The 576,716-nt window shown below is 42.4% G+C and overlaps 2 protein-coding genes across 2 annotated transcripts; one reads left to right on the top strand and one right to left on the bottom strand.

The window, feature by feature from the left end:
• The first annotated feature begins 278,455 nt into the window (after nt 1–278,455).
• Nucleotides 278,456–447,548, top strand: LOC126251765 (uncharacterized). Its single transcript, XM_049952385.1, has 6 exons — nt 278,456–279,366; nt 336,221–336,453; nt 352,889–353,178; nt 365,450–365,684; nt 379,619–379,827; nt 445,354–447,548. Exons 1-6 carry the CDS (start codon nt 278,655–278,657, stop codon nt 445,496–445,498), a joined length of 1,824 nt encoding a protein of 607 aa, XP_049808342.1. The 5' UTR covers nt 278,456–278,654; the 3' UTR covers nt 445,499–447,548.
• Nucleotides 447,549–458,690: 11,142 nt separating this feature from the next.
• LOC126251597 (uncharacterized) lies at nt 458,691–570,972 on the bottom strand. The gene is made up of 6 exons (XM_049952131.1): nt 570,899–570,972; nt 545,822–546,028; nt 522,005–522,300; nt 497,578–497,923; nt 485,537–485,638; nt 458,691–459,864 (listed from the first exon to the last, which is right to left on the bottom strand). Exons 2-6 carry the CDS (start codon nt 546,001–546,003, stop codon nt 459,732–459,734), a joined length of 1,059 nt encoding a protein of 352 aa, XP_049808088.1. The 5' UTR covers nt 546,004–546,028; nt 570,899–570,972; the 3' UTR covers nt 458,691–459,731.
• Between the last annotated feature and the right edge of the window lie 5,744 nt (nt 570,973–576,716).

Raw genomic sequence — 576,716 nt, 5'->3', positions numbered from 1 at the left:
AGGAAGCAGTATCCTGCATTGTGATCGAAAATTTTGCCAGGAACGCTATGTTATATCGCAGCAGAGGTAAACGGGAAACCATTAATAAATCAGAACGACATCCACTGAGTAGATGTGTCTTTTGTTATAAGATTGAAAAGTCCGTTATGTGGCGGCATCACGACTTTGTACGAAAAAATGTGTACAAGCTGCAAATACTGACGTTTTGCCATCAGATAATACACACATCGAAAAAAGTTTTGCATCACGTCGGTTTCGAGAGTTCTGGAACCTGTACAGAAAATTGGAATAGAGATCAACATCATTTCCGTCTTTTTTATTGCTCTTGAAAGCCACACATAGCATGTTGTACCACCATATAGCGAGGTCTTCATAGGTGAGAATGCTATATACATCGGTACCTCTAATACCCAGCAGCACGTCCTCTTGCATTGAAGCATACCTGTGTTCGTCGTGGCATACTATACACAAGTTCATCAAGGCATTGTTGGTCCACATTGTCCCATTCCTCAACGGCGATTCACCGTAGAGCCCTCAGAGTGATTGGTGGGTCACGCCGTCCACAAACAGGCCTTTCAATCTATCATAACACGACGTCCTGTGGCTGCACGAAAAGCATTATCCAGCATGGTGGCGTTGCTGTCAGTATTCCTCCGAGCCATAATTCTTAGGTAGCGGTCACCCACTGCAGTAGTAGTCCTTGGGCGGCCTGAGTGAGGCATGTCATCGACAATTCCTGTCTCTCGTTATCTCCTCCATGTCCGAACAACATCGCTTTGGTTCACTCCGAGACCCCTGGCCACTTCCCTTGTTGAGAGGCCTTTCTGGCACAAAGTAACATTGCGGACGCGATCGAACTGCGGTACTGACCGTCTAGGCATGGCTGAACTACAGACAACTCGAGCCATATACTCCTTCCTGGTGGAATGGCTTGAACTGATCAGGTGTCGGATCCCCTCCATTTAATAGGCACTGCTCAAGTATGGTTGTTTACATCTTTGGGTGGGTTTAGTGACATCTCTGAACAGTCAAAGGGATTGTGTCTGTTACACAATATCCTTAGTCAACGTCTATCTACAGGAGTTCTGCGAACCACGGTGATGCAAAACTTCTTTGAATGTGTGTAGTACTCGCGGATCAGTTCGTTCGCGTTTCGACAAAATAGACACATTCCCAATAGTGAACTTGGGCACCTTTAGAAGAGTTGAAACGTTCCTGTAGTATTTTCTACTCAGGAGACATCCAGTGACTAGTTCACATTCGAAGTCACTGAGCCCTCCTGTCCGATCCCTACCGCTGAAACTGCTTCTCTACAATTCTTCCTGTTTGCTGTCGTACTGACGGGTCCACCTCCCGTGACATCTAGTGATCAACCTACGGGAGTCACGAGACTTCTGATCAAACAGTTTGTATCATTAAGATGTGTTTGGTCTACTATAGGATGTCCTAAGAGTCATTGGGGGCATTTTGCCTTGTGTTTCGGCAGATATTTGCAATTTCGTTTTTACGTTGTGTAGCTGGAGTCATCCGAAACAAATAAGAGCATCACATCTTTCATGCGGCGTCTAGCGTCGACGAAAAGCATTCGCTTGTTTCCCATTACAAAGAAAATTATTTTTAAAGCGGATCTTTATGTGCCCATTCCGTATAGCAGTCCCAAATTGGTATTCGAAAACATAATCCCGCCACTTGACTGTAGAAAATGTGTTCATTTAACGATCTAGATTTCGTCCTCAGGCCATCTCAAGTGCTCCAGCGTCAAAAATCGTCCGACTTATGTGGAGCACAAGTTATCGTCCAAAAAGGTATTTTACGCAAGTCGCTCGATTTTTGACGTTGTAACACTTGAAAATAGGCTAATGCCGAAATCTACATAGCGAAATAAGTACACTTATTTTATGGACTATAAGACTGAACAGACTGTAAGACGCATCTTTATCATTAAACATTTAAAAAAAAATAACATTTTTAGTATTGTCATTATTATATTGCAAAGCCAGACTTAAAAAATTCGTAGTTTTTAAAACTGAACTGATGATTAAAATCCCTGAAAATAATCATCTAAACTTCCTTCTACTTCTTCTTCTTCTTCTTCGTCTTCTTGCTCTTGGTCGTCATCGTTGTCCTCTTCATATATAAGATAATCTTCACTGCCATCCAGAGCGTTACTCATATGCACATATTGAAAGATTTAACGATAGTGTCTTCTCTCATTCTAGACCATTACTATGTTATCCATTGACACACTAGTTTGACTCTGGGTCTTTTTAAAGATCCTACAGCGTGAATTCATGTTGGGTTTGATCCATCACCCATTTGTTCCATTTCTTTCTCATATATACTTTAAATGGTATATTTATCGAGACATAAAGAGGTTGCAGTTGTGAAGCAAGTCCTCCCGGAATAACAGAAAGCTTAGTATTTCACTGTCTCATTTTCTCTATCAGGGAATTTTTCAAATGACTACTAAACTGATCTAGCACAAGAAGAAAACTGTTCTTCACAAAGCACAATTTCTTCTCTCCCTCACTCTGTTAACCAATAATCCCATAGCAGCCTCCTCCATGCAGCCCTTCTCTTGTACATGAACAACAACAACTGGCGGTATTTCACAAGGTTTTGGGAGTGTTTCGCTCTTGAAAATGATCATTGGATTAAGTTTAATACCGTCAGCACAAGAAGACAGACCATCAGTGGAGTGCATTTTTTTGGGTCCACTTGTTTTTATAGTTACAATTTTAGCATCTTTCATGGCAACAGTTATGTTACTGGGAACATCAAATGTCAGAGGTGTTTCGTCCACATTCGCTGGTCGGCTTAGTTCTACACTGGTTCCCTTTTGATGTTGAATAATAAAGCGATGGGAAGATATATTTTCTCTTCATACTTTTGTGGTATTTTCTGAGAGATTTTGGTTTTGGTTCGCTTGCTAAGTCCATGACAGTGTGGTAAGTTCCATTGTAATGCTAGCTTACGAGCACCTATTTCAATCATTTTTGTATAAATTCCAGTGCCATTTACGGTGTCCTTGAATCCATTCCAATACATCATCTTCTAATTTTGGCCATTTTTCATTCAGTCTTCTATTTAGTCTTCCTCATCTTTTTTCAGTTCTTCTTTACTACACCACCAATTGCGAATGGTTTATTTCTGTTGGTAGAGGGCCGAAATACAGCACAGCTGCTCTCTTTCCATGTTCTTCTGCAAATGCTATTACTTTAAATTTATAACCCATGTTATAAACTAGCTACTAATAAAAATAATGTACTGTTACTGACAGCACAAATCATTTTCCATTCAAGGTCACCAGCACCCTACACTGCACTGATGCATCATAGGCTACACAATGTTCTGCGTTCGTGATGGAAAGGCGGGAGGCAGAGAGTGTTAGCAAGCTTGTGAATCCCCGCAACTCACATTCGTCGCATCGGTGCACTGCTGCTGCCAGTTGAATCCAGTGTTGCCAGATAGAGATAGGTTGCCCGCGGCATCGAATTTATGGCCATTTTTAAGATTGGAGGGAGTTTTAAATCAAACGCAGGACATTTTTATATTAATTTCGAATGTAAGACTCACCTCAATTTTTCGAAGGAGAAGTGCGTCTTATAGTCCGTGAAATACGGTACATACAGTCAAAGCGTAAGGCGGAAATAACATTTCGAAAATTTTACAAGACCGTCACCAAATTAGTCTACAGCGATATTTGTTTTCTCCGTATGTATTAACAGGGACGATAAAACACGACGAACGACGTATACTAGAAGAGCTACAGCATGACGGCAGCGGTCGTTGTGGGACAGGTAATTCTTCGTGTTTTACTCTTCCCGTTGATATATCCAGAGAGCCGGCCGCGGTGGTCTAGCGGTTCTAGGCGCTCAGTCCGGAACCGCGCGATTGCTACGGTCGCAGGTTCGAATCCTGCCTCCGGCATGGATGTATGTGATGTCCTTAGGTTAGTTAGGTTTAACTAGTTCTAAGTTCTAGGGGACTAATGACCTCACAAGTTGAGTCCCATAGTGCTCAGAGCCATTTGAACCATACATACAGAGAACACAAATATCGCACTAGACTAATTTTAGACCACTCTATGGAATGAGCACGTAAAATTCCGCCTTAAAAATAACTTTGATTGTAATGTGAAACAAACCGACTCTTTTTATCGACGCTGGAAGTTGCATGAAAGACGTGAAGGGCAGTATTTGTTTGGTCCGACTCCAGCTACACACTGCCAAATGAAAATTGCAAATATCTGCCGAGACGTCGGAGGAAGTACACCTGACGACTCTTAGACGGGACACCTGGTATAAAGGGTAATCCAGTCCCCTCACCTAAGGGTTTTATGCTACCAGCAACGCCTTCAAAAACCAAATGCGAGATTTTCATATTCTCTTTGTCGCTACATGCAAACTATTAGTCCAACAGAAAAGATGAACAGAGTACTGGGATACATTTTCGCTGGAGCCACAGCTTTCGAGTTATTCTAGAAAAACGCGTTTGAAGGCCACTTTTGTATGTTTTCCTTGAATAATTCAAAAAAATACGGCCTCTAGCGAAGATGTATCTCAGTACAATATTAAACTACATTAAATTTCCTACAAAAGATTATGTTCATTTTTTCTGTAGGATTAATAGTTTGCGCATAGTGACCAAGAGAATATGAAAATATTGCTTGTGGTATTAGAGGATGTTGCGGATTGCACAAAACCTACAGGTAGTTGCAGCTGAATCGCCCTGTATATACTCGTATATACCCATCTTCGTTGCCATTTAAGCAATCATGTCTTCACCAGACGCTGGTGGCCGAGCGGTTCTAGGCGCTTCAGTCTGGAACCGTGCGACCGCTACGGTCGCAGGTTCGAATCCTGCCTCGGGCATGGATGTGTGTGATGTCCTTAGGTCAGTTAGGTTTAAGTAGTTCTAAGTTCTAGGGGACTGATGACCTGAGATGTTAAGTCCCATAGTGCTCAGAGCCATTTGAACCAATCATGTCATCATACACTCCACACTTGTTTACCTCAATTCAATAATGTACTTATGGAAACTCAGCAAACGATGTGATATGTGTTTCAGGAGGCGGCCACCTAAGCAATTTGCTCTCCAGTCACGGGAGCAGTGAGAGCAGCAACCATTGCTGCCGAGAGAAACACGGAGACAGCGGCGAGAGTGAGAAGGGAGTACAAAACGCCCTGATGATGATAATGGGCACCTTGGTAATGGGGAAGATGATCATGCTGATGCCAATGATGTTACTGAAGTCCGCTTCCGAACTTCTTGAGTCATTGCTCTCTCTGGCGATGAAAGTGGTGGAGATGGCGCAGAAACTGCTGGAAGGAAATTCTGAGCGTCGGAGAGGCAGCCAGCACAACAGGGACGGAGGGGATGGAGGTAGAGGATCGGAGGCAACCCACAAGCAAGTCGTCGTGCTGCAGCTCCCAAAGGACCACCACGGTGAGGGCAGCCGCCATCCTGCAGGCAAAAAAGTTGAAATACGCCGCTCAAACCTATTTTCTGTCACACTTTGAAGCATTTTGTTCATTATAAAGCATGCAAATTTCTTTGTAACCTTGCCTTCCAGGGAAATGCTATTACCGACTAAGCTAGGCACCTACCAATCAAGACAATCTACCTCTTCCCTCCCCTCCCCCTCTACCCCCCCCCCCCTCCCGCCACCCGCCGCACATTCGCAGTTTTACTTGTGCCAGTCCCTATCTTCAACTTTTCAAACTTCACCTGACTACGACGCAAGACTAACATTCCTAGAAGAAAGGATGTTGCGGGAAGCAGCTTAGCCTCGATCCTGGTGCTTGTTTCCAGTGGATTGTACTGCTACAAGTGTAACGTGACTACTGCCTTGGTAGCTTAGACAGCAAGGGCAAGATTCCAGGCTCGAGTCCAGGCCCGGCGCACAATCTGCCAGGAAATTTCAAATTCGCTGCAGAGTGACACGTGCATTCTACGCTTCGTCACGTATCTACAAAGTGAAATATCCTTTCATCCATTGATGAATCATTAGCGACAAGAACTTCATACTCCATTTAGAGCTATCTTTCTTTATTGTCATCGCAACTTCAACATTTCTGTCACTCTGAAGGGCAATCAGTCAGTACTAGTAACCGGTGTAAATTAATGTTTTACCTGATGGTGTCAACTGAAACCACCACCGTAGTGTAAATGATCAGTTTAATAATTTTTGAAAGCAGTAAGACGTCATTTGCGATCACGACTGATTCTTTTCATTAAAACAGAACGTAATAAATTTCGTCGTGACGTAATGCCTTACGTTAATTTCATGCACTCCCAAGCTTCAACTTTTTTCGTTTGTGATGCAATAGTTAACTTTTTTGGTATTATTGTGGTATGAATGAACAACAGTGGACTCAATTAATTTACCTTTGTTTCTCATTCTCTTGCAAAAGTCAGTTCCTTTCATTCAATTCGTTATTGAATCCATTTTATTTTACGGTATAATAATTAAGTTTTATTCATATTGTTGTAGTATAAACTAACAACAGTGGCACCAAAGGGTATACTTTTGTTTCTATTCTCTTTCGAGAAACTGCGTTACAGCTGTGATAGGAGTTCAAGGTCGTAAAATATCAGAAACATTATTTACGTGAAGCTGAGAGAATTTCATATTTACAGTGAGTTCTGGAGGAGGAGTAGACGTAGCTTCCTTAATATTATGAGATTCTTGAAGTTCGTCGAGAAGTCTATACTTTCTGTACATTTACTGATTGATAAATTTGCATTTGTTTTGCTGCATGGGACAAATTCATAGAAAACTCCACAATGTGTTACAAACGTGGATCTGACGTAACGTCAGGCCAACAACTCCTCTCAAGTGAGACTGGGTCTCCGTTCACACACTTCGTGCCTTCGAAGCCCGACAAGTATGAAAAAATTCTGATTAGCTGTGGTTATTGATATTAAGAACACTCTCAATGGTTTCTTATGTTGGTAAGGATATCGCATGATCGCAAGACGAAAGGGTTTCTGATTATGCAGTGATGCGTCTTAAGTAACCACTTATATCCAAAGGCAGAAACTTCATTATAATTATTACTTTACTTCCCTCAACGTTGCCAACAAACTGAAAGAAGAATAGAAATACATCCTGCTCAAAAATTTTGAACTGATTATATTTTCTTAACAGTCTATCAAGGAAAGAAAGTAAAAAATGTACTAGTTCCCTTCATCCTAGTGTAAGCATAAACAAAAAACGGGGAAAACACTCCAGAAACTAGCCGGCCGAAGTGGCCGTGCGGTTAAAGGCGCTGCAGTCTAGAACCGCAAGACCGCTACGGTCGCAGGTTCGAATCCTGCCTCGGGCATGGATGTTTGTGATGTCCTTAGGTTAGTTAGGTTTAACTAGTTCTAAGTTCTAGGGGACTAATGACCTCAGCAGTTGAGTCCCATAGTGCTCAGAGCCACTCCAGAAACTGTAACATGGTAGACAAAACAGCCAGGCAGTATTCAGCCAAGGCCCCCACAACAAGATGGCAAATACATTCCTACTACAATACTCTTGACCTAGCAGGAATAAATGCGTGTGTAGTATTCGGGTCTGTTGCTGGCAAAAGATCAAAAGAAAACATGTCATTCACCGATTTGCAGAGGAATTACACCCTCGGTATGTGAAAAGGCGCTAACTTCACAGGACCACAGGTAATTAAGAAAAAAATGTAAATATAAATGAAGACGAAATAATACAGACACGTCTTAAATGTCAAGTTCTTAAAATCTGGATGTATACTAAAACTACTTCGAAGTGCACTGGTCGTAAGTAGATGATTTATGGAAAATACACAAAAAACTGCAAAACTGTCAATTGCGTAGAAGTATGGACTAGCTAAAATTGCTGTAAAAGCGAATAATTCCATTTTGATGCATTAAAACTAACTAAACCCTCTCACTTGCTTCCTATTGTTTGGGTCTTATGGCTTTCAGTGAATTTAATATACTTTTAATAACTGATGTTATTCTGTTGCATTTTATTTACAATTCTGTAGCTTAAATGACATATAAATCACATAAAAACATTAAAATATAATAGCTGTACACAATTTTGAAATGATAATTCAGAACATTGGGTCAGAATGACCCATCTGGCTATTAGAGATGGCACGAAAAGGTTGGGCGTCCTAGTGTTAAAAGCAGATTCATGATTGATTTTTCACTTTCCTCTCTGTCGATTGTGATATGTTGGTCTTCTCTTGAGATTCCTGGTTCTTTACAGAAAGGAGATCTCCACTTCGTTCTGCATTATTCAGACTTGTTTGACCGCACTGAAAGCTCGTGCACCACCTAAGCCTTTCGTCATATGATGGCTCATCCCGTCAACATGGCATGTATTGTTACAGCGCTGTTCTTACTTATGTGCAGAAACTGAATCACTGCACAGTTCTCCGCACTGCCAATGGGCTGTGTCGTTATGTTTTGGCCCATCTGGAGGCTCATACGGTACTGTGACGGCAGGATTTTTTGTGTACCAATATTTTGGACTTGTACCTGTAAGCATTCTCAGCCATGGAAACAGTAACTTCTTCAACAATTTATGGTGCGCTTAGTCGTCGATCCCTCCCAGGAGCAGTTCCGAAATCGGCACTTACTTCGAGCTTCCGAATCATGTTTTTCAACCCCGGTGTGGAAAGAAGATCTCTCCGTATTCCTTCATGCGTCGATACACGAGAAGAGCAGCACCCCTGTTGCTCTTGTTTTGATGAAACAGCTTTATGATTAAAGCGCTGCTTACCGTGTCAGGAACCAGGTTCACTATTTGCAACTCTAACCCACACTGGTTCTTGTGTTTCAACCCTACGTCACGATACAGGTAGCGGTGCCTATCTCTCAAGTGTTGACATTAACAGTAGTAACTACGCAAATCCACCATCAGACAGTCTGAACGTCATTCCTATAAAGTAGCCACCCGTATGGTAAATAATTTTTCGTTACATTGGCTCAAGTAGCCAATGTTGAATAATAAGTAGCCTGTACATGCACCGAAGTCTACATACTCTGTTCTTTCCTTGGCCTTCCTCGACAGATTTCAGCCACCACACATACCTTCACAACCAAGCCGAGTATTTCTTGCTGTCTTTGGATGTCTCCTCTCAGACACCCCGTATTTTAGTCAATTTGTCCCACCATTTTTTTGTTTCTCAAATCAGTTCAATACCCTTTGATTAGTTATTCAATCTACACATCCTCAGCACTCTTCTTTAACACAACATCTCAAAAGGTTTCATTCTTTTCTTTTCCGAAGTGCTTATCGTCTATGTTTTATTTCCGTGCCATGCTACACTCCAGACAAAAATTTTAAGAAAAGTCATGACATTTAAATGTGTTTCAGGAACTAACAATTTCCTCTTTTTCAGAGATGGTGTACTGCCACAGCCAGTCCACATTTTATACCCACTCTGCTTCGGGCATTATTTTGCTTGCCAAATACTCATCTACTACTTTTAATGCCTGATTCCCTCATTCGACAGAATACAGTTACACTCGTTTTACTTTTTCTGATTTTCAAATGGTTCAAATGGCTCTGAGCACTATGGGACTTCACTGCTGAGGTCATCAGTCCCCTATAACTTAGAACTACATAAACCTAACTAACCTAAGAACATCACACACATGCATGCCCGAGGCCGGATTCGAACCTGCGACCGCAGCGGTCGCGCGGTTCCAGACTGTAGCGCCTAGAACCGCTCGGCCACCAAGGCCGGCGCTGATGTACATTTTGTTATTTCTTTTTAAGGTACTGTCTTCGAAGTTCTTTGGCGTAACTGTCTGAATTACGATGTCGTCGGCAGACTTCAGACTTTTAATTTCTTCTCCCTGAAACTCTCTTTCCAAATTTTGGTTTCCTTTCCTGCTTGCTCAGTGCACAGACTGAATGACGTTCGGGATATTCTACAATCCCGTTCCAGTTACTTGTCAACCAGCGCTTCCCTGTCAAGTCCTACGCCTCTTAAAATAGCATTGTAGCTTTCGTAGAAGTTCAAGCAACCTTTTGCTACGTTCTACTTTTAAGCATATTTACTTATCATAAATTTACTTCTTTCATTGCCCAAATGCTCGAGTTGAGTGCTCGTTTTCTCGCACAGAGTCCTGGCTCAGCGACGATTCACCGCACGCCGTGGAGCACGACAGCTACGGCGGCGAGGCGCACCCCGGGCACGGCTGGAGCGAAGAGTACGCCCTGCACGCCAGCAGTTACCACCCCCTGGAGTGGTCGCCGCACGCGGGCGGTGGCGGCTGGCGGTCCCGGAACACGGAACAGCGCGAACTCGAGGAGCGCAGGCGGCGCGCGGGGGCGCCACAGCCTGTCCGCAGAGCCAGCGGCACCGGCACGGGTGGTCAAACGCTCGCGTATCGTTACTGGATCCCGCAAGCCAAACCTACAACCAAAGACTCTGCCCTGCTAATTGGCTGAATCGTCTGACTCTTGGGCAAAAAACAGACTCTGATGTTACTACGATGGTGGGCAGCTGGGAGGCTGAGGTGAAAAATGTCGTGCCACTAACCGTTACAGTATTATTACTTACTTCTGTTCAAAGTATACTTCTCTTCCTTTGCTGAACGTCGTTTCAAGTACAGATTTGCACCGGACTCCCGGTAGTATAGCCTAACTACAAAGTACGAGGTGTTACCTAAAATTTCAGACAAGGTGAATGTCGTGCCCGATCAGCGGTACGAACTTCCGCCTCTAGGTGCCTCTTGCCTGCTTCAGCTGTCAGTCTTCAAGGTGAAGTCATTGTGATTTCGTCGGCGTGATTTCTCTTCACCGTGTTCTGCTGTATCTGATAATTTAGGAGTGGGTGACTTGAAGGTGTGGCGCAGCAATCGATGGTAGTGATAAGTGGCTGGGTGTTGTGGGGGCGTAAATACCTCTTCAACATTATTTATTAATAACAAAACCCAGCTAATGTCTAAAGGCTGTAAAAGAATATTAATAAAAGAAAACGGCTGGGCACAAGCTCAAGACACCTAAATAAACATAAAGAGCAAAAGAAGGTATCCAAAAGCTGAGGCTAATTCTGCAAACCAAAACTAAAAGTAGCAATAAATAGTCTAAACAGCATATAAAGAACGTCCACACCATACTGAAATATGGGGAAAGGTAGACTACTTCGTTGAAGGCAAAAATACTAGGCCACAGACTAATTATGAGAAACGTTAACCAATTTAAATATAGACTAACAATAACATAAGAGCACGCCCCCAAGATCTAATTCCACATAGCACCTTCCATGACTGCAACTTGTTTCAGGCAAACGCCAATTCACTTTGCAGTGCCCAAGACAACACTTGAACTCTACAATTGCTAGCAGAACTTAAATGTGAATCACAGTCAGAGCAGAAGTGACTGCGGAACCCATATTCTCCTCGAGTGCCAACAGCACGACACGCTTCTTGTACACCGCCACGGGTAGTACTCACCAGTTTGCAACCAGTATAGTCTTCAGTGGAGACGCCAGGTACCGTCCGTCCAGTCGGACCAGAAGCTGTGCCTGCGTGTTGATAAACTGCCACTATCTGCCAGCTGTGGCCCTGACTCGACACCAAACTGCCCCACTCCTGGTCATGCACCGTCCATAGTGCTCACACTGCCGTCTCTGTTGCTCCTTATCGAGTCCTTTCACATTATCCCTCGACAGACTGACACTCTTCCAGCCACCTCCCCACCCTCCATACGTAAGGGGCCGCAGCCAACCGCCACTCGTGTCCCCAGACACACACCCTGCTACACTTTTCACAAGATAAGTCTCTGGTCTCGAACAGGCGTTCAGTGTTTCAATTGCATTTAGAAGTTTGTACCGCTGTCATTAGGGTGGTGGAAGCATTCCACTGCGTCACTCTTAGTTTCTCCACGATCACACTTTAAGGATCCTCAATAAAATGCATGAAACAAGTCCTAGACTTGCAATTGGCACATTTGGCGGAAACTGTATCTGGAGAATCAGAATCACATTCTTCAGCTGCACAATCAAATTCCACTTAAATCCCATCCTTGAATTCAGCAACATGTGCGAGAGTATTATACCAAGCCGCTTGCCACGAATATTGAACCATAGACTGATACATTGAAGCAGACAGCTGCTTATGAATGACAGAACGTATTTTCATTATTAAAATTCTGCTTCCTAATTTAGTGTCGAAGTCACTGGAGAAAGTCCTTATATAGTCTGTCATCCTTCTTGCGTATACATGGTGTTCCAAAATGAATATACGGGTTTGAAGGTTTTGTAGTATTGTTTTTTACGTTCACCATACAAATATAAATAATACATCTAATGAAAGAGCAACTCAAACAGTTTTGTTTGTATTCCTGTACGCAAAGCGAAGAGACTGGAACGACCAAGAGTGACTGAAGAATGTTCTGAACGAGTGACAGCCTTTCACGGGTAGCACCAAGATCGGATGGCTAGTCGTGATTGAGCAGTTCCAGTGATTTCTCTGTGGAGACCTTTAAGGAGACGCTTACAACTACGTCCTTGTCGTCTGCAGTTATTACAAGCTGTAAAAAGCCTATATTGAACGGATTATTAGTCAACTTCGCAAACGACTTGTTGCTGCATGACGATGAAGATATTCTGGATCGTGTCGTCTTCGGTGATTACTTGACATTTCACCTAAGTGAACACTTGTAACAAAAACTGTTTCAGCTGCTCTTTCGTATGATGAATTATTTATAAATGTATGTTGAATGTAATAAATGATACAAAGCCTTACAACCAGTACATTCATTTGGAAACGCCCTGTATTTTATACTACTGGAATGATCATGCATTCAGTGTCTTTATCAGCAAATCAATAATTTAATATTGTTGCGCTCTTGTGAACACTCTAAGAATCACAAAAAGTATGCGACGCCATTAACAACATTCACGAAAAAGATTTTAAATGGTCTTTTGAGATTTTCCCACTTTTTCTATTCTCCAAGTGTATGTTTGATGAAACATTATCTTCAATACCTTTTTTAACTTGCGCGTCGTAAGTTTTGTTGTTGTTAGATGTCCACTCACTGAAAGCCTAACATTTATTGTATCACTATGAGTTGCGAGTTGTATTGTATGCAGACTGGACCACGCCAACTCTCGATTTTTCCCTTTTTGGGATAGTGTCGCACCAAAAGCCAGCTCATAATTAAATACACTTCGATCAGTGTTCCAAATGCAGAGTGATTGTATCTGGAAACTTGAAGTTTTCTGCTTTATTTATTCGAGAAAATGGACACCAAATTGACGAAAATATTGGTCTTTCAGTACACAGCTGACTGTCATGAAAGCTGTAATGAGAATATGACACATTGCGCATTCTTTCCTGAAAAGTTCTGCAAAATCTGCAGAACATTTAAACTTTGTGTGGCCCAATTTCTCTTGGTTTTTGCGGTGGCAGAAACACATTTTCCTTTACTCCTTGCTATGTCTAATTGGGATAGAATGTGTTGTTTTATCTCTATTTCTTTGATTGCCGTGATTCCTCGAAATGGATGTTCGTTACTTTTTTATTTATTTTTTTTCACCACGTAATCATATATTATTTTGATGTCCGATGTGCTTTTTATAGATGGATATTTCTTCAATAACGAGCTGTGGGTCGAAACCTTACATGGAGATGCATGATATCATCTTAAATACGTTCAAGATGTTCCTCCGAAAATTTTGTTAACATACTAACAGTACTGGACATCGTTTCTGCTGAAAGTTCACAGTCGTCACCTCTTTGAGTTGTACTGTTTTCGCCATTGCCACTAGTACTACAACCTGGAAAACTGTTAATCGCATTGTAGTCTACAAAGTCGTTTTCTTTATCCACTGTCCTATCCACAGCAACTTCAGTTGAGCAATCAAATGAATATTTACGTTTCTGAATAATCAGATCCATCAAAAACATTTTTGAAGTGTCATTATCCTGTCCTACACCGTCTTCCGTTGAATAAAGCCTTCTTAACGTGGGTGTTACAATATTTAAAACGCTCCAAACATTGATAGATTCGGTCACTTTTTGCTATACATGTATGATCATATGAAACGCTTATACTAAACACACAAACTACATGCTGAGGTAACTGGTTGACTAATGTGTTAACCCTTTCACCCGCCTCCCTCCACTGAGACTGCAACCGCTACTGTGTACAAACCAAGAGCAACACAGTCACACACCGCGGCAGGTGTGGTTATAAATGTGATATGGGACTGTAGGTATGGGTAACATGGGAAATACAAATTCCAGTTGGAACCGAGAGACATCCTTTGTCAGCTCCGCTGCTACCGGACCAGCTGCCGGACCGCTACACAACAGTGGCCGTTCCAAGCTCATTTGACACGGGGCCGCTTGCCTGTAATGTCAGCTTGCTGCCCGTTATTCGCATTTCCAGACGTGCACTCCAGGATCAGGCGGTGTCTCTGGCAACTCCCAGAAGCATCCACTCCGGGACGAAGCCAACACCAGATGGCCCGTCGTCCGTGGAGCGACGCTGCTCTCCACATGTTGTCCTGTAACCGACTGATTACGACTTGAGGATGGCCGATATTGTTCACAGCACTGAAATATGAACTGTCTTGAAAGACTAAACAGTGTGATGGCCTAAGCTTTTGATTACTTAGTCTCAGTTAATAAACGGTGCTGTCCCGTCCTGCAACCTATTTAGAAACGTTTCAAGTTTTTGCAGTGTTTTTGGCCACGGAACGCCATGCTGAAACAGCCACTTGGGGGTTATGTGATATTTTGTAATTTATTTGCTAGTTTACGTGATACCCACAGCCATTTTTCTGTGGTCCATTGGTCTCCAAGAGACAGCAGCATCGTCATGACAACAAAGATCCTTCTCGACTGCATTACATCACCGGGTAAGCCAAATTTGCGATACAGAATTTATTGATCATCCTCCATCTTTATTGTTACATCGTGTGCAAAACAAAATTCGCACAAAATGAAGTCAACAAAGACGGGGTAACACTGTTAGCATTTCCTTCAGAAAATAATTCACATTAACCGTAGTAGATCACTTACATTTGCAATAACAAAACTCGCTCTCCCTTTCTCTTTCTCTCCCTCTCTCTCTCTCTCTCTCTCTCTCTCTCTGTCTCTGTCTCTCTCTCTCTCTCTCTCTCTCTCTCTAACACACACATACACACACACACACACACACACAGATAAAAAATTCTGTCATTGTATAAAGAACTGCCAAATGAAAATGATACAAATGCAACTCTTCACTTTGTACAGTGACAATTACACATCTCTACAACACTACAACACATATACACTGCTCAGATACACCAATGTTTGACTGAATCATTGCAATATAAATATATTATTCGCACACACCCATCAGTATTTGACTGGGACATCCTTCTCAACGGACGAGTAAGTTCCCTATCTCTCGGTTTCCGCCAAGGTCTTAGGAGGCGAATGGTGGCACTGGAATTCCCATTTATTCCCAATTGGGATCCCTCATCTGCCCCACAATCAGCTTGTCTGCGACTCTTCAATAGAGCGGATCTCGAACAGCCCGCTCCACCCTAAGGAGTGGAGAATGGAGCGATGTAGACGGTAAATGCCTTCGTGGAAAAATGTTTGGGGTTTTCAGGCAACCGTGCTTGTACCTAGCTGTGCACTTCGTCGTCAAAAGGAAGTCGCCAGCCACGAACGTCCTTATCCAGGGCTCCAAACATATGATAATCTCTTGGGGAGAGATGGAGACTGCACGGAGGATGTTTAAGGGCTTCTCTGGAAGACTTCCATGTTGTAGTCGAAACATCAGGCACGCCAGCTGCTCCGGGAAAGTCATGATGATCTTTGCCTTTGACTGCAATGGCCCGTTGTTGATTTTCTGGAACACCGCTTCGTAATTAACGTACAGAGGTGCGTGAGCACTTTGCTAAATCTGAAGTGCGCCATCAAGTCCAAACTTGTCCGTCGATTTGCCTCGCATGATGCGGTGCACGCCTTGGAACAAACATAGTGCCGTGAGCCACCACAAACATTTTTTCACGTAGGCACTGATTGTCTTGTCTCACAATGGGGTAAATGTAATAACAGTTACGGCGATTAGTTTTGAAATAATAAACAGTTAGCTAATTTTTTTTCCATCTGTCTCGTTTGCATTTGATTGCCCCTTAATGGAAAATAGCCGGAACTGTATTAATTTGGAGCTGGGATACATGCAAGAGCTTTTTGATATCAGGCACTTTGGTGCCCTCAGACAATATTAGTATTAATAGCAGAATTGTTTACATAATGGACAAATGTTCGCTGACAGTTACTGTCTGATTGGCACTCGCAAGTGCTTTCTGTAAGAGCCTGAGAGTGTTCCGAGATAAGTTGTCCGAAGCTCTTACGTACAGTGTGGTGCGAGTTTCTGTGAGAGCTGAGATATCACTCTCGCCGATTGTTTTCGGTCGTAATTCTGTGCGTAAAGGAAGAGTTTATGATGGGAGAGCATCAAGCTGCAGCAGCACATTTAATGTTTCTAGTGGCAAAATAAAAACGTCAACGACCATGTTCGCGTTGGATAAGGGAATTGATTAGGCGGTTTAATCATGTTTCAGCATGCAACAATCTCGCTGCAGAGCTTGTGATGGAAAACCAAAAAAATATCGAAATTTTACGAGAATGACAGCGACGGAAATGGAGGAAAATGCTCCTCATAACTGTATCCAAAACTGAAAAGCAAGACACTAATAAGTGTAAATCCATTACTATTAAAGAGAGATTGCTTGTGACACTAAGATTTCTAGCATCATTTACTTTTTATTCTTTTTAATATTAGGTAAAATAACAGTTACGACGAAATAATGTAAATTCCAGAAGGTCTTTTCTTTAACACACATAAAATCCAATGTCCCAGTTGACTGACTCACTGACTCATCATCGTCCAGTCCAAACCGCTAAGAACGGAAACTTTAAATTTGCAAATTGTGTAGATCTGGTACTGAAGGTGTCGTTGAAGATGGCATGTTTTGAAATTTCACTTCTGGTAGGGTGAAATATGCATTGGTAGGGTGAAATATGCATTTGGTTTTTTGAAAAATGTCGCTATTGAAACAATTTATAGCTACACCTACGAAAATTGGTATCTGTTTTCTCTGTGGAAATAAAGAAATACGTGTTTCAGCATTTACCCCCCCCCCCCCCCTTTGGAGGGGAAATATCTATGAAAATTGGTATTTGAGTTCTCGGTTTAAAAATTCTCGGTTGAAAATTCATCCCCTAAGAGGGTGAATTAAGGGATACAATGTTTTACGAAAATATTCTATTATGTAAGTATTTTTAAAGTTAAATCTAATAAAATTTGCATTTGGCTTCTCCATCAGAAATAAATAAATAAGCGTTTCACTGTTTTTGGAAATTCAACCCCTGTCATAGTGAAATAGGCCTTGAAAGTTTTAATGGAAATATTTCCTGATGCAAACATTTTTCAAGTTACGTCAATGAAAATTTGTATCTGGCTTCTCTGTTAGAAATAGAAAAAAATACGCATTTCAATGTTCTTATAAATTTAACCTTAAGGAGTGAAATAACGGCTGAAATGTTTTATGAAAAGTTTGTTGCTGAACTCTTTTTGAAGTTATTTGTTTGAAAATTGGTATTTGGCTTCTCGGTCAGAAATGAAAAAATACATGTTTCACTGTTTTTTTTTTTTTTTTTTTTTAATTCAGCCCCTAGGGGGGTGGGATAGGGCCAGACTGATTCACTGACTACTGATAGCACTAAACATCGACGGATAAAAACTTGATATTTGAAGAGGCTGTTGATCTTACATAGTAAGCATTGTTTAAGAAGGGATTGTCCGGAATTCCACCCTTAAAGGGCGAAACAGTGGACCAAAGTCGTTTTTAAAATATTTTGGTATGTTACACAGCGCAGTTCAGTGGTATGCACAGTCTGTCCGATATAGAACTGTCCATACCCACATGGTATTTTATATACTGCTGACGTTCTGAGGCCTACGTCGTCTTTCGCAGGCCTCAAGAGTTGAAAACTTTTTGCTGGAGCTCTGAAGACATGATCGGTTTTAGGAGCCGGCTTATCTTTCCTGTTATTGAGCCACAGAACGGTAAGATAGCAAACTTCTTCGAGTCCTCCTCGGAGTCTTTCTGTTTACGTATTTTCGGAAAGAGAGCTTGCCAAATCTAGCGGTTGTGTAGAACACGAGAGATGGTTTCATCTACGGTACCCAGAGAAATCAGTGGTAGAAGAGCATGCATTAGAAAACGGTCATCGTATTGCATTCGAACGAGACATCTATTATCACACGGACTAACAGTTTTTGGGATAGCATAATAAAAGAAGCGATTGAAATAAAAATTTGTGACAACACGCTCAATAAAGACGGCGGCCTGCAGTTTAGCACAGCATGGGACCCGGCCATCGGAAGGCTGAAGAGGGCGCGGCGGGCGCACAACGCAATCATCGCCATATACACTCCTGGAAATTGAAATAAGAACACCGTGAATTCATTGTCCCAGGAAGGGGAAACTTTATTGACACATTCCTGGGGTCAGATACATCACATGATCACACTGACAGAACCACAGGCACATAGACACAGGCAACAGAGCATGCACAATGTCGGCACTAGTACAGTGTATATCCACCTTTCGCAGCAATGCAGGCTGCTACTCTCCCATGGAGACGATCGTAGAGATGCTGGATGTAGTCCTGTGGAACGGCTTGCCATGCCATTTCCACCTGGCGCCTCAGTTGGACCAGCGTTCGTGCTGGACGTGCAGACCGCGTGAGACGACGCTTCATCCAGTCCCAAACATGCTCAATGGGGGACAGATCCGGAGATCTTGCTGGCCAGGGTAGTTGACTTACACCTTCTAGAGCACGTTGGGTGGCACGGGATACATGCGGACGTGCATTGTCCTGTAGGAACAGCAAGTTACCTTGCCGGTCTAGGAATGGTAGAACGATGGGTTCGATGACGGTTTGGATGTACCGTGCACTATTCAGTGTCCCCTCGACGATCACCAGTGGTGTACGGCCAGTGTAGGAGATCGCTCCCCACACCATGATGCCGGGTGTTGGCCCTGTGTGCCTCGGTCGTATGCAGTCCTGATTGTGGCGCTCACCTGCACGGCGCCAAACACGCATACGACCATCATTGCCACCAAGGCAGAAGCGACTCTCATCGCTGAAGACGACACGTCTCCATTCGTCCGTCCATTCACGCCTGTCGCGACACCACTGTAGGTGGGCTGCACGATGTTGGGGCGTGAGCGGAAGACGGCCTAACGGTGTGCGGGACCGTAGCCCAGCTTCATGGAGACGGTTGCGAATGGTCCTCGCCGATACCCCAGGAGCAACAGTGTCCCTAATTTGCTGGGAAGTGGCGGTGCGGTCCCCTACGGCACTGCGTAGGATACTACGGTCTTGGCGTGCATCCGTGCGTCGCTGCGGTCCGGTCCCAGGTCGACGGGCACGTGCACCTTCCGCCGACCACTGGCGACAACATCGATGTACTGTGGAGACCTCACGCCCCACGTGTTGAGCAATTCGGCGGTACGTCCACCCGGCCTCCCACATGCCCACTATACGCCCTCGCTCGAAGTCCGTCAACTGCACATACGGTTCATGTCCACGCTGTCGCGGCATGCTACCAGTGTTAAAGACTGCGATGGAGCTCCGTATGCCACGGCAAACTGGCTGACACTGACGGCGGCGGTGCACAAATGCTGCGCAGCTAGCGCCGTTCGACGGCCAACACCGCGGTTCCTGGTGTGTCCGCTGTGCCGTGAGTGTGATCATTGCTTGTACAGCCCTCTCGCAGTGTCCGGAGCAAGTATGGTGGGTCTGACACACCGGTGTCAATGTGTTCTTTTTTCCATTTCCAGGAGTGTATGATGCCGGAGAGGGTACCAATAACGTCACGGAAGGTAGCGCGGCTATATAAGGACGGCAGCAGCGACCAGAAGACAATCACCACTTGACAATGGGTGAGGAGTACTCGGCTGAAAGCTCGTGGATTTTAAACCACTTGACGCGGCTGGAAGCCCGATAAACTTTTTTTAATAATGATAATACTCTGAACAAGCCTAGGCCCAATCAGGCTGTTACAGATTCGTAGAAAACAAAAGTGCCTACCAAAAATAAGTTTATAATGTTAAACTAAATACGATATTGCAAGTGGATAGGCTATAATTTTTTAACACCATTAAATTCCCGGCCGACAGACAATCAGAATGTTTGAAAGAAGTGAGACTCCTCAAAATGTTAAACATACAAAGAGCACTGAATACTGTGGCGTCGGCAAATGCAGTAATATACCAAAAGCCACTTCCCGAAGGTGCTAGCAAAGATTTTCCCAAATAGCTTTAGCAAAAGGATTTGACATCAACAGCCGTTAACAATTAAGCTTAATATGAATCATTCAGATTATTAAAGAGTTGTAAAATTAACTATGAATACTACTAGCTAATACTACAATGAACACATGTCGCCGGCCGCGGTGGTCTCGCGGTTCTAGGCGCGCAGTCCGGAACCGTGCGACTACTACGGTCGCAGGTTCGAATCCTGCCTCGGGCATGGATGTGTGTGATGTCCTTAGGTTAGTTAGGTTTAAGTAGTTCTAAGTTCTAGGGGACTGATGACCACAGCAGTTGAGTCCCATAGTGCTCAGAGCCATTTGAACCATTTGATCACATGTCAACACCACAGTGAAATTAAAACAGAACCAGCTTGAGACAACTAAATCAAGTTAGTGCTCAATTAGAAGGATTAACAGTTAAAATTGTTAATGGCTGTCTATATGCGGTAACACAGAGACAAGAACGCAGCGTGATGATAGCGTAAGAGGAGAACACACTCGAAAGCAGTAGAACAGTGAACACTTTACAGTAAAGTACAGACATGAAATTAGCTTGCCAAAAAGACAAAAGATACCTCTGTCCTTTGGTGTACAAAGTACTGTCTTTACCCTTTTTTAGAGCTGTGAACATAGTTCCAATCGGAGGCACACAGAACAATACAGTAAGGACCATTTCTGTGGTCCCTCTTGAATTCAGTACAATAACAATTATGAAATGACCATTAGTTCCGCTGTAATACAGAAACTGCATTAATCCTAGTGCCACTGAAATAAGAAAACAATGCACCATTGATTGGGGAAAGATTGACGGGCACAAGAGATACAAACGCCAAGAAAGTTTTAGAGCAATTACTCGAGTTTGCAGCCCTCTAGACAATATAAAAACGGAGAACTTGCACAGACACTACCAAGCCACACTACTCAGCAGTATGCCAACAGAACGCCAAAACTGCCAATAGTAAATTTAATGATTTGACTATGTTCGCCTCAAATCAAATAGATGTAGCCCAGTACAAAATCAAACGAACACATAACACCCCACAGTATTTCAAGCTAGCCGCAGAAAAATCACTTCCGAGTTAGAAATGTAACCAGGATGCCCGGGACCGCAATATTTGTTTAGTAGGTTCAAAATTGCTGCCTTAAGCTGGACATGAGCGCTCACCCTAAAGTCCACAGCCCTGAGGTGAGGCTAATTCCCCAAGTCAACTATGCTTCCTTGAAATGGTCGAGTGGCTGAAAGTTCGAATTCCTATTGGTGTCTCGGTGCCTGCAACACACCCCCTAAATCAGGCTGCCGACTTCACGCAATGTTCAGCCCACGGAAGACTCCACAGGTTCCCGGCATCAGTGGACTCTTCTGCCGATAAGACAAGACTTCCCAAGTACGTCGCACACGTCCATATATGGCTTCTCGACGCCGCCTCCTCCCTGCCCCCTGGCGGGAGCGCATACTCCAGTTATCTAGCAACCGGTCACAGATATTCGCCTTGACTGAGTGCTGTCGGTATAAGTGAGCAGCCCCGATATGGAGGGCGCACGGCTCAAGATGTATTACTTGAAGTTAAGTGGTAGTTTTCCGAGTTCCAAAACGATTACTTTCAAACATAACTTCTCTTGTTTCTCTGAGTTAATTAGTGCCTTCTTCTTTAAATTGTGGATATTCTGGTACATTTCTTCTTTGGGGATGCTAAAAACTGTAATCAATTCAGCTAACAAATTTTGCTTCTTACCTCGGTTCCTGTAGTCCAGTAACTATACATTCCATAAAGCTGGCCCTTCCTCATACAAATCGATTAAAGGCACTATTTCTTCCTGACAACTACTTTCACCGAAACTTCCTCGCAGATTAAAACTGTGTGCCGGACCGAGACTCGAACTCGGGACCGTTGCCTTTCGCGAGCAAGTTTGGAAGGTATAAGACGAGGTACTGGCAGAATTGAAGCTGTGAGGACGGGTCGTGAGTCGTGCTTGGGTAGCTCACATGGTAGAGCACTTGCCCACGAAAGGCAAAGGTCCTGAGTTCGAGTCTCGGTCCGGCACACAGTTTTAATCTGCCAGAAAGTTTCAGATCAGCGAACACTCCGCTGCAGAGTGAAAATCTCATTCTGGCTAACTACCTTCACTACTTTTCATTTTGCTGACACATAGCTGACATTCACATCAGGTGATTATCCATTGTGGTAGTGCTATCAACTGTCCCGATACTGCGGTATACGTTTGTAGAGCGGTTAGTTGCAGTATATACTTGTATGTGTCACAATGGACAACGCGCTGATCTACCAATCACATTAATGTAGGATGGAGTCTTCTTGGCAAGAAAAAAATTATTTTTTCATTTATTAATTGTATATAACCTACCACGTTGTTATACGTTCTTTGCTGTAATACATTTCTTGAGTCCGGAACTTTGTAAGTAGCCTAGCTGCTCGTGCTGTTCACGTAGTATCTAAAACGGGCGATTTCTTCACTCAGAAACATTCAACGTCCACAAATTATGGCCCGAAACACGCAATTTCGACATTAGATTCATTTAATTTGTGCATGAGTACAGCAAAATACATTAACAAGATGTGATGTTTGAAAAATTGTTAAATACAGCACAAATTCAGGATGCAGTATGACAGCTCTCCCGAAAATACAGATATAGTTTTCAGGGTTCCGTACGTCAGACTGTGTAAATGGAACTCTTAGGATCACTTTGTTGCCCGTTTGTTTAATTATCTGTCCGACTGTTAAAAACCCATTTTATACCGAACGAGTAGATGTATCGAGTTGAAATTTATGTCATTTACTAAGGTCTTTGCTCTCTTGTTGGTGTAAAAGTTGAAGCTTCTAACTCAGTGAAATCACATGCAGAAACGGACTACGGCAGTAGGGCATACTATCAGTAATATTAATCAGCACTTACAAAAAGGATCAAAGAACGTTGTCATATGTGTGGGTCAACATGAGAAGTTTGAGTGGAACTGTGAGAAAACGAAACTAAACAGCCTAGAATTCAGAACACAGGGGTCTGTATACCCGTGTAAGCTTGAAGTTACATGTTATGAAAATAAGTTTACGGGATCTATATGAGATTCATTCTGCTTTTTGTTACTCACAACGTGAGTTTGGACTTACGGGTTATGACAACAGGCTAACGCGATACTGAGTACCTATTTCGGACAGATTCATTTTGCTTTTTGTTATATAACGTTGTTTTATGTTGGAACCTTTGAAAATGCCGAAACGAGTACTGTGGTGAAGCAAAATAGAATTATTTAATTCCACCCGAAACAATTTGTGGACAGGTTGAGGTAAAAACATGTCAGTACTTTGGAACGAGGATAAGACAACAGATGTGGCGTCTACTTTCAGAAATTTATGGGAAACTGTTGGTCCACAGAAAGTCAGTTTAGAAAACTATGCCATACTGACCAGTTCAGAATAACGAAATAAAGTTTACAGTGCTATAGAAGAAATTGACGAAAGCTGTTTAGGAGGTAGCGGGAGGACTTCTTTCGAAGAATGAATAAAGTATTATGAGGAAAATATGGTGTGTGAAATCAGACTTTCACAGTTATACTCCATCTGAAACACGATTGAATTACATGAATGCTTCCATGTGAAAGAATAATAGCGGTGGACGAAGAGGGCACTGTGGGAAGATCGAGGAATACCCAACAACAGAGGCAACAATGGATGAGTAGTAGAAGGAGAAGAGAGGGGAAGGGATCAAAGCCCGACCTGAATCGGAAACTACGAAATGCGTATGTGACGGTCCGCATTCTCACTAATTGATAGTGAGAGCCTACTATTGACCACTTGGCTTATTACGACACTAAAAACAGATGTGGTTGCATAATCTGAACCGTGAAGAGAAGACGTTATCAACTAACAGTTGCAAAAACACAGAGTGGAGAACGGAGAAAGAAGAGTGATGGCAACATACACTCCTGGAAATGGAAAAAAGAACACATTGACACCGGTGTGTCAGACCCACCATACTTGCTCCGGACACTGCGAGAGGGCTGTACAAGCAATGATCACACGCACGGCACAGCGGACACACCAGGAACCGCGGTGTTGGCCGTCGAATGGCACTAGCTGCGCAGCATTTGTGCACCGCCGCCGTCAGTGTCAGCCAGTTTGCCGTGGCATACGGAGCTCCATCGCAGTCTTTAACACTGGTAGCATGCCGCGACAGCGTGGACGTGAACCGTATGTGCAGTTGACGGACTTTGAGCGAGGGCGTATAGTGGGCATGCGGGAGGCCGGGTGGACGTACCGCCGAATTGCTCAACACGAGGGGCGTGAGGTCTCCACAGTACATCGATGTTGTCGCCAGTGGTCGGCGGAAGGTGCACGTGCCCGTCGACCTGGGACCGGACCGCAGCGACGCACGGATGCACGCCAAGACCGTAGGATCCTACGCAGTGCCGTAGGGGACCGCACCGCCACTTCCTAGCAAATTAGGGACACTGTTGCTCCTGGAGTATCGGCGAGGACCATTCGCAACCGTCTCCATGAAGCTGGGCTACGGTCCCGCACACCGTTAGGCCGTCTTCCGCTCACGCCCCAACATCGTGCAGCCCGCCTCCAGTGGTGTCGCGACAGGCGTGAATGGAGGGACGAATGGAAACGTGTCGTCTTCAGCGATGAGAGTCGCTTCTGCCTTGGTGGCAATGATGGTCGTATGCGTGTTTGGCGCCGTGCAGGTGAGCGCCACAATCAGGACTGCATACGACTGAGGCACACAGGGCCAACACCCGGCATCATGGTGTGGGGAGCGATCTCCTACACTGGCCGTACACCACTGGTGATCGTCGAGGGGACACTGAATAGTGCACGGTACATCCAAACCGTCATCGAACCCATCGTTCTACCATTCCTAGACCGGCAAGGGAACTTGCTGTTCCAACAGGACAATGCACGTCCGCATGTATCCCGTGCCACCCAACGTGCTCTAGAAGGTGTAAGTCAACTACCCTGGCCAGCAAGATCTCCGGATCTGTCCCCCATTGAGCATGTTTGGGACTGGATGAAGCGTCGTCTCAAGCGGTCTGCACGTCCGGCACGAACGCTGGTCCACCTGAGGCGCCAGTTGGAAATGGCATGGCAAGCCGTTCCACAGGACTACATCCAGCATCTCTACGATCGTCTCCATGGGAGAGTAGCAGCCTGCATTGCTGCGAAAGGTGGATATACACTGTACTAGTGCCGACATTGTGCATGCTCTGTTGCCTGTGTCTATGTGCCTGTGGTTCTGTCAGTGTGATCATGTGATGTATCTGACCCCAGGAATGTGTCAATAAAGTTTCCCCTTCCTGGGACAATGAATTCACGGTGTTCTTATTTCAATTTCCAGGAGTGTATATAGTCTTAATCTGGTCAAGGGCTGTAAGGAGGAACTGGAAATGGCAGAGAAGACACACCATCCAAATACACAGACTTAATGTGCATACTCTATACAGATGAAGCTAGCAACGGGAAGAGAGAGTTGAAACCAGCCGAGGTGATGTCTCTCTATTCAACAGGAAGTGAATTACCGATCTGGTGGAGCACACAAATATGGCAATAAACGCTATGACTCATGTCTGGCAGAGTCATTGCATATCAAAAGCTATAGAGGAAGGGAGAATGCAGACGAGTAAGATACACAGGTTACTAAACAAAATGAATTAATTTAAGTTCCTGGAGTTGTAGTGACGGAACAGATCAGGAAGGCGTTAGCTAGATGATCAATGAAATTGGAGTCACGAACGATGGCGATCGATATTAGGTTTGTTCTGTGCATCTGCGTAACAGCCAATGAGAGCACATTAGTATTCTAAGCGCTCTGCTGTGAGTTTCGTAGCCCATGCAATCATTAAACGTGATCGTAGAGAGTAATTTAGTGAATTTTTATTTCATTTATTGCGAGTTGTCATGACTGATCGTAGTGTTAAGTGACAAATCACACACAAGCAGTGGAGAGATATAGTCGGTGGGAAACACGTTTTCCTCAAGTACAAGGCACGTGTATGCACATACCGCAACTGATGCTTGGAACCGGCAATGATTCAATCCCCGTCCGTCATTCGACTAGCGCGAACCGCCTTTGTTCATGGATAGGACTGTAGACACAAAGAAAGTATAGGAGCGGAAGTTAAAAAAAAAGAGGAAATAATGAAGAAACATGTACATCATAAGGGAGATACCGAGGCATAAGAAACATGGGAGGAAGACTAAGAATTTTGGCACAAGGAGGAAGAGTATCACGAGGGTGAAATGAAGGAAGCGCTCGCTGAAAAGAGAAAGAAGGGTAATGAAGAGGAATATGAAGAGGATGCGAATGCCGAAAAGGAAGAGGACTTGGATGAGGTGGAAAAAGGGGAAGCAGAGGAAGAGCGGAGAGAAAAGAAACGAGTGGGTAGAGAGAGATGATGAAGAAGAAGGACTGAAAGAGGCCAGGAAGAATGGAGAGAAGAGGAGGAGGAAGAGGAAGTAGCAAACGAAAACCTCAGGAATATGAACCGAGTGAAGCAGGAGGTGACACACATGTTTATTGGGAGAGATAGAGTGTTATAAAAACGCCACAATTCAGAGCTGATCTGTATTTGTGAATTAACGTCGAGTGTTATGAATAAAGGAATAATAACTGTAGGTAGTACAGCACTCTGATTCGTTAACCTAAGAGAGAATTGCATGATAATGCACCAAAGGCAGCATGAAAGAAAGAGAGACAAAGAGAAACAAAACACCAGATAAACCAGATTAGACAGCAAACATGGACGGTCAGTCAAGACGATTTATCAGAAACGAATAGTTTTGTAAAGTTATTTTCAATTTGTCTTGATACTTCCCTCTACATGTACTGTAATAAATTAAATCATGTGATTCTGGAGCCTATACCGCAGTTACAATACTCCTAGGTGACAAAAATCATCGGGTACCTCCTTATATCGTGTCCGACCTCCTTTTGCACAGCGCAGTTCAGCAACTCGACGTGATATGGACACCAAAAATCGTTGGAAGTCCCCTGCAGAAATATTTAAGCATGGGGCCTCTAAAGCTACCTCACTCCTCACTATCCCAATCTGATGGAAAAGTAACAGGAAGTCCGTCTCCATGAGGTATTGGTCGCATGGCCGACGGTAGGTTAGGATAGATCAAGGACTACTTTTTCTTCTTGGGAAGACCATGTGTTAATGGAATTTGTTAATGGAATTGTCACACAAAAGCTACAATCATTCACATGGGTATAGCAAAATCCGTGGACGATCTTTCAAAAATCAGCCACGAATGAAGATCCGAGACACAAGATATTCAACACACATGAGGAACACAGAGCTTGCCCTGGTAGCCGATTTCACAGCCAAAGTACAGTCCGTACGCCTTCGTAGCATATGGTGTTCCTGGCTTGCTTTGCGATTTCAGTGTAGCATGTCCGCAAACGTGGCAAAAACTGTCATCTCCGTTTACGCATTTGCGAGGGCATATTGAATCATAGGAGTTACAACGATCACCCGCACTAACTACACTTCGGTAAGACGTTCTTCTAGCACGATATAACAGAGCTTTTAACAGACTGAAGCTACGCTTAAATAAAACATGCTCCTCTCCTCCCTTCCTCTTCTCTTTCCCCTAGTTGATACGAACCGGGGTAAAAATAGCGACAAAATACACACGGCTATTGTTGCCCGGAAGTTCAACACTGTCTACCATTTCGATGCCATTCTGGGAAGGAATTCATAATGAATGCTAAAAAAAGGTAATTATAATCAAATGAAGCCTCCCTTTAACTTGGAAACGACAACTAATTCGAGTTTTGCAGTGTCATTTTCGTTATCAGCGTGGTAGACATACAGTAGTTAGCATACATTTATTTCATCCCAGTAACATTTTCACTGTTGGTTGGTGTAATCGATTCTTACAATTGGTAAGGAGTGTGATGTAATGGACTCGTGCGACCGGATCTAGAACATTACTCGGGCGTGTGAGACCCGTACCAAATAGAAACGTACACAGAGAAGGACAGCACGAGTGGTCACAAGTTTGTTTGATCCGTGGGGAAAATATCACAGCGATACTGATGGAACTGAGTGGAAAACTATTGAAGATGGACGTTAACTATACCGAGAACGACTATAAACAAAGTTTCAAGAACTGTGTTTAAATGATGATTCTAGCAATGCACTGCAATGATTCCGTGGGGAATCTATCTCTCACATAGGGATCGTGAGGATAACGTTACGATAATTACTGCAAGCACAGAGGAATTCAAACATTCATTCTTCTCGCGTTCCATACTTGAATGAATCGCGAAGGAGCCCTAATAACTGGTACAAAGGGACATACCCTCTGTCATGCAACTCACGGTGGTTTTCAGAGTATAGATGCGGATGTAGATGTTTATTATACAACGAACTCCAAACAGTTTACTATTTCGTAGGAATATACGTATATGACGGAAAAAAATCGCAGCAGCAAGAAGAAGTTGCGCGACATAAACGATAGATGGCAGGCGTCTTTATACATCTGAACGATGATTTCTGTTCAAATTCCGCATCAGCCGCGTAAGTGGTGTTAGTAGTGCATCACTGAGGGTGTGAAAATCAAGTTTGCTTTAAATACACTCAGTAACGGTGGTGAGCCTTAGATATCTTTGAGACTGGACATAGTGAACTTATGGTCAAGAATGTCCTCAAGGTGACTCGAGACTGTCAAAGGAACCGTAGTACTTCCAGTTAATTTGGTCAGTTGCTGAGACCACTTTCTGTATTAACACATTAAGTACTCGTGGCATCATAGTGAATTCTTCCTATCGGAGAATTATAGACAGTGTGAGATGAGAATATCAGGATCAACTATACTTAGCGATTCCACTAAGAGGCATTGTTGTTTTAGGTCAGCTAATTCATGTGTAAATAAAATCTGTGTTAACTAAACCAGTAAAAGTGGGTTCGATTAGTCGGGAGAGTTGCATACGAGTAAGTTAGGACGGTTTTAAAGCAGCCTGACACTTACTTTACTTCCCACTTGGCATATGTGACCATTTCATCACACATGGTCCAATCACGTAAATGTCGAAATGCGGTAACATTTTTGCAAGCTGTTTTCATCAATAATTTTTATGTATCTATCACTTTGAGTCTGACGACAACGGAAATCGATATGAAAATGTTATTGATATTATAAACCACAATCACTGGCAGTAGACTGCCAGTCTTATTTTTAATGACTATCTTCATTAATCCGGTGAGAGTTTTTAGTGCATTACGAATACTTGTGGGGTGCGTGTGAATGTACAGTCGTGCTCAAAAGTATCCGAAAGACCAGAATTGCATTTCTCCTGATTCTCATGCAGCCCACATAACGCAGCTGTCTAGCAGGTCCTCTAATCGCTCTTTGGTACAGTCGTTTGACTATTGAAAATGCTTCCAACAAGTCACAGCTAGAAAACTTTGCTCTGTATCGAAATAACTCAAGATGTAAAGAAATACCACGATACTACAAATATCAGGGAACATCTTGTCACAGATAAGACTGTCCTTAAGGCTTGTAAGCTCACATTTATTAAAATAAATGACATAACTGAAATGTTACCACTCTCGTTATTACGTCAGATAGGTAATGCACGTAGTAAATTCGTCGTATCCATGATTTCCTCTTCAAAGTAACATACCGTACTTATTATTTAACACAAAGTGAGATTAAAAATTTAAGTTATTCACTAGCAGCTAGTTGAGAATATGTATGAACTTCAAATGACACGACGAACCGTCTCGTTCTGCATATGGATTCAAACCCAGGTCATGTAGACTAAGCAAAGATTTCGTGAATGACGGAAACTAACAGCCATTCCTGATTTGGCATACAGAGAGTGATATACCTCGATTTTAGACTGTATAAGTTAGCAAATATCAACTTTAAATCGCATAACGCAAACTTTTTAACGGACGCGAATTCCTACCCATCATCTATAGTCCCTGTTAACAAACTACGAGAGGTCTTAAATATTACTTCTTCACAGGTAACTCACTTGAATTGCCGTGAGGTAAAGCTTTGTGTTGGACTGGGATTCGAACCCTAATCGGATAGATATCGACGCACAATCAACTGTGACATTTCGGATTTTCTATGCAGTAGCTAGATGTTTTAACTGAAATGACGTGACGAAACATTAATTTTTTCCTTCCCAGGACTCCAACCCGGCACCTATCGCTGTTATATTCTAGAGAAAACGAATGTTAAATATGGGTTTGTTCCACCAGCAGCGACATGTGAGCATGTTTGAACTAGAAATAATATGATGAAGTGTTCAGTGCTGACTGGGAATAGAGCTCTACACATTTCGTTGTTGACTAAACACAATGAGACGTCAGCTACCGAATTTTTCTCCAGCTCGGAATAACATCTTGACCTTACAGTGATCTCGCAAATAGTTCTGTGTTTCACTGGGAGTCAAAAACGTCACATATCGTTAGTGTTGACAACGAATAAAAATACATTTTAAATCAAAATTATTATTCACCAGCAGATAGGTGTTCTAATGCTAGAGCTTGATAATACATAATGAAATCTATAGTGACGAGCCAGGATTCGAACCCATTCACGGACAATATGTGGAGATGTTGAGGTTCAAAATGGTTCAAATGCCTATGAGCACTATGGGACTTAACATCTATGGTCATCAGTCCCTTACAACGTAGAGCTACTTAAACCTAACTAACCTAAGGATAGCACACAACACCCAGTCATTACGAGGCAGAGACAATCCCTGACCCCGCCGCGAATCGAACCCGGGAACCCGGGCGTGGGAAGCGAGAACGCTACCGCACGACCGCGAGCTGCAGATTAAGATGTTGAGGAATTTGCAGTTTTGAACAAACAACAAATTGTAGCCGAGCTGTATTGTCACGAAGGGATCAAATTCCGCGTTAAGGACGGTCTGAGTTGCATTCCCAGTTCAGAACCAATTTTATCGACATACAGAAGCTCAGATAAAAGATGGAATAAGTGTCCTGTGAGCCTACATAGCGTTTGTTTCGTCCCTAGAAATAAATAACTAGTATAACAAAGATTACTGGTGATCGAGTTTCTACATGTCACCACTCCATACTTTATTGTGGTTTAACCTAACGTCTACTTGGTAGGGTAGGAATATCATTTTTAATGTTAGTTTCAGACCACAATGTCATTATATCTTTTTGACTTGGTGTAGCCAGAAGAGAATGGACTCTGTCTCTCCCTATCTAAAATCATTGACACGAGGAGGAATCGAACCTAGACCATAGATATACAAACATATCATCATTCCAAGAGACCACCAAACCATCTTCTCTGTGGCTCATTTCTCTATCGTAACGCCGTTGCGCCACATTTGTTGAGAATTCCTGACTCCCTGTAGTAATTTGCAGCTTGTTCAGTAATTTCATTTACTTGGTTGATCGAATCACCATGAACTAGCTGCCTCGGTTACCCAGTGCATACATTCGACTTTATTTTGTAATCACCGAAACAAAATCACGTAACTGCCACCTACATAGAACTACCGACAGTGTAGGATGCAGAAATTTAAATAGGAAGTGTTTCTTTCCACTTGAGCTACTCTATTACGCTATCTCTTCGTTGACAACGTCGTGCAGTGCAAATGTGGCATTTCAAAAATAAATTTTGTATTCCTAGAATCCCAAAATTTGCTTGTCAGCGGCGGGAAGAGGAGTTACCTGTTGTGCAGCATTGAAAGATTTTCACCATTGCACTATGAGCCGAAAGTATTTACTTGCGATTTCCTTATCGATGTTTGATCTGACTGCTTGTAGCTCTTTCACAGAAGGGATAAAAACCGAGCAGTCAGTGAGACTGGAACTGCGAACCATAACAGACGCTTTTTTACATGTCAGCACATTACCACGGAGCTGGCGAAGAAGTACGTTTCTTAACTTCCACCTACGGAATCAATAGTTGCTAGAACTCGTAAACCGCTATTTAAAGGAAGAGATTAGTTGCGATTTCCACGTGCAACGACATTCCTGGGCTGAAAACCGTAAATTTACAAGCTTTTGTTACACCTCAAGCGATAATAACTCAGATTATTCAACGGAAATGACAGGTAAAATCAAATGAACTTTGAGGCTTAATTCCGTGCACACCAGGAAGTAACTCGTCGATCACAGGGTTGCCAAACATACGTTGCCTTGTTGCCAAATCTCAGTTGCAGTACCATCAGGAAGAAGACGAACCGATGTGATCGCACAGCTGGCTGGGAAGTAACCATACCTGGTGTCTCCAAGTCGCGGCTGCTACGGCCTGGAATACGTGATGCGTCTGATTGGTATTTCTGAAACTAGGTTTAGGGACTGGAGCGTAGTTACTAATAATACTCAGAACTGACTGCAAAAAATAAATTAAAAATATAAGTGTGTGGTAGAGTGAGAGAGAGAGAGAGAGAGTGAGATAAAAATCAAAAAGAATGACAAAGAGAGAGAGTAAAAAATTGCTGTAAAGAAATTGAATCATGGTATGTAAAGAAATCTTTCATTAAAATGACACTTTCCATATCATTACGAAATATCGTATTCATGATCTATGAAACAAGAATTGATCTAATCTAATCTAATCATATCATATTGATGACTAGTCATGAAGAGTCATGAATCACCGAAATTTTTGTCAATAGCAGTAACCAAACCTAAACAAGAAAATAAAAGACGACAATTTTTGTAATAAACCCGGACTTCTATCAAGACCCTTTCGTCCCTGTTAACTAACCACGAAAGATGTCTGATATACCTCCATTTTGAAGTAACGAAGTGTGCATTCATTTAAAGATGAAATGCATGATGTGAAGTTCTGTGACGGAGATACAAAACCAACACGTAATCAGATTGTTAACTAAGTAAAATCAAATGTTACGTATCGGTTTTTCTTGCCAGCTGCTAGGTGTTTGAATCTAAAATAATGATACAAACTTTTGTGCCTAAGAAAAATTTCGAACTGCACACCTACTGTGCCTCCACCAATTTAGCTTAATTATTAGTTGCTTACTCAACATCCAGCCCGAGTGGCCGTGCGGTTCTAGGCGCTACAGTCTGGAGTCGAGCGACCGCTAAGGTCGCAGGTTCGAGTCCTGCCTCGGGCATGGATGTGTGTGATGTCCTTAGGTTAGTTAGGTTTAATTAGTTCTAAGTTTTAGGTGACTGATGACCTCAGAAGTTAGGTCGCATAGTGCTCAGAGCCATTTTGCTTACTCAACAACGGTAAGATGTGTGCGTGTTTGACCAGAAATGACGACACGTATTGCGATTGTCAGCAACACATGAACAGACATTAAAAATGCTCATTAATTTTCACTAGCAGGCCGGTGTGCACGTGACAGGGCTTGAAATGAAATTATGAATATTTTTGTACTGGATCAGGATTCGGACCCACATACTTCCCTTGGAGGAGACCTAGAGAAGATTGCAGTCTTGCGAAAAGGAACTAAATGATTGAACTATACTGTTCCGAGAGATTCAGATCCTCGAAAGACGAGGTACGAATTCGAATCACAGTCCAGCACCAAATTTTTCAACGTCTCTAGTTCAATCAAGTACAAGTAAAATAAAAGCCCTGTTCCTTTAAATGTCCATCGGTTCATCAAATAAAATAAAATTTTCTAATGTAAGTAAGTTTACTGGCGACTGTATTTCTGTTTACCATTACCTCCACCTATGTCATGTCCCAACGTGAACCGGCTCTGCCCAGTTGGTAATGAAGGAACGTGATGTTTAATGCGGATTCTGGATTATAACGAGCTTCTCTTGAGGTTACCAGAGGTAAAGTAAATCTGTTTGTGCCTCTTAAAAGTAAATACCTGAACCCACGCATTGCACCTGTGATAGTTCGTTCCAGCAGACCATTGTGGCCACATTTCCCAGCCTTAGGAGTGAGCTGTAATGGATGATGTTCTTAGCTTACAAAATTAGTCACGGTGGAAAAAACGCGAGTCTATTAAATGGTTAGGTAGAAGCAAGCTTCTGACGAGGAGATTATGCTGTTCACATGTCAGCAGGATGTAAAGACTCTTCTAGGCATCATAGGCTCGATGTGAAGCCATTCTGAAATTTTAACAAATTCAGCAAATTCCTTAGTTCGAGAAAATCCACTGGGAAGTATGTAGTTACCGGATAATTCGATTATTACCGTCATTATTTCTATCATTTTCTTCATACCGCTGCTGGAACACTGTACTTGAAGATCAGTTAAGCGTTTTGGTCACTATAGAAGTAGTTTCCTAAGAACAGGATCCTTCCCTGTCTACGGAATATTTTCATGTTAATATCAAACATCAGCAATTACTCGTTGATTACATTAAAACTAAAGTAATTGATGAAGACGTTACTTGATAACAAAAACGCGCTGCCTTTCTTCATTTACTTGCGCCCAGAAATGGCTGTCGAATACTGCCAAACCAAAAGCCAAGGGATCATACTGCTTTCCGATATACGTCACTGTCAGTTCTTCCATATGATTTGGTCGACGTGACCTGTTTCAAGTTGTGTATGACAGAGAATGTTTTAGAAAATCAATTGTTTTCCTTTGCAATAAACAGAAAGATTATCATTCTAAGCTATCCAAGTACAAAATTTTCGCAATATTACTTCAATTTAATATTCGCTTCTATAATGTAGGAAACTATTTCACAGTTGCAAAACTCGCATCCGACTCACTGACCTTACACTTAGTCGCTGACTATAAATTCTACCTCAGAGTGACACCAGATTAATTAACCTAATGCAGCGACGACTGTTTGTCAGTGCTCTTTCTCACCGGAAAATACGCAGTTGACTCTTTTGACTCCATAAGTACGCTGTAACCGTAATTTCTGTGTGTATGCAACGCATACGGATTGTAGAATTTAGTGGTGCTCTCTCTTCCCCTTCTGTATACAATATGACTGACCTAAACGGGCCTTTTATCGTTACAGGCCCTGTGCAGTGCTACGTCATACTGACAACAGTAATGTGCTTATACTGACAACCTGACTGTTCGTTTTACCTGATTTTGTAATAAATAAACCAATATGACTTTCCAATGGGAGACATTTCATCCCCCTTTTCCTTCTGTGAAATTTGTCAGTATGGTATTGGCCTTCCAACCAGCGAAATGCGGCACAGTACGGCAGGTAAAGGATTCACAAACCACGATTTAATGCCATTAAGACGATTTATTTAAACATCACAAGACTGCACATAGATGCAATCGATTTCGAGGTGCAAAGTTTTTGCTATCTTACTTTTGTGACAGATGGGCATAAGTGATTTCCAACGACTTTTTATCGTACTGAAATAATCTTTTGTCACAAAGTAACAAGGTAAGTGTTTTATTCGTATATATTTTGTAGGTAACTGAAATCGTGATGGAAGATTGTACACCTGAATGTTTGACACATGTGGTAGGAGAAAACGCTGCATGTTAACCAAACGCTGCGCCTCCATATCCTCCTATGACACGAGCACGAGATTCTCCTCGCATACCGCTACAGAGCATTTCCTAGCACACCTGAGAATTGGCAACATCGTCACAAACATTAGGCAACACTGTGACAGTGCAATCGCTTCCGCTGTAGTACTGTATTGACTCGCTAAATTCACTTGATGTTCCCTTTCCATTTGAATAACTCGTGCTATATAATGCTAATGTAAAATGAGACACTGAGACAGAAAATTCAATTTTTTGGCTAAAGAAATGCTTTTCTTCACATAAGTGACAACTTTTATTATCTTTCACGATGCGTTACGAGGCTGAGCGACCAATACCATGATGAGAGTGGCGTACAGGTAGCAGTGTGTCCGTAGCCCGGTGGTACCGCCCATGTCTCGTGTCAGAACGGCTCAATCAGTCGTCAGATCTAACTGTGGTAGGATCCATCGTGTGCGAGCTTTTTTTTCTGATATATTTTATGGAGCTGCAAATTTCCAGAAAAAATTCTGTATCGAAATCGGAACAAAACCTTTACACATCAAATCCTCTTGGTAGCTCGACTCAGTAAGTTGTGTTAATCGTCGTAGGTCTTGGTTTTCTGACTGCCAAGCTGCTTCGCAATACCAGCGTCTCTGAAGAAATTCGAATCGACCATCAGTGATACGAATTTCAATATTGTTCTTCACTTACGACTCACATGCCAGGGTGATAAGTATGAAGGAAATGAACCTCTTGATCACTGTAGGGCCTCTATGCTAAATTTCCACAGTAGCAATTAGGAACTGTCTGCAGACATTTGCTAACAGCGGCTCTAGCAACTTTATCTGGGTAGATAGCTTCAAATATCGGCAATTTTGTCGCCTTAAATCCAATTTAATATTTTAAATATCACTTGTGAACAGCGTTCGCTTCTCCATTAATTAATGTATGGACCTCAAAAATGGCTCTGAGCACTATGCAACTTAACTTCTGAGGTCATCAGTCGCCTAGAACTTAGAACTAATTAAACCAAACTAACCTAAGGACATCACACACATCCATGCCCAAGGCAGGATTCGAACCCGCGATCGTAGCGGTCTCTCGGCTCCAGACTGTAGCGCCTAGAACCGCACGGCCACTCCAGCCGGCGTATGGACCTCCAAACAAGCAATTTGCCTGAGTAGCTATAGAGCAGGTTCTGATAGGTATTGACACAATCTTTTGCATCAATTTACCATAGAGAATCAAAGAAAGAAACAAACACATTATATTGCATTTACTCTCTGTGCCTTGACTAACAGATATGAATCCATGACAATAATAAATTATTTGAAGAATTTCCTGTGAAAGGAAAAAGAACAGAATGTGACACTTTAATTATAGTGCACTGGATCAGAAACAATGAAATTAATTCTGTGTCACCTTGATGTATTGCATTCTAGTGTAATAAAATAATCATCAAATAAAAACGGTTTTGTGCCTCCTTTGCTATCAAGAGTGAAACACAAATCGTAGACAGATTTTATGGGTCACTACTCAACAACATTAAAGCATTTTACATGGTCGAGAGTGCGGAGTGGAGCAGATATTGTCGGCAGAAGGCGAGACAATGCAGTGCCTCAACCCCCGCTGGTAGGCAGTAAACGGGTCCCAGAGAACTCAGACACATGCGGTGTTCAGAGGCAGATGGTCGGCAAAGGAATCTTTCGCTAAAACATTGTTGAACAAAACTATTATTACCAGTGTGACAGAAGGCGAAATATATTGTAGATTAACTTGAATTACACTCATAGCTTCAGCACCGAGAGGAAAGGGGCGATAAAAATTTTGTCGATATGTGCTTTCGGTCGACAGACGTGACATTAGCTACTCTCGGGTTTTACCTCAAGGCTACGGTCTTAGTCAGGAATAATGTACTAAGATTGAACTCAAGACTTCCTCTGGGAAGTGCCACAGTCTACAATGTTGCCAGATCGAGCGTATTGCCGGACATAGGATTCTGAGAGGAGCACGAATGTATTGACCACCTTATGTGAACGACTCGGCGGTCAATTTTTTGCTCTAAGACTGTATCTAAAACACATATTGCACGCTGAAGACCCAGAGGAATTAAAAAAACAAAGTAGTTTATGAGAGCAACGTTAACTATAGCATTCGAAGTATTCATAGTAGCCGGCCGCGGTGGTCTCGCGGTTCTAGGCACGCAGTCCGGAACCGTGCGACTGCTACGGTCGCAGGTTCGAATCCTGCCTCGGGCATGGATGTGTGTCATGTCCTTAGGTTAGTTAGGTTTAAGTAGTTCGAAGTTCTCGGGGACTGATGACCACAGCAGTTGAGTCCCATAGTGCTCAGAGCCATTTGAACCATTTTTATTCATAGTATTGTATACGTGTGTGTAAAAGTCTTCCAATGCCCACTCAAGGAAGACAAGGATACAAAGTCTATTTTCAATATTATAAATTCGCCACAGTCTGCGGCTGAAATCAGACTTAGCCAGCCGGTGTGGCCGTGCGGTTCTAGGCGCTTCAGTCTGGACTTAACTTCTGAGGTCATCAGTCACCTGGAACTTAGAACTAATTAAACCTAACTAACCTAAGGACATCACACACATCCATCCCGAGGCAGGATTCGTACCTGCGACCTTAGCGGTCGCTCGGCTCCAGACTGTAGCGCCTAGAACCGCACGGCCACTCCGGCTGGATGTTGAGTAAGCAACTGATAATTAAGCTAAATTTGTGGAGGCACAGTAGGTGTGCAGTTCGAAATTTGTCTTACGCACAAAAGTTTGTATCATTATTTTAGATTCAAACACCTAGCAGCTGGTAAGAAAAACCGATACGTAACATTTGATTTTACTTAGTTAACAATCTGATTACGTGTTGGGTTTCTATCTTTCGTTACTTCAAAATGGAGGTATCTCAGACATCTTTCGTGGTTAGTTAACAGGGACGAAAGGGTCTTGATAGAAGTCCCGGTTTATTACAAAAATTGTCGTCTTTTATTTTCTTGTTTAGATTTGGTTACTGCTATTGACAAAAATTTCGGTAGTTCATGACTCTTCATGGCTAGTCATCAATATGATATGATTAGATTAGATCATATTACATTAGATCAATTCTTGTTTCATAGATCATGAATACGATATTTCGTAATGATGTGGAATGTGTCATTTTAATGAAAGATTTCTTTACATACCATGATTCAATTTCTTTACAACAATTTTTTATTCTCTCTCTTTCTCATTCTTTTTGATTTTTATCTCTCTCTCTCTCTCTCTCTCTCTCTCTCTCTCTCACTCTCTCTCTCTCTCTCTCTCTCTCACACACACACACACACACACACAATTTTTTATTTATTTTTATTTGTTTGGTGTGCTCGACTATCGGCGAGGCACGAAAACGTCTGTGAATGAGTTTCTTAGTTTTGAGTACACTTATTAAAGAGATATAAAAACAACTATGAGAGTGACTGATTTATGATGCTTAGTTTGCAGTCAGTTCTGAGTATTATTAGTAACTATGCTCCAGTCCCTAAACCTAGTTACAGAAATGCGAATCAGACGCATCACGTATTCCAGGCCGTAGCCGCCACGACTTGGAGACACCAGCTATGGTCACTTCCCAGCCCGCTGTGCGTTCACATCGGGTCGTCTTCTTCCTGCTGGTACTGTAACTGAGATTTGGCAACGAGGCAACGTATGTTTGGCAACTCTGTGATCGACGAGTTACTTCCTGGTGTGCACGGAATTAAGCCTCAAAGTTCACTGGATTTTACCTGTCATTTCCATTGAATAATCTAAGTTATTATCGCTTGAGGTGTAACAAAAGATTATAAATTTATGGTTTTCAGGTCAGGAAAGTTATTGCACGAGGAAATCGCAACTAATCTCTTCCTTTAAATAGCGGTTTACGAGTTCTAGCCACTATTGATGTCGTAAGAGGATACTAAGTCATGTGCTTCTTCGCCAACACTGTGGTAATGTGCTGGCCTGTGAAAAAGCGTCTGTTATGGTTCGCAGTTCCAGTCTCACTGACTGCTCGGTTTTTATCCCTTCTGTGAAAGAGCTACAAGCAGTCAGATCAAACATCGATAAGGAAATCGCAAGAAAATACTTTCGGCTCATAGTGCAATGGTGAAAATCTTTCAATGCTGCACAACAGGTAACTCCTCCTCCCGCCGCTGACAAGCAAATTTTGGGATTCTAGGAATACAAAATTTATTTTTGAAATGCCACATTTGCACTGCACCACGTTTTCAACAAAGAGATATCGCAATAGAGTAGCTCAAGTGGAAAGAAACACTTCCTATTTAAATTTCTGCATCCTACACTGTCGGCAGTTCTGTGTAGGTGGCAGTTACGTGATTTTATTTCGGTGATTACAAAATAAAGTCGAATGTATGCACTGGGTAGTCGAGGCAGCTAGTTCATGGTGATTCCGTCAACCAAGTAAATGAAATTACTGAACAAGCTGCAAATTACTACAGGGAGTCAGGAATTCTCAACAAGTGTGGCGCAACGGCGTTACGATAGAGAAATGAGCCACAGAGAAGATGGTTTGGTGGTCTGTTGAAATCGTGATATGTTTGTATATTTATGGTCTAGGTTCGATTTCACCTTCTGTCAATGATTTTAGATAGGGAGAGAAAGATTCCATTCTCTTCTGGCTACACCAAGTGAAGAAGATATAATGGCATTGTGGTATGAAATTAACGTTAAAAATGATATTCCTTCTCTACCAAGTAGACGTTGGGTTGAACCACAATAGAGTATAGACTGGCGACATGTAGAAACTCGACCACCAGTAACCCTTATTATACTAGTTATTTATTTCTAGTGACGAAACAAACGCTATGTAGGCTCACAGGACACTTATTCCATCTTTTATCTGAGCTTCTGTATGTCGATAAAATTGGTTCTGAACTGGGACTGCAACTCAGACCGTCCTTAACGCGGAATTTGATCCCTTCGTGACAATACAGCTCGGCTACAATTTGATGTTTGTTCAAAACTGCAGAATGCTCAACGTCTTCATCCGCAGCTCGTGGTCGTGCGGTAGCGTTCTCGCTTCCCACGCCCGGGTTCCCGGGTTCGATTCGCGGCGGGGTCAGGGATTTTCTCTGCCTTGTGATGACTGGGTGTTGTGTGCTATCCTTAGGTTAGTTAGGTTTAAGTAGTTCTAAGTTGTAGGGGACTGATGACCATAGATGTTACGTCCCATAGTGCTCAGAGCCATTTGAACTGTTTTGAACCTCAACATCTCCACATATTGCTCGTAAATGGGTTCGAATCCTGGCTCGGCACTATAGATTTCATTATGTACACTCCTGGAAATGGAAAAAAGAACACATTGACACCGGTGTGTCAGACCCACCATACTTGCTCCGGACACTGCGAGAGGGCTGTACAAGCAATGATCACACGCAGGGCACAGCGGACACACCAGGAACCGCGGTGTTGGCCGTCGAATGGCGCTAGCTGCGCAGCATTTGTGCACCGCCGCCGTCAGTGTCAGCCAGTTTGCCGTGGCATACGGAGCCCCATCGCAGTCTTTAACACCGGTAGCATGCCGCGACAGCGTGGACGTGAACCGTATGTGCAGTTGACGGACTTCGAGCGAGGGCGTATAGTGGGCATGCGGGAGGCCGGGTGGACGTACCGCCGAATTGCTCAACACGTGGGGCGTGAGGTCTCCACAGTACATCGATGTTGTCGCCAGTGGTCGGCGGAAGGTGCACGTGCCCGTCGACCTGGGACCGGACCGCAGCGACGCACGGATGCACGCCAAGACCGTAGGATCCTACGCAGTGCCGTAGGGGACCGCACCGCCACTTCCCAGCAAATTAGGGACACTGTTGCTCCTGGGGTATCGGCGAGGACCATTCGCAACCGTCTCCATGAAGCTGGGCTACGGTCCCGCACACCGTTAGGCCGTCTTCCGCTCACGCCCCAACATCGTGCAGCCCGCCTCCAGTGGTGTCGCGACAGGCGTGAATGGAGGGACGAATGGAGACGTGTCGTCTTCAGCGATGAGAGTCGCTTCTGCCTTGGTGCCAATGATGGTCGTATGCGTGTTTGGCGCCGTGCAGGTGAGCGCCACAATCAGGACTGCATACGACCGAGGCACACAGGGCCAACACCCGGCATCATGGTGTGGGGAGCGATCTCCTACACTGGCCGTACACCACTGGTGATCGTCGAGGGGACACTGAATAGTGCACGGTACATCCAAACCGTCATCGAACCCATCGTTCTACCATTCCTAGACCGGCAAGGGAACTTGCTGTTCCAACAGGACAATGCACGTCCGCATGTATCCCGTGCCACCCAACGTGCTCTAGAAGGTGTAAGTCAACTACCCTGGCCAGCAAGATCTCCGGATCGGTCCCCCATTGAGCATGTTTGGGACTGGATGAAGCGTCGTCTCACGCGGTCTGCACGTCCAGCACGAACGCTGGTCCAACTGAGGCGCCAGGTGGAAATGGCATGGCAAGCCGTTCCACAGGACTACATCCAGCATCTCTACGATCGTCTCCATGGGAGAATAGCAGCCTGCATTGCTGCGAAAGGTGGATATACACTGTACTAGTGCCGACATTGTGCATGCTCTGTTACCTGTGTCTATGTGCCTGTGGTTCTGTCAGTGTGATCATGTGATGTATCTGACCCCAGGAATGTGTCAATAAAGTTTCCCCTTCCTGGGACAATGAATTCACGGTGTTCTTATTTCAATTTCCAGGAGTGAATTATCAAGCTCTAGCATGAGAACACCTATCTGCCGGTGGATAATAATTTTGATTTAAAATGTATTTTCATTCGTTGTCAACACTAACGATATGTGACCCTTTTTATTCCCAGTGAGACACAGAACTATTTGCGAGATCACTGTAAGTTCAAGATGTTATTCCGAGCTGAAGAGAAATTCGTTAGCTGACGTCTCTTTGAGTGTAGTCAACAACGATATGTGTACAGCTCTATTCCCAGTCAGCACTGAACTCTTCATCATATTATTTCTAGTTCAAACATGCTCACATGTCGCTGCTGGTGCAACAAACCAATATTTAACGTCCGTTTTCTCTAGAATATAACAGCGATAGGTGCCAGGTTGGAGTCCTGGGAATGAAAAAATTAATGTTTCGTCTCATCATTTCAGTCAAAACATCTAGCTACTGCAGAGAAAATCCGAAATGTCACAGTTGATTGTGCGTCGATATCTATCCGATTAGGGTTCGAATCCCAGTCCAACACAAAGCTTTACCTCACTGCAATTCAAGTAAGTTTCTTGTGATGAAGTAATATTTAAGACCTCTCGTAGTTCGTTAACAGGGACAATAGATGCTGGGCAGGAATTCGCGTCCGTTAAAAATGTTTGCGTTATGCGATTTAAAGTTGATATTTGCTAACTTATACAGTCTAAAATCGAGGTATATCACTCTCTGTATGCCAAATCAGGAATGGCTGTTAGTTTCCGTCATTCACGAAATCTTTGCTTAGTCTACATGACCTGGGTTTGAATCCATATGCAGAACGAGACGGTTCGTCGTGTCATTTGAAGTTCATACATATTCTCAACTAGCTGCTCGTGAATAACTTAAATTTTTAATCTCACTTTGTGTTAAATAATAAGTACGGTATGTTACTTTGAAGAGGAAATCATGAATACGACGAACTTACTACGTGCATTACCTATCTGACGTAATAACATTTCAGTTATGTCATTTATTTTAATAAATGTGAGCTTACAAGCTTAGGCCCGTGAGATCACCGAAGTTAAGCGCTGTCGGGCGTGGCCGGCGCTTGGATGGGTCACCATCCCGCCGCCATGTGCTGTTGCCATTTTTCGGGGTGCACTCAGCCTCGTGATGCCAATTGAGGAGCTACTCGACCGATTAGTAGCGGCTTCGGTCAAAGAATACCGTCCTAACGGTCGGGAGTGCGGTGTGCTGACCACACGCCCCTCCTTATCCGCATCCTCCTCGGAAGATGACACGGCGGCCGGACGGTCCCGGAAGGGCCACTTGTGGCCTAAAGACGGAGCTTTTTTTTTTTTTACAAGCTTAGGACAGTCTTATCTGTGACAAGGTGTTCCCTGATATTTATAGTATCGTGGTATTTCTTTACATCTGGAGTTATTACGATACAGAGCAAAGTTTTCTAGTAGTGACTTGTTGGAACCATTTTCAATAGTCAAACGACTGTACCAAAGAGCGATTAGAGGATCTGCTAGACAGCTGCGTTATGTGGGTTGCATGAGAGTCAGGCGAAATGCAATTCAGTTCGTTTGGATACTTTTGAGCATGACTGTACATTACACTAGACGTGAGACAGGGAAATAGGAAACGCTTCGGCCTAGCAGGTCAGTGACTGGTGTGCGGGACCACGGCCTAGACGGCGTAATATTTTTGGAAGTGAGGTAGGTTCAGAGCCCACAGAGGGTGGCAGGCACTGTCTTCCCACACGACTGCCTGAAGCTTAGGTCCAGCCAGAGGGCAATATGGTGCCATGTGCAGGAACTGGTGGGTCCCTTTCCATGTTATCTGACTTCTTTTGAGTATAAGCATCTATCTCTTGTAGAATGCGAGGGCCACCCGAAACAAACTCTAGACCCATAGCAGCGCACTCTCACGCAGGCTTGGACAATAAAGAACGTGCACTTGCCGTAAAGATTTGTGACGTCAGACCGCAGCGACGAAGTGAATGCTTCGTGGTAGCAGGGGGGGAGAAGTAATTCTTATGATTGGGCCGCAGTGGTTCATAATTTTGCAATTGGCGACTGGCACCTTTCGGTGACTGGGAATACACAGGGTATAAGTTAGCGCCGTGAGGCAAGCAGGTTGGTGTAAGACGCACGAGTGTGTGCACTGAACTGGGTTTAGGACGCTATGGTGTCCTCATCGGCTTGGTGTAACGGCGGTAGAGGTTGCCATATATCTGAGTCTCGCAAAGGTGCTAACGACTCCACCTTCGGGAAGGGGCTAGCACATCTGCAGTGCACAGCTCGGCACCACAGTCATTCATACGGCGAGCTGACATTGAGGTGACAGAAGTCTGGGACAGCAATATGCACATACACAAATGGTGGTAGAAACGCATACTCAAACCACAAAGCGCAGTGCATTGACAGAGCTCTCATATGTATTCAGGTGATTCATGTGAAAAGCATTCCGATGTGAGCATGACCGCACGGCCGCACGGCAGGACTCTACAGACTTTGAACACGGAATGGTAATTAGAACTAGACCTATCTGACAGTCCATTTTGGAAATCGTTCGGGAATTCAATATTCCGCATTCCACAGTGTCAAGAGTGTGCCGAGAATATCAAATCTCGGGAATTACCTCTCACTGTGGACAACGCAATGGCCGACGGCCTTCACTCAACGACCGAGAGCATTGGCTAACAGACAAGCAACATTATGTGAAATTACTGAACACAACTACGTGGGACGTACGATGAACGTGTCCTTTAGGACAGTGCGGCGAAAGAGGCTTTAATGCGCTATGGCAGCAGACGACCAATGCGAGAGCCTCTGCTGACAGCACGACATCGCCCTCAGCGCCTCTACTGAGCTCGTGACAGTATCTGTTGGACCCTAGACGACTGGAAATACGTTGTCTAGTCAGATGTCCAGCTTTCAGTTGGTAAGAGCTAATTATATAGTTGGAGTTTGGCCCAGACCCCCACGAAACCATGGAACCAATTTATCAACAAGGCACTGTGCAAGATGTTGGTGGCTCCACAATGGTATGGGCTGTGTTTACATGGAATTGACTGGGTCCTCTGGTCCAACTTAATCGATTGATACCTGGAAATAGTTATATTAGACTACATGGAGACCATCTGCAGCAATTCATGGGCCTCATGTTCCCAAAACGATGGAATTTTTATGGATGACAATGTGCCATGCTACTGGGCCACAATAATGCTTGATTGTTTGAAAAACATTCTGGATCATTCGAGCAAATGATTTGCCCACACAGATCGCCCGACACGAATCCAATCTAACATTTATGGGACATAATCGAGAGTTCAGTTTACGCACAAAATCCTGCACCGGCAAAACTACCGCAATTATGGCTCTATAGGAGTCATGACACAGTATTTCTGCGGGGGATTTTGTAATGAATCTTGTCTTCTCAGAATTTAAGACGTCTATTGAAATGTTAGATTCCATATAAATTTTGGGCAGACTTGAGATAGTTTTCATTAAATAATATGATGAACTATGCACGTGGCCGTTTGCCGAAATGTTATGCCCGTTGGGCACTAGCATCATGCATTTCACCTGTGAACTGTTTCGAGATGAAGTACGACACGAGAATCTTAAGAACCATATCAGATTACTTGTTGTTACAGATTGATAACTGTTGTCATAATATACATGTTTTTGCATTTTCTAAGGCACAGAAATGTACATTTCTGAGCAGCTACAGAGAGTTTGAAATCTTTGAACTGTTTTGAAATCATATCAAGATCAGCCCGAAATTTTGTTCAGCTATTTTTATACTCAGTACTTCGTTACAAATAACTACATCATCTGTAAAATGAAGAGGTGATCATTAAGATTGTGAGCTAGGTCGATAGCATAGACGATGAGTAGCAAGGGTTTCTGGTTATACCTGAAGTTACTTTTACATCTGCAGATGACATCTCATTGAGAGTAAAATTTGGGAACAGTGTTATGTGTATGTGAGACGTGTTCAACCAGAATATGCACCACACCTGAGGCATGTTTACGATGTAAAGCCTTACCGTAGGCCTGATACCGTTTGGTTTGCATTGCACTGCGCCACGTTCCGTAATTAAGGACACCGCGCAGTGTTTTTAAAACTCTTACCTGCTGGGATATTTTGTTTGTGATAGCATGTACCCACTGCTACAGAATATCCGCCAATCATAAGACTCCTAAGTAAAGGTGAAACGCGTCATTGAGAAACAATACTAAAAACGGAACACTGCAAGTAAGACTTTGTTTGTTCGTAGCATCTAGCTGATACCTTGACACATGGACTTCATAATTTCCAAATGGTTCCAATGGCTCTGAGCACTATGGGACTTAACTTCGGAGGTCATCAGTCCACTAGAACTTAGAACTACTTAAACCTAACTAACATCACACACATCCATGCCCGAGGCAGGATTCGAACCTGCGATCGTAGCAGTCACGCGGTTCCAGACTGAAGCGCCTAGAACCGCTCGACCACCGCGGCCGGCCGTCATGAATTCATGTGGGCAGAGAGCTAGTTGGTTTTGAGCAAGACTATTGTTTTGAAATGCATGATGGTGGTACGGACGCCCTCAGTCTATTCCAGATAACACACTGTGTTCAAGCTCAGAATGTTCTAAGTTTGTTCAACGGATGAATATCAATGACATTTGACATTTTTGAGGCCTGTACTTACTTCCAGTTACTGTAGACAGTTCGAGTTATGTAAGGGTAATGTGGAAAAAGAAGGGGTCAACTCAGCCTCAATCTACACTACTGGCCATTAAAATTACTACACCACGAAGATGACGTGCTACAGACGCGAAATTTAACCGACAGGAAGAAGATGCTGTGATATGCAAATGATTAGCTTTTCAGAGCATTCACACAAAGTTGGCGCCGGTGGCGACACCTACAACATGCTAACATGAGGAAAGTTTCCAACCGATTTCTCATACACAAACAGCAATTGACCGGCCTTGCCTGGTGAAACGTTGTTGTGATGCCTCGTGTAAGGAGGAGAAATGCGTACCATCGCGTTTCCGACTTTGATAAAGGTCGGATTGTAGCCTATCGCGATTGCGGTTGATCGTATCGCGAAATTGCTGCTCGCATTGGTCGAGATCCAATGACTGTTAGCAGAATATGGAATCGGTGGGTTCAGGAGGGTAATACGGAACGCCGTGCTCGATCTCAATGGCGTCGTATCACTAACAGTCGAGATGACAGGCATCTTATCCGAATGGCTGTAACGGATCGTGCAGCCACATCTCGATCCCCGAGTCAACAGATGGAGACGTTTGCAAGAGAACAAACACCTTCACGAACAGTTCGAAGACGTTTGAAGCAGCATGGATTATCAGCTCAAAGACCATGGCTGCGGTTACCCTTGACGCTGCATCACAGACAGGAGCGCGTGCGATGGTGTACTCAACGACGAACCTGGGTGCACGAATGGCAAAACGTCATTTTTTCGGATGAATCCAGGTTCTGTTTACAGGATTATGATGGTCGCATCCGTGTTTGGCGACATCGGGGTCAACGCACATTGGAAGCGTGTATTCGTCATCGCCATAGTGGCGTATCACCCGGCGTGATGGTATGGGTGCCATTGGTTACACGTCTCGGTCACCTCTAGTTCGCGTTCACGGCACTTTCAACAGTGGACGTTACATTTCAGATGTGTTACGACCCGTGATTCTACCCTTCATTCGATCCCTGCGAAACCCTACATTTCAGCAGGATAATGCACGACCGCATGTTGCAGGTCCTGTACGGGCCTTTCAGGATACAGAAAATGTTTGACTGCTGCCCTGGCCAGCACATTCTCAAGATCTCTCACCAGTTGAAAATGGTCAATGGTGGCCTAGCAACTGGCTAGTCACAATACGCCAGTCACTACTCTTGATGAACTGTGGTATCGTGTTGAAGCTGCATGGGCAGCTGTACCTGTACACGCCATCCAAGCTCTGTTTGACTCAATGCCCAGGCGTATCAAAGGCAGTTATTACGGCCAGAGGTAGTTGTTCTGAGTACTGATTTCTCAGGATCTATGCACCCAAATTGCTTGAAAATGGAATCACATGTCAGTTCTAGTATAATGTATTTGTCCAATGAATGCCCGTTGGTGTAGCAATTTCAATGGCCAGTAGTGTAATATGGATTACTAGGGACAATGGAGGTGTCTTCAGTTTTAGCCATTGCAGCCGTTTCTCAACGCCGCAGCCACTTACCTACTTAACTTCAAATTTCCCTCCATTACACAGGACAATAATATCCGTATCGTGTTTGTACTACATTATACATTCTTTAATTTCTTGATTCTTAGAGAAAACTTTCTTTCAAAGTCGTCAGCAAAATTATATCGAGGGTATCGACCGAACAATAAGCATTTCCTTGTTTTTATACTTTTTCACTAATTTTGAAGCATTTCAAACCTAGTACTAGTTCTATAAGGTTGAATAACTCGTTCATCTAATATAGTCCGACTTATTTTTTAATGCAGTAGGATCCTCTTTATGATCAAAGATTTATGCAATCAGCGGATAACATGGATACAGCTACTAATAGTAAAGAACGTACCACAAAGCCGAACACAAGAATATTACTCTTGCAATTTATTACTTATTAGCGATTAACATTACTTTTAACTGTCTAAATTTCATGTTATGACTAGCATAATTTTACAGTCAGGCCCATACCATAAACCTTTTGCACGCTCTTGGCAGGACCTCGATTGTTAAATTTTTGTGGCTAAAGGCAGATCTTCGTCAACATACGCAGGGATTACATCAGTTTTGTTACGTAAGTTGATTTAATTCACAGTTTGAACAGTGATATCAGTAATTTTAAATTCAGAATGTTATAGGAAACTTGATAATGGATGCTTGCCATTTGAACCTGGTTGTCAAAATACTGTAAATATTACAACATAAACTAGCCCTAAAGGGTCAGCTTGATCGGAAAAATAGGAAAATACAATGAAAAGAAGTGGCCAGTCACTGGATTTTAAAACGGCAATGGTGACGAGACGTTAACGTTATCTACCTGAGAAGAATCTATAGACGCAATTGCTCATACACTGACTACAGTTTTACCTACGCGGAATGCGCCAGAAAGCATATTTTCATGGTTCAATAACAAGAGTAGCAAGTCCGCAAGAGGACACATAAACATGGTGTCCCAAAAGAACACTGACAAGCTTTAGGCTTTAGGGACAGGTTCCTTACATCAAAACAAGAAAAAAGTGCAGCAAACACTGGCTCGAAACTGCTTACCACACGATCTGTGACCACTTGTTCAATTTCGATATTATGAAATAGATCTCTTCTACATGAAGTTCTTTGCTTTCCATATTTTGAGAAGACGTAGTATGGATTGTTATCAGGAGCAACAAAATTGACATTCTACAGATCGGAGCGTAGAGTGTCAGATCCCTTAATCGGATAGGTAGGTTAGAAAATTTAAAAGGGAAATGGATAGGTTAAGAGTAGATATAGGGGGAATTAGTGAAGTTCGGTGGCAGGAGGAAAAATAGTTGTGGTCCGGTGAATACAGAACTATAAATATAAAATGAAGTAGGGGTAATACAGGAGTAGGTTTAATAATGAATAAAAAAATAGGAGCGCGGATAAGCTACTACGAACAGCACAGTGAACGCATTATAGTAGCCAAGATAGCCACGAAGCCCACGCCTACCAAAGCAGGCCATTATAGGAAAATTGAATATTACATCTACATCTACATCTACATTTATACTCCGCAAGCCACCCAACGGTGTGTGGCGGAGGGCACTTTACGTGCCACTGTCATTACCTCCCTTTCCTGTTCCAGTCGCGTATGGTTCGCGGGAAGAACGACTGTCTGAAAGCCTACGTGCGCGCTCTAATCTCTCTAATTTTACATTCGTGATCTCCTCTGGAGGTATAAGTAGGGGGAAGCAATATATTCGTTACCTCATCCAGAAACGCACCCTCTCGAAACCTGGCGAACAAGCTACACCGCGATGCAGAGCGCCTCTCTTGCAGAGTCTGCCACCTGAGTTTATTAAACATATCCGTAACGCTATCACGGTTACCAAGTAACCCTGTGACGAGACGCGCCGCTCTTCTTTGGATCTTCTCTATCTCCTCCGTCAACCCGATCTGGTACGGATCCCACACTGATGAGCAATAGTCAAGTACAGGTCGAACGAGTGTTTTGTAAGCCACCTCCTTTGTTGATGGACTACATTTTCTAAGCACTCTCCCAATGAATCTCAACCTGGTACCCGCCTTACCAACAATTAATTTTATATGATCATTCCACTTCAAATCGTTCCGCACGCATACTCCCAGATATTTTACAGAAGTAACTGCTACCAGTGTTTGTTCCGCTATCATATAATCATACAATAACGGATCCTTCTTTCTATGTATTCGCAATACATTACATTTGTCTATGTTAAGGGACAGTTGCCACTCCCTGCACCAAGTGCCTATCCGCTGCAGATCTTCCTGCATTTCGCTACAATTGTCTAATGCTGCAAGTTCTCTGTATACTACAGCATCATCCGCGAAAAGCCGCATGGAACTTCCGACACTATCTACTAGGTCATTGATATATATTGTGAAAAGCAATGGTCCCATAACACTCCCCTGGGGCACGCCAGAGGTTACTTTAACGTCTGTAGACGTCTCTCCATTGATAACAACATGCTGTGTTCTATTTGCTAAAAACTCTTCAATCCAGCCACACAGCTGGTCTGATATTCCGTAGGCTCTTACTTTGTTTATCAGGCGACAGTGCGGAACTGTATCGAACGCCTTCCGGAAGCAAAGAAAAATAGCATCTACCTGGGAGCCTGTATCTAATATTTTCTGGGTCTCATGAACAAATAAAGCGAGTTGGGTCTCACACGATCGCTGTTTCCGGAATCCATGTTGATTCCTACATAGTAGATTCTGGGTTTCTAAAAACGACATGATACTCGAGTAAAAAACATGTTCTAAAATTCTACAACAGATCGACGTCAGAGATATAGGTCTATAGTTCTGCGCATCTGCTGGACGACCCTTCTTGAAGACTGGGACTACCTGTGCTCTTTTCCAATCGTTTGGAACCCTCCGTTCCTCTAGAGACTTGCGGTACACGGCTGTTAGAAGGGGGGCAAGTTCTTTCGCGTACTTTGTGTAGAATCGAATTGGTATCCCGTCAGGTCCAGTGGACTTTCCTCTGTTGAGTGATTCCAGTTGCTGTTCTATTCCTTGGACACTTATTTCGATGTCAGCCATTTTTTCGTTTGTGCGAGGATTTAGAGAAGGAACTGCAGTGCGGTCTTCCTCTGTGAAACAGCTTTGGAAAAAGGTGTTTAGTATTTCAGCTTTACGCGTGTCATCCTCGATTTCAATGCAATCATCATCCCGGAGTGTCTGGATATGCTGTTTCGAGCCACTTACTGATTTAACGTAAGACCAGAACTTCCTAGGATTTTCCGTCAAGTCGGTACATAGAATTTTACTTTCGAATTCACTGAACGCTTCACGCATAGCGCTCCTTACGCTAACTTTGACATCGTTTAGCTTCTGTTTGTCTGAGATGTTTTGGCTGCGTTTAAACTTGGAGTGAAGCTCTCTTTGCTTTCGCAGTAGTTTCCTAACTTTGTTGTTGTACCACGGTGGGTTTTTCCCGTCTCTCACAGTTTTACTCGGCACGTACCTGTCTAAAACGCATTTTACGATTGCCTTCAACTTTTTCCATAAACACTCAACATTGTCAGTGTCGGAACAGAAATTTTCGTTTTGGTCTGTTAGGGAGTCTGAAATCTGCCTTCTATTATTCTTGCTAAACAGATAAACCTTCCTCCCCTTTATTATATTTCTATTACCTTCCATATTCAGGGATGCTGCAACGGCCTTATGATCACTGATTCCCTGTTCTGCACATACAGAGTCGAAAAGTTCGTGTCTGTTTGTTATCAGTAGGTCCAAGATGTTATCTCCACGAGTCGGTTCTCTGTTTAATTGCTCGAGGTAATTTTCGCATAGTGCACTCGGTATAATGTCACTCGATGCTCTGTCCCTACCACCCGTCCTAAACATCTGAGTGTCCCAGTCTATATCTGGTAAATTAAAATCTCCACCTAAGACTATAACATGCTGAGAAAATTTATGTGAAATGTATTCCAAATTTTCTCTCAGTTGTTCTGCCACTAATGCTGCTGAGTCGGGAGGTCGGTAAAAGGAGCCAATTATTAACCTAGCTCGGTTGTTGAGTGTAACCTCCACCCATAGTAATTCACAGGAACTATCCACTTCTACTTTACTACAGGATAAACTACTACTAACAGCGACAAACACTCCACCACCGGTTGCATGCAGTCTATCCTTTCTACACACCGTCTGTAACTTCGTAAAAATTTCGGCAGAATTTATCTCTGGCTTCAGCCAGCTTTCTGTACCTATAACGATTTCATCTTCGGTGCTTTCTATCAGCGCTTGAAGTTCCGGTACTTTACCAACGCAGCTTCGATAGTTGACAATTACAATACCGATTGCTACTTGGTCCCCACATGTCCTGACTTTGCCCCGCACCCGTTGAGGCTGTTGCCCTTTCTGTACTTTCCCAAGGCCATCTAACCTAAAAAACCGCCCAGCCCACGCCACACAACCCCTGCTACCCGTGTAGCCGCTTGTTGCGTGTAGTGGACTCCTGACCTATCCAGCGGAACCCGAAACCCCACCAAGTCGAGGAATCTGCAGCCCACATGGTCGCAGAACCGTCTCAGCCTCTGATTCATACCCTCCACTCGGCTCTGTAGCAAAGGTCCGCAGTCAGTCCTGTCGACGATGCTCCAGATGGTGAGCTCTGCTTTCATCCCGCTAGCGAGACTGGCAGTCTTCACCAAATCAGATAGCCGCCGGAAGCCAGAGAGGATTTCCTCCGATCCATAGCGACACACATAATTGGTGCCGACATGAGCGACCACCCGCAGATGTGTGCACCCTGTACCCTTCATGGCATCCGGAAGGACCCTTTCCACATCTGGAATTACTCCCCCCGGTATGCACACGGAGTGCACATTGGTTTTCTTCCCCTCTCTTGCTGCCATTTCCCTAAGGGCGCCTGACGTTGGAGCTCCCAACTACCAGTAAGCCCACCCTCTGCGACCGCCCGGATCTTGCAGACTGAGGGGCAACCTCTGGAACAGGACAAGCAGCCATGTCAAGCCGAAGATCAGTATCAGCCAGAGACAGAGCCTGAAACCGGTTCGTCAGACAAACTGGAGAGGCCTTCCGTTCAGCCCTCCGGAATGTCTTTCGCCCCCTGCCACACCTTGAGACAACCTCCCACTCTACCACAGGTGAGGGATCAGCCTCACTGCGGGCAGTATCCCGGGCAACCACAGTCGTAGTCCGATCGGGGGATGCGTGGGACGAGCTGGCCTTCCCCGACAAACCCCCATCCGGACCCCCACAGTTATGCCCATTGGCAACAGCCTCAAGCTGTGTGACTTAAGCCAACCCTGCCTGAAGCTGGGAGTGAAGGGATGCCAACTCAGCCTGCATCCGAACACAGCAGTTGCAGTCCCTATCCATCCTAAAAACTGTTGTGCAAAGAACGTCTGAACTAATCTACAGAGAGCGCAAACAAATCGACAAAATTTAAACAGTTATTAAAATACAAGATTGCCTAGTAAATGCAGTAATGCTGCTACTTGCGCACTACTGACACACTGCTCGGCAGCGGAAGGAGACTACGTGATTTTACGCTATTCAGGTACTAAAACGCGATGCTACAACTCTCACATACTATAATACGCCCGAAATTTATGAATTAAACAATGTAAGTACCAAAAACACGCAAAGAAATTAAGAATTAAACTATGTAACAAATGAGTGAGCTAGGAGTATACGACTTGCTGCTGCAGCTGCTTATCCAACGGCGGCATGGAGCAAATCTGGGTCAACTGGTCCTGACGAATCACAAAAAAGATTGAAACAAATTCATATTAACAATTCAGATAAGTGACTTAACTACGCCCATGCCAATAAAAACAATAAAATTGACCTCACAATACATGGCTATGAACTGCGCTGTACCAGAGATAGATTACAGCTGCCCTGTAGCAGTGAGAGACTGCAACTGCTAAGACTTCTCTGACCTGCAACTCTATTGCAGGCAAAGATATTTTCTGTCGCAGGCAGCGCGTGAACACATCGACATTGTATTTGCTCCAGCAAGGTGGTGAACCCCTTACACCTGTACCTGATGTAAAGCAAATCATAGATGGTTACAGCTAGCATTGAGAAAAAATAGAAATACGTGCGCTATCATCGGAAAAACTCGTGGAAGAGAGTAGAGAAGAATGATCTGAATTAAGTGTTGGAGGCAAATGTCGATAGGAAACTTCCTGGTGGTTCAGCAACTGGCCACTGATATATTAGGAATGGGCCTCCTGTGTGGTTACGGTGCATTACTTGAACTGGAATGAGGTAAAGGTATCGTTCAGAAAGGAGAAAAGATGCAGCTGCGATATAAAAATCAAGCAGTCCGGGTGCAGATTCCGGAAAGTTGTTTGTGAATATATGTGGACCATCAAAATAGGCAGCTCTAGAATACTTAGAGGGAGAATGAAGAGCGTGAGAGCAGAGGGCTTAGGAAGAACAAATGAGAAGAGAAATTTATCCTGCCATCCACAAACGTGTAAATCAAATCACGAACATAGGAGCAGAAGACAAAAGAACTGTGTACAATCCTACAAAAAAACCGCAAAATATTCCTGCCGAAAACAGACACTCCTTCAGAGTCAAAGGACGCCAAAAATTCTATGTAATTCCTTAGCTTCCGTTCAACCGTCTGACAAGTCAAGCTACACACGTCGGAAGTATTAGGCATTCCTTGTTTTCGCCCCAGTTACCAGTTTCGCCGGCTACTCTTTGGCCTGAAAATACACTCCTGGAAATTGAAATAAGAACACCGTGAATTCATTGTCCCAGGAAGGGGAAACTTTATTGACACATTCCTGGGGTCAGATACATCACATGATCACACTGACAGAACCACAGGCACATAGACACAGGCAACAGAGCATGCACAATGTCGGCACTAGTACAGTGTGTATCCACCTTTCGCAGCAATGCAGGCTGCTATTCTCCCATGGAGACGATCGTAGAGATGCTGGATGTAGTCCTGTGGAACGGCTTGCCATGCCATTTCCACCTGGCGCCTCAGTTGGACCAGCGTTCGTGCTGGACGTGCTCAATGGGGGACAGATCCGGAGAGCTTGCTGGCCAGGGTAGTTGACTTACACCTTCTAGAGCACGTTGGGTGGCACGGGATACATGCGGACGTGCATTGTCCTGTTGGAACAGCAAGTTCCCTTGCCGGTCTAGGAATGGTAGAACGATGGGTTCGATGACGGTTTGGATGTACCGTGCACTATTCAGTGTCCCCTCGACGATCACCAGTGGTGTACGGCCAGTGTAGGAGATCGCTCCCCACACCATGATGCCGGGTGTTGGCCCTGTGTGCCTCGGTCGTATGCAGTCCTGATTGTGGCGCTCACCTGCACGGCGCCAAACACAAATACGACCATCATTGGCACCAAGGCAGAAGCGACTCTCATCGCTGAAGACGACACGTCTCCATTCGTCCCTCCATTCACGCCTGTCGCGACACCACTGGAGGCGGGCTGCACGATGTTGGGGCGTGAGCGGAAGACGGCCTAACGGTGTGCGGGACCGTAGCCCAGCTTCATGGAGACGGTTGCGAATGGTCCTCGCCGATACCCCAGGAGCAACAGTGTCCCTAATTTGCTGGGAAGTGGTGGTGCGGTCCCCTGCGGCACTGCGTAGGATCCTACGGTCTTGGCGTGCATCCGTGCGTCGCTGCGGTCCGGTCCCAGGTCGACGGGCACGTGCACCTTCCGCCGACCACTGGCGACAACATCGATGTACTGTGGAGACCTCACGCCCCACGTGTTGAGCAATTCGGCGGTACGTCCACCCGGCCTCCCGCATGCCCACTATACGCCCTCGCTCAAAGTCCGTCAACTGCACATACGGTTCACGTCCACGCTGTAGCGGCATGCTACCGGTGTTAAAGACTGCGATGGAGCTCCGTATGCCACGGCAAACTGGCTGACACTGACGGCGGCGGTGCACAAATGCTGCACAGCTAGCGCCATTCGACGGCCAACACCGCGGTTCCTGGTGTGTCCGCTGTGCCGTGCGTGTGATCATTGCTTGTACAGCCCTCTCGCAGTGTCCGGAGCAAGTATGGTGGGTCTGACACACCGGTGTCAATGTGTTCTTTTTTCCATTTCCAGGAGTGTATATTTGTCCGCATTCATCCACGGACTTGAATGGACGCGATAACACCACAGTAAGGGAAGAGTTCACATGCTACGACAATGACATGTTAATCTCTAAGGGAAGTAGGGAGGAACATTGCAGAACCTTGACCGCATTGCTCACTACATTGAAGTATTATGGAATAACTGTCGACCTGGGTAAGTCTTGTTTCATCACATGGGAAGTTGAATTTTTTGGACACGTAATAGCTGAAGGGATCAAACTGAACCCAGAGAATCTAGAAGCTATTGCACAGTTTCTGGTCCCTTGTACCTGGAAGGACGTTTTCCTTAGTGGCATTTATTTCTACAAGAAATTTATTAAGATCGACACATTAGCAACCTCATGGCTCTGTGCACTGACAGACTAAAAGACGGCGTTGACCTAGGACGAACTAAGGAATGAATTACAAGCAATGAAGAGGGCATTAATATAAGCACATCCTGACCTGTTGGTCGATTTTGGCATGGCCACGGACAGCACAAAATCTAGAGGTGGGCTCGTGATCTTCAAAAATATTGAGGACAGAGCGACCACGTACTGATTATGACGAAAAGTGAATAAGAATTTTACTGGGGTCTTGAATACCAAACCTTTGTAATCTTTTGCAACGATCATCTCGTGCTTTATTCGTTCGTGTATCTCTCTAGACGAGTAGCTCTGCAGAAACGCTTCACAAAGTTCTTAGGAAGAGCCACACATTGCAGCAAATATGCACACGTTCTCCTTCGCCTTCCTTCTAAATGACCGCAGACAAAATCAAGTCTGTACTATAATGGCCAAGACAAAGGTAATGATACATCAAACTGGGAAATCCAAGTTTTGGGGTAGAGCTAATTCCCCTCGTGCTTGTACGTTTGGAAATTCCAAATACAGAAAATATCTGAAATCAAACGATACTTCTGATGTTACACTCGTCCGCGCGTTTGCCCCTGTATGACTTCTGAGCGCCTTCAGGGGCTCATCATTTGTTTGCTGAGCATAGGCTTGTAACTCTTTCATGTAACTGCTATTTTTCTCATTCTAAGGGCCTAAGCGATCAGGTATTCTGTGCCAATTTGGTACACCTTGTTTCAAAAGTGTAATATGTTTTTAAACTTGGCCAAGGTTTCTTTAAATTAGTATGAAAAGCAACTGCTGTTGTAAACTGCTTATTCTTTTGGTGTAGTAGCTTATTTAATATTCCGGACTCCCCACTCCCCATTTTCTTCAATGTCGAGAGCTGTAATCGAATTGGCTTTTGACACTTCGCGCTTGGCTTCACCACAGTTGACTGTATTTTGCGGTGCATAACTACAAACAGATTGTTTTTAGTTGTTCTTCATTTCATCAGATCGTCACCCTGTCAGGTTCTGTTTATTGTGTTTGATGGTACCAGTCAAATCTTGTAACAGGAAACGCGCGTAATCTGCACTGTGTGGCTTAGACCTTGTGTTTAAGGGATTTATCTCTGCCGAACATTCTGGCAGCACGTTGTTAACTGTGATCACTCTTGAGCGGTGTAGAGTTCCTTGATTCTGAACTTTTTTTTTTTAAAAAACAAAGAATGGGGTCTATCCCTCCGATTAGACCGCCAAGCCAAATATTAAATATGTTTTTCAGCTCATTGCATTCTAAGGTTAGCAACGGCGCCGGAATTTGTTTCTCACTGGAGATAGAGAGGCAGCGCCTAGTCCTGACATGCCATTCTTTTATTTTTTTAAATCTAAAATTCAGGCCTTTGTGCCTTAATTTCACGATTGTTTAAATTTGAATCAGCCCAGTAGGGCAAGTGTGTAACGTTCTTGGCAAAGGTTACGGAAAATTATTTTTGACTTATTTGTGCCCGTTTGTGTTCTCCCAAATTATGCCCTTAGTTAAAATATGTATAGTCTGCTGCTTAAATGATAATAATATTTGGTCGTAATTTGACATTAGAGTTTAAAGAAAGTAGTGGATGGTTTGGCTGGTCAAATAGTTACTTATTTGTTTATTTATTTATATTACCTACTGTTTAAAGTATTTTTTTCTGATCTCAAAAATTGTTCTCTTAGTAGATGCAGTGTTTTTTTAATGGTAGTAAAATTTGTCAAATGGTGAATGATGTGTACTTAAAACCCTGGCCGAATCCTTTCACATGTTTGATTTTGGTTACGTAGCATTATGAAAGGTTAGACTTCATTTACTGTTTTTATAACCGGTACCATTACTGCCTTATCATCAACAATTACCTCTCCTTTGATCAAATCTTCGTGGTCATCTCTTAATCGGTCTTTTGTTGTTGCGAAAACTTCGCCAGTGATATTCACATCGCAATTTTGCGGCCCCATTTCGTACGTTTCATGTCGGGCCACACCTGAAACTGCAGCCTGTTTTCGGACTGATAACCTTGTAAAAGCTTCTACTCGACCTGCTCTCTCCCAAGTATTTCATTCGTTCCCACGAGCGTTATGCTCATCTTCCTCCCGTTTGCGGTATCTCCGCTTCCCATTGCCTCTGTAACCACAGTCGCCTCGTCCGCTGCTACACCTCATTTCTCCGTTTCGTTTCGCGCCGCCCTTCTGCCTGTCATCCGGCGTTGTCGAAATTTTCTGTAAACGCTTCCCCTTGTCTTTCTTCTCTCACGTACTAAGCTGTTGCGCATATCTCTCGGTAATTTTTGCACCACCCATCGTAACTGCTCTCTCGTCGAACTTAAGTACTGGTTCCTTTCGAGTTCTTTTCCTAAACAATCGGCGTATGTTCCGCCCGATCTCCTGTTATACGGTCAGTTGCAAATATATATTAGTGTATCATCATGTTTGCTTTGCGATCTGCATTTATCCAGACACATTTTCTCATATTGTTGGTATGCCATACGTTTCTTTTCTAGGCTCGTACCCCAGTTATAGGCGTTGTCTTCCATCTGATTCAACATGTACACGATTTTCGTTTCATCATCCCAACTTGCAGGTAACGAGTCGTGTAAATTTCTTTTGAAAACTACGGGATGCCGTTTCGCCCTTCGATGAAATCTGCTGAATTTACAGCTTTAACGAACTCAATAGGTTGGTCATTTTTTACTAATCACACTTGTTTGTCCAACAAAAACTCCCAATTCTTGCTTTAATTTACTTTTCACTACCAGATCCATCCCTTCCTCCACAGTGTGTTGTACCTCTTGGACAGCTTCGTTTACTGTTTCTACCTTTTTCTCAACTTCTTGAACCCTTTTGGCTGCCTTCCCTTGACGTTGTGAGGAATCATTTACGAGAACTGAAACCGCTACCACACTACCCTCTAATACCGTTAGCTTTTCGCAAATTTCACCAATTTCAGCCTTGTGAAAATTGACCTGCCACGTTATTTCCTTATTCACCTCCGACTTTTCCTCTTTTACCTTTTCTATTTGTTCGTTTATATTCTTTTTCACTTATATTACTAAGTTGTTAATTGTTTGTTCATACGTTTCCAATTTTTCTTCTACTTTCTTATAATATTTCTTTGCTGCAACTGATGGCATTGATGACTACACTTCTTTAAAATTTTCCTTCATGAAGGCCATGATTTGTTTGCTAAAACGTTACTGATCTACTCTTCTTATTGGCGTTCCTCTCACTGTATTACACAGCCTTCTCGATTTTTAGATATTATTTCTTTTTCTACCCTGTTTCCTGTTAATGGTGTGTTCTGACTTTTTGCGCTTTTCATCTGCCGTGCTCCCATGTTCCCTTCGCTGTCCACTTCCACTTTGATTCCTACCATTAGTTTCGTAGAATTTCCTATTGGACTTTCCACTATTCTCACTGACGTTTTATCCTCCTGGATTTGACTTTCAGTTAATGATTTATTTAAAATACTTCCCCCTTCATAAAATCGACTTTACTCACCTACTTTTCCCTTTTTAGTGTTATCTACGGGAGTGTGCGGTTCTATTTAACCAAATGTTTGTTTCAAAAACGTTAAACGACTAAAGATAGACTTTCTGATATTACTGAAAATACTATCTTTGGTCAGACCCACTTTTCTTCACAGGCCTTCTTACTTCAGCGCTATTGTCAAACGCACTGGTTACTTCTTTTCCTATCCTTAGTTCTTTTCTTATGTTTCCAAAAGCTGTTTGTGGCCTAAGCATTTGCGACATTTACCTTTTATCCTCTGGCAGTCGGCTGCTGCTTGCTGTGGCTCTTCTTGTACCCACGGTCGGCTGCGTGAAGAGCCTTGGCATCTGCTTGCTATATCCATGTTGTTCGGCGTTTGTTTCACCAATCACTATATGTGTTGAAACGTTCATTCCTCCGAAGACAAGTACGACTTCGAAAGGTCTTTTAAGACGCCGCAACTATAAGATGCCTACTGTGTTATTCGTATCCATCACTGCCAAATTTCTCTCTAAAACATGCTGTGATGGTATAACCGCGGCGATCGGACTAATGTTTATGCAGCACAGCATGGAGTGGGTATCTTAACCCCAAGAAATATGCACCTTAAGACTAAAAAGGGGCCCTGTAGCTGCCTGTACATGCCTTTTCAAATTCACTACCCTTTCGATTAAAAATTTTCACACTTAGCTCTAATATAAATGAAAAGGATTCGAAAGGAGACGCTGACATCATAGAAATGAAAGGTTTATGGACTACAATACAAGGCACGGTACACGTTCCCAACGTTCCTACGCACATGTATTGACGTTCACTATTATTTCAGCTTGTTATTACTTTTGTGAGGCAACCATTGCTTCTACCGATCTTTGCTACCGACTCGCTTGTAATATTGATGAGTTCTCAATCCCGTACACCAACACTGCAACATTTAACGGATTTATCCAACTTCTCACAGCATGCCGCCATGTAGTATTCAACCACATCTGAGATACAGCCATGACACCCCATTACCACTTGCCTTCCGCGCCACCTGTAATGGTCGGCATCAAAATAAGCTTCTCGATCTCTGGAGATTCCCCTGGGCCGGCCGTTGATGGCCGAGCGGTTCTAGGAGCTTCAGTCTGGAACCGCGCGACCGCTCGGGCATGGATGTGTGTGATGTCCTTAGGTTAGTTTACCTAGTTCTAAGTTCTAGGGGAGTGATGACCACAGATGTTAAGTCCCATAGTGCTGAGAGCCATTTTTTTTATTCTCCTGGCAGCAGTGCTGTTGCACCAGGCCGCTACGTGTAAAGTACAGATATCGATATTCAAGGAGTAACTATATCTGTAACCTTACAATATTATCACGTGACTCTATGATAGTGCGAATTTTAACACTATTCCGTTCTAACTCATGCTGTGCCTTGCTCCGTGGTAGCATTCAAACTTTAATTAAGCCAACGCCCAATACATATATTAACGTACCTCTCCTATCACGCAAAGAAGAAAATTATCTGTTCCACACAATCTACGAACTACACTCAACATAATACAGGGTGTCCCACTCAAACCTCCCTGATTTCAAGGACCCAAGAGAGAAAAACCACAGTAGATACAACAATGAAAAATACATCATATTGTAGAGCATCTCAAAGAATTTATATTCCCGCGTCAGAAGTGCCAACTATCATCGCCAGAGTGCAGCATGGTCGCATGAAGTGAAAATGGCGACTCCACAGCAGCGCATGCAAGCAGTAGTGTGGTTTGCAGGAATAAAATCGCCGATTTCTGTGCAAAGAAATTATCATCGTGTTTATGAATATGATCCACCTGATGTGAAAACAGTTAAGGAATGGTATAGGACGTTTCTGGCAACAGGAAGCTGAAACATTCTGGTGGTGCTCGTTACGGAGTTTCAGAAGAGACAGTGGAGGACATCAGACAAGAGTTTTGCAGAAGCCCATGTAAGTCATTTCGTCAAGCATCTAGGCAACGTGATGTACCTCGATCAATATTGGATCGTGTAGTTCACTAGCGTCTTCGTATGTGTGCTTACAAAATGCAAATTCTACAACATCTGACGCCGAACGACAGACCACACCGATAACGATTTGCTGCGGATATGCTGCAGTGTATTGATATGGATGCCAGCTTCCTGGAAAGATGTTTATTCTCAGATGAGGCAACTTTTCATCTATGAGGAAGGGTTAACAGGCATAATGTTCGGATTTGGCGTTCTCAAAATCCGCAAGTTGTCATTGAACATGTTCATGATAGACCTAACTTAAAGTCTGGTGTGGGCTAATGCACGACATGATTGTTGGATCGTTCTTCTTTGTGGAACAAACAGCGAATGAGTCAGTGTATCTGGACATGTTGGACCAGTGTATGTACCTTCAGTTACAAGATTTGCAACCCAACATCATTTTTCAATAAGATGGAGCTCCACCGCATTGGCCAATGGCTGTTCGCAAGTTCCTGGATAGAAATTTCCCAATCGTTGGATCAGACACGGAGGACCCATTGCCTGCCCACCACATTCTCCCAAAATTACGCAGCTTTATTTCCTCATGTGGAGATTCGTGAAGGACCGAGTGTATGTGACTAAAGTGGACGATATTCCTACATTGTGACATCGTATCAATAATGTGATTGCAACAATAACAGAGGAAATTTTACAGAGAACTTGGCAATAAATTGAATATAGACTTGATATTCTTCGTGCTACAAATGGTTCACATGTAGAGGTGTACTGATGATAAATAAATAAATTCTTTGAGATGCTCTAAAATGTATGCAACTGAAAATGTAAGAGCCTACAAATTACGATAATACTATGATTCATGATACTGATTACTTTCCTGAGAAACTCAGTATTAAGTACAGCCTCACCAAATTACGTGAAACATAAATTAACATAACGTAAGTAGTCTAAACTAGATCCTGCCAGGGTCATCAGTTTCTGCAAAACTCCATTATGTCGAATTTACCTTAACCCTCCTAAACCAACCGTGGGCAGGCCACCTCTTTAAGAATTAATCTCCATACTTTTGCGTTCTAGGATAAATGGATACCGTGGAAGTTAAGGCCCTAGATGTAGCTCCTGAAGTGGGAAATTCGCACAAAATTTCACTCTAACGAACTCTATCTGGCTTGAGTAATGTGTTGCTTATGATTTTGAGCTGATTGCTATTATCTTCCAGGACACAGATGAAAAGCCTACAACTTAAATTAAGTGAAAGTGTTGAACAAATGGCATATAAAATCAATAAACAAAAACCTGTGACAGTTACAGGTATCAAAATTTGCAAGAAGATTACATGGAAAACAGTGTCGCCCTCTATCAGTTAAATTACTTCTTGCCCTCTCAAAGATTTACTCTCTCCCAAATTCAACAAGAACTCACAACTACTAAATCCTGTAATTTTAAATAGCAACAGTGATTGGAAGCTGGTCATTAGGACCCAGAAGTTCACTGCAGAAGGAGATGAGACCGCCAATAGTTGAACCACTCTTCTTGTGATGCGAATTGTGTTCACCCCAAGTGTGGCTGTGGCGCAGAGCTGTGCACTGCAGATGTGCTGGCCCATTCATGAAGATGGAGTCATCAGCACCTTCGCGGAACTCCAATATGTGGCAACCTCTACCGCGCTGCTACACGAAGTCGATCAGGACAGCATGGCATCCTAACCCGAATTTGAAGTGGCAACCGAACGCGAATTTGAAGCAGACACTCTCGCGTCCTACCTCGATTTGCTTCTCTCGTGTCACTCACTTAAGACCTGTCTATTCCTTCCAGCCCAAAGATGCCAGTCGACAATCGCAAAATTACGATCCACTGCAGTCCTATTACAAGACTTTCCTCCAACATGAGAACTCCAACAAAAATAGTGCGTCTTTTTTCAGCCTCCAGTGACAACATGAAACTCTGTCCTACTACCAAAAGGCATTCCTTTCAGCGCTAACGTCACATATCTTTACGCCAACCGCATGTTCTCCTGGCAATTTCCATAACCTCACAAACGTGTTCCTACAAGTAACAGATGCTTCCTACTAGTAACAAATGCTCGTCTTCAAAAGAAGTCAGAAAACATGGAAAGGCACTCCCAGAATACTGCACATGGCACCATATTGCTGTCCAGCTGGACATTAGGCGCAAGCAGTCGTGTGGGAGGACAATGCTTGCCGCTCCCTGTGGGTCCCGGGCCAACTGAACCACCCAAGAGACAGTCCTGTCCCCAGGTCATCGACCTGCTTAGTGGAAACGTTTCATATTACTCTGTCTCAGGATGAAAGCTGCACATTCACAGACACCCCAGAAACATCTACACTATGTGATCAAAAGTATACTGACACCCCCCCAAAAAAAAGGTTTTTAATATTACGTGCATTGTGCTGCCACCTACTGCCAGGTAATCCATATCAGCGACCTCAGTAGTCATTAGACATCGTAAGAGAGCAGAATGGGGCGCTCCGCGGGACTCACGGGCTTCGATCGTGGTCAGATGATTGGGTGTCAGTTGTGTCATACGTCTGTACGCGAGATTACCACGCTCCTAAACATCTGTATGTCCACAGTCTCCATTTTGATAGTAGAGTGGAAACGTGAAGGGACAGGTACAGCACAAAAGCGTTCAGCCCGACCTCATTTGTTGACTGACAGAGACCGCCGACTGTTCAAGAGGGTCGTAAAGTGTAATAGGCAGACATCTATCCAGACCATCACACAGGAATTCCAAACTGCATCAGGATCCACTGCAAGTAATATGACAGTTAGGCGGGAGGTGAGAAAAATTTGGATTTCATAGTCGAGCGGCTGCTCAGGAGCCACACATCATGACAGTAAATGCCAAATGACGTCCCCTCGGTGTAAAGAGCGTAAACATTGGACGATTGAACAGTGGAAAAACGTTGTGTGGAGTGACGAATCATGGTACACAATGTGGTGATCCGATGTCAAGTTGTGGATATGCCGAATGCCCGGTGAACGTCGTCTATCAGCGTGTGTAGTGCTAACAGCAAAATTCGGAGGCGGTGGTGTTATGGTGTGGTCGTGTTTTTCACGAAGTGGGCTTCCACCACTTGTTGGTTTGCAAGGCACTATCACAGCAATGGCCTACATGTATGTTTTAAGCACCTTCTTGCTTCCCACTGTTGAAGAGCAATTCGGGAATAGCGACTGCATCTTTCAACACGATCTAGCACCTGTTCCTTATGTACGGGCTGTGGCGAAGTGGTTACACGACAATAACAACCCTGTAATGGACTGGCCTGCACAGAGTCCTGACCTGAATCCTATAAAACATCTTTGGGATGTTTTGGAACGCGACTTTGTGCCAGGCCTCAGCTCCCGACAACAATACGTCTCCTCAGTGCAGCACTCCGTGAAGAATGGGCTGCCATTCCCCAAGGAATCTTCCAACACCTGACTGAACATATGCCTGCGAGCGTGGAAGCTGTCATCAAGGCTAAGGGTGGGCCAACACCATACGGAATTCCAGCATTAGCGATGGAGGGCGCCACGAACTTGTAAGTGATTTTCAGTCAGGTGTCCGGATACTTTTGGTCACATAGTGTATATAGGCTGCAGTTTTGTGATTTTTTTCATCGCGGCTCTTACATAACCTAGTTAAGCCTGAGTCCACTTACGAGTGAGGCAATACTACTTAAATAACCGTCTCGTAGTATTCACCCGAGGTCTAGGAGTACCGTCTTTGAATAGTAATCAAAACGTTCTCGGATAGGGACGTGAAACCCGGCCCCGTTTAAATTTTGAATAAAAATCGTCAGCATGACGGCCGAAAACTTCCGTCATAACTAGTCACCCTCATTCTGCCAACGGACTTGTTAAAGAGAGCAGAGGAGGAGACAGAGGTTCAGCGCACTCTCTTGTCCTTGAGGCGAGAAACTGCGCTAGAAGACGGAACCACCAAACAGGATGCAGAAGACAATGGAAACCACTGCATTAAAGACACTTGATGTGTACCCACAGGACATGTGGCCTGTAATCGAAGACGTGACATGATGTTCGTTGGCCAAGATTCCGTATTAGTCCCCCATTGGGATCTCTGGGAGGGGACTGCCGAGGGGGAGGTGATCATAAGAAACAGATGGAGTAACCAACGAAAGGATAACGTTCTAAGAGACAGAGCCTGGAGTTTCAGAAATCTGAACGTAGCAGGAAAGCTAGAAAATCTGAAAAGGTTGTCAATGAAGTGAAATGGAAGGAAGATTAGGATTTCTGGCCAGTCGAATATAGGGTAGTAACAACAGCAGAAAAATGGTGCAACGAGAATAATATTCGTTATGAATAGGATAGTAGGGCAGAGAGTGAGCTCCTGTGGATATTTCAATAATAGGGTTGTTCCCATTAGATTCGACAGCAAACCAGTGCTGACAACAGTAGTTCAGGCATACGAGCGGCGTTTGAAAGGTCCGTGCAAAGTCCGAGAGATGGCACCACCGGCGCGTATCGAGGTCATGTTTAGCTAGTAGCATCTTTGGAAAGAACGCATACTACGTTTCAGCCATATTGGTCTATTTCTTTGTGTTTGGCATTCGTGTGAATCAAGGAAGTCGAGTGATTATTAAAAAATGGACGAAGAAGAATTTCGAGTGGCGATTAGACATTACTTTATGAAAGGCAAAACGCCTCAGGAGACTGAAGAGAAGCTTGATAAACATTACTGTGACTCTGCACCTTCGATTAGAACAGTTTATAAGTGGTTTCAAAATTTTCGGAGTGGCCTTATGGGCACAAGGGATGCTGAACGTTCTGGACGCCCTGAGGACGTTGCAACTCCACAAATCATTGATAAAATCCATGATATGGTAATGGATGACAGAAGAGTCAAGGTGCGTGAGATTGCTAGTGCTGTGGGCATCTCAAATGAAGGGGTACTTCACATTTTGCATAAACATTTGGACATGAGAAAGCTATCCGCAAGATGGGTTCCGCGATTGCTCACGCTTGACGAAAAACGGAATCGTGTGAATTGTTGCAAGGATGGTTTGCAGCTGTTCAGGAAATATCCACAGGACTTTAAACGTCATTTCGTCACTGTGGATGAAACATGGATACATTACTATACTCCTGAGACCATACAACAACCTAAACAATGGGTTAACAAAGGGAATCTGCACCAAAAAAGGCAAAGACCAGTCCTTCGGCCGGAAAGGTTATGGCGACTGTCTTTTGGGATTCACAAGCGATAATCCTCATCGACTATCTGGAAAAGGATTAAACTATTACAGGTGCATATTACTCATCGTTACTGGACCGTTTGAAAACCGAGCTGCAAGAAAAACGTTGGCGATTGGACCGCAAAAAAATCCTTTTCCATCAGAATGTACCAGCACACACCTCAGCAGTTGTGGTCGCAAAATTAAGGGGCTCCGGAACGCCCTATACTTGCAATGTTAAAATAACGCTTATAAATTACATCTTTCCTCACAAAGTATTTGAGGTAGGAAGTTGAACTTTTTACGGATTATTTATTGGAATATGGGCTACAACTTAACACAGGGATTTTACAAAATTTTAGTTCAGTTATTAAAGATGATTTTTTTTTCAATTGTAATGAAAATTCACAACATTTTTTTGCAATTTTTTATTTATATATTCAAAAATATACAGTTTTTTGGAAAAAGGCTGTGTTAAATTATGCAGAAGATACTGTGTAACATTTACTGAAAGTTTGAAACAAATATGTTTGGAAGATCCTTAGAAAACATGTAATTAGTATGAGAAAATAAAAGTTTTGGGAATCGAGCGACAAAGATTGGATTAACTTTTTAGTGCATTCCAGGTCCATAGGATGGATTATCTTCATCCTCTGCAAACTCCTCCTCCAGCTTCCTCTTTTTCCTCCTCCTGTTTACTCTTGCTTGTATTTCTAGACTCTTTACAGCCCTGTCTGCAGCCCGAAGGCGTTCCTTGTCTAAAGCAAGCATCGCTCGTACCATGTTAGAACCTATCTTCATTCCCATATTTCTAAATACCTTGCACCTTACAATGTTGCCATCATTGAAAGTCGCAACAGCATCATACACACCAAAGTGAAGTGTTTCTATTCCAACAAATACAGTCTTGGGGATTCTCGACCATATAACACTATTTACACTTTCATTGGGGTTTTGAGTTTTTCCGTGAATACACTTTTTCAACAGTTCAGGTGCTGCTAAGTCTATGAAAATAGGTTTTATCACCTCCATTATTGCATGAGGCAGACTATGCTTATGAGTGTACACTTCACCAGTTAGCAATCCTTTGTTATATTTACACCAACTATCTTGTTCTTTGGGACACAAGCTATGTTGGGGATTTTCATCGTCTTTATTGTTTACAGTAATAACACATACCTTTGGCTTTCCAACATTTCTCCTTTTCTTAAAAGCCTTCAGAGGATTTCTAATAACTTTACTTTTACTCATTATTATACTTCAACAAAACAGAGACTCAAGAAACAGAATTAATTACGAATATTTTCGAGATAACGACAGGGTAAATAAACATGAAACAATCGACAATCACACCAGCGATATATATTGAACCATCATAGGTTAGCCACAACACATACTTTATCTCACATCACTAAAATGTACCTGATGAACACGGACGTTAATAATAACACCATTTGACAGCAGTTTAACAGCGCCACAGTAGGTCACGCCCATGTAGAACACATTTCAAAAAAAATTTAAAAATAGTTATAGTCTTCGGAATTGAATAAATTATATATCTATTAAAAGGTAATAGTCTGCAGATTCAGAAAACGCAAAAAAGTAAAAATTGAACTTTTCATGATTTTGAGCCTTTCCGGAGCCCCTTAATGGAAATAGGATTCCAACTCGTTTCACATCCCTCCTATTCTCCAGACTTGGTTCTCTTGGACAATTATTCCCCAATCTGAAGAAACAGCTGGCGGGACAAAGATTTTATTCAAACGAGGAGTTGATTGCAGCAACTAATAGCTATTATGCAGACTTGGACAATTCCTATTATTGAAAGAATCAACAAATTAGAACAGCGTTGGACGAAGTGTATAAGTCTAGTAGTAGACTATGTCGAAAAATATAAAAGGTTTACCCCAAACATGTAAGTAGTTTTTATTTTTGCAAGCACTTTTCAAACGCCCGTCGCACATGCTCGACTCGTATGCAGAAGATGATGAGACAAAGAAAGCATATGACGACAGTAAACAGGTTTTTGAGTTATGAGATGAACATCTAATAGTCATGTAAGAGTGGAACGCAGTTGTTGGGAAAGGATTAGAGAAACGGGTTACGGGAGTATATGGGCTAGGCACTAGGAATGATGGAAGAAAAGGAGTAATCGAGTTCTACAGTAAATTTTTACTGATGATACCGAATACTGTATTCAAGAATCACTCGAGGAGGAGATACACGTGGCAACAGGCTGGGAGATACAGGAAGTTTTCAGTTACATCATTGTCACGGACCATCATTGTCACGGATAGATTCTGATAATGGTTAGTAATCGTACTCAGGAGCAGATATAGACTCAGAGCACAACTTAACACTGAAGATGAGTTTAAGAGACTAGTCACGAAGAATCAATGGCACAGAATTGGGATATGAAAATATCAAGGAAAGAGGAGTTGAAGTTCTCTGAGGCCACTGATACTGCGACAATGAGTAGCTCAAAGGCAGTTCAGTTGAAGTCTAATGGACGTCTCTACAAAGTCAATGGCGGGAGTTGGAAAGACAAACATAGGTAGAAGGAAGGTAACTGTGAAGAAACCATGGGTAACACAAGAAATACTTCAGTTGCTGGACGAAAAAAGAAAGCATAACAATGTTCAGGGATATTCAGGAGTACAGAAATACAAATGTTTAGGACTAAAATAAGCAGGAAGTGCAGAGAAGCTAAGTCGAAATGACTAAGTGAAAAATCTGAAGAAATCGAAAAAGAAATGATTGTCGAAAGGACTGACTCATCGTACGGAAACGCCAAAACTATCATCGGTGGAATGAAAAGCTGAGGTGGTAACATGAAAAGTGCAATAGGAATTGCTCTGTTAAATGCACAGGAGAGAGCGGATAGGCGGAAAAAGTATATTGAAGGTCTCTATTAGGGGAGGACTTGTCTGATGGCGTGATAGAAGAAGAAACAGAGGTCGACAGGGAAGAGAAAGGGGATTCAATGTTATTTTATACATCGTGCTATTTCAAAAACTGGTATCCGTTAAAAGAAGATCTACAAACAGATGTAATGTTACGCTTGTTTCAATAACGCTACTTATTTCGTACGTTTTAGTAGCTCACACTACTAGTGGATCCCGCATGTAGAAGAATGTGTAAATTTTAAAAGAAGTCTCTTTCGTTGATCCACTTAGTCATTCATCGTAATATGAACACACTTTCATATAGAACGTTAAAAAATTGAAATAAAGTATTTGATAATTGATGATACGTTAATGAACAATTATTTTGCTGCATAGTCAATCAGCCTATCTCTTTTATCTGCCAACTTTTGAAGGAGGAGGGCTTTTGCATCAAATTAGTATTGAAATTTTTCCTCTGGTTCTACAGCCTCCCGTGAACGAATGTTGTGTTGGCTTGGAGAATGTATGTGTGTAAGACAAGCTCTCCGCTGATTCCATTCTTTTAGTGGTACTATTTCCATATCATGTGGTAGAGTGGTGAGTAATTTAAAACATGTGAGGTACGCTCGGTGAGCTCAACTCGTAATCTACTGCCCCTCTCCGTCCGAAGGAGAAGATGGGTGTTTAACGTCCCGTCGACAATGAGGTCATTATAGATGGAGCGCGACCTCAGATTAGGGAAGGATGGATCAGGAAAGCAGCCGTACCCTTTCGAAGGAACGACCCCGGGATTTGCGTGAAGCAACTTAGGGAAATCACGGAAAACTTAAATCAAGACGGGCGGCCGCGGGTTTGAATCGTCTTCCTGTCGAATGCGAGTCCAGTGTGCTAACCGCTGTGCTATCACGCTCACCATTCTCGTCCAGTCGGTAGCAATCTTGGCAGCTGCGCTATTGCCTATTAAAACTATACAACCAAGAAGAAAGATAATGAAACTTTACTTAGTGTGCATAGACGATATGGTAGGAAGAATACAGGATTAAATATGTTGTTGATTCGGGAGCATATTGGATGCGAAATTTAGTAGAAAAGCTGCAATCTCTAGCAGCTACAGTAGCTCAAAATCTGTTGGGCGTCGGGCAGAGCGGAGCTTGGATGACGTAAAGATACTGGTATGTGATCAAATTCTGCTACAATTCCGTGGCAGAGTTTATCATTGTGGCTGGCTAGCGGTGACATGCATCTCTCAAGAACCCATTACCCGATGTTTTCAGTCAGAGAGTGATATGGAGCGAAGCGGATGTGGCCATGTTGTGTACGTGATACTGTACGATATCAACAAGCCAAGTTCTGGGCCAATGTGATGACGAAAGCAATGTGGCAACGTTAGACCTCCTCGGAGGATCACCGTGCCGCTGGGTCGCGTCTGAAGAGACGACTTCACTCTATTCGTGTGTCCTGTGTTGTTTAGTGCATCACTGTCGATACACCCCTGTCTGTTGGGCCTTCAAGACGCAACAGTGGTCGTTGTGCTGTTAGTGTGTGGTGCACGTCAACGCACCTAGCGTGTCTTGCGAAAAATATGTCTGTCCTCTCGGGCGCTACTTTCGTGGAACCGCTGAGATCCAGCATGGCTTTCCCATATTAAGATGACAACCAAAATCTCGATCAACCACAATCTTCTCGCTTTCGAATTCCGACACGTGGTGGTACACGTTTCTCCTTCTTACACTGACATAATATGATCTTTTGACAAACAACCAACATACTAACATACTACAGTGAGAAACTAGCTGTGTTATCTTTACTATCCTTTCATAATGTAGATGATAATACGCCTATCTGTTTTCTGTGGTTGAGCAGAAATGCTAATCTTTTGAATATACGTGACTGTATTACACTTCACGCCAATCTGATGTTTGGTGCATTCTGCCTTCATGGAGTTGCGACTGTAATGGCCGGCAATGTATAATCGATACAGTTTAATTTTCACTATCCTTAGCTACATCTGTGTAGCATTCCATATGTTATGATAACGTTTCCAACACAGGGAAGAGCAAAACGTTGGATCCACAATCAGGTCGTGCCGCGACTACAGACACAGCGGCCCGCTACGACGCTATCGCGCAAGTGATGTTTATTGCCTACGGCGCCGTGACTCTGCGCCAGGTAATGCAGGCACGACACTGAACTCGCTCTTGACCTCCTGGTCCCGAGAGCTACACACTTGGCCGCATCTCCTACCCCACTCCCGCCTACACACACACACACACACACACACAATTCTTAAGCCTCCCACGGCCCGTCGAGTCATGCTGCGATCTCTCTCTCCTACTCCCACCCCGCTCTTCTCTCTTTGCCCATTTCCCTACCTTTCCTGCAAGCAGTACACATTTACGATGCTCTGTGGCAGGGGCCGATGCGTGCGAATTTTCTCGCCACCCGTACGGTCTGAACTAGGCTTGGGGAAAGAAAGAATTCACCTTCCAAATGCGCTAGAAAGTAACCGTTAGTGACTGAGTGGCGAATCAGCAAAATAACTGCTACTTTGCCTCCCCTCTCCACCTGACACTGATGCAAATAAAGCTGCGGACTCGCGGTTGCCGCCTCATATATCACCTCGTGCTTCGGCGACCGCCGACCATTAAGCGAGAGGATGGAGAGGCGTGTCCGTACGAGATGGTGGATGTCGGCGTTGGTCTCCTTCGTCTTAGCACCGTCCGGGTTGATCGCTGCTTTTCCAGCTAATGGAGACCTCACGTCGTCTTTCGATACGGCGCAAGCAGATGTTGACATAGTGGACGCGGGTCCCACGACTGCTGCAGCTCTGGCCGATGTCGTGACACAGTGCCTACCGCAGCTGTCTCTGGACTGCGCACAGTGGCGGATGGCGCGCCTCATCCGGTACCTGGACGCCATGCCACAGTTCCCGCTGCTGGAAGGGCTCGTGTACGTCGTACGTGTGGGAACCGACGCCACACAGCCGCGGCTGGCGTCCGCGTCAAGGGACGCAGACAGTGGCGGCGGCGGCGGCGGCGGCGGCGGCAGCAGCGGCGGTGCGGGATCCCGACACCTGGAGACAGCAGTTGCGGACTTCTTCGAACGACATGTACTGCGCCTCCAGCTGCCCATGTGGTTTGGAGACACAGTCAGACCGAAGACCGTCGACTTCGCTCTGAAACCCGATACAGATGCAGGTAAGTACACTATGACCCACAACAACTACAAGGAATTAAATGTTTGGCGTCTCTGAAATTTAACAGCAAGAACGAATAAAACGATGATATTTTGGAACACTCTAATACTAGCCTTTTTGTGCAAAAACCATATTGGCTCGCTTTTCAGAATTTTTTTAATGTGACACACATATTTTGGAACACTCTAATACTAGCCTTTTTGTGCAAAAACCATATTGGCTCGCTTTTCAGAACTTTTTTAATGTCACACACAGCTGGAATAATAATCTTTTATTACAAAAAAAAGTTCAATTGTGTGTGAAATCTTATGGGACTTAACTGCTAAGGTCATCAGTCCCTAAGCTTACACACTACTTAACCTAAATTACCCTAAGGACAAACACACACACCCATGCCCGAGGGAGGACTCGAACCTCCGCCGGGACCAGCCGCACAGTCCATGACTGCAGCGCCTTAAACAGCTCAGCTAATCCCGCTCGGCAATCTTTTATTACAACCAGTTTCGGTAATGTACCATGTAATCTACTCCCCACAGAGCTTCAGCTCAAGTAATGAAATGTTCGATACCATCTAAATTTTAGACAGAGTTGAGTTGACTTCATTACGTTATTTATTTATTTATTATCTATCAAAGCTGATGAATAACTCGAATACATAGTATAACTGTTCCACAATAATATTTATGTAATAGTTCGTTACGAACCACCTTTCGGCTTTTTAGGCCATTGTCGAATAACTCAATTTTAAAGACATAGTCCACACAGCTTCAGCGAGTATTCATAACTGTACAAGGATTGTTGTGCAAAGATATGTGACATTTTGTGACTATATCGACAAAAATCACAAGCATAACGTAATACCTAAAGAAATTCTGAATGAATGCAACTTATACTACAGTATATTTAGAAATGCACAGTGATAGCAAATGGGCCCCTATGTTATATGTTGGTAGGACTTCACAGGTTCTTGTTAGGAAACTAAACTCCAGAAAATATGTTCCAGAGTTTTTCACTAGGAATACTGGTGAATACCTTCTGTTGAACAGCAAAGACAAGATTCCTCTTTTAGAACAGAGTGGAATTCATAGAATTTCCTACAATCTGTGTTGCAAATTACATGTAAGTCAGTGAGAAAGGACTATCAGTACTAGACTGACTGAGCATGAAAGCAGCTGAGATGGAGAAAGAAAGATTCCACCTTTGTTGAACATGCTCCGAATGAATGTCATTCATATGATGTGAAATGTGATGTTCTCAATAGAGGAAATAAGGCAGAAAACTAACGTTACTCGAAATTCTGGTCATTAATAAACACCAATCAAAGAATCCTGAACTGTTCCTTAATGACCGAACACAGTTCCATTACTCACCCTTACTGAAGTAGCAGCAGCCAGTTACTATTTCTCTCACAATTAGATAATAAGCTTATAGTAACTGTTTCGTACTCGCATTCCACATGCTTTTTTCTCCCCCTCCCCCTCCTCTTTTTTTCGACCTGTTCATCAAATTCAGCAGTTCGTCCATATAACACAGTAGCTTGTGCCATTACTCACATGCACCACATTCACATAGTTTTAATATTCAAATATGCTGTAACAGAAGATTTTATTCACAGATTCTCTTTATGTACTACATTATGCTTGTGTTTTGTATCGATACAGTCATAAAGTGTCACATAGCTTTCTACAATAATCTTTGTACATAAATGAATTCTCGCTAATATAGCGTGGACTATCTGTTTAGTATAAAGTTATCTGACGATGGCCTAAGAGGCCGAAAGCCGGTTCATAACGAACTATTAAATAAATACATTTGTGCAACATTAATGCTGTGTATTCATGTTATTAACATGTCTGTGTCTCTCCAAGGACCGACGGGATATTCTATTAAAAAGTTTATGAAGTTTCCTAACTGTAAAATACAATTTTTTCGTAAATATATCGTTCTAATGGAATTTCGATATGTTATCAGGTAGCGATCTTCCACCATGACATTTATTAGCCAATTTACTAGTCATAATTTTAAAAGTTCATGATCTGAAAGCAAGTCTACGTTAGATACAATAATTTCTATTTTTTCAGTGTTAACTGCAAACAAAATATCTGCCTACATTCACAGTTTCATTAATTTTACTGTCGATAATGAAATCGATATGACAAAAAACAGGAAACTTCTACTTTTAATATTTTCAAAACATGCAACCTTTCTTATTAACCACTAAGCATATAAATCTTTACGTACATAATTACTTTCAGAAAACAGTTTATAAATCAAATCAGACTGGGATTACCATTTTGAGAGTTTGCTTCATGTTGCTCTCAGTTTTCAATGAAAGTGTTTGAATTGTATGAAAAAGATACGTTTCCCATGGGTTATATTTGAAGAAGTTCATGCAGTATTTGTGAAAATGTGGGTGCTCGAATAAGCAGATAAAAATAAGCAGCTGTGGCAAACTGAAATTGCTGTTTGTTCAAATATAGTTTATTTTCAACATCGAAGACTTCCTTTTATAGAACATTACGCAACATGAGAAGAGACACAGACACTGGAGCTATCTTAAAAAGATAAGTAACAGTTATTATTGAAGTGTGGTGAATCCTATTCTTAACGGAGGAAATAATTCCTACAACGTGTAAAAACATCACAGTGCAATGTTATTATGACGAATAATTGTGGAACGGTTAAGGGTAAGTTTATTACAACCATTAACCAGAACAGTGCAAAGAAACTGCAGTAAAATACGAAAATATATCATTTGCACGTAGGTGGTACATGAAGTAATACTTATGAAGACGTTAATGGTTTATTTTGCCAACCATTTTTAGTACTTACTCTGTAAAAAGTGTATACTACTCGGTGTTCTGATGTTATCTGCTATACTGATGGGTCACACGCTCGTTTCTCTTAAAACACATTATCTTTCTGTATGTGAGGAACTGTGTACGTTTAATTTGTATTATGCGGTTTTCGATGTCAAAAATTTATGTCGATGTCAGTAATATTATTCTTTCGTAAGTATTAATTCATATACCACTTACATGCAAATGATGTATCATCGTATTGTTCTGTAGTTGTTTTTGTTTTAGTCGATACACATAGCGAAACACGGTACATTACCGTAATTGGTTGTAATAAAAGAATATTAGCGAAGTTCTGCGTCACATACTTAACAAATTACATTACTGTTCTTGGAAGCCGCCTGCAAAAAATGTGCTCTATTTGAGAAAGTATTTCTTATCAAAATATCACTCGTGAAGTACAAGGTATCAGATGCGAACACAAACGTTTAATAAAACATTAGATGCTCTACGGAAAGCAGACCACATTCTCTAGAAGATACTGAATCCTTTTACTTACATTTATAGTCCCAAAAATGTTAATGTTTCAACGTCATAATGGAGCTTCCGTGCAGTTTGGAAGGTGTGGAGACAACCCTCTCGCTAGTAGAAGTTTAGGACCCATTTCTCATATGGCGAGCTAGAGCGTTGCTATGTCTCGATACGTCTGTGTGTGATACTGACATATATTCTACATCGGATGACCACCAAGTGCCGTGAAGAAAGCTCTCGTGTAAGGAAAATCGCTCTTTGAATGCTTGTTGAATATGTAAAATGTTGCGTCTGTAAAACAGCCATCGAGGGTAAGGAAAAACTCTTTATACGATTCGAAATTATTCTTCGAACTGGCAGATGCTACCAACAATGTCTACTTCCAGCGTGCCGACGTCTTCATCTCAAAACAGAAATTACATAGGCTCAATTATTATTTGGATGCTTTCCAGTTTCTTTATTCCCCTACTGTTATTCCGTCTACTGTTTCATATACTACGATGGATCTTATTCGGCTTTAATACACACATCAAAAAAAGTTCTGCATCACCCCGGTTTCCAGAACTCCTGAAGACAGAAATTGACTGTGGATATTGTATCACAGACACAGTCCGTTTGACTGCTCAGAGATGTAATTAAACCCGCCAAAAGATATAAGGAACCATGCATGAGCAGCGCCTATTAGACGGAGGGGGTCCGATACCCGATCAGTTACAGTCATTCCACCAGGAAGAAAGTACACAGCTCCTGTTGTCTGTAGTTCAACCATGCCTGGACGGTCAATACCGCAGTTCGATCGCTTCCGCGTTGTGCCAGGAAGGGCTCTCAACAAGGGAAGTGGCCAGGCATTTCGGAGTGAACCAAAGCGATGTTGTTCGGATATGGAGGAGATACAGAGAGACAGGAACTGTCGATGTCATGCCTCGCTCAGGCTGCGCAAAGGCTACTACTGTAGTGGATGACCACTACCTACGAATTATGGCTCGGAGGAACCCTGACAGCAACGTCACCATATTGAATAATGCTTTTCGTGCAGCCACAGGACGTCGTGTTACGACTCAAACTGTGCGCAATAGGCTGCATGATGTGCAACTTCACTCCCGACATCCAAGGCGGGGTCCATCTTTGCAACCATGACACCATGCAGCGCAGTACAGATTGGCCCAACAACATGTCGAATGGACCGCTCAGGATTGGCATCACGTCCTCTTCACCGATGAGTGTCGCATATGCCTTCAACCAGACAGTCGTCGGAGACGTGTTCGGAGGCAACCCGGTCAGGCTGAACGCATTAGACACACTATCCAGAGAGTGCAGCAAGGTAGAGGTTCCCTGCTGATTTGGGATGGCATTGTGTGGGGCCGACGTACGTCGCTGGTGGTCATGGAAGGAGCCGTAACGGCTGTACGATACATGAATGCCATCTTCCGACCGATAGTCCAACCATATCAGCAGCATATTGGCGATGCAGTCTTCACGGACAACAATTCGCGCCCCCATAGTGCACATATTTTGGATGACTGCCTTCAGGACAATGACATCGCTCCAGACATGAACACTATCGAACATGACTGGGATGGACTGAAAAAGGCTGTTAATGGACGATGTGACCCACCAACCAATCTGAGGGATCAATGCCGAATCGGCGTTGAGGAGTGAGACAGTCTGGACCAACAGTGCCTTGATGAACTTGTGGACAGTATGCCAGGACGAATAAAGGCATGCATCGATGCAAGAGGACGTGCTATTAGGTAGCAGAGGTACTGGTGTGTACAGACATCTGGACCACCACCTCTGAAGGTCTCGCTGTATGGTGGTACAACATGCAATTTGTGGTTTTCATAAGCAATAAAAAGAGCGGAAATGATGTTTATGTTGATCTCTATTCCAATTTTCTGTAAAGGTTCCAGAACTCTCGGAACCGAGGTGATGCAAAACTTTTTTTGATGTGTGTACATTCCTCTTTCTAGCCCCTTCTGCTAATCAGTATTTTCCATATATTTCTTTCCTCGTCACTTCTGCAGGGAACTTCTTCATAACTTTAGAGGTCAATTAATTTCCATCATTGTTCTGTATCTCAATCAAAGCATTTCCACTCTCCTCTTCCCGTTACAGCAGAGCCCATGGTAAGCTTCCGTACTCTGCTGTACTCCAGAAATATGCTCTCTGGATTTTATTCTTTTTTATTAATGCCCGTTTTGGATCCTACCAGCCTTGTTTTAGTGAAAAATGTTTCCTTTCGCAGTGTTAGGCTGCTTCTTATATCGTCCTTGCTTCGTTCAACATGTACTCAAAAATGGTTTAAATGGCTCTGAGCACTATGGGAATTAACATCGGAGGTCATCAGTCCCATAGAACTTAAAACTACTTAAACGTAACTAACCTAAGGACAGCACACACATCCATGCCCGAGGCAGGATTCGAACCTGTGACTGTAGCGGTCTCACGGTTCCAGACTGAAGTGCCTAGAACCGCTCGGCCACACCGGCCGGTCGACATGTACTAGTTTGCTTCCAAAGTAGCAGAATCCCATCAATTCCTCCTCTATATTGATATTCCGCTTATCTCATTTCTAGTACTCATAAATTTCATCTTTTTTGGTTAAGTCTCAATCAGTCTTCTGTTCTCATCGAATTCTTCTTTCCATTCAGCAGGTTAGTCATCTTCTATGTGACAGCAGTGTTGAACATTTTTGTTAATCCGAGAAATGCTATTCCATTGTCACTGTTCCTTTTGTACTCCTATATAAAGGACAGTCAAATGAAAGTCAAACACCCCCCACAACTCGATCATGGAATGGTTCCGTCCAGAAGCAATCACCACACGCGTTAAGATATTTATCCCACTGGAAGATGAGACCATCAATTCCTGTTTCGTAGATCGCGGTCGTCCGCTGACGTGTCCACAATCGATTCCAGTCTTGCACTACCTCGTCCGACTGAAACCGACGTCCAAGCAAGTCTTTCTCTAGGCCTCCAAAGGTGTGAAATTCAAGCGGTGAGTGATCCAGACATTTTGACTCAATGGTGCGTCTCCGTTTCTGCGAAGATCATAGGGCTGCGCATTGATTGTGGTTCTATGCCTGCGTTAGACAATAACATCCCAATGACCTCTTCTGAACTTGTGTGAACAGTTTTGAATTTGTTTTCCAGCTGAGACGTGGGATCTTTCCAACGTTTGCCCTCAGTCTGTCGGAATGCTGCCGGGTGGAATCATCCTGCTGCACAATAACACCCCCGCACTATCAATCGGACGAAGGCTGCGCTTCAGCTATTTGGTAGGGAAACATTACAACGTCCTCCGTATAGCCCGAATCTTTCACCGTGTGACTTTGTCTTCTTTGGCGACCTGAAGAAAGACTTATGAGGATGTCGGTTTGAGTCGGATGAGGAAGTGCAAGAGAGAGTGCGGTTGTGGGTCTGTCAACAGCCGACCGCGTTCAACGAAACAGGAATTGATCGTCTGGTCTCCCACTGTAATAAATGTCTTAACACGTGTGGTGATTACTTTGGAATGGAACCAATCCATGGTCCCGTCGTGGTGGGTTTTCGGTTTTCACTTCGCCGCCCCTCATATGTAACAGATACCATCCGCCTTTCACTATAGCTTTTCCTTCAATATAAAAAGTAACAACTTTTTATGAGGCAGGACCGTCACAAGTGCTCCATAAGTGCACCATCTCCCGCTAGGCGACCTTGGAGGGTTTGAGGCTGGACTTCCCTTAGGACAACGTTCTCAGATAGTTTGACTGCTTCGTATGCAACATATTGACATAAGATTCTGATTTGCAACATAACTACATATGACTGCTAGTAAGGCTGAATTTTTATTACTGTTAGCACTGTACACATCACTGTATAGACAATTATGCAGGTGTGTGTATTTGAGATAACGTAATACAAAAGCTGAGGTCACGAATAGCGACATTAATTGCTGTATAAGTGGATAACCTAAGGAAAAGACTCAGAAAAGTACCAACAAACACCAATTCTCTCGCCCAAGTTCATGCCTAGTGCAGCGTGCTGGCTAGCACACAAGAACAAAACTATGACTTGAACCAAATACCTTTACGTCCCCTCGTCAAGACGTACACAAATGAGACATGGTTATTACTGTACTGACACTCAGGTGCACAGGATTGCTACAGTAGCTGATAAGGTCAGCCCCGGCGTACATAACCAAGACTTAAGTGAAGGTATCTTTATTCTCTCCATGATGCCCTGCGACGAAGAAGTGCATTGTGCATTCTTTCATGCCCTAAGACCAAGTCTCTTTCTCTTCTCCTCCAAAAAATGTAGTTGGTTCTACCAGCGCCGGAACATCGGTAGCCATTCACAATATATATTCCCAGTTCCAATCAATGAGAAGTTTATAGCAATTGCAACAACTTCCTTACTCCTAACGAAACTACCATGGCTAACCAATTCCTCATCCGTTGAGCAAGTAGCCGATTTGTCGAAGGGTGAGTTGCCGGTCGTTAGGCGTTCCAACGCTGGGTGTGTAATGGAGCCCATGAGGCATATAGAGGACAGGTAGGGTGTAAAGGCCAGCGTGCACTCGGTATATTCATGAGACTGTTCCGTCCTAGATCTGGAGGAGGCTCTGCCAGTGGCTACTGAACACACAGGAAGCAAGGTGCTGCTATTAAGTAGCTCATGCCGCCATGACTGAGGCCATACTCGGTTCCTTTAGGTAACTGACTGAACTGGAGAAGGCATCTAGCATCAAGCTCGGGATGCAAGCATAGTTCAGTATTGGGAGCACCACACCCAGAGTCGATAGCAGTGCTCTGCTTTGGAGTCAAGGTACAAACCAGAGATTCAAACGACTCTGAAATAATCGTGGGTGCAAATTCCTCGACCTCCACTTCTGAGTGGAGAATTGTAGCCCCTCATCAAGACATCAAGCGTGACCTGTAAAAAGGAAGCACTATCCGATTTTTCTTACGTTAGATGAAGGCATCCCTCCACCCCTCTCCCTCCCTCCAGAGCCAGTGATTAATTACTTCATGAGTGGATAAAAATCCTACGTCAAGATCACAAACTTTTTTTTCACCGGTTATCGGTTTCGGCTCATTACTGAACCATCTTCTGATCAGTCAAAAAGGTTGTTGAGTGTGTGACAATGACTTCACATTGTAGTATTTTTTAGAGCTAAGTCGGCATAGTTACGTAAAAAAAACCTAAAATGAAAACCGTAGTTGCTTTTTTATTTAAGTAGCGCGACTTAGCTCTAAAACAATACGACGATATCTAATGAGTGTCACACACTGAACAACTTATTAGAGTGGCCTGAAAATGGCTTTGTAATGAGCCGAAACCGATAATCAGCAAAGAAAATTTTCAATCTTGATGTAGTATTTTTATTTACAAACGGTTTGAATCAACAGATTGCGTATCTCTCCACTGACAGTGCCAAAGAATAAGATTCATTACCTGTCGGAATCGAAAATAGATCAGCGCTGTTTCTCTCAGAGAACGGACCGTTTTGAATAAGGCTGTCTTTCAGCAGTCGTATGTATGTTTCAAGGGAGAAATAACACAGCTAACCAGCCGCAAATAATCGTTAAATACATTTACCTTATTTTCGACATTTCTAAGAATGTCTTCATCAGATTGAAAATTAAAAGCCGTAAAATTACTTTGCGAGAAGACAATAGTCAAAGTTTAGAGCAGACATATTCTCAGAGAACTTTTTTCCTTGCAGGTGAGAAAGATAAAATGTCAATGTGATATTAATAAATACAGAAACATGCGTGGGAAAATACAAGAATCATAACGCTTATCAATAAGAACTGAAAGCAGGTTTAAACCAGAATTGTATAGCAACGAAATTCCAAATTCAGACTGAAATGTGCACGTTGTTACCAACTGGTACCGACAACTTCGAGAGGTTGTAAAGGGTGTCGTAAAATGGTTCAAATGGCTCTGACCACTATGGGATTTAACATCTGAGGTCATCAGTCGCCTAGATTTAGAACTACTTAAACCTAACTAATCTAAGGACATCACACACATCCATGCCCGAGGCAGGATTCGAACCTGCAACCGTAGCAGCCGCGTGGTTCCGGACTGAAGCGCCTAGAACCACTCGGTCGCATGGGCCGGCTATCAAAGCGTGTTGTCCCAGTAGTGCCTCAAGGAATTTCGTTCCTATGGCTTATATATCACACTGGTCTTTTGTCTTAATGTCCACGTTTCACTGCCATATAGAAAAGCCGGCACTGCCAGCATATTGTATATCATCAGCTACTTCGGTCCGTGCTGTTTCCGGTGTTCTTCGAAAAGTGTCACACATTGCCTTGTATCTTCCTAATTTATTAATTAAATCTCTGTTCTAATCATACGAAATCTCACAATCTAAACAATTAAAATGTTGAGCCTCTTCTAAAATATTGTCATCGAAAATAATCGTTGCTCTTATTGTGTGTTTCCCTGGAATGGCATGGTTGCTATTTAGAAACAGAAATTTTTAAAGTGTCTTCCTCACAAATGTTATGTAGTAAATAAATATCTCTTTGAGAATTATCTTTCGTGTTTTACATAATCACTAAGTCATCAGCAAATGCTAGCACTTTTAAAGTGGTCCATGCTAAAATAATTCCAGGTGGTGCCTGATCCCTTCTTCTGTGTAGAATATCGTCTATACGAATACTGAAAAGTGTGGATGGTAATACACACCATTGTCTTTCTCCCTGAATAATACCTATATTTCTCTCACTATAATTGGGTGAACTAATTCTGAAGAGGCTACCATTATATAACTTTTTATACACCTTATTTTGTGTTGACGCCACTATATCCAAAACTCATCCCTGTTTGCCTTACAGACGGCCTTCTACAGACCTAAAAATGCTATGTATGTGAGCAACTTGTATTCCTGTCTTTTCTTTATTAGCTGTTTCATAGTGAATACACTGTCGATGCAAGCTCCCCCTTTACGAAAACCAGTCAGTTATTTCTGCAAGAGTGACTCAAGTACTGGCTTTACAGCGTACAGTTTATAGGCTGGCTGTCAACCATGTATCGCAGAACAACATTGTAAGCCAGCAAGTGTTTAATGGATGAAGTCGATGGAGTTTGTGTGAAAACTCTCCATTGTTCATAAGTTCAATATTTAAGCCCTCTGGTCAAGGTGACCTTTTATTATTTTGTTTCTTTATTACTGCCTCTAACTCTACTAACGTAAGCAATTCAATATTTTACTAATTTTCAGGTCCTATCTTCAGGATTAGTAGAAATGTCTACCTCAGTGTTAAACTAAATATTTTTATAATATTCAATCCACTCATCATGTGCCATCACATCTATTCGTGTGCTGTCTCTTTCTGATTAATTTAATTTTTTTAATAATTTATAGGCGTAGTCGCATCTCCCATATACATCTTGCTCCACGTCACTCAAGAATATTTCACAACTGTCTCCGTGTGCTCTCCTTGTTAGATATTTTGCAGTATTTCTAGCAGCCAACCAATAAATGTCTGTTAGCAAGTGCACGGACCGATTTAAAGCGAAACGACCATTTAAAATGTCTCGTAAATTAACTAGACGATTGTAAAAAAGAAATAAAATGACACGAATACTGTATCTTTGGTTTCTTTTTTACAGGGTCTGCACGGAAGAAAAAGGGAAAGGGTGACAAGAAGGGAATGAAGAAGATGATGATGATGATCTGCATGATGATGATGGGAAAGATGATGATGGTTATGCCGATGGTGCTAACAATAATCAAGTTGAAAGCAATTAAGGCGTTGCTGATAGGCTCGCTTGCGCTACTGATCAGCAAGATACAGCTCGTCAAGAAACTGCTGGGGTCCAAAGTCGGCGGCGGTGGGGGCGGCGCCAGCGACAAGCACGTCATCGTGCTACACGCAGACTCCCATGGTGGCGGTGAGTAACCCCGCAGTTTTCGTCAGTCGCAACGAGCTTACAAATGTCTTCCAGCCCTTTGCGGTATTTTCTCTCGTTAGATATGCTCCGGCACAATAATTTGACCACACTTATTTCGTAGTGCAATATGTATGCAGAAAAACTTATTGTGGATTTAAAATGAGGTCTTCATACACAGTGTCACAATCACTAATTTATTAAAAGACAATTCCTTTTTCCACTTTAGCTGTATTATAATGTAAATGATTGTGACAATAATACAGTTGAGGGGGAAAACAGGACTGCCTTTTGATTTCAAACTTGGTCCTGTATTACCTAAATATTGCTACATTGCTACATGTCACTTCCACAACGCCGAATTGAGGCAATGGAACCCTTTACTTAAACCAGCAGAACTGCTCTTAAACAAACGAAGTAATAGCACTGTTACTTCCGCAAGTAAGTTGCTAGTCTATGATCTATTAGAGCTAAATTAGTTAAATCATCTGAAACTGCACTGTCCGATCAGATGTAATGCGAACTCAGGACCAGAAGCGCACCAGCCAGTATGAAAGGTGGCGGGAAGTAGTAACAGTATCATGGGTTGGTCAGAAGAGCTCAGTGACTTCTAACGTGATTTGGTCACTGGATGTCACCTGAGCAACAGATCCATCAGGGATATTTCAATCGATCTAAAGCTGCTCAAGTCAAAATGGCTCTGAGCACTATGGGACTCAACTGCTGAGGTCATTAGTCCCCTAGAACTTAGAACTAGTTAAACCTAACTAACCTAAGGACATCACAAACATCCATGCCCGAGGCAGGATTCGAACCTGCGACCGTAGCGGTCTTGCGGTTCCAGACTGCAGCGCCTTTAACCGCACGGCCACTTCGGCCGGCCTGCTCAAGTCGACTGTTGGTGAAGTGACTGTGAAGTAGCAACTCGAAGGAACGACTATTGCTAAATCAGGACGAGACACGCCTCACGAACTAACGGACAGGGTCCATCGAGTACTGCGGTAGGGTTGTCAAAAGTCACTTGCTATCAGCAGAACTAAGGTCGAGAAGCTCCTCATTAGTCTCACAGTTCTAGAGTCAGTATTCAGCGACACTTGAGAAGGTGCAAAGAGCGACGGCACTGGACGATAGATGAACGGGGAAAGAGTGATTTGAAGTGAGAAATCACCTTAAACCCTGTGGCAATCCGATGGAGAACATTACGCACCATCGCTTGCAGCCCCAGCAGTAAACTACGGAGAATGTGGTGTTACGTTACGAAGACGTTTTTCATGGTTAGGGTGTGTTCCTCGTCTTGCGGTTAAGAAAACGCTAAATGAAGAAGGATTTTAAAATATTGTACAGCATTGCATACAGTAAAGAAACAGTTCGAAGACGACGATTGTTTGTACCAGCATTACAATGCACACTGCCATAAAGCAGCGTCGGTGAGGCAGCGGTTTCTGGAAAATAACGTTCCTGAAATGCGCTGGCTTGCCCAGAGTCGCTGTCTGAACCCATTGGAACACCTTTGAGATGAGTTAGATCATGAATTGAGAGTAAAGCGAAGAAAGACAAAAGTAATGAGCAGTAGCAGAAATGAAAGCAGCGATAAATTTAACATTAGGACTAATGGTCTCGAAGTACATCAAGCTGCGTAATTCTACTACCTAAGCAGCAAAATAACCAATGATGGACGGAGCAAGGAGGACATCAAAAACGGGCATCATCGAATAACTTCCAGGGTTCCAGGGTACTAGAGGGAACTGTAGATGGTAAAAAATGTAGACAAAGACAGAGACAGGAATACATCCAGAAAGTAATTGAGGATGTAGCTTTAAGTGCCACTCTTCATGATGAAGTTGACACAGGAGAGAAATTCGTGGTGGGCCGCAGTAAACAAAAAAAAATTCAATATCTCTACAGTAGAACCACGCTAAACCACTCCCTATGGGACCGGGAGCATAATATGAACGCAAAATAGGTCGGATTATCAGAGAAACACTTTCATGGTCCCTTAACATCACAATATGGTAGAGTAAAACTTACATTTTCAACTAGAAATACCGTGTGAAACATTATTACTTGTTAAAACCGTTGGTTCTTGCATTGTTTAATTGATAAATTTCGGGCGTATTATGGTATTTGAGAGTGTGCTCCCTGCCGCCGTTGGATAAGGAGCTGCAGCAGCAAGTCGTATACTCCTAGCTCACTCATTTGTTACATAGTTTAATTCTTAATTTCTTTGCGTGTTTTTGGTTCTTGCATTGTTTAATTGATAAATTTCGGGCGTGGTATAGTATTTGAGAGTTGTAGCATCGCGTTTTAGTACCTGAATAGTGTAAAATCGCGTAGTCTCCTTCCGCCACCGAGCAGTGTGTCTGCAGTGCGCAAGTAGCAGCATTACTGCATTTACTAGGCAATCTTGTATTTTAATAACCGTTTAAATTTTGTCGATTTGTTTGCGCTCTCTGTAGATTAGTTCGGACGTTCTTTGCACAACAGTTTTTAGCATGGATAGGGACTGCAACTGCTGTGTTCAGATGCAGGCTGAGTTGGCATCCCTTCGCTCCCAGCTTCAGGCAGTGTTGGCTTCGGTCACACAGCTTGAGGCTGTTGCCAATGGGCATAACTGTGGGGGTATGGATGGTGGTTTGTCGGGGCCGGCCAGCTCGTTCCACGCATCCCCCGATCAGACTACGACTGTGGTTGCCCGGGATACTGCCCGCATTGAGGCTGATCCCTCACCTGTGGTAGAGTGGGAGGTCGTCTCAAGGTGTGGCAGGGGGCGAAAGACATTCCGGAGGGGTGAACTGAAGGCCTCTCCAGTTTGTCTGACGAACCGGTTTCAGGCTCTGTCTCAGGCTGATACTGATCTTCGGCCTGACATGGCTGCTTGTCCTGTTCCAGAGGTTGCCCCTCAGTCTGCAAGATCCGGGCGGTCGCAGAGGGTGGGCGTACTGGTAGTTGGGAGCTCCAACGTCAGGCGCCCTTAGGGAAATGGCAGCAAGAGAGGGGAAGAAAACCAATGTGCACTCCGTGTGCATACCGGCGGGAGTCATTACAGATGTGGAAAGGGTCCTTCCGGATGCCATGAAGGGTACAGGGTGCACCCATCTGCAGGTGTTCGCTCATTTCGGCACCAATGATGTGTGTCGCGATGGATCGGAGGAAATTCTCTCTGGCTTCTGGCGGCTATCTGATTTGGTGAAGACTGCCAGTCTCGCTAGCGGGATGAAAGCAGAGCTCACCATTTGCAGCATCGTCGACAGGACTGACTGCGGAACTTTGATACAGAGCCGAGTGGAGGGTCTGAATCAGAAGCTGAGACGGTTCTGCGACCATGTGGACTGCAGATTCCTCGACTTGCGCCATAGGGTGGTGGGGTTTCGGGTTCCGCTGGATTGGTCAGGAGTCCACTACACGCAACAAGCAGCTACACGGGTAGCAGGGGTTGTGTGGCGTGGGCTGGGCGGTTTTTTAGGTTAGATGGCCTTGGGAAAGTACAGAAAGGGCAACAGCCTCAACGGGTGCGGGGCAAAGTCAGGACATGTGGGGACCAAGTAGCAATCGGTATTGTAATTGTCAACTATCGAAGCTGCGTTGGTAAAGTACCGGAACTTCAAGCGCTGAGAGAAAGCACCGAAGATGAAATCGTTATAGGTACAGAAAGCTGGCTGAAGCCAGAGATAAATTCTGCCGAAATTTTTACGAAGTTACAGACGGTGTGTAGAAAGGATAGATTGCATGCAACCGGTGGTGGAGTGTTTGTCGCTGTTAGTAGTAGTTTATCCTGTAGTAAAGTAGAAGTGGATAGTTCCTGTGAATTACTATGGGTGGAGGTTACACTCAACAACCGAGCTAGGTTAATAATTGGCTCCTTTTACCGACCTCCCGACTCAGCAGCATTAGTGGCAGAACAACTGAGAGAAAATTTGGAATACATTTCACATAAATTTTCTCAGCATGTTATAGTCTTAGGTGGAGATTTCAATTTACCAGATATAGACTGGGACACTCAGATGTTTAGGACGGGTGGTAGGGACAGAGCATCGAGTGACATTATACTGAGTGCACTATGCGAAAATTACCTTGAGCAATTAAACAGAGAACCGACTCGTGGAGATAACATCTTGGACCTACTGATAACAAACAGACCCGAACTTTTCGACTCTGTATGTGCAGAACAGGGAATCAGTGATCATAAGGCCGTTGCAGCATCCCTGAATATGGAAGTTAATAGGAATATAAAAAAAGGGAGAAAGGTTTATCTGTTTAGCAAGAGTAATAGAAGGCAGATTTCAGACTCCCTAACAGACCAAAACGAAAATTTCTGTTCCGACACTGACAATGTTGAGTGTTATGGAAAAAGTTGAAGGCAATCGTAAAATGCGTTTTAGACAGGTACGTGCCGAGTAAAACTGTGAGAGACGGGAAAAACCCACCGTGGTACAACAACAAAGTTAGGAAACTACTGCGAAAGCAAAGAGAGCTTCACTCCAAGTTTAAACGCAGCCAAAGCCTCTCAGACAAACAGAAGCTAAACGATGTCAAAGTTAGCGTAAGGAGCGCTATGCGTGAAGCGTTCAGTGAATTCGAAAGTAAAATTCTATGTACCGACTTGACAGAAAATCCTAGGAAGTTCTGGTCTTACATTAAATCAGTAAGTGGCTCGAAACAGCATATCCAGACACTCCGGGATGATGATGGCATTGAAACAGAGGATGACACGCATAAAGCTGAAATACTAAACACCTTTTTCCAAAGCTGTTTCACAGAGGAAGACCGCACTGCAGTTCCTTCTCTAAATCCTCGCACAAACGAAAAAATGGCTGACATCGAAATAAGTGTCCAAGCAATAGAAAACCAACTGGAATCACACAACAGAGGAAAGTCCACTGGACCTGACGGGATACCAATTCGATTCTACACAGAGTACGCGAAAGAACTTGCCCCCCTTCTAACAGCCGTGTACCGCAAGTCTCTAGAGGAACGGAGGGTTCCAAATGGTTGGAAAAGAGCACAGGTAGTCCCAGTCTTCAAGAAGGGTCGTCGAGCAGATGCACAAAACTATAGACCTATATCTCTGACGTCGATCTGTTGTAGAATTTTAGAACATGTTTTTTACTCGAGTATCATGTCGTTTTTAGAAACCCAGAATCTACTATGTAGGAATCAACATGGATTCCGGAAACAGCGATCGTGTGAGACCCAACTCGCTTTATTTGTTCATGAGACCCAGAAAATATTAGATACAGGCTCCCAGGTAGATGCTATTTTTCTTTGCTTCCGGAAGGCGTTCGATACAGTTCCGCACTGTCGCCTGATAAACAAAGTAAGAGCCTACGGAATATCAGACCAGCTGTGTGGCTGGATTGAAGAGTTTTTAGCAAATAGAACACAGCATGTTGTTATCAATGGAGAGACGTCTACAGACGTTAAAGTAACCTCTGGCGTGCCCCAGGGGAGTGTTATGGGACCATTGCTTTTCACAATATATATCAATGACCTAGTAGATAGTGTCGGAAGTTCCATGCGGCTTTTCGCGGATGATGCTGTAGTATACAGAGAACTTGCAGCATTAGACAATTGTAGCGAAATGCAGGAAGATCTGCAGCGGATAGGCACTTGGTGCAGGGAGTGGCAACTGTCCCTTAACATAGACAAATGTAATGTATTGCGAATACATAGAAAGAAGGATCCTTTATTGTATGATTATATGATAGCGGAACAAACACTGGTAGCTGTTACTTCTATAAAATATCTGGGAGTATGCGTGCGGAACGATTTGAAGTGGAATGATCATATAAAATTAATTGTTGGTAAGGCGGATACCAGGTTGAGATTCATTGGGAGAGTGCTTAGAAAATATAGTCCATCAACAAAGGAGGTGGCTTACAAAACACTCGTTCGACCTATACTTGAGTATTGCTCATCAGTGTGGGATCCGTACCAGATCCGGTTGACGGAGGAGATAGAGAAGATCCAAAGAAGAGCGGCGCGTTTCGTCACAGGGTTATTTGGTAACCATGATAGCGTTACGGAGATGTTTAGCAAACTCAAGTGGCAGACTCTGGAAGAGAGACGCTCTGCATCGCGGTGTAGCTTGCTCGCCAGGTTTCGAGAGGGTGCGTTTCTGGATGAGGTATCGAATATATTGCTTCCCCCTACTTATACCTCCCGAGGAGATCACGAATGTAAAATTAGAGAGATTAGAGCGCGCACGGAGGCTTTCAGACAGTCGTTCTTCCCGCGAACCATAAGCGACTGGAACAGGAAAGGGAGGTAATGACAGTGGCACGTAAAGTGCCCTCCACCACACACCGTTGGGTGGCTTGCGGAGTATAAATGTAGATGTAGATGTAGATGAACAAAACGAAAATAAAACGTGGACACATTAAAAAATCTTACACGAAAGTGTAATGTACAGTAGTTGCATTACTTTAAATACGTCTACATCGTGTTGTAATATACTGTTGCTGCGAATGAAAGTTTAACATCTGTACATACCTCATTACAGTACTGTATTGACACATAAGAGATCTGCCCTTGATTGTTTAAAACGTGAGAAATCACACGGTACAAAATGTCTGTTCTTAAGCAAGACGAAGAAAGTTCGTAATGTTCTTGTGCTTAAAAGACGATGAACTTGATGGTGTCGCGATGTTCTGCTATTTCCTATCCCACAAAATGTGTACTGGGGTACACGTAGAGCTCTGTTGTATATGTTAAAAGGCTATATCAAAAGCATTTTACCATCTGTATATGACACTGGGGCAGTAGGTTCATTGTCTTCGTTCTCGTCATCACATTTCTCGTTGTCACCGGTTGTTCAAGTTACAGCGTCGACGATCTGATAGTCAGTTAATTCTGCATTTGTTGCGCAGTCAACGTTACTTGTACTGGTCCACTCACTTATGTCACGTACTAAATATCCGGTCCGCCCCGATAGCTCAGTGGTCAGCGTGACGGATTGCCATCCTACGGGCACGGGTTCAATTCCCGGCTGTGGTTGGAGATTTTCTCCACTCAGGGACTGGGTGTTGTGCTGTCTTCATCATCATTTCGTCCCCATCCGGCCTGCAGGTCGCCCAATGTGGCGTCGAATGTAATAAGACCTGCACCAAGGTGGCCGGACCTGCCCCGCAAGGGGCCTCCCGACCAATGATCCCAAACGCTCATTTCCATTTCCATTAAATGTCCGGTTGTAAAGATAGCGTCACAGTTTTCGTTTAGTTGGTGCCACAATTTACTTTCATACACTCCAATATGTAAGAAGAGCACTGTCACTAATTTATAAAACAAATGCGTGCACATCAACAGATATTGATCGAGACAGGTACAAGTTATTTCATACTAAAACTGATTGATCTATCACACCTAGCAACGGTGAACTACCTAATGATACGTATCACAGATGTTGAGTCATCGACAAGTTCAGACCTGTCTGTAGCAGTGGCCCGTGTTCGTAAACAAACACTGGAGATGGGATGGCCGGACTAAGCGGGCAGTTGGACCACCCGCAGTCGGATTACCGAGATCCTATTGTACTTCAGTAAAATTGGACTGCCATTCCTCCAGAATCATTCAGATTCCTGTAAATACTCTTCTCGTATTTGCTGTTGGATCGTATTGTGTAAATCTTACAATATTTCGTCGACTCAACTGTCCGACGTCTCCAGGTGGTGATAGCCGAAAAAGTTTAATATCAGGTCAGCAGAAAGGAATGCCCTGCGAAATTTGAGAGCAGACAAGAGGAATGCCGCTGTCCTTCGCTCACGAAAAATGTCTCTGAGCACTATGGAACTTAACATCTGATGTCATCAGTCCCCTAGAACTTAGAACTACTTAAACCTAGCTAACCTAAGGACATTACACCATCCATGCCCGAGGCAGAATTCGACCCTGCGACTGTAGCGGTCGCGCGGTTCCAGACTGAAGCGCCTAGAACCGCTCGGCCACTGCGGCCGGCTTCGCACACGAGCTGAATACAACAATAAGATAAAGCGCTGCTCGACGATCCTGTTTATCGCAAGGTAAGAGAAGACGCGACCGGCGATTTTCAGCGAAAAACATTAGATCTTCTCTAGAAAAGTCATTACAGGCCAGCGTCAACAGGCTGTAGTTTCCCCCAGACTGTACGGCCTACCGAAGATAAATAAGGACGGGTCGCCTCTTCGGTCAATAGTGAGCAACATTGAAGGCCCCGCCTGTTTTCTCGATAAACATCTTACTTCGCTGTTGGGACCTCACGTAGGCAAATGTGACCATCATATCCGAAATTCGGAGCATATGAATCGTGGAGACCCTTAAGCTACAACCGTCAGATCTTTTAGTTAGCTTTGACGTTGTTGTTGTTGGTTTGATGGAAGAGACCAAACAGCGAGGTCATCGGTCTCGTCGGATTAAATAAGGATGGAGAAGGAAGTCAGCCGTGCTCTTTCAAAGGAACGTTCCCCGCATTTGGGTGAAGCTATTTAGGGCAATCACGGAAAACCTAAATCAGGAGCCGGCCGAAGTGGCCGTGCGGTTAAAGGCGCTGCAGTCTGGAACCGCAAGACCGCTACGGTCGCAGGTTCGAATCCTGCCTCGGGCATGGATGTTTGTGATGTCCTTAGGTTAGTTAGGTTTAACTAGTTCTGAGTTCTAGGGGACTAATGACCTCAGCAGTTGAGTCCCATAGTGCTCAGAGCCATTTTTGAGCCTAAATCAGGATGGCCGCGCCCGGGATTGAACGGTCATCCTCCCAAATGCGAGTCCAGTGAGCTAACCACCGCGCTCAGTTTTGACGTAGTATCTCTGTTCACGGACGTACCTCTGCAGGAGTTATTAGAGTTTATCATCAGCAAGTTTGAGAAAGATTTTGTGCCATTGTTCGAACATGTGCTTACCTCAGCTTATTTCTTATTCAGTAATCAGTATTTTGAAAAAGTGGACGGATTCGCCATGGTAAATCCTCTGCCATTCATGGTGGCAAAGTATTTTATGGGAGACTTTGAGGAGAAAGCATTGCAAATGGCAAGTCTCCAACCTTCCTGCTTCTCGCGGTATTAATGGTGTGATCACACGGAACAGATACATCACTCATATTTCTCTGTCATTTGAACTCGCTCCTTTCGAAAGTACAATTCATCATGGAAGTGGAAAAAGATGGTATCTTACCATTTCAGGATGTCATGAATAAAAGAAAAGGCGACTGTCTCTGGGACATAGTGTCTGCCGCAAACCAATTCACGCAGAGGTATATGTGCAGTCCACAAGCTGCACAACGTAATAGTATCTTACGCTCTTCGGTGCATAGATAGCGTCATTCTGCCAGGTGAGATACAATACCTCAGAACGACGTTCAAGCAGAACGGCTGTACGGATAGATACGCCATGCATTCCGTCCTAAGCAAGTTCAAAGAATGGACATGAATGAAGATGTGGGGGCACCCATTGCAGCGGCGGGGGAAGCCGCGCGGACCGTGACAAGGCGCCTGAGACCGCGCGGCTGCCCCGAGCGGCTAACAAAAATCTTAAGATTCTCTGAAAATAATATCAATAATAATAATAATAATAGAGATCCGCTGGAGGAAGAATTCTTTTTCTGAATCTCGGCGATGTCGATCCCGGGACTCAATAACTGCGGCGATCGACGATTTAGTATTGATGATTCTGCACCATCTCAACAGATCGGACGTAATAACACAAATACGTATTACATTCCAAATCAGATTCGAAGTAAACAATTGGCCATTACCAGCTTTAAACAAAAGTAAACGTTTCCACCGCGTTGACACTTTCACCACTTTCGCACACACGCCGTAAGACAAAGAATACAATGAAATATCAGATTCTCTCTACATGATACTACAGGCCGTAAGAAACATGGCATATATAAGATCCGATGCTCCAATATGGGATCCCATATTTCGCTGAAATGCCGAACCGTGCAAGAATGTTGTGCTGAACATCGTTATACGCGCCTGGAGCAACGTGATAAATCAGCGGCAGCGGAGCATTGAGTGGTCATGGGACATCGCATTCGAGAAGATCGAAGGTTTATCCTCAGCGTCGTCTCTGTGGGACTATGTTTTTAAGGAGGCCACACATATCCATACGGCAAATTTTACCAACACAGATGCAGGTATTAAGTAAAGCACCGCTTGGAATCCAGCAGTGGGTGACAGAAGAAAGAGAACTTTAGAATCATTACTAGACTTAGCGCACTTCTGAGGTTAAATTCAGGTGTTAAGCAGAGGAGCATCAGCAGCACAGTCATTGCCCACAGCACATGCGCGGAAGGCCTTTCTGTAGCTAACAGCGCCGTTTTTCCTATAACTGTGAGCGTCTTCACCTGCACACGTATTGCCTGCTCCCGGACTGATAAATTTCGACGCCACCGCGCGCCTATCATCAGTTGTAGCAGTGACAACAGCAGTTACCACCGTCTCTAGATGTTGGACAGTTGTAATGATGAAATATTGTTGGATTTACATCATATGATTCGATGGCAAACCCGAGAGGAGTATTTCAACAGATCCGTCGGGAAAATCTGAAAAGTTACATTCCGATTCCGCATTGAAAGTGTTCCCAGAGGAGTTCAAGCCATCATACAGTCGAGGTTTGGACAGACCTCGTGTCCACTAATAGGTGCCCGTATACTTTTGATAAAATAGTTATTCATGTTAAAAATAGCATACCTGACCAGATAATGACTGAAGCAATCACTGTTCACGAATGAAGTACATTAACATACGGAAAAAGTTTGTAATGCACTTGTGTCATTGCTTACATTTATGTGCATGCATTCAGAAAACTGGATTAAAACTACGGTAAATGCAATTAAAATGTATTGGTAGTGAATAGACACGATGAGGTACGATTGCTCTGCCTCAGTGACAACTACCATGACCATGGTGAATGGAGGCTTCTGGGTTTGTATCTGTCATCAAGAGAAGCAATCAGGCTTTCGTATACAAAATACAGGTTGAACTATTCCATTAAATTTAGCAGAACTTCGTGTAGACGTTATTTGATAAATAACAAATACGTCGACTGCTTTTCCGTTAAGGCGGCAATATTAGACATATGGCTAATAATTTGATGTTTGTACCACTTACAAAAATTATTCGAACGTAGCTACAAATTTTGTGTAGATCTGCATCTTTCGCATTTTTCTTGCTGCACAGGATAATAACTTGAGAGATTGAGTGAAAACAGTTGCCTCTTTATCGTCGATCGCTTATTTAATCGAATAACTGAAGTACATTACATTAAAATCCAACATAGTGAGTTATATCAGCTATAACATTTAGTTTGGTGAACGATACATCCACTTAATTGTTCCACAGTGAAGTAATCTTATTTATCTCTTAGTACAAAACTGTTATGCATTAGTTTGTGTAATAATAAGCGTTGCCTTTGTCCAATGAACTTGTGCCATTTAATTTTTCCTAAGCGTCAATAATGAAGATACAGTAGACGATTGTTTTCGGTCATAATTTAAGCAATTCCTTGGACAGAAGCTTCACCATTGTAACGCTCGCACGGCTGTAAACTCCGTTTGTTTACGACCAGTAAATCATATGAAACGGCTACAGTTAGTCGCGGAGTCATAAGCATCCTTTCTCCAGACATTACTTCCGGCAGTTCCTCATTAGACCTCGGGAGCTTGCCCAAGTTAAAGAGGGATACTTGTTCGGCTCTTCTTCACGAACTAACAGTCTCAGCTAACAAGAGGGAAGTCAGACTCCCCGTTGTGGACTCACTCTACGGCTGCTTGGTGATTTTCCTTGGTGGTGGTGGTGGTTAGTGTTTAACGTCCCGTCGACAACGAGGTCATTAGAGACGGAGCTCATGCTCGGGTTAGGGAAGGATTGGGAAGGAAATCGGCCGCGCCCTTTCAAAGGAACCATCCCGGCATTTGCCTGAAGCGATTTAGGGAAATCACGGAAAACCTACATCAGGATGGCTGGAGACGGGATTGAACCGTCGTCCTCCCGAATGCGAGTCCAGTGTGCTAACCACTGCGCCACCTCGCTCGGTTTTCCTTAGTAAATAGATGGTTGTAAGGATTAAGAGTATTTTGTAAGGTAGAGTAAGCCCAATGCTGAGGAACTAATGCAGATTAATTGCGCAGTACAAGTCACCAAACGCACCTCCCCTATCTATATAATTCATTCACCTTGTCGATAAAAATTTTTTTCAACAATAAGTTGTAGCGCAATATAATTGCCTTTAGCTCTTTGCCAGTTCAGTTTTACCAAGCAGCATTATTTAACTTCAGTCATTTCTGCAATGTCAATTTGCTTTACCACATTTTACAAATTTGATCAGTTATGCCTCGTGCGCTCACAGTATGCAGAACAACGGCCAAACCCAGTTTTTACTACAGTCCAGTCATGTCTAAATAAAACTAGTAACTGCTGTGAATTGCTTGAATGCATTAATTCTTCTTTATCGTGTGTACCTGGTGTTGCTTTCAGCATCCACCACACACTTCACTTTTTATGACGAATAAACAAGGAACTGTTTCATTGTTAGGAAAATGTATGTTACTCAAAAGCACCATAAAAATGTGCTACAGGAATTGTTATAGAATATTTAACACGATAAAATTAGTCCCGATCGACTGAAGTGGTCTCTAACGTAACATCATGAAGTGCATTGATTTTCTTTACTCTGGTAGTCACTTTTGTAACAATTACATCTGTAACAGTTTAACTGGAGGTATGAACTGCAAGTTATTCCAAATATCAACGATTTGAGACATTATTCGTATGGTTTAAATGCTTAAATTTCGCCTGTGTGCACCTTGGACTTCGCACTACGCGGCGCAATGTCCTCTTTGTCACGGATGCTTCTGTTATTCGGCGCTAGGCAGGAAGGGCTGTACAAACCGCCGTTGTAAACAGTTCTTCGTGCGGTAAAAATGAGTAACTTTAATACTTTTCTTTTTCAAAAAAAGTACGTGTAGAGCGACTTAGCAGCTACAATTTTGACACTGCATTTCTTTCCGTATACCCTTCCTCTGTGAAAAATTTCAGAGCAGGTTTCAACATGTCGGGTTGGGCCGTCCCCTTCTTAATGGGTTTATCAAACAGAAACTAAAACACCAAAAAACACGACTACGATGAGCGCTGGTAATGAATACTGTTGATATTGTTGTTAGGAGAGCGAAGGAGGATTAAGGTTGGGGCAATTCTCAAGAGTGGATTCCCAGTCGAAGCGGTGGCTAGAGAACCATTACAACTACGCGAACTCACAAAAACACTTGCTACGTGGTATCACAGATTTTATTATATGCTTTCAGGTTTTTAAGTTGTTGATTCCGTATTTATGCACTATATTTCATCGATCTCTCTAAGGTCTTTTTTCAGGTGAGGCGAGGTATAATACGTACTCGTTGCCTGGACTCCAACCTGACTGATAATTATTGCTCGCGTTGCGTTTATGTTTATAGCCGAGTACGACGTCATGCGGCCAGAGGTAATAAAACTCTGCCATACGGTGGCACGGATCCAACAGACTGGTTGGAGTCCGAGCAGTGAGTATTCAGCTCGCATCTCCTCGTGATGGTGCGACTGGTCGTCAACATATTGCGCATAAAAGTGGAATCAACAACTTGGTTATACACGCGGAAACATAACATTAAGTTCAAATGGTTCAAATGGCTCTGAGCACTATGGGACTCAACTGCTGTGGTCATAAGTCCCCTAGAACTTAGAACTACTTTAACCTAACTAACCTAAGGACATCACACACATCCATGCCCGAGGCAGGATTCGAGCCTGCGACCGTAGCAGTCGCACGGTTCCGGACTGCGCGCCTAGAACCGCGAGACCACCGCGGCCGGCCATAACATTAATTGTTTCAATGTCATTTATGTAAAAGCTTATACATTCTTATTATTGATGCTTCACCCACTGGCACATACTTCGCCCTCCAGAAAACGGTGTTTCAAACGCACATCTTCTGGTAAAACGGGACACTGTTGGTGGGTTTCCGAGACGTCAGTGATATTGAAAGCGTTTATGAACTGTCTTTATCAAGTTACATGAAATACAGTAGAGGGAAGTGAGGACAGGGTCGTACAGAGATTCAAAGATAAGTGCTAATTGGGATCTAGGCATGGGAACATAAAACAAAATTAAACACAGTTGAGTCTATCAAAAGCAATGTTCCGCCTTTTGGCCTCAGACGGGACAATCGAGACCGACCGACGTGCCAACAGCGCACGTCGCTCTCCCTGCCTTTGTCGGTTTTACAGTCCTGGGAGCTGCTACGTTTCATTCACGCAGTTCAAATGACTGTAACTGTTGCAACTTTGCGACCAGGTAATACTTCGTATCAGTTCGGCCTTCTTTTAAACAAGTATAAACTATGAATAGAGGAAATGCTATGGAAAGTAAAATTGCAAATAAGCAGATTTCATTTCACAAAACAGTAAAATTCGAAAAGAGAAACGCATGGACCAAAAAAGAATGTAAAAGAATTAATCGAAAATACGATTATATTGATGACTTGCCATTGGAAAAAAATGCCTACAGATGATTTCTTTCCAGCATGTTTTACAGGTCATTAATTTATAAAGGACATACAGTTTATTTACAAGAAGGTTATTGAATATTTTCAAAGCGTAATTAATTATCGTCTTTGTGATCTAATTTCATTATAAGTTCCGCAGGCTTACTTTACGTGGCAGCCTTATGTTACATTGTACTGCGTGGATATACTTATAATGAAAGTGCACGTACTCACGCAGGTCCACTGTGGACTGTAATTGTCGTATGACAGCGAAATTTGGTAGATATTGCGTGAGTGAACTAGTTCCAATTTTGGCCGCCACGTGCAAATCCGGCACTGTACAGCAGCTCGTCTCGTCGACGTTCCCGGTACTCATATTGAATAAACTGTGCAAGTGGCGATTAAAAATAAAATCGACATTGTACTTTTCTGACTTGTTGGACCTTTCCTGCCCATGTGCCGTTCCTAATCCATTAAATAGGAAAACATTTCTATTCATCTTTCTATACGTCATTCACAGCGCCGGATTTGCACTTGGTGGCCAAAATTGGAACTAACTTTTTTAGTCGTAAATCGCCTCCTCATTATCACATTAGAATATCTACCAAGTTTCACTGCAGTACAATTAATTTAGTCCTCAAGGGACCACTGCGAATAGCTGAATTTTAAATATAACCGCCTGGTACTTCTCCGCCCAACTGTGTTGGCTTAAGAAATTGCTATGAGCCATGCTGCCTCTATAGCTGTCCATAATCGCGGAAGAGCTGTCGGTGCTGCATTTGGCCTCTCGATTATGTCCCATAAATGATCGATGCTGTTCATACTGGGTGATGTAGGTCATCAGATCATTCGCTCAAATTGTCCAGAATGTTCTTCAAGCCAATCGTGACAATTGCGAACCGAAGATATGGCGGATTGTCATCCCTAAAACATGAATTCCATGAATGGCTGCAAATGGTTTCCAAGAAGCCGAACATAGCCACTTCCAGACTATTGTCGTTTCACTTGGACCAGAGGACTTGGACCAGAGGACCCAATCCACTCCATATAAAGACAGCCCACACCATTATGAAGCCACCACCAGTGCACAGTGCCTTGTTCACAACTTAGGTCCATGGCTTCATGTGGCCTGCACCAAACTCAAACTGTACCATCGGTTCTTACCCACTCATCTAACGAGGCCACGGTTTTCCGGTCGCCAGCCGATGTGTCCACGAGCCCAGGAGAGGTGGTGCAGGCGATGTCGTGCTGTTAGAAAAGGCTCTAGCGTCGGTACTCAGCTGCCATTGCCCATTATTACAAAATTTCCTCGCACTGTCCTAACGGATACGCTCGTCGTACGGTCACATTTATTTCTGCGGTTGTTTGTCTGTTAGCACTGACAACTCTACGAAAACGCCGCTGCTCTCAGTCGTTAAGTGAAGGCCGTCAGCCACTGAATTTTCCGAGGTCATTCCTTAAATTTGGTATCCTCGACACATCCTTGACACTGTGGATCTCGAAATATTGAATACCCTGACGATTACCGAAATGGAACGTCCCATGCTTCTAGCTCCAACTGCAACTCCACGGCGAGTGGCCACAAACACGTCGGAAACCTTTCACATGAAATACTTGAGCACAAATGACAGACCCGCTGACTGGACTGCTCTTTTAAACCTTGCGTACGTGATACTACCTACATCTGCGTATGTACATATCGGTATCCCGTGAATTTTGTCACTTTACTGTAAGTACAATGAACTGAAACTAATAGACAGGGTAACTCATTCTAACAGGCATCATCATTTGTTTCTTAATTCCAGGTGGTCATGGTGGAGGTGGTCCGTCTGGAGGCGGTGGCGACTGGAGCAGTGGGGGTGGTGGCGGAGGCGGCGGGGGCTGGATGAGCAGTGGTGGCGGAGGGGGAGGCGACTGGAGCAGTCGCGGAGCCGATTTCCGTTCCATCAATGACGCACACGAGCTGGCGTACAGAGGGCAGGTCGTGTCTTCCGGCTGGTCGGCTAGCCAGCCTGTCTCCCGTAGGTAGTCGGTCGCCACACCTGCTTGTGGCCGTATGCAGCCGAATCCGCTCCTGTTCTGTTTCCCACGTCCTCATTATACCTGACTACGAACAGCTACCCATGATGTCGTGGCGCTTCCCACAGCGGTATGCAAAAACAACGTTCATGATAAAGATTTACAGCGGGTCGCCATAAGTCCCATCTGGACTTCCGGTAAACTTCACCATTTTCTAGCGACAAATATCATTTCCTATTCTTTCTAGTCCGCTGCTAGCTGTGACACAATGATGATTTTCTTTGATTACTATTTTCATGTGAATCCGACTTTCAGGTTCATCGTTTGTCCACAAATATCAGCCTTAAGATATTTCACTTATGGAAAATCGCTTCCGATATTTTTACCGTAAAATTATTACTTACTGAATTTTGAGTTAGAAATAAGATCAGTGAATGTCAATTGAAGATCATTACTCAAGTGATGCTCTCTAGTTCCTCCGCAAAAAGATCGTTATTGGACATTTTTCTCAAGAGCGGTATGATCGTTTCGTAACATAAGGATGTTGCTCTTCCAAGATAGAATGACTTCGTCTGCAATACAGTTTTATTACGTGCTTATTGACTCCCTAAAACTACATTGTACACCCTGTTACATGTGATCGGAAATTAATGTAATTTTCAACATATTTGAGAACAGTTGAAAACAAGCTACGTACAATTTATTTATATATTAATTTATTAAATTTTTTATTTATTACTTATTTATTGAAAATTTTAAGATGTAGTAACGAATGAATGGCAAAAATAAATACATTTTAAAATGTATGTATACAATTTACTCTCCTTCAACTCCACAAATGATATTATTTAAAAATATATATTTTTTATCAGGACTTGGTACTCTACTCGTCTTTAACCAGAGATTACTAAACCCTCGTAAAATTTACGATTGCAGTAGGTTATGAAACGGGACGTTTTATACTGAAATTGTTGTGTAATATACCACTGGAGATCTACTATTGGTAATTACTTAATGCATAGCCTACAAATAATTACTTCGTTTGAATAAAATGTCCGATTCTAAGCTGTACGATGGTTTAGTAGTAATTTTATTTTTTCCCTCGTTGGTATTCTACGGTTAATACCTACATTTCATTATTTCTTTAGTAAATGGCAGCATTCCCATCTAACAGGTGCGACGAACATTTATTTAGGACTGCCACACCAGCATTCAGCGTTCGCTATCCTCTGAATCACAACGAAGTTCTTCCTCTGTGCTACACGAACGCTTATTGATAGGAATTGCATTTTTTTCAATCATTTTGTCTTGCAAAGAAGCTTCTTTCTTACCGTTTCACATACAAAGACTAACTCGTGAACTGCACACACTAGAAATTTGTAGGAATTTTTCTTTTACTGGTAACTCATCCCCTCTCAATTCGACGGAATCATTCATAAGATGCAAAATAAACTCAGCAAATTTAACACATTGCTATATGTTGCTATATGTTGCTATATGTTGACAGGGGTTGTATTGTTTTCGTTATTTGTAGAAGAACAGGTTGCCCTGATTCAACTAGATGAATAATTTTATGATAAGCATATTTTATAATGTTAACAAGTTCATTATTATTTGCAAGTTCATAGTATGACACTGACGACTACATCTCAATTTTAAGATAACTCACATATCACACAGAGTGCTTCAGCTAAGCTGTTCACCTCTGACATTCCTGAACCTTTTAGGATATCATAATTCTACTTTCACTCAGATCGATTGTGAGAAACTCCTCACTAAACGACGTATAGTCTCTTTTCATAGCTACGTTACAGGAATGTCGGTATTAACTATGTTCTTTTTCAAATGAAACTACAATAATTTCTGCTCTAGGTATCGTTATTATAAAAAAGACGAATTCAACAATGTTCCACTCTTCAAATTATGGTTAGTAGTTTCGGGGAAATTACAATTTTTAGAACTGAAGACTTTCCTGTTTTGTACTTATCGCTCTTTTATACGGAAGTTCGTGGTAAGTGGAACAGTCGCGCCAAGCTATGGTGGCACTCCAGCTAAGAAAGTACTGTATATAGGGGCTGTAATCAAAAAGTAACGGGAATTTTTGTTTTTCTTAAAGAATCGTTATTTATTGACCTACAACGGCGTCGTCCCCTTCAAAGTAATCCCGCCAGATATAACAAATGTGTGCCAGCACTTTTTCTAATCTTGGAAGCACTTCCGCAATTCCCTTTTTGCAGCACGTTCCACGATTCCTTTCTTTATCTCATCAGTGATGGCAAAACAACGTCCTTCAATGGTTCTCTCCAGCCTTGGGAATAGACAGAAGTGGCAGTGTGCCATGTCCGGCGAATACGGTGGCTGAGACAACATAACAGTTTTGGTTTGTGCCCCAACATCACGATAAAGCATTGAGGTGTGAGAGAAAGCATTATCGTCACGCAATTTTTATGGGTGGTGTTGCCACAATTCTGGTATTTAACACGAGTTGCTTCACGCAAACGGCACATAACTTCCAGGTAGTTTTCCTTACTGATCGTACGACTATAAGTCAGGAATTTCTGATCCACTATCGTACTGTAATCGTAGAGAACAGTGAGAAGAACAGTGATGGAACTTATCGAATTTTTTTCGTTCTTGGCTCTTCAGGTAGTTTCCATTGGGATGATTGGGCCTTGGTCTCGACGTCATACCCGTATACCCTTGTTTCGTTATCTGTTCTTTACAAATTCTGGATCACTGTCAACTTTATTCAACAACTCCTGGGAGACGTCTACGCGAAGTCGTTTTTTGTCGATGTTCAACAGTTTCAGAACAAACTTACTGCTACGTGTTTCATGCCCAAAACTACTTGGCATGAGGCAAATGATATGCCGATATCATCAGCAACTTTTCTGATGGTGATTTTCTCGACCCACTTTTAAACGTCTATAGCAGTTGTAAACTCTTGTCTTACTCATAGTAGATTCGCCATAACTTACAGTCAACATTTCGAACGCGGTGCTGCATGTTATTGCGTTTTTAAAGGAAAATTTAATGCAAATTCTTTGATCCATGTCTTTCGGAATAAAAACTCTCCAAGCACTCGAAAACACGTATAACCTTTTAGACTGTCAACAATAAACTAAATATTTAAAACAGCTGAAGACGCAAATATACATCAGGGACATATGACCAACAAGTTAAAAAATGAAAATCGGATGCTTAAAGCCTGCGAAATTAAAATATTCTTGTTACTTTTTGGTCACACGTTGTAAGCTGAATAGTGGAGAGAAATTAAATTTAAAATAGATAGTATACTTGGATAAATGTGACTGGACCGGAACAACAAGTAAAAAGGCCACGTGGCGTCTACAGGGGATTCACTCTTTAACTACGCGTAACAGATTTGCTATTCTTTCTACAGTAGCGATGTCAAAGCTTCAGTGCATTTGTACGAGTAACACTGGGAGCTGTGCTGCGAAGATTGTTTAAAATCAATTCTCGTCTTGAGTTTAAAGTCAAGATGAACACTGAAAAATTATATCAGCAACAAATGGAAATCTAAAAGGGATTGGGTAGTAAACACTTCCATAAAATTCCATTTATGTCATCAAGTGTTCTACACACCCACCGGCTACTAAACTACAGATCTTCAGTCTCTGGTGGAAGGGCGTCTGGAAAGACTGGATACGTTCCTTCGGTATCATCGCAAATGCGTCAACAATACGATGTTTTAAGTCCCCTTGGCTCGTTGGATGTTGCACATAGACTTCATCTTTGAATGAAAAATAGTACAATGAGGTCAAGGCCAACTGATAACACTTTGCACCGACCAGAAAGGAGTTGGGTGAGCGATTTCCTAGCCAGAACTGTACCGATAACACATGGGTAATTCCATGTCAGTTAAACGCAGAAAAGACTTCTTTCAAATTTGTCGCATCCAGTGATCCAGATAAATGATCGAAAACTACCAATCTCCAAAAGTATACGACAATTATGAAGAAAATTACAGGTCTGAAAAGTGAAGAAACTGTGAGAAATTTATATCTGTTTGTCTCAAAATAAATGAGTATTATTCTGGTATCAGTCTAGATACAGCAATTAAATTTGTATCACTAAAAAGCTAATGAGCAGAGCTTTCCGTTGATATGCAACGTGGCGGGCTTCTAAGAATTTTCGCATTCAAGGTCATTGACTTTGACCTTCCACCTCGAATATCTCAAAACGACCAAACTTCTGTTTTTTTTAAATGTACTCAATTGCTCCAGTATGCTAGTATAAACATGGTAAACGTCAAGATGGCACACCAAAGGTTTCAAGCCGAAAAGTTTTTTTTGTCAGCTTCCGTACTCTATCAAAATGCAGACGATAGCTAATTAATATGAAACACAAATTATTAAAAAGTACAGTTCATAAATAATATTGTGCAAGAATATGGTTTATATTATTGTAGTGTTATTACCAACCATTTGCTGTGTAGCTTCAATGGAAAATCCAATAAAAAGTGGTTACATTTTGTTTCACATGCCTTCAATGAAATCGTTAACGTTCACCAGATCTACTGCAGAGAGAGAGTATGTCCTGCTGGTTGGCGTCACTGGATCCAAAATTGTGAAAATTCCGTGTCTTCTGACTACACAAGTGTCTGGTATAGCAGGAAGCACGAATGATGGGTATGGTCCAGGTGGATGTAAGAAGCTGGCCTGTACTTCGTCTGTTTCTTCTTATGTTTTTAAGACTTACGCAACACACCAATGACTGCAATACGTACAGATAACAAATCCATGTATCAAATAACCTCCGGGAGTTCAGCCAGATAACACTTTCAGCGACCGCCTATATTTCGGCGGGAGAACACCCCTCCATCTCCATTTTCAAGGCAAACTGCAACGAACAGGCGACGTACATGCAAATTTAAAACCTCGGTTCTCGGACTGATGCGGGAAAGATAACACACACACTGAACACTAATGCCATTAAAGATGACCAAAGTCAGAGCTATCGATAGAGAGACTACGAATTCGCAAGAGAGGTAGCATTGACTCTGTCCCTCTGTTTTTTGACAAGGGAGGGAGCCGGGTTCCAAATAGAGTTTAATCAAAAACCTCCATCCCTGTTAACGAGGTTGCTCGCTAATTTAATCTCAACTGCCTCCTTAATAACACTGTCCCAATAGCTGGACGGGCATGCCAATATCTCATTGTTATTATATATCATGGAGTGACCAGTATCCAAGCAATGTTCGGCAGTAGCAGATCTACTTGGCTGCTGTGTTCTCCCGCCGAAATATCGGCGGTCGCTGAAAGTGTTAGCTGGCTGAATTCCCGGAGGTTATTTGAAGGTGTATACGCCAGGAGAAACTCAGGTCTCAAATCCATGTATGTCTTTTAACAGCATTTCCTTGCACATAACAATCACTGACTCTTCTCTGCTCACAAGAGAAGCAGAGTGTGTCTTTGTTTTTACTGTACGCTGCTAATTGGAATTACACACTGAAGCTTATGGGTACATAGAATCGCACTTTTATTCTTGAGTCGTTGCTTCAGCTTTGTTAAGTCTTTATCACGATGGGAAACCAATGTATAGTCAAAAACACGTGAAGGAATATTTCCTTTGCACCACTGAAACAACTGTCGTGGTTTTTTCATGAGGTCGCTTGAGGCTGACAAGTGTAGCTAATCTCTTTACGGCCCCTGCAACTATATAATGGGGTCCTTTACCATGTTTTTTAGCAGAAAACGTCATTCAAAACATTTCTGATTCTAGGGCATATTCACGAAATTCTTTCTGTGTTTGTATTGGACAGCACATCCATCTGAAAAGAGGTTAATGGGCTTTGGTGCGGGAAAGAGACATTTTCTGAAATTGACAAAGTTATGCTGGAAAGAATATGCACAAACAGTATCATGCTAGAGGCAATCAGATATTTCCGCATATGACACACGGTGTATTTCATTAGTATTTGCATCTCTGTAGTAATTTGCAAATTGTCTAATTGTAGCCTGTAAATTATTCCAGAGAGATCCCTATACTTCATCCTGAGGGGTGAAGGAACAGTTCTCTACAAAATCACAAACAACAATATATTCATTTACTTTGAGTTCTTTTTTAGTGATTTTGAAGATCTGTAACTGCCACTGAGTGATACGTGAGTGAGGTAGGCGCTACTGTAAACATGATGCAAACACTTCAGTGAAATCGTCTGCTGATTTTGTTTAGTGTCTAGAAGCACTCTGTCTGTGGTTAACAGAGAGTTCTGTGTAATTTTGTCAATGCAGTTCACATCTAACAGTTCAGATAACCAGTCAGTCTTGTCAAACTTTTACATTAGGGACATACACAATAGCAAGCCGCTGAAAGTTCAGGTTTGCATGAAACAAGCGCTACACTCTGCTTCTATGATGATAAAGTGGGTTCTTCACACTTCATCAGTTCTTTCAACCATTAACTTAAAATTCTGATGTGAGACACAAAAACAAACAGCATGAGACCCACTGGCATAGGCAAGACCGCGGTGCTTTGGCTGCATTCAAAAATCTTTGAGAAGTCAGTATTTACATTTGGGAACAAAAAAATGGTTAAAATGGCTCTGAGCACTATGGTACTTAACTTCTGAGGTCATCAGTCCCTTAGAACTTAGAACTACTTAAACCTAACTAACCTAAGGGCATCACACAAATCCATGCCCGAGGCAGGATTCGAACCTGCGACCGTAGCGGTCGCGCGGTTCCAGACTGTAGCGCCTAGAACCTCTCGGCCCCTACGGCCGGCTTGGGAACATATCCTTGAAATATACTTACAGTCTCTTAAAAAGATTGTGCGACCGTAGCCGTCTCTGCATATATATTATAATTCCATTTACACATTATGATCAAAGTAAAAATCTTGCTGAGTCTCAGCAGCCCAATAATGCGTATTTCTTGCATTCATCTTTCCATGATTTGTAAGGATATCTTCACCGATGAAGAGAAGTCTTTGAAGAAAGAATCTATTGTCATGAGGTCGATCACAACTAAACAACAGAATTAGATGATTTTCTACGGTCCCGCTCGTTAATCTGCTGGTGGAATGACACGTGATGCGGATGGAAGCAATTTGCCCACGAAATGCAAACAACGCCGAGCTGATTTATTCCAGAGGCACTCGAAATTTACTATAGATCGAACGTGCCAGAACATCTACGTAGCTCTCCCCGCTCGCTACAGGCCTTCCAATAACAATTTTTTTCCCGTTAGCTAAACTGTCATTCTTGTTGGAATCCGTTCGTCAGGATAACTTCGTGCGAACAACTTAACTGTTATCTTCGTCTTCATTCTACATTCAAGTAGCATTTTCAAATGTTCAAGTAGCGCATATAGTTTCTCTTAAGTTGTGAAAGAGGTTTATTTTTAAAAAGTTATCAGCACTCGACACACGTGAACGTCAAAGACGGAACGTCTGCCACACGTCGTGCGTGCACATTTTCTGTGTTTCCTCCTGATCCGATGTGTCGCGTTCATTATTTGTTTATGAAATCAAGAACTTTGACGCAAGGCAGCAATCAGTTGACAGCTGAGAATAGATAAATCCTAAGTAATAAACATTGCAATTACTCGCAGACTAGTAAACGGATTTTGAAAAATGAAGGGCTGGTTAGTCTCTTTTTCAGGTACGATACTGATAGCTAGAATTATTACAGTTTCACTTTAAAAAACGAAAATGATACAGATGTCTTTCGTGAAAACTTCCTCATAATTCATCTGAGTGAAAACAGAATTACACCTTAAACAGTTTCAGAAATATTTGCAATGAACAGCTTAGCAGAATCATCAGGTATACTACAACACAGATCTCTAGGAAGCTTCCCATTAATTTCGGTTATCCGTGAAGGCATACTTCGATATTTAGCCGCTCAGCTCTACATTGCGTAGATGGCTGCGCGCGGCTTACTCTCGGGCAGCCTGTCTTTTAATAGAAGAGCAGCACATTGTGTTTATAACTGGTAGCTCCTAACCGGCAAACCTGCTGAATTATAAATTGAAAAATAATGCTCTCTTCGTGAACAAAGATAACACATTTCCTTGTCATTTTGTAACGTAATTGTACCGCTAGATGACGCACTTCATGCTTACGTATTGTATTTAGTTCGGTTACGAGCCACTTAACGCTGTAAATCTAAGCTAAACCTTCCGTAGCTATCCATAGCACGACCCATTTCAGTTACACCCCGATGTCATGTGCAACATTTCATGTTGAAAAGTCAACGTACACTGCAGCCAAAGCATTCCCCATTCTTATGAAATATACACTCTGTATGTGAATCATCAGATGATGAACACGAAATACTTGAAAAAAGCTGTCCGACGTATGTAATTGGTTGCTACCTTTTTAATGTAATTTGAATTTCAGTATAATCAACGGATTCCTTTATCGGGTCCAGACAAACACAGCTATACTGATTTCATACTGAGCTGAGACAGCTCAGTACGGTACTGTCACTCTCAAATTGCTACAAATATCGCCTTAACCACAGTGCATATCTTGAGAAATTTCTTACATTTCTGAGTTGTTTGAAGTAAGAATAAATGATTGGAGGTTCGTTATAACAGACTACATTAACAAATACTGCCAAAAGAGTTGGCTGTTCACATCACGAAATTTTTCCAGCTTCACTTCTTTTAACAAATCGACTAGCCCCAGCTAGTCCTTCGTCTCTGACGATCTCCGCGCTGAGGAGATGCAAGGAGAAGAACTATAGAAAGTGTATAATTTTGATGCCTTCGAGATCGTACTTAACAGTATAACAGAAACAACCAGTCTAGAGCGGAACAGATGACTAAATAAATAAATGCTGTGATCCGGACTGACTGTTTCTGTATTTTAAAACAGGTGTCTTTCAACTGTATTGAGAACTACAACGCCATTCAAATTCACGGTAAGTAATTACAAAGCTATAATACGTCTATAGGGCTGCATAACGGGCTGGCGGGAGGGGCTGCGCAGTCCGCTGTCGGTGGCCAATTTGAACACACAGTTGTCTCGTTACTGGTCAGAATCCACATGCACTTCTTTTGTTCTTTAGTGTGTGCTACCACAGGTATTGCACAAGTGTCGTTGTGGAATCTTTTCAAAAGACTGTACCTCGTAAACGACCCGCACTAGAACCCCGCAATAAACACCACTGACATTCTGTTTCACCCTACTTTTAAATTATAATGTCAATAGGCATTGTTCCATTCCAAAAAGTGTATGTTTGCACAAAAAATACACTTTTAAGTATCGGCTGTGAGGACGCGGTGTGAGTCGTGCTTCGGTAGCTCATATGGTATAGCACTTGCCCGCGAAAAACAAAGGTCCCGAGTTCGAGTCTCGATCCGGCACACAGTTTTAATCTGCCAGGAAATTTCATATCAGCGCACACTCCGCTGCTGAGTGAAAATCTCATTCTGGAATCAATGCGAAATGCATATAATATGCTTATAATAGTTTCCACAACGAAACTTTGTCTCGAAACTCGGCAGAAGATCCAAAGAGATTCTGGTCGTATGTAAAGTATGCTACTGGAAAGACACAATTAGTGCCTTCTCTTGAATTTGCGGGTGCAGGGGCCTGACTGGCTAACTTCAATTCTAATGAATTCGGAAACAAAGCAAAAGACCGAATTTTTCTCTTTGAAAATTACTTCTCAGCGCAATCTACGCTGCAACGTCCTTAGAAGCTTTTCAGACTTGTCGAGATGGTATGCACAAATTATGGAGGAATAAGATCCCAGCAAGAGCTAGGCTTTTCTCTTTCATTTTGAGGAAGAAAACAGAAAAGGATGCGTCGCATTTAAGATGAGAGGAAAGTGGTTTTAGGCAAGAACGAACTTGTCTTGATAACATCCACTGTATCAAACAGTTATTGGGAAAAAATGTAAAAAATAAAAACAACAATGTATATTTTGGAGACCTGCAGAAAGCCTTTCTACATCTACATCCATACTCCGCAAGCCACCTGACGGTGTGTGGCGGAGGGTACCTTGAGTACCTCTGTCGGTTCACCCTACTATACCAGTCTCGTATTGTTCGTGGAAAGAAGGATTGTCGGTATGCTTCTGTGTGGGCTCTAATCTCTCTCATTTTATCCTCATGGTCTCTTCGAAAGACATACGTAAGAGGGAGCAATATACCGCTTGACTCTTCGGTGAAGGTATGTTCTCGAAACTTCAACAAAAGCCCGTACCGAGCTACTGAGCGTCTCTCCTGCAGAGTCTTCCACTGGAGTTTATCTATCATCTTCGTAACGCTTTCGCGATTACTAATTGATCCTGTAACGAAGAGCGCTGCTCTCCGTAGGATCTTCTCTATCTCTTCTATCAACCCTATCTGGTACGGATCCCAAACTGCTGAGCAGTATTCAAGCAGTGGGCGAACAAGCGTACTGTAACCATCTTCCTTTGTTTTCGGATTGCATTTCCTTAGGATTCTTCCAATGAATCTCAGTCTGGCATCTGCTTTGCCAACGATCAACTTTATATGATCATTCCATTTTAAATCACTCCTAATGCGTACTCCCAGATAATTTATGGAATTAACTGCTTCCAGTTGCTGACCTGCTATTTTGTAGCTAAATGATAAGGGATCTATCTTTCTATGTATTCGCAGCACATTACACTTGTCTACATTGAGATTCAATTGCCATTCCCTGCACCATGCGTCAATTCCTTGCAGATCCTCCTGCATTTCAGTACAATTTTCCATTGTTACAACCTCTCGACATACCACAGCATCATCCGCAAAAAGCCTCAGTGAACTTCCGATGTCATCCACAAGGTCATTTATGTATATTGTGAATACCAACGGTCCTACGACACTCCCCAGCGGCACACCTGAAATCACTCTTACTTCGGAATACTTCTCTCCATTGAGAATGACATGCTGCGTTCTGTTATCTAGGAACTCTTCGATCCAATCACACAGTTGGTCTGTTAGTCTATATGCTCTTACTTTGTTCATTAAACGACTGTGGGGAACTGTATCGAACGCCTTGCGAAAGTCAAGAAACATGGCATCTACCTGGGAACCCGTGTCTAAGGCCCTCTGAGTCTCGTGGACGAATAGCGCGAGCTGGGTTTCACACGACCGTCTTTTTCGAAACCCATGCTGATTCCTACAGAGTAGATTTCTAGTCTCCAAAAAAGTCATTATACTCGAACATAATACGTGTTCCCAAATTCTACAACTGATCGACGTTAGAGATATAGGTCTATAGTTCTGCACATCTGTTCGACGTCCCTTCTTGAAAACGGGGATGACCTGTGCCCTTTTCCAATCCTTTGGAACGCTACGCTCTTCTAGAGACCTACGGTACACCGCTGCAAGAAGGGGTGCAAGTTCCTTCGCGTACTCTGTGTAAAATCGAACTGGTATACCACCCATCAGGTCCAGCGGCCTTTCCTCTTTTGAGCGATTTTAATTGTTTCTCTATCCCTTTGTCGTCTATTTCGATATCTACCATTTTGTCATCTGTGCGACAATCTAGGGAAGGAACTACAGTGCAGTCTTCCTCTGTGAAACAGCTTTGGAAAAAGACATTTAGTATTTCGGACTTTAGTCTGTCATCCTCAATTTCAGTACCATTTTGGTCAGAGAGTGTCTCGACATTTTGTTTTGATCCACTTACCGCTTTGGCATAAGACCAAAATTTCTTAGGATTTTCTGCCAAGTCAGTACATAGAACTTTACTTTCGAATTCATTGAACACCTCTCGCATAGCCCTCCTCACACTACATTTCGCTTCGCGTAATTTTTGTTTGTCTGCAAGGCTTTGGCTATGTTTCTGTTTGCTGTGAAGTTCCCTTTGCTTCCGCAGCAGTTTTCTAACTCGGTTGTTGTACCACGGTGGCTCTTTTCCATCTCTTACGATCTTGCTTGGCACATACTCATCTAACGCATATTGTACGATGGTTTTGATATTTGTCCACTGATCCTCAACACTATCTGTACTTGAGACAAAACTTTTGTGTTGAGCCATCAGGTACTCTGTAATCTGCTTTTTGTCACTTTTTCTAAACAGGAAATTGTTCCTACCTTTCTTAATATCTCTATTTACGGCTGAAATCATCGATGCAGAAACCGCTTTATGATTGCTGATTCCCTGTTCTGCGTTAACTGTTTCAAATAGTTCGGGTCTGTTTGTCACCATGAAGTCTAATATGTTATCGCCACGAGTCGGTTCTCTGTTTAACTGCTCAAGATAGTTTTCAGATAAACCAATTAAAAAAATTTCACTGGATTCTTTGTTCCTGCCACCCGTTGTGAACGTTTGAGTCTCCCAGTCTATATCCGGCAAATTAAAATCTCCACCCGGATCTATAACATGGTGGGGAAATCTACTCGAAATATTTTCCAAATTATCCTTCAGGTGCTCACCCACAACAGCTGCTGAGTCAGGGGGCCTATAGAGACATCCAATTACCATGTCTGAGCCTGCTTTAACCGTGACCTTCACCCAAATTATTTCACATTTCGTATCTCCGTCAATTTCCTTCGATACTATTGCACCTCTTATCGCTATAAACACGCCTCCCCCTTCACTGTCCAGCCTGTCTCTGCGGTATACATTCCAATCTGAGTTTAAGATTTCATTACTGTTTACGTCTGGTTTCATCCAACTTTCTGTCCCTAGTACTATATGGGCATTGTGATCATGTCCCCACAATTATCAAAAGGGTTAATGTGAGAGAAAAATGCATTAGCATGGTTCAAAAGGTATACAATAATGCAAAATTTATGACTGAAATGGAACAATGGTAAACAAAGTATTTTCGTAGACAAAGGTGTAAAATATGATTGTGGAATGTCATCTGTTCCAATTTAACAGTTATCTGAATGGCTGAATGGTTGATACAGGAAGTCCTCAGGTAGGGGAATAATCCTTCATTCTATTTTAACTGCAGCCGACCAGGTCATTTCCTCTGAACATAAAGAGGATTCTGATTACATACTGAAAAGCTTAAAGACGAGTGTGGCAAGTGGGGTTGTGAATAAATCTGTAACAGACGGAATGTGGGTGTATGAGATATGATTTTGTGAAAATTTACAGATAGAAGGGAGAAATTAAATCCTGCAGAAACTAAGAATATTTAAGACGCTGAAAGATGACTCCGGTACCTATGACAAGGATGTTAGCTGCAGAACAGCAATGGGAAAGAGAGATACTAAAAATAAGCGTGGGATAATATGGAACAATAATATTCGGCAAGACACTAAGAAAAGAATATTCTGTAGTATGTTGGAGAACATAGTTTTATATGGAGTTGGGATGTGGTCTCAAACAGGGAAAGGAAGAGAGAAAATCGGAATAGTAGAAATGGACTATATGAGAAGATGTCTGCAGCTAACGGAGCAGGAAAGGATACGAAATGAGGACATATGGAGAAGAATGAAAATAGCGTGCTCCGTAACAAAAACTTCGGGAACAGAGCGCTTTAATGCTACGGGCACATACAGAGAATGCCTAAACGTAGGTGTCCTAGGAAAATTTTAAACTGGAAGCCACCCGGAAGATGAAGGAGAGGAAGGCCGGCACCAAGATGGGAAAACTAACTACAGGAAGCAATAGAAGACAGAAGTCTAAGATTAGAAAGAAAGAACCATGCGGGGGTCGAAAACGGCTAATTCCTAGTCGTAAATGCCGAAGAAGAAGGAAGTAGACACATAAACAGTGCTTCACTAAAGTTAGGAAGCGTACTGTAGACTGTGAGCGATTCTGATAATAATATTATAAAGAAAACAGCGTTCTCGTAATTATCTTTGCTTGAAACGTGTTACAGCCCTTTGGCAACCTTGGAGATAGTAATCCCTGCTGATGTTTCATATGCTATACGTAGCGCGACGGGTGCGTCCGTTGAGTGACAGGGCACGGACGTCAATATTTAGGTGGTGGTCAATCGTGCCTGAGTAGAACAAAGAACTTCGCACTCCGCTGCCTTTACCACGCGGCGAACTTTTTAACTGTACAATAAAGCAGATATATGAGAGAATCAGCCTTCAGATGCGACATTAATGTTACATGATAAAGAATTTACCACTGAGCTTGTTTTATAAACAAACGAAGATTGCTGCAAATCGTTAACTGTCTTGCATTCTGGTGGTGGTGGTGCTGGTGGCGAAAAGACGAACGTGTAATAGAGTACTAGCGCTAGGCGACGTATTATTATTGTGAAGGAGCACCTTTATCACTTCATGTAAAACAGGTGATTGCATCATACTTTTGTTATTTAATTGTCCATTGTACGAATCACGAACTTATTTAAATTCTATAGATCTACAATTTCAGCACCAACAAAGAGCAGAGACCGACCGGATATTTGCTGCTAAAAAGTAAACAACAAGAGAAGAGATAAAACTTTAATTAATGCAGAACAGGAGTCCTGAGGCCTCGACAGTAAGGAACGTTAATTGATGAAATCCAAACACGCAAGCTCAATGCGACCAGTATTTACATACATTATCTCATAGTATGGCCAGTTCCATTGCTAAGGAATAAATGTTCAGAAGTATCAAAGATCCGTTAGTAGATGTTGAAGAGATGACATTCATATCATTAATGGATTCTCTTCATGCTGAATAGGCATCAGACTTAGAGGTGTCTCTGCCCGACCATGTGAGTAATTCTGGTGACCAAACACTAAAGAACATTGATTTGGCTGTGTGTAGATGTATATGAAGAACAATTCTAGATCAGATGCGCCTGTGAAAAGTTAAAAATACGATATCTCTGTTACTATGTGTGTCAAATATATCCCTCCAACTATTAACATAGATGAAAAGTTCCTTGAGTGTGCCAATTACAGTGTTATGCATAAGTACCTCTGAGATTTAAGAAGACAATTGTACGTAAACTGAAGGACATATACACCAATTACACGTATCGATGGAGAGCGCATCTGTCCAAGTTTCGGTTCGTAGTACTCTGACAATGGCTGCACCACTAGAGGGGAGATGCAACAGAACTCATAGACAAATCATCTGCTCTGTTTTTTCGCACAGTATTAGTTCACTCTTGCAGATAGGCAACTCAATGAACAGTGTGGCAAAGCGGGTTGCTGTCGCTCTTTCCCTCACTTCCTATACAGGGTGGTCCATTGATAGTGATCGGGCCAAATGTCTCACGAAATAAGCATCAAATGAAAAAACTACAAAGATCGAAACTCGTCTCGCTTGAAGGAGGTAACCAGATGGCGCTACGGTTGGCCCGCTAGATATCCGTTTGACCTATGGCAGCGCCATCTAGTGGGCCAACCATAGTGCCATCTGTTTTCCCCCTTCAAGCTAGACAAGTTTCGTTCTTTGTAGTTTTTTCCTTTGAAGTTTATTGCCGGCCGAAGTGGCCGTGCGGTTCTAGGCGCTGCAGTGTGGAACCGCGAGACCGCTACGGTCGCAGGTTCGAATCATGCCTCGAGCATGGATGTGTGTGATGTCCGTAGGTTAGTTAGGTTTAACTAGTTCTAGGTTCTAGGGGACTAATGACCTCAGAAGTTGAGTCCCATAGTGTTCAGAGCCATTTTTTTGAAGCTTATTTCGTGAGATATTTTGCCCGGTCACAATCAATGGACCATCCTGTATATTCTTGACAAGGTCAGTCTGGGTGCGATCTGCAGTGTATGTAAATGAAGAAAGCTTCGCTAGCCAAGATTGTTGAAAAACCATTTTTTGTATGACTGGTTTCGTCGCAACTATGCTGTCATTATCAGATCTTATGCTCCTGATGGATAATATGTTGTAAAAACTCAAAAGCATAAGATCCGAAGGCTAATATGTTGTAAAAATTCAAAAGCATAAGATGCGATAATGACAGCATTGCTCTGTCAAAACAGTCATCCAATAAAATACTTTTTAGCTATCTTCTTTCGTGAAGTTTTCTTCACTTACCATTCCCTGACTTCGATGAACTGCTCACACATCCCCTTCGGCCTCTACTGACATTTTCCTCATCACAAATTGTGACCATACTGAACACCTATAATGTTAGTTTAAAACTTGTATAGGTCCTCTATCTACTGACACATTTTTTTAATATCTTACATTTTTGACGCAGTCGTTTTTTGAAAACCCAGAGAAACTCAGAATAACCCCGTATTACGCCCGCAAATATCAGTATTCCAAATTTTTTCATGACAGTTAAGTCTAACAGCTACCATTTTCTCTCTCCTCGAATGTGCTATGATAACCATTCTGTAAGCTGAAGCAGAATTCATCAGTGAGAAGCATATGCTCTCACTCATTTATCGCCCAGTGCTGGTGCTGCTGACTCCTCAATAAAAAGGCGCTACTCTATACTTCTGAGATCTGAACGCATGCCGCTAAACAATTTGTGAATAAATCCTCTGCTCTGGACCTCCAGCGCACTGTGGGAGAAGGAAGAGGAGGAGATTAGTTAACGTCAACAACAAGGTCACTAGAGACGGAGCACAAGTCCAGATTAACGAAGGATAGAGAACAAAGTGGTCGTTCTATTTCGAAGGAACCATCACGGCATTTTCCTTAAGTGATTTAGGGAAATCACGGGAAACCTAAGTCAAGAGGCCGGGCGCGGGTTTGAACCATCGTCATCCCGAATGCGAGTACAGTGTTCCAGGTCAGTGTTGTTCCGGTAGCTGTAACTCCTGTGACCGATGTAAGCTCTGTACACAGTCTTCGTGCAAACAGTTAAGGCTAGAGACTGGTCATGTAGTAGAAAAACTACTCTTGGTTGATTCTGTGCTGGTCTACGGACAAACGTTTCCAGTGACTTTGAATTGTACCAAATATCTTGAAATAACCTCTATATGCTTTCGAGACTGCTGACAGTCTTAAGGATGTCAAGATTTCTGTATCCTGTTTTAAACTCACTATCTTGAAAATTTTATCAGAATACTTAACTTTTCACACAACAAAAATATAAATTGTTCTGATGCAGTAATTTCGTTATTAAGATCCTATTCGAAGGAACCGTGATTTCGTTACTTGCCTTTGTTTTCTCTGGACAACACAATTCCGGCTAAGTGACTGAACACGTCTTTAACGGAATAGAGAAAAGGGAAAATGAAAAAGGAAACATTAGAAATGAAAAGAAAAGGTGTGTAACTTATGGACACTAGTGCAAGTAAGTGGATGTGTAAATACACAGATTCACGAAAAACAACATCGAAAGAAAAATAGAGGTATTTTACCTGGCTAATAGTTATGTACAAGCTGAGACGCCATTTCGTGTCAGAAGAAAACAGCACACGATCCAACACTTCGCACTTTAAAAAAAAAAAAAAAAAAAAAAAAAAAAAGTTGTGTGCATTGGACTGAAGCGTGTAGAAAACCCCTGGAGCGGCGTACCTTCAATTCTCTGCGGCTCATTCGGTCATATTAGCGATTACGTAACCAGCTTGCATTAGTAATGACAGCGGAAACTAGTTCCAAACCAGCACTCGACTGACTAACTTTGCTGCGAAATCACATGCCTGAAATTGGTAGCAAGACCTGTAAGAAGAGTTGTACGAAGAAACGGAATCGTCCACACCGTAATAAATGGAATGTAAATGGCGAAGTGTGGAGCAATCTCGCTACAGCAAGAGTCGGTTTCCTAGACAAGGTTTCCAGTCGAATTGCAACAGTGAATGTCAGAAATCAAAGCATAGTGTCAGTCAGAAACGCATACAGAATTTCAAGGTTGCAGTTGAGAGGCACCCACATGCCTTGCTCATACTGTGGCATCAAGCAATCAGGCCAGCAAGATGAGTGGTCTGCCAAGCGAGTGGATTCATTCTTATTTATCGAGTAACATGAACTCTCATACTCACAATTAAGTTACAAATTATCCTCCTGTATGAATAATACGCAACGGAAACGCACATCTGACTATCAGTAATTTACAGAACTCTGACTGTTCACTACGCAGTGGCAATACCACATTTTCTTTCTTTTTTTATTTAACGGCTTTTATCAACACGTGGCCATCGCACTGAATATGAGTGGCGCACACATTATAAATTCTGGATATCATGACAACATACAATTCGAAGGAAAAGGCCACCAATCTTTTTCTTTTCACTATCTTATTTATTCCGATAAATTCTATAACCTAAACATACAAATTCTATAACCTACAACAATAACACGTGAGAAATTCCGCCCAGTGGGCATGGCTTTACATTGGTGAATCTCTATCTTATGGTCTCGTAATTATTTAACGCTACAGTGCACTTTCTGGATAGGATAGTGGATCTTTTGCTATATCTCACACTTCGACTCTCACAACCATCATCACGAAACTTTCCTCCAGACCGAGCGGTACAAAAGGAACATGCATACCCACTACCTCTGAAACTACCTTGCTACTCTCCCATGCAAACCACACATACTTAAATTCATGACATACACCAAACTGCAAAATGAAATACAAGACAGGGAATAGTCACAACATTATCACTTTCAGCTTTCCCACTTCAATTAATATTTATCCCAGTTTCACACGACACTGCCCCACTTCGTAATTCTACTTTCCTACTATGAACTCTGGAGATATATGCACGTCTTCCTGTGCAATGCAAGCCAAGTGGCGTTGCTGGATAGACGGCTGACTCACCTTGCTTCTCTCTCAGAGTATTATAGTTTGAATCAAGCGTCACACGGAAGCATATCTCGCAAAGTAATATTAAGAACATATTCATCACACACACGAGTCCTCAACTGATACCATGGACGAGTACTTCTCTTTATCCTTTGTCTCATGCACAGATTGAGACTCACACAATACTCACCACGTGGAAGCACTCGTCTCTAATTTCAAGTCCTGCACACGCCATTTCTTAAATATTTCAACTTATAGTACACACGCTAGTAATGCAGCTTAACTTAAGCACACGGAAGTATTTCAACTTATTGCTACACGTGGTTTCATTGTGACCGTTGGTCACTTCCGAAGATTACTACGATCCCATTAATATTACCTGCCTGACATTTAATTCTCCCCACAAAAGTTCCTGAAATAGAGAAATTATTATTTCAAACTACTCTTAAATATTCCACATGCATACCATGTCTCCACTCTTTTGTCTTTACGGAGCACACCTAAGACAGGTCTTAACAGCACAAGATCCAGTGGCAGAGTGCCGAAACATGGCCGTTCTTCAGGTCCTCTCGTACCTCTGCCGAAGTGGGGGAGCACCTTGCTACCGTATTGGTCAGCCACATTTCAGGCGCTCAAAGCTCAGGTAAGTTTCATCTCTTTGGTCCCACCAAAGGTGGCCAAAGGATCGTTTCAAAGATGATCATCTATTCACATTCACTATCTGCGGTTAGCAGACGACCATACATTCATTCGTTTCACAGATCTCACCAAACTGGATGTAGGGATTTATTTTGTGGGAGTGCACATGTGATCAATTAAATAAATAAATTGTCATTCTTTCCCACTCTGGTATCCGGCTTCGCTGTATTAATTGAAATTGAGTTATTATTAGAAAAAATATGTTGTTCTGACAAGAATAACGAAGAATGTTGTAACTATTTTCAATGTCGGGCGGTACTGTACCCTTTCACAGTTAACTTACATCTTACACAAATGAGTGTAACTGTCAAAAAATTTTTGCTCAACACATAACAGCAAATTTCGAGAACTGCGATTCACACACAGGCGGAATTATAAGAATACTGGTATGGATATAACGTTGCCCTTTATTAGGCGATTACTCTTATTTGCAAAAATCTGACAATCAGTGCGTCACTATGCTTTAGATTCACATCTCCCATTTGGCATTTTTGTGTATTTGCTTGTGAAGTAGTATTCTGACGAGATTTTCACCAAACAACTGACTGCAGATATGTTTGATCACTTGTTATTTCCAATGCTCCTTCATTGTACTAATCAAATTTTCCGTAATTTAGATTCTGATTCGGCAGGTATTATTAAAAGGGAATGAAAAATATTATGCGCCAAACATCAATATAATCACGGCATTCTTTTTACTGCTGATATGTTAATACGTTACGGTAACATATAACAAACAGTATCTAGCAACTACTTGTTATCTGCAGTGAATCCATAGGAGACTTTTCCTTAGCAGTCCAATCCCTCTAGTACGACGGAAGCATAGACGAGGTTTTAGGAGCTCACCAGAGAAACCATTAGACACCCTCATAAGACGTCATACTGGCGGTGGGTAACACCACCTCTAGTTTGATCAAAGCCTCAGTTCGGCGATGAACACAGTCCACAGGTTTCTTCAGATGCGCCATCCAATGTTGAAGCCTCGCGTTAATGATAAGATCCTGCAGCGCTACCAAATTGCAGGAACACTGACTGCTACGTATCGTTCCAAAAACTTCCTGACATTTATACGGAATTAAGACAGGGTGATTTAGCGGGACAGTCGAGGGTCGATATGGTCCATGAGTGCTCGCAAACCACTTATGTGCGCATGCAGCCCTGTGAAGATTGTTGTTGCCATCTTGGAAGATACTATATACGTATGCACACCTCATGAAGACGTAAAAGAAAGGGCAACAACTGGTCACAGAAAATGTTCAGTGAAACATCCTGGTTCATGTTACAGTAGCCTGAATGAGTGAGACTAACTGATGACACAAAAAACCCACCCAAAACATCAGAAAAAATTCTTTGAGCTGAAATACATCCTTCACGCACCGCTGGTTAAACACCTAAATAGATCGTCGCGTCACGAGACCATCAGTTGTATGTGCTATACATCTTATGTGGAGCTACAAAGCGACAAGTTACTCACTTGAACGGGGAGAGGGAACTAATATTTTGTCTGGTGAGCTCATTATACAAGAGACGAACGGTAAGAACTTCATGAGAATTGTACGCACGACGTAATCTTACGAGGATATCTAGTCTGAAGTGTATAGGTAAATTATGCTCTTCTGCATATTTAGGACACTTTCAATTCTTCTTTACCTTCCCATTATCTTCCTCTCGTCTTAAATACAATGAGGTGATACAAGTCATGGGCTACCTCTTAATACGGCGCCGGACCTCCTTAACTCCAAATATCGTGTCGGATCTCCTTTTGCCCAGCGCAGTGCAGCAACTCCACCTGGCATCGTTGGAAGTTCCCTGCAGAAATACTGATCCATGCTGCCTCTGTGGCCTTTCACAATTGCGAAAACGTTGCCGGTGCATGATTTTCTACAAAAACTGACCTCTCGATTATGTGCGATAAATGATAGGTGGCAGTCACGTCGGACGATTTGGGTGGCCAAGATATTCGCTGGAAATGTCTAGAATGTTCTTCAAACCAGCCGCGATCAACTGTGGCCCGGTGACGTGGCACTTTGCATCCATAAAAATTTCATCGTTACATGGGCTATGAAGTCCATGAATAGCTGCAAATGGTTCAAATGGCTCTGAGCACTATGAGACTTAACTTCTGAGGTCATCAGTCCCCTAGAACTTAGAACTACTTAAACCTAACTAATTTAAGGACATCACACACATCCATGCCCGAGGCAGGATTCGAACCTGCGACCGTAGCGGTCGCGCGGTTCCAGACTGTAGCGCCTATAACCGCTCGGCCACACCGGCCGGCAGCTGCAAATGGTCTCCAGTTAGCCATACATAAACATTTCCATTCAATGATCAGTTCAGTTGGACCAGAGGACCCAGTCCATTCCATGTAAACACAACCCATAAAACTGTGGAGCCGTTACTAGCTTGCACACTGGCTTGTTGACAACTCAGGTCCATGGAGTCGTAGAGTCTGCGCCACACTCGAACCGTACCATCTTCTAGTACCAACTAAACTCGGGACTCATCTGACCAGGTCACTGTTTTCCAATCGTCTAGGGTCCAAACGATATGATGACGAGCCCAGCAGAGGCGTTGCAGGCGATATCGTACTGTTAGAATGGCACTCGCGTCAGCCGTCTGCTGACAGAGCTCATTAACGCCAAATTTTCCGCGCTCTCCTAACGGATACGTTCGTCGTACATCCCACACTGATTTCTACGGTTATCTCACGCAGTGCTGCTTGTCTGTTAGTACTGACAACTCTACGCAGACGCCGCTATTCTCGTGGTCGTCGGCCACTGCGTTGTCTTTGATGAGAGGTAACACCAGAAATTTGATATCCTCGGTACACTCTTGACGCTGTGGATCTCGGAATATTGAATTCCATAACGATTTCCGTAATGGAATGTGGCATGCTTCTAGCTCCGACTACCATTCCGCGTTCAAAGTCCCTTGATTCCCGTCGAGTGGCCACAGTCATGTCGGAAACCATTTCACATGAATCACCTAGCTCCACTAATGCACTGGCCTTTTATACCTTGGGTACTCGATATTGCCGCTATCTCTATACGGGGATACCGCTGATCCACTACTTTTGTCATCACAATGTAATTCAGTTGTTTTAATTTACTTTGTGAAAATATTACTGCTGTTTATGCTTGACACATTTCCATTAAATGTCAAGTAGTCTTGTGTATCATTCTGTATACACATCTTCTTACAACCAGGATTGCCATTGACACTAAAGTCTTTATACAGGGTGAAGAAAAATTCGTGCGCTCGGTCTTCGCAGTGCGATTCCTCACATACTAGCAATAAAAAAAAAGTCTCTCAAAATATTTCGTCCTGTGCATATTTCCGGCGGTAAATGGACGTTAAAGGTTGGCAATATGGCAACATTGTAATAACATGTACGGAACCTACCACTGTCAGCAAGTAGGAGTAGTGCTGTATAGATCGTGCAGCGGTTAGCGTTTTGGGTTAGCATACAGGAGGTCGAGGGTTCGGTTCTGGGTCGAGGCATATTTGTTTTTATTTGCCAATTTCACCCTCCCATACAACACTGTAGCATACACCATTTCTTAAGCCACATGTATCCGACATTTACACAGTACAGTGATTTGTAACGGTGAACATAATACAAACGTGGTGAGAGAAGTCGGAAATAGACAAATGAAACAACTGACCTGCCACAGGACAAAAAACTACAAAAACAATATCGGATTCGAGATGCTAAAGATGATTGCACAGTTAAATAGCTCAACATCTTCTAGTCATTTATAATACATGCAGTACGTTCGCTTAAATGTAACACACAAGCAGCCTGTGATAATAGTAATTTCCATATTAATGACCAAATGCCGTTTACAAATGAATATGTCATCCCCAGAGCAGATCTTAAAGCGACCCGTCTGCACGTCAAACATTGCGCGACCCGCAGATACAAGAGCAGCATGAACACACGCTATCAGTTCTTCCATATGCGTCGGCGGAGTGGAATGCACGTGCTCCTTTAAGTGTCCCCACAGTAAGAATTTAGAAGGATTTAGGGCAGGTGAAAGCGAAATCTATACAACTGGACCTCCCCGTTCCAGCCACTTCTCCGGAAATGTTCTGTCTAAACACCGTCCCACATTAATTCCAAATTCTGGAGGTGCACTATCGTTTTGGAACCATAACCTCTGTCGAACATGAAATGGAACATCTTCCATTGCATCAGGCAAATAGTTTGAGAAGAATGCATGATACCTTCCTGCAGTCAACCAGTAATCAACGAGCAGGAACCGAAACTCCTGTCCCCCAACATTCCGGTCCAGCCGTTGATTCCAAAGCAAACTTGATATCCTAGGTCGCGGTCACTGATGACATGCTGGTTAAAGTCACATTAATGGTAGGCATTGTGCATATGGAAGACACTCTCGCTGCTTCATCCGACCACATTACAGTGTTCATGAAGTCGTCGTCGGCTTCCTGTTGCTTTTGGAATCATTCACAGAATTGCATCCGGAGACGGTAGTCTGCATCATGCACGTTTCGCCTTAAGGAATAATGATTGGGATGCAGCCCATACTCGTGCAGCACGTCAACTACCATGTGTTGCAAGACACGCAGCTGCCTTGCTACGCTACGTGTACTTAGCTGGGGTTCTTGGTCTATGACCTCCAGAATGTCTTCCTCAGTAGCTGGAGTAAGGCGAGTCCTTGGACGACCTCTGTCACGCTATGATAGAGGGAGACAACCTGTCTCCCGAGGGCGAAGCTGCAGACGACGAAACACATTTTTATCTGGATGACGTCGACCAGAATATCTAGTAGCATATTCATGGGCGGCAACACCATCACGGTTATCAGAGGCACCAAGAACCAGAATCATATCCACATATACACCGTCTCTGTATGCCATACGTCTGCCACGCTATTTTAAAAAAACACAAGAGGAAAATACATGTGTGAATTACCTCGAAGGAAACGGTCTATTGACACACAGTCAACATTGGTTCAGAAAACATCGTTCCTGTGAAACACATCTAGCTCTTTATTCACATGAAGTGCTGAGTGCTATTGACAACGGATTTCAGATCGATTCCGTATTCCTGGATTTGCGGAAGGCTTTTGAAACTGTATCACACAAGCGGTTCGTAGTAAAATAGCGTGCGTATGGAATATCGTCCCGGTTACGTGACTGGATTTGCAATTTCCTGTCAGAGAGGTCACAGTTCGTAGTAATTGACGGAAAGTCATCGAGTAAAACAGAAGTGATTTAAGGCGTTCCCCGAGGTTGTGTTATAGGCCCTTTGCTGCTCCTTATCTATATAAACGATTTGAGAGACAATCTGAGCAGCCGTCTTCGGTTGTTTACAGATGACGCTGCGTTTATCGACTAATAAAGTCATCAAAAGATAAAAAAAAACTGAAAAACGATTTAGAAAAAATATCTAAACGGTGCGAAAAGTGGCAGTTGACCATAAATAACGAAAAGTGTGAGGTCATCCACATGAGTGCTAAAAGGAACTCGTTAAACTTCGGTTACAATAAATCAGTCTAATCTAAAAGCCGTAAATTCACCTAAATACGTAGGTATTTCAATTACGAACTACTTAATTTGGAAAGAAAGTATAGAAAACGTTGTGGGCAAGGCTAAACAAAAGCTGCGTTTAATTGGCAGGACACTTAATATATGTAACAGACCTACTAAGGATACTGCCTACACTACGCTTGTCCGTCCTCTTTTAGAATACTGTTGCACGGTGTGGGATCCTTACCAGATAGGACTGACTGAGTATATCGAAAATGTTCAAAGAAAGGCAGCACGCTTTGTATTATCGCGAAATATGGGAGAGAGTGTCTTAGAAATGATACAGGATTTGGGCTGGAAATCATTAAAAGAAAGGCGATTTTCGTGGCGAGGGAATTTTCTCACGAAACTCCAATCATCAACTTTCTTCTCCGAATGCGAAAATATTTTGTTGGCACCGACCTACATAAGGCGGAACGATCACCACGATAAAATAAGGGAAATCAGAGCTCGTACGGAAAGATATAGGTGTTCATTCTTTCCGCGCGCTTTACGAGATTGGAATAATAGAGAATTGTGAAGGTGGTTCGATGAACCCTCTGCCAGACACTTAAATGTGATTTGCAGAGTATCCATGCAGATGTAGACGTAGATGAATGTACACGTAGTCTGTCTCGGGTGCGTTACTCTGCTAGCAACTGGTGCCTCTCTGGGGAACAGCGCTTACAGTGTAAACACGCCATTTATCGCAGCCAGCTGTTCCGAATAACACACATGACCTCTCTTACAGCGTTTGTTCTACGTGATTCATCCCGACACTGCTAATTGTCAAATGTTCGTTTTCGAATTGCACTGTTTCCCTATTGGAATGGACGTGATGTTTCCACATTTCCATCGATAATAATAATAATAATAATAATAATAATAACAGTAACACACAGATATTAAACAACTTGCTTTTATAAGACTCAATGTTGAAAGGCATAATTAGCGGTTCTATGGTGATAATGCATACAAATGATAACCGAGTAGGAAAATTATTTGCAAAGCTCATAGCCAGCCAAGCTGGTAACGAAAGGTCCTAACGAAATGTAATGGACCTGAACGTGGAAAGAATAATAGTTGGTACTGATCGATGGGACCACTTGGAGACAGAAAACAGGTTTGCAATCTATTAATGCTGTGGTGCGAGACAACTCACGTCCACGACATGCAAGAGGCTTATTTAAAAAGCCGACTGTTCTTTCATTTCTTTGCTCGTAGTACGTAAGAGTAAATGTTTTGTAGATGAATCACTGTAATCGTTGTATGACGATTAAGTCAACAGACATCGTACCAGGCAAATTACATTTATAAAATAAAAACAAATATGCCTTGGCCCACAATCGAACCCTCCACCTCCTGCATGCTAATCCAAAACGCTATCTACAGGACCAACAGCATAACCCTTCTCCATTACTCGACAGAGTTAGTATATTTACAGTTTTGCAAGATCGCTAATCTTGAAAGTCCATTTACTGCCAGAAATAAGCGCAGGATGATATTTTATGAGACGCTTTTTATAACCACTATCTGAGGAATCACACCGCGAAGTCCAACCATGACTTATTAAGCTAATAGTTTCGTAATATTCTCACCGGTCAGCAGCTGCGTTCTTAGAATTCGAAATATTACATTATTCTTGAATTTCCCATCTGTAATGTTGTTAGAGAAAGTTTCTAAATGGCAGCAGTATTGAAAATAAAACAAGCATTACTGCTGAAGAAGAGAAAGAAACTACAGTCTTATGAATTCAACAGATACTAGAAATAGGTTAAAGTAGTCTGTAGAACAAGACCTAGAAGCTGAAAATCATAATGATTGTTAGTATGCAGAGGCAGAACGTCAGTGACGGCTACAGGTATCGTGTTCAGTGATGTCTGTCATTAAGGTCGTTGTTTGACAGTTAGTGTTCGCATTAACTTATTTGTTGGCATCCGAAACCGATAAACGAATTAAACTTCTTTCGTGTAAATGGTTGCTGATTATTTCAGCTATAGAAATACAGTTGCTGGAGATGGATGAAAAATGAAATAACTTCGTTGGGGAATGTTTCTCTCTGTACCAGAAATGTGAATTAACAGTGATCTGATTTAGCCGGCCGGGGTGGGCGAGCGGTTCTATGCGTTATAGTCTGGAACCGCGCGACCGCTACGTTCGCAGGTTCGAATCCTGCCTCGGGCATGGATGTGTGTGATGTCCTTAGGTTAGTTAGGTTTAAGTAGTTGTAAGTTCTAAGGGACTAATGACATCAGAAGTTAAGTCCCATAGTGCTCAGAGCCATTTGATTTTTGATCTGATTTTTGTATTCTGAATGGGGACGCGCGCATTCGTCTTCGACTTTATTCTATAATTTTACTACGCACGACACTGTTTGTATTTATGGAAGGTAACATTAGTGTAAAAACATCAATGTATTTATTGGTTCATATCTATGTCGACTCACTAGTTACTTTTCCCAAGACGTACGTTTCTCGATTAGTTCTGTTTGTTTTGTCTCTACTGGAGTACTGCGGTTAACGTACTCGCGGGTCTGTGTTCAGAAGGCCAGTTTATGTTGGTTCATGCAGCTTTTTCCCTCTACTCCTCCTTCGACGAGCTAGCTCTTGCTGAAGTCAGAAACTTGTCTCTTATTGTGATAAGTATTTCAGTGGTTGATTGCACTGCCTGTTCTTCCTTATACCTGTTCACTCATTATTTTGCGTTTCTTTTTATTAAATAACGCCTTTTCGTACCACTGATTTTCACATGGAAAGTGCAATGGTATCTAACGTCTGTACTCCACTCGGCTGTACTGCAAACGTTGCTTAAAAGTGTTAAAGAATATAGGTCTGTCAGCTATACGACTACTTTTGCTGTAAGCAGTTCCGAGCGAATCTGTACTTTCTAAGAGTCCCCTACTCGTTTTCACCAGTAGATGCCCATCATTAGCGAACGCGTTGAAATATTTAGTATTTCACGCAGAAGTCTTACCTGTAGAAAAAACTGTGGCTGTAAAGTACCGTACCCTCCACGGCGCTCCACTGACACAGCGAGGACCTTAATGGATTCTCAACGCAATCACGATGTCGTGAGAGAGCCCGACAAACCAGTAGTTATTAACACTTCTGCTGCCTGATCGTCACCCACTGACACTAAAAGATTTTGTTGAAACCCTATAAAAGGGAGGAGCTGTGTGGATCGTGGCATTTCTCGCGATGTGCCGTTGAACTGAGCAAGGCGTTTTACTGTGAGTGCGAAGTTTTTACGTGGAACTTGTCGGAAGAGTTCCGAGTTAAGGGAAATGTTTTCCTTGCTGTTTCTTCTGTGTCTGACGCCGCTCCGTTGTAGTGTGGCTAGGACGGTTACCGCAAGACAATGGACAACAGTTGAGAGGCGTCTCTCGAGTGACAGTGACGTGTTGCGATCGGCACACCTCCCAGGTGACGAAGTGGCGACAGTGGAGCGTGTAAGTAGTTCTGTGAACGTTAGTGGAGATTCTAGGTGGTCGGCAGTGCCCCGCCTCCTCATCCAGGCCGGAAGAGCCATCGTAAGAGACGTGTTTTACTCTGCCAATGTGTCCAACTCGACTGGCCGCAGAGTTGCCGCGGAGACGCTAACGGACTGCGTCTTGGGCCTGTCGCTTCCTTGCTTCGGTAGGAAATTCATTTTCTTTGTTGATCTAATAGACAAAAAGGACAGGATACGCTTGCTAGGAGACAGTGTGGTTTTGGTCAAGCGAGCACAATCACGAAGTCAGTACGGGGACACGGATGAGGACAACGAAGTAGCCACAAACGACGGCGACTCTGCACTGGAAGACCTGGTGGTGGAGCGGTTGGAGGACTTTGCCGAGAGCCGCGCTCTTCGGATAAGGATGCCTGCCTGGACTTCGGTCACAGTGTCGCCCGGTGGAGAAGAGGGTACCAGCAAAGAACTCGACTTCGTGCTTGACACGGAGGTCGAGGAGGAAGAAGAAGGTATTTTCACTAGTGAACGTTTCCAATAATATCGCTGTCCATTTCCCTCTATATTACACAAATAAAAACAGTTATTTGAGCAGCTACGTTGTAAACAGTCAAGCTATAAAACAGATTCCTACTTCGACTACACAACTCCTGCTTTTCTTTCCAATGAATCATTACCTGGATTTTTCTGCAGTCTTTAATTGATTTTAATATGTCTCGTCTTGTTAACATGATGTTCTGTTTTCACTTCGTCCTATTATGAGACCCACGTTTTTAATTTGTGGTAATGATTAGATATTGTTAATAAAAGAAACTAATTTCCGCTATAGGTCGCGATGGTCACGTATATTTTACGAATAAGACCATGTGGTTCGCTAAATAATATCTCTTAATTTATTATGTCGTTTCGGTATCTGTCATCATCAGTTATCAAAATATTTGAAATTGCGAAACCAGGTTCATTGTATAAATTTTATTATTGACAATGAAAATTGTTTCGCAAGTTCAAAGTTTTTTATGTCTGATATTTGAATATTCCCACGCGTCGTAATAAATAATCACATTTTATTTATTGGTTTAGACGCCTTTTATTCATAAAAAAATGTAAAATATTTAGCACACCTGATAAAAATTCAGTCACCTCCCATGAGCTATCACGTATATAGCTTTATAACATCACTTCTAAATTTGATTCGGCGAAAAAGGAGAGGGCATAAATTTCTTCAGGTAAGCAGCACCAACCTCAAGCCACTCATAGATGATTTGATCTAAAGAGCTATCGAATTGCGAAAATGATGACTGATACGTTTCTCCCACTGTCAAATATTTCTTTTGGGACTACTATCGGGTTACTTAGCGGGCCAATCAAGATGCTTTAGAGTAACTCAGAGTTCAAAAAACCATAAACGCGTGTGTGAAGCACTGCGTGCATGGCTGTTGTCGTCCTGAACGACGAGTGTGTTCACAGCAACCCCTCATGATGATGTAGCAGAAAGGGTGACACTTGATCACCGATAACGTACAACCACACATCCTGGTTCATGTTCACTGTAATCTGAATGAGTGGTCCAAATGAATCTTAAAAGAAACTTATCCAAAAATATCACAGAACCACCACTGACCTGGACAATACCCTCAACACACAGCGCGCTAAATGCCTGGCAGTGCGGTGGGTGCACCTGACATGTTGCATCATCTCAAAAGAGGCGAAATCGCAACTCACCAGCTCCCGCTACTCATCTTCAGTTACCTATTGTCCATTTTCGAGTTTGCAGACATGGAATTTCATGAACCACTGTGAGCAGTTGTCTTTTGCTAGCCATCCTGTACAAATGTCCAATTGCGTAATTCCATTTGCCATCGTTGCTGGTAAATTGATTGAAACGGACATAGATTCATTGACAGCCGCAATTCCTGTTGCATTTGAAACCGACTGTCATCGAGAACGCGTGTTACTCGTCTCTAGTCCCTGTCGACTAAGCTCTATGAAACTACGAGGGGCGTTCAGTAAATAATGCTTTTTTCCAGAAAGCAGGCCGGTTTTATTCAGGATTCCAGTACACTGTATTATGCCCCATTCTTTCGGCTACAAAACCCTGTTTTTCAACATAATCTCCTTTCAGAGGGACAGACTTACCCCAGCTTACTGGGAGGGCACGTATGACCGCATGGTACCACTCTACTGGCCAACGCCGGAGCCAACGCTTAGCTGCATCAATAAACTGCCTGTCATCCACGTACTGCTTCCCGCAGAGTGCATTCATTGTTGGGCTAAACACTTGGGAGTGGTAAGGTGAGAGATACGGGCTGTAGGGTGGATGAGGAAGAACGGTCCAATAGAGTTTTGTGAGTTTCTGTCGGGTGTGCAGACTTGTGTAAGGTCTTACGTTGTCACGGACGACGAGAGGTTCATTTGCATTTTTGTGGCGACGTACGCGCTGCTGTAATTTCTTCAGTTTCCTGAGGGCAGCACAATACATTTGAGAATTGATCGTTGCACCATGAGGGAGAACATAAACAGAGTAATCCCTTCAGAGTCCCAGAAAAACCTCGCCATGACTCTACCGGCTGAGGGTGTGGCTTTGAACTTCTCCTTCGGAGGAGAGTTGGTGCGGTATCACTCCACGCATTGCATGGATTTCCGCTTTGTTTCCGGTTCGGACTGATGAACCTATGCCGGCCGGGGTGGTCAAGCGGTTCTAGGCACTACAGTCTGAAACCGCGCGACCGCTATGGTTGCAGGTTCGAATCCTGCCTCGGGCATGGATATGTGTGATGTCCTTAGGTTAGTTAGGTTTAAGTAGTTCTAAGTTCTAGGGGACTGATGACCTCAGACGTTAAGTCCCATAGTGCTCAGAGCCATTTGAACCATTTTTTGATGAACCTATGTTTCATAGCCCGTGACGATTTTCGAGAAAAAATTGACACGATCACCCTCATAAGGCGCAAGCAGAACCGCAAAGAAGGTCCTTCGCTCCTCCTTGTGATCCTGAGTTAGTCGCTGAGCGGCTGGTCCCGGCGGAGGTTCGAGTCCTCCCTTGGGCATGGGTGTTTGTGTTTGTCCTTAGGATCATTTAGGTTAAGGACTGATGACCTTAGCAGTTAAGTCCCATAAGATTTCACATTTGAACATTTTTTGAGTTAGTCGGCGAGGAACTCAGAGAGCACACACCATTGACTACACCAACGGGTGAACGAGTGTGTCGGTACTACCAACAGAGACGTCCAGTTGAGCAGAGAGGTGTTTGAATGTGATCCATCGATCATCTCAAATATAAGTGTCCGCACGCTCCCACAACGCAGGAGTTAAAGCCTAATGCGGCCTGCCAGCACGTGGGAGATCGGGAAAATTTGCGCGACATTGTTGCGATGATGACAGACACCTCTACTAACGACTCACCGTGCTTTTATTCACTGCCAAGGCTCCGCAGACATTCTGCAAGCGCCTGTGAATATCTGATGTTCTGATTTTCCGCCAAATGAAACGCAATGACAGCTCTCAGCTTGGAATGCATGTCCGTTACAGACGCCATTTTGAAGGGTACGTATAGCACCGCCATCTATAGGAACTTCATGAAACTATAGGAGGTGAAGCGGGAATAGTCCCCGAAGTGCCAAAACAAATTCCGCATTTTTTCAACCGAAATTGGCTGTGAACTAAATGTGTTGCATTATTTCTTGAACACCTCTCGAACCACTGTTCTTACGCCGCGTTGTATGGCAGCGAGTGGAACACCATTCCTCGCAGAAGCCATGGACGGTTCGCACTGATTCGCCGACGAATCGGCTAACTTCATTCATAGTATGACAATCGACACGCTCAAACACGACAGCTTCCTTCTGACTTTTCTACCGTTTCCACGTCAACCCATCTTACCGCTCTAATTCCAAATGACCATCTAACACATACACTTTGTGATCAAAGGTATCCGGACACCACCACCTTCATTTTACTGCAAAGAAAAACCAGAAGAAGAAAAACGCCTATATAGCAGTAATACATCCAGAAGGTGTACAAAAAGTGTAGAAACTGTCAGAAATTCCAGCTTCTGGAACTGATGGTCTCGTCAAATTGCAATACAGGCTGTTGTTCTCAGCGGCTATGACGGTTTCCCAGCCTATTCCGCATCAAACAAGGAGTATTAAGTGCCCCATCCTGTGCCGATGCTTTGCAGGAAGTGTTGGAATCAGATGTGTCAATGAACGTTCCAGCAGTTTCGATCCGCATTCACCTCCGCTCCTCAGTCACATGGGGCACCAGTTATCAGTAACAGTTTTATTGCTCACTGAAAGGTTAGTGAAAACTGGGGTTAATCTTCTCCTTTCTATAGCCTTTACTATTATATTAGTCTGAGAGGCAGACTCCGATTTGAAGCCAGCACCTGCACGAGTCAGTTTCATAAAACCATTTTTATGATCGTCCATAATTTTTATTTACTCTTTGTATCACTCTACATATCATCTTCACGTATAATAACATTATTTAGATTAGTCTACTTGGCAACGTTTTCACTGGTGCACCAAAAAAGTAAAAGTCATATAGACTTAAGAAACTTATCTTCGTAAATTGTAATAATCATGTTCCACCTTTTCATGTACCGACCTTGTACGTAGAATGCCTTCAAAACGCACATGGCACTCATTTGTTCGATATAGATATCGATTCAGATCGTCTTCCCCTGCAGTTTTTACCTTCTACAGCTATCTCTATTACCATTGAGGTTATTCCCTGATGTTTTAAGCCATGTCCTACAATACTATCCCTTCTTTTCAGTTTTCTCCATACTTTTCTTTATTCATCGATTCCGAACAGGAACATCTCCTTCCTTATCTTACCAGTCCGCCTAATTTTCAACAGTATTGGTTCAAATGGCTCTGAGCACTATGGGACTTAACATCTATGGTCATCAGTCCCCCAGAACTTAGAACTACTTAAACCTAACTAACGTAAGGACATCACACACATCCATGCCCGAGGCAGGATTCGAACCTGCGACCGTAGCAGTCGCGCGGTTCCGGACTGAGCGCCTAGAACCGCTAGACCACCGCGGCCGGCCAACAGTATTCTGTTGCACCATATCACAAACGCTTCGTATCTCTTCCGTCCCAGTTTTACCACGTCCATGATTCGCATTACATTGCAAACAATTTTATGATATCTCAATATGATCAGAAAATATGAATTTGTGATAAACAAAACATTATCTACAAGCACCTCCTGGTGGTTTTGCAGTATGAATTTTTTCAAATACTTACGAGCTTCGGGCCACAATATGCACTACTATATATTTTCTGTAACTTCACGACATCCCCTGCACTAAATTTGACTTTCTTTCCAGTACCATTAGACATTACAAGCAGTCGGTATTTGGTAACTGCATGTCACATTTCTCAGAACCCCTCTTATTCTTAGCCCTGTCATCGGTTTTCTAATGGTGTCTTATTTTCACACAGGTCGGAAGAAAAAGAAGAAGCTAAAGAAGAAGTTACTTAAGATACTGAAGAAGGTGGCTATCGGACTGGCAGTGGTCTTGGCGGCCAAATTGCCTCTTGTCCTCTTAGCGATCAAGTTTATAGCCATCAAGGCGAAGATACTGAGTATAACAGCGCTGGCCTTGCTGCTGGTGCAGAAGCTGATGATGAGCGGAGGCGGCGGCGACGACTGCAGTAGCAGCTGCGACAGCGGCGGTGGAGGTGGCGGCGGCTACGGTTATGGGCCTTCAGGTGGCGGAGGTGGTGGCGGTGGCGGTTGCGGCTGCGGAGGCGGAGGCGGCGGCGGCGGCGGCGGCTGTGGATGTGGAGGCGGTGGAGGAGGCGGCAAACTAGGAGGTCTGGGAGGTCTGGGAGGTGGCCTGAGCAGCCTTACCAGTCTGTTCATGAAGGGTGGCGGAGGCGGTAAGGGAGGCTGTGGTGGAGGCTGCGGCGGAGGCGGCGGCGGAGGAGGCTGTGGAGGAGGTGGCGGTGGCTGTGGGCGCGGCTGCGGAGGCGGCGGCTGTGGAGGCGGAGCTCCTCCTCCACCGCCCCCTGCATACGGAGCGCCGTTTGGTGGAGGAGGAGGTGGGGGCAGTTATGCTTCTGCCCCCAGTTCCAGTTACGGTGCACCGCCCAGTTCGAGCTACGGGGCTCCTTTCGGCGGCGGGGGAGGTGCAGGTCTACTGACCACGGGTGGTGGCGGCGGTGGCGACAGCTACGGTGCCAACAGCCAGTGGGTCTCTGCGTGGTCTGAACGAAGTCTCGCACACCGTACCTGGCCTGTTCAAGCACCTGTAAACGACACCACCGCCGCGGAAGATTCTGTTGTGGCTGGCAGCATGTAGTGGCCACATGGTCACTAGATGTCAAAACATGAATGGCCCCTCGTGCTGCATAATTCACCGTTCCATAGATTTTATGTACATAATACGTCCAAATAATTTATTTCATTACAAAAAAGTGAAAAACTATTGTAATAAGGTTACGCCAACATATTTTAACACAAAGTGAAATCATTTCTCACCAACCTCTTATTATGTAAGTACTTATTTATTTAATTACGATTGTTCATTAAAATACACAAATGCAGTGTAATAATGTCAGTTGTTATTTAATCCTAGAAAACCCTTGGTACCCTTTTTACACCAGTTTTCAGAGGACATCTACGGACCTATGAAAATCACGTCAGCCGGAAACAAAATGCAGTGTCAACAGTACCTGAACTGTAGATATCTATTATTCCATCACGCCTTATGTACACTACAGCTGTGGAACATATAAACACATGGGCGGTTATGGGAAACAAAATAAAGACTTCTCATTATAATTTTAAAAATTAACTTCTATCCCATCACAGCGCTTTATACCTACACCAAATGTGAGTGCTGATTTGGATCTTAACATTGTTCGTTGTGTTAAATGTTTTATTGATCAGTGACAAAAAATATGTGCGTAAAAGCAATGGAAGCGATCCCAATTCTGTGCAGACTTGAGTTCTTCATAGATCGATGGTTTCTAGCGAGTAGATTAGTCTGGTCAAGTGCCTGTTGTCTTTTAGTTGTGTTAGAAACTGTTTAGTTCTCGTGTGGTGGAGTGTATTTGTACTGACGTTGTACTGCTGCATGTATTAGTTAGGTATTTGTAGTTCGTTTGTTGCACCAGTCAGAAAATATTTTATCTGGTCCTATCGCTAATAGTCATTCGTTACCTCTGTGACCTTATTCAACGTTTCAATAAAAAGGTTTCCGCTCCCGGTAGCTGAGTCGTCAGCGCGACAGAATGTCAATCCCAAGGGCCCGGGTTCGATTCCCGGCTGGGTTGGAGATTTTCTCCTCCAAGGGTGTGTGCTGTCCTAATCATCATCATTTCATCCTCATCGACTCGCAAGTCGCCGAAGTGGCGTCAAATCGGAAGACCCAGCGAACAATCTACCTGACGGGAAGCCTTCTCACACGACAATAAAAAGGTTGTAATGAAGATTTTCCCTCCCAATTGCGGAATAGACATTTCAGTCAGAACACTACACGAGTTTTCCCGCATAGCAAAACTATTGGAAATCAGGCTACTGTAAAATAAAACAAAATGAAGCTTCCTCTCACAAGAGACGATTCTTCACAAATTATGAAGTCTTTAACCAGTATCACTTTGTTAATGTGTATGTTATTCGGTCTTACACACAACAGCTTCATGCTAACGTTTTATTGATTCTTAGATGATTATGGTACATTTTCTATGCCAACATCATTCGAGTTGGAGTTATCGCGTTTTTACATCTATTCTTCATATATATATATATATATATATATATATATATATATATATATATATATATTATATATATATATATATATATATATATATATATATATATATATACTGCCAGCCACGGTACGCTCCATGGTGCAGGGTACCTTGTACCACTAGTAGTCATTTCCTTTCCTGTTCCACTCGCTAATAGAGCGGGGGAAAACTATTATCTATACGCCACAGTAAGAGCCCTTACTTCTCCCTCTTGTCTTCGTGGTCCTTAGGCAAAACGTACGTTGGCGGTAGGAGAATATTTCTGTAGTAAGCTTCAAATGTCGATTCTCTAAATTTTCTCAACAACGTTTCGCTAAAAGAACGTCGTCCCCGCTCCATATTGTCCCATTTGAGTTCATCAAGAGTCTCAGTAACACTTGCGCGACGATCGAAATTACCGGTAGCAAAACTAGCAGCACGCTTCTGAACTGGTTCGATATCTGTCTTTAATCCGACTTGTTCGGATCACAAGAACTCGAGCGGTATTCAAGAATGAGACGCGCTTGTGTTCCATACGCAGTCTCCTTCTGTAAAATTCTCTCAGATAACCGAAGTTGACCATTCGCCTCCCCTACTACCGTCCGTACGTGCTCGTTCCATTTCATATCGCTTTGCAGCACTACATCTAAATATTTATCCGAGGTCACTGTGTCACGCATCACGATACGTTACAGGATTTATTTCCTACAATTCTTCATTAATTTACATTTCTATATATTTAGAGCAAGCTGCCATTAATAATACCAACCAGAAAATTTCCTAAGTCATCTCGTATTCTCAGCGACAAGTCCTTCCCGTACACCACAGCATCATTAGCGAACAGCCGCACATTGCTACTCATATCACTTATGTAGCTATATAAAAAATAAGAGCAGTCCTGTCACACTTCCTTGGGGCACTCCTAACAACGTACTGGGATCTATTACTAAAGAAGTCTTTGAGACACTCAGATATCAGGGAACTTAATCCGTATGCTCGTACCTTCGTTAACAGTCTGCAGTGAGGCACTGTGTCAAACCCTTTTCGGAAACCGAGGAATAAGAAACCTGCAACTTGTTTTCTCAACTGACTTCCTTATCATTCCACTGGGATATGTGGTTGCCGAATCGATCTCGCTTTAGCTGTCGTTAATCTGTGTAGTTTTCAACGTGATAGAGCTTTCGCCTTAAGGTGATAGTCTAAGATTTATCATTTAGCTGAGCCTGCAGTTTCTTGGTAACTTTATGCAAATACCTGTTCGGAAACTTAATCCAGATTCTACGTATCTTCTAATCATCATGATTCTAATAATTTTGAGTAAGTATCATTTACGAAGTCTTCTAGGAACATTTTACATGTCTCACGTCATTTTCATTGTTTATCTCATATTTTTCTGAAGCGTTTAAGACGTCATTATTATGTTTTTACCCTGTTTAATTATCGAAAAGTTCGCATAAGCAGAAGACACTTCCCTTAAATTTATTCGCTTAGATATAAGCTTCAAGTAAGCTTTTTCAAATAGAACTACAGTAGCCGGCCGCGGTGGCCGTGCGGTTCTAGGCGCTTCAGTCCGGAACCGCGGGACTGCTACGGTCGCAGGTTCGAATCCTGCCTCGGGCATGGATGTGTGTACTGTCCTTAGGTTAGTTAGGTTTAAGTATTCTAAGTTCTAGGGGACTGATGACCTAAGATGTTAAGTCCCATAGTGCTCAGAGCCATTTTTTTTAACTATAGTAATGTTTGTTGCCAGTATCGTAGTTCTAAAACAGACTCACTCAATGGCGATTCACTTTTCAAAATCTGATGAGTTGTTTCGGACAAATTACAACATTTAGTATTTAGGAGTTATTTAAAACTGACACTAACCACACATAGCTACACATGCGTGGACGTCACATCAACTGGAAAGCAGAGGATGTGGCACGTAATGACGATCTGCCAGTTAACTACGACAACCCGCTTTTGTTTCTGCCAGAGCCTTGAAAGAAACGTGCCCATGAAAAAGTGAATGGATCTGTCAATCAAGGAATTGAGTTATAAACATTGTTAAATAATATCATCGAATCCTGAGTTCAATGTCAAGATAGCAACTTACATTTCAAAATTACATCAGCAACAACAGAAAATAAATAACAAAATTATGTGGTCATAAACCCTTACCTAAAATTCCATTCACATTATACACCGACCGTCTACTGCATTACATATCTGCTGCCGCTGGTTTAAGGGCTTGTGGACAGACTGATTCTTTCGACGTTATTTTGCATGCATCATGAATGCAATGTTTTTGATCCTCTTGGTTCGTCGGAACTTGAGCGTAGATTTTATCTTTGAGGAAAAATTCCAGTGGTGTGAAATCAGGCGAGCGTGAAGCAATAACGCCTCCTGTTTAGTGATCAGGTAAACGCCACAAAAAATGGCTCTGAGCACTATGGGACTTAACTTCTGTGGTCATCAGTCCCCTGGAACTTAGAACTACTTAAACCTAACTAACCTAAGGACATCACACACATCCATGCCCGAGGCAGGATTCGAACCTGCGACCGTAGCGGTCACGCCGTTCCAGATTGAAGCGTCTAGAACCGCACGGCCACACCGGCCGGCTAAACGCCACAAACTAGTATTGTTCTATGTATCTCTTTTACCCGTTAACGTTTCTTCAGTGTAGCATTCGCTAAACTTTCACTCTCCATTGCCTCCGATGTTCAACCTGCAGCAGCCAATGCGGTCAAATAATGTATATTCCGTACGTTCAACATTTGTAAAGGTCTCTCCAACGGTAAAGATAATTCTCTGAGCAAAGAACCTATTGTTCTGATGCCACATTAGAGCCGAGCACTAGAATAACATGCGTCTTCTGTAGTCCCGTTGGTTAATCTACAGGCGAAATGCACTGGATGAGGATGGAAACAGTTTGTGCGCAAAATGCGAACAACTCTTTGCTTCTTTGCTGACTTACTCCAGAGTCGTTCGTAAAATGTCTAGAGCTAACGTACCAGAAGATCTATTTCGTTCACTGCGCTCGTTACGGGTCCTTTTAATAGGTGTTTTTTTTCTGAATTGTCATTTTTGTTGGACACCGTTGGTCGGCACACGTTTGTGTCTACAACTCAGCTATTCTCTTCACGTCTTCACGCTCCCTCTGCATTCCTTATAAAGAAGTAGACAGCTAGCTTCTCTTGATTTGTGAAAGACGTACATTTTTATTCAGACTAAGCAGCACTCGATACATGGTAACGTCAGAGACTGAGTCAGAGCTACATTTCCTGTGTACCACCTTCACACCGGAGTCTCGGCGATGCAACACTCCGTATCCTCCTTATCCATTTGTCATGTATTTCGCTATTCTATGACTAGTTTAGCGCCCGCTGCTTCGCGTGCCTAACTGTATGGCCTGCAGAGATTTTTTTGTTTATATTTCATCGAATTTTTGTGTTGCTCACAAATTCCAAACCTTCTAAGCTTTTCACGCTAATTAAGGCTATGTAAGCATGGTCTCTTTCGAATAGGCTTCCGATCAAAAAGCGATTCTAGCAGCAGTAATCCAAAGTTCTAGTTAATTATACCTTTTGCATTGTTTTGGAGATATTTAAACAGTACCTTTCATCCCCTAACAAATATTTATTTACATCTAACCGAGAAGTGAAACACCAGTTTTCATAAATTTAGCTTTAAAATTGATTAACGTAAGGAAATATTTTCTTAAAAATTTCATTCCCTATTGAACTCCCTTAGGGGTTGGATTTCCAGAAATACTGAAACACGAATTTTTTTTTATTTATAACCGAGAAGTCGAATACCAATAGTCATAGATGCAGCATTCAAAATTATTCTTTTGTAGTTATTCTTTAGTAATTATTTATTTTAAAAAAGTTTCAGGCTCTATTTTACCCCGTTAGTGATTGAATTTCCAAAAATGCCGAAGCACATATCTTTTTATTTTATGACTGAGAAACCAAATACCAGTTTTCGTAATTCTAGCTTCAAAATTCCCTTAACAGCGACATACTTTCAACAAGCCTTTCATCCCCTTAGGAGTGACAATTCCGACAATCCCCTCTGAAACTATGCCTACACTATAAAATCCAAAAACTCTCCAAACTTCAGATTTCTACCCTTAGCGTTTTGGGCTGGGCTACGATGAGTTAGTGAATCACGACACTAATTCACACCCTTCGGGGTTTGAATTTCCAAAAACATGGCATGTGTACGTTTTATTTCCAACAGAGACGTCAAATACAAATTTTCATAGATTTAGCTTCAAAAATGCTAACACATTGAAATATTTCCATAAAAGCTTTCATCCCTCGTTTCATGCCATAGGTGTTGAATTTCCAAAAACAGTGAAACACGTAGTTTTTATTTCTATCTGCGAAGCCAAATTTAAATGTTCATAGATTTTGCTTTAAAAACGCTTACATAACAAAACATTTTCATAAAAAATGTCAGCCCCTATTTCACCGCCTTAGGGTTTCAGTTTCCAAAAACACTGAAGCATGTATTATTATGTTTCTAACCGAGAAGTTTAATAGCAATGTTCATAGATATAGCTTCAAAAATACTTTAGTAGTTCTTTAATAACGATAAATTTTCAAAAAAGCTTTCAACCATTACACAGTATCAGCCCCATAGGCTTAAATTTCCAGAAATCCTGAAACACTTATTTCTTTATTTCTGACCTAGAAACCAAATATCAATTTCTGTAGGTCTAGCTGAAATATTACCTTAATAGCGACATTTTTGAAAGAAACCATTCACCCTTATTTCACCCCTTAGGATTGGAATATCGAAAAACCCCTTCTTAAACGACATCAGCGGTATAAGAACCACACCTTCCCCAAATTTCAAGTTTCTGTCAGAGGTTTGGGCTGGGCGATAATGAGTCAGGCAGTCAGTGACTCAGGAAATTGTCTTTTATATATAGAGATGATACCTCGAACTTTCGCATAAGACACCAATTGGTTTCATATTCTAGAATGGTAAATCCTAAGTTCTAAACACTGTAATTACTTCGAAACTAGTAATAGGATTTTTAAGACTGAAACGGCGTTGAATTTGTCTCTTTTATAACCAGAAATTCGCAGGAGAAATTACTAAAATTCCTATTGAAAAACTATGAAAAGAGATCCCATTGATTTGGACACAAAGTTTTTCGTTATAGGTGCAACCATGTTTAGTTCATTATATGGTCTTCTATTGGTCGCTAAATTCTTGTTGTATTATTTATAAGGTGTTTCGCTTTATCAGCACATCATGAGCTAGATTCGTGGTCCAACGAACTAACATTAGAATTTATGGACAGACTTTTCTAAAATAACAATATTTATAGCACTTGCTGTGAAGCATAAGCTGAATTACATACCTTATGGCTGCGTACTATATAGTCGCAGTTACATCTTTCATAACATCAATTGACAAACTGACTCTCTTCGAGTGGAGAATTACAAGATAGATATAGCCTGACATCGGATGGCTGATATGAAGTGAATATGATTTCCTTTAATATTTTAATGTGAAACACTTATTCCCATCTTAAATATAATTTGAGACTCTACATATTACGTTATAAAACACATTTAAAGTACAATTTTTAAAAATAACTAAATTTGCACTTAATACATGAGTAACAGAAAACGTATTGCTGCAGAATTAATAATATGATCCATGACTAACGGTGTGACATAGATACAGGAGAAGGAAACTTTAGTTTGACCTAGACAGAGGAAATAATCCCTTTATATGACATCCTAAATAGAGGATCATATAAAAACAGTAATGATAGTAATAGCAGAAATAATATTGACAGTGTTGACAATGATGCACAGTGTGACACGGATCTAGGTATTGTCCTAACATTTTTTTGAAATTTGTGTACAGTAAACCAGTTTCTAATATTTGATACAAAAAAATGTATAACGTATGTAACTTTGTCCAGATCTACGACCAAAACATAAAAAAGCATCAATAGTATATGTGTTGCAGATGTGAGGCGTGCAATCCCAAGAATTGCAAGGCACAACAAAACCCACGAGACATTCAAGTCAGTTATTATCTGTACATGTAAATTAAATAAACCCCAAATAAAGCGACGCTGTATGAAAAGAGACTGTAAGTCTCTTAGTGAAAATTGTTTCATAATTAATTAGGCCGGTCATAGCGTTACGGTACCTTACACGTGTCAGGGAATTTCTCAAATGAACAAAGTAATGGGATGACACCGTATACATATTTCAAAAAAAGATAAAAGAGAAGGCTCAGATTAACGAAATTCTAATACGAGAAGTATACAGTAACGAGAAGGTAATCGTGAGTTCAATAAAACTATAGATCATGTACATATCACCAAGATAAACACAATTACAATAACAAAGAACACAATAACATGGTAGAAAGTGTTACAGTTGCCTGGTGGCAGCGCTGGAAAATGGAAACACAGATTCGCTTCAACAAGAGATCAGGTTTGGTGACGGAACAGAATATCCTATAAGTACTGATGTAATTCAAAGTCATAGAGCGCCACAACAGTTTATGATGTAAAAATACACTTTCGCGACGTATTTACTGTGTAATTGTGTCCTGCAGACGGCGTCGTAATATATCGCTCTAGCAAACTTTGTAAGTTTATAACAGGGCATATTTTACTTTTTAACTTGAGTTATAATAATTTATAGTCAGTTTCCAAAGAGCGACTGCAAATTAGCGTTTGCAACAGATGACAACTGACAGTTCTCCTTGCCGGTAATTAATATGATGCTAAAAATGTGCAACTCTTTCTGCTTAGTAGAAACTATATATCCTAGTCACTTGCTCTATTTCAGTATACAGACGACCTAATCAGGTGGTGATACAAATTTTTTTGAAGGCGAGGCTTATTGTTCGTAAAAGGCAAACTGAGTAATCTCTTTCGACTTGATGACAACGTTAGACTTGCTACAAGTAAGTAGTGAGAGAAGATAGTAAACCTTGTGTGCATCATAAATACAGTGCTGAATATTTGCGATTACACAACAGTCTGATTATATTTATGTTTAAATGTCCTCCAACGCGTGTTTTATCTAAATAGGATAATGGCTAAATCTACAAGGGATGCATGAGTGTTGAAATATACACATGTATCCGCAATTACAAGTTCCAGTTTCCAATCCTGTTGAAAGAGAACTACTGCTCAGAATGACGACAAATTTGAAGAGCACGGGAAAAAAAAACTAACAGAAATGTGTAAGCGTCGCGTCGTAATATGCGCAACAACAAACGCGCGGCGCACCATTGTTGATCAGTTTGCGTCTGAGACGCCCAACATGGGACTGTCTCCATGAAGGATGGATATATCTTTTTTACAAGAACGGTGACCGTGCGCAAGTAGCCCTGCAGAAATTCCGAACACTAGAGCGTATGAAAAAAATAATTGGTCCGATGTCTGCTAACGGTCTGGAGAAAAGGATTACAAAATCTGAAAAGACTGTTTCTAGATGCGCAGTGTCACTGAGGGAAGAAAACAGTTGATTCGACGTCTGTCGAAGATGTGGCCACAGCATTGCTGGACGGGTCGTGCGCTGGTATTCAAACATGCAATGTGAGGGGAATTGCCCAAACGTTTGCTATGCCTGCGAGCACGGTGAATAAAATCGTACGAAACACCCTGCATCGCTATCCACACAATATCACCCATGTTCAGGAGTTTCTTCCTGCTGATCTGCCTGGAAGAGAAATGTCCACTGTGGAATTTCGTGCTCACATAGAAGTGGAAAATGAATGACCATGAACATTCTGTGGACAGACGAAGTCCATTTCCATCACCAAGGACATATCAATATGTAGAACTGCAGAGTATGGGCAACGGAAAATCCGCACGCACATCAACCGGTACTATTCCATTCTGCAAATGTAAGTGGTGCCGACTGCGGCCATCGTTTGTATTTTACCGAGGAGATGAGTCCTGCGGGTTCTATTACTTGTACAGTCGCCGTCGAACGCTATGAGAGTCTATTGCACACCTACGTCTTTCCAACCCTTCAACAGCGTGGATGTGTGGTATAATCATTTCTACACAAGATGGCGCTCCGTATATTGCACAGCCAGAGAAGCGACTGTTCCATAGGCATTTCAAAATTGCTACAATTATCAGTCGTCACTTCCCTGCAGCCTGGCCGTCCAGATCACCTGACCTTAATCCGGTGTAACTTCTCGCTGTGGAGCTATCTGAATGACGTGTTCAGTGCTCCAATTATGAGCGTAGCTGCATTGAAGGCACGCATTGCGCAACGTATTCTCAACGTGATCCCGGAGACAACTGTTGTTTCTCGGTTTGTGGCAGAAAACGGTGGACACCATACTGAAGATGTCTTATGCCAGTCTCACGACGGTTAGGAACCGATGTCATGTTGCTTTTTATTTGGTTTCTAGCTCACTTAACAATACTGAACACTGAACAGCACTGATGGTGCAACTCAATATATAGCCGTCATGCTGCGATTCATCTGCCATTTGTAGCTGACTTCATTTACGATAAGAAGCTTACAGCGCCATCTGCCATTTATAGCTGACTCCATGTACGATAACAAGGTTACAGCGTCATTTATTGATAAAATTTTCGTTATTTTGTTTTTCATGACTGTTTTCCCTATGTCAATAATACGCTGTTCAAATCTAACGTCATTCTGAGCAGTGGTTGGTTCTCATTCTACAAAGTTTTGAAACTGTAACTTTAATTATAGATTTCTAGAAGAGGCAAAGAGACAGTCATTTTAACTTCGCTCTATTTGCGATTGGAACTGAAAAGAAATAACTATAATCCGATCGACGGAAGATGTTGGTTCGCGCAGTTCGAGTCGCTAACAGGGACTGCATTGTTGTCGGTTCCAAGAGACAGTTGCGGTACGCGCATACACGCACTTTGTGCTTGACAGATTGCCGCTTACCAACACCATCAGTGATGACAAGCCGCAGCAAATAGAATAAAAATTCACTAAATAATTCGCAGCAGTCACGTTTAATGTTCGCTTTGGCTACGAGATTCCGAACAGAGCGCTCAAAACACTACTTAATGCCAGTGCCGGTTTAAGAAGCACGGGAACCGTACCAAATTCTGACAAGGGACCCTTGGTTTGTTTAGGTCGTATTGTTTAGGACATAAAATAAAACAAGATTGTTACAAATAAAATTTTCTCAATTTAATTTCTGCAAATTTAGAAATAATCTAAGTTAGATCAAAGTCTCTGAGCAAATCGTATTCAGTGTTCATTATACTGAGGCCATTTAAACGTTCCTGTCCCATCGTATTTCTTAATTCATTTTTAATGCGCTTTAACATTGAAAATGGACGTCCTTCACTGCAGTTGGTGATCATTAAAAATACGAAACTGCGTAAGGCCATTTCTACATTTGGTAAACAGGATCCTAACGAATTTTCCATTAGAATTTGTAAATTTTTAGTTCCTAGGGTCCGTTCTTTTTTCAGTCAATTACAGTAGTGATATCCGTTTTCAGCAAAGCTGTACCAGTCCGTCACCCACCGACTCTTCTAAATCATCTGGGTAAGTATTCACGATATCAGGAGTTCTTTTCAACATCTCTTCTGCTGTAAGAGCTTTAAAGTCCCATAATACTCCAAAAACATTAGTCCGATGATGGTATTCTTCCACGCGATTAGCTACTGCACCCAGAACATTGTCAATTATTACAATAAACACCTGAAATTCAAAATGTTCTCCAAGTGTTTCATTTTCTACAACTTCATCGAGTGTAGTTGACTCACTAAAATGGTCGTACTTTGTATTTCGCTTGTGTAGTCGTGAAGTTTGTTGCTGACATTTTTCACAGCTAGTCAGGGATTTTGCCTCAATTTCTGAAAATGTGAACCACATTGCTTGGATATATTCATGCAAGGATTTATAAAGTGCATATCCGATGCTCAGATCTTGATCAGACGACTGCACCTAAACTCTACTCGCTTGCAAGCGTTCTAGGATTCTGTTCCATGCGACACACGTTATTTCCGTTTTCAACTTAGTCATTTTCAAAACCAGTCCGTGAGTCTTATTGAGGACTTCTACCTTTCGATGTATATTAGTAAATATGTCATTCAAAACTTGTATGAAAACCAAATAAAAGCAACTTCGTAGCATCAGCTCTAGCCGACCACCTAGTGACCGATAACCTTTTCAAAATCGGAATTTTAGCACTATCATTTTTCAGTGATTTCAAAAGAAGGCCCCTGTATAGGTAGAAGCGGAAAAAATGTATAGAGGCTTTCAAGCAAATCAAAGAAAATTGATGCTTCTGTACAACATTCTGCAGCTCACTTGGCGACCAAATTTAGCGAATGTGAAAAACAGGGAATATATTCCGTGTACTTATTTATACCTTTAATTCTTGCTTCTAAGTCGGTGTACCTGCCACTCATGTTACTGGCATTGCCATAGCTTTGCCCACGGCAATCTTTGATATTAATGCCTTTCTCTGTTAAAGAAGATAGTAAGCTTTGGGATAGTTGTTCAGCAACATGACCTTCCATATCCCTAAATTTCACAAATCTTCTCACTGGTACGGATATAGCGCACTATCAGAGTCAGTTGATCTACGTGAGATAAATCAGGAGCAGAATCCAGTTCGACTGAATAGTATTTGAATCTCTTAATTTCGCATATAAAATGATCCAGTATGGCTGATGAAATTAGATGGATAAATTCCTCGAACGTTGTTTTTGACAAATATGACGTATGTCGCTTTCCTTTATTTGCATAAATACGTATATGTTGGGCCATATCAAATTTGGATAGTAATTCTAATAAACCTAAATAATTTCTGTTGTGGGCTGAACCAACAATTTCATCACTACCTCGAAATGCTAGCCTTCGCTCAGCTAAAAAACTTATAGCTCCTACAATTCGTTCTAGGAGTGTTCGCCAATACTTTTGTTCGCTCTCAGTCTGGCTTACAACCTGAGAATCGACACGTGCATCCTTGTTTTTTATAACTAATTGGGAAATTATCGCTTTTCTATGCAAACTGCTTTCTTCACGTCTATCCAGCAAAGTATATGCATTCTTCCAGTCACCTAATACGTCTTTCGTAAGCCGTGGGGAGCCGTCATGATCTGACACTTTGCAAACAAAACAGAATAGCCACCCTTTGCTTTTTGAATAGCACAACCAGTCCCTCTTGTAAGTTTTACTCGTTAGTTTATGTTTATACGTGAAAAACACTTTCTAAAGAATCTTGTCTTATTTTCCTTCCATCTATTTTCATTGAAGACAAAAAACAACTTTTCGTATACTGAAATTCGCAACTTCCTTTTATAATCCAATAATCTGTGTCAAAGTTGTTTGACCACTCACCAATATCTTTAGAATGCATTTTACTACCACTTCGTGTTCCACTTGTATAAGATGCAGTAACATCAGAAGCCTGCAACACTTTTTCAACTTCTCTTCGTCTTGAAAACGAGGTCTCTGGTCCGATAGGACTTCCTATGCTTTTCAGTTCAGTTTGGCTTGAAGACGATATGGCTGAAATGGGAATACTTGTCGTCTGTGCAATTGCTGTACCACTTGTGGAAAACATAACTACATCGGAAAAAGTTGCATAATCTGATGAATCTTCTGTAGTATAACTATCATCCTTAGAATCAAGTACAGCTTTTGTATTTTATACTCGTATATTCGTCAAGATCATTCTGAAGATTAAAAAACTCAATTAACGTGTTTTAAATATAACACCATGTGTCATTCTCTCCTTTTCAGCTCTTTCTTTACGCTTTGCACTTCCAGAAGCGCAGTGGCGTCCAGTATCTCTCTGCTGCTCACGGTGGTTACATCAATCAGTGTAGAAGAGAAAATAAATTACAAAATAAAATAAAAACTACTGTTTAATAGGATTACGTAATGCTTAAGTATCATAAATAATACGCGTCCATTTTCTACTGAAGCTAGTGCCAAGCGACTGCGCAAATGCTAAGTTATATATGTGAGAGTTTTTACCAATAGCGCTTTCGCGAATGATAACGCGCCGTCTGAGCAGAAGCGAGAGTCTGCTCACTAAACCGACAGTCGCCTCCCAAGAGTTTAGACTACTACAGCTTCCCGCCTATCGAGATCTATTGAATCTCTGCCCAAAAACATTATGCAGGAAGAAGATGAAAACGAGTTGAGAGTGAGCTCTCAGCTGTTATTTACCCATCAATACAAACTCTGACACATCTTTAAATTATTCGTAGTTTGCGCTCTCAACAAAACACCATTCACTTGGCTTTATATTTTATATTTAATAAGGGAAGCACGCAAGTAAGATGTCAGCTCCCACAAACGACCTAGCTTGAGAATGTGGGTCATACAATGAATGTGTGCAGTTAAGACCTGAATATACTCGTGCGCACTTGTTGTTCGTCACTCACTTTGCGACACTGCAGCCATTTTAAGCCTAAGCGGGATGTACATACGGAACCTCGACTTACCGGCTACCCACTAGCTACATTGCAGCAGTCCCTGGATCTGAATGGACAGACGGTCAAATTGAAACCGTTGAATGCAATATAGCGAGAGCTACTGAAGACATGACTGACTAAAATCATTATTTTTCCGGCTGTTTCACATGCAAATGGAAGTGTATGGGCTTTTCTTTGCGCTCTTATTTATACGTTTCAGTTTCGTTGCAGAGATCATAGACAGCCTTCCAAATGAAGATGTAAACAATGGACTGACGTTCGATGCTTCTTTACAACCTCCAGTGGTGGTAAGGGCAATAGATGCTAAAATGAGGAAGTAAGTGATAATGAAGACTGTTCTGAAGATTTAAAATCATCAGTAATATCTCGAGAGTATACGAAACTGGCTGTCACTTTCTGGAAGACTACAAAGAAGAAAATTTTTCAGGGCTGTTGAGAAGATTTTTTAATTATAGCCGTGCGGGATTAGCCGAGCGGTCTCTGGTGCTGCAGTCATGCACTGTGCGGCTGGTCCCGGCGGAGGTTCGAGTGCTCCTTCGGGCATGGGTGTGTGTGTTTGTCCTTAGGATAATTTAGGTTAAGTAGTTTGTAAGCCTAGGGACTGATGACCTTATCAGTTAAGTCCCATAAGATTTCGCACACACATTTTAATTATTATAACAAAAACGATCTGTAAATTAACAGTAAATAGCGCAGAAAGCGATGTACGCGCGTGCAAATATTATCAAAGGTCAACATAATCGATCTACATAAATTTAATATCGTATGCTAGAATAACGTGACGGTACGCGACGTTAACATATTGAACAATGGGACGCTATACCCACAATACAAGTCGACACTTTTTTTAAAAATAATCTGTTACGTGGGTGTACGTATTCAATAAGAGTTCAGTTGTGGGGCGAAATGTAACCCATCTTACTACAACAAAACAACTAGGTATCGCTACAAAACATATTTACTGTGTGTGAAGAATTTTTCAACGACTTCCTAGTTACTATGCCTATGTGAGTTTTCGATAGACAGAATATGTATAAGCGTATTTTCATTTTAGAAATCAAGCATGGTCGTCTTCCTATCAAAAAGGGATGAAAGAGCCACACTCGTGCGGTCTGTGCGCCAGTAATACTACATAAAGCTAGACAACATGCCAACGGTATCTGCAGATCGACATTTGCTGTCGCCTCTGTTGCTACTTTTAATAGAAGCGACGAGCATACTAGGGGCACGAGATGAGCAAAGTTTGTTTTATGGGGATCATATTTTAGCAGGCAGGTCTTTTTATACACAAGGAATACTGACAGATGTCGCGAGAAGACGTGTTTTCTAAAATCGTACAAGGATACTGTAGATTAGTTTTAATTCCGTAGAAGTTTTCAGGTCACAAAACCTTGTTGATGAATGAACATGGAACTAAATGGTCTGCCGTTTTCGGAATGACGATAAAACGAGGTGGAAGAAGATTGTCTACTGGTGTAGAGCTGTCACAAATCTGGCTTTCTCCGGATTTGTCTTCGCACTGACCGCATCCAAGGCTGTCCATTGCGGGGAGGGACAAGTCCTCTTTCTGCTGTCGGAGAACTTAGTATGGTTGAAAAAAAAAACATGTTAATAAACACTCTTTGCTAAAAATTTACTAAATGGTGACAGTTGTGTGAGTAGTTTCGTTCAACGGGCATTAAGAAAAGGCAGTGCCACGCACATTTAACCAGTCTCATGTAGACGTCTTTTTTTCGCCACTTACCGCGGAATATAGTTTTGAGACTGTTCACGTGCTTTATTAGTCTGTAACTGGTGCCAGAGACATCTTTGCTTTGCATATTTTTATACTGCGACTAGCTTTAACCAGTGACTTCGTTCGCGCAACGGCGACGCTGAGGCGGCTCACAAAGTTTTGTTGTCCTGGGGGCACATTTGATTGTTTGCAACAAGCGACAATGTCCTATGGTGTGTAACAGCACATGCTTTTATGGAAAAACTGCGATAACTTTGATTCAACTTGGCGTGTCAAAATGAAAGCTGTATCACATTTTTAAGTTAGACTTGCAAAAATACAACTAAAAATCGCATCCAATTCCGTGCATTAGTTTTTGCGTTGTGCGCGTACAGACATACACACAAAAATTCTAAAAATAATTTTATTGTTTCGATAGCTGTTATAAAAAACACTGTTATATTCAGTTTTCTTAAATATGTCCTACATACAGACATCCTCAAGTTACAATTTCGTTATATGTGTAAATTCACAATGTAGTGGAAACTACTGAATCGTTCGAAGAGTACCAGCTTACATGCAGCAAAGCTATGTCCAATATTGAATGATTTTCGCTACCAATGTCTCGAGTAGCCGGGTGGACATCACTCCAGATCACCAACCTTTGAAAAATTGTTAGAGGTACCTATAAGGGAACACTTCCTTTGAACTGTAAAGCTGGCAATATTAATGTGAAGTACAGATTCAAGAGCTATACTATTCTTCAAAGCTAAGAATTTGTAAATTTAAAATTATTAACCTATTATTAAAATAATTGTTTAACCAATTAGCTGTGTTCGTGCTTCACACATTGCCATTAAGAGGATGCAGTGGGGTGGGGTACTGCAACGTGCTAATGCTTAAAATGTACATCACAGTTGGTCAAAGCTGCGCACTATCAAAATTATTGCGCAAATTTTGACGCGAAATCGCTTTCAAGGTTGTTTCTCCACCAGTGTTCTGTTTTCCGCTTTAAAATACGACTTCAAGTGGATGACGTTCCATTGTGGTATTAAAAACTCTCAAGTATATACAAGTACTAAGGATGATCAAATTCTGAGCGCTAAATAAATGTCTACTGCATTCGAAATCATCCAAATAAAGACTACAGTTTTTTATGAGGATATCAAACACAAATAGCTGATTCCTAAATAGTTACATACCGAGATCCAATATACTTTTTATTGTTTAAATTTCGGGGTATATATAAAAAAAACAAGGACCCTACCTTATGCTTCAGTGGTTCCCTCTTTTCAGTCAGCGACTTTGGAATCACTATATCAAATCGATGTCACCCACTTAATAATTTTCTACTTTGTAAAAGAAGTTGACGATTGGCCTCCAAGCACAGATTTTTAGAAGTCTATACCTCTCGGGCTTGTGCCGACTAGACTTGGCCACTGTTTCTATGTTTCGATACAGTGTATCGATACGTGGAACTGTTTCAGTATTTCGGAACGGCTGTGGTTCACTGTTTCGAAACAGTGGTGTTTCATTCCGCCCCTGTCTCGGACAACCGGACCAGATTCGATCTCGAGCCAGGCACAGAAACTGTATCATTGTTTCAAAATGAGGCTGTTTCAGTCCACCTGTGCTTGGAACGGACAAATTGTATCGAAACAGTGATGTTTCATTCCGCTCTGTGTCGGACGAGATTCGGGCTCGGCACAGGTACTGAAACACAACATACCACTTCGTGAAACACTTTCAAGAGTGTCGAAATCTTTTTGACATGCAATAGCATGAAGCTTAAGATATCCGAAAATAAAGCTTCGTTTCTATTTGACTGTCCTATTCCGAAATGGCGTAACATCTGCTTTATAAACACTAACCAAACAATAAAACAACGTATACTATTCACATTCAAAATAATAAATATGTGAAAATCATTCAGTTAAATTACACTTTTTTCATAACATACGTTTCTCTGGTCATCCACAGTAATCATATTAAGAAACGCAAGTAAGCCTACAACATTTTGAATAAAAAAGGGCGTAGAGTGACAGTTATTAGACACATACATAAATTTGATGTAGGTATAATTGCATGCAATCTGTTTGACATATCACTGATAGTGTAATGGTGAACGGGAAGGGCTGGGAAGCATGGTGAATTTATAGTAACGGTTCGAAACACTTTGAAAGACAATTTTTTTTGTTATATTTTGTTACTTATTCGAATTATTTGGCATTATTTGTGAGTCTATAGTCACTGCCTATTATCCACAATGATTCCCTTTGTGTGCATGGAAATTAGCAAGATGGGTATATTACCCATACTAACGGAATGTGGGAATCATAGTAGCAAATCCGTTGTTTCTGCAGTTTGCTCCCACCTCCAGTTCCGTTCGTGGTGGTTCTTCTGTGTTCAGCCATGGCTGTCCTCAGCCAATTGAAAAGTATGAAAGTCACACGACACGAAAGCAGCGCATTTGCTGAAGGAAATACGAAACTGCCAAGACGCCTAAGTGGTAGTTTCATACTTTCTACGATATGATTAGCGCTCTCGCACCTCATTTATGTTTATGTGGACATACTTATACAGTAGACATTCAAGATGATAAAATGTGTAGATTTATTAGATTACAAAACACAAACTGTTTTACTGTTTCGAAACAGCGTATCGAAACATTACATCGTACTGTTTCATTTGTTTCGAAACATTTACGTGTTTCAGTTTGCCCATCTCTAGTGCCGACTGCCCTTTTTGAATCGCAGTTGTCAACGTCAATACTCCCTCGCTTTTACATTTCTAATTGTTGAGCGATGTGGTGTTTGTTGCATGAAAGGTTTTCTTTGCATAAACTAGATGTCACTAAGAAGCTGTTGGTGGCCATCGAGGTTAACTCCGTCACACCGATTACCCTGTTCTTCATCATGTCGCCAGAAACTTTATTAATCAGTTGGCAGAATGTTGCGAACTTAACCAAATGGGTAGCTAATTCACCTTTTTCGCTAGTCTGCTAGCAACAATTAAATGCTATACTTGAGATGACTGTAAAAAATGGTCACGAAGTGATAAAATGACTGATGATAGCTTCTTATAGGTTTTGAAGTCAATCTCATCTGTAGTATTATGCATAATCTCCGGAAGTGCTGTCTTATGAGAGAAACACATTGGACGCTTTGATAAACACATTGGCCACTTTTCCCTACTAATAGTGTCGTCATTTTACCCGATCGGACTCCGTGTTGGCATTAGCGGTTTACAGAGGAAACTATCAGAGCGGGAGGAACACAATGAAATATATTCGTAAGCCAAAAAACGTTGTCTAAACATTTACTGTACGTGTAAGTGAGGTAGCAACAATATTATAAACGATTTACTTTATATAAGACGACCGAAAATCAGTTAAATTTTTCTAAAAAATAACGAAACAAGTTTCCTCTGTGACAACAATGATGGTATATATTAGATCCAGTGTGACTACTACTCGACAGGCAGCAGCACTGTTCATGACGAAAATTTGCAACGGTTGCTTTCCCGCCCTGGTCACTTTAACCCACCTTCCCCTACGTATTTTGTCCATGATATATATTGTTCTCTTTTTCGCCCCTCATACCTCAAACCCAGCGCTCCTGATTGTCTCATCATGAGTGTAATTCATCCGTGGAAAAAGTATTCCAAAATGGAGTAACACGAAATTGGCTGAGCTGATGTGTACAGTAGCCACCTGAGTAACAGTTCTGTTTGAGGGCATATAAGCCATAAAAGTGATATGAAAACTAAAAGCGTATTCTTAGAAAACAGGTGGACTGAGACTCTACATTTATTACTTTTAAAATACCGAAAAATTTATTCGTGTGATTACTACTTTCTGTCATTATTTTTCCAACGAGGACACACTCGAGACTTTTAATTGCTCTCCAAGAATGGAATACTCCAGCGCATGACGCACCTGACGCATTTGTTTCTCGTACGACGAAGTATGCGCTTGGATGGTGCTGCTACAGCGCGGCAAGTGGCTGAACTGTTGTCTTCTAACGGTACAATATACTCCCAGTAGGTGGCATCACGATGCAACTTGCGCACTGGAAGCTGCAAGCTTAAAAAGTTTGGTGTGCACAAAAATGTTACATGTTCACTTACTAAATACAACTGTTTTCTCTGTTTACATTTTTTCTGGGTCTAACAGGAGTCCTCAGTGCTGTTGTATGAGGAAATAAGAGAAAGTGCTATAAAATGACGAAGTTGCTTAAAATGTTCTTAATTTCTGCATCACTGTCATACCACAGTGGCACGAGAAAGAAAAGTAGCTAGCGGAAAACCGTAGATAGAAAATTTTTTCAAGAGGTAAGCGCTTGGTGTGTTTTAGAGGAAGTAAATAATCCTAAATGTGAAACTTCAACGGGTTTCGATTACGTCTGGCGAACAACAACCTGTGGCACAAGCCCATTGTTGTGTTTGGAAAATAACTGACACTTGATAAATTCGACATCCTTACACACGTTTATGTGAGGTAGACCTAAGAAGGTCTCCTTAAGCTCTTCTAAAACGTTATCCCTTCATAAACAAGTATAAATCATATGTAAGTCTACACCAACAATCTTTTCGTAAAACATGTTCTGCTTGAGTTCATTTCATTGCTTGGGTTCATTTCTACTCTGCATCTAAAATACTAGCTATATTAACCAATAATGGGAGAGAGAATCAGAAAACGCCATCATATTGACCGGATTTGTACAGATACGTGCGATCGATCACGTAAATTTTCTCTAGTTAATATAAAGTCTTTGAAACCTTTACTGATAGCTTGCTCGGTGACAACATGTATGTTATACAAGGAAGAATGTGAGTAAGGATCCAGTTGACGATTCATGGCGACCACGACAAACGTAAATCTGAACACCTTGGAAAGTTTCTGAACTCTGATTGCGAGTCCAATACATCATAACAATTACGCGAAGTAGCGGGTATGAAACGAAACGTCTTTTCTCTAATCGGCTAAATAATCGACTGTTGAAAATTGATGTCGTCAGCGGGTCGGATTCTTTGCGCAATGATATAATGGATAACAGACGTTTTTGATAACAGATTTTATTTCATAGTTTACGTGTGAAGCAGTTTACTTTTGAAGGGACAAATGAAATAAAATACGCAGTTATTATCGTTATCTCCAGTTGGAAGATTAGTTTGATACAGATCTCCAAAATTCTGGGCAATTCACTTCGTCTCTGCATAGCTACGGCAACCTGCATTAATTTGAACCTGTTCTTCTTGGTCTTTCTCCACAATGTTTGTTTCCCTCTATTACCAAAGTGACGAGTCCTCGATGCCTCAGGATGAATCCTGTCAACTGATCCCTTCTTTGATATAACAAACTACTGATATTTAGTGTCTTAACCTCGAACACATCTACTTTCTTTGCTGTTTGTGGACGTTACTGGAAGACATCATCGTGACAGGAGTATCCAATTTAAAGAGGTGCTTCTGCCAACAGAAAACCTTGGTGAAAGGTGAACATCGCTGTGGATCGGTCCCCTGCTATTCGAGGTCAGACGATGAAAGCGTTCAGTAACGGTAAGGGCGAACGTCGGCAAACAGTCCGGACAAGTGGCATTCGTGTCGGTACTGTGTGAACAGTCGCGGCCAACACAGCGGTCTCTCGCTACACGGAGGGTACAGAAAAGGTGTCACAAAAGTCAGAAAACAAGCAAATTTTAACGAATTCACTTACGAGGAATGAATAAACAACAAGAATACGAGACGTTTGTGTAAAATAATGTGTAATGCTGAAATTTCAGGAATGATTCCCGATATAAAATCTTTCGACAACTGGGCTACAGCCACAGTTAGGATGTGAATTGAGGGATATGTCGACAGTGGTCTGGTCTGAAGAACACACCATAAAATGTTTCTTAAATAGTTCAGAGGAACTTTGAAAAGTTTTGAATTATGTTCATCCTTCATGACAAGCGCTAGGATTTTCATGATAGTGCACACATTTTCAGTAAGACTGGCAATTTCTTAAATACATGTAAATGCTTGTTAATGAAAAACTAAATGAATTACTGTAAGTTCCTGAATCAGGTTTGGTCCTATTGGTAAGCAGTTGTGCTCAGAGAATGTATATACATCAAGTAATAGAGGGTACAACAATAAATCGCAAATAATGTTAATTGCATATCCAGATTTCGGTAAGTGTGTGGCCGTCTTCTCTGCAGTTAATATAAGTTAAAAGACTAAAACCACTAATATGCACATATGTGCACTATACTACCAAATTATACTTAAACAGTTTTTTCATTGTGAACTTAACCTTTGACATGAATTGTCCAGCTGGGACTATGTGCGTATATGTGGTTTTAAAATTTTAACTTACATTTACTGCACTGAAGATGGCCAAACAATATTGAAATCTAGATATGTGATAAATATCATTTGCGACAGATTGCTGTGCCCTTTACTACTTGATGTAATTTGTTAAGTAATATCTATACACATGTGACCACTCCTCTCCAATGGAGCGCAAGTACTGTCATATTCGATATATTTTTATTCTTTTAAAAACGAGCTGAAGAACTTTTCAAGTCCAATTTCTTTCTTCCGAGCTACATTTCTCAGAACTGAGAAACTAATTTTTTTCCTGGAAAATGATAAATATCTACCTCCCTTCTCAAGATGGAAATCATAAGGAGGAATAGACGGCTAATTAGAGATTTACATTTTAAGCAGAGAGCAGGAGTAAGAATAGGAGGTGTGATGAGTGAGGAAATTGAATTGGGAAGAGGTGTAAGACAAGGCTGTTGTAACTCTTCAGGCTTTCCCGGCGAGATCTTGACATGTGGAATAATCGGGTTACAGCCGAATGTTTGTGTCGCTCTGGCACAATATTTCGGCCACGTAACTCGTTGCCTTCTTCAGGTGCTACCTGAGACTGCCGTAATGGATTTTATCACAAAGGATGGGGCCCCTCCACGCTCACACCAACGTGGTGACCAAACCAAAAGTTCTACTGTCACCTCCGTATAACATGTTAGTTTTTGAATCAGGAGTCACAGGATGCGGGCTGTGATGTTATCCATGCGTCTGGGTAAGATTACTCATTAACATGGTCCATCAGGAAATAGAAAGTGGACGAAAGCGATCGAAGGGTAGCGGTTGTAAGGGCAGAGGAAAAAAAGTGCCAAGGCAAGCGCCAAGGGAAAAAAAAGGATCTTGTCCAGTATTTATGCCCAGAGGTCTCTGGGTGTTCTCTCTGCCGTCCGCGCCCGCCTGGCGCTGCTTGTAATGTGTTCTCTCTTCCCCGGTGCCCCTCGGACGCCCGCGCCCGACTTGGTCGCCATCTGTGGCAGCTCTCTGAGGCCCGTCCTGTATCGGGCGTTCCGTTCGCGGTCCGCGCCCGCCTGGTGCTGCTCCTGAGCTCCGAGCATCATTGATTCATTCGATAGCAGTGACGTTGCTTCAGTTGGATTGACCCAAGAGGTAATATGTAATACTGAAATTAAGGGCATAATTTCCAACATAAAATTGAATTTTCAACTTATTTCAACTGCCATAACTGCTTTGGAACATAGAGAAGAGGACAGAACAAGTGAAAAGAAGTGTGAATAAATTAGAATCTGAGTTGTTTCTGGTAAAGTGAGAAAACAAACGTCAAAGAACCTGGAGAAGGTGTTGGAAAAAAAAAGGACAGAGGGTTTCATACCCTGCGTTTCATTTCCGTGATCTGTTGTGTGAAAACTTCTCTCTTAATAATTTGGATTCAAATGATATCGTCAGTTTTACATACACTCTTTCTGTATCTGCTGAAGCAGAAGCGACTTTTTTGAAGTACAAGGGTCAGTCGGTTGACAATAGCATATCATTTTTATTTGAAAATTTGCACATGGTACTTACTGTATACTGCAACTCAGAACTCATAAAGTTAAGTAAAATTGAGGACGTACAAAAATCACACCATAGGTTAACTGTTATGATGATACTTTTAAAATGGTTCTAAATGTCTCTGAGCACCATGGGACTTAACATCTGAGGACATCAGTCCCCTAGAACTTAGAACTACTTAAACCTAACTAACCTAAGGACATCACACACATCCATCCCCGAGCCAGGATTCGAACGTGCGACCGTATCGGTCGCGCGGTTCCATACTGAAGCACGTAGAACCGCTCGGCCACACCGGCAGGCTATGATGATATTAATAAATATCATACTAGAACGGAATTTTCCATAGTTTAGCTTGTTTCTCACGTGCATTATATTCTTAAATTGGTATATTAATTGATAACAGAAAATTTATCTCTTTTTAATATTGTTAGTCCGTATTTTTGGGCTTATTCTGCATATATTTGTAATTTTTTGGTCATAACACAATATTTTTGTGGGTATTATGGTGATTTGTAGGTCATAAAAATAGTTGCCCTGCCGGCCGCGGTGGCCGAGTGGCTCTAGGTGCTTCAGTCCGGAACCGCGTGACTGCTACGGTCGGAGGTTCGAATCCTGCCTCGGGCATGGATGTGTGTGATGTCCCTAGGTTAGTTATGTTTAAGTAGTTCTAAGTTCTAGGGGACTGATGACCTCCGATGTTAAGTCCCATAGTGCTCAGAGCCATTTGAACCAATAGTTGACCTACTCAACATTTTTAATTTTGTCTCATCTGAACTGGGCCATTACTTTAGTTGTCAAAAATACCTTTGTCTTGACGTTCTCGTTTTCTGTGATTTTGGGATCTTTGTTAACAAGCGCTGATAAATACTACCTATTCGATTTTTACGGCACAAAAAGTAAAACCTCGTAATAAATAGACTGACATAATGCTCATAATAATAGTATTAGGTATACGTAACGTAGCTTAACATTGGCAAAGTGCAACGTTTTTCGAAATAAAGTTTCAACGGGAACCATCGCTGATGGTCATGAAATGCAAGCAAGCTTTCACGGCTGCTATTTAAATTTTAGGTGATACTTGTTCTATGAGCATTAGGCCGTGGTCCAAGACGTGTTTATGTTATTAACGTTTCGTCTTTCAACGGACCGACCGTTGTCTGGAAACGTATAAGCAGCTCGGCTAGAATGGGTTTGTCTGAGACAGCAACTGCCTTTGGAGTCCTTAAAGCCTCTGACGACGCCTCCAGCACTGAAAGACGAAACACTAGACAGAAAAACATGCCTTAGACCATGACCTAACAGATATTACTAAAAATGCATTCTTGGTACGATGGGTAAATTCAGGGAATCTATATCAGATTGACGGGTATCTGCTAAACTTAAATGCACTTGATGCATCACTTCACCATGCGTGGTCAGTTTTGCTTATTTGCAATCATTGTGATTACCACACCATCAGAAATTTTACAAACACGAAGCATCTTAAATGTCCCGTGACTGAACGCGTGGTAAGTTGTAAAACACCTGTGGGCAGCCAAACTGTGACATTTTCAAAAGATTGAATTTCTAAGTTTTCCTTTGTGGACGTCTAAAATAAAAACATGCTTAAATGTCCTAGGACTCTACGCATGCACATCAATGTTATATCAGAATGAATTTTCACTCTGTAATAGAGTGTGCGCTGATTTGGAACTTCCTGACAGATTAAAACTGTATGCCGAACCAGTACTCGAGCCTGGGATCTTTCGCAGGTACTCAATTTTAATCTTTCAGTGAGTTTCACGTTCTATGTCGTCTGACGTTGCAGAATCAACACATTAAGAAACCCTGTTTAAGTTGAATGACGTCCGTTAAACACTACATTTTTGTCGCAGTGTAAAACTAGTTTTGACCTCATGTTCGCTCCTCTGCCTTTTATTCATCGAAAGTAAGCATCGTTTCGCTGTGAGAAGACAAGTTTTATATGTAACGAGTCTCTGTAATCAAAATGTTCACTTTTATTGCCCATCTAAGGCCTATAAAAATCAATTCCATGCCTTCATTTTTTTCTATTGTCTACTTTCGTTTCCCTTCTTCCAACAGTTCTTTATTCTTTCACTTAGTTTTTTCTTAATTTCCTTCGATAAGCAAGCGTTTCCTTTTTATTTCTCTTCTACTAAAAACTCCTGCAGTTTTGTATCAATTTCTGAGTGCTGTTCGGTGTCATGTCCTTCCAAAAGTGTTTCTGTCATGTCAGTCTTTCTTTCTTGGATTAACCGATTTTATTACTTTGGTAAACATGACTGAAAATTTGTGTGACGATTCATTTGTCACCATACTGTCGAAGAATCTCCTTGCAGTTTACTTACATTGTCGAACCTTTTTCAATTTGTAGAGCTCATCAGTCTTTCTACGTCTAATACGGTCTTTCTTTGTTCTTACTGATATCAAACTCCTTGTCCATTGATATGTTCTTCGTTCTTTACTGTTTTTCCTGGTGTCCACATAATAACTGCTATCTTCTCTCACTACAATATTCAGCATCTGCTTGTGTTGTAGACTGTGTGATTCTTGCTACTACAGCTGCTGTCGTAATTTCAGGCTCGTCACTGCCGATTTATGAGCTAGGAAAATGAGAAATACTTTTTTATGTTACAAATTTGATTCAAGTTTGTGGCAACAAATGTGTGAGCTAAGTGACGTATCATATTGGAATATACACCCTACCAATGTGTTTCGATAATTTGGTTATTTATAAAATCTACTATTCACTCTGTAGCGGACAATGCGTTCTCAGAGGAGGGTTGAACCGTAAAAGCATCGTTCGACTCCTTGTCCAGTACACAGTGTTATTCTCTTTGGAGGCTTCAGATTGTGCGTTTATTTCATAAGCTTCAATCTACAGAGCAGCTGCAACATTACGTAGTGTTTGCAAACAGCTACTGCAACACAATTACGCGCATATTCTGGAGGGATGCCAGTAAAAAGTGTAAGAATTTCCTCATAGTTTCATAGTCGAGTTTAAATCGAGAACGAGTACATGAAAGCTAGTTTTCCTGAAAGCCTACGCTAGTCTGACTTTACATTTCAATTTTGTATGCCTAGACACGTGGAGGACGTATTCTTCCCAAAAGTGTTATACTTGTACCAGCCAAGAACATGCAGACAACGCTTGCTGGGGCTAACATCGTAAGCACGTTAGGTCTGGTAATAATCTTGTTATGGTCCATACTACCTCCTCTCTTTACAGTAGAGGAGTTTTGTTTCACAGTATCTAAGATGAAGAAGCGCTTATAGCTCTTACGGTACGTATTTTACAGCCCATGTTTGCTAGCCTTCTTTTGCTTCGAATGATCGTCCTGTCATATCCATGAATATCGACAATTCCTCCTGAGACACCCTGTCGAAGAAATCACTTGAGGTTGTAACAGGTTCTTCATTCTAGACAGGTATCGGTGACCGAAATAAAGAGAGATCTCCATACCATGCTGAAGTCACTGACTTTTCTCTTCGTACCTGCAAGTATTGTCAGTTTTATGTAAATATCTTTTCTGCTTCCAGTGTTCAGCACCGTGAAACATGAAGTTACATAAAAAATAATAGTTGTCCCTTTTATTATTCCAGCTCTTATGAATTTTCTTCCAACGGTACTTAAGTAGATTGTGGTTAGTGGAAAATCCAGTTCAGAATCACTTAGATAAAAAGAGGTCTAGTTTATGCATTTGTTTCCTTGTAAACACTATCATATGTCTCAGTGAGCAGATTTCCGTTTCTTATTAGTCAAGATCTTGTGTTCGTTTACTTAATGGGGACATGTGATTTGCATCACTACACATCTCGTTGATGGGGTTGGGGTGGGGTATAGCTTCAACAAACATCATCATTACTTCCTTTTTTCCTTAACCCTTATCTCATCTATTAAGTGTTCGAATGGAAAGTTAATCTCACCGGCCAAAAAATGAACCCTCCCAAGGAAAAAACACAGTTGTCGCTTTGGAGCGCTGTACAGCAGAAGCCAGGCGGTCATGTCACCTTTCACCGTTGACGTAGGTCGTAAGAGTGAAGTGTGGAATGAAAGTAAGATGGGTCAGAAAAACAAATAATTACAGTTTCAGAAAAGATGAACGATTTATTCGGAAGAAAGAGCTTCACAAGTCAATAACGCATTGGTACACTTGTGGTCCTCATGCAAGGAATTATTTGGCTTGGCATTGACTGGCAGAGTTGCTGGATGTCCTCTTGAGGAATATCGTGGCAAATTCTGCCCAAATGGCGGGTTCGATCGACAAAATTCCGAGCTGGTTGCAGGGCTCTGCCCATAATGATTCTAACATTCTCAACTAGGGGGATATCTGGCGACTTTGCTGGCAAGGTAGGGTTTTCCAAGCACTAATACAAGCAGTAGAAACTCTCGCCGTGTGCGGGCGGACTTTATCTTGCTGAAATGTAAGCCCAGGATGGCTTGCCACGAAGGACAACAAAATGGGGCGTAGAATATCGCCAACGTACCATTGTGCTGTAACGGTGCCGCGGATGGAAACCAAAGGGTTCTTTTTTTGCTATCAAAATAAATGGCACCCCGGACCATCGCTCCTAGTTGTCGGGCCCTTGGCTAGCAACAGTCAGATTGGTGTCCCACCGGTGTCCGGGATGTCTCAAGAAACGCCTTCGCTGGTCAGCGGGGCTCGGTTAGAAGTGAGATTCCTCACTGAAGGCAGTTGTACTCCAGTTAAGGATATCCCAGAATGAAGACGTATCTGGAGACGACCCAGACAGCGATGGGATATCAACCCTTTTGTCGCCCGCCATACGGGCGGACAATCAGGAGAAATGGTCTTGGGTGCTGTTTCTTTTCATAGCTAAACCACTATGGTTGTCATACGCGCCACCCTCAACAGCACAGCGATACGTCGACGATATTCTACGCCCCGTTTTGTTGTCCTTCATAACAAGCTACCCTGGGCTTACATTTCAGCAAGGTAATGCCCACCCGCAAAGGACAGAGTTTCTACTGCTTGTCTTTGTGTTTGCCAAACCATACCTTGGCCAGCAAGGTTCGGGATCTCACCCCAATTGAGAACGTTTGAAGTATTATGGGCAAGCGCTCCAGCCAGCTCGGGATTTTGACGATCTAAGTGCCAATTTGACAGAATTTGACTCGACATCCCCAGCTCCAAAAACTCCATCAATCAAATCCAAGCCGAATAACTACCTGCGCAAGGACCGGAGGTGGACCAACACGTTATTGTCTTGCTCAGTTTGTGAAATTCTTTCTCTTGAAGAAATAATCGAGTTTTTGTGAAAGCGTAATTATTATTTGTCTGTACATGTACATCACATCTCCCGCTTTCCGTTTCATTCGAATAATTCCTTAGTAGAACGTCTTTTTGATTCCTTTTTTGTCTTAGAGTGTATAATTCGCACTGGTACAGCACGATATTTGTGTAAATTGAGTTACATGAAGGTATAATTTTTTTTTCACACCGTGAAGGAAGGTACCGATTCCTTGGTTTATCAGTGCTTAGTCTCAAATATGTTTACAAGGAATTGTGTAACAGCCAGAGTCATATAACAAGGCGCAAGAACAATAGCTGTAAAAAGAACATAACCAACATAGGCAGGAGACGAGGTTTTCGCTTTATCATGGCAAATCGTTTCTAAACCTACAGGCAAGTGCATGTAGGTTTATCTCAACAAATTTCGGAGCAAACGTTACAAAGGGAACTGTACCCATTGAACATTTTTAAGTGGTTTCCTCGTAAGAGTAAATTGCTCACGGCGCTTGCCTGCAGAAAATAGTAGTTGACTGAAGGCATGTAGTGTGGTTCAGCTAGTGATTTTGTTCCTTTTTAGATGATAGAAGGTGTCGAATGTACGGAGGGCCCAATAAGTCGTTTAACATGCAGTGTTTAGAGGAGATAGTTCAGGCTGAACGTGCTGCTATGGTGTTATGGGGATGTTTTTCGTAGTATGACTGGGGCCTGCTCATTCGGTTATCGAGAACATTTATCACGTTGCTTACTTCAGCATCGACGCTGACCAAGTGTTGCACTTTCTTCTACATCTTCACGATGAGTGTGCTCTGGACATCTCATTTTCCAAAATAATATCAGCCGTGTCACACTGCACCAATATATTTCTGGTCTGACGAACATTGTTATACCTTACCACACCTCCTCTGGCCCGCTAAATTCCATTGATGATGCCTTGGACTGAGCGCCAATTGGACTCAAGTGATAAAATTCATGGGATACCTCCGAATATCGTGTGGGCCCCGGCGTAGTGCATCAATTAGATGTGGGATGGACTCAATATTTCGTTGGAAGTCCCCTGCAGAAAACTGAAAGTATGCAATGCAGAATTTTGTGCACGAACTGACCTCTCGAGTATGTCCCATAAATGTTCGGTGGCATTCAAGGCGAGCGCTCTAGGTAGCCAAATCATTCGCTCAAATCGTCCAGAATGTTCTTCAAAGCAATCGCTAATAGATGTGGCCCAGTGATATGACATCGTTGTTGGGGAACATGAAATCCATGAATGCAAATGGTCTCCAAGTAGCCGAACATAGCTATTTCTAGTCAATAATCGGTTCAGCGAGAAAAAGATTGAATAATCAACGAAAGGATAACGTTCTACGAGTCGGGGCATAGAATGTCAGAAGCTTGAACGTGGTAGGGAAACTAGAAAATCTGAAAAGGGAAATGCAAAGGCTCAATCTAGATATAGTAGGGGTCAGTGTAGTGAAGTGGAAGGAAGACAAGGATTTCTGGTCAGATGAGTATCGGGTAATATCAACAGCAGCAGAACATGGTATAACAGGTGTAGGATTCGTTATGAATAGGAAGGTAGGGCAGAGGGTGAGTTGCCGGCCGCAGTGGTCTAGCGGTTCTAGGCGCTCAGTCCGGGACCGCGCGACTGCTACGGTCGCAGGTTCGAATCCTGCCTTGGGCATGGATGTGTGTGATGTCCTTAGGTTAGTTAGGTTTAAGTAGTTCTAAGTTCTAGGGGACTGATGACCACAGATGTTAAGTCCCATAGTGCTCAGAGCCATTTGAACCATTTGAACAGAGGGTGTGTTACTGTGAACAGTTCAGTGACCAGGTTGTTCTAATCAGAATCGACAGCAGACCAACACCGACAACGATAGTTCAGGTATACATGCCGACGTCGCAAGCTGAAGATGAACAGATAGAGAAAGTGTATGAGGATATTGAAAGGGTAATGCAGTATGTAAAGCGGGACGAAAATCTAATTGTCATGGGCGACTGGAATGCAGTTGTAGGGGAAGGAGTAGAAGAAAAGGTTACAGGAGAATATGGGCTTGGGACGAGGAATGAAAGAGGAGAAAGACTAATTGAGTTCTGTAACAAGTTTCAGCTAGTAATAGCGAATACCCCGTTCAAGTATCACAAGAGGAGGAGGTATACTTGGAAAAGGCCGGGAGATACGGGAAGATTTCAATTAGATTACATCATGGTCAGACAGAGATTCCGAAATCAGATACTGGATTGTAAGGCGTACCCAGGAGCAGATATAGACTGAGATCACAATACAGTAGTGATGAAGAGTAGGCTGAAGTTCAAGACATTAGTCAGGAAGAATCAATACGCAAAGAAGTGGGATACGGAAGTACTAAGGAATGACGAGATACGTTTGAAGTTCTCTAACGCTATAGATACAGCAATAAGGAATAGCGCAGTAGGCAGTACAGTTGAAGAGGAATGGACAACTCTAAAAAGGGCCATCACAGAAGTTGGGAAGGAAAACATAGGTACAAAGAAGGTAGCTGCGAAGAAACCATGGGTAACAGAAGAAATACTTCAGTTGATTGATGAAAGGAGGAAGTACAAACATGTTCCGGGAAAATCAGGAATACAGAAATACAAGTCGCTGAGGAATGAAATAAATAGGAAGTGCAGGGAAGCTAAGACGAAATGGCTGCAGGAAGAATGTGAAGACATCGAAAAAGATATGATTGTCGGAAGGACAGACTCAGCATACAGGAAAGTCAAAACAACCTTTGGTGACATTAAAGCAACGGTGGTAACATTAAGAGTGCAACGGGAATTCCACTGTTAAATGCAGAGGAGAGAGCAGATAGGTGGAAAGAATACATTGAAAGCCTCTATGAGGGTGAAGATTTGTCTGATGTGATAGAAGAAGAAACAGGAGTCGATTTAGAAGAGATAGGGGATCCAGTATTAGAATCGGAATTTAAAAGAGCTTTGGAGGACTTACGGTCAAATAAGGCAGAAGGGATAGATAATATTCCACCAGAAGTTCTAAAATCATTGGGGGAAGTGGCAACAAAACGACTATTCACGTTGGTGTGTAGAATATATGAGTCTGGCGATATACCATCTGACTTTCAGAAAAGCATCATCCACACAATTCCGAAGACGGCAAGAGCTGACAAGTGTGAGAATTATCGCAAAATCAGCTTAACAGCTCATGCATCGAAGCTGCTTACAAGAATTATATACAGAAGAATGGAAAAGAAAACTGAGAATGCGTTAGGTGACGATCAGTTTGGCTTTAGGAAAAGTAAAGGGACGAGATAGGCAATTCTGACGTTACGACTAATATTGGAAGCAAGGCTAAAGAAAAATCAAGACTCTTTCATAGGATTTGTCGACCTGGAAAAAGCGTTCGACAATATAAAATGGTGCAAGCTGTTAGAGATTCTGAAAAAAGTGGGGGTAAGCTATAGGGAGAGACGGGTCATATACAATATGTACAACAACGAAGGGGGAATAATAAGAGTGGACGATCAAGAACGAAGTGCTCGTATTAAGAAGGGTGTAAGACAAGGCTGTAGCCTTTCGCCCCTACTCTTCAATCTGTACATCGAGGAAGCAATGATGGAAATAAAAGAAAGGTTCAGGAGTGGAATTAAAATAGAAGGTGAAAGGATATCAATGATACGATTCGCTGATGACATTGCTATCCTGAGTGAAAGTGAAGAAGAATTAAATGATCTGCTGAATGGAATGAACAGTCTAATGAGTACACAGTACGGTTTGAGAGTAAATCGGAGAAAGACGAAGGTAATGAGAAGTAGTAGAAATGAGAACAGCGAGAAACTTAACATCAGGATTGATGATCACGAAGTCAATGAAGTTAAGGAATTCTGCTACCTAGGCAGTAAAATAACCAATGACGGACGGAGCAAGGAGGACATCAAAAGCAGACTCGCTATGGCAAAAAAGGCATTTCTGGCCAAGAGAAGTCTACTAATATCAAATACCAGCCTTAATTTGAGGAAGAAATTTCTGAGGATGTACGTCTGGAGTACAGCATTGTATGGTAGTGAAACATGGACTGTGGGAAAACCGGAACAGAAGAGAATCGAAGCATTTGAGATGTGGTGCTATAGACGAATGTTGAAAATTAGGTGGACTGCATAGGTAAGGAATGAGGAGGTTCTACGCAGAATCGGAGAGGAAAGGAATATGTGGAAAACACTGATAAGGAGAAGGGACAGGATGATAGGACATCTGCTAAGACATGAGGGAATGACTTCCATGGTACTAGAGGCAGCTGTAGAGGGCAAAAACTGTAGAGAAAGACAGAGATTGGAATACGTCGGCAAATAATTGAGGACGTAGGTTGCATGTGCTACTCTGAGATGAAGAGGTTAGCACAGGAAAGGAATTCGTGGCGGGCCGCATCAAACCAGTCAGTAGACTGATGAAAAAAAAAAAAAAGATCGGTTCAGTTTGACCAGAAGACCCAGTCGATTCCATGTAAACGTAGTATACACCATTTGGAGCCATCACCAGGCCGGCCGAAGTGGCCGTGCGGTTACAGGCGCTGCAGTCTGGAACCGCAAGACCGCTACGGTCGCAGGTTCGAATCCTGCCTCGGGCATGGATGTTTGTGATGTCCTTAGGTTAGTTAGGTTTAAGTAGTTCTAAGTTCTAGGGGACTAATGACCTCAGCAGTTGAGTCCCATAGTGCTCAGAGCCATTTGAACCATGGGTCGTCTGCTGCCATAGGCCATTAACGTTGGAATGTCATAACGGATACGTTGCTCGTGCGCGCAACATTAGTTTTTGCAGTTATTTCAAGCATTGTTGTCTGTTTATCACCACTGAAAACTCTACGCAAACACAGCTGCTCTCGGTCGTTAAGTGAAGGCCGTCTGCCACTGCATTGTCCTTGGTGAGGGTAATGTCTGGAATCTGGTATTCTAGGCACCCTCTTGAAACTGTGGATCTCGGCATATTGATTTTCGTAACTATTTACGAAACGTAATGCCCCATGAGTCTAGCTCCAAGTTCCAATCAGCATTCAAAATCTTTTAATTCCCGTCGCGCGGCAATAATCAAGCCGGAAACCTTTTCACATTATCTTTCGTACGTGGTACTGCGGCCATCTGTGAATGTGCATGTCTCTATACCGTAACTACTGTCACCTCTGTGAATTTTGTGCAGCGGACGAAACGTAGCAACTAATATCCCCGCAATCTAGTAACACTGCCGGATGTAATAGTCAATGGTTCTGCTATGTACAGATACCTGAAGAAACGTGTGAACTCTTCTTCTCGCCGAACTGAGGCCTTTACCAAGACTGGAGGCGACATTACGCCTATCAGCTTCACGTCTCACCGGGGTCATCATTTTTTGTCATGTGTGCTTATTTTTTGATTATTACGAATATGCTGCTTGGTAGCCACGTGTATGAATTTGAAATAGAAATTGACATGAACGGGTGTAAATGTTAGCGGCTACCTCAGCTGTATCAAATATAAACTATGAACTTTCATGTTATGAAAAAGATTCCCAATATTGGTGGGGGCTAACGAAATAGGTGTAATGATCTATATACTCGAGAAACTGCTAGTCAGTAAACGGTACTTAGCAACACTGTAGGTGTCCATAAATTTTCTTAGCAACAAGCAGCAGTTACAAGCCGTAGAGGAGTACTGATTGACAACTATTTTGATACGCATCCTACGAAATTCAGGTCCATCGTCCACGCCAGTAGCTAACATTCATAGCAATCAAGCATTCCCGCTATTCAGACTGGCACTCACTCATTAAATCTTGAGACAAAAATCTATGGACATGCAGTGGGTGGACGAAAATGTGGCAATACCGAAAACACAACACACTACCATGCCAAGCGATGTCTAGCAAAACCAGTCGCATCCACAACAGCTTCCAGTCTTCTCGGAATGCATAAACACTAGTCCTGCATGGTTTTCAAGCGGATCACACACCACTTTTCCTACAAAACAGTGGCAAGTTCAGGTAATGATGATGGAGGTGGATAGCGATCACGCAACCTTCTCTCTAAAGTAGACCACAGAGGCTCAATACCAATGAGATCTGGTGACTGTAGTGGCCAAGGAAGATGCGACAATTCATCCTCCTCGTCACAAAACCAGATCTGGATGATGTTAGCTGTATGACCAGGGTCCCTGCCGTATAGGAACACAGTATCACCATTCGGAATGGAATTGGCCAGCCAAAAGGTCTCATATTCCTTGACGGTAAAGCGATCTTGCAGAGTAACCAAGCGACCTATGGAATACCACGATATGGCGGCTAAAATCATAAGCGAACCCCCGCTACATTTCACTCTTGGACGTAAGCTCGGGGATAAATTGAAAATAGTGTGAAATAAGACACATCCGACGAAATGTCATTCTTCCATTGCTCCATAGTCCAGGTTTTCTTGTTACTAACATTTGCATCATGGATGTGCGCCTTTGGAATTCCAGCTCGCCCTACAACTCCTTGATTACGGAGCTCCCTTATTGTTGTTGTTTTGTTGCTGACATGGCTCACGAGTGCAACACTCATTTCTGCAATTACTTTTGCAGCCGTCGTCCCATTATTTGTCGCCACAACCCTCTTGTTGACTGTCTCCCACGATCTTTCAGTACACACTTTCGTCCACATTTTAACTTAGTGGAGGATATTTTTGTGCTTTCCTGTATGCAGCATAAATTTTCGTTGCAGTGCCGCTTGAAATAGCAAACACTTCAGCTCCCTTAGTTATCTAAGCACCAACAATTTTCCCACATTCGAATGCACTGAGTTTCGGCACAATATACTCACATCTGCACAGCACACTGTGATCAACACGACTGACACTTGGCACGTATTGAGGATATCGCCCAGCTGTCGTTCGCGGTCAAATACAACTGCGCAACCTGCAGGCTTGGCTAGAATCTTCATTTATGTTCAAGCACGCATTTCTCGCAGCCCTGTATGTCACCAGAAAGTAGCACGTATATTTGCACTCAGTGATTTATCAATGTGTTATTTTATCCAATAATATTGGCGTATGGTATGATCCACTAGTGATCCACATCATGCAAGTATAATTCCCATGTGATTTTGCACTCAGTGATTTATCAGTATGTTATTTCATCCAATAATATTGGCGTATGGTATGATCCACTAGTGATCCACATCGTGCATGTATAATTCCCATGTGATGGTTGCTTACTGAGAGATTTTTGTAGATATTCACCTATATTTATTGTACTTATACAGGGTGTTACAAAAAGGTACGGCCAAACTTTCAGGAAACATTCCTCACACACAAAGAAAGAAAATATATTATGTGGACATGTGTCCGGAAACGCTTACTTTCCATGTTAGAGCTCATTTTATTACTTCTCTTCAAATCACATTAATCATGGAATGGAAACACACAGCAACAGAACGTACCAGCGTGATTTCAAACACTTTGCTGCAGGAAATGTTCAAAATGTCCTCCGTTAGCGAGGATACACGCATCCACCCTCCGTCGCATGGAATCCCTGATGCGCTGATGCAGCCCTGGAGAATGGCGTATTGTATCACAGCCGTCCACAATACGAGCACGAAGAGTCTCTACATTTGGTACCGCGGTTGCGTAGACAAGAGCTTTCAAATGCCCCCATAAATGAAAGTCAAGAGGGTTGAGGTCAGGAGAGCGTGGAGGCCATAGAATTGGTCCGCCTCTACCAATCCATCGGTCACTGAATCTGTTGTTGAGAAGCATACGAACACTTCGACTGAAATGTGCAGGAGCGCCATCGTGCATGAACCACATGTTGTGTCGTACTTGTAAAGGCACATTTTCTAGCAGCACAGGTAGAGTACCACGTATGAAATCATGATAACGTGCTCCATTGAGCGTAAGTGGAAGAACATGGGGCCCAATCAAGACATCACCAACAATTCCTGCCCAAACGTTCACGGAAAATCTCTGTTGATGACGTGATTGCACAATTGCGTGCGGATTCTCGTCAGCCCACACATGTTGATTGTGAAAATTTACAATTTGATCACGTTAGAATGAAGCCTAATCCGTAAAGAGAACATTTGCACTGAAATGAGGATTGACACATTCTTGGATGAACCATTCGCAGAAGTGTACCCGTGGAGGCCAATCAGCTGCTGATAGTGCCTGCACACGCTGTACATGGTACGGAAACAACTGGTTCTCCCGTAGCACTGTCCATACAGTGATGTGGTCAACGTTACCTTGTACAGCAGCAACTTCTCTGACTCTGACATTAGAGTTATCGTCAACTGCACGAAGAATTGCCTCGTCCATTGCAGGTGTCCTCGTCGTTCTAGGTCTTCCCCAGTCGCGAGTCATAGGCTGGAATGTTCCGTGCTCCCTAAGACGCCGATCAATTGCTTCGAACGTCTTCCTGTCGGGACACCTTCGTTCTGGAAATCTGTCTAGATACAAACGTACCGCACCACGGCTATTGCCCCGTGCTAATCTATACATCAGATGGGCATCTGCCAACTCCGCATTTGTAAACATTGCACTGACTGCAAAACCACGTTCGTGATGAAGACTAACATATTGATGCTACGTACTGATGTGCTTGATGCTAGTACTGTAGAGCAATGAGTCGCATGTCAACACAAGCACCGAAGTCAACATTACCTTCCTTCAATTGGGCCAACTGGCGGTGAATCGAGGAAGTACAGTACATCCTGATGAAACTAAAATGAGCTCTAACATGGAAATTAAGCGTTTCCGGACACATGTCCACATAACATCTTTTCTTTATTTGAGTGTGAGGAATGTTTCCTGAAAGTTTGGCCGTACCTTTTTGTAACACCCTGTATAATTACTGGTTCATTATTTTCTTTTTTTTATTTTCTTGTAGCCGGCCGGAGTGGCCGTGCGGTTCTAGGCGCTACAGTCTGAAGCCGAGCGACCGCTACGGTCGCAGGTTCGAATCCTGCCTCGGGCATGGATGTGTGTGATGTCCTTAGGTTAGTTAGGTTTAATTAATGCTAAGTTCTAGGCGACTGATGACCTCAGACGTTAAGTCGCATAGTGCTCAGAGCCATTTGAACCATTTACTTGTAATAAAGGTCTATGGTTTCTATAAACTTTTTGAATGATGTCATCTTGCTTTCATCTGTTGTTGTTGTTGTTGTTGTCTTCAGTCCTGAGACTGGTTTGATGCAGCTCTCCGTGCTACTCTATCCTGTGCAAGCTTCTTCATCTCCCAGTAGTTACTGCAACCTACATCCTTCTGAAACTGCTTAGTGTATTCATCTCTTCGTCTCCCTCTACGATTTTTACCCACCACGCTGCCCTCCAATGCTAAATTTGTGATCCCTTGATGCCTCAGAACATGTCCTACCAACCGATCCCTTCTTCTTGTCAAGTTGTTCCACAAACTCCTCTTCTCCACAATTCTATTCAATACCTCCTCATTAGTTATGTGATCTACCCATCTAATCTTCAACATTCTTCTGTAGCACCACATTTCAAAAGCTTCTATTCTATTCTTGTCCAAACTATTTATCGTCCACGTTTCACTTCCATACAAGGCTACACTCCAAACAAATACTTTCAGAAACGACTTCCTGACACTTAAATCTATACTCGATGTTAACAAATTTCTCTTCTTCAGAAATGCTTTCCTTGCCATTGCCAGTCTACATTTTATATCCTCTCTACTTCGACCATCATCAGTTATTTTGCTCCCCAAATAGCAAAACTCCTTTACTACTTTAAGTGTCTCATTTCCTAATCTAATTCCCTCAGCATCACCTGACTTAATTCGAATACATTCCATTATCCTCGTTTTGCTTTTGTTGATGTTCATCTTATACTCTCCTTTCAAGACATTGTCCGTTCCGTTCAACTGCTCTTCCAAGTCCTTTGCTGTCTCCCACAGAATTACAATGTCATCGGCGAACCTCAACATTTTTATTTCTTCTCCATGGATTTTAATACCTACTTCGAATTTTTTGTTTCCTTTACTGCTTGCTCAATATACAGATTGAATAACATCAGGGACAGGCTACAACCCTGTCTCACTCTTTTCCCAACCACTGCTTCCCTTTCATATCCCTCGACTCTTATAACTGACATCTGGTTTCTGTACAAACTGAAAAAAGCCTTTCCCTCTTTGTATTTTACCCCTGCCATCTTTACAATTTGAAAGAGAGTATTCCAGTCAACATTATCGAAAGCTTTCTCTAAGTCTACAAATGCTAGAAACGTAGGTTTGCCCTTCCTTAATCTATTTTCTAAGATTAGTCGTAGGGTCAGTATTGTCTCACGTGTTCCAACATTTCTGCGGAATCCAAACTGATCTTCCCCGAGGTCGGCTTCTACCAGTTTTTCCATTCGTCTGTAAAGAATTCGCGTTAGTGTTTTGCAGCAGTGTCTTATTAAACTGATAGTTTGGTAATTTTCACATTTATCAACACCTGCTTTCTTTGGGATTGGAATTATTATATTCTTCTTGACGTCTGAGTGTATTTCACCTGTCTCATACATCTTGCTCACCAGATGGTAGAGTTTTGTCAGGACTGGATCTCCCAAGGCTGTCAGTAGTTCCAATGGAATGTTGTCTACTCCCGGGGCCTTGTCTCGACTAAGGTCATTCAGTGCTCTGTCAAATTCTTCACGCAGTATCGTGTCTCCCATTTCATCTTCATCTACATCCTCTTCAATTTCCATAATATTGTCCTCAAGTACATCGCCCTTGTATAAACCCTCTATATACTCCTTCCACCTTTCTGCTTTCCCGTCTTTGCTTAGAACTGGGTTTCCATCTGAGCTCTTGATATTCAATCGTGGCTCTCTTTTCTCCAAAGGTCTCTTTAATTTTCCGGTAGGCAGTATCTATCTTACCCAGAGTGAGATAAGCCTCTACATCCTTACATTTGTCCTCTAGCCATCCCTGCTTAGTGTTTTATATTACGAGTGCAGTTTCGGCATTAAACCATTTTCAAAAATAAGATTTTGACATATAGATTTACGTTTGGTAGAGATAAAAACGTAATTACGTTGCTTTACTATCCGCCTGCGTAGCCGAGTGTTCAGCTTAGATGGCTTCCATTCAGAGGACCACGGTTCCCAGCCGGCCGGAGTGACCGAACGGTTCTAGGTGCTACAGTCTGGAACCTCGCTACCGCTACGGTCGCAGCTTCGAATCCTGCCTCGGGCGTGGATGTGTGTGACGTCCTTAGGTTAGTTAGGTTCAAGTAGTTTTAAGTTCGACGGGACTGATGAGCTCAGCAGTTAAGTCCCATAGTGCTCAGAGCCATTTTTGAACCACGGTTCCACACTGCATATGCATGACGCTGTAAGGCAGAGTATGACACGGCACCTGGTAGATATCTGTTATGCCTCCACGGCCTGGCGAGGAGCCCTTCTGCTGCTTTTAGCGTTACTGTGCAGAACATGTTATTGCACTCTACTAAAAACGTCGCTTTCAGCTCTCTGCATTTTACGCCCATAAATCCCTCAAACAATTTAAATATGAGGAAATAATGAAGTTTAAGACATCAAAATGTTAAAATTGCAATACGTTTTCCGAAACATAAAGGGGCCAATTTTTGAACTATATGAAAAAATGTAAATTAGTTTCGAACTACGGCGTGCACCCACTTTATTCAACATGTACAGGCATTCGAATTTAGGTTATGACAAGTTCCATATGTCTTTTGTCATTGGCTATGATGTGGTGCAGATGAATAGCGAAATTCTGCATGATCCGCGGAACTATCGGAACATGATGCTGTCGAAAACCTCCTTAATGGTTCTTTTCAGCTCATCAGTTGTTTTCGGGTTATTGCTGTACATCTTGTCTTTACTACAGCCCCACAAAAAGGAGTCGCATATGTTCAGATCCGGAGAATATGGCGACCAATCGAGGCCCATGCCAGTGGTCTCCGGGTAGCCAGAGCCCGAATGCGATCACCAGAGTGCTCCTCCAGGACATCAGACACTCTCCTGCTTCGATCGAGTCGAGCTGCTACTTGTATGACCCATATCTTGTCGAAATCAGGGTCGCTTTGGGTAATGGGGATTATATTACCTTCTAAAACATTCACGTATCGTTCCGTAGCCACCTTGCCAGCAAAGAATATCGCACCTATTACTATGTGACTGGACGTTGCGCACCACACAGTCACCCGTTGAGGGTGAAGAGACTTCTCGATCACGAAATGCGCATTGTCATTCCCCCATATGCGCCCATTTTGCTTATTGATGAACCGATCCAAATGAGAAAAGGCTTCGTCCCTAAACCAAGCCATACATGTGCATACTAATTCCCATCATACCCCAGGACCAACCATGAAGATTGAACATTCTAACGCAAACCGTTCAGAAGTTGTGACGATTTTATTTCGTATAGTTCAATAACTGTCATCCTGCATATAGGAGTTACTATCAACAAATATTATCAATCTTGTGGCACTAAATTTCAGAATGAAAGACGGTTTTACGAGACCTGTAATCAGTAGGCAATACCTTTTTCGGAATGTGTAATCCTTAAAGTAAATGTCGCAACGTAGCGTCCAACTGAAGACTACAATATTTAAGCTGGAGTTTACAGCGGGCAGCAAGAACTACCAGCTGCAAATCTGCCAGTAAATTATCTACAACAGTAGCAGCTAAATGATTTCGAAAACTATCACAACCTCAGTTAGGTAGGAAACATGCTGATAACTGGAAATAAATCTAGTGCTCCAAGGCGTATTTGATGTAAGGAAACCTGCAACTTTGAGGAATATATGTGTCTGTGGAACAAGATTTTGTGTGAACGGAAAGTTCATAAATACAGGTTTGCGGTTCGTGGGATTGCCTGCAAATTTGTAATGTGCCTTTCTTATCACTGAAATTCAGCTTCATCTTTTATTATTATTTCTAAGACTTGAGTGCGAAACTGTGAGGTGTATAAAATTAAAGCGTCTTGTGTTATAAAGTGTATATTCTTAACAGAAATGGCTTTCTCTTTTGTGTTGGCAACAAAAATTCTAATGACAAAACCTTCTTAACACCGTACTTCAGCGGTTTCATAAAAGACATTTTATTGTAAAACTATCAAAAGCCGTTCAATCCCTTTTTATTTTCAAGTTTTTTTTTAATTTTTATTATTCTGATACTAGTTTCAACCTTGTCCCATCTGGCAGAACATCGACACCATACGTTATACGAGTGTGCAATTTTATTAAGAAATTGCAATATGATTATCCACTGACTCATTATGCACTTAGTTTTAACCGTTTTCGTAGTGAATACAGTTTTAAAATGTAATTCACTATTATTCAACACCATACATACGTATGGTCTTAAATTAGGGCTGTATACCTGTCTATTTATGGGCCAATCATAGTATCTTGAACTAACGGTGTTTATGTTTTCTAGCATTACAGCCTAAGGTTCAGTCCATTCACTTCATATTATACTCCTATTTTAAAGGACACTTTCTGAATGAAACTTGATTATTATAGCAATGCCAATTAATTATTACATAACGTAACCTTAGTGTTTTGTAAAATTCGAGTATCACAAGATCTAAAAAATGTTTCTGGCCTGCAGAAACTGTTAAACGTATGTCTTGTAAGAAATGAACAAAATCTTTGGAAAAATGTACAATCATTACATTTCATTGTGGACTTAAGTGAATTGTGTTATAAATACTTTTATGTATGATGTTAAAAAAATGGTATCTAGAATATGGCGAATTCTTCGGTAGCTGCAGGCTAATAGTATTAACATAAACATTATCAAACATTAATTTATTGCGAGATACGACCATTATTTCAGAATAAGAAGTTAATTTTAAAATAAAAATGCGCTATAAAATTGATGATTTTAAAGTACGAGTAACAGGTTGAGTATTAGTTGCCTTGGTCCTTAGAATATATAACTGTCATTGTCTTTTGAGATATAGTTGCTACAAAACGTTATGTGTCAAGTCCAATGCATAAATACAGTCATTATGCGTATACCAATGAGCAAAAAAGTGTAATTTATTTATAAACATAGATCATTTAATTTACCATCGTAAATATTAAGATGTAATATGCAAAAATGTATTATTCGTTAGTGACAATAATTAAAGATTTTATTAGAAATGTTGTTCAAAACGGCGTTCGACAGTTTCCATGTAGGTTCGTTAACGTCTTGCAGTTAGATGTTTCATGTGGGATAAGACGCCCTTTCAGTCAAGGACGCTTAACATTATTGGCGTCCCACTCAATCCTGGCAGTAAGATCCACTAAACTGACGGCAGATTAAAGCAGTCACTTAGCAAAGGTACCCGACACCCATACATTCAGTGAACTGTCCTTTATTGTATAGTCGAGTACGTTGTTCTAAACTGACCACGGCAGAATGAATGGCTAATCTTTTCCATACTGATTGAATAAAGTTTTAGGATCGGCTCTGAACGTAACTGCGGAACATACATCAGAACTCTGCTTGATACAAATGTACCATCTCTTATCGCAAGAAGATGTTAACGTCATCATAGGAAGATAAGAGAGACGTGCTTCAATGATCAATAGTACTCTATATAGCGAATTTCTCCTTAAAATCAAATTTCACACAATAGCTTTCATATGACTAGTTTCGACTCTAAACTAAATAACGATGGTACCAAGAGAAAGTTAAGACAACAAGCTAAGTAACAGAATCAGGGATGATTGTAAATGTTTATTAATGTGACGTGAAAGTTTTGGACCAATACCACGACATTTCAGAATACTGATAAACGTCATGAATTGGACAAGGGAGAAATAATGTCAGCCTGAGTATAAAGATATCAATGTAGACGAAAGATTTGACTAACATTGCGTTCTCGTTATGGTTCTAGTTGTAAAAATACACACACGTTATATGACCACTACCAATGTAAAACATATGTATGCAGGTGCATCTTGTTTTATAGAAGAAATAAATAAACCCATCCCAGCGTTTAGGGAAACACTGAAAAAACCACAGCCGAATGAATGGGCACGTGTTTGAATGCAGCTTCACTAGAATAACTCACCGTCTCCCGCGTTACCTCAGGATAAGAGACGTGATACTCCTGTCTCAAAACTAAGAGCGACGTCGATAGCATCCTTTACGAATATTTCTTCTTCTCCTTTCATCATGCTCTAGCTCATAGGCCTGTTCCGTCTTCTAAGAATTTAGCCGTCTTCATCGTGGTCTTGCTGCGGATATTGCACCTATGGGTTTAAAATTTAAGGCTTGTTTTTGCAGCCTTTAATGTGGCATTCTTTATAGATGTTCTAGCCAACTTTGTCAGTTAGACATCTTCTCATTCACAGCACATACCACAAGCTCTAATCGTATGTGTTCTTTTCTTAGTCTGTCTAATCTTCTGCAGTTCTTAACTCCTCTTTGATGTTTCATTTCTACCGGTTGCATTCTACTTTCTTGCTTTTTAGCAGCTGACCAGATTTCGCTTCCAAATAATGATGTGGGGTGGCCATTAGCTTATAAAACTTGATTTTTGTGTCTTCCCTCACTTTATTCCTCAATGTTCAGTTGATTATACCGCGTATCATTTGATAGTTCTGCATTTTGTCGTCAATATCGAGTTCATTCTGGGATGTTATAATATTTCCAAGCTAACTAAAGCGACTCACTTGTTCAGTAGTTTCATTTCCTATTATGATGTTAGTTCTCAGTGGTTTTGTCCCTTTGAAAGCCAACACTTTTGTTTTTGGGATATATATTTTTATTCTTTAGAAATTTTGTTCAGTCTATAGATTGATCTATGTACCGTAATCTCGTTATCCTGTACAGTTACAACGCCATCTTCGAAAAGCATCATATTACAAAAGATGTTATGTGATAATCTAAAGTCCAGATCAATTTATTTTCGTGTTTGAGTCATATTGTCAATGTATATATTAAAAAGAGTGGGTGATTTGGTGATAAGTTACTTCCTTCTTTCTCGGCATGTCTTCTGATACAGCACGGTTAGTCTTCATTCTTATTTTTGTATCTCTGTATAGGCTTTCTGTCACATTTACTATTTGCTGAGGATATCTATTCCTGTGGAATATGTTCCACAAAATTTTTCTGTCTGCATGGGTGAAGGCTTTCTCTGACCCTACAGCTGCGATGTATGAACTCTCTTTGTTTTTCTAGAATTTGTTTAAGTGTGGAAACATAATCACTGAAGGATCTTACTTTTCTGAAACCATTTTGTTCTTCAGATAAAAAATTTTTTGACCATCTTTTGTAGACGTTGATTAATTATGAGGAGTAAATTTTGTAAGCTATGTCCACTAATGTTATACCACGATAGTTACTGCATTTATTTCGCGTTTCTGTTTTAAATGGTGACATGACATCTGCAACGGTCCATGGTTTTGGGATTTGACGTTTTTGCCAACAAATTCTACTTACATGGTGAAGTCTAAGTTTTAAAAATAATCCCACGTATTTAAGTAACTCGGTATTTATGCCGTCGGGGCTTGTTGCTTTCCCGTTTTTTGTTTATACAGAACCCCGTTTAGTTCTTGGAACGTTGCGAGATCTCCATCATAAAGTTGATCCGTTTCAGGGTGTCCTCGTCTAAACCTTCGTTTTCATTAGATGAAATCTGTTTATAATGTGAAACCCATTTATATTCTGGTATTACATTTAGGTTTGTTGTCCCTTTTTCTGTTCTATTTAAATGCCTTATCGGATTGTAAGCTGTGGACTGTCTTCCAAGGATGTCATGTTCAATTCTGGTCACGAAGTTATTCCATGATTCCTTATCTGCTTTCCTGACAATGACTTATACTTTATTTCCTTCCTCTTTATAGTCTTGTTTCGTTGATTCTATTAGGAATACTGTTTACCTATTAATTTTACTTCTGTTACTCTAAGTCGTTTACAGAAGAAAGTGTAACGTCTGGTGAACGCTTGCATGGTGCGATCGCGAGACGCCCCGTGTTCTGGTCAGCTTGATGTTTACCCTAGCAAATTTATAAATACTTATAAATAGGCACTAGCTGGCGTGAAATTCAGCGGGACTGTGTGATTAGCTCGCAGTTTAAAGAAAACAACGTTCCGGAGGCGCAGAGGCTAGCGGGGCATGCCGGAAACTGGTTAGCAGTGAAATAGACGCCACAGCAGCGACGGAGAATTCGAACGTGGTATGTGGACCAGGGGCGTGCAGGCGTTGGGCAAACGGATGCTGGGTCCGGGAAGCGGCCTTCCTATGTGGAGCAGCGGGTCTGCCGGCCGCCGTGAACTCCCCAGGAGACACGTGGACCACCTGCCCGCTTCTCGGCTCCACCACACAGTGCCAAAAGATCACTCCGAACTATACTGAGCAACAGAATTAAAGGATTACTTTTTCGAAACCCCGTAATTCCCATCCACAGCAACGTCTTGGTCTGAAATATGGCTCAAAAGTGTGTACAACCTTCCTCTGAAATGATGAAAAGCGTGGTGTCCTGTAACTTCACCCTCAGGCTCGGCGACACTTCAAACAGCAACGTGCGAAAAAACGGCCAGAGCTCAGAAGTTGATGTGACGTGCAAGGTGGCTTAATGATGCCACATTGGCACCAAGTATCACGAACTACTGCTCATCGCCGCCTTGGACGTGTCACGCAATCGGAAGGTCGTCACACTACCTCTTACACACATTTCGCCCATTAATTTGACGCCTATGCGATGAACCATGGATGTGGGGAGGCTTGCATGTCTCAGCGATACAGATAGCCGTACTGTAGGTGCAACCACATTGGAGGGGTATCTGTTGAGAAGCCAGACAAACGTGTGGTTCCTGAAGAGGGGCAGCAGCCTATCCAGTAGTTGCAGGGGCAACAGCCTGGATGATTGACTGATGTGGCCTTGCTGTGCTGGTATTGCGGGCGGCTGAAAGCAAGGGGAAACTACAGCGGTAATTTTTCCCGAGGGCATGCAGCTTTACTGTATGGTTAAATGATGATGGCGTCCTCTTGGGTAAAATATTCCGGAGGTAAAATAGTCCCCCATTCGGATCTCCGGGCGGGGACTACTCAGGAGGAAGTTGTTATCAGGAGACACTAAGCGTATTCAGAAGGATGTAGGTTGCAGCAGGTACTGGAAGATGAAGAAGCTTGCACAGGATAGAGTAGCATGGAGAGCTGCATCACACCAATCTCTGGACTGAAGACCACAACAACAACATGCGATGAAGGTCAGAACCGCGACGCCAAGCGTCGAAATCATGCAGCTTTTTTATGAGTGGCCAACGAATACATTCCAGACACACCGCCGCTCAGAATCGGCACAAATACTCCGCAGGGGGTCAATGAAACCAGCACTTCCCTGGGGCGTTGTGTAAGTTTATACACTACTGGCCATTAAAATTGCTACACCGAGAAGAAATACAGATGAAATATGGGTATTCATTGGACAAATATATTATACTAGAACTGACATGTGATTACATTTTCACGCAATTTGGGTGCATAGATCCTGAGAAATCAGTACCCAGAACAACCAACTCTGGCCGTAATAACGGCCTTGATTCGCCTGGGCATTGAGTCAAACAGAACTTGGATGGCGCGTACAGGTATAGCTGCCCATGCAGCTTCAACACGATACCACAGTTCATCAAGAGTAGTGACTGGCGTATTGTGACGACCCAGTTGTTCGGCTTCCATTGACCAGACATTTCAGTTGATGAGAGATCTGGAGAATGTGCTGGCCAGGGCAGCAGTCGAACATTTTCTGCATCCAGAAAGGCCCGTACAGGACCTGCCACACGCGGTCGTGCATTATCCTGCTGAAATGTAGGGTTTCGCAGGGATCGAATGAAGGGTAGAGCCACGAGTCATAACACATCTCAAATGTAAGGTCCACTGTTGAAAGTGCCGTGAATGCGAACAAGACGTGTAACCAATGGCACCCCATAACATCACGCCGGATGATACGCCAGTATGGAGATGACGAATACACGCTTCCAATGTGCGTTCACCGCGATGTCGCCAAACACGGATGCGACCATCATGATGTTGTCAACAGAACCTGGATTCATCCGAAAAAAAATGACGTTTTGCCATTCGTGCACCCAGGTTCGTCGTTGAGTACACCATCGCAGGCGCTCCTATTTGTGTTGTAGCGTCAAGGGTAACCGCAGCCATGGTCTCCGAGCTGATAGTCCATGCTGCTGCAAACGTCGTCGAACTGTTCGTGCAGATGGTTGTCATTCAAACGTTCCCATCTGTTGACTCAGGGATCGAGACGTGGCTGCACGATCCGTTACAGCAATGCGGATAAGATGCCAGTCATCTCAACTGCTAGTGATACGAGGCCGTTGGGATCCAGCACGGCGTTCCGTATTACCCTCCTGAACCCACCGATTCCATATTCTGCTAACAGTCATTGGATCTTCTACAACGCGAGCAGCAATGTCGCGATACGATAAACCGCAATCGTGATAGGCTACAATCCGACCTTTACCAAAGTCTGAAACGTGATGGTACGCATTTCTCCTCCTTACACGAGACATCACAACAACATTTCACCAGGCAACGCCGGTCAACTGCTGTTTGTGTACGAGAAATCGGTTGGAAACTTTCCTCGTGTCAGCACGTTGTAGGTGTCGCCACCGGCGCCAACCTTGTGTGAATGCTCTGAAAAGCTAATCATTTGCATATCACAGCATCTTCTTCCTGTCGGTTAAATTTCGCGTCTGTAGCACGTCATCTTCGTGGTGTAGCAATTTTAATGGCCACTAGTGTATATTAGTATGTTGGCAGCGCTATAGATTGCACTAATATCAGTGACAGCGCTGTGCGCCCTCTGTAAGAGATTCTTTGACTGGTCGGACTTGCAGTTAGAAGTTAATAGTTAGCAGCGACGGAGGTTAGAAGCAGTGTTTGAGCGAGCGGACGGTCGTGGGGTGTGTCCGTCATGGAAATTAAATATTGGTTGGAAATGGATTGTAAAATATGGGTAATGGAATTATTGACGATTATATAATTTTTTGAACTGGATGTCACGATTATGTAACTTTTGGAACTTGACCTCACATGATTTAGGTAAAACCTGCTAAATACATTGTGTGCTCTGCAACAAAATCTTTCCTTTGTTAACCACATGCCTATTAGTAGTTAGAGCCTACAGCGGTTAGAATCTTTTTATTTAATTTGATGTATTCTTGCTGTATTTGTTGTAGTTACTGTCATGAAGATATTCTGTGAGGTAAGTGACTCATGAAATGTATGGGTTATTGGTAGGATTTCTTCTAAATCAGGGCCATTCTTTGTGTTAATTAATAGTCAGATTGGGTTACGTTTGTATATTGTGAATCATAAATGAGTAGAATAAGTTTGAGCTGTATTTGTCAGGGAAAATTCTGTAGGTTAGTGTTGAAATGATAAAGACAAGTAAAGTGACATGACGTTCAGTTTCACTCAGCAGTTTGAGAGGGTTCACTTGCATTCAGTTTCTCTCAGCAGTTTCAGAATTAAATAAAATTTTAGCTGATTCCGACACATTTCGCGGACGAAAACGACAGTTGTACAGCAGGAAGACGCCCGTTAGTACCATTGACACTGCTGACAGCCTCCGGTGTTTGAACCATTCTACACGTACATTGTGGGGCTGCATCCTCGTCGCAGATCGGCAATCGCTTTGACACTCTCCGATTACGGATGGCCTACTGTCAGGCGCAAGGGCAGCATTGTAGCGGTTTATTGATTTCTGAGTCAACGTCTCATTCTCCAGTGAGTATTCACAGGAGGACACAAAAGAGGAGCTCTAAAAAATCATTAGATCCCTTAGTTGCTTTGGCTCACGTTCAGATTTCATCGAACGGTTTCGATCGATCGCTCGTGATTCCAACCTGTATATGAGAGAAAAAAATGTGGTCGCGCTGCGATCGGGGGTATGATCACGTTCAGGGAGGTTGCAGCCCCACAATGTACTTAGAGAAGGGTTCAAACGCACGAGAGGGTCAGCATATCAGCGGTTGTGACGGAAATCTTCGTGTTGCTCATCGCAATGTGAACTTGGTTCAAATGGATCTGAGGACTATGGGACTTAACATCTGAGGTCATCAGTCCCCTAGAACTTAGAACTACTTAAACCTAACTAACCTAAGGACATCACACACATCCATGCCCGAGGCAGGATTCGAACCTGCGACCGTAGCAGTCGCGCGGTTCCGGACTGAGCGCCTAGAACCGCTCGACCACAGCGGCCGGCGCACTGTGAACTGTCGTTTTCGACCGCGAAGTATGTGAGAGTCAACGCCCCAGGGAAAGGCTGGTTTGATTAACGCCCTTTATGCCACTGCCTGCGTGGATCTCGTACTGATTCTGAGCTGCGGTGTGTCTGGAATGTTTTCCTCGGCCACTCACAATAAGGCCGTGTGATTTCAACGCTGGGTGTCGCGGTTCTGACGTTCATCGCATAGTCGTCAAGAGAAGATGGGGCGTGACGACCTTCCTATCCTGTGATAAGTCCACGGTGGTACTGAGCAGAACTGAGGTGCAATTTTACACGTCACACGAACTTCTGAGTTCTGGCCTTCCTTTTTCGCACGTCTCGACACCTTGCTGTTTCAAGCGTCGTCCAGCCCGAGAGTGACGTCGCAGGGCGCCATGCTTTTGCACCAGTACACACAAATACGGTATTGCAGTGCTTGCGTTACTCAGAATAACTATGCATTGCTGCTTCGGATATGCATGCATGTCGTAAGGAACTACTGCGTCGTAATTTGGTATAACGGAGCCACTGCAACATCGTATTTATCCGCCGACCCCCGACAAGCGACTTTCAAATAAATGTCTCCACTGTTTGGTATGTACGAGTACAGGTTATAGACATATGGTTGACGACACATGGAAGTTTCGGTCTGGCCGTGAGTCGTGCTCGGCTGCCCAAATGGAAGGCAACGCTCTCGATAAGCGGGAAATCTGGGTTCAAGTCCCGGTCCGGCACAAATTTTCATTGACGTTATTCCATTACACTACTGATGGTTGTCCATATTCGCAACTATGAATACATTTCATGTAATACAGAGGAAGTGTTATGAACCCTTGAGCGGAATGGCTCTGAACACTATGGGACTTAACATCTGTGGTCATCAGTCCCGTAGAACTTAGAACTACTTAAACCTAACTAACCTAAGGACATCACACACATTCATGCCCGAGGCAGGATTCGAACCTGCGACAGTAGCAGTCACGCGGTTCCAGACTGAAGCGCCTAGAACCGCACTGCCACACCGGCCGGCTTGAGCGAAATTTCAGACTTAAGGATCGCAATGGGTTGGAATTACGGGGTTTCGAGAATGTCGTGCTGTAGTTCTGTTGCGCAGTGTATATACTGGCGCTGTTAAGGTGCGAGCAAGAGTTAAAAAGACTCACGGGTACATGCCGTATTCTTTGATTTCCAGAAGGCATTTGATACAGTCCCGTATTGGCATTAAATAAACAAAATATGAGCTTAGTATCAGACTAGATTTGTGACTCGGTTCAGGATTTCCGCTCGGACACACTTCAACAGGCCCTTAACGGAAGAAAATTTTCAGATATAAATGTAATTGCTGGTGTACCGCAAGGAGCGGAAGGGACTATTACTGTAACTACTAATTTTACTTCTGTTACTATCATACGTTTACGTAGGACGGTAGAATGGGTAATGGTGGAGGCTTTGTGGTGGAGGCTTTTTTAGCGGGTGATGCTGCTACTTACAGGGTGCCTGTAGTTCCAGAAAGATGTAGCGTAAATAAACGTGACGTATGTTGTGAAAATAGGTGAAGGGATTCGCTATTATTCTATTACGCCTTTCACGGCAAATCACTGGAAACCGTAAAATACGTAGGACTACCGTCCTCAGATAGGACAACCGCATTAAAAAAAATGTAAAATAAGGCAGACGCCAGATTGAGCTTTGTTAAGAGAATCTTAAGGAAATTCATCCATAAGAGAAGCTGCTTGCAAAGCACTTCTTGACTGCTTTCGTGTGGGACGCATCCAAATTGTATTGACAGAAAAGACAGAGAATATCCAACAAAGAGCGTCGCATTTCGTCACAGGATCGTTTAGTCAACGAGAGCGTCACGGAAGTGCTCAGCAAGGTGCAGTCATCGATGCTAGAAGAGAGACATTGTGCATCACGGAGAGGCACTCTAAGAAAAGCGGGGCAACATACACAGAGATGACAAAAGTCGTGGGATAATGATATACACACATACAGACAGCGGTAGTATCACGTGTCCCAAGGTCTAAAAGGGCATTGCATTGGCATAGTTGTATATCTACTCACGGGATTCATCCGATAATGTTTCCGAAGTGATTATGGCCGCGCGACGGGAATTGACAGACTCTGAATGCGTAATGGTTCTGGAGATAGAGGCATGGGGCACTTAGTTTAGCAAATTGTTAGGAAACTCAATATTCCGAGATCCACAGTGTCGCGAGTGTACCGAGAATAATAAATTTTAGGCATTACCTATCACCACGGACACCGCAGTTGCCGACGCCCTTTACTTAACCACCGAGAGCAGCGGCATTCATGGAGAATTGTCAGTGCTAAGAGACAGGCACCACTGCGTGAAATAAGCGCACAAATCAATGTGGGACGTACGACGAATGGGCAATGGTAGGAGACCACCGACGCCGGAGCCATTGGTAACAGCACGACATGGGTCGTCTGGCCGGCCGAAGTAGCCGTGCGGTTCTAGGCGCTGCAGTCTGGAACCGCGAGACCACTACGGTCATAGGTTCGAATCCTGCCTCGGGCATGGATGTGTGTGATGTCCTTAGGTTAGTTAGGTTTAACTAGTTCTAAGTTCTAGGGGACTAATGACCTCAGAAGTTGAGTCCCATAGTGCTCAGAGTCATTTGAACAGCACGACATCGCCTGCAGCGCCTCTCCTGCGTTCGTGACTATATCGACTGGAACCAAGTCGACTGGAAAAACGTGGCCTGGTCAGATAAGTCCCGATTTTAGTTGGTAAGGGCTATAGGGTAGTGTGACGTAGACCTCACGAAGCCATGGACCGAAGTCGTCAATAAGCCGTTGTACACCTGAGTGTTGCTCCATAATGGCGTGGGCTTTATTTACATGGAGTGTCCCGTTCATTGACTGGAAATTATTATGTGCGGCTATTTGGAGACGATCTGCAGCCATTCGTGAACTTCGTGTTCCCAAACAACGATGAAACTTTATGGATGATAATGCGCCATGTTTCCGGATCGCAGTTGTTCGCGATTGCTTTGAAGAACATTCTCAATGAGCAAATGATTTCGCCACTCAGATCGCCCACCATGAATCCCATCGAATATTTATGGGACATAACGGAGACACACTGGACTCGCATTCGGGAGGACGACGGTTCAATCCCGTCTCCAGCCATCCAGATTTAGGTTTTCCGTGATTTCCCTAAATCGCTTCAGGCCAATGCCGGGATGGTTCCTTTGAAAGGGCACGGCCGATTTCCTTCCCAATCCTTCCCTAATCCGAGCATGAGCTCCGTCTCTAATGACCTCGTTGTCGACGGGACGTTAAACACTAACCACCACCACCATAACGGAGAGATCAGTTCGTGCACAAAATCCTGGACCGCCAACACTTCCGCAGTAATGGACATTTTTCGCAGGGGACTGCCCATGACGTGTTGAGTCTATGCCAAGTCGAGTTCGTGCTCTGTGCCGACTAAAAGAGTCCCATCACGACACTAGGAGGTATCGAGTGACTTCTGCCACCTCGCTGTATTAGTTTCTGGTATATAAATCTCAATAAACGATCACGACCGAAACACAGATAAATTACACATCGTACGAAGGTTTACCGACATTAGTTCAACGCACCCACCATTCGTAAATAAGGGAAGTGTGGGAAGGATAGTGGTACAACAAGAACCTTCCGCCACACATTGTGTCGTCGGTTGTGGAACATATAACATTTAGATTTAGATGTCTTTCAACAATGACAGAGAGAAATAACTGTACATAAAGGGACTGTAATTCCATGATAATGGTACTATCAGGATGATTGATGTATGACTTTGAGATAGCGAACCATCGTCCAGAAATGACTAAATTCAAATTTAATAGCAAACGAAGAGACCGTTGGTCTACTGACGATCATAAAAATTCAAGGATACAACGCTTTGTAGTAGTTATTCGGTTATTAGAACTGGTGCACCCAGCTTCTCTGAAGGCATGACTGTACCACACTAAATTCTGTCGTACCTGTTTAAATAACCATTGTGCAGTTTAAACATCCTCATATGCAGTGAGAGTTCGTCATCGAGACCAGTTTTGGCAGGTGTCTCGTACTGACGGCGTTTCATGTGATTCCGCAGGATACGTCAGCCAAGATCAGCTATCAGATAAACCTGTTTCAGTCGATATTAGTTTGCACAGTAAATTTTTCCGAAGACAAACTGTCAAAAATAGGCTTTCAAGTATTGTAGCCGTTTGTATTCTGCACATGGTATGAATGAAAAAGTAATGATAACAATCTCATTAAAATGATCCCTCTCTGCCAGGTTGAAAACGTGACTAAAACTCGAACCTAAGACGTCGCTTTTCGCATACCTTGCTTTTTCAGTAACTGCTTGTACTACTAAGTTTTATTCCCACCTGAAGCCCAGCCACGCAGGCAGTCAGTGCTAACGGCGTCTAATATTCTTTGCGTTCTATGTTTATTCAAACGATGCTCTTAAGACAGTAAGAAGGTCATCTTTCACATATCCGTTATTTGATATCGGTAGTCAGTGACTGTCAGATCTGACTTGTAAGGAACAGGTCGGCAGAAAAAGGTGACCATGCCGAAACTGTACATAAGTCTTTCCGTATCTAATTATACTTGTTCCAGCGGCTGCGTGAAACCCATTTTCCACGCTGTGCAGAGATCTGCGGCCTCTCACAGTTTTCACCAAGCGTTTACATGGGAATGCCACTTACCTTGACCTGCTATATGTGCGAGTTATTTCCCTGATGATGAAGACCGGGATCGGTATACAGTGTACAGTGTTGCACGCCAAGAACACTTTACTGAATGTTAAACAGAAAAGCATATCTGAAGGAGTGTTTTAAAGAGACGCATTATACAATAGTGATATAAGGAGCTAAGAAACCTGGAAAATGAAACTTCCTGGCAGTTTAATACCGTGTGCCGGACGGAGGCTCAAACTCGAGACTTTCGCATTTCGCCGACAAGTGCTCTACCGACTGCTCTACCAAACCACGACACTGGACCCGTTATCACAGCTGTACTTCCGCTAGTACCTCTTCTCCCACCTTCAAAACTTCACAGAATCTCTCCTGCGAAACGTTCAACGCTAGCACTCCTCGAAGAAAGTGTATTATGGAGTCATGTCTTTGCCACTGCACGGGGGATGTTTCCGGAACGAAATTTTCAGTCTGCGCTGACATGAAACTTCCTGACAGATTAAAACGTGTACCGGACCGAGACTCGAACTCTGGACCTTTGCCTTTCACGAGCAAGTGGACCTACCTACAGAGCTACCCAGGCGGTGAGGTCGGGTCGATATATCACTTGCCCGCGAAAGGCAAAGGTCTCGAGTTCGAGTTTCGGTCCGGCACCCGGTTTCAATCTGCCAGGAAATTTCATATCAGCAAACACTCCGCTGCAGAGTGAAACTTCGTTCTTGAACTTAGATAATGTCGAATCACTTATTGCATCTGATACAAATCTCTGAAAAGTGAACTAGAGCATAATTACTTTCCATTAAGATAAATGATGAAAGATGTCAGTCAAAGAAAAGTCTGTCTAAATGATGATGACGTTCTTTTCTTCTCAGTTAGTTGTCTTTTTAGGTATTGCGCTATTCGAATAAAAACTTATGTAAGTCATGTTCAGAAAAACAATCTGATAGTTCAGTGAGCTGTGTCTTTGAAGAGATTTTTGTGGCTCATACTGCATCGCAGAGATATTTGTGGTGAGAGCTGCTGCTTATTTGGTGGGCTGATATCAGCACCTAAACTGTGTTCAGGTGTTGCAGTATCAACGTATGCGGTTTCGAATTCTTCTTACGCGTAAGTGGTTGTCAGGCAGGAGATTCCTTCTTAACTATAATGAAAATATTTTTTGAAGACAGGATTTTTTTTTCTTAATACTCTTTCGGCAAATGAACTCATCACATTTTTATTTCAAATTATTGTAAAACCAATATCGAGTGCTGTAAGTGTGCACTAATTAGTATAAAACAGAGAAGTCACTTGAATATAAACTATGAATGCCCTTTGGCTACTTGTCTGCTTTTCACACTATCATACATTTCAGTCTGCAGTGCATCCACCAAAAATTTCCCATTGAAATGCTACTGAAGGCCAGGTAAATTTCTGTTTCTGTAGTAGTCAACACCAATCTTTATAAAATATTCTGATGCTAACCTACATCTCGATTATGCGATACACGTGATAACATATAAGCAGTTACTCCATTCAGTATGTGTTGTAGCTAATGAAAGCGTTTTTTGTGGTATACAAAAATAAATTGAATTACAACGCTGGACTGTTTTAATCCAAATCGTTGTAATACTTCTTCAGGACACGAATCTTTCCTTTCATACGGCCCACATCTCGTGGTCGTGCGGTAGCGTTCTCGCTTCCCACGCCCGGGTTCCCGGGTTCGATTCCCGGCGGGGTCAGGGATTTTCTCTGCCTCGTGATGGCTGGGTGTTGTGTGCTGTCCTTAGGTTAGTTAGGTTTAAGTAGTTCTAAGTTCTAGGGGACTGATGACCATAGATGTTAAGTCCCATAGTGCTCAGAGCCATTTGAACCTTTCATACTACAATATGATTATTGTTTTAATGCAGACAGATATATTTCGTAGTTGAGCTAATCTCCAAACATTAATTTTCCAGAATGATATAGTAGTTCCTCCTAAAGTCACGTACAACACGCTATTTCAACATTTATATTTCCATATTTTTTAAAAAAAAATTAAGGACGTAATAAAAAACGAAACGTGGTATTATTAATCCAAACAACGTTTTACTTTTCTTTTAACGTGTCAAACACTTAACGTGTAAACAATATGTTCCAAAAATTCTCGAAATGTTATTATACGTGTTCCGCATCAGAATTTAGTATTCAATATTTAGTTGTCAGTTTTCTGATTGTAATAGTGTAGTTAGTTTTATTTTTCTTAAAGCGGAAAAATGATATTATTGGAGCACAAAAATGGCGAATATGCTCCTGTTTATTAAAAGACACTGGCTGAAAAGTGGGGTGCCACATGAATCACTTCCTCAGCGTCTACAAAAATTTTCCTAAAAATTTTGGCATGCGAACATAATTGCGTTCTTTTTAACATACCTTTCACTTCCATAAGCTCTCTTACCTGTAACTCTCTCACGCCCACTAGTCCATCGCTGTTTGTCATTCATACCCATCCACTCCTACATGCCCATTCTCACTCGCTCATTCAGCACAGCTCATTGTAATTATCGCTTTGCGTCGCTCTGGCACTGTCCCCTGTCTCACAGCCGCAGTCTCCCCCATTCTGTCTTACTAGTACTGTCTATTTTCCCTGTCACTGTCTCCCTCTTTCTCCCATTTCCTTCCCACTGCTGCTGTCTCTTCTCACTGTCACTATCTGTCTCTTTCTCGTTGTCACTGTTACAGGCTTTGTCTCTCATTATCACTGGCGTTCTCCCACCTCCAATTTCTCTTTCTCTTTTTATTCATCTCTCATTAGCACTATCTCCTGTACTCCTTTCCTAGCAGCATTCAGTCACTGTCAACTCTGATCCCCTTCCACTGAATCCCTCTCTTTCTCTCACACTACGTTTGTCTCCTTTTCTGTATACCACAACCGCTGTCTAGTATCTTCCTGTATTTATTATTTTTCCGTCTCTTTCCCACTGCCACTCTCGCCTTCCCTCTCACATAAAAAAGCTTTAATATGTTTGCATGCCGAACTTTTCGGGAAAATTTTTGTAGGTGCCGAGCAAGATAGAAGAGGCTACTGGTACCTCCTTCTCAGTCACAGGCTTTTAATAAACAGGAACATGTTAGCCATTTTTGTGCTGGTTCCCTTTCTTTCTCTGCAGCAGCAGAGCATGCCACTCATATTAAAAGAAGTTCATGGGTCAGCCCTAAAAGTTTGATAGTTTTCTTGTGTGAAATTGAAACTGCAGAACTGTTGTTGTTGTGGTGGTTGTCTAGTGTCCAGAGACTGATTTGATGCAGCTCTCCATGCTACTCTATCATGTGCAAGCTTCTTCATCTCCAAATATCTACTGCAACCTACATCCTTCTGAGTCTGCTTAGTGTATTCATCTCTTGGTATCCCTCCACGATTTTTACCTTCCATGCTGCCCTCCAATACTAACTTGCTGATCCCTTGATGCCTCAGAATGTGTCCTACCAACTGATGCCTTCTTCTAGTTAAGCTGTGTCACAAATTCCTCTTCTCCCCATTTCTATTCAGTACCTCCTCATTAGTTATATGATCTACTCATCTAATCTCGAGCATTCTTCTGTAGCACTACATTTCGAAAGCTTCGGTTCTCTTCTTCTCTACACTATTTATCGTCCATGTTTCACTTCCATACATGGCTACACTCCATACAAATACTTTCAGAAAACACTTCCTAACACATAAATCTATATCTTATATCCTCCTTTCAAGACACTGTCCACTCCGTTCTGCTGCTCTTCCAAGTCCTTTATGGTATCTGGCAGAATCACAATGTCATCGGCAAACCTCAATTCTTTTATTTCTTCCCCAAGGATTTTAATTCCTACTCGGAATTTTTGGTTTGTTTTCTTTACTGTTTCCTCAGTATACAGATGGAATAACATCGGGGTTGGCTACAACCCTGTCTAACTCCCTTCCCAACCAATGCTTCCCTTTCATGCCCCTCGACTCTTATGAGTGCCATCTGGTTTCTGTAGCAATTGTAAATAGCCTTTCGCTCCCTGTATTTTACCCCTGCCACCTTCGGAATTTGAAAGAGAGTATTCCAATCAACATTGTCAAAAGTTTTCTGTAAGTCTACAAATGCTAGTAACGTAGTTTTGCCTATTGTTAATCTGTCTTCTAAGATAAGCCGTAGGGTCAGTACTGCCTCACGTGTTCCAACATTTCTTCGGAATCCAATCTGATATTCCCCAAGGTCGGCTTCTATCAGTTTTCTATTCGTCTGTAAATAGTTCGTGTTAGTATTTTCCAGCCATGACTTATTAAACTGATAGTTCGGTAATTTTCACACCTGTCAACACCTGCTTTCTTTGGGATTGGAATTATTATATTATTCTTGAAGTCTGAAGGTATTTCACCGGTCTCATACATCTTGCTCACTAGATGGTAGAGTTTTGTCAGGATTGGTTCTCCAAAGGCTATCAGTAATTCTAATGGAATGTTGTCTACTCCCGGGGCTTTGTTTCGACTTAGGTCTTTCAGAGCCCAGCAGAACCGTACAACCTTTTATCTCAGATCGGATTTTATATACTCAAAACGTTTGCATGTGTTTCAGTACTACAAGAACACAAATAACAGTAAAGACATCTGAAAAAAGCTGTAGTTGAGGGCCAATATGTTAGCCACAGCTGCGGGCAAATTGGCCACTGGCTGGCAGTTGTGTCCGTCTAGACGCCATTCCATAGAAACTGTTGTTAGTTGGCGATGCCCTCGGATGAAGCATTCATCGACATGGAAATTTGTCGCTAAGTAACCACTCTTTCAACATAACTATGTTAGGAAAACGTAACTTGTTAAGTTAATTTGTAATAATTGCATAAGAAACTTAGTGCAAATGGTCTGAAACATGCAAAACGTGACTGCAAAATAACTCGAGTTCCTCGGTCCTTCAGATGATCACGTGTGATTGATTACCTTTTCGCAGTTTCCGTACGATTGCAGCACTGCACGGACTCGCCAATTCAAATGGACGTTGTGCTCACATTGGCCAATAAGCGTGACCTATGTACTGTCTAAAATTTTTAGGCAATTATTTGTCTTAGCCTTGACATGCCTCAACTGTAACATTTTCTCCACTTCTGAAAGAGCAGTGGGTGGCAGCCCCACTACGCTATTTACCTCGTGCAGCGCTGGTAACGTGACCGGCGGTAGGGGTGGTTGTGGTCAGGCGGGTTTGCGTAGGGGGGGGGGGGGGGGGGGCGGACGGCTTGTCATTACTGGAACCTTCAGCGAAGAGGGTCGCGTGTTAAAGTGCTGTCAACAACTATGTCGATCGGAAGAGAAAAAAGGACAAGTCATCTGGATAATATTCTTACTGCGAGATGGAATACAAGTAGTATGACCAGCAAAATCGAATTTTTGTTCAGTATACTTAAAGAAGAAAAGTAGATATATCTTTTACAACACCGACAGAAAAGAAACTAAAGGGTTCAATATATTTAGTGCAATACTCAATGATCTGTCGTAGAGTCCTACAGGAAAAATGAGCATCAGCAGGAAAAGCAAGTTTTATAAACAACAAATGGAAAAAGAAAATAGGATCATAGCAGATGTAAAGTCTAAAGAGGGAAGGCGACGTTCTTTTCGAGGAACACAACTGAGAAAATTTATAGAACTGGCATTTGAAGCTGACTGCCGAACGATTCTACTGTCGCCAACATACATTGTGCATAAGGACCACGAAGATATGATATGGGAAATTAGGGCTCATACGGAGGCATATAGACAGTCGCTTTCCCCTCGCTCTACATGCGAATGGAACAGAAAAGGAAATAACTAGTCGGGCCACAGGGTACCCACCGCCACGCACCGTACGGTGGCTTGCGGTGTATCTATGTAGATTTAGATGCAGATGCAGTAAATGTCACATACACTTACTCACCAGACCAAGGAAGAAATGGGGAATCGGACAGCTATGGAGTTTTTCAAGAGACAGTAAATTCCTTAACAACTTTAGGGTTATTGGAGAAGACATGAATGCTAGAGTTGGCATGCCCCATTTGATAATATTATGGGAAAATGGAGAGAACGTCTTAAATACAAACGGCCAGCAGCTACGAGACTTCTCATGTTTTAATGACTAACGAATGAGGAAAACACTTTTCTTATATCAGGAATAACACTGAATAACCAGGGCTGAAAGACGACACCAGATTTTTTTCTTGACAAATTAGAAAACTGCCGTAACATTTACAGATATGAGAGTACACAGAAAGCTGAATTGAATACACGCCATTATTTATTAATGGCAATCATACAGGTTAAAGCACAATGGACAAAGAACAACTAAAAACCAGGAGAATAGCATATGGAAAACATATCTGATAAAAGTAAACTCCAACTGTAACTTTTACGGAGAGGGAATAAATTAACAATGTAATAAAATACAACAAGTCCAGATCAAGAGGTGGAACGGAAAAATATTAAAACCATAACAGAGCAAACAGCTCCGGAGGCTCTACGACATCGAAGACAAAGAAAGAACTAAGAAGGATTGAACTATAAAATACCCTCTAGAGAAGCTAAATAACTATGTCTGAAAATTAATAAAGAAATCGGGGATAGAGTCATTTCGGAAGTGGTAAACCATGTATGTGATAGACAGGAATTTGCTTATAAAATGACGAAGAACGTAAACAGAAATATAAAAAAATGATACAATAAAAAAAGGCTATAAGTAAGATACAATTGCTTGAGTGCTACAAGAAAATCTGGACAGGAGACGATGTAAATACAAACCTGGACGAAAATGATATGAAACAACAAGAAGAGGCACCATTAGATAGAGTATAATTGAATTAAAGGTGTCATGCATAAAACGAAAAATGCAAAAACACGGGACCGTGATGGAATTAACACAGAACTGATTAAATCACGATTTATCAACTCTATTATCACATGCTTGACCAATAAGAAAAACCCAGAGGACCGGAAATTGGCTATAGTAAGAACTATATACAGGAAAGGAGAGAGAAGTAATTGCAAAAGCAACGTGGGCATTTCTCTGATCAACAATGGATTTAAAATATATCCTAAATACAGGGACCAGCAGTAGTTAATTCTTGTCAAATGCTTCAAGTACATTTTTTTTATTCTACTGTGGCTGATTCTGTACTTCCAGTATTTCAGAAGCCAAAATGTGATTCACTTAGAAGGTTATTTATTGAACTGAGGCATTAATACGTCTTTCATAATTCATTTCATTATGTAGAATGATGACAGCACACACATTGGCCGGTAGTTTTCTATGTCTTCTGCATTAACTTGCTTTAGCAGGGGCACAATTTTTGCCTGTTTTGTTGAATACCATGACAAATTTCTCTGATGCGAATCATTTAATTATTTTTATAAGGGGAGCTTGTATACCAAGTATCCACTGTTTCAACACATGTACAACATTGGTAGTTCATTTAAATCTACTGACCTTTTATTTTTTTTGTACAATTTTAGTGATCAGGCTCTGTTGTTGGTAATGACATTAATGTACTTGGTGCGCAATTACTGACGGGTGTTTATTTGTTTTGGGAATTTTTGTTGTAATTTCTCTCCAGGCCTTGAAGAGTGATCAAATGGCTCAAATGGCTCTGAGCACTATGGGACATAACTGCTGAGGTCATCAGTCCCCTAGAACATAGAACTACTTAAACCTAACTAACCTCAGGATATCACACACATCCATGCCCGAGGCAGGATTCGAACCTGCGACCGTAGCGGTCGCGCGCTTCCAGACTGTAGCGCCTAGAACCGCTCGGCCACTCCGGCCGGCTGAAGAGTGATCAGTTACATAGTTTGCTAGATGCTGTGAATCATTTATTACTTTATCTTTTCGTTATCAGTATATTATTATGCCTTTGCTTGTCTCTTCCTATTTCCTGGAGCTGAGGTAGTTGAGGATTTGGGAGAATTTCTTAATACCGGCTGTTATCCATTTGTTTTTTTTTTTAATTTTGCCACTGGTTTGCTAGTTTTAGAAATGTCTTACGAGGAGTTTAGGATAATCTCTTATTTACAAAAAGGACAAGTATACATAACATTTTTTCGACCTTTTTTCTTCTTCTTCTTCATCTTTTCCGCATTATTATTTGTTCTCTGGTTTCTCTACTTTAACGGAACTTATGGGATTTAGGTTTATTTCTGATGTTTCACTTTTTTGTGCGTTTTGAGAGTTACAGTTGATTTAGATAGGATTTGCAGTGGTAGCTTTCCCCAATGTGATGATTCAGTGTGTCAATGGCTATTCAGGTTTGCCCCACAGCATTTTCGCTGGAAATGGGACATCTTCGTAACCCAAATAATTGTGTGGACAGCGTGAACCCTCAGACATATATGACCCATGCTCTTAGTTATCTACTAGTACATCATCTTTCCCTTTACTTTACACTGGAAAGCCCGAAATTCTAGCATGAAGGTATCATCATTCAATTATGATCGTAACTGATTTTCTTATATGTACCAAAACCTGCCTTCAGAGACTGAAACAACTACTACGAGAGTATTTCCGAAAATATCGTTCAGAAAACATTCGTATGTTCCGTAGTCATAAAATTTGAGTGTAATCAATAAAGCATTAGAAATTACACAGTCTGTAGTAAATAATGAGAATTTACTCTGTCGACGTCTCAGCGACATTTTGTGTTGTCAGTGCAACTGATACGATTATAAGCATTTTTAACGCATTCCCGCAGGGAATGTGTGGACGTATCATCACAGATTGCGTTGCGGGTAGACATGTGATACTGTACAAAAAAGTAGGTTGTACAGAATGAAGAACGTGGCACGGGTGGTATAAAAATTATTTCTCACGGTGATACAAAAGCAGCCCTCTAAATGTGTGAAAATTAGCATCTCACAATCAAATCACATAAATTTAATCACATGCACCCTACGACAGAGAAATTTAATAACATAACACGATGAAAACCAGTAATTAGTGTGTACGTCAAAGGCTACTATAACGGAATCTATTTCCAGCAAATACCTGTCCATTCATTGTAATTCTTGATCGTGCTAGTTAATGAGTAAAATAGTATTAGTTACCAAAAACGAAAGTTGCGCGTAATTTGTATAATTTTTGTAATTGGTCAGTTGCATAATTACATCTGCGCAATAGGCGCCATAATGCTAGCTTCTGTTCTTCTGACATCCGCAGTATAAATGGCCAGATTGGTACAATAGAGGCACCTGACAAGTTACCCAATGATTTTTGTGTAGGTAATGTAAGAGAAGTTACCCGCCAGCGAAATCTAAAGCAGTATCCGACGGTTATGTTATGGGCACCTTGTGGAGTTTGTGATCTGACACCCGATTTCCCCTCATCCTGGTACGCACCGGTCTCGCCAGGGATCAGGTTCGTGGTGGTGACGACATCCGATTCGTGCCAGAGAACGGTGCTGGGCAGTAAAGAAGAGACCCCAGGAGCAGGCGTTGCGCAAGTGTCTGGTGGCCGCTGGGTCACAGCTGGCGCCGAGCAGGTCTCAGGAAGCGATGGTGGCACCCGTCGCCAGCCTGCACACCGTCGTCAATGCGACGATGGAACGTTTCCCTGCAGTATTTGATGGCCTACAATGTTGTCAGTGTTTTCACTATAGGCAGACCTGTTTCAGACCCACGTGCTCCAGTGGTGGCTGGTAGTAAAAACTTCTAACGTAAGGTTCGCCAGCCAGAAACTTCAGCCAAAAACGATATAAGACTACGTCATGCCCTTTTGAAACTAAGTAATTCTGGTGGAATCATTACTAGTATATATCGTTTTGTTGGTTTGAATCTCGACGTAATGGTACTTAGAGTCAACTTCTCGTACTTGTAACATGCTGGTATCGTAAATTAAAATAATTTTGAACCGATAGTTGTCAAGCGCTTCAAAATATATTGCAGAATTTTAAAACAAATTCACGTTGAGCATATCAACATTATAATATTGCAAATCGTATATAAGTAGCAATACACATAGTCTTTAATCCACACAAAAGCATTTAAGACCGGAGTGGTAAACTAAGTAGAATATGTAACAAAACATTCGTATAAACGAAACTGAAACCTAATTACATGGATCTGTATTCTAACAGTTTATTTATTATTTATTACACAATAAGCGAAGAATGAAATGTAGAGAAGAGCAATAGTGGAACAGGACCATGAGATGGCTTCATGCTAACTCTGCAGTTGGTAAACATTGATCATTCAGCTCACTGACCATCACAGCATGAAACTACTATGTAACTGAAATGTATATAACCGTTTACATTACGCAGGAAGTACTGAATCTTTAAGGCAGCAGTACATGCGGAGCAACATCATAGCAAATCATAACTAATTTCTGATGAGCAATAAAACTGAGTACCAGTTCAGAGAACTCTAACTCTTTTGCAAATGGTTTATTCACATGTTAAAAACTGCGTTCACCTAGAACTATGTTAAACGTAATCATCTATTCAGCGAAATTAGCAGCTGTTAAAAGAATATCAATAATCATAACTTACCATTTCACAAAGCCAACCAAATTATAGTATGTCTTTAACGATAGTGGGTCAGTCCGTTAAAAGTATAACAGGAATATGAATTAACAGTTCAATATAAAAAGGCCCTTGTTGTCACATGTATTCTATTCCAGGCTGAATTTCGCAATACGTAATTATTCACTAATAACAAAGAGCTGACTACAAAATGAACAGCATAACATTTTCATGCAACACCAATACATACATACACACACACACACACACACACACACACACACACACACACACACACACACACACACACACACACACGAAATGACTAGTGGGCTATTCTTACACTTAACTTTGTCAGAACTACAATTAAGTTTTTATAAGAAATAAAATGTTAGAAAATACAGAATCAGATTAAAATATTAAAATAAACAATAATAAAATGAATCGTTTAAGTATAAAGAGATATTAATCCTCGATAAAATAATGCTAAAGAATGTCAAACAAAACGGGCGTAATCTAAGCGTTGCAAGGATAGATTACACAAATTCATATGAAAATACACCGCACCACTGAATATTGAAATGTCATGACCTGCAAAAAAAGACTCCAAAAACAGTTACAGTTGTTTAAGTACTGTTACAACATTTAGTGATGTTAGTTGCATGTAGCTTGGAACTCACAAATTTGTCAAAAGTTGTGCAGTTAGAGGAAACCTTTGTGAAGACAGAGCAAGATCACTTATATCAGACGCGCACTTACAAATACCAAGGTACGGAGCAAAATTATGAAACTCTAAAACAAACACTGAAGAAAAGAGTTCTTCTACAATACTACACGAAAGAAAACCTGGTGCTAAGAACCGACCTCTACTCCAAGAACAAAGTCGTGGCTGTAAGGTCAGTAGCAGTTCCTACAATTGAAAACAGTTTCCGTCTCGTAGTATGGACCCAATAAGACATTGTATGTGCAGATCCTCAAACGCGGAAGTTGTTAATCATGTAAGGTGTTGTACACCCCAGAGCTGACATCTACACGCTATGGGTGTAGTATAGGGAAGAAGAGCGCGGTTTGTGTGAAATACAGGTGGCATCCTATAATTTCACGGATGATTTGCCCAATACGTGATCCACCATTTGAATCATCCACCAATATCTCTGAGATAGCAAATGTGTGTAGAGACTTCAAAAGTAAGTTATTCATGCCTTCCCATGCTAAGATCACTTCGCAAAGGCGTGGCGCAGAAAAGAGTACATGTTCTGACTTTTCTGCAAACACAGCTCCGCTGCGATACAGGTGACAGATGCTTCACAGTGTGCGACTAGAACGGCGCGAAAACTGCAAACATACTCCTAAGCTGAATCAGTCCAGACAGTACGATTCTCGTGGGCAAAACTTCTAAATTACAAACAGATTCACCGTGACTTTTGGCTGTGTATGGACAAAACGCAATGACGCACCCAGTCTTGGTGAAATGGTATCAACAAGTTGCCAAGGCCCACATTCGTGGAGTATGCTGATAGGGAAGTTCCTATTTTTGTTAGTCTGCAAGGACATCTAAGGGGGAAAGAGATTTTCCAAAGACGAAGTCTTTCACACGGCGATTTTCGAATGGCTTCGTGACCAAACACCGCATTTCCGTCGCCGAGGAACTGGACGATTGGTACAGCGTTCCGACCGTTGTTTACAGATATATGATGACTGCATTGAAAAATAGTGTCGTATATCTGTCTGACTTTGAAGTGTAGTGCAGCATTCAATAAAAGCTACTTAGCTTTTTCAAGTCACTCATAAGACGGTCGCAAGAAGTTCTGACAATGCAGAATTACTGATGCGAACACACGCATTGCAACATAAAAATTGAAACTCACAACAAGCTCAAACAAACCACGAGACAAAAATCTCTGCATGCTCATTACGCGCCAAACCTCCTGGAGAACTTAAACATTGACAGAGATCAGACACACCTGTGGCTTAAAAGAGGAAGAAAAAACAGAATCAAAATCTGTGATAGCACATTAAGCACTGACGACGAAGAAATGTGAAATAATTACAGTAAGAATTACTCAAGACGATATATGTCGACTTTGTAGAGTACGGTTACTGAAGAAAACTTCACAATCCATGATCGCTAGAAGAGCATTTTATTGGTGTGATTCTTGAGTTTCTCCCGGCGTATTTGATAATCAAAATATCCACGGGTGTGCTGCCGGTCTATAGTGTCCAACGGGCATGCCCGTGCCCGTTGGACACTATAGACCGGCAGCACACCCGTGGATATTTTGATCATTTTATTGGTGTCAACGTAATGACCACTGTGGCGACAGTTCCGACTGGTGGACATATGTGGTGATCGTTGTGTTTTCCCCACTTCTTAGTCAGTCACCAGCTGGTGGAGAACACGAATACTTGTAATCGGCGGAGAACACTTATGTTTATGTTACAGTAGTTTTACTTTTCACCGCCGATTCGTTGTACTAGTGGAAAGTGTATACACAACGTGAAACGACTTTCAGCACTGATGGACAATATGTTGTAATGTTTTAAAGCATAAGATCCGATGATGACAACATAGTTCTGTCGAAACAGGTCGTGTAATAAAATGCTTTTTAGTGGTCTTGGCTTGTGAATATGTCTCCAGCTACCATAAATTGCAGATCCCCCCCCAACATTGACAATGTCAGGAATATACATTTGTAGAGTACCCTCTGAGGTCACGGAACACATAACAGTCTGTCCTATCTTGGAGGAGAATGAATACTTCAAGACGCACACTAAGTTGCACTAACACGCTGAGTACCAAATGTCTCCAACAATGATACGACCACTCACAACGCTCCACGTTACCTGGACGTAGCACTATCCTGAAAAGCGAACAAATAGATACTGCCCAAAGTGCTCCAGTAACAAGCCTGACATCATTAAACGACTTACAGGTGAAAGATCACACTTCTTAATTTGTTTATTAGTCCTGTGTGATCGGAACATTAATGGTAATCAGGCTTAGAACAAAGAGAAATATATAAATATCGAGGCCAGTCGAATGTGGCATCTTAAAACTCATGTCCTTCCCGTCATCAGTGGTGCCCTGAAAAGTATCTTGTCATGTCAGTGAAACGCAAGATAGAATACTGTTCCGCATATCTTGTGTCAAGGATTGTAAAATCCTTGATGTCACCAGGCCTACTCTTGACGATTATGGAGGTAATCTGGAGTACTTTGATGTATATAATCTCTGTTGAATGAATAAATAATAATAATAATAATAATAATAATAATACGGAATTTATCGGCCGCACGTAATTTACAGAACTACATACATGTACAAACCGCTTTAAGACACAGAAATAGTTAAGAGTATTTCAGAAAAATTTGCAATGTTATACGTGGGTAGAATTATATCAATGCTATACATGGGTAGAATTATATTTTTTAGGTCCACTAGTGATAAATTAGACAAAGTAATGGCTCTCCACAATTATAAACAAAATATAGAAAATTTAATGTTTTTCACTAACATACTTTTAGTTTGGCGCTCATAATTTACCCTTTGAGCGTGCTAGTCTCCACACATGGAATTGGTTCCATGTGTTATTTTAATTCTGTCAAGTTCTTTGGTCGACAAGGTTAAACGAGCTTTATAAATTGGGCTACAACATATGAACATATAACATGAATAGAACACACTTGAAGTGCCGCTCTTTCGGCCGTTTTTATACGTTCTATAACGCCATGTGAAGTTAGAGTTCTCGGTCATCCACTGCATGTGGTCATCATTCTGGGAAATTTCTATGAAGGGGTGGCTCACTGGATTCATTCAGTTGGTTACATAGCTGTATTGGCCAGTTACTAACAGTAGGACTGTCTGCGTCAACTGAGGACTTGCATGAGACAATGACACTGGCTGCAACAGACTGTGGACCTAACAGAGACTCCGTCGTGGCCTTGCATCTCCACCAAACTGAATACTCTTAGTTGTGTAGGTCGGAAATAAGAGGGTGTAGAGGGAAGTGCTCAGAAAGATGGGGGAAGGAAGACATAAGAATTTTCTAACAGCATTGACTAGTGATGGAATAACATAAGCATGATAAAGCTCAAGAGTAAAATTTCTTGAAGAGATCAAATGGAGAAAATAGGTATCAGCAGCTCTTGCATCAGGAAAGATGGAACTCTCTGAGTAGGAGCTAGTGCTCATCGAGAATACAAGAAATCTATCACTGTATACCACTATGAGACGAAGGGATCATCTGGTTCGTTAGTTGAAAGATCAGCGCACACCAACGTTGACAAAAGAGGCTGTTGTCAAGCGTGAAGAACGTAGCAGAAAATATTGTTATTACTATCAATAGAATTATCTGCTACAGCGAGAGGTAAGGAAGGAAAATTGGGTTTAACGTCCCGTCGACATCGAGGTGCCGGCCGGGGGTTCTAGGGGCGACAGTCTGGAACCGCGCGACCGCTACGGTCGCAGGTTCGAATCCTGCCTCAAGCATAGATGTGTCTGATGTCCTTATGTTAGTTAGGTTTAAGTAGTTCTAAGTTCTAGGGGACTGATGACCTTAGAAGTTAAGTCCCATTGTGCTCAGAGCCATGTGAACCATTTTTTTGACATCGAGGTCATTAGAGACGGAGCAAAAATTAGGATTTTGTCAAGGATGGGGAAAGAAATCGGAACTGTCCCGGTATTTACCTTGTGCGATTTAGGGTTGCCGGACGCTGGTTTGATACAGGGAGAGGTGATTTGGGTCCAGGTATCAACATCAGTAAGGAAAATTTTTATGAGTTGGCGTAACGTCTTTGTTTAACGCCGTAGAATGCCTGCACTTAGAAAGTCGCCCCAAGGTGTGCCTGCGATAGGGCAAGAGCCAGCGCACCTATGTGTGTGTGAGTGTGTGTGTATGTGTGTGTGTGTGTGTGAGTGTGTGTGTGTGTGTGTGTGTGGCGTCTTTTCAGCTAATCACTAATCGCCCTTAAACGAGTAGACAGTCAAACTGTACTATTCCGTGATTTTGAAACACAACCGGACTTCATTTTGAAAGGCAATCCACTTCATAATCATACAAACCTAATTACTTGGTCACTCTTCAGTGGGCGTTGATGACCACGCTCTTTAGCGCCCGAAAACCTCAAACCACACACACACACACACAAACCACACACACACACACACACACACACACACACACTCTTCCGTTTTTCCGACAGTGTGATGGAAGTCTCTGGAACGTAAGTAGTGATTTTCTTTGTAAGTAGTGAGGTTTCCTTAGGTCGCAAAAATGCTGGAACTGGAAACCTGCTCCCAAATTATCCCTCTGCCCCGTAATCAGCTCGTCCGATATTTGACTGACACGTCTCGTACCCTACGTGGGTCTCCATGCGAGCAGTCCGTTCTGTCTTTATGGGTAGGGAATGAAAAGTATGTTTGTGTGTTATTATGTAGCAGAATAAATATATCTCGTTACTGCGTGCTGGAACTTTATTGTCTTATACATACTTAGTAATTGCTCTAGCTAAAATACAGGAGTAGCTATTTTGGAGCCACGTAAGAAATATTAATTTACTGGGTTGAGTTCCCTGCAGTTCAGCCTTAGCAAAGGAAAATCAGTAAGGATACGATGAAGTGCCCACCTCTGAGACGACCAAAACGACGTAGGCACGATGTTTGGTACAGTTGGGGCATTTTACAGCATACGATGTCTTGCGCCTTGTGTGTGAATTTATAAGGGACCAAACTGCTGAGGTCATCGGTTCCTTGACTTGTTGTTGTTGTTGTGGTCCTCAGTCCTGAAACTGGTTTGATGCAGCTCTCCATGCTACTCTATCCTGTGCAAGCTTCTTCATCTCCCAGTACCTACTGCAACCTACATCCTTCTGAATCTGCTTAGTGTATTCATCTCTTGGTCTCCCTCTACGATTTTTACCCTCCACGCTGCCCTCCAATGCTAAATTGGTGATCCCTTAATGCCTCAAAACATGTTCTACCAACCGATCCCTTCTTCTAGTCAAGTTGTGCCACAAACTTCTCTTCTCCCCAATCCTATTCAATACCTCCTCATTAGTTACGTGATCTACCCACCTTACCTTCAGCATTCTTCTGTAGCACCACATTTCGAAAGCTTCTATTCTCTTCTTGTCCAAACTAGTTATCGTCCATGTTTCACTTCCATACATGGCTACACTCCATACAAATACTTTCAGAAATGACTTCCTGACACTTAAGTCTATACTCGATGTTAACAAATTTCTCTTCTTCAGCAACGCTTTCCTTGCCATTGCCAGTCTACATTTTATATCCTCTCTGCTTCGACCATCATCAGTTATTTTACTCCCTAAATAGCAAAACTCCTTTACTACTTTAAGTGTCTCATTTCCTAATCTAATTCCCTCAGCATCACCCGACTTAATTTGACTACATTCCATTATCCTCGTTTTGCTTTTGTTGATGTTCATCTTATATCCTCCTTTCAAGACACTATCCATTCCGTTCAACTGCTCTTCCAAGTCCTTTGCTGTCTCTGACAGAATTACAATGTCATCGGCGAACCTCAAAGTTTTTACTTCTTCTCCATGAATTTTAATACCTACTCCGAATTTTTCTATTGTTTCCTTCACTGCTTGCTCAATATACAGACTGAATAACATCGGGGAGAGGCTACAACCCTGTCTCACTCCTTTCCCAACCACTGCTTCCCTTTCATGCCCCTCGACTCTTATAACTGCCATCTGGTTTCTGTACAAATTGTAATTAGCCTTTCGCTCCCTGTATTTTACCCCTATACTTACACATCACTTTAACTTATGCTAAGATCAACACACGCATCCATGCCCGAGGGAGGACTCGAACCTCCGGCGAGAGGCGCCGCGCAAACCGTGATATGGCGCCGGTAACCGCGCGGCCACTCCGCGCGACTGATGACTTGCTCTGCACAGTAGGCAGAAGTATGGCCTTCGAGAATATATTGCACAGGCAGACAGACGAATCTGGAATGTAAAAGTGAGTAAACATCACCAAGGGCTCAGATGAAGTCTAGAGTTGTTTCATGATATAGAGCCACTACTAAATGGGGCTCGTCATATGTGTACCGCCCAGTCACATTAATGTGACCGTCACTCAACCAGATTTTGCAGCACGGATCGCTCTGACACTTGCAGGAAGAGAGTCAATAAGATTCTGAAAAGTACCGACAGATGTGGAGCCATGCAAACGCAAATGTCGTGGCAGGATGCACTAAGTTTCTTGGTTCAGGATCCGTGGCGCGAACAGCCCGATCGAGACCGTTCGTCCGCAGCTCGTAGTCTAGTGGCTAGCGTTGCTATCTCTGGATCACGGGGGCCAGGGTTAGATTCCCGGCCTGATTGGAGATCTTCTCCGCCCGGGGACTGGTGTTTGTGTTGTTCTCATCATTCCATCATCATTCATGAAAAGTGGCGAGATTGGACCTTGTTCAGATTGGGAAAGTGTACGGGCGCTGATGACCGCGCAGTTGAACGCCCCACAAACCGAACATCATCATCATCGAGACGGTTCAACAGATTCTAGATTGGGTTTAAACCTGGATATCTTAGCGGCCAGAGGAGTACAATAAACTTAATCGTGGTGCTCTTGGAACCATGTACGTACACTGCCTGCTGTGTGACGCATTGCATTGTCCTGCTGGTTCAAAAATGGCTCTGAGCACTATGGGACTTAACATTTGAGGTCATCAGTCCCCTAGAATTTAGAACTACTTAAACCTAACTAACTTAAGGACATCCCACACATCCATGCCCGAGGCAGGATTCGAACCTGCGACCTTAGCGGTCGCGCGGTTCCAGACTGTAGCGCCTAGAACCGCTCGGCCACTCCGGCCGGCTGTCCTGCTGGTAAATGCGATCGTGCCGAGGAGAAAGCAAACTGCATGTAGGGGTGGACATAGTCGCCAACGGTAGATGAATACTTGTGTTCACCTTTTGTGCCTTCCAGAATGACAACATCACCGAGGGAACCCCACGTAAACATTCCGCACTCCAGAATTGTTGCAGGGTGTTCGCTTTCAGACGTTTCACGTTGTACACGCCCAATATACACGTCAACGGTCATCTGTCCGATGGAACATAATATATGATTAACCTGGAAAGGCTACCTGCCGCTATTCAGCGGACGTCTGGATGCGGTACTGGCTTGCAAATAGCAGCCTTCGTCACCGATCATCAGTCAGAATTGAGACGTGCGTTGTTCGTGTTCCCACCATCATGTATTTTACACCCTGGTTTTAACGTACTTTCACCTCACTACGTTAATTTAAATTCCTACTGTCACTGAGTTGCTGCTTTGCCTGACCGTGAGCGGCGTTAGCAGCACCTATCGACACATCCCCTCTCGTAGTATCTTTGCTGGACTGCTATTACTTCCCGGTCGTTGTCTGTAGTGAGTTTGTCGCAGTTCGGATTGCCAGTTCCGGTTGCGAGTTCGGGTCTGCCAGTCAGTTGGAACGCGTCTGGTGCGCAGTCCGGACCTTCCAGTCGGGGAGTTGCAATGCGGCACTAGTGCAGTCGGGTTGGAGCAGCAGTCAGCTCTGCGCCGACATGGCTCGCCCGACCATTGCCGCAGCGCATCACTTGAGCCGGGCCACGGCCTTCGCGGATCGTCGGTCCGTCGTCCAACCGGACGACACGTTTTGGCTCGCCGATCGTTTATGAGTCGGCTGTGTGTGTGTGTGTGTGTGTGTGCATCGACTCCCGATTTGTCTTCGTGTGTGCTTAGTTACTGTTGTTTATTATTCAGGTCTTCGTGCAGGTGTTTGTCAGGTTATGTGTGTAGTTCGTGTGATTTCCTTTGACAAGCTATTTTAAATGTTGTCGGCATACTGCCTCTGAGAGATCTGTCGTCTCATCGGCCGACGTGTAAATGGTTCTTCGAGCGCTTCTGGGCCCTTTCAATTACCATCTTGTGGAACTTGGGTCGGTCCTTCCTGGTGCAGGGATGTCGTTTAGCCAGTGGGCGTGTTTCCTCTCCATGGTTGGGTCCGAGCCAGTATTTCTGCAATCGTGTGTCTGCAAGTGAGTCGGAGACGCACCAGCAGCTCAGTCGCGACGGAGCAACAGCCGCGGACAGAGCAGCAGGGAGTCTGTCGGTTTTTGCGGACGAGCGAAGTCATCTCCGCGCGGTGGAGTCAGCAGGGGCCGCTGACAGACCCTGCGCAGTGTCGGAGCGTGAGTGGAGCTGTCCGATCGCTACGAGCTTCGTGGTTCACGGTCTCAGAACGTCAAAGTTGGTTGGTTTCAACTACCCAAGCCACGGTTATTCATGTTGTGGTGGTTCGCTTCGGTGGTTTGCTGTTGGGGAGGTTTTCCGGTGTGCAACACCGAATGGTTCTACCACTGAGATTTAGCCGCCATGCGGTGCAATTAACTATTTTGTTCGACTACGATTTGAGTGCACCAGTGCAATTTTCTGTCTTGGAGCCGTTAGTGTTCTGGTTACCTGCCCTGGGCACTGACGTAAATTCAGACAGTGTTAATGTTAAAAAATATATCGGCTCAACCACTTGTTTATAGTGTAAAATACTAAGATTGACGCGTTTCGCAAGTCAAGCTTCCATCATAATAATAAAAAGTAAAAGAACCTGTTAAAACTCGCTAAAATGGAACATGCACCAGGCACAATAAAATTGATAATAAAATTAAAACATCATGGCTACTTCCCTTGTTGCAGCCGTGTCTTCCAAGGTGCACCTCCACATAGTCGTCAAAATATAAAAAACTCTAAAATAGTGTCGCCTATGGTGTTAAACATTTAACCACATGGCTCTCTCCTCTATCGTCGTAAACCAGCCGCGCGTCTTCGTTGATACCACACACACCACGTAGCCAAACACGACACTGAAACGCGAGTGAGCTCACGCGCAAGTAAACAAGGAAGTCACAGAGATGTCTGTACAAACAGATAACGTATACATGTTCCAAGGACCTCATGAAATGATTGTATCCTGCCTATTGCTAAAAATGTAGTTACAAAAAGAAACCAGTGAAATGTTTGAAAAAGTTATTTCTATCACCAGTTAGCTGTTCATTCAGTGTGTTCTGATTATCCTCGCTATGTATCGTAATTTACAGCTGTTCTAGTAGATCCAGCTTTTTCCCTTTGTCCTGTCTATGTAAAATAATGAGATCCTAATCTGTTCCCAACATGGGGTGTTCTGTTTCCCAAATATGCGTGGCTACAGCTGACTTCGAAATTATTAAGCCGGAAAGCATCGCTATGTTTTCTGTAACGTACTTTAAAGGACCTACCAGTTTGGCCTACATAGCTTGCCTTGCACGTGTTACACTGAATTTTATAGACCCCAGCCCTCTCATATTTATCGCTTTCCCGCTGTAAATTATTTCTTAGTTTAAACCGCAGCGTATTATTGGTCTGAAAAGCGGTATCAACTTTAAAAGGTTTGAAAATGTTAGCAACTTTTTGCGAAATATCACCGAAGTATGGTATTTTGACTGTCGTAATATTATTTGCGGTATTCTTCCTTGCATTCGCGCGCTGTTTCTGTCGTATTAATTTATTGAAAACGTTTTGGTGATATCGGTTAGCTCTGGCTAGTTGTTTCACGATGTTCAGCTCAGTCATTCTGTCTTCTTCATTCCTAGGGACTCTAAAGGCTCTATCTATCAAAGATCTAAAAGCAGAAAGTTTCTGGCTATTAGGATGGCAGGAATTATTTTGTATCAACACATCAGTTGTGGTTGGTTTCCCAAATATTTTAAAAACATGCCTACCATTTTTTTCCTAATACTTAGGTCGAGAAATTGCAGTTCACCTTTTTTCTCTTCTTCCACAGTGAATTTAATTTTACTGTGTAACTCGTTAAATTTATTTACTATTTCTGCAACTTCTTTTTCTTGTCCATCAATAAGAAGCAGCGTATCATCTACATAGCGTTTGTAATATACAACATTATCCAAGGGATGTTGCGGGCTAACGAGGAGCCTTTTTTCCAAATGATTTATAAAGATGTCTGCTATGGTTCCAGATATACTGGAACCCAAAGCCAGTCCATCTATTTGCATATAAAATTTATTGTTAAAAGAAAAATAATTATATTTCAGAACGAATTCTAACAGTTCGATGAATTCGACTATTTCTTGCTGAGACAGTGTTTTGTACTTAAGCAAATTTTCTTTGATGACCTTAACGGCCTCATTTACCGGCACAAAATAACTTTTTCAAACATTTCACTGGTTTCTTTTTGTAACTACATTTTTGGCAATTGGCAGGATACCATCATTTCATGAGGTCCTTGGAACATGTATACGTTATCTGTTTGTACAGACATCTCTGTGACTTCCTTGTTTACTTGCGCGTGAGCTCACTCGCGTTTCAGTGTCGTGTTTGGCTACGTGGTGTGTGGTATCAACGAAGACGCACGGCCGGTTTACGACGATAGAGGAGAGAGCCATGTGGTTAGATGTTGAACACCATAGGCGACACTATTTTAGAGTTTTTTATATTTTGACGACTATGTGGAGGTGCACCTTGGAAGACACGGCTGCAACAAGGGAAGTAGCCACTATGTTTTAATTTTATTATTAATTTTATTGTGCCTGGTGCATGTTCCATTTTAGCGAGTTTTAACAGGTTCTTTTACTTTTTATTATTATGATGGAAGCTTGACTTCCGAAACGCGTCAATCTTAGTGTTTTACACTATAAACAAGTGGTTGAGCCGATATATTTTTTTAACATTGACATTCACAACCACGACCTCTCATCCAGTATGGATAAAATCAAAGTTCAGACAGTGTTCTTTTGAGGGAAGTTAACTACCACCGTGTTTCAAATTCGAGTGTACCAGCGAAATTTTCTGCCTGGTGGCTGTTAGTGTTCCGATTACCTACCATGGCCACTGCCGGCCGGGATGGCCGAGCGGTTCTAGGCGCTACAGTCTGGAACCGCGCGACCGTTACGGTCGCAGGTTCGAATCCTGCCTCGGACATGGGTGTGTGTGATGTCCTTAGATTAGTTAGGTTTAGGTAGTTCTAAGTTCTAGGCGACTGATAACCTCAGATGTTAAGTCCCATAGTGCTCAGAGCCATTTGAGCCATGACCACTAACGTAATTTCAGGCAGCTTCCTTTCCTCACCTGTCGCTGTCCAACATGTTGTGTAATTTTGACAGCTAATACATACTCCATTGTGGATTATCACGTTTGTAACCTTTTCTGTTTGAATTCTCATGTACTGATTGATGGGTAACAAGTCGTGTTAGTTGGTCCATGGCTGTTGCCTAGTTGGGTTCCGACGGATCAAGTGTAGTTGGGCTCACCACAGGTCTTACCTAAGTGAACGAGGGTAGACCGACCTCCCTGGATGCCTTATGAGTGACACCGGTGTTTAATTATCTGTTGTCAGCTATTTTAAATTTTAGGCTTATGGTTACTTGTTTTGTTTTCTTAAAATTTTGCAAAAATTAAGTTTTAAATTTTTCTTTGAAGCTTAAACACTGCGGCCTTCTGCCTTTAAACAACATGGTAATAAATTTTAAAATTTGGAAGTTTAATTGTGACCCTCAGCCATTTGGTATTGCACCTTGCATAAGCTGCTTCTTGAAATTATTTTATTGCTATCTTAAATGGATTTTATCTTGTTAAGATTTCTTGTTGGAGGCCTTCAGCCGTGAAAGAGTTGCATTCGGTAAAGATTCGGCTATGTGCCGTTTTGGTTGTAAAGGTTATTAAATTACAATAAAAGACAACTGGAAGCAGAAACTGACCTCAACCCTTGGCCCTTTCCACAATCCTATTACCTGTTCTGCTCATCGGGTTTAGCGGGCGTTTCAAGAATGTGTGCATGAACCAGGCGCCTGCTGCGGAGGTCCATAAACAGCAACGTTCGCTGAATAGTCGTTGAGAAGATACTGTTGGTACCCGCTTATTTCATCTGGGTGGTCAGTTGGTCAACAGTTGCACGTTCATTCGCCCGTACATGTCTCCGCAGCTATCGTTCACCGCTATCACTTACGGCCCGTGGTGCACCACTGTTGCATCGGCAACGGTTTTGGGTAGCGCCATTTTGCCATGCGCTACTGTAACCACGGCAGCATACGAATTGTTTACAAACTTAGTCGTTGGGGCAAATGCTTCCACCATTGGCCCGAAAACCAATGTGCACGTCCTTTTGAACGTCAGATTTATCTCTCCGTTTCCGCATTAGTACAATGGCGGCTTTTCACCGCGTCCACCCCCTACACGCTACACACACACACTCCACTGCTAGTGGTGCCACCTGCCGTCTGTGAGGATTTGTTCCATGCTAACGTCGAACATAGTCGGTAGTCACAGTAATGCGACTGGACTGTGTAAACGGTAGCATATCGTAAGTCATTTTAAATACTCTCAAAGACAAGGTGATAGACGGCAAGAAACTAAACAGTTCTAACAGTTCTAACAGTTCTAACAAGTTACGAGTGAAAGAAGACAAATGAATTGTATATATTCTCACCTTGACAACCAAGATAGGACAAAATATCGTGCTGGTTGAATGCTGTCAACTCTAAATTTATTTGGGTTTGACTTTACACAACGATCAGTCAGCTTTATGAAGGAAATGCTGTGAAAAACGAATAATGAACTGCAGGCTGAGTTTAAATGTGTAGATACATTTTAAAAAAATATAATTCCATCAACAACCACAATTACATTAAAATCGTAAATAATTCTGCCGATACGGATGACTATCGTTTCATCATTACGCTGCTAGTACAGGGACATGGCACAGATGTGTATCTGTAAATCTTGTCAGATACATTAGAAAGTGAGAACGTTGTGAGCCACCTACACAAACAATTTTCTGTTATTATTCTTTCAGTTAATACCATTAATTTCTGCTTTCAAGACTTTCTCTTTATGACACTTCTGTTCTCGATTTGTTGCGTCGTTGGATTATCTGTTTCATTATTCTTTCGCAGTAAAATCAAACAGAGCAAATGCCACAAAGTGGCTAATGATATTCAAGTTGTGATATGAAGTCACTACGTCCTACTGCAAAAAACTGAGCCTATGGAAACGACGGTCTCTTCCTGGGAGTGTAACAATGAATCTTCATAACAACGATAACTCTTTTCGAGCAAACTCGCTGCCTATTAGGGTTATTAATCTATACCTCGGCCATCTGTCTGGGTGCAGATAAGTTTGTACGTACTTGTTAAAAGGATATTACCTTATTGTTCCACACACAAACACAAAATTTTCCTCCCTAATTGCACATAAAACTATACACTTTCAAATTACACTGTACCACTGATGAATATAATAGAACATTGTAATTTACAATGCTGTCTTATATCAAAATGTCGACCAAATTTCGACGAACCGAAGTTAGAAGACAAAATTAAACACATTCCCTCAGACTGTAGAGTTAGTAGTGCAGAATGTTTTGTGGATTTTAAACAAACTCTGAAATACATGAACAGTGGTGATAATAATACTAAAGTATCACAATTAATATTTCTCGAAGTTTAAGAATGTACGAAATTAAGTCATTGTAGAGGGACGTGGAATGTGTTTCGGGACTAAGTAATAAAATCGTACACACGATTTATTTGACGTAGCAATACACGTGTAAGAGGTAAAAATAAAACGGGTCTGGAACGGGTTTTGTGACTATCGTGGAGCTGACCCTTGTTAATGAACAGGAGAGAGCTGCTCATCACAGAAGCCGGTAGCTTCTGAGTGAAGTGGAATCAGGACTCAGTTTTCTATTTATTCAGATGAAGCCTTGCTCAACATGTCAGTGATAAGTGAACTCAGAGAACATGCACCATTATGAACCCGAAAATCTCTATCTGTACTTTGAAGAAACGTTTCCTAATCTCAAGATTGGCGTTTGGTGTGCATTGTCACGTGTCCGTATCGTAACTCGAACCTTTCAACACGTTGCTAATGCTAACCGATTTGTTTAGAAATTGTTTAATCCACATATGTATCAGCTCACAAAGATGAACGACTGTATGGATCTGTCAGGAAGTTTCATATCAGCGCACACTCCGCTGCAGAGTCAAAATCTCATTCTGACTGTATGAATATTTGCATTTGGATGAAGCAACAGCACACACCGCTTCGGCAATTTTGTCATGAGTGGGTAAGATGTTCGGTTATGAGCTGACAAGACAGCGGAAGCAATGTAATCCTCACACAGTGGAGGAGCTACAACAGAGCAATGAAAAACACTGTTGCTTCTATCCCTTAGAGAAGACTGAGCCATGCGAATTGCACAGAATTACAATATAAGAGATAAACCTTGAAGATTTTACTATTTCTCCTGTAATTTTAATCCCTTTTTCTAACTTCTTTTTGTATCCCCTTACTGGCCGCTCAGTGCACAGATTAAATAACATCTGGGAGACTCTCTACTTTTACTTCCCTTTCACGTCCTTGGACTCTTACAACTACACCCCAGTTCATGTACGATCTGTATTTTACCCCTATTACCTTCAGTATTTGAACAAGTGCATCCTGATGAAGTATTACTTCACATGTTTCTTCCCCGACTGATAGCTCCCAAGTTTTTCCATTATTCTGTAAATAATTCCTGTCAGTATTCTGTGAACATGATTTACTAACTTTAGAGTTCGGTAACATTCACACCTCTCAACAACTTAATTATTACATTCGCCTAGAAGTCAGAGTGTATTTTGCATGTATGATTTATTTTGCGTAATGAGTGGAGAAATTTTTTCGAGTTGTTTGTTCGTCCAGCTATCTCAATAATTTTGAGGGAAGGTCTTTCAGCGATTTGTCAAATTTTTCTCACAATAACACATCTCCGTTCTCATCTTCATATACCTCCTTCTCCCTTTCTATAATATTTCGGGTTCATTTGTCTTTTTTTGAACTTCTTTCAATTCCGTTCTTCTTCCAGCAGTAGTACTTTATCGCCATCTGCGCTCTAAATTCTCCATGTAGATGGCTATGTTTTCCCAAAGGTCTCTTTAATTTCCATATGGGTATGAATTGTGTTTTCCTTAGCCATCCTTGATTACCACTTGTCCCTTTCTTTGATTTCTGTGATCATTTTGGCTCCTTCATTATTACCTTTTTTTATGTACTACTTTCGTCAAATTGAGTATCTCATGAGTTGTCTAAGTATTTCTATAGCCCCTTGTATATTCTTTCTGTTGGATCCTATGGTCTTTTCACTTATTATATTCTCAAAGTTACCCATTTATCTTTTATTGTATTCCATTTCCCGGTTTTACTCAATCGTTACCTAATATCGCTTTTGAAACTCTGAACAGCCTCTGGTGTTTTCAATTTATTTCGTCCTATCTTCTTACTTTCCAACGTTTACTAAATTTATTTATTTTTATCCTGTAGTTTATAAAAAATAAATTGTGGTCAGAGTCTACATCTGCTACTAGAAATCTTTTACAGTCTAAAATCCGTTTCTGAAATTCTGTTTTACCACAGAAAGGTCTACTGCAAACCTTACGGTGATTTTAGGTCTCTTACATGTACACGACCTTCTTTCCTGTTTCTGAAGCCAATCGTTATTGGAACTGATTAAAGTATGCTCTGCACAAAACTGTATCAGGAGGCCTCCCCTTTGATTTCTTTCCCACATCCATGTTCTATTTTCTTCCTTCTCTTTCTTTTTCTGATTTCGAACTCCATTTCTTCAACATAAATTAATTTTCATCTCTCCCTTCTGAATAATTTCTTTCATCTCATAATACATTCTTTAAAACTCTTTATCTGTGGAAAACGTATGCACATAAACGTGTACAACTGTGGTGCGTCTTGACTTTGTAACTATTTAGGCACGATAATACAGAGTGCGGTGCTTGTATCGGGACAGATTACAATGTGAAATTGCCGTGCTATCGTTGTTCCACTGGAAGTCGCGATTGGCGTTCTTGAAAGCCACAGACATCTAGTAAACAGTCAGAACCTCTAAATGGCCGAGATATTACCGACAAGAGTGGGGAACAACCGAAGAGCCGCGATTATCGAAAGTCTTCGCGCTGGGCGTTCGCCCACTAAAATAGTTTAATTCTTCGGGTACCCGAGATCAACTTGTTACGATATTGTGGCCAAGTATAGTGCTTCGGAGAAGTCTGGGAAAGGTTTCGCTAACCCAGCGAGGAAACTATATTCGAGGAAATGCGTGTCACGAACTTCGGTAGCCATCGAAAGGCTTCAGGCGCTGATTTCGGAGGACAAGGGGCAATCACAGTGTTGAATGTCAGTGAGCGAACAATGCGTCGGATGGCAGAGGACGACTCAAACGAGCCTTTTAGTCCAAAACTGGCTCTCGGGTAACGTTGACATCTTTTGGTCAAAGGAGTTCTGGACCCAGAATAGCCAGTATTCGAACCCCGTCGACTACTATGTTTGGAGCGTAGTCGAAGAGTTACCAGTAAGACGAGACACCCTAACGTCGCATCTCTAGGCATCGCAACCGAAGAAGCTTTCGCGAATATGGACAGAGCTGTTTTAAAGAGAGCGTGCTATCGCTTCAGGACAAGACTGGAGGAGGTCATTGCGGGAGAGCGTTACGTCGAGTAATGTTACTCTTGAAAGTCACCACAACTTACATGTAAAAGGATTTTCATTTGTACTTTGTTTTAATAAATTTCCTTTTTTAAAAAGTTTCATTTGTCCGGATTTAAGGGCTGCACCCGGTACATTTCCTACGCTGTTCATAGTAATTAACCCATATTCATAAGTTGTTACGCATTATTAGACCTACTGATGCATTACCACAACTTGATTTTGTGTTGGTAATCACGCAATCATAAATCCTACTCTGCCTACTACACTTTACGAATTCTCGCTAATAGTAACTTCAATGTTTCCATTTCTTCTTTTAAGTTGTGTAACCTACCCACCCACTTAAGCGGTGTAACATTCCATGTGTAGTTCTTTAGAACGATAGAGTTGTTTTACTGATAGTTCGGATATTTTCGCTCCTGGATGTCACCATCATTACGGGCCCATTCCACTTTAACACTCGTATAAACGATTTTACGAGGTTCTATTGTTATTTTTTATTCTTTGGGGCGACTAATGAAGCAATCATCGTTAATCTTTTCGCATATTATTTATTGATTCTAGGACAACATTTTCTGGGTTTTTAAGAAGTCCAGTCTTCATTAAGCCCCAAATCCGAGGAATTAAAGTTGTTCTTTCCAAAATGAGGTGTGTGCATCATGAAAGTCTTGCAGTCAGCATGTCTTATATATATATATGAAATAATTAAAAAAATTCTTAATCTTTAGGGTATAACGCACGGATAATAGAAAAGTTTGTTTTATATTTGCAAAATAGTAGAACGGTGGACATTTGAAACGAGGATGTAGTTTGTCGTCTGTTTTTCGTCACGTTTTTTGCATTGACAAGTGAATAAATTAAGAATAAATACAATAGCCTACTACGCCTTGCGGACAAGCCCGAGGAGTAATTCACTCAAATTTCGGAAAGCTATCCTTATTAGTGTGCTGCAGTGTGTTCCATCATCTTGAGATGGACTGTATTTCAAGTTGACGGAATGGATTCCGGGAACACTAATAAGTATATCGTTCCGAAATTTGGATTAATTCCTCCTTGGACAAATCCTCAAGGTGTGATAGGTTATTTCTTTAATTTAATCATTTATTATTACGTATTGCAAAAAAGTGAACAAAAGCACACGAGAAGACTGCATCTTGGTTCCAGACTTCCGTCGTTTAATTATTCTGTCAAATTACAAAAAACTGTTCTATTAGTCCGTGCGAAACATGCTACAGACAAAAAGATCGCTAAGCTCTGTAGTCTGCGCAACTACATATTACTGCTAATCTAACCCCCATATTTCCTGACGAGAAATCTAACGATTCTACGCCTCGTTTCGTATCCAAAACTTCGCACTTCACGCCGTTCTCACCACAGCTGGTTCGATGATTATGGCTGCAGATGACGCAATGCTGCTGCAAGTTGCATACATAGAACGTTGGTAACGTAGTATGCCTCTACATCTTCCACTGAAGAATGGGAGACTTTGGTCTCGAATCAAGGCAAGCAACCACCCATTGAAAATTTCCTGTCTCCGAATACGAGCGACTGCTCTCTACAAACCAGCTGCTCACCGAGGAATGAGACTAAGTCCCTCTCCATAGCTCACCACCAAATCTCGGGGCAGTGCGCCCTTTCAGCCACCAAGGACCAGTCGTGACGCAGAGGCGAGATGCAGCTCCTAGCCAGAACAATTGCCGTCAATATTTAACTACCACCAGTGTAACCAGCACAGAAGAGCCAAATGAACGTGCTCCACCTGAACCAGAGCTGCGCCCAAACTCTCCCCTCAAGGTTCTCAAGTAGCTGTCGCGTTTCTCACCCACAACAGTTCAAGTGAAAAGGCAAACACGTTACTTTAAGTGCTAAATGCTTTCACAAGACACTGGAAAAGATATTACCTACCCTGAAACAACTTGCAGCCAACTTTGTAAGCACCATTCTAGCAAAGGAAGTTTTCTGGCGTCCGTTCAGCAGGCTGAGCACGGCTTGAAGACTCTTTTATTACGCAGAGGTTGTTTCTGCGTTGTTCACTCCCGGCTTCTAAAGAAAAGACCTTCTGTAGCGAGACTGCAGAAAGCCATTACCTGCCATTTTCAGACAGAGGTGGATGCCACAGTAGTAAGTTGCTCGGCCAGGAGTCGCATGCCTCACTGAACCACATGCTCAGCCAGGCAGGTTCCCAAACAGGAGCACGTCGTACATTCCTCTCTTCGCACCAGTGCAGAGGAAGGGAACTTTTGGCGAATGCTAGCTTCCTGTCTTATGTGCCAGTTCCACTTACACTAAACTCGAGAGGAAAGTAAGGAGGTGAAATCAGATAAAGAAACGACTACATATTAACGTAATAATCATTTATTTCCTATATGTAAAGTAGCCAGACCTCGAATGAGAACAAAGTCACGTAAACTCGATTTTAATTTAGTGAAATATTAAATTAAAAATGAGAAGAGATGGCCCAGACAATGCTAATGACCCTCAGACTTCCCCAAGTCTGCCTTTTTCATTATTATCTGCAACTAACTAGAGGCCACGTGCTCTGGTACCTCGATTCTACCTCCAGAGCTAATGCGCGCTCACTAAAAATGCATCAGTTATCTTGAAAACTGCCATGTTAAACAAAAATTCCATGCCTGGGTAAATAAAGGAACTTACTTGTGAACTCTTTCAAAGCTGTCAGAAGTGGCAGTGGCAGAACAACTTGATGGTTTACACACTCGTAACTTGATACCCTCAACACTTTCAAAATTACGTGCCCGCGACTTGCTTATTACAACCATGAAAACTCCCAACCAACTCCCAAATTCGCGAACTCGAAAACCTCTCCATGAAACTGTTTCAACAGCCATGACTTTCAGCCAATCATCTTTAGGAGCAGAACAGCAGGCACTGTTATTAACAATTGTCTGCTCCTATTTCAGTATTCATTGCAAAGTCTTGCTTCCTGCGACAGCCTTTCAAAAGTTTATTTCCAACAGTAACTACAAAACACCTGATATAATGAGATCACCGAAGCTAGCATGTTGGCCCCATACCATTTGCGAGGATTACAGAATTACCAGTCCAACATCTCCATGCTGTACAAATCACTCTCTCCCAAAATTCTAGAAACTGGCTCTGGAAACCGCAGCACCAAAGTGCCAATACATGGCAGTGGCCAGGAATGGCGTGTTATGCACTGATGTAAATATCAAATAGAGCAACAAATATTTACAGCGCTTACCTGACTCCAGGACAGTCGAACTAGCTTGGCAATAGTAACCAGTTTGTTGGTGGAGAGAGGGGCAGCCTGGTAGAAGGTGGCAAGATCAGTAGAAAATGGAATAGGTCTTCAAGTCGAAACCGCTGATGATAATGGTGACTAATTATCATAATCCGTGTTTCTGGTGAAAATCATTGGCTTCATACGGTCTGGGAAGTTCAGCGTGGGGACACATTAAGATCGTGTAGACATTTGAACACGCAGTGGATGAAAGCTAAGTCTGTCTTTTACAGCGACTGAGTTCATTTCTACGAGGGCTATTCGGAAAATGAGGAACGATAAGTCGAGAAATGGAAACCACAGTGAAAATCAACACTGTTTTACTTGCAACAGTTAGCTACAACTTCCAGCGACTTATTCCATAGTCGCCGATCCGACTTGGACGTTTGTCGTAGCGTTGTACCAACTTCCCAATACCCTCGTTATAGAAGGCAGCTGCCAGTGCTTTCCGCCAATTCTCTCCGCTGGCCTACAGCTCGTTGTCTGTGCAAAATGTTTTCATAGCCAGCGGTTCATGTCAGCAGAGATGAAACTAGAGGGAGACAATTATGGGCTGTATTGTGGGTAATCAAACATTTCCAATTGAAAAGGATGCAGGAGCATCTTCATTGCCCTGCAGAATGCGGCTGAGAATTGTCTTGAAGAAGAAAACGTTCGACAGTTATGTAATGTTGGCTGCATAGCTCCAGGCGAAATTTCTCACCAGGCCCTCGTACTTGACGGGAGACACTATTGTTCTAGGTATCTTTATGTGCTCCCTGTGTGCTCAGAAATAAAAAGAATGACGTAACACGATCGATGAGCATACTAGAGACACTGCCCAACACACCTGTGCAAAACTTCATCGGATTTTCACTGTCGTTTCCATTTCGCGACCGATCGTTCCTTGCTTTCCGAATAACCCTCGTACTGCAACGATGCTAATTATTATAGGCGCATAGGTGTCCGTAATGGAGGGATGGGGGTGGTAGCGTCTGCCAAGCATTCTGAAGATTGTTTTCGAAGATTTCCTACATCCCATCCGTTAAAAATGTAAAAAGACGCATCTATAGTAGACTTTCTATTATCTTCAAAACTGTAATGTATACCTAGAAATGATTGTCTCCGATTGTTCTGAACCTCATGCGAGAGTAGTACAATGACTTCAGTAAGCATTGCTTTGTTTGGTTGTCAGTTTGTTAACGGCAAATTATACCACTCGTCGTGCTAGCGGTTTCGGCGTTGTTTGTCTACAGTCTGAAGGGGGGGGGGGGGAGATCTTGGGATCATTACAGATTATTGGTGAAACAGAGTTACAGATCGTTTCTTTGTTGCTTCATTGTATATACGGAAAGGGACAGTTCCAACACCCAGCAGAGTACGAATGTGACTGCATTATACCTGTCCTAAAATCGCCCCAAATTCCCAGAACAACTGCCCTTTCAATCTCAGCAATACGTCTGCATTTGATCCTTCAGTGCTTGCTGAAACATCGCTCTGTTTTACATAGTAGAGTGATTGTAATGGAGTATGGACGAAATGGCCATGCTATACTGTAGGTGTATTATTCGCTTATACATCATCTTCCAAATACAGGAAAAATACACATTTCCGCGGGTGACTAAAGGTCAAATGAGATCGCAAAGGTAGGTGTAAATTCATAAACTATATGTTTCTTAAACTATAAGGGGTGATCAAAAAGTTTCCGTTTGAAGGCCGTACAGTCCAGTATCAGTATGCCAATAAGAAAAAAAATCGCAGTGAGCACTGAGGCAATCATTCCACCGACACCATAGGTTGAAGATACACGTTTGGTAAAACACCGTGTCTTGCATCGTGAAGAAGTCCGTAACTGGCTGCTGCACATCCTCGTCCGAAAGGAATCGTCAACGCTTCAAGGTATTTTTTAAGAGACCGAAGGCATGACAGTCGCACAGGAAGAGGTCAGGGCTTTAGCGACGGTTCTCCAGTGTGTCCCACTTATATTGGGATAACTTCTGCGTTACGGCATTTGTGATAGGGGATCGATCGGCGTCTTGCGTCTAACAGCTACTAGCACGGAACTTGGTACACCATACCACAACGGTGATTTTCGACAGACGTGCTGCCGTAACAATTATTCATTCTCTGTTGGATTTCTACTGGTGGTTGTCCTATGGCAGGTAAGAACAGAATAACAGCATGTTGGTCATGTTTGGACGCATATGATAATATTGTCGCCATAGTCCACTCATCTACCGGCCGCACGTCGAAAGACGTGAATGCCACACTAATTCCTTGTCTACATGTCGGTGCCAATAAGCACACATCCAGGCCGCACTACGTTGCATACACGTTGCGGCAACGCCCTCAACCGGAAACTTTTTGATTCTCTTTGTATAGGGGGTGCAAACCCGTGCGACGTCCAGTCATAGTGTTCTCTAGTCCATTTGGTATTCTACACTATAACGTCCCAAACAAGGGAGTGGAAGACCGTTTTGGTTGAGTCCTAAGCTCTAAAGAGTAGTGTCCACCACGCACTTTGATGGTTGTTTTCAAACGTTTCTTACATCCGTCCTCGTGTAAATAATGCAAAAAGATGAATCTTAATTCAAACAAATATTGACTGGATAACTATCAACCCATTGAAGATACAATAAGCTTTGTGTAATTCCTGTCAAATTGGGTTTGACACGTTTTCAAACTCAATGTTCCGTATCAAAATGGAACTACCACAGTGCTGCCCTTACTTGAACACAGTTCTCCGAAGTCACACGTCTGCTTTTAAAACAGTAAATGGATATCAGTCGTTTGAGATACAGTAAGTTTTGTGTAATTAAATTTAATTCTTGGGGGACGATAAAATTTCTAACACACGGGGTAAATAGTTTGAAAACTGCCAGTTTTAAAACCTTGTCCCTCTTGGTAAAATTTCTACGGGCGTCCATACGTAGATAGAACGTGAGGACATATGCAACGTTGCAATACTTCAAAAAACGCTTACAAAATCCAAAGTTCTCAAGGCCATGTAACTAAATTTGACACAGTTGTTAAGGAATATTATATGGATACACATATACGTTTTCAAGCTTATTGAAGTTAGAAGTCTTTAATTATAAACAACGGAAATTTTTTTCAACAACCTGAGTACAAATCTTCATTCTTTTAAAAATATGTCATAACGAAATTAATGTATTTTTGTTCAAAGTTTGATATAGCGTTATTACAAATATTTGTTGAACAGAATCTTGTTATATCCTTTTGCTAGATTTTTACAGCTTTCTGTTGAAAGATATATATACCAAATCTTAGTGCTTTTCTATTACATAAATTTTTTACTATTTTAGTAAATAAAAATCCCTTCCACAGAATGTTTGAGTATAGCACTGACTAATAGCATGCCAAACGTAAGTACTATAATGTCAGTGGTTTGTGAGGAAAAGGGGAAAATGAATCAAAGATTTGACAGCGCTTATATTAGACGGGAAAAATGAATCTAAGATTTGACATTGCTTGTATTAGACCTCACATTATCTGGGTGAACTAGTGCAAACCATATGCATTCTCCTCTTCATCCACAAAGAGTATTTTCTTTGGTTGTCAACTTAGGTTAACCAGATTTTCAAACTGACTAGCGATAATGTAAGCTGCATCAATTCTCCTGCTTTCGATTTCCTTCAGTATCGACAGTGTGAAAGCTCCTGTATCATATCTTAGCCCCTGCAGAGTACGTAGTCTATCAAGATTTGCACAGTTAAAAAATAACAAACATCATACGCTGCAAGTTCGCCGGGGGTATGGAAACAATGTTGTGTTGGTTGGAGCATGGTTTTGCTGTCAGAGAGTTGTAGCTTTCATTGGGATTTTGAGTGTTTCCGTGTACACGCTTTTATAGAAGTTCCGGATCTGCTAAAGAATGAAATATTTCCCACATTGTGACTGCAATAAAACTGGAGGAAAACGCCACAGGAATAAATAATATGGGGAAATGCGAAGCAACAAAAGGGCATGTCCCCGTCAAAGCTTTTGTTATTTATTATTTTTATCACACTTCGGACTGGAACTGGAACGTAATATTCAGGAATGGGAATTTCAATCTTCTTCTTCTTCTTCTTCTTCGTTTGCTACTGCCTTTATCCCAAATTGTACGCAGGGTCGGCAGGGTCAAGTACGGAATTGGCATGGTTTAATTTTAAGGGGTGGCCAGATGCCCACTTCCGCCACCCCATAGCCCCCCAGGACGGAAGAAGCGTACCCCAGCTGTATGCGTCGAGTGTAAATCGTGAAATAGTGTGAAGGTGTTTCAAATGTCTGCGAGTCGTGTAACTGAGGCGGGACCTGGGGACCAGCCGTCTTCGTTAATCCGCTGGGCAGATTCGATCCAGGGCCGGCGCGCCTATCCGAGTCCAGGAAGCAGCGTGTTAGCGCTCTCGGCTACCCTGGCGGGTAGGAATGGGAATTTCAATACCACGTAGTAAATGAAGATCCAATAAGAACTTTTTTGCATTTTTGATCATTTTCTCGTGTGTCCCCCGTGGGATGAAAGAGAGCTCCGCAGTGACAGAAATGACAAAGATCTATCAGTTCTGTTACAAGCATCGTTACAACAGCGCCTTACTAGACTATGCAAGTTCCAGAAAAAGACGATTCGCTATGTTGTGGCTAGTCCACGAACAACGTGTTGTGGGCGGTGGCGCGGTATACCGGTGAACGCACGGACAGTCAGACGGCTCTCCGGTGGGGCGGCCGCCGCTTCCGGTGTCGTGTCGTGCGCGGCGTGGCCCACTGACAGCCGTAACAGCAGGTCGAGGCCACGGCCGACGCATGCGCAGCCTTGGCTGCGGTGGGCGCGCCACCGGCCACAGGGCACCGTTGCTCCCGCGCCGTCGCACTCACGCCGGACCGGGATACGGATACGTGACGTCGCGGTATCGCCTGGCGCCTCCACGTAACACTGGGTCGCCACTCTTTATTTATGACAATTATTCGCTGCCACGTTATGAGAGTGCCAGAAGAGAAGAACTGATGTACAGTACATTATTTTATTCATTACTCTTAGAGAACACGACAGCTGTTTCCGTAAATTATACTGTACGAAATGCTACAACCAGCCACATCTTCTTTTAGAAATGATTTTATTGTATCGTTACTAATTTCGGGCCGAGCCCATCGACAGACTGTAGCATTGATTTCTTGGCAACTTTTACATTTGTGTCTTAAAATATAATAACGTTTTTGTGATTATATGAGTTACAAAAGATTTTAATTTGATTCATAAACTATAGCAAAGTTTCGTGATTACGCAGTTTACAAAAGGTTTTGAACTGTTTATAAGCTCTACACATTATACTTACTTCCCGATCACGAGCCGCGCGGGGTAGCCGTTTAGATAGATGGGGCCCCTCCACGCCCGTACCAACGTGGTGACCAGACCAAAAGTTCTACTGTCACCTCCGTCAACATGTTAGTTATCTAATAGGTGCATCACAGGATGCTGGGCTGTGATGTTATCCGTGCGTCAAGGTAAGACTACGCATTAACACGGTCCATCATGTGATAAATAGTGGACGAAACGCGAGTGAGGGTAGCAGTTTGAAGCGCAGAGGAAAACAAGTGCCAAGGCTCGTGCCGTGGGAAGAAACCTCTGCGACAGTGGGATGGGTAGTAAGAGCAGTAGTGGATTACTAGCTGCGATAGTTCAAATGGTTCAAATGGCTCTGACAAGGGAACCTCCCCATCGCACCCCCCTCAGATTTAATTATAAGTTGGCACAGTGGATAGACCTTGAAAAACTGAACACAGATCAATCGAGAAAACAGGAAGAAGTTGTATCGAACTATGAAAAAAATTAGTAAAATATACAAACTGAGTAGTCCATGCGAAGATAGGCAACATCAAGGATATTGGGAGTCAAGGTGCGCCGTGGTCCCGTGGTTAGCGAGAGCAGCGACGGAACGAGAGGTCCTAGGTTCAAGTCTTCCTTTGAGTGAAAATTTTAATTTTTTATTTTCAGTTTATGTGACAAACTCTTATGTTTTCATCACTATTTTGGGAGTGATTATCACATCTACAAGAAAACCTAAATCGAGCAAGGTAGAAGATTCTTTTTACCCATTCGCTAAGTGTACAAGTTAGGTGGATCGACAACATATTCCTGTCATGTGACGCACATGTCGTCACTAGTGTCGTATAGAATATATCAGACGTGTTTTCCCGTGGAGGAATCGGTTGACCTATGACCTTGCGATCAAATGTTTTCGGTTCCCAATGGAGAGGCACGTCCTTTCGTCTACTAATCGCACGGTTTTGCGGTGCGGTCGCAAAACACAGACACTAAACTTATGGCAGTGAACAGAAACGTCAATGAACGAACGGACAGATCATAACTTTGCGAAAATAAAGAAAGTAAAATTATCAGTCGAGGGAAGACTTGAACCAAGGACCTCTCGTTCAACAGCTACTCACGCTAACCACGGGACCACGGCGCTGCTGATCTCGCATCTTTCTTGTTGTTGCTTATCTTGCATATGGACTACTCAGTTTGTATGTTTTACTAATTTTTTTCACGGTTCCACACAACTTCTTCCTGTTTTCTCGATTGATTTGTGTTCAGTTTTTCAAGGCCTATCCACTGTGCCAATTTATAACTAAATCTGAGGGGGGTGCGATGGGGAGGTTCCCTTGTGAGCACTATGGGACTTAACATCTATGGTCATCAGTCCCCTAGAACTTAGAACTACTTAAACCTAACTAACCTAAGGATAGCACACAACACCCAGCCATCACGAGGCAGAGAAAATCCCTGACCCCGCCGGGAATGGAACCCGGGAACCCTGGCGTGGGAAGCGAGAACGCTACCGCACGACCACGAGATGCGGGCAGCTGCGATAGTTCATGCAAGGTTGGGTTTGTTAGTATGGGTGTCATGCATCATTACCGTGGCAAGCGATGGCAATGTGTCCCAGTTTTCTGCAGCCGCTGCATTCCTGGAACAATCAAGATCGTTATATAGTAGTGGGAGATCGGCCATAGATCATCTCACTGTGTGGGGTGTGTGTGGAGCTTGTCTGCAAGCAGTGTACGGTACGGCTTCCCTGCAAGGTACCAGTTATTCGACAGTGTGTTCCAGATGGATATCCAGTAATGGCGTCTGATTAACAGGGGCTCGACTGTACCGTTGTGTTTGCGTGTACTTGGCCATAGATGTTAGTTCCTTACAAGTATGTCTTTTGGTCTGGGTAGCTTACGGTCTTGAGGACCTTGCCACGGTTCGCTCTGCTTTCCCCGCAGGAGGTTCGAGTCCTCCCTTGGACATGGGGGTGTGTGTTGTCCTTATCGTAACTTACTTTAAGTTAGACTAAGTAGTGTGTAAGCCTAGGGACCGATAACCTCAGCAGTTTGGTCCCATAGACCTTGCCACAAATTTCCAATTTTCTCGTTCACAATATCATTTTCTGTGGCCTCCTGAGGCCGTTATCGAAAACACTTGGTGATGTTGCAGTAAACAAGTACTGTAGGACGTTCAAGACAGTTTTACAGTTTTGCATATAGCATTAAGTGGTTCAGCGTGTCTTCGTGAAAAATCACGATTAAAACTCACGATAAACATACTGAAGAGCCCTCACTCCAAGGTACACTAACCTTGCGGTCGACTAATACTTCATGAAAAGCTCTCTTTATATATTTTGAGAAAGATGTTTGATTTAGTTTTTCGATCCATGTTGATCCATGAGCTAAATTAATGTGCCAAAGCAGTTGGTACTGCAAAGATACTTCTTTGTAGTACAGATGACTTTAAAACTTCGTAGTGTAGATCATTTTAAACCTTTATATTTAAATACTTAGGAAGGGATATTGGGTTTAACATCCGGTTGACATGGAAGTCATTAGAGACGGCGCACAGGCTCTGTACCTAGGATTGGTAAGGAAATCGCTGTGTCCTTTCGAAGTAACAATACCAGAATCACCGAAAACCTAAATCTGTATGGCTGGACGCTGGTTTGAACTGTCGTCCTCCCAAATGCGAGTCCATCGTACTAACCACAATTATTTAGTTTGAAAGCTGCAGGTATTGACCAACGAATAATATTCCCTCTGTCAGTAAACTACTATGCCTATCATTTCACAGTATAAGAGTTGAGCTAAGAAAACAAATGTACCTCCAAAACGTAATACAACTCTTATGATTTGAAATGATAGAAATAATAATTAACTAAGAGAGAGAATTTTCTTCATTGGCCATTATCAACAGGTTTCAAACCTAATTAATTAAATGTATAACTTTAAAATGATCTCCACTACGAAGAACTACCTATGTACTAACTCGAGAAGTATGCTATAGCTCGCTACGGTCGCAGGTCCGAATCCTGCTTCGAGCATGGATGTGTGTGATGTCCTTAGGTTAGTTAGGTTTAATTAGTTCTAAGTTCTAGGTGACTGATGACCTCAGACGTTAAGTCGCATAGTGCTCAGAGCCATTTTTGCTTTATCTGTACACATGTCGTGTTCTCTGGCAAATCAGATCAGCATCCGATGTAAATAAATCTATCTGCCATCTTGTATTTAGTTTAGCTCATGGATCAGTACGGATCGAAAAAGTGAATCAAAGTAGAGCTTTTCATGAAGTAAGTACAATGTATACAGCTGATATACAATGTAAAACCTTTTGCAAACTACACAATCACAAAAACTTTCTTATAAACTTGGAATAAAAAAATAATTTGTTATATTTTATGCCACGAATGTAAAATTTACCAAGCAGTCAACGCTACCGTCTGACGATGGTCTCACACGCTAAACTGGTAACGTTACAATAAAATCATATCTAAAGAACTTGTGGCTGGTTGCAGTACTTCCTACGGTGTAGTTGTGGAGTAGAAATGGTTCAAATGGCTCTGAGCACTATGAGACTTAACTTCTAAGGTCATCAGTCCCCTAGAACTTAGAACTACTTAAACCTAACTAACCTAAGGATATCACACACATCCATGACCGAGGCAGGATTCGAACCTGCGACCGTAGCGGTCGCGATGTTCCACACTGTAGCGCCTAGAACGGCTCGGCCACTCCGGCCGGCTGTGGAGTAGAAGAGATCTAATTATGCACCCAGGCCGCAAGAAGTACTTAAATATTTAAGCGTTCAGCAGTACTGAAATCGGACTTTGATTATTGTACTCGCAGATCACACACAGAAATGTATAAAACAAATGAAATGCAACACATACTTTAAAACAAGCACAAATTGTTTCTACGTATCATAATTGGCCGCACCCGTCAGCTCGACCTCTTTTCTGCTGTGGATGCCAGAGCCCATTACCGTTGTCCGGTGGTAGGGGGCTTTTCCCAGTCTGGAGATGATGGCTTGGACTTTCCGTAATCGCTCCCACTGGGTTGCGGTCGGGACATACTACGCAGGACTAATTTAGTTTAACTTGCAACAGAAACTCGCGCTGGAGTCTTCTGACCGTTATATGAATTGCGAGCGCGTCCTCAGCACCGCTTTTTGCTTGCTTATAAGTGCAGACCAGTTTCCTTATTTACCTTTTGGGACTAATATCTTTCTCGTGATGGCAGGATTTTTCCAGCATTAGTCGGAAACAAAGTTTTGAGAAGTCTTCGCAGAAAACAGCACCTTAATCATGAATTTATTAATGATAGGCCGAACTGACCTATGATAGATCTACATGCTGCTCCGAAGCCTGATTAGCTGAAAGAAATCAATATGAAAACAATTTAGTGGTGCTGCTAGGAGCTCACTGAACCGAGTACTCAGGCAGCAGCTCCATGGGGTGCAGAAGGTGAGCTTTGGGCCCTACGTGGTGTGTATACAGGGTGAGACACTTACTATTGCCACCTAGAATAACTCCAAAAGTATGATAGTAGCTGAAAAGTTTGTGGGACAGACGTTGCATGAGAAAACGGGGGCCATAACATAACGTTAGTTTTTTGTTGTTAGGTGGGATCGCGTCGGAGATATGAAGGTCAACTTTGTTTTTTTAAATGGGATGCTATAGTATGGTACTTATTTTCTGACAGCGGCTGTCGAGATGAATCCAATGATGTGTAACAGTAAGGTCTTTGAAGGTCAACGAAGATCAAAAAGGTGGTATGAACGTCGATTTACAGAAGGTGTTCGAAGTGATGACCATTGGTATCAATGCAGTGCTGCTATCTTCTTATCATGGATTGAGTGATATTCCTTATCACTTCGGCACTTATCGAAGCACATGCTCTGACAATTGTCTCTCGTATATCTACATCTACATCTACATGACTACTCTGCAATTCACATTTAAGTGCTTGGCAGAGGGTTCATCGAACCACAATCATACTATCTCTCTACCATTCCACTCCCGAACAGCGCGCGGGAAAAACGAACACCTAAACCTTTCTGTTCGAGCTCTGATTACTCTTATTTTATATTGATGATCATTCCTCCCTATGTAGGTTGGGCTCAACAAAATATTTCCTCATTCGGAAGAGAAAGTTGGTTACTGCAATTTCGTAAATAGATCTCGCCGCGACGAAAAACGTCTTTGCTTTATGACTTCCATCCCAACTCGCGTATCATATCTGCCACACTCTCTCCCCTACTACGTGATAATACAAAACGAGCTGCCTTTTTTTGCACCCTTTCGATGTCCTCCGTCAATCCCACCTGGTAAGGATCCCACACCGCGCAGAAATATTCTAACAGAGGACGAACGAGTGTAGTGTAAGCTGTCTCTTTAGTGGACTTGTTGCATCTTATAAGTGTCCTGCCAATGAAAAGCAACCTTTGGCTCGCCTTCCCCACAATATTATCTATGTGGTCTTTCCAACTGAAGTTGTTCGTAATTTTAACACCCACGTACTTAGTTGAATTGACAGCCTTGAGAATTGTACTATTTATTGAGTAATCGAGTTCCAACGGATTTCTTTTGGAACTCATGTGGATCACCTCACACTTTTCATTATTTAGCGTCAACTGCCACCTGCCACACCATACAGCAATCTTTTCTAAATCGCTTTGCAACTGATACTGGTCTTCGGATGACCTTACTAGACGGTAAATTACAGCATCATCTGCGAACAACCTAAGAGAGCTGCTCAGATTGTCACCCAGGTCATTTATATAGACCGGGAACAGCAGAGGTCCCAGGACGCTTCCCTGGGGAACACCTGATATCACTTCAGTTTTATTCGATGATTTGCCGTCTATTACTACGAACTGCGACCTACCTGACAGGAAATCACGAATCCAGTCGCACAACTGAGACGATACCCCATAGGCCCGCAGCTTGATTAGAAGTCGCTTGTGAGGAACGGTGTCAGAAGCTTTCCGGAAATCTAGAAATATGGAATCAACTCGAGATACCCTGTCGATAGCGGCCATTACTTCGTGCGAATAAAGAGCTAGCTGCGTTGCACAAGAACGATGTTTTCTGAAACCATGCTGATTACGTATCAATATCGTGCCAATAGTAAATATTCGCCGAATACGGCGCATCCATCTAACGTGCCATTGACATGTAAACACCATTAGATGGTTTTGCAATACAACACTAATAGGAATGGTAAGACAAGTATCGTTGAATCAAGCGAATGTGAATTATCTATTCCTTCGAAGAACAAGTCGATTTGCTTCTCATTTACGGAGAATGCCAATGAAATTCAGTAATAGCTAGAGACTTATAAGCTGAAAGATGTTCTCAACGTACTCACCCTACACGTCGTACCTTTAAATATGTGTGTGATCGAGAACGACTGGATGTTTAACGCATCGGAAACATATCCGGCAAAAGGAAAGTTACTAACGAGGAAACGGAAATTGGTACTCTTGCCACTGTGGTTCGAGATCCTTGTGTTAGTTCACCTCAAACAGAAAGGGAATCTGGCATGAGCCAGGATGGTTTTGTTCGTGTTCTGCACCGCCATAAATATCATCCTTAACATATCAGTCTCCACCAAGAATTAACTAGTACGGATTCTACACGTCGCATTGAATTCTGCCGATGGGCTAAACTTCAGATTCAGAAGCATGACATATTTATTAAGTTGATTTTAGTTACTCACGAGACTACATTCAGGATCCATGGAAATGTTAATTTGCATAGCATGCATTATAGGTAACTAAAATCCACGTCGGCTGCGGCAAGTTGCACGACAAAAACCGTGTTCGGTGCATGTATGGTGTGGGATTCTGGTGGACAGAATTGTAGGCCCCTATTTCATGAAGGAAATCTTAATGGTAGGAAGTACACCACATTGCTGCAAGTAACATTAGGTATGTTATTGCAAGAAATACCTTTAGAAACAAGGAACAGAATGTGGCATCAACACTATGGGTGTCCTGCAACATTTTTCGCTGATGGCTAGAAATGAATTGCAGAGACAATTCCCAAATCGTTGAATTGGACGCGGAGGAGATGTGTCGTGGCAGGCTCGTTCTCAAGACATGACGCCTCTGTTTTTATTTTTTTGTGGGGATTCGTAAAAGAAATTGGTTATAAAGACGTTCAAAAAATGGTTCAAATGGCTCTGAGCACTATGGGACTTAACATCTATGGTCATCAGTCCCCTAGAACTTAGAACTACTTAAACCTAAATAACCTAAGGACATCACACAACACCCAGTCATCACGAGGCAGAGAAAATCCCTGACCCCGCCGGGAATCGAACCCTTGAACCCGGGCACGGAAAGCGAGAACGGTACCGCACGACCACGAGCTGCGGACTGTAAAGACGTTCCAACTACACCTGAAAATATGCGAGAGAGAATTGTCAGCTCATGTGCTTCGATAAGTGCCGAAGTCATGAGAAATACCACTCAACCCATGATAAGAAGATTGCAGCACTGCACTGTATTGCTCATCAGTGTGGGATCCGTACCAGATCGGGTTGACGGAGGAGATAGAGAAGATCCAAAGAAGAGCGGCGCGTTTCGTCACAGGGTTATTTGGTAACCGTGATAGCGTTACGGAGATGTTTAATACACTCAAGTGGCAGATTCTGCAGGAGAGGCGCTCTGCATCGCGGTGTAGCTCGCTGTCCAGGTTTCGAGAGGGTGCGTTTCTGGATGAGGTATTGAATATATTGCTTCCCCCTACTTATACCTCCCGAGGAGATCACGAATGTAAAATTAGAGAGATTAGAGCGCGCACGGAGTCTTTCAGACAGTCGTTCTTCCCGCGAACCATACGCGACTGGAACGGGAAAGGGAGGTAATGACAGTGGCACGTAAAGTGCCCTCCGCCACACACCGTTGGGTGGCTTGCGGAGTATAAATGTAGATGTAGATGTAGATGATACCAATGGTCATCACTTCGAACACCTTCCGTAAATGGACGTTCGTGCCAACTTTTTGACCTTCATTGACCTTCAAAGATCTTACTTTTACACATCATTTGATTCGTCTTTATAGCCTCTATCAGAAAATAAGTACCAAACTATAGCATCCCATTAAAAAAAAAGTTGACCTTCATATCTTTGAAATGACCCCACCTAGCAGCAAAAGACCAACGTCACATTATGGCCCTCGTTATCCCAAGCAACTTTTGTTCCATTATCATTTCAGCTACTATCATACTTTCTGAGTTACTCTATGTGGCAATAGTTAGTGACTCAACCTGTATAGTCGGTAATGAGTGATTCGTCGTGCTCCATTCTTCCTTTACGGAAAGCTTTGACAGAGTTCCCAAATGTGCCTCCTTGCGCGAACATCACACTTTGCTTAATGCATTAGAGAAGATAAACTTTTTTTGGCCAAATCACTAATAATAACCTTCATTCTCCGTAACCGGTTTTGGTAATTAATGCTATCATTCTCAGACCTGGAAAGATTTATTCAGCGTGACGATGTAAAAAAAAAAAAGTGTAATACGCAATATCAGGTACAGTATGAAAGAAAAAATAGAAGTTCTACACACCTCGCCAGTTATGTTATTGCATATTTCTTAAAATAGCAGTAAAAGTGCTCTTTCTCTTGAATAGGCAAGTACGTAGTAAACTAGAAGACCGAAGCAACGGCGCGTCAAGACGAAAGCAACTACACACACAGCTATTCGCTGCATATATCTATCTTCACTCACAGCAGAGCACATCACTGCAACTAGGGCGCAGCTAGACTGGCAGGCTTCGACCAGTGAAGGGAAAACGCTGATAACTGGACCGACAGGTGTCGCTAGTGTAACTTGTACATTCTTCCTTAAAATAATTTATATCATTCCATTACGGTGTGCTAGCTTGGACGAAAATATATCTACATGTTTACAAAATAACTGGCGATAATTAATTAAGGCAGACTCCAAAAATTATTCTTATAGAGTTAATTAAGCAATGCACCTAGATAAAAGCTGACTGTATATTTAGGTACAGTTACGGGAAATCGATAAATATCAGCTTACTTAAGACAGGATTTAACAGTTTACGAAAACAACAGGCACGCATACAAACCCATTAAACTATTTAAATTTTCTAAAAAAATTTAAAATTCTTAAAAAATCAGGGATAAAAAATTGCAATATGGGCTCAACAATGTCAATAAAGCAACAGTGTAAGCTGTGGCTGCATCCAAAGAAACGACAATGTACACATATGATAACACATTAAAATTTCGGTATAAAATTCGTAAATATAATTATCAGCAGAGCTTGCACAAAGTCATTGGTGTGATCAGGGCTTGTATCATGTCATTTAAGCGGCAGAGTAAGCTGTGCCTACGTCCAGAGTAACAAAAATGTACTCAGTTGTAACACAGTGAAAATGGGAATAAAAGAATAAAAAATTAACCATTATTTTTTAAAATTTTTTAAATATGTGGAGATATAGTTATCAGCAGAGCTTATACATGTCGTCTGTGTATCCACCCATGCTGCAGAGAAACCTGAGTGAAAACAATCTGAGCCAAAAAGGAATAATTACAGCAATAATGCTAGCAGTTCAGCGTGGTAGCAGTAGATCGACGATGTGATCATCTACTGCAGAGACATAGTTTACCCATACAGTATAGTGTGGATGCTGATATCGAGGAAGATCTCTAAAGGTATGTTTTAAAAAAAAATGCTAAGTAATTATCGTTAGAAGAAGCTAAAAACATATTCCTATAGTACTCATTACATAATGTACCTGTATATAAGTTGGATTAATGTTTGATGCGGTTACCAGAAATGATATACAACTGATCACTTAGTACTTGCTTGGTAATTTATAAAATCCACAGACATTTATACAGCGATCCGAAATCCACAAAACGTCTTAGAGATTTCTTTTACAGTCCGAAAATTGCAGAGGAAATGTTAAAAACGGAATAGCCAGTAACTTCCCCCTTCCTAATGGGCATACTACACTGCGATATAATTGACCGTGATAACGTATGCTTAATGAAATTTTACACTGAGCAAGGCTATCGTTACCGAAGGAAAATAATACCAGTTAGTAGCAGGAAAGTGCACAGCATGCCATTCTGAAGGAAGGATCTGTTCTAAACCTAATCTAAATACTGGTAATAATTTTGAAATGGGTGGAATGTAGTGCAATCGCTCACGAACCACACAGAGGGAAAAAGGTTACCGTGTAATATTTAATACAAAAAATACTGATTAGCAAAGAAAAAAGGATAATTAAATGGTCACTAGAATAAAGAAATTGTGCACCCTTAACTTGTGCTGTACCTTTAGTTATTACTTTTGCCAGTGACCTTTTACTTTACTGTGAGTGACTGAACTTAATACTCAAAATTGCTAATTCGTTAAGCCTCTGTTATACAGTACAAGAATGAACAGTTACGAGGAAGCAAAATTTAGAATGAAACTGGTTACTAGCAAACAAACAAAACTGGCAGCATATAGTTAATTTTCGTATTTTTACTACCCTCTGTGATTGCATCGAAAAGAAAGGAACCCTGCTTGGTAATAATGTCTGAGGGCAATGACAACACAGATGCCCTACAAGGTTTAGCTATTGCATGTTATTATTCATGTAAGTTAGTCAAACTTTGTTAAATAAATGCTACAGGGTAAAGCCTGCACATTATTAGTTACGATGTTGTAGCTGTGCGGACGACGAAGAATATAGCCGACGACAGTGCTGAACTGCTGCTGCTGCTGGTTGAGAACCACGAGTCGACTCCAGAACCAAGGATAATTATGGTACAGGCAATAATTAGAATTGCAGCTTCCTCCGCGTGTTCCACTCATACTGTGCTCTCAAGACTCGCAGATTAACGAAGTTGGTGCACCTACACTGTCGCGATCGTAGCTGCACACAGCATCTGAGGGAGCGCCCGACAAGCACTTCGGCACTCATGACTCAGGCTGCTCAAAGACTCTCCATACACAAAGATAAACAACGGTACAGCTACTGCCATTTCATCGTTGCCATCGATACATTTAAATAAACTTCCCAGCAATTTACAATATGTTCGTTATAATTACAATCAATTAGTCAGAAAAAAATACACTATTACATCAATTGCGAATTAAATGTAGTTTCTGAAATAAAGCTTGAAGATTCAGAATTAGCAGTACAGTACTTCTACTGTACACACATTAAATAGCGAAAATGTTTGGATGGTGCATACGGCACTTTATCTGCATTGTCGATGTACAAGCCACAAAGTCCATGTAATCACGTAATAAATTGCAAAATAAAAATTTGAAACAATTTTTGAAAAGAGGCAGTAGTTGCAAGCTGGGTTTACTGTCACTTAGGTAACGGTCTATGATGTGGTTACCACTTGAATAGAGACTACTGAAACAGTAGTAGCGCACTTAACGTGGTAGCAGTAGACAGACGATATGATGGCCCACACCAGGATCACAATCTACGCTTCAAAAGTATTTCCTTGGGTAGACTACTTATTACCACGATAGTTAAGTTATGGGATAAAGTCAATAACAGCACGCTGACATATACGACACAACTATCAGCAGTGAAAATGAAGTCGTTTGCTGTGTGAGATTTCATGCAACGCTCGATTACTACGTCGTGTTAAGGGTATTATGCACAGTATTATTGTTCTCTGCCATGAATTCATCTTTTCATTCCTTAGTATAGAACAGGTATCAAGAATATTACATGTGGAATAATGCGTAGCTAGAGATGTACGTGAAGAGTGTTATCATGGAAACTTATTAGAGCACGCTAGCTGCATAGGCTTCCACAGACCTGGCATCGGAGATAAGGAAAATATAAACTAAAGGTACTGATCCTACCCTGTAGCAATTTGTTGAATGTAAATAAACCAGTCCCAATGCAAAATTTAGAGTAGTGTTATCTGGTAAACGAATGGCAAAAATGGTCACATGTATTAATTTACAGGGTCAGTCGCAAGTGCGAGCATATAAAATATATAGTGGATTAGTGTACAACGGGATAGGCGATTCAAGAGACGAAGAAAATAGCCTCACTAGACAGAGAAGCAGTGATCCAGTGGTTACTACTGTACGCCTTGTGCAGCTGGACCGAGAGAGTCGTGAGCCAGTTCAAGAATAGGCTAGCTACGATGAGTACTGGGTACTATTTACAGCCATTACATCGGTGTAATACAATAACAATGCCGTGGCCCGGCGTATACGTGTACGCCAGTAGACCGTAATTCGACTACAATAAATACAGAGGTTACCCGCAAATATATTCTCCACTTGAGATACGAGAACCTGTTACACCGAAAAACGAAGGCCAACACAGCGCACTTCTCTAGGTATTAAAAAATGAACGTAGAAACGAATCATTTGTAAAGTGTATCAGACCTCGATAAAGCTCACTCACTGTGCGTTTTATTCGTGTTCACTGTCCGTAATTGCTTTTCTCGTCGAATGTTGCTTTCTAGAGAGCGTACAAGTCGTCTTATCCAAGCGTGGGGCCAGTAGTTATCTGAAGGTGCTGCTCGAACTCGTTTTCAATTTTATTTCTGTTACGTCTTTGTAAAGATTGTTTATTACCATCTGACGTTCATGACTGTAAGTTGTCGGATAAGATATGAGGCACAGTCAAGTGAAAACCGAACCCCTCCCCCCCCCCCCCCAAAGAAAAAAAAAAAAAAAAAGAAGAAAGCTCGGGACCATGGAATGGCTCCACTTAAAAATAAAGGCTGCAGCGGTTTGGTTGGGAAACACTAACATCCCAGATACTCCACAGTGTGATTTTCACATCTTTGGCGACGTGAAGAAGGACATTTATGAACGTCAGTTTCGGTCGGACGAGGAAAGTGCAAGAGTGGGTGCGGTAGCGGATCCCTCGGCGGCCGACCGCTTTCTACGAAACGGGAGTTGATCATCTCTTCTCCCAGTGGGATAAATGTCTCAACGTCTGTGGTAATCACTTCATGGCGGGTGTTCAGTTTTAATTGACCGCCCCTTATGACACTGTGAAAGATGTAAAAACTGAAGAGTTGTGCAAGACGGTCTCTTTGACTTCAAGTGTAATAAACATCAAGACGTTACAATGAAAGCATGACTGAAAAGTGTCATTATTTTTGTGTAGTACTGCATGGAAGGGAAGTCTTCCAGCAAGTAAAGTCACATTTCTACACACAGAGAAAATTAAATAAAGAGTGAAAATATTTAATATTTTTTCATAACCTGACTTTTTCCAGGAAAGTAGCTATAAAAAGCTAGAATGTTGTCTTGAAACCGGAACTAGTCACACACTAGTGGCCTACTTTTCGTCTTAAAACATCACTTTATGTATTACCAATGTTTTAACGCTTTGCATTGTAGTGTATGTATGGTGCTGCACTGTAGATCAGGCTAATGGACATGGAAATCATCGTATAAGAAGATCGCGCGTGTTCTGATATTAATGTTATATAATTTCGTTACGTAAGACGTGACAAGTGCTAATTCCACTTGATGGTCACCACTCGTTCATTTTAAAGTCATCTAACATGTGAGACCAGTTGCTTTTGATGGCTTCAAGCATCCGTTGAGAGTACAAATAATCAAGAACCAACTGAGAAAATCACAGATTGAGGACAACGTGAGAAGATTAAGGTAGCGCTGTTTAATCTTTTTGTAAAACAGGCGCTGCTGCTAATACAAACCAAGATCAGAAAGGAACGCAGATGGACAGAGTAATGAACGTCGGAAATCGTGAATATTGATAACAAAGAAATGCAACAGGAATGGGAAGACGATTCGGTCATCGAATTAAAGAACATCATGAAGAGAGAAGTTTGTGAGTTCTAAAAGACAGCAGTTTTTACTCCGACATTGAAATGTTAACGAAGTTATGCGAATATACTGCATCAGACGATGCCCGCTCTACATAACTCTCTCCGCTGGCGTGTCAACACTTCGGTCACACCACCGTGGTTTTGAGACGACTAGTTACGTGCGGAAGCTGCGAATCAGCTGCCCACGAATTAATTGCTCAGTTCACTGCACTGAGTTTTGTTAATTGCACCCAGAACTATTCATTTTGGAGCATAGGATGCCCAGTATTCACAGAAGAGAGGAAAATATAAGGCGATAAGGACAATGGAATGCATTTCATGTTTTGAGATGGAGAAGACATTTAATGCCACATGTCGACCTATTTTTGTGAAGTTATTTCTCTCAGTAAAGAAAGCTCGGGTACCATACTCCACTGCTGGCAACCAGACACGGACAGTCAACACAAAACGGCACCTATAGGTGCAGTCGAGCATCTGCGCCAGTGGCTAAGCGACATGCGTGCAAGAGAGGCAGTAGTGGTGTAGCGGTAGGATGCTGGTTGGTGAGTAGAAAGGCACTGGGACCATAAAATAAAGTGTACCACAACAGTAATTTATTAACAAAATTATTAAACCTTTTACAATGAGGAAAAAACAAATACAATTCTTGAAATGCATGAGAGTGTTATCACAATTAAAAAACAACAGGGGTCACCCCACGTTATGAGACGTAGCGCCCTCCATCGCGCCTATGAAAGGACGAGAGCAGATAGCTCCATAAAAACAACGGGTCATGACTCTAGCATGACAGATGTTTGCCTCCGATCAAGCAAATCTGTTTGTTCCAAATAGGAAGGAGTATGGCCGCAATATGTCGGCACAAGCTCCGTCCTGAGCATGTTGACTTGCTTGCTGCAAGTCCATAACGGTCAAGCTCTTAATCTGGTCCATCATCCGTAACAGTGTGCGTCCCATAGGTCTTCGGTTGTCGACTTCTCCTTCTTGCGTTGTTCTTTCCATTGCGTCTTTTCTTCTGGCAATGTGACCAAAATATTTCAACTGACTTAGGTTGACAAGTATCGACAGTCTTTCTTTGATGCCGAGGTGCCTCAGAGTCGATTCATTAGTCCGATGTGCCGTTCATCGTACTCGAAGCAATCTTCTACAGGACCATATTTCCAGACCATAAATCCTGCGACAATTCGTCGTCGTTCAAGTTTTTTGTGCATAGGTCGCGATGGGGAAGATTAGAATTTTGACGAGGGTGAACTTCGTCTTGGCAGTCATGGAGATTTCCTTCCAGATGCGAGCAAGTTCTGCTGTACAATTTCTGGTAGTCGAAATACGCCTACGGATTTCAGGTTCGAAAACTCCAATATCAATGACAACAGATCTCAGATATTCGAAGCGACTGACGACCTCTTAGCCAGCAATGTTTGTGATGTCGGATCAGCTGTCCTTATGGTGATCTACAATCATCACCGTGGTCTTCGTATTGATGATTGCAAGACTATATTCTCTGCTTTGTTCGGCCAACCTTCGCATGATGGTTTCCAGTTGATGCTCGTCTGTTGCAATTATCAGAGTGTCATCTGTACACATGAGATTGTTAATTTTTTGTCACCTACTACGATGCTGTCGTACCTGTCTTCATAATGTGGTCAGTATATGCATTAGTAGAAAAGATTCTGAGAAAGCGTTATTGAGTCATAGTGTCCCAGGGTTCGAAAAATACAATTGCATGATCAGGTTCAAATGGTTCAAATGGCTCTAAGCACTATGGGACTTAATATCTGAGGCCATCAGTCCCTAACTAACGTAATGACAGCATACACATCCATGTCCGAGACAGGATTCGAATCTGCGACCGTAGCAGCCGCGTGGTTCCGGACTAAAGCGCCAGGAACCGCTCGACTACAGAGGCCGGCGTAGGATCAGGTGTACCAGATTTCTTGATGTATCTATCTTGAGGATAGTCCACAGCTTTGACCATTTCACCTTGTCGAAAGCTTTCTTGTAATCCACAAAGCACATGAACATCTTGATATTATATTTCCTTAGCTTTTCTATGAGTTGCATCTTCCGGCGTAGGAAATCCTCAGTAGTCAAAGCCCTATATTTTAGAAATGGAACTATGTTCTGTGAATATTACATCTTCTCTATCCTTTTGTCGTCCAGCTCTCGGTCCCGACTTGCATAATATGTCACGTGATTTGTAGTTAATTCAACAGTGACAGGTTATACAGAACATTCGGAATTTCACGTTTTCCTCTTTCCCATTCGTACACCATTACTTTGCGACACTCCACTGTCAATTTTTGCACATAATTCCGCGAAGTTATTAGATCTTTACGGAGCTCTTAATACGCGCTGTCCAAACATGATAAAGGCTTAGCGTCGAAGCACCCTATAGTCCCCAAGGCAGTTCACTTAGTCCATAAAATTCGTGCCAATGTACTCCCCTCTTCTCAATGGCTAAGAGCCATTACAGCCAATGATCTGTCAATACAGAACTGCACTATCCCACGTCTGTTACTATAAACCAATCACAACATAATAGCTTTTCTGAAAAACAAATTTATATAAAAAACATATATATTTAAATTACTTGTCTCTCTAAATAACTGAATTATGGTAATATGTTTCTTGGAGTATTTGAGCTAGCATTCTATCACAGATTATCAGTTTTGTAATCGTTTTGGTAACAGGTTCTATTAAATGCCATAAACTGTGTAGTACGAGTGTGATTGCGTGTGTGTCGAAATTGTAATTTCAGACTAGCACGGACTTGGTGGTGTTTTGTATAAAAGAATCCGCAATACATTGAAAATTTTCACTCAGAAACAATCTATCCGTCAAAATCGCAGTTAATCTGATACGAGAAAACATTTGGTGCGACTGTTGCGACGTGCAGTGCAGCTAGTTTCCGCTTAATTTTTTCTCTAGCCGAGGAACGGTACTCATTTTCTAACACATTATCTGTGGACCTCATTGCAAAAGAAAAGAAGTTCACCGAAAGGTGGGAGGACAGTTTTCTGTAGGAAGACGTTTTAGACAGAACCATTGCAGTTGGAGGTCGAAAATGAAATTATCAAATAATTCAGGTACTAATCAGTTGATTCCTTAATGTCAATCGCCCTATAACGTAGCTCGTTAACAGTTAATTCAAGAACATCAATTGTCTATGCTTCGCAACTGCACAGACGTCTTAAGGTCCAATAACATGAAGATTGCACAGCGAATCCAAAATAGAAGTTTTAAGCAATCGCAGCGCAAAAGTTACCAGTGATGAACAATAAAACAATTATTCTTAGCAATTGCACAAACCGCTAAGGCCCAATTTATTTATTGTCGAGTCAGAAACATACAAATTTACAGTAACAATACACATCAATATACAAGGGTGTCCCTTTTATCCTGACCGCCCTAAATAACTGTTCGTTCAGATGCAAATTGCAAAATGTTGCAAGCAAATGTTCTTTAGCCGTCAGAGGGACATCAAAAAGCATGATTGCCTTCGTTGTAGCTTTGTTTTTTACAAAGATACGAACAGCGGTATGACTTTTTTAAATGGCACCCTATATTTTTTATTAGGTAATTCATTTCCTCTCCTAATGACCTATTCAAAAATGTATCACAGTGTACAATTCACTGAAACGCAACGTTATTAATTACTTAAGACAACAATGACGTTGAAGCTCCCAGCGCTTAGTGCAGGTACTCGGGATAATGGAACACATCCACGTGCTGACGTTGACAGAGGACAAATGTAAACATAAGTAGAATGCACCCCCGTCATTCCGTCAGCCATCGTCAGTTTAAGAGTTGTGTGAATAGAATGTACACCAACGAAGAGAAGGTAGAAATGCTACTCGTCTATGAGGAATGTACGTTAGCAGGGCAGTAATTGCAATACTGTTTCCGTAAGTACTTTAGTCCTTTTAAATACTGTTGTGTAGATTAGGCATACAGTAAAGGCTGTCCTTCCTACAAACTGCATCGACATAACTTTTCTTTTATTGTAGATGTTGTTGAAGGCAGGCGAAATGCTACGCAGGCAGCGGAACTGTACAGAGAGCGATTTCCTGAAAGGAACCCACATTCCCGATGGATGTTTTCTCGTCTTGTTCTGACGCTTCAGGAAACGGGAAGCTTCAACCCACGACGACGCAATCGTCGTAGCACTCGCACAGACGAAGCTGCCAAAGTTACTGTTCCCACCTCCGTTGCTATGAATCCACATGTGAGCACACGGCAGCTTAAACAAGAGGTTGGTATTCCTAAAATCAGTGTACATTGTATTCGTACACGTCACCGGTTCCATCCTTACCATGTACACCTACATCCAGAATTGCCTGGGAATGATTTCCAGAATAGCGTACAGTTCTGTCAGTGGGAACAGCAGCAAAACTTCGCCAATCCGAACTTCTCCAATGTCCCATTTACCGATGAACGTTCCTTCTCAAACAAAGGACTGGTAAAGTACTGGTCCAGTGACAACCCACGATGGCTCAGACAGGTGGAACATCAGCGTTAATGGACGGTTAATGTATGGTGTGGGATGCTTGTTACTATTATTACTGGCCCTTATTTCATCAATGGCAGTCTAAATGGCACAGCGTATGCCAGCTTCCTCAAACGAATTCTTCCTCCTCTTCTGGATGAAATGCCGCTAAGAACCAGAATGCTTATGTGATATCAACGCGATGGATTTCCAGCACATAATGCCTTTCGTGCACGTCGTGTTCTGAACCGAAAGTATCCTGCAAGATAGATTGGTCGAGGTGGAAAAGTTACTTGGCCTGCTAGCTTGGCTCAAATGACTCTGAGCACTATGGGACTTAACATCTGAGGTCATCAGTCCCCTAGAACTTAGAACTACTTACACCCAACTAACCTAAGGACGTAACACACATCCATGCCTGAGGCAGGATTCGGACCTGCGACCGTAACGGTCGCGCGGCTCGGGACTGTAGCGCCTAGAACCGCTTGGCCACTCCGGCCGGCGCCCGCTAGCTCTCCTGATTTAAATCCTCTGGAATTTTTTCTGTGGGGATGCATTAAAGACGTTGTCTTTCGCGATATTCCTTCAACTCCAGAGGACATGCAGGAACGTATCGTGCTTGCTTGTAATTCTCTTCAGCAGGCAACCCTGGAAGCAGTAAATAATTCTTTCCTTCAACGAGTGCGCCAGTGTGTGTGTCCGCGGTCACCACCTTGACCACCTTTGAATGTTCTACACCTGGACAATGGTACAGGAGAGTCAAAGTCAATTTTGTATTATGTTTTACTTGATTTTCATTTGTTTTCTGACAACTGCAGCAAGTGGACGAGTTTGTGATCCCGGGCTCAAAGTCAATGTTGTGTTATGTAATCGATAAAGTTGTGTTTCAGTGAACATTTTCGAAGAGGTCTTTAGGAAAGGAAATGAATTACCGAGTAACAATACAGGGTTTCATTTAAAAAAGTCATACCGCTGTTCATATCTTTGTAAAAAAGAAAGCTACAACGAAGGCAATCATGCTGATTGATGTCCCCGTGACGGCTAAAGAACATTTGCTTGAAACATTTTGTAATTTGCATCTGGACAAACAATTTATGGTGGTCAAGATAAATGGGACACGCTGCACACACACACACACACACATATATATATATATATATATATATATATATATATATATATATATATATATATGTGTGTGTGTGTGTGTGTGTGTGTGTGTGTGTGTGCCAATTGTATTTATATTACATGTGGCCAGCATTTTTCAACCTCCAAGGCGCTTGGAGTGGCTTACAGGAGATCGTTCTTCGTGCAGGATGTAGGGCACAAAGGGCATTGAAGGATGTGGCTTGTGGCTTGTCCTTTTCGCCGACCCATGTGGCCGAGCGGATCTAGGCGCTACAGTGTGGAACATTTTTTTGTGATGACACGAATAACACTCCATGGGCCTGGCCGCTGCCTTCCAGCTATGTTCAGCTCAACTAAGCACTTGCATGTGCTCGGTATATGTTTACCTCCAGCTGCCCACTGCCCACTGATCCCAGCAGGTCACTTTCCCACAGCTAGCCGCGCACTTCTCTAAATCACCGTCAGCCGTTACTTACGCGACATCTAGCGGTCAAGCGTCCTCTGGTCTCCCAACAACGGACAAAAGACGGAAACACGACAGATATAATCGGTAGCTGGCTGTCACAGATGTCTTGCATGCATGGCACAATCCTCCTCACATTAAGTCAGAACCTGCGGCGGCAGGAGCAGCAAGGTATGAGACGATTCCACAACATCCTAGATTCCAGTGGCGACCTTCGGCTGGCTGATATGAGCCCTGCTTAATTTACTAGTTGAGAGTTACAGGATCAGCAAGCTCACTGATGAAGTGATTCGGACCACCTCGTGTAGTCCCAAAAACCAAGGTAATTTCGTGGAAGTGACTTCAGTCTCCTCTTTCTTTGGGCCCAAAAGTTTATAAGGTAGACTCTGTCCCAGAGGTACCAAAGTCAGACACATGCACTTGTCAGTGTGCGCCTGATGTTATTTCTTGCAAATTTCCAATTCTTCTACTTAAGTATAAAACATAAGCATAAAATAAGTTTGACAAGCACTGAAAGCGTTAAACAATATTCGAATAAAATAAAGGAGGCCAATGAACTAAGCCAATTTGGCAAGCACTAATCACTAAGTAATGTTATAATCAAATGTGAAACCATCAGTATCTTAACTTAGGAAAAAAGTCATTAATAGACTGGAGGGTTGAACGTAGCGAATTAACAGGTAATGCAAATGTGACTTTGGAAGGAATGAGTCTCACACACAGCCGTGTTGAAGGCAAAATTAAACCACCCGTTCGATTCATTCCACTTTGTCTGCGACCTCCCATGGTAGATGATTAATGCCAACATAAGATTGCGGTTCATGTGCTCTGCAAATCAGGGTTGTCAGTAGTGGTTACATGAGACATAGTGCTTGTAATACAGAGACTCCAAAGCTGGAGGATGTCGCTAACCAGAGCTTTCAGTATCCCAAAGACAGAGGAGACATGCCTAAGAAGCTTAATGGTTACACTGTTAATACCCATCCTACTTGTCAGCTGACAAAGAAAACTGGAGAGGGCGTCCACCATCATCAACATGTACCGAGTATCTTGTTTAGTATGGGGCACGGGACCAAGGTAAACAAAGAATACGTTCCCCATAGAGTGCTCCACCTTATTAGGGCTGTGCTTCCTGGGTGTTGGGCTTGGTTTTAGCTCTCAAGCATTCCCACAATTCCGCACTAATTTGTGGCTATTGCCTTTTAATGTAGGCCTCATAATGGTCTTAAGCACCCCCAGGTGCTCTCCACACAGGAAACAATGACAGTACTTCAGTACTCGAGGCATCAGCTCCTGGGGCAGGCATTCTACAAAGCAATTCCTCGTTAACTGAATACATTGGCACATCTTCCCCTCCTTTCAGCTGCTGTATTCTTTTCAAAAGCGAGGATCGGTATTCTGTTTTCCAGCTAACCCTCCAAACAGGCTCAGAATCTCCCTGAGGACTGTCCCCACACAAGTCATTCCTTTTTTTTTTCACTGAGGAGTTCTGCTGCCACAGATTCCTGTGGGAACCTTCAGCTAAGGATGTCAGCCACGCGGTTAGCTGTACCCGTTATATGATTAACGTTAAACCGGAAGGTGTATATCTGCACAGCCTTCCTAGCTATCCTTGCCATCTTCCATGGCCTAGCTAGCGTCCACGTCTCGATTGTCAGTCTCTAAATGGAATGGCTGACATTCAACGTAAAATTTGAAGAACCATTCCAACCCAACTAAACGGATAGTACCTGTAGTTATATAATGAAATGTGATGTCCTCTACAGATAAAGATCTGAAGGTGAAACAGCTAGGCCTTCTCTCTCCCTCCTACTCTTGTAGGACGGCCGCAAAACCAGAATTGTAGGAGTCTGTCTGCAAAATAAATTCAGTGATGACATCGGTTTAGCTAGGACGGGCGCACCAGCCAGTGCTGCCTTTAATTCACCGAAGACTATCTTGAATATCACCCTACTGAAAACGTTCACCTGTCTTCTGCTGTGGGTTAAGGAGGGGACAGCCCGCTCCGTAAATTCGGGAATGAATTTGCGGAAAATGTTTCCTGTCCCTTTAAACGTAGCTACATCCTTTTTATCCTTGGGTCTGGGGAACAGATGAATAGCTTTAGTTCGACCATGGTCCACTTGCGTACTTTCACAGGACACAAGATAACAAGGAAACATCTCTCGTCAGGCCACGTTGCTCTTAGCAGATTTTACGGTCAGTCCGGCTTCTCGGAGACGGTGAAGGACTTGACCTATATGATCTAAGTTCCTCAACGAAGGTTTTGTTGTAAATAACCACGTCGTCTAGACATACCTAAATTTTAAGTCGCCCAGCACAAAAACCAGTAACGGCAACAATACAGCTGCTCAAGTAGCCAGCACAAATGGCAGTCTGCTGTATTCAAACAGATTACAATATGTGCAAAAATCAAAAAAGGACATGGACTCCTCCGTGAGAGACACCTGGTGTTAGGACTGATTCAAGTCAAGAACAGTGAAATATTTGGCCCCTGCAAACCAAGTAAAACACTTATAATTGTCAGGCAGTGGCACGGATTCCTGAATCATCTTTTGATTCAGTGCCCTCTAATCCAAAACTAGCCGGTACTTTGCCAGTGGGTTTGGGAACCAAAATGATTGGTGATGCGTATGGTGAGACCGACGGTCAAATTACAGCGTATGGTGAGACCTACGGTCAAATTACACAATTAGCCTAAAGCTAATCAATAATTTTTCCTAATTCTCTCATCTTCATTAGTTACAACCATAAGGTGACTGCCGTACAAGCAACTGATGTGTCTGCAAGATCTTATACTGGATTTATTCACCCGAAACTCCTTCAACAAGGAATATCCCTTCTCTTTATTCAACTGCGGTATACCATATAGCGACCGCACTGCCTTCTGCAAAACACTGCCCACTCTTGTGCCGCTGCCTGCACAAAAAATACTCCCCTGGCCTAAATTTGAAAATAATTACCCTGTCTAAGTAATTTAATATGCACGAGATGCGCTCAAGAAAATCGTACCCTAGCAACGTGTCAGTGTGCAATCCTTCAATAACAGTGAATTCTGTCGTCAAGAGAGCCTCTGAATTCCAAAATGCAATTGCACCTTGTCCATCACCGCTAATAACCTTCCATTCACACACCATTCTATTCTACACTGCTGTACATGATACACTTTCCTGTACCTTGCCATTTCACCAGTGATGCATTACTACCAGAATATGACAGTGCACAAACCGGTTCACGGCAGCGCACATGAACGAGAAGTCAGTCTGTGCAAGAAATTTGACTTAACCGCATCTTTTCTTTACTCCGCACAGGCTCATATAATGGCCTACGACGGATGGCGTCAACTCTGCCCATTCTTTTCTCATGGCACTGGGCAGCCCAACACCAAATGCTCAATTTAGCTGCACTGAAAAAATGCTCTTTCATAATTTGATTTGATATTAGCTTGTTCAAAACCAGACGGATGACCTTGTTCTTAGGTTCTAGAAATAGAAGGTGCCAGAGCACACTTCTCATTTTGAATGGTGTACACAAACCTATCTAACTCAGGGATAATTTGGGTCTAACTGGAAAATGAAATCTATGATTTGTTCTCTGGATGCATCACTTCTGAAATGTTAACAGCAGCTGATTCAGAACATCAAGGCACAAAAATGTCATCATGATGCGAACATCTTCGGTACACCACACAAAAATTTCATGATCTTCTTGAACCCACTAAACATATCGACTCGTTAGGTCAGTACAGTATTTACTAGACAAAGTTTTATCTAAGAATCTCCACCAGAACTCACTCATTGTTTGACACATACAAGGGTTCTCCTTGTTAGGGGTTAGATAACGTTATATGTTATTGAATTAGCAATGCACAAGTTAGCGGATTGTCTTTCAAGTGCACAACTGACCGTAATAAGTCTACCAGTTATTCATTAGTGCCAATAGATAAGCTAGCGATTTATAGCACCGAAAGGCCAGAGGCGGTTGTGTAACATGTTGAATAATTTCCGCACGTTTACCTACCCCAAAAAAATCGACAGACACTTTTTACTGATCAACCTGCCAGTGGCAGCCGGTGATAATGTGCTAATGTGTTACAGTACACAGGAAATATCGCAATAAAATTATGCCAGTTCTCTTCGAGTGCATGATGGTATGAAAATAAAATGGACGAAAACAAGTTTTGTAGAGCTCTCTTCGCGATATCTACAAACCAGTATCTAATGATGAAATGATGGTCAACCGTGTTATGGTCAACTCAGAAGGAAATGCAGGTGTCTGTTTTCGTCTGAGCATGCGCTGATGTGACGTCATCCCTGTCGGCACTGAAGGTGCTACGTTCCACACAGCACCAGATCAGTATTTTTCTTTGAGTGCCCCATGTAAAGTATTGTGCAAGCATAGAGTATGAGAGATTGCAGAGCAGCACTTGTCATAATAGCACTGTGGCTCAATGTTTTAGCGTTTAGACTGATATTTCGTCTGCTCAGGTTCGAATGGCAGTTTTTTTTTTTAATTTTATTTTATCCCTCTCATTGTTGAGTACAGACGTAAAATTCCCTAGGACAGGAAGGACCGAGAAAAATAAGGACTGATCATCATTCGTATTAAGATTTTTGTTATCACTCCTCAGGAAAAGGAACTTTACCATTTAGGCCAACAGGATTTTGACCTATTCAGAAAAAATCTTCCAGGTAGATAAAAGAATTTAAGAACAATTACTGTTAATTGATAAAAAAACCTTTTAAAAGATTCTTTTCCTTTGTTAAAAGGATAAACGATTAATTACAAAACTCAAGAATGCTGCAAATAACAGTGTTTTATAACAAGTATAACATGATAGGAAAACAGTCTACGAGACAGGCAGGCAAGAAACATCTTTAGAATGTGTTTGACTAAAATACAGCAAATAATTCAGGTTTATCTAAAACCAGTTCATTAAAAGGAACCCAAAAAAATTAAAGCTGCCACCACGCCTCGGGCAATGTGGTCCGGACGGAAGGCCCCGAAATTACTTAGGGCAGGTAAATGGTCACGGCAACCACCGCCATTTACAAATTCAGTGTCCAACCGAGATTCAGCTTCAAATCACGCCACGAGGCGGAAACGGCAAGTACTTAACCGTCGCGCGGGACGGAAAACTTAGGCGGAAGAGAGCACCGAACGGTTGGCTGCTGAACCTCACCTACATTAAACATAAGCTTGGTTTTTAAGTTTAGCCACCAAAATATTTGCAACATTATTTGCCCTCGTAAGAAACATAAGCTTGGGGCTCCAAATAGCTAAAGAGAGCGATTTGGCGATTTAGTGCACAATGCACCAAGCAAAAAAACTTGAATTTCACGAATTGTGACACATTGACACTGAACCTGAAAAAAATCTGCTTAACTCCAAGCAGTTCAAAAACCCCAATAATTTATTACACACGGTCAGGCCACACCTATATGGCAATTATCAAATTAAAGCGACACGCTCCTCAAATCGCCTAGCCAGACATAAGAACAGACAACAACAGGAGGCTGAACAGTGTTCCACGTAGAAGCAAGACACAAACACGATCAGGAACAGAAACAGTCACAATTATCACGCTCATAGCGAGGAGAAAGATCAACCTTTAGGAATGCCGCATGGTCTCGGAGTCGAAACGATGAACTAAAAATAGCTCAACGATCATAAAAAGCCACTGTGCGGTTGAAAACGTGGAAAAACTTGGAGCCGCCAGGACATGGCGTGGAAGAAGATGACCCACCGCCCGCCTCCAAATCTCGCCGGCCAAAGAAATAATGTATCCATTCCCGTTCCCGGTGACGTCCCTCGTGTCCGGAAGATTCTCAACCAGGCAAACTTGGAAGTCACAAGGGTGTCAGAATAAACAGCCCCCCCGTTGCCCCACAGACCTATGCTGTCCTTGCTGCTTCTCTCACTGCCTCTCTCGGAAAAAGGTCTCAACGGCACTCGCAGAAAACGTGCCACGCACCCTTCATGTCAAATATCGTGTTCCAGGAAACGTGGCGCGAGCTATCTACCGCGCAACTGTTCACTATTAATTATAGAAATTACATGCTCTCTGCATTTCTTACTGAGAGCGGATTTGTTGTTACTATACTGCTCATCTATGCTGCTACCATTACTGAGCGATGGCATTCCGACCGCTATGAAATACTCGTCAACCGATTTTAAGAAAACTATTATAGAAACATTTCGCTTTTGGACATCTTACAATTTGGCGTCTTCGTCCGACAGAGGACTGAATTTCTTTTCGTCACTGTGTTGCACAAAATTAGGTAAAACATATCTTGGCATAGAATTACATTAACCTTGCGTATGGTTGATTTTAGCCCCTACATTACTATGCATGAAATATAGATATCAAAATTTAATTTACAATTAAGAGCAAAATGCTATCACTGTTCGTTCTCGAGTTACTGAATTTTAATTCGATAGTCGGTCGCGCACGATGTGCCCAGTTCTGTCCACACAGACTTGCCAGTTGCTATGAAATATTTATCATCCGATTTTAAGAATTTAAGTTAAAAAAACATATTTTTGCCCATCTTACTGTCTCATATCTTCACTTGATAAAGGATTGAATTTCTTCTCGTTATTCGTCAAAGTTCCTGTGCTGCATCAAATTAAGTGAAGCATTGCGCAAAAATTTTAAGCAGTTAAAAATGTGTTGCATAAATTATGTAAATTGAAGTTGGATGGGGGAGAAAAGAAAGGAAAGAGAAGAGACTATTGATACTAGCTGTGTTGGGACTTCATGCGGAATCAGCGGCAATGAGAGAAAATGCTTATTGGACCGAGTTTCGAACATTCGATCTTGTACTTACTACGAGGGTTGTTTTTTAAGTAAGGGCCGTTTTTATTTTTTTAAAAAAATACTAATACTTTTGTAAAAAAACTTTTATTTTCTGATTCTACACACTTTTACCTATTTTTCTACATAGTTGCCTTGTTTATTTAAGCACTTGTCATACCGTACAACTAAGTTTTTAATTACCTCTTCAAAGAATTCGGCCGCCTGCTCCGACAGCCTAGAGTTCACGGCCGCTTTCACTTCATCGTCTTCATTGAAGCGCTGCCCGCCAAGATGGTGTTTCAGGTACCGGAAAAGGTGAAAATCGCTAGGAGCAAGGTAGGGGCTGTATGGTGCATGGTCCAAAACTTCCCAGCCAAAACAATCAATCAAATCCCGAGTCTTTTGAGAGGTGTGAGGCCTAGCGTTATCGTGCAGGAGCAAAACTCCTTTTGTCAGCATGCCGCGCCTTTTGTTTTGAATTGCTCTGCGGAGCTTCTTTAGAGTTGCACAGTAGGCATCTCAGTTGATTGTCGTTCCTCATGGCATAAAGTCCACTAGCAAAACACCGCGCCGGTCCCAGAACACAGTTGCCATAATCTTGCGCTTTGACAGCTTCTGTTTGGCTTTGACCTTGACGGGTGAGGATGTGTGTCGCCATTCCATCGATTGTCGCTTGCTTTCGGGAGTGATATGGGATACCCATGTTTCATCTCCAGTGACAATTTGACTCAACATGTCATCCCCTTCTTCCTCGTAACGAATCAAAAAGTCCAATGAAGCGGCAAATCTCTTTGTGGTCCTCTGTGAGGACCCACCGAGAACACAGTTTCTTAAAGTTTAGGTTTTCAAACACAATTTTGTACAAAACCGATCTTGAAACTTGTGGAATTTCCAAAGAAAGAGTGGAAATTGTGAATCTTCTGTCCTCACGAATCTTTGTTTCGACTGCAGCCACCAAATCAGCAGTGATCACAGAGGGCCGGCCTGAGCGTTCTTCGTCATGGACGTTTTGACGGCCATTTTTAAACTCTCTAACCCATTGACGCACTTTACCTTCATTCGTTGCATTCAAGCCATAAACTTCTGTTAACTGACGATGAATTTCTGCAGCTGATAGCCTTCTCGCGGTCAAAAAACGTATCACTGACCGTATCTCACACGCGGCGGGCGCTTCAACAATCGTAAACATTATAAAATAGCAAAGCGATGCGTACACGTCAGCTACAGAGCTGCAACTTGCATCAGTGTGAACGAGAAGGATGCCGGCAAGTGGCGCGGTGGCTTGTTGCGGCGTCCACGCGAACTACGGGACTATAGCGCGAACGGCGCTTACTTAAAAAACAACCCTCGTATGTTACATCAGACAAGCTGGACGCAGAATCGAAGTTCGATTCAGTGAACATGTAACACTCGAACGGACGGATGCGGTGGAAATATCAAATTTTGCTACCCACGTGATCCAGAGCGGACATGCAACTCTGTCTTACTTATCATATGTTAATTTGTTGCATCACGAAAAGAAAGGAGGGGTTTATCGACCTGTTCGAGGAGGTTGAGATTTTTCATCATAAAAGATTTATCATAAAAGACATACGAGTATACGTCACTGTTACTGCCACAATAAGGAACACATCAGTGGTATACATCGTATCCGCGACTTTTCAAGCCGGCACGAATAACTTTTATGAGTGCTATTTTAACTTATTATACTGCTTTCATATTTTTATTGGCTTCTGATGACATAACGTCAAAAAATTACACTGAACTTGATTGTCTTATTCCTTAGCCGGTTTTGTAATGTACATTAGCCCAGAGAGGACGCACGTTTGAATAGTACAATCACATACTCATTTAACCCCTGTTTGTTTGAATATATTTTATTGCCCATAACGCTGATACGTTCCTTTATTTTACTTATTTATTCATTTTTGTACGTCACTGGTTTACTTCATTTCTTCCAACACTGTAAACATGTTTTATTCCACTATTTACACCTTAAGCACACAGATGGCTAGTGTATTTTTACAGACTATACGATTTTAGTTGATGAATAGGAAACCATGATTTATTGTACTACTTTCATTCCTTTACATTTTAATTATCTTGGTACATTATTTTAATACTGTACTTTTCGTTGTCGTTTGAAACTGTAAATGTATCTCCTTGCAGTAGTTTGTAATGCTAAAATACTTTACATACTATCCCATACTTACTGATTTTGAGCGGATTACACTTATAGCTTCATACATAAGATTTGTTTTCTATGATTTAACCATTACTTGCGGGTTTATTGTTCAGTACAATTAAAAAAGAATTACATTGCTTCACTATTATTTAAATATTCATCAGTACTAAATAGAGGGCACCATACATCTCTGACCCATATTTTCTTCCTGTTCAACCATGTAAGCAAGTAACAGTTTCAGTTTATGTTAGTCTCCTATATGGTCTGCATCAACCAACATTGTTTACTACGTCACACTTTGGACCAATGTTACTTGTTGTTGTATAGTATGTAACTGCATGATTATTATGTTCGTCTTTATAATACGTTGTTCACTATCAATATATGCCCCTCATTGTCCTGTTTTGTAATTTTTAGCACTGAAGATGACAACATAATGGGTGAAATATAGACCTTCTGCAACAAAAGGAAAGAGCTCACTATCGATTGCTGTTCTTTTTTCCATAGTCTATCTTATTATTAACTCGGCACGTGAAAAAATATTAAGAATGTAACTTGCTATCAATGCCATTCTGATTAACCTTTAGGATAGTGCTCAGCTGAATGTTTTGGTGTGATTTTAGGTGTCGTCAGCTAGTGGTGCTCTTGCTTGAAATGACATCAAGTTGCTTACGAAGCTCTTCACAGTGCTTCCATTTCCCGCTCATCCTTTACTATCAGCAGTTTAGAGGTGCGTGCCGTCGTTGCTGCCGGCTCCGCGTTTGGCGAGATTGTCGGTTACTCATATCCCACTTCACTCCATGGACGTCGGGTGTTCCAACATGGCGTCCAATGAGAAGGTTTTTTTTTTTTTTTTTTTTTTTTTTAGGAAATCTGAGTACAAAGTATTAAATGGAGGATGGAAAATTATACATGTATCAGCTCAATACCCTCAGTCACAAACAACTGAGTGCTCCACTCCCCAACCACAATCCTGGACGTTTCACCTACATGAAATTTGTAATAAGCTGCCGAGAAGCATTACATTAGCCACCGCTGGCCGCTAAGTACAGTGTTGCGACATGTACGTTATAGCAATATGTACGCAGAAGTACTGCAGAACGGGCTGCAAAACATACAGTGGCAGTAACTGGGGAGAGGGGGATGCAGGACAGTGCCACCAAACCAGGGCTAGAACTATGTTATGAGCTACGTGACTAGGAGCGAGAAAATAGTGCAACAAATACCCTTCGCCTCCTCCATCCAGGGAACAGCATAAATGACTGTGAATTTTGAGACAGAGGCATTCGGAGCCCAGCAGTACTACAACGATGCCAGGGCTACGTTAGTCGACAAGAGGTTGGGGTGCTGACGACTGCAGCCATGGTTTCAAGATCAGGGAGGGCAGCAGCCTCTCGCAGCACCGTGGAGGGGTTGGTACCACAGCGCAGCGGACCCGCCGCCTACGCCAGCCACCGTCACACTTCTACCAGGAGGCAGCAGATCATACCCCGTGCACAGCAGTCACCCCTCGTCACCACGGAAGATGCAAGCCACGTCTGGATCATCTGGGTATGAGCGTTTGACATCAGAGGGCCGACACAGCCCTGTCGAAGGAGTGCGTTGTTGACGACTGAGCCTTGGCCTACTGATGGGCCACTGCGTCATTTCACAGTTCTGACGTCAGCATCGCTGGGCGCCGGCGCAAATACCGTCCGTCTGAGGGGGAGGAGGGGGGGGGGCACCAGCTATGTACTGACTGTCGCCGGCCTGTTGGGCCACCCTGGGGCACGTTCGTCTATCATTGGCGACGGAGAAATGTTGTAATCCAAACTAACAGAGTGTTTTCTCAGTCAGCAGTCTGCCCCTCTGGCCCACCACACAGCCCCGCCATCGGTCAGACGGATCCTACAACTGAAAGTAAACTGAAGAAGGGGATACATAATAAGAAAAAGCAGAAATAACATTAGCGATAAACTTAACATCAAAATTTGTACTATGAAGTAGAGAACGTTAAGAAATTTTGCTACATTGGAAGCAAATGGACGAAACAAGTAGGATGTAAAATCCAGACTTACATAGAAAAAAAGTTTGCTAGTACCAAACACAGCCATTAATTTGAAAATGAAATTTATGGTAGTGTACTTTAGGCGCCCTGCCTTCTGTGGTAGTGACTCATGGTTGGAAAACCAGAAAATAAGACTCTCGAAGTGTTTGAGATGATGAAATATGTCTCATTTCACCAAGAAAGTACTTCCATAGTCCTAAAGGGAGATTGAGGGTAAGACACAGATTTGAATACATCCAACAACAAAAAAGTGGGCCTTAACATCATGTATTTATCCATGCAGATTATGTTAATTGAAAACTTCCTGTATGTTCATTCCTCATTTTAATATGATTGCACAGCTTTGCCATCTCAAGTTTCTACAACGGTCCCTTTGCTTTCGTATGCTGGATGCCTGATTCTTTGCAACAATTGGAAAATGTGGTAATAATAAAAAAAATTCACTACAATTAATAGTGGTAAAACATGATTTCTGATAAGTGTCTGTAAGCTGTGAAGAAGTCTCAGCAAAACAATACAACAAATCTAATAATGAATAATGTTAATTTGATGACCAGCTGTGATTCCCATAACTGAGAGGTACATGAAGATACGTTGGTTGTTTAAATAGCAATTATTTGTTCCTTATAAATTGAACCTATAAAAGTTTGAGAAGCACAAACGAATCTGGGGCATCCCTTACTGAAGATACCCGTGCTAATTTATATATTTCTTTGCTACCTTTCAGTTATCTCATGTTCTGTGTTTGGATGATCTTCCTGTTCAACCAAGCAAGGTTATATTTTGCTGCCCCACCAACTCGCTTTCATCTTTGTTGTCCTGCGAAATCCTAACGAGGAGCATTACCACTTCACTCCGAGGACAAGACTGCCATCAACTTCGTTAAGTATTTTAAGATGGTTACTCCAAGTTTTAGGAATACTGTCCCATAATTTATTTTGAGAAGGATGTAAACTTTTTAACTGAAAATTTTGGGAAATTCTAGCTGATAGTAACATTTAAATACAAAATAAACAGCACAACGTTATAGACGGTCATGTAAACATATCTGCGGGTAAGATTGTGGTAGTATCAACTACATTAAAGGTGAATGTGAATTCAAACTGCGAAAATGAGTACAACAACGTACCAGCGATAAAAAAGTACTCACGATAACATAAATATATGTATACATCGGGTGTCTGGCCATGAAAGTCAGTAAATACGTTCACCAGAATTTATGTTCCAACCAGGTTTTTTTTATTAAAAACTGCCACAACAGATCTCGACAGCTGCTACGAAGTTCAGATGTAGTTCCCTCCGTTATCCAACTATGAGTCTAGAGAAGTTAAGACGTATACATAAAACACAAATTAGCTAAACCGTTACGAATCATGATAGTAGAGGTATCAAATATCACGTTACCGTTATCATACTCACCTGCAGTGCAAAATTTCCTTGTTGTGGAGTTTCAGTTAATAATAGTAAGAATTAGTTAAATGGGGCCACTTACCGTGGTTATGGAAAGTAAATGACTAGCGACGTGATTGACGTCTATAAAAGATTAGTATATCTCATACTAGATGTCAGAGGTATCGCTAATTTTGGACCATAATGCACAGTTTCTAATCAAGAGGTTATGTCGTAACTTTCTATGCTCATTAACAAATGCACCTTTCTTAATAGCTCTTGGTAGACACTTTAAGTGTGACGTCCATTATATGCCTTCTGAAGACAGGAAGCTACTATATGATGACCAACCTCGCCGTTTTGTCTTGCGTTAGTGACTAAATAGTGACATCTATCGACGACTATAGGGAAACACGACACAGAACATACACCAGTATAAGACAGCATATGTGAATATTCCTCTTCAGCAGTTATTCACCCTGCAAAAAGTAAGCTTCTTATTGTACCAATCGAGTGGTAGCAAGACTGCTCAAGACTAACAGAAATGCCTAAGCGGAGAGGGACATTCCACGATCATCCTGCCGTAAAGATCTTGAGGTATGGAGCTAGGTTGGTTAATTACCCCCTTGCATCCTGCCCACGGTCGTCAGGCGAGACGCCCGTGGTTGCTCTCTACAGTCTCTTCTGCGAAGCGACGCTCGCCAATTTCACGCCAAGCTGCCGCCTCTCGTCCCATAACGCAACCAGGTTAGCTAGCGGGACCATATCAGACCTCAGGCCACGCCCGGACTCTTGCTGCTGACGCACGTAAGATACCGGCTGGAGGTACTCCGAGGCGCTAAACGATTGTAAATGCTGCAAGAGGCCTTGTGGGGTCTTCATATCACCGATACACGATGCAGTCATAGGCAGCTTATCAGTCTCACTCGTGAATATATGCGCTGCAGTAACTTTAAGGTCCGCCGTCAAAATATTATGACGAACAGTACGTCTCATTAATAATCAAGTACTAATCATAATTATAGTAATGAAATCATACACATTTCATCCAACCAAAACATGTGCATAAGTGTAGTTTGAGTTGGCAATAACAGTATACAACAATTCTGTTAAACAACTTATTGCGTCAGGATCTCTTAGATACCATTACCCGTTTCAGCAAGTAGCTGCCATTTTTAGACGTGTTTGATCAACTGAAACACTTCGTACAGTCTGTTTCATGATATGGCAATATGATGCACATTCTTTGAAATTTGTTGAATGACTTCCAAAGCCAATGTGCAACAAAACTCCAGTGAAAACACACCTTACAGTCGTATTAACAATATCCGCACGAAAACATATTGTACAAACATCGCTGTAGTAATGTTAATATGACATAAGGTACGTCATAATGCTCGATCATAGTGTAAGTCGAAGTTAACCAGATCAAGGACACCGTCATCATCATTATCACCCTCATTTTATATTTAGGGATTAGGCCTTTTGGCCTGTTCCGACCTCCGTTCACCTTTGCCTCGGTCTTCCTAGGCCTCTTCGGGCAGCAAGTCTATATGGCAGAGAAACTTTCGGAAGCATTGTGTTGTCCTTCCTTTCGAAATGCTCTTCCCATTTGCTTCTATACTCGTCAATTTTCTTCTGTATTGCAAGTATTTGTGATTTAGTATATCCTGGTTTCTTAATTTTAGAAAGAAAAGTGTTTCCCAGTAGTTCCCTACGAAATTTCTTTTTTGTGGCTGCATGGTATCTTCCTAACTTATATGACAAACGACGTACTACAGCCTAAAGAATTAAAATGTTGAACCTGTTCTTAAATTTTGTCATCCAACATAATCATTGCTTTTATTGAGCGTTTGCCCTGGAATGCAATCGTCATTGATTTTGAGGTCGAAATTTTAAAATTATTCTCTATAAATATTACGCAGTAAATAAATAGCTCTTTGACGATTATCTTCAGATTCTTGCATAATCACTAAGACATCAACATATGCTATAACTTTTAAAGTGGTCCTTCCTAACACAATCCATGTAATGACTGATCCTTCTGTATAGGATATCGTCCTTATAAATGTTAAAAAACGTGCGTGATAATAAATACACTTGTCTTACTCGCTGGTTAATAATTATATTTCCCCGTCTGCAACTTGCTAAATTGAGACTGTAGCAGGTGTCACTATAAAACCTTCTTATACACGTTACTATGTGTTAAGGGTAGCCCCATTTAGCCATTATATTCCATAGTTCCTGCCTGTCTCCCGCATCGAAAGCTTTCTCTAGATCTACAAATGTCATATAGGTGGGTAAATTGCATTCCCTTCTTTTCCCTTTTAGACGTTTCATAGTAAATACAATGTCAGTACAAGCTCTTCCTTTTCGAAAGCCATTCTGTTCTTCTTGAAAGAGTGACTATATTGCTAGGTTTAATCGTTATTTAATATAGCAGCGTATGGTTAATAAGTTGAATTTAATATACTTTTACGACGATAAGTTGTGGGTTTATTTATTTTCCCTCTATTAAATACAAAAGAGACAGTTACCGTTAACCATTTGTCATGGACCCTTATTGTAAGCCAACAGATGTTTAGAAGTTGAAGAAGACGGACTTTGAGTACTAGTTACAGTATATGATATAGCTCCATACAGTAATGCAGAACAGACCTCCAAAATAGTGCGTTCAGTTAACGATTTAATAATTCAAAATTTTTGGGAAAGCTTGCAACAGTTATATTGGGATGAGGTGTGCAGGGAACAAGATGCTAATTCAAAATTTAACCTGTTTCATGATACCTTTGTGAGTATATTTGAAAACAGCTTCCCTAAGAAAATAGTAAAATGTAATTGTAGGAAACCATGTAAAAAGCCATGGCTTGTCAAAGGGATAAAAATATCTTTTAAACAGAAAAGCGAAATGTATCTTATACCTACGAGGAGTAATGATCCTGAAACAGTGAAACATTATAACAACTAGTCACTATATTAAGAAAATTTATTAAAAAGTCCAGAAGTGTATACATTATGTCTGAGATCAGCACATCTGATAATAAAATTATAACAATTTGGAATGTTGTTAAAAGGGAAACAAGGCGACTGAGAGCACAGGAAGACTGTATTTCTATTAAACTTAATGAAAAGTTCGTTAACAATTAGTCAGAAGTAGAAAACATTTTTAATACTCATTTTTAAGTGTTGTAGAGAAAATAGGATCCACCTATTCAATAGAAAATGCAATTCAGTATACAGAAGTGGCAGTGCCTATGCAGTTTGATAAAATTGAAATTCATCCCACCTCTTCTACTGAAATTACGAAAATAATAAATTCACTCAAAAGTAAAAGCTGACATGGAATTGATGGTATTTCCAATAGAGTACTAGAAGCTTCTTTCCATCAAATAAGTATGATTTTCAGTCATATAGGCAGTAGCTCACCGAAGCAGGGCATTTTCCCAGATCGACTGAAAAAGCTATTGTTAAACCATTGCATAAAAAAAGGGGATAGGTCTGATGCTAACAACTAACGTCCAATCTCACTTCTGACAACTTTATCCAAAATTCTTGAAAAAGTAATGTATTCAAGAGTAGCATCACATATTTGTAAAAATGAAGTACTAACAAAATATTAATTTGGTTTTGAGGAAAGCTTTTCAACAGAAAATGCTTTATATGCTTTCGCTGATCAAATATTAAATGCATTGAATAACCGAAAATTACCCATTGGGATATTTTGGGATCTCTCAAAGGCTTTTGGTTGTGTGAATCATGAAATTCTTGTAGATAAGCTTATGTATTGGGGTACAAGTGGGACAGTGCACGAATGGTTTAATTCATACTTAACGGGAAGAATGAAGAAGGTTGAAATCAACAGTACAGATAGTCTGCAAAAATCATCAGAGTCCTCTAACTGGGGAGGTATCAAAAATGGTGTCCCATAGGGTTAAGTCTTGGGTCCCATATTGTTCTTAATATATATTAACGACTTTCCATTCTATATTCATGAAGATGCAAAGCTAGCTCTTTTTGCTGATGATACAAGTATAGTAATCACATCCAACAAGCAAGAATCAGCTGAGGAAATAAATAAATAATGTCTTTCAGAAAATTATTAAGTGGTTCTCTGCAAATGGACTCTCATTATATTTTGAGAAAACACAGTTTACACAATTCTTTACAGTAAATTGCATGACCCCATTGATAAATATGGACTATGAACAGAAGTCTGTTGCTAAGGCAGAATACTAACAATTTCTAGGTGTGTGCACTGATGAGAAACTGAATTGGCAGAAATGCATGGATGATTTCCGGAAACAGTTACATTCAGCTACTTATGCTATTAGGGTTATTGCAAATTTTGGTGATAAAAATATCAGTAATTAGCCTAGTATGCCTATTTTCATTCACTGCTTTCATATGGCATCATATTTTGGGGCAATTCGTCATTAAGAGAGAAAATATTCATTGCACAAAAGCGTTTAATCTGAATAGCTGGAGCCCACCCAAGATCACCTTGCAGACATTTATTAAAGGAACTCAGGATATTCACAGTACCTTCGCAATACATATATTCACTTATGAAATTTGCCATTAATAACCCATTCCAGTTCAAAAATAACAGTGAAGAGCATAGCTACAACACTAGAAGATAGAATGATCTTCACTATTCTGGATTAAATTTCACTTTGACACAGAAAGGGGTGAATTATGCTGCCACAAAAATCTTTCATCATTTGTCAAGTATCATTAAAAGTCTGACAGATAGTCAACCTATATTTAAAAGAAAATTAAATGAATTTCTGAATGACCACTCCTTGTACTCAATAGAAGACTTCTTAGATGTGAGGTAGTAACTGTAAAAAAATTAATTAATTATTTTATGTAAAGAAAACTTACGACAAAGTGACACTTTCCACATCGTTACGAAATGTCGTATTCATGATCTATGGAACAAGGATTAATGTATGTATGTAGTTGTCCATTCTTTATGAGTTCTATATTTAGACCCTCTAGTCCTGCTGATTTTTTATTTTTTCGTTTCCTTTTTTATTGTACCATCTAACTCTCCAAAAGTAAGTAAGTCAATATTTTTTACTAATTCTCCGGACCTGTCTTCAGGATTAGTAGAAATGTCTGCGTCAGAGTTAAATTAAATACTTTTGTAATGTTCAGTCCATTCATCATGTGTTATCACGTCTATTCGTACGTTGTCCCTGCGTGGTAGATTTAAATTCCTTAACAACTTAAAGGCGAAGTGTTGTGTCCCACACACAATGTGTTGTCACTCACGAACTTTATCCAAATGTCTGTATGTGTTCTTCTTTTACAGTATTTCCAGCAGCTCCTACAGTGTTGTCTACCTTGATCTGTTTTTAGCTGTAGGCGCGTTTCGTAATCTATTTGCTTATTCCTGAGGGCCATTTCCATTCCGTCATTCTCAAACGTTACTTTCGTGTCCAGGTGGTTTGTTATTGCCCAGTGCGTCATCTGCTGCTCCTATCAATTCTTCACTAATATCCTTCTATGTTTCATTTCCTAGTAAATATATGTTCAATATTTGGTGACAGGAGTCTGTTACTGATGTATCTTTCAACAGTGTAATCTATAATTTCACTCCTTTTTTTCTAGTTCTGATTTGTTTCTTAGTTTTCGACCATTTAATTCTTAAAAGCAATTTGTTCATCAGTGAATAATGGTCGCTGTGTACTGTTGCATCATTCGTACAGAACCCCCTTTTCTGTTAGCTACCACAATGTTTTTGATTGATCTAGAACCTCCATTGCTCCAGGTGTACAGATGAATATCTGTGTTCCTAAAGAATGTGTTAGTGCCTTCAAGGCACTGTATGTGTAACACGCTAACCTGATCTTCTAACTATTAGTGTTAAGTTCAGCTTCCCCAAACTTTCATACAGGAGTGTTCCCACTTAGGGCTTTCCAGTCTCCACAGAGGTACAGTACATCTGTTTTCTTAATCTCTTTGAGGTCAGATTATAATTTCTCATACAATTTCTCCGTCTCTTCTTTTCTGCCTTCTTCTGGACTATGAATCCCTTTTGTTGTCACGTGGTCTCTGGATATTTTAAAAACAACTTATATAACAAACTCTGGAAAAACTCCAAATGGCCACATCGCTAGTAAAGTATTTATTTAGATCTTGGCTGTCTGTAGTTTCTCCAGGCTTCACTATACTACAGGCTAGCCTAATTCTAGCAATGGCAGGAACATATGTGTTCCCACAGAAGTCAGTCGTTATAAAAGCTGTACGATATCATTCTTTTCTTTCCATTTCGATCTACCATTATGGCTTCCTGCTGGAGCTTATACTTTGTTCCAATCTACTGTGCAGTAATGCATATTCTTGTAGACCTACTGTTTCCTTTCCTTTCTGTTTCGTTTAACTTAATACAGCCACATTTATATTCTTCTTTTGTGTAGACACCTCTGACATTCCAAGCTGCTAAACTGAGTATGTCTGCTCTTCCACATCGTTTGCCCCTATCCTTGCCGAGGTTGTTTTCGTTGAATCTGTCCAAGTTTCTTACTACCTGAGGCTTATGTGTGAAGTTCCTTTGATACGGAGAGGACACCAACCCAGATGCACAGCCCAAGCTCGGAGAACTTGGGAGGTTTCTTTTGGGGCCTCCTGCCCTTGGATGGTTGCCTTCCTTATTCTTACAGGAGTCCTATCTTGAATTATTTTAGGAGTTCCCTTCTCCTCCTATGTATAAAACCCCATGCGAAGGACTGCTGCTTCCGTTCCTTAGTCTACAGTTGTGAAGGTTTGATCCCACCTTGCATTGCACAACGTTATATTCTTCAGTCAGAACCCGCGAAAGTAGAAGATGAAGAAGGAAATGAAAAACACCCACTGACCACAAAAACTATTAGCATCAAGTCCGAAAAAGAAGTTGGCTAGTGGAAATCAAATGTAAATAAAACAGAAGTCTGACACAGGTAAGGGGGAACAGTGTGAGATTTAGGTAATGGTCCATGTGGTTGCTGCCCATATACTCCCAAAAAGGGAGCCCCTCTAGATCAAGGAAGCAAGCAAACTTACTAGCACTGTGTAGATGGGCGCACAGTCAGCGAAGTTGCCACCATGTAGCAGTACAATAATATGTGGAGTGTAATAGAATACAGTAATTAAATGGAGGAAATTTTCTAAGATAGTAATTTAAAGATAAATGATATAAATGAACAGGTGAAGGATTTTTACCATGTTAGCAAACGCATGGAGCAGGGTAGCACTCAGAGTAGTGGGCTCCAGTAGAGGAAGATTTTAAGTCACTATTTTTTATATCCTAGAGGCCTACAGAAAGGAAATGTGGCAAAATCATTTAAAACAGATATTCCAGTTACTTCAATGAAGTTTAACCAAAGCACCATGAGCCAACCAAATCATAATCAAATAAAAAAAATTAGTGAAGCAAGCAGTAAACTGAAATCAATTAAAAATATTTTTTAAAGTCTTGCCTATTAGGGGTATAGTTTCAAGAAGGAAATTACATTTATCAAAGAAGTTTAGAGTTATCAAAGCAGTTTTAAAACAACCAAAGAACGAAGTAACATTCTTTATTTTGATAAAATCGCACACGACCGGCCTTGAGGAAGTATATCTTATCTTCAGGTGCCTGACTGCGTACGAGAAAATCGTTTTTAAAACGAAGAATGTAATGAATAAGTTAATGTTAGTGTTAATTCTCTCTTTGCGATATTATTAGTTTTTCATAATATTACATCATTTGTAGGAGTCTTCTGTATAAGCTGCTTTAGTGTTATTGCACAAATTTTAATAATTTTTCAGCTCTAGCTACTAATTTTAAATTACTACTTTAGTATTCTCTCCCTTTTAAACATTGCATGACATCAGATTACACTTAGTTATACTATACTGCCGCCTGGTGGCATGTTCGCTGACCTGTGAGACCATGTACCTAGTGCCAGTCAGTATGTTTGCTAATATGATCTGGTTAACTTTGATTGAACCTATGACGGGGCATTATGACGTATATCTCATTCAGATTACTGCACCGATGTTTGTACAGTATGCTTTACATTATCTTAAGAATATTAATACTGTTATGACTGTCTGACGTATTCTCTTAATTTAGACACTACTTGTTTGTATGCTGGTATGTACTGCTAACTGCTGATGCATAATTATTCATGTTAATGCTATTGTATTCCGAAATATTTCTGACTTATGACTATTTATAGCACTGTCTAGATTTGAAGTTTACCATTTTAGCGGTTTAAATTAGTGATTACTGTTTACTACACTGTGATCTTACCTAAATAAAAGTTTTAATAAAGTCTACAGCACTGAAGGTTACATATCGCTATCTCCAAGCTGACTATGACAGATAGTTACAATTATTATTTAATACAGCCAGTTTCCTGACCGAAAAATCTGAGCTATCGTGCCGACTGCTTGACATTCCGAACAATTGTCGTAGCTTTAGTGAACCAAACACCCTCGTAAAACATTCAAGTAGATTTTCCTCGAGAAGTTTTGAGTGTTGCATTGCGATGCTTTCGCACCGTAAGTATGAGAAATTACAAAAACTCGATTGTAATACGGTCTCCTTGTTAGTCAGTAAATGTTTTCTGATAATTACTTTGGTTGACTCATTTATCCAGTGAAAATTTTGCGAAGTGTCTGACGTGGCAGTTCTTCGTCACTGACTTGTTGGACTTTCAATACACGTTCTCACTCACATTAATGTGACCACCTGTCGAAAGTCGGAATACCCACCTTTAGCAGCGTGGACTACTTCGAGACGTGCAGGTAGAGAATCAATGATGTTTTCAATGGTACCAACAGGGGAGAGGGCCATGCTGAATCCAGTACTGTGGGCAGCTGCGCTAGTTTTCTTGGTTGAAGTTCTACGACCGAACAGCCCGATCGAGATTATCATACAGATTCTTGATTGAGCTTAAATGCAGGGAGTCTGGTGGTCAAGGGAGTACGTTAAATCATCCTGGAGCTCTTCGAGCTACGCAGGTACACTGCGAGCTGTGTAACACGTTGCATTGTCCTGCAGGTAGGGGCCATCGTGCTGAGGAAAAAACGATCTACACATTGACATGGACGTTGTTTTCAAGAACAGATGCATACTTGTGTTGGTCATTGTGCCTTCCAAAATGACGAGATCGACCAAGGATTGCACTATTTCCGCATCCCCCGAATACTTTTAATACGCCCTACATTGGTAGTGCTTGCCACCCGCCGACGGTGAATGGTTCTTGCATGTTGACGTGGGACATAGGCGGTGCCTACATCAGTGTGCTTGGACCATGTAGTTTCTATTCCTAATTGACCCACATCCTATCATGCTTCTATGTATGCATATAGTTTACAGGCTAATAATATTTTTCGACTTTTGCTCTATAGCCTATCCTTGTTCTTACTTAGCGTTAATCCCGTCTAGCACAGGGTCCTCTTTACGCAAGATTTAGAAAGTTTATTTTATATCTGGTTGTGGCCGGATGTCCTTCGAGTCGTCTGTTACCAGAGAGAGGGAAGTTTGACGCGCTCCCCGTCGATAAATTGCGTAAACTTTATTCTGTGTGCGATCGTATTTTGACTGTTTGTCTAACGTATTTTCTGAGGCCGAAATTGGGGACCAGCCCCGCTTTTACTTAAACGAATGTGGGAAATCACCTAAAAACCACACTGAGGCTATCCCACGCATGAGCCATGGTCTTTAACCCTACGTCCATATTCGATCTTGGCCTTGCTTACAGTCCTTTCTCACAAGCAAATGCGCTGCGTGTTACACTACACTCGCAGGTTAAACTTTAATGCATAATCACAGAGTGTTCTTGTAACTGATGTATCTAGAATACGCATATAAACTACTAATCTCCTCAAACAGTTAATCTGAATGCCTTACCGTTACACGAAATTTTTGTTTTTCAATTTGCAGCTGGGAGCCAGCAGTTATTTGTAACATCTATACTGGTTTGTTGTTCGTTCTGTTTCCTCTTATCTAAGCCTAACGGTAGCTCGTTATAAAGATCGTATCTTGAATCATTGGTTGCAGTTCTGCGTTAGAATTACCATCTCTTGTTGGATCACCTGTAGCTCTAGGCTACTATCACGAAGTAGTAATGGTGTGCTTAGTCCATATTGTTATTCTTGGTCACTTTCCCGACAGACTCTTTTCGTGGTATCTCAAGTTTTGCTTCCTGTCTCGCGAGAAGACCGAAAACTTTTTCTGTGAATAAGATAGGATGGTCTTGTGAGGAGCCGTCAATGTTGCCTGGTACTCGGTGTGTTTATTCTACACTCAAACAAATTAGATTGTATACGATGTTATTTATGCTGGCTGATTTTCTACGGATCCTTTCGAACAGATGATAAACTTGCCTAACTTCAGCAGATATGGATGTCTTGTATTTTAATATTACAGTACAGTCTCATGTTATGGACATGGCTTACTGCAGAACGACAGAAACAGTGTGCCGACAGTTGCATCTCTTCCATCGCCATCCCTTCCGTGTGACGTGCCCCTAATCTTTTATCTTCCATCACGCTTCTTTCAGAAGTGTGTACACTCACGATGATACTATTGTAGTCCATATATAAAATATATGGAAAGTTTTATCTAACAAATTGAACATTTCTCCAGGAATGTGAAATGTGGAATGTAATTATCTCGAAACAAACTTCACAGGGAGATGGTGATGATAAATCTTAGTCCACTGTGGTGTAAGAGGGGTGAATAACGTAGAAATCGTTTGATAGATGGTGAATCTTGGGGAGAGCAATATTGCTGTCATATTTCGGGGGTTATATATAAATCCTTTTTTTACACGCGAGATTCCAGCTTCCCCTTCCCCCCCCCATCCCCACTCACCCCCTCCCCACATAAATATAGGACCTTGTTGTTGGTGGGGAGGCTTCCGTCCCTCAGCGATACAGGTAGCCGTATCATAGGTTCAGCCACAATTGAGAGGTAACTGTTGAGAGGCCAAACAGTCGTTGGTTTGTTAAAGAGTGGCAGCATCCTTTTCGGTACTTGTAGAGGCGATAGACTGGATGAGTAACTGATTTGGCTTTGTAACATTAATCAAAGCAGCCTGGCTGTGCTGGTACTGCGAACGGGTGAAATCAAGGGGATACTCCAGTCCTAATTTTTCCCCAGGGCATAAAGTTATACTATACACTAAAATAATGATGGCATCCTCTTGAGTAAAATATACTGGAGGTAAAATAGTTCCCAATTTGGACTCTGGGCAGGGACTATACAGGAGGATACCATTATCAGAAGAAAGAAAACTGGCATTCTACTGATCGGAGCGTGAAAAGTTACATCTCTTAATCGGACAGGTAGCTTAGAAAATTTAAAAAGGTAAATGGATAGGTTGAGGTTAGATATAGTGGAAATTAGTGAAGTTCAGTGGCAGGATGAAGAGGACTTCTGGTGAGGTGCTTCTAACGAAAAAAGAAGTGCTGCGTACATGATGCAGAAGGGTGTGTCACTGCTCTCCTTACGCTTCATCATCCAGGTACGTCTTCACGTATGTCGTATGTTATTCCACCGAGAATCTGACTTAGTCTTGTCAGCTCAGTCAATGGGTGTCTTTTCCTACCTGTTGATGATCCAGCTGCGTGGAGGGTCGCGTAGGGCACTCCCTAAGTAATTAGAAAAATACTGTCCGTATTTTGGGTTCAGTACGATCTTGCAATGACGTTCTTGTAGGTAGTTCCAAAAGTCGAATACATCTTTAGGTCCATCGCGAAATAAGTAGTGTACCGCATGCCCACTGATCCACGTACCTGCGTTGGTTTTGGTGCGCGGGAAATACTGTTTATCCGGAAATAGTAGAAACTGAGGTGTAATGTGTTCCGGAGTCACTCGTAGAAAATACGACAAAATTTGTCGCACAAAGCGCCATACCTCTTCTGCCGCACCACATGTGAGACGGTGTTCGTCCATGTCTGGCATTCCACAGTCTACACATAGAGGCGATTCCGCCATATTTATCTTGTGGAGGCGTGATCGGGTGATCTGTTTACCGTTGACTGTGATGTACCATGTGGATCGGACGTCTGTATCCAGTGTAACCACGTGTATCGTCAGGCACATCACCTTCCAATTAACCTGTGGGCTTTTGGTCTCCACGATGGTTGGTGGGCGACTCTGCTCTAGGACGTGATATATATCCCGCGCCGACGCCTGTTTGGTCGGTGGTACTGCGATACGGAGGTAGCAATGTTCAATGTAAAAGCTCCCGAAGTAGTAGAAGGGTGGGGGTATGTCTTGCGACGTCAGTGGGGGCATAAGGGACGGCGGAGCTATGGACTCCAGCAGCAAACCTGTCAAACTTTCCGGGTGGTGGCGCCACAGCTTGATGTGCGAGCTGACATACAGGACATCACTGGAATTTGGTTTCTGAACGGACTCATTAACTATTCTATTTGGCGCATGTCTATTTCGAATAAGGCCAATGATGGAAAACTCACATTATGTTCTATTACATTACGAGACAGACTCTAAGTTGGTAAAGACTCGTACGCAACAACTGTAGAGGAAGCTCTGGTACTTCTATGGGTATTCAGCAAATTCCACTATTATCTGTATGGAGCAAGGACGACTGTGTACAATGATCATCAAGCTCCAAGTTTTCTACAAACATGCAAGCATCTACACCGTAGATTGACTAGGGAGACATTAGCATTGCAAGAATATGACTTTTGCATAGTTCATATTAAGGGCAAGGAGAATATTATTGTGGATGCTTTATCCAGATCACCAGCTCACCTAGAACCAGAAATCACTAAGCCAGAGCAAATGACATAATTTTCTGTGTTGTTAATGAAAGATACGATGATACCAGAAATACTATTTAGAGCTATTTAGAAACATGTCGTACCTACAAGATTTGGATGTACGTAGGTCTACCATACGAAGAAAATTTAAGCAAGAGGAACCAAGCTAAGGCAAACAGTATTATAAAATAGTGCATGGGGTAATATTCAATGGGGCGAATGATCAGCCTGGGAGCTAGTGTGTTTGTATTACAGCAGAATACGAAGAGAAGGTAATATCGTACACTTACTATGCCTGGGGCCATTTTCGTTTCTTGAAGTGTGCAAACAAACTGACAACTTATTGTTATTTCCCGGATCTTAGGAGGAAAATTCAATAAACAATAAAAACGTGTGTAATGTATCAAAAGTCACAACCCAATAATAGAGGAAGTAAAGGACTTTTACACCCGATAGTTCCCAAAAAAATCATTCTACATTGTGTCAGTTGATGTCTGCGTCCCTCCCAAGGGCTAGAGGAGGATGCAGATATGTTGTGTCATTCTCAGACACCTTCTTGAAGTATCTTAAAATATATCCAGTTAAGACAGCTACTACTAAACCAATTATAAGCTATCTGGTAAATGACTACATTCCGCATGTTGGGAAACTACAAGCAATTTTGTCAGATAATGCAGCCAATTTCACTTGTTTCCAATGGAGAACTACTCTGGCACATCATGAAATTTGTCAAATTCTACATCCAGATATCACCTAGAACACAGTTCCGTAGGAAAGACATTCAGAGAAATGGGGATGTAATAAATGGCAGTCTCTGTGGACCGAGTACATAAAAATCTGTGAAAATATAATGAACAATATGTCACATAAGAGAACTCAGTTCACTCCAGCAGAATTGATGTTCCAAAGGAAAGAGAGGACGAAGAGATAGATAAAATTTCCGGAATAGAGAATGATAAAATGCTGCGGGAAGAGATCAGACAGGCATTGATCATTATGAAAAACAAGGCAATCAGAAGGACAGAAATCTATAACAAGAAACGGATTCGTTTGTAACAGTTTAAGGTTTGAGAAAAGTTACCAATGTGCCTCATCATTACATAGATAAAATAACAAGTGCCAACTTCTTTATTAGGGACCGTCCAAAATAAAGAGATGTCCGCTTCCTGGAGTGTATTTGCTGGCGTATCCATGAACGCAACGCCTTAAAAGGCTGAGTCTCCATCACAATTTGAAGAATTTTTATCCTTAAAAAACTTTTACAAAATAATAGTGAGCGACGTGAAATAAGCAGAATTAACCCAGAAGCGGACAATAATAAGAGCATGTGTAAGTACGAATTGCAATGAACTTATATGTAAATAAAGAAAAGTGTAGCATAGAAAGGGTAATTATCACTCATTTCAAGAAAACTAATAAGATACCTATTAATAGGTTAACTGAAACTATTTTGTATATGTGTATGTAAATGGATCTGTAATTAATCTGTTTCTTTAAGACCTGAGCTGAGATAATAATACAGTATAATAATAATCCACTATTTTCTTAAGTTTTTCAGTAAAAAATAGTTATTAAATTTTTTTCTTGATTGTAGAGATTCAGAGTAAAAGTTCAGGATGAGTCCAATTGAAGATTTTTATTTACGAGACAACGTATACTTTCACATAAAGCACTCAGAAAGAATTAATGTCTGAAAAGAAAAGACTGTTACTCATACGTGAGTGTACTCGTAGAGGAAGCGTTAGTTTGAGTCAGACTAATGAATAGGTCATGGAATGTGGATTGTACAGAATTTCTAGACCAAAGACCGTCACAGCGTAGTACCAGTACTTAAAAAACATTGGCTCTGGGTGTGGTGGTTTTATATGAAATGTCGTCCATAATTCTTTGAGTTTGAGGGTTTGAACGTGGTCGTTTTATTAAAGTTTCTTAATCATTACAGCAGTTCTGTGAAATGGTAAAATAGATGATCAAGATGTAATCGTTTTCAAAACGAATAAGAAACAAAAAAATCCGCCTTGAGCTTCGAGTGAAGAAGTGTTGCACGATGAAAAGTTAAATAACATGGTAATTACGATACACAGCAGCTGAGAGAATCTTGACGTGCACTGGTACACGAAAAGACTGTTCGTACAGAAATAAAGCGTGTGTAAGTTTGCTGGACCGAGGACAATACATGAAAATATTCTGCTGCATTCCTGTATTATAAGAAAATGTAAATCGCAAGGAGTTACTGATTGAAAAGTAAAGACTATTCCTCAAAAGTGAGTCTACTCTCAGAGAAAGTGTCAGTCTGAGTCAGATTAATGAGTAGTTCAACGGGTGCGGATGGAGAAGGAAAAGGATAGTCGGAATAACATAATGAGAACGAATAAACCGTCCGAATCCGAGAATTCAGTCAGCAGACCAATGATACCTACTAATCCGTTTTCTTTCAACTGTACTGCAGTTTAGTACTGACGATCGTTCGAAAATTTGTTGCACGTATTACCCGCAATTGATGTCGGAGTGGCATTCAGTCACCCTGTTCCTGTCCATTCCATACTTCACAAGCACCGAAGGTGTGTGACTACTCATCCTTCCGAAATCCAAACCCACTCCTCTTCAATCCGACATCCAGTCACCAACATCCGACTGCGCCTACCTCAGAAAAAAACAATTTAAATAAATAGTTCAAACGATATGCAAAGAAAGTTGCATCCACCAGAGACTGTTACAACAACTACAGGAAAGAACCTTGACTATGTATACAATAATGTATTACTGTGTATGTACGACGCCAATGTGTGAATTCTACTTCTCTAGCGAGACTGATCACAGTACTATACTGTAATCCACAATAATTGTTGCAATAGTATTCAAGTAATAAATGAATTATTATAATATGTAAACTAAGGCAGAAGAGCCTATTTCCAAGGTTTTAAGGATTTCAATCTAGAAACAGCTCTAGAATAGGTAGGCTTAAAGGTGTAGTGCAACTAGTCCCTGGCAGCACTAACGGTTTTCAGAACTAATAAGTGGTACTAATTGCAAAAAATTTCCGTCCTTGCTAAAAAAAGACAATTAGAAGATTAATGTCTTTATTCTACAATGAGATAAACTATAACTGAAATAAGATTTTCTATGAACAGTTGTCTAAAGAACGCTCCATGATCTATAACAACTTCACAGATCTGCGTATTGTGGAACATTCGCGTCATCCACGAAGAGACTGGTATACTTTTGAATGATAGTGAAGTGTTTAGGACAGTAAAATCTTCGCTTCCACGTGCGACTATTGTGGTATATCATGAGACCGCGTGTGAACGGGAGTTTTGTGCCCAGTGGGAGAAGATACGGCCGGTCGCTAACCGAAGCGTTCTTGTGTGATACAAATGTTTAAAAATATGATAATCGGTAAACTACTTCTGTTTGCTATGTCAGAGGAGAGAGACGGACGTATTATAGATGGGCGGAAAAAGTACATGTAATTTTCAGTTACTGAAATTTTTATGTTAAAATATCTACAGGGAGAAGGTATCTTATGATAGTAAAAGAAAGATTTTACTTGTCAACAGTATAACGAAGTTTATTTAAATGAACAAAAGTTTAGTTGAAGTTTTATTTTAGTCACATCTAAATACGAAGTTCATGTTTTGGAATGATTCACGTAAAGTAAGCTGACAAGTGTGTACTGGAATCTCGGGGAGAACCTGCAACTTACTCGTTCAAATTTTGAAAGTAAATTTTCAAGAATAAAAATATTTGTTCTACACATAATTCCTTCACCTCGGAAATTCAGTAAGACACCTGAACCCTGTTACTGCATACGAACAGACGCCGTAGAGACTGAGCTCTAACTAAATCATCAGTCAAGTCAATCAGACAACGAGGAATGAGTTCAACTTTACCGGCTTGTACAATATAGTAAATGCGGAATGTTTTTCATAGCATTCCATGGATGATCTCGATTTTCTGGAAGGCACGATGGATGAACACAAGTATGCATCCATCCTTGAGCCCTATGTCCATTCCTATAGGCAGTTTGTCACTCCTCGGCGCGATGGTATTTGCCAGAAGGTCGATGCGACGTGTCGCATAGCTCCCAGTGTAAGTGCTTATTTCGAAGAGCACCAGGATCAGTTTACTGTACTCCCCAGACCACCAAACTTCCCGTTTTTAAAACCAATCGTCAACCTGTAGGGCCACATCTATCGTGTTGTTAGCACCATAAAACCTACATCTACATATATACTCCGCAAGCCACCCAACGGTGTGTGACGGAGGGGACTTTACGTGCCACTGTCATTTCCTCCTTTTCCTGTTCCAGTCGCGTATGATTCGCGGGAAGAACGACTGCCGGAAAGTCTCCGTGCGCGCTCGAATCTCTCTAATTTTACATTCGTGATCTCCTCGGGACGTATAAGCAGGGGGAAGCAATATACGAGTATTCGATACCTCATCCAGTACGCACCCTCTCGAAACTTGGACAGCAAGCTACACCGCGATGCAGAGCGCCTCTCTTGCAGAGTCTGCCACTTGAGTTTGCTAAACATCTGTGTAACGCTATCACGCTTACGAAATAACCCTGTGACGAAACGCGCCGCTCTTCTTTGGATCTTCTCTATCTCCTCTGTCAACCCGACCTGGTGCGGATTCACAATGATGAGCAATACTCAAGTATAGGTCGAACGAATCTTTTGTAAGCCACCTCCTTTGTTGATGGACTACATTTCCTAAGGACTCTCCCAATGACTCTCGACCTGGCACCCGCCTTACCAACAATTAATTTTATATGATCATTCGACTTCAAATCGTTCCGTACGCATACTCCCAGATATTTTACAGAAGTAACTGCTACCAGTGTTTGTTCCGCTATCATATAATAAAGGATCCTTCTTTCTATGTGTTCTCAATACATTAAATTTGTCTATGTTAAGGGGAAACACTCTGCACTAAGTGCCTATCCGCTGCAGATCTTCCTGCATTTCGCTGCAATTTTCTAATGCTGCAACTTCTCTGTATACTACAGCATCATCCGCGAAAAGCCGCATGGAACTTCCGACACTATCTACTAGGTCATTTATATATATTGTGAAAAGCAATGGTCCCATAACACTCCCCTGTGGCACGCCAGAGGTTACTTTAACGTCTGTAGACGTCTCTCCATTGAGAACAACATGCTGTGTTCTGTTTGCTAAAAACTCTTCAATCCAACCACACAGCTAGTGTGATATTCCGTAGTCTCTTACTTTGTTTATCAGGCGACAGTGCGGAACTGTATCGAACGCCTTCCGGAAGTCGAGGAAAATGGCAGCTACCTGAGAGCCTGTATCTAATGTTTTCTGGGTCTCATGAACTAATAAAGCGTAGATGACCACGAAACTGGAGTTACCATGATTCCATATTCCTCTCGGTACCTTCCACAATCTCGCTGACTATCTTGCTGCACATCTCGCGCTGCAGAAGATGGTTACTCCGGCTTCTGACAGGTGGTCACATTAATGTGACTAGACGGTGTATAACCAAGGTTTCCACGAAGTTATCCATCGTTGGGGAAAAGGTGTCACCAACGTCATCACCAAGTATCGTGGTCCTAGCTTTGTAATTTTTGAGGTGTCATTTAAAACTCTGCGAGCTCCCTTCTAAGATGGGAAGTCATTAATACGCCAGTAGCACTTTGTCCCGAATCACAAATAATGAGAGCTGCATATGACCCTTTGCTCAGTATCAGTTAAATACTCATTGTACTTCGGGAGCGATAAAATGTCCACGGTCAAATGAGGAGAGACACATCATAAGAAATCTCATTGAGTAAAATCCTGTCATTCAGATGTTTTACATGTGATCAGTGGAGAGTCCACTCTGGACTGCAAATCGTGACTAAGTATCTTACATATGCAGATTTGGTCAACCATTTTTATATCCATTATTCTTGTTGTAACTTCACGTCATCTGGGTTTGTATGTGGCGTACTGAACAGGACACCGCCAGGGATATTAGACCTTATTGACAGTGGAGTAAACACCGGTCAGTTGCACGGCACCTGCTCGGGAGCGATAAGGCCGAGTTTCGCCTGGCGGAGACGGCGCGCTCCCCACTCGGCGGTGCGGCCTACTCTGCGCGGCGCGGCGGAGGAAGGAGGAGGCACTTCTCCGCCGGCCGACACGCGGTACACAAGCTTCGGCGGCTGCTGGAATCTCTCTACCTACAGTGCGGTTGCGAAACGCGTCGCCGTTAAAACCAGCGGGCGCGGGGCTGGCCGGTAACTCTGGCCGAAAACGCTGTCCGAGCGCGGGCAGCATGCAACGGCGCTGCCACCTGTCTATACTGCCTCACTAACACTTGCCGGATCCTCCGAGCGGAACCATGAGCGGGAGTGTGGGATGGTCTCGCGGTGCGTCTCTGTGGCGAGTGCTGTTCGTCTCCTGTCTGCTGCTCACTGCCGCGAGAGGACAGAATGATGCCGAGGACCAAGTGGACAGTGAAATCGATAGGCTAGACAAGCAGAAGCACTCTGGACTTACGATCCTCGGGAAAGTAGTAGAAGCGTTCGTAAAGCTATCGGCGCCGCGGATGGGAGGATCGAGTGGCAACAGTAGTAACGGGAACGGAAGCACGTGGTTGTACGGCGACAACGCACTGTGGCGGCAGCTCTTCACCAGCTGTGGATCGGACTTGGGACTGCGCTGCGTCAAGAAGAACGTCTTTCTGTATCTGGACAGGACTGTTAGCACCGTCGGTGACTTCCACATCACCGACAGCCTCGTCTTCACCAGGAATGGCGACCTGGTGGAGAACAAATACTCGAGGGGCAGCAACGAAGTGGAGGACACCGACGACGAAACGGAGGCGGGGCGTTCGTCGTCCGTCGACACGTTCGCCGGCGTGACGGACGCGCTGTACGACAAGGGCGCGGCCTTCCTGCAGACGCACGACCTGACGCTGCAGCTGCCGGACACGCTGTTCGGCGGCGCCGTGCTGCGCCTCTCGCCGCGTGCCATCTCGCAAGATGGCGGCGCCCTCATTACCGTCGAACCGCGGCACGACGCCGCGGAGCCCAGGATATTCTTCAGGAAGCGTGAGTGCCATTTGTCAGGAGATAGACTGCATGCCGTATCTCTCCGGCTATAACAAGTAGAGTAATTATTTATTCAGATTCCCAGTCGCAAACAATACTTAACTTCATGACTAATTTCTTTTTTTATGAGAGCTATTGATAGTTCGTAATCTGCAACCAGTTGCATAAAAGAAATTTTATTTCCTTAACCGATTTCAGGAACTTCAGAAGGTCATAGCTATCGCATTATTTGCGAGTGTTGAAAATGGTTGAAATGGCTCTGAGCACTATGGGACTTAACTTCTGAGGTCATCAGTCCCCTAGAACTTAGAACTACTTAAACCGAACTAACCTAAGGACATCACACACATCCATGCCCGAGGCAGGATTCGAACCTGCGACCGTAGCGGTCGCGCGGTTCCAGACTGTAGCGCCTAGAACCGCTCGGCCACCCGGCCGGCATTTGCGAGTGTCAACAATAGGATGCATACAGCATATTGCTCTGGTCATGTGGTTAAAGGAAAAAAAAAGAAAAATATACAAGGTGTTAGGGTGTCACTGCATATAATTTTATTGGATACTGAGGACAGTGTACTGAACTTCGTTATATCACTATTTACTTCATTTCCAGACTAATAATTAATGCTATTAAGAAGAGTATGTTTTCAGATTGGTTAGTACCTCCAATTAAAAGAAAATGGTTAGCATATGTTAACAGGCATTGTCCACTTAACGATGCAGTTATGACAGTGTACAAAACATGTGGTAGTATGTGACTCGTTTCCAGGAAGACTGTTAAATAATAACTAACACACTGAAGTGGGTATATATTAGGGCACCAATGATCACAATATCTGCACTTATCCCCCCTCCCCTCCAACACACTGCATACAATTCCTTTTAGACAGTCCATACTTACATGTTGTCATTACTTTTCCACGTAGTCACCATCCAAATTCAAATAGCTGTCGTACCGCGATACCAGCCTCTTCATCCCTGCATTAAATAATGGTGCCACCTGTTACTTCAACTAGCTGCTGATAGCGTACTTGAGTTTATCGTCGGTCGTGAACGGTTGAGTAGCCCGCCAAGTCTTCATTTTAGTGACGAAATGGAAGTCGCTTGGTAACAAATTCGGCCGATAGGGAGGATGTTGAAACGTGGCAGCCATAAAAGTGTCAATTTTTCTCTGGTTCGATTCGACGTAAGGAATCGTGCATTGTCGTGAAGGAGAGTGATTCCTTCGGTAATCATCCCGTGCTGTTTGTTCTGGATTTATCTTCGAAGTTTGATTGGAGTCAGTCAGGAAACATGTCAAGTCACTTCGTCGTGAAGAAAAATGATTCCTTCGGTAATCATTCCTCGCTGTTTGTTTTAGATTAACCTGCGAAGTTTGATTAGTCAGAGTCAAGAAACATGTGCCGTCACAAAATTTCCACGCCAGTTTCGTCACCATTCCTTTGCGATCTCAAAAAAATATAACCATATTGGATAGAGTTATTGGGAGAAGGAGTTCGCTTGTACTGTATGGACAGTTCCTTACTTTCACAGTTCACATACAGCACACATGTTTCTACCCCATTCACGATTCCGTTCAGAAATTCCTCCCCCCTCTTCATGGTAGCGCTGAAGGAATGTCTTTCAGTTTTGTGAAAATCAACACCATACACAAAACGTTTGATAACCTAACGTCTCTGTGACAATGTTACAGAGCTTGTCCTTCAAGTCTGAAGCCCTTCTTCAGAAAATTCGAAAATTTGTGAACCGAAGTCTCGCTTGCACAATTATGTCAACATGTTGCACAAGTTCATCAGTCACATCTGAATGTCTTCCTTGACAATTTTCATCATGCGTGTTTGTCTGACCGGCACTGAAATTTCTGCATCACTCCCTCATAGTACCGTCACGCACGACTGACTCTTCCTGCTTGCAGACGGCGAATGACACAATGATCATTGCAAATGGCGCGAGACGCATGAACACTGTTCGTTTGAATGCCAACCGGAGGTTAATTTATGAATATCCGCGTATAATAATGGCCAGGTCTGCAAGCAGAAAGAGTCAGTTGTGCGTGACGGTACTATGAGGGAGTGATGCAGAAGTTTCAGTGCCGGTCAGACAAACGCGCATGATGAAAATTGTCAAGGAAGACATTCAGATGTGACTGACGAACTTGTGCAACATTTTGACAAAATTGTGCAAGCGAGACATGTATTGATACATGTAACTGCAGGCCGTATGTACAACTACTTCTTGTGTTTACTTATGTTATAACATCATCTAGAAGTTGTGATGGTATACATCTATACAGAGGGGTCCAAAAAAATGTATCCACTATTTAAAAGTCCATAACTCGCAAACTAATTGGCGGAGTTGTCTCATTTTTGGCGAAAGTGTAGCTTAATGTCCGACTAAAAGACATCACTGTCGGTGTTCGAAATGGTCACCACTAACATCCACACACAAACGATGCCGACGAACTGCAGCACGAACTACTGACTGCAACGTGTTCAGTTGGATATTTGCACATGGATGTACCATGGATTCTTGAAGTTCATCCAATGTGTGTGGCTTTTGTCGATAAACGACGTCCTTTAGTGTTCCCCACAGGTAAAAGTCCAGAGCAATTATGTCTGGGGAACGTTGTGGATACTCCACAGCACCTCTACGGCCTATCCATCTTCAGGGTAGATTTTCATCGAGATACGCCCTAACAAGATTTTGGTAGTGGGCTGGGACACCATCTTGTTGAAAGTAAACTCTTCCGTCTCCATACAAGTCTCGGATGGCAGGTAAAATGGATGTCTGAAGCTTCTGAAGGTACACCTCACCGGGAACTGTGCCGTCAAAGAAGAATCGCCCAATCAATCCCCGGTAAGACGACCCACACCACACATTTACTCCTGGCAAATTCACGGCTTTGTCTACATGGACGTTCGGATTTTCGGCGGCCCAGTAGATGCAGTTGTGGCGGTTTAATGTACCATTGAGTTTGAACTGTGCCTCATCAGGCCACACAATCATCTCTGCAAACTCTTCATCGTTGCGCACCATGTTAGTAAACCACTCGCAGTACCCCATTCTACGATCTGGGTGGTCCTCGTTCATTGTGTGTAGCAATCGTTGGATGTAACACCTCTACTTTGCTGTCTTCAAAATTCGCCGAACACTTGAGCGACTCACTCCAGTTTCACGGGCACACTGTCTCACCGACTTCTGTGGTGAGCTAGTGAATTGTTGTAATACACGACGGGAGTTAGCTGGACTTGCTACTGTTACAGGTCGTCCAGATCGTTGTTTGTGTACATCTTTAACACAGCCTTCGGCTTCAAATTTGTCTCGAGTGTGACGAATCGTTAAACGTGTCGGTGGCTTTGTCTGATACTCATTTCGCCATTGCCGTTGAACCTCATTAATGTTTAGTACTTAAAATACCACTTCAAAACTGTCTTCCTTTCATCGAATGTAAGCCTTGCACCAGGCATGTTTACTCGAGTAACTAGGTGCGACTAACTATCTGACGACTGTCATCTGTCAAAACAAAACAACGCAATACAACGCTTGTATGGCGATTGCCGGTACTACGCTATTACACTACCAAAGATGAGACAACTCCGTCAATTAGTTTGCCAGTTATGGACTTTTAAACAGTGGATACATGTTTTTGTATCATAAACACCAGCAAAATAAACCAATAGAGAAGTAAAAACAGAGAATATAAACATTAGTTTTAATACTTAAAAAAAAACGCCGGTCTTGTAAACCGGAAATAAGTCTAGCCCCCACTTTTAAAACTTCAGAGGTGATAAAGCTTCCATCATCGGTCCCCAATGCCAATATTTTAAATAAACTAACCCCTGAAATGATTAAAATAATAATTATTTCACTATCAAACGTAATAAATATTAATGTTATCAAATTAAGACACCCAATATCAATAATGCTTTTCATTATCCTACAAACCTTTTTAGGATGACAATTATTGAACTAGATGAAAACAAGTGTAGTTAGAAACTACGCCGTGCAAACACTTTACTAACCGTGTAAGCGTCACTACAGATATTCAGATTTAGGTTATGACACGTTCGATATGCTTGCCATCATTGGCGACGATGTGGAGCAAACGAATAGCGAAATTCTACTGACCCACTGAAGTGTCGGAACATCGATGCTGTCGATGAGCTCCTAAATGGTTGTTTTCAGGTCACAAGTGGTTTTGGGGTTATTGCGGTCTCAACAGTTCGTCGGTACACATCTCCGCAGCCGTTGTTCATCTCTGTCATATAAGGCCCGTGGTGTACCATAGTTGCCTCGGTGCCGGTTTTGGATAGCACTGTTTTGCCATGCACGGTATACTTTAATCTCGGCAGCATGCGAATAGTTTACAAACTTAGCTATTTTGTAAATACTTCCATCCTTGCCCCAAAAGCCAATGATCATGCCCTTTTGTGTATCAGATACATCGCTCCGTTTCCTCGTACGACAATGATTGCACTGCTATCCACGTCCTGCAGGCCTCGCTTTATATACCCGCGACTGCTAGTGTTGCCACCTGCCGGCTGTGAGTGGTTGTTGCACGTTGACGTCAAACATAGGGGTGGCAGCATTAATGTGACTGGACCTGGAATAAGTAATTTTGAACAACAGGAGACGGCGTAAATAAAAACTGAATGAAAATTATAAGGACGAAGAAGAGGAGGAGCCAAGAGTAGATACAATAGAAAAGAAGTAATTAGAAGATAATAAAAACAAAGACCATCCAAACAGGCCTTGAAGGCTCAACGGTACCGACCGGCCGCAGTGTCATTCTCAACCCATAGGCGTCACAGAATGTGGAGACGGAGTGGCACGTGGTCAGCACGCCAATCTCCCGGCTGTTGTCAGTTTCCGTGACCGGTGTCGCTACTTCTGAGTCAAATAGCTCCTCAATTGGCCTCACAAAGGCTGAATACAACCCACTTGCCAACATCACTCGGCAGACCCGGACGAAGACCCATCCAAGTGCTAGTCAAGCCCGACAGCGCTCTACCTGGTGGTCTGACGGGAACCGGTTTACCATTGTGGCAAGGCCAAGATGCAGTGCATAAAATGGAAAATAAGAAAACACAGGCCAATGATGAAACTAACACAGAACTGATTAAATGTGCATCTCCTACAACGAAATCCTGATACCTCAAATACATTAATAGATACTAGACACATAGGAAAATTCCAGAGGACTAGAAATTTGCTATAATAATACATATTTACAAGAGAGGAGATGGAAGTATAAATGGCTGTCAAATGAAAACGAGAGGGATGTAAAAGAGTAGGTAACTTTTTTATTATATCAAAATTAAGTGTCATAAGTGTTAATAAATTTGATCCATTGTGAGATAAGGCAGTAAATGCCTTCATGGAAAAATGATTGCGGTTGCTTACGGAACCGTGATTATATCCAGCCGTGAAGCTCTTCGTCCGAAGCAAATAGAGGGCCACGAATGTCTCCTTCCAGGACACCAAATATATGGAAATCACATGGGGAGGGATTGGAACTCTATGGATGATGTGTAACATGTAGGCATAACATGGAAACATGTAGGCATAACTTTCCATTTGCTTCCAGTTTCTGGATTTGTTTTATTTACCTCCCACCACATGTTACTTTTGCCCTAATAGAGTTTCATATCATTTTTATTTTAACACTCTAATTAAAGTCCTTAAAATAATGAATTTTATATTTTATTGTTATTTACTTTAAAAATGGTTTGGTTCATAACTAATTTCTGGGTATCTCCAGATTATCAAGAAAGCTGTCAGTAGCTCACAAGCTTACAAATGGAGGGAACTTTTCCAGATGCAGAGTCCACACCACAGTGTGATCAAGACTTGGAACCACTTATCTACGCAATGAATTTATGAACAGATATCTAATATTTTTTCTGATTGTCTGTGCCTTTTCCTGTAGAACCAATAACGTCATCAGGGAGTAACTACACGGATTAGAGCCGGCCGTGGTGGTCGAGCGGTTCTAGGCGCTTCAGTCTGGAACCGCGCGTCCGCTACGGTCGCAGGTTCGAATCCTGCCTCGGGCATGGATGTGTGTGATGTCCTTAGGTTACTTAGGTTTAATTAGTTCTAAGTTCTAGGCGACTAATGACCTCAGAAGTTAAGTCGCATAGTGCTCAGAGCCATTTGAACAATTTTTTTTTTACACGGATTAGAAGTGCCGTAAATACAGAAGTGTGCCTAAATGCAGATACTTTGGTTTAAACGTCCCACTGAGCTGTCAGTGCAATCGAAGTCTTCCAACATTTGAAAAGAGTGACTGACTTTCATCTGGAAAGCTTTGATATTTGGTGATCATCTACACTTGTCGCCACAGGTGGGAGAGTTTGGTGCGTGCACACTAAACTGTTTAAAGAAAAATTTCGTGTGCACCCACCACTTTTACTCAGTTTTACTGAAGATTTTCCTTTCCTATTCCAGTTTAGCTTTCAGACTGATCGCAGGCATACTTTGATTATTATAACATTGGTTGAAGTGCTGCCTTTGGTCTCACTGAAAATCATCTTACCGAGCGAGGTGGCGCCGTGGTTCGCACTCTGGCGTCGCTTTAGGGAGGACCGCGATTCAAACCCAAGTCGGGCCATCCTGATTTAGCTTTTCCGTGATATCCCTAAATCGCTTCAGAAAATGCCATGATGGTTCATTTGAAGAGTATGGCGGGTTTCCTTCCCTATCCTTCTCTAATCCGATCTTGTGCTCCGTGTCTAATGACCTCGTTGTCTACCGGACCTCCTCCTCCTAATCATCTGGTAAATGACCCATTGAACTGTGGGTTAACTACCCCAGTGGCCTTTTCACGCCCTCATTGCACCAACGACATGTGACTCTCAGATATGAGCTCTTGTGAAGGTACATCATCCCGTAATACATACACACGCACACATACGCACAGAGAGAAAGAGGCGTATCAGTGCATACAGTGTGAAGCGTTTTTTTGTTTCGAGGGGTATTTATTTTTCCAAATTTTACGTTTAGTGTAACTCGGCAGGTAGACGAAGTCACTTCGCTGGATTAAGCAGTGTCGTAGAATAAGCCATCAGGGAGCAGAAAGCCGGTTCCCACGGAGGCAGAGGTAGTAAACGGGCCATAAGGCGAGATGGTGAATCAAGAAAGTGGAGAGGCTAACGTGAACCTTGAGAACGGATCTTACTACACAGTAAAGATGTAGCGGAACTATTAGTGTTCTCACGCGAATAGCTGATTTCATTTTATTAAATATTAATGATTAAAGTCGTCTTTTGGGATAATTGACACTCAGAGGAACCTACAAGTTATTAGGGCTTCACCACAATGATAACGCTGTGCAGTTAACTAGCAAATTCATAAGCAAATGATTATTGTTAACTTACGACTTGCTACGAGGTGTTATGATGTAAGCAAGTGATTTCGGCTACGCGCCATGCTCGCCAGCCGGTGATAGGACATACTGTCAGCCTGGTAATATGTGAAAGTCGGTGGCAGAATGTATTCAGGTAGTGTTGAGTTATAATATTCGGCTTTACCATGCTCATGGAACTTATTAACGTTGTGAAATAAATCGTTTTATGATAGGAACTAGCTAAACTACTTCCGAAGAAGCTTCGAAAGGCCCACGTTACCGACCGAACACTGTGTCATCCTCAGCTGATAGGTGTCTCTGGATGCCAATATAGGGGGGCATGTGTTCAGCACATCGCTCTCCTGGCCGTTGACAGCTTTCGTGACTGGACTCGCTATTTCTCCATCAAGTAGCTCCTCATTTGGCTTCACAATTGCTGAGTGCACATGCAAACACCGCTCGTCAGACGTCTATGGTCAACCATCCGACTGCTTGGCAAGCCGGACAAATTGGTGTTTCGATGGGAAACTCTGTTACCACAATGACAAGGCCGTTGACCTTTCATAATACTAAACTGTTACTATTTTACGGTGTTGCAAGTAAACACATCGCACTGCCTTCTCCCAACTTTTCTCACGTAAACTAGCCGCGCGCAACACTATTTAGAATCACATGTCACCTGATTGCATCATGTGAATAATCTACTGCGCTACTAGATCTGCTTTTGGAGACATCACCGCCGGCTGGAGTGGCCGAGCTGTTCCAGGCGCTACAGTCTGGAACCGCGCGACCGCTACGGCCGCAGGTTCGAATCCGGCCTCGGGCAGGGATGTGTGTGATGTCCTTAGGTTAGTTAGGTTTAAGTAGTTCTAAGTCCTATGGGACTGATGACCTCAGCAGTTAAGTCCCATAGTGCTCAGAGCCATTTGAACCATGTTTGGAGACATCATCTACGAGAGCTTCACGGAGCACAGGTAGGAAGAAACGCTACGCGCCGATTTCCTAAGGTAATCCAAGAAAGGATTATTTTAACTAGTGCCGTCTGTGGTGGGAAGGCTTGACCAAAAGATACGTTACCAATACCACTTTCTACAGAGTCACGATCGAACTGAAAAACTTCTATGAAGTGAAAGGAAGGTTCGCAACTTTTCAATGTGTCTACGAGGAATAATATAGCACTCGTACGCATATAACATGACGTAAAAACAGAGGTCGTTAAAATCGTTACCGTCAGGAAACTGTGACGGATATCACGATTTTCAGTGACAATCGGATTCAGACCCGAGCGGAACTGATGTTTCCAGTCCTCTAGACTTCACCTCTAGCGAACGTTTCGAGGGAAACAGCATGCAACGGACATTTGGAGTCTGATACTTCGCAAAAGGTTCAAATGGCTCTGAGCATTATGGGACTTAACATCTCAGGTCATTAGTCCCCTAGAACTTAGAACTACTTAAACCTAACTAACCTAAGGACCTCACACACATCCATGCCCGAGGCAGGATTCGAACATGTGACCGTGGGAGCATCTCGGTTCCGGACTGAAGCGCCTACAATCGCTCGGCCAGAACGGCCGGGTTCGCAGTAGGCTACTTCTCGTAGTGACACGTAGAGCTTCCTGTCTGAAATGGGCCAAACTACACATAAATCTGAGTGCAGTTGAGTGTAGGTGTGCAGGATGGTTCGATGAGTCGTGACTGTGTTTCTTTTCAAATGACGGAAGGCATCAAGTGCGTCGACGGTCCAGTTCGACATTTAACCCACAGTGTCTGCAGACTGCAGTTCAGAATGGAGGTGCTTCTGTGAAGTTGCGGGTGCTGTCCGCACTGTGACTCGGACCCTCTCATTCCGATTACCGTGAACATTTGACAGGAAATATGTTCCAACGTTCTCGGTGACCAAGTGTTACCCCTTCTTCTCCATCTTCTTGAAGAATATGCTGTGGATACTCCCAACATTACAACTGCCATATGCACAGGGCACATCCTGTTTTGACGAAAATTTAGGTACACTTTCACATCAGTACTGGTTCGCTAAACCCTCTGATCTAAGTGCGATAGAAAACATGTGAGACTGTTTGGGACGGGGGTGAATCGTAACCACCAACATCTGCGCAGTTCGGTTCCTGTACGGGATCTGATCACCAATCAGAAGCTTCAGCTGGTATGGCCCATTTGAGGCAGTTACCCTGCTAGACTCGGAGTTAAACGGTATTAGCGTCTTCTCTCCTGAGGGTCACTAGCCTTTCGTCCAGTATTGCTTTAGTGCAGTAGGATGTAAGACACGGAAAGCCGGCCTAATGTTCACAGATAAGTCGCACCGCAAATGGAAGAAATTTGTCGCTGTGGGCAGAAATTTACAAGAAATTGTGTCTTTCAAGTTACATATGACTTGAACAGGTTCTAGACAAATAATTGCTCACCTGCTAGATTTTCAGGGGCAATGTTCGACCGTCTAGTAGAAGATTCATCAATGATCGCCCGCCAACGTGCTCACTCCAAAGAACACAGTGTGCAGAGGCAATCACACGAGTATCATAAACGTGCGGAAAGTGCGAAGACAGTTGCTTATGAGCGAAAAGTTCACATCTGTCAAGGTATTACGCAGAGCAGTATTGCAGTTTGTATTGTTCAGACCTCTTTCAACCGTGACGGTGTTTCCACCAGCCGCAATAGCCGTATCTGGCGTGAAGAAGGTAAACCACGGTTGTTTCAGCAACGATTCTCTATTAGTTTGTAAATTGGAATTCAGCAAGGGGAGCTAACTTGACTGTTTTCAGAATGGTGCATGTTGCCTGCATTCAATTCGAGATGTGCTGACATAGTTGTTATACATTACACCTCTTGCCCCGAAAATATTTGGTTTCAACACGTCTGTGCACACTCGTACACTGATACTTAAGTCCGTAAGCAGCGGAACAACAGAGACCCTCGTCGATGAATTGGGGTGAGAGGTTCTGTCCCATTACTAGCGAAGTCTAAGTCTCTTACCTCTCTGGTCTCTTTTTTCTTTTTCTATTCTGAACATTTGCTACGAACTTCAGTTGTTTCCGTAACGTGTAAGTTGTTTATGTAAAAAAAAAAAGATAAATATTGTTTTCCGACCACTAGTTCCTTATCTCGTGATACTCTGTTTTGGATCCTCTGACAGCTGTATAATTCTGAGCCTCAAATTTGGGGACACCCTGTACATACCACACACATGATACAGTGATACAGGAACATCAATACCTAAGGCCCAAGAGAACATTGACTATCGAAAAGGAAGTAGATCTTACAGCACAACCAATAACACTTATGTTACTAGTATTATTTATCAATAACATTATGAAATCATATGGTGCATTGTTTCTTAAAGAATATTCTATGTCAGTCTGTTCCCGTCATTACCCCATAGAATATCGTACTATAAATGTTTCCGTTTGATGTACTTTATTTAAAGGTCCAGAGGACCCCGATACACGATTAGTGGTAGTCTAGTTATAATATAAAACGGACTGAGCATTTGAAAGAGGTACTAAAGTGAGATGCACCTCGGAGGGTGGGCGGTGAAGCGACACGCAGTAGCAAGGAATGATATTCCATGTGATACTCCAGCCAATAGTGCCATTCTGTATGCACGTCTGGGCGAGCACTGAACATTTTGTGATGATATTCATGTTAATTTACGTATGGTGAAGACATTTTGCCGTTTTACGTTTCATTATGAGTAATGTTACAGGCGACAGCTAATAAAGTGCATGAGAAGCAGACACGCTGGCCCAGTGTGTTGAATTTCTCAGTGTTTCCAGTTTCAACGGTAGGCAATGGCTGGAGCCAGGTTGTAAGACAGAAGGATTGCTTTCCGTCTCTCTCTCTCTCTCTCTCTCTCTCTCTCTCTCTCTCCTGTGTGTGTGTGTGTGTGTGTGTGTGTGTGTGTGTGTGTGTGTGTGTGTGTGAGAGCGCACATAATCCACTGTACACCGGCCTTCTTACTTGTACTGTAAGATAGGGAATGTGAAACAAAAATTTATTGGGGTGGTTCTGGGAAAGTGCAACGCTATGGCATCTGTTGCTAGTAGGACCTGGATAACTTCTCCCACATTTAATAACTGTAACAATAGGTATGGCGTTAGATATCGTTCGTATTCAGAGACGCGCTGTTAAATTGTAGTAGGCCACAGAAGATCATTCAAAACTTCAGCGGAACTACTTAGTGAGCTTCAACGGAAAATTTGGAAAGTGCTTACATTTTTCTGCAGAACGATGACAGGTAAATTCGAAAAACCGGTTTTCGATTAAGGCTTTTGCAATAATTCTACAGTCTCCAAGACACGCCTTACGTACGAACCACGGAAATAAGAGAAAAGAAATTAAGGTATATATTAAGACATGTGTACGATCCCTTGCTCCATACACTAATGTAATTCAGTAGACAATATTGGCAATTTCCCTCTGAAATACACTGCACAGAATCATAAAGTGTGTAGGTGAAGACGTAAATACAGATTATGACACTCGTAATGTCTGCAGTGCACTTGTGGAAAATTGTTATCCCCGTACTGACAAAACGTAGTCGCATAGCTGAAGTCGACACAGCATAATTTTGTCATTCAGCCAACCGTTTCACGACATGAGTGGAGCCTTGTACGACAGAATTGTCAGAATAACACAGTAATACTGCGAGAAGTGGCTCATTGTAACTCCAAGTGCTTCAACTAACTCTTTTCTAAGTATTATTTATAAGGACACTATAGATACGTTCATCTGATTAGTTAGCATATTAGTGAATATCGGAATAGCATTTCATGCTAAGAATGTACCTCTTCTTTTCCACCTTAGACTTAATTCCTTTCAGACATCACTCGCAGGACTAAAAGGCTCGTTGGGATTGAGAAAGGGGTATCAGCATTGCATGACAGTATTCCTGAAACATGTTGTTGTTGTTATTGTTGTGGTCTTCAGTCCTGAGACTGGTTTGATGCAGCTCTCCATGCTACTCTATCCTGTGCAAGCTTCTTCATCTCCCAGTACCTACTGCAGCCTACATCCTTCTAAATCTGCTTAGTGTATTCATCTCTTGGTCTCCCTCTACGATTTTTACCCTCCACGCTGCCCTCCAATACTAAATTGGTGATCACTTGATGCCTCAGAACATGTCCTACCAACCGATCCCGTCTTCTGGTCAAGTTGTGCCACAAACTTCTCTTCTCCCCAATCCTATGCAGTACTTCCTCATTAGTTATGTGATCTACCCATCTAATCTTCAGCATTCTTCTGTAGCACCACATTTCGAAAGCTTCTATTCTCTTCTTGTCCAAACTATTTATCGTCCATGTTTCACTTCCATACATGACTACACTCCATACAAATACTTTCAGAAAAGACTTCCTGACACTTAAATCTATACTCGATTTTAACAAATTTCTCTTCTTCAGAAACGCTTTCCTTGCCATTGCCAGTCTACATTTTATATCCTCTCTACTTCGACCATCGTCAGTTATTTTGCTCCCAAAATAGCAAAACTCCTTTACTACTTTAAGTGTCTCATTTCCTAATCTAATTCCCTCAGCATCACCCGACTTAATTCGACTACATTCCATAATCCTCGTTTTGCTTTCCTGAAACACACAGGGTGAAAATTATTGAACTATATTAAAAAAAGTAACTTAGTTACAAACTATGGTGTGCACACACTTTATTCAACATGTAAACATCGGTACAGATATTCGTATTTAGGGTATGACATGTTCGGTGTGCCTGCCATCATTGGCGATGCTGTGGCGCAGACGAGTAGGGCACTTCTGCATGAAGTGTCGCAACGTCGATGACGTCCGGAGTGGTTGTTTTCAGCTCGCCAATGGCTTTGGGGTTATTGCTGTACACCTTGTCTTTAATATAGCCCCACAAAAAGAAGTCGCATGTGTATAAATTCGGAGATCATGGCGGCCAATCGAGGACCCTGCCAGTTGCCTCTGGGTACCCCAGAGCCAGAATGTGGTTCCCAAAGTGCTCCTTCAGGACATCAAACACTCTCCTTCTTCGATGGGGTTAGCTCCGTCTTGCATGATCCACATCCTGTCGAAATCAGGGTAACTTTGGATAATGGGGATGAAATCATCTTCCAAAACGTTCACATGCCTTTCGGTAGCCACCGTGCCATCAAGGAAAATCGCACCTATTACTCCGTGACTGGACGCTGCGCACCACAGTGAACCGTTCAGGGTGAAGAAACTTCTCGACTGCGAATAGCGTATTCTCAGTTCCCCAAATGCGCCAATTTTGCTTATTGACGAACCCATCCAAATGAAAGTGGGCTTCGTCGCTAAACCAAACCATATTCACATACTAATTCCCATCATTCCTCGCGGCCAACCATGCAGTTTGGACGTCCTAACGCAAACCGTTCAGCGGTTATGACGACTATTTCATATAGTTCAATAATTGTCACCCAGTACCAAGAATATACACTCAGAAGGTGCAGGAAGAGTCACAAAAATGGTTTCTCAAATATTATGCCCCTCATATTTAAGAGGGTGCAGGAGGGATCACAAAAATTGTTTCTCAAATATTACGCCCCTCATATTTAACGCCGCTGATGTATATCGACACAGAACGCGAACTTTACTCTTACGTCTGTGTCCACTACAAAGAACCAAGCTATTTACGAGAAGTAACAATGAAACAATCCTCAACAAGAATCCACAAACAATTAATTCAACGTACTATTAAGCATCCTATAATCCTCACACAAATTAGTCACAAATTTGGAGAACCGTCCAGGCAAAGGGTATATCCATCAAATATAAGAGCTATATAGCTACATATCATTATTGTAACTTACTCAACCCTTACTAATAAACGTAAAATCAAACAGACCCCCTCAGCCTTGTGTGAAGTGTGGAATGTTGAAACAAACGTCGAACATACAGGCTGATCATAATTAAAGTTCCAAACCGCTGTAAAAAAGAACCGCTGCTCAGAATGATGTCAAATTTGAACGGAATATTATCTAAGAAGGGGGAAACGTTACGCAAACAATAAGTTTTACGAAAATTTTCTCGCTAGATGGTGCTATAAACACCATAACATAGATGACATCGGATGGGAAAATCGGTTTTTAATTGTCCTGCGGCTAAAAACCTTAGAAAATGTAACAATGATATCGGTTTTAATTAGTGTGTGACTGGCACGAAACGTGTTTAGTATGCAGTCCACAGTTTTCTGCCGCAAGTCGAAATCGAGAAACAGCATGCTCCACAACACATCGGAGTGTCTCTGTGCTCACATTCAGAATGCGTTGCGCACTGCGTGCCTTCAATACAGCTACGTTCCTAACTGGAGCATTGAGTGCATCATCTTTCAGATAACCCCACATCCGTAGCCACGCATGTTAAGCTGATGTGATCTGGATGCTCAGACTGTAGAGAAATGACTGCTGATAATTCTAGCATTTCCAAAATGCCTCTGCAGCAGTTGCTTCACTGGTTGAGCACCATCTTGCATAAAAATGATCCTACCCACACAGCCTCGCTGTTGAAGGGTTTGAACGACGTTGGTAAGTAAAAGACTCATAGCGTTTTCCAGTGATGGTACAGGTAATAGGACCCGCAATATGCATCTCCTCGAAAAAAATACGACCGTATGATAAACGATGCAGTAAATCCCCAGTCATTTTTGCAGATGTTGCGGTACCGGTTAATGTGCGAATGGATTTCCCGTTGCTCATATTCCGCAATTCTATGTATAAAGCTATGTCTCTGGAGATGGAAATCAGCTTCGTCTGTCCACAGAAAGTTCCATTGCCATTCATTGTTGACTTCCATGCGAACAAGAAATTCAAGAGCAAATGTTTGTCTTAGTGGCAGGTCAGCATGAAGCAAATCCTGAAAATGAGTTATTCTGTGTGAATAGCAGGGCAGAATGTTTCATAGAATTTATGAACATTGCTCACGCGCCTGGCCAAAGTTCGAGCAGTGCCTGAGGTTCGAGTCCTAACTCGGGCATGAGTGTATGTTTTCCTTAGCATAAGTTAAAGTTAGTTTAAGTAGTGTGTAAGTCTGGGGACCGATGACCTCAGCAGTTTGGTCCCTTATGAATTCCCACATTTTTACGTCACCGCCCGATCTCTCCTGCAATGCTGTTGCCACATCTTCCACTGACGTCGGATCAGTTGTTTTCCTCCCTCTGGCGCACTGAACTTCAAAAGAAACTGTCTTTTCAAATTTGGCGTCTATTCTCTCCAGACCCTTGGCAGACATCAGGTTCAAATGGCTCTAAGCACTATGGGACATAACATCTGAGGTCATCAGTCCCCTAGACTGAGAACTACGTAAACCTAACCAACCTAAGGATATCACACACATCCATGCCCGATGCAGGATTCGAACCTGCGACCGTAGCAGCCGCGTGGCCCCTGACTGAAGCGCCTAGAACCACTGGGCCACAGCGGCCGGCCAGACATCAGGCCAACGCCTTTTTTATGTATCCTTGAGTGTCCGGAACTTCCTACAGAGCTGTTGGCGCACAGTCACCGTCCTAAGCTTTACCCGCAGCGCGCGATCCTGCGTTGAGACATGCCGAGCGTCTCAGACGCAAACTGAGGAACAACCGTGCAACCGGCGTACTTTGTTTTGCACATTCTACTGCTTACAGCCTCGTATGGTGGTAAAATTGTAGTTGTCTTCTTTTTTTCCTTAACGTTTCCTCGTTCTTCGATAATATTCCGTTCAAATTTGACGTCATACTGTGCAGTGGTTCGTTTTCTGCAGCGCTTTGAAACTGAAACTATAATTACAGTATAATCGCCCTGTATATATCTACACAAAAAGGAACAGTACGTGGAATTACGAAAGGAAAAAATCTCTCTATTGTCACGAGAACCGACATAAATAAGATAAACGTCAACCAAGTTTTGCGACAAGATTAGAAATTTTTTTCTGAAGCCATGCACAATACGTTTATCTGCCTTGTTGGACACTTGACATGTTTTACTCGGAAACCCAAAGGTACTGATATGCAGGAATTTATCGTCTATCTGTCAATGCAATATTGAAGCCTTAAATCGCTTGTAGAAACCAGATGGGGACAGTCAGTGCACAATTATCTATTTACAAGATCAGCAGTTCTTTGGGTGGGTCGGCAATATGCTTCGATATTTCCAGCTGAAGAAAGCTCCAACACTACACACACAGTTAACAAAAGTAGTAACTTACTATTTATGAAGTATGACATGAACAGCGGTAGTACGATGAAATAATATTTATTTCAGTTTATTGGGTTCTGCCATCAGTTACCAAAGTATTGCTTAGTTCATTATCCCACACTTACTGGAAACGTATTTGTATGACAGAGAGCTTCCTTATTATTATTAAAACTCTACTCGAGAGTACATCTGAATTTTCCAACTAATTCCACGTGCTCCTCAAAGCTACACCGGTTCACAAGTACGATGTCCCACTCTCTCGTCAGACACGATCATACTAGGCCACTGCCACCTTCGCCTTCTCATCCAAGTCCCTCTCTCATCCCCCCCCCCCCCCCCCTTCCTTTTCAATCTCTCATCGAAAAATCACATGATTCTCTCTGTCTACTGAACGAGCACGCAGTTGACTGTTTCTGAATGCACCATTTGCAGCTTCATCAATGCTTCCCTTTCAGATTCCAGGCGCACTTATTACTTTTGTCTCCCACCTAATAAGTGAGATATTATGTAATCAAGATTATTAAGTTGTGAACGAATTTTTCGTTTACCAGAGAAAAATTGACAAATACATTATTGCATTGTGAGAAATCCCACTACATACAGCCTATTAGTGATATAGAGTAGCCTCTTTCGCACTGATGGTGACATACCGTAGTATGGTATCCTCCCCATAAGAACCGCTGCCTCAGTCATCTCAGATTAACAGGAACTGAGTCAATCAAGCTGACAGTTCGCTCAAGGTGTCGCAGATGTGCTCAGCAAGATTAAATCGGGTGATCCGAAATGTAGTTGCAGATCGGACGTGCTGGCTTGTAGCGTGTGCTGAGCAGGAATACTCGTCTGGGACGGAGTCCTGTATACTGCACGGCAGCGAGTGGCTTCTGGATACAATGGCTGCTCACCAGCTGCTGCTTTCCGCCTCTTAATTAGCAAGTAGCATGTTGTAGAGTGTCCTGTCAATTCTTTTTACTTGACGTATTACCTGTAGGAAGTATGTGACTTTTGCAAATGTTTATATAAAACTTCATGACGTCACGATCGTTAAGAGAAATGAAAAAAAAAAAAAATCAATTTGCCCGGTTCGACAAGCGCGACTTCGATTCGGATACACAAGCACCGACATGTAGGCAACGGATTGATGTGGCATTCGTGTCTTTCCAACGTGCTTGCCGTAAATGCGGCAACGTGAACTATGGCGACGTTATTACCAAATGCGTCCAAGCAGGACCAATGTGCTGTTATTCTTTTCTTGGCAGCCGAAGTACAGACAACGGTACCCATCTATAGGAGAATGAAGAATGTATATGTGGCAGAATGTCTGTCAGAAACCACTGTTGTGGAATGATGCGTCAAGTTCAACTCTGGTCACGATGCGACACACATATTGGAAATGTCGTAACTCAGAAGTTACGCCAACGCACGTGGGCGACACTCGAGTATCCGCCCCATAGTCCTGAAATCTACCTATGCGATTATCAAGCAGTCGGTCTCTTGAAAAAGGCCTTGAAGGACCGAAGATTCTTGTCGGACGAGGATGTGCAGCAGGCAGTTACAGGCTTCTTCACGCAGCAGGACGCGGTGTTTTGCCAAATTGGTATCTTCAGCCTTGTTCGTCGGTGGGATGATTGCCTCAGTGCTCATGATGATACTGGCTGATTGGCTTATCGACTATGGACTGTACGGTCTGCGAAAGGGAAGCTTTATCGCTTATACAAACGATCTGACGGGCATAGTGAGTAGTAAATCTGCGACTGCTTGCTGATGACGCTCTAGTACACGGGTATCCGTCGTCATTGGAAGGCTGTAGGAGGATGCAGGATGACTTTGACCAAGTCTAGTAGATTAACTATCTAGTCTTAACGTTACAAGGTTGCATGACCTAAGTCGGTTGTAGGGAAGTCGAATGGTCCATTTTGGTTTATTGGGAGAATTCTAGGACAGTGTAGCTCATTTATATCATCTGTAAAAGACGCCATGTGCAAAACACTTGTCTGTCCCAATGTTGAGCGCTACTCGAAGCAAATCAGATGCGTTCTGCTAAGTATGTTGCTGGTAGGTTCCGCCAACATGGGAGTATTACCAATATGGTACGTGAACCCAAACTGAGTCCTTGGAGGGAATTGCTACTGCGAAAGTTTAAAGAAACCAGAATGCGCTATTGACTGCAGAACGACCTTACTGCTACCAACATACATCTCGTAAAGACAGCAAAAACAAAATAAATCAGAGCTGGTACGGAATCATACCGACAGACGTTTTTCCTTCGCTTCATTTTCGAGTCGAACAGGAAAAGGAATGATTAGCAGCGGTACAACGTAACTTCCGCCACGGACGATGTTGTCAGTCGCTCTATTTTGTCTCTCTCTCACCCTCCCTCTAAAAAATGGTTCAAATGGCTCTGAGCACTATGGGACTCAACTGCTGAGGTCATTAGTCCCCTAGAACTTAGAACTAGTTAAACCTAACTAATCTAAGGACATCACAAACATCCATGCCCGAGGCAGGATTCGAACCTGCGACCGAGGCGGTCTTGCGGTTCCAGACTGCAGCGCCTTTAACCGCACGGCCACTTCGGCCGGCCACAGGCGAAATACCCTCAGACTTCAAGAAGAATATAATAATTCCAATCCAAAAGAAAGCAGGTGTTGACAGATGTGAAAATTACCGAACTATCAGTGTAATAAGTCACGGCTGTAAAATACTCACGCGAATTCTTTACAGACGAATGGAAAAACTGGTAGAAGCCGACCTTGGGGAAGATCAGTTTCGATTCCGTAGAAATATGGGAACACGTGAGGCAATACTGACCCTACGACTTATTTTAGAAGCTAGATTAAGAAAAGGCAAACCTACGTTTCTAGCATTTGTAGACTTAAAGAAAGCTTTTGACAATGTTGACTGGAATACTCTCTTTCAAATTCTGAAGGTGGCAGGGGTAAAATACAGGGAGCGAAAGGCTAATTACAGTTTGTACAGAAACCAGATGGCAGTTATAAGAGTCGAGGGATATGAAAGGGAAGCAGTGGTTGGGAAGGGAGTGAGACAGGGTTGTAGCCCCTCTCCCCGATGTTGTTCAATCTGTATATTGAGCAAGCAGTAAAGGAAACAAAAGAAAAATTCGGAGTAGGTACTAAAATCCATGGAGAAGAAGTAAAAACTTTGAGGTTCGCCGATGACATTGTAATTCTGTTAGAGACAGCAAAGGACTTGGAAGAGCAGTTGAACGGAATTCACAGTGTTTTGAAAGGAGGATATAAGATGAACATCAACAAAAGCAAGACGAGGATAATGGAATGTAGTCGAATTAAGTCGGGTGATGCTGAGGGAATTAAGCTAGAAAATGAGACACTTATAGAAGTAAAGGAGTTTTGCTATTTGGGGAGCAAAATAACTGATGATGGTCGAAGTAGAGAGGATATAAAATGTAGACTGGCAATGGCAAGGAAATCGTTTCTGAAGAAGAGAAATTTGTTAACATCGAGTATAGATTTAAGTGTCAGGAAGTCGTTTCTGAAAGTATATGTATGGAGTGTAGCCATGTATGGAAGTGAAACGTGGACGATAAATAGTTTGGACAAGAAGAGAATAGAAGCTTTCGAAATGTGGTGTTACAGAAGAATGGTGAAGATTAGATGGGTGGATCACATAACTAATGAGGAGGTACTGAATAGGATTGGGGAGAAGAGGAGTTTGTGGCACAACTTGACAAGAAGAAGGGATCGGTTGGTAGGACATGTTCTGAGGCATCAAGGGATCACCAATTTAGTATTGGAGGGCAGCGTGGAGGGTAAAAATCGTAGAGGGAGACCAAGAGATGAATACACTAAGCAGATTCAGAGGGGTGCAGGCTGCAGTACTTACTGGGAGATGAAGAAGCTTGCACAGGATAGAGTAGCGTGGAGAGCTGCATCAAACCAGTCTCAGGACTGAAGACCACAACAACAACAACAGTTTGCAGTGTGAGAGAGACCGCCTCCGTTTCCGTTTCACTAACAGCTCGTGTGAGCGCTGACGTCACAGGAGAACGAGTGACTAAAATTAGGAAGTGCGTCTGGCATTCGGCTGAAATCGGGAAGCGTTCACGTGACGTCCCTCGCTCGCTACGACTGAGACGCCATGTGGGTTTTTTCCGTATGATAACTCACGTATTATGAAAATATGATGTTTAAGGCAAAGGCACAATGAAGATTTACTGCTCGAGGAGCGATTTGTTATAATTAAATGCCAATTAATGACATATCGTCTGTAAAGACCTAAGAAAATCCACTATAAACAGTTTTGAACTATTACTTTGTATGCGCTCGCTGTTGTCCTGTGGTTAGAGACGTGTTGTTGTAGATCTGAAGGAAGTAGATTCGTATCTAGGTACATGCTTATACTTTTTTTTTCAACTTCACGTTTTTACCACATTCTAGGAGTTTTTCATTCATACAACAGATGCGTCTTCTCCAACATTCCATGTTATTTATTTATAAGAGTGTTCTCTCACAACCGGCCGAAGTGGCCGTTCGGTTAAAGGCGCTGCAGTCTGGAACCGCAAGACCGCTACGGTCGCAGGTTCGAATCCTGCCTCGGGCATGGATGTTTGTGATGTCCTTAGGTTAGTTAGGTTTAACTAGTTCTAAGTTCTAGGGGACTAATGACCTCAGCAGTTGAGTCCCATAGTGCTCAGAACCATTTGAACCATTTTTGTGTTCTCTCACAAGGGAACCTCCCCATCGCACCCCCCTCAGATTTAGTTATAAATTGACACAGTGGATAGACCTTGAAAAACTGAGCACAGATCAATCGAGAAAACAGGAAGAAGTTGTGTGGAACTATGAAAAAATAAGCAAAATATACAAACTGAGTAGTCCATGTGCAAGATAGGCAACATAAAGGACGATGTTAGCTGATGAGCGCCCTGGTCTCGTGGTTAGAGTGAGCACTGTGGAACGAAAGGTCCTTGGTTCGAGTTCTCACTCGAGTGAAAATTTTACTTCCTTTATTTTCGCAAAGTTACGATCTGTCCGTTCATTCATTGACGTCTCTGTTCACTGTAATAAGTTTTGTGTCTGTGTTTTGCGACCGCACCGCAAAACGTGCGATTAGTAGACGAAAGGACGTGCCTCTCCAATAGGAACCGAAAACATTTGATCGCAGGGTCATAGGTCAACCGATTCCTCCACAGGAAAACACGTCTGATATATTCTTTACGACACTGGTGACGGCATGTGCGTCACATGACAGGAATATGTTGTCGTCCCACCTAACTTGCACACTTGGCGAATGGGAAAAAAGAATCTTCTACCTTGCCCGATTTAGGTTTTCTTGTGGATGTGATAATCACTCCAAAAAAAGTGATGAAAACATAAGAGTTTGTCACACAAACTGCATCAAATGAATGCAACAGTTTCAGAGTCGCACAGTTTTCCCTGTGCTCTGTCAAAACATATGTTTTTTACGTTTTCAAATGTTTCCGTGCGTAGACCGTCAAATTCTGTATATGTCCAAGCAAATCTGAACATGTCCTGGAATTTTGGAGAGCGAAGTTGATTATGTGTGAGTGCCTGAACTTTGACAATTATCTGAAAATAAAAAATTAAAATTTTCACCCGAGGGAATATTTGAACCAAGGACCTGTTGTTCCATAGCTGCTCACGCCATCCACGGGACCACGGCGCTCGTAACCTAACACTCTCCTTGATGTTCCCTACCTTGCGCATGGACTACTCAGTTTGTATACTTTGCTTATTTTTTTCATAGTTCCACACAACTTCTTCTTGTTTTCTCGATTGATCTGTGTTCAGTTTTTCAAGGCCTATCCCTGTGCCAACTTATAACTAAATCTGAGGGGGATGCGATGGGGAGGTTCCCTTGTCAGTAAAGAATTCCTTCCACTATGCTACTTTAGTCTGATTAAGAAACTGAAGATGAAATTGCTGCGAATGAAACAACCAGCACTGACATTTAACTTCCTTCTTGTCACAAAAGTGAAAAGATAGGAGACGTCGTAAGAATCAAACCAGTTGAAATTTGCATATGCCGCTTTGGGGTAACGTAGTGAGACATCTACGGGCGCGAATGTAATGTTGTCAATTCCCGCTAAAAATATTCACAGCTGTTGCGTGAGCAGCCTCCATACTCATCGACTTCCTCGAGCACGGGAAAGCCATTAACAGTGACGTGTACTATGACGCTCTGTATCCTTCGGAAGCCCAGAAAAGTAGAGCAAACGCCTAGGCTGCCCACGGAGGAAGTGATTCTGCTCCACGATAGCGTATGTCCATACGCCTGCAAGGTCTGCAGGTGTAATGTTCAATTTCAGATGCGAGCAGCTTGAGCATCTGGCCTACAGCCCGGTCATGTCTCCCTACCCATGTGTTCGGTTCGCTGAGGAAACATGTCGAATGTAAGCGCTTCAACTCGAACGATGAAATGAAAGACGGGGAACCGTTTGCCTCGTGAAGAAGTGGGATAATTGTACTCAAGAACTGTCTGGTGAATTCCAAGTACAGAGGGGGCTAAGACAGGGAGATGTGATCTCTACAATGTTATTTAATTTAGTTTTAGAAAGGGTGATACGACAAATGCCGATAAACTCTGGAGGAACAATACTTAATCGGCAAGTGCAAGTGGTAGCATATACGGATGACGTAGTATCAATGGCAAGGACTGTAAGGGCGCTAAAGTGGAACTACGATACGTTAGAGCAAGAGAAGTAGATTTAGAAGTAAACATAAACAAAACAAAGTACATGGTGATGGGGGAGCTCAATATAAACGGACAAAAGAATTCAATAGTAATGAATGGAAAGAATATGAAAGAGTGAAAACATTTAAATATTTGGGTTCTGTAATAACGGAGGACAATAAAGTACCAGTAGAAATTCAAGAAAGGATAGGGAGTGGAAATCATTGCTATTTTGCCTTGCAGACCGTATTTAATTCAAGGAATGTTAGTAGGAATGCAAATATCAAAATATACACGACCATACTAAGACCTATAGCAATATATGGATCAGAAGGCTGGCTATTGACATTAAAGGAGGAGAACTGGTTATTGAGATGGGAAAGAAAGATACTGAGAAGGATTTTTGGAGCAGTGAGAGAGGAAGATGGCTGGAGAGTAAGAACAAATGAAGAACTACAAACTCATTTTGGACAGGTGGATATTGTTGTTAAAATTAAGCAGGGAAGAATAAGATGGGCAGGACATGTACAGAGAATTCCATAAACTCGGAATGTCAAGAAAGTTTTTATGGGAAAACCTGACGGGAGAAGAAGAGGTAGACCCAGGGAAAGGTGGCTGGACGATGTGGAAGAAGATCTAAAGGCGATGGGAATAAGAAATTGGAGAAGGAAGGCGATGGACAGAGGAGAATGGAGGCAGATGATACAGGAGGACAAGGTTCTTCAAGGACTGTAGAGCCAACCAAGAAGAAGAAGAAGAAGAAGAGGAATTGTACTCAGGTCTCCGGTGATTACTTTTGAATAAAAACTTCATTTATACATACCCAGAGTTTTGTTCCGTGCCTTTTCTTTCGGACACCACTCGTTTTTTACCTTTGTTGCGACTGTGTTGCCATTTCCTGGTGTTTGGTTAGGCGGAATCTAAGCGTACAGCTTAAACTGATGCAAGTGAAACGAGCTGCAAAGGGTGATTCTACAAGTAAAAGCAAAGAACAGAGTTCATATAAATATAGGACCGCAAATGTTTAGTTACGGCTAATAAGAGATTTTGACTGAAATTTAGCAACTTCGCTAATATGAAGCCATCGCAAAACTGTACGAGGTTTAAGTAACGCACGATTACCATTTATTTTGTGAATCTAATAAAACATGTCCCAGACTTGTATCTGCAGTAGTTTTTCAGTACTACCAGAGAAGCAAAGACGTAATTTCGTAAAATTGTTAATTTATTTACTATTGGCTCAATTTGTTTTCTAAATTCCAGACAACTGCGCAAAGTTTTCAATAGAAGTCATAGAGAATTTAATTTGGGAAAAAATGATGGTAATAACGTTAACTGAAACTATTTGAATGTGTCAGATTTTATAAATAGCATAGCACACGCGAATTAAGTAAGTTGTACAGTGCACATACAGTTTCACAATATATTAGCAATAAACAATCAAAAATGTCTCCAGAGAGTTCAATGCATTTAGCTGCACGTGTATGATCAGATTTTGTTGCTCGTTTCACTTTCACAGGGTTTTTCTTAATTCGTCTATTGCATTCATAATGCGAGCAAGTAAATGCAGATACACATCTGGGACATGTTTTATTAGATTCACCAAACCAGAAACAATAGAATAAATGAAAATCGTGCTTTAGTTTTACCTCGTACAGTTTTACGATGGTTTCATATTAGAGAAGTCACTAAACTTCAGGAAAAAAATTTTTATTAGCCGTAACTCCTTAACTCAACATTTGCGGACGTATGTTTATCTGAACTTTTTTCTTTAGTTTTACTTTAGAATAACATATTAAAATATCTGCATATCTTCGTGAATCAGCCTGTATTCTTGCATGTCATAAATACAGGATGGCGCAAACAAAAGTGGCACGGACGGGTGAACACGATTGAACGTGAATGCATGCATATAACCACACACCGTGATGCGCACACCAAGTGCACGCCCGCCACGTGGTCCACACCGGTTCAGAGTTCAGTGCGCGCTGTGTCAATGTGAGAAGAGCAGTGCAAATTGGACGATGGTACTCACAGTGGAGCAGCGGGTGTTCGTTATGGCAAGTTACTTGACAACAAAGTCGTGGTAGTGGTATGTTCGGATGTTTGCTGAGAGTTTTAATGGTGTCAAAGTGCCAGCAAAGAGTGCCATGCAGCACTTAGTCCGAAAATGGCGTCAGGCGAGATCTATTTTGAACATGTCATAAAACATTCCGAAACGTTTCGCCACACACAAAAAATGTGGATTAGGTTCAATAGAAAGTGCTTCAGAGTCCTACCAAACAACGTGACGCCTGTCGCAAGAGACCGGCATATGACGTCGATCATGCGGACGAATACTCCACCTGGATCTGCACAGGCGTCCCTTTTGAGTGTATGTTGCTGAAGCATTAAAACCAGCAGATGCTCCTCACCGCTTCCAATTTTGCGAGTGGCTCTTCGCTGCGATAACAATGAATGGTCTAGACCTGAATCTATTCTTTGTTTCCGATGAAGCCTGGTTTCACATGAGTGGTTATGTCAACTCACAGAATCGCAGGTTCAGAGCAGCGGAGAACCCGAATAACTTCCACGAAACACCACTGCATTTTTAGAAGATTGGGGTTTGGTGTGCAGTGACTGCACGACGCATTATTGGTCCCATCTTCTTTCACCAGACGCTAACTTCGGCGTGTTACATGCCAATATTTTGAAACGTCTGTGGCAGCATTAACAGAGTGGGAAATGATTTCCAGTTACTTCCAACACAATAGAACAAGCGCTCATATAGCAGGCCGAACCTTGGAGCACTTTTACACAGTCTTCACGCCAGACAGAGTTGCTAGCAAAGGTCAGCATAATCGCGGTCCGAGCTAGCCCCCAGGTCACCTGATCTGTCAATGTACGATTACTTTGTGTGGGGAGCCATCAAGTCTGAGGTGTATCGCAACGAACCTTATAGTCTTCAAAAACTGCGGCAGTACATTTCAGATGAGATTGCAGCAATTCCAGGAATCCTCCTTCGATCCACCTTTAGGAGCTAGATGACCAGGGCCTAGAAGTTCCAAGACACGAATGTTGGTCACTTCCAACATCTCCAAAAGTCACGTTAGTACTGTATTTCATTTCCTCTGCTGTGTTTCTTTGTACCCTGGGATTCAGTTCCGGTCTCAGGCGCTGCAGTCATGGACTGTGCGGCTGCTCCCGGCGGAGGTTCGAGTCCTCCCTTGGGCATGAGTGTGTGTTTGTCCTCAGGATAATTTAGGTTAAGTAGTGTGTAAGCTTAGGGACTGATGACCTTAGCAGTTAAGTCGCATAAGATTTCCCACACATTTGAACATTTGATTTGGATTCAGTTCTCCAGGCCAGTCTCAGTTGCAGCACCCTCTACTTGGCTGTTTACTTTTGAGTATGTCGCGATTTCTGATGGTGTAGCTAGGCAGGAACGTAAGAATATAGTTTAAGTTTCTGCGAGTAAAACGAGGGCAATCGTGTTTATAGTTCTCCTTGTCACCAATACTTTTCTTCTCTATTCGCAATACGTCGCGATTTTCGAGGGTCTAGTTAGGTGAGAAACTAAGAGCACAGCGTAAATTGCCGCGAATGTAAAGAGAAGTAATCATATTTATAGCCTTGATTGTCATTAATATACAGCTGCTATCGAATTCTTGACAACGCTTCAGTAAATTTGACGGTCAGGACAAAGATTGCACCACACGAGCGAGGGACGTCATCCAAGATGCACTTCCGATGTTTAGCCACCAGCAGGAGAGCCACTTGAGCGTTGCCTGCCGTGAGAGGCGAGCGCAGGCGCTAAGCAGTAAGTGTGCCGCGCCTCCCACGCCGGCACCATTCCCCCGCGCTGAGCTGGCCACGCCACTCAGCGGTAGAGCCAGGTAGGGTAGCCAGCACCGACCCTCGCGTCCGGTCCTTCCGCAGGCGTGTCGCGCGCTCCAGACTGCGTTAGCCAGCCCTAGGCGAGGACGTTTCACTAAAACTTTATTTACCAAAGAAAAATCACCAAACAGCCGTATGTTTTCGAAAATAGTTATTTCACTTAGAAGACCTGTTTTCGCGTCTCATTAATGCCCTCTTTAGGCCCCTGTACACTCCGTATATAAAGAACCAGATAAGTCGATGCATGCATAACCGGAGCCATCAACACCTGGATTCCGTGAATGTTTGTAGAGTGTGTAATTCGAAGACTCGACAACCAGCTGCATAGATGTATGCGATTCTCTATACATGGAGTGCATAGAGGCCTCAAGATGGCATTAACGAGATTCCGAAACAGGCCGCCTAAGTAAATTAACAATTTCTGACCTTATACGGCTGTTTGGTGATTTTTCCTTGGTAAATATCTGACTGACCGCTCTTCCGTATCCATGAAGGCTTTACATATATCAGTTTAAAAACTTACCTGCCTACTTTCGGTGAGAAAATAGTTAGAAACTGTCTCGAAAATGGCAGGAATTCTAGAAAATAACAACCTAAATTTACCATAGGATGATTTTTGGTTGCTTGCCTCAGGGCGTGCTCACTTGTCTGTACTTGCAGAGAACGATAGAAGCATGGCAAGACGGCATTCAAAGACCAGTTAAAGCTATACAGGTGTAGATACTGCTAACAACGAATTCGACGCGGCTTGTGAGCACGGTAGTAGAACGGCAAACCTCAGGAAGAAAGGAAAGACTCTACACTAAAAACAGTAACGAAGACTGACTTTCCCGAATGTTTCGCAAACGTCTGGAATAAATAGCACTCACCGCCTTATTTTTTTTTTCTACTGCTAGTCATCAGTCTTCTGACTAGTTTGATGTGGCTCGTCACGAATTCCTGTGGCAACTGCTTCATCTCAGAGTAGCACTTACAACCCACTCCCCCAATTATTTACTGGAAGTATTCCAATCCCTATCATCCCCTCCAGTTTTTACCTTCTGCAGCTTCCTCCAGTACGATGGAAGTCATTCCCTGACATATGTCCTACCATCCTGTCCCTTCTTCTTGTCAAGGTTTTCCATATACTCCTTTCCTCTCCGATTCTGTGGAGAACCTCCTCATTCCTTATCAGACTACCTAATTTTCAACACTCATCTGTAGCACCACATCTCAAGTTCTCCGATTCTTCTCTGTTCCGGTTTTCCCATAGTCCATGTTTCACTACGATACAGTGCTTTGTTCCTAATGTACACTTATTTGATCTTAAGTCTTCCAAAGTTCTTTTAAATTCTGATTCTAATACTGGATCTCCTACCTCTTCTACTCCTGTTTCTTCCTCTATGGCATCAGGCAAATCCTCCCCCTCATAGAGGCCTGGCTCTCCTCTGCATTTAATGGTGGAATTCCCATTGCACACTTGATATTACCACCCATGCCTTTAATTTCTCCGAAATTTGTTTTGACTTTTCTATTTGCCGACTCAGTCCTTTCGACAATCATTTCTTTTCAGTTTCTTCATATTTTTCATGCATGCATTTTCTCTTAGCTTACCTGTACATCTTTTTTATTTCAGTCCTCAGTAATTTGAGTTTATGTATTTCTGAATTTCTTTGAACATTTTTATACTTGCTTCTTTCATCGATCAACTGAAGTATTTCTTCTGTTATCCATGGTTTCTTCGCAATTACCTTCATTGAACTGGATATTGAGTATCTATAGCCTCAGAAAATATGAAGCGTATGTCTTCATTTTTTAGTACTTGCGTATCACACCTTTTTGCGCATTGACTCCTTCTGATTAGTCTCTTACGCCTACTCTTCAACACTACTAAATTGTAATTTGAGGCTATATTTACTCCTGGATACGTCTTACAATCCAATATCTGATTTCGGAATCTCTTTGTGACCATGATGTAATGTAACTGTAATCTTCACGTATCTCCTGCCCTTTTCCAAGTATATCATAATGGGTTCAAAAGAACAAATTACTCTTATTATGACATAACTTTCCAGCTGTTCATGCTAGCTTATGCTCGATAATTGTCGTATGATCGAAACTAGTAGCGATGCGAATTCTGAAAAATAAAGGACAGCTGAATGTTCACCATGAATTTTAACAGTTGTAGGAAGGGACACAAATTTAGCACTCGAGCCTTGATATCAGTTTAGCCTAGTTTTCAGTTAAGAACTTTTGCATCTCGCTAATTATAACAACGTAGATGGATGATCATCGAACCTAAAATTTTGTTATACAAGACACCCACCAAAACGCTTAAACGCTAGAACAGACAGACATCACCACCTAACAAGCGTTCAGAAATATGTAGTTGAAAAGACAGTCTACGTATTAGTCTATGCGACCTACATTTTCGTTCTCCTTTGTATGTGGTTATGGTGTATACTTTCGACATTTCCAGACTTCTACGATAACTTTTTCGAAAGATGAACAGTGTTCATTTACTTCAACAGCTAACAGAACAAGTATTTGTTTATTAGGAGTAATAGTCGTAGAGATTCTGTAGATTGGGAGAGTAGGAAATAGATACCAACTGGCATGATGCTCTGAAGCCGGGTGGTGAATAGTTCGTAGATGGAACTGTGGTTAACACCATTAAGCTCATTAACATTGAAGGGCAATGGTGAGATTCGAGTTCCAGTCCGAAACTGGCTTTACACCTCTCACTGCAAATTCCATGGAGATTGGATCTAATAAATTGATACTTTTTGTAAATATTAGAACACAAATCCGTCTTTCACACACGGAATATTATATGTGTTAGTTTATATTTATGTGGAACTAGTTTTTACTGGCAAATACCTGACTTTGTTTAGTTTGCGTCGAACAGTTCTGCCACTTCCATCACGTGTGAATTTCAGACAACCATAAGGTCCACTGGTTAAGGGGAGTTGGTTCACGCCACACCGGAAAATTAGCTTTTGTTGACAGGAGATTGCATAGTCTCAAAATCTTTCAAAGTTACGTACTTGAGAAAATGTTCGTAACTAATGTATATTAATGTATTAGTAGTTACCTATTAGTGTTTTTTAAATTATGCGTTAATGATGCTGGAGCCGCGACTATTGTTAATGATGTTCTGGACTAGTAATCCCCCCTTCAGTCACGCCTGCATTTTATTTAATTTTATTTACTATACAAAATACATTTCAGATCTTTTGACTTTTGTTGTAAGATGCTGGATTATGAACCGATATCTCTATTTTTGCTAAAGAACACCTTGTTTTCTCACTCTATATTGATGACTATTGACGAAATTGTAGTAAAATACGGCTCTTTTCCCAAAGAAGTACGGAAGGCCTGAACCGTAGGGAGCTGTGCTCCAGATAAACAAACATAATCTCAATTTTGTTACCCCGATTACTTTTCTTTGTGTTAAGACCATTTACAAAAGGGAAAGTCTAATATGCAATCACCATAACGTACATCATGAAGTAATGCAACAACTTTCAGACAGGTGCAAAAGTACTGTGACGAGGATGCCGTCATTGCGGGAACAGCTCAACTCATCGTCGTCGTGCTGTTCTTCCATTGCATCGAGTCCAGCCACACACCAGGCGCATGTAGGCGAACTCTTCGTCAGTAAACCAAACCATACTGCTGTAAAAATCCTGTAAACATATGTTGTGGTAGGGTGCTACAGCAACCAGTTTCGAATTATTTCAGAATAAAAAAAAGTCTTGGTTGCGAAATTACGTACTGTATTGACAGTAATTTTTGTGTGCACGCCAAATGGACAGTGTGCTGCATGGGGCTCATACCGCGTTCATTTGGTAAGCGCGGCCCTATTTTGTACTAATACGGCGAAGTCTGCTGGTATGCTGGTGTGCTGAAGGTCCACCTTGCATTTTGTGTGTTTCTATTACGAATGGGTTATATGACCAGTTACTGTTGCTTCTATTTTCCATTTTATATGGCTGTATGACAGGTGGATTACATATCCAGCTACTTTTTACACAGCCTGATGATACCACAAAAGGGTGAAACGCGTCATTGATGTTAAATAATTTCGTAACCAAGACTTTTTTTTATTCTGAAATAGATATAGCTGTACATCACGGTTATCGTTTTAACTAACTCTACCGAAAAAACTAACCGAGACAGAACGGAAGAGTACTGAATGAAAGCTTGAGTCCGAAGAGTAAAGTGAGTATGAGTGCAGTCAACAGCAAGTACCGTGAATGAATGGAGAAAGTCTATTTCCAAACAAGGCACATATTACATGCCGTCGACATTCGCAACGGTCTGCAAATATTTTAAGTGCAGAACAGATGCAAAGATAAAGGGAGGATAACGAATCAATCAAAATTCAATTACTTTTAATGGCCCTCCTATGAGCACGGATTCTTTATACCAAAACTCTCAGCAAATATCACTGAATGACCTAATCTGTATATTTTTGGTTATGTGCAACATGCTCCAGTAATCACTTTAGTAGATCCGCTTCACTTATGGTGCCCCATGACGACATCACTTCAGTTTTATCGTGAGGTCATTGGCTGCGATGCAATATCTGTGGACAGGCAGCTACGTTTCCTCGTTAGTATCGTTTTCTCACGGCACTGTGTGACTGGACCTAACGACCGCGTTCTTTCCAGCTCTCGGACGGAATCCAGGACAGGCGTGTTGCTCCTACAGGATGTACCAGGTTCTCCGGCAATAAGCAACAGAAACCGGATGCCATTCTGGTAACAGAAAAACATATATTACTCTTTTTGCCGCGTACAAATAATTCACCAAATATTAAAACTCGTGCTGTCCTTGTGTTGCTTGCTTGATTAGTAAATGATACTAAAAATCGAAATATAGAAAGCAAGTATGAATTAATTGCACTACAGCCCGCTCTTATTCGAAGAGCTCAAGCGAGTTTATACAACAGTGAAACTGTTAAGTAATCGTAGTTTACCTGTTATGTAGGGACAAAACTCGAGTGTGACAGAAACAGTCTGAAAGTCTGGGAGACTGCGCTGTGAAATAAGTGTTAAGCTGCCCGCATCTCGTGGTCGTGCGGTAGCGTTCTCGCTTCCCACGCCCGGGTTCCCGGGTTCGATTCCCGGCGGGGTCAGGGATTTTCTCTGCCTCGTGATGGCTGGGTGTTGTGTGCTGTCCTTAGGTTAGTTAGGTTTAAGTAGTTCTAAGTTCTAGGGGACTGATGACCATAGATGTTAAGTCCCATAGTGCTCAGAGCCATTTGAACCAACCAAGTGTTAAGCAAAACGTCAGATACGTTGCCCCGTTTCCAAGTTAACTAGTATTGAGGTTAGCCAATCACGTCGTTGCGAGTGCAAATTCAAGTGGCTCGCCAGATAGAATTAGTGTCAGTTGTTCTCATAGCATAGACGATTGTGCACGAGATTGCTCAACCTTTGTCTCGGGTTCGATCCTTTCTGGTAGAAAGGTAGAAACCACGCAACCATCTCTGAAAAAAAAATAACTCTTAGTTTTAAATATACAGCAAGTAACATTCGGTTTCAAAACTAATGTGTTTTGCGTTGGCATTCACTCCTGATGAACACTTTTTCCTTGCATTGTCATTAAAGAGGTGAGATAAATGTAAGAATATCACTTTATCATATCCTCTCATTTTCCTTGTTACTTGCGTCCCCTTAGATCTCACACTAGAAGGACTGTTTTATAGAAAATTTAGGTGTGTCACCATCTATAATTATCTACTCTTATGTTGAGACTGCCGGCCGCGGTGACCGTGCGGTTCTGGGGCTGCAGTCCGGAACCGCGGGACTGCTACGGTCGCAGGTTCGAATCCTGCCTCGGGCATGGGTGTGTGTGATGTCCTTAGGTTAGTTAGGTTTAAGTAGTTTTAAGTTCTAGGGGACTTATGACCTAAGATGTTGAGTCCCGTAGTGCTCAGAGCCATTTGAAACATTTTTTTTATGTTGAGACTTGGGAGGTTTCGAAGCAGTTAAGCCCGTCTACTTTAGGAGGTTTCTAGATGGGCACAAATTACGTTTGTGAATATCGTCCAAACTGACTTTCGTACACAGTTATCGTATAAATCCTCAATATTCATGAATTTTTACGCATTATGAGTGAATTATTTTTAATGAGATATAAAATGACAGGTAATATAGCTATGATCTTTCTCATCCGTCTTCGCTACTGGCTGTCGTGATTTGACACAGAAAGGTGTATAGCGGCAAATAATGTCTCCAACCTCTCTTGTGGCTAAAGAAAACCACCAAAATACTTAAGTTGGAACAATGAGATTTTGATTTTTCAGTGGAAGTTTATCATTGTGATTCGGACATACTTTGAATATTTACTAGCTATGAGGTTTCTTTCGCCTGCACAAATTAATGAGATGTAAATATTTTTGTCGAAATAGTGAAACATTTTGTATCAGCGCTCCTTTCAGAATTTCGGTTACTGTATCAAACATTCATATGCAACTGCTTCTGAGCGACTTTTATTTTCATCTAATTCGCTTACTTATCACTAAAGTCCTTAGGAGCAACTCATGTATTTTTTTTTTAATTTTTCCTTTCTTTTATCGGAATTAGTGCTCCTCGGCGACGGTCCCAGACAAGAGTAGCTACATTCTCTATCAGCAGCACACGTTCCCAGACAAAGAACAGATTCCCTAACGGAGTTGCTTATTTGCTTTCGTTGTGCTCACCTATAGACACAAAGGAGTCCTTCTATTAACCACATTTGCTATAATAAAACATAAAATAAAAATTTAAAAAAGAAAACACAAAACACTCTAAAAATAAAAAAGTAATATGTATTACCCCTTTAAGCCTAATATAAGTACTAGTATTCTGATCCAAGAGTCATTGCGTCAGGGAACCGCTAAGTGAATAAAAAAGAAAGAAGCTAGCAGCAGCTATTGTTTCTAGACCAGCCTACTTTCATTGTTACTGAGTATAAGCCTCTTCTCTTTGGCGTCATCTCTTCCAGTCCTGCGCGTCCCGCATCCACACCTCAATACTGCTAGTGAAATTATAATTGCTTAGTGTATATAACAAGAAAACCAGTCCGTCTATAATTAGCTTAACTTTGTTAAAAAACAGAGTTATCTATTTTGTGGCTCTTAGCACTATGCGACTTAACTACTGAGGTCGTCAGACACCTAGAACTTAGAACTAATTAAACCTAACTAACCTAAGGACATCACACACATCCATGCCCAAGGCAGGATTCGAACCTGCGACCGTAGCGGTCGCTCGGCTCCAGACTTTAGCGCCTAGAACCAAACGGCCACTCCGGCCGGCTATCTATTTTGTATCATATTTTGACGTAATTACGCGGAGCGTGAACAAGAGCGGCGACCCGAAAGGACAGTAGCGGAGTAAATTAATTAGGACTTAGACTCAACGTGTTGATATTGTTGTTTCGATATGATCCTCCGCTGCCCAGGTAGCTTAATTATATTTAAATCACGTACATTACATTGTAGATGTGTTCTGGGAGTCATTTTATCTACTTGGCTGTCGCCAGATGTGACGACACTTGGATAAAAAATATTACTACTTATATTAAACTTAATAGGACAATACATACTATTTATTTTTACTTTTTTAAAATTTTTTGTGCCGAGGTTTATTTAAATTTTTAATTTGAGTTTTATTCATGATTTTTAAACGTTATATTTCACCAGTGGACACGATACGATCGACACTCTGTTCGTACAATTCACACCAACAATCTCTGGGATGAAACACGATAGAGCGACGCGAGATCTTGCCTCGCCGAAATCTGCATAATCTGACAAGAGAGGTATTTTCATAAGTATTATTACAGTTGCAAGATTTCGGCAAGACAGTATCACATATGCGATGCAGAGTTTCATAATGAACTCATTATTCCGACGTTTTCTTTCCTTTGATATTTTGGTCAGCTATGAAGTTACGTGTTTCTTTTTTAAATTTGCGCATATATTCATCGACTAAGTTTTGGTATATATTTAGCTAATTTAGGTAACATAAGCATTAACCAGAAGAATGGAAAAGATAATCGAAGATCTGTTAGATGACGATCAGGTTGGCTTTAAGAAAAGTAAAGGCACCAGAAAGGCAGGTCTGATGTTGCGGTTGACAATGGAAGCATGACTAAAGAAAAATCAAGACAGTTTGTAGGCTTTGCCGACATGGGAAAAAGGTTAGAAAGTGTCAAATGGCGCGATATGTTTGAAATGCTGAGGAATAGGGGTAAACTATACGGAGAGACGGGTAATATACAGCATGTACAAAAACCAAGACGAATAATAAGAGTGAGCGACCAAGACCGAAGTGCTCGGATTAAAAACGGTGTAAAACAGGGATGTAGTCTTTCGCCCATACTTTCCAGTCCATACATCGAAGAAGCAATGACGATAATAAAAGAAAGGTTGAAAAGTGTAATCAAAATTTACGGTGAAAGGATATCAATGATAAGGTTCAGTGATGACACTGGTATCGTGAAAGTGAAGAACAATAACGGGACCTGCTGAATATAACGGATAGTCGTATGAGCAGAGCGCAGGGACTGAGAATAAATCGAAGAAAGCCTAAAGTAATGAAAAGTATCAGAAATGAGAACAGCAAGAAACTTAACATCATGACTAATGGTCATGAAGTAGATGAAGTAAAGGAATTCTACTGTCTTGGCAGCAAAATAACGCTAGACGGATGGAAAAAGGATGATAAAACCAGCAGACTAGCACTGGCAAAAAGGGCATTCCTGGTCAAGAGAAATCTACTAATATCAAAAATTGACCATAATTTGAGGAAGAAATTTCTGAGAATGTAAGTTTTGAGTACAATATTGTATAGTAGTGAAACATGGACTGTTGAAAAACTGGAACAGAAGAGAATCGAAGCATTTGTGATGTGGTGCTACAGAAGAGTGTTGAAAATTAAGTAGACTGATAAGGTAAGGAATGAGGAGGTTCTCTAGAGAATCGACGAGGGGAGGAATACATGGTAAACGGTGACAAGAAGAAGAGACGGGATGCTGGGACACCTGTTAAGACATCACGGAATAACTTCCGTGATACTTTGATACTTGAGGGAGTTGTAGAGGGTAAAAATTGAGGCGAAGGCAGAGACTGGAATACATCCACAAATAACTGAGATCATAGGTTGCAAGTGCAACTCTAAGGTGAAGATGTTGGCACAGGAAAGGAATTCATGGCCGGCCGCATCAAGCCAGTCAGATGGCTGACGACGCAAAAAAAAAACAAGCAATAAACAGTGGCGATAATTATAAATCAAAACGGAAGAAAGTGGGTTCTCTTGCAGTAGGCTGCCTGAACGACTGGGGCAAAATCATTTTATTTAGTACTGAATTGTAGACCTCGAAAAGAACTACAAAAAGTTTTCGAGAGCGTACGTTATCTTTTACAGATTACTCATAGTCACCTGTTTTCTGCTTTGTAGGTTCTGAAAGTGGTGGCTTCAAAAGGCAAAAATTGTCATTGTTGGTCAAGGATAAATATTTCTTCTGGTGGACTTTCATTTATTTCTTTTGAGCTCTACAATCTGGTACTACATAACGTGATGTAGCTGTTATGTATTACGTAGCGTATCGGTATATCAAAAGAGCGCTCTGACGGAAAACATTTTCACTTAATTTAGCTGATAAAATTTAAACGGTTGAACAGACTTTCATGGAACATAGCTAAGAACCGTCCTTATCAAATCAGTTTTCAAATAGAAAAAAACTGCGTTAGCAGGGTTTCCAGAAGTAGGATATACCGACCTGTTCGTCGCTACCTGGGGTATACTAACTCGGAAATGTCACATCCTGTACCAAGTACCTTGTCCGCACAGTAGTTCATTAATAGATGGCTCTGAAGCGCGGCTTTCTCCCGGAGTACAGTACTGCAGTTGATTTGTGACTAACAAGTAGTGTTCTGTGTTCTAAGTGCTGTGAAGATGGAGTTCACTGACACCACTTAAGGGAAGCCTTTATCCATTAATAACAGGCATCAGCATATAACGCACTACACCGTAAAAGAAGGTGTAATTTAATGGCGTTGTGTAAACACTATTAAGAACCGATATAAAGAAAAGACATCCACTAACAGTAACACAGTTTTGGACGAAGCCAGCCGCGTCTGTATTCCAGATGAAGCCGCTAAAGAAGAGCGAAAACATTTAGAAAGCTTGAAAGAACGTGCAGTAAAAACATATATTATAATTTTATCAATTTATGCTGAAGAAGCAGAGCAGCTCTTCAATCGAGACTATGAATTAGCAAATATCAATACCATTGCAGAGAAGTGCGGAAAAGTAGCTGCTTCGCATTAGGAGAAAGTACGTGGGACCTACGCAAGACCCGACCAGTTCTGTAAGAATATTCTTTCGAGAAAGTAAATTACTGCTGAATGATTTTATTTGTAGATGAGGAAAGGAGACAGAATGAGGGAACATTAATGTCTGCCAGCGAAAATGGGAAATCGTGTTCATCATACTCGTTCTTTGTGGACGGAACGGTCAAGAGTTCGAACAAACAGTTTGGAAAGTTGTTTAAACTTCACGCATATCTTACTTCTTGGTAGGAAACAAACATTATTCCACTTGTGTATGTTTTTTTACCGAACAAAGATGGACGAGCGTCTTTTTTTTTGAAAAAAAAATTATTAAAACGTGCATGGATGGAACCCTGCGTGTCACATGACTGACTTCAAAACTGCTATCGTCCTATCAGCTACATGTCTGAAACTAGGGTACAATTTTCATTTTAATCAATGTTTGCGGAAAATAGCTCAGTGTTGTGGCCTTGTTCCTGCTTATGAGAAACCCTGGAAATATAGGATGATGATTGTCTGTCTGTTCAGGAGCGCACATCTGAAGACCAAAAGCTTCAGGATTTCCACGACTATTTCTGTAGCAGTGGCTAAATACCGAGGAGATACTAAGAGATATTTGAAATAACAGTGGAAAGCGCCGTTGTACTAACAATGTCTCAGAAGGCTAAAGATGAAGGATAACAACGTTAATATCAGAGGTTCATCGAAATTTATACTGATTAGCAAAAAATCTCCAGGAAACGCTCAGTACCACAGCCTCGAATCTAAACTGACGAGAGTACTGCAAATGCTTTAAAAATCTTCCAAACTGACGGCAACATAAGATCATTTCTGACTTGTGTGACCTACACAGATATTACAGCAAAGAAGAAAACGTACACCCATTGGAAATTAAATAAATATCGAACAGCAGATTAATGCACGTCATACTCATTGGTTAACTTGCAAATGCTGAAGATAAATTTAATGGGGGACGAAATGAGACTGCTTCATCGTGGTTTTCCATGGAAGCAAAACAAAGTCAGCGAATGTCTCTTGCAATTTGTAAACTATTCATTAATGAAGCCAGACAAGCGCATCTCAAAGGTCATTGAAGTATTCCCCTTGAAAGATTCATAGAATTAAAATCTGTGTGGGTGGACACCGCAAATCAAATCGTTGCAGCAGAAACGCAGACAAATGACATGCAACTACAACCATTTTTTCTCGCTCCGTCTGAAGACGTATCGTAGATTACAGAACGCTGTGCTACACTGTTAGACTTCCTATACCTGTGAAAAGCCGCTTATCGCAACAATAGACCCAAGTGCTGTCTAAGTGTCACGCTGTATCACACTGTGACAGTGTTCCATCCACCCTCAGAGGACAGTATGCAGTCCAACGACGGCGAACTGTAGCGAAACCGTTCACAGTAACGCCACACCAGGGTTTAGGTTAAAGGTTCTAACAAGAGAGTATAGAACATGTCGACAGATGTAAATAAGATAACTTATATTTCTCTCGTCCTGTAATTCAAATTACACAAAAATACTGTGCTGTTCCATGGCAAATTGTACACTTTAAGATAAAAAGTGTAGTCTCGGAGTAACGAAGCAGCTTAAATCACTTAATAAAGGCAGAGTCTCCGGTCCAGATTGTATACCAGTCAGATTCCTCTCAGAGTATGCTGATAAAATAGCTCCATATTTAGCAGTTACATACAACCACTCGCTTACAGAAAGATGCGTACCTAATGACAGGAAAATTGCTCAAGTCACACCAATAGCCAAAAAGGGAAGTAGGAGTAATCCGCTGAATTACAGGCCTATATCACTAACGTCGATTTTCAGTAGGGTTTTGGAACATATACTGTATTCGAACATTATAAAGTACCTCGAAGAAAATGATTTATTGACATATAGTCAGCACTGTTTCAGAAAATATCGTTCTTGTGAACATAATTAGCTCTTAATACTCATGAAGTAATACGTGCTATCGACAGGGGATGTCAAATTGATTCCATATTTTTAGATTTCCAGAAGGCATTCGACACCGTTCCTCACAAGCGTCTTCTAACCAAACTGCGTGAATACAGAATATCGCCTCAGTTGTGCGACTGGATTCGTGATCTTCTCTCAGAAAGGTCACAGTTCGTAGTAATAGACGGGAAGTCATCGAGTAAAACAGAAGAAATATCCGGCGTTCCCCAAGGAAGTGTTATAGGCTCTGTATTGTTCCTGATCTATATTAACGACATAGGAGACAATCTGAGTAGCCGTCTTAGGTTGTTTCCAGATGATGTTGTCATTTACCGTCTTGTAAAGTCATCAGATGATCAAAACGACTTGCAAAATGGTTTAGATAAGATATCTGTATGGTGCGAAAAGTGGCAATTGATCCTGAGTAAGGTAAAGTGTAAAGTTATTGACATGAGTACTAAAAGAAATCCGCTAAATTTCAATTACGCGATAAGTCATACAAATATGAAGGATACAAATTCAACTAAATATTTAGGGATTACAATTACAAATAATCTAAATTGGAACGATCACATAGATATCATTGTGGGTAGAGCAAACCAAAGACTGCGAATCATTGGCAGAACACTTAAAAGGTGCAACAGGTCTACTAAAGAGGCTGCTTACACCACGCTTGTCCGCCCTATTCTGGAGTACTGCTGTGCGGTGTGGGATCCGCATCAGGTGGGACTGACGGATGACATCGAAAAAGTACAAAGAAGGGCAGCTCGTTTTGTATTGTCGCGAAATAGGGGAGATAGTGTCACAGACATGATATGTGAATTGGAGTGGCAATCATTAAAACAAAAGCGTTTTTCGTTGCGACGGGATCTTCTCAAGAAATTTCAATCACCAGTTTTCTCCTCCGATTGCGAAAATATTCTGTTGGCACACCTACATAGGGAGAAATGATCATCACGATAAAATATGGGAAATCAGGACTCGCACAGAAAAATTTAAGTGCTCGTTTTTCCCGCGTGCCTTTCGAGAGTGGAACGGTAGAGAGACAGCTTCAAGGTGGTTCCCTCTGCCAGGCACTTTATTTTGAATAGCAGGGTAATCACGTAGATGCAGATGTAGATGAAAAAATGAAGGAAAGGAAAGAAAAATCCCCTGCAATGGAATTATCCGAATGGGACAGAAATCGGTAAATGTGATGTACGTGTACAGAGAAACAAATAATTAAAGTTTCTGAAAAAAACTGGAAGATAGGTTTAAGTAAAAGAGCTTCATAAATTAAGCAACTCAATAATGCGTAGGGCTACCTGTGTTTCTGATTCAAGCGTTTATTCGGCTTGACATTGATTGATAGGGTTGTTGGCGTCCTCCTGATGGATGTCTTGCCAAATTCTGTCCGACTGGCGTGTTAGATCGTCAAAATCCCGAGATAGTTGAAGGATCCTGCCAATAATGCTACAGGTAATGACAAAGAATAGGCAGAAGTGAAAGACAATCGTCAGGAGTAAGCAACGAACAAGCAATTGGGATACTGAAAGACCGAAAAAGAATAAATCAGCTACGAAACTACTTTTGTTGTTGAAGCAATGAATTGAAATGTGTTGTGTTTAGCACATCGGGGTAGAAAGTAGGACTCCCCGGTTCAAGTCCTGGCCGTGGCACGTATTATTACAGTATTTCAATAGAAAACAAACGTGATATTCGGCATTCTCTTCGATTTCGGTTGGATTTGATTTGAAATGTAGTTGGTTTGCACATCAGACTGATTCTCATTTTCATACAAAATGTGGCTAGTTTGCATAATGACGTATTTCGGAATGAAAAATGACGAGGCCTGCTGCTTCGCCATTTTTAATGTGACGTAACATCACTCTTGCAATTATAATAGTTATTATCACCCAATTACATTTTAAAAATGTATGGCGAACGTCAGTTTTTACTGTAGTCGTAATGTTTTCGTTTTACACGTTGCACCGGTATACTTAAATATTCCTACAAGACCTGAAATTGTCCGGAAGTCAAAAATACTAAAGAACATTCTATTACAAGTAATGACAGCAAGTGCGACAACCATTGTCAATCGTAACATTCGGCTGTGGAATGCTTTACGCTTAAAATAATCAGGAAACTTCCTGACAGATTGAACTCTGTGCCTGAGAGGAATCCGGTCCTGAGGCGTTTGCTTTCCGCAGGCATCCTTTTCCCGCGAGGCACGCAGGAAACTTCTGTGAAGTTTGAAAGGTAAGAGACCAGGTAGGAGTGGAAGTTAAGCTGTGAGGGGAAAGGATATGGGGAGGGGAGGGGTGGGTTCTACTTTAATAACGCAGTCGGCAAAACACTTTCGCGCGAAGGTAAAGGTCCCAGTTGGGAATCCCAGCAAGACACATAGTTAGAATCTGCCAGGAAGTTTCAAATCAGCCGATATTCCCGCTGCAGAGTGAAATTCATTCTGATTCAAATGCTCTTATTCTGAAACCTGGATAGAGTCAAAACGATACTTACAGAATGACTGATATGGTGCACTGTTGTAATTGCTACGTCTGACAACAGTATCATAGCGGAAAAACTAAACGAATAGAAACATCAGCAATCAGGAAAAGAGTAATGAATTTCAACAGGAAGACAGCCTGGAGCACTGAATGCTAACGTATTTTTATAGGATTTTTTCCGGTTTTTAACTGTACTACAAACTGCAAGAAATAAGACACATGTTTTTAGCACCCTGTGTGTGAGAGGTAGATCCAATATGAGTAAGTAGTAGTTGCTATATTACATTGAAACTGAAATTTATGGGCTACTGCTATCTAATTTTAACAGTTGTAAATTGTCTCCGATAATGCTACGTTACTGTGTACGTGAACAAGTAACAAGCTGTCTGGCGCGACTGGTGTGACTAGCTGCCGGTGCCTGTGTGCCGCGTGTGTTGTGTGCTCGATGTTGCGGAACTGGCGGTGCGGCAGCCCGTGAGAGGCCGGCTGCGGTCACGGAAGGACGCGCAGATCGTCGACAGGCGTGGAGAGGTTTGCGCCGCTTTCTCAGTGGGTCGAGACACGGGAAAAGCCGCGCTACACAGACCTGATTTCCCGCTGATACCACACTTACCACGGGGTATACTAATGTTATTAACACACAAGAGTATCCGTTACTTTCCCCTATTACAAATTTTCATATTCGCCAAAATGACAGCTATAATTTCCTTAATTATTAAAATCGTGCGTAATGTACTCTGAAGCGACAAAGAAACTGGTATAGGCATGCGTATTGAAACACAGAGATACGTAAACAGACAGAATACGGCGCTGCGCTCGGTAACAACAAGTTTCTGGCGCACTTGTTGGCTAGGTTACTTCTGCTACAATGGCAGGTTATCAAGATTTAAGTGAGTTTGAAAGTGGTGTTATGGTCAGCGTACGAGCCATGATACACAGCATCTCCGAGGTAGCGATTAAGCGGGGATTTTCTCATACGACCATTTCACGAGTGCTCCGTGAATATCAGGAATTAGGTAAAACATCAGATCTCCTACATCGCTGCGGCTGGAAAAAGATCCGGCAAGAACGTGGCCAACGACGATTGAAGATAATCGTTCAACGTGACAGAAGTGCAACGGTTCCGCAAATTGCTGCAAATTTCAATGCTGGGCCATCAACAAGTGTCAGCATGCGAACCGTTCAACGAAACATCATCGATATGGGCTTTCGGAGCCGAAGGCTCATTCGTGTACCCTTGATGACTGCACGACACAAAGCTTTACGCTTCGCCTGGGTGTGTCAACACCGACATTGGACTGTTGATGGAGGGAAACGTGTGGCCCTGTCGGACGAATCTCATTTTAAATTTTATCTAGCGGATGGACGGGTATGGAGACAACATCATGAATCCATGGAGCCTGAATGTCAGTGGTGGACTGTTGAAGCTGGTGAAGGCTCTGTAATGGTGTGGAGCGTGTGCAGTTGGAGTGATATGGGACCCTCGATATGTCTAGATACGACTCTGGCAGGTGACACATACGTAAGCATCCTGTCTGATTACCTGCATCCATTCATGTGACACCTCACACGCCCAGAATTGCTACGGAGTGGCTCCAGCAACACTCTTCTGAGTTTAAACACTTCCGCTGGCCATCAATCTCGCCAGACATGAAAATTATTGAGCATATCTGGAATGCCTTCCAATGTGCTGTTCAAAAGAAATATCCACCCCCTCATACTCTTACGGATTTATGAACAGCTCTGCAGGGTTCATGGTGTCAGTTCCCTCCAGCACTACTTCAGACATAAGTCGAGTCCATGCCACGTCGTGTTGTGGCACTTCTGCGTGCGCGCGTGAGCCCAGCACGATATTAGCAGATGTACCAGTTTCTTTGGCTCTTCTTTGTAAATATAACTTCTCACCATGAAACTTTATTCGATTATTGTAAATGTATTGTGTAGCTGGAAGTAATGACGTCACATGTCTGATGACTCGGATTTCGTCATTCACATTCCCTAGACGAATAAGTTTTTCCTCGTGTCTTGTAATTTTCATTTTACAACAAGTAGCAGGAAGACACTAATAAATCACCTGAAATTCGTTTAAGAATGTCTACGACTTCTTAGGGCATGCATTACGTGGATAAGGATGGGTTTTGTACCATCGTCATAGATGTCAACGAGGAGAAGATTTATAAAAGGCAAGAGTGTTTGCTACTCAAAAAAAATGAAGAAAGATATTCAGAGTATGGATGGACTCTTGGTGCAGAGACTGGCAGTTGACTATCAACGTACGTAAATATGTCTTACCTATAAATAGACTTAATTTCAGGTGAATCGCGTTTTATACTCCATCAGGCAGATGGCTGTTGTTGTGTACGGCGTGAAACACCCTGCAACAATCGTCTGAAAGCTCCAGGTTCTTCTTCTTCCGTATCCGGATGCACCTATTATATCTTCCATTCTCAGTAATTAGCAACGTCATTGACTTTCAAAATATCGTCTTTAATGCATGTTATAGACATATCTGGGCAAATCAATAGGTGGTCCAAGTCCTGTATTGCTCCGCATTCACACCTATCGCTATCACTGTAGCCCCATTTAAATAGGTTTGATTTGCACCCAGTTACTCCAGTGCGCAGCCGGTTCAATGACCTCTAAGTTCTAAAAGGTAGTTGAAATCCTGCAGATCCCTCCTCAAGTAGTTACATTGTGGGGTGTGGCACCATTTCTTCCCAAAGAGGTAGCCGCCTTGCGACGGGCTTGGTGGCGAGCTCTTCAGTAGTTTGAATGAAACTCCTGCGGGATTTCAGCCGGACACGTTGTTCTCGGTGCATATGCATCGGGTGTCGAGGATCATTCTTTTGTTTTGATCTTTCGATCTCTGCGGCTACTTGTCTGCGGATAGTGGGTGGTGCTATGCCTATGATGGAATAAATTTTGTATTTGGGGGTTGGTTTGAGGCATCCTGTGGCAATACGTACAGTTTCGTTTATGGCGACGTCAACTTGCTTAGTGTGAGTAGAGTTCCTCCAAACTGGCGCCGTGTATTCCGCTGCTGGGATACTCAGCGCCAGACCCGTGGTGCGCAAAACGTGTAGTTGAGCTCCCCACGATGAACCTGTTAGCTTCCGCAGTATGTTGTTCTGGCACATACCTTTTTTTTTTTAGTGTTGTGACAGTGCTGCTTAAAAGTAAGCGCTTTGTCCAATGTTACTCCCACGTATTTTGGGCTGTTTGTATGCTTCAGCTCTTCCCCTTGCCACATGACTGGGAGTTTCCGTTTGGCTTGTTTGTTCCTAAGATGGAAGGCGGATACTTGAGATTTACTAGGGTTTAGTTTGAGATTATTGCCTTCGTAATATGTAGGAAGTTCTGTTAAGGCTCTTGTGAGATTCTCCTCCACTTGTTCAAAGGTTTTATCCTGTGTGGCCACTGCTGCATCATCGGCATAAATGAACATTCGTGTCTGGCGGCTGATGGGAAGGTCATTCGTGTAGATGTTAAATAATAAGTTTCTTTAATTTACGTCTATGGTCACAATCTTTTTTGTTTAACAGATTACCGGTTTCGGTCTTTAACGACCATCATCAGATCTGTTTCATAAAAACAAAGTCCTAATGTACTGTAGCCATAGTGGCATCGTCAAATGTTAAATGCAGAATCAGCACCAGCATCGTCAAATAAATACTTTGTTTTTATGAAACAGATCTGATGATGGTCATTAAAGACCGAAACCGGTAATCTATTAAACAAAAAATATTGCGACCATAAAAATAAATTAAATAAACTTATTACATATACGGGTCACTGTGTTTTTTCGCGACGATGTCGCAGCTTGTGACATGTTAAATAATATTGGAGCCAAGACTGTACCCTGTGCAAGTCAATTTTTCTGTGTCCTCCATCGTCTGTTTTTAGATTGTAAGGTTACATTGTAGCTTCTTTTCTGTAGCATGCATTGCACGAACATAGAAACGGTGTAATCCTTAGTGACATTATACACTTTCTTGGTAAGCAACTTATGGATAACTGTGTCATATGCGGCACTGAGATCCAGGAATGCGACCCCAGTTACTTCTCCTCTCTGATAGCCGTCTTCGATGTACTGTGTGAGATTAAGGATTTGGCCACAGCATGATTTTCCTGGTCGAAATCCAGCTTGTTCGTTAATGAGGGCTTTGCCCACATAATCAGCTATGCGTTTGAGGATCATTCGCTCCAGCACTTTAAACAGATGACAAAGCAGTGAGACAGGCCGGAAATATTTAGCTTCAGCTGGGTCTTTCGCTGGTTTTAGTAACGCAACAACCCGAGCATTCCTCCACAATTTAGGAATTTGCATTGTTACAATACAGTTAGCATTAACTCTAGGATCCATGCTTGTACTCTCGGTCCAAAATGTTTAATTTGCTCAGATCTCAGATCGTCGAGGCCAGCGGCTTTATTTTTTTTTTTTTTTCAAATCGCTGATGGCGTCTTGTATCTCCTGAATTAAGAACGGGCGAGCTAGGAAGCTTATCTCCTAGTTCAATTTTCTTTTAATTTTGCCATTCCTGATCTTCCTTTTCTGTTCATGAGTAGTTGGTGAGCTATCTGATCAGATGTAACTTCACTGTAATTTGGTTGTGGTTCTGTTGGGTCGTTGTTGAGACTTTTGACCAGTTTCCATGCCTTCCTACTGCTGTGCTTCATGTCCGTCTCTTGTAGGAGGTTGCACCACTTTTCCTTTCTCGCCTCGGAGATACCAGACATCACTACCTCACCTGCCTGGATCGTTTCCTCTGAAAATGGGTCCTTATTGTAAAGTTCTTCGTACTTTTTCAGAGCTTCCTTGCTGCTACCATTGTGTCCAGCAATATACTGAGTGCGGCACCCTCTAGGTATGCGCCGTCGAGAGATTTTCTTGACGAGGTCTATAAAAGTTTCATATGATTGTACTTCTGGTTTAATTTCCCAGATCTCCTTATCAAGGTCCTCTGTGAAGAGTTCCCAATTAGCTTTTTTCAAGTTGAAGCGTCTCTTGAAGGGCATTACATCTGATTTGATTACTGCCGTAATGCAGCAAGTTATTGCTCTGTGTTGCGATCTTGGAATTGGGTCCTCGATTTGCTTTAGAGTGCCGTCCGACGGCGATCTCTTCATTTTGGAAGGCACGGTGGATCAACACAAATACGCGTCTATCCTTTCGGACCATGTCCACCCCCATATGCAGTTTGTTTTTCCTCAGCAAGATGGACTCTACCTGCAGCACATCGCAAGGTGCCACAAAGTTCGTAGTGTATGTGCTTGATTCGTTGCGCGCCAGTATGTGATTACCGTACTCCCCTGTCCACGAAACTCGTCAGATTTAAACCCAATCGAAAATCTGTGGGACCACATCGATCGGGCTGTTCGCTCCATGGATCATGAAACAGAGAAACCTAGCGCAGCTGACAGCGGCACCGGAGTCGGCATGGCTCCATATACGTGTCGGTACCTTCCAAACCCTCGTTGCCTCTCTTTCTGGGGCCCGCGCTGCAGAAGGTGGTCATTCAGGCCTTTGATTCATGCTTTTGACACGGGGTCACGTTCATGTGACTGGTCAATGTAGTACAATGGTCACAAATCTCTCGGGCAACATCGTGTCGTAAGTCAGACCTGTTACTGTTCGATTAGAGTTCAGGATGTAAAGCACCGGCAAAAGTACCAACATTACAATATGTGAGAGTATTCATTCAGAGTAACCTAAATTGAATTAGCTTCATGGATGTAGGCAAAATGCTTTAGCAAATCTTAAGCAAATTTAGTTGATCCATGAAGGAAGTCGCTTGCAAGACACTAATTCGACGAATTCCTATCTACTGCTCATCAATCTGTATCCGGGTGGGAGTTAAAAACACTTTATAAATTCGGTAAGGTTTTATTACAATTTGCCATCTCCTCCTATTTGGAGCCGGCCGCGGTGACCGAGCGGTTATAGGCGCTTCAGTCCGGAACCGCGAAATTGCTAGGGTCGCAGGTTCGAATCCTGCTTCGGGCATGGATGTGTGTGATGTCCTTAGGTTAGTTAGGTTTAAGTAGTTCTAAGTTCTAGGGGATTGATGACCTCAGAGGTTAAGTCCCATAGTGTTCAGAGGCATTTGAACCATTTTTTTCTGTGGATGGGGGTCACAAAATACTCTCACATTCATAGGATATAGTCAGAGAATGAAAGATCTCCGCGCAAAGTGTTTGATCAATCCTCCCTGCAATACTGTCACCGACTTAATTTGTAACTGAACAGAAGTAGGAGGGTGCTATACCCACTACATTCCACTTCTCGTGAAGGAACAGAGCGAGCTGACTAAGTAACTGCTGTTCAGAGAAGACTGTTACGGCACCCATCCAAGTGCACAAGATCTCTTCAGATGTGTGCATGTCGAGAGGGTTAGCTCCCCTTATCGGTGTATAGTAGATAGGAGACTGTTGCGGTGATATAGCACACGGTTAAGAGGAAACGTGTGGCTTATGGATGATGGACCTTCAGACGGACGGAGTCAGAAACAGTTTACGTAAATCAACTGGAGTATTGTTCTAGCGTCTTGAGTCAGTACAAATGGTTCAAATGGCTCTAAGCACTATGGGACTTAACATCTGAGGTCATCAGTCCCCTAGACTTAGAACTACTTAAACTTAACTTACCTAAGGACATCACACATATCCATGGCAGAGGCAGGATTCAAACCTGCGACCGCAGCAGCAGCGCGGTTCCGGACTGAAGCGCCTAGAACCGCTAGGCAACAGCGGCCGGCTTGCAGTCAGGTACTGGGAAGAGGAAAATGTTAGTACAACACAAAACACGTACTCCTAACGCTACACAGTTCTGCACTTAAACACGCTATAATGTTAAAGCCACGTGGTTTCCGAAATATTAGTCGTGTGGAATGCTCTAATGCAGGACATACACGTACAACATCTGACATACATACACCCTGTAAGTTTTCTATCCCACTCACAATGACGAAATTTAAGATGATAAGACTACTTTCTTCTACACCAATGAAAAACAATAGATTCTTTGAGATACATGCACAATATAGCTTTCCGGAGATGTATAGCTTCCAAGGTTCACATCCCATTATGGTCCAGAAATTATGCTATGCTTGCATTAGTCCAATAAACTGATTGCCAGCAACGGAAAATGCAGCTTATGAGGAAGTGGACGAACACATAGGAGCGGTGTTTGACATGTGAAATTACACACCATGATGCAACACCATGATGCACTATCTCTGTGAACAGGATAACTGTCGAATGCACATAGAGGGTTTGCAGTAGTTCACAAACCTATGTCAGTGACTTAGAATCAAAGTAGTTATGGAACTGACTACTCGATTCATGTCCACAATGTGACTGGGAAATGGTCTACCTTACATGAATCCTCCTTCGGTTAAAGGAGGGGGCAAAAATAGGTTTTCACAGGGCTGAAATAGGTTTTCCACTGTTTTGGTGGACATGATTCATCACACATGCTTTGCAAGTCCTCTGCTGGCTGTGCTACGCAGAGGATTGCTGTTAACGATTGCAGGTAGATAACACCCTAAATCACACCCTGAACAACTTTCTAGGAATTCATCCAAGACAGCAGTCAACTTGTAGGTATTCCTACCACCTCAGTAGACATACTGCAGAATGTTGTTAAAAAGACATCAGCATCTGTTCTGTAAAGTAACCGTTGGCAGACTACATCGCTGTGATCGGTAGGGAGTACAGAAAAACACACTGTAAATACTGTTTATTAGAGTTTAAAACACTTAGGCAGTCTTGCACAGAGTCAAACACACAAACCATTCCGCAGTTTTCTACTGCAGCCCCAAACCTGGTAATACAGTACTCCTTACCTAGGGAGGATATAAAAGATTTTAGCAATCACATGTCCAAACATTTTATAAAGTTCTGTAAGAAGGATGGTTACAGATAGCTTTATTGTTGCACCTGTGTCTATCACCTGGCATATGCAAATGTATTACTCTACATCTGAAGGTCAACCACGTTAAAGAGTCTATCTAGCTGTGTTATCGTTGTCCTTGAGGTTTATGTGCCTATAAATGAATGGACTGACATCTAAAAAGGTAGACAAAATTTACATCTCCATCTATATGCATAACTCGCAAGCCATCATACAGCACGTGGTGAAGGGTACCCTGTACCAGTACATTTCCTTTCCTATTGCACTCGAAAATAGAGCAAGGGAGAAGAAAACTGTCTATGTGCTAATTTCTCATATCTTCATGGTCTGTAAGCCTTAATGTATGCTGACAGCAGTAGAATCCTTCTGCCTTCAGCTTCAAATGTCGGTTCTCAATAGTGTTTCTTGAAAAGAATATTGCATTCTTCCAGGGATTCACATTTCACTTCTTGAAGCATCTGCCCACTACTTTGGAGAGAGCCTATAGCAACTCATCTATACGGCTGTATTCTGGAGGAAACCTAGGTCTGTAGACTCGTACATATTTGGGATGTGGTGGTCAGAGGACAGGTGTTCTGCTATTGCTTACTGGATCAGGCTTTCCGGCATATTTCGAAAATACATATCAGAACGTTACTGTTTTCTGGGGGGGGGGGGTGCATATTGTTCAACATCCTGGTATTTAATTCAGATACATTTAAGCACCCAGTACTTCTGAGAAGGATAGGACAACTTTTATCAGTCTGGAATCATTTACAACTGTAGGACACAACAGGAAATGGGTTGTCAGTTGGAAGCAGTACACCTCTGAAGCGAGGGCGGAGGTTCACGACCCGGTGGCAATGGTTGCAGCTCCCTCTCCCTCCCTCTGTCGTTTTCCCAGGCTCACTCTACCCACTTTTCATCCTGTTTCTTTTTTCCCTGCCTACCCTCTCTTTGACTCCTTTCTCTCCCTCGAGTCCTGTTTCTTTCCCTTCCACTGTCTTCCCCACTCCTTTGGCTCGCCCCTTTTTCCTTTTCCTCTTCCCCCTCTTTTTCCCTTCATCAGTACAGGTCCTCCCCCCTCCCACCATCTGCCGTCGTATCTCCTCTATGGTAAAGTTTTAAGTGAGCGTTTAGTGTTGTGTGTCCCCTTCCAGTGTTGCGAACAGACACCATACTGTCGCTAGGTGTGGATTTTAACTCTTATGAACAGACACCAGCCTGTCACCATGTTGTTTAATTGTGCCTGTCTAATTACTATGTGTTTTACTCAGCACCCTTTATTTTTTAATTTTCACTTGACAACTTTTCGCCATGTCACAGTTTTAACCAGTCACAGTTTTATCACCTATTTTTATTGTTTTATTATCTCCTCATTATGTTTTTAACTTCTGTAGGCTGCAGAGCGACATGATACGCTGCTGTCAACCCCCCTCCCCTCCTGGAGGGGGGGAGGGAATGGAAATTCGACAAAGAAAGAAAAAAATAGGTGTCTGGATAAATCTACTACCTAGTGATTGAACAATGGTAACTACCCAACTCCAGCTCCCAAGATCCACAGCCAAAGGAGATAATTTGAATTTGTCAACCAATTGTTGAATTTCCTGCAAGTAGGAATAGGAGCATTAGACTGCACCGTTATCATGGGTCGGCCATCTTGTACTGTGATGTTATAATTAGATTAGATATGGATATAGAATTTCTATAAATAAAGAACATAATGTTATTAATTATTATGTCCTCTGCAGTACAATGCTATTTGCATTTGAATTTCCGGCGAAACTTCGAATTTATTGCGAAATTTTGAATTTCCCACCAAAATTTGTGTTTCCTGTCATTTCCAGAGGAGGGAGAAGGGGAGAGGTCGGAACATGAGTCTCCTCCCCCACCACTGGGGCAGAGGGGGAAGAGACCCTTGTGCCGGCAGGGAAAACCCAAGCTATCATCAAGGAGTGGGAATGATTAATTGATCAATTTTATTAATTTTCATAATTAATTTGATATCAATTTGATATAAAAAGTGTCCTCATACCACAATTACCTCACTACTACTACACCACTGCCTGAGTTTAGAAATTCCGATACAATGTTATTCATCCCTTGTGCCTTATTTGATCTAAGTCCTCGAAAGCTTTTCTAAATTCTGATTCTAAACTGGATCCGCTGTCTCTTCGCTATCAACTCCTGTTTCTTCTTCTGTCACGTCATCAGATAAGTCTTACCGCATGTAGAGGCCTTCAGTGCTGATGGTGATGTTGTATTGAGGGGTACTCAACATCCTGGCCATTATCTCCTGTACAAGTTCCAAATCTTTCAATTTACAGTCTCATCACTTCGCTAATGATGATGAGGATAACACAAACACCCAGTCCTCAGGCGGAGAAAATCCCCGACCCAGCCAGGAATCGAACCCTGGACCCTGTGATCCAAAGGCAGCCTCCTCATTTAACAGTGAAATTCCCATTGCACTCTTAATGTTGATGTTTAATTTCACCGAAAGTTGTTTTGACTATTCTGTGTGCTGAATCATTCCCTACAACAATAATTTCCTTTCTATTTTGTCTTGGCTTTCCTGCATTTTCTATTTATTTCGTTCCTAAGTGACCTGTAATACAGCAACCCTGAATTCCCTTTAACATTTTTTCACTTCCTCCTTTCGTCACTCAACTGAAGTATTTCTTCTGTTATCCATGGTTTCTTCGTTATTACCTTCCTTGTACCTTTTTTTTTTTTTTTTTTTTTTTTTTTTGTCATCAGTCTACTGACTGGTTTGATGCGGCCCGCCACGAATTCCTTTCCTGTGCTAACCTCTTCATCTCAGAGTAGCACTTGCAGCCTACGTCCTCAATTATTTGCTTAACGTATTCCAATCTCTGTCTTCCTCTACAGTTTTTGCCCTCTACAGCTCCCGCTAGTACCATGGAAGTCATTTCCTCATGTCTTAGCAGATGTCCTATCATCCTGTCCCTTCTCCTTATCAGTGTTTTCCACATATTCCTTTCCTCTCCGCTTCTGCGCAGAACCTCCTCATTCGTTGCCTTATCAGTCCACCTAATTTTCAACATTCGTCTATAGCACCACATCTCAAATGCTTCGATTCTCTTCTGTTCCGGTTTTCCCACAGTCCATGTTTCACGACCATACAATGCTGTACTCCAGACGTACATCCTCAGAAATTTCTTCCTCAAATTAAGGCCGGTATTTGATATTAGTAGATTTCTCTTGGCCATAAATGCCTTTTTTGCCATAGAGAGTCTGCTTTTGACGTCCTCCTTGCTTCGTCCGTCATTGGTTATTTTACTGCCTAGGTAGCAGAATTCCTTAACTTCATTGACTTCGTCACCATCAATCCTGATGTTAAGTTTCTCGCTGTTCTCATTTCTACTACTTCTCATTACCTTCGTCATTCTCCGATTTACTCTCAAACCATACTGTGTACTCATTAGACTGTTCATTCCGTTCAGCAGATCATTTAATTCTTCTTCACTTTCACTCAGGATAGCAATGTCATCAGCGAATCGTATCATTGATATCCTTTCACCTTCTATTTTAATTCCAATCCTGAACCTTTCTTTTATTTCCCTCATTGCTTCCTCGATGTACACACACCAACGTGAATAGTCGTTTTGTTGCCACTTCCCCCAATGATTTTAGAAATTCTGATGGAATGTTATCTATCCCTTCTGCCTTATTCCTGCAGCCATATCGTCTTAGCTACCCTGCACTTCCTATTTATTTCACTCCTCAGCGACTTGTATTTCTGTATTCCTGATTTTCCCGGAACATGTTTGTACTTTCTCCTTTCATGAATCAACTGAAGTATTTCTTCTGTTACCCATGGTTTCTTCGCAGCAAGGCTACAGCCTTGTCTTACATCCTTCTTAATACGAGCACTACGTTCTTGATCGTCCACTCTTATTATTCCCTCTTGGTTGTTGTACATATTATATATGACCCGTCTCTCCCTATAGCTTACCCCTACTTCTTTCAGAATTTCGAACAGCTTGCACCATTTTATAATGTCGAACGCTTTTTCCAGGTCGACAAATCCTATGAAAGTGTCTTGATTTTTCTTTAGCCTTGCTTCCATTATTAGCCGTAATGTCAGACTTGCCTCTGTCGTCCCTTTACTTTTCCTAAAGCCAAACTGATCGTCACCTAGCGCATTCTCAATTTTCTTTTCCATTCTTCTGTATATTATTCATGTAAGCAGCTTCGATGCATGAGCTGTTAAGCTGATTGTGCGATAATTCTCGCACTTGTCATCTCTTGCCGATGATGCTTTTCCGAAAGTCAGATGGTATGTCGCCAGACTCATATATTCCACACACCAACGTGAATAGTCGTTTTGTTGCCACTTCCCCCAATGATTTTAGAAATTCTGATGGAATGTTATCTATCCCTTCTGCCTTATTTGACCGTAAGTCCTCCAAAGCTCTTTTAAATTCCGATTCTAATACTGGATCCCCTAACTCTTCTAAATCGACTCCTGTTTCTTCTTCTATCACATCAGACAAATATTCACCCTCATAGCGGGGTTCAATGTATTCTTTCCACCTATCTGCTCTCTCCTCTGCATTTAACACTGGAATTCCCGTTGCACTCTTAATGTTACCACCGTTGCTTTTAATGTCACCAAAGGTTGTTTTGACTTTCCTGTATGCTGAGTATGTCCTTCCGACAATCATATCTTTTTCGATGTCTTCACATTTTTCCTGCAGCCATATCGTCTTAGCTACCCTGCACTTCCTATTTATTTCACTCCTCAGCGACTTGTATTTCTGTATTCCTGATTTTCCCGGAACATGTTTGTACTTCCTCCTTTCATGAATCAACTGAAGTATTTCTTCTGTTACCCATGGTTTCTTCGCAGCTACCTTCTTTGTACCTATGTTTTCCTTCCCAACTTCTGTGATGGCCCTTTTTAGAGATGTCCATTCCTCTTCAACTGTACTGCCTACTGCGCTATTCCTTATTGCTGTATCTATAGCGTTAGAGAACTTCAAACTATCTCGTCATTCCTTAGTACTTCCGTATCCCACTTCTTTGCGTATTGATTCTTCCTGACTAATGTCTTGAACTTCAGCCTACTCTTCATCACTACTATATTGTGATCTGAGTCTATATCTGCTCCTGGGTAAGCTTTACAATTTAATATCTGATTTCGAATCTCTGCCTGACCATGACGTTACCTCGTCCTTTTCCAAATATACCTCTTTTTTGTGATTCTTGAGCAGAGTATTCGCTGTTACTGAATATGTGTTGCAGAACGCAATTAGTCTCTCTCCTCCCTCGTTCCTACTAAAAAGCTCATATTCCCCCGTAATTCTTCCTTCTACTCCCTGCCCTACAATCGCATTCCAAACTCCCATGACTATTAAATTTTTATCTCCGTTTAAGTACTGAATTACCCTTTCAGTAACCTCATATTCTTTCTCTGTCTCTTCATCCTCTGCTTGCGACGTCGGCATTTACGCCGTAAATATTTTTGTCGGTTTTGGCTTGCTGCAGATTCTGATGAGATCATCCCTATCACTAAAGTGTTCACAGTAACTCATTCTCTATCCTATCTTCATGTTCACAACGAGTCTTACTCCCGTTACACCTTTTTCTGCTACTCGGTACACCACAAATCCTAGATTGGGCCTCTGAATTTCCCTTTTCAGATTTTGTAGCGTCCCTACCACGTTCAAACTTCTGACATTCCACACCCCATCTCCCTGAAGATATCCTTTCGTTGGTTATTCAGTCTTTTGCTCATGGTCACATCCTTAGCAGTCCCCTCCAGGAGATCCGGATGGGACACTAGTCTGGAATCTTTTGCCACTGGAGAGATTGTCAGACACTTTTCAGCTACAGGCCACATGTGCTGTAGATTCATATTAATATTTATCTTTAATGCAGTGGTTTCCGTTGCCTCTTGCATCCGCATGCCGTTGATCATTGTTGATTCCTCCACCTTTTAGAAGTAGTTTCCCACCCCAAGGGCTAAAGAGTGCCGTGAATCTCTGTCCGCTCATGCTCTTTAACAAGGCCATTGGCAGAATTGGGTGACTTCTTATGCTGGAAGTCATTGGCCGCTATTGTTGGTGATTTTCACTCAAAATTGAAGCAGTGGTGAGTTTAGAACCCGAGACAGAGAACGTTTTGATTAGTTCTCAAAGACGCTGGTCCATCGCTATATGAAGGAGGTGGGGGTGCTGTACTTTATGCCAACATATTTAAAATATTGTATTCTAGTCAGGTTTTTCATATTTTCAAGTTTTGAAAAAAATACGTATTGTTTTGACCAGCTCCCAGAAATATTTTACATTTTTCAGTTAAACTTTACCCAAAAATTTATGTAGTAATAATAGAAGTCACTTTCCCAAGGAACGTCATATTCAGTATCTTCAGGCCTGGCTTGCAGACAAAAGTTTTTCGAAGGAGGCTTCAATATTATAAACAGACACTGATTTCTTTTTCTATGTTCAGCTGCTATCTGTATCTTATTCCAAGCAGCCAAAGCAGAAAATCTGGTTTCGGAAAGGCAGGATGTTGAAAATAGTAACAGCATACGAAATGTTCTTGTATTCAATGCATAAAACTCATCAATCCACATTCCCCAAAATTCAAACAGCGACTTATTACTAATTTTTGCTGTGAAGCCTATGAAGACTTTTTCGGGCTTTCAGAAAGCTTCGGGAGTGTTTTCGCGCGGTAACTGTCGTGTAGATGTAAGTCAGTAAAATAATAAGAAGGCAATACAGGAATGAAACAGGAAGCAAACATAAACTTACTCAGCACATCACAGAAAACTTCAATTATAACTCAGAGTATAGTTTATTTATGTAATAACAATGAAGGTATATTAACGGAAAAAGATAGGACATTGCTTCAAATCTTAAGATAGTGAATAAGGTTTACGACCTGCTATAGTTGCTATGTAGTAAGTTTAACTTTTGCGCCGTCTTCTTCTCTGTGTGTCTGTGCACTGTGGGGGCTGCTACCAATTACGAGTATAGTATCGATTCTTATGACTAGTTAAGGTTAGCTGAAAGTGAAAGAAATGTGAACAACTACCTAAACCTGAAATTCAATTATGCACACTGAGCGAGCTGTCCGCGTGACCGGCACCCTGTTTCTTCCCAGACAAGTACTTCAAGAAGAAGCTGATGATGAGCTTCTTCGCGCTGCTGATGGTAATCAAGATGATCAAGGTGAAGCTGATGTTCCTGCTGCCCGCGCTGCTGGGCGCCGGCGCCGCCAAGAAGCTCTTCCTCAAGGTGCTGCTCTTCCTCTTCCCCGCCTTCGCCGGCCTCTTCAAGTTCTGCGCCTACTACCACGGCCTGCACGCCTCCAAGTACCACCACCATCACCATCAGGTGAGACCCGACCTCCACTTAACGCACTTCCTCTTTTTGCCGTGCTCCTTCATTTATTTGAGCCTAATGCAGAAGTACTTATTGGTAACTGTATTGCTTTCTTACATTTGCATTATCACGTATTTATTTCATAGCTGATAAGTTAATAACCACCTAATTTGGCACTGCCTGTGCTTCCAGTTTTTAAGTCACTTGCATACACTGATGAATAAATGAGTTAGGCGGTTACCTAACAGAGTATAATGTTCTCTCTCTGTGAACGTTGGCGACTTGTCTTGACATGGACTATTTGAGAAAGCGAAAGCGTGGGAGAACGATCTTGAACCATGACGGCTAATACTCATTGACAACCACAAGGGCAACTCACAAATATTCGTTGGAGCGCTCATTCCGGTCGGTGGAATAGTAAATACAGGGGGACAATTGTTGATTTGCGAGAAAAAAAAAAACGTAAATTAGTTACAAACTACGGCGCGCACTCACTTTATTCAACACGTAAACGTCACTACACATATTCGGATTTGGGTTACGACATATTCCATATGTCTGCCATCATTGACGATGACGTGGCGCAGACAAATAACGAAGTTCTGCATGACCCGCTGAAGTTTCGGAACACCAGTGCTGTCGATGACCTCCTGTCTTCAGATTAGCAATGGTTTTGCGGTTATTGCTGTACACCTTGTCTTTAATATAGCCCCACAAAAATGAGTTGCATGTTTTCTGATCCGGAGAACAGGGCGGCCAATTGAGACCTATGCCAGTGGCCTCTGGGTACTTCAGAGTCAGAATGCGGTCTCCAAAATGCTCCTCCAGGACATCAAAAAATCTCCTGGTCCGATGGGGTCGATTCCGTCTTGCATGAGCCACATACTGTCGAAACCAGAGTCATTGTGGGTAATGGGAATGAAACCATTTTCCGAAACCTATACGTAGCATTCGGAAGTCACCGTGTCATCAAGGAATATCACACCGATTATTCAGTGACTGGACACTGCACATCACACGGTCACCTGTTGAGGATGAAGAGACTTCTCGATCGCAAAATACCGGTTCTCTGTCTTCCAGATGCGCCCGTTTTACTTATTGACGAACCTATCCCAATAAAAATGGGCTTCCTCACTAAACCAAACTAATTTCCACCAGGCGCGCGGCCAGCCGTGCAATTTAACTTCCTAAAGCAAACCGTTCAGAAGTCATGACGAATTTATTTCGCATAGTTAAATAACTGTCACCCTGTGTGTTCAGTACTATGTGACTTCCGGGTGGAAAGATGTGGAGGGATATCATGCAGGCACCCTTATATCGTTGGAGCACTTGGAGCACCATTTTGGCAGAATTTGGAGGCAGAAAGTGAACCGAAAAATAGGAGCCCCCTAAGACATTCTGTGGATTGACCGTTAGATACTCAAGACTGAACAACTTCTTTTGTTCCCCGGCAATAGATGACGGCAAACGTATTCCATTTATTCATCCTACACAGGACAACAGCAATTACCTGATGGCACTCCGCTTGCAAGGAGGATGCACTTCTTCACGGTGTTTTCCACGTTTTCGTCTGCCTCCACCATCGTGAACTTCAGTTGCGCATCCGATGCCAGGGCTCCCGCATTTTTACTGACATCTATGCCGTGTAACATGGCCTCTGTGCACCACACTTGAATAACCAAAGAATATCGGGACTGTACTTCGTGTCGTGTCAATGACGATATCATTACAGTCGTGGAAGAACTTCTGTAGGGCAACGATATGGATGTGAACCGGTCGAATCGCAGCATTGGCGTGAATCGAATTATAAAGACAACAGAAAATCTAAATCAGAACGAAATTTAGCTATCTCGTCTATTTCATATGGACGGTTGGTGTGCTCCCAGGCTTTCGTTGCCCAGCGTCCTTTTCTTTTTTAATTGGCGACTAACGTGTAGCATTGATCACCAAACATTTGCTGTGAAAAGTACTTGCTTTCTCTCTTTTCGTCTTTGTATGTCACTATCTTCGTATGTAAACAGCCTTGTGGTGCTCCATCCTATCTGTGTCTTTAAAGTTCGAAAATGTGTGCAGCCTTGCTTATTGTTCGTAGAAATATGAACTACTTTGAATGCGCTCAACAGTTCCTTAAACAGACACAGGATTTTTCGGTGGAAACACCACCGCAAGAAACTTCCGACATAACGACATCAGCTAGTATCCCATATACGTCCTAAGCTATAGGTAATTTTAAACGCGAATAACGCTCTGAAGAGGCTGTCAACTCGATTCTGGTAATGGCGCTACTAGTTCTCTTTCTTTTTTTTATATAAATAACGTTCTTAACAGTGACTGCTTACTGTTTTTTCTCGGAAGAATTAACCTGCTCGCGACTGTTTACGGAATTTTCATTCCGCTTTGTAGTTGTACAAGATGAAAACTTTTAGTGTAATGTGGCGTTCGCTGTGTTATTCAGTGGTTAGTATTTAACTAATTTGTAAATGGAAATGATACTCTTATTTTATTACATTGAGTAATTACTAAATAATTTTTCTCCCAGCTAAAGATTTGATTAAGTTGCTAAAGAACTCCAAGTTAACGTCGTGTTAAAGTGTTGTCTGTAAGTTGTGTAAGTGTCACTAAATCGCAGTTCATACAACAGATTCCTTACAACTATTGATTAAGATGGAAGCAGTTATCTTCAGCAAAATGCTCGTTAAAACCACCGAATATCAGCCGCGCACAACACTGACGTATGTTGCCTGAAACAATATTCTTCGCAACTCGTGCGTAATTAATTTCGGCTCCATACATCATCTAGAAAACTTTTGTTATAACGATCGTGCTATGAGCACTGTTTTTAAATAACCAATCTGATTCGAATTATTTTCATTAAAATGAGTTCGGGACCACCGGTGCACATTTATTTTTACACATTTGTATCACCTTCGGCATTTATGTCTGCAGAGTTGTGTAATTTGAATTTGCCGCTGAGGTAATTATTAAGATGACGGCAGACAATTGATAGAGACTTTCTATTGTTAGACCAAATAAGTATTTTAACTGCTTATTAAACTTTACTTTCGTATTGTGCACTATTTAGACTTCATCAAGCAAACATTTGATTTGTTTCTAAGGAAAACACAGACAAAAACGCGATACAAATCGCTATCATCAATGGCTGCGCTCCTTGCAGCGGAAAGAAACAATTAACACAGATAATGCTTGCTGAGAGAGGAATTACAGTTACAAATAATTATTCACTCATGTTTATAATAATAATGACCTCTATTTTCAAGTAATAATTAACAAATAATTACATTTTCTTAACAGACCTCAGTTTGATATGCGTCTTGCGTGCTGAATCTACAAAAGCCATCCAGCAAAAGGTAAAAAAACAAAAGAAGACAATCGCAGATCATAAAAGGAATTAACAATTATCATTGTCTTTGTATGATACACATCGATATGTCTAATTACATCATAGAATATTATATAAATAATTAATATTTATAAGTTTTTGTTTTTTTCATACGTTGAATACATAATGTTTATAAATGTTAGAGACATAATTTCCTCTCGTCGCACTGTAACCAAAAATTTATCACGTGGATGTTACAGTAAGCCGGCCGGAGTGGCCGAGCTGTTCTAGGCGCTACAGTCTGGAACCGCTCGACCGCTATGGTCCTACCTAGGGCATGGATGTGTGTGACGTCCTTAGGTTAGTTAGGCTTAAGTAGTTCTACGTTCTAGGGGACTGATGCCCTCATAAGTTAAGTCCCATAGTGCTCAGAGGCCTTTTTTTTTTTTTTTAGTGTAAACAAAGTGCCAGTGGCCCAGTAGAATGAATGGACGACCACAGCTTTCACCTGAGACAAATCAGGAAACTACGAAAACGCCGAACAAGATTAACTGAGAGGACAATTGGATCCCAACCCTCTTGAATATGAATCCATAGTCTTAACCGCTAACACACTTCGACCAGTTCCGCAGAGCACGCACACTGATCCGTAAGGACGCCTTGAATTATACCCGAGAATACAGCCTTTATCGCTGAATTTTATTGATGAAATCTTCTTGTCACTTGCGTCAAACAATGTTTCAACGAGTTTTATCCTCGTCATCTTCAAGCACAGCAGACTTTTAGTGTTCCATCTTAGGCACACTGATCAACATTTTTTTCACACGATTAAATTTGTTAGAATAATATGTCATTAGCCAGCTTAAAAGCAGCGTATTTGGAATAAAACTAATTACTACTATTCCATGGACTGCACTGCAATACTAATTGCAAGTTCACACTTTGTATATCGTCGACATAAACCTCATAAAGCGCTTAAGATAGTGGTAAGAACATATTTCATGTATCTTTGATATAAACCTCACAAAGTGGTCAGGGTAGTAGTAAGTACTAATGTAGTTATTGAAACTGTTATAATTAAATGCATTTCAGGGAGGTCTTTTTTTTCAGTTAAGTGCCATTTGATTTCTGTACGCAAAAACCTAATGTTATCCATTACCATAATTGCGAAATTATTTTCATCGCATGCCACGGCTGTAACAGTGACTCTTTTGTCATTTATAAATAGATAAGTTTTGAATTTTCTAGAATAGGTAAAATTTATTTTGTCTCTGTAGGTCACTTAAAGCGACAGGAGGAAATAAAAACATACTCCAAGTCGAAATATCATTCAATGGCTCTGCAGAGCATTCAAGATGCAGTTGAAAACGCTTGCCTCAATGTTAGCCCTGCGGCAGCTAAGTCGAGTTGCAACGCACACATATCGCAGGCAGATCTGCACGCAATGGACCTGATAGTATACAGGACGATACATTGAGTATAAGAACTTAGACATTTTAATGTACAGATAAACAGTCACAGCCCCGCGTATGACTTAATTTCCTAGTAGTGTCACTCTACAGACGAGAGCATCTTCTGATATTCATTGCTGCGATGGTAACACGTTTAAAGTTCAAAGTTAAGGCTCAGTGACACACAGTTCTGTACTTTAACTCCCCTTCCCGATGAGATGTAGTTAGCTGTCCTGACGATCCCGACATTGCTTCTTCTCTCGTTTGGGAACAACATATCGACAGAACAGGATACCAGTCTACCGACTGACACCGATTTAGAACTGTTACAGGATCAACTCGGTGTTATATGATGTGCAACACGGTTTGGAAGGACATACCCTACAACACCTGTCACATTTGTTGCACAATGCAGGGTACCTCCAGCACATCATGCTGTACATTCTTCTCGTTTCCACAACGCCGAGAAAGTTGTCATCTTTCGGCAGAGTAATGAGCGCGTACACTTTTTTCGCTTTATTCAAAACGCCGTCTTCTCCAAGCAGGACTACCAACGTACCCCATTAAACATGTCGAAGGGTGTAGGATCTTGGCTAGTCTGCGTTACCGACAATACTCGATAATTACTGCGGCACGAGACGAAAGAAGTATGAACAAAATCTCTCAAAACCAAATGCGACACCTCTGCGAGAGATCTCAGATCAAGAATGCAGGATTTACAAGAAAATTGTACAAATATTATTGTACCTAAGTCCATTGATATTTTCTGTTTACAACTAATATATTTTATCAAGACGAATGGTTTTTAGGCAACTTTCCTTTATTTTTGTATTTGTAACGTTCCTGAGAATAACAGCAGTTCGTTTTGGTCCGTGTGGTATTGTTGTTTATTTGAAACATTGATAAGATTAACAGCAGTTCATATTTTTTCTAGGTAGCGCCTGCACTCACAATGCTGCTAACGTATCTGTTCATACACCATACAAACAACACTTCATGATAGAAATGAAATATTAACTGTATTCGTTACAGTAGGTCTTCACACAGCTATAATCGTGCTTTGTGCACATGGGCCGATATTCTAATACATATTGTTGTCATCAGTTTCAACATTTTATATCTGAGTGTGATGATATCCTCGAGTCCTAGAAATAGTGTAGGATTTTAAGAGAGCCGAGATGGTATAGGTGGGAGAGAAAAATGATCAGTTTGCCGAATGTTTTTCGTGTGTGTGTGTGTGTGGGGGGGGGGGGCATTTCACTAAAAGTGTGACTAACTTTAGTGTCTAATTGCTTGTTGCATTGATCTGTTGTACGAGAAGCTGCCTATAATTTCAATCCATATATTTAAATTTTTTTCCTTCCACTGCTAAGAACATGTTCACATGTCATTTTCCAAGCATCTGCGAGACAACTCCATTGTTTTCATCCTGTAGTGTTTTTTTAAACCTGCTTTTTCACTGCCATTGAATTAATTTATTTTCATTAATCTCGTCAAAATCGCTATATCAAGTTCTACACTAAACGCTACCTTAATATACAGAATATTAACAAGTTTTTAATTCTGTTTTCAAAACCTCCACTTAAAAGTATTTTGAGTGTCCCTATGAGACGCAGTTTCAACAAAATTTCATTAGGTTATTATGACACTTCAGAATTAAGCAGCTAATAGCTGGCAGGCATGCAGTTTTAACACGGGTACAGAAACAGATTACAAGGAGCAGCTGTGTCACTGTGGGAACTTCCCAACCTAACTGCAGGTTGATTATCCTGTCTGTTATTAAATAAGCCTCTCATCAGGCAAACATACACCGTAACTGGCTTCATGGAGTGGCAGATAACCCCACTGTAAGACAAAGAAAACAGAAATGCAAGCGATACTATAAAATAAATCTCCAGGGTTATAATAACAGAAACGTGCGTCTTGCAATAAACAATAACAATACCTTATTAGAGAATAAGTTGTAAACGTCGTGAAATGCCATATGCCAGAAGAAAACAACTTATCACAAGTATTTTGTAAACATGGCATACAGTAGAATATAATATCACCTTTGTTATATAAAGGAAGACAGAACAAAGTGAACAGTCCTCGTAGGAATATAACTGTGATGTTGCTATGTCTACAGATTATTTCCAGGCCACTACAGAGGATGAATCTTTGACAGTGCCAGTTGCTGGTGGTGGCGAAACGTCAGAAAAATAACTGAAGTAACGTCGGCCGAAGATCCAGAAACGAGTGCTAACAGGCAATATCTCACGCTATTCACTATTATTAGTTGAAATTTATTGCAGAACTCGCCGGCCGAAGTGGCCGTGCGGTTAAAGGCGCTGCAGTCTGGAACCGCAAGACCGCTACGGTCGCAGGTTCGAATCCTGCCAGTTAGGTTTAACTAGTTCTAAGTTCTAGGGGACTAATGACCTCAGCAGTTGAGTCCCATAGTGCTCAGAGCCATTGCAGAACTCAGTCTTTCTCCTCTCTCATCCTCCCTAACGAGCCCACATTGGAGCGCGAAGTGGGCATGCTGTTTGAGGCACCACGTCACGGATCGCGCAGCCCCTCCCGCCGGAGGTTCGAGTCCCCCCTCGGGCTTGAGTGTTGTTCTTAGCATAAGTTAGCTTAAGTACTGTGTAAGTTTAAGGACCAATGACCTCAGCAGTTTGGTCCCTTAGGAATTCACACTCGTTTGAACATTTGAGCCCACATTCCTTCGTAACACTGTTTCCTTCTCCAGTATTACGCTCTAGAAACCCATAATTACTGGAATTTTAAAAGCTAATTAATGGTAATAAAAGCAGCATATTTGAGTGCATAGAACTTAACGTTATGTATCTTAACAGTACACAGTACCATTACTACTGAATATCTCAAATGGCATAGCGTGTTTGGGGCTTGTACGTAAGACGGAGATGCGAGCCACATCTGTATCGAAATCGCTGCCAGAACAAATGACCGACAGTCTGGTTCATCGACCAGTCCTCTGGCGCTGTTTGTATACACTGTGGTGTGGTCACTACACCATGGCAATCGCACAAGAATGTAAACAAACGAGAAATTTGGCTGCCCGATGAGGGAAGAGCGGTGCGGGTGCATGCCCGCACGTCCTCTCGTAGGGCTGACAGTGCTCTACGCTATCGAAATAAACGATTTATTGATACATACTCAACACGGCTTCAGAAAATATCGTTCTTGTAAAACAGAACTAGCTCTTTATACTCGTGAAATAATGTGTGCTATCGACAGGGGATGTCAAATTGATTCCATATTTTTAGCGTCTTCTGCCCAAACTGCATACCTATGGAATATCGCCTCAGTTGTCCGACTGGATTCGTGATTTCCTGTCAGAAAGGTCACAGTTCGTAGTAACAGACGGAAAGTCGTCAGGTAAAACAGAAGTAATATCTGACGTACCCCAAGGAAGTGTTATAGGCCCTCTATTGTTCCTGATCTAAATTAACGACATAGGCGACTATCTGAGTAGCGCTATTAGACTCTTTGCAGATGATCCTGTCATTTACCGTCTTGTCAAGTCATCAGACAACCAAAACGAATTGCAAAATTATTTAGATAAGATATCTGTATGGTGCGAAAAATGGCAATTTACCCCGAAAAAAGAAAAGTTTGAAGTCATTCACATAAGTAATAAAAGAAATCCGCTAAATTTCGATGACGCGACAAGTCACTCAAACCTGAAGGGTATAAATTCAACTAAATACTAGGGATTACAATTATAAAAAACCTAAATTGGAACGATCACATAGATAATGTAGTGGGTAGTGCAAACAAAAAACTGCAATTCATTGGCAGAACGCCGGCCAGAGTGGCCGAGCGGTTCTAGACACTACATTCTGGAACCGCGCGACCGCTACGGTCGCAGGTTCGAATCCTGCCTCGGGCATGGATGTGTGTGATGTCCTTAGGTTAGTTAGGTTTAAGTAGTTCTAAGTTCTAGGGGACTGATGCAGAAGTTAAGTCCCATAGTGCTCAGAGCCATTTGATTTTCATTGGCAGAACACTTAGACGGTGCAACAGGTCTACTAAAGAGACTGCTTACACCATGCTAGTTCGCCCTATTCTGGAATGGATGACATCTAAAAAGTTCAAAAAAGGAGGGCTCCTTTTCTACTATCCCGAAATAGAGGAGATCGTACCACAGACACGATACGTGAATTGGAGTGGCAGTCATTAAAACATGGGCGTTTTGCGTTGCAGTTTGACCTTGAAATTTCAATCAGAAGTTTTCTCGCCCGACTGCGAAAATATACTGTTGGCACCCGCCTACATAGCGACAAATGATCATCGTGATAAAATAAGAGAAATCAGGGCTCTCACAGAAAAATTTAAGTGCTCATTTTTTCCGCGCGCCGTTCGAGAGTGAAACGGTAGAGAGACAGTTTGAAGGTGGTTCATTGAATCCTCTGCCAGGCACTTAACTGTGAGTAGCAGAGTAATCACGTAGATGTAGATGTTTTGTGAAAACACAATATATTGTCGCCATTCCGGTTGGTGTTAGAGTTGTACACGAACTTGTAGTCGAACACTGCGATGGGCCCGGATTAGTCTCATTTCAAAATAAGAAAAGAAAACAATGAACAATACAAAGTAATGTGGTGTACTCAACGCATTTATTAACGACCACCGCGCAGCTGCTTGCTGACGTTGGCATTGTAGGGTGGACACGATACTTCAGACCCTAATTCTACCGGTATCTTAATGTCTTATACAACCCCCCCCCCCCATCCCACCTCTAGCTAAAACTGCCAAGTTAAAGAATTCACATAACACCGTATCACATTTTTAGTTCTGCATTTACATTTCCAGAACTTTTGTAGCGGAAATGTAAATAATAATGTCAATATTCCCGAAATCAGTGACGGGGTCTCTTTCCTATAGAAAAGAATCAGCCAATGGAGTTTCCTTCTCTTTTCTTACAATGTGAGTGCCCTAAACAGCTCAAGGTATGTTTTCCCCTATAAAAAATGATTGCCATTGGAATAGTACGTCATGTCGCTAAAGTTGAATATTTTGCAGTTAGCAATCCAATCCGGAGCTCCATTTTCGATGTTTTCACTTTCATTGACAGAGACACTAATATAGTAGCTACATAAGTAATAGCACAGGATTAACAGTTAGCGCTAACATCAGTTACACTCTACAGATAAATCTAATGAAGTTGGATTCGTATGTAGACCCAAATTTTAATCTTGCAACAGTGTCTTTGTAGTTCTGCTACTGTTTATATGGCAGTTTCTTGATCTCAGAATGGCAGACGACTGTGTTGTGTAAAGTAGAAGCCACTTGATTTGACAATGTCTCCAAAACATAGTCTACTATTATTTGCGTAGTAGATGAACTATTCCATGTCACCACGAAGAATCAATCCTTGACAATACCAGTCGCTGGTGCTAGTGAAACGTCAGAAAAATAATGAACAAACGTCGGCCGAAGATCCCGAGACGAATGCTAACAGGCAATACGTCATGGTTTTACTATTACTAGTTGAAATTTGCTGCAGAACTCAGTCTTCTTCCTCTCTCTTTCCCCCTATCGAGCCCACATTCTGTCGTAATACTATCTTCTGTTTCCTCCTCTAGTATTGCACTTCGGATGCCCATAATTATTGAATTTTGCTTCCCTTTCATTTCCCTTTCAAATTCCTCATATACTTCCTCTATCTGCTTAGCTTCTAACAGGGACGTCTTGATGTAACAGCTGAACTATTGTTTGCTGTCCATTCAGATGAGAGTAATTCTAACACTGGACAGTTTACAAAACTCGTTCTCTACCCCACTTCCGCATTCATGACGACTTCTACTCCCTCTGATGTTGTTGACATTTCCCTGCATTCATCTGACCAGCAACCCTAATGTTCTTTGTGTTTCATTTCACTGACCGCCACTTTGTCCACATTGATCCTTTTCATCTCTCCTTTCAGATTTTTTTAGTACCTCTACCACACTAGACTTCTGACATTCCGTCCTCTGACTCGTAGAATGTTACTTCTTCGTTGGTTATCAATCTTTTCCTGGTGGACACCTACACATTTGCAGTCCTCTCTCGGAGATCCGAACATGAGACTTATCTGTAACGTTTTGCCAATGGAAAGATTATCATGGCCTTTCTTCAAACACAAACCGCATATACAGAGTGGTCAGGAACAGTAGCATGTGCCGAGAAATAATTGTTAAGAAAAAACTTCGATTCATTGCGCCTTTTCCGATTCAAATGGTTCAAATGGCTCTGAGCACTATGGCACTCAACTGATGTGGTCATCAGTCCCCTAGAACTTAGAACTACTTAAACCTAACTAACCTAAGGACATCACACACATCCATGCCCGAGGCAGGATTCGAACCTGCGACCGTAGCAGTCGCACGGTTCCGGACTGCGCGCCTAGAACCGCGAGACCACCGCGGCCGGCTGCGCCTTTTCCGAGTTAAGTAGCACTGAAGTTAACCAGTGAAGCCCTTGAGCACGCAAATTCAAGCGGTCTACTAGAGACGGTGTCACCAAATGTGTTTTAAGTTTGGTTTCCTAAAACCGAACAACAGATACAAAAATTCGAAATGGAACGTAAGCATGTATCGAATTCGAGTCAAAGTCCTGCGCTATTATCTTCACCATGAGAACAACTGGCACTAATTGTATACGGCGAGCCGCTTGGGTGTGGTGGTGGGTAGTGGTGGTGGTTAGTGTTTAACGTCCCGTCGACAACGAGGTCATTAGAGACGGAGCGCAAGCTCGGGTTAGGGAAAGATTGGGAAGGAAATCGGCCGTGCCCTTTCAAAGGAACCATCCCGGCATTTGCCTGAAACGATTTAGGGAAATCACGGAAAACCTAAATCAGGATGGCCGGAGACGGGGATTGAACCGTCGTCCTCCCGAATGCGAGTCCAGTGTGCTAACCACTGCGCCACCTCGCTCGGTGAGCCGCTTGAAGTTGCGCACGCAAAGGCCTGATTGCCTAATTTCATGATACTTAACCCGGAAACGGCACAACGTATCGAATTCTTTTCTTAACAATCATTTCTCAGCACAACCTACTCTGCAGCCCCATTACAAACTTTTCAGACTGTTTCTGACCTCCCCATATATGTTATTAATGCAGTTGTTTCCATTATCTTCTGTATACACATGTAGTTGACAAATTTTGACTCTTCCCTATTTTTGGGGCATTTTTCACTCTAAGAGCAAGCGCGTGTCCCGAATCTCTGTCTACTCTTTCGCCCTCGTTGACAAGCCCTCAGAAAGAACGAAGAGGATTCCTTATACCACAAGTCTTCGGCCACCGTTCTTGGTGATTTGTATTGAAAATTCAAGCAGTTGCCGGGAAAGAACCCGGCCTCTGTTTTGATTATTAGTGACACTACGACTACGCTAAGAGACATACGTTTCAACAATCACATCATTGGTAACTTAAAAAACAAAACTTTTCTCATCGTTTTATACATCTGCTGGTTGGGTCCCACTGAGTTCAGACCTGTACAATGCGCTAAGATATTCCACGTAAGGCATCAGAGTTACATCCAGCAGTGATGCAGGTAGAGAAACTACTTAGTGCCTGTTAGCTGTGAACTGCTTAGGTTACATGGTAGTGACTTAGTAAATAGCAAAGGTCAAGCCATAAAAATATATGGAATTAACATCACATAGAGGTGTGATGTGTACGAATGCTAAAAGGCCTTTTACAGGTAAAAAAAGAATACAGGTTAGAAATCCGTTTTGCGTCAAAGCGAAACAGTAATTCCTCTGCGAAAGAGACAAGGTACAAAAACACTTTGCAGTGTTCAGGTATATTAGTTAAGCATAACTTGAACAGAGACCACTGCACGAAACAGCGAATGACTGCAGAGGAGACAAGGGTCTGGATGCTCATCTCGAAGAGCCTAATACTTAAAAGTTCTTTCACTTGGACTAACGCACTTTTCAAAGAGAAAAAAAGAGAAAAATGATAACCAGTGCGGAATGCAATGTCTTTGTTAATCACATTCTGTTGCAGCCTAAATGACGAGAGCTGCTCTGCCTGGCACGTGATAACAGCTCTGCACTGCTAGCCTGTAAGACTTAACAAATGGCTCAAATGGCTCTGAGCACTATGGGACTTAACAACTGAGGTCATCAGTCCCCTACAACGTAGAAGTACTTAAACCTAACTAACTTAAGGAGACCACACACATCCATGCCGAGGCAAGATTCGAACCTGCGATCGTAGCAGTCGCGCGGTTCCGGACTGAAGCGCCTAGGACAGCTCGGCCACAACGGCCGGCTGTAAGACTGCAACCTCTGGAAGAATAGCATTATACTTATTCTTCGTATATAGTACAGTAGGAGGGAACTGCGAAAGAGAGGAGATGTGTACCCATGACGCCCCGTACCATCACGCCAGGTGAAGAATGAATTCTGGCAACCTTAAATTTCCTGAGCTTCCATGCACAGATTCCTCCATCGTGATGCCATATCATAACTCTGAGTTATGTCAACAGACAGTGCCACTCATGTGTGCACTATCGGTGCTCCGCTTTTGTCTGCCTTGTGTGGGAAGTTAGAGTAATTTTTGCCGTTTGTAAACAGCCCATGGCCCTCCACACGTGGTCGCAATGTTTTGCTGCAAAACAAGGCCACTTTATGGCTCTCGGTACGTGACGCGGCTGTACGATGATGATAATGAGTGGTTTGTGAGGCGCTCACCTGCGCAGTCATCAGCGCCCGTACAATGTCCCACTTTTTTCACACTCCAATTTTTACATAATCCAATCTAGCCAATGTCATGAATGATGATTATGATGAAAGGATGGAGACAACACCCAACTCCCAGTCTCTGGGCAAAGAAAATCCCCATCCCGACCGGGAATCGAACCCGGGAACCCGTGATCCAGAGCCAGCAACGCTAGCCACTAGACCACGAGCTGCGGTCGTGCGGCTGTATGCTGATGCGCGGTCGAGTAATATTACATCTGTCCTCTCTGGCGCTAGTCGCATGGGCCTGTTGAGATCCTCCGTGTCCTTGGATTCGATCCCCCTGAAATTTACTTCATATTCACGTGATGGTCGTTGGATCCTTGTAAGGTGTCAGGCAAAACCAACACCTTCCACGAAAACCCTGACATGGTAGCAAATCCGGATATGTCACATAGCTCCTAATAAATCCTGCCATTAAATTAACCAAAGTAATACGATCAATGAGTGAGCAAATGGAATACCACAGACTAACACAAGAACATCCTAATGCATGTCATACCTTCCCAACGTGAAACAGACGCAGTTCCGAGGGGAGAAACGAGAACAGAGGCCGAGAGCAGAGCCATGTAGGCTACGAGGCCCAACGATAAGTGTGGTGTCACAGCCAGACACCACACGTGCTAGGTGGTAGCTTAAATCGGCCGCGGTCCTGTAGTACATGTCGGACCCGCGTGTCGCCACTGTGTGATCGCAAACCTAGCGCCACCACAAGGCAGGTCTCGAGAGACTGACTCGAACTCAGCCCAGTTGTACGGACGACAGAGCTAGCGACTAGACGTACGAAGCCTTTCTCTCTCATTAGCCGAGAGACAGAATAGCCTTCAGCTAAGTTAATGGCTACGAACTAGCAAGGCGCCATTAGCCTTACAGTGATTGTAATTAAAGTCTCCTTTGTGCGATGTACCACAATGATTGATTAAAGATAAGTATTATACCAGCTACGTACTTTTCTTCATAGCATTAATTACGTATCCTGTTCCAGTACTTCACGCCCGTCTGCGTTAGTCTAGCGTGCCTTTTAAGCCACCTCTATCTACAAGGTGTTGGCCCAGCTGCCGACACATCAATACGAGCGGGACAATGGGACACCCATGGTGCCGGCCGACCGCCAAGAGGTCCATCCCCCAGCCCATGTTAAAAGATAGAGCCCTCCAGAAGAACAGTATATATCTTAGGATACACTAAAAGGGCCACCCCAGCTGCAAGTTTTAGCGAGAGACTATACGCGTCTCTGTTGCGTAGCAAACGTTAAAAACATTGCCCCACCATGAAAGGTATAACGTTTCCCATTGGATAGACAGAATTTTTGTAGGCGGAGCTTAAGGTTAACATTGAGACGCTGATTGGTCAGTTGAAAACACAGCCAGATACCTTTTTCTTAAACCAACTTCGGTAAACAGTAGTAAGGATAAGTTCGAGACAGTTGCTCCCGAGATGGCGAGGTGTGTGGAGCTGCGCCACCAGCCACCCCCGACGCTGCCTAGCCACCGACAAGGTAATGACCGCACGCGATGTCCCATAAGAGCGCATAAGGCTTCACTCAGAACTGCAGAAGTCTCACGTGTTACATCCCCTTTTTACTTAATACTAGTGTCGATCGTCAATTAAACTTCGTGGTATTCACATTTGCTACTTGAAGTTAAAATCTGAAACGCCATGATTTTTCTGTTATATAATTATTGACAAGCCACATCAGCCACTGTAATTTACGACAAGTTAAATAGAATAATTAAAGATAATTAAGGGTCACTGTAGACCATTTTTGATAGTTTTCTCTTTTATGAAACTTAATTTAAGCCTAGATTATAGATGTGATATGGCATAGGTCATCCTTCGATCCATTATAGAACTTGGAAACCCATTGAGAGAATATTCGTTCACAGTTTTGTTGAATGCAGTTGGTTTTTATCATCCTGTATTAAAATATTTCCTTTTATCCGTAGTACAATTTATAAACAATGTTTGTGAGTAGAATAAAAATTCCAATGGTAAACTTAACTGCATTATCGACGTTATTTTATCAGCTAACTAAAAATAGGAACGCCCTGAACCCCTTCCACTAAATTTAGTTAGTATTAAGATTCTTTTACAGGAAGTGCAGTGGAGCTGATTCTGAAATCATTAAGTATTTGATTATATCATAGCTAGTCTCACTGAACTCTTCTGAACTCTACATGTCATGTGTGGTCTGGCGTCTCCTTATCAGCAACAGGTCCCAGGTTCAAACTAGTCAATTTCCTAAGAAACACGCTAAGAGCGTCGTTGCGCGAAAGTGGTAGGGAGACACGACTTAGAACAAACAGACACCACGCAGAATGTTAGATCCTGAGTAACGCGAGGTAGAATATCACGGAATGATGATCTGTAGCTTCAGTAAGCCACGATAACGTCTGTGTCCGACATGTGCTGGTAGAAGTATCTCCATCTTACGCTAGGCATAATCCGATAATGTCACAAACAACCAACAGGCAAGTGCGACTTCTGAATCAGGAAACTGCTTTGTAATCTTTCCTTGCATACTGAATGTAGCACTTTGTGCTGTTGCACTGAAATGCTGTGTAGTACCCTCCATACCAACATAACATTTGTTACATGCTTTTAATTTGAACAGTCACTTTCGTAGTTGTCTCCAAACTCGCAGCATTTTAACTAGAAGTAAGCTGAGCCCGGTGTAGCAATCGCCGGCCGCGGTGGTCTAGCGGTTCTGGCGCTGCAGTCCGGAACCGGGGGACTGCTACGGTCGCAGGTTCGAATCCTGCCTCGGGCATGGGTGTGTGTGATGTCCTTAGGTTAGTTAGGTTTAAGTAGTTCTAAGTTCTAGGGGACTTATGACCTAAGATGTTGAGTCCCATAGTGCTCAGAGCCATTTGAACCATTTTGTAGCAATCACTACAGCTGTGCCCGTGCACATTTGCAGATCGCGCACCACCACCACCACGTGCCGGTGCCGGTGCCGGTGCCGGTGCCGGTGCACCACACGGAGCACCACATAGAGCACCCGCCCGAGGTGTACCACACGGAGCACCACGCGCCCTGGGAGTCCGGCCCCAGCGGGCACGACTACGTGAGCCGCGGCGACTACGCGGCCGCGGCGGCCGCCATCCGTCACAACGAGCAGGAGCTGGCCAGCTGGGGACTGGACGCGCACAGCCTCGCCTACGGCGGCCAGCTCGACGAGCAGCGCATCTCCCGGAGCCCCGCATCCAGGTGAGCGACGCACTACGCCTCCAGAGCCACACTTACGGGTGCAGTTGACGGGTCTACTGCAAGGTTTCACTTATTACTGGCCCCAACGCCTGTAGTAGATCCGTCGTTCAAAATTACTCGGATACTTTTGCAAGAATAGCAGATTTTAAGCAAGACGCTTTTCGGGCCTAATATGGAACACCATGTTTCTTTATACACTACTGGCCATTAAAATTGCTACACCACGAAAATGACGTGCTACAGACGCGAAATTTAACCGACAGGGAGGAGCTGCTGTGGTATCCAAATGATTAGCTTTTCAGAGCATTCACACAAGGTTGGCGCCGGTGGCGACACGTACAACAAGTTAACAGAAAAAAAACATTAATATAAAGATATGTTGGCTGTCTCTACCCGTGGGTTATGCAACCAGCAACACTTTCGAACACCATGCACAAGATTTTCGTATTCTCTCGCTCGCTACACACAAACTATTAATCCTAAACAAAAATTAACACGACTGTTTTTAGTAAATTTAAGTAGTTAAATTTTGTACTGGGATACGTTTCCGCTAGAGGCCGCAGTTTTTGAGTTATTAAAAAAAACGTACCAAAGTGACCTGCCACGCGGAGTGGCCGCGCGGTTTGAGGCACAATGTCACGGATTGCGTGACCCTTCCCGCAGAAGGTTCGAGTCCTCCCTCGGGCAGGGATGTGCGTGTTATTCTTAGCATAAGTTAGTTTAAGTAGTGTGTAAGTCTAGGGCCCGATGACCTCAGCAGTTGGGCCCCTAAGGAATTCACCCACATTTGAACATTTTTTAAAAAAGTGATCTTCAAATGCGTCTTTCTTCGGTAACTGGAAAACCGTGGCCTCCAGCGGAAACGTATTCCAGTCCTATACCTAACTACACTAAATTTCCTGCAGAAATTGCTTTCTTTAGGACTAACAGTTTGTGCATAACGAGATAATGTGAAAATCTCGCATCTAGCTTTCGAAGGTGGTTTGCATAAAACATGTCGGTAAACGCAGCTGACTCACCCGGTATAATAAGCTTCCTATACATTTATATTCCATCCTCCACTGTGGGGTGAACTCGGAATATACAGGTCTGGGAAAAAAGTATTTATTCACTGCATGCGATATTTTTGCCGAATTATATGTTTTAAATGTCGCAAATCCTAAAAATGACTTGCATAATTCCCACCACATATAGGTTCTTTGAGAAATGAAAACAAATGTTTGATGGAAACAGGTATTTATTACTAAGAACTAAACATATTATACTTTCTTAGAACTAATAAAAATTAGTTTCTGATTTATGCACAATTTTAGTTCTACTCCTTTTTCTTGTGAACCATTTTCTTCTTCTCTTTGACGATGCTCTGAACTCGTTCCAGATTCCTTCTCTGATTACTCAATTGAACATTACCCTGTAGTCAGTTAACACATTGACATGCATCCCCCTTGGAAACCTCTCACTATATTACGGGCATCCTGGTGAAAGCTTTCATCCCTGTTCTTCACTGTAGGTTGCTACACTTTTTGGAGAATAGTCAATATGGGAATGTAAGAAATGAACTGTTAAGCTCATCTTACAGCCTTGACCCCCATACAATACCAGCATGCGTTGTACAATGTATTCAGGGTCCTTAACATTCCCCCAAAACTTGGATACTACATTCTTGAAAGATTACTGCTGTTTTTTTTTCTTTTCTCTCACTGTTCCAAAAATAAGGTGATCAGATAAAAGATTTCTTATGTCAGAGCCAGTGAAATCTGTCTTTTTCAACTTGGCTTGAAACACTTACGGCAACTTAGAACACAGATATCTGAAACAGTCTCCATCAGTTGTCAGTTATTTGACAAACTGCTTTATGAGCCCAAATTTAATATGAAGAGGTAGTAATAAAACTTTTTCTGGTGGAACCAATGTGGTATTGATAACGGTTATCTCACTCGCGTAAAACCATCTCGTAGTCACCAGTCAGTTTTTGTCCATTGCAGCTGTCTGGCTCTACTATATAGTACACAAAAAAAGCAAGGATAGTTCGTATAATGCCCCTGCTGACGCAACAAAGTTGTTAATATTTTGAAACCTCCGCAAACCATTCATTGACGCTCTTAGCCAGGTCATAATAGTTTTCTAGCATATGAAACGAGTGGCCCGCAGGCACAGATGCAAATCCATGAAATAGCAGGATTGCTTTCTTTGAGGCTAGCTTTCGAGGAATCAGTGAAACGTCTGATCACTCAGATTCTGTTTCAGACTAAGAACATCAACATCACTGCAATAAACCAGATATCCCTCTTTGGAGAAAAACTGAGTAGATTTCTCCCAGATGAGAGCAGGTTTTTGTTTTTTAATCTTCATCCTAGTAATTCGGATGCATCTTTTTACAGTCCTTAGTCTCCCACTAGATAGTTGAGCTCACTCTAAGAAAAAAAATTTGGGTCCGTCGTCAAGAAGGAAATCTAAGCTAGGTTCGTCCTGAGAAGCTAATCTGAATATTCTGACTCACTCAGGATGTCATCTGTATTAGGTGGCTGTCGAACTGTTGTTTCAGAGACATGGGACACTGGACGAATAGCAGAGTCAAGGGTACGGTAAATTTTTTTCTTTTTATTCATTTATTTATTTATTTATTTATTTTTGTTAAATCCTTTCGCATGTACCGACAGAAGTAGCAGTTAGTTGTGTGATTTTTCTGTTCACGCCATATCATATGAATGCCAAAACGAAATCAGTCTTTTTTAACCCTTAAACCATTAACGAAGACCTTCGTCGCATTTTCTGCGTACCTTATGCTGAGCCCACCTTATGCAGAGCCCCTGCTTTGTCTTCATCTCCGCCGGCCGCGGTGGTCTCGCGGTTCTAGGCGCGCAGTCCGGAACCGTGCCACTGCTACGGTCGCAGGTTCGAATCCTGCCTCGGGCATGGATGTTTGTGATGTCCTTAGGTTAGTTAGGTTTAAGTGGTTCTAAGTTCTAGGGGACTAATGACCACAGCAGTTGAGTCCCATAGTGCTCGGAGCCATTTTTTTTTTGTCTTCATCTCCAAGTATCAATCTGAATTACGTAAAATAAATTTTTTTCACAAATTCACATTTCATTGTTGAATTTTCACTTTTTAGTCACCAAAAACACAACAAAAACAGCCCAGAGAAATTACACAGCCTCAGTGAGCCAGATTCCAGAAATAAGAACACAAGCACAGCAGCGTTATAAAGCTGGGTGCAAATTGAGTGCGCCGTTAGATGGCCAGCAAGATAGTGAACTTATTTAGCTCGATGAAACATGATCTGATGCAACAATGGGGTTGTTCATATTTATTGCTAGTACCACAGATGAAACCCTGTAACATGCTCAACCTGACCAATAGTATTCCTCACAATAAACTAATTTAATCTGCTTCGATACGATCTTGCGATCTTTTGCCTCTCCCTAACACCACTCTCTCCAACCATTAATAATTACTTTTCATATGTTGCTCAATATAGCTTTAATTGATAGAATTCATACCAGAAATCTTAATTTTAAGATCGATTTTTCAATTAAAAGATGATACTAAATATAACGCTAAATATAAACAAAAACTTGGCGTCACGAACAAATTAACGTGATGGAATTTTTTTGGAATTTTTTTCGATTTTATGAAGTCATAATCTGCGCGGTTTTTTATTTGCAGACCTGTGATACGCGAGTCTCGAACTTGAAATTGTGCATTCTGGCACTACTGAAAAGGTTATGTGTGTCGCACACCACTCGCCCCACCTTTAATGTCCACTTCAGAGCCAAGAGCCGTCAAGTAACACGACGTAATTTCTCAAGAAATGTCAGTGAGTGTGTTTCAAAGACCGGAAACTCGGACTCAGTTTCTCTGAGAACATCTGTCATCTGTAAAGAATACCTCTCGGAAATGGATCGGGACCATCCACTAAATCGAAAGACGAACAGAAAAAATACCACAAACAACAGCCTCAATACAACTGAAAGTCTCTTTCGGACAGCCTGGCTGTGTCACACAGGCACCAAATTGTTCCAGGTGGGCCGTATTTCTACTGACATTTTATTATTGAAGGCAGTCCGTACCCATCTTATTCACCTGATCTTGCACCCCCAAATTTTCACCTTTTCCGGATTCTCTCTCGAATAACGACCAAGAAATACCTTTTCCGGATGAAAATGGCTCCAAACATGGCTCGACGAGTTCTTCGCCTCAAAACCACATCGTTTCTACAGTCATGGAATCGAAAAATAACCCCAGCGTTGGCAGACTGCTGTAAATAGTGAGGGAGAATATATTATTGATGACTACAATGATATGACAAAAGTAATGCGATAGCACGTATGCAGATGGCGATGGTGTCATGGCACAGCTCTCACTTTACTTAGATGATTCATATCAGTAGGTTCCCGATGTGATTACGGCTCAACGACGGGAATTAACAGATTTCCAACGCAAAATGGTGGTTGGAGCTAGACGCATGGGACATCGCATTTTCGAAATCGTTAGGGAATTCAGTATTCCAAGATCCCCAGTGTCAAGAGTGTGTCGAGAATACCAAATTTCAGGAATTACTTCTCACCGCGAACAAAGCAGTGACCGACGCCCTTCACTTAACGACCAAGAGCAGCAGCGTTTGCGTATAGTTGCAGTGCTAACAGACAAGCAACACAGCAGAAAACAGCCACAGATATCAATTTGGGACGTGCGATGAACGTTTCCGTTAGGAAAGTGCGTCGGAAAATTTGGCGTTAATGGCCTACGGCGTCAGACGACCGACGCGAGTGCCTTTGCTAACAGCAGGACATTACCTGCAGCGCCTCTCCTGGGCTCGTGACCATATCGGTTGGACTGTAGTCGACTGAAAAACCGTGGTCTAGTCAGATGAGTCCAGATTTCAGTTGATACGGATCGAGTGCGGTGGAGAACCCACGAAGCCATGGACCCAGCTTGTCCACAGGGCACTGTGCTGCTGGTGATGGCTCCATAATTGTGCGGGCTGTGTTTGCATGGAATGGATTGGGCCCTCTGTTCCAACTGAACCGACTGTGGACTGAAAGTGGCGAAGTTCAGTTACTTGGGGACTATTTGCAGCCGTTCATTGATGGAATTTTTATGGATGACACTGCGTGATATCTTCGGGGCACAACTGTTCGCGATTGGTCTGTTCGTCTACAAAATCCTACACCGGCAACACTGTGGCAATTATAGACGGCTATAGAGGCAGCATGGCTCAGTATTTACCCCGAGCGAAAGAAGGTCCAACATGATATTAGGAGGTACACCCAGCTTTTATCACCTCAGTGTATGTACTAACCTAATAGTATTATACACTGAAGCTCCAAATAAACCGGTGTAGGCATGCGTATTCGAATACAGAGATATGTAAACAGGCAGAATACGGCGCTGCCGTCGGCAACCCCTATATAAGTTAGATCGGTTGCTGCTATTACAATGGCAGGTTATCAAGATTTAATTGAGTTTGAACTTGGTGTTATAGTCAGCGCACGAGCGATGGGACACAGCATCTCAGAGGTAGCGAGGGATTTGGGATTTTCCCGTATGACCGTTTCACGAGTATACCATGCATATAAAAAATCCGGTAAACAATCGGATCTCCGACATCGCTGCGGTGGATAAAGATCCTGCGAGAACGAGACCACTGACGACTGAAGCGAACCGTTCAATGTGACAGAAGTGCAACCCTTCCGGAAATGGCTATGGATTCCAAAGTTGGACCATCAACAAGTGTCAACGTGCGAATCATTCAACGAAACATCAATGATACGGGCTTTCGGAGCCGAAGGCCCACTCGTGTACCCTTCATGTATGCACGACACAGAGCTTTACGCCTCGCCTGGGTCCGTCAACACCCACACTCGTCTGTTGATTACAATTTGTATCGAGAGGATGGACGTGTACGGATATGGAGACAACCTCATGAATCCATGGTCTCCGCATGTCAGCAGGAGACTGTTCAAGCTGGTGGAGGCTCCTAATGGTAGACGTACGTAAGCATCCTGTCTGATCATCTGCATCCACTCATGCCTATTGTCCATTCCGACGGACTTGGGCAATTCCAGCAGGACAATGCGACACCCCACACGTCCAGAATAGCTACAGAGTGGCTCCAGGAAAGGTCTTCTGAGTTTCAACACTTCCGCTGGCCACCAAAGTCCTCAGACATGAACATTATAGAGCCTATCTGGGATGCCTTGCAATGTGTTATTCGGAAGAGATCTACAGCCCCTCGCACTCTTAAGGATTTGTGGACAGCCCAGCAGGATTCATGGTATCAATTCCCTCCAGCACTACTTCAGAGATTAGTCGAGTTCATGCCACGTCGTGTTGCGGCGCTTCTGCATGCTCGCAGGGGCTCTACACCATATTAGGCAGGTGTATCAGTTTATTTGGCTCTTCAGTGTACATCGACCAAGAAATGAGGAAGAAGTTCTTGAAAGAGTTCGTTTGCATGGATGAGAAAAGTCAACCATAGAAAATGCAAAGAAGAAGAAAATATTTTAAGTGTAGAGCTATCGAAGAAAGTCAAAAATTAAATGGTCTGGTTAAATATGATTTGACGAAGCACTGAAGTCTATAGATGAGAATATGGAAACCGCTGACACCCCTGGACGTTCTGCATCCCCATTGAACTTAATCGCATCCCTTCGGAGGGCAGTTCGACCGTAATTTTTGCTCCCGTTTATAGGTTGGAACCTCTAGGGACAGTTCAAAACCATATGACGAAATCTGACTGTGGTCTGAAGCGGCAATAATTGTAGTCGCGCTGCATTCCAAAGAGGTACGATCACGTTCAATGGGGATACAGGCCCACAGTGTCGTTAGAGAAGGGATGGTGGGTGCGTCAGAGGTTGACAAGGACGTCGTCCTGTAGGTCATCGCCTCGAGAACTATTATTTCCGACGGCGAAACGTGTGGAAGTCAAGATCCCAAGGAGAGGGATGGTTTCATTGGTACCCTTTATGCCATCTTCTGATGCCTTGTGGTGTCGATTCTGAGCGACGGTGTGTCTGAAACCTTTTCCCCGGCACCCATAACATATTTCGATAACAGAGGCGTCAACAGAAGGGGTGAAATGTGGGTACGAGCCGGCCGCGGTGGCCAAGCGGTTGTAGGTGCTTCAGTCCAGAACCGCGTTGCTACTACGGTCGCAGGTTCGTCCTGCCTCGGGCATGGATGTGCGTGACGTCCTTAGGTTAGTTAGGTTTAAGTAGTTCTAAGTTGTAGGGGTGGTGTAGGGGTAGCGTCTTTGATTCATAATCAAAACGTCGGTCCCGGGTTCGATCCCTGCCACTGCCTAAATTTTGATAAATAATGAGCATTGGCGGCCGAAGACTTCCGGTAAGAAGTCAGCCTCATTCTGCCAACGGCCTTGTCAAAGAGGGCGGAGGAGCGGATAGAGGTTCAGGGCACTCTCTTGTCCTAGGGGTGGGAAATTGCTCCTAAAGGCGGAAGAATCAGCAATGATCAACGACATGAGGATGCAGAAGGCAATGGAAACCACTGCATTAAAGACACGTAACGTGTATCCACAGGACATGTGGCCTGTGATTGAAGAAGTGTCATGATGATCTCCCCATTGGCAAAAGATTCCGGAATAGTCCCCCATTCGGATCTCCGGGAGGGGACTGCCAAGGGGGAGGTTACCATGAGAAAAAGATTGAATAATCTACGAAAGGATAACGTTCTACGAGTCGGAGCGTGGAATGACAGAAGCTTGAACGTGGTAGGGAAAGTAGAAAATCTGAAAAGGGAAATGCAAAGGCTCAATCTAGATATAGTAGGGGTCAGTGAAGTGAAGTGGAAGGAAGACAAGGATTTCTGGTCAGGTGAGTATCGGGTAATATCAACAGCAGCAGAAAATGGTATAACAGGTGTAGGATTCGTTATGAATAGGAAGGTAGGGCAGAGGGTGTGTTACTGTGAACAGTTCAGTGACCGGGTTGTTCTAATCAGAATCGACAGCAGACCAACACCGACAACGATAGTTCAGGTATACATGCCGACGTCGCAAGCTGAAGATGAACAGATAGAGAAAGTGCATGAGGATATTGAAAGGGTAATTCAGTATGTAAAGGGGGACGAAAATCTAATTGTCATGGGCGACTGGAATGCAGTTGTAGGGGAAGGAGTAGAAGAAAAGGTTACAGGAGAATCTGGGCTTGGGACGAGGAATGAAAGAGGAGAAAGAGTAATTGAGTTCTGTAACAAGTTTCAGCTAGTAATAGCGAATACCCTGTTCAAGAATCACAAGAGGAGGAGGTATACTTGGAAAAGGCCGGGAGATACGGGAAGATTTCAATTAGATTACATCATGGTCAGACAGAGATTCCGATATCAGATACTGGATTGTAAGGCGTACACAGGAGCAGATATAGACTCAGATCACAATATAGTAGTGATGAAGAGTAGGCTGAAGTTCAAGACATTAGTCAGGAAGAATCAATACGCAAAGAAGTGCGATACGGAAGTACTAAGGAATGACGAGATACGTTTGAAGTTCTCTACCGCTATAGATACAGCAATAAGGAATAGCGCAGTAGGCAGTACAGTTGAAGAGGAATGGACATCTCTAAAAAGGGCCATCACAGAAGTTGGGAAGGAAAACATAGGTACAAAGAAGGTAGCTGCGAAGAAACCATGGGTAACAGAAGAAATACTTCAGTTGATTCATGAAAGGAGGAAGTACAAACATGTTCCGGGAAAACCAGGAATACAGAAATACAAGTCGTTGAGGAATGAAATAAATAGGAAGTGCAGGGAAGCTAAGACGAAATGGCTGCAGGAAAAATGTGAAGACATCGAAAAAGATATGATTGTCGGAAGGACAGACTCAGCATACAGGAATGTCAAAACAACCTTTGGTGACATTAAAAGCAACAATAGTAACATTAAGAGTGCAACGGGAATTCCACTGTTAAATGCAGAGGAGAGAGCAGATAGGTGGAAAGAATACATTCAAAGCCTCTATGAGGGTGAAGATTTGTCTGATGTGATAGAAGAAGAAACAGGAGTCGATTTAGAAGAGATAGGGGATCCAGTATTAGAATCGGAATTTAAAAGAGCTTTGGAGGACTTACGGTCAAATAAGGCAGAAGGGATAGATAACATTCCATCAGAATTTCTAAAATCATTGGGGGAAGTGGCAACAAAACGACTATTCACGTTTGTGTGTAGAATATATGAGTCTGGCGACATACCATCTGACTTTCGGAAAAGCATCACCCACACAATTCTGAAGACGGCAAGAGCTGACAAGTGCGAGAATTATCGCACAATCAGCTTAACAGCTCATGCATCGAAGCTGCTTACAAGAATAATATACAGAAAAATGGAAAAGAAAATTGAGAATGCTCTAGGTGACGATCAGTTTGGCTTTAGGAAAAGTAAAGGGACGAGAGAGGCAATTCTGACGTTACGGCTAATAATGGAAGCAAGGCTAAAGAAAAATCAAGACACCTTCATAGGATTTGTCGACCTGGAAAAAGCGTTCGACAATATAAAATGGTGCAAGCTGTTCGAGATTCTGAAAAAAGTAGGGGTAAGCTATAGGGAGAGACGGGTCATATACAATATGTACAACAACCAAGAGGGAATAATAAGAGTAGACGATCAAGAACGGAGTGCTCGTATTAAGAAGGGTGTAAGACAAGGCTGTAGCCTTTCGCCCCTACTCTTCAATCTGTGCATCGAGGAAGCAATGATGGAAATAAAAGAAAGGTTCAGGATTGGAATTAAAATAGAAGGTGAAAGGATATCAATGATACGATTCGCTGATGACATTGCTATCCTGAGTGAATGTGAAGAAGAATTAAATGATCTGTTGAACGGAATGAACAGTCTAATGAGTACACAGTATGGTTTGAGAGTAAATCGGAGAATGACGAAGGTAATGAGAAGTAGTAGAAATGAGAACAGCGAGAAACTTAACATCAGGATTGATGGTGACGAAGTCAATGAAGTTAAGGAATTCTGCTACCTAGGCAGTAAAATAACCAATGACGGACGAAGCAAGGAGGACGTCAAAAGCAGACTCTCTATGGCAAAAAAGGCATTTCTGCCCAAGAGAAGTCTACTAATATCAAATACCGGCCTTAATTTGAGGAAGAAATTTCTGAGGATGTACGTCTGGAGTACAGCATTGTATGGTCGTGAAACATGGACTGTGGGAAAACCGGAACAGAAGAGAATCGAAGCATTTGAGATGTGGTGCTATAGACGAATGTTGAAAATTAGGTGGACTGATAAGGTAAGGAATGAGGAGGTTCTACGCAGAATCGGAGAGGAAAGGAATATGTGGAAAACACTGATAAGGAGAAGGGACAGGATGATAGGACATCTGCTAAGACATGAGGGAATGACTTCCATGGTACTAGAGGGAGCTGTAGAGGGCAAAAACTGTAGAGGAAGACAGAGATTGGAATACGTCAAGAAAATAATTGAGGACGTAGATTGCAAGTGCTACTCTGAGATGAAGAGGTTAGCACAGGAAAGAAATTCGTGGCGGGCCGCATCAAACCAGTCAGTAGACTGATGACCAAAAAAAAAGTTGTAGGGGACTGATGACCTCAGATGTTAAGTCCCATAGTGCTCAGAGCCATTTGAACCATTTTGTGGGTAAGAGGGGGTGAGGGGGTGACGACGTTCTCGTCGAGTCACACGTCCACGGCGATGTGACCTCTTCGCAGATGTGTACACTTTGCCGCTTGAAGCGTAGCCGAGCTCCAGGCGACGTCGCAAGGTGCCCATGTTTTGTGTGATTACAGAGGAAGACTGTAGGCATGTTTGAGCATAATTTCAAACTTGTACATTGCAATGGGAAACAATTACGGAGTTTCGAAAAAGTGATCGTTTAATTCTGTTGTGAAGTGTAGTTATTGGCCGATAGATCGTTTTTGGGGCACATCCGTCGCCTACTGGAAGTGTCTCTATTTAACGTCACTTCCGCGAGTTGTGCGTGGATGATAATAAGATGAAATGGTACTGAAACCACAAACACCTACTTCCTGATCAGAGAAAATGTCGACCCGGAAAAGAATCGAATACGGAACGCCAGGCTATAGCGGCACCAACGTTAACCGCTCGATGGGGAGCTGAGGACTGGGTCTAGCACTTACGAAGAGATGAGAGAAGATTAGCACAAGAGCGGGAAAGAAATGCGTGGCAGACGAAGCATCGAGGATATAAGAAGAAGACTAGCACAGGAAAAGACAGTCGTGCTCTGCAAAACGAATCTACTAATGTCGAAAGCAGACCTTAATTTGAGAAACAACATTTCTGAGAATGTACGTACGGGGACATTTCATTGTACGGGGATAAAACAAGGATTGTAAAAAAATCGGAAACGAGAATCGGAACATCTGAAATGCGGTGACCTAAAACGATGTTTAAAATCATGTGGCCTGATCACATAATAAGTAATCAGAAGTCACGAGGAACGGAATACGTTGAAATCACCCACAGGAAAATAGCAGAGTAATAGGGCAAGGGTAAAAAATTCCTGGTTTTAGAAAGAGTTGTCAAGGGTAAAAATTCTTGGTGAAAACAGAGACTGGAATGCATCTTACAGATAAATGAGAACGTTAGAAATAAGTTCTGTTCTGAGATGGAGAGCTTGGGTGGGAAGAGGGCAGAGGCCGCATCGAACTAATCAAATGAGTAATGACCCAAAATGGGGAACTGTCTACGACAACATCCAGCCAATCAAACAAGTGATGACTATAAAATGTTCATATTTGTGTGAATTTCTAAGGGACCAAACTGCTAAGGTCATCGGTCCCTAGACTTACACACTATTTAAACTAACTTATGCTAAGAACAACACACACATGCATACCCGAGGGAGGACTCGTACCTCCGGCGGGACGGGCCTTGCAGTCAGTGACATGGCGCCTCTAACCGCGCGGCCACTCCGCGCGGCTGTGATGACTATAAAAAATTAAAATTGAGTCGTTTCCAAAATGCGTCAGTTCGCTCGCATCGTAAGATTCAAGCAGATTTGCTGTATATCGTCACTTTTTTAAAAGTTTTATTAACTTTAAGATCCACCCGTTTCCTCATCTGTGAAATATACTTTAAAAAGAGCGCACTTCTTGGAGTATGTTATAAGATTAGATAGAAACACACGTTTGCTACCATCGTTTATCGAACGTCGTGTTTCAGTATGTTACACTTTTTACGAAACATTGACCGCATCCCCGATGAGTGAAATGTCATGCTTGCGACGTGCTCTGTATGTATCCAATGTCGTGTTACGTGTGAACAGTAACTCTGCGGGAGCACCGACGGCGGCATCGGTGGGTGCGCGGCCGTCTCCCGTGTACAGCCCCGCCGTTGCTACGCACACCAAGGCGTCTTCAGCGGAGGCGCAGAGCGACCGGCGCACCGACCTCACCAAGCTGTACCAGCTGCGCCTGCAGCAGCGGCAGCAGCTCCAGCAGCAGCAACAGCTCCAGCAGCAGCAGCTGCTGCAACAGCAGCAGAGCAGGATACGCCTCCAGGTACGCTGTCTCGTTGTCCACTCACTTTAGCAGCAGCGTGCCACAGTACTGATGTAGGCACGTGTCCTGTTCCACAGTGTTGCACAGCAATATTCCAGATGTTTTACAAGGGAGTTCCCCACCAGTGTAGTTAAGGTCATCTAGTTTTGGTATCACTGATCAGTGAAAACTTAATAAAAGTGCTGTCTTTACATTCCAGAATGAGATTTTCACTCTGCAGCCGAGTGTGCGCTGATGTGAAACTTGCTGGCAGATTAAAACTGTGTGCCGGTCCGAGACTCGCACTCGGGACCTTTGCCTTTCGGGGGCAAGTGCTTTACCATCTGAGCTACCCAAGCACGACTCACGCCCCGTCCTCACAGCTTTACTTCCGCCAGTACCTCATCTCCTACCTTCCAGACTTTACAAAAGCACTCCTGCGAACTTTGCAGAACTAGCACTCCTGAATGAAAGGATATTGCGGAGACATGGCTTAGCCACAGCCTCGGGGATGTTTCCAGAATGAGATTTTCACTCCGCAGCGGAGTGTGCCCTGATATGAAACTTACTGGCAGATTAAAATTGTGTGCCAGACCGATGGCTAAGCCATGTCTCGGCAATATCCTTTCTTTCAGGAGTGCTAGTTCTGCAAGGTTCGCAGGAGAGCTTCTGTAAAGTTTGGAAGGTAGGAGACGAGGTACTGGCAGAAGTAAAGCTGTGAGGAGTGGGCGTGAGTCGTGCTTGGGTAGCTCAGATGGTAGAGCACATGCCCGCGAAAGGCAAAGGTTCCGAGTTTGAGTCTCGGTCCGGCACACAGTATTAATCTGCCAGGAAGTTCCTTTGTCTTTACATTTCTTCTGTCCTACAAATAGCGAATTACCGTTGTTAACCATATTGTCGAAGTGAACGTTCTAGGTGCTGACCACGAAACAAGAAATCAATTTGGTCCATTAAGGCCGTTGCGTAAGATTTCCCTCTTACATAAAGAAGGATTTAGAATTTAACATAGGTGAACCAGGCTTTACGTTCTAAAAATTTAGGCTGTTGTAGAGATGATGTGGTGAACGTTTCTGGCGACGAAGTACAGCAAGAAAATATCCTAATGAAACATTACTGTCTTCCTGCCCTAATTATAGGTAGCCATTGAGTTGTTAATACTTGTAATTTTACTTCAAGTTAGTACTGAATACTACAGGTTGCCGTGGAAGATTTTCTACACTACTGGCCAATAAAATTGCTACACCTCGAAGATGACGTGCTACAGACGCGAAATTTAACCGACAGGAAGAAGATGCTGTGATATGCAAATGATTAACTTTTCAGAGCATCCACACAAGGTTGGCGCCGGTGGCGACACCTACAACGTGCTGACATGAGGAAAGTTTCCAACCGATTTCTCGTACACAAACAGCAGTTGACCGGCGTTGCCAGGTGAAACGTTGTTCCGATGCCTCGTGTAAGGAGGAGAAATGCGTACCATCACGTTACCGGCTTTGATAAAGGTCGGATTGTAGCCTATCGCGATTGCGGTTTATCGTATAGCGACATTGCTACTCGAGTAGGTCGAGATCCAATGAGTGTTAGCAGAATATGGAATCGATGGGTTCGGCAGGGTAATACGGAACGCCGTGCTGGATCCCAACGGCCTCGTATCACTAGCAGTCGAGATGACAGGCATCTTATCCGCATGGCTGTAACGGATCGTGCAGCCAAGTCTCGATCCGTGAGTCAACAGATTGGGACGTTTGCTTGACAACAACCACCTGCACGAAGAGTTCAACGACGTTTGTAGCAGCATGGACTATCGGCTCGGAGACAACGGCTGCGGTTACCCTTGACGCTGCATCACAGACAGGAGCGCCCGCGACGGTCTACTCGACGACGAACCTTGGTGCACGAATGGCAAAACGTCATTTTTTTCGGATGAATCCAGGTTCTGTTTACAGCATCATGATGGTCGCATCCGTGTTTGGCGACATCGCGGTGAACGCACATTGGAAGCGTGTATTCGTCATCGCCATACTGGCATATTACCCGGCGTGATGGTATGGGGTGCCATTGGTTACAATTCTCGATCACCTCTTGTTCGCATTGACGTCACTTTGAACAGTGGACGTTACATTTCAGATGTGTTACGATTCGTGGCTCTACCTTTCATTCTATCCCTGCAAAACCCTTCATTTCTGCAGGATAATGCACAACCGCATGTTGCAGGTCCTGTAGGGGCCTTTCTGGATACAGCTGTACGGGCTTTTCTGGATGCAGAAAATGTTCGCCTCTTGCCCTGGCCAGCACATTCTCCAGACCTCTCACCAGTTGAAAATGTCTGGTCAATGGTGGCCGAGCAAATGGCTCGTCACACTACGCCAGTCACTACTCTTGATGAACTGTGGTATCGTGTTGGAGCTGGATGGGCAGCTGTACCTGTACACGCCATCCAAGCTCTGTTTGATTCAGTGCCCAGGTGTATCAAGGCCGTTATTACGGCCAGACGTGGTTGTTCTGGGTACTGATTTCTCAGGATCTATGCACCCAAATTGCGTGAAAATGTAATCACATGTCAGTGTTAGTATAATATATCTGTCCAATGAATACCCGTTTATCATCTGCATTTTTTCTTGGTGTAGCAATTTTAATGGCCAGTAGTGTAGTTTTGGTATCACAGATCAGTGAAAACGTATAAAAATGCTGTCTTTACATTTCTGCTGTCCTACAAATAGCGAATTACTGTTGTTAAGCATATTGTCGAAGTGAACGTTTTAGATACTGGCTACGATACAAGAAATCAATTTGGTCCATTAAGGACGCTGCGTAAGATTTCCCTCTTACATAAAGAAGGATTTAGAATTTAACATAGGTGAACCAGGCTTTACGTTCTAAAAATTTAGGGTGTTGTAGAGATGATGTGGTGAACGTTTCTGGCGACGAAGTACAGCAAGAAAATATCCTGTTGAAACATTTTTGTCATCCTGCCCTACTTGTAGGTAGCCATTGAGTTGTTAATACTTGTAATTTGACTTCAAGTTAGTACTGAATACTACAGGTTGCCGTGGAAGATTTTCTAGTTGCATGTTGAGATACATGCTTAGACTAGTTACTTTATTTAAACTTTTTTCCTGAATCTGATTTGAAAGTAGGCTCCTCTGAATTCAATGGCAGAATCATCTTCTTCGCTGTCGCGTCACATCTCGTAGATATACGGCAGAACCAAAAACAGTACTTGCAAACATTGACAGACTCAAAACAAAGAAGAAATAAATATTCAGAAATTTGGAACTGCATACTATTTAATGCCGGCTGCTGTGGCCGAGCGGTTCTAGGCGCTTCAGTCTGGAAACGCGCGACCGCTACGGTCACAGGTTCGAATCCTGCCTCGGGCATGGATGTGTGTGGTGTCCTTAGTTAGGTTTAAGTAGTTCTAAGTTCTAGGGGACTGATGACCTCAGATGTTAAGTCCCATAGTGCTCAGAGCCATTTGAACCAATTTACTGTTTAACATGAGTAAGGGTGTCTCTGCTACGAGTCCACAAGCACATTTTCTCTAGCTTTCTGCAGGTATTTGCAATTTCGTCTTTGCGTCATGTAGCTTGTGTCAGCCTAAACAAATACTGCTCATCGCGTCATTCATGTGACGCCTAGCATTGACGGAATTTGTCGGTTTTGTTTCGCGTTTCAAAGTAAATGATTTTTAAATCGGGGTTTTATAAGCCAATTCGATAGAGCGCTACCAGATCAGTCTAGTGCAATATTCGATGTATATTAACAGGAACGGTAGAACATAAAGAATAATCCATACTTCAACAGCGACCGAGCACGGCGCTTCTACATAACGGTAGCAGCCAACGGGAGACGCGGCGGTGATGTCGCTGCTGGAATACTCGTTATTCATCGTGTTTTACTGTCCCTATTGGTGCATATCGGAAAAACTAATATCGTGCTAGACTACTTTGGGACCGCGCTGTCGAATGAGGAAAATCCCACTTCAAAAATCGCTTTATTTGTAACAAGAAACAAGCCGACGCTTTACATCTATTCCGGAATTTGCATGAAAGACGAGACGAGCAGTATTCGTTTGGGCTGACTCCAGCTATATGTGGCAAAAATATAATTTCAAGTATCTGACGAAAGACCAGAAAAAATGTGCCTCACGGCTCTTAGAGGAATACCATGTATATGGACATAATGCCAATAGAAGGTCTCAACTACCTCACAACTTATTTTCAGCTTTAATTTTCTTTGGAATATGAAAAGTGTGGCAAAACGGTGCTCTCCTTTAGTTTTCCGTTACATAACTCTCCCTAACAAGACCCAAACTGTGGTACCCCGTCACCAAAGGGTTCCAGTGACCTTGATAACGGTGCTTCATTGAACAAATATCGTAGTGAAAGCGGAGACCCCACTCATCGCTTATGGTTCCCAAATTTTCCCTGGATAAACCAAGGTGAGAGTGTAAAAAGTGAAGTTTAAGCGACATTCTACACCCCATGTTCTTGTGACTGTGTAACAGACCATCCACAATAGAAACATAATTATCATCTCTTCTGTTGCCAAATACGCCCTCCCCAACAGCTTTGAAAGAGAGAGAGAGAGAAAAAAAAAACTACTTCTGATACCACAGCTTCGATGTACGAAACAGGAACAGGCAACCCTTCACCTCGGGGCCAAGGAAATGCACTCGATATACGTGTGGATACTTTATTTTGGGTCTAGCTTTGCCTAGCAATGTCTAGCCTTGCATTATTTGCAAGACAGAAATAACATTCTGAGAAATGGTCTTCAGACTCACACCATACCACTGGAGCAACGAATGGCATGGTTCATTTTCCTTTCAGCCATTCGGTTAAAGTGACAGCAGAGGTAGTCCAATCAATATGACATGCAAAATTTTTATCTTGATCACCAAGAAGTCGATCTAAATACGGTTTATATGCCTTCCTAACTAAATCAGTTACTGATTTTCTTTGAGACTTTGGGCTGAATTTCTCACATACACGTTTGTCAGTTGGCACTTGTAGTAAGTGTAAGTTTTAAACACCAAAACGTTCCATTATCTCTCACAAGAAAAACTCACTGAGGTAACATTAACTCGCAACATACTGTTGCGCCGAGGTAATCCTCAGAATTGCACCATGTGAATTTCAACGTGGACTAGATCACAAAGTCTCTTTCACACCACAGATTATCTTGACCTCAGGTGTGTAAAGTGAACAATGTTTATCAAACTGTCATCTAGCCTTTTTTTTAGGTATACCAAAAATTTATAAAGAAACACATCTAAACAAAACACGAGTAAACACCGAAATACCAAAAATGAACAATAAACAATAATAAACCTTAAAAACTAAAAACATTTTACGTGCTAGTACATTTTGAAAGATAGATTCGGATTCTACACTCTAGAATACACACTAATTGATATATCACAGCCCTGATGCAAAATGGCAGTTCAGTAGTGACTTATTGGTGCCTTTATTTTATTTCTGACAACTATTCGAAGGACTTGCAATCCTTCAGCTTCTATGCTATCCTATCTTGACTGATCCAAAACTTACGCTTTTGAAATACATGATGATTACTAAGCATTCAGAACCTAGAAGAAGCTTTTAGTTCAGTGACCCACTGACAATGAAGTCGGTAAACGCGGAGAAACGGCATAGTTTGACAAGGCTGTGTTCTCATCTTATTGATCGTTGCAGCATTTTTAATTTTGGAATCACGTGACTGCAACCATATATATACCGTTTTTCGAGAGAGCGATATTACTTCCATCTTCTTTTTCTATCTAGTACGAGCCAGGGCTGTGATCAAAATAGTTAAATGAACATTAACAATATTATTTAATCATACAATGTAGGCTTTCACGGCCGGTTTTGTCTTTAGTTGAAACTTCCGGGCTGAGAGGCCGTGGTCGATGTATAAAATTTCCACCTAACGTGTCGTCTCCATCTACGGGAGACATCTTCTTACTACCCAAGAATAAAAGAACCAGTCATTAACTGAAACAAAAGTTCGACAGTATTAAGTTTTTTTTTCTAATAAACACACCACCATTTGACTGTTTTCAGTCGAATGGCGGTGTGTTCATTGTATGACTGTTGCTCAGCAACATAAAAGAAGTATTCTTCTCTAACGCAGGAGGTGTTTTTATTGCATTACCATCCTTGTGTTAAAGTCGGAGAGAAATCCAGCCTTAATTATAAAGAACCTAATTTCTTGTAGATTGATGCAAATAAATTTTTAAATCAGACTGAGAGCTTACCCGTGAAAGGCGTGTATTACAATCAGGTAAATGAATTTTAGGCACTTACATGAGTTGTAGACCACAGTAAAACACATACTAAATTTGAGAAATGTTAAATACCTTTGCCTCTACGGGTATACATGAAACAACCATTGTTTTATTTTTTCTTCCGTATCAAGAAGTAAGTCTGGTGTCCGTCGTTGTTCAAAGACGTCGATGGAAAAATTAGCCGACCAGTATACTGCAGAGCTGTTTATCGCGTTACGTATGTGATTCATTGTCATGCTTGTACTTGTTATTCATACGAATGGCTATGTAGTGAATCATTTGTCGATAAAAATATGTACAGTTCAGAAATGCTCGTTAAAAATTTCTTTATGAACTGTCTACTCATGAATTTTGCTTTGTAAGTTGAAGTTAAGCATAAATGAGATATTTCAAACAAGACTTGCAAAGTACCGAATGTGGAGTATAATTCAGTTTTCAGAAGCTGGCTGTACGTACTACATTGTCTAGAACGAGAATCATCTAGAATGTGTCGTACGTGCAACATCACAACTTCGTCCTGTCTTATGGGGTCTCCTTTATTTCTTGCTACCGCTCTGCCCCCCCCCCTCCCCCCCCCCCCAAACCTCTCACAGCTTGTGTGACAAAAAAGGAGTGCACAGAAGGCCGTGACGAATGGAATGCCTCGCTAGAAGATTAGCGGAATAACCCCGATGCCTGTGGTCACTGCCAGGAGCGAGCGAAAGTTCGTATCAAGCACAGTCCTACTTTGTGTCCTGTTTTTCTTGTCTCCGGAGACGAACGCCGATACGGCGAAACCCCCACGTGGGCCACTTTCGCAAATTTCCTCCTGCTGTCACTCTACACCTTCCGTTTAGTCACACAGATGCCAACTTAAACCGGAGTCTTTAAAACCGTCGAAGTCATATCCTTGTATCACATTCAAAGTCAGTTTTCACGGTTGTAAATCATAAAATGTTATAACGATTCAAATGTTGGATGATCCAGTGGTACCGCACATTTCAAAAATCAAAATATTCCACACTTCATTAACAGTAAAGCGATGTCGCTTCCACAGAAATACTGTATGTGCAGGTTTCTTTTAACACTGAAACTGAGGATATTATCTGAATAGTACAGTGATCTCCAGCTGAGTCACCGATTTCTATAATAAGCTCATGTTAGCAATATTGCTGAGTGAAATAAAAAATTGTAAGACATGGTTCACACCACACCTACCAATGCACAAACAGTTCACTGACATAAGATTTAGTCAGTAAAATCCTTTTGGATCCGTGATCGCATTGTCATTGTGTAAAAATGCTACACATTGACAAAGTGGTCACACAACCAGAAGAACTTTATTGGCTGTGACGATGGCCACGGAAGCCCACGCTTATAAAATTTCAGTGGTTATTAAAGTACATTTTCTGAGTATTTTGGCAGAAGAGACAGTGGTCTCTGGTGGCTTGTAACAGAGTAGTAATATAGATATGACTTATTCGGTTTACTACCCAAGTTACCTTCATTTCCGTTAAAATATCTTCACAGTGTGAGAAAGCAATTATTATGCAATCATGAAGCGGTGCAATATAAAACCCAGAGTAATGTAACAATCAAACTACAGTAGTGAGGTTACTGTCACTGTGAATCAGTTATGTATAGAGTCGCTGTTCCCTTCTTCCCTTGCATGCAGTAATATCACTCACGGCCAACTCTGCACCACTAAACCTATTCGAAATGTTGTGTAATACTGGTGCGAATACAAATCCGCCACAACATTTAATGTAAATTTCAGAACAAAGAGTAAAGCTGGCATTATTGTTGTAAGCGAAAGAAACAAATTTGATGCAAAATAGACATACAGGGCATACCGTCGAAATCTGCCCTGTTGTACAGAGACCAAACGAAATGAAAGCACACTATAACGAGCCATAGGGAACAACGTATCACTTATACCAAAACACGCAGGAAATATCCCTCAACAACCTTCGAAATTTCGTTCGTGAGTTTAGGATTCGCTATATACAGGGTGTTACAAAAAGGTACGGCCAAACTTTCAAGAAACATTCCTCACACACAAATAAAGAAAAGATGTTATGTGGACATGTGTCCGGAAACGCTTACTTTCCATGTTAGAGCTCATTTTAGTTTCGTCAGTATGTACTGTACTTCCTCGATTCACCGCCATGATTTCATACGGGATACTCTACCTGTGCTGCTAGAACATGTGCCTTTACAAGTACGACACAACATGTGGTTCATGCACGATGGAGCTCCTGCACATTTCAGTCGAAGTGTTCGTACGCTTCTCAACAACAGATCGGTGACCGATGGATTGGTAGAGGCGGACCAATTCCATGGCCTCCACGCTCTCCTGACCTCAACCCTCTTGACTTTCATTTATGGTGGCATTTGAAAGCTCTTGTCTACGCAACCCCGGTACCAAATGTAGAGACTCTTCGTGCTCGTTTTGTGGACGGCTGTGATACAATACGCCATTCTCCAGGGCTGCATCAGCGCATCAGGGATTCCATGCGACGGAGGGGGGATGCATGTATCCTCGCTAACGGAGGACATTTTGAAGCTTTCCTGTAACAAAGTGTTTGAAGTCACGCTGGTACGTTATGTTGCTGTGTGTTTCCATTCCATGATTAATGTGATTTGAAGAGAAGTAATAAAATGAGCTCTAACATGGAAAGTAAGCGTTTCCGGTCACATGTCCACATAACACATTATCTTTGTGTGTGAGGAATGTTTCCTGAAAGTTTGGCCGTACCTTTTTGTAACACCCTGTATAACGTCGAAAACACACTAGAGAAGTCATTCGAGGCACGAGACTCTATAACTCCTATTATTCCTGCTATATGTTGGGAAACAATTTGTTTTAAACATCGCCAATGACATCGGTCAATATATGTGCACCTGTAGTTTCTAAAATAGCCTCACAAGAAGAGGTCACAATACGGATTCTGTTATTGGCAAATCGTGATCATAACAGCTGTTGGACTGAAAGTTTGATTTGCAAAGGAGCTCAATCCTGCATGAATCCTATTCTGCGGACTCTCTTGGAAGTAGTGGCGTCTTTAAAAACGTCCTGGCCGGTCCGTGCAACTTTAATGAATAGCAAATATCATTCTCCATATTTGTAGAAGAACCATACTCGAAATTCTCGATTTCTCGCTCTCAGTTCAACGGGTTTCTAGTATATATATGTCTTCAAGTCAACGTATGGAAGCTCCAAACTAACACGCAATAAATGACGTGACAAGTCGGATTGACGAACGTAATTGCTGGCGTTAGCTAGGTTCATCCCCCTACTTCCCACGTAATTATAAAATTATAAATTACGCATGTGAACGGGACCGTAATTTATTAAGCATAACACAGAAGGATAAATCATTGCGCAGAAACTTGGCCAATATGAAAAAGCGAATACTTCACAACCTTTACTGATGAATGTAGTCATATAAATTGTATTTCTAACTGCTGACAGTAAAAGATGAAACCTCTTCGTCTGGGGGCTTGCGACTTTGGTAAGTAATCAAAACATCCTCCCTCACGGGTTCGAACCCAGTCATGATATAAATTTTGAATAAAAACCATCAGCAATGACATAAGAAATCACACTCGTTTTGCCAATGGCCTTGTCAAATAGCCTGGAGAAGTGGACAGAGGTTCAGGGCGCTATCTTGCCCTTGGATGGGAAACTTCCCTTGAAAGGCGGAAGAATCAGCAATGATCAAAGGCCTGAGGATTCAGCAGGCAACGGAAAGCAGTGCATAAAGGACACATCAAGTGTACGGAAGGGACTTACGGCCTGTAGTTGAGAAAGGGCGATGATTCACAATAAACTCTGTTTCAGTGCGGACAGCAGCGACCTTGACCAATGTTGTTTTTGCTTCCCTGATAAAATCAAATCAAGGACGATGACGATCTCTCCACTGTCAAAAGACCCCGGATTAATCCCCCTTTAGGATCTTATGGAGAAGACACCACCATAAAAAGATGGAATAACCAATGAAATGGTAACACTCTACTAGTTTGAACAGGGAATATTAGAAGTTAGAACATAATAGAGAACAGGGGAACTGTAAAACCTGACAAGGGAATAGAAAGGCTCGGGGGAACGGTAGGAGGGGGGGGGGGAGGAGGGGGGGTACGTTCAGTGAAGTAAAGTAAAATGGAAAAAAAGGTAAGGCTTCCCGGTTAGAACAGCAAAGGCTAATAGTAAGAGCAGATGATGGCTTAACGACAGTACAATTTGTTATGAATTGAAAGGTAGGGTAGATGGTGCGTCACTGTGGTTCAGCGATAGGGCTGTTATCAGATTTGACAGCAAACGAACGCTGACAGCAGAAGTTCAGGTATACATGCCGACATCTCAAGCAGAAGATGAAGAGACACAGATATTATACGAGGGTATTAAACGAGTAATTCAGTATGTAAAGGGAGGTGATAATCTGATAGTCATTGGGGAATGAAATGCGGTTGTGGGGAAAAGAGTGAAGAAAGAGATACGGGCTTGGTAGTAGGAATCAGAGGAGAGAATGAATAATTGAATTATCAATCAATTTCAGCTAGTAATAGCTGAATAACAAAAGGAGGGGTATACTTGGAAAATTCCTGGAGACACGGGAAGACTCCAGCTGGATTGCATCATGGACTGACAGAGGTTCCGAATCAAATATTGGATTGTAAGACATATACAGGAGCAGATACAGATTCAGATCACAGTTTAGTAACAATGAAGAGTAAACTGAAGTTCACGTGAATCGTCCTTAAGAACGAGTGTGGACGGAAGTGAGATACTGAAGTACTGAGGGATGATGAGGTGCGTTTGAAGTTAGGTAAAGATGAGGATACTACGATAAGGAATACACAGTAGGCTGCACAGTTGAAAAGGAGTGGACACTATAAAGATAGCAGTCACAGATGTTGGACAGACAAACACGCAGTAGGTACAAGGAAGATAACTGCAAAGAAAACCATGGTCAACAGGAGAAATAGTTCAATTGATCGACGGAAATAGGAAGCATATAATTTTCCAGGGAAAGACAGGAATGTAAATAATTTAGAAATGAAATAAATACGAAGAGCAAGGAAGCCAGAGCGCAACGGCTGCAGGAAAAGTGTGAAGAAATCGAAAATAAATCACCGTCATAAAAACTGATTCAGCATATACATAAATCAATACAAATTTCCGTGAAACGAAAAGCAATGGCAGCATTAAGAGTGCAATATATATTCTACTGTCAAATGCAGAAGAGAGAGAGAGGAAGAGAGAGAGAGAGAGAGAGTAGATAGGTGGGAACAGTACAATGAAGGATTATAAGAAGAGGAAGAATTGTCTGATGACGATATAGAAGAAGAAATTGGAGTTGAATTGGAAGAGATAGGGCATCCAGTATTAGAGTTACAATTCCTAAAATCACTGAAGGATGTGACAACCAAAGGAATCTATGAGATAGGCGACCTATTATCAGATTCTCGCAAAAATATCGCCTATACAATTCCGAAGACAGCAAAAACAGATAAGTGAGAGAACTGTCGCACAGTCAGATTAACATCTTAAGCATCCAACTTGCTGACAAGAGTACTATACAGAAGAAGGGAAAAGAAAATTGAGGATTTATCAGATAACGATCAGTTTGGCTTTAGGAAAGGTAAAGGCACCAGCGAGACAGTCCTCATGTTGTGCTTGATAAGAAGAGTCAAGGCACATCCAAAGGATTTGCCCACCTGGAAAAAGCGACAGGGTAAATTGGCGCAACATGTTCGAAATTCTGAAAAAAATAGGGTAAGTTACTGAGAACCACGGATTTTATACAATATGTGCAAGACGCGACAGAGGACAATAAGATTAAGGACCTAGAACGAAGTTCTTGGACTGAAAAGGGTGTAAGGCACGGATAGTCTTTCGGCCTTATTGTTCAGTCTATACTTCGAAGAAGCAATGTCGGAAATAAAAGAACTGGTAAAAACTTAGAATAAAAACCCGGGCGAAAGAATCGCAGTGATAAGGTTCGTTGATGACGTTGCTATCCCCAGTGAAGCTGAAGAAGAATTACAGGATCTATTGAATGGGATAGTATAATGAGTATAGCATATGGATTGAGAAGTAGCAGAAGTGAGAATGACGAGAAACTTATCTTCAAAACTGATGATCACGAAGCAGACGAAGTTAAAGGCTTCTACTACCTTGAAAGGAAAAGAACCCATGACGGGCGCAGCAAGGAGAAAGTAAGAAGCAGACTAGCAGAGGCAAAAATGGCATTCATGACCAAAAGAACTCTGTCAGTGTCAAACATAACCCTTGATTTGAGGAAGAAATTTCTGAGATAATTTTTGAGGACACACTGTATGTTAGTGAGTTATGCGATATGGGAAAACTGGCAGTGAAGTGGATCGAGGGGTTTGAAGTATGTTGCTGTGGAAGGAAGTTGAAAAATGTGTAAACTGATAGGATAATGAAAGCGGAGGTTCTCCACAAAATCGGCGAAGAAAGTAACATAACGAAAACACTGACAAGTAGAAGGGACAGTATGATAGGGCATAGTTAAGACATGACCTTCATGGTAGTAGAGGGAGATGTAGAGTTTAAAACGAGTAGGGGACGACAGAGATTGGAATGAAGCAGCAAATAAATTTGGATGTGTAGTGCTAGTGCTGCTCTGTAATGAAGAGGTTAGCGCAAGAGAGGAATTCGGAATGAAATCAGTCTGAAGACTGGAAAGGAAAAAAATTTATACTTTGATACTGGCTTCGCCCATCTCCTTTAGTATAGGCCCCATAACAAATATTCGCTAAAGGTAATTACACTCAAAGAAATTGAAACTCTGTAGAATTAATTTACAGATCTGTAAGTGCCTTGTCTTACTTTGACGCAATTTGTTCTGTTTATAAGGGGCGATTAAAAGGTATCTGTTTGAGGGCATTTCTGTAGCATATGTGCAACGTAGCACGACATAGATACGGATATACAAGCACAGATATATAGTCAAGGGATTAGTGTAGAATCCGTGTCTTTCCAACATGCGTGCGGTAAATGCGGAAATGTGAACTACGGTGATGTTATTACCAATTGCGCCCAAACGAGACCAACGTCCTGTTACTCGTTTTTGGTTGCCGAAGGCAAAATACCAGCTGGCCTCCATCAAAGAGTGAAGGGTGTGTATGGGGAAGCATATCTGTTGAAAAGCAATCGTGGAAATGTGCGCTAAGTTACGTGCTGGTTGCGATTCAACACAAGACGCAACAAGTTCCTTGAGCGCATTGTCGCAGGCGACAAAAGCTGGAGGGAGACACTCGATTATCATGCCTCCGCTCCTTAAGAAAGATCTTGAAGGATCGAAGATTCCTATCGGAAAATTTTGCAGCAGGCAGATACGGACTTCTTCACGCAACAGGACACGGTGTTTTCGAAACAACCTGCTGCATCGATGGGATACTTACCTTAATCCTCACGGCGATTTTGCCTGATTGACTACCTATTCTGGACTGTACGGCCTTCGAACAGGAACTTTTTGATCGCCTGTTATACCTCAATGAATTTCTAGTGCACTTACTTATTTAGTAACGCATAGCTGTTATTCACTTTTGATGGGTGATGTATCTGGCGCGTGCCAGCATGTGAGTATGGTCTCTCTAGCTGACTACGCTGTTGCACGCAAATGCAGCCCTCTTCCACCGCCGCCCTCTGCCACAGGTGCTGACGCCGAAGCCGCCACCGGCGGCCACGACGGTGCAGGTGGCGTACGACCCGTTCTACAGCCCCATCCTGCAGCGCATGGACAACGTGTTTGCGCAGCTCGGCTTCAACGAGGAGGCGTGCCGCGAGCGGCTAGTCTGCAGCATGTACAAGCGGCCGGCGCGCTACAGCCCACACAGCAACCTCGTCTCCAACGAGCTTAGCAGGTATGGTACGCGCCCCAGCCAGTTGCCCCTCCCCCCCCCCCCCTCCCGCCCTCAATCCATCTCACGCAGTGCTGCTCGTCTGCTTACTGGGGGTCTGTTGGCAGACTGGAATGAACATCAATGATCAATGTATCTGATGAATACTCCTAAAGAGTCACGTACAAAATAAGGAGCGGGTTTTACAGATGGAACCAGTTTAGCAAAATATTTCCAGGTGGCCCAGTAGAGCAAGATGAAAATATTCCCAGCAGTGAGGTATAAGAAATGAACTTCTCTCTGAACGTAGTCCCCTTTAGAGTACTGTGCTTCGTCCATTATTTTTGCAGTGAATTGGTTCCATCCAGACATCTGATACAGGAGGGTCAACGAAGTACCCCTGTACAGTGCCCATATCTCCTTCATTAAATTAAAAATTTATCGAGGCGAAGTTCATTACGGACAGGGATACTTGACAAGCAGAGTGTGCTATATCTGGTAAATACAATGCATGTTACAGCAACTTGTGTCTGATTTTCACTGCCTCTTCCTAATGACAAACGACTTTTCTGATCAGACGTGTTATCTTCACGAATGTGATCTACATTTACATATTCCGCAAGCAAATGTATGGTGTATCTGAAGGATACCATGCACTACATCTACATCTACGTGATTACTCTGCTATTCACAATAAAGTGCCTGGCAGAGCGTTCAATGAACCACCATCAAGCTGTCTCTCTACCGTTCCACTCTCTAACGCCACGCGGGAAAAACGAGAACTTAAATTTTTCAGGGCGAGTCCTGATTTCCCTTATTTTATCGTGATGATCAATTCTCCCTGTGTAGGTGGGTGCCAACAGAACGTTTTCGCAATCGGAGGAGAAAACTGGTGATTGAAATTCCATGAGAAGATCCCGTCGCAACGAAAAACGCCTTTGTTTTAATGATTGACACTCCAATTCACGCATCATGTCTGTGACACTGTCTCCCCTATTTCGCGATAACACAAAACGAGCTGCCCATCTTTGTACTTTTTCGATGTTATCCGTCAATCCCACCTGATGCGGATCCCACACCGCACAGCAATACTCCAGAATAGGGCGGACAAGCGTAGTGTAAGCAGTCTTTTTGGTAGACCTGATGCACCTTCTAAGTGTTCTGCCAATGAATCGCAGTCTTTGATTTGCTCTACCCACAATGTTATCTATGTGATCTTTCCAACTTAGGTTATTTGTAATTGTAATCCCTAAATATTTAGTTGAATTTACAGCCCTCAGATTTGTGTGGCTTATCGCGTAATCGAAATTTAGCTGATTTCTTTCAGTATTCATGTGAATAACTTCACACTTTTCTTTATTCGGGGTCAATTACCGCTTTTCGCACAATACAGATATCTTACCTAAATCATTTTGCAAGTCGTTCTGATCATCTGATGACTTTACAGGACGGTAAATGACAGCATCATCTGCAAACAATCTAAGACGGCTACTCAGATTGTCTCCTATGTCGTTAATATAGATCAGGAACAATAGAGGGCCTATAACACTTCCTTGGGAAACGCCGGAGATTACTTCTGTTTTACTCGATGACTTTCCGTCTATTACTACGAACTGTGACCTTTCTGAAAGGAAACCACGAATCCAGTCGCACAACTGAGACGATATTCAGTAGGCACGCAGTTTGATTAGAAGACGCTTGTGAGGAACGGTGTCGAAAGCCTTCTGGAAATCTAAAAATATGAAATCAATTTGACATCCCCTGTGGATAGCACTTATTATTTCATGGGTATAAAGAGCTAGTTGTGTTTCACAAGAACGATATTTTCTGAATCCGTGCTGACTACATGTCAATAAATCGTTTTCTTCGAGGTACTACATAATGTTCGAATACAATATATGTTCTAAAATCCTACTGCAAATCGACATTAGTGATATAGGCCCATAATTCAGCGGATGACTCCTACTTCCCTTTCCGAGTATTGGTGTGACTTGAGCAATTTTCCAGTCTTTAGGTACGGATCTTTCTGTGAGCGAATGGTTGTATATAACTGCTAAATATGGAGCTATTTTATCAGCATACTCTGAGAGGAACCTGACTGGTATACACTCTGGACCGGAGGCCTTGCCTTTATTAAGTGATTTAAGCTGCTTTGTTAGACCGAGGATATCTGCTTCTATGTTTCTCACCTTGGCAGTTGTTCTTGATTGGAATTCAGGAATATTTACTTCGTCTTCTACTTTCGGAAAACCGTGTTTAATAACTCTGCTTTAGTGGCTCGCCGGCCGGAGTGGCCGAGCGGTTCTAGGCGCTACAGTCTGGAACTGCGCGACCGCTACGGTCGCAGGTTCGAATCCTGCCTCGGGCATGGATGTGTGTGATGTTCTTAGGTTAGTTAGCTTTAAGTAGTTCTAAGTTCTAGGGGACTGATGACCTCAGCAGGTAAGTCCCATAGTGCTCAGAGCCATTTTTAGTGGCTCTGTCATCAGTGACTTCACCGTTGTTATCGCGCAGTGAATGTATTGATTGCGTCTTGCAATCATTTTATATTGCACTCGAAGAGGGAGGGAGGGAAAGCGACTGTCTCTGTGCCTCCATACTAGCCCTAGTTCTCTCATCTTCTCTTCAAGGAGAAGCGTGCGTCGGTGGCAGGAGAATCGTTCTGTAGTGAGCTGCAAATCTATATTGGTAAATTCAGACTTCTTATCATGAATTTTACTGTTTGCTTATTTTAGAACCCTTACTTATTATTAACCAGTTACTCTCCTACTCTTTGGAACGTAGACAGTGAGAAGCAACCATTTTGCATCGCAGAAATCGCAGATCAAATGCAGTCTGGTAGATGAAATCAAGTTCTTTTTGCTTGTTCAGAGCTTTCGCCAACTTCTTTACTTACTCATATAGTGCGGACTTCTACGGTCGGTATTTGTATTCTTGGCCACATTAGTTTGTGGGGATTAGACAGCAATACAACGCATATTTCCGTTTCCAGCGTATTGTTCCTTATTCTGGGAGACATCCTCAGAACTATAAAGACGTAGTTAGATGATTGTGAAACATAAACTTGTTTAGCTGGCCGACAGAATTCGGAAGGCGGGGCTAGCTAAAAAGTTTACACTTTAACGTACAAGTCTTAACAAAGAATAAGATACTGAACCAGACTTAATGGCAAGGACGAATATTACATCACTTCTACGATAGAAGTAAGTAGTCGTTTGTCAGAAGCATTGTACGATACCAAGAAACGCACGCAGTTTGCACAATAACCAATTTTACAATTCTTTGAAAGGTATTCTTAGGAAAGCTCTCTCTCTCTCTAGTCAATTCGATTATACATGACCCAACCATGTCCATTATAGTTTAAACTGATCCTATCTGAACTTCAGTGCCAACACTGGATGCGTTGTGAGGCATGTTATTCCTGGTCGTTCATGTAGGCTTATCGACTTGACCATTGTGGACTCCAGAGCTAGTATCCAGTATGTGGTGAAAAGGGCACTTTTGTCTAGCCCAGAGGAGATGGATCGGACTTTCCTAAACCCTTGTAAATGGGCTTTGGTTGGACCTGCTATGCCGGCTAGAGTGCTGCCCTCCTCCCGAGGCACGGATTCGGACAGTTGCCGGATGCCCCACAGGTGGTGGCCCAGTGTTTCCCAACATCCGTCCCCGAGCCGTTCACGGGGTCGCTCGGTTACTGGGCAAACCAGTCGCAGACCGGCCGTAGCGCCGCCTGCCCTCCGCGGTTGCGTCCGCACTCAGCGTAACGGTCGCCACACCGAGTGTCTGGCGCCGTTGCCGTCGCCCGGCGCCCGCAGAACTGGATTGCCTTACGAAACAGCGCACGTATGTGCTGCTCGTTCCCAGGAGCCCAAAACGTCATCGTCTCGCAGTGTCGGCGCTTCTCTAGATGGCACGTCCGGCGTAGCCTGATTATAGTTCCCTGATTGGCGTTTCCTACTCTCTCCAGGTCTTCACGAACAAAAGAGTAGTCTTTGAGGACGACTACTGTGGACCGATGAGGACAGAACAATTCATATGTCCAGCAGCAGACGACGGAATGTGACATTAGCGTGGGACGACAGCGCTATCATCTTCATGGCGGTGACGGACACGTAGATCTTCATGCCAAGTGTGGGCTGGAAGATGGAACATGCTGCATGTGTGTGCCTATTCTCAATGTTCACCGATGCTCGCTTCTCCGCGAGTTTGGTGCACATTTCGCTGACGTCAAGACAGATCACTATGATAGCTAAATGAAAACATGGTTTCACAACTGACGGAATTTGTAACCTTTTTTGTCTTACAGCAGTTTCGAGATTTTTAAATACTTTCGCTGGAGCAAATTTCGTCAAAACTGTGTCTGCGCAAAAATAAAATCATTAAAATTTATGTATTAAAATGTATATGTATATTTTTGAGCTTTGACTTTAATAAAGGTGTGAAGCAAGGGGATAGTCTCTCCACTGTCCTATTCAATATAGCCCTGCATAGTGTAGTAAATAAAACCAACAAAAGACGCACCATATTTATGAAAACTAGCCAGATATGTGCATACGCTGATGACATTGCTAAAGTAGGAAAAAATACCAATACACTCCTAGAAACGTACCGGGCAATGGAAACAGAAGCCTTAAAAATTGGTCTCGTAGTAAATGAAAACAAAACAAAATATATGGTAATGTCACAATCTGAGGCCAGAAGAACCCCTGAAAACCTAAACATCAATGGGAAATGCTTCAATGGAGTGTCCACTTTTAACTACTTGGGAGCCCTAATAACAAATGACAACAATATTGGAAAGGCTATAAGGGAGTGAATACAAGCAGGAAACAGAGCTTACTTTGCAAATATGCAACTTTCCAAAAATAGCCTTGTTACAAGAAAAACTAAACTGCTAATATATAATTCCCTAGTCCGCCCAGTTATCACATACGGCTCAGAGGTATGGACGTTGACAGAACACGATAAAAATGCACTAAGAAGCATTGAGCAGAAAATACTGCGCAAAATCTATGGGCCAATAAGGGAGGAAGAAGGCTGGAGAATACGATACAATGCCGAATTACAAGAGTTAATACAAGGCAGGGACATAGTAAAATTTGTGAAATCACAGCGAATACGATGGCTAGGACACTTGGAGAGAATGGCAGAGGATAGAATTCCAAAGCAAATGATGAAAGGTATGATCCATTCAGTTAGGCGAAAAGGGAGACCTAGAAGAAGATGGATCGACGAGGTAATATTGGAGTCCAGGGGTGGAAAAGAGCAGCAAATAACCAAGAAGTGTGGAGGAAGATTGTTGAAGAAGCCAAGACTCACGAAGGGCTGTAGCGCTACTGAAGAAGAATATGTTTGAGAAACCATTATTATTTCTTAACATGATTCTATATGTTTATCACTCTGTGTATTTTGCACAAATTTTGACGGAACTTGTTACTGTTCAAGTATTTGAAAAGACTAACACAAATAAAGGATACAAACTCAACCAGTTGGGCGAAAAGGGAGACCTTCGTACTGACTGAAGTCCCCCAAGCAACTAAACGCTGCACGGGCGATTGTTGGATATCTCACATCGGAAACCATACTGAGATAACCATCATGTTCTACGCCCTCTTACCCATCGTGCCGTACGAATGGTTGCATTTTGTTCTGCAGAATTTCAGGGACTATCAATACTGATAGCGGAAGTTACTGAAGTAAGAAAGATTACAATAATCCAAATCAACCTTGTTCACTTATTATCATTGAAGGACGCATTATATGTCCATCTGCCATTAATAAATTATTAAAAAAATATATGTTACAAAACACAGCGATAAAAATCTCGGGAAATGTAATGAGCGTTGGTAATCAGGATGTCTTTCTACGCTATTTGCCTTAAATACCGTTGCAGATATTGAAAGTTGTTTCTTGATACGTGTAAGTATGGATACTTTTGATCGGATAGTATATGTCTAACGATAATGACATACTCCTCTTATGTTTTGAGTGAAACGTTTCACTAAAAGAAATGGGTCTAGGACTACTTATTCAGTAATGAAAATGGAGCTAAGGTGGAACTTCTGATTCGTTACCGGTGGTCGCAACCAAGTCACCGATGTCACTAGATGCTTAGTGAACATCCACTGAAGCGCCAGAGAAACTGTTATAGGTACGCGTATTCAAATAAATAGATATGTAAACAGGCAAAATACGGCGCTGCGATCGAAAACACCTATATAAAACAACAAGTGTCTGGCGCAGTTGTTAGATGGGTTACTGCTGCTACAATGGTAGGTTACCAAGATTTAAGTGAATTTGAAAGGGGTGATATAGTCGGTCCACGAGTGATGGGACACAGCATCTCCAAGATAGCGAGGAATTGGGGATTTCCCCGTATGACCACGAGTGTGCCGTGAATATCAAGAATCCGGTAAAACATCAAATCTCCGACATCGCTGCGGCCGCAAAAAGATCCTGCAAGAACAGGACCAACGACAACTGAAGAGAATCGTTCAGCTTGACGGAAGTGCAACCCTTCCACAAATTGCTACAGATTCCAAAGCTGGGCCATCAGTAAGTGTCAGCGTGCGAACTATTCAACGAAACATCATTCAAATGGGCTTACGGAGCCGAAGGGCCAATCGTGTACCCTTGATGATTCCGCGACACAGAGCTTTACGCCTCGCCTGGGCCCGTGAACACCGACTGTTGATTACTGAAACCATGTTGCCTGCTCGGACGAGTCTCGTTTCAAATTTCATCAGCAGATGGATATGTAAGAGTATTCAAATACAGAATGGTCCACGCATGTCAGAAGGAGACTGTACAAGCTGGTGGAAGCTCCGACAGGTGAGACGTACGTAAGCATACTGTCTGATCATTTGCATCCATTGATGTCCATTGTGCATTCAGACGGACTTGGGAATTCCAGCAAGACAATGCGACACCCCATGCGCCCAGAATAGCTACAGAGTGGCTCCAGGAACACTCTTCTGAGTTTCAACACTTCCACTGGCCACCAAACTCCCCTGACATGAAAACTATCGAGTGTATCTGGGTTGCCTTGCAACGTGTTGTTCAGAAGATCTCCACCCCTCGTACTCTTAAGGGTTTATGGACAGTCCTGCAGGATTCATGGTGTCAATTCCCTCCAGCACTGCTTCAAAGATTAGTCGAATCCACGCCACGTTGTGTTGCGGTATTTCTGCGTGTTCGCGAGGACCCTACACGATGTTAGGCAGGTGTACCGATTTGTTTGGCTGTTTAGTGTAGCATACCTATTTATCCAGTGGGCAGGTATCAGCTTCAACCCAGAGTAAATGTACACTTCCAACAATTAACACTGTATTCGCAGGACCATTCTAAATTTTGTAGTACCCCTTAGAAGTAAAACAATAATAACAATAACAACAGCACCAACAATAACAATAATAATTTTTGAAATCTTTCCTGGTCTGCACCTACGGAACTCTCTCGTCCTCAGATTCTCTTGAGATGTAGCACACTGGAGAATCAGGTAATGGTGCAGAATTTCCAAGAAAGCAGGCTCGTGGTGCAGCTGAGAAATCGTTGTTTGTCTTCTCCTTTTTACAACAGGGCGTAAACGAAAGCGGTCCCTGTCTTCTTTATGGCTGCCGTGACTCTGCGCTTTCCGCCGCTGGTTTTGACACCCAGCTCTGTAGCGGTCGCACGGTTCTCGTACCGCACTCGCCTTGTCTGCGGCGCAACTTTTCCTTTTTATAGCGGCACGCTGGCCTGCTATGGCCTTTGTGCTACCAAGGTCGAGGCAACGAACCCGCTGTCATCGTAGAGCGAGCAAATAGCTTTCTTCTCTTCCTTAATTCGCCTGCTCGGCATCAACCACTTAGCTGTCGTTATTGGGCTTGTCGAATGCATTGTATTCTACAAATTACGTTAATATTTACTTGTAGGACGGTATGTGAAGTTTCATTCTAATGTATCCTATAAATCGTATTCAGATGTATTTAGACACATTCAAAGACCACAGGTACGCTCTGGGCTAAACTGAAATATCCAATTTCCACTTTACAAGAAGCCAGGCTGAGATCTAAATTGACTAAAACAGATTTCCCTCGCATAACCAGTGGACTCAACATCAAATGAGTGACGGAAGGTTGTCCACAGTAAAAGTGATGAAGAATTACAGAATCAGATAAATGGAATTAACAGTCTAGTGAGTACAGAATATGGATTAGAGTAAACCGAAGAAGGACGACATTAATGAGAAGTAGCAGAAATGAGGATACTGCAAAGCTTAAGATTAAACTTGGTGATACTAAGTAGACGGCTTTCTGCCGTATGAAGAGAGTAACCCATATCGGATGAAGCAAAGAGGGCATAAAAAGCAGACTAGCACAGGTAAAGAAAGTGTTCCTGGTCAAAAGAAGCCTCTTTCTATAAAAACATAGGTATTAATTTGAGCAAGCAATTGGTGAGAATGTACGTTTGGAACACAGCATTGTATATTAATGAATCATGGACACTGAGAAAAACGGAAAAGAATCGAAGCGTTTGGGATGCGAAGTTACAGAGGATTGTTCAAAAAACCGTGGACTGATAAAATTATGAATGAGGACTTTCTCCTCAGAATCGGCGAAGTACATAGCAAATAGAAAACACTGACAGTAAAAAGGGACAGCTTGCTAGGACATGTGCTGACGCATCTAGGAATACCTCCACGATACTACAGGCAGCTGTAGATAGTAAAAAACGCCGTGTCATCCCCTGTCATAGGACGTCATTCAGATGCGGTTTGGAGAGGCTCGGGGTCGGTGCTCAGCACACAGCTCTCCCACCCGTTGTCGGCTTTCTAGGCCCCGGAGCCGCTACTTTTCAGTCAAGTAACTACCTAAGTGACCTCACTAGACTGAGGGCACCCCTTTCAGGTACTGTCATTAAGAAGAAATCATTGGTAGTACCGGGAACTGAATCAGGGTCCGCCGGCCGGAGTGGCCAAGCGTTTCTCGGCGCTGCAGTCTGGAAACGCGCGACCGCTACGGTCGCAGGTTCGAATCCTGCCTCGGTCATGGATGTGTGTGTTGTCCTTAGGTTAGTAGTTCTGAGTTCTAGGGGACTGATGACCTCAGAAGTTAATTCCCATAGTGCTCAGAGCCATTTGAACCAAGCCATTTTGAATCCGGGTCCTCTGCACTGCATGAGACGTTGACCATTCAGGTACAGAGGCAATTACGTGGCGTTCATACAGCGAAAGCTTTTTCGTTGGTCGAAGACATATCACTTATATTCCTCCATTACTTTATTTCTGATTATTTTCGATTCTGTAATTCATCAGACTATCTTTTATGGCTGCACTTTTCCGAAGTTCGTCCTTCAATTTCCTCTATGAGTTTGAGGATTAGCTCGTGTTGCGTTCATCGACGAATGTGACTCATCTCTGCTAAGAATAATCTGTTGCAACTTAAGTCAAATGATGGGTACTAACATTTTATGTGTGTAGGTACAGTAATGTTACGATGATTTCCTTTCTCCATCGGTAGAGAGAAACGGATTCTCATAACACTTTAATGAAATCACTCTACGAAATCATTTCATAGGGAACCCGCCACGAAAAGTCAATTTACGGAGTCAGCATTAATTAAGATGTACCACGTCGCTTTACGAAGACGTATTGCTGCTAGTCAGTAACAGACTTCACGGCAAAAAGAGTGTCTCCAGCAAATTTAAAAGTAGCTGAACATTTTGGTCTTGAAACTGCATGACCAGTAATTTTGAAATTGCTTGGTTCAAATGGCTCTGAGCACTAAGGGACTTAACTTCTGAGGTCATCAGTCCCCTATAACTTAGAACTACTTAAACCTAACCAACCGAAGGACATCAGACACATCCATGCCCGAGGCAGGATTCGAACCTGCGACCGCAGCGGTCGCGCGGTTCCAGACTGTAGCGCCTAGAACCGCTCGGCCACTCCCGCGGCTTTGAAATTGCTGTCATAACAAATTGCCTATGGCCTTGCCACAGTAGTAACATCCGTTCGCATCATATCATCGAAGCTAAGCGCTGTTGGGGTTGGCTAGCATTTCGATGGGTGATCGTCCGGTCTTCCGAGCACTGTTGGTAACCGGGGTGCACTCAACCCTTGTGAGAAAAATTGAAGAGCTGCGTGTGACTGGGAAGTAGACAGCCTTTTCGGTCGGAGTTTAGTTTAATCATAAGAGACTAATTTATTCGAAGAAATGTTCCTCAGAAAAATATTTGTTTATGTCATCAGCGTCAGTGAAATTACTTTTATTTTATTCTCTGAGAACTCCAGTTTCCTAAAAATATATTTCTTTTCAAATTCGATTCAGCGAAATATGAAGGCACATGATTCCATTCTCAACAACAGTTTGTTATCTTCACTTTTATTGTCTGTGGCCTGTATCTAATCTTCCTGATATCTGTTTCCTCAGTTCGTTTATCTCTCTTGACTGCTTATTTGTATTTCTATGCTGGCTGGGTTGTTTGTGTTTTACAATAAATTTGCAAAGAATATTTGTCGTCGCCAATAATAACTTCAGCTAGTTCGCCAAAGAGAATAGTAAATGTATGTTCTCTCATCTACATCTACATCATACTCCACAAGCCACCTAATGGTGTCTGGTGGAGGGTACTTTCGGTACCACTATCTGAACCCTCCAACCCCGTTCCACTCGCGAATAGTGCGTGGGAAGAATGATTGTCGGTAAGCCTATGTATTGGCTCCAATTTCTCGAATTTTCTCCCCGTGGTCAATACGAGAGATGTATTTTGCGGGAAGTAATACACTCCTGGAAATTGAAATAAGAACACCGTGAATTCATTGTCCCAGGAAGGGGAAACGTTATTGACACATTCCTGGGGTCAGATACATCACATGATCACACTGACAGAACCACAGGCACATAGACACAGGCAACAGAGCATGCACAATGTCGGCACTAGTACAGTGTATATCCACCTTTCGCAGCAATGCAGGCTGCTATTCTCCCATGGAGACGATCGTAGAGATGCTGGATGTAGTCCTGTGGAACGGCTTGCCATGCCATTTCCACCTGGCGCCTCAGTTGGACCAGCGTTCGTGCTGGACGTGCAGACCGCGTGAGACGACGCTTCATCCAGTCCCAAACATGCTCAATGGGGGACAGATCCGGAGATCTTGCTGGCCAGGGTAGTTGACTTACACCTTCTAGAGCACGTTGGGTGGCACGGGATACATGCGGACGTGCATTGTCCTGTTGGAACAGCAAGTTCCCTTGCCGGTCTAGGAATGGTAGAACGATGGGTTCGATGACGGTTTGGATGTACCGTGCACTATTCAGTGTCCCCTCGACGATCACCAGTGGTGTACGGCCAGTGTAGGAGATCGCTCCCCACACCATGATGCCGGGTGTTGGCCCTGTGTGCCTCGGTCGTATGCAGTCCTGATTGTGGCGCTCACCTGCACGGCGCCAAACACGCATACGACCATCATTGGCACCAAGGCAGAAGCGACTCTCATCGCTGAAGACGACACGTCTCCATTCGTCCCTCCATTCACGCCTGTCGCGACACCACTGGAGGCGGGCTGCACGATGTTGGGGCGTGAGCGGAAGACGGCCTAACGGTGTGCGGGACCGTAGCCCAGCTTCATGGAGACGGTTGCGAATGGTCCTCGCCGATACCCCAGGAGCAACAGTGTCCCTAATTTGCTGGGAAGTGGCGGTGCGGTCCCCTACGGCACTGCGTAGGATCCTACGGTCTTGGCGTGCATCCGTGCGTCGCTGCGGTCCGGTCCCAGGTCGACGGGCGCGTGCACCTTCCGCCGACCACTGGCGACAACATCGATGTACTGTGGAGACCTCACGCCCCACGTGTTGAGCAATTCGGCGGTACGTCCACCCGGCCTCCCGCATGCCCACTATACGCCCTCGCTCAAAGTCCGTCAACTGCACATACGGTTCACGTCCACGGTGTCGCGGCATGCTACCAGTGTTAAAGACTGCGATGGAGCTCCGTATGCCACGGCAAACTGGCTGACACTGACGGCGGCGGTGCACAAATGCTGCGCAGTTAGCGCCATTCGACGGCCAACACCGCGGTTCCTGGTGTGTCCGCTGTGCCGTGCGTGTGATCATTGCTTGTACAGCCCTGTCGCAGTGTCCGGAACAAGTATGGTGGGTCTGACACACCGGTGTCAATGTGTTCTTTTTTCCATTTCCAGGAGTGTATGTCGTCCGAATCCTCCTGAAAAGTACTGTCCTAAATTTCAATAGCAAATCTCTCCGTGATGCACAACGTCTCTCTTATAAGGTCTGCCAGTGGACTTTGTTTAGCATCTCCGTAACGTTCTCTCGCCAGCTAAATGATCCCGTGACGAAACGTGCCCCTCTTCGTTGGATCTTCTCTATCTCCTCTATCAGTCCTACCTGATAGGGATCCCAGATAGATGACCAACACTAAAGAACAGGGCGAACAAGCGCATTGCAAGCCACTTCTTTCCTTCGTAGATGAGTTACATTTCCTTAAAATTCTTCCGATGAACATGAGTGTGGTGTCTGCTTTCCCCACTATCCGTTTTATATGGTCATTCCACTTAAGGTCGCTCTGGATAGTTACGCCTAGATATTTTACAGCAGACGCTGTATCCAGCTGTTTGTCATGAGTAGTGTAGCTGTACAGCAGTGGATTTCTTTTCCTATGTACGCACAATGTTTTATATTTATTTACGTTCATGGTCAACTGCCAGAGCCTGCTTCATTCATCAGCTCTCTGCAGGTCGTTCTGCAAATTCTTACTATCTTCAGGCGATGCTACTTTGGTATAGACAACTACATCATCTAAAAATAGCTTTAAAGAGCATCCAACGGTTTCTACTAGATCATTTATATATATTGTAAACAGCAACGGTCCTATCACACTTCCCTGTGGTACTCTGGATGTTACCTTTACATCTGTCGATTTAGTTCCGTTAAGAGCGACGTGTTGAGTTCTATCTGCAAGAAAGTCTTGAATCCAAATGCAAATCTGCTCCGATACGCCGTAAGCTCGTTTTTTTTCATTAAACGTCAATGCGGGAAGGTGTCAAATGCCTTACTGAAATCAGGGAACACGGCATCAACCTGATCACCGTCGTTCACTGCGCTGTGGATCTCATGGTGGAACAGAGCGAACCGAGTTTCGCAGGATCTCTGTTTGCGGAGTCCGATTTTTATAGAGGAGACGCTCATTTTCCAAAAAGTCGTAATTCTTGAGCATAAAACGTGTTCCATAATTCTACAACAGATTTATGTCAATGATATACGCCTATAATTGTGTGTACCTGGTTTACGGCCTTTCTAAAAAACGGGAATGACCAGCGCTTTTTTCCAGTCGTTAGGTATCCTTCGTTCCTCAAGCGATCCACTATAAATTACTGCTAGAAGGGTAGCAAGTTCTTTCGCATAATCACGATCTTCCTCGGTGAAACAACTTTGGAAGACCGAGTTCAGTATTTCGGCCTCTTCGCTGTTATCTTGCGTTTCGGTGCCGGTGTGGTCGCTGAGAGAGTGAATAGATGATTTTGACTCACTTACTGATTTTACATATGACCAAAGTTGTACTGAGGTCGGGGGGAGAGGGGGGTGGGGGTGCGAGAGAGAGAGAGAGAGAAACAAGAGCATGTTATTCCTAATGTTAATGTTAGAAGGAGAAATATGTACCTGCACATGTCTGACCTTGACAGCGGTAAGTTCGTGGCCTATCGATGCAGTGGTTAATCGCTTCGCTTTGGTTGGGATCCCAGGACGGTCAAGAAAATATGGAATCGTTAGATACACAACTGCCATATTCAATGCCATGCAGGATCTGAGATCATGGTTTCACACGACTAGCGTTCGAGAAGACAGTCGTATACTTCACTCGCACGCTCATGAACATGCAGCCATGTCACGTACCTTTTGTCAGGAAATGGGCTTGTCTTAAGCAACACAAGCATTCAAACGAAAACTACGACGAGGACGTGTCGAGTACCAAGGACCGTCAGCACGACTAGGACTGTTACGACTTCCACTGACGCAGTAGCAGAGGGGGATGTGCCAGTAGTGGTGTGTCGAACGACAACACTGGACGTAGGAGTATCACCACGTCGTGTTTACAGGCGAATCCCTGTTCTGTGTACGATGAATGTATTGTGGAATTTCCGAGGAGATCATTTCCAGACTGCATTCGTTTTCGTCATACGGACGTAATAATAGGTAGCTATATACTACAATACGACCGTCACCTCTGGTCCGTGTAACCGGTAATTTGGAGACAAGCCGTTACAGTCCTTATTTGGTAAGGTCGGCGACTATGCGGTACCTACGATATGACAATGATATCTTTCAACAAAATCATGCAGGACCGCATGTTACCCGTACAGTCCTGAATTACCTCGATACAGAGAGTACTCAACTGTTTCCCCCGTCAACATGTTCCCTAGATCTCTCACCCATTGAAAACATTTACTCGTAGGTTCCCGCATGCCACCATTCACCAGCCACTACGACTGATCAACTTCGTTACAGAGTCACGTATCCCTCAAGCTCAAAGTCAGATCGATTCATTGCCCACCCGGGATAGAGCGATTGTTGCTACGAGATTGTAACCTGTGTAAACCCAAATCACCTAAAAATTTAACCATACATTCTTCTTTCTGCACCGTATACGTTAATGAGTAAAATTACGTATCTCCTTGCAGTGTCTAGCAATGTAATATGTCTTAGACGCTTTCTTTGGTACTGTCGTGGTTCCCGCTAACTACTGTTTCATTCAACAGCAGTATAGATAGAAAGCTGAATGAAGCTTGCAGGCTTGCAGTAGTAGCGGCTTAAAAGCCGTCTCCGATGCTCAGCGTGTAACAGATCCGCCGTCACAAGCGGCAGAGCGGCGCACGCAAGAAGCGCCGTTAACGGCGGCCGTGAAAGCTACCTGCTCGGAAAAAAACCGGGCCCCTCCTCTCTTCTCACCTCTCACTTTTGTCAATGAGGACGAAACTAATAGAAACCGACCCGCTTCTCCATCTAGTACCTCAAGTCAGACAGGCACTCAAGTGGACGTGTGGAAGAATGAATCGGTGCCACCATTGGAAGTTATTAAAGTTACTGACCTGTACCAGATTTTACTAAGAATGAGAGAAGAAAACAAAAACATCAGAGACTTTGACATTAATGATCGAAATTGGCTGTATGCTATATCGAACTTCTTAGAGGAACGAAGTAGTTTGCAGAAGTAACACGTGAGGTAAGCCTGCAACGTTATAACGTGCACATATCACAACATCTATGTGCGACGCATGTATTAGTGATAAAACATCATTTCGATTACACTACCCTGGAACAACTTATTGTCCTAAGTTAAAAGTGCAGTGCGCAATAGTGGCTGCAGATAAAAACTGTGTACTAGATTCCAACGTAAATGGCCGCTATTGATAGCTAATCATTTAGTACAAGTGATACATGTATTTCGGGATGTGACTCCAGTATGGACACCTGCTTTTCGTGGTTTTCATCCTGTCGGATCACCTGTTGTTTTCCACTGAGTCGGAGCTTGGTGACTAATCGATGATTCCTCCAAGGAGCACTTCAGTGTTCGAATTCCAGTGTGTCTCATAAGTTCGACTTCTCATAATTGATATAAATATTTGAGCTCTCATTTTTCATTAATGGCGTTACGCTCTCAATATTAACTTGTAAACAAACGTGAAACATTAACCACTCATCTCTTGAACGCTACAGGGGAAATTATAGGAAGGTAATCACTTATAATTTGGTTCCTTAGCAGTTAGATGAAAATTTCATTTTAGTGTCTCATTGTTAATGTGGTAGATATTACGACACACAGCAGGAACGTAATTTAAGCCGGTCGATGCTACTAACGATAGTCTTCCATAACGCTGCTTCCCAACTAGTCTACAACTTCACGCAAACCAGTTGTCTTTACAACTCAGAAAAATACACACATCAAAAAAGTTTTGCATCATCCAAGTTCCCAGAACTCCTGAAGATAGACATTGACTGTGGATATTGTATCACAGACACATTCCCTTTGACTGTTCAGAGATGTCACTAATCTCACCCAAAGATGCAAACAACAATGCGTGAGCAGAGCCTATTAGATGAAGGGGGTCCGACAGCCGATCAGTTCCAGTCATTCCACCACGAAGGAGGTACACGGCTCATGTTTTCTGTAGTTCATCCATGCCTAAACAGTCAGTACCGCGGTTCGATCCCGTCCGCATTGTTACTTTGTGCCAGGAAGGGCTCTCAACAAGGGAAGTGTCCAGGCGTCACGGACTGAACCAAAGCGATGTTGTTCGGACATGGACGAGATACAGAGAGACAGAAACTGTCGATGACCTGCCTCGCTCAGGCCGCCCAAGGGCTATTACTGCAGTGGATGATCGCTACCTACCTGACAGCTACGCCACCATGTTGATTAATGCTTTTCGTGAAGCCACAGGACGTCGTGTTACGACTCAAACTGTGCGCAATAGGCTCCATGATGCGCAACATCACTCCCGACGCCCATGGCGAGGTCCACCTCTGCAAACACGACACCATGCAGCGCGGTACAGATGGGCCCAACAACTTGCCGAATGGACCGCTCAGGATTGGCATCACGTTCTCTTCACCGATGAGTGTCGCTTATGCCTTCAACCAGACAGTCGTCGGAGACGTGTTTGGAGGCAACCGTCAGGCTGAACGCCTTAGACATACTGTCCAGCGATTGCAGCACAGTGGAGGTTCCCTGCTGTTTTGGAGTGGCATTATGTGGGACCAACGTAAGCCGTTGGTGGTCATGGAAGTCGCCGCAACGGCTGTACGATACGTGAATGCCATCATCCGACCAATAGTGCAACCATATCGGCAGCATATTGGCGAGGCATTCGTCTTCACGGACGACAATACGCGCCCCCATCGTGCACATCTTGTGATTGATTTCCTCGACATCGCTCGACTAGAGTGATCAGCATGTTCTCCAGGCTTTAACCCTATCGAACATGCACGGGATAGATTTAAATTGATTTTTATGGACCACATAACGCACCAACCACTCTGAGGGATCTACACCGGATCACAGTTGAGAAGTGGGAAAATCTGGACCAACAGTGCCTTGATGAACTTGTGAATAGTATGCCACGACGAATACAGGCATGCATCAATGCAAGAGGACGTGCTACTGGGTATCAGAGGTACCAGTGTGTACAGCAGTCTGGGCCACCACCTCCAGCTGTACTTAAGATTTCACATTTATTTGGCTACTAGTTTCGACATTGTGCCAACGCCCGTACACATTGATAACCTCAATTGTGTGTGGCTGAGTAGTAGACGTCCGAGGGTGAGATCAGTACGTGCTCCACCTCTGAACGGCTCGCCGTATGATGGTACAATAAGGGGTGAGTGGTTTTCATGAGCAGTAAAAAGGGCGGAAATGATGTTTATGTTGATCTACATTCCAGTTTTCTGCACAGGTTCCGGAACTCTCAGAACCGACGTGATACAAAACGTTTTTTGATGTGTGTAGAATACGGCGTCATAAAAAGCAACATTCAAAATTTATTGTCATTCACTTTAATTTAGTGTAGATTAATCTCAGTCATTTATCGGATGAACCAGGCCTTTAATGTATACTATATGAAAAAAAAAGATGTTCCACGAAGGAATTATCCGAATGAGACGAAAATCAGTAAATGGGATATAGACATGTATACAAACAAATGATTAGAAATTCCAAAACATTGGATGATTTATTCAAGGAAAGAAGATTGAATAATGCATTGGCCCTTTTGCAAGCCAATTCGGATTCGTATTGCTTGACTGAGTTGTTGGGTGTCCTGCTGAGGGATATCATGAATTCTGTTCGATTAGAGAGTTAGATCATCAAAATGCCGATTTGGTAGGAGGGACCTGGCGATAATACTCTAAACGTCCTTACTTGGCGAGAAATCCGGCGACCTTGCTGGTCAATCATGAAGGCATCCAGTAGAAACTTTCGTTAGGTTCTCACCGGCATGGTCTTGCTGAAATGTGAACCGAGGATAGCGCACCATGAAAGGAAACTAAACAGTGTACAGAATATCGTCTATTTACTGCTCTGCTCTAAGAGTGGCGTGCATATCAACCAAAAGGGTCTTGCTATGAAAAGAAATAGCACCCTAGACCATCACTCCTCGTTATCGGGCTATATAGCGGGCAACAGGCAGGATGTTATATCATCATGGTTTTCTTGGCAACTTAAACCTGCGATAATTTTCATGCTGTTGATGTTGGTTCAGAACCGAGGCCAGTAGCAAAATAAAATAACGTTATTACAGACAGCACAGTGTTATGCACTCCGTCTTCAGGCCACGAGTGGCCTACCGGGACCATCCGACCGCCGTGTCATCTTCAGTGGAGGATGTGGATAGGAGGGGCGTGGGGTCAGCACACCGCTCTCCCGGTCGTTATGATGGTAGTCTTGACCGAAGCCGCTACTAATGGGTCGAGTAGCTCCTCAATTGACATCACGAGGCTGAGTGCACCCCGAAAAATGGCAACAGCGTATGGCGGCCCGGATGGTCATCCAAGTGCCCACCACGCCCGGCAGCGCTTAACTTCCGTGATCTCACGGGAACCGGTGTATCCGCTGCGGCAAGGCCGTTGCCTACGGTGTTATGCATTTTCTAAAATGTTATTTAACTGCTTAGAGAGATCTTCTATCTACAGGTATGTGTCTGTTATGTACATGTCTTGAAATTTTCGCGGCCATGTGAATGATACTTTATGAATTTCTTTATAACATTGTTTTGGCTACTGTCATCACCAGATCGAAACTTAGGACTAGTAAAACGACGTTCACTATCTGTATCAATAAAACCTACCCCTAAAAAGGGAGTTTGCGAGTAGCATAGGTTTCAGTGACACTGACACTAAACGTTGGTTTATAAGATCTGAGTGTTGATACAATAATGGTAGTAGCTGATACGACATTATAAATAAAGACACAGGTTAATATCTAGACTACTTCAGTCAAAAAATATTCACAATGACTGGGAATTCATCCAAGAAATATATTTCCTTTATTAACACGTCTTTTACTTTTGTCTGTCTGTCTGTTCGATACAAATTTTGCAATAGATTTTAAACTAAACACAATGTTAACTAGGTTTCGTCTCGGTCTGTTCGGTATAAGTGGGGGTGGGGTTGAAGAAGTTTGGTAACGACTGACATTTTGGATGCCCAGCATGTTCTGGGACTATTATCGGAATGTGTTTACTATCTGAATGAGTTCCAGGTAGTATGCATGTGGACTGGCATGGTTGAGCAGAGGGAGAAGGGAAGAGGAGACGAAGGAGAGAGAGGGAAAAGAGGAAATATGTACAACATAGAAGGGGCGATCAATGAGTTTGAGAGCGTGGTTGCAGCTTTTATGCAACCTAGCGCGTTTCCAATGCAGGTATATAAGCACTGACGTTTAGGTAAGGCGTTATTGTAGACTTCGAAGGGAAACATTGCCCGTGATACGTGACATATGTGAACATGGGCGAATCATAGGTAAAAAGTAATTATTTAAAGAATATAATCTCATCAAAATCATTAAAATCCATTGAGAAATTTGAAACACGCTAGACTTAAAGGTATTAAATACTTGCTTAAACGAAAATAAATTATTTATTGAACGCCTATTTAAATATGACTTTTATACAGTAATTTCTTGTAGTCCGGTTCAGGTAGTACTGAAAATTTATGATTTTGAATTTCTTTTGCTATGACGATACTTATAAGATTTATAATGAAAAATGGAATGCCCATGCAATACACAATACAGGGTGTTCCATTTGTCTGATGACCGCACTCATGGCGAAGTAGATGGCAGGCAGCGAGCGCTCTCCGTTACCTGGCGAATCGGAACTACCTGAGTATAAATTTAAAATATATGCAAATACATTTTGTACTCACCCATGCAAGAGATACCGGAACTGCCTTCCATATTTTCCACTCATTTGTGATATATAGTAATGATATTATTCATCACATGATGTAGTTGTTTTTGAGAAATTGAATTAACTGACTCGCGAATATTATCCTTAAGTTCCTATAATGTGTGCGGATTTGTTGTATACACTTTATTTTTAAGTGCTACTCACAAACAGAAAACGCGCTGGTCTAAACAGAAATTGCTCTGGGATAAATCGGGACTTCCAGGGGGCCAGATGTTGTTCCTAATGACTCCATCATGAAATGCATTAAACATTGCGTGCAAAGAAACATGATCCCTTTCCGAATCCTGTTGGAAAAACCAGAAGCTTCGTGCTCTTTCACTCAATCCGTTAACAAACGGTAGCAAACTGTTTTGGCCAAATCTTTCACTGTTAACTGTGCCATTAAAAAGATTAGACCTATTATTCTGTCAACGCCAACTGAGCAACACGTAACTGTTTTCTGAACGTGAAGGGGTTTCTCATGAAGGAGAATAGATCCATCGCCGCTCCAGTGTCGACAGTTTTGGGAAATAACATACCTGTGTCAGTGGAACCAAGCCTAACCTGAAAACAGAATGAAGTAAGGATCCATTTCCATCCTGGACTTGTTTCAAAACCCAATCGCAAAACCTGACGCTGTGCACCGGATCACCAGGTTTAAGTCCTTGCACAATTGTTACTTTACAGTGTCTTAGCCCAAGTACCTTAACAGCTCTTTGTAAAGAGGCGCAAGAAATTTGCATATACTGTGGAAAACGCCTAATGGACTTTTTAGGAGGAATTTTCCAGCCAGTATTCAATGTCATCGAGATGAGCTTCTGTGAGCACTACACAACGTCGTTTACACTTGTTGTCACGAACGCTTCCAGTTTCACAAAATTAATTCACTAATTTGTGAATTATTTCACGACACGTAATTTGAACGTCATGAAACTTCTAGTGAAACGCTGGCTGGCTCTGAGCACTATGGGACTTACCATCTATGGTCATCAGTCCCCTAGAACTTAGAACTACTTAAACCAAACTAACCTAAGGACATCACACAACACCCAGTCATCACGAGGTAGAGAAAATCCCTGACCCCGCCGGGAATCGAAACCGGGAACCCGGGTGCTAGTGAAACGCTGTCCGGACAACACAAGCAGACTCTGTAAGCATACACTAATTATAAATAAACACTTGTTATGGATTGTAATAATTCGGTCTTACAACTGTTGCGTTCGCAGGCTTCACTTTTACATTCGTAATGCTTGTTTCACTGTTCGAATGGCACTGGCCGAAAAAGAGGTAGTGCGGCGTCAACAGGAAGATGCCGGGCACGCACATTCGACCGGCCGGCCCGGCTCCGGTGGTCGGTAAACAGAGCCCCCACATGTTGTCATCACGTTAATGGAATACCCTATCGTTAGGAGGTGTACTATTCATGCATCAGTTGTGTACTGCGTTCGTTATAAATCTTACGACCTCTGTCGCAGCTACTAAAAATTGACAAACACTAATTTTCAGGACTACCTGTCTGATGATGTTTGGTTTGTGGGGCGCCCAACTGCGCGGTCATCAGCCCCCGTAGAAAGTCCCAATTTTTACACAATCCAGTCTAGCTCTGTTACGAATGTTGATGATGATGATGAGGAAATGATGAGGACAACACAAACTCCCAGTCCCCACTACCTGCCTGGAGTTATGAATCAGTATGGTGAAAAGAGAAATTATTTTGTACTTTTTACTCCGATTCAAGTACGTGTATTGTATTTCAATTTACATAATAATTAGTAACATGATAGTAAACTCAGTGATTCGAAGTCACAGGTTTATCAACAGTCTTAATCCATTTCACCCTTCGAGATTGAAATAGAAAGGGAAACGACGGTGGTAGACGAAGTAACACCCGTATGGTGTCTTGCTAATATAGATGTAGCAAACAGAAGCCTGCGTGCGGCGAGCGCGATAGGCTGCAAGGCCGCGGGGTCGGCGCGCCGACACGGCTGGCCAGAATGCGGCCACGCGTCCTGCGCGAGCGCCTGCCAGATGTGGAGCGGCGCGCCCGCCGAGCTAACGGGACCCGCCAGCTGCCGGCTGACTGCCGTGTCGCGGGTTGCGCGCTCTGCCCCTGCCGGACGTGCAGGGCCACACCTCGCCTCGCGCTCTCGGTCAGTGTCACACGTCTGGCCCCGCCTGGCCCGAATTCCTCACCTCCCGCCTCGGTCACGGCTCTTGGCAATTAATGAACGGGCAACCAAATTTATTGGGGGCTTGAGAGCACGCTGTGGTTTGTGGAGACGCCACGTGTGATCAGCCTCCATCATTCCTTAAAGGCATTCAAGGAAAACAAAATAGAAAAGCATCTAAATCAGACGGAATTAACTCAGAAGTGATAATATTTGGTGGAAGATTTCTACAGATTGCACCATATCTGTAACATATTTTTCCATACAGGAGAAATTCTAGAAAAATGAAGATCCTCTACAGTTATTTTAGTGTTTAAAAGAGAAGACAGCAGTAACGCAAATAATTACAAGGGAATCAGTCTTCAGAATTTTTCTTATAAAATTTACGGCAAAATTATCAATGGAAGAGCTCGAGCCGGCCGGTGTAGCCGAGCGGTTCTAGGCGCTTCAGTCTGGAACCGCGCGACCACTACGGTCGCAGGTTCGAATCCTGCCTCGGGCATGGATGTGTGTGCTGTCCTTAGGTTAGTTAAGTAGTTCTAAGTTCTAGCGGACAGATGACCTCAGATGTTAAGCCCCATAGTGCTCAGAGCCTTTTGAACTATTTTTTAAGAGCTCGAAACATATGTGATTCAAAGTCATACAATATTTTCTGAAAGAACACTCCACAATTTGACTGTTCAATAGGTTCAAATGGCTCTAAGCACCATGGGACTTTACATCTGAGGTCATCAGTCCCCTAGACTTAGAAATACTTTAATCTAATTAACCTAAGCACATCACACACTTCCATGCCCGAGGCAGGATTCGAACCTGCGACCGTAGCAGCAGCGCGGTTCTGGACTGAAGCGCTTAGAACCGCTCGGCCACAGCGGCCGGTCAATTTGACTGTACATCCTAGATTTCGGCTTTCACGCCATTATCGAGTACAATGCTAAAAATTCTTCGAACTGACTTCACCAAATATATGTGACAGTCGTTTAAGAACCTTTAGCATTGTACTCGATAATGAAGTAAAAGCAAAGATCTATATTGTGCAGAAAAAATATATTAATATACAATCAAGTGGTAGTATATTCTTTCAAAAAATCTGCGATTCAGCACTATCTGGTCAGCAACAGGCTTTCGTAAAGGAAAATCCTGCACCGACGATGTTCTCATACTGGAACAAATTCTACAAAAAATACGAGAGTTCGATCTGGCAACGCAACTAGCATTAATCGATTACGAAAAAGCAATTCACCGTACCCACACGTAAAGGCTCTGGTCAATAATGGAGAGAAGAAGTTACCCCAGGCTTCTGATATAAAAACACAAAACTAATAATATCTACTAGAAAAGAGCTGAAACCAGAAATAGAGATAAGGCAGCGAATACTTTTCTACATCTCCATCGACGACCTGGTCGGGGAATGGATAAAGAACAGAATATGACAAGATATAAGCATTGGGTTAAGCAACTTTTTAAATACAGTGCGTTTTGCCGAAGACCAGGTAGTGATACAGGACAGTGAAGACAATGTACTAGCTGGTTATAATTAAAGAGCAGCGACTCACAGAGATCAAATGTCAGCCATAATCGTCGTATGGCAGCTAAACTTGGTAGGTATTCTAATGCGTTAATGTGGAACCTATTTACGCTGAAAAAATTACTTCAGGTTTTGCCACCAGGTGTTAATCTGGCGCTGTGACTGCAAGAAAGGTGTATAGAAATGTGTCCTTAAGTAATGAATTAAGAATGGGACGTGGGCAGAAAAGGTCAAACGAGTGATAAAGGCATAATGTTGGTTTTACAGGATGGGGCAAATGAAAGTGGCCTGGAGAACAGAGCTCCAGGGTACAAACAAACACATGAGAGGAAAGGAAATACATTTCTAACCTGACGGTACCATCCGTTGAAAGTAACCACCATTCATCTCTTGACACTTTTGGGCCCTGGTCAGCAAATTGCTGAAGGCGGATCGAAGCTGGACTGCTTGAATCGGTGCAATTTCATCCGAAATGTTCCGTTGCAGTTTTTGAATACTATGAGGTTTGTTGCGATATACCTTAGACTTAAGGGCTTCCCATATAAAGTAATCGTACAGTGGCAGATCAGGTGACCGGGTGGCCATCTGGGACTGCGATCACACTGACCTCTGCTAACAACTCTGTCAAGTGTGGAGACTGTGCAAATGGACTCCATGGTTCTGCCGGCTGTGTGGGCAGTTGCTCCATCCTGTTGGAAATACGCCACGGTGTGTGGTTATATACACACATTCACGTCCAATCGTATCCACTCGTCCAGGCCACATTTATTTGCCCTGCCCTGTATTACTAATTGCTGCTTACATATTTCGTTCAATATGAACACTGGAGACATCGACGAAATGCTGCATCTGTAAAATGACGTGATAAATAGTTGCTTACAGCAGGTCTGTTGGAATCTGACCAACGTGTTCCTGCATATTGTTCTTCAAATCAGGTTGAGACAGAACGTGTCCTTAGTAAAAGTGTTTTTTTAGATATCCCCAGAATCCAAAGACATGTGAATTCAAATTAGGTGATCTTGCTTGCCAACTCAAAAAATAGCGCGTCTGTGGAAGGTTGCGTTAAGCAGGTCCTTCACTGACAGAGGTGTTATTCAATCTCACATGAAAACAGTGATTTCGACGCAGTTGCTCTCTTTCAAAGCAGGAATGATATGCTGTACAAAAGGTCTCGATAACGTGCAGAGGCCACGGTAAACTTGACATGCTCTCTGGGTGTGTTCTCTTGAAAGAAGAACGGACCGAAAATAATGCTGAAAGCGACCACCATTCATCTCTTGGCACTTTTGGGCTCTGGTCAGCAAGGTACTTGTGAATCCACACCATAGTTGCAGAAGGCAACTGCGATGGCTCTTCGAGCACAACATGTGATTTAACAGAAAGCCAGATTCAGCAGTTCTGTTTACTGACTGCACCCTGTAATACAAAATGTGCCTCGTCACTACACTGAATATTGCCCAGTCACATGTATCAACTTCTATCCGTGCCAGAATCCGAAGAGCAAATTCAGAACGTTGGCGCAGATCATGATATTGTACGAGGGTCACTCCAAAAGAAATGCACACTATTTTTTTTAAATCCATCTTTTATTCTGCATGTTTGAAAGTTTTACAGTGTGTAGATACATCCTTTAGGAAACAATATTTCCATTTCTCCACATAATTTCCATCCCTTTCAACTGCCTTACGCCATTTTGGAACCAGCGCCTGTATACCCACACGGTAAAATTCTGGACCAACCTGTTGTAGCCACTGTTTGGCAGCGTGCACAAGGGAGTCATCATCTTCAAACCTTGTTTCACGAAGAAAGTCTTTCAGTTTCCCAAAGAGATGATAGTCATATGCAGCCAGGTCAGGACTGTAAGGCGGGTTTTTCAGTGTTGCCCATCCGACTCAGTCGAGCTTGAAGTTTCTTCAGTGTCGTCACATATGTATCAGAATTTATGGTGGTTCCACTTGGCATGATGTCCACAAGCAAGAGTCCTCCGAAATCGAAAAACACCGTAGCCATAACTTTTTCAGCAGAAGGTGTGGTTTTGAATTTTTTTCTTGAGTGTTTTTGCATGATGCCACTCCACTGATTGCCTCTTCGGCTGGTGAAAAATGATGGAGCCATGTTCCATTACCTCTCATAATTCTTCCAAAAAATTCATCTCCACCATTCCCGTACTGTTAAAAAAAATGTTTCAAATGGCTCTGAGCACAATGGGACTTAACTGCTGAGGTCATCAGTCCCCTAGAACTTAGAACTACTTAAACCTAACTAACGTAAGAACATCACACACATCCATGCCCGAGGCAGGATTCGAACCTGCGACCTTAGCGGTCACGCGGTTCCAGACTGTAGCGCCTAGAACCGCTCGGCCACTCTGGCCGGCCTCGTACTGTTCCAATAGTTCGCTGCATACCGTTTTTCTTGTTTCTTTGTGAGCCACTGTCAACATCCTGGGAACCCACCTGGCACAAACCTTTTTTAACGCGAACACTTTCAGTATTCTGCAAACACTTCCTTCCCCTATTCCAACGTAGCGTGACAATTCGTTCACTGTGATGTGTCTGTCAGCAGTCACCAATTCGTTAACGCTCTGCACATTGTCTGGAGTGTGTGCAGTACGAGGCCTGCCACTGCGTCGACAATCCTCAATATTGCTGTGCCTGTTTTCATCACGTAACCTACTTGCCCACCGACTAACTGTTCTCCGATCTACAGCAGCATCTCCAAACACCATTTTCAACCTCTTGTGGATGTTTCCCACTGTCTCGTTTTCACAGAACAGGAATTCTAAGACAGCACTTTGCTTCTGAAGAACGTCAAATGTAGCAGCCATCTTGAAGACATGCTATGACGGTGCCACTCACGGGAACAGGTTGAACTAAGTTTGAAAACAAGCGGGAAGGATGTCTACACACTGTAAAACTTTCACACATGCAGAATGAAAACTGAATTTTTACAAAAATAGTGTGCATTTCTTTTGTAGTGACCCTCGGAATTGTGGCACCGTCCGGATCTCTTACAGGCATCAGTATAAAATAGATCTCCAACCTTTCCGTACTGTTGACTATGGGATGGGCAATTCTCGTAACACTGCCCGAGCAGTAGCGCTATGTGCGCATGTGCTGCTCCGTCAGTTACAGCCTCCTCTTCAATAACTTCCACCGGGAAAGGATGTCTGCCTCTTCCAGGTGCCACATCAAGCTCACAACCTCACTCATGTTATCGAATTTCATTATCATATTCTTTAAACCACATAATGAAACCAGGTCTTTCCTGATCTTCCAGTCGATGATACTCTCTCAATTCAGTACTGTAACTGCTGCTGTTCACATAAAACAGTTTCTCTAACAGTGCACAGTCTCTCTTTTCGATAGCTATACTGTTCATTCACGTTATGACTTGTCAAGTGAAAACATGGGTGTCAAGAACAGCGTATAGTGCAACATTTGCAGCTGGTGGCTAAAACAGGAACCAAATTTTTCCAGGGTAAATTGGTAGGGAGTTAACGCATTAGCATAGCTACCAACTTCCATAGTCATACGATAATTACAACTCACACCTCTGCGAGTTGCTGCACTTTAACTATAACTATCCAGCATTGGTACATTGATTAAAATCTATAATCCTAATCCTGAAAATATCAGTAACCAAAACAAAAACAACGACTTTTCTCAGGAAAATACTGCATAAGGATCAAGACAGTCATCTGAAACATAATAACAGAACAGTGTCTCATTTGTGGTACATAGCATGTGACATAAATTTAAAGAAGACGTAAATAAAAAATTAATACCTATCAACATCTAATTGGCAAGATAAAAAGAACGTTGAAGTTTAAAACGAGAAATGAAAGCCAGGTGAAATTTTATAAGTCATTGCGTTACCCACAGTAGCTACCATGGAGCAGGAAGTTAGACATTAAGAACACAAGACCTAAGACTATTTTAAGCATCAGAAATGAAGTCCGTCAAATCAGTGAATGACTGCATAAGAGAATACAAAGTAATAAATGTAGAAATATGGAATTTAAAAAGTAGTCCAACGAAAGTATTTATGGAAAGGGCATGTATTGAGTATATCACCTTAGAAAATATCTAGATAAACGATGGAATACAATATTATTGAAAGAAAGAGTGTGGGGAGGCCAAGCAGAGGTCGGAATATGCCATGAAGCCTAATTCTCGGTTGGGAAAAGAAGTTTCCTTGCATAATGTGCTCATTGGACATTGCCCAGGCCTGGTAGTGTCCATTATTTCTTTGGTAATGCCGTCTTCCCCTAAGTGCCTGCACGCCCGTCACCTTCAGAAGTTTGTTTAATTCCATGTGTTACGATTTACCATCGTACATTTTCAGTCGCGATAACGGGCTACCGTAACTTCCAGAACTTATTCGGATCAATAGTAGCTGCTGGAGAATCAGTCAGTTCCAGATGCTGTACTCTGCGTCCATATTTCAAGAAGGTCTTCTTGATTTATGGCTCCTGATAACTTAATACAACGACTTAAGAATATATACGTTCAGCACAGCACAATATTTAAGTCATAAAGAACTGTGGGAAAACCGGAAAAGAGGTGAATCGAAACGTTTGAGATGTGGTGTTAAAGAATGCTGTAATGTTATTGGACAGATAATATAACAAATGGGTGGTCCTCTGCAGAATCGCCGAAAAATTTATATGTGAAAAACACTGATTAGAAGGATCGTCAGTTTGATCAGTTTGATAGAGCATGTGTTAAGACATCAGGGAATAACCTCAATGGTACAGAGTGGTCCATAGAGGTCAAAAACTCCAACTGAGGACAGAAGTTGGAGTACACCATACAAAAAATCGATAACACTGGGTATCATTGCTGGTGTGCGAAGAACAAATGGGCACAGGAGAGGAAGTCGCGGACGGTCGTATCAAACTAATAACAAGATGGTGACCAGAAAAAAAACACAACAAAAGTGAGGGCAAACATACGGAATCTAACAGGAGTATGGATTGCTCTTTTGTGCACAACCTGGACCAAGTTCGCATTAGGAAAACACTGACAGTGTTTCCCAGTGAGTAGAAACCCGCATTGCTGCGACGCTAATGACCTCGGCAGTGCCTCTCAATATTTCTACTATTATAGTTTTCTGAACGCTAGTTTCAGTTCAATCACGAGTCCGACCATCCTGATTTACGTTTTCCGTGATTTCCTTATATCGCTCCAGGCAAATTCCTTGATGTTTCTTTTGAAAGGTCACGACCGACTTCCTTCACCATCCTTCCCTAATCCAGTGAGACCGATGACCTCACTGTCTGGTCTCCTTCCCCAAACAACCCAGCCCAACTCCAACTGGGCTACCCAATTAGTACGCTAGTTTCATTTCCAAACACAGCTGTACATGACGTATTACATTTATGAAACATTGTTATCAGTTATTGGCCCGTTTTGGATACCTCAGATGTATCTACTACTTACGTCTACATAGCTAGCTAAATATCTTCAAACCTGGCAGCGAAAGTGAGCTTGACGTTAGTTTTGCTTTCGCTACTCTTCTTACTCGTGCTTTTTCCTGTTTTCTCTCATGCAAGCAAACAAAGTCAATGTTTCCAAAGATAGTTTTCGGCATATTATTGCATTAAACTCTGCGTACTAATTACAAATGCGCAAACAACTTCCGATAAACCAGATATTTAATTTGACCAGCACTTACACACAAATCTTATCCAAGGGTGAAACGAAATTGGTATATATATGTACCCTAGGAGTATAGAAGTCGTAGTAGATTGTCTATGTAATTTAAACGTAATAAAAACCCTCAACTCATTTTTGCAACACCGACGTGACTATGGACAGTATAAGACATTGTTCAAGGAGAGTAGGGAATGAAAGAAGAAAGATTTTGGAAAGAAAAGGAAATAAAAACGGTTTACTGTGAAATTAAAACAAAACAATGCCCGAAATAATAACAGAGTTTTCCAAAGTGCACATCTGCCCGTATTTGTAAAATCAAAATCTGCTGATGGATAACGTTGCATTGTAACCTGTTTCCATGCTCATCGATATGACGACCATAAGTGATCGAGACGGTGTTGTTTAAACTTGTTCCTCCTGAATCCATCCAGTGTCCGAGTGTGCCTAGTGACGGCTCACTGTCCCTTTCAAACGGATCCAATGCGTTTTACCAGGTACATGCAGCAGGTACCGCACGCTGTTTCATTACCCCCAGGGTGACGGTGTTCACAAGCGTTTTGTGCTCCGTTGCATATGCTGAAAATATTGAAAACAGCTGGACACAGCAACTTAAGGACGCATTTTTCGTGAGTATAAGGTGAAAAACATTCAAATCAGGTGTGATATTGAAAATATTTTATGACCCCTTGATCTAAGTTTCGACGTCTTTAAAAACGTCTTCTTCAGAAGGCTCAATGACTGCCACCTAAAATTGTTTACGTTATGTACATTGATTAGCCAGAACATTATGATCATCTTCCTAATAAGCGGTATGTCCACCTTTGGCAGGGATAACAGCGTCGACGCGTCATGGAATGGAAGCAGTGTGGCCTTGATAGGTCGCTGGAGGGATTGGCACCGCATTTGCATACACGAGTTACCTAATTCCCGTAAATTCCGGGAGAGTGGCTATGAGCTCTGACGCCACATTCAATCACATATCAGATATTTTTGATCACTTTTAGATCTGCCGAGTTGGAGGGCCAGCACATAAGTTGGAACTCGCACTGTGTTCCTCGAACCACTCCATCACACTCCTGCCCTTGTGACACGGTCCGTTTTCTTGTTGCATTCGGGAAACATGATGGTCATGAAGGAGTGTACGTTGTCTGCAATCAGTGTACGATATTTCTTGGCCGACATGGTGCTTGGAACGAGCTGCACTGGACCCATGGATGCCCACGTGAATGTTCTCCAGAACATAATGGAGACGCCACCAGCTTGTCACCGTCACACAACACAGGTGGAAAGGAACTGTTCCCCTCTCATCGGCGTGATGAAGGACGTATTGGGCTTCTGCAGTAGCGCCAACGTCCAGAGCCGATGGTCACGAGCCCATTTCAGTCGTAGTTGCCGATATCGTGGTGTTAACACTGACACATGCTGCGGAAGCCCATCCTTAGAAGTGTTCGGTGCACTGTGTGTTCAGACACAGTTTTACTCTGTCTAGCATTAAAGTCTGGTGTTAGTTTCGTCACAGTTCGCTGCCTGTCCTGTTTCACCAGTCTGCCCAGCCTACGGAGTCCGACATCTGTAATGAGAGGTGCCCCCCCCCCCCCCCGCCAACCACAAATCGTCTGCACATGGTTTCGCCACGTGTTGAAGATACTCACCACTGCACTCCTAGAATGCCTGACAAGTCATGCAGTTTCCGAAATGCTCGTACCCATTCTACGGACCATCACGATCTGCTCTCGGTCAAACCCAGATGGCGTGCCTTCCCCATTCTACAACAAACAGCACGCTCATTAATATTACATGCACCGTGCGTGTGTCTGACCAGCAGCCATTTTTCGTCAGGTGACTGTGCTTCCTCGATTCACCGCCAGTTGGCCCAATTGAAGGAAGGTAATGTTGACTTCGGTGCTTGTGTTTACATGCGACTCATTGCTCTACAGTACTAGCATCAAGCACATCAGTACGTAGCATCAACAGGTTAGTGTTCATCACGAACGTGGTTTTGCAGTCAGTGCTATGTTTACAAATGCGGATTTGGCAGATGCCCATTTTATGTATGGATTAGCACGGGGCAATAGCCGTGGCACGGTACGTTTGTATCGAGACAGATTTCCAGAACGAAGGTGTCCCGACAGGAAGAAGTTCGAAGCAATTGATCGGCGTCTTAGGGAGCACGGAACATTCCAGCCTATGACTCGCGACTGGGCAAGACCTAGAACGACGAGGACACCTGCAATGGACTAGGCAATTCTTCGTGCAGTTGACGATAATCCTAATGTCAGCGTCAGAGAAGTTGCTGCTGTACAAGGTGACGTTGACCACGTCACTGTATGGAGAGTGCTACGGGAGAACCAGTTGTTTCCGTACCATGTACAGCGTGTGCAGGCACTATCAGCAGCTGATTGGCCTCCACGGGTACACTTCTGCGAATGGTTCATTCAAAAATGTGTCAATCCTCATTTCAGTGCAAATGTTCTCTTTACGGATGAGGCTTCATTCCAACGTGATGATATTGTAAATTTACACAATCAACATGTGTGGGCTGACGAGAATCCGCACGCAATTGTGCAATCACGTCATCAACAGAGATTTTCTGTGAACGTTTGGGCAGTCATTGTTGGTGATGTCTTGATTGGGCCCCATGTTCTTCCACCTACGCTCAATGGAGCACGTTATCATGCTTTCATACGGGATACTCTATCTGTGCTGCTAGAACATGTGCCTTTACAAGTACGACACAACATGTGGTTCATGCACGATGGAGCTCCTGCACATTCCAAAAAGATGGTTCAAATGGCTCTGAGCACTATGCGACTTAACTTCTGAGGTCATCAGTCGCCTAGAACTTAGAACTAATTAAACCTAACTAACCTAAGGACATCACACACATCCATGCCCGAGGCAGGATTCGAACCTGCGACCGTAGCGGTCACGCGGTTCCAGACTGAAGCGCCTAGAACCGCACGGCCACACCGGCCAGCCCTGCACATTTCAGTCGAAGTGTTCGTACGCTTCTCAACAACAGATTCGGTGACCGATGGATTGGTAGAGGCGGACCAAGTCCATGGCCTCTACGCTCTCCTGACCTCAACCCTCTTGACTTTCATTTATGGTGGCATTTGAAAGCTCTTGTCTACACAACCCCGGTACCAAATGTAGAGACTCTTCGTGCTCGTCTTGTGGACGGCTGTGATAAAATACGCCATTCTCCAGGGCTGCATCAGCGCATCAGGGATTCCATGCGACGGAGGGTGGATGCATGTATCCTCGCTAACGGAGGACATTTTGAACATTTCCTGTAACAAAGTGTTTGAAGTCGCGCTGGTACGTTCTGTTGCTGTGTGTTTCCATTCCATGATTAATGTGATTTGAAGAGAAGTAATAAAATGAGCTCTAACATGGAAAGTAAGCGTTTCCGGACACATGTCCACATAACATATTTTCTTTCTTTGTGTGATATATATATATATATATATATATATATATATATATATGACTAAAATTTTAAAATATTGACATAAAAAAGAATATCACATATACACTGGAAGGCATTAAAACTGGAGCACCTTGAAGGGGGCACGCAGCAAGTATCAAATTGACATGAGCACTATATCTTTAGATACACAAACTAGCAATTGAGCACAACGGCTTAAGATAGAAGTAACACAATGTACATTCTGTATGTAGGTAAAGCTTACACAGCGCGTTTAAATTATTATGATTCGTGTAAGGAGAAGAATCGTGTAAGGAGAAGAATCGTGTAAGGAGAAGAATCATTCACATGCACTTGTCGAAGTGCGACTGCAACTGAGTCGTGACCTATTAAGGTTGCGTTTTATCCTTCCGACTGTTTATCGTTATTCTCCCGTCCGCCAGGATATCGTAACTGTTATGCGAATACGGAATCTATGGGTTCAGGAGTGCCGTTTCATCGCTATGTAGGATCTCATCAGCCAGGATGTATCTATTGTTCCCTCGTCCGCACAGAATCGTACAGTGATGTCGCGTACCTTGAGGCAGGAGATGGGAGTGTTTTCAATAAGACAAGACAGAGTGACAACGTCAGGAGCGCCATGGGCTCTCAGCACGACTACCAGTGATGCGGCTAAAAATCTCGGATCGACGTCGACGGAAGCTCCAAGAACATCGTTACCAGAAGGTGTAAGTCAATGTCATGAAGGCCCGGCACCTGGTATAATTGTACGGGCTCCCCTGGCAGAAACGTCTTTGGCATAGCCGTATTATGACAGGAGCCGTTACATTTCTGACGAGTTGAGACTGGTGAACGTACCCAATCTCTGAAGTCTCTATGTCGTTATCTTTAATCATGATAACTCAAGACCGTATGCTGAACATGCTGTCCTAGCCTACCTCGATGCAGAAGGTGTTGTCTTGCTCAGTACGTTCTCCAGATCTTTCACTCATGGGTCACCCAGAGAGGGTAGGATAGGTGCAACACTAATGCAAGTCTAGGAAGGTGTTGAAAGTGTTCCTCATAAAAAAACTAAAGACGGCACATGACGTTTCTGCCCACAGCAGACAAAAAGTTCACCAAAATGGATATACCCATTGCCACGAATTGAGATATCTTGGTCTGTCTGAAAGAAGCGAAGAAAGAATGCTTTGCAGTAAATAATTCCCAACCTTGCTTATACGGCTGATCATTCACTGATGTGAAGCAGGACTAGTAGCCTGAAAGATCCAAGGAGTACAGGTTCACTGTAGTATACTACTCAAAGAGTAGGATACTGACTTCCTTTCGTGGAATTCATTAGAAGCACATTACACAGCTGATGATATCCCAGTCATCACTGCACTGGCAGACACAGCAGCCCAGAAAAGCCAAGATAAATCATTACTGGATAACACAGAGGCGTTAAAGAACGACGAGTTTCTCAAAGGAATTATGAGCTAATGGGACTGAAACGGTTGCTAATCATCCCGTATCATTTACGGCGAGCCACACAGCTTTCACGAAGTTCTAATTTCAGGTAATCTGGGATTTACGAAGACGCTTCACAGAATTAGAAGCTGGTGTCAGACTCCAGGTCTCTGCTAATCTGTCTGGTATTATGTAAGCCACTGCAGGGAATACAAGACGGAAGAATGTCTATCAGTTCCCTTTGAACACCTGCTACCAATTCCTCCAGCAATTGCTGAATTTCACAGGACTGAAATTGACCTCTTTGGGAGAGTCTCTTGTCGACAAAAGGACGTAAAAGAACAGCATCGTTCGCTACCTCACCTGCTACGCTGTCACCAACGTTGGACCGATTGCGTAGGCCCGTATATCGCCAGATTTTTGTAGAAGACATAATTTTGAAGCATGAAACACCATGTGTAGTAAACTCTGATCGTGGAAAAGTGAGTGAAGACGGGTAACAGAAGTCATTTCAAGGTACATCATCCACAGTATAACTGCTGATGCGCACAGACGAGTGCCTTTACCGAAAGTTGTAACAAGACATTGGCAGATATGCTCTCGATGTACAGTGATTTCGAACAGATACATAGGAAAGCTATACTGCTTACAGTGACATTCGCATTTAACGCAGGAAAGCAAGATACTATAGATTTCATGCCGTTTCTCTGCGTCAACAGTCGAGAAGCTAACCGTGTCAATCCGACGATGCTGTGCTGGATTACATGAAACAGCTCACCACCCAAACTGAAGAGTCAAGGTAGCAGGCGCGCATCTTGATCTCGGAAGTCCAGTATAATGACCGTGTACGTTGTAATACGAAACACAGACACGTAAACAACAATCCGGCGGTCTAGGACGAATTTTTACACTTATTCGAGAGTTCGGGCCATGAGGAAAATTGTTAAAACACTGCTTTGAGCAGTACCGAAACCTACTTTCTTGTCAGACGTCTACGAAGTCAAGAAATGATGATGCTACGTCAAAAAGATAAAAATGCAAAATCATCGTCCATGTCCTTCAGGTTAATGACCATCATTGTGGCACAGATCGATGATAAGAACTATCGATACAAGCAGCATGGTTCGATGAAATTAATTCCATTTCAATGTTGCATTGTTCGTAATTACATGACAAAACGAACAGAAGGCGAGGAACCATAGCGGTGTGTAATGGTGCAAAAGAGGTATTTGTAGCATGTACCCTCACAGAATTGTTTAAATCTCCGTAAAGTGTCCAGGCCAGGATAAGATCTAATTTACCCATCAAGTCAGATAAATCAGTTAAACAGTGTTTCGAACAATACGCCAAGTGTGTGTTCTGTACAATACCCTTCTTGCCACTGTCACAGACTATTTTACTTTTGTTCAATTTGATCTAGATATGAGCTGTTTAGTGTGCCGCTATACTGACTTCGTAAAAATAGCTCAGAAGACTCCATAACTCGGTGCTGAAGATTGTTTTTAAAAAATAAAAAAACGGCTCATACGAACTCTTCATAGCAGTACACAGTTACGAATTCGGTATGAATGATTATTTAAAAAGGTTATAATTGTACAAAAAATGTGTGGACACAACGCACTAGATATGCTTGTCAGTACTCCAATATTCACTGCCTTTATTTCCCTCTCTGTATGTATTTTCCGTTCTACGTCTTAAAAGGATTAATAGTCTACGACAAACAGACAGCAATTCACTTGTCATATGTCAAAATCATAATAGGAGGGGACCTCTGTCTGATCTGTTGGAGCTACATTTCCATTAAGCCAGTCTCTGGTTTGAATTCATAACAAAATATTAAATTAATCAATAAGTCACAATCTTTTGTTAATTCGTATCCGAAAATATTCTTGAAATAAGGTCAAACTTTCTTTTACACGTTATTTCTCAAACGTATGCCCATGTAAGTCTAAATACGTACAATACCGTAAGACACCATCGGAATATCTCTGAAGATCTATAAACTCGTTGCCGGAACAACTACAGTCTATTCTTGTAATTAAGATAAGACGGGAAGTAAATATTTTCTATAATATAAGTTTCAAGTTTACCGGTCTGTATTTCTGATACTTAAGTCGCGTTGGTACATCAAGTGACCGTCTTTTATTATTCGAAAACTCCTGACAACACCAGAGGTAACTATCTCGCAACGGCTGAGTTAGAGATGGTACGAAAGTTCTCTAACCTGTCACTACCTATTGATATGACACTGACTTATTTATACTTTCTATTTTAAAATTCGTGTTATTTCTCAAATTTTGAATTGTCACTCTTCTTTTCTTCTCAAAGCAATATCATATTTTTGAAATCACATCACTCTGTGTCAGTTCGCTAGTGGGAGTTTTACTCTTCAATAACCGAGTACTAGATCATATTCTTCTTTTTTTTATTTATTGCCCTTCGGGACATGCCTATATAGCCATATAAAGATAGAAATGTCAATTATGAAAATACAAACGTAAGGACAACAGAACACTCAGTCCCAGAACGGAGAAAATCTCCGACCCTGCCGGAAATCGGCACGGGCCCCTTCGGTTAGTAATCTGCTCCTATTCTTTTTGAAATACCGCTTCAAGTACTACCTTTGCCTCGTGAACACTTTCTGTGATGACTCTTATCAGGTGCCTATTCGCCATAAAATTGGTAATCCTCTGTCAGTATAGAAATAAACAAAAATTCAGCAATTTTCATATGGCTTCCACTTCTGTCTCCTCTTCTTGTTTTTTTTCTTTCCAGTGCTTTATTCATTTCTCATTTTCTTTAGATACAGCTTTCAAATCAGGAGTCTTATGAGAGTGTCAAAAATCTTGCTATCCCCAGATTTACTCATAGACCTCTCCTATTCAAAATAAAAATCTGGTTCCATCGCCACTTTTACGCTAAAGTTAATTACAACACCAAAAATTATTTCCCTCTTCAGGCTTTGGTTACTAGCCTATTTGAACTCTCACTTTGCCACTAAAGAAAGGACACTCCTCATACTGTTGAATAAAGGTCAATAAAATGCTGTTCTGTTCGGCTAATAGTCAATTATGAAAAATTCTCACAAGAAAGCCTTCCGTCGCAGGAGTCACGTAAACCACCACCCAAAAGCATCATGCATAAAACATCAATGCCGCTGAGACTTAGTTCATACTCAGTGCAGCTATTCACAGCAACAATAATCCAAATCATAAACCGGACGCACTCGGTTACCTTAAAGCGCTCCGAGCAAATGTCCCCTCCTATACAACTGGAATTATGTGTCGTCCTATGGTTCCATACCATAAAAATTAACTGCAATTTAGTATCGCCTCTTCCGCTCGCATTCATCTGCTTTTTATATTCAAAAACTTCAGATTCTGCATAAAATTAAACCAAGCTCAATATTGCCTACACCTGGTCACCCAAAAGTATCCATGCGTCTTTAACCGCCGTAGACAAGATCACCAATCACTAAAAAACGGTCTCACGAACATTGGTTATGTTCAGATCAAGTATTTGATTCAGTGCCTGCTTCCATTTACTTTCGACTTGCGGTGGAGCATCGGACTTCTTTTACCCAGATAAATATAGGATGCTACCAACACACAATAATCCATCCGGTGGAAATGCACGGATAGCCACTAGTAGACAGTAAACGAAAACCAGAATAGCGTTTGCCGCCCTTTATGAAAAGAAGAACGTTTTTGCTCGAAGCCGTCGGTCGCTGCTGTGACGTCCAGTTGCTTCTCATTCACTGCTCTTTCTGCAACAATGATTCCATACACACTTTATAAAAACCTGATCATACAACATTATAAACACACTCTGCAAAAGAGGTACCCTAAATTATAATACGTAATAACGGAAGACGAACAGAGAAAACGTGAAGCGCCAATGAAAAATATTTTGACGCACCACCGGCGCCATACGAGAAACAATTGAAAAGAACAAGTCCCAGGAAGCCAAAATCTTTTCTGAAACAGCACATCACTGTTTTGCTTGTAGAGGAAGCAATGTATTCTGAGATGCATCGTTTGCCATGGTGTAGAGGTAACCGCTGGCTATTGGCATGGGGGTCACTGGCTCGAACCCCGCTTTCAGAAAGTATCGTGTGACATTTGGTATTCATAGAAGGTTCTGGGACCTCTAGATCGTTCTACGTATAAATAAGAGCGCCCTCTGCTGAGGCGTGGTTAGTAAATGTGCTTTCAGTGTAAACCGCTATCTCCTGTTAATATCTCGCTATCGTAACTGGTACTTTATTCCACATTGTTTTGGTGACAATATAATTTTGGTTATATAAAAAATTGATATTAATCTTCTAATGTGTTACTGAGTTTCCACGATAAAACACCTACCTCACATGATGCTTCTGATTGGTTTCTTCGAGACAGTGGAGGTCCTACGTGTAGGTTGAAAGGTGGCTTCACTGAGCCACAGCGCCAGAGATTGCGCCAGAGAGTTTTATTCGGCCGCCTCCACTGGCAGTGCTTGCTGAGATGTCGTAGTGAAGAGTTCTTGTCGAGAAGTCGTGGTGGAGAGTGCTTATCGAGATGTGATAGTAGTGAGTCGGTGTTGAGATGTTGTAGTATGGAGTGCTTGTTCCATGTTGTATGCAGTTGTTTGATGGGCTAGACAGCAGATGTTGTTCGAATGGAGATATTGTAATGATCAGAGTGCTTTTCGTCAATATATATGAAGGTAAAAAAATTCCCTTTTCTTTTTATTATTTCAATGTCTTAAATAATGCGTCATTACAGGTTCAGTCAACAAAGCATCTGGCTTGTGTTCTTGTATTAGAGTGTAATTCTGGTTTCCTTACGCAATTATAGTATTTCTATTTTTTTAATTACTTCAGTATAAATGGTATTTAAAATTTCTTCTCTTATTGAAGAAGAACCGTGCCAGATGTGTACGTTGAATCATACTTCCACACACAGAACAGTTACACTTGTGCTTTGGTTTCGTACGTTTTATAGTTGCTGGGGACTTAATTTATTAATTGTGTTAACGAAAATTTTCTTTCATTCTTTGTTGTTATTCTATGCAGTCAGATTGCGTACAAATACTAGTCAGGGCCAACCGTTTACGAGACTGCGTAACCGGACAGACAGCGACAAAAATTAAAATTATTTGCATTCATTTATATAATTAAGCCCCCATGCAAGGTGTAGTAATAAATCATTATGTATCAATCGTTTTAAAGACAGTACTATGAAATAGGGAATTACTATGACCTTCAGTAGAATCCATCTAGTGTTTCTGATTGTTTCCTGTGAAGCAATTATTTCTTCATTTCATTTTTTGAACATCATATAGTTCCAAGTCATTTCACCTGTCGATTACGTGAGAGTGTACTGTCCGTGATTCATGTAATAATAACTGTATGCGTATCATTCATGTGCTTATAAAAATGTAGTTAAATATTGTGTATTTAAGATGGGCTCTGTAAACGTGATGTATTGGACATGTAATGTTATATTCGCAGTGCAAACATCGAATAATTTTGGGATCTTATTCTGACGTGCATAATGAGGAAAATACACGTTATTTTGTCAACCTGTCTGTCTCATGTAATTAGTCCTTACAAAACTCTGCATTTACATGACTTGACTATTCTCGACCGTTTTTTTCGTAGTTTTTAGAAAACATAGTATTTTGATCATTAATGCTCCAGTTTACGCCCAAAGTTTGAGAATATGATAGAAAGAACCTAGCGTTGGTTTGTGAGCATACAGACAAAGAGTGATTTATTCTACCTGAACATTTCTGTTTCCGAGCGGCCACAGCGCGAAACATCAGCTAGTACGAATTGAGGAGGACGCGATGCAAGGATTAGAGCGCTGGGGGTACACAGAAGCGGTACTCCTAGTGTCTCCGAGGCCGTTGATTCCAGGTGCCACGAGGGTCTCTTCTACAAACTCTTTGTATTGGGGGTACCACCGTCACATGTCAGACTCATCTCGTCTTACCTGCGTGACGAGAGCTTTAATGTCCGTGCCGTAGAAGGCACTTCTATTGCTAAGTCAATGACAGCGGAAGTGCCGCAGGGGTCTGTCCTCGGCTCCCTGCTGTACTCCCCGTATGCCGCTGACGTCCCGAAAACGGAGCGTGCACCTTTAGCGCTGTATTCGGGGGACACCGCACTCTAAGCCCGCTTCATGAAAATCGACGCCTTGCACCGCTGTCTGCTTACAGCAGGGGCAAGGGCCACGAAGTGATAAGGTCGTCATAATTACGCGGCTTACAGTGCCATTGGACCCTCAGCCATTGTGGCTCATGCGAGGTCACAACCATGGTCCCGCACAGCCAAGTACCTCGGGGTAACCCTGCAGAGGAGCCTCACTTGGAAACCACACATCAGCGATGTTTAGGGTAAGGCATGTGCCAGTGTGAAGGCGCTTTACCCCTTCTCAGGCCACAGTCGAATCTTCCGCCACACTGTGGTGTTAAGATATATCTAGCACTGACCCGACCTGCGTAACATCTCATGCATCCAAGTTACTGACAAGAATAAAATACAGAAGAATGGGAAAGAACATTAAGTACCTACTAGATGACGGCCAGTTTGTCTTTCGGTAAATAAAAGGCGCCAGAGATGCGCGTGATCAATTTTGCAAGACTTAGGAAAAATCAAGACACGTTCATAGGATTTCGCGACCTAGAAAAAGCTTTCGACTATGTAAAACTTTGTAAGACATTCGAAATTCTGAGAAACTTAGGAGTAAGGTATAGAGAAAGACGGGCTACGTAAAGAAACCAGCAAGGACCAATAAAAATGGAAGAGCAAAAATAAAGTTCTCGTATCAAAAATATGTAAGACAGAAATGCTGTCTTTGGAATTAAAATTCACGGTGAAAGGATGTCGACGATGAGATTCGCTCATAAAGAGTTACTATTATCAGTGAAAGTTAAGAAGATTTGTAGACCCTTTTGAATGGAATGAACAGTTAATGAGTACAGAATATGAACTAAGAGCACACCCAAGAAAGACGAAAGTAATAATGAGTAGCAGAAAAGAGAAAATCGATAATCGGAGCATCAAAATTGGTGACCACGAAATAGACAAAGTTGAGGAATTCTGACACTTTGAACCAAAATAACACATGACGGACGAAGCAAGGAACACATAGAAACCTGACTAGCACAGGCAAAACCAAATTTAATCTACTAGCACCTGACTTAATGTGAGGAATACATACCTGACACTGGACGTTTGGACCACAGCATTATACTCGTATGGCAGTGAATCACGGACTGTGGGAAAGCAGACAAAAAAGGAGGTAAGCGATGCATTTGAGGGGTAGTGCTATTTAAGGATGCTGATAATTAGGTGGACTGATAATGTAAGGAATAAGGAAGTTTTCCGCATAATCAACAAAGGAAGTATTCGGTGTAAAACACAGATCAGAAGAAAGGACGAGACTGAAGGACATGTAAAACATCAGCGAATAATTTCAGTGTCCAGGTTACCTTCCATTAGGAACGTGGGTGCACTCAACGACTGTAATATGACTTTCAAATGATAGAGCACAGCAATCAGTCGTCCTTTTCTTGCAAGTTTTATTCGACAAATCTAGATTCCTGCTAGAGCCTAGCCATTATCAATGCACCATTTCATAGTGTCAATGAATGTTCTAGCCGAGATCCATATTTTCTGAACAGAACTTGCAAAAAAAAAAAAGGATTGGTGTGTTCTGTCATTTCAAAGTTGAATTTCAATGGTACTAGATGGAGCTGTAGAGGGTAAAAACTGTAGGGGTGTCAGATACTGGAATACAAACTGTTGTGGCGTAACAAACTAGTCACGCCACACTGAGGAGGAAGCCGAAAGCCACGCGTACACACACACCGACTGGCGTCAAGTCTGGAACAGGATAAGTTATGACTGCTATAAAGAAAATACGTAGCGTTGGAATATACTTAACTTTTAATCAATCCTTGTGATACATCTCTCTTGACTATACAAATGAGACTCGTAAGATACATGCACTGTGACAATTGGCGCCTTGCTAAGTCGTAGCCATTAACTTAGCTGAAGGCTATTCTAACTGTCTCTCGCAAATGAGAGCAAAGGCTTCGTCAGTATAGTCGCTAGCAACGTCGTCGTACAACTGGGACGAGTGCTCGTACGTCTCTCGAGACCTGCCGTGTGGTGGCGCTCGGTCTGCGATCACACAGTGACGACACGCGGGTCCGACATGTACTAATGGACCGCGGCCGATTTAAGCTACCACCTAGCAAGTGTGGTGTCTGGCAGTGACACCACACAAACAATGAATAATTGTGGAGGAAGGGTGCAAATGCTAGTCTGAAATGCGGCCGGTTGACAGAAGAGGAATTCATGGCGCGACACAACACATAAATCTAAGATAGATAATGACTCAAAAAAGTGCATGGAGATTGTGGAAGGTGTTTGGAGAAGTGGAAATGCCTATTATAATTATTGTATCTCCTTTCCTTTCACTTTATATTACATAAATTGTGGAAACTTCACCTCTTTTTATGTTTGTTGGTATTCTTATTAAACTGCAAAATTACTTTGGGAGTGATCTAATTGTTACTGCAGAGGTAGTATTATATCAGTTACGTTATGACATGGAAAAGACTCTGTCAAAGTTTTTTCAGGGGGTCATTTGGAGTAATGGATGAATGTGAGGAAAATTCCAAACTGGAACGTAGCTCATCTTCTCCTTCGTAGTGGTTATTTTTATGAATCCTTTTTATTGCACCATATCGTTCAGGCTAGCATAGTTGACATATGTTTTTCCCACTCCAATACACAGTGAACAGATCTCATCATTCTTTGATGTCCTCTTCATCTAGTCTGCCTACAAAAGAAGTGAAGCACATAGAAAACATGTTAGGATATCAATGTAAGTTCGTACATATATACATCAACGGCAGCTATGTAAATGATAAGGGCTGCAGTTCACTGTGACAGGTATAACGGCCATCCAAGTGCTTTACTGTTCGTGTAAGGTACAGAAGGAACATGAACGGCATCAGGCTTTGAGTGATCACTGTGTAGGACACGAAGATGTTTGTACGTGTGAGACAGCGTTTCCAGCACTTGACAGAGTTTCTGATAGATCTCATTGTGGATCGCCATTTTGCCGGTTGTTCCAATCACGCAAAATCAGGACCGTGTGGCTTTCAGGCGTGGCCCAATGCTGGACTGCATGGGACCGTAAGGGCACGCCTACTCTTCGTCAAGATTCTGGTCGACAATGTCTGATCTTTACAAGGGACGACAACCATATTGTGCACCAGGCAAATCACAAGCCCTTTACATCTCTGCCTGTTGACTGAAGACAGCATTGACCCCTGCAGTACACTGTGCCATGTGCACCATTGGTCGGAGACTAGCAACAGCCAGAGTGGGAAATTTCCGTCCCACGAGTAGCCTGTCGTTAACACGGCAAAACAGACGGCTGCATTTGAAATGATACCGAGTCCGGGCAGCATCGACTGCTGATGAATGCGTCGTGTTGTGTTCAGCAATGCGTTCTGCACTACCCCGTATGAATACCGTCAGCGAATAGGGTGGCGAGCTGGTAGCAGGTACAGTTCTTCCATTGTTTTGAAGGTGCGCAGCGGTTTTACTCCTGGCGTAGTGACGAGCCATTGGCTGTGATTCCAGGTCACGACTAGTAATTACTGAAGGAACACCTATGGCACAACGGTGCATCATGGACATCCTATCACGTGACAATTTCGGGATGCAATTTTTCGCAGGAGAATGCTCGTCGACACGTGTAATGTAGTCTACGAATTGTCTGTGTGATGTTGGGGTACTCCCGTGGCCAGAAAGACTTCCAGATTGTCCCCGATGGAACACGTGTGGGACCACCTCGGACGTCATGTCCATCTCAGTCCAGTGCCAGTATCCACGATACTGGATACTAGTTACTATACTTGTGAGTCAGTGTGCCTCAGGAGTGCATTCATCCAGTCCAGAGAAAGCGGACGTCATTCTCATAAGTGGACCCATTCTGCCAAGCTGTTTATAAACTTCACTCGATATTGTGTTCTCTCCAAAGCCGTGAAAAATCACCGTTTCCTCCTTCAATTCCGGGTACCAAGGTTTTTTTTTTTTTTTTTTCGGGCTGTGTATATTAATCGTGATTACAATTCATTTCAGGGCTCTGATAATTTAGAGCATCGCGATAATAATTTGTTTCATGTCTTTGACAGTTTCGAGGGTCATATTGACACCAATAATAACTCCAAAAGTATGCTAGGATCTGAAAAGCTTGTGGGACAAAAGTTGCATGGGGCAACGGGGGCCATAATATGACGTTGGTGTTTTGTTGCTATGTGGAGTCGCTTCAGAGATATGAAGGTCAACTTTGTTTTTTTTTAAAGGGATTCTATAGTATGGTACTTAGTTTCTGATAGAGGCTATCGAGATGAATCCAATCATGTGTTACAGTAAGGTCTTCGAACGCCAACGCATGTCACAAAGGTAGCATTAACGTCCATTTACAGAAGGTGTTCGAAGTGATGACCATTGGTATCGATGCAGCGCTGCAATCTTCTTATCATTGATTGAATGGTATTCCGTATCACACCGGCACTCATCGAAGCACGTGTTCTGACAATGCTCTCTTCCAAATCTTCAGGTGTAGCTGGAATGTATAACCAATGTCTTTTACGAATCCCCACAAGATAAAATCCGGAGGCGTCAAGTCTGGCGAACGAGCCGGCCACGCAACATCTCCTCTGCGTCAAATCCAACGATTTGGGAATTGTCTCAGCAACTCATTTCTAGCCATCAGCGAAAAATGTGCCGTACACCCATCGGCTTGATACCACATTCTGTTCCTTGTTCCTAAAGGTATTTCTTCCAATAACAGACCTAAAGTTTCTTGTAGGAATGTGGTGTACTCCCTACCATTTAGATTTCCTTCGATGAAATATGAGCCCATAATTATTTCCTCCACAATTCCACACCATACATTCACCGACCACGGTTTTTGGTGTGCAACTCGCTGCAGCCAACATGGATTTTCAGTTGCCCAATAATGCATGTTATGCAAATTAACATTTCCATGGCTCGTGAATGTAGCCTCGTCAGTAAATAAAATCAAATTAATAAATGTGTCATCCTTCTGAACCTGAAGTTGAGACCATCGACAGAATTCAATACGACGCATACAATCCGTACCAGTTAATTCTTGGTGGAGACTGGTATGGTAAGGATGATATTTATGGCGATGCAGAACACGAACAACAATACTCTTGTTCATGTCAGATCCCGTTGCAATTTGACGCGAACTAACACAAGGATCTCGAACCACAGTGGCGAGAGTACCAATTTCCGTTTCCTCGTTAGTAACTTTCCTTTGCCGGATATGTTTCCTGTGTGTTAAAGATCCAATTTTTCTCTATTTATCATACACATATTTAAATGTACGACGGGTAGGGTGAGTACGATGAGGATATCTTTAGGCGTGTAAGTCTCTAACTCCCACGGAAGTTTGATGGAATTCTTCGTAAATAAGAATCATTTCGACTTGTTCTTCGAAGGAATACATCATTCACATTCGTCTGATTCGACGATACTAGTCTTACCGTTACTATTAGTGTTGTATTGCGAAACCGTCGAAAGATATTTACATGTCAATGGCACGTTAGATGGATACGCCATATTCGGCGAATTTTTATTATTGCACGATATACGAGAATTGTCAGAGCATGTGCTTCGGTAAGTGCCGAAGTGATAAGGAATACCACACAATCCATGACAACAATATTGCAGCACTGCATTGATACCAATGGTCATCACACCTTCTGTAAATGGACGTTCATGCCACCATTTAGATCTTCGTTGACTTTCAAAGACCTTACTGTTACACATCATTGCAGTCATCTCGATAGCCTCTATCAGAAAATAAGTACCAAACTACAGCGTCTCTTTAAAAAAGCAAATTTGACCTTCATATCTCTGACGCGACCTCACTTAGCAAAAAAAAAGGTTATATTGTGGTCCCCGTTGTCCCATGCAACATTTTTCCCACAAACTTATATATATATATATATATATATATATATATATATATATATATATATATATATATATATATATATATATATTATCAGGGTGAATCACTAACTATTGCCACCTAGAATAACTCCGTATGTAGGTGAGGTTGCTTCAGGAAACTGTTACATGTCTTATGGTCTTGTACTGCTCTGACTACAGAGAACAATGCTGGTGCAGTCACATCGCATTCAGAATACATCGTTAAACGTACATTGTTGAACATAGGGTTATGCCGCCTACGACCCTCACGTATTCTCATGTTGACTCAACAACATGGCAAATTACGATTGCTGTGGACACAGGAATATCGATATTGGACCGTATATCAACGAAATGTGTCGGCTAGAGACGTAGACCACGTTTACTGTTACAACAGCTCCAAGTTCGTGCCCGGATACACCGTCACCCAGGCGAACAGAAGCTCCATGCCATGGCTGCAGAGCGGCCATTATTATGGTACATGGAACTATCACCTGCGATATCATGGGACCTTCGGTAATAATGAAAGGTATCATGACAGCTGCGGGCTACGTCAATGTTATTGGGGGCCGCTTGTATACCTCCGAAGGATAACCGCCCGTCTCTCAAGGTCACAATCGTGCTGCCGTGGCTTGAGGAGCGTGATAGTGAACTGAAGTTGATGTTCTGGCCACATATTCGTCTAATCTGAACCCGACGGGATGTGGGACGCTCCTGAGCGTCCGATCTATGCCCAGAAACTAGCGGCCTGTGTTTTAGGGGAATTTCGTGACCTGTGCTTAGAAATCTGGTTTCACATACGTCCGGAAACGTACCAAGGATTTGTCGAATCCATGCCTTGATTGCAGAATTGTGCCATGTTCAAGTGCTATTCATATCGCCTTAATTTTACACCTTCGCCCTGCGTGGTCCTACACAAACGTGCACCTGGCACTTAAAACATAGTGATGTTATTTCTAATCGCTGTCGAGTATGGAACGTTGTTCTCCCTTGCGTCTACTACGACAGCCGTTACATCTTAAAATAAACCCGCCCGGGTAGCCGCACGTGTTAACGCGACAGCTTCCGGAACGGGGAGATAGCTGGCCCCGGATCAAATCCGCCCACCTGACAACGAGGGGTTGGTGGGCCGGCCAGTCTTGATGTGGTCTTCGCGGTAGCTGAAAATCGGACTGATTCCCATATTCGGCATACGATACCAGCTAGGAAAACATTTAGAACACTTTCTCACACTTGCACACAGAAAAAAATGAAATGATCGTATGGCATTGTTGGCCGGGGAAGTTCGGCCGCCTAGTGCAAGTCTTATTGCAGTCGACGCCACATTGGGCGACTTGCGAACCGGTGATGATGATTAAATGATTATGAGAACAACACAACACCTAGTCCACGAACGGAGACAATACCAAACGTGGACGGGAATCGAACCCGGGCCCGCTGAATGGGAGGCAAGCACGTTACCACTCAGCTAAGCAGGCGAACTTGCACACAGAATTTACTCTATACACACAGACATTCGGGAGGGGGAGAGGGAGGGAGGGAGGACAGCAGACTGATGTCTGGTCTCTTTAAACACTTACTCAGCATGAACATCTTAAAATGACAAGCGCACATTTATACACATCCATAGAGGGTAATTAAATTGCTAACACAAGAGCAGCAATTTAAAATGGCACAGCGTCGAAATCAACTAATTGTGTTTTAAATCGGGGTAACTGAACACTCAGATGAAAAAAGTCGTGTTGTACCTCCTAATATTGTGTCAGACCTCTATTTTCCCATCGTAGTGCAGCAACTCGACGTGGCAATGAATCTCCAAGTCGCCAGAAGTCCCCCGCAGAAAGACTGAGCCTTGCTGCCTCTGTAGCGTCCATAATCGCCAAAGTGTTGTCGGTGCAGGATTTTGTGCACGAACTGACCTCTCGATTATATCCCATAATTGTTCGGTGAGATTCATGTCAGACGATCGGGGTGGCAAAATCATTCGCTCGAATTGTCCAGAATCTTCTTTTAAACAATCGAAAACAATTGTGTCCCGGTACATAGCCCATTGTCATCCATAAAAATGCAATCATTGTTTGGGAACATTAAGTCCATGAATGGGTGAAATTGGTCTCGAAGTAGCGGAACATAACCATTTCAGTCAATGATCGGTTCATTCCACGTAAACACAGCTCACACCGTTACGGAGCCGCCACCAGCTACCACAGTGCATTGTTGAGAACTTGGGTCCATGGCATAGTGGGTCTGTGCCACACTCGAACTTTACCATCACAGCTTACCAATTCAAACAACTTAAATCCGGACTCATGTGACCAGGTCACGGCTGTCCAGTCGTCTAGCGTCCAACATACATCGTCACGAGCCCAGGAGAGACAATGCAGGCGACGTGCTGTTAGCAAAGGCACTCGCTTCGGTTGTCTGCTACATAAGCCCATTAACGCCAGATTTTGCCAGACTATTATGGCGGATACGTTCGTCGTACGCCCCACATTGTTTCCTGCGGTTGTTTCGAGAAGTACTGTTTGTCTGCTAGCACTGACACCTACATGCAAAAGCCGCTGCTTTTGGTCGTTAAGTGAAAGCCGTCGGCCACCGCGGTGTCCGTGTTGAGAGGTAATGCCTGAAATTTGGTAGTCTCGGCGCACTCTAGACAATGTGTATCACGGAATATTGAATTCCCTAACGATTTCCGAAATGGAATGTCCCATGCGTAATACCAACTATCATTCCACGTTCGGTGTCTGTTAGTTTGCGTCGTGCGGCCATAGTCACATCGGAAAACTTTTCAGGTGAACCACGTGAGTACAAATAACAGCTCCGGCAATGCATTACCGTTTCGTACTTCGTGTACGCGATACCACCGCCATCTGTATACGTTCATATCGCTATCCCACGACTTTTGCCACCTCAGTGTTTAACACCAAAATGATGCTCTTGTTTCACACTGACTGAGTGATCTGGAGGATGGTTGTGGTGAAAAACCTTTCCGTCTAGGTGGTATCGCACCGGAACTTAAATACTTACGTTTAAACGGTAATTTTGTCACCTACGAGCTTGACATTAGTGAGACATGTATGAACGTCTCAGCCGTACCAACGTTTCCCATTAAAAGCAAGGGCTTCGATCTCGAGGCTCAACCCGCCACATTCCTGTAATCTGTCAATAAATTTTTAAGCAACGCACATTCCGCTACAAAGTCAAACATTAAGTCTTAATTTGTGTAATCATTGTAAACTTAACGTATGTCCCATTCGCAACAGCAACACATTGATTTCAAAATGGTTCAAATGGCTCTGAGCACTATGGGACTTAACATCTGTGGTCATCAGTCCCCTAGAACTTAGAACTACTTAAACCTAACTAACCTAAGGACATCACACACATCCATGCCCGAGGGAGGATTCGAACCTGCGACCGTAGCAGTTGCGCGGTTCCGGACTGAGCGCCTAGAACCGCTAGACCACCGTGGCCGGCACACATTGATTTCTAGATCTCTTCTATAGCAATATAATAATGTTTTCACCCATGATACAAGAACCTTAACATTGTAACTAGAAGAAAATCAGGTGAATATGATCTGCCTGAATCTCGTCGCATACTTTTGGAATGAATGAAAAGAGTCAGAAACGTGTAAAGTGTTCCGGCGAATAAACTGGAGTCAGTCATTCACCATGCTTCAGTAAAAAATTATTCCACCTTCAGAGTATCATTGAGTGAATCAGACCTTGGTGGCGAAGATTCCATGAGGACGAACAACTGTGACAGTAGCCGTTACCTACATGCCTGGTGTCTTTGCAATGAATAGGCATGGGTGTCAGTGGATTTTTTTGTTCGCGAAGTGTATCTAGAGAGAGGTAAATACACACATACACACACACACACACACACACACACACACACACACACACAAGAGAACAACTAACATAGTTAAACGAACGTGGAGGATCTACGTTCAGCGTGGTAGATTGCTTACTCAGCTAGATTCAGTATGGCATTGGAATGATTAGTTATCATATTGGCCATGCAGACAATGTGATGAAATTGCCTGTACAGTCCAATACCATGCTCTGCGCTTACTAATTTTGTGTAAGCCATTTTAAAATGAATAAAAATCGTCAAGTAATTTACGAGAGCTGTCTTTCTTTTTTTTATGTCAACCTCTGGTCGGCCGCGAAACGTAAAACACAGTGACAAAAATGTTTTATTTGCAGCATTTGGCTGTATCTTCCAACAATTTCTTCTCTATATAGTCGCCGTTCCGAGTTAGACATTTGTCGTAGCGTTGTACCAGCTTTCCAATACCCTCGTCATAGGATGCAGCCGTTTGGGCTTTCCGACAATTACCTCCCCTAGTCTGCAGCTCGTCTGCCGTGCCGAACTGACGTCCTCATAGCCACCGGAGATGAAATTGTGGGTGGTCAGACACTTCCCATCGAGAACGTTGCAGGAGAGCCTTTGTTGCAATTGAAGTGAGTTTCTACAACGTTGCCGCACTTCGCTGTCACGCATAACAATTACGACATGTGGCCTACATAAAATGACGCAAAACCCCTGAGCGAATGACAGCACACACTTCACACTTCACGGTACACTCTACTGTTCTAGCTACATTTACGAGGGTCACTCCAAAAGAAATGCACACAGCTTTTTTAAATACATCTTTTATTCTGTGTGTTTGAAAGTTTTACAGTGTATAGATATATCCTTTACTAACAATATTTTCATTTCTCCACATAATTTCCATCCCTCTCAACTGCCTTACGCCATTTTGGAACCAGCGCCTGTATACCCACACGGTAAAATTCTGGACCAACCTGTTGGAGCCACTATTTGGCAGCGTGCACAAGGGAGTCATCATCTTCAAACCTTGTTCCACGAAGAGAGTCTTTCAGTTTCCCAAAGAGATGATAGTCATATGGAGCCAGGTCAGGACTGTAAGGCGGGTTTTTCAGTGTTGTCCATCCGAGTTTTGTGATCGCTTCCATGGTTTTTTGACTGACATGTGGCCGTGCATTGTCGTGCAACAGCAAAACATCCTGCTTTTGCCGATTTGGTCGAACACGATTTAGTCTAGCTTGAAGTTTCTTCAGTGTCGTCACATATACATCAGAATTTATGGTGGTTCCACTTGGCTTGATGTGCAAAAGCAATAGTCCTTCGGAATCGAAAAACACCGTAGCTATAACTTTCCCAGCAGAAGGTGTGATTGTGAATTTTTTTTTTTTGATGAATTTACATGATGCCACTCCATTGATTTCCTCTTCGTCTCTGGTGAGAAATGATGGAGCAATGTTTCATAACCTGTCACAATTTTTCCAAGAAATTCATCTCCACCATTCTCGTACTGTTCCAAAAGTTCTCTGCATACCGTTTTTCTTGTTTCTTTGTGAGCCACTGTCAACATCCTTGGAACACACCTGGCACAAACCTTTTTTAACGCGAACACTTTCAGTATTCTGCAAACACTTCCTTCCCCTATCCCAACGTAGCGTGACAATTCGTTCACTGTGATGTGTCTGTCAGCAGTCACCAATTCGTTAACGCTCTGCACATTGTCTGGAGTGTGTGCAGTACGAGGCCTGCCACTGCGACGACAATCCTCAATATTGCTGTGCCTGTTTTCATCACGTAACCTACTTGCCCACCGACTAACTGTTCTCCGATCTACAGCAGCATCTCCATACACCTTTTTCAACCTCTTGTGGATGTTTCCCACTGTCTCGTTTTCACAGAACATGAATTCTAAGACAGCACGTTGCTTCTGACGAACAAGTGTAGCAGCCATCTTGAAGACATGCTGTGACGGCGCCACTCACCGGAACAGGTTGAACTAAGTTTGAAAACATGCGGGAAGGATGTATCTACACACTGTAAAACTTTCTCACATGCAGAATGAAAATTGTATTTTTACAAAAATAATATGCATTTCTTTTGGAGTAACCCTCGTATTTGCTCAATGTGCGCTCAGAACTGAAATGTTTGATCGGATTTTCACTGTAGCATTTATTTCACGACCGCTCGGACTCTCTGCGACCCTCGTACTATTCGCATAATGACAATCTGATGTCGCAAGTGCCTTTTTTCTACACTGGTTTCAAGTTGTGTCCTCTTCTAAACTACTGATAGCTGTTAACAATGAATATGATGACTGAGATAAACTGAAGTGGAAGATGCATTTGACAGGGGAAGGACATACCCAATGGGCCACAGATTTTGCTTATCTCGCGCACGATTGTAGTTTATACTTACATGTAATAAATGTTCATCTAGTGCGATTTGCATTTCGAACGTTTTAAGAAAACGAAGTTCAATGTTTTAGGAGGTTGTTGAATTCCATACGAGTAGTCCTGTGTTCGAATCTCGTCATTCTTTTTTCTTTCTTTACTCTTCAAGGGCAATGGTACAACGAATCACAATAATAATAATAATAGTAATAATAATGAGCGTCATTGTGATACAATAGTTGTGAGGTTTAATCGACATAAAATAATTTTCTCTCTTCGTGTCCTGCCTTACGGCAGGTCATATCATGGGGGGAAGCCTCGTCAGAGAGGTCCACCGCATGAGCGTCTAGGGAAGTGATTCCAGTGGTGGTTTCCCGTTGCCTTCCACTAATGATGATAAAATGATAATGAAGACAATACAACACCCAGTCCCTGAGCGCAGAAAATCTCCGTCCCAGCCGGGAATCGAACCCGGGCCCATTGGCGTGACAGACTGTCGCGCTAACCACTCAACTATCGGGGCGGACAGATGAAATAAGGAACGTGATTAAACAAGCATTTATGCATCAATACTTTCATCTGCCTATCGCTAATACAGGGTACGTCATTCAAAGCAAGTATCGATCGTTACGACTTCACTGCGATACCCGCATACGATCGATAAAGAAACGCTCGTTCCGATTCCTTGTAACACCTCTGTTATACTGATCCACGAATGTACCATAATGACTGTCATTATTATTATTGTTCCTCGATAGAGTATTGAACAGGCTCATACAATTAGGATTCTCGGTTTCACGAAAACATCAGCGAATATCATCGTACAAGAGCGCTGATTGTTACATCTTAGTACCACTACAATTGTCGTAAAGATGAACAAATTCGGTCACTCTGCGAGTGTACGTTTCCCTTGTGAGATTTTAAATGATGCAAAACATGTAAACTCAAGCACTAGAAAGGCTGAGGGTCATTTTCCTTTATCTGCTAAGTTTCTTTTCTTACTTGACGTAATGTACTGAATTAATTTCAGCTCCCAATTTTTAAAAAATCCTCTCTTTACGGTCCGCTAGTGACACTGTTACCTCACTAAGAGAGAAAAGTCGTTCACGCAAAGCCATTAACAGAAACGGCACACATTTCCTGGAAAAAACTCCCTCACTTAGCACTAGGTGACAGTGGGTCGATGTGCCGACATAGTCTCCTAGGTAGACGGGCAACGTCTGACGAGTAGACGCTAATTGGCCTTGTAACGACAGCGTCCGTATGAGTAACCTCCTTGGGCTTGGACCGTTTGCCATTTGAAAGTCCAGGCTCCGGCGGAATGAGTCACATATTATCATCCGTAGCTCCGTAGCTTATACGGAACACAGAGAAGATTCATAAAATCACTTTTGTCACAGTTTTCATCGCAAAATACTTACCAGTTTCAACTAATACCAGTCATCTTCACATAACCTCGATTCTCGCTTCAGGGGCGTTGACGCCTGACGGCAAAAGACACGGAAACCCAGCTAGTGTCTAAGTAAGGGCTTTCTCTTGTCGTGATCATGTACTGCTAATCATAACCAGTTAGTTCCATTAATCCCGTAATCATGCACAAAATAAGCTGTACCTAATGTTCACGGTCCTTTCCGCCCAAAAAATCGAGATTTCGCCCATTACCTTCGTCTGTTTCAGAAGTAACTGACTGCTTTGAATGCTGCTATGGTGACCTTCGGTTATCTAGAAATGCTAAGCTCCACGACATCGTGACGTTCTACTGCCAAAGATCATGTCTCTACACGAGAGGACAAACGATCTTTGGCACCAAATGCAAGCGCTTTAGCAAAAGTACGGAAGGAGAATATCAGAGACAGAGGAACACAGATGTGGCATCTTGCATCAAGGATTGTTTCTATGTCCATGTTTGTGAAAAAATAGCAAAGATGCGAACGACTATCGCCCAGCTACAAGTGCAGCAGGTAAAATCACTGCTCTCGTATTCAGAAGAAACCAGCTTCCCTTCCGGTAGTTTGGAATTTGGATTTCTTCTCAAGGCTAATGAAAGGATGATTCAGTCCTTTATCACTGACTACTACTTCATTATATTAATATCCGATTATTGTAAGCGTGTTTTACGTTGAGTTAAACAGAAATAAATTAAATTAGAATAACCTCTAACATTTATGTCTCGTAATCTGTAGATTGGAGGATTATGACTCCAGTCATTACCATAGCTATCAGATCTCTTTGTTCAGGGTTTGGTCAATGGTTAAACCCATAAACTCAGTAACATTCAACATGTGGAAGATATCAAGTTTTCCCTACATCTCGATAATTATCCCTGAAGCCTTTATATGATATTTGGTGGAGGGCAAGTCTTGTACCAGCTCTCCTCTTGCCATGCTATTTGCGAACTAACTTCACAGACACTATCGGTGATACCTATGAAGAACAATAATATGTTTCTCGACTCAGTTTGAGGCGATAGTTCCTTCGTGATGTAGACTACCTTTCCTGCAGCGTCTCTCATACGATTGTTGATATGGTTTGTGACACGTTCATTCTCACTAAACAAGCAAGACCCCAATCGCATACCTTTCATTAAGAATCCGATGCATTAATTTTATGTGGTATCTTCTATGCTCATGACGTTCATCTCCAATGAGTCTCGGTCTGGCATCTGTTTCCCGACATCTAGCTTTATGTAAGTCATATTACATCTCCCTACATGTTTTACGGATGTGACTAATTCCAGTGACTGTTTTCTGTGTTGTAATCGAAAAATATCAGAACATTCACCCGTCTTTACAAATGAAATTTCGACTGTTTATGTTGAAGGTCACCCGTTAGTCTTTATATCAAGCGCTGACAACTGCAAGACCTCCTGATTTTCGCTCACTTGTAATGAAATCCAAAATTTTAATAATTTCGTCTACAGAGCCTCAGTGACTGATAATCAAGAAACAGCTCGACATTTTTAGCTGTTCGCAGTGACCTATTTCAATTAAACTATCTTCAGACGAGCTGTTATATGGAAGAAGAAAATCTGTAAAAATACATTCAAGGAACCTGACAAAATTTCGTAAACTGTTCAGGGAAATTCTCGTACAAGGGTCCCGTCATCACGGGCTCGTTACAGAATAGTCACATATTTATAATTTATTTTATTTATTACCGCATATTTCTTTCCGGGAAAATACGTTCATTGAGAAAGCCTGTGCTATGCAATCACCAAAACGTACATAACAGTACGCAGAGTAATACAACAACACTCAAATACAAAAATATTGTTACAGTTACCCTGGCTGCAGGATCAGCTCTTGCATTGCTTTTTTTGGACTCATACACGGGGTAAACATCAGACTCTATACATAAATCTATACATGCTGTTTTGTGTCACTGTTAACGTACAACTAACCCAAAAAAGAAAAGCGCGACAGAGCTGAGCAGTATTGAATGCATACTTGAGAGCGAAGAGTAATGTAAGTGTTATTGCTGACCAGTTGGAGAGTGGAACTAATTTGTTTCCGAGCAAGATATGCAGCGCTTACCATAGAGTTTTGCACTGTTGTGTAGTTATTTTCATTGCAATACACATACAAGGATAAACGGAGGTAAGAAATCAGACGAAAAGTAATTAAGCTGTAACGAGTCAGCGGGGTCCACAGGCACTTTATACCAACATAATCAGAGAATACGCTGAACGACCTCTGAAAGTCTTTTGATGCAGTTCATGTTTGCTCCAGCGAGTATCGACTTTCGTCATCGTGGTGACAATTGTCAGCATGTAAGTGAAACAGACTCGTTGGAAGAATCCTCAGGAAGTGTAGTCCACCCACAAAGAAGGTAGTTTACAAAACCTTTGTTCGATCAATACTTGAATATATAGTCGATGAATACATTGCTTCCTTCTACGTATATCCTGCGAAAACACGATTAAGATAAAATTAGAAAGAGTCTAGGTCACGGGAAGGCTTATCAAAAGCAGCTCTACCCGCGGATTAGTAACGGCTGGTATAGGAAAAAGGGGCAGCGGAGAGACAGTACCTTTACACACACTGTAAGACGACTTGTGTAGTATAATGCCAATGCAGATATTTCACATCACTACATACAGCATGCAAAAAGCGACTTGGGTGGCCTTATTATAAACTTGCCCTCAACAAAATAATATGCACAGAACCTATATAACTTGTTTGACAACATTCCATTGTATTTTTAAATTCTCACTGGTTTCATTAACCTGTTTCATATTTTCTTTGCGTTGAATTAATGTATTTCTAAACTACACGAGGTAACGTAACCATATATAAGACTTGTTTCTACTCAGTCGCAAGTTACTTATTTTAAACAGATGACTAACACCTACTTAGTGTTTCTTGATGCAATAATTTACCAACAGCCGTATGATTTGTAGAAGTTTATCTTATTTTATGAACTACTTAGTGTTGTCGTCGTCAGTAGGATGACTGGTTTGATGCAATTCCCCCACTAGTCTATCCTGCGTAAGCATTTACTCTCTGCACAACTACTCGATCTTTAAGCAGCTTACCGTCATTTTCCTCTACAATTTAGCCCTCACTCCCCTCCTCCCAACCACCACCACCACACACACACTCACAAACACACGTTCCTCGTATACCAAACTGAGCCGGCCGGAGTGGCCAAGCGGTTCTAGGCGGTTCAGTCCGGAACCGCACGACCGCTACGGTCGCAGGTTCGAATCCTGCCTCGGGCATGGATGTGTGTGATGTCCTTAGGTTAGTTAGGTTTAAGTAGTTCTAAGTTCTAGCGGACTGATGACCTCCGATGTTGAGTCCCATAGTGCTCAGAGCCATTTTTTTTATATTCTGCTATAGCATGTAATAAGTGATCATGCAGTGGACTACTTAGTTTCTAACTGCGAGTATACGAAGATTTTATACGTTTCACTTTCTCACCGTTAATCAACTGAAATCGTATAAAAACTAACCATGGACCTTGCCGTTGGTGGGGAGGCTTGCGTGCCTCAGCGATACAGATAGCCGTACCGTAGGTACAACCACAACGGAGGGGTATCTGTTGAGAGGCCAGACAAACGTGTGGTTCCTGAAGAGGGGCAGCAGCCTTTTCAGTAGTTGCAAGGGCAACAGTCTGGATGATTGACTGATCTGGCCTTGTAACAATAACCAAAACGGCCTTGCTGTGCTGGTACTGCGAACGGCTGAAAGCAAGGGGAAACTACGGCCGTAATTTTTCCCGAGGGCATGCAGCTTTACTGTATGATTAAATGATGATGGCATCCTCTTGGGTAAAATATTCCGGAGGTAAAATAGTCCCCCATTCGGATCTCCGGGCGGGGACTACTCAAGAGGATGTCGTTATCAGGAGAAAGAAAACTGGCGTTCTACGGATCGGAGCGTGGAATGTCAGGTCCCTTAATCGGGCAGGTAGGTTAGAAAATTTGAAAAGGGAAATGGATAGGTTAAAGTTAGATATAGTGGGAATTAGTGAAGTTCGGTGGCAGGAGGAACAAGACTTCTGGTCAGGTGATTACAGGGTTATAAACACAAAGTCAAATAGGGGTAATGCAGGAGTAGGTTTAATAATGAATAGGAAAATAGGAACGCGGGTAAGCTACTACAAACAGCTTAGTGAACGCATTATTGTGGCCAAGATAGATACGAAGCCCACACCTACTACAGTAGTACAAGTTTATATGCCAACTAGCTCTGCAGATGACGAAGAAATTGAAGAAATGTATGATGAAATAAAAGAAATTATTCAGATAGTGAAGGGAGACGAAAATTTAATAGTCATGGGTGACTGGAATTCGAGTGTAGGGAAAGGGAGAGAAGGAAACGTAGTAGGTGAATATGGATTGGGGCTAAGAAATGAAAGAGGAAGCCGCCTGGTAGAATTTTGCACAGAGCACAACTTAATCATAGCTAATACTTGGTTTAAGAATCATGATAGAAGGTTGTATACATGGAAGAACCCTGGAGATACTAAAAGGTATCAGATAGATTATATAATGGTAAGACAGAGATTTAGGAACCAGGTTTTAAATTGTAAGACATTTCCAGGGGCAGATGTGGACTCTGACCACAATCTATTGGTTATGACCTGTAGATTAAAACTGAAGAAACTGCAAAAAGGTGGGAATTTAAGGAGATGGGACCTGGATAAACTGAAAGAACCAGAGGTTGTACAGAGTTTCAGGGAGAGCATAAGGGAACAATTGACGGGAATGGGGGAAAGAAATACAGTAGAAGAAGAATGGGTAGCTTTGAGGGATGAAGTAGTGAAGGCAGCAGAGGATCAAGTAGGTAAAAAGACGAGGGCTAGTAGAAATCCTTGGGTAACAGAAGAAATATTGAATTTAATTGATGAAAGGAGAAAATATAAAAATGCAGTAAATGAAGCAGGCAAAAAGGAATACAAACGTCTCAAAAATGAGATCGACAGGAAGTGCAAAATGGCTAAGCAGGGATGGCTAGAGGACAAATGTAAGGATGTAGAGGCTTATCTCACTAGGGGTAAGATAGATACTGCCTACAGGAAAATTAAAGAGACCTTTGGAGATAAGAGAACCACTTGTATGAACATCAAGAGCTCAGATGGAAACCCAGTTCTAAGCAAAGAAGGGAAAGCAGAAAGGTGGAAGGAGTATATAGAGGGTCTATACAAGGGCGATGTACTTGAGGTTAATATTATGGAAATGGAAGAGGATGTAGATGAAGATGAAATGGGAGATACGATACTGCGTGAAGAATTTGACAGAGCACTGAAAGACCTGAGTCGAAACAAGGCCCCCGGAGTAGACAACATTCCATTGGAACTACTGACGGCTTTGGGAGAGCCAGCCCTGACGAAACTCTACCATCTGGTAAGCAAGATGTATGAAACAGGCGAAATACCCTCAGACTTCAAGAAGAATATAATAATTCCAATTCCAAAGAAAGCAGGTGTTGACAGATGTGAGAATTACCGGACAATCAGTTTAATAAGCCACAGCTGCAAAATACTAACACGAATTCTTTACAGACGAATGGAAAAACTAGTAGAAGCCGACCTCGGGGAAGATCAGTTTGGATTCCGTAGAAATACTGGAACACGTGAGGCAATACTGACCTTACGACTTATCTTAGAAGAAAGATTAAGGAAAGGCAAACCTACGTTTCTAGCATTTGTAGACTTAGAGAAAGCTTTTGACAATGTTGACTGGAATACTCTCTTTCAAATTCTAAAGGTGGCAGGGGTAAAATACAGGGAGCGAAAGGCTATTTACAATTTGTACAGAAACCAGATGGCGGTTATAAGAGTCGAGGGGCATGAAAGGGAAGCAGTGGTTGGGAAGGGAGTAAGACAGGGTTGTAGCCTCTCCCCGATGTTATTCAATCTGTATATTGAGCAAGCAGTAAAGGAAACAAAAGAAAAATTCGGAGTAGGTATTAAAATCCATGGAGAAGAAATAAAAACTTTGAGGTTCGCCGATGACATTGTAATTCTGTCAGAGACAGCAAAGGACTTGGAAGAGCAGTTGAACGGAATGGACAGTGTCTTGAAAGGAGGGTATAAGATGAACATCAACAAAAGCAAAACGAGGATAATGGAATGTAGTCGAATTAAGTCGGGTGATGTTGAAGGTATTAGATTAGGAAATGAGACACTTAAAGTAGTAAAGGAGTTTTGCTATTTGGGGAGCAAAATAACTGATGATGGACGAAGTAGAGAGGATATAAAATGTAGACTGGCAATGGCAAGGAAATCGTTTCTGAAGAAGAGAAATTTGTTAACATCGAGTATAGATTTAAGTGTCAGGAAGTCTTTTCTGAAAGTATTTGTATGGAGTGTAGCCATGTATGGAAGTGAAACATGGACGATAAATAGTTTGGACAAGAAGAGAATAGAAGCTTTCGAAATGTGGTGCTACAGAAGAATGCTGAAGATTAGATGGGTAGATCACATAACTAATGAGGAGGTACTGAATAGGATTGGGGAGAAGAGGAGTTTGTGGCACAACTTGACCAGAAGAAGGGATCGGTTGGTAGGACATGTTCTGAGGCATCAAGGGATCACCAATTTAGTATTGGAGGGCAGCGTGGAGGGTAAAAATCGTAGGGGGAGACCAAGAGATGCATACACTAAGCAGATTCAGAAGGATGTAGGTTGCAGTAGGTACTGGGAGATGAAGAAGCTTGCACAGGATAGAGTAGCATGGAGAGCTGCATCAAACCAGTCTCAGGACTGAAGACCACAACAACAACAACAAGTTCTAGCGGACTGATGACCTCCGATGTTGAGTCCCATAGTGCTCAGAGCCATTTTTTTTATATTCTGCTATAGCATGTAATAAGTGATCATGCAGTGGACTACTTAGTTTCTAACTGCGAGTATACGAAGATTTTATACGTTTCACTTTCTCACCGTTAATCAACTGAAATCGTATAAAAACTGACGAAGAAGTAGAAGTTCCCGTTCAACACAAGAGAGCACGCCTTTTTTTTCGTAAAAACCGCACAGACCCTGGCTTTGTTGTCTCCATTCTGGTAAGATACAGAGCTTACTATTCACTGACAGCCACGTGGTATGAAAAATCTGAAATTTACAAAGACAAATTATTCCCCAAAATGTTATGAGTGTATCACATATTTTCATTCAACAGGTATATGGCCATGATGCGTACAGTCATGGCACTTGATTTAACACAAATGAACAAAGCAAGGAGAAGAATCGACTGTTTTGCATACTAGTTCACAAAGTAATATACACTCATGTTCAGAAGAAAAAAAAAACGGAATACCTTCAATGACTACTGATAGGACGTTCGTATTCGCAGAACATGTACATTAACATGTTCTGCAGAAATGACCAACATTTCAGTCACCTCGGTTCAGCATGTGTGCTGTTGCCCAGCACAGGGCCCACCTTGGGCCTTGATAACTTCTTCCATGCATGATGGCATCGACGAGTACAAGGCGCGACTGGCTGTGGTGTAGCCATCCATGATGCATTCACCGGGTTCCAAAGTTCATCTGTGGTGGTTGGCATTGGGTCACAGCACTGCTTCCGTCGCTTCACCATATCCGATACATTTTCTATCGATGACAAGTTTGGTGATCTGGTGGGCCAGGGCAAGAGGCTGACATCCTGTGACACCAAGAACGTACGTGTTGGTGCAGCAATATGTCTTACTGAAAAATGACGTCTGGGGTGTTGTGCAGAAAGGGTATGGCTACGGGTCGCAGGATGTCATTCACGTAGATCTCACTGCTCACAGTGCCCTGGACACGCACTAACTGTAATTTGTCGTTGTAACCAACAGCAAACCGCACCATAAGGCCTCGAACTGACTCTGTGTGTCTTGCGCGAATCCAGTCACTGTGATGCCGCTCCCTCTGTCTGCGGCGAATCAAAATGCTGCCATCATTTTCAAATAAACAGTACCTGGATTTGTCCATCGATGCCATTCCTGTCCCCAGTGACATCGTTCCAGCCACCATTGACGTCTAGCATGTTTCTGCACGTACTTCAAAGGTTGACGAAGAAATGGACGACGCACACGTAACTCATGCTGTTATAAACGGCGACGGACGATCACCGCTGATAGTGTGACATTGTTGCACCAGAGCCGAGGAGGATGCAGGTCTATCCTGCAGTGCCATTCGGATGACGTGTCGATCTTCTTAGGGGTTGACGTGGGTTGTGAGACCTGACACACTTAGTCGTGTTCTACGGCCTTCTGTGAACCATTCTGCACACAGTCGTTGCACTGCCGAAACACTTTGTCCAACATGAGCAGCAAATTCCCGAATGGATGCATCACATTCTCTCTTACCCATAATCTGTCCGCTTTCAAACTCACTGATTTGACGGTACGGTTCGCGCACACGCCTGCGAGGCAGCCTGAGTGTCTGCTCAAGTCACACTGATCCATTACTAATGGTTTATAGCGACAACGACAGACACAGGCACATTTTACCAGTACGTAGCGTTGGCGCCGCGGTATCGATGTTAGCCTTGAACTCACGGGCCGACATGGATCAAATGGTAATCAATTCTGCAGAACATACTAATGTACATGTCCTGTGAATATGAATGTCCTGTATCTAGTCGTTCATGGTGGTTTTTTTTTTTTGTTTTTTTGTGAATGTGAGTCTACCTACAGGGTACGAACCGCACAATAACCCTGGGTTCGCTGTGGGGCGGCGGCGGGTTGAATGGACTGCTGTAGCCTGTTGTTTGGTTGTGAACCGCTGAGGGCTACGGCGGGGACGAAGCCTCCCCGTCGTTTCTTGGTCCCCGGTTCAATACACACACACACACTATGAACTGTGACCTTTCCAACGGAAATTCCTAATACAGTCGCACAACTGAGACGATACTCCATAGTAGCTTGTGAGGAACGGCGTGAAAAGCGTTCTGGAATCAATTCGATATCCCCTGTCGGTAACACTCAGTACTTCGTGCGAATAAAGCGCTAATCGTGATTCCCAACAACGATGTATTCTGAATCCGTGTTGGTTATTTGTCGATAAATCGTTTTCTTCGAAGACAGTATATGTTCCAAAATCGACGTTAGCGATATGAGTCTGTAAGTCACTGGGCCGGCCGCTGTGACCGAGCGGTTCTAGGCGCTTCAGTCTGGGTCCGCGCGACCGCTACGGTCGCAGGTTCGAATCCTGCCTCGGGCATGGATGCGTGTGATGTCCTTAGGTTAGTTAGGTTTAAGTACTTATAAGTTCTAGGGGACTAATGACCTCAAATCTTGGGTCCCATAGTGCTCAGAGCCATTTGTAAGTCAGTGGATTACACCTATTTCCTTTCTTCAGTACTTGGTGTGACTTGAGCAACTTTCGAGGATTCAGGTATGAATCTTCGACTATCGGGCGATTGGAACGATCACATAGACAATGTTGCGGGGAAGACAGACTAAAGACTGCGTTTTATTGGCAGAACACTTAGAAGACAAAACGGATCAGATCGCTTTTGCAGAAGCAACGAAAAAAGCATGCCAAATTTAAAAAAACGCAAAATCCCCAAGAGTGGCAAAGTTTTGCAGAAGTTAGAAATATAGCGCGTACGTCAATGCGAGATGCTTTCAGTAATTTCCACAATGAAACTCTGTCTCAGAATTTGGCAGAAAACCCAAAGCGATTCTGGTCGTACATAAAGCACACCAGTAGCAAAACGCAATCAATACCTTCACTCCGCGATAACAACGATAAAGTCACTGATGACAGTGCCACTAAAGCAGAATTATTAAACACGGTTTTCCGAAACTCCTTCACCAAAGAAGACGAAAGGTTCCTTTCAGAGTATGCTGATGCAATAGCTCCATATTAAGCAGTTATATACAACCGCTCGCTCACAGAAAGTTCCGTACTGAAAGACTTGAAAATTGCTCAAGTCACACCAATACCCAAAAACGGAAATAGGAGTAATCCGCTGAACTACGGGCCCACATCACTAACGTCGATTTGCAGTAGGGCTTTGGAACATATACTGTGTTCGAACAATATGATTTACCTCGAAGAATACGATCTATTTAGCAAGGATTCAGCAAACATCGTTCTTGTGAAACACATCTATGTCTTTATACTCATGAAGTAATGAGTGCTATCGATAGGGGATGTCAAATTGATTCCATATTTTTAGATTTCCAGAAGGCTTTCGACACCGTTCCTCACAAGCGTCTTCTAACAAAACTGTGTGCCTATGGAATATCACCTTAGTTGTCCGACTTCATTCGTGATTTCCTGTGAGAAAGGTCACAATTCGTAGTAACAGACGAAAAGTCATCGAGTAAAACAGAAGTAATATCTGGCGTTCCCCAAGGAAGTGTTATAGACGCTCTATTGTTCCAGATCTATATTAACGACATATGAGACAATCTGAGTAGCCTTCTTAGATTATTTTCAGACGATGCTATCATTTACCGTCTTGTAATGTCATCAGATGACTAAAACGAATTGCAAAATGATTAGATAAGATACCTGTACGGTGCGAAAAGTGGCAATTGACCACGAATAATGGAAAGTGTGAATTTATTTACATGAGTACTAAAAGAAATCCGCTAAATTTCGATTACGCGATAAGTCACATAAGTCTCAAGGCTGTAAATTCAACTAAATACTTATGGATTACAATTACAAATAACCAAAATTGGAACGATCATATAGATAATGTGGTGGGTAGAGCAAATCAAAGACTGCCATTCATTGGTCGTAGAACACTTAGAAGGTGCAACAGATCTACTAAAGAGACTGCTTACACCACACTTATACGCCCTATTCTGGAGTACTGCTGTGCGGTGTGGGATCCGCATCAGGTGGGACTGCCGGATGGCAACGAAAAATTTCAAAGAAGGGCGGCTCGTTTTGTATTATCGCGAAATAAGGGAGGTAGTGCCACAGACAAGATACGTGAATTGGAGTGCAATGATTAAAACAAAGGTGTTTTGCGTTGCGACGGGATATTCTCATGAAAATTCAATCACTAGTTTTCTCCTCCGATTGCGAAAACATTCTGTTAGCACCTACTTACATAGGGAGAAATGATCATCTCGATAAAATAAGAGAAATCAGGGCTCGTACAGAAAAATTTAAGTGCTCGTTTTTTCCACGCGCCGTTCGAGAGTGGAGCGGTAGAGAGACAGCTTGAAGCTGGTTCATTGAACCCTCTGCCAGGCACTTAATTGTTTGGCGGTTTAGCATTAGAGCCCTTAAGGGGGTGGGTGATGTCACCATTCTAAACTTTACCACTACATTTTTTTATTCAAATTTATAATTGTAGTTTATGCACTTGTTAATTACAATTATAAGGTCTCCCGTGATATGTCACATACAAAATAAGTAGAAAATTTCCTGTTTTACATCTTATATTGACAATACCAGATTGAAGGGAACCGCGAATTGACACCAACTGCAATTGTAAATTTTGCAAGGGTGTAGTAATCTAGGATTAAGCTGCTTTGCTGCACCGAGCTCGAAGGACATCTACATCTAAGTTCCTCATGTTGGCAATTGTTCTTGATTCGAATTCAGGAATACTTACTCCGTCTATTTCTTTTTTTTGGGTGTACTCCTTGTTTTAGTTGTTGTTAAAATGTCGGCTCGGTCCAGTTTCTCAGACAGGCTACGACGTGTCCGCAGGGACCCCGAGGAGCTGCAGCGGCCCGCGGTCGCCAACTCGGCGGTGGCGCGCTTCCACCGCTACGTGCAGGCGGCCCGCGACGGCCAGGACCAGAAGGACTGCCTGGCGCTGTACCCGGCCTGCACCGTCAACACCGAGCTCTGACCCAGTGACCGCGACCAGCCCCTCCAGGAACTGGAATGGCTCAGCCGCCTGGACGCCGGCCAACCTGCCCAGACAGAATCCGCAAAACACACTCGCAGTGGAGTCTGCCGCAGCGGCTTCTGTCTTTGGGACGGGAAAAACCAGTCTGCCCTTCTAGCATTCCAGTCGTTTCCTCAGAACCATCACTGAATCACTCCCTGCACTAGACTGTTTGTTCCATTTAACCGTAATGTCGAGGCATGGAACATTTCTCTCACGCATTCTGTACAAATCCCATACCTGCTGTGTATGGTCTCATTAGTCCCTCGGCCAGAACTAATGTAAGCAGGTACACCGCTTCACTGCAGCATCCTGATGGCGAAAATCTAAAGCATCAGACATACGATATCACAGACAGATTATCGTGTTTGAATCAATTACGGGTCGTACTTTGATTAGTACGAACATTAATCAGGTGCTATTAAGTGATAAAGGACCTAAGTGTTCTTTCTGCACCCCTCTAGAACTGCTCAAAACATCGTCACTGATAGCAATGGATTTTTGACAAACGGTATCTGAGTATTTGAGAATTCGGAAACATTAAACGCCCTACTTCGTTGGCAGTGTAGTAAGAGAAAATAATATCTTCTTGTTCCAAGAGAAGACCATGGCCAGGCACTCTACCAAATAACAATCGACAACTAAGAGATTTAGGAGCGGATGTATTAATAAATTAGAATGCGTTGATGTGAGCTCAGCTTGTTCCGTTGTCTAAGCAATCTTTACAGCTCTTACTTCAACTGCCGGTGTCAGGGTGCTGCAATACTGATTATCCGTTTATTGTAATCACCGAAAGCTGCTTATTTTTTTAAAAAAAAGGTTATTAATTAGATCTTTTCAAAAGTACCATTGTTAAGGAAGACGTGATCAGTGTAATCCATTTCTAAGAACAAGTGTATCTTGTGAGTGAACGTGTACCTGGCAAGGAATTAATTTCTGTGTAACGTACGCTACGTTCATAGAATGTGGGGAGAAACATCGAAATGTATAATCTTTATTTGAAAGTAAAGGGAATTACATTTACTGTTTAATTGATTAGGCGGATGTAGCTGCGACCAAAAGTCAAAAACGAGTCAATAAGAGTAAAGGAAGTTGCTTCGAGGCTTAGAGATGGGTTGTGCATCAGTACCGATTAGGAACACTCACGGAACTTTTGGTCGTTTTAATAGATATGTTATCAAAACACGAGCCACTGACTCAACGTGCTTTTAGTGCAGTGGAGGTACTCGTTATCGTCAATCACTACGCAGAAAATTACCAAGACATCATCTTAAACACCTTAAATTACGAACCTTGTTCAAAATGTAGAATGAGTGATATTGCACGACGGGATTCTAGGAGGCGTAAAAGCTAAAATATATTGCTTGGTGGCAATAGTGCAAGAAAAAGTATCTTTCACTGGTATTAAAATGAAAAAATTTTCAAATACCACAGATTTCAGATATTTATAATACATCAAATGACTTCGTTCCTTAATATCTGATGTTGACTTCACGGGTGATTCAAATACAATTTCTTTCAGCCGACGAGGACTTTAAAAATTTACTGTTCAATTTTTTTTAAGTGTATGATACTAAGTACACAGTGAATTTTTTCCAAATATTTTGTTTCCTTGTGTTCGACGAACAAATTAGACGTATAAATAACACAGCCATTGATAATTTGTTAGTTGTACAAAATTTCTTGTCGTAATTATTACACATATTAATTCGTACATTTACATGAAGAGTCCACCAATAGTGTTAAGCACTATGTTTGTGTGATCGCTTATCATATGTTCGTTAGTACAGAATGTAACTTAATATCCAGATAACCCGTTTCTTTCAATTGCTACAAATTTTGGACGTATAGAATAAGAACATGTACCTCTTGCTCAAGTATGAAGACCACTGCTTAAGAAACCCAAGAAAATGCATCTCTGTCGCTACAGTTACATAGTCAAATTGTAAAACGATGGGTTTATTGCCCTCGCGTGTTACTATTTCTGTAAAGATGATTTTGATGCATTTGTTCATTGGTGATTTATTTATTTAATTTATTTATTTATTTCCTGAATAGTTTATTCTCTTTTGAAATAAACTCGTTTTATAAAGGAATGGGATTCTGATTTTCTGCAATAAACAGGGTAAGGATTTGCATGCTTATATTTAATGCTTGTGTACTCTTACTTACGAATAGGGAGTACGTCATACGGTAAGAAAAAAGGGCTCACTGATGGATTCTGTATTGCATGTAAGCAGTGCGCGTCAGAAAGGAGACAAATTTAGTTCGTATAGTTTGTCGCTACTTTCTTTATACTTGGGTGGAAAAACTTCTACTTACCTCTGTCATGTGGGCTGCCATATTTTGGTGAGCTGATACTTCATGTTCCAGGATTTAGAGATCACGATTTACGCGATCCACGTTTTGTTTCCATATTGTTATAGTTATTGATTTTGGGTATTCGCTGGTATCGCTTGGAATAAAAGAAGTGTCATCATATAAAGCGCCTATGTGCCAGTTAGGTGAATGATGAATTTTAACGGAAGGAGGGAAGGGGTCAATAAGTGTCGACGATGGTTAAATCTCTCGTAGAACCTCACCAATGTCGACCGTGCTATACAGTTTCGTTGTTTTTCCTTCTAACATAAATATTATTTTTCGGAGTATCTTCTAAATCAAACAAATCCAGAACCGAAATACTGAGTAATGATAAATATAGCACGCTGTCACTACTTTTCAAGCAAGCGTCTTTCATATTGTCCCACGGCTGCTCTTAATACAACTGTGTAAATTCCTGTAGACACTGTATTTCTTGCAGTGCCAAAGTACTCGAGATCAGCAAAAAATTTTGAACTTCTGATGATACTACATCCCTCCATTAAATACATTACCTGTCCAAGTGGAAAAAGTAGCTGCTAAGCCGATGGAGATGATAAGTATTTCCAGTATATTTACAAGCCGAAATTATATCCCTTTTATCTTGCCTTTGAGATGGAGATGTCGAGAGTTTACCTTAATTCCACTGATTCCGATTCAATGCTCAAACAGCGAAATACAGCAGTAGAATTTAAATGCACACGTGCACCATTTGCAATTTTTATTAAATTACTACGAACTGCCTTCTGTTTGTGCTAAGCATAATTACGTGTCTGATAAATTTATACAAAGTAGAAACATATTGTTGTGACTCTCATTAACGTACTACAGCAAACAAGGCGCATCTTCGTTGTCAATGTTTAAAAATATAGTATTTAACATTTCCCCGGAGTATTTTTCCATGAAGTTATGGAAGAACTGGCAGATATCGGTGACTTGCTACCATGATATTTCGAAGCAGAGCTTTCAGCTCATCTACAGATACATACAGCCGAAATTACACTGAGCTTTTCTATTTAGTGTGCGGATCATCTTCGTTCGGTAAAATTGCAGAAATATGTCGGTGGCCAAACTTTTTTGTGGAGACTTGTGAGAAGCGGCACTGGACTCAGTTTCATAACTTACAGTATTGTGGCAATATGTTGACAACACATTTACACTATGTGCCTTCAGCATTCTTGTACAATTGTGCCGACTGTTAATCTGTATGATAAATTGTCTGGAAAGTTATTTATTGTGATGCGAGATATTGGAGATGCTCTGCCCTTACGGTTCTTTCTCGTGTGCGTGATTCAGAGTTTCGACATTCTCCAGAAGTTTTTTTTAACATCTTATCTCCACACAGCACTAGACAAAAACTACTATGGAGTTGAAGAAAATCATATTCTCCTGTTTTCACGCATCTTATTGGCCCGTAGGAGTGACGGTACACACGGACATTACATCGACGGTGTGTTGAAATGCCACTCCCATAGATCCGTCTTACAAGGAACCCTTTGAGTGCGAGGTCGCAAAAGGCCAATGATGTTTACGGCATTTTGCGTTCCAAATATTATCTACCTTGTAACCATAATATTAGCCACTAATGGCAACACGGGACGGGACTGGAGGTATCCAATGTGAGCATACGGAGCGTAGTTGAACCTCTTAATCGACAAATAACTCATAACAGTGCTACAAGGCTAGTGCTGTTTATACAAAGCATAGCAATGGCAACCATAAACAAAGGAAACATTGGATTGTATCTACAACAACAGTTGCCGAAGTAAGACTACATGAAAAAGAAGTCTAACAAATTTCGCAGAGTGAGGAAGAAGAGGAAGATGAAATATTAGCGTTTATGAAAGATGGGTCAGTGGAATGTGTGGTGTCGTACACGCTGGTCTGTGCGGACAATGTACATGAGGGCTACAATGACGACGATACGTACGTAACAAGTGAAAGTAATACTGAAACAGGCGCCGAGTCATGTAGTTCATCATCCTCGTCGGACAGGGAGCCAAAAATACCGTCTCCAGTGGAAAAAAGGATAATCATTGTCGAAGGATGGGGTACTAAACATAATTACTTACACGGAAGATCATCCGCATCATAGTAAAAAAGAACTATTATGAACACATTTCGAATAAATCCGCAGCAATATGACCGTGAAGTGCATAAGGAAAACTAAGGACATTCAAGGGAGGACAAGGTGCACTTGTTACAAAACCCGATGCGCGTTTGATGGATGCTCGATGCAGTTTACAGGATGTGCGTGGCAGTGGCCTGCTACGTCATGCACATCAAACTGCGGGCGACGTAGATTACAGTGGTTTCAAGAGAAGCAGTGGATAGTAAAACCACTTCAAACAGTGCTACATAATTGGAAGACGTAAGATAAAGAAATTTCAAACAAATCATCAACTTGACGATGCACAGTAAACTGCGGAATCAGCCGGAAATTTGAGGATAAGTTAAACAAACTTATCCCGCCGTTCAGTAAGGAATTTTTTTCAGCTCCGACGAAAGGGGCTTTGACGATGGAACGCAAATGAAAAGGACCCTAGAAATTAGAGGTACCAAGAGAGCTGTATAAGGATCAACTAATATCAGTGCCTGAATAATTCTTGTACAATTGTGCTGACTGTTAATCTGGATAGTAAATTGGTTGGAAGTTATTTATTGTGCTGCGAGATGTTGAAGATGCTCGATCCCCTACAATTCTTTCTCGTGTGCGTGATCGTGCAAGGCCAGTAGGGAATATTTACGTCACAGCAAGAGAGAGTGCGAAAATGGAGGTAAGAGAACTACCACTATGGTATGATCGCTGCTTTTGGCCAATACCTGGTCAAAATAACTTGTTTTTGCTAAATTTCTAGGCTGCGTATAAAATTCGTACTCCTTTAGAGCAAACTATCTTTCCTGAAAAGTGTGTGACATTGCAATTCATATCACCTTGAACCACTGGACCAATTCACCTTCTGGATGTTTGTTTTTTCCGTGCCTAAAAAACATACTATCGCACACCTGCAGCTACGCCTTTTAAAGCGTTTCACGATAAGCTCCACGGCAGACTGTTTCGCATTCTGTTGCATGCTGTGACATTCCATCAGTCCTCATCAATCCGTCACACTAATGTGATTCCATATACATTCTTTAAGAGTGGTTACCTAGCTGAACGTGTTGGGCGGTCTGTAGCTCCCAAGCAGTTCGCCTTCGATCTTGATGGTGTGAACCTCTGATTACTATGGGGCGCAATTTTTCATTTCGTGTTTAAGATGCAAGTGAATGGTTTGTTTAGAACATTTCTTGAATGTCGACGACGTACAGTTTGTGAAGGGTTTTGTGTTGGCAGAAGAGCCAACACCGTGTTACTAGAGGAGGCCGAAATGCACGCCTTTTAGCTCACGCAGGCTGGCGTGAGGAGGGAAGAACTATACTGACGTGAGGTCTGGAACATGCCAAGGAATTAGAATTCAGAAAGCGGACGTTCTTGGTTTGATACTTAATTTTAATCCATTAATGATGAACGTCGCTCTTAACGGTACATGATTCACAATATTATCAGTTCATAATACATTCTTGAAGAATATGGCGCCTTGCTAGGTCGTAGCAAATGACGTAGCTGAAGGCTATGCTAAACTGTCGTCTCTGCAAATGGGAGCGTATGTAGGCAGTGAACAATCGCTAGCAAAGTCGGCTGTACAACTGGGCGAGTGCTATGGAGTCTCTCTAGACTAGACCTGCCGTGTGGCGGCGCTCGGTCTGCAATCACTGATTGGGGCGACACGCGGGTCCGACGTATACTAACGGACCGCGGCCGATTTAAAGGCTACCACCTAGCAAGTGTGGTGTCTGGCGGTGGCACCACAAAGGGTAATCCATACATCCCATAGAATGTTGATTTCTGCACCTCTCGGACACTCCTTTTCTGTCACCCTTCTGATGCGTATGATTCATTAGCAGCTAATATGTTTCCTGTCATAATTGTTAACACAACACTTTCAAATGAGACTTACTAAAGATTGAACTTGCGACGTCGCACTCAATGGGTTCCTTTCTACAAGTTACCAGTAACTGGCACGGACCTTCTCGAAACCTTCATTCACCGCGCCCATACACTTTCAGATGCAGACAGACTTCATACAGAATTGCATCAACTGCTAACTGTGTTTTCTTTATTCTTCTCGTAAGATACTGAGGGCGCTACATGCATACAAACTAGAGAAGAAGAAGTATAGCAGTTTATATCACGTCTATCCATATCCATTGAGTATTTAATTATACATAAGTTCCCATTTCTCACTGCGACTATTAGGTGGCACTGAAGAATACGGCCCAACTTAATTTACGTACAATGATTTTGCCATTTACATTTGTGAAATACGCCGTCGTATGCAATTATAACGTTAAGGCACTGTAACCCAGTGGGAGTCGATCGTGCGACACACAGAGTCAGGGAACGGCAACAACACGATAACACTGCATATGGGTAACACGTAATCGACATGACACTGTTGTATACATAAATAATTACATACACAATGCTTTCATATTTTTTCCTGGAATACATTGTCCCAGCATTAAATTTCAAGCAGTTCCCATCCCATGGTTCTGACTAAGGTTCTCGGGAGACTTCCCTTAGTCCTTTGGCAGATGACGAACTGAAAATTCGCTGCTAAGTATTTCCAAGTGGGGAACGCTATGGCCCATTACCAGCTCGCTTTCCACTTCTCTGGAAAGAACCTTACTGTTTGGTTAGGGGCTGAGAATAACAAAAACAAATCAAATATAAAAAAGCAGAGTTACTATTTCATTTCCAAAGAAATCATAGTGGAAGACAAGTTCCTTTTCCAGTTATCTTTCTTAAGAGTTACCGGTTTCTTGGTTTCAGATTCTTGTCAATAATATCTCTGTACGTAGTGAATGCTGTAAACTTTCTATGGTTTTCTGTAATTTTTACAGGACTGGGTTCCCCCGCCATGGTAAATGTTTTCTTTACTGGAGCACGAATATAACACAGTAGTATTTCTGATTGTTTTCTCTTAAAACGTAACAAGGGAATTTTTGTATTGTAAAGTGTTTCTAAACACAAATGGTTCTCAAAATAATGGAACAAATAATTATCAGGTCGTAGTATCGAACTGATGTTGCTCTACTGGAGGTCGATCAGTATACACGCATGCCGTATAGGAAAAGCTATTCCACTTCACTCATATACTCGTATAGTTACTTCAGTTACGTTACAGCCGATTCTATTTTGTATACATTTTTTTTCGAAAGAACTACTCTGTCGACCAGAGTTGAAACTCAGGTCTTCATTCATTCTTACTCCGCGACCGTTGATTTTCTTGTGAAGCAGTCTGAACTTCTAATACATTTTTGTCAGTCTCCTAGAATAGACTACATGAAACGCAAACGATAACTTCATGATATTTAGAATGGTCGTGTTGCAAAATCTGAGGTAGGTTTCAAGCACCATTATAGTTCATAAGTACGTTCCACCGTTCATTACTAATGGTATGAATTCCAAGGAATGAACTGCATGTTACTATTTTGTGTTATATCACAGTTATACAACAGGAGCCGAACTAGTAAGGTAACGTTCACTTTGGTGTTCCCACTATTTTGATAAGAATTTACAAAGCAAGAACCAAGATTATGGTAAGTGGTGCTATATCGAGGGGCAAGCATTCGGTCTTCAATGTTATTAGTTTTTCATGAAATGAATTACTGAAACAGCTGTATTTTCAAATTAGAATTATGTGTTTAAGATTTCGCGTAAAGAATTTGTTATATTTGAAGATCAACTTTATATACGACAGGAAAGATAGTGTTACACGTATGTTCAGCAAAATGCAGTGGGAGACATTACTAGAGAAGACATGGTGTATCAAGAAGAGACCTACTCACAAGATTCTGGAAGCCCTCGTTCCAAAATGGGCGAAGAAAACTTACTGCTTCCTACAGCATTAATTTCGCTTGACGTCTAAGACCTTAAAATTAAATCGACACTCTTTTTACACACGGACCATCCGACAATGGATGTGGAAGAAGGGGGAATAACATTGGTACACTAAATACACACAGCCACTCACGTTACGGTGGATCGTGGAGTTTCTCGCTCCGAAAAATGACTAGTTCAAAGAAAAGATATTTTTATGCTATCGAATGTTTCCCTGGCACAAGCAGTTCGTGGAGGTCCCTGAGCATGTTGAGAATGCGAGCAGCAATCGTCGAACCTCCGTCTACATCACATGTAACAACATTCACCGTGTTCAACAACTTCAAGAGCGTGAGAGACGTTTGATGGTCGTTTAGTTTGCAGATAAGGTCGGGATAAGTGATGACAGCACTCTGGCCATTATCACAGATAAACTAGGGTTTCTTTTGACCACTGCTCAAAAATTGAACCGTTCGCAGTGGTCTGAACGTATCTTGGCTACATTTCACAAGAAGGGAGCTTCGTTTCTGACTCGCGTTATCGCCTTTGATGAAACGTGGGTGCATAATTTACACCCCTAAATCAAAAGAAGAAAGCAGGGAGAGAGGAGATCGGTGATAATAAAGTCTCGGTTGTCAGCTGGAAAGTTCATGGCAACTGTATTTTTTCTTCCTTTACGCGTGGTTTGTTGCATATCGACATTTGCGCGGATGTAGGACGATAAAAATTGTATGCTACTGCGAGTTAAGAAAGGCATTTTGTGGCAAACGAAGTTACTTCTCGATAAGAGAATGTTCTTCTGCAAGTCGACGTATATACCAGCACAGTAGCCCTGACCAAACAAAAATTGGAGCAACTCGCCTAGTAAACACTTTAAAACCCTTCCTGCAGCCCACACCTACCTGTTTGTGACTTTCATGTCTTGGTCCACTCAAAGAAGCTCTGGGAGTTCAATGATTCAACGAGGACTCTGGGCTTGAAATGGCTGCAGCCACGAACGACTTCATTCAACGAGGGCGGGATATCAAAGTTACCTATTCGCTGGAAAAAATTGTTTAGAAAGCAGGGGTTTATTTAGAAAAACGACTTGTACTTGTATTATCAATTATTAAAAACACAAGTTTCGTTATTTTTTATCGACTCTCGTAGACACTATATTTTCTGTGAATACATAAAACACTTTTGGCTACTTTCTGCTATAGATCCAGTCTCTATTGACCCAAATTTACAGATCCTATATCGGATACTATATCAATAGAGTTGGTATACACTGAAGTTGAAAAGCGAAAGCTTTGTACAACTACAACGACATACAGACCATTACGTTCTGAACTCAGTGTCAGAATGCTTACTAACTTCCGTCGCTAAAATAAACAAGTGATTAATGACTTTAAATCCCACAGCACCACATGGGCGTAAGAGCAGGATAATGAGATTGGCACAGCACAACTCGGTGTGTACGTAACCATCTGAGTCTTATACAAGAACCGAAGTAACCCACATAATTTAACAGTGTTATATGGAAACGCGGCTATGATCCACTGATATTTAGCAGTGACAATATATCCCAGCAGTGCATAAAAGTAATCTTAAATTCTGTTCCAAACACACAGCGTTTACCAATCATTACCAAATACAGTATACGCAGCAGTTAGGTCATAGCGTTCCATTTCGAAGGAGGTATAAATTCAAGAAAAGTTACTGGGAGAAGTTTAAAAGCTTGTTGGATGCTGCAGTAATCCAGCCTCAAGTCGACTTCTGAATCACAAGATGCACTCGTTGAGACTGTAGGGTAATGTTCCGAGAATGTCGATATCGTGTGATTGAGGCACCTAATCACTTACTGTTCGGTTTGCAAGACACGGTACTACGAAGAAAGATCGTTCTGGTCAAGCAACACTAGAATCTGACAGCATCGAAAATGAAGACTTAGAAAAACTCGTGCAAGAACTGGATCTAACCAAGAGCAGCCACAAGGCATGGCAGTGGCTGAGACGCCTCAGTAACGATTGAACTGCTCATAGGTTAATTCCACATTAGTATATCGTTACTATCCAAGTACCTCACCGGCTACTCGCGAGTGAGAAGTCAAATACGAAGTACCGACCATACACCAAAGACATCGGGAAGAATCGGATGAACCAGTGCATTTCAAATGTCAAAACAAGGCTATCGAAGAGAGCTGTTGGCAGATTAGATCACGTCCAGGGGGTATGGCAAGAGCATGTATCCTATATGTCTTCAGCAATTGCGTGAGCAGGTGCCAAATACCGAAGATAAGGAGAAAGAGCAGACTGACAGCTCATGTCCATTATAATTGTCCGGGCTGTTATGCCGTGGTCGGTTGATGATTTCTGTGTCGATTCCCAGCGTTTCGTCTCCGACTGCTGGAGACATCTTCAAGGGGGTCCGTAGCTCGATGGAAGGTCTAACACACCCACTGGCTCGCTAGCGAGCGATATTTCCGGTCGCGAAAGTCTACATTTTAGTATCAGACTGACAGCTCTTCTTAAACCAGGGAGGAGGCAAATCATGCGAAGAACATTAAGCCAGATGGCGTTTTAAGCCACCTCTACGGACTCACGATTCTGAATATAATTCTAACAACAAATGAATACTTGCACAAGAGGAAGCAGGGTTTCAAAATGAGGAAAACAGTACAGAGTAGCTCTTTAATCTTACATCGTAGAGTATGAGTCTGAAATCCGTCAAGTTACTGCTGAAACTTTCGTGGATCTGACGACAACCTATGACACTGTCAGTCACCAGTCAGTGCATGTCACAGTGTACAACCTGCTTAAGGACATCTAAGTGAATTTGTCGGCATTTTTCTGCAAAACCTCAGGTTTTTTGTTGATTGCCGATCACAGAGTAATCACTGGAGATGACAGAAAAGTGATCTGCATCAAGGAAGTGTTCCAACTTCACTTCCTAACGAAGTCTGTACCAACAATCAACGGCTGGCTTCTAACACAATGACCTTTCTGTGTGCCAGTGAACCAGCAATCGCTGCCCATGGAAATAGCTTTGCCACTAGGGAGAAATCTGACAACTTCCCTCAGTAATCTTTAGGAACCAGATAAGAATAAACCTTTTTAGATAGGTCTGTGTATTTCATCAACGGAACGGAGAATCTGTGAGCTGTATACAGGGAGAGTGGGGTAAAGTAACAACGGAAAGGGAAATTCAGTTAAACCATGGTTCCTGATAGAAGCCTACTGCTTACAAATTCTGATACTATGCATTATATCACACCAAATATTTCTAAGGGAAAACGAAAATATTGTATATACCAAAGGATTTAATTTGGCAGCGCCTGCCAGCTTTTCGGCATAGGTTATTAGTATAAAAATTATATGGTATTCTATTCTGCTCAGTCAGCAGGAATCTGATCTCCGAAGGTCATTCACCGTAGACTGATAAAATCACTTTTCCTTTGCAAAAATATAGTTAAGGACTTCTAGTTCTGCTTCACTGAATAGACTCCTCAAGTTTCCCATAATGTTTTTACTACCTACTGCATCTCTGTTTTATCCCAGAACTCTTTTCCGCATGTTACTTGAAATATTAAATTACTTTGCTACTGCAGAAAGAAACATCTTATCATTCTTCACCGTCTCAATCGCATTTTACATTCTAATACAATGCGATGTTTGATTCCCTGATTTTTGGACTTATTGTTAAAGCCTCTTGATGCTCCAATATTTTAAAAAATACCAAGCGGCTGCAGCAGACAGTTTTCAATCTCATTTTTGTACTGCCTTAAATATTAATAAACGGGGACAGTTTTAAACATAATTAATTAATTTACTCGAAATCATCAGTAAGGGATAGAAACATAGACGACAGCTTTGTGTATAAAGGGATTTAGAAGCCAAGGTGTAGTATTATGCGTGATATACAGAAGTAACTAACTTTCGATGGGGTAATCAGATAAAAAATAACTGTTGGAAAAAGTGGACACTGAGCGAAAACACATTCTTTAAACATTGATATCGTAAAAACGTATTACTATGCATTTAAGTGAGCTAACAGGAATAACATAGGTCACTTACCTTACATCAGACAACTGAAAATCGGAAGAGTTTTTACTAAACAATAACGGAACTAGCTTCCTCTGACAAACTCACTAACAACAATGATGCTATCTATTAGAACTAGTACGAGCCTTCTCGGCAGTCACAAGCACCGTTCAGGGCAAAATGTAAGTAATGGCCACTTTTCCCACCCTGGCCACTTTACAACACCTTCACCTAATATGGGCAGGGATCCAACAAAGGACTTTCACTCTTCAGAAGACCTGTGACTGATGCTTAACAGAACTCTTAAATTCCAAAACTATTAGAAGAATAGCAGAATGAACATCACCTCACGGAACAATCTCATTTGGAAACTGGTGGGGTCAAAATGTGCCTGACTTCCTCCATTCAACAAGCTGGCACGTCAGCAATGGCACTGTGTTTTCTGCTGCTGAATACGCCGGACTGGTACAGATCATATATCGGACAGGTACATTCAAAGCTAGCCGTCAAGTCTCACCACCGGTTCTCACAGCTTTAGTTCCGCAGTATCTCACCTACCTTCCAAACTTCTGGAAACAACCCCGGGCTGTGGCTAAGCCATATCTCCGCTATATCCTTTCTTTCAGGAGTGTTAGTCTTGCAAGAATTTTGGAAGGTAAATGAGATAATAGCGGAAGTAAAGCTGTGAGGCTGGAGCCTGGGTCGTGCTTGGGTAGTTCAGTGGGTAAAATACTTGGCTGAGAAAGGAAAAGGTCATTTGTTCGAGGCCTCCCAGGAAGTTACATAGGCGTTAAAGCGTTGCATAAGAGAGGCAAGGAGTGCTGGGCTGGCAAATTGAAGATTCACTTACTTTGGAGTGTAAATATTGTGTATTGTAATAACAAAAATGATTCTGATACAAAATTTGAATTCATTCACACACATACACACACACACACAGCTCTTATGATATCATGTTTACTCCCACACCTGGAAGTGATATGTATTTTTCACTATTTCATAATATTACTTTAAAAGAAGGACATTATTGAATATAGTTTATTTTTACAGTATTTTGTTTTGTTTATGAGACTTTTATTACAAATGGATACATGGGAAGACAGTGGAAATACGTCTTTAATTATACGATGCACCAGCACCGACCATCCTCTCTCAGTTCTTTTCCTTTGCTTCCCGCAGCACACGCTATTCAGCCTTACTTTCATGTATGGAACCTGGCGTAAATTCAGGTATTGCTATATTCTAGTTGAAAAATATCATGTTCAGCTCTTCTTGCGAAAACAATGTGCGCATGGCTAGAAACAAAGCGTTATAAACAGCACTGTGCGACAATTCCTGGAATAAAATAAAGAGCAACCGAAAGCGAAAGCATGAAATCGGCATCGGCTGGACGACTTCTAGACAGTTGTGTAACATTATTTTCGGAATTTTATTGTTCAGTAAAGAGTAACATGAGTTTTTGCCGTCTACTTCACCAATAGAGGCAAGTAGAAAGACGGAAAGACCAGCGTTTGTTTCCTGGTAATCGTTCTCTTCGTCACATCAGCTGACAGTAGCTAAAAAATTTTCAGTTATGAAGATATTTTAACAACTTGTTGTTCGTCAGAACTCTGCGGAGAGTAGATGGATGAATAATATAGATTTACTCCACTGGCAGTCCCCTGAAACAAACGCACACAGCATGTAATAAGAGGACATAGATGAATCTGTCCAAACGCTAGTCTTGATACATGGCGAAAGAATGAGAAACTACTTTTGGTACTTCCGCAAAAGCTAATAACCGAAAGCCAAATGCGTCTGCTCTACGATAATATTCTTCGTCCGATGGAGACGTGCAGTGAAATCCCGTCCACCCAAACCCAGGCTGGCCGCAGGTGGGTGGAGGCCCGGCTCAGTTGTTGGGTGCGACGATGTGTATGGTGAGCCAGCGCACCATCTCGCGCCAGAGGCACAGGGCGTCGTAGTTGATCATCTCCTCCGTGGCGGCCGGGCACCGGTACTGGAACACGGCGCACGACCGGCCCCTGCGTGCAGACCAGGTCCACGTGAGTGGGCGGCCACCTTTAGGCGACAGACATTCGTTATTGCTCTGATTTAAATGTAGTAATGGACTCCAGGCTTTTCGCTCCATTATACTACTAGATGGTTCTTCATTTATCTTGGTAGCAATATAAACAAAAAGTTATATGACCGGTTCCAGTTGTTGAACAACCATCTTCAGATCTACGAAATGTAGTGGGAAACATTTTTTAGTAAGCGAAATTACATTGATGACAGCTCTGGATATATAGCCGACTCTTGATAATTCGAAGTTCAAGGGAACTCAGAAATACACTACTGGCCATTAAAATTGCTACACCACGAAGACGACGTGCTACAGACGCGAAATTTAACCGACAGTAAGAAGATGCTGTGATATGCAAATGGTTAGCTTTTCAGAGCATTCACACAAGGTTGGCGCCGGTGGCGACACCTACAACGTGCTGACATGAGGAAACAACAGTTGACCGGCGTTGCCTGGTGAAACGTTGTTGTGATGCCTCGTGTAAGGAGTAGAAATGCATACCATCACGTTTCCGGCTTTGATAAAGGTCGGATTGTAGCCTATCGCGATTGCGGTTTATCGTATCGCGTCATTGCTGCTCGCGTTTGTCGAGATCCAATGTCTGTTAGCAGAATATGGAATCGATGGGTTCAGTAGGGTAACACGAAACGCCGTACTGGATCCCAACGACCTCGTATCACTAGTAGTCGAGATGGCAGGCATCTTATCCGCATGGCTGTAACGCATCGTGCAGCCACGTCTCGATCCCTGAGTCAACAGATGGGGACGTTTGCAAGACAACAACCATCTGCACGAACAGTTCGACGACGTTTGCAGCAGCATGGACTATCAGCTCGGAGACCATGGCTGCGGTTACCCTTGACGCTGCATCACAGACAGGAGCGCCTGCGATGGTGTACTCAACGACGAACCTGGGTGCACGAATGGCAAAACGTAATTTTTTCGGATGAATCCAGGTTCTTTTTACAGCATCATGATGCTCGCATCCGTGTTTGACGACACCGCGGTGAACGCACATTGTAAGCGTGTATTCGTCATCGCCATACTGGCGTATCATCCGGCGTGATGGCATGGGGTGCCATTGGTTACACGTCTCGGTCACCTCTTGTTCGCACTGACGTCACTTTGAACAGTGGACGTTACATTTCAGATGTGTTACGACCCGTGGGTCTACCCTTCATTCGATCCCTGTGAAACCCTACATTTCAGCAGCATAATGCACGACTGCATGTTGCAGGTCCTGTACGGGCCTTTCTGGATACAGAAAATGTTCGACTGCTGCCCTGGCCAGCACGTTCTCCAGATCTCTCACCAATTGAAAACATTTGGTCAATGGTGGCCGAGCAATTGGCTCGTCACAATACGCCAGTCACTACTCGTGATGAACTGTGGTATCGTGTTGAAGCTGCATGGGCAACCGTACCTGTACACGCCATCCAAGCTCTCTTTGACTCAATGTCCAGGAGTATCAAGGCCGTTATTACGGCCAGAGGTGGTTGTTCTGGGTACTGATTTCTCAGGATCTATGCACCCAAATTGCGTGAAAATGTAATCACATGTCAGTTCTAGTATAATATATTTGTCCAATGAATACCCGTTGGTGTAGCAATTTTAATGGCCAATAATGTATTATCAATAATTGAGAGTTCGATTAAACGAATATTTGGCGGTCAAGGAGGAATTATGAGAAAGCAGGCTTCCAAGATCTCTTTTCCTCGCTGAACAAACTGGGTCATCAACAGCTGCCCTTTCATCAAAAATTTTCTTAAAAAGGATGTTTTTAACAGTCTTTAAGCTACCCGCAACTAGAGGTGAACACTTAAATGTTGAAACTAACAGCAAATTATGTAGCCTTTCCTTTACACATTCTACACTGACTAGGCTTTTTGAATAAGTTTCTTCAAGACGCAGGAATTTAAGTTGCCAAGACCCTCCCTCCTTCCGTAGCAAAGGTTTTCAGTAATCTGCTTGCTTCTGGAATGTCGACAGAGTGATGACCGAATTGTCAGGGTTTTCGCTGCATCCATCATTTTTTCACTATCCATTCTATAGTATCAATAATTTCCTACCTTCCTGCTAGAGTTTTCTTTCCAGATATTGCCATAAAAGATACTATAATACATCTTGTATCGCTGAGTTTCGATGTGAGATGAATGACGAAATATGTACCGAAAAAAACTGATAAACCATTCGAATTATGTAGTGTAACATAGCAGAAAAGAATGTTTCCGGGTGGTCTGTCATGAAAATCATTCGATTTATCGACTGTTCCCAAATACATTTCATGTCTTCATTTTATCCAGGGTTTTTCAAGGGAACATATAACCAAACCGGTTTATCTAGAAATTCAATTTTTAGAGGCTTGAGAGTCAACTGTAACAATATTTACTTAATTTTTTTATATTTTGAGCTATCAACAGTGTAATTTCTCCAATTGCTGTTTCATAGAGCTGAAAGTGTTTGCTCAACAACTGAAACCAGTATCCGCTTCTTTATACAGCGACCAAGATAAAAATATCGACAATTACCAATCGCTTGTCACCTAAATCGACTATGTCTCGTCTTGCACCTATACAGTTCTACTGAAGAGAGGTCATCATGAAATAGACAAATACATATTCAGTTTGATAAAGACAGGAAATGAACCGTTATTAATTCTGCATTCTGAAAGTTGTTGTCGGAGAGTAATTACCAATAGTGGTAGGGACATACGTGAATACAAAGAATCTCTGAGTCATGTTATGGCATACATAAACAATGGTTAAGAAACCTGCAATCCGAAGCAGCAGTGTACAATTTCCAGTGTCTTGTTTACATCTGTGTTTTGACTGAAATCCAGAAATCAGTTCAGTCTAATTCTGGAATGACACCTATGAAAACAGGACAGTGACTTCCAATCCTACTGTTACCCAAGACCACCTTCTGCGTCTCTGATAACCTCAGTGTCAGACTGATGTTAAACTTTGAAATTCTACATACGAGTAAACATAAGTAGTATATCTATGGAGCCTTTCACTCACAGATACAGTTTTCAAGACAAGTCAGATAAGCATTCGTGGAATTTCAGTTTCTGTTAGTATTTCAAAATCCAAGATGACAGATGGCGGGAAATTAAAAAACGCAAGATAGCACTAGTGGAAACTTCAAACAGTAGGATGGTGGGAAATTTAAACAAAAAATTTGAAATAGATTTCCAAGGAATTTTTAAAAATTTTAGAAAAACAAAATATTCAAGACGGTGGAACTAGCCTGGGTGTGGTTTCTAAACTCTTCTTTGCTCCCTCCCCTCTTCCCCCTCTCATCTCTTCCAAACCCCTCTAATCATGTCCCAGTATCTTACAGTCTATGAAAATGAAACAGCCAATCACAGAATCACAATTTAGCTACAGAGCAGCCAACCTGTCTGTACTCAAACGTATCTGAAATGTCTCAATTTTTAAGGTCAAGTTTTCACCCAAAAATTATGTAAAGGGTCTACTTACCGTATTTCTACGTCTGAAATACATCAACAGATCTCTGCTCACAGACGAGAACTTTGTAAAAATAGCATTATTTCTCAATATACGGAAGACTATATCAGCAAATACCCATGGCCCCTCTGTTGCAGTTTAATTCTCCCTCTAGTACCATGGAAGTCATTCCCTCATGTCTTAGCAGATGTCCTATCATCCTGTCCCTTCTCCTTGTTAGTGTTTTCCACATATTCCTTTCCTCTCCGATTCTGCGTAGAAGTCGGCTGCGGTGGTCTAGCGGTTCTGGCGCTGCAGTCCGGAACCGCGGGACTGCTACGGTCGCAGGTTCGAATCCTGCCTCGGGCATGGGTGTGTGTGATGTCCTTAGGTTAGTTAGGTTTAAGTAGTTCTACGTTCTAGGGGACTTATGACCTAAGATGTTGAGTCCCATAGCGCTCAGAGCCATTTGAGCCATTTTCTGCGTAGAACCTCCTGATTCCTTACCTTATCAGTCCACCTAATTTTCAACATTCGTCTATAGCATGACATCTCAAATGCTTCGATTCTCTTATGTTCCGGTTTTCCCACAGTCCATGTTTCACTACCATACAATACTGTACTCCAGACGTAGATCCTCAGAAATTTCTTCCTCAAATTAAGGCCGGTATTTGATATTAGTAGACTTCTCTTGGCCAGAAATGCCTTTTTTGCCATAGCGAGTCTGCTTTTGATGTCCTCCTTGCTCCGTCCGTCATTGGTTATTTTACTGCCTAGGTAGCAGAATTCCTTAACTTCATTGACTTCGTGACCATCAATCCTGATGTTAAGTTTCTCGCTGTTCTTATTTCTACTACTTCTCATTACCTTCGTCTTTCTCCGATTTACTCTCAAACCATACTGTGTACTCATTAGACCATTCCGTTCAGCAGATCATTTAATTCTTCTTCACTTTCACTCAGGATAGCAATGTCATCATCGAATCGTATCATTGATATCCTTTCACCTTGTATTTTAATTCCACTCCTGAATCTTTCTTTAATTTCCATCATTGCTTCCTCGACGTACAGATTGAAGAGTAGGAGTGAAAGTCTACAGCCTTGTCTTACACCCTTCTTAATACGAGCACTTCGTTCTTGATCGTCCACTCTTATTATTCCCTGTTGGTTGTTGTACATATTGTATATGACCCGTCTCTCCCTATAGCTTACCCCTACTTTTTTCAGAATCTCGAACAGCTTGCACCATTTTATATTGTCGAACGCTTTGTACAGGTCGACAAATCCTATGAAAGTGTCTTGATTTTTCTTTAGCCTTGCTTCCATTACTACCCGTAACGTCAGAATTGCCTCTCTCGTCCCTTTACTTTTCCTAAAGCCAAACTGATCGTCACCTAGAGCATTCTCAATTTTCTTTTCCATTCTTCTGTATATTATTCTTGTAAGCAGCTTCGATGCATGAGCTGTTAAGCTGATTGTGCGATAATTCTCGCTCTTGTCAGCTCTTGCCGTATTCGGAATTGTGTGGATGATGCTTTTCCGAAAGTCAGATGGTATGTCGCCAGACTCATACACTCCTGGAAATGGAAAAAAGAACACATTGACACCGGTGTGTCAGACCCACCATACTTGCTCCGGACACTGCGAGAGGGCTGTACAAGCAATGATCACACGCACGGCACAGCGGACACACCAGGAACCGCGGTGTTGGCCGTCGAATGGCGCTAGCTGCGCAGCATTTGTGCACCGCCGCCGTCAGTGTGAGCCAGTTTGCCGTGGCATACGGAGCTCCATCGCAGTCTTTAACACTGGTAGCATGCCGCGACACCGTGGACGTGAACCGTATGTGCAGTTGACGGACTTTGAGCGAGGGCGTATAGTGGGCATGCGGGAGGCCGGGTGGACGTACCGCCTAATTGCTCAACACGTGGGGCGTGAGGTCTCCACAGTACATCAATAATGTCGCCAGTGGTCGGCGGAAGGTGCACGTGCCCGTCGACCTGGGACCGGACCGCAGCGACGCACGGATGCACGCCAAGACCGTAGGATCCTACGCAGTGCCGTAGGGGACCGCACCGCCACTTCCCAGCAAATTAGGGACACTGTTGCTCCTGGGGTATCGGCGAGGACCATTCGCAACCGTCTCCATGAAGCTGGGCTACGGTCCCGCACACCGTTAGGCCGTCTTCCGCTCACGCCCCAACATCGTGCAGCCCGCCTCCAGTGGTGTCGCGACAGGCGTGAATGGAGGGACGAATGGAGACGTGTCGTCTTCAGCGATGAGAGTCGCTTCTGCCTTGGTGCCAATGATGGTCGTATGCGTGTTTGGCGCCGTGCAGGTGAGCGCCACAATCAGGACTGCATACGACCGAGGCACACAGGGCCAACACCCGGCATCATGGTGTGGGGAGCGATCTCCTACACTGGCCGTACACCACTGGTGATCGTCGAGGGGACACTGAATAGTGCACGGTACATCCAAACCGTCATCGAACCCATCGTTCTACCATTCCTAGACCGGCAAGGGAACTTGCTGTTCCAACAGGACAATGCACGTCCGCATGTATCCCGTGCCACCCAACGTGCTCTACAAGGTGTAAGTCAACTACCCTGGCCAGCAAGATCTCCGGATCTGTCCCCCATTGAGCATGTTTTGGACTGGATGAAGCGTCGTCTCACGCGGTCTGCACGTCCAGCACGAACGCTGGTCCAACTGAGGCGCCAGGTGGAAATGGCATGGCAAGCCGTTCCACACGACTACATCCAGCATCTCTACGATCGTCTCCATGGGAGAATAGCAGCCTGCATTGCTGCGAAAGGTGGATATACACTGTACTAGTGCCGACATTGTGCATGCTCTGTTGCCTGTGTCTATGTGCCTGTGGTTCTGTCAGTGTGATCATGACCCCAGGAATGTGTCAATAAAGTTTCCCCTTCCTGGGACAATGAATTCACGGTGTTCTTATTTCAATTTCCAGGAGTGTATATTCTAAACACCAACGTGAATAGTCGTTTTGTTGCCACTTCCCCCAATGATTTTAGAAATTCTGATGGAATGTTATCTATCCCTTCTGCCTTATTTGACCGTAAGTTACCCAAAGCTCTTTTAAATTCCTATTCTAATACTGGATCCCCTATCTCTTCTAAATCGACTTAGCTTCCCTGCACTTCCCATTTATTACATTCCTCAGAGATTTGTATTTCTGTATTCCTGATTTTCCTGGAACATGTTTATACTTCCTCTTTTCATCAATCAACTGAAGTACTTCTTCTGTTACCCATGGTTTCTTCGCAGCTACCTTATTTGTACCTATGTTTTCCTTCCCAACTTCTGTGATGGCCCTTTTTAGAGATGTCCATTCCTCTTCAACTGTACTGCCTACTGCGCTATTCCTTATTGCTGTATCTATAGCGTTAGAGAACTTCAAACGTATCTCGTCATTCCTTAGTACTTCCGTATCCCACTTCTTTGCGTATTGATTCTTCCTGACTAATGTCTTGAACTTCAGCCTACTCTTCATCACTACTATATTGTGATCTGAGTCTATATCTGCTCCTGGGTACGCCTTACAATCCAGTATCTGATTTCGGAATCTCTGTCTGACCATGATGTAATCTAATTGAAATCTTCCCGTATCTCCCGGCCTTTTCCAAGTATACCTCCTTCTCTTGTGATTCTTGAACAGGGTATTCGCTATTACTAGCTGAAACTTGTTACAGAACTCAATTAGTCTTTCTCCTCTTTCATTCCTTGTCCCAAGCCCATATTCTCCTGTAACCTTTTCTTCTACTCCTTCCCCTACAACTGCATTCCAGTCGCCCATGACTATTAAATTTTCGCCCCCCTTTACATACTGCATTACCCTTTCAATATCCTCATACACTTTCTCTATCTGTTCATCTTCAGCTTGCGACGTCGGCATGTATACCTGAACTATCGTTGTCGGTGTTGGTCTGCTGTCGATTCTGATTAGAACAACCCGGTCACTGAACTGTTCACAGTAACACACCCTCTGCCCTACCTTCCTATTCATAACTGTAACTGATATCAAAGTCAGCCAAACACCATAGTGACCCCGTGCCAGAGGTTAACTTCATCTTGCCGTTCAATACGTCTGTTGCACAGAGGACACTCCATGACCCTTTGGGACTATGAACAGCAGTGATACACATTCACATAGGTAAAAAAAACGTGGTTTGCTATTCTTTCACCATCACCCAAACATTATAGTGACGCTATGCTAGGCTATTCATTTTACCTTACAGCGCTAAAAGTCTGTCATCTTAAGATGATAATGCTAATCAGACAAGACAGTGATACTTCACACAAACCAGTTAGTAATGAAGGAGCAATAATGTTCAATTTACATTATGTCTACTACTGCTCCGTAAAAGCATATGGACAAGGTTTAGTACTGCCTTCCTTACATCACTCAGCAGATTCCGGTTACTTCTGAAAAATTTGCGAATAGGTGCAACTACAACCCACTAATTCTGACTAGCTCTAAGATGACATATTGTCATTTATAGCAAAATAATAGGTGGTTACCCCAAGATACTATTGGGTGCGGCAATGCTAGCCAATTCAAATGGTGAGTGACATGTCCCTGAATACGGTTGGGTGGTGCAGTGATGGTCAATAGACAAGATGACTACCATTACTCCTCGATCATTTTGGTGAGGCGACAATGACAGTCAGTTTAGATGATGACTGTCGTTACATTGGACACCCATTTGCCTCTGTAACATTCACAAGTTTTGAGATCGTGTCAGTACATATGCACAGGACATTAAAATAAGATTACCACTGGCTAAAAGGGCATTCTTACCACACAAATTATACTAGTATCAAAGACAGGCCATAAGTTGAGAAAGAAATTTCTGGTAACGTACATTTGGAGAGCAGCACTGTGTGGTAGGAAAACATGGACTGTGGAAAAACAGGAAACAATCGGAACATTTCAGATGTCGAAAATTAGGTGGACTGTTAAGGTGAGAAACAAGGAGGTTTTGTGCAGAATTGGTGGCGAAAGGATCATCTGAAAAACAGTGACCATAAGAAGGGAGAAGATGACAGGACATGTATTAAGACATCAGGAGTTAAGTTCTATGGTACTACAGGGAGCTGTAGAGCGTAAAAACTATAGAGACAGACAGAGTTTGGATTACATCGAGCAAATAATCAAGGACGTAGATTGCAATTGCTCCTCTGGGAAGAAAAGGTTGTCACATGAGAGGAATTGGTGGCAGACCTCATTATACCATTCTGAAGACTGATGACCCAAGAAAAAAAAACGCTTTCAAAATATGGAAAGCAAAGAACTTGCAGTAAAATATATATTTTTCGCAGTATCAAAGGTGAAGAAGCATTCATAGGTCTTAAGGTATGCTATTTAGAGCCCATGTTTACTAGATTTTTGTACTTCAAATCATCTTTCCCTGAATCCTGACCATTCCTCCAGGGACAACCTGTACTGTATAATATGATGCTGTTACCACATTAAAGTAAGAATAATTCTTACTTTAATGTGGTTATATATATATATATATATATATATATATATATATATATATATATATATATATATGTGTGTGTGTGTGTGTGTGTGTGTGTGTGTGAGTGAGTGTGTGTGTGTGTGTGTGATGCTGAGATGGAAAGAGAGAGGAAAATTATTAAATTTACTGTGCCTGACATTATTGTGGTGAAGGTAAGGTAGATTAGGAAATATTGTTCATAATTTTTTGACATGTGCGTACACACATCAACTGTATCATTTTGACCTGAAGCTGTAACTTGTCTCCACAACTACACCAATTTGCCCAAAAAACTGTAGCAACTTCCCACCCCTCAAGGAGGTATCAATTTGCCCCAAAACTGTAAGAACTGGCACCAAAACTGAAACACATGCCTCCCAAAGTTTCTGTTGTAATCAAGCTTAATACATAATACAAAAACTTTGATACCAATGGGTATCAATCATTTTGCGTGTAAATGGAAAACAAGTTTTGTAAAAATCAATCTTTATAGCTTGTGAATAGCCATTTTATCGAATAGAAATTTAGCGTTTCTATAAATAAACCAATTTCTATAAAGCAGTTTGCACAAACGTTTGTAATATTTACTTGTCAATTTATTTTAAACTGAATATCTTCGTTCACATCTGTGTAAATGATTGATATCTTTGACTACACAATGTCGTCTCTGATCTTGTTGGACACATATGATTTTAGTGAACTGCAGGAGCATCCAAGGAAAGGTCGCAGAATTAGAATCGCTTACTGAAGGTTATAATGCACAGATAGTATTGGGAACAGAAAGCTTTCGAAACCAGAACTCAATGACAAGAAAATCCTAAATTCAGATTGGAATGCTTATCGTAAGGATAGGTTAGTGGCAAGTGGTGGGTGCCTGTTAATTGCAGTAAAAATCTGATAAAATCTAGCAAAGCTACACGGATCCCGAATGTGAATTAATCTGGGTGAAATTTAGTATCAAAGAACGGTCAAAAATGGTGATCGGATGCTTTTATAGAACACCTGGGTCAGGATCTGTAGTTGTAGAGCGCTTCAGACTAAACTTGCAGAATATCATTAGTAATTTTCCTGATCATGCCGATGTAATAGGGGAGGGGGGGGGGGCGCACTTCAACTTCTCAGGTATAGATAGGGAGTGTTATGCCATCAAAACTGGTGCCAGAGGCAGCGATTGGTGTGTCATTGTTCTGGATGTCCTCTCCGAAAATTACATTGTGCAGATAGAGAACCAGCTCCTGATAGTAATGTTTTAGACCTCCTGGCAACAAACAGACCTGAACTGATCGAATCAGTTAACGTAGAGGAAGCTATCAGTGATCATAAGGCTGTGACAGCATCAATGACGACGGGTGCTACAAGAACTGCTAAGAAAGGTAGGGGGAGATATTTGCTCAGCAAGGGTGGTAGGACACAAATTTCAGAGTATCTCAGTAGTCAGCATCAAATAGTCGATGATGAGGACGAAGATGTGGAGAACAATGGAAAAATTCAGAGGCATCGTTCAATACGCTTTAGAAAAGTACTTTACGAGCAAGATTTTAAGAAGTGGAAAGATCCACCATGGTTTAATAGCCGTGTTAGAAAAGCGCTACGTAAACAAACAGCACTTCATCTCAGATTCAAGAGAAGTAAAAACCTAGGTGATAAACAAAAGCTGAACGAGATGAAAATGAGCGTAAGGAGAGCAATGACTCAGCGCTTGTTCTTGAACAACCTTGCTCTTTAGCTGAAGTCCCGTTAATCGCGACATAACCCGAAATTTTGCGTGACATAAACACAAAACATTCTATTCAAGTTTCCTTGATACTGCAAAATTAGTTTAAAGAAGACAGTTACTACTTTCATCAGTGTCTATTGTCGCATAAACGTTTCTAAATAGCATTTAACTAACACATTTCGTATTGTTCACTAGTTAGATAGACGCGATTTTGGCCTAAATTTTCCGTGTTATAAACGTTTAAAAACCTCACCAAATACACCTGATAACGTAAGTTCTCTAAAAGCAAATTAATTACAAATTTATTCTTCTGCCATTGTATCTCTAAATCAGTACAAAAACAACAACTACCGCACGTAAGACCTTTGTGTCGTTTTTTTTTTTTTTTTTTTTTTTTTTTTTTTTTTTTTTTTTACGCAGCCAATCTCGCGTGCATTTAAAACTTCCTTTAAACTTAATTATTCTTCAGAAACTGACCATGAGTGAGAAATGTGGGAGCTGTTATAGGGTAGTGAATAGAGGGATTTGTTGCAAATCTTGTAGTAACTGCAGAGTACGCAGTAGGAATATTTTGACTGGGGAACAGAAAAGGAAAATCTGTGCCCTTCAGGCACAGCTGGAGGAAGCAAGGAAGCAACTCATAAGAATCAAGGGAGATAGATGGAGGAGGGTGGTTGGGAACTGACAGCTGGTAGGAGGATAGGAAGAAAGAGAACTCAATCTGACAGTTTTATCATCAACACCAAAAACAGGTATCTCCCAGGCCCGAGTTAAGTGGAGAAGAACCTCAGGTAGAACGAGGACTAGGAAATGTGCAGCACACCTCAACCGAGGCCAATGAGCCTAGGAATGTACAAAGTCTTAGGAAGAAGACAGTGCTGCTGCTAGGTAGTATCTATGGGCGTGGGCGAGATGTAGGCCCTTAGTTACAGGAAAGTTTAGGGGCAACGTACTAGGCCACCAGCATCTTCATGACAAACACAGAGCTAAGTCATGTGATAGACCTAGGATCTTTATGTAAGGACTTTACAAAAGAGGACCATGTAGTGATAGTGGGTTGGGTGGGAAACAGTTTGGACTGGGATGGGGCATATGACATAGGTAGTGACCTGGACAAGATAGCTTCCCTGACTCACGGCACCAACGTACACTTTGTTGGGCTGTTCCGGCGTCATGATCGACTACACCTTGATGGAGCTGTGAGGCGAATCACTGTGGGGCTAGGGATGGCTCTGAGGGCAGCCAACTTTGCTCATGTCTCTCTGGTGCCCGTCGGGACCATCAACAGATGGGGTTTCACTAGGCATGGCCTACACCTAAACAGGACTGGGAAGGGAAGATTGATACAGCTGATTCATGAAAGTATAGGGGGTGAATCTCGGGCCACACATGGTCAAATATCTGTTGTCATAGGAAAAGTAGGTTTTTTTTTTAGGATAAATCCAGACAACAGGTTCCTCTGCCTAAAGAGTATCTCCAGCAATTTAAAATACACTGAAACAATCACTCACAAGACAGATTTTAACACCTCAAATGTCACGTATAACATAAGTCACAAAGAAAAACAAACCATTGGAAAGAGTAACATGGGGCATTTTACAGACTTAACAATCCTCCTCCATCAAAACATGCAATCAATAAAAAATAAAATACAACTATTAGAAGTTGAACTCCAACCTTTGAACTGCACAGTAGTTTATATCACTGAGCATTGGTGTAGAGACACAGAAATCCAACACATAGTATTATCATTGTATGAAATGGCAAACACTTATGCAGAACTACTTCAAGAGGTGGAGGATCGTGCATTTATATCAGAAAAGGAACACAGTTCAAATCAAGACAAGACCTCAGTACACTAAGTGAAGACAAACACTTTGAAATATCGGCTATTGAATTAACAGGGCCCGATATCACAAAGAAATTAATCATTCTGTGTGTGTATATATCTCCCAGTGGTAGTGTGGGCACTTTTTTAAATAAGTTAAAAGTCTCAAGTACAAAGCTCAACATAATTCTGTGTGGGGACATGAACATCAACACTAATATCGTAAATGAATCCAGCAGCACCTTCATAAACAATCTTCAAAGTTTTGGCATGTCCCTATTGGTCAATAGTGCAACAATGGTTACTGCAACGACTTCATCAGTAATTGACCATGTAGCCATAAATATGGACAGGGGGAAATGTGATGTAGATGTAAAAGATCTCGAACTATCAGACCATCTCTGTCAAATAACAACAGTAAAATCAGGCATCGAATCATTACCTAAACTACAAGCCTTCAAACAACATCTATCAGAAGTCAAAATAAAAGATTTTTCAAAAGAACTAGAAAAACAAAGCTGGGATGAAGTGTATAAGGAAACCAAAGGGAAAATGAAATTCTCTAAATTCTCCACATTGTTTAAATTGACCTTTGAAAAGGCATTTCCAAAAGTATGCATGTTTGTATCAACATCTCACAAAAACAGATGGATAACAGTAGGTATAACGATGTCCTCCAAAACACTTAAACACCTCAGTCCCATGAAAAAGATATGCAATGAACAAGCATTGTTAAATTTCTATCATAGATACAACAAGATTTATAGGAAGGTGTTGATTTCTGCAAAAAAGTCATTTAATGACAAAATAATATATAATGCATTGAATAAAAGCAAAGGGAGAGGCAAACAGACACGGAATAAAATACTGCTAAGGGAGAAGGATAACATAATAAATGATCCACAACACTTAGCAAACGATATAAACGAGCATGTTTCAAGTATTGCAGAGACGTTACAGCAAAAAGTCCCCCAAACATATACGTTGTTGTTGTTGTTGTGGTGGTTTTCAGTTCTGATACTGGTTTGATGCAGCTCTCCATGCTACTCTATCCTGTGTGCAAGCTTCTTCATCTCCCAGTACCTATTGCTACCTACATCCTTCTGAATCTGCTTAGTGTATTCATCTCTTGGTCTCCCTCTACGATTTTTACCCTCCACGCGGCCCTCCAATACTAAATTGGTGATCCCTTGATGCCTCAGAACATGTCCTACCAGCCAATCCCTTCTTCTAGTCAAGTTGTGCCACAAACTCCTCTTCTCCCCAATTCTGTTCAATACCTCCTCATTAGTTATGTGATCTACTCAACTAATCTTCAACATTCTTCTGTGGCACCACATTTACGAAGCTTCTATTCTCTTCTTGTCCAAACTATTTATTGTCCATATTTCACTTCCATACATGACTACACTCCTTACAAATACTTGGAGAAACGACTTCCTGACATTTAAATCTATACTCGATGTTAACAAACTTCTGTTCTTCAGAAACGCTTTCCTTCCCATTGCCAGTCTACATTTTATATCCTCTCTGCTTCGACCATCATCAGTTATTTTGCTCCCCAGATATCAAAACTCCTTTACTACTTTAATTGTCTCATTTCCTAATCTAATTCCCTCAGCATCACCCGACTTAATTCGACTACATTCCATTATCCTCGTTTTGCTTTTGTTGATGTTCATCTTATATCCTCCTTTCAAGATACTGTCCATTTCGTTCAACTGTTCTCCCAAGTCCTTCGCTGTCTCTGACAGATTTACAATGTCATCGGCGAACCTCAACGTTTTTATTTCTTCTTCATGGACTTTAATACCTACTCCGCACTTTTCTTTTGTTTCCTTTACTGCTTGATCAATATACAGATTGAATAACATCGGGGAGAGGCTACAACCCTGTCTCACTCCTTTCCCAACCACTGCTTCTCATACATGTCCCTCGACTCTTATAACAGTGATCTGGTTTCTGTACGAATTGTAAATAGCCTTCGCTCCCTGTATTTTACCCCTGCCACCAGTATTCCAGCCAACATTGTCAAAAGCTTTCTCTAAGTCTACAAGTGCTAGCAATGTAGGTTGGCCTTGCCTGAATCTATCCTCTAAGGTAAGTCATAGGGTCAGTATTGCCTCACGTGTTCCAACATTTCTACGGAATCCAAACTGATCTTCACCAAGGTCGGCTTCTACCAGTTTTTCCATTCGTCTGTAAAGAATTCGCGTTAGTATTTTGCAGCTGTGACTTATTAAACTGATAGTTCGTAATTTTCACATCTGTCAACACCTGCTTTCTTTGTGATTGGAATTATTATATTCTCCTTGAAGTCTGAGGATATTTCGCCTGTCTCATACATCTTGCTCACCAGATGGTAGAGTTTTGTCAGGACTGGCTCTCCCAAGGCTGTCAGTAGTTCTAATGGAATGTTGTCTTCTCCCAGGGCCTTCTTTCGACTTAGGTCTTTCAGTGCTCTGTCACACCCTTCATGCGGTATCATATCTCCCATTTCATCTTCATCTATATCCTCTTCCATTTACATACATTGCCCTCAAGTACATCGCCCTTGTATAGACTCTCTATATACTCCTTCCACCTTTCTGCTTTCCGTTCTTTGCTTAGAACTGGAATTCCATCTGAGCTCTTGACATTCATACAAGTGGTTCTCTTTTCTCTAAATGTCTCTTTAAATTTCTTGTAGGCAGTATCTATCTTACTCCTAGTGAGATAAGCCTCTACATCCTTACATGTGTCCTCTAGCCATCAATGCTTAGCCATTTTGCACTTCCTGTCGATCTCATTTTTGAGACGCTTGTATTTCTTTTTGCCTGCTTCATTTACTGCATTTTTATATTTTCTCATTTCATCAACTAAATTCAATATTTCTCCTGTTACCCAAGGATTTCTACTAGCTCACGTCTTTTTACCTACTTGATCCTCTGCTGCCTTCACTACTTCATCCCTCAAAACTACCCATTTATTTTCTACTGTATTTCTTACCCCCATTCCTGTCAATTGTTGCCTTATGCTCTCCCTGAAAATCTGTACAACCTCAGGTTTGGTCAGTTTATCCAGGTCCCATCTCCATAAATTCCCACCTTTTTGCAGTTTCTTCAGTTTTAATCTATATTTCATAACCAATAGATTGTGGTAAGAGTCCACATCCGCCCCTGGAAATGTCTTACAATTTAAAACCTGGTTACTAAATCTCTGTCTTACAATTATATAATCTATCTGATACCTTCTACGTAGTATCTCCTGGCTTCTTCCATGTAAACAACCTTCTTTCATGATTCTTGAACCAAGTATTAGTTATGATTAAGTTATGCTCTGTGCAAAATTCTACCAGGCGGCTTCCTCTTTCATTTCTTAGCCCAATCCATATTCACCTACTACGTTTCCTTCTCTTCCTTTTCCTACTATCGAATTCCAGTTACCCATGACTATTAAATTTTCGTCTCCCTTCACTACCTGAATAATTTCTTTTATCTCATCATACATTTCTTCAATTTCTTCGTCATCTGCAGAACTAGTTGGCATATATACTTGTAGTACTGTAGTAGGCGTGGGCTTCGTGTCTATTTTGGGCACAATAATGCGTTCACTATGCTGTTTGTAGTAGCTTACCCACAATCCTCTTTTTTTATTCATTATTAAACCTACTCCAGCAATACCCCTATTTGATTCTATATTTATAACCCTGTATTCACCTGACCAAAAGTCTTGTTCCTCCTGCCACCGAACTTCACTAACACCCACTATATCTAACTTTAACCTATCCATTTCCCTTTTAAGTTCTCTAACCTGCCTGACCGATTAAGGGATCTGACATTCCACGCTCCGATCCGTAGAACGCCAGTGTTCTTTCTCCTGATAAAGACGTCCTCTTGAGTAGTCCCCACGCTGAGATCCGAATGGGGGACTATTTTACCTCCGGAATATTTTACCCAAGAGGATGCCATCATTAAAAATTATGGTTGTAGTTGCCCCTTGCTTTCAGCCATTTGCAGTACCAGCATAGCAAGGCCATTTTGGTTAGTGTTACAAGGCCAGTTCAGTCAATCATCCAGACTATTGCCCCTGCAACTACTGAAAAGGCTGCTGCCCCTCTTTGGGAACCACACTTTTGTCTGGCCTCTCAACAGATACCCTTCCGCTGTGGTTGCACCTACAGTACGGCCATCTGTATCACTGAGGCATGCAAGCCTCCCCACCAGTGGCAAGGTCCATGGTTCATTGGGGGGGGGGGGGGAGTGCAAACATATATAACACCTGTAAATAATGTTACATTAAATACAATGATGCTACTCCCAACCACCGAGAATGAAGTCAATAAAAATATTCCAAAAATAAAAAATAAAGTCAGTAGGCTTAGAAGAAGTACCAGTGTTTGTACTTGAAACAATGCATAGGGATTATACAAGGTCCCTTAACAAATATAATAAATGAATCCCTCTCATCAGGGACATTTCCCGAGCAGTTAAAACAGGCAAAAGTTGTACCTTTGCTCGAGAAAGGTAATGCAGAAGACACGGAAAATTACCGGCCCATTTCCCTGCTGTCACCATTCTCAAAAATAATAGAAAATATTATGAAAGACAGATTAATGAATTACCTGGATAAATACCATATTTTAAGCGAATCGTAGTTTAGTTTCTGAAGTGGCAAAAATACGGAGTCTGCCATAGAAGAATTCACAAAAGTTCCACTTGATGCTCTTGATAAAGATGAGCGTGTCACAGGCATATTTTTGGATCTTTCTAAGGCGTTTGATACAGTCGACCACAAGATTCTATTAAATAAATTAGAAGCATTAGGAATAAGAGGGGTAGCTAATGACTGGTTTCAATCATAACTAACACACAGGGTGCAAAGATTAGAGAGAACACACACTTCAGATACATCTAAACATATAGTAAAACACTTATCAGAACCAAAATACATTAATATAGCATTTCGGCAAGATAGCATATTAGGACCAGTACTGTTCCTGATAAACATCAATGACTTTCCCAGTAGTGTTACTCATGGTGAAAAAATTCTGTTTTTGCTGATGACAGCAATATTATAGTCACTGAGAAAACAAGAGTGCTCCTTGCCGAGAAAGCAAATGAAACTCTCAAGGGAGTTTATGATTGGTCAATAAGCAATAAAGTGAGATTGAACATAAAGAAAACTAACGCCATGAATTTCTGTTTGAAGAGGAAAAATGACAATGTTAAGTTAAATGTAGATGGAACCTCTACACACTGTATGGGAAATGCAAAATTTCTATGAATTAATATTGATTCTCAGTTGAAGTGGTGTGAACACACAAAGGTACTTTTAAATGTCATCAGCATGTTATCAGTGTGTGACATGCAGTGTCTTTTAGTTACATATTACTCATATGTACGCTCAGTTCTAAGCTAAGGCATTCTTTTTTGGGAACAAATGGACAAAATATGAACACAATTTTCAAACTCCAGAAATGAGCCATAAGAATAATAACCAAAAATACTAGTCAAGCTCATTGTAAAGATCTGTTCCAAAAACTGGGGATTTTAAATGCTCTATGTGAATACATTTACCAGTCAGTTGCACACATCAAAAATAACATTGGTAACTACTGCACAAACTGCTCTGTCCATGACCATGCAAAAGAGATAGACTCAACTTACATTTACCAAGAAAAAAATAAATATAAAACTCACAACAGCATTTTCTACCAAGGAATAAAACTGTACAATAAATTACCAATGGAGATTAAAGAAATTGCAAAAATACACTTATTTAAAAAGGCAGCTAACAAGTACCTGTTATGCAATAGATTTTATACATTGAATGATTACTTAGCTAAAACAAAGTAGGGGTTTGATAAAAAAATGTTATACAAATAAATAATAATAATAATAATAATAATTGTAAAATATCCAACATTACACACAACATCTTCACTTTATGTTTTTTTCCTTCTTTTTTCCTTTCTAGAGCTTTCTGAGCTCAACATCTCTCTCATTATGGAGGGATGCTGACTCAGTTTTTCAGGATGGCAAATGGGAAGCTGCAGTACAGAAAATGACCCAGAGATCACCAGTGTGTGTGTGTGTGTGTGTGTGTGTGTGTGTGTGTGTAGCGAGTGAAGTGTTATGAAACACTGTGTGTATAGTTTTTGCAGTGACTGATAGTGAGATATGAGTGAATAATGTGGCATTACATTATTTAATAAGTTATTTGTAAAAAAAAGTATTGTATACCAGGAGTAAATCTAATGAACGTCTCTAACTAGAAGTCTGTAAATAAATGTGTATACGAATTAGCTTATTTTAAATTGATCTAAATTTGTAAATACTTTGACATGTCCTATATCCTTGCAAAAAGAGATCTACGGATGAATAATTTTAGGTCCTCTGCTCTTCCTTATTCATGTGAATGACCTCTCACTTAACGTTCAGCAAACGGAACCAGTACTTTTTGCAGATGAAAAGAGTGTTATAATAAATTCCATTCCAGGATGTCTTGCAAAGAATTATTAAGTGGTTCTCAGAAAATGGACTCTCTCTTAATTTTGAAAAAACGCACTATATCCAGTTCTGTACACCGAATAGAGTCATACCGACAGTTGATGTAGCATACGAATAGGGCTCAGTTAACAGGGTAGATTTCTCCAAATTTTAGGTGTTCACATTGATGACAATTTGAACTGGAAGAAGCATATTACTGAGCTTCTCAAACAACTAAGTTCAGCTTCTTTCACACTTCGTATAATCGCTAGTCTTGATAATAAACAGATAAGCCTCCTAACGTACTTCGCATATTTCCATTCAATAATGTCTTATGGAATAGTTTTCTGGGGTAACTCACCACTTAGACACAAAGTATTGATTGCACAAAAGAGAGCAGTGAGAATAATTAGTGGTGTTCACCCAAGGACGTCATGTAGACACCTTTTCAAAGAGTTATGTATTTTAACTGCACCTTCAGAGTACATATATTCGCTAATTAAATTCGTTACAAATAATCCAGCTCAATTCCCCAAGAACAATGATGTTCATATGTACAACACTAGAGGGAGAAATGACCCTTCCTATCCGTTATTGAAGCTGTCAGTTGCTCAAAAAGGAGTACATTATTCCACAACAAAAATTTTTGAACATTTGCCCAACAACATAAAGTGTGTGGAAGGTAGCAAATCAAGTTTTAAATCTAGCTTAAAATCATTCCTTTTCGACAACTCCTTCTATTCTATGGACGAGTTTCTGTTTCAGAACTGGTAAAAAAAAGTATCTCTAAATGTAGTTGCATTTGTAGAACTAAAAATTTCAGTAATATTAATATTAGCACTATTCATGTGTGTATATATCTTGTAATCTGACTTGTTGCACATCATACCAAGAAAATTGTCGGGAAAATGATCTACGGAACATGACATAACTGCAACTAAACTAAAACTAATAAAGCTACTACTATTACTAAGACGGATATACTGAATCCGGTCTTCCGAAGTTGTTTCATCGAGGAATATCGTAACACTGTCCCTCCTTTCAATCGTCGTACGAACGTCGAAATGGCAGATATTGAGATAGCCCCTAGCGGAACTGAAAAGCAGCTACAATCGCTTAGTAGTGGAAAGTCGTCAGGACCAGATAAGATACATATAAGATTCTATTAGGATTATGTGAAAGAACTTGCTCCCCTTCTAGCATTAATTTATCGTAGATCGCTTGAGCAAAGAAAGGTACTTAACGACTGGAAAAAAGCGCAGGTCGTTCCCGTTTTTAAGAAATGCTGTAAGACAGAGTCACTCAATTATAGACCTATATCGTTGACGTCAGTCTGTCGTAGCATTATGGAACATGTTTTTTGCTCAAGAATTATGACGTTTTCGAAAAATCAACATCTCCTCTATAAAAATCAGCATGGATTCCTCAAACAGAGATCCTGCGATACACAGCTTGCCCTGTTCCTTAATAAGATCCACAGCAGAGCGGACAACGGTGCTCAGGTTGATACTGAGTTCCTTGATTTCCGTAAGGCACTTGACATCGTCCCGCATTGCCGTTTAATGAAAAAAATAGGAGCTTACGGAGTATCTGAGCACACTCACGATTGGATTCAAGACTTCCTTGCAGATAGATCTCGACACGTCGCTCTTAACGGAACAAAATCGACAGATGTAAAGGTAATATCCGGAGTACCACAGGGAAGTGTGATAGGACCGTTGCTGTGTACAATATACATAAATGGCCCAGTAGAAAGCGTCGGATGCTCTTTAAGGCTATTCGTAGATGATGCAGTTGTCTGTACCAAAGTATCAACGGCAGAAGATAGTAAGAATTTGCAGAACGACCTGCAGAGAATTGACGAATGGTGCAGGCTCTGGCAGTTGACCCTGAACGCAAATAAATGTAACGTATTGCGCATACATAGGGAAAAAAATCCACTACTGTACAGCTACACTATTGATGTAATTCTTCAGACTTTCCCAGCGATCTAATGACATCTTGGGTTGTCGGGTGTTCTGCCGGATATCAGCCGATATTTCGGTGGCTTAACTCGTTACCTTCATCAGGTGCGACCTGAGACTGTCGCACCTGATGAAGGTAATGAGTTACGCTACCGAAATATCGTGCAAGTACGACGCTGATATGCGGCAGAACACCCGACAACCCAAGATACACTATCGATGACAAACAGCTGGAGACAGCGTCTGCTGTAAAATATCTAGGCGTAGCTGTCCAGAGCGATCTTAAGTGGAATGACCATATAAAACAGATAGTGGGAAAAGCAGACACCACACTCAGACTCATCGAGAAAATCGTAAGGAAATGTAACTCATTCACGAAAGAAGTGGCTTATAAGGCGCTTGTTCGCTCCATTCTCGAGTATTGTTCACCTATCTGGAAATACTATAAGGCAGGACTGATAAAGGATATAGAAAAGATCCAACGAAGAGCGGCCGATTTCGTCACGGGATCGTTTAGCTGGCGAGAGAGCGTTACAGAGATGCTAAACAAACTACGCTGGCAGACGTTACGGGACAGCACTTTTCAGGAGGAGTCGGACAACATATTACTTCCCTCCACAGACACCTAGCTTATTGACCATGAGGAGAAAATTCGAGGAATTAGAGGCTATACAGAGGCTACCGACAATCATTGTTCCCACGCACTATTCGCGAGTGGAACAAGGTTTGAGGGATCAAATAGTGATACCGAAAGTACCTTCCGCCACACACTAAGAGGTAGCTTGCCGAGTAGATGTAGATATGGTGGGAAGAGTGAATGGAGGCACGAGTGCTGTGGGACCTTTTGTGAGAAGTAGACATGTTTTGTGTTGCTGTACAAACGGTTAGAACGTCGTAGCACGTATCTTTTGCGAACAGTCATCTCCGTCACATTTGGTGTTTCTGCAGGGATAAGTAACCAGTGCCCGCTATATTGCACAGGCTGTAATCACCGTACTACTGTCTTTTCTTTGACAGGAAGATGATGTGCCTTTTTAGCAGCACAATGCACGTACTCTCGTGGCTGCTGCGATACAACGTCTTCTTCGAGGTCTACAACAAATGGCCTGCAGAGCAAGATCTCCAGATCAGGAAAATACATGGGGCACGATGAAGCGCGAACTCACTCGTTCTCCAGAGCGGCAAGGACTACTGTCATATTCCAAAAAAGACACAAGATACTTGTGATTATCTTACGATTACATTCGACGCTTTTACGATCGTTTGCATGCTAGAATACACGCATGCGTTGCGGACAGAGAAGGGTACACTATGTATTGAAGTGACTGTTTGAGTACCCATTAAAGTGACACGTTTGTTTCATTTGCTCTGCCTCCGTTATCACATACCCCTATGGTGGTGAACTAGCTGACACTTCACTTGACAATAAAATGACCGTGTCCTCGAGGTTATTTCCCTTCTTTTTCAGCAAATACACCTCTATGTAGCAGCACGCCTCTGAACTGCTTCTATGTTCTCCTTTAATCTGAACTGGTAGAGATCCAAAACAATCTAACAGTACTCAAGAATGGGCTGCGCAAGTGTTCTGAACACGGTCACTTTTAGGATGAACTATACTCCCCTGTAAACCGAAATCGACCATTTGAGTTCCCTAAAACTACCTAAAAATGCTTGTTCCATTACGTGCGACTTAGCAACGCTAGACCTCGATATTTAACCTATATGTCTGTGTCAAGAAGCAAATCTATCCATCCGCACTAGTTTGCATCTATATCTACAAGGATACTCTGCAAATCACATTTAAGTGCCTCGCAGAGGTTTCATCGAACCACCTTCACAACTCTCTATTATTCCAATCTCGTATAGCGCGCGGAAAGAATGAATCCTATATCTTTTCGTACGAGCTCTGATTTCCCTTATTTTATCATGGTGATGGTTCCGCTCTATGTAGGTCGGTGTCAACAAAATATTTTCGCATTCGGAGGAGAAAGTTAGTGATTGAAATTTCGTTATAAGATTCCGTCGCAACGAGAAACGCCTTTCTTTTAATGATTTCCATCCCAAATCTTGTATCATTTCTGTGACACTCTCTCCCCTATTTCGCGATAATACAAAACGTGCTGCCTTTCTTTGAACTTTTTCGATGTACTCCATCAGTCCTACCTGGTAAGGATCCCACACCGCGCAGCACTATTCTAAACGAGGACGGACAAGCGTAGTGTAGGCAGTCTTCTTAGTAGGTCTGTTACATTTTCTATGTGCCCTGCCAACAAAACGCAGCCTTTGGTTAGCCTTCCCCACTACATTTTCCATGTGTTCCTTCCAATTTAAGTTCTTCGTAATTGTAATACCTAGGTATTTAGTTGAATTTGCGGCTTTTAGATTTGACTGATTTATCCTGTAACCGAAGTTTAACGAGTTTCTTTCAGTACTCATGTGGATAACCTCACACTTTTCGTTATTTAGAGTCAACTGCCAGTTTTCGCACCATTCGGATATGTTTACTAAATAGTTTTGCAGTTTGTTTTGATCTTCTGATGACTTATATTAGTCGATAAACGACAGCGTCATCTACAAACAACCGAAGACGGCTCCTCCGATTGTCTCCGAAATCGTTTATATAGATAATTTATTATTTATTTATTTATTTATTGATTTATTTACCCTGGCAAGATTAGGGCCATCAGGCCCTCTCTTACATCTAACCAGGCATTCTACTTATTTTACATTCATATGTTTTAGTAGGCATGTTAAACTACATCTAGTACAAAAAGTGAAATAAACAATTTGAAAGGTACACCTGTAAAAATACATACATATAGAGTTTATATGCTTAGATCACAAGTACTGTTATAATTAGACATTATTGAACAGACAGATTTGAGATAGGAGTGCTGGCAGCAGGGAGTATGAGGGAGACTCATGGTGAAGGGAGGAGAAGAATAGAGAGACATGATGAAACATAATTAAGGAAATATAAAGGAAAAGAATATTGCGTGGCTAATAGAGATAGATGAAGAGGAAGGCATCTCAGGAGCAACATAGGAGACGCTAGCTTTGCTATTTGACAGATGAGGGGATTGTCCTTGTACATTAATTTTGTGGAGAACTTTATAAGGATGATAGTAGGAAATGCTTCAACTTCTTCTTAAAAGCAGCAGGAGATTGAATTTTGCGCAAGGTAAGGGGCAGTTTGTTCCAGAGGCGGACAGCGGCAACTGAGAAGGAGTTTGCAAAAGTTTTTGTTTTGTGAGTGGGCACAGTTAGGATACCAAATAAGAGTGACCTCGTGTTTCGATTATGATGACATGACAGGTTTTTAATCTCTGAAGCAAGGTACTGGGGTGTTTGCGCCTCGAGGAGTCGGTGGAGTAGACATAGAGTGTGGTAGTCGCGCAATTTGTCCGGCCGCAGCCACCCTAGCTGGGAGTATGAAGCACTAACATGATCGTATCGGCGAATGTTGCAGGTGTAACGCACACAGGCATTCATGGTTAGCTCTAGCCGTCTTTTGTTTTCACTGCTCATGCCTTGTTGAATCACATCACAATAGTGGAGGTTCGGTAGAACGAGTGCTTGCACGAGCTGGCGTTTCAAGTCCTGTGGAAATATGTTCCGAAACTTTTTGAGAGCATAGAGACAAGCAGACGTCTTTCGGCACACTGCGACTGTATTCTCCGCCCAGTTGAGATGCTCATCCAAAGTTACAGCCAAGTTCTTCACTGTTTTCTGATATGGTATTGGAGTACCGTCGAGCAGAATAGGAGGCAGCCGTTCGCGGAAATCTGAACTTATTAATTTCTGATGGGCTATTAAAAGGAACAGCAAAGGGCCTATAACGCTACCTTGGGGAACACCAGAAATCACTTCTGTTTTACTCGTCAATTACTACGAACTGTGACCTCTCTGATAGGAAATCACAAATCCAGTCACACAACTGAGACGATATTCCATAAGCACGCTATTTCACTACCAGCCGCTTGTATGATACAGTGTCAAAAGCCTTCCGGAAATTCAGAAATACGGAATCGATCTGAAATCCCTTGTCAATAGCACTGAACACTTCATGTGAATAAAGAGCTAGTTGTGTTTCATAGGAACGATGTTTTACATTTAAAGAACGCTGTCATTTATCACTCTAAATGGGGATTATTCCCGACTCATCCTGTATCCTCCTACAGACGCTCAACGGTTTCACTTTTACGTACGTTTGAGAATCATCAACAAACAGTCGCAGATCGGTACTCACTTTATCTGTCATATCGTCTGTGCGTACAGAGAATAACAGCCATTCCTTCACACTTTCCTGGGGCACCTTTTTGGTAGCAAAATTTCTTCCCGTACCGATGTTCCTAAAAAACTCGAGAGTTTTTTTTAACATTACGCGAATTCCGTATCGAGATCATTGTGGTAACTATCGCGAGAGGCTGTGTAATCGGCTTACTGCGCTCTGCGGAATCTTGGCCGCCACCGTAGAGCGCAGCCGCTAAATCGGCCTAATAGGGCGCCACTAATGCCGAAATTGCAGCGTATCGCAGAGCGCACCCTCCAGGATGTGCCACTTGGCGCCACTCAGGCAGGCAGGCTGACCTGAGTGGCTGGTGGCAGGAGGCGCTAGTCAGCAGCCGGTGGCATGCCAGCCGCGAGAACACAGAAGCCTGCAGCTCACCTGTCTTGGCCGCGGTAGGACGCTTCCATGTACGACAGCAGCCTGGCGCCTTCTGTCGTGTTGATCAGGTGCGAAGTAACGTACTGGTAGCTGCCACTGAAACTGAAAGGGAAAAAAAAGAAATTAGCATGAAAAAGTAAAGCAGTCATCAGCCCAAAAATTGGTTCGAAAATCATAGTAGTTCACTACACACAGTTCTATTGGTGGTGGTATACCGTTGCTTTTTCCGACTTTTGTAGTGACATACCCAACCAGTTATAGGAAGACCCAGAGTTTCACGTGGACTCCCAAACCCGGTTCAACTCTGATTTTTTTTTCTTTTTTTACGTTTATAAAGGCCGGTCATATGTTTCCGTTCTAATGCCGTACAATCCAGAATCGGTGTGCCAATCGGGCAAAATAATCGCTGTGAGCGTTGAGGCAATCATCCCACCGACAGACCAGGTTGAAGAAATCCGTTCGCGAAAAAAAAAAAAAAAAAAACAATGTCCTGGTGGGTGAAGAAGTCCGTAACTCTCTGTTGCACTTCTCGTCCGGGACGACAGGAACCGTCGACCTTTTTTTAAAGGACCGAAGGCGTGATAATCGCATGGGGACAGATTAGCACTGTAGGGCGGGTGCTCGAGTGTCTCCCACTTGTCATGCTACCTTCTCAGAACGACCGGGATCTTGTGTCTAATCGCGACCAGCACGGAAACTGGCGCACCACTCCACAGCGGTGATATTCGACCGACATGCTGCCCCGCACATATTCTCCGTTCTCTGATAGATGTCTACCGGTGTTTGTTCTTCGGAAGCCAAGAGTGAATATCAGCACAACGGTACTGTTTGGGTGTATTTGTTAATAACGTCGCCAGAGTTTACCTTTCCTCATTTACCGCCACCACTTCAGCAAGACACGAATACCAGACTAATTCCTGGGGCCCGACGGAGTCACAATACGTTGCATGTGCACTTCTTCAACGCTTTATACAACAACTGCCTTAAGTGAAATAGGTCGTAATAAAATTCGTAGGGCTGACCAAGAATTAAATCCGAGACCTCTGGATTTCCATTGTGGGAATATACACTATTAGCCGTTGTTTTTGAAAACTTTATTTTGGCTTCTAGTTTCAAATCCTCAGCATCGTCTTCGTCAGAAAAAAGGTTACAAAAAATTGTTGGTACAATAAAGTATAAAATAAGTTCAACAGTATAATAAAGCTTACATCAAATAGATACAACCAAATAATTATGAAGTAAAAGTAATATGAACAACGCTGTTCATAGATAGAAGTCGTGAGCACATCAGGTCTATTAAGATAACTGTGGAACACAAAGTGTCATTGTAACGCGATGTAGCTAATCTGCAATTCAATGTGCAATACATGAGCACATTTAGTAATAAATCAAAAATAAGAAATTCATAATGAAGATGCAATAGGAATGGTGTAAATAGATACAGTTATGGTGTATGAAAAATATATACAAAGTAGTAGTACAAAATGGCAATAATTAAACGAAATGCAAAATAGTTTAAGGTAATATTATGTGTAATGTGTATGCAACATCAAAATAAATTATTTATTAGGTTTAAAACAAACAAGTAAAAGATAATGTCATGTACAAAAATATGCCAAGCTATAGCGTGAAAGCCATATCTATTCGTACGATGCAAAGCAGGGTGAAAACATATGAACAGGAAATAAGAAAGAGCGGTCATTCAATTGCAAGAACATCCCGTCAGTAAGAAGTTACGGAGTACTTGTCATATTATACAAGGAAAGACACAGGTTATCTTCATGAACTTTGGTTTTATTCACCTGGAGGAATCTTGTATATGCGAACTGCACTCCTCTTGTAATGAAGACTGCATATAATGTAGCACTGTGTTTAGCAAGGAGACAACTTTTTAGATATTGGGTCTGTTACAACACAGCTTTACTGTTTTAAGGAACATGAGTTTTGCAGCTTTCGACGTTCACATTATGGCGTATAAATTTCAAGTTTAGCTATTCGATGAGCAACCTTTTCAGAGATTACACAATTAATTGGTTTACAGCTTGAGCGCTGGGACATCGTACATTTTCTCTAGCTGTATGAAATGCATAGTTGTTATCACCCGAAGATGCACCTATAATGGTATGGTATGTTACCTAATAAAGGGATTTGTTTACAACTAATTCGGCCTTGAAGAATTTCCAATCATTTAATAAAAAACTTTTATAGGATTTTTAAGATTATTTTGGAGAATTTTTAGAAATTTATTTACAGTAACAATGAATAATCTAAGCAGCTGTTGCCGTAACTGCAAAATAGCCTCTACAATGGAAACTGTTATAACAGGCCGAATTACTCTGTGACGAGCACCAATGATTCCTTGGATTACCAATATCAGCATTCTCACCAGTCTACTCTCGCAGACTCAGAAAATCCATCAGTTTATGTCGGACTCGCCCACTATATAAGTAAGACTTTACCTAATGCTAATGTGCCGCTATCAAAAAACAGTAAACTTTCAAGTTACGTTGAACTGAAATAAGGGCTTGGAAACGTCTCAGAAGTGAATCGGAAGGTGTTCACTGTATCTAAGAAGAACTGACCAAATGTCTAGAATTGTTTGTGCCTTTTGTTGTCCATCTGATATGTTGCGTAGAATGAAAATGAAATTTTCCCTTTGCGGTGGAGTGTGTGTATTGTTATGAAACTTCTTGACAGATTAAAACTGTGTGCCGCACTCGGGACTCCATTGTGTTTGAAAGAAGGATTAGACTATTTAGGTACCGCGTAGTATTTAATTCACAAGCTCGGTTTGTAAATGAAATAGTTTCCGTCTCCAGACGTCCCTAAAGCAACATAGCTAAAGCGACACACTGAATTAGATGAAGTTATCCAAAACATAACCATACGATTTTCGATTTGATTATTTTATGGATCACTTTATGGACTGTACTCCAATTACTGTACTGGACTGAAAAAATTCAAAATGGCGCCTGTAACTGAGGTGCGTTCCAAGAAGAGAGCTGTCTCTGAATTTCCTTTGGAGAACCTGACCTATCTTCCACGTGTCGGCCGGCCGCATATGGCTGGAACTCCTCCAATGCTGGACATCAGCGTGTTAGTTGCCACAAAATTACAAATGAATTTCTCCTTCTCCATGACAATGGAAGGCCTCACAAGTCTGCACACTCACAAAGAGCTCAGAAAACTGTATTGCGCTGTTCTTCCTCATTCACCCTACAGCCAGGATCTAACGCCTTCTGAATTCCATCTTTTTGGCCCAATGAGGGACGTACTCCGTGGAAGCAGTACGTGGATAATGAGGAAGTTACTGATGCAGCAGGGCATTGGCTCCGACAGTGACCAGTAGAGTGGTACCATGCGCGCATACATACATTTCCAGTAATGGGGGGCTAAGGCTGTCCCATTAAACGAAGACAACGCTGAAATATATGGTTTTGTAGCCCAAAGAGAGGGAAATAATATCGTGTATTGGAATCCTGAATAAAACCAACATGCTTTCGGAATGTAATTGTTTCATTACTTACTGAACGTTCCCCATATTACGTTTTAAAAATGTGATCTGTTCTACTGATTGTAGTTACTGGGAGTAATGTGTGTAATTGTATGATTATTAGCACCTGTTCACTATTAGAGCCAAAGAAACTGGTACACCTGCCTAATATCGTGTAGGGACCCCGCGAGCAGGCAGAAGTGCCGCAACATGACGTGGCATGGACTCGACTAATTTCTGAAGTAGAGCTGGAGAGAACTGACACTATGAATCCTGCAGGGCTGTCCATAAATCTGTAAGAGTAGGAGGGGGTGGGGGCTGGAGGTCTCTTCCGAATAGCACGTTGCAAGGCATCAAAGACATGTTCAATAATGTTAATGTCTGGGGAGATTGGTGGCCAGCGAAAGTGTTTAAACTCAGAAGAGTGTTTCTGAAGCCACTCTGTATCAATTCTGTACGTCTGGGGTGTCGCATTTTCCTGCTGTAATTGCCCAACTCCATCGGAATGCACAATGGACATGAATGGATGCAGGTGATCAGAAAGAATGCTTACGTACGTATCACCTGTCAGAGTCGTATTCAGTCGTATCAGGGGTCCCATATCACTCCAACTGCACACGCCCCACACCGTTACAGAATGTCCACCAGCTGGAACAGTCCCCTGCTGACATGCTCCATGGATTCATGAGGTTGTCTCCGTAGCCGTACACGTCCACCTGCTCGATACAATTTGAAACGAGACTCGTCCGACCATTCAACTTGTTTCCAGTCATCAGCAGTTCAATTTCGGTGTTGACGGGTCCAGGCGAGGCGTAAAGCATTGTGTCGTGCAGTCATCAAGGGTACACAAGTGGGCCGTCGGCTTCGAAAGCCCATATGGATGATGCATCGTTGAATGGTTCGCACGCTGACACTTGTTATGGCCCATCATTGAAATCTGCAGCAGTTTGCGGAAGGGTTGCGCTTTTGTTACGTTGAACGATATTGTTCAGTCGTCGTTGATCCCGTTCTTGCAGGATCTTTTTCTGGCCGCAGCGATGTCGGAGATTAGATGTTTTACCGTGTTCCTGATATTCACGATACACTCGTGAAATGGTCGTACGGGAAAATTCCCACTTCATCGACACCTCGGAGATGCTGTGTTCATCGTTCGTGCGCCGACCATAACACCATGTAGAAACTCACTTACATCTTGATAACCTGCCGTTGTAGCAGCAGTAACCGATCTAACAACTGCGCCAGACACTTGTCTTATATAGGCGTTGCCAACCGCAGTGCCGTATGCTGCGTGTTTAAATATATCTGTATTTGAATACGCGTGTATATACCAGTTTCTTAGGCTCTTCAGGGTAGGTTGCGATATCCAAGGTATGCAACCGTGAAAATACAAACAGTGATTACAGAAGGATTACGGACCATTACCATTTTTTTGTGAACGGATTATTTGATGCAACAAGTGCTGCAGCTCATTATCATCCTAAGTTCCCAAAGGAACTATATCAAGACAGTGGAATTCTTAAATTGTCAGCACAGTTGCTAAATGTGTAAGAAATTTTCAATTCTTTTTACGGCAAGCTGAAGAAGTTCAAAATTGATAATAAGTCTCTATTTCCAGAAGTATAATGTGTTAGTTAGTGTTAATTGAAAGTTTAAAGCAGTTCAGGCAAGGACAATCGTAATTTTGATCATAGACTTTGCGCTAATGAAGAATAAAGTGTACTCGTCAAATTGCTACTCTTTGTGTCACTAGTGATTTGGAACTATACATGGAACTAGTAGTACCGATCTATTGCTTATATTCACATACCTCGACTCTTATGTTGATATTAAGCAAGCCTTTCCCAGTTCACTCGATAACCAATTCATGGTCAATTCTACTTAAAACAGAGACCCTTAGGTTTGTCGACGTGCGCTATCAGGTACGCTGCAAACTCATTCATGTCTTCGCATGCTTCTGACGGATCCAGTGTAACTAAAAAGTATTTGGTAACACTATAATAAATCGTAGGAAACATACGAAAAGACGCTAAAACACAGGCAGTGACTTTCAGATTCACGCCACGCATGAGAAAAGCTTAGATGATCATCGACTAAATCAACAGCCGCAAGAAGCAGTGTGTATGTTAACATAGTCGATCTAAAGTACCACAAGTCGTTTTCAAACAAAACCTTCTTCGCCAGAGAAACCAACGTCTGTGTCTTTACAATTCTGAATTTGGGACGCATTTCCATCGCAATAAGTTCTCCATATATGTAAAGATTAATTACTGAAACCGGTCACCAGCCATTATTGTGATGATTGAGACTCTTGAACGGAAAGTTTCTTAGTCGCTAAGTGCAGCATTTTATCCTTCGTTGACAAATGTTAGTGTTACAAAACTCGTTAGTTGGAAATAACGAAAGCTTCTTGACAGCACAGCCTACCCGTTTTTCTGGTTGACATAGCGTATGCAAAGTACCAGACACAAAAATGCATAAGAACTTTACTTAAAGATTAAACCTTTACATAATACTGGGACTGATCTATTCCCTTTTAGCCTGTTTGAATACCATATTATTTATTGCGGGGAGGCAGGCTGGTGCTTCCATCACGGAGTCATCCGTGGGGAGAACATCTTAAGAAGTGTGATCCTCGGGCGGTCTAAGGCGCTGCAGTCATGGACTATGTGGCTGGTCCCGGCGGAGGTTCGAGTCCTCGCTCGGGCATGGGAGTGTGTGTTTGTCCTTAGGATAATTTAAGTTAAGTAGTGTGTAAGATTAGAGACTGATGACCTTAGCAGTTAAGTCCCATAAGATTTCACACACATTTGAACATTTGAACAGTGTGATCCTCATTGTCTTGAAATTGCGTCCTGCAGGTGTCAGACGGGACGATTCACCGTTTCAGACGTCTCTTGGGCGACCGTTGCTTGCACATGTGATCTTCAGTGTCCGAAGACGTCTGGGGATCCTGATGGTCAGGCACAAAAGCTCCGGTAGACACAATCATGTAGTTAAGGGGTGTGTCCTGCACCAGAGAATGCACGCCAATGCAAGGAAGGGAGGTATCCTTCTTGGTCACATCCCGAGCACCTCTTCGGCTGGCCATTTAAATTATAATTGCACGACATCCACCAATATATAAGTAGGACGGCACGTGTTTCGTTAGATCTATGCGCACCTGTCGAACCCTATTTAGAACCGGGTATGTGGTGACCTGAAACTACTTTTCGGCTGTATGACTAATCAGTTTTCCAAATGAGTGGAATGCAGATACCACTATCTCTGAAGGCACCTCTAAAGAGAGTTCAAAAACACGTATCGTCCGCAGTCCAAGTCCCGCATGTTCCACAGTTACGTCACCGACGTGCCCATCTGAGTGACGGAAACACTTCGAGTTACACGCACAATTCTGTCACATACTACTTCATTAATAAATTTCATGTACACCACACTGCTCATTAAAGACAGGTGGATGCCAACAAGATCTTTGCAATCAGTCTTCACTTCTTCTCGATTAACTGTTCGATTTCAAGTGCTTCTGGTCTAGCATATTCAGTGTCGATTTTCTGTAGGCATAAACCATTCTATTTCTAAGGAAATATAGCGTGCCAAGACACTCCGCGTCCGAGTCGCGCGGCGAGGAGGTAAACAAGACGTCCATACCGCTAGCCTGCCCAAGGGCGACTGCCCTATACCAACGGTGTATTTGGCAGTAACGCGGGAAAACTTCTCTTACTATCCAATGACGATGGCCTACCAGTGTCAGTCCAAAATTTTTACCCAATAATCCCACTTCTCCAGCACAAACGAGGGAAAACTCCTCTTTATAAGAGAAGGCGTCACTGGTCTCTGAGAGTGCCCAGTCCACAGTGAATTTCACGATAATGTGAAGAAGATCCTAGCAGAGGGGTCGAAACGTCGATTCATTGAAGGAATATGACACTGTCCAGCAACCCAGAAGCTTTTTAACTTCAATAATTAAGTGGTTCAGTTTGTAATAGCATTAATCATGAAAGGAACATATTTTTTTCGGGTTCTGCACCGGCATATCTATATTACACGAGTCAATAGGACGGTCTTGCGAAGAGATTACACGAGACAAGGAAAAATAGGCTACGTCAGGGAGCGGTTTCAAATTGGAGACGAGAACTATACTATACTAAATGAAATAAACTACTATTGGGAAATTTGAAGCTTGACCTGCTCGTATAGCCTAATGCCTAGCGCGCTAGATTTGAAGATAGGGTACTGACCGAGATTCGGATCAACACCATGCGGCGTATTGAGGATCACGGGCTACAAAACCGGACACATGGCCGTAAGTTTTTGGCGGTTTCTTGCCTTCAATGGTGCAAATGCTAACCTGGTCCCCAAATTAAAGACAATACGAAAAAAGATAAAATGAGAAAACGCACAGAACAAAGTTTACACCATTCACAGACATATTGCGCACAAGACTTCCCTCCCTTAGGTTACCTTGAAGACTCTGGGATCAGCTAGGGCATCCGGCTACGAAGCTGAGTAGAATAATAAAACTGTACAAACGTTGAAAAAGTGGACATGGTTCTAGGTTCTGGATAAAAATATGCAAGCGTCAATTGATTCTTGCAAGAGAATGCAGTATACCAATAAGTTCCAAAACGCGATACTCAGTCATATATTGTGTTTCATTGATCACAGCGATAAGATATCGAGTGTTTTGGATAGCCCTTGCCCTAGTGACTATTTGTATATCTAGCGGAATAACGGACATTCTGCTGCTACCCTACAGCACAAGACAAAAATTTAACCACTACGCACTTCCTTCAGCCCAGCAGAATTGAGCAATTCAGTAGGTTGTTTTGCATTAGGTGTGGTCAATGGTGGACCTTAGACGGCTTATAAAAGTACCATTTGTCACGGGCGGTTCCTGAGGAAACCCCTAAAAAGCATGATTTCTGCCTATGAAAAATACAAACTATGAGGATGGTCTTTTCTATAATTTCTGTTCATGGTAGATCATCAAAATTTTTACCATATATTCTGTAGATGACAATATCGGGGAATTTTGAAACTTTTTTCAAGACCATTATCCGTTAACGAGATCTAGAGGTTCAAAGTTACCTTACCCATGCAGAAAACCGCCAAAATTCGGTTTTAGCTGGTTTTGACCCTCCGTCTGCAATTACCTAAATAACTAATCACAGCAAAAGACTCAAATTTTAACCTTACACTCTTACATTCATCTAGAGCCGCCATTCTCCGTTTATGGATAAAATATATCCGTTATCAAGATACACGCGAAAAACATGATTTTTGTACCAAAAGTAACAGTTGTGGGGATGCAAACTTCTATAATTTATAGCAAATAGTCGAAATTTTGCCATATGTTCTTATCATGATGTTCTCAGGAATCCTTGAAACTTTTTAAATATCATTATCTGTTACCGATCTCCAGATGCTCAAACTTACTGCACTTATGCACGTAGTATTCGGCTTGAGGTGTAAATGTAGTTTCAACTGACATAGTGAAGACATGACAAGGAATCTATGGTCTTCCCAAGGGTTCAGAGGTCAGCAAACTATGGTTTTAGTCAGCATTTTTTCACCAATAAAAATCTATGACGCGCTGTCTCTGTATAATGTGAACTCCACGCCTATAACATATGCCCAAAGTGGTACTGCAGTGACAGAAATGTGTTAAAAATGATCTAAGCGCGCCTGAAAAGAACTTACAATAACTGCCAAAAATTATACAAAACTAAAAAGATTGCAAATTCAGTATAATACTTCTAATAACATTTTTGCTCTTTAAGATACAAATCAGAAGCCGGGAGTTTCTGATAAGCTGCGATCGATGAGCAACGTATCCAGAAAAAGCATAAAGCAAACGATTTTGTGTTAACTATATTTTATAGACACATATTTGTTTCTTACATCTGTCAAAGTATATAAATGTAACGAAATGAATAAATAAACTGCCAAAATTTCGCTCACCTACTGATTTCGTCTTTTGTATAAGCAGCACACCATGCTGTAGCAGGGAAAAGAAGAGAAGCAACGGAAAAATGGTCTTGTCGGAGCACAAAAAGGCGAATATGTTTCTCTGTAAACGACTCTGACGGGAAAGTGAGAATCCTCAGTATTCATTCTGCTTTCCTCACTAAAAGTTTCCAAAATTTCTTGGCCGAATTACTTCACATTTTTAACTCAATACTCTAATGAACTTCCGGACAGACACAGGCTATATACTGTACTTTAATATAGCAAACAGCAAAGCTCTGCTTATGGCTTTTCAGCTTATTATTAGAATACAACTACAAAATCTCCAGTCACGAAAACTGACAAGTGCCGGGAGAGCGGTATGCTGACAACATGCCTCTCCGTATCCGCATCTTGTGACGCCTATGAGCTGAGGATGACACTGTGGCCGGTCAGCACCGTTGGGCATTCAAGGCCTGTTCGGACAGTGTATTGTTAAAGAATCTGAATTTGCAATAACAGCAAACAAGTCTCAAGCTCAGAGAGATGGAAGAAGAGGAGATGGACAGAGGGATGAAGGAAAGAAAGGAGCAGCTGCACAGAGAAAGTGGGCAGGAGGAGATACAGAGAGAGGGGTAGGAGAAGATGGACATAGAAAGGGGGACGAGGACATGGATAGAAAGACCGAGAGAATGTGATCGCAGGAGGAGACAGAGAAAGAAGAGAGAAGGAGGACTGAGAGAGGGGGAGGAGGTGATAGAGAGAGGCGCAAGGAGGAGTAGATGGACAAAGAGAGGGGAAGGAGGAGATGGACAAAGACAGGGGGAGAAGGAGATCAGGTTTTATATCAGTTCCCACATGTATTAGAAATGTGTACGTTCTCTTTTCTTTCTTTTCCACTTACCGAGAATGCGCCCCAGCAACGCGTGGCCTAGAACAGCTAGTACATCTCATAAAAAACAATGTAACATTTTTTGTTATGATATTTCAGTGTACCTAAAGCTGTCCTGCTACGAATCACGAATTTGATAGTGCTTGCTGACGAACTGTAACGTATGGAAAAATTTGGACTACATATTTCTAATCTGCCACTAAAATGCTGTAATATTAATGGAAAGATACACTACTGGCCATTAAAATTGCTACACTACGAAAATGACGTACCACAGACGCGAAATTTAACCGACAGGAAGAAGATGCTGTGACATGCAAATGATTAGCTTTTCAGAGCATTCACAAAAGGCTGGCGCCAGCGGCGACACCTACAACGTGCTGACATGAGGAAAGTTTCCAACCGATTTCTCATACACAAACAGCAGCTGACCGGCGTTGCCTGGTGAAACGGTGTTGTGATACCTCGTATAAGGAGTAGAAATGCGTACCATCACATTTCCGACTTTGATAAAAGTCGGATAGTGGCCTATCGCGATTGCGATTTATCGTATCGCGACCTTGCTGCTCGTTGGTCGAGATCTAATGACTGTTAGCAGAATATGGAATCGGTGGGTTCAGGAGGGTAATACGGAACGCCGTGCTGGATCACAACGGCCTCGTATCACCAGCAGTCGAGGTGAAAGGCATCTTCTCCGCATGGCTGTAACGGATCGTGCAGCCACGTCTCGATCCCTGAGTCAACAGATTGGGACGTTTGGAAGACGACAACCATCTGCACGAACAGTTCGACGACGTTTGCAGCAGCATGGACTATCAGCTCGGAGACCATGGCTGCGATTACCCTTGACGCTGCATCACAGACAGGAGAGCCTGCGATGGTGTACTCAGCGATGAACCTGGGTGCACGAATGACAAGAAGTCATTTTTTCGATTGAATCCAGGTGCTGTTTACAGCATCATGATGGCCGTATCCGCGTTTGGCATCATCGCGGTGAACGCACATTGGAAGCGTGTAGTCCTCATCGCCATACTGGCAGATCACCCGGCGTGATCGTATGGGGTGCCATTTGTTACACGTCTCGGTCACCTCTTGTTCACATTGACGGCACTTTGAACAGTGGACGTTACATTTTCAGATGTGTTACAACCCGTGGCCCTACGCTTCATTCGATCCCTGCGAAACTCTACATTTCGGCAGGATAATGCACGACCGCACGTTGCAGGTCCTGTACGGGCCTTTCTGGACACAGAAAATGTTCGACTGCTTCCCTGGCCAGCACATTCTCCAGATCTCACACCAACTGAAAACGTCTGGTCTATGGTGGCCGAGCAACTGGCTCATCACAATACGCCAGTGACTACTGCTGATGAACTGTGGTATCGTGTTGAAGCCGCATGGGCAGCTGTACCTGTACAGGCCGTCCAAGCTTTGTCTGACTCAATGCCCAGGCGTATCAAGGCCGTTATTACGGCCAGAGGTGATTGTTCTGGGTATGGATTTCACAGGATCTATGTACCCAAACTGCGTAATCACATGTCAGTTGTAGTATAATATATTTGTCCAATGAATACTCGTTTATCATCTGCATTTCTTCTTGTGTAGCAATTTTAATGGGCAGTAGTGTATTACCCTATTGTAACTCACTCATGTTCACAAGCTTCGTTATGCAGGGATAACCAAATAACAGAAAATAAAAGTCGCAATGCTGACCTCGTGGCATCCTCGAGGACACTGCTGAGAGGGTAGAAACGTGACGGCTCCTTGGACACCTCGCAGAGCATGCGCTGTCGGCAGTCCTCAGACATGACCTTGAGGAACTCGAAGTAGAAGTCGAGTTTCTGGAGGCGGTGGCGCACATAGAGCAGCTCGAGGTCCGGCTCGACGCCCGCCTCCAGGTAGGCCGTGGCGGCGTGGTGGGCGTGGCCCTGCAGCAGCATCGGGTCGTCGTCGTCGGCGGGCAGCGGCCCCGCGTGTCCGGACACCACCCCCGGCGCCGCGCCTGCTGGCGCCGCGTAGCCTTCCACCACCAGCGGGTCGTCCAACACGTACACGCTCGCTGTGTGCCACGCCAACTTATCACTTTTGTTAATCTAACATTTCGTAAGTACAGCACCTGATTAACGATTCCTTGCACAAAATGTACTGATGGAAAAAAATCGCTACCCCAAAAAATAATTAATGTAGTGTATTTAAATTTCTGGGATACTTTTTATAGGTAAAACATTTAAGTGATGAACATTGCAAGACCACTGTAACTGCGAGACAAAGCGTTGTAAATGTGAAATGCTGGTGCATTAGTAACCGGTGTAATCCTCAGAATGTTGAATGCAGACTTGCAGACGTGCATGCGTTGTAAAGGTGCCAGATGTCAGTTTTTGGGATGGAGTTCCATGCCTGTTCCACTTGGTCGGTCAATTCTCCGACTGTTGATACTGTATTTGGATAACGCTGGAATTGTGATCCTTTGATGTGCAGTTTTTGCTCGATTGGAGACAGATCTCACGATCTAACAGGGCAAGGCAACATGACGACACTCTGTAGAACGTTTTGGGTTACAACAGAGGTATGTGGCCGAGCGCCATCCTGTAGGAAAACATCGCTTAGATGCTGTTCATGAATGGCAGCGCAACAACTCGAATCACCAGATTCATGTACTGACTTGCAGTGAAGGGGCGTGAGAGTGCTCCTGCTGTCATACGAAACTGCACCCCAGACCGTAACTCAGTCAAGGTATAGGTACAGTGCGCCTAGCACGCAGGTAGGTAGACAGGCTGGCTGCAGGCCCCCAACTGGCCTCCTTCTAACCAACACACGGTCATTACTGGCACAGAGACAGAACAGCATTCATCACAAAACACAAATCTGGACTCCAATGTGCTCTCCTTTGACACCACTAAAGTCGTAAATTGGGATGGTTGGGGTCAGTGGAACGCACACTATTGGGCATCTGGCTCGGAGCTGTCCTTGATGTAACCGATTTGTAACAGCTCAAACTGCTGCTGCAGATCAAGTAGGATGCGCCAGAGCCATATACCGAACACGATCGTCTTTCTTCTCATTAGTGCCACCTGGGCATTCGCAGCCCGGTGTTCTTGCGACAGTGCATTGTCGTAACCACTGCTGCAAGCAATCAGGTACATATTCCAGGAATGCGTTTGTGCAACATCACGGAAGAAACATCAAGATTCTCTTAGCTGTATGATACGACCTCGTTGAAGCTCACAGAGCTGATGATGACAGTCGTCTTCGTCGTCTTAAACGCATTCTAAACTAACAGCAACTCACCACGTCCAGTCTCAAAGGTAACTAACGCTCTTGACAGCTACGGAGTCTATTTAAACAACACCTCATTTTCATCCTCATAGTGGCGCTACTATCGCCTCTCTTAAGCGACTGGCGCGAAATCTGAACAGACATCATCTTTCAGATGTAGAAACACGCCTATCAACTTTCGTTTATGACGCCCAATTCCTTCTTGGTCTTGCAATGTTTTCTGTCGGTGTTCTTTCGAGATTTTGCAACAATGGAAGATTTTCACGAACAGTCTAACTTATATTAAAATGACTACTCTATTCTATTTGGTTTCATTCTAAGGTCTTTTAATTTTGTTAGATAGACCCAGCTGTAACCTCCATATCCATTTTTACTATTACAGTTTGTTAATATTTACGCTGTAGACTTGTTAGCAGGTAGTGCTCTCACGTCAGTAGATCGCATTCGTTATTACCAATGACAGAGTACCTTAACAATTACGAACCGGCTTAGATTTCTTGTTATACATTACTTATGAAAGAAAATTTTGAAATAATAACAGTTCTTAACCTCAACTTTCAATGTTCTCTACATTTTTTCTAAAAATATCTGTTCCAAATGACACGCGGTCAAGCGACATACCAATATTCTGAGTAGTCCATTAAACGAAATTTTCTGACGGTGATCATTAGTTTTCTATCTTCTTTGATGGGGTCCGCCATGAGTAACTCTTTTATGCCAACCTTGTAACCTCAGCTTATCACTTGCACCCAACTTGCCCCATTATTTGTTGGACACATTCACTCTCCTTCTTTCCCTAAAGTTCTTATCCTCTGCAGCTCCCCCAAGTACCGCGGAAGTTATTCCTTGATGTCATAACACATGTCCTATCATCCTGTCCCTGGCTCCTATCGGTGTTTCCCGTATGTCGCTCTCGCCGCCGATTCTGTTGAGAATCTCATTTCTTATCTTACGTCTACCTATTATTCAGCATCCTTCTATAAGAAACATCACATCTCAAACGCTTCGATTCTTTCCGGTTTTCTCTCAGCCCATGATTCCTTTTGTATACAATGCTGTGCTCCATTCTACACTGCTTTGCGCATTTTTAGAAATTTCTTCAGATTAAGGCCGAAGGAAAGTTATTTTTACCAAGATGCCCTCTTTGCCAATTCTAGTACGCTTTTTATGTTCTTTCATTCGACATGTATTTTTTTCTTCTGGAGTGGTATAATTCCTTCATTTCGTCTGCTTCGTGGTCCCCAATTTTTTATTCATTTTATTGCTAATCTTACTTCTGCTGTGCCTTATTATTTTCTCTTACTTCGGTTTACTTTCTGCCCACAGTTTGTACTCATTAGATTTGCTATTCAACAGGGGCTACAGTTCTTTTTCACTGTATATATTAAGATGGTATCTGTTCTTATGTCCGGAGGAACAGATACCATCGGTGACCGTGCAGCTCGTTACTACGAATATAGTGCGGGACAATAAGTTGGGAATGTGGGTCTCATGGGAGGCGTGCCAGAGATAAGTCCCTGCAGTCGCACTACCTTCTGTGTTCTCGGTGGCTTAGATGGATAGAGCGTCTGCCGTGTAAGCAGGAGCTCCCGGGTGTTTGTCTCGCGTGGGGGCATACATTTTCAGCTGTCCTTGTTGACGTATAGCAACACCTGTATGTATCTAAGGGTATTCATTTCATTGTATTGACTTAATTGTAATTCCTTCTTCACTGTCACTGACGACAGCAATGTCATCAGCGAAACTTATCACTAACATTCCTTCATCGTAAATTTTAATCTAACTCCTGCACCTTTCTTTCATTTCAGTAACGCTTTGTCGGTATGTGCATTGAACGAAAAGGGCAAAAGATCATCTCCATATATTATATCCGAACAGATCGTTCTTGATCTTCCGTCTTGTTCATTATGTATCAGATAATGAAAAGACAGAGAAAGTGGCTCAAATGGTTCAAATGGCTCTGAGCACTATAGGACTCAACTGCTGAGGTCATAAGTCCCCTAGAACTTAGAACTACTTAAACCTAACTAACCTAAGGACAACACACACATCCATGCCCGAGGCAGGATTCGAACCTGCGACCGTAGCGGTCGCGCGGTTCCAGACTGTAGCGCCATAACCGCTCGGCCACCAGCGGCCGGCGAAAGTGTATGAGAGTACTGAAGGGGTAATTCGTTACGTAAAGGGAGATGAAAATGTAATAGACATGTGGGAATTGAATGCTGTTGTAGGGGAAAAAGTGGAAGAAAAGAGTTACGGACGAATATGGGACTGGTACCAGGAATGAGAGAGGAGAAAGGCTAATTGAGTTCTGAATTAAATTTCAGCCAGTATTAGGGAATACTCAGTTCAAGAATCACAAGAGAAGGAGGTAAACTTGGAAAATTCCGGCAGTTACGGGATGATTCCAGTTAGCTTACGTCATGGTCAAACAGAGATTGCGAAGTCATGTATTGGACTGTAAGGCGTACCCAGGAGCAGATACAGACTCAGACTGCAATTTATCAATGATGAAGAACAGGTAGAATTTTAAGACTAGTCAGGGAGAATCAGTGCGCAAAGAAGTGGGAATACGGAAGTACTAAGGAATGAAGAGATACGCATGAAGTTCTTTGTGACTATAGATACTGCTATAATGAATAGCTCAGTAGGCAGTTCACTTAAAGAGGAATAGTTATCTCCAAAGAGGGCAATCACGGAAATTGGCAAGGAAGCCATAGATACAAGAATGGTAATTCCGAGGAAACCATGGGTAAAACAGGTATATCAGGTGATCGACTAAAGAACGAAGTACAAAAATGTTCAGGGAAACATAGGAATACAGCAATGAAATTCACTTGGGAATGAAATAAATGGAAAGTGATGGGAAGGTAAGGCGAAATGGCTAAATGAAAAATTTATAGAAACCGAGAAAGAAATTATTGTCACAAGGACTGACTCATCATAGAGAAAAGTCGAAACGACCTTTGGTCAAATTAAATGCAAGGGCAGTAACATTAAGAGTCGAAAGGGAATTCCACCGTTAAATGCACAGGAGAGAGCGGATCGATGGAAAGATTACGCTGAAGGCATCTATGCCGGCGAGGATTTGTCTGATGACGTGATGCATGAAGAAACACGAGTCGACAAGGAAGAGACAGGAGATCCAGTATTAGTTGCAAAGCGATTTAGAAAAGATTGCTGTATGGTGTGGCAAGTGGCGGTTGACGCTAAATAACGAAAAGTGTGAGGTGATACCCATGAGTTCCAAAAGAAATCCGTTGGAATTCGATTACTCGATAAATAGTACAATTCTCAAGGCTGTCAATTCAACTAAGTACCTGGGTGTTAAAATTACGAACAACTTCAGTTGGAAAGACCACATAGATAATATTGTGGGGAAGGCGAGCCAAAGGTTGCGTTTCATTGGCAGGACACTTAGAAGATGCAACAAGTCCACTAAAGAGACAGCTTACACTACACTCGTTCGTCCTCTGTTAGAATATTGCTGCGCGGTGTGAGATCCTTACCAGGTGGGATTGACGGAGGACATCGAAAGGGTGCAAAAAAGGGCAGCTGGTTTTGTATTATCACGTAATAGGGGAGAGAGTGTGGCAGATATGAAACGCGAGTTGGGATGGAAGTCATTAAAGCAAAGAGGTTTTTCGTCGCGGCGAGATCTATTTACGAAATTTCAGTCACCAACTTTCTCTTCCGAATGCGAAAATATTTTGTTGAGCCCAAACTACATAGGTAGGAATGATCATCAAAATAAAATATGAGAAATCAGAGCTCGAACAGAAAGGTTTAAGTGTTCGTTTTTCCCGCGCGCTGTTCGGGAGTGGAATGGTAGAGTGATAGTATGATTGTGGTTCGATAAACCCTCTGCCAAGCACTTAAATGTGAATTGCAGAGTGATCATGTAGATGTAGATGTAGATGTAGGACCAGAATTTAAAACTGCTTTGGACGGCTTAAGCTAAAATAGCGAAGAATAGATACATAACATTCCATAGTAATTTCTAAAATCATTGTGGGGGAGGGGGGAAGCATTCCAGTTGGTGTGTAGAAAGTATGAGACTAGCGATGCACCATCAGACTTAAGGAAAAACAACATCCACACAATTCCGGAGATAGCAAGAGCCGACAAGTGCAGGAATCATCGGACAATTAGCCTTATGTATCCAAGTTGCTGACAAGAGTAATATAAAATTTAGGGTATGTAAGAAACCGGTCAGTTTGACTTTAGGACCTGGAAAAAACTTTCTATAGTGTCAAATGGTGCAAAACGTTCGAAATTCTCTGAAAAATAGGTGTACACTGTACAGAAATACGGGTGACATACAATACCTACAAGAACCAACAGGGAATAATAAGATTGGAACATCAAGGACGAAGTGCTCGGGTTAAAAAAGTTGCAAGACAGGGATGTAATCTTTCGCCTCTACTGTTCAATCTCTACATCGAAGAAGCAATAACGGAAGAACATCAATGATAAGATTCGCTGATGACACTGCTATCCTCGATGAAAGTGGAGATGAATTACAGGATCTGTTGAATGGGTTGAACCGTCTAATGACTTGAGAGTAAAAAAAAATGGCTCTGAGCACTATGCGACTTAACTTCTGAGGTCATCAGTCGCCTAGAACTTAGAACTACTTAAACCTAACTAACCTAAGGACAACACACACATCCATGCCCGAGGCAGGATTCGAACCTGCGACCGTAGCGGTCGCTCGGTTCCAGACTGTAGCGCCTAGAACCGCACGGCCACTCCGGCCGTCACTTGAGAGTAAATCAGAGAAAGACGAAAGTAATAAGAAGTAGTGAAATGAGAACAACGAGAAACTTAACATCAGGCTTGACAGTCACGAAATAGATGAAGTAAGGGAACTCTGCTATCTAGCCTGCAAAATAACCCATGATGGACGGAGCAACCTCTCGCAAAAAGGGCATTCATAGCCAAGAGAGCCGGCCGAGGTGGCTGAGCGGTTCTAGGCGCTACAGTCTGGAACCACGCGACCCCTACGGTCGCAGGTTCGAATACTGCCTCGGGCATGGATGTATGTGATGTCCTTAGGTTAGTTAGGTTTAAGTAGTTCTAAGTTCTAGGGGACTGATGACCTCAGACGTTAAGTCCCTTAGTGCTCATAGCCATTTGAACCATTTTTGCATTTTTGGCCAAGAGAAATCTTTTAATATCAACCATAAGACTTCATTTGAAGAACAAATTTCTGAGAATGTACATCTGGAGTTCAGCATTGCATCGTAGTGAAACATAGACTGTGGGAAAACCAGAATAAAAGAAATTCGATGCATTTGAGATGCGTTGCTGCAGACGAATGTTGAAAATTATGTGGGCTGGTAAGATAAGGAATGAGGAGGTTCTCCGCAGACTCGGCGAGGAAAGGAGTATATGTAAAACACTGAGAAGAAGAAGGAACTGGATAATAGGACATCTGTTAAGACACCAGGGAGTAACTTATATGTTACTAGAGGCAGCTGTAGAGGGTAAAAACTGTAGTGGAAGACAAAGATTGGAATACATTCAGCAAGTGCTACTTTAAGATGAAGAGGTTGACACAGGAGAGGAACTAGTGGCGGGCCGCGTCAAACCAGTCACAAGACTGATAATTCAAAATAAATAAATAAACAGATTATCTCAAAATTAATTTAGCCTCAGTTCGATTTCTTGCTCCTGTCACTCGCGGTCTCAAAACTTTGGATTTAATATTTTAAGTAAGTATAACGCCTTGTAGGTGTGATCCGTCTATCAGAAATTTCAATGGAGCCCATAAAAACTCTGCCTATTTTAATACTTGGTGATGTTGAAAATTTTTGTACGCTTGAGGTCATCATAAATTGCGTAACTTACTACGCAGTAAATCGGCGTTTGTGTTTTACACTTTCTGTAAATAACTAACATATGGTGCTACATTAGGTTTTATCGTTTAACAGGAGTGTATTACATTGTCTTCATTAACCGTAAATTAACCCTCTTGCCCAATTTGTTTTAGAGAAATAGTAAATTTTATACCAAATTCTTCTGTTGTCGTGATAGCTATGCTGTTTTGGCCCTTAATCGCTTTCGTTCTTAAAGGCAACTGGTAACACTTGTAGTCTGTCAGACACATAAATTAAAAGTGAATCAGGATCATTAATGTTGTTTCTTTATTTTTCTGTAAAATACAGCTCCAGCAAAAATGCAGCCCAACTGTGTCTACTGTTCTCGGACACGGAATGAGTTAGTTGCTATTCCTTAGCCGTTGGAAATCACCCTGTACTCGTGATAGGAAGTTGCTGTGCATGGATGTTTTGGGAGGCCTACTGAGAGGCATGTTCTAGAGGTCACAAAGATGCCTTAAGTGTCCTCTCTTGTAGATACTGACTCGTCTACAGGAAGTACAGGATCCATCACTAATCGTCCATTTCACTGTGAGTGGAACACGACAGGTAAGGTTTATTTTCCCCGTAGAAAGTAGTCTCAAGATGTTACTAACAATTTCGAGGTGCTGCCTTGCATTGATACTGAAACTGAGACAGTGAGATTCTTTTCAGCTGTTGGGAAATGTGCTGTGTCCCGAGGTAAGGGGAGGCAAACGCAAAAGGATAGTGTGCTATGACGAATGATGGTACCCCTTAGAGAAGTGGCAGCAAGGGTTGCGAAGAAATGCCATAACCGCTCAGTGATTGCCTGTGGGGTCTTATTCAGCATGATGAAGATGCCATTCTGACAGCCACTGAAGGTTCATCCAACGGCACATTAAGGTGCACGTTGAGACAACCGATGCCTGTCGCTTGGGCCCGGATGTGATAACTGCGTCATTCAGAGAAGGTCTAGAGTACCAGCCTTTCTCACGGAGTTTAAACGAAGATCACACTCTGCAGAATTGTACCCATAGCTTATTGTGGCCCCCTCCCTATGAGTCGGGGAGAACGTCTGAACAAGCGACTGCGAAGATTCTCTGATAGGCTACATAGCAACTTCCTAGAAATGCGCCACAGAGTTGAGGAATATAGGGTCCCCTTCAACGGGTCAAGTATGCACTAAGAATCCAGTAAGCTGAATGTGTGAGGTGAACACTATTTTCTTCTTTTTTACATTAGACAATTCTCCATCCTGTCCAGTTAACTGTAGCTCCAGGATACCTGAAAGTAACATCGTAAAATCAAAAAAAAATCCCACACCCACAGGCGAGAGTATTAAAATCCTATCGTTTAATTGCCGAAACATGCGCAACAAAACGCCAGGGTTTCAACAGAAAGAAGGCTAGTACTCGAAACTGGCAGAGTGAGATTTTTGGCCAAACCTTAGGCGTATGTAGAAAGGACAAGCTAATAGAAAATGGAGGTGGTGTATTTGTCGCAGTAGGTAAAAAACTCAAATCCACTGAGACAGAAGCTGAAGCTGCATGTGAGAGTGTCTGAGCAGGGCTCAATCTCAGTGGTGTGCGCAGATGTGTAATTGGTTCCTTCTATTAACCACCAGACTTACACCAAGATATAAAAGTAAACCTTAGATAAAACCTCAGATCACTAGTCCGTATGCTCCCCAATCATACTATAATCAACGGAGGTGACTTTATAATCATCGAACTATCAAGTGGCAGTTTTATTAATGATGAGTGTCTCTAGACATCTTGAGAAACATTATTCTCAACGCCTTATCTGTAACTGAACTGGAACAGAGTTCGAATCCTCACTCATGATGGAAATATATTGGATATAATGTCACCAAATAGACCAAACTTCCTTGACGATGTTTTCATTAAAACTTATACCAGTGCCCATGAGACAGTAGTAGCCAAAATGATTATCAAAATGCAAATGGTGACTAAAACAACCATTAAGATTTATCCAAATGATTGTGTGGTTGGACTGTCGGGGTTGTCGTTGTTGTTGTGGTCTTCAGTCCTAAGACTGGTTTGATGTAGCTCTCCAAGCTACTCTATTCTGCGTCTGGCTCTTCATCTCCGATTAACTACTGCATCCTACATTCATTTGGACCCGCTTAATGTATTCATCTCTTAGCCTCCGTCTACAAATTTTACTCTCACATTTCCTTCCAGTACTAAACCGGTGATCCCTAGGCGTCTCAGAATGTGTCCTATCAAGTGACACCTCCTTCTTGTCAAGTTATGCCACAAATTTCTTTTCTCCCCAATTCTATTCAGTACCTACTAGTTGGTTACATGCTCTACATATGTAATCTTAAACATTCTTCGGGGGCACCAAATTTCTCCTTGTCTGAGCTGTTTATCTTCCCTGTTTCTTTTCCATACAAGGCTACAATCCTGACCAATGCCTTCAGAAAAGAATTCCTAGTACTTAAACCTATATTCTATGTTAACAAATTTCTCTTCTTCAGAAACCCGTTTCTTGACATTGCCAGTCTACGTTTTACACCCTCTCTGCTTGGGCCATCTTCAGTTATTTTGCTGCACAAAGACCAAAACTCGTGTACCACTTTTAGTGTCCCGTTTACTATCTCTCGTTTCCTATCTAATTGCCTCAGCATCGGCTGATTTAATTCTAGTAAATTCCATTACCTTTGCTTTACTTTTGCTGATGTTCATCTTATATCCTCCTTTCAAGACGCTGTCCATTCCGTTCAACTACTTTTCCAAGTCTTTTGCTGTCTCTGACACAATTACAATGTGATCGGCAAACTTAAAATTTTTATTTCTTCTCCCTGAACTTTAATTCCATCTGCAAATTTTCCTTCGGTGTCGTTTATTGCTTGCTCTATATACAGATTGAATAATGTTGGGGATAGGGCAGAACCCTGTCTCACTTCCTTTTCAACCACCGCTTCCCTTTCGTGTCCTTTGACTTTTATAATTGCAGTCTGGTTTCTCCTCATGCGCTCTGTAATTTAGCCCTACTGTCTTCCGAATTTCGAAGAGTGTGTTCCAGTCGATATTGTCAAAAGCTTTCTCCAAACCTACAAATGCTATAAGCATAAGTTTGTCTTCCCTTACCTATGTTCCAAGCTAAGTCGTAGGGGCAGTATTGCCTATGGTGACAAACTTTCCAGTTTTTCACGGGATATCTGGTACAACAGCAGTTTTTTTATCCTCCCGGCTCCATTGCTGACAATCTGTTTCTCCCGAGTATTTCGTCGGTTATCCCTGTCGATATTTTGGCAGCAATCACATTATAAACGGGACAGGCAAACTAGCAACAGTTTTTCATACTGTTAAATATCTCATCAGCTACAGAGGTACGGACTGTGGTAACAAACTATGGAAGGATGCTTTACATAACACTAATTTGTAGATGTAAATAAATACTTAAAGGATTCATCTACTATAAATATACAAATTCGTTATTTTTTCTGATTATATCTGTGTGTTAAAGTGAAGCGCCAAAGAAACTGGTATAGGCATGCGTATTCAAATGTGGAGATATGTAAACAGCCAGAAAACGGGCCTGCGTCGGCAACGCCTATATAAGGCAACAAATGTCTGCCGCAATTGTTACATCGGATACTTTTGCTGCAATGGCAGGTTATCAAGATTTAAGTGAGTTTCAATGTGCCATTATAGTCAGCGCACGAGCGATGGGAGACTGCACCTCCGAGGTAGCTATGAAGTGAGGAGTACCTCGTACGACCATTTCACTAGTGTACCGTGAATATCAGGAATCCGGTAAAATATCAAATCTCCGACATTGCTGTGGCCAGGAAAAGATCCTGCAAGAACGGGACCAATGACGAATTAAGAGAATCGTTCAACGTGACAGAAGAGCAATCCTTCCGCAAACCACTGTAGATTTTAATGTTGGGTCATCAACAATTGTAAGTGTACAAACCTTTCAATGAAACATCATCGATATGTGCTTTCGGAGCAAAGGCTCACGTGTGTACCCTTGATGACTGTACGACACAACTCTTCACGCCTCGCCTGGGACCGTCAACATCGACATTGGACTGTTGTCTGGTCGGACGAGTCTCGTTTCAAATTGTATCGAGCGGATGGACATGTACGGGTATGGACACAATCTCATGAATCTATGGACCCTGCATGTGATCAGGGGACTGTTCAAGCTGGTGGAGGGTCTGTAATGGTGTGGAGCGTGTGCAGTTGGAGTGGTATGGGACCACTGATACGTCTAGATATGACTCTGTCAGGTGATATGTACGTTGACATCCCGTCTGATCACCTGTACCCATTCATGTCCATTGTGCATTCCGACGCACTTGGGCAATTCCATCAGGACAATGCGACATTCTACACGTACAGAATTGCTATAGAGTTCCTCCAGAAGAATCTTCTGAGTTTAAACGCTTCCGCTAGCCACCAAACTCGCCGGACATGAACATTATTGAGCATATCTGGAATGTCTTGCAATGTGCTTTTCAGAAGAGATCTCCCCCCCCCCCTCGCACTCTTACGGAGTTATGGACAGCCCTGCAGGATTCACTGTGTCATTTCCATCCAGCACTACTTCAGACATTAGTCGAGTCCATGCCTCGTCGTGATGCGGCACTTCTACGTGCTTGCGCGGGCCCTACACGGTATTAGGCAGATGCACAAGTTTCTCTGGCTCTTCAGTGTACACGTCATGAAAAAATAAATTTTTGTGCAGACTAGCTCAATATTTTCCTTCGTAGACTCAAAAATGAAGTGATCATCGCAGCTGTCGAAAACATCAGAAGCATAATACAGTGTGTCCCAGGAGAAATGTTATGACGGGACCGAAAATACGAAGCAAAGAAGTCAGTAAATATGTGCTCTAAAATAAATACCTTAAGTGCTATGACCACTTCACCTTCTAGGTTGCAGAAGAAATGATTTGTTTGACAGTGTCGTAGCTCTTAACGTATGCATTCTGAAGCCCACATTTGTTAGCCTCCTTTGCTTCGAATGATCATTCATGTCATATCCTTTAATATTATCCCTATGAAAAGGAGAGGCTTCACAGCTGTCAAATAATTGTGAAACTTTATTATAGATTACGATCAGCTGTTTATTTTTATGCTCAGTACTACCGCTTTCTAACAGCAGGCCGTCGTCAAGCCGAAGCCTCATCCACAGACAAAACCTATAAAGTGTGCAGATCGCAACACTGACAAAATAAAAATTATGGCTTTAAATAAAGCAGAAATTGTTTAAAAAGCGTAACTAGCTTCCCACTACAACTTTCAAATGAACAAGTACGATGGAGGTAGAAAAACATAGCTTGTGTTACAGTAAATAATCTCCAAAAGATACTAGTATGTAGGAGGCGCACACCAGAAGAACATACATTTTAAACTGAAGAAAAACGTAGCAGACATGTAAAAAAAATTAACACCAAAGATGAAAATCAATTTGCTATGAATCGTGGAAGAAGATCATAACGGCGTGTTTGTAGCTGTAACATCGATATAATGTATGCATCTCACATGTGAGGTTTCTGGAATATTTTGGACTACATCTACTTAACAACGACGTAAACAGTGAAGTGCTTTCATGAAAAACTTACTTAGTAAGCGGCATCAACAAAGCATAATCATAAAAACAAATGTGTGGTGAAGGAAAGCTTTACAATACATACAGTGCCAAATAAATAAAAGGGGCATTAGAAAACAACGAGTGAACCTTGCTTAAGGTTATGTGTCACGTATAAGTGAACGTGAGAGAACTTGTGTTTTTTTAATAATATCAATCAAAAAAGTTTGTAAAGAGTGGTGTGTCAAACAGCGTTGTCAGAACAAAGCAATATTCGTATATACAATGAATGGATTTTGTATCACACCGTTATTTTAACGACGTAGTCAAGCAGCTATTGCAAAACGTGTTGCGTTAACAGTGTCAAACAGGAATATTATAAAGTTATGCATATCTAAACAAATGCCAAAAAATATATAATAAAACATCATATGAAGGGCTTATTACAATAGTAGTACAAGTCCATTACCTCCACTTTTCTGCCTATAATGCTTTTGAAATTAATGATCCAAACAAACAGAAAGAAAGGTTCATCCTCATATGCTTGAATATTTCTAGTATCTCGACTGCAGATTTTTCATCGATCATTTAACTCTACGTCTCTGTATCTCTAAATTAACAAAAATGGACTTGTACCACTATTGAAATAAGCCCTTCATATTAATACCTCTACAGTCTTGTCTCATAAATAAAATATGAATATGAGGGGGCTAGAGATTTTATATAAAGGTTACTATACAATTAGGCCATTTATGTACAGAAAATTTAGATACATCTTATAATACAAATATGGGGGGGGGGGGGGGAGGCTGGGATTGAGAGGTGCTGTGACCCAGCTTGTCAAGGAAAACGAAATGTGTTAAAACATAAAGCGATGTGGGCTGGGGGTGGGGGTGGGGTGTGGGGGTGGCACGGGGCAGGTGGGGTCAAGGACAAGGGGCCAGGAAATGTAGGGGTACGAAGACATATATAAGTGACATACAGAAGGCACTCATTATGTTGCTCATTAACAACCTACAGTGAGGGCAGTGGGTCAACAAAACAGTAATACAATAAATAAGACCAGGTTTCACACATATGGCAGCACTAAGATAAATATCATTTTTTTGATCTGTTGTAGCAACCACAACATACAGTAAGGGCACAACCAACTATAACACAGCTAACTGGTTAGGAGAAATAAGAGGATGGAGGGGGGGGCGGGGTTATCTGATAGTTTACTATAATATGCTGTGCTTTAACATTTGTTAACACCAAGTACTAAATTCAAAATTTTTGCAAAAGTATGCCAACACTGTTGCAACCAATATACGTGGAAAGAAAAATTTATTATAAAAAAAAAATAAACAATTTCAGAAGAGGAAAGAAACATAGGTCACATATATAGAGTGGTGTCTCATAAACTGTGTATTTATACACTTGCCACATACTGTATAAATAATTATTCCTGTAATACATCTGAAAGTGCCTGCAATATTTATGTTCTCACAAGAAGATTGTTAGCCCATTACATTAACCAGAAATTATTAAAAGTGGGCTGTGGTTTCTATAGGAAGGGGGGAGGGAAGCAGCAGTTTACTTATTATCAGAACAATAGGCTTATAAAAGTTTTTCTAGCACACAGTAAATGTGGTTAAGGTCAAAAGCAAATCTGGGATGGATATAGGATGGGGAGGGAGCAGGGTAGAGGGTGTAGGCTAGGATGGGTAACAGAGACAGACAAGGAATTGATAAGATGTGAAGGACAAAAGAGATACAAATTGTGAAGGTTTTAAAAAAGGCATGCTGAAGGATCATACCAAAAATCACAAGTAAAATCATGCTACACCTGACAAGGGCTGATCGATTTACTTGGTGAGTATACTCCTTAGGTCTGATAATTTCCATGTAGTCTGTTGTACACAGAATTTGTTATAACGCTAACAATTAATTCTAACATTTCGAAACCAACATTAACAAAAATATTTAATAAACAGTGTTAAAATTAAGTTGCAGGAAATATACGCCAAGTAAAAAATATTTCATAAAAACAAATCTTAAAACAGAAGGGAAACTACAAATCTCTTTGGTAGAGTAGGGTTCATCAATAATTTATTTATAAAATTGCTACATACTGTATGCTAAGTATCCCAAAAATGTATCTGAAGGTGTATGAAACATGTATTACCATGAATATAGTCAGCATATACGTTTAATCATGGATTTTTAAAAATGAGTTGGGAAGCCTGTAGGAACAACAACGGGGATAGGGGGATGGGGGGGGGGGAGGGTAGAATTTTATCAGAAGGTCATTATTTCTGAAATGAAATGTTTGCATAATTTTAAATGAAACGCTTACATTTCAATTCTTTATGTTCATTCAAAATTGGATCAGGTTATTGCTTCAGACCCCAGCAAATTTCAATATCTTCTAACGTGTTCATTAAGTGTCCTTTCTCAGTTTTCTGTGGTAATTTCATACTGTTGGAATTGTTGCCTACAGAATGTTGTGAATCTGTTAAATGTTACGTTCATCCAGATGCCTAGCAATGGGCAGTGACGTTGCAGTAATGCTGTCCAACATTTTCGTGGATCACATAGGAAGTAAGATAGTAATAGAACAGCACATATAGAAAATATTTTACTTTGCAGAACATACGTAAATGACACTCTTATATTGATTGACAGGAATGACAAAGATATTGAGGATGTATTTTATTTCTTCAATAATGCTCATATACATTGATCACCTGGAACATACACAAAACTGGCCTACTATCCATATAACCCATTCAGGCAGGTAAGGAATGACTGCTAGTCAGACATACGCACGATGCATATAATATCAGTGAGCATATTGTTCCTGTGTAGAATCCTGAAGGCACGCAATATATCCCAGTTTGACTGAGGGCAGTTAGTGTGGGCCAGAGGTTTGGAACAAGCATTTCAGAAACCACACCACTTGTTGGGTGTTCAAGGAGCACTGTGATGAGTATCTTCAACATGTGGTCAAACCATGTGTAGACATCAAAGGGTTTGGTAGCCACAGCTAATTACAGGCGTCGGACGTCAAAGGCTAGGCAGACGTAAAATAGGACAGATGGCAAACTGTGATTAAACTAACATCAGACTTTAATGCTGGGCAGAGTATAAATGTGTCTGAACACACAGTGCACCGAACACTCCTAACAATGGGCCTCCATAGTCGACAGCCCATGCATATGCCAATATTTTCTCCAGACATCGACAAATACGACTGAAATGGGGATGTGACCCTCGGCATTGGACTTTGGCAAGTGACAGAGTATTGGATAGACTGATGAATCCTGAGACCTATTTCACTACGCCAGGGGGTGGGCAAGAATCCATCATCATATCGGGGAAAGCTCCTTGACACCTGTACTACTGGATGGAGACAAGATGGCGATGGTTCCATTATGCTCTGTGAGACATTCACATGGGCATCCATGGATCCAGTGGATCTTGTGCAAGGTAGCACAATGGCCAAGGAGTATCGCACACTGGTTGCAGACCATCTGCACCCCTTCATGGTGATCACGTTTCCCGATGGCAGCGGCATTTTCAACGAGGTAATGTGCCATGTCACAAGACCAGGAGTGGCGGGGAGGGGTGGGGAGGGGAGTGGTTTGGGGAACACAGTGATGAATTCCAGTTGATGTGCTGGCGCTCCAGTTCGCTAGATCTGAATCCAATTCAACATATCTGGGATGTTACTGAACTTGGCGTCAGAATTCATCGACTCCTTCCCAGAATTTGTGGGAATTGGGTGAGTTGTGTGTGCAGATGTGATGGCAACTTCCTCCAGCGACCTACCAAGGCTTCATTGCTTCCATACCACAATGCGTTAGAGCTGTTAACCATACCAAAGGTAGATATACCAGCTGTTAGGTAGGTGATCATAACGTTCTGACTGATCAGCATAAATCTTTCATTTACAGCTAAAGAGGAAAAAGACTACAAAATTTCTAAGACCTAGAAATATCAAGGGTTAATATATCACTTACGTTTCAGGAGCATTCTCACCAACCAAACCAGTCCGCCCTTGCTACGCATTTAAGACATTAATAGCATTGTGTAGGCAACATTTTTGACAGTATGAAATTAGCACAGAGAATTGAGACAGGCCACTTAATGAACATCTTAGAAGAGATTGAAATCTGTTGTGCTTCAAAAAAATAATACCACCTAATATTGAATGAAGAAAAAGAATTAAAATGTGAGCGTTTTCTGGAAAGTTTTGCAAACATTTTATTTAATAAATAATAACTTTCTGATAACACGCTACCCTCCCCCCATCAACGAAGTGACCTGTGGTTTCCCTTCCGCTTTAAGATTTCTTTTTATGAAATATTTATTTCTTGATGTATATTTCCAGCAATTTAGTTTTAATACTGCTTTTTAAACATTTTTGTTAATTTTGGGTTTGAAATGTTGGAATTAATTGGTAGCATTCTAACAAGTTCTGTGTAGGACAAACTAGATGGAAATTGTCAGACCTAAGGAGTATACCCACCAAATAAGACCAATCAGCCCTTGTTAGGTGAAGCATGATTTTAGTTGTGATTTTTGGTATGTTCCTTCAGTATACCTTCTGTTTTTAAACCTCCCCAATTTGTGCCTCTTTTGTCCTTCTCATATCATCAATTCCTTGTTTGTCACTGTTACCAATCCTAGCCGACACTGAGCCTCCCCCACCCCCACCCCATCCCCATCCTATATCCATCCCAGATTTGCTTTTGACCTTAGACACATTCACTGTGTGCTAGTACAACTTTTATAAGCCTATTGTTCTGATAATAAGTCAACTGTTCCTTTCCTATAGAAACCACAGCCCACTTTTAATAAGTTCTGGTTAATGTAATGGTCTGACAATCTTCTTGGTAGTAGATAAATATAATATTGTAGGCATTTTTAGATGTATTACAGGAATAATTAGTTATATGGTATGTGACAAGTGTATAAATACACAGCTTATGAGACACCACCCTACACACATGACCTGTGGCTCTTTCCTCTTCTGAAATTGACTTTTCGTTACATGCATATTTGTTGCAACAGTGTTGGCACACTTTAACAAAAATTTTGAATTTAGTACTGGGTGTTAACAAATGTTAAAGCACAGCCTATTGTAGTAAGCTATCAGATAACCTCCTCCCCCCCCCTTGTCGCCCTCTTTCTCTGAACCAGTTAGCTGTGTAAACATATCCAGTGTTACAGTTGGTTGTGCCATTCTACATCTACATCTACAACCATACTTCGCAAGCCACCTGACAGTGTGTGGCGGAGGGTACCCTGAGTACCTCTATCGGTTCTCCCTTCTATTCCAGTCTCGTATTGTTCGTGGAAAGAAGGATTGTCGGTATGCTTCTGTGTGGGCTCTAATCTCTCTGATTTTATCCTCATGGTCTCTTCGCGAGATATACGTAGGAAGGAGCAATATACTGCTTGACTCTTCGGTGAAGGTATGGTCTCGAAACTTTAACAAAAGCCCATACCGAGCTACTGAGCGTCTCTCCTGCAGAGTCTTCCACTGGAGTTTATCTATAATCTCCGTAACGCTTTCGCGATTACTAAATGATCCTGTAACGAAGCGCGCTGCTCTCCGTTGGATCTTCTCTATCTCTCCTATCAACCCTATCTGGTACGGATCCCACACTGCTAGCAGTATTCAAGCAGTGGGCGAACAAGCGTACTGTAACCTACTTCCTTTGTTTTCGGATTATATTTCCTTAGCATTCTTCCAATGAATATCAGTCTGGCATTTGCTTTACCCACGATCAACTTCATTTGATCATTCCATTTTAAACCACTCCTAGTGCGTACTCCCAGATAATTTATGGAATTAACTGCTTCCAGTTGCTTACCTACTATTTTGTAGCTAAATGATAAGGGATCTATCTTTCTATGTATTCGCAGCACATTACACTTGTCTACATTGAGATTGAATTGCCATTTCTTGCACCATGCGTCAATTCGCTGCAGATCCTCCTGCAATACAGTACAATTTTCCATTGTTACAACCTCTCGATACACCACAGCATCATCTGCAAAAAGCCTCAGTGAACTTCCGATGTCATCCACAAGGTCATTTATGTATATTGTGAATAGCAACGGTCCTATGACACTCCCCTGCGGCACACCTGAAATCACTCTTACTTCGGATGACTTCTCTCCATTGAGAATGACATGCTGCGTTGTGTTATCTAGGAACTCTTCAATCCAATCACACAATTGGTCTGAAAGTCCATATGCTCTTACTTTGTTCATTAAACGACTGTGGGGAACTGTATCGAACGCCTTGTGGAAGTCAAGAAACACGGCATCTACCTGTGAACCCGCGTCTATGGCCCTCTGAGTCTCGTGGACGAATAGCGCGAGCTGGGTTTCACACGACCGTCTTTTTCGAAACCCATGCTGATTCCTACAGAGCAGATTTCTAGTCTCCAGAAAAGTCATTATACTCGAACATAATACGTGTTCCAAAATTCTACAACTGATCGACGTTAGAGATATAGGTCTATAGTTCTGCACATCTGTTCGACGTCCCTTCTTGAAAACGGGGATGACCTGTGACCCTTTTTCAATCCTTTGGAACGCTACGCTCTTCTAGAGACCTACGGTACACGTCTGCAAGAAGGGGGGAAGTTCCTTCGCGTACTCTGTGTAAAATCGAACTGATATCCCATCAGATCCAGCGGCCTTTCCTCTTTTGAGCGATTTTAATTGTTTCTCTATCCCTCTGTCGTCTATTTCGATATCTACCACTTCGTCATCTGTGCGACAATCTAGAGAAGGAACTACAGTGCAGTCTTTCCCTGTGAAACAGCTTTGGAAAAAGACATTCAGTATTTCGGCCATTAGTCTGTCATCCTCTGCTTCAGTACCATTTTGGTCACAGAGTGTCTGAACATTTTGTTTTGATCCACCTACCGCTTTGACATAAGACCAAAATTTCTTAGATTTTCTGCCAAGTCAGTACACAAAACTTTACTTTCGAATTCATTGAACGCCTCTCGCATAGCCCTCCTCACACTACATTTCGCTTCGCATAATTTTTGTTTGTCTGCAAGGCTTTGGCTATGTTTATGTTGGCTGTGAAGTTCCCTTTGCTTCCTCAGCAGTTTTCTAACTCGGTTGTTGTACCACGGTGGCTCTTTTCCACCTCTTACGATCTTGCTTGGCACATACTCATCTAACGCATATTGTACGATGGTTTTGAACTTTGTCCACTGATCCTCAACACTATCTGTACTTGAGACAAAACTTTTGTGTTGAGTCGGCAGGTATTCGGAAATCTGCTTTTTGTCACTTTTGCTAAACAGAAAAATCTTCCTACCTTTTTTAATATTTCTATTTACGGCTGAAATCATCGATGCAGTAACCGCTTTATGATCGCTGATTCCCTGTTCTGCGTTAACTGTTTCAAATAGTTCGGGTCTGTTTGTCAAAATGGCTCTGAGCACTATGGGACTCAACTGCTGAGGTCATTAGTCCCCTAGAACTTAGAACGAGTTAAACCTAACTAACCTAAGGACATCACAAACATCCATGCCCGAGGCAGGATTCGAACCTGCGACCGTAGCGGTCTTGCGGTTCCAGACTGCAGCGCCTTTAACCGCACGGCCACTTCGGCCGGCAGGGTCTGTTTGTCACCAGAAGGTCTAATATGTTATCGCCACGAGTCGGTTCTCTGTTTAACTGCTCAAGGTAGTTTTCAGATAAAGCACTTTAAAAAATTTCACTTGATTCTTTGTCCCTACCACCCGTTATGAACGTTTGAGTCTCCCAGTCTATATCCGGCAAATTAAAATCTCCACCCAGAACTATAACATGGTGGGGAAATCTACTCGAAATATTTTCCAAATTATCCTTCAGGTGCTCAGCCACAACAGTTGCTGAGCCAGGGGGCCTATAGAGACATCCAATTACCATGTCTGAGCCTGCTTTAACCGTGACCTTCACCCAAATTATTTCACATTTCTGATCTCCGTCAATTTCCTTCCATACTATTGCACTTCTTATCGCTATAAACACGCCTCCCCCTTCACTGTCCAGCCTGTCTCTGCGGTATACATTCCAATCTGAGTTTAAGATTTCATTACTGTTTACGTCTCGTTTGAGCCAACTTTTTGTCCCTAGTACTATATGGGCGTTGTGACCATTTATTAATGAGAGCAGTTCTGGGACCTTTCTATAGACGCTCCTGCAGTTTACTATTAGCACATTAATATTGTTATTCCCTGTTGCATTTTGCCTACTCCTACCTTGCCGCATCTCAGGAGGCGTCTTGTCGGGCCTAGGGAGGGAATTATCTAACCTAAAAAAAACCATGTGCACTCCACACGTACTCCGCTACCCTTGCAGCCGCTTCCGGCGTGTAGTGCACGCCTGACCTATTCAGGGGGACCCTACGTTTCTCCACCCGATAGCGGAGGTCGAGAAATTTTTCCCCAGATCTCCGCAGAATCGTCTGAGCCTCTGGTTTAAGCCTTCCACTCGGCTCAAAACCAGAGGAGCGCGATCGTTTCTGGGAACGATACTACAAATAGTTTGCTCTGATTCCACCCCGCGAACGAGGCTTTCCGCCTTCACCAATTCCGCCAACCGCCTGTACGAACTGAGGATGACCTCTGAACCCTGACGGCAGGAGTCCCAAAGAAAGCAGGTGTTTACAGATGTGAAAATTACCGAACTATCAGTTTAATAAGTCACAGCTGTAAAATACTAATGCGAATTCTTTACAGACGAATGGAAAAACTAGTAGAAGCCGACCTAGGGGAAGATCAGTTTGGATTTCGTAGAAATATTGGAACACGTGAGGCAATACTGACCCTACGACTTATCTTAGAAGCTAGATTAAATAAAGGCAAACCTACGTTTCTAGCATTTGTAGACATAGAGAAAGCTTTGGACAATGTTGACTGGAATACAATCTTTCAAATTCTGAACGTGGCAGGGGTAAAATACAGGGAGAGAAAGCCTATTTACAATTTTTATAGAAACCAAATGGCAGTTATAAGAGTTGAGGGGCATGAAAGGGAAGCAGTGGTTGAGAAGGGAGTGAGACAGGGTTGTAGCCTCTCCCCGATGTTATTCAATCTTTATATTGAGCAAGCAGTGAAGGAAACAAAAGAAAAATTCGGAGTAGGTATTAAAATCCATGGAGAAGAAATAAAAACTTTGAGGTTCGCCGATGACATTGTATTTCTGTCAGAGACAGCAAAGGACTTGGAAGAGCGGTTGAACGGAATGGATAGTGTCTTGAAAGGAGGATATAGGATGAACATCAACAAAAGCAAAACGAGGATAATGCAATGTAGTCGAATTAAGTCTGGTGATGCTGAGGGTATTAGATTAGGAAATGAGACACTTAAAGTAGTAAAGGAGTTTTGCTATTTGGGGAGCAAAATAACTGATGATGGTCGAAGTAGAGAGGAAATAAAATGTAGACTGGCAATGGGAAGGAAAGCGTTTCTGAAGAAGAGAAATTTGTTAACATCGAGTATAGATTTAAGTGTCAGGAAGTCGTTTCTGAAAGTATTTGTATGGAGTGTAGCCATGTATGGAAGTGATACATGGACGATGAATAGTTTAGACAAGAATAGAATAGAAGCTTTCGGAATGTGGTGCTACAGAAGAATGCTGAAGATTAGATGGGTAGATCACATAACTAATGAGGAGGTGTTGAATAGGATTGGGGAGAAGAGAAGTTTATGGCACAACTTGACTAGAAGAAGGGATCGGTTGGTAGGAGATGTTCTGAGGCATCAAGGGATCACCAATTTAGTACTGGAGGGCAGCGTAGAGGGTAAAAATCGTAGAGGGAGAGCAAGAGATGAATACACCAAGCAGATTCAGAAGGATGTAGGTTGCAGTAGGTACTGGGAGATGAAGAAGCTTGCACAGGATAGAGTAGCATGGAGAGCTGCATCAAACCAGTCTCAGGACTGAAGACCACAGCAACAGTTAGTAGTATGTGTACCAGGTTTGGTTTAAATCGATCCACGAATTTAGAGGAGCTTGTTGCTTGTGGCTTTGTCGCATATGCACTTGTCACAGACAATGTCACATTTTTATACACGTAACCATTCTGCTGTTACTACTCTCTACAGAGAACATAATACCTCCTGCCTTCTTTTATACTGTCGTGTCTGCCTCTTGTGACATCTAGTGGTCACTTCTGCATTACATAGGGGTATCTGGATACCTTTGATCAGTGTATCCTCTGGCAAATGAAGCTTGTAATTTTTAGAATATCTTGCCATTTTCGGTACTTTTAGCTTTTGTGATACCATAGTCTCCGAAAGATAATTGAAAAAACTGGATATTAGTAAACTAGCTGCCTATCGCTTGCTTAACCGCCCAGCATCCCCTACAAAGGGACCAAGTTGCAGGAGTCGGACAAAAATAAGGTAACTACATTGCGATGTGGTGACTATGGTGGCCAGGGGGAGATGCAACAATTCATCATCGTTCTCACAAAATCAGTCCTAGACGACACGAGCTGTGTGAACAGGAGCTCTGTCGTCTCGGAACACAGCATCACTGTTGGGGAACGGTCATTGTATCGTGGGATGGACCAGATCAGCCATTATAGTTACATAATCCACTGATGGCCGGCCGGGGTGGCCGAGCGGTTCTAGGCGTTACAGTCTGGAACCGCGCGACTGCTACGGTCGCAGGTTCGAAACCTGCCTCGGGCATGGATTTGTGTGATGTCCTTAGGTTAGTTAGGTTTAAGTAGTTCTAAGTTCTAGGGGACTGTTGACCTCAGAAGTTAAGTCCCATAGTGCTCACAGCCATTTGAACCATTTAGCCAATCCACTGATGAGGGGTTTTGTAATTCGAGCTAGTTCTGAAATTCCCAAGTTACGGACCTCGCTTTGACTGATTAGGTGTTGACAAGTTTCGCGACTACAACATTCAGTCCTGCAGTGACTTTTGCATCTGTCATCCTCTTATTCTCCGTTACAGTCCTCTTCAAAGACCGTCCGTCATCACACACTTTCGTTCGCCTTGTGACTTAACAGGTGACGTTGTTTCGCTTTACTCGTATGCGATATAAATCTTCGATTCGGCTGCATTGGTCGTGGAAGTACCCACTATAGGAGCACCAACAATCTTCCCACGTTCGAATTCACTTGGCTCCAACATAATGGTCTCACAGCTACATGGAACACCGTTCCGATCACGACTCACGCTTGCAACGTACTGCGGACATAGCACAGGTGCCTTTCCTAGTCAAATACAACAGCGAAACATGCAGGCTTAGCTAGCGTCTGCGTTTATTTTCAAGCATGTATTTCTTACGGTATTTCCAAATTTTTTCGGTCCCCTGTATATTGTGTGTCTAGTAGGCTTCAGTTAACGTTGATTAAAATGGACTAAAGTGGCACTAGCCATTGCTTCGCACAAAAGAAAAGTAGCAGGTAGTATGGTGCGGCAGCTCACCGTGGTCGTGGTCGCGCTCGCGGTCGAGCTCCCTGGCGGTGTCCGGCGGCCGCGCCGCCTTAGCTATCTTGTGCGTGCGGGCGTCGCGGAAGCGCGGCAGCCGCTTGCCGGACGCGGCGGCGTGCCACACCTTGGCCACGCGCGCCGCCGCCCCCGACAGGAAGGAGAGCCGCTCCGACGCCGACGTCGGCTTCGCGTCCACTTCCGTCACCGTCGCCCAAGCTCCTGCCGGCTCCTCTGCGTCTTCGTCGTCGTCCTCGATCTCTGCCTGCGCCTCCTCGTCCGAAATCTCGTCGCTGCGTCGTCCAGGTGCCATTAAACAACGACAGATCACCTCTCCTGTCGCGCACTAGGCAAGGACTGAGAAGTTCAAATGAGTAACTTGTCGTCCAATCCCGATTACTTGTTCAAAAATTGGAAAGGAAGTCTTATGTCGGAACACAGATTATTCCTTTTTTAGCAAACTTCAGAAGTTGATACAAATCCTGATTCCTAGTTTCAGATCATCGGATAAGTGAATTAAAAAGCCCTACGTGTCGCACATTTCCACGTGGCCACTTAAAACATGAAGGTAAACTAACATGCAGCCCTAAGTACACTAAAATGAAAGGCATAACTTCATCAGCAAGGGGAAGAGTTGTCACATACATAAGATAGAGCACACTCAGTGCTGTCAAATGTGTTCCACTAATTCCTCTCCTATGACAACTTCTGCATCTCAGAGTAACACTTACAACCTACACTACGTGATAAAAAGTATCCAGACACATATCTGAAAATGACTTACAGGTTCGTGGCGCGCACCATAGGTAATGCTGGAATTCAGTATGGTGTTGGCCCAACCTTAGCATTGGTGAAAGCTTTCGATCTAAAAATGTTCAAATGTGTGTGAAATCTTATGGGACTGAACTGCTAAGGTCAGCAGTCCCTAAGCTTACACACTACTTAACCTAAATTATCCTAAGGACAAACACACACACACCCATGATCGAGGGAGGACTCGAACCTCCACCAGGACCAGCCGCACAGTCCATGACTGCAGCGCCTCAGACCTCTCGGCTAATCCAGCGCGGCGCTTCCGATCTCGCAGGCATACGTTCAATCAGGTGCTGGAAGGTTTCTTGGAGAATTGCAGCCCATTCTTCACGGAGTACTGCACTGAGGAAAGGTATCGATGTCGGTCGGTGAGCCCTCGCACGAAGTCGGCGTTCCAAAACATCCCAAAGGTGTTAAACAGGATTCAGGTCAGGACTCTGCGCAGGCCAGTCCGTTACATCGATGTTACTGTCATGTAACCACTCCGCCACAGGCCGTGCATTACGAAAAGGTGCTCTATTGTCTTGAACGATGCAAGATGCAATCGCCATCCCCGAATTGCTCTTCAACAGTGGGAAGCAAGAAGGTGCGTAAAACATCAATGTAGGCCTGTGCTGTGACAGTGCCACGTAAAACAACAAGGAGTGCAAGCCTCCTCCAAGAAAAACAGAACCAAACCATAACACAACAGCCTCCGAATTTTACTGTTGGCACTACACACACTGGTAGATGACGTTCACCGGGCATTCGCCATACCCACACTCTGCCATCGGATCCCCACAACGTTTTTCCACTGTTCAATCGTCCAATGTTTACGCTCCTTACACCAAGCGAGGCACCGTTTGTCATTTACCGGCGTGATGTGTGGCTTATGGGCAGCCGCTGGACCGTGAAATCCAAGTTTCCTCACCTCCCACCTAACTGTCATAGTACTTGCAGTGGATACTGATGCAGTTGGGAATTCCTGTGTGATGGGCTGGATAGATATCTGCCTATTACGCATTACCATCCTCTTCAACTGTCGGTGGTCTCTGTCAGTCGACAGACGCGGTCGGCCTGTACGCTTTTGCGCTGTACGTGTCCCTTTACGTTTCCACTTCAGTATCACATCGGTAACAGTGGGCCTAGGGATGTTTAGAAGTGTTGAAATCTCGCGTATAGACGTATGACACAAGTGACACCCAATCACCTGACCACATTCGAAGTCCGTGAGTTACGCCGAGCGCCCCTTTCTTCTCTCCCACGATGTCTAATGTCTACTGAGGTCGCTGATATGGAGTACCTGGCAGTAGGTGGCAGCACAATGTACCTAATATGAAAAATGTATGTTTTGTGGGGGTGTCCGGATAGTTTTGATCACATAGTGTACGTTCTCAGTTATTTCCTGGATGATGTATTCCAATCTCTGTCTTCCTCAGTTTTTACCCTCTACAGCTCCCCGAAGTACCACAGACGTTATTCCCTGGTGCCTTAAGCATCCCCTATCATCCTGTCCATTTTTCTCGTCAGTGTTTTGCACCCATTCCTCTCCTCCCCGACTCTACAGAGAACATGCTCTTTCCTTATCAGTATACCTTTTTTTAACATTCTTCTGCAGAATCACATATCAAACCCTTCGATTCTCTTCTGTTCCGATTTTCCCACACTCCATGTCGCAGTACCATAAAATGCTGTGCTGAAAACATACATTCTCAGAAATATATTCCTCAAATTAAGACTTACGTTTGATGCTTGCAGGCTTCTCTTCGCCTTGAACGCCTTCTTTGCCTGCGCTAGTCTGATTTTTATGTCCTCCTAGCTCCGTCTCTCATGGGTTATTACGCTGCCTCGGTAATAGAATTCCTTAACTTCACCTACTTCCTGATCACCAACCCTGATGTTAAGTTTCTCACTGTTCTCATTTCTGCTGCTTCTCATTACTTTTGTCTTTCTTCGATTTACTCATTACACTGTTCATTTCATTCAGCAGATCCCTTCACTTTCACTGAGGATAGCAACGTCATCAGCGAATCTTCTCATTGATATACTTTAAATTTTAATACCACTCTTGGACCTTTCTTTTATTTCCGTCATTGCTTCTTCGATGCGTAGGTTGAACAGTAGAGGCGAAAGACTACATCCCTGTCTTACATACTTTCTAATCCGAGCACTTCTTTCTTGATCTCCGTCTCTTATTGTCCCTTCTCGTTGTAGTACATATTGAATATTAACCGTCCTTCAATATAGCTTACCAAAAATTTCTCAAAATTTCGAACATCTTGCATCATTCGACATTGTTGAACGCATTTTCCAGGTCGACAAATCCCATGAACGTGTCTTGATTTTTCTTTAGTCTTGCTTCCATCATCATCACATCGTCAGAATTGCCTCTCTGGTGTCTTAACCTTTCTTAAAGCCAAACTGATCGTCATATAACACATCCTCAACATTCTTTTCCATGTTACTGTATATTATTCTTGTCAGTAGCTTGGATGCGTGAGCTGTTAAACTGACTTTGCAATATTTCTCGCACTTATCGGTTCCTGCAGTCTTCGGAAGTGTGTGGATGATGTTTTTCCGAAAGTCACATGGTATATCGCCTGACTCATACATTCCACACTCCAGCGTGAATAACAGCATTTTTTTTTGGCACTTGTGCTTGTGATTTTTGAAATTCCGATGGAAAGGTATCTATTCTTTTTGCCTTATTGACCGGTTATCAACATACAAACATCCGACAGTATTTACTTTATTTGATCTATTTGACGCGTAATTGCCTTGCAGATACAGTTATGGATTTTATCTTAGTATACTTAATCCTCCATAGGAGCGTCTTTTGTGAGTTAACCTCCATGTTTTCACTGGCCACATGGCAATGTGAATGTGCGACACGCAGGAGCTTTACAATTCACGTATCCGATGATCTGATGATAGGAATATAATTCTGTTCAAACTAGCTATCAGAATATGTATCAGACACCATCTGGGCAGTAAAACTATTTTGGAAGCTTTGATACAGAGATCGCTCTCCTTCTGACAATGTCAGGTAATAACATGTCTCCATTTTAGAATAAAACGTATACCGGTGATAGAAACTGAGGTACAGAGCTTGACAGTTGCTACATGACAAGAAATATTTTCACATTCTACGCTGCAGCAGAGAGCTGTATAATCATGAAATGGTAACACTACAACATGTCACAAATTCCTTACACAAGTACGGAATTGTTTCAACTGTAATTTTAACTGAAACATGTAAATCAATTTTTTGAAATATATTTTGTATTTATTATGGAAAATTACTCGGCCTGACAAAAAACGGAAACGCCCATAGCCGGAGGGGAAAAACCCTCTTTGAGAAGGTATGTGATGTTATTTCAATAATTACAGTATTGAGTCAAATTTAAAAAGAGCTCGACAGTATGAACCAACTGGCCGGAATGACGTTTCATACCCCCGTTTTCTCCCTCTGGCCTGCTTCGGTGTGGCGGAGTTGACGTCCGAAGTGGTCCCACATGTGTTCTGTCGGGAACAAATCTGAGAGTCTTGCTGGGCATGGACGTACCAAATATCACACAGCCAATTCGTAGAGGCACTTTCCTTGTGTCGACGAGCGCTTTCCTGGTGAAAAATGGCATCAAGATATTGTCGCGTGAGAATTAATGCATGAGGACGGTGGATGTCGGATATGTGCCTTTGGGCCAGTGAAGTTCCGTCAATCAGTACCATCCGTGACTTGAAACCATATCCAAAGACTTCCCACACCATGAACTAAAAATGCTGTGTCTCTACAAAACGTTTGCAGAATGAGTTCTCCCTAGGCCACTCACCGAAGATGGTCACCGGGGGTAGTGTAGAACTGCGATTCATTGCTGAATACAATACGCAGCCATTCGTCAGCAGTATTTCTGGTCACATAAACTCACCAAATGAAGCTGTTTGTGTTGTGATATTAACGGGAGGGTACAGTAATTCCCTAGACCAGTTGCTGCTATGCTGCAACCAATGGTGTGGAACGGCAGTGAATGTTGGAGGGAGTACATTACTTGTTCTCGGATGGTAGACACAAATGTGAAGGTCTTACGAGATGCTCGGTGAGCAATACGACGGTCCTCCCTTACGTCTCTCTCGGTTCCATTATTGCCAGGGGACATCGGCTGGTACTTACTTTTCAATTCAATAAACTTTACCAGCTGCGATATACTTTAGGTTATTTTGTTTTATTTCGAACGCAGCCTGTTTCGGCACTTCATTTTGCCGTCTTCAGGCCCCACACGCTTTTTTTCGGATCAACAGGCTTATCGTATAGCGCCATAAAACTGGATACCGTGAATCCCAATCGTTTTGCAACTGATTGATACGAAAGCTCGGCATTAAAATTTTGTCTTATAAAGTGTGATCAGAAACAACCTGGAAAGCTTGTAAGGATGTTGCAGGGTAGCTTGTGCTGAGGAATAATTGCTAAGAAAAATATTCGTTACGTTGCGCCGTTTCCGCGGTAATTAGCTTCGAAGTTAGCCAATCAGGTCGTTGCACGCACACGTTCAAGCCGTCCGTCAATACAATTAGTGTCAGTTGTTCTCACGGCGTAAATGATAGCGCACGAGACTGCTGAGCCGTAGGCTCATGGTAGATCCTTGCTACCGTCCTATGTTCTATATCTATATCGCTATGCTGTTCGGTGTTAGGAAACCAAGTGAACGTTACAGGTCATCGTCTCTGGCGGGCGTCTTGGATATGCGCGCGACAGCCTGACTGACTAACTTCTATGGTAAATAACTCGGAAACGGCATGACGTATCGAATTTCTTTTCTAAACAATTATTTCTCCGTACTACCTATCGTGCAAAACCTCTACAAGCTTTTCAGTCTACTTCTGACTACCATGTACGAGGACATTTGTCTGGGACATTTGCTTTTTCTTGTTAACTGAAAATTTGGTTTAAAAAGTCTAGAAAAAATAAATGAAAGTGACATTTAAAAGTCTTACATGATCTTAAAGTTTTCTGTGAGTGAGGTCTATTTTAGTGTGATTAACAGAGTTGTTGACTGCATTGTTTCCAGCGTTGTTTAGTTTAGTTTTTGATATATTTTGAGTAAAACTATAATGGATGACTATGAAAGTAATGGGGAGCCAAAGAGTACATGTCAATATGAGAAACTGAATTTTAGTTTGAAGTCTCATAGAGTTCACAAAATGTTTATTAGCCGTCTTCTACGGAATATATACTTCATTATAATTACTTTAATGCAAGTATAGATAGGTAAATTGCATTTATCAGATACTATTAAGGAAAGTACGATAAATATAAGTACATGTCATAACAGGACTGACAACCGTTTGCAGCTAACACAAATTAAATAAACTGTATGTTTCTTTAGAGTAAAATTACAATGAACTCGCATTCTTCTGTTACGTTATGATTGTTTACCTTCGTAATTACCATTTATTGTGAATATCAGGTCATATTGTTATTTGCCTCACTAATATAACTAAAGTCTCATTTTCCTTATATAAAATTCAAGGCAAGATGCACACGGCCCTAATGATCTTTAAATCTTGTAGAAACGGAAGATACATTCAAAACATTATACAGATCAATCATTCCAGGGTCTCTTCTGACAACACAAAATTAATAATCCACACTGGTGGGGAAATTTGGCGTAAAAGGAAGGAGAGTAAAGAAAACGCAAAAGAGTATCATAAAGATACTGGTACAGATTAGTAACAATTAGTCTCTCCCAGGAGTCCACACAGCAGCGTTATCAGAGCACATAGTCCTATATCGAAAAAATATGCAGAATCTTGAAGGAGCCACTAATCACTTGTAGTGACACAATTTCTGTGCAACCCGCTTCCATCACAGGCGTCGTTAATTCAGGCTTGTGCTATATTGTCATCTAAGATGTAGCCGTGTCAAATTCTTTTCCTCTATTCAGGTAGCAACCTGGACACAAAATTTTGTAAGAACAGCGATACTAGCAGCAATTTTGGACTAAAGAGAAATTATAGTGAGACAAACTACATACTTTTTCTGTGGTACTGGATAGAGCCTTTGGAGGACTCCAGGGACATAATATGTGTAAAATTTGATGGAATAGTAACAGACTCGGAAACATGTAACCCGATTTCAAGAAAAGATGCCCCATAAATATCTGTCTAATACTGCAACATGATAGCAAAAACGAAACTTAAGTCATGGTTCGAGCGTTTCTTATTATGACTGTTATACCAAGTGCTCAAAATGTATACCTTGGACACAGGCAGACAATCATGCGTGTTCAGTTCCAACTACCCTTATGAAGCTCAGATATACGGAATTTCATCGTTTCAGCTGTGGTCGATGTTTGTTTGTATACTTCTTGTTTTACTTTTCTCTACAGATAAAAGTCTAGCGGTTTTCAGTCTGATCACCGTGCAGACCATTTCGCGTTTCCTGAACAACAGGTCCAACAATGATATCTTCTGTTACGGTGATCTGTAATTGCGTATGTTTCCATTGGACTTGGCATCCATCCCCGGCAGTCAGTGAACTCCTGACGACGATGGCGGAGATGGCCATCGAAAGCTCGAGCATTTTATTCGAATTGACGCGGCTGGAAAACCGAGAACGTTTTATTCATCCATCATTTTGTCACCACATGAATTGCCTTATGTTCTATTCGATGTCTTCCAATAACTGCGAAGGCATATACTTGGAACTGTCTCTGTAATTATTTAGAGTCCCATTATTAAAACAGGGACAACTTAATCGATTAGGCCAACTGAAGTCCGCATTACACAGACGGACGAAGGTTGTTGTTTATCCACTTCTCTCAGCAAGGTCGGATTTCCAATTGACCAGCAGTGTATCTTACAAAGACGGTTTGTAAATTAGGCGACATATGTAAACAAAATCTAGCGTCTAAACATCGAATCGCTTTTTGCAGCTTATGTAGACATTATTCGGAGAACTGAAACCGATTTTAAAAGACGTTGCCTCAAAGACGTTCACAGAGCGAAATTTGGAAAGCATTAAATGCAGTGAGGCTCAATATTCGAAAACATTCTTCTCTTTTATCCAACTCGCACAGCCAAGCTACTCAGTGCGTTGCGTAGTGTATTACCACCGCTAAAATGTCTCAGTAGTGGCCTGCACCTTGTGCATTACCACTGCTAAAATATTAGTTGTATTTCTCTCATGCCTTACTGTTATTTACCGTTGACGTATTTTAGTCATCACATTGCCATTTCCATGAATATTTTTATATTGTTTGCGAAGGCAGATCTTGAGTGCTGGCGTGATCAGAATCTCTCTCCGTACGCTACCGAACCGCTGCTCTTAACAATTTGGCGATTTCCTCCACAAGCAAAAATGTGTTAACTTGCTCAACTGTCGTATAAACTGTGAAAGTCTGGATATGTTCACGAGTATATCATCCATCCTACAACAGCAGAGCACAGAATGAGGGGCTTCAAGCGCACAGGTAAGCACAGGAACCACTCCTGGGGCTATTTGGAACACTTGTGCGGCGCTGCCCTTCTGAGGAAAGATATTTCTGCGGAGCGTGGCCGCGCTGAGTGGCCGCGCGGTTTGAGGCACCATGTCCCGGGCTGCGCGGCCCTTCCTGCCGGAGGTCGAGTCCTCCCTCAGGCATTGGTGTTTGTGTTGTTCTTAGCATAAGTTAGTTTAAGTATTGTGTAAGTCTAGGGACCGATGACTTCAGCAGTTTGGTCCCTTAGGAATTCACACACATTTGAACGGCATTTTCTACCAAGGAATAAAACTGTACAATAAATTACCAAAAGAGAATAAAGAAATTGCAAAAATACACTTATTTAAAAAGGCAGCTAAAAAGTACCTGTTATGCAATACATTTTATACATTGAGGGACTACTTATCTAAAACAGAATAGGGGTTTGATAAAAATGTTGTACAAAGTAATAATAACAAAAATGATTATAAAATATCCTGCATTCCACATTACACCTCCACTTTATGTTTTTTTTCCTTCTTTTTTTTTTCCTTTCTTGAAATACTTACCCCCAAGCTATGCATAGCACAATGCTAACACCTCTTCCTCTTTCTGAGCTCAACATCTCACTCATTATGAAGGGATGCTGACTTAGTTTTTCAGGATAGCAAATGGGAAGAAAACGGCCAGAGACCACCAGTGTGTGTGTGTGTGTGTGTGTGTGTGTGTGTGTGTGTGTGTAGTGAGTGAAATGTTATGAAACAATGTGTGTATAGTGTGTGCAGTGACTGATAGTGAGATATGAGTGAACAATGTGGCATTACATTATTTAATAAATTATTTGTAAAAAAAAAAGTACTGTATACTAGGAGTAAATCTAATGATTGTGTCTAACTCGAAGTCTGTAAATATATGTGTATACGAATTAGCTTGTTTTAAATTTATCTAAATTTGTAAATACTTTGACGTGTCTTGTATCCTTGTAAAAGAGATCTACGGATGAATAAAGCTACTACTACTACTACTACTACTACTACTACTACTACTTGAACATTTTTTTTTGTGGAGCCTGTGACTTTTGCTTGCTCGGTTTTGGGCAGGTAGCATAGAGGTGTACTAAGAAGTAGCTCGCTGTCTTGCAGTGTAGTAAAGCGTGCTGTGGTCTACGATACGTTCTACTAGGAACTATTTTCAATATACGCTGAAAGATCGAAAAAATTTTAACCAGTCACTGTTTTTGATAATTTCTTTTCTCTTTACCAGTTTCAGGTTGGTTTGCCCATCTTCAGACGAGGTCTAAGCTTGTAATGTGACAGTTGATTGAGAGTTGGCGAAGCCAACAAATGTGACAGTAAAAAACTACCTGAAGTGTATTGACCTCAGCTAAAATGCCAACAAATTCCATTTGTGCACAGGTGTTATTCCACCAAACTGTCATTAACTCATCTGAGGTACGTGGGTGCAGTAGGGCAGAGCTTTATGGGCTAGTACATTGAGGCTTTATTACCTTGTTACTCTTTGAGCAAGTTCCACACACGTTGCGCCGTTCAGATTCCCTTGGATTATTCTTTTTATTACCACATAAAATGATATAAATCCATTTGCAATCAAAAGTCAAAGTCACTGCCATGATCAGGCAGCTATAAACTTTGTAAGTTACTAGCGTACATCTTGTTTGCCATAGCTTAGCAAAACCTTCACCTCGATACATTTACCCTCCATAAATATGTTTGAGGTAGTGTGCCTGAAGTGCGTCGCCGTGTATATTAATGAGTCGTCATTTAGCAGTTAGAGGGAGACACGTGGTGCCCAAGCGCTTGGCTCGCATTAAGTAGCGCAAGCAGTAGAAATAAGTATAGCCCGGTAATTTCGATTAATAGCGGATATGTTAAGAAAACAATGTGTAATTTATTTTGTGTATACAGTTAGTTAGTTAAAGTAATATTACCGAGCTGAGCAGACAACCGCACGATCAGACGTTGATTACTTCTGCTAAGTGTGAGGTAAAATGTGCAGACCGATACAGCAGTTCCAAAAACTGCAAGTTATTTAATTTTTTTAAGTACACAGTTCCTACGTCTTATCCAAGTAGAAAGGTAGAGCATCGACAGAGAGAAGACTGCGAGTACTGTAGCACCGGCTGAAAGAGATTCTACAGTAACTAATTACTGCAATAAATTCAGCTGAGTATTCCGTCAGTTTAGTTCATTGATTTGTATCATTTAATGGCAAGAGCATATCATATAATAAATAATTTTAAACACGCCGAGATTTTCTTAAGGTAGTGCCCAATAATCTCCAACCCGGTGTAGCCTCTGCCCTCAACGACTTCGTTCTCAAGAGTTGCACATCACAAAAACATTTGATACAAGATAACACAGGAGGGGGAAGTGGAGAGAGAGACGGGGATAAACTAACACTTGACAAAGATATAAACTGCAGAAATAAGGCAGAATGTGATAAATAATTAAAAAGATGTCTAATGTTTTAAGACTGACATAAAACTGGTGATAAAATTGGGAACTTTTGTTAACGCTATAAAACACAAGAGAGTTCTCAAACGTTTTTCTTAATTATTTTCCTGTTATTTGCTCTTTGGTGCAGTCATTATAATTATACTCATAAAATACGTACTGCTTCCCCAGAGTGTTCTTAAAGACAGTCGTCATCTATAAACTCTGACATAAACTAAAATTTCTTGATATAAACTTCAACAGCATACAGTTTTCCATGGCCATTAAACTTCGCTATGAAATATGCATCAAGAACCCTGAATTACATTTGTAAAAGGAAAGTGTTCACTTAAAGGAACGTTGCCCGACTGTAACCGTAATTAAATTGTGAAATGTCTTGAGAGTCTAGCACAGTTCCCGTGTAAGTAGTATTCGTAACTTATGGAGAGTAAAATCTCCACAGTACAGAATATTTCCACTGAAGTGTTGCATTGGAAAATACTAGCTCCCTGATAATATGCTGATAATAGTTGAAGCTGCAACTGGTGACAATGATCCCTTGTAGAATTTGAACACAAGCATTACTCTTTGTATGATGCATTAACCGTCAGAATGCAAAGACAGAACAGATTCTACAATGACTGTTGTGAGATTTATACACAGCTTTTTTTATTAATCCTACAAGTGATGTTGAACGTTGGAGTAGTTCTTGCAAAATGTATTGCACAACTACTAATAAAGAGAATGCAGTAATCGGCACAATCAAGCTTACATAAGAAAACGTGTTTAACTGGAAATAATGAAGTCAGGTGTCGCCCAGTGACGGTGCAAGATAAATGAAGAATTTTGGAAAAGTGTCGAGGAAGTCTTTCGAAGCATAACTACTGAGATGGTCTGCAAGATGTCGAGGTAGAGGTAGAGACGCTTATGTATACAGAGCGAATCAAAACAGTGCATTTGGACGCCACAGCGATATTCCTCACATACTAGAAGTTTAAAAATATAACAAAACGTCGTCCCGTGCGTATTTTCGTCAGAAAATGGGGTGAGAGCAAGGATATTCTGCACCACTGTAATCATATATGCGATATTTATCTTCATCCAATAGTCTGTAGGTATTCTGTCCGGTTAGTGCTGAGGGCAGGGTTTTTCGTTAGAACACTAGAGTGCGAGACTTGGCTTCCGGATCTCGATGTAGTCGTTTTTTATTTGCTAGACTCCATGATATGGTATCTGGCTTCTTCGTTGTTATGCAGCGGCTACAGTACGTCTTATACAAAACATGTGCATTTATTAAGTACTGACACAGAGACAAGAGTCCAGTCATTATTTTTAATTAATCTACTTGACTAGAAGAAGATACCGGTTGGTAGTACATGTTCTGAGGCATCGAGGGATCACCAATTTAGTATTGGAGGGCAGCGTGGAGAGTAAAAATCGTAGAGGGAGGCCAAGAGATGAACACACTAAGCAGATTCAGAAGGATGTAGGCTGCAGTAGGTACAGGATAGAGTAGCATGGAGAGCTGCATCAAACCAGTCTCAGGACTGATGACAACAACAACAACAATCTACTTTTAAAGGAATATTTATCTTTCAAATGCTTTTCTGTCTTCCACGCACTAGCAGCATCAAGGTCGATTTCCAGCGCTGTTTTTTCTCGTCTTCAATTATATCTCCAAACCAAACAAAAAAAAAGGATAATGCCGACTCCATGTCTCTACTTCTTGCTCTATCCTTTTTTTTTCTATCCTAGGTAGTCCCTGTGCAACCATACAAATTACATCGTCTAAGTAAATTGTTTCGCAATACTTCATCAAGTACATTCGAACCCATTTATCATTCTTCCTGCCATAAATTCAATAGATTAGCACCAACTAACACTGTTACCATTTCCATGCCCATTACGTTTCCATAGCACATTACGTCTTCTATAGAACTATCAACCTTCACAGGTGATTACAGAACCCTGTTACTATTTTTATACCCATCATCATATTAACGACTGACAAGTCCGTCGGTTATCAGTCAACTGACAACAATTACTGAAGAAAGTGGGTATGTCTAACATCGTCATATCGGGAAGTTTTGTAGCTGAGGCCGGTATTACAATACCGTATATCTTTGTCAAAGTTGACATGTCAAACATTTATGTGAAAGAAATATGACGGTGTAATGGGGAACTTTGTGAAATCTCGCCTGTCGTCAATAAATATGATCAAATCTAGGGCCTCGCCGTAGATTTGATCATAAAAGTCGTTCGTGTTCTGTTCAATGAAATGTGAAATGTAACTGCTTGGAGTGCTGGCGTCCCTACAGCTATTTGACGTCTCTGTAGTATGTTTGTAAACATGGCTTAAAGGTTGGTGCGATCGTTTGACTCTTTTTTTTTTTTAATAAACTTGCTTCGACTAGGGTGAGGGGTGAGTAAGGGGCACAGTGCCTCCTATTAATTGTGTGTTGACGGGCAGATGGAATACGCTACAGGTGACTTCATGCCCACGATCACAGATACTGCCATCCACCTTTACATCTGGAAATATCCAGGCAGCTTTTCAGCAAGCCGGAATACAAGATGTGTTCACAGTCTAAAATAAAAAATTCTTTCTTAGTCTTCCATTCTACTCTGTCCATTTTTGAACTCTGGATGCCATTAGTTAAAATGCGCTTCATCTGTTACGTACTTTTTATTAATTTTTTGGTTATTGGAACACTAATTCAATTAATTAAATTATTCAAAAATAAAAGTAGTTCTTATTGCCTATATAGTGTACTATGCATTTATTTACTTTCACATATTCTCCCTTCAGTGCTTTATAAATCGCTTCACACGTTTCTGGAACTGTTTTAGTTAATGTGCAACGTGATATTCGAGCGACTGTTGTAAAGTAGAGTAGCTCTCTCCTGTATCAAGAAATCCCAGTGTTACAGTTTGCCTGTCTTCTGCACATATAGCATTTCTCAAGAGAGTATTCTATTTTGTAATACGAGAAGCCACTTCACTGAGTAAATACTGAAATACACTCTCATACATTCGTAAGTAATTTATATATAAGACTTGACGTCCTCCACTTGCAGCTCTCGTAAGAAATTTTTGCTGAATGCTTTTATTACCTCGACGTAATACCTATGGCTTCAACCAAGCGTGTTTCCTTTTTTGGTTCCAAATGCACACACAAAGCAATTGTGATACTAGCAACTGCAGCGCACAATAACAATTTGTTGATGAAAAATATGACGACAGTGTAATACCCGTTTTAGGGCCACGTCAAAGATATTTGACAAAGAAATTTGAGGTAAATAGACCATAATGTCAAATATATGTTATACCGGCCTCGAAAAAAGAAAAGAAGATTAGTATTTAACGTCTCATCGACAACGAAGTCCTACAGCATTATTGGGCATATCAGAATAAAAAACAAACAATATTAAACCTAGACCCAGAAACGAAATCTCCATCTTGAGCAATCTAAAGCAAAATTTTACTAACTCTGCAGCACAGTCGAGCACTTCTTTTACATGTAATTAAAGTGTTGCTAAATTGACTTCCTTTTAAGTCGATTTTCTGCCGAAAACTTGCACAGAATGAAATTCTGTTACAGTCATTTTAGAATTGTTAGTATGCGATGAATTGTGCTGTGGCGTCGGTATGCACGAATTTAGATTCACCCCGTACAACTGTGTAATACAAGATGGTGCACACGCAGATCTCCTGGATACGAAGTTTTTATATGTAAGCACTCCAGTGAACGATATACTGTGTAAACCTTTGGGTTCGAAGACTTTGCTCAAACGCACACACACACACACACACACACACACACACACCGGTACTTCTAATAGAAAACTGAAAAGAAGAAGTACCTGCAGTGGAAAGACAAGCGGAGAGAGAGGGACAGACTTGCTCGTAAATGGCGATGAAAAACTGGTTCTTATTAGCCCGAATTCAAGGCTCTTACTGCCGACCCCGGAGAAAAGAAGACCTCTCTAAATTAGCACCAGATATAGAATTACGGCGTCGCAGACGACATAAAAAGTTGTGAAAGAGATTGCAAGTGAGCAGTAATGATGAAACGACCCGTCTCAAGGTGACATAACGAATTTAGATTAATGGGTCGTAGGAGGGAGATAGTTTCGGCCTCAAAGAGGGTAAAAAAAAGTGATGGGTTTAACGTTGTTGGACAACGACGTCATTAGCGAGGGAGATAAAGCTCGAAATGGACAGAAATAGGGAAGTGAACATGTACTGCTCCTTTAAAAAGAAACATCCAGTTTCGGGTACATAAGGAAAACTTAAATCTGGACTGCCGGACGAAGATTTTAAATCCGCTCCACGTGAATGCGAGTCCACTGGACACATTCAAAATGGACGGTATACAAGTGCACCCCAACGCTTAGGGTCCAAATTATGTGGATGGTAAAAGATTTTAAATTATTTTGAATTCAGAAACTAGTTGGCAGACATGAATATTTTCGTGCACGTGGGATTTATATCGTAAACTGCCATTATTTCGTAACCACCAACTGCTTAAAGCACCAACGTTGGTGAAGTTTCCTTAAAACAGAACACATTATCGTCTGTGGTTGCGTCCACTCTGGCTTTCACAAGCGTTTGCAGTAGGTGACTTTAGCAGATGGAGCGTTAGCCGTTACTACGTGTAGCAGTCATGTACTCACTCTGTGGTGCATTAGTACGAAGTGCCTGCAAGGCCAAACGAATTTACACAGAGAAGCGGCCAGCATAATCTGAAGAAAAAAGATCGTCACGGATAGAAACTTAGCGATGATCTGCGTTGTTCAAACAACAGACAGCTGCCAGCGGATCTCGAGAGATAACTGTTCGCAGTGTACTAAGTTTGTGTTTAACGTTTCTTTTTCCTCTAATCACGACTAGAACCCAACAATGTTAACTCTATCCATTTGTATTTTAATCCACCAGTCCTAATCTTCAGCATTTCGACTAACTGAGTACAGTTAAATGACCAAGTAATGTACTACGTAATTTGTTCATCAATCTACTTTTTAAATTGTATGTAACATGTAACTATTAAGTCGTTAGCTGCAAAAATATACACCTGACAGATCTGAGACGAAACACCTTTTTATTTAGAGAAAGAAACTAAAGAAAAACGGTGTCGTCTTCCGTCGCTCCGGACCCAAATATTAATCACAGACTTCAGGGATTTGTTTAATAAGGATACCAATAGGCGCCATGTCACGGAGTGCGCGGCTCCTTCAGCCGGAGGTTCGAGTCCTCCCTCGGGCATGGGTGTGTGTTGTTCTTACCTAAGTTAGTTTAAATTATTTTAAGTAGTGTGTAAGTCTAGGGACCGATGAACTCAGCAGTTTCGTCCCAAATGAATTCAGACACATTTGAACATTTCTGATACCAATAGGCGTTCAAAACTGCATACAAATGATGTGTTGCACTGAACGTTGCTGTAATGCCACTAACTTTTATGTCACTACAATGCCATCAACTAACTTTTAAGAACATGAAAGTACCAAGAAGTAAAGCGGAAGACTGTTGAAACTCAGCAAACGATGAAAGACTTGGAGACCAGGAGCTTTGGTAGATCATAAACTGATGCTCAGATACCAAATCGGATCAGAGAATATCTGTTGCCTGGATAGAAAACTCTTTGCCGATACGTGAATTTGGTGCCTGTCTTTCTGTAACACGCGTGGTTCATAGTGGTGGCTAATTAAAACTCTCTTAGGTCTCATATGTCATATTTGACGAGGAGATCTTAGGCACTGGCCCTTTTCTTAAATCTCACAGTGGTACGTTTCAGTCCACTGCTGAACCGGCACACCTCATGTGGTATTCATAACTGATTTAAAATCATTACTATCTCAGTTCTGTTCTCATCAAGTGATAAACTAGTTTTGAAATTAGAAAGCTCAGTCATTGCTAGGAATAAGCTGTCTACTTTTCCATTAATTCCTTCTCTTTCCTAGGGGCTATTTTGAATTTAATATTCTCAGTAGTTTAGCAGGCTCTGTGAAGAGCCAGTCTGACGCTTTGTCCGAGGAGCTGCCGCTCTCCTTTGAGGGGGAATGGCGAGGGGAAGAGATGAGTTCACCGCTAGGGGCAGGTAGTGGATGGGGACACGGAAAATGTTAGTAGTGGCACCTGTGAGTTACGTTGCTGCAGTTTTTGGCATAATACGCCCTGTGCGATGTGGGGGTGGACGGCTGTATTCACAGAAATCGTAAAAACAAACACCTGTACCTCCAAAGAATCTCAGTTTTTACAAGCAATGCCATCTGGCCAAAACACATTTCAAAGGAACTTTGTTTTGTGCTGAAGGGTTGGATCCGGTAAAGGCTGTGCCCAGGGAGTCAATGACAGATGTTCCATGAGAAGGAAGACACCTGCACCGTGGACAGGGATTCCCCACTCTATTTAATGTGATGAACCAACTATCTGTTGCCGTTTTTCCGGTAATAATTACTCACGTACGTTAGCAGAAATCTTTGCAGTAAACATGCATTAATCTGGATCACGGTTTCATCTTATAGTCAGTTGATAACCCCTCCCCCCCCCCCCCACCATTGTTACCTTCTTTGAGATGCAACACCCCTGCCCCATGTTTGCTATGGTCACACCTGTCCTCGTTACCCGTTGGGCGACATCTTTTATCAAGTGGTCATGAGGCCTTGCTGAGTGACCTAACTATTAGACAGTCCAACTAATGCGGATCATTTTGACATCCGTAGAGGTATGAAATTACAATGAAATCCAGACCATTTGCTGCTTACAGGCGTTGATAAATATCAACGGGGACAGTTGAAAATGTGTGCTCCGACCGGGACTCGAACCCGGGATCTCCTGCTTACATGGCAGACGCTCTATCCGACTGAGCCATCGAGGACACAGACGGATAGAGAGTCCGTCATGTAAGCAGGCGATCCTGGTTTCGAGTCCCGGTCGGGGCACAAATTTTCCACTTTCCCCGTTGATATTTACCAACGCCTGTAAGCAGCTAATGGTCTGGATTTCATTGTAATTTCATTCTTCGAGAGCTGCAAGATCACTAATGGTATCTGTCCGAAAGAACAGATACCATCTTCATATATCAACAGAGGTATGTCGAAAGCTCAGCTGAACCAGCAAAACGTGGTCTGAAAGCCAATGTTTTAACTAAAGACGATATACCGTACTTATCAAAGCATTCGAAAAAAATGGACTTAGAAGAGTTCCAGGCCGTCGTAAGTATGAAAAATATCGTAATTGTTAAGAGTGTGATCCTTAGCTACGTGTTTAGTATTCTAGTCTTGTAACTGAGAGATTGCTGGTTCGGTTCTCGCCAGACGCAAAGACATTTCCCGACAAGAAGAGTAAAACTCCCAGAAAGGGTGGAGGAAAGAAAGTGAAGTTTCACGGGTTGTGAGTGTATGCAATATTATTTCAGTAATCGGAAACTCGAGTCACATTGACACAGAAGTTGGTATAGTAAGCCCACTCTTCAGTATGACGTAGCACCCACTCTGGCCTGGATATACGCACTGGTGCAAGGTGTCATAAAACCATTGTATCCTATCCTGAGGCAAGCTGGTCAACAATTATAACAGGTCCTTGATATCCAAGATCCTCGACAATGGCACTGGGCCGAAGTTGACGTCCAGGCTGGTCCCACACGTGTTCTTTCGGGAACAGATCTGAGAATCATGCAAGGTCACGAGACTTATCTCAGCATCACGCAGAGAGTTCCTAGAGACACGTGCCCTGTGAGTAAGAGCATTCTCGTGTTGATAAATGGCAACACAGCACTGTTGCACGAGCTGTAACATATGAGGATGCAGAATGTCACTACCAGACGTAAACTGAAGCCACATCCGATGGCTCCCCTCAACATGACGCCAGAACAAACACCGATGTGCCTCTCCGAAACACAACCGAGAGAGGTGGTGCTGTGGTTAGCACACTGGACTCGCATTCGGGAGGACGACGGTTCAAACTCGCGTCCGGCCATCATGATTTACCAGGTGTACCGGTATGAAATGAGCGTTAAGATACAAATGTGTCGATAGGGAACATTTGTTGTGAAGGAGCCTTAATTTTTTTTGTTTGGTTGGTATGACATCTGTCAAAGATATTTAGTATACATCAAATCATGGAACAAACAAAATCATATGTTTTCATCGTGTTAACGATGTCGAATTTTGTACCAGAAAGTGATGATTTGCGGAAAGCATTAATTTTTTGTTTTCATTTGAAAAAAATTGCTGCAGAGTCGCATCGAATGCTTGTCGAGGCATATGGTGATCATGCTCTATCAGAAGCAACATGCAAAAGATGGTTTCAACGGTTCAGAAATAATGATTTTGATGTAAGAAATCAAGAACGTGTAAGACCACCAAAAAAGTTCGAAGACGCCGAATTGCAAGCAATATTGGATGATGATGATACTTTGAGTCAGAAGCAAATGGCAGCAATGCTAAATGTTGCACAAAAAACAATTTCTGACCGTTTGAAAGCTATGGGAAAGATCCAAACATGTGGAAAATGAATTGAATGAAAGACAGATGGAAAACCGAAAAACCATTTGTCAAATTTTGCTTCAAGGACATGAAAGAAAATCAATTTTGCATCAAATTGTTACTGGCGATGAAAAATGGATTCATTTTAAGAATCCTAAACTGGAAAAATCATGGGTTAATCCGGGATAACCATCAACATGGACTGCAAAACCAGATCGATTCGGCAAGAAGACAATGCTCTGTGTTTGGTGCGATCAGAAAGGTGTGATGTATCATGAGCTTCTAAAACCCGGTGAAGTGCGAGTACTAATCGCTACAGACAACAAATGATAAATTTGGACTATGCATTGAACTAAAAAAGACCAGAATGGGCCAGAAGACATGGAAAAGTAAATTTTTTACACGACAATGCACCTGCACACAAAGCAAAACTGGTTCAGGATACAATCAAAACATTTGGCTGGGGGCTGCTACCCCACCCGCCGTATTCACCAGACTTGGCCCCTTCCGACTACCATTTGTTTTCATCAATCGGACACGCATTGGCTGAGGAACACTTCGATTCCTACGAAGAAGTCGAAAATTGGGTGTGTGATTGATTTGCTTCAAAAGACGAACATTTCTATTGGCGTGGTGCCAACAAATTGCCAGAAAGGTAGTAAAAATGTATAGAAAGCAATGGTCAGTACTTTGAATAAAATGTTTTTACTTTTCAATTCAAAATTAGTGTTTCATTTTCACAAAAAAACGCTCATTTCATACCGGTACACCTGGTAGGTTTTGCGTGACTTTCCTATATCGCTACAGGCAAATGCCGGGATGGTTCCTTTGAAAGGGAACGGCCGTCTTCCTTCCCCATTCGTCCATAATCTGATGGGACCGATGACCTCGTTGTATGGTCTCCCATATATCAACCAACCAACCGAAACACTGGAATAATGGAACTTTGTCTTCAGGTCGCCGTTATGCTCGCTGACGTTGGTATTCTGAGATGGTGCAGAACGGCAATTCATAGCTGAACACAGAGCGACTCCACTCTTCAGGAGTCCACGCTTCCCGGTCACGGCACCACACCAGTCGCAGTAGTCTGTGTGGTGTTAACGGCAGCCTACGCATGAAAGGCGATTCCACAGTCCGACTGCGTTTAGTCTCCGATCAATGGTGCGGGTGACACAGCACAGAAAATTTCAGCGAGTCCATTACTTGTTGTCGGAGGGCAGGCACAGGCGTGAAGGGGTTACGATGTGCTCGATACACAGTACGGCGATCCTCCGTCGTGGACATCAGACTTGGTCGACCAGAAGATCGGCGACGAGTATGGCTGCCCTGACGTTGCCATACGGTCCAACATCGGGGCAGTCTTCCATCAGAATGCCCCACAAATCTCGATACTGCACGATTAGACCATTCGGCCAAATGGAGGCCCACAACGAGGCCCCTTTTAAACGTTGTCAGGCCTGATAACGCTGCCTAAAACGAGTATGCAGCATCTCCGGGGTCCTTCCCCGTACCCTACAAGCCCTGGTAACAATACAAAATAGAAACAATGTTACTGGTTCCCAGCGGCCGTCCTACCTATCTGGGAAATTTGCATCTCTAACTACACTCCTGGAAATGGAAAAAAGAACACATTGACACCGGTGTGTCAGACCCACCATACTTGCTCCGGACACTGCGAGAGGGCTGTACAAGCAATGATCACACGCACGGCACAGCGGACACACCAGGAACCGCGGTGTTGGCCGTCGAATGGCGCTAGCTGCGCAGCATTTGTGCACCGCCGCCGTCAGTGTCAGCCAGTTTGCCGTGGCATACGGAGCTCCATCGCAGTCTTTAACACTGGTAGCATGCCGCGACAGCGTGGACGTGAACCGTATGTGCAGTTGACGGACTTTGAGCGAGGGCGTATAGTGGGCATGCGGGAGGCCGGGTGGACGTACCGCCGAATTGCTCAACACGTGGGGCGTGAGGTCTCCACAGTACATCGATGTTGTCGCCAGTGATCGGCGGAAGGTGCACGTGCCCGTCGACATGGGACCGGACCGCAGCGACGCACGGATGCACGCCAAGACCGTAGGATCCTACGCAGTGCCGTAGGGGACCGCACCGCCACTTCCTAGCAAATTAGGGACACTGTTGCTCCTGGAGTATCGACGAGGACCATTCGCAACCGTCTCCATGACGCTGGGCTACGGTCCCGCACACCGTTAGGCCGTCTTCCGCTCACGCCCAAACATCGTGCAGCCCGCCTCCAGTGGTGTCGCGACAGGCGTGAATGGAGGGACGAATGGAGACGTGTCGTCTTCAGCGATGAGAGTCGCTTCTGCCTTGGTGCCAATGATGGTCGTATGCGTGTTTGGCGCCGTGCAGGTGAGCGCCACAATCAGGACTGCATACGACCGAGGCACACAGGGCCAACACCCGGCATCATGGTGTGGGGAGCGATCTCCTACACTGGCCGTACACCACTGGTGATCGTCGAGGGGACACTGAATAGTGCATGGTACATCCAAACCGTCATCGAACCCATCGTTCTACCATTCCTAGACCGGCAAGGGAACTTGCTGTTCCAACAGGACAATGCACGTCCGCATGTATCCCGTGCCACCCAACGTGCTCTAGAAGGTGTAAGTCAACTACCCTGGCCAGCAAGATCTCCGGATCTGTCCCCCATTGAGCATGTTTGGGACTGGATGAAGCGTCGTCTCACGCGGTCTGCACGTCCAGCACGAACGCTGGTCCAACTGAGGCGCCAGGTGGAAATGGCATGGCAAGCCGTTCCACAGGACTACATCCAGCATCTCTACGATCGTCTCCATGGGAGAATAGCAGCCTGCATTGCTGCGAAAGGTGGATATACACTGTACTAGTGCCGACATTGTGCATGCTCTGTTGCCTGTGTCTATGTGCCTGTGGTTCTGTCAGTGTTATCATGTGATGTATCTGACCCCAGGAATGTGTCAATAACGTTTCCCCTTTCTGGGACAATGAATTCACGGTGTTCTTATTTCAATTTCCAGGAGTGTATTTTCATACCTGGCAGCGGTGTGTACATGTATGAAGTTACGTTGATAGCCGACCATGTCTTATGGCTGATTCAGTGTTTTGTCGTGTAGTGTATTTTCTTAAAATTTTATTTCCATTCTGTACTTGCTATAAAACTGAAATGTTAATAAACAGATATTGAATAACGTTTTTAAAAAAATTTCATCTTGCTATTTTTACTAACTATTTTTATGAGAATACTAGTATTCATAATGAACTGCAAAAGTCTTATGTTAAATGAAAGAAGTATATACAGCTATGGGACTGTTTTTAATATTGTGTTTATACTTATTTATAATAACTAAAAATAAAAAAGTCTATTTGGTGTTTCACATTTAGCTGGCAAATTTTAATTTATTACGAATACCAGAATTTTCATGCGATACATAATAAAATACATTATTTTCATTAAAATTGTGAGTCAATATTTGTTGATTGCTACTACAGTTTGACATGAAATAAAGAACGCAAACACATGTAAAAGAAACGTCACGTCTAGTACGAAACGAACCACCAGCCTTTCCATTACAAGAGCAGAACGCTAGGCGCTATGGGCCATTGTCCTAGGAATTTGTTTTACAATTATCAAAACTCGGAAGTCAGGTAGCTCGATTTTATCACGTATGCATGTCGGGACTCTGGCCTTCAGATGCTAGAGGTATGAAGAAAATGAAAGGAGGTCAGTTCATAAGGTTCACTTGTGAGACCTTCAACATAATACACCTGTATACAGGGTGTGTCACGATTCATGTTATACACTTCGTTTTAGAGCGGACGAAGCAGTTCAAGATGTACATAGAAACACCTGTCCGGAAACGTCATCCAACGACGCTACAGGGCGTCAAAATCATAGAAGTCGGTGCCTGTATAGTGATTCTGTGATGATGTTACATTCTTGGATGTTGGAGGACGATAAATTTATCAAATTGAGGTAAGGGTCCCTCTAAAGGAAACGAACGAGTAGAAAGTTATAAGCGAAAACCATCCCGATACCTCTGGCAATGGAATACGTGTACTGGTACTGTTGTTGCTATGGTTGTAGGGTAGGCAACTATCAGACGTGGTAGTTTGGATCAAAACAAGCACCGGTACATCTATTGCACTGTTAGAGGTACCACAAGAGTTGTCGCATATAACTTTCGCCTCGTTCGTACCCGGTACAGGGACCCTCAATACCCTCAATTCAAATTGATACATTTACTCTTCTCCAATACCCTAGAAAGTTTGTAACATCATCACGGAATCATATATATATATATATATATATATATATATATATATATATATATATATATATATATATATATATATATAAAGAAGCCGGCGTCTATAACTTTAGCGCTCTGTAGAGTCGATGGATGGCGTTTCCAGACACGGGTTCCTGTCTGAAACATGATCAACTAAGACTCCTCTATAGCCTCTAGAAGTGTGTAATATGAATTGTGAAACATCCCTTTGTATTTCAAATGTAAGTAATCGAACAGCAACTAATAGACTCAAAGTAAACCACACCAAAGACTGAAAAAAGTATTGTAGAACGAGCCAAGCAGCAATCTACTTTGTGGTGCAGCCTGCGCACACTACCTGTCGTCCTGCGACGGATCATCAGTCTCAATGGCCTCGATCCTTTCGTCGCCATCATCGCCGTCGACGGCAATGTCGACCAGGACGCGCTTGGTGGCCGGCGTGGCGGCGCCCAGCACCACGGCCACCACCACCACCAGAAGCGCCACCAGTGGTGCCCACAGCAAGCGGTAGCGCATCATCGCTGCAGAGAGCTCAGCTCTTCTTCTGAAACACCACGGCAATTTCGAGACGTCACTACAGCACGACCTGCCAGATCGTTTCATCGCGCAATATACACTATGTGATCAAAAGCATTCGGACACCCCTAAAACCATACATTTTTCATATTAGCTGCATTTTGCTGCCACATACTGCCAAATGCTCCATATCAGCGACCTCAGTAGTCATTAGTCATCGTGAGAGGGCAGAAGGGGGCGCTTCGCGGAACTCAAGGACCTCGAACGTGGTCAGATTATTGGGTGTCACTTGTGTCATACGTCTGCACGCGACATTTCCACACTCCTAAACATCCCTAGGTCCACTGTTTCCGATGCGATAGTGAAGTTGAAACGGGAAGGGACACGTACAGCACAAAAGCGTACTGGCCGACCTCGTTTGTTGACTGACAGAGACTGGCGACAGTTGAACAGGGTCGTAATGTGCCATAGGCAGACATCTATCCAGACCATCACAAAGGAATTCCAAACTGCATCAGGATCCATTGCAAGTACTTTGACAGTTAGGTGTGAGGTGAGAAAACTTGGATTTCATGTTCGAGCGGCTGCTCATGAGCCACACATCACGCCTCGCTTGGTGTAAGGAGCGTAAACATTGGACGATTGAACAGTGGAAAAACGTTGCGTGGGGTGACGAACCACGGAACAGAATGTGGCGACACGATGGCAGAGTGTGGGTACGGCGAATGCCCGTTGAACGTCATCTGCTAGCGAGTGTAGTGCCAATAGTAAAATTCGGAGGCGGTGGCGTTATGGTGTGCTCGTGTTTTTCATGGAGGAGGCTTGCATCCCTCGTTGTTTCGCGTGGCACTATCACAGTGTAGAAGTACATTTATGTTCTAAGCACCTTCTTGCTTCCAAGGTTGAAGAGCAGTTCGGGGATGGCGATTGCGTCTTTCACCACGATCGAGCACCTGTTCATAATGCACGGTCTGTGGCGGAGTGGTTACACGACAGTAACATCCCTGTAATGGACTGGCCTGCATAGAGTGAAACGTCCCCTTTGAACAATTATACAAGACTGTGCTTAACCTGATACACAATATCTTTTAGCGCAACGCAATCTTTCACAAAATCCCTACAAAAGAATGGCCCTGACTAACATTAAACTATACCTTTCACAAATCACTAAATCACTTACCTCACAATAATCTTCGTTTCTCCCACTACTGCAATACAGCAAGCGCCACTACTGCCAGCTAAATAAAAGATTCAAACTATGGAAGGCACTAACTACTGATAGGGATAGTTAGCAAATGAAAAATATTAATAGAGAACAAACAATGTATTTACCTTGATATCATCATATATAAATATAGCAGTTCATGACAAATTTCAAAACTCCGCCATCTCTCTCCCCACATCCACCACTGCTGGCGGCTCACCTCCAACTGCGCAACGCTACGCGCTGTTCACAGCCAGCTGCCTAACACTACAATGGTTGAGTATTACAACAATGCAAAGCAGCCACAGACTGCACACAGCACAGCCAGTGATTTTTTTATACAGAGGTGGCGTTACCAATAAAAAAACCTAAACAGCCTACTTACAAGAGTACTGGCCTGAATTCTATAGAATGCCTTTGGGATGTTTTGGAACGCCGACTTCGTGCGAGGCCTCACCGGCCATATCGATACCTCTCCTCAGTGCAGAATTCCGTGAAGAATGGGCTGCCATTCCCCAAGAAACCTTCCAGCACCTGATTGAACGTATGCCTGCGAGAATGGAAGCTGTCCTCAAGACTGAGAGTGAGCCAACACCATACTGAATTCCAGCATTACCGATGGAGGGTGCCACGAATTTGTAAGTCATTTTCAGCCGTGTGTCCGGATACTTTTGATCACATAGTGTATTTTTCTTCCCTATTCCAGTTGGTCTGAAAACACTTATTCAGCTCATGTTGTATCTGCTGTTCATGACAACCTGTGAAGCAGAAGAGAAAAGGAGAAAAAAAATCATGGGATAGCGGTAAGCACATACACAAATGGCGGTACTATAGTGTACACAAGGTATAAAAGGGAAGCGCATTGGCAGAGCTGTCATTTGCGCTCAGGTGATTCGTGTAAAAGTGTTTCCGAAGTGATCATGGCCGCGCGACGAGAATTAAAAGACTTCCAATGCGGAGTGGCAGTTGGGGCTAGACGCTTGGAAGATTCCATTTCGGAAAACATTGGGGAATTCAGTACTGCGAGATCCACAGTGTCAAGAGTGATCCGAGAATACCAAATTTACTTCTCGTCACGAACAATGCATTGACCGACGGCCTTCACTTAACGACTGAGACTGAAAGCAGCAACGTTTGCATAGAGTTGTCACAACTAGCAGACAAACAACACTCTGTGAAATAATTACAGAGATCAACTTGGGACGTACGGTAAACGTATCCGTTAGGACAGTGCGGCGAAATTTGACGACAGTAGGCTACGGCAGCATACGACTGACGCGAGTACCTTTACTAACAGTACGATATCGCCTGCAGCGCGTCCTCTGCGTGCGTGACCATTTACGTTGGACGCCAGACGAATGGAAAACCGTGGCCTGGTCAGATGTGTCCCGATTTATGTTGGTAAGAACTGATGGTACGGCTCGAACGTGCCGCAGGCCCACGAAACCATTGACCCACGTTATCAACAAAACACTGTACAAGCTGGTGGTGGCTCCATAATGGTGTGGGCCGTGTTTACATGGAATGAAATCGATAATTGACAGGAAATGGTTATTTGCGGCTACTTGGAGACCATATTCAGTCATGTTCCCAAATAGCGATGGAATTTTTATGGATGTCAATGCACCACATCAGTGGACCACAATTCTCAGCGATTGGTTTGAAAAACAGTCTGGACAGTTCGAACAAATGATCTGGCCACCCAGCTCACCCGACAGGAATCCCACCGAACATCTATGGGATGTAAACGAGAGGTCAGTTCTTGTACAAAATCCCATATCGGCAACACTTTCGTAACTGCTGACGGCCTTAGAGGTGACATGGTGTAATTTTTCTATATGAAGGGTCTTTCTAAAGACTTTTTGAGTCCTTACCACGTCCAGTTGCTGCATTACGCCGAGCAAGAGGAGGTCCGACACGATATTAGGCGGTATCCGTTGACTTTTGTCATCTCAGTGTATAATTGGGATGAGTGCGACACGTATATAGAATGAGCTGCCCTACAAGTATGGCGGAAGTTCCTGATTTTGTGGCGATTTTGGGTGAAAAAAATAACTCTCCCATAAATGGCACACTTTATTTGGGCCCTCGAAAGAAGTGTATAATAAATTTCTGATGATTGTGTGTGGCATTAGGTGATGTAGTATTTGTAAATATTAGCCTACCATTTTTATATGAGTGACGTTATCAACTTGTGTTGAGTAGGGTAAACGGTAAATCCAACAAGTTAAGGCCCTCTGTTTCGAGTCAGTAGCTTACACATCAGGGATTGACTTCCTTCAACTAGTACTGTAATTTTATTATAAACGTTTCCGAAAATGTTTAGCACCACTCTTACATTCTCGTAGATTGTGCTCCTTTCGTCAGAATACTCCTTCCTATACTCTTCTGACCAGAGGAAATCGATAACTACGGTCTCCTGCTTTATGGAGGTAAAAGTAAACCTGCATTCTTAGAGCAGTTCAGTAGTGATCGCTAGAGCACGATATTGTCTCTCAACAAGCCACGAAGGATCATAACAAGTTTAGGCCGTCAGAGCGTAGTCACTCCTAGAAGAGCTGACAGCACGTTAAATTGCCCGCCGTATTGGCAAGCATCACAGTGACGCAATTCGAACATTCAGCCGCTATCGTGAGACACACTTACTGGTGGCCCGAGCTCAGCAACACCTCTTGATGACTATTTACAGGCCGGAGTAGAAACAGAATAATACTGCGCTGGACTTTTAGGAAGCAGCTGTGAGGATTCTGTCGACTGAGTGTGAAAAAACTAGGCTAGGGAGCACCTGAAACTGTACCTGGATCGTTGGCATAGAGTTTTCTTTATCCGCTAGACCAGGATTTGTCTGACGCCTAATAACTGTCGTAGATGAATGTGATAGCAGCCAGAAATCAGTAGGCGAGCCAGGAAAACGTTTACGCATAGGGCCCAACTACGTAGAGTAATTTTCACGGGAGCCATTCTTGCCAGAGCGGTATCGAAAGTGAAAGGTTAGTGCTGCCGTCTAGTGAGGGCTCTCGCAAACGTTTTAGCGCGAAGGATATGTTTAAGTTTTTATGCAAGGTGAGATAATCTTGTTACTCCTTTATCGAAGCTTCTACGAAGTACACCTTGTAGAACTAAGATTAGATACATATACGCTGAAGCGCCAAAGAAAATGGTATTCAAATATAGAAGCACGTAAACAGACAGAATATGGCGCTACAGACGGCAACTCCTATATAAGACAAGTGTCTGGCGCAGTTGTTAGATCGGCCACTGCTGTTACAATGGGAACTTATCGATATTTAAGTGAGTTTGAAAGTGGTGTTACAGTCGGTGCACGAGCGATGGGACGCAGCATCCCTGAGGTAGCGATGAAGTGGGGATTTTCCCGTATGATCATTTCACGAGTGTACCGTGAATAGCAGGAATCCGGTAAAACATCAAATCTCCGACATCGCTGCGGCCGGAAGAAGATCCTGCAAGAACGGGACTAGCGACGACTGAAGAGAATCATTCAGATTGACACAAGTGCACCCTTTCAGCAAATTGCTGCGGATTTCAATGCTGGGCCATCAACAAGTATCAGCATGCGAACCATTCAACGAAACATCATCGATATGGGATTTCGGAGACGAAAGCCCAATCGTGTACTCTTGATCACTGCACGACACAAAGTTTAAAGCCTTGCCCGGGCCCGTCAACACCGGCACTGGTCCGTTGATGACTGGAAACATGTTGCCTGATCGGACGACTCTCGTTTCAAATTATATCGGGTGGATGGACGTGTATGGATATGGAGACAACCTCATGAATCCATGGACCCTGCATGTTAGCAGGGGACTGTTCAAGCTGGTGGAAGCTCTGTAATGGTGTGGGGCGTGTGCCGTTGGAGTGACATGGGACCCCTGATATGTCTAGGTACGACTCTTACAAGAGACAAGTTTGTACGCACCCTGTCTAATCCCCAGCAGCCATTCATGTCTCTTATGGATTCTGACGGACTTGGGCGATTACAGCATCATAATGCAGCCCCAAACGTCCAGATCTGCTACAAAATGTCCCCAGGAACACTACTCTGAAACTGAATTCTGTCGCTGGCCATCAAAGTCCCCAAAAATGAACATTATTGATCATATCTGGATGCATTGCAACATTTTGTTCAAAAGAGACCATCATCCCCTCGTACTCTTACGGATTTATGGACAGCCCCGCGGGATTCATGGTGTCATTTCTCTCCAACACTACTTCAGACATTAGTCGCGTCCATGCTACATTGTGTTGTGGCATTTCTACGTGCTCGTGGGGCCCTACACCATATTACGCAGATGTACCAGTTTCTATGGCTCTTCAGTGTATTTTCATTTGCAAGAGATTATTCTACTATACAGGGTGTGAGATTGTCAGGACTTGGCCTTTGTTTTTACTGCTTGAAACGATACAACCAAACAAAAAGAAACCGAGAATGGATCCAGTGCCTCAGATGCAAAAGGTAGACTCAAGGCGATTGTGTCACAGGAAACACAGGCTATTATCTTTTGTGTGCATAAATTGCAACTCCAAAAAAATGGTTTAAATAGCTCTGAGCACTATGGGACTCAACATCTGTGGTCATCAGTCCCCTAGAACTTATAACTACTTAAAACTAACTAACCTAAGGACATCACACACATCCATGCCCGAGGCCGGATTCGAATCTGTGTCGTAGCGGTCACGCGGTTCCAGACTGAAGCGCCTAGAACCGCACGGCCACACCGGCCGGCAATTTCAACTCAGACAATGATGATGAATAGGGCTTTAATTAACAACAAAACATCTAAATATGCAGTATTGTGCTAAAAGGATCAAGTGCGCAAAAAAGTAGGTTTTCTACCAGTAAAATTTTTGTATTTTACCGTGTTAATTGGTATAATTAAGCTTGTAATTTTATTTACTACCAGTAAAAGGTGTTTTTACGGTGTATTTTGTTTACTTATAACTGTGTTCCGTGATATGCGTAAACGTGTCCCTGTAGGGGCCTAAATGTGCCCTATACCCTGGGTCCGTGCGACTGCTACGGTCGCAGGTTCGAATCCTGCCTCGGGCATGGATGTGTGTGATGTCCTTAGGTTAGTTAGGTTTAAGTAGTTCTAAGTTCTAGGGGACTAATGACCACAGCAGTTGAGTCCCATAGTGCTCAGAGCCATTTGAACCATACCCTGGGCATGTTTGCCCAATCGACTCTAGCCTACATAAAATTATTTTTCACTCTTAAATGCAATGTTGAGTTAGAAATGTATACAGCAGTGATTTTAATTACACCATGTACAAACCCTATTGATTGATCGACGAGAGTATAAAGAGTAAAAAAGGTCTACATAACATATGTCCCGAAATGCATGGTTTCCATGTTAGAGACAGTTTATTCAATCATACATTGTTAAAGAGACTGCGGTCTAATACGCTATGTACCATGCAGCCACAGTTTCCTCCTAGAGGGTGGTACTATTTCTCAAACGTCATGCCCTAGCACCCTGTCCTGCCATAGTAATTGGTAATGTTGCGTCCGATTCACTTCTCTTGCTGCCTCACCTTGTAGTGGACGTGATACAGCGTTATACGCAATGGTTCCGTATTCGAATCGAGAGGTTGCCTACGTGGTGTTTACTTATTGAAAACAGGAAATCATGAAAGGCATATCCGAAATGTTCGGACACCAGACTTCGAGGAAAATATGACTTAGCCTCATGGAAGACGAGCGCCGTGTCAGTACCGGGCAGTTGGCCCCCCAGTACAGGGTAAGCCAGTCGAGTGTGTGGAGCATTCTCCACGACAATTTTACTACCCTTATCATTTACACCGTGACCAGGGTCTACTAGCGACAGACTGTCCACATCGGGAGCAGTTTTGTCACTGGTTGCTTCACCAGGCAACCACGATTCCAGTACTTGTGTCTTTCATCCCATTCAATGATGGGGCTACCTTGACACGAAGTGGTAGCTTCAGTTTTCGTAACAGTCATTTGTGACATAGTATGCAGAACCGCCATGGTATGGTGACAGCGAATCATCAGCATCGGTGCAGCTGGAATGTGCAGGCCGCGATAACTGGCGACCTAATTTTGGAACCAATCTTCTTTCATGTCGGTTAGCAGGCCAGAACTATCGGTGTTTCTTGCAGGTGACGTTGCCTCCCCTGCTGGAAGAAGTGCCATTGATGATTCGAAAGATTCTGTGGCTGCTATATGATGGTGCTCCGCCACTTCGCCATTAACGTCCAGACGTATATCAATGTTGTTTTCCCTGGTAGATGGATCGGGCGAGGGTGTCCAGTTGCATGGCCTGCTCGTTCACCGGATCTCAACCCATGCGATTTCTGGTTAGGGGGCCATCTCAAAAGTATCGTGTATGCACAGCCCATTCCAGATGTGGAGACGCTGGAGCAGCATATTCATGCTGCTTTTGACACTGTTGCAGCCTGGCCGATGTTAACGAGTAAGAATATGCTACGGCACGTACACGCATGCATTGAGGTACATGGAAACCATTTTCAGCACGTAACGTAATTGTTGCTGTGTGGTACAGCGAGTATTAGACCGTTTTCTGTACAAATGTATGACTGAATAAATGTCGTCTAGCATGGAATCCATGCATTTCTGGACATTTGTTCATTAGATCTGTTTTGTTCCCTTTACAGCAATTTATACTTTAACAACTACAACTAAACTATTTTAAAAATGATAAACCAAAACCAAACCAAACAATTTTTAAAAAATGTGGGAAGTTTTCCGTGTAAATAGTCCACGGTCTCCCTACTTGTTTAAGTGCTCATCTCAAGCCCGCAGTATCACGGTTTCTGCAGGAAGTTGGGCCAGTCGCGTTTTGTGCCGCTACCATGTATTGATGTTGGACGTCTCTCATAACAGGCTCGGGAAATTTCAGGGACGTACATTATCGGGACAGGATTCCGCAACCTACTGCCCAGTCTTGCAGTCAACATTTCGGCAACGTGTTCGCTTCTCAAGAAAATAATACGTGACCACACCACGACCACTTCGCGGACACCTTCTTCCTCAATTCAGGAATCAACGAATGGAATGGACTGCGGCATCGGCTGTCCATAAACCCAACTGAGCATGCTTTTGTTCAGCTCTTACGTTCTAGCGCACCATCACTTCAAATGGCTCTGACCACTATGGGACTTAACATCTATGGTCATCAGTCCCCTAGAACTTAGAACTACTTAAACCTAACTAACCTAAGGACATCTCACAACACCCAGCCATCACGAGGCAGAGAAAATCCCTGACCCCGCCGGGAATCGAACCCGGGAACCCGGGCGTGGGAAGCGAGAACGCTACCGCACGACCACGAGATGCGGGCGCACCATCACTGAACTCCTCCTAAAACTGTATGTCCGAGGATGGCTGCACTCAATACATGGCCAGTATTCAGCAGCAATGTCCCGACCATCCTGTGGAGAGCGTGCTAAGGCGGATCCAAGCGTGTTGCAGTACATAGTGTGGAGTAATACAGAACTGGATGTTACATATTAGGAGGTTTTGATTTTGGGATGTGCATTTTCGAGTAGAACATTTATTTTGGTTTTTGCTACGCTTTTATTTAGAAATAACGTTATTGTTTCTTATTTCGCATGGCATTTTCTCTCATTTCCCGCTCGCCTTGAATCTAAACCGACTTACATTCCCAGCTAGGCAGCTGGTGAAAAGAATGTTTTCTGAATAGTTTATATTTGAAGGTTTACCACATTGTACGTCAGAAAGACGTTTGTCGCCAGTTCGCAGGTGTAGAATAACTTTGCGGAATATCGACACATAGCAAGAAGCACCTGACAGATGTAGTGAGTAGCAGATACAACGCACTGAACAGTAACTGCAGCTGTCTTTCTTAACCACTCATTGATGGCATGTTGTTTGAGGTGAATGCCTACTCGTCTTTGTTCCGTATTGGCCATGACATCACCGTCGATACCTTTATCGGCAATAAAGGTTATAATTTCACATATCAAATCAAACTGGCTAGATTTCGCGGCAGTTTCAACCCCTCATCTAATAATTTCAGACCTTCGGGGAGTGTTACCCAAGTGATTGATGCAAACTTAAAATGCTACTAAAATCACAGGAACATTCTTTAAATGCTACAGATGATAATTTATCACAACTTATAGAAGTTTATAAGTAAAAGTGCTAGCAAGGCAGCAGCTAGTTTCGTACTGGCAAGTGAGCGAGGTGATGAAGTGGTTAGAACACAGCACTTGTATTCTGGAGGACGGAGGTTCAGATTCCAAATCCATCCACCCTCACGTCGATTTGAAGGCAAAAGTTAGGTGAGTCCTTTGAAGATCATGGCCGACGTCTTTCCACATCCTTTCCAAATTTAAGACTACACACCATCTCTAATTCACCTCCAAATACTCATACGCCGCATGCCACCATACAGTGCTTGTACGGAGTGCCTTATACCACTTCTAGCCATTACCTTTCGTATTTCACCAGAAAATGGAGCGAGGGAAAAACGACTGGCCATATCAGGCATGGGCAGCCGCTGGTGACCCGCGGGGCCTTATTCAAATACGTACTTAAGCTTGTGGAACGGTTCGTCACGTGACGCGACATCAGCACTTCTAGCTCACGAAGTCGAAACCGTCGTGACCGTGAGGTTAATGTTTATGTGGTAACGCGCCAATATGAAAGGAATCCATTTACCGAAACACTACACCAACAAATTTGCCTCAAGACTTGCACTTTTAGAGTACAGTCATGTTACGTTAACCCCATTTTCAGATGTTTACATTTACTTATTTACTATCTTGGAAACTTCCATTGCAAAATTCTGCAACGCCATTAGTAAAGAAACAATGTTCAGAATACATTGTTGTTGTTGTTGTGGTCTTCAGTCCTGTGACTGGTTAGACGCAGCTCTCCTTGCTACTCTATCCTGTGCAAGCTTCTTCATCTCTCAGTACCTACTGCAACTTACATCCTTCTGAATCTGCTTAGTGTATTCATCTCTTGGTCTCCCTCTACGATTTTTACCCTCCACTACCAAATTGGTGATCCCTTGATGCCTCAGAACATGTACTACCAACCGATCCCTTCTTCTAGTCAAGTTGTGCCACAAACTCCTCTTCATCAAACATATTTTTCATCCAAACAGTGTATTTCCAAGCATAGGTTTCTTGTCGAAACTGCATCCGTCAAGTCCCATCTACAACTCCTAGAAGCCTGTAATAGCACAAGTACAGTGCATATGCATGTTTAATTATTAAATCTGGTTGTATTAAAATAAATGTATATTTCAAGATTTAAAGTAAACTATATGTGCCGTGCTGCGTGACGTCCTAGGCGATCAGTAATCGATTGTATCTTCCTTGCGCATGTCTCTGCCCCGTTGCTGGGATAGCGTGGTAAGGCGAAGCAACATCTTCTGGGAAGAAATCTAGTGTCTTGGTTAGCCATTGCGCCGTAAAGCTCACTGTGTGTATAAGCCTAGATACCCTGCCTGCCTACGGGAGTGTGTTCAGATATAAGCATAAGAGCCGCCGAAATAAACTGACGAAGAAAATCTCAATATCAAAAAGTGATTACTGTAGAGTAATGAGCTTCCGGGAATACACCTGTCCAAGTAAAATGTTTAAGTGATTAACATTGCAAGATCACAGTTTAATTAATATAAGTACAAGATAAGCCATTCCTAATGTGAAATGCTGGTACAGTAATAACCGAAGTAACCGCCAGAATGTTGAATACAATCATGCAAAACTGCACGCATTGTATTGTACAGGCGCCGGATGTAATTTTGTGGAATGGAGTTCCATGGCTGTTGCACCTGATCGGTCAATACAGGGACGGTTAATGCTGGTTGTGGATGACGAAGGCGCTGTCGTCTGATGAAGTCCCACGTGTTCTCGATTGGTGACAGTTCTGATGATCGAACAGGGAAAGGCAACATGCCGACACTCGCTAGAGCATTTTGGTTTACATCAGCGGTATGTGGCCGAGCGCTATCCTGTTGGAAAACATCCCTTCAAATATGCTCAGGAATGGCAGCACAACAAGTCGAATCACCAGACTGACGTACAAATTTGCAGTAAGAGGGCGTGGGATAACCACGGGAGTGCCGCAGCTGTCATACGAAATCGCACCCCACACCATAATTCCAGGTATAAGTCCAGTGCGTCGCACGCAGATAGGTAGACAGGTTGGTTGCAGATCCTCGTCTGGCCTTCTAACCAACACACGGTCAGCATTGGCAACTACATAGAACAGCTTTCATCAGAAAACACAACAGACCTCCATCCTGCCCTATAATGAACTTTCGCTTGACATCACTAAAGTCGCAAATGGCGATGGTTTGGGGCAAGTGGAATGTATGCTTCAGGGAGTCTGGCTCGGAACTGTGCTTGAAGTGACTGATTGGTAACAGTTCGCTGTGTCACTGTGGTGCCAACTGCTGCTCAAATTGCTGCTACAATGAAATACGATGCGCCAGAGCGATACGCCAAACACAATGGTCTTGTCTCTCGGTAGTGCCACGTGGCAATCCGGTGCCCGTCTTCTTGCGACTGTACATTCCCGTTACCACCGCTGCCATCAGTCACGCACAGTGGCTACATTCTTGCCAAGGGTTTCAGCGACATCGCGTAAGGAACATCCACCTTCCCGTAGCCCTATCACACGACCTCGTTCGATCTGAGAGGTGTTGATAATGGCGTCTTTGTCGCCTTAAAGGCATTCTTTACTAACATCAGCTTACCGCCTCCAATCTCAATTAAAGCTCGAGACCATTACAGCGTGAATTTAAAGCAAACCTGATTTGCATCCTCATAGTGACGCTACTAGTGCCCCTCCTACGTGACTGGCGCGAAATCTGAATAGACATCATCTTTCAGATGTAGAAACACGCATATCAACTTTCGTATACGTCGACAACTGCTTCTTGATGCTGTTTTTTTCCCGTCGGTGTAGTTACTAATGGATTTCTTTTGTTGTAAATAAAGGTATTGTAAATCCTGAAGATATTTCACCATCTGTAAAGCTTGTAATAGAATTTTCCTGTTTCTGTATCAGATGATGGCATCATGCTCCTAGATGAAATTTGTATGTAAAATTTATATATTTTAAATTATTTTGGCTTCACCGTGGCAGGCATTTAACATTGGGCCTTAAGCGGTTCGTGCATTAGCTAAGTGTAATTACTTGCTTGTTCAATTGATGTTCTAGATTTATTATCTGTTAACTAGCAACGCCGTATGTCAATTAATCAATTTACTGAAAATACTTAGGACTTTAACTTACTTGAATAATTTTAGTCTGGTCCGCCAACGTGGCGCGATTTTTGTTATCTTTTCAAATTATCATATTGCACCCAAGCATTCCAAGGATGGTATTTACGCGGTCACCCTTGACCTTCACTGCTTTAACTGCAGTACTCAGTACTCCCACTGTTAAATTGCATTTTTTATCATTGGAAAGAGTTTAATTATTTCCGATAATAAATTGCTGTTCTGGTACACTTTGTCTTGTGGTAGCAGTACCTTTCCGCTCCGCTATCATCTCCCTGCCACTTTCATATTACTGTCTAAAAGTAAACAACATTCACGATACTCTTTGTATAAGACGGGACACTTAAGTTGCCGGCCGAAGTGGCCGCGCGGTTCTGGCGCTGCAGTCTGGAACCGCGAGACCGCTACGGTCGCAGGTTCCAATCCTGCCTCGGGCATGGATGTGTGTGATGTCCTTAGGTTAGTTAGGTTTAACTAGTTCTAAGTTCTAGGGGACTAATGACCTCAGCAGTTGAGTCCCATAGTGCTCAGAGCCATTTGAACCATTTTGACACTTAAGTTTCCTGGACTAAGTTACATGAAGCGACCAGCAGTTTTTGGAAAGGGGGACGACGACCCGACATGGAGAGGAAAAGGAGTGTGTTCTGTGGAAGTATAGGTAGATATCTAGTCAGCTAGCGGGACGTGGTTATTCTTTGGGCTAGAATGTGGCACCAGCATGACGGCAGATAATGATTTTACGTGATATACGCATTCCAGATCTAGACAGGGGTCAATACTAACTTTATGCCAATACTAACTTTATACCCATGGTTACAACCTTTCTGAACTCGTGGGCCCCTTGACCAACAGTGTTCACACACACACACACACACACACACACACACACACACACACACACACACACACACTTAAAAACCATTCAAAATCCAAGCTCGCACAAAATATTTTTTATTCAAGACAACTGGTTACTACAGTCTTAGCTGTCATCTTCAAGTCTTAAACTTTTTTTTTGTAGTAAAACATATTCCTTTTAAGGCTGATCTCATGCACAAGATGTCAAGCGGATAAAACTCAGAACATTATAGAGGTTTGCCATCGCTAAAATATCTAAAAACACACAGTATCTTAGCGTCAACATATTTACAAACACACAGCGTATTAGCGATGTCTGAAAAGTCAACGAGTGCTGCTATAAAATAAGAGAGATGTAAATTCATCCCCTATACCGTGACACATTTGTCTAAACAATCTGGCTTCTGAGGACAAGCTTTAATAAAATTCACGACATTTATGACAGTTTGCAATATTTGATTCGTATCAGCACATGCTTCTGTAGGGAAAACGCAGTGGGCCACATAGCTGCAGGTAAGTGCTTGTAGACCACTGTAACGCCCTAACGTGGATCGCACTTCATGTCATAGTTTCACTCCTCGTTGTCTTATCTAGCTATTTTCTGGGGCAGAGCAGCATAAAAAAAAGACATAAACTGTTTGTTCAGCAGAAGTCAGTAGTAGGATATCGTGTAAAGCAGGAAACTATACAGGGTGGTCCATTGATCGTGACCGGGCCAAATATCTCACGAAATAAGCGTCATACGAAAAAATTACAAACAACGAAACTTGTCTAGCTTGAAGGGGGAAACCAGATGGCGCTATGGTTGGCCCGTTACATAGCGCTACCGTAGGTCAAACGGATATCAACTGCGTTTTTTATAAATAGGAATCCCCATTTTTTATTACGTATTCGTGTAGTACGTAAAGAAATATGAATGTTTTATTTGGACCACTTTTTTCGCTTTGTGATAGATGGCGCTGAAATAGTCACAAACATATGGCTCCCAATTTTAGACGAGCAATTGGTAACAGGTAGGTTTTTTAAATTAAAATACAGAACGTCGGTACGTTTGAACATTTTATTTCGGTTGTTCCAATGTGATACATGTACCTTTGTGAACTTATCATTTCTGAGAATGCATGCTGTTACAGCATGAATACCTGTAAATACCACATTAATGCAATAAATGCTCAAAATGATGTCCGTCAACCTCAATGCATTTGACAATACGTGTAACGACATTCCTCTCAACAGCGAGTAGTCCGCCTTCCGTAATGTTCGCACATGCATTAACAATGCGCTGACGCATGCTGTTAGGCGTTGTCGGTGGATCACGATAGCAAATATCCTTCAACTTTCCCCACAGAAAGAAATCCGGGGACGTCAGATCCATCTGTCGTGAAATATGCTATTCAATACCACTTCAACCGCACGCGAGCTATGTGCCGGACATCCATCATGTTGGAAGTACATCGCCTTTCTGTCATGCAGTGAAACATCTTGTAGTAACATCGGTAGAACATTACGTAGGAAATTAGCATACATTGCACCATTTAGATTGCCATCGATAAAATGGGGGCCAATTATCCTTCCTCCCATAATGCCGCACCATACATTAACCCATCAAGGTCGCTGATGTTCCCCTTGTCGCAGCCATCGTGGGTTTTCCGTTGCCCAGTAATGCATATTATGCCGGTTTACATTACCGCTGCTGGTGAATGACGCTTCGTCGCTAAATAGAATGCGTGCAAAAAAATCTGTATCGTTCCGTAATTTCTCTTGTACCCAGTGGCAGAACTGTACATGACGTTCAAAGTCGTCGCCATGCAATTCCTGGTGCATAGAAATATGGTACGGGTGCAATCGATGTTCTCAACACCGACGTTTTTGAGATTAACGATTCTCGTGCAATTTGTCTGCTACTGATGTGCGGATTAGCCGCGACAGCAGCTAAAACACCTACCTGGGCATCATCATTTGTTGCAGGTCGTGGTTGACGTTTCACATGTGGCTGAACACTTCTTGTTTCCTTAAATAACGTAACTATCCGACGAACGGTCCGGACACTTGGATGATGTCGTCCAGGATACCGAGCAGCATACATAGCACTCGCCCGTTGGCCATTTTGATCACAATAGATATACATCAACACGACATCGACCTTTTCCGCAATTGGTAAACGGTCCATTTTAACACGGGTAATGTATCACGAAGCAAATTCCGTCCGCACTGGCGGAATGTTACGTGATACCACGTACTTACACGTTTGTGACTATTACAGCGCCATCTATCACAAAGCGAAAAAAGTGGTCCAACTAAAACATTCATATTTCTTTACGTACTACACGAATATGTAATAAAATGGGGGTTCCTATTTAAAAAAACGCAGTTCATACCCGTTTGACCTATGGCAGCGCCATCTAGCGGGCCAGCCATAGCGCCATCTAGTTTTCCCATTCAAGCTAGACGAGTTTCGTTCTAAGTAGTTCTTTCGTTTGATGCTTATTTCGTGAGATATTTGGCCCGGTCACTATCAATGGACCGTATACCTAGCGCAAGTCTTCTTAAGGATGGGCCTATGGGAATTCTTACACCCACTATCCACTACATGTACTCCAGATTTGCTTTTTTTGTTGATAATAAAAATCACTCTCAGCTGGAGTGTGATTTGTTTAATCACAATAAGGAATACAAAAATTATTTTCAGATAAATTTTGTCTTATTGATATCTAGGGTTCAGAGTTGCGTTATATAGTCTGGAGGATAGATGTTCAACAATCTCCCATCTAAAATGAAGCAAAAAATCTAGAATACCTACCAATTAAAAAAATTAAAAAACATATAACATTAGCAACTCTTTCCACAAATTATTTGAGTATCTAGATTAAAGGACTGAACCTCTCCGTCAACTACATCTCAAGTAGTAGATTTCGTTGTACAGCATCATGACAGCTATTACGTAATAGGACTCTATATTTAAAGATGTAGGTAGATATGTTCGTTGAAAAATACCATTGTAATCAAGCAGTATCTGATGAATGACAGATCTTTATTATAACTGAGAAAGCAGCTGTTTTTTTTTTTTTCGAAGTAGCCCGTTTCTTTCAAATGTAGTTCATTAAATTTCGTTAGTAAAATGGTGAAGACCGCAAGCAGTGTAGCGACAGTTTGTTAATAATATATTATACAAATTAAGTTTCTGCGATTTCCTTCTCTTTTTGTATTGCTTCTTATAGGAGAACTATTGGAGAATATCATAAAGAACACATCCGTGTTATGTCTTAGATGTTCTCATTTCAGTCACGATAAGATTGTCGTGTTAAAAAGTTAGTCATCTGAAAGTTTGTAGAGAGTTGCCGTTGACTACATAGCACACAATCGGCAGATCCAGCTACAATGCTGTAATAACTGCATTGTTCCATTGGTTGGTTGGCTAGTTAATATGGGGAGGGGACGAAACTGCGATGTCATCGGTCCCAACCTATTAGGGAAGGATGGGGAAGGAAGTCGGTCGTGTCCTTTAAAAGGAACCATCCCGGCATTTGCCTGAAGCAATTTAGGAAAATCACGGAAAACCTAAATCAGCATGGCCGAATGCGAGTCCAGTGTGCTAACCACCACATTGTTCCACATTAACTTATACTGCGTTTCGGGAGATCACCATTTCATCGCATCCGCCTATCCATTCTGATTGAACTTCTTAGGATTTCCAGACTTGACTAGGAACTGTTCCTTTGTTGTTCAACAAAAGCCGCTCTTAAACAGCACTTCATTCTGAAGATCCATTGCAACCAACTAGACAAAGACGCGACTGTAATAAACCAACCTTGTGTTCCATTTTTTTAGGAGTGCTGTGGATACATTATTATTAGATAAGTACTGAGATTCGTTATTCACTGAAAATAAACTGTAATTCCAAAAGATTTTAGAGAATTCGCGCAAAGGTTTGCCTCTCTATGGACAACAGGAAATTAAAACTCTGTGAAACAACAGTTGCTATCTAAATCATCTATAAAGACTGGAAGGTGCTACACATTTTTTTCACAAGAATTCAACGTCCCATGTGCTATAGAATGTCTTCACACAGCTGCCAATACCGCGCTTTGAATCAGTGATGTTGACGTGTGTGTTCAGATGGCATCCTGTTGTTCGTTGGATGGAAAACTGGGCCAGAGAGAAGGTTAAAAACCATAACCGGCGTCCAGTGCAGAAACTAGAGAATTCTTAAACATTCGTGATTTCAATTAAACGCGACTTTTAATTTCGTGATATTCTTTCGCATTATAATGAAGCGCTAAAATATCTTTTTGTATCCAACAATAAATCGCATTCCAAACGGCTGTCAATTAGTATCACATTCGTTGCCAACTTAGAAAACAAGCCAACAGTCTCCTTCATTGCTATAGAGAAGCAATCACTTCTGAACACTAGTTTTACTTCAGTTGTAACAAGTTTTACCTTAATTAAAGTGTACCAGTATAAGTAAAATCAGTATCAGATAGCTTCTATTATTATCAGATTGTTAATTACAGTATTAAAGATTTCCATAAATTACTGTAAGCAATTTTTATTTATTTGTTATGACCGGTTTCAATTCGCCTAGTGATTCATCATCAGTTGGTACACATTTATTGCATTTCTGGAGCGTTGTGCGGGTTGAATAGCTGTGGCAAGATGTAAAACTGAAACATCTAAACACTGAATGTGACGACACTGGATGGGTTTAAAGGCATTACTTAGAGATATAAATAACACTGATCTGTCCATTTGTGCCGTTTCCAACCTCTGTGCAAAATACCAACGGCACATCAAAAATCGGGAACCTGAGAAATCCGGAACTGCTGAGCACAGCCTCACAAATAAACATCGAGTACTAGTATGCGTTGGTTTAAGTCTGGTGCAGTCATTATTCTGGAAAACATGATGGTTGTTTTCCAGTAATATTAATTGCACTGCACTTCACAAACATGGTCACAGGTAGCAACACTCATGTGCTTTACGAACGTAAATAAACCAAAGAGCATGACTAAAGTTGTGTTTAAGGACTTTGTGTGGGTCAGAGACTTTCTTTGCTCGTCGCTGGCACTTCACTTTGGTGACAGTAAGTACATATCGGTTTATACTGCAGTCATTATTACAAAAGTAACACGTACTCATATTGCAAAACTGACATGCTGTTTACAGAGCCTATCAGACTAAGAGTTTGCGATGATATTTCGTCTACAGTTTTGATAGTGAAATTACGGTCTACATGCTTTTTTTGGTCAATAAGCATTTATTATTGCTCGTGAATTAAACACTAGTGCTTAGCATTTGGGTGATAATAATGAAATATTAACTTAGGTGGTCATTTGGAAGGGTGGTATACGGAGGGAGGGGATTTCCTGTGTGTGTGTGTGTGTGTATGTGTGTGTGTGTGTGTGTGTGTGTGTGTGTAGTATTTTTTTCATGGGTTGTGTAGTTTTTCAAGTTCAAAGATTCCTTAAAACTTTCAAAAATATGTTAGTTGCTAGGTACATCTGTTGGTTTTAGATTTTGTGTTGTGAGTTATTGTTATGTGGTGCAAATCTGTATTTGTTCCGGAAGTGCCATCTTTGTTTCTTTATCTACAGTGTTTTTAATATGTAGGTTTGTTTTTACGTCGAAATTGTATGATATTTCACACTAGGTGAGCTGCAAAAGTGTATTTATTTACATCTATTAAATGGAGTGCGTCAGTGTTCGAATTTCGAAGTTTCTTCCTGTTTGCCCTATTTAGTAGCAGGAGTAGCTGTCACAATTTATATGAACCAGATTTGTGAAAAGATGGGTTGGCTATTTTAGTGTCACCTGATGATGAGTTTCAAGGCGATTGTAAACCGGTCAAGGTAAATAAAAACTGAAGAATCACTAAAGGCGACCGCTTGCAGTAATTTCTGGAAACCTTTGTTCACCACAGTCGCAATGGAGAAGCGTTTTAGTTACAATTACTCAGTCCGTACATACCTTACAAACTTGCAAGTTTTTCGCATAGAATATGGATAGCATTATGCACGGCAGTCAGAAAAACTATTTCGCTTTAAGCGATTGCTTACCGGGAAATGAGAAGGTTGAAAATGATAGAATATTAAGAAGATGGAGGATAGACGTGAAATAAGAAAATAAAATTAATAGCATTTTTAGGTGACTGAGAAGGCATTGTCCAAAGTCCTATACCTCCCCCCTCCCAAGTTTCTCTGAAAAGAAGTGCTGTATTAAATTCGAACATAGCTTGGACAGAAAGCAGCCATTAACATCTTAAAGGACTCATCGCTGACTGGTCCCGTACCTGCATAGGCGCATAATCGCCTAATTTTTGCTCAGGTACTATTCACATATTCGTAGACGGCTGCATACCGTGTCATTATTAAGGTGCGTGCTTAACGAACATTAGAGTGCGACTTCCGCTCCACATGCAGTAGCCTGGAAAACAACACGATAAAGCATAAGAAGACGAGATAGGACAAAACCATTTCTATAACAGAAGTGAGGTAGGGAAAATAGGTTATCTTCCAGTATTAGCAGACGCTGCCATAGTCCCTTGTTTCTACGCATGCGCAATGTGCAGCACATTCGGATGTTTGTAACTTCACACTCGGCACAGTCTATAAATCTTTGACGTCATAGAGACACTCGCGTCGTGACTGAATGGCGATTTACACGCAGGAACGGAAGGTGCACGCACATCGAGTAGTCGCCTTTGATCAGAAATCAGCTTGTGTAAAAAGGGGTTCGCAGTTTCTGTAATTTAAGTCACCAAGTCAATGAGTACCATAAAGTGAAACAGTTATTAATCCGAAGACAGTTCGAACGTCACAGTGCTTTACTAGGTATGGTCCTGTTGATGGTGGTATGCCGTTGCCTCCTTTCGACGTTTCAGCTGACTTATCTAGCCAGTCGTAGAGGGACTGGATTTCAAACCACTGTGCAGCTTGCCATTTTTCACATCAACGAACGCTCCCCCGGGTGAAAGAAGTGGTAAGTGACAGGGAAAATCCCTAGGACCGACCGGGGTTCGAACACGAGACCCGTGGTTCTGTAATCTAATTCACCACTGGGTCACTGCGCCACCCGTAACTGATTCAATACCGTGGAAATCCCAAGTCCGTAGCGAAATTTGTATTGCCTATTGACAGTATTTTCACTGTAATTTCTTTCACTTCTTAGTATAGAAACACTACTGTGAACATCACATTAGCAACGCACAACGAATTCCGTATAAATTTAATCGTGTCTCACAAATCAGAGCAGTCCAATCAGATTCAAGGAACCAGGGTCCTCGAAGTATACAAAAGGATGCATAGGAATAAGTTTCAGTATTATTTTGATTTTTTCTTTTAGAAATACGAAGAAGCATATCTTACCACATACTGGGAGATATGCGCGTATGCAAGTGTAGAATAGTGTGCTGGAAAAATTGCATCACTTGTACTTGCTGCACTTATTGGGTGATAAGGAGCCGTTCGGTAGGAGTCAGACTGCTAGTCGGCAGTGAAAATATAGCTTAACATAGATGAGAGATTTGGTACACTGACTGATTTTCCTAATTAAAGAAATACTGCAGGTACCGATGCCTGAGAGTATGAGGTTTAAAAAGATCGTTTGGACATACGGCTCCGAAATGCGTTTCAAGTGTAGTACACCCTTTTGAGGGTGGAGATAAGAGATATTTAAAAGTGTTAGTTTCATTAATTGAAAACACCCATAAGAAGAGACCAGGCAAATGGGATTGATGTGTGTGCACTAGTGTTTTAGCTCCACATTCAGGAGGAAAGTGGCGTCCTTTCTCGCGCGCTAACACATCGACACTTGTAGGAGCAATTAACCTTCCACGACGCCTTACAAGCGAGGCTATCTGCAGCCCCTGCGGGTGACCCTCCCTCTCCCGCATTGGGTTGTACGAAGTGTAATGTATCAAGTGCATGATGGTGCTCCAGCTCACTTCTGCTCACTTCTGATCTGCAGCCCCTGCGGGTGACCCTCCCTCTCCCGCATTGGGTTGTACGAAGTGTAATGTATCAAGTGCATGATGGTGCTCCAGCTCACTTCTGCATCTTTGCGGAGGCGTCTCTACAGTATTTACCCCGACCACACATTTAGGCTGTTTCGGTGCTGATGGTTCGCTGCCATCATACTACTAAAAAACTAGTACAGACACAAGATTCCCTGTCGTCTGATGTGTTCTCATGTGTTATCTCTAGCTTCAAGTGCATATACCTCCCTTGGAATGCATTTCCGTCCGTATGCAAATATGACCTTCCTTCTTCTGTCATATATGGTTTCCTGCTGTTTGTCCCCATTTAGCAAAACATTCTATAGTGACGGAAAAAACTAAGAGCAAAAAATAATTAAAGTAGAATAACGTAATTTGGGGAACAAATTTGTCTGGGTAACATATTTAAGTGATCAGCGCCGCAAGTTCAAATGTAAGCGCGGATAAAACCATAGCAAATGTGGAATGCTGGTACATTAATAACCGGAGAAATCGTCAGAATGTTGAATGCAATCATATAAACGTGCATGTTTTGTATCATACAGGTGCTATATGTCAGTTTGTGGGATGTAGATCCGTGCCTGTAGCATTTCGTCGGCCAATACAGGGACGGTGAGTGCTGGTTATGAATTCCGCTGGAGTTGTAGTCCGATGATTTTCCATACGTGCTGGATTGGAGTCAGATCTGGTGATCGAGCAGGCCAAGGTAACGTCGATATTCTGTAAAGCATGTTCGACTACAACAGTGGTATGTGGGCGAGCTTTAGCCTGTTGTAAAACACGCCCTTGAATTCTGTTAATAAAAGGCCGCACAACAGGTCAAACCATCGGACTGACGAACAAATTTGCAGTCAGTGTGCGTGGGATAACCATGAGAGTGCTCCTGCTGTCATAAGAAACTGCACCCCGGACAATAATTGCACCTCCCGACCGTACCTCCAGATATAGATCCAATACGTCTACACGTCAGACACGTTGTTTGCACGCGCTCACTTGGCCTCCTAATCAACACACAGCCATCCCTAGCACCGAGGCATAACCAGCTTTCGGCAGAAAACACAACAAACCTCCATTCCACCCTCCAATGACCTCTAGTGTCACACCATTGAAGTTGCAAACGACGATGGTTTGGGGTCACTGGAATGCACGCTACACGGCATCTGGCTCCGAGCCGTCCTCAAAGTGACCAATTTGTAACAGTTCGTTGTGTCACTGTGGTGCCAACTGCAGCTCGAATTGCCGCTGCAGACGCAGTACGATGCTCTACAGCCATACGACGAACACGAAGGTCTTCCTTCTCGGTAACGGCTGTCCAGTACCCGGTATTCTTGTGGTCGTACCTTCCCGTAATCACCGCTACCAGTAGTCACGTACAGCGGCTACATTCCTACCAAGTGTTTCTACAATATCGCGGAAGGAACATCCAGCTGCTCGTAGCCCTATTACACGACCTCATTAAAACTCACTGAGTTGTTGATAATGGGATTCTTGACTAACACCAACTCTCAGAGTTGACTAATGCTCCCGACCGTCACAGTGCGTGTTTAAAGCAAACCTGATCTGCATCATCATGGTGGCGCTACTAGCTCCACTCTTATACGACTACCAGGAAATTTGAATAGACGTCAGCTTTCAGATGCAGAAACACGCCTACCGTCTCACAACTCCTTCTTGGTGTTATTTTTTTGTCAGTGTACTCTGAAATTCACTCTGCCAAACTACATTGTGCTAATTTTGAGAGAGTGCAGTCGCGTTCGGCAGGACGGCGGTTGTAATCTGTGCCCGGCCACATAGATCAAAGTTTTTTGTGCGTTTCGTGGCTCTCCAAAGGCCAATGCTCGCACGGTTCTCTTGGAAAAAATACGGCCTATTTATTTCCTATCCTTTGGGTGTGTACTTTGTTTCTAATGGCTTAGTCGTCGTAGAAAACTAAACACTAATAATGTTCCTGAAATTTCCTACGATCGTAACCAAGGCCAGTAGGAGTAAGTACTGGCGTATAAAGCTACACCCGCATGCGGGAAAAGAAATTCTCAGCTTTTGTAGGAATAGAAGCTGTATGTATCGGTCGCGGGAAGTTAAAAATGTGTCAAAACTGGGATCGAACAAGGACATATTTCGTGGATGGGCAGTGCTTCTTCCACTGAAGCGACTGAGAAACTAGTCAAAAACTTCATGATGTCACTGTTTCATCTAAATTTCTTCCAAATCCCATCTATGAGGCGTGTTGCGGTTTCTCAACTAGAAAAACCTCCCAGACTAAAAGTAGCTATCTGAATGGGTACACATTTTAAGTCGTCACAAATGGACTGAAGAGAATACAATCAATCAAAGTTAAAAATATACATTCATTTTTCATGTTTTTTAAATAAAAACCTCTTCAAGAGCACGCATCAGAGCAGAATTTCAGTAGTTAATTGTCAGGATACATTCAGAGACGCTACCTGTGCCTCACAATTGTTTGTAACAGTGGCCTCATGATTTTGTTAATGGAACAGAAAGGTAATTTAACAGAACTGAAGCTTCACGCACAAAACGGCAATAACTTCCAGGTAGTGTTCCTTATTGAACGTACGACCATAATGCAGGAACGCATGAGGCACTGTCTCATTGTAAACTAAGAAAACGCTGCGAAGAACTTTCATGTGTTATCGAAGTTGTCGAATTTGTTTTCGGTCTTGGGTCTTCAGGCAGTTTCAGTTGGGACGATTGGGCTTTGGTTTCGATGTCATGTCCGTATACCTAAGTTTCGTCACCTGTTATACTCTTCTTGGAAGTTCTGGGTCGCTGTCGACCTCATTCAGCAATTTCTTAGCGATGTCTATGAAGCGTAGTTTATGGCTGACATTCAACAATTTCGGAATCAACTTCGCTGCTACACGTTTCATGCCCAAAACAATCGAAAAAAATTGCTTAGCATGAGCCAAAGGTTACGCCGACATCATCAGCAACCTCTCTGATGGTGATTCGTGGATGTTTCAGAGGTATTTCCTTCACTTTTTCATCATTGTCGTCATTCCTTGATGTGCTAGGGTGGTCGTCGTCTTCGACATCTTCTCGATCCTCTTCGAAACGTTTATAGCACTCGTAAACTTTTGTCTTACTCATAGTAGATCCTCCAAAGCCCACAGTCAACATTTGGTTTGCGGCGATGAACATTATTCTATTTTTCAATCAAGATTTAATGCATATTCTTTGAGACATTCTTTTTCGAAAGTAAAAATTCACCGAGGAATCGAAAACACATATAACCTTTTGGAATGTCAAAAAATAAACTAAATATTCAAAAAAATTGAAAATGCAAACGGGCACCAGTAACATGTGTGCCAAAAAGATAAAAAACAAATTTTGAAAATCGGATGCATAAAGCCAAGTAATTAAAAAATTCCTGTTAATTTTTGAACACACCTTTTATTGGTGTCAAAAACCTTTCACCTCTGGTGAACTGCGGTTTACAGACTACAGCAAAGGTAGGAACTAGTCTTCTTTGTTAACTGCAAGCGGGCACTTAAAAACCAGCCTCTGCCAGTTAGGTTGCCATTACAGTGAGAAACATTATGCAACAGTGAAATCTTACTTACGCTGAATTCCAGCAGGAGATGCCGAGGAAGCGGTGTGCCGAGCGTGGCGCTGGTGCGGAGGCGGAGTGTGGGACTGCGACGCAGCAGCTGACGAGGGGCGGCAGGGGCGGTGGGGGCGGCGGGGGCGGCGTCGGGGGGACGCGGTTGGCCGAGGTCTGGGCCGCCACAGCCGCCGCCACCGGACGCTGCGTCGCCAGCCGCTGATGGCCCCATCCGACATTGCCCAACCTTCTCGCGCCCCTGGCCACCACATCACAGGAACCCAAACGCCTGCAGGAGCGATGATCAGTAGCAGCCCCTAACATATTACAACCGTTGAAATGGAATTAAGAATCCATTCTCCTCAGTTAGCCTATAATACACAACTGGCCATTAAAATTGCTACACCACGAAGATGACGTGCTACAGACGCAAAATTTAACCGACAAGAAGAAGATGCTGTGATACGCAAATGATTAGCTTTTCAGAGCATTCACACAAGGTTAGCGCCGGTGGCGACACCTACAACGTGCTGACATGACGAAAGTTTCCAACCGATTTCTCATACACAAACAGCATTTCACCGGCGTTGCCTGGTGAAACATTGTTGTGATGCCTCGTGTAAGGAGGAGAAATGCGTACCATCACGTTCCCGCCTTTTATAAAGGTCGGATTGTAGCCTATCGCGAATGCGGATTATCGTATCGCGACATTGCTGCTCGCGTTAGTCGAGATCCAATGACTGTTAGCAGAATATGGAATCGGTGGGTTCAGGAGAGTAATACGGAACGCCGTGCTGGATCCCAACAGCCTCGCATCACTAGCAGCCGAGATGACAGGCATCTTACCTGCATGGCTGTAACGGATCACGCAGCCACGTCTCGATCCCTGAGTCAACTGATGGGGACGTTTGCAAGACAACAACCATCTGCACGAACAGTTCGACGACGTTTGCAGCAGCGTGGACTATCAGCTCGGAGACCATGGCTGCGGTTACCCTTGACGCTGCATCACAGACAGGAACGCCTGCGGTGGTGTACTCAACGACAAACTTGGGTGCACGAATGGCAAAACGTCATTTATTCGGATGAAACCAGGTTCTGTTTACAGCATCATGATGATCGCTTCAGTGTTTGGCGACATCGCGGTGAACGCACATTGGAAGCGCGTACTCGTCATCGCCATACTGGCGTATCACGCTGCGTGATGGTATGGGGTGCCATTGGTTACACGTCTCGGTCACCTCTTGTTCGCACTGACGGCACTTTGAACAGTGGACGTTACATTTCAGATGTGTTACGACCCGTGGCTCTACCCTTCATTCTATCCCTGCGAAACCCTACATTTCAGCAGGATAATGCACGACCGCATGTTGCAGGTCCTGTACGGGCCTTTCTGGATAAAGAAAATGTTCGACTGCTGCCCTGGCCAGCACATTCTCCAGATCTCTCACCAATTGAAACCGTCTGGTCAATGATGGCCGAGCAACTTCCTTGTCACAATACGCAAGTCACTACTCTTGATGAACTGTGGTATCGTGTTGAAGCTGCATGGGCAGCTGTACGTGTACACACCATCCAAGCTCTGTTTGACTCAATGCCCAGGCGTATCAAGGCCGTTATTACGGCCAGAGGTGGTTGTTCTGTGTACTGATTTCTCAGGATCTATGCACCCAAATTGCGTGAAAATGTAATCACATGTCAGTTCTAGTATAATATATTTGTCCAATGAATACCCGTTTATCATCATCTGCGTTTCGTCTTGGTGTAGCAAGTATAATGGCCAGTAGTGTATAAGAGATTTTTTGGATTTTCTCGAAAAAGTAATAAAGTAATCAACTTAAATCTTTTTCCACCTTGTTTTTATTGATTCTTGGAGAACATTTTTTGATATTTTTTAAGAAATGGTCATCATTCAGCCACCTATCCTAGGAGTGAAAGTTAGTCTATCCAGAACGAGGCGTGTCCATGACTGAAGCCCTGTGGTGTGCAAATCTTAATTGAAATTTAACCAAAAAAAAAAAAAAGAAAGAAAAATCTTAATTTGTGCTGAATAGCGTCCGCTACAGTGGACAGCTATCGCTTTTTTGGCATTTTCAGTCAGTCATGAGGCTGCAAGTGCATGCAAGGCACAACACCAGCAATGTGTGCCCACGTCAGCCAGAGAAGTCGCCATTAAAAACTGTCTGCTGCGGTGAAAATCATGCACCACAGCGTTAATCTATAGGACACTGCACACGAGCTAATAGCTCAGTTTTTTTTTTAAATCTGGCAAAATAATAAAGTGGTGGGAGATTCAGACAAGTATGTAGTTCTGTCGTTTGCTTTCAGTCACGTTCCTTCGCTGAACTACTGAATAAATTAAAACTAAAAAGTATCCTTCTACTTCTTGCTGAAATTGCCCGAGGAGTAAGTCAGCCAATTTTCAAAAAGGAATCATTGTTAGTGTGCCCGCAATCCATTCCACCAGCTTGAAGTATAGTTTATTGCAAGCATACGGAATGGACTGCGGGCACGCTAACGAAGATATCTGTCTGAAACTTAGCTGAATTACTCCTCGGGTATGTCCGCAAGGAGTCATAGGCTGTTATTTTATTTTATTTGTTAGTGATCGCAAAAAACGTGACCAAAAATACACGACAAATCTACATACTTGTTTCAAACTTCCGCCATTTTATTATTTTGTCAAATACGAAAAAACTGTACTATTAGTCCGTGTGCAATATCCTACAGATTAACACTGTGGATCATGATTTTTACTGCAGTGTACCGCTGTTAATGGTCTCTTCTCTGGCCTTTTCAATCAGTCATGAGGCTGCAAATGCACGCAGTGCATAACCCAATAGGCAGTTCCCACTGCTGTCGACTGTGTGCATTTACGGCCTCAGTTCTGACTGAAAACGCCGAAGAAGTGACCATTAACAGCTGTGCACTGTAATGGACGCTGTGCGGCCTAAGGTTAACAAAACTGTTAGTTTCTTGATTTCAGATAAGACTTGCGGGCTGCAAGACTTCCGTCATGGACATATATCCTTTTGGATAGAGCAACTTAGTGATGACTGAATTTCTTTAAAAAATCATAAAATGCTGTCCAAGAATCAATAAGCAATGTGCAAAAAGATTTACGTTGATTGTTTACTTCTTCCTAAATGAATAGCAAAAAACGCTTATTTTATAGGCTGACTCAGGAGAATGGAGCCTTGATACAATCCGTTCTACACCAGACTGGTTTTACCGGTCCCGCCGCAAATTCCTCCCCGAGTCAACTTCTTAACTGAGAGCAACACCTGCATCCAATGTCCTCAATAATTTGTCTTAACACATGTCCTACAATCTTTTCCCTTCTTCTTGTCAACGTTTTCCATATGTTCATCTACTCTCCGATTGTACGGAGAACCCCCTCATTTCATATCTTACCAGTTTACTTTATTCTGAACATCCTTTATGGCGCCATATGTCAGACGCTTCGATTCTGTTCTGTTCCGGTTTTTCCACAGTGCTGTGCTCCAAACGTACATTTTCAGAGTTCTTCCTCGTCTTAAGGTCTATCTTTGATACTAGTTGACTTGTCCTCTTCGTGTGTGCTTGTCTGCTCTTTATATGCTTCTTGCTCCGTAAATCACCTATAATCTTGCTTCCAAGGCATCAGAATTTCTTCACTTCGTCTATTTCGTTGTCCTCAGTTTTCATGTTTATCGCTAATCTCATTTCCGTTGTACCTCATTACTTCTGTCTTGCTTCAGTTTACTCTCAGTCCACATTCTGTGCTCATTAGACTGTTCCATTCAACAGAGCTTGCAATTTTTTTTCACTTTCATTGAGGTTAGAAAAGTCATCGGCAAATTTTGTCATTGATATTCTTTCACCCTGAGTATTAATCCCACTCTTCAAACTTTCTTTCATTTCCGTCATTACTTTCTCGATGTATAGATTGAACATATGGACGAATGACTTCATCCACTTCTTTGTTCATGTATGTAGTGTATATTAGCAACTTTTTCCTGTAGCTTATGCCCGTTTTCCTGAGACTTCCGAAGACCTTACACCATTTTACATTTCTTCTCGGTCAACAAATCCTGCGGAACTGTGTTGATTTTTCTTAAAATCTCACTCCCATTATGAGTCGCCTCTCTGGTGTTTTTACATACCCTAAAGCCAAACTGATCCTCATCTGACAGATCCTTAATTTTCTTTTCCATTCTTCTGTACACTGTTCTTATCAGAAACTTGGATTTAAGTGACATTGATTGTGCGATAGCTCTCGCTCGTACACGCCCTTGTTCTTGTTATCTTTGGGATTGTGGAGATGATACGTAGGGACTTCGGAAAGTAAGTTACGAAAGTCATCGTCAGGAGTGGTGCATTGCCAGAAGAGAGTATATGGTCCGGTTTTCCTGTGGACACAGCTCTGCTGCAGCATGGATAACAGGGGCATCACAATATGGGACGGAAATGATGCAACAAATGGAAGTGAACTCAAAAGCTGACGTAGGCGGAACAGTACGGTTATTGCGCGCAAAACGCGTAAACTGCACACAGACTCACCGTGAAATTCTGGCGATATATGGACCAAATGCTATGTCGCATCCAGCCGTAGTGAAATGTTGCCAACAATTTGACCAACGCCGCACCCACGTCGGAGATGCTAGTCGAGATGCTCAGATCTGCCACATTGCGAATTTCATCTTTTCGGCGATTTTCATCTTTTCGGAAAACTGAGAGAGATTTTCCAACGATTATCATGTTCACAAAGCGATTCTCGAATGGTTCCGTGACCAAAGACGGATTTCTGACGTCGAAGAAATGAACGATTGGTAGAACGTTCCAACCATTGTTTACAGAGACTTGGTGACTATGTCGAAAAATAATCCACGTATATATGTCACTTTGAACTGTAATGCTGCATTTAAAAGAGGTTACTTGGCCTGTCATGATAATGTGTAACATTATTTGTGGAATGCTTTCTTATTTCTACGAAACCCTAGTGGCATGTCCACAAACAAACTTGAAACTCGCTTTGCCGCCACTTACCACAATTAATTTAGAAATTCTGAAAGAATAATATCTGTATCTTCCACCTTACGTGATCGGAAGTCTTCCAGAGCTCTGTCAAACTCAAACTGTATTAATGTACCCCGCATGTCTTCCCTATCAATTCCCATTTCTTCTTCTCTCATCGCACTTGACAGTTCCTCTCCCTCGTAGAGGCCTTCAGTACATTCCTTCCACCTGCCCGCTCTCTTCTCTGCGTTTAACAAAGACATTTCTCTCGTATTCTTTATGTTGCCGCCTTTGATTTTACATTCACAGAAGGTTTTCCTGACTTTTATGTCCGCTGACTAGGTAATTCTGATGACCGTTTCTCTTTCAGTTTCTTTGCATTTTCCTATAGCCATTTCGCTACACTGTATTTTCACTTAAAGCAGTTGGCATTTGACGGCTAACGAGTTCGTTTGTTCCCACAACCAAAACGGTAATGGTAGCGTGCCTCTGTCGGCTCCCAATGTGCAAAGCATTGCGGCTGACAGTTCTTAGTAAGCCGTTGTGGTAGGATATTCATTTTGTTTTGAGTTCCTTTCGGATCTCCGGCCAGGGATTATTAAAGAGTATGTCGTTGTCAGGAAATTTTGGAAATTTGTGGTAAGTTCCAATGGGACCAAACTGCTGAGGTCATCGGTACCTAGGCCTACACACTGCTTAGTCTAATTTAAACTAACTTACGCTAAGAACAACACACACACCCATGCCCGAGGGAGGACTCGAACCTCCGACGGGGAGAGCCGCAAGGACCGCATGACAAGGCGCCTAGACCGCGCGGCTACCTCGAGCGGCCGTTGTCA

The sequence above is a fragment of the Schistocerca nitens genome, chromosome 4 (assembly GCF_023898315.1).
Source record: "Schistocerca nitens isolate TAMUIC-IGC-003100 chromosome 4, iqSchNite1.1, whole genome shotgun sequence".
In the NCBI taxonomy this organism is placed as follows: domain Eukaryota; kingdom Metazoa; phylum Arthropoda; class Insecta; order Orthoptera; family Acrididae; genus Schistocerca; species Schistocerca nitens.
The sequence above is the reverse complement of the archived record's forward strand: the minus strand, read 5'-3'. Positions and strand labels throughout refer to the sequence as shown.

Bases quoted from the DNA above. Each gene is read 5' to 3' on its own strand.
- LOC126251765 (XM_049952385.1), top strand. From the start codon at position 278,655: ATGAGCGGGAGTGTGGGATGGTCTCGCGGTGCGTCTCTGTGGCGAGTG. The intron at 336,454-352,888 runs GTGAGACCCGAC...GCACATTTGCAG, and splicing joins ACCACCACCATCACCATCAG to ATCGCGCACCACCACCACCA. The intron at 353,179-365,449 runs GTGAGCGACGCA...ACGTGTGAACAG, and splicing joins TCCCGGAGCCCCGCATCCAG to TAACTCTGCGGGAGCACCGA.
- LOC126251597 (XM_049952131.1), bottom strand. From the start codon at position 546,003: ATGATGCGCTACCGCTTGCTGTGGGCACCACTGGTGGCGCTTCTGGTG. The intron at 522,301-545,821 runs GTAGTGTGCGCA...TGGACGACGCAG, and splicing joins GATCCGTCGCAGGACGACAG to CGACGAGATTTCGGACGAGG. The intron at 485,639-497,577 runs GTCAGCATTGCG...TTTCCCTTTCAG, and splicing joins GTCCTCGAGGATGCCACGAG to TTTCAGTGGCAGCTACCAGT.